Source organism: Dermacentor albipictus, chromosome 9, assembly GCF_038994185.2.
Source record: "Dermacentor albipictus isolate Rhodes 1998 colony chromosome 9, USDA_Dalb.pri_finalv2, whole genome shotgun sequence".
NCBI lineage: Eukaryota > Metazoa > Arthropoda > Arachnida > Ixodida > Ixodidae > Dermacentor > Dermacentor albipictus.
In genome coordinates this window covers 120,104,139-120,591,725 of record NC_091829.1, presented here as the reverse complement: position 1 = coordinate 120,591,725, position 487,587 = coordinate 120,104,139, and the positions used below count along the sequence as shown (strand labels likewise).

At 47.2% G+C, this 487,587-nt stretch overlaps 6 protein-coding genes and 3 long non-coding RNA genes across 11 annotated transcripts in view; 3 read left to right on the top strand and 6 right to left on the bottom strand.

The window, feature by feature from the left end:
- Positions 1-7,492: 7,492 nt before the first annotated feature.
- On the bottom strand, positions 7,493-123,282 carry LOC135911221 (receptor-type tyrosine-protein phosphatase mu-like). The gene is made up of 18 exons (XM_070526298.1): positions 123,154-123,282; positions 90,913-90,989; positions 87,760-87,956; positions 85,997-86,084; positions 78,443-78,510; positions 69,008-69,044; positions 68,832-68,923; positions 63,042-63,149; positions 55,612-55,760; positions 54,402-54,537; positions 48,571-48,720; positions 48,052-48,151; positions 39,141-39,217; positions 37,939-38,067; positions 33,952-34,095; positions 19,819-19,970; positions 18,666-18,801; positions 7,493-7,751 (listed from the first exon to the last, which is right to left on the bottom strand). The coding sequence occupies exons 3-18, from the start codon at positions 87,910-87,912 to the stop codon at positions 7,674-7,676; spliced, it is 1,797 nt and encodes a 598-aa protein (XP_070382399.1). The 5' UTR covers positions 87,913-87,956; positions 90,913-90,989; positions 123,154-123,282; the 3' UTR covers positions 7,493-7,673.
- Positions 123,283-125,146: 1,864 nt separating this feature from the next.
- Positions 125,147-185,037, bottom strand: LOC135911232 (cell adhesion molecule DSCAML1-like). The gene is made up of 11 exons (XM_065443424.2): positions 184,617-185,037; positions 178,846-179,145; positions 172,979-173,275; positions 167,339-167,589; positions 157,408-157,480; positions 152,322-152,422; positions 137,606-137,810; positions 131,681-131,777; positions 130,210-130,459; positions 126,964-127,076; positions 125,147-125,159 (listed from the first exon to the last, which is right to left on the bottom strand). The coding sequence occupies exons 1-11, from the start codon at positions 184,732-184,734 to the stop codon at positions 125,147-125,149; spliced, it is 1,818 nt and encodes a 605-aa protein (XP_065299496.1). The 5' UTR covers positions 184,735-185,037.
- Positions 185,038-199,176: 14,139 nt separating this feature from the next.
- Positions 199,177-299,727, top strand: LOC135911222 (uncharacterized). 2 transcript variants are annotated; one of them, XM_065443418.2, is made up of 4 exons: positions 209,815-209,903; positions 211,918-212,077; positions 258,572-258,683; positions 298,806-299,727. In XM_065443418.2, exons 1-4 carry the CDS (start codon positions 209,874-209,876, stop codon positions 299,347-299,349), a joined length of 846 nt encoding a protein of 281 aa, XP_065299490.2. In that variant the 5' UTR covers positions 209,815-209,873; the 3' UTR covers positions 299,350-299,727. The 2 variants fall into 2 exon arrangements, with proteins under 2 accessions (XP_070382398.1, XP_065299490.2); XM_070526297.1 differs by lacking the exons at positions 209,815-209,903; positions 211,918-212,077 and adding an exon at positions 199,177-199,269.
- Positions 299,728-344,991: 45,264 nt separating this feature from the next.
- On the bottom strand, positions 344,992-346,628 carry LOC135911223 (uncharacterized). The gene has a single exon (XM_065443419.2). It carries the CDS (start codon positions 346,617-346,619, stop codon positions 345,402-345,404), a length of 1,218 nt encoding a protein of 405 aa, XP_065299491.1. The 5' UTR covers positions 346,620-346,628; the 3' UTR covers positions 344,992-345,401.
- A 29,463-nt stretch (positions 346,629-376,091) lies between these two features.
- On the top strand, positions 376,092-376,506 carry LOC135911239 (uncharacterized). Its single transcript, XR_011508782.1, has 3 exons — positions 376,092-376,158; positions 376,257-376,337; positions 376,413-376,506. It is a non-coding gene; the product is annotated as an uncharacterized lncRNA (long non-coding RNA).
- A 4,626-nt stretch (positions 376,507-381,132) lies between these two features.
- On the bottom strand, positions 381,133-382,126 carry LOC135911224 (uncharacterized). Its single transcript, XR_010567255.2, has 4 exons — positions 382,004-382,126; positions 381,821-381,901; positions 381,686-381,745; positions 381,133-381,190 (listed from the first exon to the last, which is right to left on the bottom strand). It is a non-coding gene; the product is annotated as an uncharacterized lncRNA (long non-coding RNA).
- Positions 382,127-405,634: 23,508 nt separating this feature from the next.
- LOC139050090 (uncharacterized) lies at positions 405,635-412,327 on the bottom strand. Its single transcript, XR_011508781.1, has 3 exons — positions 412,243-412,327; positions 411,053-412,111; positions 405,635-405,876 (listed from the first exon to the last, which is right to left on the bottom strand). It is a non-coding gene; the product is annotated as an uncharacterized lncRNA (long non-coding RNA).
- A 2,308-nt stretch (positions 412,328-414,635) lies between these two features.
- On the top strand, positions 414,636-474,031 carry Crk (Crk proto-oncogene, adaptor protein). 2 transcript variants are annotated; one of them, XM_065443431.2, is made up of 8 exons: positions 414,636-415,296; positions 428,334-428,456; positions 436,144-436,297; positions 439,565-439,615; positions 439,759-439,890; positions 442,842-442,994; positions 454,609-454,686; positions 461,099-474,031. In XM_065443431.2, the coding sequence occupies exons 1-8, from the start codon at positions 415,262-415,264 to the stop codon at positions 461,234-461,236; spliced, it is 864 nt and encodes a 287-aa protein (XP_065299503.1). In that variant the 5' UTR covers positions 414,636-415,261; the 3' UTR covers positions 461,237-474,031. The 2 variants fall into 2 exon arrangements, with proteins under 2 accessions (XP_065299503.1, XP_065299502.1); XM_065443430.1 differs by lacking the exon at positions 414,636-415,296 and adding an exon at positions 415,329-415,393.
- A 4,343-nt stretch (positions 474,032-478,374) lies between these two features.
- LOC135911242 (arylsulfatase B-like) overlaps positions 478,375-487,587 on the bottom strand; it is a 205,069-nt gene continuing 195,856 nt past the window's right edge. The window contains exon 10 of the mRNA XM_065443432.2: positions 478,375-478,660. Within this exon, the coding sequence (XP_065299504.2) occupies positions 478,457-478,660 (204 nt within the window). The 3' untranslated portion in view covers positions 478,375-478,456. The remainder of the gene's footprint in view (positions 478,661-487,587) is intronic.

Here is a 487,587-nt window from a genome sequence, read left to right as displayed (position 1 = left end):
GTGCTTAACGTTCCAGGATGAGCATGTCTGTTGGCATTATTCGCCTAGGGCCAAGAAGCCACTGCTAGAATTTTCTTCTTGCCATTCTAAACTTGTTAAACAGGGGATAGCTTATTCAACTCTTAGGTCTGCCATTACTAAATCATGTCCGCACAATATGCAACAAAGTTTTTCACAACAGATAGAAAGGCTTGGAAAGGCTAGCTATCCCGTGCATCTATTATCACTAACCTGCGAAAAACTTGTAAAATGGGTTAAAAGCCTTGGTAAGAAACAAGAAAAACAGAAAAAAGATACAAAGTTTGCTGTAGTACCCTACGTACATAGATTATCCCATGGTTTAAGGAATGTGGCCAATAGGTATGATGTCAGTACCGTTTTCTCGGCCCCACGAAAGTTGGCTAACATGTGCCCTTTGATAAATAGCAGGCTTGAACAGGAAGGCAAAAAAAGAAAAGATGATTGCGGAGTTAAACATGTGTCCCCTTTAGTGCCTTGCAACACGGGCATAGTTTATCACATTCCACTCGAATGTGGGAAAGCTTACATTGGACAGAGTGGTAGATGCATTAACATTAGACTAAAAGAACACAAACATTCACTAAACAACCCTAACGCATCACATTTAGCCGCACATTGTTTCGATTGTGGATGCAAACCTTTCTTTAAAGACACAAAAATTCTTTCTAGACACAGATGCCAAACCACGAGGGAAATTATCGAGGCTTTCCACATAAAAAGATTAGGAGACACTTGCGTCAGTCATGCTTCGTTGTCTCTGTTAGATTGCGAATTCCAGTACCTTCGCAATACGTGTATTAATCTGAAATAATTTTTGTTCTTTGACTTCCATACCCACTGACATGTTTAACTGATGCTTTTACATTGTCATGTTCTGATGCTATGGTTTTTGCAATCACCTATATATATGTTCCTCGTTTCAATAAAAATTTAGTTGAGAGTTAGCGCTCGTCCTGTCTGCTCCTTTCTGTGTCCGTGTTTCACTTCGCGCTAGAAGCCAAAATCAGGCCCTATGGGTAGCGTGTCCTCTAGAGTTAATAATAATATTTGGGGTTTTACGTGCCAAAACCACTTTCTGATTATGAGGCACGCCGTAGTGGAGGACTCCGGAAATTTTGACCACCTGGGGTTCTTTAACGTGCACCTAAATCTAAGCACACGGGTGTTTTCGCATTTCGCCCCCATCGAAATGCGGCCGCCGTGGCCGGGATTCGATCCCGCGACCTCGCGCTCAGCAGCCCAACACCATAGCCACTGAGCAACCACGGCTTTTTTTTTTCTTTATTGCCGACTTCAACACGTCAGTTTACAAAATCAGTCCGCGCGAAGAACACAACACGTATGTTAAAAATACGTCACCCTCACTTGGGGTTACGTGATGAGATTAAAATTCACGCATGTGTAGCAAAGCTTCCATTCTTGGAAGCCACTCAGGCACTGGGTCTTGTATCTTGTATCCTTCAATAGCTCTGCTAACAGATTCACAAAAATACTGTCTTATGGGCCTGGCATCAATGTCTGCGTGGCTGACCGCCATCCTGGATCGCCAAATACTGTGCAGGCCCAATATCATAATCATGTCAAAAGGAATCCCGTCTTCACTCTCGACAGGCAGAAATCTAATTCCGAAAGCATCAACCGGTAAGTCTTTTTTAATCGTGCGTTGGAGAATGTCCCAAAAGAAAAAGGCTTCCCAACAATCTAAGAAGACATGTTCGATAGTTTCCGGCTTCCGGCATATGAAACAATGATTTCCCCAAGGCACAAAGAAACCCTTCGCTTCCAAATACGTCTTGACTTCAAGAGTGTTCGTATGGAGCTTAAAGAAGAAACTTTTAACTCCGCCTGGTACAGTCATTCTTTTCACACGTTTTAGAACTGACTGCCATGGGCCTGCACAGTACAACGACCTGTACAACGGTACCGGAAGAAAGACCTCACACAGGTCCTTATAAAGTTTCTTTCGCGACACCACTGACAAATATTCAAACGAAAATCGCACTTGCAAGACGCGACATGCCATGTACACCTCTTTAAGGAAGCCAAAAATGCTCCCTTGCATACTCTCCGAACTAACAACCAAATTTGGCAAAACCCTGCCCAACCTAACCTGACACACAGTTCGCAAAAAGGGGTCATTCGTGTCACGAAAAAACATAAATCGGTTAACCAACTGGCGCAGATATAGATGGGCCAAACCTAGTCCTCCAGAGCGGACGCGGTGAAACAGATTGGTGCGTCGAGTCCGCTCCCAAGTGCTTCCCCACACAAAAACCGCAAATACACGGTGCAGCTTCTGCACATTGACGCGAGAACAATGAATTGCTTGCAAGACATACCACAGCTTGGTTACAAAAAAAAGGTTACAAATTGTGGCACGCGCGAAAATAGACCAGCTGAAGCCTTTGAGCCTGTCGGCCTTCTCACGCATTTCAGCAACTTGGCATTTCCAATATGGCTCACTGTCGCGATAATTCTCCAGCGGCACTCCTAAATATTTTACTGGGGTTGCTGTCCAAGTCATGTTTGCGAAATTCGTTGGGGTTAAGGGCCAGTCGCCGTGCCAGAACCCCAAACACTTAGCCCAGTTCACAGCACTCCCGCTCACAGAACAAAAGTCTTTCACAATTTGAACCACAACACGAACGCTTTCGTAGTCAGCACAGAATACAGCAATGTCATCAGCATACGCGAGAATGCGGACCTCCGCCGCATGCAAACGAAACCCATGAACGCTGTTGCTTTCAATAACGCTCAAACAAAAAGGTTCAATATACAAACAAAAAAGCAATGGTGACAGGGGGCAACCCTGACGCACAGAGCGTTGCACTTGGATGCGCGCTCCCACCCCCTTATTTACTAACAACCGCGTCGTGCATCCTCTGTACGCCATGGCTACGCCTTGGCAGATGACTGATCCAACATTAACGTGCTCTAAAACAGAGAACAAGAGGTCATGCGGCACCCTGTCGAAGGCTTTCTCTAAATCGAGCTGGAGCATTGCGATGCTTTCATGCAAAGCATCGCAACACTCGAGCACGGACCGGGCTGTGTGTATGTTGGTATATATGGTGCGACCTTTGATACCACAGGTCTGATGTGGTCCCACTAATTCTTGCATCACGGCTTGGAGTCTTTTAGCCAGAATTTTCATGAAGATCTTGTAGTCTACATTAGTCAGGGATATGGGTCGGTAAGCGGTAACCTGTCGCAGTCTAGCTTCATCTTCGCTTTTTGGTATTAAAATTGTATGGGATGTTAAAAATGAAGGAGGAAGCATATCCTTGTCATAAGCCTCATTAAACAGTGTAGCCAAAACCGGTGCTAAATCATCTTTGAATGCCTTATAAAGCGGTGCTACTAGCCCGTCTGGTCCTGGGGACTTTCCCGGGTTGAGGTCTTCTATGGCTTTCCGCACTTCTTCTGTTGAAATGGGCAGTTCTAGCCGCTCTTTCGTATCATCACTAAGCCGCGGCATTAAAGAGAGGAAACGGGTCTTGAAGTCTTCGGTTCTTACTTTGGTGTAACCAAAGAGCCCGCTGTAGTATTCATAAAAGGCCCTTTCTATATTTCCTTTGTCTACGTAGATTACACCGTTCCACTCTATTTTTGGTATGTCATTCTTGCGGGCGTGCCTTTTTTCCAAGCCGAGAGCACGTTTTGTGGGCATTTCGCCCGCTATCAGCCGCTGTGCCCTCGCTCTCACGAACGCTCCTCGATATCGCTCCGTATCTATTGCCTCTAGTTTCTGCTTGACGGTGCGCATTTCTTCGGTGCAAGTGCCTGGCTGCTTTCCTTCTTGCATTATCAAAAACTTTAGGTCATCTCTCAGCGTGTTTTCCTGCAGCCTTTGCTTTTGCTTTATAGCGCACGATCGTTCAATTGCCATCATTTTCATTGCCTGCTTAAATCTTTCCCACTTCGCTCCCAGAAGTTCGTTGTCCGCCATTGGCAGTTCGTGTATCGCCGACGTAGCGCGATCCACGAAGATATCATCGTTTAGAAGCTTCTCATTAAGTTTCCAGTTTTCCCACACAAATTTGCTTCTCGTTCCTTTTCTTTTACCTACATGGAAGACAACAAGACAATGGTCACTGAACGGCACTGGTTGTACGCTGTATTCGCCGCAGTACGGTATCAGTTCAACTGATACGTACGCCCGATCCAGACGCGCGTGACTCGTTCCTTAGTAATGGGTTAACCGAACGCCAGAACCACATCCGAGACAATCACCAACATCCTCTAGATGGCAACGATCAATTATGTCACTTAAACAGGCTGTACTCGCATCTCGGTAGGGCGTCGCGCTGGTTTTGTCGCGTGCCATGCTTACGCAGTTGAAATCGCCAAGTAAGACAAGCAGACGGTCTGTGTCACAATGGTTGCCGACTGTCTCAAAAAGGTTTCGCCTCTCTTCCGTGTTAGTGTGTGCGTAAATACAGATAATACGCAATTCCACACCAGCAAGTGTGATGTCACAGACAATCCATCGACCGAAAGCGCAAGTCTCAACTCTTTCCACAATCGCTCCCAGAGACTGGCGAATCAACAGCATGCAACCTGCCGAGGTACCCACGGCATGAGACACGCAAACATCATACCGACTACTGAACGAGAGCACCATTCTGTCGGTCTGGTCTTGACTCTCGATTTTGGTCTCTTGTATCGCTACGATATCCAATTCCTGCTCAGTCACTAGTCTCAGCAGCTGATTTTGCCTCCTACTGAGCAACCACGGCGGGTTCCTCTAGAGTTAGTATAGTAACTCTATGCATAGAAGGATCTAGGGCGCGTGCGCGGCGCTTCGGCGAAAAAGTACCTAGAAATGTGGTATGTGCGGGTGGCGCATGGCGGCGCAGCGGTCGAGCACTGGGCTTGGGCGTAAATAGAAACACGCTCCCCGGGAAACGGAATGAGTGAACGTATGCTGGCGCCAACGCGCTTGTTTTCTACCTCGAGACAACATACGCGGCGTGCACCAGTGGTGATGAGCACACGTTCTAGGCCACGTTATCCGTGTCTCGCGAAAGGCAAGTGACTAAGCCCAAATCGGCTGGCTGAGAAACGGCCGCTGTCATAACTTGTGATTGTGCGAAAAGGCATTAATCTTGATTGCAATACAAACGCAGCAGCGAAAAGTGGACAACGTTGCAGAAAATTTGCTACGTTCAGCCAATGTTATTTAATATAATGGCGTTCTTTTAAAAAATGATGGCCCAAAACACAAATGCCAACACCCTCCGAGAGCGATGCAAATAGTATGAGCGCGCATTATGGACAAAAGATTTTCATGACGCCAAACCACAGAGAAAGTGTGGCGATACGCATTCCTCTCGGCCGCCATTGCATATACATGCTCATTAGCATAAGTCGCGCTGCTCGTTGCATCACAAATTATGGCGAAAGATCTCTAGAATGGCGGCCCAGCGCAACGTCACGCAATGTCAAATTGACGTTTACGAAGCGGCCCTTCAGGTGGCGCTCCCCACGCAATATTTGTTCGGCCAAACAGCAAGCTGGCATGGCGGCTATCACGGACCACCACCACATATCCGCGAAGTTGTAGATGCCTTGCACTGGCTTCTGTACGCCACCACTCGCTTTCTTTTTCAAGCGCTAACGACGCAACATAGCTGTCAAGAACCAATAAAATATAACAATGGATAAAATTTTCAGCCCCATGTCAGGTTTCATCATCTTGATGAAAACGAAAAATTGCATTACGCAAAATTCCCGTTTCCCGGCACAAATTTCAAGACACGCGAGCTCACGACAGCCAATCTGTGAGTCAACATGGCGGATAATGGCGGCCGTGCAGCCGCCATGCGCTTAGAGAATAGAACTTCTTCTGCGGTGGCTGTTGCATGATGGGTCGGGTGCATACCTCGCACCTCCACCAGATGTCACGTTGTGGAGGCGGTAGACTAGAAATCACAAAGGCAGAGAATGGCTCCTCAAAGAAACACTCTATTAGGCTGACTTGCGCCTACTAATGACGGCACAACTCGGCCGCGGCGATAGCAAAAAGTATGCTCAGCTGTCTTCGGTAAACAGAATGCCAGCCGCTCTCAATTATAAGCTGGCGAGGAATCTTCGAGATAAGCCGACAATGGCAACTACAACATCTATAACGAAGTGGGAACGCATGCGCCTGGCCACAATCATTGAAAATAAATCTAGGCGCACCTCGTATCACAAAAAATGATAAAGCGTGCCGGTGGCTTTTAGCACCATCAAAACAAACAGTACTAAGCTCCGCGGCAATACACATATTTGCCTAAACTTCGTTATTCTTGCTTGAAACGGCTTCGTGACTTTGTAAACTCGTAATTTTAAAGAAAGTGCTGTTTTATAAATAATTCAGTAACACCATTAAATTTGTCCGACGGTAGGATTAGAACACATGACGTATAGCACAGATGTCCGATATCGAAACCGTTAGGCCATGGATGCTTCATTTATATTTTTTTTCTATACCACGGATGTACGCATAGACAAGCTGCATAGGACACGTTTTGATTTCCTCGTGAGAAAGCGAGCACGTTGAGACGCTCGGCGCGTTTCGATTTGGCCTTGCCAAGGCGCAGTTAAAATGCAGGCGAGAGCTTGCGCTGACAAGGAGCGCGCGGATAACGCAAGCAACCAGATAATTGCGTCTGCAGCAACATGGAGAAGCTTTTTTTCAGCAACTAAAATTGCTTGTGGTGGAAGATCCATCTGTTGCAAGAAATTCGGATGACGTCACGCAGTTTTTACCAGGTTTTCATGAAGGTGGGTATGCGTTCTCGGCAGATGTAGGTAGATTTATTTTATTCGGTGCCGCATCTAGAATTACTTATGGCTGCGAAAACCTGTATTGAAGAGAACGATGTTCTTGCTTTGAAAGGGCTGGAGGGATTCCCGTTGATAATTTTATGGCTTTACTAGAACTTTTTCTGTGTTAGACATTTGTGACGTTCGAAGTGCAAGTTTACATTATACGGGAAAGGGATTTGTATTGGTTAGTGCATAGCCCCAGTGCTGTGAAACATGTTACTAGCTTCTTTTGACACACTGTTGGGAGGCAGCTGGGAGGCAGCTCTCAAAAGTTTAGAGTTGGCAGACCAGCTCTGGGCCGTCCGGCAAGCCAAAGATGCCGCCCGAGTCCAAAAACTTCGAGCCGCCATCTGAGGCCACCACAACCAAAACTACCGGACCATTCCTTTTAGTAAAGTGTATTTTTTTTACCTTTCGAAAACGTGTTGACTGTATCTCAGTAACAGAAACACATTTCGAGCTGCGTAATATTTCGATTTTCCTTTCGCAGTTACTTTGCGTTTGGACAACTGAAACTGAAGCAGTAGGTCTTCGTACAAGGATCACTGCGCACATTTTGCCGTAAAGCCAGAAAAAAAAAACGAATGCACAAGTCATGCGACAACACAACGTGTTTGCATCACTTATGCTTGTGTATATAATGAGACATAGAAGCACAGTGAAGAATCTTTATGCAAACAAAACCAACACCATTCTTGCGGTTTCTGCTGCGATGCACTTCTGTTACGAAAAAAAAATATTGCAGCAATCACGGTGTCTACTGAAGGGCTGAAGGTGTTTTCCTGCACACCGCACTCCAGCTTAACACGTCTGCAGGAACAACTTCAATAAAAATGTCAGCCGCTGAAGTTGGAGTAGGAGCCGAAGGAGTCAATAAATCGGTGTGCGACCTCATAGCAGAAGGCATACTGATCCTGAAAAGCACAAGAGGGAAGAATTCAGTCACACTATTGCAACTGTCAAATGGGCTCTATTTCACTGAATGGGCAGTATGCAAACTTATCTCAAGTCTCAGGTGGTGTAGCAAACATTGAACTGCTTTAATGGCTATTTGAGTGAAGCTTGATTTGATTGAGCTTGACTGATGTCACACTGAATTTCATTAATCATGGCTGAAGTTTTTAACAGACAGGTGGCAATAGTTATGCTTATTTATTTTATGCTGCTAGCCTGGATACAATGGTTTAAGCAGGAGTGGGCGTGCATAACTTTTCCGCTGGCAGAACTATTGAAACCATATAACCTCACAAAGACATACTGACATAATAAAAAACACCTGAACACAGGGAAAAACACTGCATTATCTACAATGAAATGCATCATCATACAATTAACAGAATCAGAAAAAATTATTAGCACCGGTTCCTCAGTGCATATATACCTCGAATTTTTCCCTCTCCATAACATCAGCTAACAGACAATTTCACTAACTCATTGTTTCCGCAAAAATTAATTTTTGGACGTATCAGTGCGATTTATAAAAGCTACAACCTTTATGTAAGTTATAGGGTTTTACGTGCCAAAACCACTTTCTGATTATGAGGTACGCCGTAGTGGGGTATTTCAAAAATTTGGACCGCCTGATCGAGGTTCTTTAACGTGGACCTAAATCTAAGTACACGGGTGCTTTCGTATCTCACCCCCATCAAAACGCGGCCGCCATGGCGCGATTCGATCCCGCGACCTCATGCTTAGCATTCCAACACTACAGCCACTAAGCAACCACGACAGGTATCTACAACTTTCTTAGGGCGTCAAAAGCGCACTGCACATTTCAATGCTAGCTTTATATACAATGTCTTATTAATTTCAATTTTATCATGAGAGACAAACTAAAAATTTCAGACTTTCCGTGTTTCTTCTTAGTAGACCTTCAAGTTCCGCTTTTTGAAAGAGGAGTGAGGGTGACATCTGCAAAGCCATAACAATTACATTCAAATCGGATAAATTTCCTGTGAACCCTGTGAACCCTGTGAACCTGTGTTAAAGGATCCCACACTGCAGCTGCGTATCCTAAGGACTGTCTAATAAATGTTTTGTATGCGAGAAGTTTAATGTCCGGTGTGGCATTTCCAAGCCGCTTTAGAAATCCGAGCTTTTTATGGCCATTTCTTCGATCTACTCGACATCATCATGTCATCTTGGGTCAGGTGTCAGTATTATTCATGTCCAGAGACCTTTGACCGTGCATCACCATTGATGCTGTAAATAAACAAAAATAATTGCTTTTCCGTGTCACTCACATTGCGACTGTTTTTTGTAATTGTCCTTTGCTAATTTGCACACAATGTGTGCAGTGTGGCTAACGCTGTGTTTAAAAATGCATGATCACTGGACTGCGAATTGCATGATAGCATATACAGTTTTCCACAAAAGACTTGTTTCTTTACAAATAAATGTTGCGCGATGTTATTGATAAATAACAGGAAAAAACAACGGTCCTTAAATAGAACCTTGTAGAACATCGGATGTCTCGGGGGAAGACTTTGAGCTTACACCATTGACTGTTACGCACTGGCTGCTCATAGAAAGATATGCTGCTATCCACGCAAGTCTTGAGTTGTTTTTCAGAATTGGTGTAAGTTTAGACAGTTATTTCTGGTTACTGCTACAATTCAAGGCTTTCTAGAAGTCTGATAATGTACTATATATCCGGCTGCTGAAATCAACCACTGCTGTAAGGTCGTGGATTGTCTAAATGAGCTGGTTTACCGTTGAGAATCCTTTGCGAAAGCCATGTTCATGGGGGGTAATAATGTTATTACTGTCAACAAAACGGTAAGACGGTTAAATATGATACGTTCAAGAGCTTTTGCACTAGAAAATAGCAGGGAAATAAGCCTGAAAGAGGACACAAGCGAGTGATCGGTTTTAGGTACTGGTGTAATCTTAGTATGCTTGCAGTCGTTGGAAGCTCAGCACGTGAGTGTTTAAAATTCAAGCACAGGTACTTGGCACTACATTCAACATACCTTATAAGGAACGCGTTCGGTATAGCATCAAACCCTGGCTATTTCTGGGAATCTAGGTTAAGAAGTGACAGTGCGCCTTCTTGGGAGAGAAACATCCTCGATAGCTATGATTTTGTCATAAAGGGCGAGATCAGTGGTAAGGTAATTATGACACGTTAAACTGAGCATAAGTAATCATTCAATGCTTCTGCTATTTGTCGCTTATCCGTTACAACTTCGGTGTTTACTGACATGCTGGCAACTGGACGTCTTTTGGGCGAAACGTGCTGTTAGAACTTATTCGGTGACATCAGAAGAGAATTCTTCAAAACATCGCTTTGATACTTTTCTTTCACTTACTTCGAAGAGTCTTTTAGCTTTATACGCTTCTCAGTTGTCTTGTCTATGCCAGATACTTACGGTGGAATTTTTGTTCGTTTTGTTGCCTTTTTCAGTTTACGTCCTAGGTGCACCACTTCTTCCGTCATTAGGGGTTCGATTGGTTTAGTACCTTGCGCATATGGGGGAACAAAACTATCAATACATTTAGTCACCAGGTCTTTGAAGAAGCACCACAATTCATCTGCGCAACACTCATATTGGTGAAGAAGCTTTGAGCAATAAGAAAAAATTGCCTGAAAGGTCTAGAATGTCCAGGTCAGTAGCACGCGAAAACACCGGTACAATGCTCGTCTTTTATCGGACTTCTTAACCCAGCGTGGCTGGATGGTTAGAGACACTATTTTGTGGCCTGAATTTTTTATTTATTATTTATTTGTAAAATACCTTACAAGGCCCCTACATGAGGATTGAGTAAGGGGGGCATACAAGTAACAACAATAAAAAAAAGAAAACAGCAGCCAAGTGCACAGCCTAAAAGTCAGAGGAACAAATTAGCTACATAAAGTTGCATATGATTACAATAAAAAGGAATACTATAAGTTTCTAACAAACGTATACCAGTGCAAGAAAAAGGTAGAAAAAATAACACAGAATAGTGAGTGTGATAACAATGGTTAACACGGGTTAAGTGAGTTCAGCGAGTGCTTGAATTTTTGATGGTCAGTTTCCGCAACTATGTTGTCGGGGAGGTTGTTCCAGAACCGAATGGCACGGGGGATTGCAGACGAGTTAAATGCTGCTGTTTTACCAAAGATGCGCGTGAAGCTATGATGAGTGTATAATCTGTGCGACGGGTGCGATGACGTTTCTAGGTGTAAGGAACGTTTGTTAGTGTGGTGGGCGTATTTATGAAATAATGACAAAATGGCTATGTCGCGATGATTACTTAGCAGCTGAAGTGAAAGGTGAATCTTTATTTGAGTTACGCTAGAACGGTAGCCATAATTTCGGGAAAGGAAACGTGCGGCTCTATTTTGGGTTGATTCCAGCATGGTAATTAAGCAATTTTGGTGGGGAGACCAGCCTGGAGCGGCGAACTCAAGTCGAGGGCGAACAAATGTTTGAAATACCAGTTTGCGGATAAGTGGAGGTGAGTTCCGAAGGTTACGTCGCAGGTAACCCAGTGATCGAGAAGCACTGGCACAGATGATGGTAACGTGAGAAGTCCAGGAGAGGTTGGTTGAAAGATTTACGCCTAGGTATTTAAATGATGAAGTCCGAGATAATGGGACATTTTTAATATAGTACGAATAGTCCAAGTTAGTGCGTTTGCGGGTGAGGGACATCACTTTACATTTTGATGAATTTAGAGCCATTAGCCAGGTGTCACACCTATTAATAATTTGGTTAAGCTCATTTTGGAGGATCAGGTGGTCATCGGAGGTGTTAATAGAACAATAGATAATGCAGTCGTCAGCGAAAATGCGCATGCATGATGATAATTAAGTTATTAGGTATGTCATTTATGCATATCAGAAAGAGTAAGGGACAAAGAACGCTTCCTTGTGGTACACCGGATGAAACATCTGAAAGAGGCGAGGAGAAGCTGTTCGCGGAAGTAAACTTCTGCCTGTTAGAAAGAAAATTTCGAAGCCAGGATAGAGTTAGTGAACCAAGTTTTAATGATGATAACTTCAAAAACAGGTGACAATGAGCTACGCGGTCAAAAGCTTTAGAAAAATCCAGAAAGATGCTGTCAGTTTGAAGGTTTGAGTCCATGTTAAAATGTAAATCTGTCGTAAATTCAAGCAGTTGCGTTTCGCACGACAAACCTCTCCTGCAACCATGTTCATTATGAAAAAAGAAGTTGTTCGATTGTAGATGTTGGTAAACATGAGATGCAATAATATGTTCCATCATTTTACAGCATATGCACGTTTGTGATATTGGTCGGTAGTTTTCAGCTAAGTTTTTGTCAGCGTCTTTGAAGGTGGGTATGACTTTGGCTGTTTTCCAATCTTGGGGTATCTGGCATATCATTAAAGATTGATGAAAAATGTGAAATAAAACTTGCTAGATACTGATACTGTCTTTTTTAGTAATTTAGAATTAATTTTCTCAATACCTGCTGAAGACGAAACTTTCCAGTTATTAATAAGCTGAAAAATACCATCAATAGTAATGTCAAAAGGTTCCATGTACCGGTTATCTAGGTCTGCAACAATGGACAAATTAGTAATACTTTCTTTCGTGAATACGGATGAGAAAACTTTATTAAAAACTTGAGCACACTCACTGTTAGGAATAGGAATGTTGTTTTTTTTATTGTGTAACGAGATGCCATTAGTATTGCGTTCAGGAGATAAAATTTGCCAGAACTTTCTGGGATTAGATTTGAGTAGTGAAGGAAGGTCTTGGGAAAAATATTTATTTTTGGCTACATTGAGAGCGGAGCAGTAAGAACTTAAACAGTTAAGATACCTTTCCCAAGCTGACGGGGTGCCGGTTCGTTTTGCAGTTCTGTATGAACGTTTCTTTTTGTTTTTGTAGATGAATGGACTTAGTGAACCACGGTTTGTTTTTGTCTTCAGTTATACTGATTAAAGGAATGTTCTGCTGAACCAATGCGCATAACTTATCTCTGAACATGACCCAGTTATTATGAACACACCTGGTGTGGAACATAGGTAGAAAATGATGTTCAAGAAATGATTCTAGCTCTATGATGATTACTTCATAATTTCTCTTGTTGTAGTTACGAATTGTCTTACTTAAGGCACCTGTAAATGCTAATGGAATACTGATAGATACATTCAGTAATCTGTGGTCACTGAAATCATCCGAGCATGTTACTTCTATAGTTTCTGGGGCGTTAGTTAGTATAACATCTAAGACGTTAGAGCCATGGATAGGTTCTTTAATGATATGGAATAGAACATAATTTAATGTTAGGCTAATGAATTCTGCCATGATAAATTTGCACATCTGGACTACGGCGGCATGTGCCTCTGCTAGCAAAAAAAATACGTAAAATTATGCTAGAGTCGCTTTGAATACGAGTGGGCACTTTACCAACTGCATCAGATCACGGAACAGTAAAACATCAATAACTTGAGAGCATCTAGAAACCCTTCTTCCCAGTTATCCACGTTGAAGTCAAAGTTACTACCTATTAATATGTTACAAGCATTAGTACACACACAAACATTTGTTGCGTTCAGTTGATCCACAAACTCGCCACAACCATTGGGCGGACGTTACATAACCCCGATGACAATATTGAGCTCCTCTAGGGAAGCTTTAGAAAGGATCACACATTCGGTTCCCTTGATGTCGGGCTATCGCATCACGCATGGTGATTCTTGGAACGATGGCGCCGCCGCCGCGGGAATCCCGTCGGTACGGCATATCGCGTAGCCCGGAGGTGTCATTTGATAATCATTGATATTGCAACCAAGTTTCTGTTATTGTGAGCACATGTGACCTGTGCGCCAATGCTACACTTCCTAGGTCGACAGCTTTGCATACAAAGCTTCAGGGGTTTATGCTCAGACACCGAAACTGTTTTGTTTCCTCGCTTTTACGTCACTGTTTATCACGAGGCCTGCTGCTGCGCCGATGGAGGGGAACCTTTGTCATATGAAGACTATCCCATCCATACATTCGAACATCAGTTCTAACCGTGTCATATGTTAGTATCCATTTGGCGCCTGCTTTTCTGTTATCGGACGCACTATCTCATAAGTTCTTACAGATTTGCCTAGTGACTGCCGAGAAGTTCTCTGACACTGAAAAATTGATCTCCTTGGTCGCTGTTGTTTTGGATTCAGTCTGCAAAGCTATATATTCTTGTCGCTCAAAGACGCCTGCGAACAGATAGCTCTTAACAGCATAGTATTGATACATGTATTTGTTTATCTTTCTCGGGTGACCGCTTTTCACCGGTTAACAAAGGTTAAACGTTATCGCTCAGCGCAGGACCCGTCTACATGTATTGGAAGTTTTTCGAATGTTATCGATAGTTCTATCCGTTGTCGTCGCTGAAACTTGTATAATCTGATGGTTTGCGCGACGCGAGTTGTGTAGTACCTCCTGGAAGACATGCGGGCACCAGCGATTATTCTGGAACCATAGATGACTAACGTATAAAAACCGACGCGCTTGCCCCGCAGATCAAATTTCGGCGATCCGACTGTATTCGCAGCTATCGTTGTGCTTTCAGTGTAACTTGCTTTTGTGGACACAGGTTTGCCTTATAAAAAGTTGTTGTTCACAGTTTCACTGCTGTGTTTTTCGCTTTCACTACTGCGTGACAATATCATAATTTCTTCCAGCGCTTTTCATGTGCTGTGAGTGTTGGAGCCGAGAAACCGTAACGGTCAGAACCACTTATTTTGACGATCAAAACACGGAGCAGTTCTTCTTCAGCTGTTCTCGGCGTTTTCTTCTTCTTCTGGCGCTACATCTCCAGAGAGCGCTAGTGCCGCTTAATATCATGTGGATAAACCAACTTTATGGGCCTCTCAAGAAACTTGTTGTCCGGTTTCTTTAGTATGCAGATGCTTAAGATTTGACCTTTACCTGGAGGAACTGCATTCACCACGCAGATTTTCTAAAAGGCTCTTGGATTTCGTGCTCAAAGTAAGATGTCAGCTTTCTTTCGTTCCTGCTGATATATCTTAGCGGGCTTCATTATTGCATCCCTCATTTCTTTTGTGTACTCGGAGTGTACGCTTTAGAAAATTCTTTACATAGCCTCCACATTTGTTGAATGTTATGATCCCATTCATCGCTAATGTCTCTTCCCAGTTTTCTCTTTCCACTAATAAGGTGCAAATCAGTTAAAGGAGTATGTTCTCCAGGTTTCGTCATAAATGTGGGTTAACGGTCGGTTATTGATGATGCATGATATTTGAGGTGGTGGCGTGGAGCAGAGGTAGAACATCGGGCTTCTAATCTGAAGGTCGTAAGGTCGAATCTTCCTCCAGTACGCTAGATCTCTAGGCTTGCAGTGGCGCCTGACACCGGCAAAAGATGCCGAGAGACAGCGGGGCTGTACTAGTCCTGGTGTAACCAAATTAGGAAGGCCCACTAAGCTTCAACAAAAGAGGTTCCCTCACCGGAAAATGAATTGGCCTTCCTGGTTCAGTATTCGGCCACTCCCCCCCTCATGATTCCTAAAATTAACCCATCGCCCTCAGTCCCCAGCAGCTGCGCAGCAGCTGACCAAGACGGTAGTCAGACCCGTAACGCAGCAGAGGGTGCTAAGAATCTCTGGACCCGGAGTGGCCGCCCCTGGAAACTGACCCTGGCAAGGCTTAACACCCGAACTCTCTCGAGTGAAGCTAGCCTAGCAGGACTCTTTGAGGAAATATCAGGCATTGTTTGGGACATCATTGGCTTTCGTGAGGTTAGAGGAACCGGTGAGGCCTATACAGTGCTTACTAGCGGTCACGTCCTCTGCTGTAGAGGACTCCGAGATAAGTAGCTATGCGCGGTAGGACTCCTCATTCATGAGGCCATAGCGGGCAACATTGACGAATTATTGTTAATGAGAGGATAGCAGTAGTCGCTATAAGACTTAATAAGAGGTATAGATTAAAGCTAGTACATGCCTACGCTCCAACCTCCAGTCATGATGACGATGTAATAGATCAGTTTTATGAAGATGTGGAATTAGTGATGAGAAAAGTGCGAACTCAGTATACTGTAGTAAGGGACGAATTCAATGCAAAAGTGGGAAAAAAGCAAGCTGGTGAACAAGCAATTGCAACTACGGCACCGATTCTAGAAACACTAGAAAAGAGATGCTGGTAGAATTCGCAGAAAGGAATGAGCTGCGAATAATGAACACCTTCAGAAGACGTAGCAACGAAAAGTGGACCTGGAAAAGCTCTAATAGTCAAGCAAGAAATGACATTGATTTAATACTTTCTGCCGATCCCAGCATAGTGCAGGATGTAGAAGCAATAGGTAGGATAATGTGCAGTGATCCAAGGTTAGTGAGGTTTTCGATTTACCTCAATATAAAGAGATAAATAGTAAAATTAGTCAAGAAGAAACAGGTCAACCAAGACGCAGTAAGGGCGAAGGCAGACTAATTCGGGCTGGTGGTTCCAAGCAAATATGCAGCTTTAGAACACAGTGATGAAGATGACACAGAGGTAATGAATGAAACCGTAACTAGGCTGGCTTTAGAAGCAGCAATTGAAGTGGGATGTAAGGCACCAAGACAACCAGTAGAAAAGCTCTCCCAAGTAACGAAGGACCTAATAAAGAAACGACAAAGAATGAAAGTGTGCAACTGAAAGATCAGATTGAATTCACCGAACTAACAAAACTGATGAACAAGAAGAAAGTAAGTGATATTGGAAATTATAACGTGAGAAAGACTGAGGAAGCAGTAAAAAATGGGTGCAGCCTGAGATCAATGAGAAGGAAACTTGGCATCGGACAAGCCAATATGTGTGCACTGAAAGATAAGCAGGGTAATATCATCAGCAATGTCGAAGATATAGTAAAAGCAGTGGGAGAATTCTATACTGATGTGCATATTACCCGAAACAGCCATGATATCTCCATTCGAAGTAGTAAAGAACAGGTTACAGAGGCGCCTTCTGTAACAAGCGATGAAGTTAGAAGGGCCTTGCAAGACATGAAATGGGGAAAAACAGCAGGAGAAGATGGAATAACAGTAGATTTAATCAAACATTTAGGAGGCCTAATGCTTGAGAAACTGGTGGCCCTCTATACGAACTGTCTATCAACTTTCAAGAGTCGAAGGGAACTGGAAGAAGGCCAGCATTATACTAATCCACAAAAAGGGAGACGTTAAAGAATTGAAAAATTATAGGCCTATTAACTTACTTGCAGTATTATACAAAATATTCGCCAAAATAATCTCCAATAAAATAAGGGCAAAAGTGGACTTCAGTCAACCAAGGGGACAGGCTGGCTTCAGAAAGGCATACTCTACAATGGATCACATCCAAGCTATCAATCAGGTAATCGAGAAATCCGCAGAGTTCAATCAGCCTCTTCATATGGCTTTCAAAGATTACGAAAAACCATTTGATTCAGTAGGGATACCAGCAGTCATAGAGGCATTACGTAATAAAGGAGTACAGGAGGCATACGTCAATATCTTGGAAAATATCTACAGAGATTCCACAGCTACCGTAATTCTCTGCAAGAAAAGTAGGAAGGTACCAATAGAGAAAGGGGTCAGATAAGGAAAGAAGACACAATCTCTCATATACTATTCACTGTGTGCTTGGAAAAAGTATTCAAGCTGTTGAAGTGCGAAGGCTTAAGAGTAAGGATTAACGGCGAATATGTCAGCAACTTTCGTTTTGCAGATGACATTGTCCTGCAACACTGGGGACTAGTTACAACTCATGATTGAGGACCTTAACACAGAGAGCGTAAGAGTAGGGTTGAAGATTAATATGCAGACGACAAAGATAATGTTCAATAGCCTGGGAAGGAAAGAGTTCAAAATGTCCAGTCTGCCTCTAAAGTCTCTGAAGGAGTTTACCCAAGTCAGTTACCCACAGGAGACCCTGATCATGAGAAAGAAACTTACAGAAAAATAAAAATGAATAGCAATGAATAGCGCGCAGAGGAAGGGACAGTAAAATTCAGACACATACGAACAGTACGAGTGCTAACTTCCAACAAATATTATTTTTCACGTACATCGCTTTTATACGCCCGAAGAAGGACACATCGCTTACACACCGGTAACAGCATCTTAGAAACGTTAGCTCTTTATCGTAGAGGAAAATAGAAGGTGTACTCACACATGTGTGTCGTGCTCCGTTTATCTTTTCAGCTTCAATGATTTCGCGAGTTACCCTGTCTTTGTTCCTTCCTACAACAACGCATTTATCAAGGAACGGCTTGCACGTTTTTGACTCACAGGAGGGGATGTGATCAGCAAGTGCACCTTCCTCTAAACTCCCGTGGCTTCCTCACCTCCCTGAAAAGGGGGCATCAGAGCCTCTCTGGACTATCACTGAAGTTCCTTGTCTGTCTGTCTGTTTTTGTACCCTTTCTAGTATGAACTTAACCACTCTGGCAAGACGCCGCCACAGTAAAATCATAAAATTCATGCACGCCTTAATTAACTCTTAGATAGACGAACTCTTACTTGACCCATTTGCTTTGCCCGGAAATGTTCGTTCTTTGCCCCTGACAAATTTTTTGTCTGCAATTGACAAACGATGTTACCACCACTCCTGCTGCAGCCCAAGATGGGCGGCAGTATATACGAATAAAACAAATGAATGAATGAATGAATAAATAAATAAATAAATAAATAAATAAATAAATAAATAAATAAATAAATAAATAAATAAATAAATAAATAAATTCGAGGATAAGTTCTGTTCTTATGTAGACTGAGCGCACTTTAGTGAGCCAAGGCCTGATTTTATTTTCTGGCTCTAAAGATCAGATAATTTCCCCCGACCGGGCACCAGATCGGAGTTTGCGTGGTTCTAGTTAAAAAAGCCATGCACAGAGCAGTCTCACCGCACTGACGATGAACTCCGGTCGGCTTGCCCGAACTCGCTGTACGCAGCGAAAGACGTCCACTTCGTGCTCAAGCATCAGCTGATCGCATACGCTGGACAAGACGCAGTACAAACCACACTCTTGACAGCCATCGCTGAAAAAATAAAATAAAAATAAATAAATAAATACATTGACTCGCCATCCCGACCCTGCGAAAGTAGATGGCCAGCGAAGCTCTTATAAAGCCACTAAAATGTCGACGATGGTGTATGAAACGTTTTATTGTTCTGCCTAGTTTTAGCAGGACACCGTTGTTGAGGATTACGATTTTGCACTCTTCGACGTTCATGGTATTCACGCTGCTCTTCGGGAGTCTTAGCATGGTCTACCCATAGCGGTCTTGCGATGAATTGAATGAGTTGCTGGGCAGGTCTCCCTTTTATATACCAAGTTCGGTGGCGCCACTCTCTGAATTGTACGCTGCTGTTGCCCCGTTGCCACCAGAGCAGCTCATGTCGCCGTAGCCGCTCACCGGGAAACAACGCGAGGAGAAGGAACGTGCCTCGCGTTGTTCACAGGCGCCTCACAATCCGCCATGCGGTTATGGCGCTTGTTTTTTGCTTTCCTTTATTGAAATGAACACGGAGCTGTGTGCTGAATGCCTGATTCTAAAGGAGATATGCACTTTTTTCGGTTCAATCTTATTTTGCTGATGGACACAAGAAATGCCGCCCAAATAGAGGCTAACAGCTTCGCTGTAATAAATAAATAAATTTCCTCAGAAACTCGGCAGAAGCTATCGAAGATGATCGTCAATGTCAGCGATGCTTTCTTGTGTTATCTGCTGCATATCTCCATGCCATACGCGAATCACTAAAACTGATGCGCACATAAACAGACGCAAGAAGTCTCACTACCAACCACAATGCCAGTTGATACCACGATATAATATGTCCTACAGTAATCACAGCACCCAAGCTTAAGCTCCCAAGCAAGCGCACGGTCGGCTATTAGCTAGCAGCAAGCACATAACCTAGTGGTCCAACTTCCGTGTTTGCTGCACGCGTTCCAGGCGATCAGCGTGATTTGTTTATTTTTCGAGCCGTAAAGAGAAACCGATCGGATCCCTCGCTCTAGCGTGAGCGTGCACTCGACTCGTCGCACCACTCACAGGCACTGAACGACGACCGGCGCCCCGTCGGCACGCATTTGCCACGTGTCCACGCGGCGAAGCATGTCCAGCACGATCTCATGCGAGCCAGGAACCTTTTCCAGACGCTTCCACGTGGGACAGTGGAACTGCTTCAACGTCCGCGACGAATTCTGCGCGAAACATATAGGATTACACGTAGAGCGTGAATAAGCACCACGTTCCAACCAATTTGAAGCGTTCTAACTTATCATTTTTTAACCAACAATACTCACTCGGCGAAAAAGCAGGAGAAAAACATTTATAGACAGACGAAAAAAAAAAGAGAAGAGCGAGAAAGAAAGCAGCAAAATTGAGATTGCTTGTACTCACAACCCCCTTGGCCTTCTAGCGCATGTTCTTGCAGATCGTGAGAAGAAAATAGGAATCGTTTGTTCCCATAACATATTCAGAATGAAGGACCTTCTCACCTCAATCGATACGATCAACGACATCAACGCTTCAAAGCCAGCCATTTGCTCAATAAAATTTGTAGCAGCACTGCAGTTAAACGTGTTTTCGTTTGTTTTTGTTTAGCGTAATATGCACATCGAATGTCCCATTATGACTGAAAGTTAACTGCCGGAATAGCAGTAGAACGGGGCAGTCTCAGCTGGACAGCGATCGAGCGCGTATTAGTAGTTCGTCGTCGTCTTCTTCTACACTTCGGCGTGCCGGCACCGAGAATGCCCAGTACAGTATATATATATATATATATATATATATATATATATATATATATATATATATATATATATATATATATATATATATATATATATATATATATATATATATATCAAATAATGAACGTCAATCTCTCTCTTTGTAGCTTCCATGATGCAGACAAGTCTGTGATACGTATAAAAATAATATTTATTCTTTAATAGGCCTCGCTGTAAGAAAAAGGTCACAGGCCTGCGCGGCACAACTAACACAGTCGAAGCGCAAGCTATAGAGGAGCGGCTCCATAGTAGCCCCATTTTCGGCAGCGCGCACTAGAGTGCCTCTGTGACGAAGTCTCTCTGCGTCGTTTTCACGAGAACGATCTGAACTGTCCGCCCGGCGTCGACGGCGAGCTACGGCTTGTGACGCTCTCTGCACTGCGGTTCACTAAGCCCGACGTTGCCTGGTTGTAGCCGCGCGCGTAGCTCTACTATTCGCTTCTTCAGCACTGGTTCGTAGCTCGCGAGGAGGCGCCATCAACTGTACCGAAGTGTAAACACGGGTGTAGAGGCAACGCGGCGCACATGTCACATCCCTTGACCCGTGGCACGATACGACAACGTTGATGATGATGGTTTATGGGCATGCCCTTTCACACGGGCGGTCATATACAGTCACCTAGCCTGCTTTAGTTAAGTTCAGCTACATGCGCCATGCAACTGCAACATGTCCGGAAACCTGATGCAATACAACGCAAGTGCAATGCGATAGGACACACTGGTGGGCTAGTTGGTATGACTTAATTTACACAGTAGTGCAGCAGCACATGAATCGCTCTGTCCCGTCTTTTTCCTTTCGTCCATGTGCTTCTGCGCTTCTGTGTAAATGATGCGATGCAAAGTTTGAGTGTATCGACGCTACGCCACGCGCATGCCACGTCGCGTGGCGAGTGGCACGTTTGGATGCTGATGATGATTTATTGGCATCCCCATCTAAACGGAGCGGTGACAGTCACCTAGCATGCTTGAGGTATCTGCACTTGTTTTTCAATCGTCTTCAAGGCAACCCATTCACTAAGGTGAGTGTTTCGGCATGTAGGTGGGACACGAGTGCAGTTTTTTCCGCACAAGACGAGGCCACACGAGCGCAGACACACAACAGCGTTTGATTTCGGAGAAAGTGACCGCCCCTATGGCAACTTCGGTTGCACATCACGTGTGCACCACCCGCAGACAATTCCTGTCGCTACGCAAGGAGGATAGCTCCTGGACGGAAAGGGCGACATGCAGTTTTGACACACAGGTGTCACCACACCTGTAAATCAATCCGCTTCGATGATCTTGCGGGTTAACTGATTGCGACTTTCGCTGACAATTGAGCAAGCACTATGTACTGGTTTACACGTGACCATTTATTTCTGGCGTTTACTTGATTACACATGCAATTTTTACAGCCGTGCATCCAACCCCCCCCCCCCCTCCCTCCAATTTCTGTCACATTGTAACGATGCAGCCGAAGCCTGTCATTAAGACATCATCCACTCTGACCAACATAGCTGGACCCACAGTTCAAAGGCAGGTTGTAAGCTCTTCCTTCCACACAGTCAACGAAGTTCGACCGATGTCTCTTTTTGGGACAAGCTTTTTGGAGGCAGACGCACTGGACAATTTGTACAAAGATTGCAGTTTTCGGGAGTGGAAAAAACTTTTACACTGGCCCGCTGGCCAATCCTTTTCGTTCGATGCGAAATACCGTGGATATGCAGGATAACCGCGACTGTTTTGTAAAGTGTGGAAGACTGCGTGGCATTAGTTACTTGTGGTGACATGCCCTTCAAGAGGCCTTCAACAACGCTAAAGACGATATGCGCGGGGTACTCCACGTTCCAGAGGCGAAGTGCCTGTTCAGAGAAGCTCTCGGGCATGAGTTCTGGGCAAGACCTGCATAAAGAATTGGACAGGTGTAGGTTCGCGATACCCCTTTTTTGGTAGCTGTGAGTGGGTTGACACATAGGGAGCACTGCCTTGTAGGTACCTGGCTCGTATTTCGAGTATTTACGTTTGTCTCGTAATAAAAACCTAATGTCGAGAAAGCGTAAGCTTCAGTCAGACGCCAACTCATGAGTTAAGATAAGTTGATAAGCCGTGACGTACGAAGGATAGCGCACTCGTAGCTAGCGTTTTGAAACGCGTGGACCTGCCGTTAAGAAAAAAAATCATCCGCTTATGTAAAGTTATTTGTGGCGCTGAATTCACGAAGGCTGCTGCTGAGCCCTTCATGTGCTTCTGTGCCCACGCTTCGCGGCTATGGCATTGATCGACGTCGCGGGTTCGATCCCGAGCTCGGCAGTTGCATTTCGACGGGAGCGAAATACAAAAACGGCCGTGCACTTAAATTTTGGTGCACGCTAATCCGATTTTGGTTTTGGCATGTGCAGCCCCACAATTTAGTTTATTACTTCTGCCACGATGCGATGTGCAATGGGAGGTAATGACAATGCTCAACTCTCTTAGAGGTTATGAACAATGTCGCACAATAACGTCTCAAGCAAACACATATCCCTGTGTGTTCTGTGTATTATGCAGACGAACAGCAGTGGTGTTTGCCAGGTAACGTCTAACGTCAGCTCACAACTCTCGTATTGGAACTGTAAAGAGGGTTTATTTGGGTCCTAGAGAAGCAGCGACCAACGCGCCAGCAGCAGCTAGGGCGCAGCCAGTGAACAAACTGGGTATGAGCCACGCGATGGCAACGGGGCTTTTTAGCCTGCCGACCTTCTTCGTCACAATCACCCCCGGAATTGAAGAGTAGCCATCCTGGCGATCCAGGAAGAGGTGAGAGGATCCTAATATCGCTTCAGCCGGTCACTGTGCACAGTCTCTCGTCCCCGACGACGCTGATCGGGAGATGGTGACAGGGGCTCGACCACGCAATTAACAGGTGATGGTTGAGCAACCACGCGGTAGGGCCCGTGGTACTTCGGGAGGAGCTTGGACGAAAGGCCAGGGGCAGCAACAGGCGGTACCCAAAGCCACACGAGTGTGTCTGTAGGGAAGGGGTGAGGGGGAGGATTGAGGTCATGGCGTTCTTTTTGGCGGCATTGTTGAGCAGACGTGAAAGAACGGGCCAGTTGTCGGCATTTCTCGGCGTACTGAGCGACCGTAGAAACAGGTGAGCAGGGACCGGCCGGTACGGGAGAACCGTATCAAAGGTGCTAGAGGGATGGCGGCCATAAAGCAGAAATAATGGTGAGAATCCGGTAGTGGCTTGAGAGGCAGTGTTATAGGCGTATGTGACGAATGGAAGTACAAGATCCCAGTTGTAGTGGTCAGACGCAACATACATTGATAGGATGTCCCCAAGAGTTATCTTGAATCGTTCTATTAAGCCATTGGTTTGTGGATGATCAGCAGTGGTAGTGCGGTGAATAATTTGGCATTCAGATAGGAGTGACTGCAGGACGTCCGAGAGGAATACGCGACCCCGATCGCTCAGCAGTTCCCGGGGTGCGCATGGCGGAGAACAAAGTTGTTCCGAATGAATGAGGCGATGTCTTTTGCTGATGCGGCAGGCAAGGCTGCGGTTTCGGCATATCGTGTCAAATGACCTACGGCGACAACAATCCATCGGTTGCCGGAGCCAGTAGATGGAAGAGGTCTGTATAAATCAATGCCGACACGGTCGAATGGCTGAGCTGGGCAGGGAAGCGGCTGGAGAGATGCGGTGGAGAAATGCGGGGCACATTTGCGGCGTTGGCAGGCGATGCAGGAGCGTACGTATTTGTGGACGAAGTTGTACATCCCTCGCCAATAATAACGCAGGCGAAGCCGTGTATAGGTTTTCGACACACCGCCGTGACCACACTGCGGATCAGAGTGAAAAGCGGAGCATAAATCTTGTCGAAGGTGGGGGGGGGGGGGCACTACTAAGAGCCATGTGCAGCCGTCATTGTGGTAGTTGCGGCGGTACAAAAGTCCGTCGCGGATTGTGAAATGCTGCGCCTGTCGGTGTAACGCTCGAGGTGCCAAAGCTGCCGGAAGACTTGACAAAAAGTCGAATATCATGACGATCCATGGGTCATTACGTTGCTCTGAGGCCATGTCCAGGATGTCAAGCGGTGAGATATCAGGTCTGTAGGTAGAAGTACTGCTGTCTGAAGTAACTGGGAAGCGCGAGAGGGCATCGGCGTCAGAGTGTCTGCGTCCAGAGCGATAGACGACGTGCATATCATAGTCCTGAATCCGGAGGGCCCACCGAGCGAGGCGGCCCGACGGGTCTTTGAGGTTAGACAACCAGCAAAGAGCGTGATGATCCGTCACCACGTCAAAGGGTCGACCATAGAGATATGGGCCATATTTTTGAAGAGCCCGTACAATAGCCAGGCACTCTTTTTCTGTTATTAGTAATTGGCCTCAGTTTTTGTGAGTGCACGACTGGCATAAGCGACCATGTATTTGGCATTAGGGTTCTGACGCTGTGCGAGCATGGCACCAAGGCCGACACCACTGGCGTCAGTGTGAAGTTCTGTAGATGCGCTTGGATCAAAATGGCGCAAGATCGGCGGAGACGTGAGTAGGCGACGAAGAGTCGTAAAGACATCATCGGAGGCTTCCGACCAAGCAGAAAGTTCATTGTCGCCTTGTAGGAGTTGGTTTAGTGGTGCGATCACAGTAGCGAAATTGCGAACGAAACGTCGAAAATAGGAGCATAGGCCAATGAAGCTGCGTAGTGCTTTTAAGTTAGTGGGCTTCGGGAATCCGGATTACGGCGCGAAGTTTAGCAGGATCAGGAAGGATACCTTCTTTGGAGACAACATGGCCTAATATAGTCAATTTTCGTGCTGCAAATAGGCACTTTTTTAATTTAAGCTGGAGCCCAGCATTCCGGAGACCGGTTAAAACTTGATGTAAACGGCGAAGATGGGTCGGAAAATCAAGGGAAAAGACTACAACGTCATCGAGGTAGCAGAGCCAAGTGTGCCACTTCAGGCCGCGCAGGATGCCGTCCTTCATGCGTTCAAAAGTGGCGGGCACGTTGCACAGACCGAACGGCATTGCAGTGAATTCATACAAGCCGTCTGGTGTTACAAACGCAGTTTTAGAACAGTCAGCGTCAGCCATGGGCACCTGCCAGTATTCAGAGCGAAGATCTAAGGAGGAAAAAAACTCCGCACCTTGCAAACTGTCAAGGGCGTCGTCGATACGTGGCAACGGGTATACATCCTTTCGGGTAATCTTGTTAAGCCTTCGATAATCCACGCAAAGTGGTATGGTGCCGTCTTTTTTTTAACTAGGACAACTGGTGATGCCCAGGGACTACTAGAAGGCTGGATGACACCGCGTTTCAGCATATCGTTCCCCTGGTCATTGATAACACGTCTTTCGGTCGCCGATACTCGGTAGGGACGCTGCCGAATGGGCGCATGGCTCCCAGTGTCGATGGTGTGCGAGACAGTCGTTGTGCGGCCGAGGGATGTTGCTTGGCAGTCAAATGAAGAAGAGAAGCCTTCGAGCAAGTGAAGAAGTTCATCGCGCTGCGTCGACGTGAGGACACTGGCAATAGCTGGCGTAAAAAAACGCGGCAGTGACTGAGGAGACGATGCCTCGAGAGCGGCAAGATAAGTGGAGTCGTCCGTCGTGTCAAGTATTGAAGATGAGGCCAGGGGTTCTGCTCTGCCAAAGCTTTCATGGCGGCGTAAAGTAATTGGTTCGGCCGATGGGTTTGACACGCACATCAGAGGGGCGCCAGTTTTGAACTCGAGGACGGCGAACGGCAGTGGTAGTGAACGGCGGCGAACTAAAAGTTCAGACGGAGCGAAGAGTGCTGTTCCGTCATCTACAGGGTCACAAGAGATACTCACAAGGGCGGAAGACCAGGCAGGTATAACGGTGTCTTTAGAAACGGTGATTTGGTGACAAGGGTCCCTCTGGTCAGTGATAATATCGCCCGAACACTGAAACAGCTCGATTTCGGCGCGGATGCAGTCAATGATCGCATGATGTGTGGATAGAAAGTCCCAACCTAATAGGACCTCGTGTGAACGAGATGGCAGCACGATGAATTCTATGATATAGAGGACCTATATTCTATGATATAGAGGACCAGATGGCTCGACATGCTGCGCGTTGGCAGTCCGAAGGCGTCGTCACTTTTCCTATCTTGCGGCAAATACGGGCATCTATCGCTGAAAGTGCAGCGCTGGTGTCGACAAGTGCTAGCGTCAATGTTCCTTCTACTGCGACTTCAATAACGTTTTTCGGGGAAGTGTGAGGACTTATACATTTCGCAGACACCGCAGTTCTCGCCTCCTGAGCTGCGATTTTTAGTTTTCCTGGCACAGAGGGCTCCGCCGATGGTGCACGGGGGAAAGGGAGCGGCGGCGAGGAGAAGGTGAACGGCGAGCGAAGAAAGCAGTTTCGACGGCAGGAAGAGATTCAAAGGTGTCCGAATAGTGACGGCGTTGTTGGAAACGTGGCGTATAATGACGCACATTGTTGGGGACGTTCGGTGTAAGCAGGCGACAGTGACGTGCTACGTGTCCAGCACGGCCACAATAAAAACAATTATGAGAACAAAGAAAAGCTGCGCAAAAAAAGGACAAGACAGAGAAAGAACCACACGACACAGGCGCAGACTAACAACTGGTTTAATGCTCCAACGCCTCTTTCCTACCAACAACAGAACGCATGCGCACCAACCACAAACTAGCCCCTCACCGTACGCTTCTAGAATAAAAACAAATTGGACGATTGTCTTCCGTGCGTCAATGATCTTGTGGTCGTACATACTGCACCCAGTGACCGGACTGGAGCGGATACGGGCGGGCGCAAAGGCGGGCGAAGGGGACCGTAGGTCTGTGGTGCAGGCCTTGAAGCGACTTCGGCGTACGTCAGGGGAGCGACAACCGGAGCCTGCTGGAGAGAAGGTGGATTGTGGTCGGCTACCTGCTCCTTGATGACAGATTGGAGAGCGGGCGCCAACAGAGAACTCGACTGGCCGTGTGTAAGGGGAATCAGCGAAAGCTGACGAGCCACCTCTTCACGGACGAACTCCTTGATCTACAGCAGCAGCGACGTGTTATCCGGGAAAACAGCCAAGCTCGACATTGAAGTCGCCTGAGGAGGAGATTGGCGGGTGGCTATGCGTTGTTTGCGGAGTTCGTCGAAGCTTTAGCAGAGACTGACGAGTTCAGAGACTGTCGCCGGATTTTTCACCAACAGCATCTGGAAGGCTGTTGCCTTTTAAGATATGGCGGATCTTCTCGGCATCAGCCATTGTGACGTCGACGCAGTTGCAGAGGTCGACAACACCTTCTATATAACTAGTAAATGTCTCCCCGCACTGTTGTGCACGACTGCGCAAACGGTGCTCGGCGCGAAGCTTGCGAACGACGGGGCGCCCGAATACCTCCTTCACATTAGTTTTGGAGGCCTTCCACGTCGTGAGATCACGTTCATGGTTGCGGTGCCACACGCTGGCGACACCGCTCAAATAAAACGATACGTAATTCAGTTTTTTGGTGTCGTCCCAGTGGTTGTGGATGCTCACTCGGTCGTAGTCAGCGAGCCAGTCTTTTACGTCATGGTCTTCAGTACCGCTGAAGATGGGTGGGTCGCGTTGACACAATGGGCCGGGGCAGACCACGGTAGTCACCGGGGCAGCGGGTTATGGTTGCGGTGGTCCTTTTTCCGGCATAATGAAGACAGGCTGCAGTGTCCGGTTGCGAAGTTCCAGAATTCCTGTTGTACCCGGCACCTCCACCAATTGTAAGGGGGGTTTATTCGGGTCCTAGAGAAGCAGCGACCAACGCGGCAGCAGCAGCTAGGGCGCAGCCAGTGAACGAACTGGGTATGAGCTACGCGATGGCAACGGGGCTTTTTAGCCTGCATGCCGATTTTCTTCTTCACAGAACAAACATTGAAAAAATTAAACAGCCACCGTCAACATCACCGCTAATGATTGCCAATAAAATCCAACAGTACAGAAAGCTTCGCTTACATCGATTCCCACAGTGCGTGGGATCCGCATAATTTTTACGTTGGTGATTAATCAGCTATGACACTTTCTAAGAGAAATTAAACTTACGCTAAGCATCGCCTCAGGCGGCGTCAGTTCCCCACTCTCGTTTTGCTTGCCTGATATAACAGTAGTTTTTAGTTAAGCGTTGTGTTGTATCTTCCTTAAAGAAAAGCACAAATGCGTCTGCTCAATAACCTAGCAGAAGTTACTTGACGCATCTGAACCTCTATGGTTTCTTGCAGGTTCCTACAGACGATATAAGTTCGTCGTCAGTTAAGTAAGCAGCACGAGTTATATTAACCTAGAATAAACTTGGAACAAAATGCCACGTGTTTGGTTCATGCGTGTCTACCATCTCACCGAAACTGACAGGTTCGCAGTCGACACCCAACACCAAGTTACGTGCTGCGTGTCTAAATCGACGATTACTTCATATACACTGCACTGTGAACAAGGAAACTGTATGGGTTACGAAACGTAAATTAACTTCCTTTTTTGGTTAGTGACCGAAAGTCTACTTTTCCCCAGATATGCTACATGGCCAGACGACTTTTCGCCGAACTGTTGACTATGTTACCGCTCCACTATGCTTCGTAGAGCGGGTGAATTTTTAAAACATGTGCTCAGTCTGCAAGCAATGAGTATGATAGGACTAATGACGTTGTTTCCAAAGTAGAGTGTACCACCTGACTAATAATTTGGATTGATGGTTCTCTTTGCGCATTTAGGCGTACAAGCTTCTCCCCGGCAAGCTATTGAGGTTTTCAGGCAACGGCCAAGAAACAAGTACAATAATAACAGTTAAGTTACAAATAGATATTTGTATATTTTAATACATTTTGACGGACTCTGACTTTTCGCTTTATTGGGCGCTGGCTGTTGTCATCGTATTGCACAACTCTAAATTGGAACATTGTTTATTTTACCTGAAAGGTGCAAGATAACACATAATCCTAAATGAAATTCTGATTCACATGTGCATTGCAACGACAAGTAGGCCTGGTGAAACGTATATATGATCACCTAAAGTTTCCATGCACGAAACAATAAAACCAGCGGAAAAATACCACAGCAACGCACAACCTAATAAGCAAGTAAGTTCCTCTATTGTTTTACTCTCTCTTTCTGTTCTTATTCGGTCATACATAAAGTGCACAGTAATGAACATGCAAAACGGGAGCGAGAAATTACAACGCACAACAGTTTTCTAATGGTATAACTCGAGAGCACGATCCCGTACCACTACATATCTTGTTGTCGAAGGTGGTGTAGCCCTCACTAAGCGCAGGAACTGAAGTCACGCTGGCAATGCCCGTATTGGTGAAAAGAGAAACGAATGGAGGCTTTCGAGATAGTCGCATTGCGTTCGTTCAAGATTTTGTGACTGCATGCGACCTGCATACGCTTTGTCCCTCAGGCTTTCCGTTGGGAGCGAAATACAGAACAGGAATTTAGGAGAGGCAGTATTACTTAGCTTTACATTTGAAATTCCCTATTCTGCAAGATTTCGAAATTGTAAATGGTCAACATGTAAGTTGTCTCGCGCAGGCACTTCCAGGTTAATATTTTTGATGTTTTCTTGGCCCACCTTTGTAATAAGATAAGCGACGATGTCGAAACTTCAACAAATCAGGTGAAAGCCGCAGTAATGCCATGCTCGGCTTCCTTACTCACTCAGTGTAAAACAGCGCAACGAGGATACAACTACAAGAAAAGGCGACACAAGCGCTCTCACAAGCGATGACACAAGCGAGGACACATGAAAAATATACACACAGCAACAGAAAATAAACCGCAACAGAAATCAAGTGTGATGCAGAAGCTTTCTTGACTAGTCAAAGGCTTTTCACCGCGTCCCACACCACCGGCTACTGCAGAATTGGAACAGTTTAACGTTCACGTAACGTTCTGTAGCAAGAACAAAATATTTCGTATCATCTAGCGTGAAATTACCCTATGTTAATGAGAGTACCTCATCGTTCGGAAACGTCACTTCTGGTGTGCCCTCGGGCAGTGTTAGTGGACAGTTACTATATTTAATCTATATGAACGATCTTGCATCTTCATTGTCATCCAGAATTACTGTTGGACGGCGATTGCGTCATATACCGGTTGTTTCAGCACAAACTTAAAAAAATATTTAAAACTCGCCTGTGGCAGACAGCACAATTCTAGTCCATGAGCTGGTGTACTCAAAGAAGCGGGCATTACTTGGACAAAAAGTTGAAATGCATAATCGAATAATTAACAAATGTTCACTAACTAGGTTTGTAACTAATTACGTTATGGCACATGTTGCAATTTACAAATTCTAGCGAGGGAGATTGCAAGGCATATCCACTTGAAAATAATTGTGTAGATTACACCATTTACGAGATATTGCAACGTAGGTTGAATACGGAGGCTGGAAAAATAGACGCTGTCTCTTTAATCGCCGGCCAGAAGAAGAATGTGCAGCCAACGCGCTTCATCATCGATCACGGCGTGCACCTTGGCGCGTGCCTTATTCCTCCGGTGCGGAAGCCCCACAATCATTGTTCAGTTGGCCCCCGTGCGAAAATTGACCATCTCGGTCGCGTCAGAAAGATCTTTCAGCGGAGTTGACGGCAAGAAATGGAGCTCCTGAGGTGCAACGTTCACGTACGCGCATAATGCGGCTTCATGCGCACTATACATGAACAACTTAAGTGCGAGGACGGCGACGGAGCGAACCGAGGTCAGAACTGCAGGGGACGACTTCGTAGGTCACGTCACTGAGGCGGCGTGTAACCTTGTAGGGACCAAAATACCGGCGGAGCAACTTTGCCGAGAGTCCACGGCGACGGATGGGCATCGAGACTCACACGAAGGCGCCGGTATTCTAACGGACGTCGCGTCGACCCTGATTGTACCGAAGGGTGTCGGCATGCTGTTGGATCCGGATACGATGCCGAGCAAGCTGGCGTGCCTGTTCGGCTCTTTGTACGACCTCTTCGACGTGTTCGTTGGTCGGGCTATTGTCAGCCACAGGTATCATGGCGTCAAGTGTTGACGTGACGTGGCGCCCGTATACGAGTTCGAATGACGTAAACTGTGTGGTGTCTCGTACAGCAGTGTTATCAGCACATGTCACGTATATGGCAAAATCTCGTCCCAAGTCTCATGCTTTACGTTGATATACTTGGAAAGCATATCAGTCAGCGTTCTGTTGAGACGCTCCGTTTGTTTGGGGATGATACGCCGTGCTCCTGTGGTGAGAGCTATGCGTCAGCTGAAGAACGCCCTGCTCAAATTCGGTTGCGAATGCTGCACCGCGATTGGTGATGAGAACAGAGGGTGCACCATGTCGTATATAGGACGATGTGGCCGACAGTATGCGGCGACAGACTTACGGTAAAAATGCACTGTCATTCCACTTTCTTAAAAAAAAAGACGTTGTTTCATGCACTGAAGCACAAAAGCAAGTGGAATGCCAATGGATTTCTCCGCAAGGTTCGGGAATTAATGCCTCGGAACTAATGTCACCCCGAGAATTCGTTCCAGCTGAATCGAACTCGTGAACTCCCCTGCTGGAATTGGTAAATTGCAATTTATGTCGTGAGGTAAATAGTTAAAAACTTACTTAGTAATTTCTGGTTGATTAGCCTAATATGCATTTCAATTGTTTGCCCATGTTCGTCTCTTCGAGCAGACCAGCTCATGAAGTAGAATTGTGCTATGTGCCACAGGGAATTTAAAAAAGCGTGTTTGAAAGTGTTCGCTGAAAAAACCGGTATAATAACGTACCCTGCATCACCGACCAGCTGAGCTAGCTTACAGTCCGATCTTAACACGATGCGTTCATGGCGCTCATCCTCGCTAATGTCACTTATCCACAGTAAAACAAAGGTTATGTCACTTACTAACCGACAAACACCGTGTACCATCGTCTTACAAATTAAACGATAGCTTTGTTGAACTGACATCAATGTACAAGTACCTTGACCAGCATTCACAATCTGACTTATCCTAGGATTACTATATTAACACAACCCTTGCTTCCGCGAATGGTTCTCTCGGCCGTCTTAAACGTAACATTAGACAAGCGCCTATTTACCTTCGTAAACCTGCTTACAACACGCTAATCCGACCTAAAATTGAATATGCACCTGCCATCTGGGATGCTTATAAACCGTGCATTATTAACGACATCCAAGCCCTTGATAACAGTGCCGTTCGCTTCGTCTACTCTGAATACTCACCGTTCGCTAGTGTCCCTGCTTTAAAAAAACCGCGCTGAAGTCCAAGGGCTTCCGCATCGCCGTAAACTTGCTCGCTTATCGCTTTTCCGTAAGGTTCATGGAAAATTGCATTTAAACTTTTATTCAACTTACTGTGCTTTATACTTCACACACATCCATCCATGGCGACTTTTCCCTGCAGCCAGCAGCTATCTTTCCTCGAAGGGACCATCCTAACAAAGTAACACAGATAACGTTCCGCTCAAAGCACTAAGCTGAATCTTTCATACCACACACATCGCTACAGAAACTGTCAGCAGATTTCAAGATCTCATTCAAGACAAAGCACAGGCAGCAACCGCCTGATTACTATTCTGCTGGTTTGTTCTTCGCATAGTGCGTTTATTAATTAACGAGATTTTCCTGTATGTTTAATTGTATTTTGCACTTTTATTCAACTTACGGCACTTTATACGTTTACGCTCTACTTTATTCGTTACCGAATTTTGTATCTTTGTTTCACTACGTTCTTTATTCGTTTTCATTTAACAACCAATAACCAAGAACTCGAGTTTCTACATTTGTGTGTTCATGTAACATGCACATATATGTGCGACAGTGACCTCAATTTTCGTGTACCTATTTTACTTTATTATTTTGTATTTTTTATACGCCTGCACAGTGAAGTTGTTGATTATCGTTTGCTGGGAATCGTATTCATACTGCTGCAACTTCATTCGTACCAGACCACCTCCCCCCCCCCCCCCCCCCCGCACCCATGTAAAACCCTCAAACAGAAGGCCTTTAGGGGTAACTTCAATAAGTAAGTAAATAAATAAATAAATAGACAAATAAACAAATAAATAAATAAATAGACAAATAAATAAATAAATAAATAAATAAATAAATAAATAAATAAATAAATAAATAAATAAATACGCGTATTACCAGCTATCAACATTATCACCATAGATGTTTCGTTGCATATTATTCCAGTGTGCACGTTCACCCTGCGTTAAAGGGATAGACTGCTGACTCACGCAAATACTTCCGCGTGCCTCTGGATACGATTAGCCCCAGCGACTCCTCGTGTCCGCCGGCCTTCTTTGTCTCCTAACGATGCCCGTATTTGCGAGATCCGGTGCTCAAACACTGCAACGACTACGGCTTCAAAGGTGCGAACTTTATATACCTTTTGAAGGGTTGCAGTGTTATTTCAGTGTCTACTCACCTGTTCAGTGTTACTGACCTCGTTTTGGCAGATGTTGAAACTTCGCACAACCAGGCTTGGGAAACCTGTGCTCTCTCTGTGCTCTACTGTAATTTTGCCATGCTTGGAAGAGCTGTTGAAGTCTGGCCAGAACATCAGTGTTGTCTGTAACATCGCGAGGAAAAGAACAGTTGTGACACAAATAAGACAAGGAACACAATCTCGACGCAATGTATATTGTGCGTGTACTGCATCACACAAGGCATTACCAAACCCTGATAAACCTCTCCGAATCACATAGAAACCGACGTGGTGGCTTTGACGCTACAGCGTTTCACTTCAAAGCGTGAAGTGGGGGTTCTATATTTCGGCCCGGTCAGCAACACTTTAAGGGGGGAGATGCAAAAACGCTCGTGTTCTTAGATTTAGGTGCGCTATTACAGAGTCTCAGGAGCTAAAAATTATTCCGGAGTTCTCCCCCTATGGCGTGCCTGATAATCGATCATATTGCAGTTTTCGCATGGAAGTGCCCAGAGTTTGATTCCTTGTTGTGTAAATTAGAGGAGCTAATTGTTTTAATATTTCAGTACGAAACACGTGATAATTTTTACAGCGAAGCTGCATATGACTAGGATCCGGGGATTTCTATGTCTCCGTCGCCAGACAATTTAACCAATCACAGCGGAAGGCGTGCGTCGCGTGCGCCGCTGGGTTCCTTGCAGAAACACCAGATGGCGCTCACTTCCGCGCATGCGGTTAATGGTTCCAGGACTTACTTTTGGAAATGCGGTTGTTTGCTTTAAATCAGGGGTACAATCAGGACTCGACGGGAACCAAAGGTCAGTGGGTCACCTCGCATTGGGCGCTCACGAGAAGACTACAAATGAAGCTGTGCAGGGGGATATACGCTGGACTAGTTTTGAAGTGAGGGAAGCTCGCAGTAAAATTGAGTATGAAGAACGGCTGAGGAATACATAAGAAATTAAATGGGCTGGGAGAGTGTTCAGGTATCTGTACAGGAAAAACATCGATTCACAGTGGAGGAAAAGAACTACGAAGCTTACCAGCAAGTATGCGGCCTGTGGGGGGGGGGGGGCGGGGAAGGGCAACACAGCAACAAAGAAGGTCAAGCAGAAAGTCAGAGAGGCTGAATTAATCTCATGCGTGGCGGCAATGGAAAGGAAACCTGTCATGAGTAACTACTTAAGAGGAAACAACGAAATCAGGAAAGAAACCATTTATGATAACTCAAAGGGAAGCTCATTACTTTTCGAAGCGAGATCGGGATGCCTTAGAACACGCACCTATAAAGCGAGATATAAGAAGGAAGAAGAAGCATGTGCTTGCTGCGGTAAATCTAGGGAAACGACGGAGCATGTGTTATTAGAATGTGAAGGCGTCTACCCAGTGGTTGATTTAGGCACCATTGGCCTCCTTGAAGCCCTTGGGTTCAGCGGGAGTAGTGGTAAAGCAAACACGTCCGCGATAGACATTAGTAAGAGGCGATTGCAGGATTGGTGGAAGAAAAGTAGGAAAACGACGAAAGACGTAGACGTACAAAAGCACAGTCCGCAATAGGGGATCAGAAAATGTGGACGTGGTAGTCCATAGTGTTTTTTTTTCTTTTTTCATTGTTTAACCTAGGTAGGATATTAGGCAGTATAGTAGCAAGAGCTTGGTGGCGCAACCCACCGCCCCATTCCAAAGGGGACGCTCATAACATCCATCCAGCCGGCGAGGAAGCGGCGGCACCTGCCTCGAGGGGAAAAAAAAGAAAAAGAAAGCTCGCCTTCGCACGTAGCGTTTGCCACAAGCGTTTTCCAGTGAAAATTATGGTTGCATAAGCCTCCTGGCAACTGTAGCATAAAGAAGCAGGGAGGGATGTAACCACACTTTCACATGTAAAGAAGAACTCGCCTAACTAATTTCATTCGTGTTGTGATAACGCTATGGAAAGGCCACGCATAGTTAGGGCTCGCCAAGAGTAGCGCGAATACGACGAGCAACGAAAGGCGCAGCGACGTCAGTGTGCACAACAGCGCCGTGCTCAGGCTGGGCAGAACGCAGTTCAAGGCAACATCACATTGGCAGACCGGATCAGGTGATACCACAGCTTGGCTGGCCAACAGCCTTCACAGCGTGGATTGGAGCGCCCTTTCTTTTTTTCTCTCCAAACATCTGATGCGAAGCAAGGTAACACATCTATCTCGCACCTATTGTTTTTACTACGACGTGATCCTGAAACCCGTTACGTGGCAGCAATTGGGCTACCACGTATGGTATTGCAGCCAATTGCAAACACCTTGAGCAGCTGTATTCTCCATGGTTCCTTCCCACGGGAACGTTGCACGAGAGTTTTCAGTGCATGACAAGGCGATTGCTGTGGTTCGGGATATTTCAGCTTATGAGTCAATAACGCAACCTGTTAAACTGTACTGTGCCAAGAAGGAAACGGAAAGACAGCAACGCTGACGGCAGTGTGCTACACTTGGACGCTCATAATACTTTCGATCACGAACTCCTAATGTTTGCTCTTATACAGTCGCCATGCATTGAACTCTTTCGTTCGACATCCACCAAATGTTCCACACATCCTTCTGTAAACAGCGAGGGATCGGCAGGCTACTCTGGTCACGAGGAGCCACAAAATCCTAAACCCCCAAAAGCTGGATAGGAAGCGGCATAATTTGAAACCATTTGTCAAACACACATTGATAAGTTTACAAGACTTCAATATAGATTTCTTAAAATTGTTGCTAAAAAAGCGTCTATTCATTCTGTTAATTACATACAAGAAAAATATAAATTAATATGTATGCAGAATCTTTGCAGTCCGACATTTGTAAAGTAATAAAGAACTAACTTAAATAAAGAACAATGATTTCTGAACTGGCCAACCTTAAGCCCACTGGAAATAAATATGATACACGCCAGTTAGTGCCCCGATCATGCACTAAAGTTATGGCGACCAGATTCTATACAATGTTATTCCAAACTTGTTCAATGATCTTATTGGCATTAATGTGAACATTGAAAATATGACTTCAACAGATGTTATAGCATTCGTTTTATAACCTTAGTGCTAATTTATAACAGCCTTTCATTATACGCGTGATATATCATATTGTATAACAGTAATCCAATTCTGTCTTTTCAACATGCGCGTATATTCGCACCCTTCTATTTTTTATGCTTGAGTAATAACTATTGTATTCTGCTAAACTTTCTTTTGAAATAATTCTGAATTATTGTTGCGATAATTATCCGATGTCATGTTTGATATCTTATGTTTGCAATTTCATGTCACTGCTTTGCGGCCCCTTTGTAAGTAGTGGGAGCTAGTCAAGCTGCTTGTGTGCAGTTTTTACTCCTGCCATCCTTCATGTACAACAGATGACAATAAAGGTTCAATTCAATTCAGTTCAATTCAGGTAACGCCGACTGGACAGCGGACAGCTCCTGGAAGCTCTAATGTGTCGAAGAGTGTTCAGCATTTCTCCGAAGCTCACCACAAATAGACTAAGGGTTGATTTTAAAACTGTCTTAAAAATTCGTTGGATGCCTTGACATTTTGACTTCCACATAGTATGACCAGACAGCAGACACTCGAAGTGGTCATAGCTTTGTAAGCGCTGAAAAGGCCGGAGTTGTTCCTGCTCTATAAAAAAAAAGAGAATTTACACTAAATGTTCTGGCCAGTTCTGTCTCTCTCTCTCTCCTCTCTCATGCACACAAAAGCTTATGTACAATAACTGTTCGTAAGAGCAAATCCAAGCCTGTCATGTTGTTGCACATATTAAATATTGAAGCCTGGCGGTCAATAGTAAAAAGCTTTACGAACGCCAAGTGTTGCGAATTCGACTCGTGACTATCACAAAGCAAACTGATTATGCTCCCGCCTTTGCTGAACGCAAAATTGCAGCCACAAGAAAAAAAAGAAAATAGTAGAACAACATTAAACTTCGAACGTTTTTTTTTCGCTTTCTGTAGAAAATCTGTCAAGGATACCTCGTCTGGCAGCGGTCCCAATGTAACCACAGTTACAGAGCCAGAGGAGGCGACCATTTCCCAGAAGTCGTCCAGCGTGCCGTTCAAAGGCATCTGTGTCACGAGAAAGGCGTTGGGTTTCCTAAACCCCTGTAGAAACAAAGAAAAATTAGTTTGTAGGGAACGGGGGAGCACTGAAGACTGAATTTAAGTATGTTGCTATCATGCGAAGTGCACAATATATGAGAAGTCCGATACTTTCCTGAAGCTAGTTTTCTGCTAATCGGTTTTCCTAGTTAAAGTATTAAGGATAACGGTGTGAATCAGTACCAGCTCGCCCAGCTTACTATTCTTTCCTAACGTTTTTTTTCCTTTGCAGAATGTTGCTTGAAATTTTCAAGTCACCAAGACAGAAGCCTCAACTGTAGTGAAGTTGCCGTGTCTAGATGCCTTCGGCTATGCACACATCATGGGGAACAATGGCAATTAGAAGCTTCGTCGTCCACATTAGAACTAATTAGAACTACAGAAAACGGCATAGGCACTGCTGCTGTTTTTGATATCTATGAGGAAAAGGAATCTATCTAACGCACTGCAGAACATTCCAACTTCTCTGCGTATCTTGCATGCGCAATCTCTGGTGTCCTACTTTATGCTTATCATTCTTGCATCACCTTTTCACTTCTTTAGACTGGTGCAGCCAACCACTTCTTGCGCTTATTAACCTCTCTGCTCTCCTTTAAGGTGCAAAAGGAAAAACAAGAACAAGCAAAAAAAGAAAGTTTGCCTTTCTGCTGTAGGAGGTTCTTTCTCATGGTCGAAATAGCAAGTGCCAATAAATGACATGCTTGCATCGAACGAGTACATCTACTTCAAAAGGCGTTAGGAGTGCGACATAACAGCGCTCCCGCCCTTCACACTGCTCAACAATCACTAGTCGAAGAATGCAGGACAAGTTGCGTGCCGAGTAAGAGGGAAGCGTTCACTACGGCCTACGCAGGTCACACAACATGACTGAACGTTGCTGCAGCTCGCCTCTTCTTTGTCGTCTCGTGCTGGTCTCGGTTGACATTTCGGCGTTTCTCCGTTTCGCGATTATTTCGTGGTGTTTCTCGCGATTATACCAAAGACAGCAGCACAAAACGACGAGACAGCAGGTGATTAGTAACAAATGCTTAGGCATCACTCGCACAGGAGATTCCACGTGCAATTTTGGTACTCACATCGACATACACGGCATTGATGTAATCCGTCTTGCCGTGGTCCGTTGTCACATTCAGTAGAGGCCTCTTGCTGTCGGCTAAGAACATAGACGTTTAAAGAGTTTGAGTTTAACTTAGTTCTACAAATTATAAATGATCAACTGGCTTAGAAAACGCGCTATAGGTGTGCTCACGCACCCGTTTTTCATTAAATAAAGCATGAAATCGCAATTACATGCCTTATATTATGATTAAAAATTTATTACATTGTCCAAAGTACAGGTTTTAAACTGTTGTGCGGCACACCATGATGCGAAACGACGACAAATTATTCACAAATACGACACTAACTTAAAGATCAATTTTGCAGCGAGAGATAGTGCTAAATGTAGCAATGTGCGAATATTCGGTAGTTTCGAATGCTCGATTGAAATTTAAGCTACTCGATATTCGCTACAGCTCTAATTTCAGCTGTTGATGTTTTGGAAGCATTCAAAACGAACGAATATACGCATCTTTCCGCGTATAAGCCGCATAACCAATTACAACACCTCAGAAAGACAGACAAAAAATATGCAGATCCAATCCATGAGAAACGAAACTTTCGTGAAGTGGTTGATAATGAAACACCATAAATCTTCCCATTTCATTCCTGCGTCTTTTGCATAAAACGCAACTGGCGCGCATGTGCTCTACCCTTATACGCAATGCGACAAATCTTACATAAGCTTGCGTTTATATAAAGGGGAAAGCCTTAGGTGGCTCGCTGCCCGATGGCCTTGAAAAGAAAACGACGAGTCTAGTGGAGTGATACAAAATAAACCACGTTACTTTCTCCGAGCTAGCGGCTGCTGGAGAGGAGAACGACCGGCGCGCGCAGATAGAAAAAACAGGTGTTGCGTCGCTGACGTCACGTGGTGGTGGCAGCGGTTGTGGTGACAGTCGACAGCGAAGCGAGTGAGACGGCGATGAAGGACGCTCACCAGGGGCCTAGCGGATTGCCTCCGAAGTAGGCCTACGGCGGAGGATGCTCGCCAAGCAAGGAACGAGGAGGGACGTGCGAAGCGGCGGGAGCAAGGCCATGAGTACAGCTTTCTCCTCTTGAGAGGATGCAATGTAATTGTGTTCGGATTGTGTTACATATTTTGACGCTTCCAATGAAACACGCAAGCAGTTTTTTTAATTTTTAATGTCTAAAAGACGTCTCGCATGGCTAATTCAAAAGTCTAGTAGCTGTCCTGAAACATATTGTAGCCGTGGATGTCCAGAAGTACTTCAGTAAGCCCGGCTAACGTTGCGCTATAAGTTGGCTAACGGACACCTTGAAGGTTTCCTTTATTTCTTGATTCACCATTCATCATAAAGTGTCGCGCCTGCAGTTTTTACTTTGGGACCTCTTGCTGTATACAACTGTTCATGTACTAATTTACTTATCACTAAAATTGAATTGATTGATTGAAAGGAAAGAAAGGTGGCGCTGGTGTGTCCCAAACCTATGACCCCACACTCAGAAGCCGAGAGTCTTACCTACTGGCGTAAACACCCGTTTCTTTCAATACGAAAGTATTTCATGCCGGAGTCCCCAATCAACTTCCTGTAATGGATGTGACGTCAGCGCCAATGACTAAAATATGCTTTCTGGATGGATGGACGCAGGCACGTACCCAGGGGGGGGGGGAAGTCCGCCCGAAATTAAGCGGCACACCCCCCCCCCTCCCCCCATCCGCTCAAGGCACCGCTCCTGACACACATTCCTAAAGCGTCCACAAACCAATCTACTCGGCGGTCAACATTTTGCTGCCTTTTACAGCGAAAGCAGTGTATGACTAACTTCGGCAGTTAACAACAGAAGGAAATCATGTGGGCCGATACTGGTGATAGTGCAAAAAGGGTCCAAGATCAATGGCACGTACCCCTGTGGACTCGGTAACCTATAACGCGCCCTTCGGAATCTTCGGGAAGGGTCTACGTATGGGGAGTGCGTAACGCCTGCTTCACCTCCACCGCGAGTCGGCCCGGTATTTCAATATGAAATCGAGGGTTCGATGGAATCCTGTCTGGTCGGGATGAAGCATGAAGTAATAAAATGAAGGACACCAACCAATAGGAGTGCTAAAAATGAATAAATCTAAAAGACGTTTCGGCTTCGCTACGGAAGCCTTGTTCACAATGGTGTGACGGAAGGCTCATGGGAGCTTATGTACACTTCAGAACGTGACGTAAGCAGCGCGTGTATGACGGAAGGAGGGTTCCCTCATTTCGATTGAGCGTGTGACGTTTTTTTTGTATCTTCAGCGATTCCAGATACAGCCGCGACTTCACGTTCTGAAGTGTACATAAGCCTGCCCATAAGCTCAACCCCCCCCCCCCCCCCCCCCTTCCTGAAAGGTTATCCTGCGTACGTGCCTGGATGGATGGATGGATGTTATGAGCGTCGCCTTTGTAACGGGGCGGTGGGTTGCGCCCCCAAGCACTTGCTATTATACTGCCTAATGTCCTACCTAGGTTAAGCAAGAACAAAAGAGCCAAAATGTTCTGACTCCCTATTGCGAACTTTGCTTTTGTACGTCTACGTTTTTGTCGTTTCCCTACTTTTCTTCCACCGATCTTCCAATCGCCTGTTACTAATCTCTTTTGCGGACATGTTTACTTTTCCCTGCTCCGGCTGAACCCAAGGGCTTCAAGGAGGCCAGTGGTGCCTAAACCGATCGCTGTGTAGTCGTCTTCACATTCTAATAAAACATGCTCCATCGTTTCCCTAACTTTACCGCAACAAGCACATGCTTCTTCTTTCTTCTTATATCTCGCTTTATAGGTTCGTGACAGGCATGGCGCCGCCATCTAGGAGCGTCGCCATAATGAAGCACAGAGCGCTATGGGGATACAATAGGCACGAGGCGGTCCGAGGTATGTGGAAAGGTGTAATGTTTCCAGGACTTACTTTTGGAAATGCGGTTGTTTGCTTTAAATCAGGGGTAAAATCAGCACTCGATGGGAACCAAAGGTCAGTGGGACGCCTCGCATTGGGCGCTCACGGGAAGACTACAAATGAAGCTGTGCAGGGTGATATGGGCTGGACTGGTTTTGAAGTGAGGGAAGCTCCCAGTAATATTGAGTGTGAAGAATGACTGAGGAATGTGGATGAAAGTAAATGGGCTGGGATAGTGTTGAGGTATCTGTTCAGGGAAAGCAATAATTCAGTGGAGGAAAAGAACTAGGAAGCTTACCAGCAAGTATGCGGCCTCTAGGGTGGGCAACACAGCAACAAAGAACGTCAAGCGGAAAGTCAGAGAGGCTGAAATTATCTCATGGGTGATGGCAATGGAAAAGAAACCTGCCATGAGTAACTACTTAAGAGGAAAAAACGAAATCACGATAGAAACGATTCATGATAACTCAAAGGGAAGCTTATTAAAGTAAAACACGTTCTGCAGCTAGTTGGTGCATAGCTTCCAAAAAAATGAAGCGCCAACGGTAACGGCACACAAAGGAACAAAAGACAGGACAAGGCGCTTCCTGTCTTTTGTTGCTTCTTTGTGTGCCGTTACCGTTGGCGCTTCATTTTTTTGGAAGCTTATTACTTTTCGAAGCGAGATCAGGATGCCTTACAACACGCACCTATAAAGCGAGATATAAGACGGAAGAAGAAGCATGTGCTTGCTGCCGTAAAGCTAGGGAAACTATGGAGTATGTTTTATTAGATTGTGAACACGTCTACCCAGCGGTCGATTTATGCACCACTGGCCTCCTTGAAGCCCTTGGGTTCATCGGGAGCAGTGGTAAAGCAAACATGTCCGCAATATGGATTAGTAAGAGGCGATTGGAGGACTGGTGGAAGAAAAGTAGGGAAACGACAAAAAAATACAGAGACGTACAAAAGCACAGTTCGCAATAGGGGATTAGAAAATTTGGTTGTAAAAGTTCATCGTGTTTTTTTTTAACGTAGGTAGGACATTAGGCAGTATAATAGCAAGGGCTTGATGGCGCAACCCGCCACCCCATTCCAAAGGGGACGCTCATGACATCCATCCATCCATCCACAATTAAAGAGGCGATTGAAGGATTGGTGGAACAAAAGTATATAGGGAAACGACAAAAAAACGGAGACGTACAAAATCAAAGTTCGCAATATGGGATCAGAAAATTTCCTTGTGGGAATTCATAGTTTTTTTTTTCAGATTTTCTTGTTTAACCTAGGTAGGACATTAGGCAGCACAATAGCAAGAGCTTGGTGGTGCAACCCACCGCCCTCCTCCAAAGGGAATGCTCATAACATCCATCCATCCATCCATCCATCCATCCATCCATCCATCCATCCATCCATCCATCCATCCATCCATCCATCCATCCATCCATCCATCCATCCATCCATCTGTCTGTCTGTCTGTCTGTCTGTCTGTCTGTCTGTCTGTCTGTCTGTCTGTCCGTCCGTCCGTCCGTCCGTCCGTCCGTCCGTCCGTCCGTCCGTCCGTCCGTCCGTCCGTCCGTCCGTCCGTCCGTCCGTCCGTCCGTCCGTCCGTCCGTCCGTCCATACATCCATCCATCCGTCCGTCCGTCCGTCCGTCCATCCATCCATCCATCCATCCATCCATCCATCCATCCATCCATCCATCCATCCATCCATCCATCCATCCATCCATCCATCCATCCATCCATCCATCCATCCATCCATCCGTCCGGCATCCATCCATCCATCCATCCATCCATCCATCCATCCATCCATCCATCCGTCCGTCCGTCCGTCCGTCCGTCCGTCCGTCCGTCCGTCCGTCCGTCCGTCCGTCCGTCCGTCCGTCCACCCGTCGCAGTACGTCGTAATGGAGGTAAACTGGGACGTGTAAGAGCCTTGCTCCCACCCTTTTGCACAGGATGACATTTACTACAGTGGTTGCACGGGCACGAGGGTATACGTCTCCTTTCCGTCGCTGTCGGTATGTGCCATAATAGAGAAATTATCATCATCCTCAATACGTGACGATCATCTCAAAGAGCTAGTTAGCAGGATATGTGCCTTCCGCTTCTGGGTCAATTCCTCCTTGTGGGTATGTATGTGCCTTAGTATGGAAATAACAATCATCCACAACACGCGGCGATCATCTACCATGCATACAATGCATGCAAGGGTTCGCATGTGGTTCAGCCACAGCTCGCTGTCGTCGTCTGAATCTTCGTTATGGCTTCTTGGAACTAAATAACTCGAATAAAACTCACTCAGGAGTCCTGGAGTGCTTACTCGACTACGGTCTCAGGCTAAACGCATCAAGGAATGCAAATTCAAACAAAAAGAGGTGACGTTCCTTGCAGATCGCGTTGATGCTAATGGACTTAAACCAAAGGATGACAACACTGAAGCAGTTCTCCAAGCATCGCCCCGAATTAGGTGTCTGAGCTGAAATCCTTCTTGTGTTTAATCAACTATTATGCCAAATTTTTACCGAACTTGTCCACTGTACCGGCTCCCCTGTAAAGTCTACTAACAAAGGGAGCTACGCGGAAATGGCAACAAAATCAGAAGGAAGCGCTCCAGGTTGTCAAAATTTCTGACACACTTTGACCCTACCAACCCTTTGAAGTTGGAATGTGATGCCTCACCTGTAGGAGTGGGAGCTGTACTTTCACGCCGCATCAATGGCACAGATTATTCTATTGGATTCCTCTTAAGGACGCTGTCCAAAGCAGAATGCAACTATTCTCAGCTAGAAAAGGAAGCGTTGGCGCATGTGTTTGGTGGGACACAATTAAAGGACTACTTATATGACAATCAGTATGTTTTGGTCATGGACCATAAACCCCTTATGGGTTTGTTCAACTCAGGAAAGGCTATTCCTCCCGAGGCAGCGACTAGGATTCGGAGGTGGGCGTTTCTCTAAGACAATTATCACTACACGTTGCAGTATCGCAGGGGTACGCAAAACTTGAATGCTGATACCTCAAGTCGCTTGCCGTTACGGAACAGGCTGCAAGATCCGGCAGAGTACGTTCTTTACTCTGAGTGTTTGAAAAGTAAGCCCGTTAGCAGACTTCACAGAAAGCAATCCAGCGCTGCAGCAAGTGAAATATTGGATTAAGAGAGGCTGGCCGAAAGCTTTGTCAGAAGAGCAAGTTCGGTTCCGGCCGTACTTCAGCAAGAAGGCTGAGCTCACTTACTACCAAGTTTTGGTATACTGGGGACCTCGCATCGTGCTTCTCGCAGCTCTAATCTGTCGCATCTTGGACTAGCTACACAAGACACACCCAGACATGACGACTATGAAGAACATAGCAAGGACCCTGTTCTGGTTTCCAGGTGTGGATGGTGAAATTGAGCGATTGGTGCGTGCATGTCCTGCTTGTGTACAAGCTGCGGCGATGCTTCCAGCGCAAACTACAGTTCCTTAGCCCACAACGGGAGAAAAAAAAAAGCCGTTTGCATGCTGATTATGCAGGTCTAATCGAAGGACACATAATATTGGTAGTTGTGGACTAAGAAACAAAGCGGGTAGAAGCGCTTCCCATTAAATTGGCGACAGCGGAAACGACAGTGGAGGCCCTTAGGGCTACGATTGCGAGGTTTGGCCTTACCCCACACACTCGCGACGGATAATGAACCTCAGTTCACAGGTTTCTACTTATGCAATTTCCCGATTTAGATCAAGTACTACACATGACTATCTGGCCTTAGCATCCGTAATCAAATGGTTTAGCGGAGAGGGCTGTAAGAACACTGAAATAAGCGTTGTAAAAACCCGAAGGAATCCAGCCACAAACATGGATTTCAAGATTTCTGTTCCGGTAGTTGTTCGTATGTTTGTTCGGTACTTTTGTTCGAATATCAAATACGGACAAAGCTCGACTGCATCACGCAGACCACCAAGGTAGCAAGCACAGAACCGTGTACGGAACGTCAGGAGCGATGCCAATTTGGACAGCGTGTGTGGATGCGAACGTTCCGGCCACGAAAAAAAGATGGATACCTGGTATCGTGCGTGATAAGCAAGGAAAGCGTATGGTCACAGTGGACACGGCTCAAGGAACGGAACGGTGGCATGTTGACCAAGTGCGACGTCGGGACGCTTCGGCCACGGAATAGTCTGATACCAACAGGGTAACGCCACGCCAAGGACTTTCGGACGGAAGTACAGTAGACTCTCCGACTCTGTCAACTGAACCTTTGCGTCACTCAACAAAACAGCACCGTCCTCCAGAGCGTTTGAGCTTATAGGGGGGAGAATCTGTGGTATCATCATCACCAGCAAGAAGCGGACTTCGCTCGGCTCGTGACGCTCGTGCTATGAGCGACCCTGGGTTTGAGCAGGTTCCCAGCTAACGTGGAATAAAGGAATGTTCCACAGGTGGTGGAACGTTCTGTTGTCATGCGTCGCAGCACACTCCTTCACAGCTGGCGCAGCGGGTTGCTGAAGTGCAGATGTCAGAAGCGTGTTCAATAGAAGTACACTTAGCACGACAAACACGCCCTCTGCAGCTTTGTGAGCCATGCCCAAAATGCTGACACTTGGCGCACGCGGATTTGGAATGTATGGTCTGACACGAAGCTTTCAGTAATCGCTTTCGATTGACCCAGGTCGGGTATTGGTTCCGAAAGTAATGAGTATGTGCTTGGCAGATAGTTCTTTGTCATCTCGCCTTATTGTTATCCTTTGCACCTTGGCTATGTTCTGGTCTGGTCATCCTTCAAGCAGTTTGCTTCCGCTGAGTTTGAGCAGCTCACCGTCCGAGATTATACCGCGCACTGTGTTCATCGACCTGTGGGGCCCACTTAAACGGGGATGTCCCCAATTGCTACACGTTTAGAGAGTTTGTCATACTGTGATTTGTCGTGAAATTCGAGAACATCGCCGCTTCCCATCTTCATTACTTTTTAACCTGAGCCGATTGTTTCCGTGAGACATTTGGCTACAAGAAATGCGTCTGTGAGACATTTGGTTGGAAATGATCATTCGGACTCTTTTTGTTTTATGGTAGCTGTGTACAACGTGGTATCTCAAAAGAGAATGTTTTGGTTGCACAAAAAACAATGTTTCATCGGTGTGGCCCCTCTTCAGGAAGCGATTAGGTAGTGGGAAAAAATTTTAATTATGGAGTTTTACGTACCAAAACCACGATTTGATTATGAGGCACGCCGTTGTGGGGGATTTCGGAATAATTTGGATCACCTGAAGTCCTTTAACGGAACCTAAATCTAAGTACACGGGTTTTCTCGCATTTCGGCCCCATCGAAATGTGGCCGCCGTAGCCTGGATTCAATCACGCGACCTCATGTTTAGCAGCCCAACACTATAGCCACTAAGCAACCCCGGCGGGTAGTAGGGGAAAAGCGTCTGCCATATAAAATTGCAAAATTGGGTGGTGATGGTAACCACACACCTCCGAGCCCAACAAAGGGACTCTACAAAGTCGTAGGAACACCTACAACGCCAGCCAGGCATCGCCGCCATAACCTAGTATGAAATACTCAAGGTTGGGTAACTACGCCAGCGAGGTTAACCCTTGCCGCCCAGAAATTCGTATGTGAGAAGTGAAGAGAAGACAGGCGAGATGAAAAGGCGAGAGAGAGAAAAAGGATTGCCAGGGAGGACAGGAGAAGGCACTGCCGATTTCCTCCAGGTGGGTCAGCCTGGAGGTCCTGTTTGTGTGAAGCAGATGCCAAAGAGCTGTGTCGCCTACACCGGGGTTTTTAAAGGTCCAAATACCCGGCATCGGCTATACTCCCAGGGTCCCCTTTTTCCAAGACACGGCTCAGCCGTGCAAGGCTAAACGCGAGAGGGTCCATCCCTCACATGCTCGAGCATGTCGTGTGGCAACACGCCAAACGCCTACTGACGCAGGCGCCCCTGCGGGGTTAATACCGTCGATTCTAATTAAACGATGTATTTCTGTCTAGCAGGGATGCGGGCTTCACATATTGGAGCAACTGATAAAGTCGTCGGCTTACCGGCCAAGATCTTCTGCGATCTGTTCTTGCCGGCATTGCACTCGTCTCTTGCGGCTTTGTATTCCGAGGCATCAGGGTGTGGGCGCATTCGGTTCAATTCCTTCAGATACGTGCGAAACATTCATCAACAAGTTGTATCACATATAACGACAAAGCTGCTGCACATTATTCCTCTTTATATTTAATACAGTCAATGGTAAAGTGAAAGTTAAACCTTACTGGCTTCTGGCAGAATTACAGTGCCTCAGAAAGTTCAGTTTCATCTCTTCGAGAAAACCATGCTTGTGAAACTTTTGGTCTACTACAGGTAAACATGTACGAAAAAGCATTTAGCTTGCTCTTTTTAGGCGACATAGTTTACAAGTAGTTCGACCTGAAATGTCTCATAATTTTATTGTTGGGTAATTGTGTCTTGCACAAAAATACCATATTATTTGATCTTACTAGGAGTTATGCGTTATAGCCTAAAAGAGAAGTCAAATGGCAAAGATTGCATTGTTAAAACAACTTCGAGCTCACCTCAAATTCCTTGTACATCAGAGATTTCCCAGTGGCTGGATGTGTCGCCTTCAAGTTTTGGTACAACTTCAAGAACTCTTCGATTGTCAACTTTCTGCTCTTTGTACAAGCCATGTTAACCAAAAGCTTGTGCGCGGCGATGTACTGCTCCTGGAAACATGAACAATAATGAACGTCCGCCATTTTGAGCTAACTCGACACTGAACGCAAAGCACCGCCGTACCAAAAACATTATTTTTAGCTGCGACTCTGCAAAAAAAAAAAAAAACTTTACCATTGCTTATTTCGTCTCAAGTAGAAAAAAAAAGCCACTGCCCCTTCCTTCGTTTTGAAAAACACACTTCAGTAAAAAAAAAAAAGAAATCAAGAGCCACTCTGTGAAGGTGGATGACCAGTGTAGCTGTACATAAGGTAATATATATGTTGATAATATGTGTGCTATTTGAAAATAAAAGACACTTACCACGATGGATTACGTTTTATCACGTTTTTTTCTTTTGTTAAATTGCATACTCAAGCTTCTTTATTTTTAACCTTCTTTCGTTTCCTTCTCTGGATTTGTTATTTGGTCACCAAGGTGTCTATCGCTTTATGAACGGCCAGGGGCTCTGTGGGGACACTGGAAAGGCACTTGGCCAATGTGAGGTCTGTACACAGCTGATGACACGTCGTGGGCACAGTGATGTGTGTGTAACATTGAATGCCGAACCTTTCGAGGAGAAATGCCACGGACCACTTTAGATCTGGCCGAGACACGTCCACGTGGAAATCACCCACATTTAGAATGGGAGTGGTGTCAGTAGGGGGATTCAATTAAAGATGCATACGCTTGGCATTTTCGGCACAATATTCGTCTGTATTACGTGCCGCCCGCAGTCGCCGCGCACATTCCCGCTCCTGTTCACGATGGTGTTTTTCGTAGGCGCGCTGTTCTTCTGCAGTCCTCACTGCACGTTGCCTACCCATTTCACGAGTGAAAGGGCACTGAGCTAAGGTTACGTGGTTTGCCTATAGAATCCGTGACGTCAGACCACAATCCATACTAAACAGTGTCCATTCCGCTTTGAGTTTATTTATTACGATATTTTCTTGTCGCAATACGTTTTGACACTTCTCGCGAATAAACGCGGCTGGGGCGTACCCAGCAATACGCTTTTGCTTTATGCTTTAGCTCTTATAGCTCTGGGGTGGCCGCCACCTTCTTTACCTATGCGCACAAACTGCCAGGACCTAGCGTATAACAACTCCGCTGTAACAATCACGCAGAAACTCGTCTGCGAGTTGTGCAAGTATGCGTAGGTGTTGTGCCCATTGGTCATCTTCACGCAGCCCGGTGTCATCATCAACGGTATGAAACTTGATCCGATCAGTACAAACGACAGCGACGACAGCGCTGCGGCGTCGCGAACTGTTGCCGATGGTGGTGCCAGGTGACGATGATGAAAGCGAACTACTGTAGCTGGCGACGCCAGGTGCCCTGATGACCTTCAGATCAATATAAGCTGTCATCGCTCTTTAGCGCCTTATCCATCGGCGTCGAACCATTATGAACCGTGATTAACCGCGCTCCGGCGGTGGCTGCGTTTGGCGCGGTGGCGAGGGCCGTATCTTGAAAACGGTCTTCGATGACGACAGCGAGCGCCGACTGCTGATAGCTTCGTGTGCTCCGTGTTCTCGCCACGTAGCTCGCGTTTACGTGGGAGCAGCACGAAGGTGAATTTGCTCACTGCTGCGGGCCCTATCTTGAAAGCGATCGTCTTACAGGACGAACGGATGGACGGACGGTTTTGCTCTTTGGATAAGTATAGAAATGCCTACGCATTTAAAAAGTCTGTTTCTCCCAAAAAGCAAAGCATTGACTGCTATAGCGAATTATTAATCTGCTGCAAACATTGGAGTAGTAACTACATTACCAAAAAGCACGTTGTTTCGCGCGCACAGGCAAACACGAACACATCTCACTCGATGACCGCATATCTTATTTTGTTATAGCGCAAGCTTCACATGACTTTTGACAGCTTTTGACCAATACATGAGGGCTAATGGAGAAAAGGCCTCGAATAAGAAATAACCATTTCTTTCTGTTCGGTCCAACCAAGCATAATCAGTGTGTATACGTCATATCAGGTGGAGAGCTGTCGCGGTTTTCGCGACGTCGCGTGACATACAGGCGAAGGGGGGGGGGGGTCAAATAAAGCTTTATTTTATCATTATTTATTTTTATTTAGTGATACAGCAATCCCAGGAAGGGATTGCAGTATCACTAAATGGTGCTTTCAACCAATCACGGAGGGCCGATTGCAGAATTGGAATAGAAAATTTTGGAATAGCCTTACGAGAATTGCCTCCATTGCCTAGGCATGCTTTTGAAAGATGGAATGATTTTTTTTTATGCAAAGCGCTTTTTATCACTGGATCTTGAGGGTTTTTTAGCCTCTGTCCTTATTATGAATATTGCTGCCACTGCAAAGCTACCTTTTGTGAGACCAATATTGTGACTTTGTAAAATAACTTGCGAGAGCTTTTTTAACTTTTATGTCATGGAAGATTCCTTTATGCTCTGCATCACATACGTTGCTGCTACTGGAAAGTCATACTTGTCAGACCATTATTGCGCATATGTGTAGAATTTTGTGCGAGACACTTTCCGCAAGTCTAAAATTTTTTGTTTGTGTTTTGGTGGTCTGTGTGCTGCACTATGACCATCCTGCTTATAAGCAAGGATGTGCTTTATTCATGTGCTATTAGTGTGTTTTAGGGGAGAACTTTTGTGCAAGGTACTTTTAAGATATATTTTATATTATGGGAGGAATCTAGTCATTTTCTTGCATCATATATGTTGCTCCCGGTGAAGTTGCATTGATGTTCTTTGTACAAAAGAACTTTTCTGTGAAGTCATTTTAATGGGTACACCTGCAGTTGTACAAAGTAGAAGTGCTACCACAGTCTATATGCAAGTTAACCGTCTAGTGATTTAATCAATGAGACAGCCCGTTTGTTTTTGCATAATGTGCATTGCTGTTCTTGAAAATATGACATTTTGTGCCTTTGGGGAAAAGTGTGCATAGTCATTGTTCCAGATATTTGTTGCTCTCTTGTACTGTTCGTTTAGGTTTATTTGTAATATTGCAGTTCAGATACCGATGCAGTCAGTTTAGTTTAGTAATGTTCCTTCATCGAACATGTTTGCATCACTGCGTTGACAATTAGAATTTTTCTTTGTGTTGAGGACCCTTCAAGACGCATTTATAGTTTCTCTTCTATGCCTCTGTATTGATCCTGTTAAAGTTAACATATACTCCTTCTGGAACGTTCTTATTTTCAATTTTTTTGTGGGTGCGTATGGGCTTTTCTTTAACGTGTTCAGGCACAGGTTATGTTTTGCTGTGCCAAACACTCAAGTGCGTTCGGGCAGTATGCTTTTTAAATAAAGATCCGATGTTTCTGCAGTTTATGTGCAAGTATATGCCTCAAAGCTGAGCAAGTATTATTAAAAGGCTCATATGCGTCATTTGATTTCACATTGATGCAGCTTAATATGTACAATAACTGGGTTGAATATTGGAGTTGATACACAATGCCTTGTGTTGTACACATTTCGGCTTATTCGGTGCATTCGGAACGGCACATATACATTTCTGATGCCTTTGTACCAATAGAACTTAAATTAATTATGTTGAATGTGCCAGTTTGCAACATATTCTTCTGCCGTGGATGTTGTGTCCATGTACGTTTTCACCTTTGCAACCTGCAAGAGTAAGATGGTCCCAGTTGCGTTGAGGGCACTTATTTATTTGTGGATGCATTGCACAGTAAAGCAAGTGCAGCATGGTGTGTATAACTGGTGCACTGGTTCTCGCGTAGAGTACAGCTTCTCAAGCATTGAAAAAGCCGCAGTATGAGCAAGGTGATGCACCAACAAAAGAGAACAAGGTGTAAATTCCGGATTTATCATGAATGTCCTCTGGTGATCCCATGAACGTTCCTGTAATCAATGTCCACATTGTCAACAAATGTCCCCGGGATGTCCATGTCCCGATTGTTTTATCCAGCGGACATTGTTCAGATATTTAGTAAAAAATAGTCTATTTTTAATGCCCGACAGACGTTCGAATGTCCGAGAGAGGCGCGCACAGGACGTCCGATTGAACGCCTCTTTTTTTTTGCAAGGGACGGTCCCTCAGATATCCACCGTATGTCATCTGGATTTGTGGGGATATCTGGTGGCTGTCCAAACGCCCGGCGTTAAACGTCCATCGGATGTACTGTGAATATTTGTGGTCTATTGGAATGATATCAATGAAGCAAGCTATCCAGGTGATGCTACAATTTTTGAACAAATGGGGCTTCGATTCACTGCTGTACGTGAGTGGTGAACTTTCGTGACCACGGCTACCGCCAGCGGATGTTGGTGCTGCTGCTCGTGCGTTATCGCCAAATAGCTCACACCCGGGTGGGTGGATGGATGCTATGAGCCTCACCTTTGAGACGGGGCAGTGGGTTGCGCCACCAAGCTCTTGTTCTTATTTTTCCTAAAGTCCTACCTGTCTTAAAAAAACACACACAAAGAATTCTCATCATAAAACATTCTGAACGATTATTGGAAACTTCTCTTGTACGTTGTTTGTGGTCTTCTTACTTTTCTGCCGCTAAACCCCCAATCGTCCCTTACTAATCTCTTTAGCGGGCATGTTTACTTACTTGCTGCTATTCCTGAACTCAAGCGCTTCAAGGAGTACAGGTGAGTCTAAACCGGCCGCTTGGTAGATATCTTCACATTCTTACAAAGCATGTTCCATCGTTTCGCTGCTTTGCCGCAGCCAGCACATGCTTACTCGTCCTTGGTGTACTTGTCTTTATGACTAGGCGTTCTGAAGCATCCTGATCTCTCTTCGAAAAGTATTTTCTCGTTGAGTTATCAGAAATTGTGTCTTCCCTAATTTCGTTTTCTTTGCTTTGAAGTATTTCCTCTTAGCTGGTTCCTTTTCCATTGACGCGAGCCATGAGATTGCCTCAGCTTCTCTTTGCGTTTGGCGGTGTTTGTTGCCACGTTGCTGACAATATCCCTCGCATCCTTGCTGCTAAACTTACTAGTTCTTTTCCTCCACTGTGAGTCAATGTTTTTCGTGCAGAAATACTTGAACTTGGCTGCGGAACGGCGACGCCATCTAGGAGCGATGTCTTACACTATTTCGAACGCAGCACTTAGAGGTGGAGGCGCGAAGAGATCCAGCGCAGGCGGGTCATTCGCTGCTGGTCGAGAATGCGAGGGGGACGCGACGCGGAAAGCCCCAATGAGACGGGATCAATGACACCGGAGGAGGTGGCCTCCCGTTGCACATGCATTTCGAAGCCTGGCAACCGCGAGGACGGTTGCATCTGCGCCTCCAAGGGTAGGTCGGGTACCCCAAACACAGGGCGCAGGGAGCCAGCTTGCCTCTTTCAACCCTCAAACGTGCACTACATTGCAGAGCTCCTTCTTCGGGGAATTTGGTGAACATGCGTTCCAACAGGGCACGCGTGGATCTGCTGATCTGCTGCCCGCACACCAGGCCACCTTTGCGTTTTATTATACAAAAATCCTTCTTTCTGTCTGCCTCGCAACCAATCTCAGCGCTGCATTAACTTCTATAGGAAACTTGCTATTTGCTTAATTGCTTACCTTAATTTTGGCAAAGAATGTCATGTAGAAGGAGGTTGCATAAAATGACTTCCAACGGTACGGCACTTACTTGTGGCAACAAAAAGAGTTCTTAAAGGAAATAATTACAGGAATGAAATGAGGAGTCCGTTATCTCGTTGTTCACAACACGAAGCATGCAGAACCTTACCTGAGTTTCCACCATGTTCATCCTGCTGTGCCGCATAGAATGAAGCTGTCTCAAACAATCCACTTCTCCTTCTGCCTCAGACTGAGAGATTGTGCTGTCTATGAGGATGAATGTTCCAGTTCTGCCAACACCGAACCTGAAATTGAAGCGTGTATTGCTCATTCAAAGAATGACGCTCTAAGCATATGGCGACAACAACAAGTTGTATGTAAAGTTTGTTTTAAAGAAGGGTTGACACTGACAATTATGACTACAATACTGTGCAAAACGGAGAAGGTTTTGAAATGCTGCTCCGAGTCCATTGATTGTTCGCGAGAGAAACATGCTGAAATGAAGGCCATTTGGGCTAGCACTAGCACTGATCACTAGCACTAGCACTGATCACAAGCACTAGCACTGATTGCGTACCCGGCGAACCTACTTTGTGCGTGAAGAGAATTTTTACTTTTATAGCCCTATAACTATTTCTTCCCGCATGAAATGAGACGCGGAAGTGTACAGTTCGCCTAAGCGAAAGCATCAATGAGGGTGTGCTTCATAAGGATTGCTAGTGCTTTATAATATTTTATGTATGAAGCCGCTACTTCCGCATAAATTCAATGATGTAAATAGTAAGCTTTTTCAGGGAGGAATTGTCACTCAGATTAAGCCATAATAATACCTCGTTAGAAAGCAATGGCGTATTCATACATTGACCCTTAGTACAAATTATATGCTTGCTTTTTTTGTCAGCCCTGAAGCAAAATCTCATGCTGCGAAGCAGTACTTCAATCTGAGACCTCTAGATACCTCAATGACCTAGAGGGGTATCGATGCGCACCTATGGCTGAAGCGGCACCCTCAGCGTTCTCTCAACTTCCTTTCCTAAGCTCTTATCCTCTTTTCACCTATATTCTAGGGTAGCAAACCCGACGAGTGCGTCGGGCAGAGAGGACAACCGACGAGTCTGGTTGTCCTCCCTGCCCCTCCTTTTTTTCTTCTCTCTCTGTTTCTCGGCAGTGTGCAAATGTAGCACCATTAATCACAGTTGCCTTTCACAAGGGCTATTGCACAGAAAGATTTTGTTCACATACCTTAATGCAACTTGAGTCAGATTTCGTGAATGTTATTTAAACTGTTGTGCAGAAACATCCACAAGGGCTAGAGGTTTCCACACTACTTGCGGCAAAAGACGATATTTGCCTTGAAAAACTTGGGAGCTCAGGGATACCTGCTGTGGACCATGATTGGATGAGTGTCGTCAGGGCTGTAGGCGCGGACCGCTGTGATGAACGACTCCAGCGAGTCAGTGCACGGTGGCATTTTGCCGTGCGGCCATGCCGTGTAGTGGAAGTGCGTCACGATACGGGTGTTTAAGTCCTGCGTAGAGTGCTTATAAGGCAAGAAGAATCCACCACTGTGAATGATTGAATTATCCGTAGAAGTTACGCTTAAACTCGAACCCATGCGTTAATACAAAGACGAGAAAGTCATCCGTTTAGAGAATGTTAGTATATGTTGAAATAAGCATTCAAATATTTATATACAGTAGAGTATAAATGCAACATCTGACATACCTTTCAAAAGAACACACGTCTTTGCGAACAGACAGAAAAACATTATTTCATATGCAGCGTGTTTGTGAACTGGGCTCCAGCCCCGGTGTCGGCCAGGAGGTCTTGCCTCCTAGCGGCTTCCTCGGCCCGCTGGATGGCCCAGAGTAGCTCCTCCAGGGCTGAGCTGAGCAGCGCGGACCACCAATGCGCGCAGAGGCTGATGTTTCATAGTATGTGCTCTAAAGTAGATCGTGCATCACAATTTTTGCATTTATCGATCGTTTATATTTCTGGGTATGCATTTGTAACATGTAGTGTCGGACTCTTATGTGACTCGGTTTCTAACTGTTGGCCTTGAACAGACTGCAAGCTATTGAGCTGTAGGTGAGGTGGTGGGTAAACGCACCTATGCAGCTTCCAATGTTTAGCAATATCACTGAATGAAGTCATTCTGTACTCCCACTCCCACACATCGGGGGACTCCGATGAGGGATCAACATCTGTCGTAGCTCAGAAAGTGAGCCCTCGAGCTACGTTGTGTGCGCCCTCGTTAGGGTTGTCCTCTCCCGGAGGGGGGGGGGGGGGGGGGGTAGGCGTGGGTTGGAATCCGTAGAATGTGGACGTATCTGTCGTCATGGGTTGTTTTGCTTGTTCTGAGGATAAGCAGTGCCTTCGGGGACATCCTGCCATTTGCAATGTTGCGTACTACCGTTTCTGAGTCTCTGAATTGGCGTGAGTTTGGGCTATGGCCAGAGCTGTAGATGTATTTTCTGCCGTTTCAATGTGTCTCTATTTATTGGAAGACTTGCACTGCATTGTTTATTGTGGCCAACTACTGCTGCAACGAAGCAGCCTTTGTGTTTGTAGCAAGCGGCGTCTACGAAGACCGCCTCTTTGTTTTTACCGAAGTTCCCCCTCTTTGTTTTTGCTCTGCTTGGCCTTCTTCCTTCGTGGTGTGCGGGGTGTATATTTTGTTTTTTGGTAATGGTGGGACTGTGAGCTTAGTCCGCATGTCTCGTGGAATATCGTATTGGTGCCATATTGTGCGTGATAAATGAGGCCTAGTTTCTCTAGGATGTAACTACCAGCCTTGATTTTAGAGAGGCGCTCGTATTGTGCAATACGTTGCGCCTCTATCAGTTCATCAAGTGTGTCGTGTAAACCTAGCTCTAGGAGCCTCTCTGTACATGTGCTTTGCATGAGCCCTAGCGCTTATCTGTATATTTTCCTGATCAGGCCGTTTAGTTCCATTGTTTTTCCGCTGCGAATCATCTATGGTATGCAGCCACATACGTAATTTGGCTAATAAATAACGCTTGAATGAGTCTTATGACGTTTGCTTCTTTCATGACACAATGCTTTTTAGTGATTCTTCTGATTAAGCGCATCGCATCAGAAACCTTCACTTCTATATTGCGAACCGTTTTCCTGTTGGTGCCTTTAGCCTTTATGATTAACCTCAGCACCCGTATGCGGTCAACAATTGGTACGGAGTGTCCATTTCGTGTTGTGAGTTTCGTGTCGCGTGTTTTGGTGCTTTGGAGGTCGGCCCTTTAATCTTGGTGTCAACAGTGCAAAACGTAGAAGGGACACGAAACGAGAAGACCACACCAGAAGCGCTGAAATTCAACAACGTTTTTCTGAAAGAAACACGGTTCCTTATACATTTGCCCACACGTGTCATATATACGTTATTGCGCATCATGTGAAACTCTCACTTTTTCGCACTCTAAAAAGTGCGTGTTTCATATGATGTGCAATGACGTACTTGTGACACGTGTGGGCAAATGTGTAAGGAGCCGTGTTTCTTTCAAATAAACGTTGTTGAAAGTCAGCGCTTGTGGTGTCGTCTTCTCTTCTCGTGTCCCTTCTACGTTTTGCGCTGTTAACATCAGAATGGAAAACCAACAACACGAAGCTGCTATTCTGGCCTTTTAATGTTTGTCTATATAGTAGGAGCTCAGGCTTTTCGGCTGAGCATGTAACACCAGTGCCTTATAAGTATTGCTCGACGGTGTCAATCACTTCTTGTAATCTTTCTTCAATTGAACCATCGCTGTCGTTGCTTATCCATATAGTAATATTATCTGCATAGATTGTGTGGTGTAAACCTTCGATCTTTTGTAATCTGCTAGGGAGGCCAATTAGGGCTAAGCTAAATAGCATAGGTGATATCATCGATCCTTGCGAAGTGCGGGCCTGCACTGCCTATGGACACTTCCTTGGATGTGACGTCTCCTACTGCGATTTTTTCTTTCGTATTCGTGAGGAAGTTCCGGATGTAATTGTATGTCCGCTGACCCAAGCCTAAGTTACTTATATGAGTCGGTATGGCTTGGTGGGTAACTTTATCACATGCTTTTTTGTGATCCAGCCCGAGTATGGTTCGAGTTGATCTCCCAGGGTCATCTATGATCTGGTGTTTTAATTGTAACATGAAGTCTTGTGTAGAGAGATTCCTCCGGAATCCTATCGTTGTACATGGGAGCTGGTCATTGTCTTCTTGGTAGTTAGTGAGTCGGGCAAGGAAGTCTTGTTCCATCAGCTTACCCACACAGGATGTTAGTGATATAGGCCTCAGGCTTTCAGCTACAACCGTTTACCGTTTGGAATTATGTCTGCTCCTGAACACTTCCAGGAACAGTTGCCATGCATTTTGCAAGGCATCAACAGAGTTGTCTCTCACATGGACGACATCCTGATCTGGACTGGGAACGAGCATGAGCACAATGAAACACTCAGAAATGTGCTTCAGCTACTCGTCAAGGCTGGACTGACATTGAACGAAAGCAAATGCTTGTTTGATGTCCAGCGCCTTATACTCTTTTGACATTGGTTAGACCAAGATGGAATACGACCTGACGTAATAAGAGTTGAAGCAATTTGGAAAATGGAGAACCCAAGAAACAGGACCCAGCTGCAGAGAACTCTCGGCATGGCAACACACCTCGCCAGATTCGTTCCCAATCACTCTGAAGTCTTACAACCACTTTCTCTCTTGCTGTCAAAGAAACAAGAGTTCGCTTGGGATGCTCCACAACAGCAGGCGTTTAACAGATGCAAGTCGGTGCTCTCGTCTCGCCTTGCCCTTGGAGTTTAGGATTCATAAAGAGAAACAATCGTCACTGCAGATGCATCGTCCTTCGGACTTGGTGCGTTAATCAGGGAGAAGCAAACGAATGGCAAGTTTTCTGTAATCGCGTATGCGCCAAGATTACTCTCAGAGACCGAGGAGCGTTACGCTCAAATCGAGAAACAGGCTCTTGCTTTAATCTGGGCATGTGAAAAGTTCAGCGATTACCTTGTCGGCAAGCTGTTCAAGCTGGAGACGGATCATAAGCCATTGGTTTCCATTTTCACTTCTAAAAGCCTTGACGACCTGACGCTGAGATTGCAGAGGCTGAAGATGTGAATAATGCGGTACTAGTGCAAGATTGCATGCGTTCATGCACCCTCTAGCGGCAGACACACTCTCCGGAGCGCCTCTGCGAAAAACAGAACGCACATAGCTCGAAGAAAACGTGGAAGCTTTTGTATGCTGTTTGAAAACCTCTATTCCCATAAAATAAATTTGCCTTTAGTGGTTAAAGGCATCTCTACAAGCAGACCGCGTTTGTGCAGAACTTCGCCATTTGAGCAAAAACGAATAGCCCTCCAGGGGAGATTTATCAGTGGGCCTAAAGCCCTTTAAACATACACACCAGCTCACTCTGGAGAACGAATTACTCTTCTATGCTGCTCGAGTTGTCCCTGCTTTTTGTGAAAGCGCAGTTCTGCGACTCGTACATGAAGGACACTTGCTCGAGCCAGACATTGTATCTGGTGGCCCACTATAGGAGCTGACGTCAGGTCCCTTGGGAAGTAATGTCAGCGATGCGTTGAAACAAGAGTTAACAGGAAAATGTCACTAATAGGCTCCGAATTTTCGGAAAGACCCTGGCGACGCATTGCAATGCACTTTAAGAGCCAGTGGTGGTTGATGGCTACAGATTATTATTCAAGGTACCCTGAACTGGTCCGGCTGGAGAAACTCAAGTCTGCAGCTGTAGTCAACCACTGCAAGTAATTTTTTGTGCGCCATTGAATTCCTGAGGAAGTGGTTACCGATAATGGCTCACAGTTTTTGTCGACCGAGCTTTCCCTCTTCGCTCAAGACTACGGTTTCAAGCACATTACATCTAGACCTCACTAACCTCAGGTTAATGGACTTGCTGAGGCTGCGGTAAAATCACCAAGGCTTCTATGACAAAGACGAAAGACCTTTACCTGACGCTTTCAGTTTACAGGTCGACTTCTTTGAATAATGGGTACAGCCCTAGCTGCGGAACTACTCAAGTGTCATCGGCTAAGAACCAAGCTTGGATCCTCTTAGTTCCACCAAGCTGACACCCCAACTGCCGGATCAAGAGAGCCTTCGGAACTTCGAAGAACAATACCGGAAACGTCAAAGGGAAGACTTCCACAGACGTCATGGAGTCCGTGACCTTCCGGAGTTTTTCTATGGAGTCGGCGTCTAGTTGACAGACCTCGAGCGTAAAGCGTCAGTACAAGCCCCAGCCGATGAGCCTCAGTCTTACTGGGTTAACAGCGACACTGGTTCTAAATGCAGGAACAGCTCCCAGCCAACTCAATATGTCCCTGCCTTCAATATGCCTTCACGGAGACCAACACAGAAAGTGCCGGTCTCCGTGAAGGTGCTATATACGTTCTTTCGTGCTGCCAGGACGCTTCCCACATGGATACCAGAAGTGGGAAGTGCGTAAAACCACCTGCAGCAGCGAACCTCTCTTGCTCTATTAGGGAGGCGTTGTAGGTGCTGCCATCTAGCGAAAGCGGGCGCGATAGTTCCCCGTAACGGGACGTGGACGGCGACCCGGCAGCGCGGGTTTCTTCTTCGTTAGAACGAACTCGTCTGAGAGGCTAATTAACGTGTGGTTATGTGACTCCTCATCTGGCCGTCGCGCTCTTCCCTCCTGGCTACAACAGTAGGTATAGCTATCTAGTTTCTGATGGTGAATTTGCTACCGTCGTATTAGTGTGTTAATTTTCTGCGTAAAAGCCGTTCCCCACTCTTTTATTTGTGCTCCCTGTTGTATTTAATTTCTTTCATCGCTTAAATTTGGGTTTTCATAGCTTCTCCAATTTTACTTATTTGTGAATCTACGCGTCGTTCAAATTCACACTGGCATTCATGCAGCATGTTCGCGGCCTTGGTTTTCTTCGGTTGGCTGATACCCTCGCCGTTGTCTTCTACAGCTTTACGTTTTGGTAGAGGGGTATCAGTGCCCTATTACATACTTATTACACTATACTTTAACTGCTGCGTCATCGCGTTGAACCTTGCTGTTTTTTTATTTGTGATTTTTTCCCTTCATTCACGATTATCCTCGCTCATTGAGAACATCTTCTGATTGTTTTGCAGAATTATTTCTTTACGTTGTGCTAGCACTTCCTCTAGTTTGTTGACTTTCTGTTTACAAGGAAGCCTTCACCTCCACTCGCGCCCCCTCGACCGCGTCTGCCCAATTCACATTTAATGGTGCTGAGGCATTGGGGGTTCGGGGTTCCCTGACTCTTAACTGGGAGCGTGACCTTGACCTGGATCTGCTCCTGGACCTCGAGCGACTTCTCTCGTACGGGGGCCTTGGGGAGCCCTCCGAGCGGTCCCTCGCGGAGTTGGCGTTAGATGGCCTGTCTTGTGCTGCGTAGTATCTGCCATCGCCTTCTTGCCTGGCTCTTTCCCAGCGACGTTTCGTCCCTAGGAATTGGATTTTGTATTTTGCCTTACAGGCATGATCTGCCGTGGGGCGGTCTTTGTCGCACAGCTGGCAACTCGCCCTGCTGTCGTGGTTTTCTGGAGGTTTTGCCATCCCGAATCCTCAGCAAATTTTGTGATTAGGCGTAGGGCAAACATGTGCCCTGTATCCTAAGCTCCCTCATTGGTAGCACACGCCCAGTTGTTTTAAACTGTATAAAGAGCAGCGTAGTAGAGTTCCTCCGTATTTCACGTAGTCTGGGACTCAGTAGCCGTCGAATAGCACAATCACATTGGTGGTGTTGCCCATTCGCTTGGGACACGCGCGCAGTTGTTTTTTAGGGATTATGACGTTTGCTGTAATATCTAAGGCGGTATAATCTGGCGGCATTCCCCGGATTACTCATTTGGAGGTGTTTTCTGTGGCTGCTTCGTAGGCGCAGGCTTTGAATTCTTTTGTGCCTTTTCTGATACAGCCAATTTGTTGGTATCTGTTGGCGTGTTCTTCGTTTGGAGTGCTGACCATAATGATGTTTTTGTTGGCAGTTGGGGCAGATTGTGTGTTGTTCTTGTGCTTATCTAGGTATATCGGCAGCGCGGTAGATGCTCTTGGCAATGCGGGGGACTCCGTAGTCGGTTACGCGAAGTCCCCTTCGTTGTCTAACAATTTTCTGGTAGTCTTCCCTTGGAAGTTGAGGCATTCTGAAAGCTCTGGTAATTTGGTGAATGCGCTGCTCTACCTGTTTCTTGCCTCCCCCTACTCCGTTGGAGGCTGCTGGCTTCGTTGCTCTGGCATTTGACGTAGGATTGCACTGTTCCCCCACCGGGCCCCACCATTTGATGTTATCCTCAACTTCTCTCGAAACGTTTTCTCCCTCCACAATCACTTCCATCTTGCAAAAAAAAAAAAACACGACCCACAAGGCGTTTAGGGTGTCATTTGATTCGTTCTCACTTGCCAGGCCTGAACGCATCGCCGCGGGTACGGAGGAGCAGACGGCGACTGCTAAGGAGGTGTTAGGCTTAGCTCGCCTGCCGGCGTGGCAAACTTGAATAGGGGTGTCAGATGGTCAAATATTGATGCTGCCACCTGATTTTGGTGTCGGGATGATCGTGTTGCCTTGTGGCGTCGAATCGTCACGAGAAATCTGGTGGACTCGTGATTTTTCCACCGAGAATCAGTCAGGAAACGCAGAGCCGACGCAATATGTGCGACTGCTCCTTTCGGACTTCCCTCACGTATGTGCAACTTTAGTACCTTTACGTCTTTGCAACTTTACTAACTTTACGATCTGTCTGTACAGGGCAACAAAGGTGCATGCGAAAGGAATACAGAAGAGAATGGCTCACCACTGACACTTCGAGTTCCCGCACTGCAAAGTCAGCCTTGAGCTCCGTCCTTTTCAGGGTCACTGTAATACTTCCGTATTTTGCCCGTGATTCTGGCCAGTACACCGCCTGCAACGGTCACCTCAGTATAGTCGGTGCAGTACTTATTTGCAACTTGGCGCCGTTCATGTGCTATACCTTTACAAGGCACGCTCACTGCTCTGTCATAGCGAAGTGTTTCGTAGCTCTGCGAGATGACGAAAGCTGCCGGGGCAACGGCAGCTTATTGCGACGTGGGGAGTGACGTCACTAGCCTTTCATAAGCAAAATAACCAGCCTGGCAACTGATTTATTTGCTGTTGCAGCACCGCTATGAGTAGGCAACACAAATTAAGACTACCGAGGAGCAGCGTCTATGCCGGAAGCGGCAAAGAGAAAAGAAACGGCAATACTACCACCGGCTGCATTGTGCAAAAATTACCATCATAAGTACCAAATTGCCATTTATTGCTCTAAAACCATAAAGCATTACGTACCCACCTCAGCAGTTGTAGTGGTGGTTTTCAACAGATTCGCTGGACATCTACTTTCGCAGGGTTGGGATGGCGAGTCAATTTTTTTAAATAATCGCACTTCGTGAATAAAATGCATTCTCTTTGTGGCGTGTTTGCTAGTTTATAATGCATATTTATTTCTGAGTGGTTCTATGTATTTATTTAGTCAATGTGACGTTTTCGTTGATGTTGGTACAATTTTTTCACATAAATCTCTACGTTGTTGGATCACAACATGCCATGAACGCGTGCGAATTGGGAAAGGATCAAAATACAGCATAAAGTGCTGTTCTGGAGTGCCCTTTGGCATCAAAGAACATTTGTATTTTCTGAGATATTTGTCGCCTTCTTTGGTAAGAAGAGGGTTAACACAGTAAAAATTGGCAGCGCTGCAAATAACGATGAATGAAGAAGAAAACGAAACCACAGGAAAGGCTTTAGGGACTGAGATAAGAGGGCAAATGCTTGTGCGCTTTTGGTAGACGCGGGAGCACAACGGTGCGCTTTTCTGCAAAATTTATTTCTGGCATTTTATGACATCTCCTTAAAGAACATTTCTAGGAAACTACTGGGCAGATCACAGTAATATTTTAACGTTCTATGGTACTCTGTACATCCTACAGTATGAGCCTTAAATAATAACAAACCTTTGGTGTATTATTCGCCAAAAAAAAAAGGAACTGAAAATTCTCCTTGTGAGGAAACAAGCGAGAAAACATTTTTTTGTCTTATGTGATTCCTGCACAAACGAAATTATCTTATACTCAACTTGAAGAAAAGAGTATGCAAAATATGTATTTTAATTTGTATGGTCATCCTACGAACACTTACCGAGAAAATTAAACTAAAATCTGAACCTTGTCTTCAAATTTGACACAAGCACAGAAAATATTACAGGTTCTCCGATCGCATCCTCATTCAGCCCGCAGAATCTGAGATTAACATATCTAGTAGTTTCTAACAATAGAACCTCAAAACCAGAGTGACCTGTTTTAACTGTCATACTGTTAAGTAATACGCCGTATATCGACATGGGGGTTCCTGCCGATGAGAGGAGCTTCGAGCTTGCAGCTCGGCTCGTTGTTTTTAGAATATTTAAAACTTCCAATGCCCGGAGATATGTTGATTACGTGGATGGGTCCTAGCGCTTTTCATTGTTACGTAATGTTCCGATATAACGGTCCACCATGTTACGTCTTCTTTAAAAACACATAAATGAAAAATAAGAAATACTAGCGAAAGATTTTTCAGAGACGCAGCATTCTAAAACTGCAAACCTGTGCAGTTACCGATGCAGTTCACTTATCTGAATGGTTCTGCGGCTATACAATTAAACGGGATGCAAGATTACAGCAATCGCAGTAAAAACGGCAAGATACAAATGAATATTGGGACATGAAAATTCTCGCCTCACGTTCTGGCAATGCAAGGTGCAAAATATTATCGCTATTGACGTAGTAGTTCTGCGGAAACCCGCAAGGTGGAGAGGAGTAATGAATAAAGAGAAAATAAGACATCCACCCGTTCGTAGCAATTGCTACAAAGGAAACCCATACGGGTTCGTCGAAAGGAAAGCCTCAATGTTGAAGAAAAATTCGTCCTGGTCCCGGACCAGGAAGAATTTTTCCGCGCACACGGACACCCTCGGCGCGCTCGGAGCGTCGCCATCGCCGTGCTGTTCAACGACGCGCTCGTGGCCGGCATGCCGAGTGTTTATGAGGCGACGCGATTTGCTGAGAGCACGGGCGGGTCAGGCGGGCATACTGGTTCGCGCTCACCTTTTGCGCGCACAGTGTTGGTGCGATCTCATTAGTCTCGAAGGCATGCCGGTCAGTGGAGCGTCAAGCTCCTCGCCGCCGCCCCTCATCACGCCTGCGTTGTGACCGCGACTGTCCACTGTTATTACTGAGGGGACTCTTTTCATGCGACTCTTTGGACGGTGGGTACCCGTGTTTAGTTGGTATAGACGAATGGGTAGTGCACCTTCTGTCACCGCACAAGTATGATGCTCTAATAAGGTTTTTGATTCTAGACCCAAGAATTTTCATAATATAGTTCACGAAACACACATTTATAAGGGAGCAATGTACTCCTGCCCATATTAGACGGTGGATGTTTACCACATATATGGGTTTCGGTAGAATTGAAAGACCACGGTAATTTGCTAGATAGCGTCCTTATATTTAATGATAAGCTATAGAGCAAGGGTATTCCAGTTTGGATGTGTAAATTATTTTATCTTGACTCTGCGCTCCTTGACCCAATATGTTCATAGTCTTCAGCACAGCCTTTTCTTATATCCAGCTACTCCTGCAGAGATTAATGATATTATACAAGGTTTCAAGAATAACTGTTCTTGCGGTTTTGATGGCATAAAGGTAGCACCAATTAAAGCAATTGCTGACCTAATAGTTAATCTATTTTGTCATATAACAAATCTAATCTTGACAACAGGTATTTTTCCCGAAAAAATGAAGATGGCAAGAGTTGCTATTTTGTTTAAAGGCGGTGCTGCCAATATAATTGGTAATTATAGACCTATATCAGTTCTACCGTTGTTTTCCAAAATAGTAGAAAAAGTGATTAATACACGGATTACTACCTATCTTAACAAACACAAGTTAATCTCTCCCAGCCAGTACGGATTTCAGAGGAAGAAATCAACTGAATCTGCATTGCTCAGTATTAAGGATAAACTTATTAACAACATAGAAAATCAATTGTACACATTAGGTGTTTTTCTAGATTTCAGCAAAGCGTTTGATTCTATTAAACATGATATACTTCTTAGCAAACTACCGTATTATGGAATACGAGGCACTTCACTTAAATTATTGCAAAACTACCTTTCCGGTCGTTCCCAGTATGTTGTTATTAATAATGCTACGTCTAATTCTGAGCTAATAAAATTTGGGGTTCCTCAGGGGTCAATCCTAGGACCTACTCTGTTTCTTTTATACATCAATGACATGGTATCTATCCCACAAACCCCTTCTATTATCCTTTACGCTGACGACACAAGTGTATTTTTTTCTGGTGAAAATCTAGGTTCCTTAATCCCGCGTGTAAACTTATGGCTTAAGAATCTATCTGACTGGCTTGTTACAAATGAACTCTCATTAAATGTTGAGAAAACTAAGTACATTGTTTTTACCCCTATTAACAGACCTGTTTATATTAATAATGATGTGGCATTCGAGTCGCGACCGCTAAAGAAGGTAGCACAAATTAAATTTTTAGGTGTTCAGTTTCATGAAAACCTTCGTTGGTCTTGCCATATTCACTACATTAAGCGTAATATTTCACACTGTATTGGTATGCTTAATAAGTTTCGCTTATTGTTGCCTCGTCATATTCGACGTCAACTGTATTTTAATACCGTTCATTCGCGACTGCATTACTGCCTGCTTGTCTGGGGCACCACCACTAGGTCTAACATGGAAAGCCTCCATAGATTACAGAAAAAAAGTGTGCGCTTTATTGAAAATCTACCACAACGTGAATCAACATCTGTATATTTTTCGCAAAATGGCATCCTGGACATTGAATCACTATACAAACTGCGACTATCAGAGCTTGCATATTCAGATTTCAAAATTGATCCACAACTTTTCTCTTTGAGGTATACCAAACATGAATCCCACTACGAGTTTAGGAGAACCAACTTCACCAAGTTTAAATGCAGGACGAATTACGGGACACAACTGTTAAATTGGCAAATTCCTAATGTGTTAAACCTTTATCCTGCTCTGATAGACTTTATGGAAAACTGTTCCTCTTTGCCTGCTTTCCGAAACCAGGCAAAGAAATTTTTCTTGAATCATGTATAAACCAGTTAGAAATTTGTTTCCTTTGTTCTTTTTTGTCAAGTGAATGCGTGTGAATGAGTGTCAAGTGAATGTCAATGTTCTTTGTTTTCTGCGGAAGCACTCGATTTAGAGCATCCTTTTTTGTCAAGTGAACATATTTGTCATGTTAAAAATTTTTTTTTGTCGTATGGGAGATGCAGTTAGGATTCCTTGCTTTGTTTTTTCTTTTCTTGGTCAAGTGAACATGTTTGTAGGTATTATACATAATTAATTAGATTGATTTGAATGTAGTGTATGTATATTGCTGTATGTCAATTGTTATAATCTTCCCGTAAAAAAAAAAAAAATGTACTTCGCAACTTACCATGTCGAAACTGTGCCTGCGTGAATTCAGGGTGTCTAGGGCCTAGTCAGGTGACCACATGTGTCACCTTTAGCCCTCTTCACCCGGACAACTGTATATTGTCTAAATTTCAATAAAGTCAAAGTCAACCGCCAAAAAAGAAAATGGCTGCTAAAGGTTCTCATCTTAAATTTCTCTCTCAGGTCTTAGAGTAGACGCGTCAGTTCGATAGGACTGACTTCAGGGTGGGTCATTTTTAGAAAGCATAGGGTGTCACAGCCTATTAGAATGAGAATTTGGGTTCTTTAGGATCAGCGTATTTTAGGACTTCTATATGGCCTTCGACTTACTTAATATTGAAGCAAAATTCAAGAATTTGAAGCATGACACAGGTCAGTACTCAATGAGGGAGAAACAAACCTTAGTCTTGCACACATACTGGAAAAAGTGAAATCTCGTTAATCTCAGCTTCACTGCCTTGAAGTTACGCAGCTGCTGAGTTGAACGCACACCTCAGGCTCTTGATGTGGCTTTTCGAAGCTGGATTTTCGATTGAAATGATGCGCCAGTCGTCTTCTAACATGACGGTTAGTAGTGTATGGCTTCAGCCAAAGTTACTCGTCACGTCAAAGCCAAATGGCTATAACTTGCTAGGTTTATAGAATTTAGGACTTGAAAATAGAGTCATCATGGCTGCGGTATGAAGAAACCACCAAAATAACAAAAACAATGGTCTGGCGAATTCGTCTAGCTCCACAATGAAAACATTAATTGAAATGAGTCTGCCGTCATTGGGTGCGGACAGCCCAGATTGCATCACTCAGTGGCACTCCCAAAAAGAAATATCCGCGATCCTTACTCGATAGAATGTGTCCATGAAATTACCCTATTGCGGAGTCTGTTAATTTTAATGTTTCAAAGTCACTCCCAACCTGAGTCCTCGAAGAATACGAAGAACACATTTGTTTTAAGGAGTTGTCTGTACCACTTAATTCCTTTTCCCGAATTCAAGAAAGGCACTGTATACGTGGCTTCTTTTCAAGTAATCAATTGCTTTCAGGCACTCTTAAAAATTGGCAACATCAACAAATGGAACTCAACGAACCTCCTCCTTCGGTCCAGACAGAGCGACCACCTTAACAATATTTTCCTGCCAAACCATTTGCCAGAAGTCGGAAGTGGTTGCGTGGGCAGGGCCTAGAACAAAACACTCCTTTTAATTCGTGCATAAGTACAAAGACTGGTTCTTCAACTTGCGAACTACAAGTGGGAATAACTCACTTTGTGCTGCGATGTATCTTCGCGGATTTCTGAAATCCTAGAACAAAAGTAAATGAGGGCATCAACACAACACACAACGAATTGATTACACAATTTACGTGAGGCCACACAGGCTGGTAAGAAAACAATATAGCCTACGGCACATTAACAGACACTGTGAACTTTCTTCTACGCGAAATTTATGTAGCAGAGAGGACATGCATGGTGCGGCTTAAGTGTTTTGTTTGTGATTGACGTGGTCACACGCAATGGGCAGCAATAAACAAGCATATCTCAGTAGAATACCGAATAAACCAGAAAACTAATCGCTTTTGTCTAACAATGCTGAGATATTCCTTCTGTTATCGTGCAAGCCGTAGAATATTCTTTACGCGAGAACAGTACTGAGAAAAGAAACACAAATACGTGCATCAAATATTCTACCTCAGTAATCTAAATACAATGTCTTTCGTATTAATTATTGTTGTCTTTACTACATATTGCCACGTGCTAGTAACGCTAGAAGCCGAGGGTGAAGAAGTGCGTGTAGTAGCTGCTGCAGAAACAAACAGTCAACCACCGTTCGCTTGGAGCTGACTGCTTGCCTTTCCCTCTCGCGACATACTGGTGAAATAGCTGAGCGCCCGTGGTGTCGTCGTCTTTCTTGTGTGTGTTGTTTTTTGGCACAACATTTTTTCAGTATGCTGGGTACGCATACGCCCTATGCCTATTGGTCCTGAGCCAGAGGCTACCGACGCCAATACCTCGGGGACGGCAGAAATTCATCGAATCCGCCGTCGCCTTCAATGTCTTCCGCTGCAATACAGTCCCCTGGAATGTTCTGCGAGGAAGATGTCACCAACAACAACCGCAAGTCAAACCGAGGGGATCCCAAATGCTGCTGCACCATGCATTGTCAATGCGCCTCGCACGCCTAACCCATTCCACGGCGAGGCCTTCGAGAACGTCGAAGACTGGGTAGACTATTTCAACCGGGTCGCCGCCTTTAATGACTGGAACGATTACCGTAAGTTGAAGGACGTTTACTTTTCCCTTTTAGACGCGGCCAGGGTGTGGTACGAGAACCACGAAGCTTCATTTACCAGCTGGCACTGGCAGGAGTTTTACCGACTGCTTCGTGACGCTTTCAGCACCCTCGAAAGGAAAGAAAGCCGAAGAGGCACCATCTTCGAGGTTCCAAATGCCGAACGAAACCATCGCCAAGTCCGTCGAAGACATGACACGATTGTTCCGTTGGGCCAGAAGACAAAAAGGTGCTTCTCTTAATGCGAGGCCTAAAAGAACAGCCTTTTGCGGGCCTCGTGCGCAATCCTCTTGCAACAGTGTCTCAGTTCGTCCGTGAGGCAACAGTTATGGAACGCACGCTTCGGCAGCTACTCTCGCAGTATGAACGCCAGATCTCCATGACTGCTGCAGGCTCGCTTGTACCTGCAAATAATGACAGGCAATCCCTTACCGAACAAACACGGCAGATTGTTCGAGAACTCCAGAAGCCTTATGCATCGGCTCCGGCACCTCCGAGTGCTGCGGCTCTTACGGACGTCATTCGGGAGGAAATCAGGCATGTGGTTCATCCCTTGCCACCTTCACGTACAGAACCCTTCACATTCTAGTACGCGGATGCTCTTCGGATTACTACGCCGTCGACGGCCCGTTTCTCGCTGCCACCTGCTGGGATTCCTCGATGCTTCCCAAGTCCTACCCACCACACGACTCTGCAAGCAGCCTTTCATCCTGGTCCGTGCTAGTCCACACATGCGGGCAGGCTGGTCACTTGTATTGCGACTGCCATCGACGTATTGGTCTGTGGGGATACCACATGGACGCCCATTGCCCGCGCTGTGGCGAACGCTCGCACGAAATCGAGGATTACTTGGAAAGCAACCGTCTTCCTCATGCCTCGCAGCGAATACAGTCATGGTCGCCATCACCTCGTCAGCACGCGTTAAAAAACCGCGCTCGACCCGCCTTTAATTCCACTGGAGTCAACGGCGGAAGGCTGCTGTTGTGGCTAAGGTGGCGTTCAGGGCATGGGATCCACCAAGCCCATCGACTACGACGACAAGTTGTAGAAAATGGAGGAAAAAGGGTGTATTTACATAGTTACACGGCACCAGTGTGGAAGGCTACTCGATGCAGGAACAAGTTAAACGTCTCAGTTCACATCATGACTCTCTGTCCACACTCTCCAAAATCTCCACTTTTAATCCCGTCGTCTCCCCTAGGCGAGTCGACTAGGGAATCTGAAGACTGTCCAGCAGCAAATCACTATCGCCGACTCCGTTGCGGACGGCCAGGTTATTCATAACCCGCCGTAACACCACCTCGAAGAAACAGGTTTGTAATTTGTGGAAAAAAGAAATCATCTGGGGAAACCTGGTACGTTCGTTGTTGCCCACCCCGTTCTTCGTTCAATCTGCAAGGTGAAGCGCGGGCTTAGGGCCTTTCGGGGAGTCCTGCAGCAGACGAAATACACGCTGTCTTTCTTCGCTCCACCTGCAAGGTGATTTGACTCGTATAATTAACTGCGCTTATCTATTCGTCGATGGGGTTCTCCATCATTTATTCTTTTATCCGGTTTCTAGATAACGGGGGGTGAGCGCTTTCAGTCGTTGTCCACCCCGGGCCGACGTCTGCTTAGGACGTGCGGTGGTTTGACACGAGGCAAACGTTTAAATAACGCCCTTGGTGGTGTTTGGAGGTAACACCGCACCGGGGAAACTGAAAACGGTGACCTCCGGGGCTGAAGTCGCTGTCATGGGAACCATCAAATATTGACACGCGTATTTGTTTGTGCTTATCGGGTGACACATTTCACCGCCTAACAAATGTTATTGCACAGCGCAGGACGCACCTGCATGTGTCGCAAGTTTCTGGAATGTTATCAATGCTTCCATCCGCTGCCTGTGGCCGAACCTTGCAAATTCATATCGCATGTGTGCGCGACGCGAATAATGTAGAACATTGTGGAAGGCACGCGGGTCCCAGCGATTACTCTGGAACATTCGACGACTGATGTATAAAAGCCGATGCACTTGACCCACTGATCAGATTTTCGACGATCGCCGACTGTTTTCGCTGCTGTCGCCGTTCTTAGAGTGCAGCCTGTTCTTGAGGGCACAAGTTCGCCCAATAAAACACAGTTTCGTATTTCTCAGTTTGGCTCCTTTCTTCACAGTCACTACCACGTGACATCTGGTAGAGGTGCTGGGTAATGCTGGGTATCATTGCTGAGCCGCTGACACATCTAACTAAATCTGATGTCGAGTTCAAGTGGGAGACGCCACAGGCCGATGCATTTGAAGAACTCAAACGACGCATACAGTCGCCTCCAGTACTTGCGCACTTCGACGAGAACGCCTATACCGAAATCCACACTGACGCCAGTAGCCTAGGCCTCGGTGCCGTCCTAGTCCAGGGAAAAGACAGACTTAAACGCGTGATAGCTAACGCTAGCCGATCATCGTCAAAAGCGGAAGGCAATTATTCTACAACCGAAAAGGAATGCCTCGCCATCGTTTGGGCTGCAGCAAAATTCCGCCTTTACCTATATGGCAGGCCATTCAAAGTCGTCAGCGACCATCACGCCTTGTGTTGGCTAGCGAATTTAAAGGACCCTTCAGGACGGCTGGCGCGGTGGAGCCTAAGGCTGCAAGAATGTGATATCACTGTAACCTATAAGTCCGGACGAAAACACTCTGACACCAACTGCCTATCACGTGCCCCCATTGATCCCCCGCCGCAAGACGACGAGGACGACGACGCCTTCCTTGGAAGAATAAGCGCGGAAAATTTTATTAAACAGCAACGAGTAGACCCGGAGCTAAAAGGCCTCGTCGAGTGTTTGGAAGGGAACACCGACGTTGTCCCTAGGGCATTTAAGCGTGCATTGTCTTCGTTCACACAACAAAACAACCTGCTCGTGAAAAACTTCTCACCAGTCCATGCCAACTACGTTCTTGTTGTTCCCTCAGGGCTGCGTCCAGAAGTATTGAACGCCCTACATGTCGACCTTACCACTGGACACCTCGGATTCTCCCGGACACTATCAAGGATGCAGGAAAGGTATTATTGGCCGCGCCTGACCGCCGACGTCGCCCGTTATGTACGAACGTGCCGAGACTGTCAGCGACACAAGACACCACCGACAACGCCAGCGGGATTACTACAGCCAATCAAGCCTTCTTGTCAACCGTTTCAGCAGATCGGGATGGACTTGTTGGGACCCTTTCCGACGTCAACAACCGGAAATGAGTGGATCGTCTGGCGACGGACTACCTCATCCACTTCGTTGACACGAAAGCACTGCCGAAAGGTAGTGCAGCCGAAGTGGCGAAATTTTTTGTCGAGAACATCCGGCTGTGACATGGCGCCCCAGAAGTCCTCATCACCGACAAAGGAACGGACTTTACAGCGGAGCTCACCCAAGCCATTCTGCAGTACAGTCAGACAAGGCACAGGAGGACAACTGCCTACCACGCACAGACGAATGGTCTTACGGAGCGCCTTAACAAAACCTTCGCCGGCATGCTAGCAATGCACGTCGACGTCGAACACAAGACCTGGGATGCTGTCCTGCCGTACGTAACATTCGCTTACAACATGGTGGTGCAAGAAACAACACAGATCACACCGTTTAAGCTGGTTTACGGCAGGAACCCGACGACGACGCTCGACGCCATGCTGCCGCACGTCACTGACGAGGAAAATCTCGAGGTCGCTACCTATCTCCAGCGCGCCGAAGAAGCCCAACAGCTCGTCCGCCTACGGATCAAGAAACAGCAGCGTGCCGACAGCCGACACAACCACCTCCGACGACGCTTCGTCGAATACCAGCCCGGCGACCGTGTTTGGGTTTAGACCCCGATACGCCGACGAGGACCGAGTGAGAAGCTATTGCGACGCTATTTCGGACCTTACAAGGTCATTCGGCGTATTGGCGCACTGGACTATGAGGTCGTGCCAGACAGCATTTCGCATTCACAGCGGCGCCGCGCACGATCTGAAGCGGTCCACGTGGTGCGTCTTATACCCGTGTCACACAGCCAACTCGGATATCCTTCAAACTTCCTTCCCTTAAAGGACCGGAAGGGAGTTTCACCTCGAAGGAGTTAGCTCCGTGTCACACGGCCTATAAGCGAGCTTTTGAAAGCTGCCGCTGGGGGCCCATAGGCGCTGCTCACCTCGTACGCAGTCATGAAACAAACACGTTATATATTGCTAAAAAGTTTTGGTTACTTGTCTTTTCTTACAAAATACAATTATCTATGCATTGCATTTTAAAAATGTCATCCATCTTAAAGAAAAAAATAATAAACGAGCACGGCGCAGGCAGGGCAAACGCAGCAGCCATTCCGAGAACGCCTAGTTCGAGAGTCGACTGCAGTTGCTCAACTCAAATATTTTTGTCAGTGCTCCAATACTATATTATATGCAATAAAAACAGTTATTATTGCTGGTAAAAGTGAAATTAATAAAAGTGAAGGTGATTTCATGACTCGAAATTCAAGCACGCTGGGAACAAGGACCCTTCAGCCCGCAAGGGAGATCTTCCATCTCCTTTCGCTAGGAACTTCCTTAAGCTTCCTTTGCTAAAGGACTGCCATGTGACACGGCGCGCACCTCCCTCGAGATAAAGACGTCCTTGATTGAAGGAAGTTAAAATGACTTTAGCCGCGGCCGTGGGACAGGGTATGGACGCTGACGAACTTCCTTATTTTGTTGTTTTCTTTGCTACGGGTGTTTTCATTTATTTCGGTTGCAGCATCGGGTCGATGTTCTTTAAGAGGGGGGTATTGACATGTATACTTGTTTGTCTTTATCGGGTGACACGTTTCACCGCCTAACAAATGTTATCGCACAGTGCAGGACGCGCCTGCATGTTTCGGAAGTTTCTGGAATGTTGTCGATGCTTCCATCCGCTGTCTGTGACGGAACCTTGTGTAATCTGATTGCATGTGTGTGCGACGCGAATAATGTAGAACTTTGTGGAAGGCACGCGGGTCCCAGCGATTACTCTGCAACATTCGACGACTGATGTGCAAAAGCCGACGCGTTTGATCCGCCGATCAAGTTTTTGACGATCGCCGACTGTGTTCGCCGCTGTCACCATTCTTTGCGTGTAGCCTGTTTTTGAGGGCACAAAATCGCCCAATAAAACGCCAGTTTCGTCTTCCTCAGTTTGGCTGCTTTCTTCACAGTCGCTACCACGTTACAATATCCTCCGCCGACGCCACCCCCTCGCGACGTACCCCTAAAGCTTTCATTCGAAACCGCTAAAAGAATTTCCGCTGCTATTGCTGCTTCTGTCGACTGTTATCCGGTAACTGCACCTGTCAAAACTGGAGCTGATTACTAGGTTATGAGTGCCTCCCTGGCCCCTCGGCTACGCAAGGTGCTGACAGCGTGGGACGGCCCACATCTGATCACGGCCGGAGGGCACCTCGTGTCCCCCATTGGACGATACACCGCCAGACTTGCGATTTGTGCTTCGACCTCCGTAGCGTTTCCTTGTGCTGCCCAGATGTTTCGGCTGGTTATATTGGACACGGATTTTCTTCAGGAATATGGGGCTATCATTAATCTGCGTGACTTGTTCGTGACTTTTTCGAACTATGTTTCTTCAGATTGGCCTGTGCAGGATGAGCATCCTCGCGCGGCTTTACACATGGTCGATTACTGTGCGACGTTACCACCTCGAACTAGCATCTTCGTCCTCGTTGAGTGCCCACAAGACTAACTAGGAATAGGCATCGCCCAAGGAAACCTCACCATTCTGCTGGATCGAGAAGTCGGCGTCGCACGAGGTCTCGTGGAGCTCGCAAATAGGCAAACTACGATCCCAGTTACTAACTTCAGTGGCGAACACAAGCATTTTGCGAAGCATACCACCATTGCGTACTTTGAAACAGTGGACGAGTCCAACGCATGTGCTTCGTTAACGACAATCTCGATTTAGGAACACAGCAATGTGGACTTTGCCATGCAGTCACATTGACGTCAATCCACAGCGGGAACAACCCGAAAAGTAGAGGCTCCTCAGTATAGTATCATCATTTAGTGACTGTTTTGCTACCACGTCGAAGGTCAAGCAGACGCCTTTAACCAAACACAGAATCATCACAGAACCGACCGTACAACCTGTTCGCCGACATGCTTACCGCGTGTCGCAGACAGAACAGGATGCTATTCGTCATCAAGTTAAACAAATGCTAGATGATGACGTCATTCAACTATCGACAAGTCCTTGCGAATCCCCTGTTGTACTAGTTAAGAAGATTGTTCACAACGATTCTGTGTCGGTTAATTATCACAAACTGAACACCATCACTAAAAAGGACGCTTATCCCCTTCCTCGTATTCACGAATATTTGGATCGCCTGCGACATGCCCGTTACTTCTCCTCAATGGATCTGCGTAGTGGGTGCCGGCAGATTGAATGGACGAACCGGACCGGAGAAAAAACGGCGTTTGTAACGCCCGACGGCCTCTAAATATATAAGGTCTTCCCTTTTGGATTGTGTTCCACTCCGGCCACATTTCAACCCATGATAGACAGTTTTATCTGACCTCAAATGGCACTCGTGTTTAGTCTACTTAGACGATGTAGTTTTTTCCACCACGTTTTAGCAACACATCGAGCATCTCGAGGCGGTTCTTCAGGCCATCCGCACCGCCGGCCTGTCTCTGAAGCCCAAAAAATGCCACTTTGGATACGAGGAGCTTAAATTTCTGGCTCCAATTTTCAGCAGCAATGGTGTTCGCCCTGACCCTGACAAAGCCAAGGCACCTGCTCTGTTCCCGATACCGAAGACAAAGCACAATGCCCGCCGATTTCAGGATTTTGTGCATATTATCGCTGTTTTGTGCCCAATTTTTTCAACATTGCCGAACCCTTGCAGCAAAATTATAGGGTTTTACGTGCCAAAACCACCTTCTGATTATGAGGCACGCCGTAGTGGAGGACTCCGGAAATTTCGACCAACTGGGTTCTTTAGCGTGCACCTAAACATAAGTTTCGATCCCGCGACCTCCTGCTCAGCAGCCTAATACCATAGCCACTGAGCAACCACGGCGGGTAAACCCTTGCCATGACTCATCAATAATGACGTCCCACTTGTGCGGGGCCCGGCACAATCTGACGCTTTCCACGACCTTCAGCGACATGTACACAGACACCACCCGTCTCATTGGTCACTTCGACATAGAGGCCGACACAGAGGTGCATACTGATGTGAGCTACGTTCGTCTCGGAGCGACACTCGTACAATTTCAAGCTGGTGTTGAACGCTTTATTGCGTATGCTAGCCAGACGTTGTCTTCTGCTGAAAAAAAAAAAACTACTCAGCAACTGAAGAACAATGCCTGGTGGTCATGTGGGCCACCAGAAGATCCGGCTATATTTGGACGGACGCCCTTTCCGTGTCGTCAGCGACCACCACTCTCTCTGTTGGCTGGTAAATCTCAAGGATCCTTCAGACCATCTCGCAAGATGGAGCCTTCATTTGCATCAATTTGACGTGACAGTCGTCTATAAGTCTGGTCAGAAACACCGACGCCAGCTGTCTGTCCCGCGCCCCCGACGAACCCACACCACAAGATATATGTGTCGAGGACTGTGGCTTTCTTTGTGCTCTTCCGTCTTTAAGCCTAGCTCAACAGCAAAGCCAAGATTCCGAGATGCAACCCTTGATGCCTTGAATGAAGCCGCCGACAACCCCCACACCAGTTAGCCGTCACTTGTCCTCTTTCTGCCTACGCCGTGACATCCTATACAAACGGAACTTTCACCCTGCGGAAACTGTTTTCCTGCTCGTTGTTCGCACTTCTCTGTGCGACGACATTTTACGTGCATGCCACGATGAACGAACGTTCGGGCACTTGGTTTCACGCGCAGTCTGGGAAGGATCACGCAGAAGTATTACTGGCGAAAACTCAGAAAAACCGTGAGGCAGTCCGTCAGAAGCTGTCGAGATTACCAACGTCGCAAAGTTACACCAATGGAACCAGCCGGTATGCTTCAGCCTATACGACATCCTTGCTGACCTTTTGAATAAGTCGGGATGTATTTACTTCGCCCGTTTTCCAAGTATTCGGCTGAGAACCGCTGAATCGTTGTCGCGACCGATTACCTCGCTCGATACTGCGAAACCCAAGCCGTTCAGCGAGCGACTGCTTCAGATGTTGCCACCTTCTTTGTCAAAAATATCGTCCTTCGACATGGTGCTCCCGCTATCGTCATCACAGACCGTGGTACGGCTTTCACCGCGCAGTTGATGCGAGATATTCTGCAGCTGAGTGCAGCTGAATTGTGTGAGTTAGCTGCTGCAGAAACAAACATTAAATGACCGTTCGCTTGGAACTGACTGCTTGCCTTTTCTTCTCGCGACAATATAAAAGAAGTAGGCAGAGTATACATGGAGAATTTTGCCTTACCGGTATGAAGCTTGCATTGATGTAGTCCACGATGCCTTCGCCCCTAAGCACAACTCTCGAGTGGTCGTCTGAAGGGACCAAAGAAAATTATGGAAATATTAACATTTGTTCGCTGAGCGGTACCATGAAAGCTCCAGATTTTCAAAGCTAACAACAATGGGTCTGTCCAAGAATGGTAGCATGTGGAACGCTTCTAGTTATTGAATTATACGCAGCCGAGGACAAATTTGCGGCACGACGGTCTTGTGAAAAGAAAAAAAAAGCGAAAAAAAAACGAATTACCGCAATACCTGGGCACACAGCCTGTAATTAAAAATTTCGATCTTTAATAGCTTCTGCCACATACATGGTCGTGCAATTAATTAGAAGCCGCACGCCTCAACAAAGCATAAATGCACGTTTGGCGTGGAAGTCGCCTTCCGCATATTTTTGTGGTCGGCTACGCTACGTTTGCAAAAGCAAATGCAGCGCAATACATTGTTGCTCTGAGTACACAGAGAAGTGTTACTTTTACCACAGTACTAAACTATGACAACTCCATTTAAGTACTCCGGAAAAAAAAAACTTTTCTTTGACGCATAGCACAGTTAGACAGAGGCATCGAAGAACACGCACTTCAGATATACAGGGCACAATGGGAAGACACGTGCAACGGCCTCGAGAGGCACATGACCGGGGCGAGTGTTTGGCGCCTTTTTAGACACCTATTAGATCCGGAGGAGACTCGGGCCGCTCAAGGCCACAAGACTCGTAGTCTAGTAAGAGATTATAAAGGCGATAACTTCCTCGACGCAATACGTGACCGTTTCTTTAAGAAGGCCCAAAGCATCCAGCACGCCGAGTACGACGGCGTCGCAAACGAGAAATTGGACGCGGAATTTCGCGAATCAGAAATTCGGATAGTCCTGTTCGAACTCAACACTCGATCAGCGCCCGGCCCGGACCGGGTTACCAACAAGACTATCCGCAACCTAGACGACGAGTCAATCTTCCGACTCGCGGTCTACGTCAGTGAGTGCTGGCGAGAGGGTTCCCTTCCCGAAGCGTGGAAACGGGCCCGCGTTATCATGATTCCTAAACCTGGCAAGCAAGTTACGCTTACCGATTTCGCTTACGTCTTGCGTCGGCAAAGTCATGGAACACGCAGTTCTCACCCACGTGACCGACTTTCTCGAAGATCATGACGCGTTCCCGCACACCATGCTAGGATTCCGCCGCAACCTCTCCGCACAGGACGTATTGCTTCAGCTTAAACACCAGATCGTAGACGACACTACCAGCTCCACTAAGGCAATTCTAGGCTTAGATATTAAAAAGGCCTTTGACAACGTTAAGCACGAAGCGATCTTAAAAACAATTAGAACATTAGGACTAGGCCAAAGAATGTATAATTACGTTAGAGATTTCCTCGCGGGCAGGCGCGCATGCGTCGTCGTCGGCGACGAGGAATCGCCGGAATTTGAGACGGGTCCATGTGGCACGCCGCAAGGATCCGTCATGTCACCATTACTCTTTAATTTAGTTCTACTTGGTCTACCCGAGAAATTAACAGAAACAGAAGGATTACATCACAGTCTCTAGGCGGATGACATCACCCTCTGGGTTCCCGGGGGAGGATGTGACGGTCACATCGAGCGAACGCTACAGGCAGGAGTAGATGCGGTTCAGAATTACTTGCGTGGAACGGGCCTCGAGTGCTCGGCTACCAAGTCCGAACTCTTACTCTACAAACCCACAAGGAGAGGTCGTAAAACCCTGCGCGAAGAGGAACGGGAATATTCCAAAATACGCATTACAACCTGATCATTAAGCTTGAAGTCGGCTCTTCAACCTCAACATCATCTCTTGAGTTCGTGGTCGGGTAATGAGCGTTGAATATGTTACAAGTAGATAAACACGTTCTAATGTCTCTTATATGTACAGGTTAGCCAAAGGGAATGATACAGCTAGAAAAAAAGAGTATATTTCGCGAAACGACTTGTTCAATAGGAATTTCGAGCTACGAAACATGAGATAAAGGGAGAAGGCTTTTTAATGAATTCCGAGGAAAATGCATTATATAGAGACCAGGATTCAATGCGTCCTAAAGAGAATGCTGCCAGCCATGCTAGACCTGCCCGCTGGTGCGTCCAGTTAGCGTGCCACTCCAGGTGGGTATGAAGAAAAATAAATATATATGTCAAAGTGCCACGTCACAGATGCACAACATGCACAGAGAGCCTCAAAACCCTCAGCAAACTAAACTATCTTATTGACGCCAGTGTCTCTGATGAAGGTGACGTGCTATGGTGTCGTATAGGGCTTTGGTAAACCACTATTCTCGTAGGCCTTGGCTATAGTATCACTGTGAACAACGTTTCGGTCAGGTTAGCTTGGGGAATTGCTTTTGTCGTCTGCGACACTCGTACTCTAAAAGTGGAATTTTCATTCACTTGCTTCCGCTCAAGAGAAAAAATAAAAAAGAGGAAAGGGAGGAAAGGTCTGCTGCCGCTCTAATTTTCGGAGGTCTAATTCACAAAGCTTTTCGTTCGTAAGTGCTGTTTTGTATTGGCTCATCGATTTTGCTAATAATATGTCTTACGTCACTGGCTGCCACGAATGCTTTTAGCTTAAAACGTTGTTGAATATGGGCCCTGTTGCGTAACATGGCGCTTTCCAACCGCCCTATGTATTCTTTTCTGGTGTTGGTAAATCCTAGTATTTCGATGGAAACAAAGGGTATATTACCGCGGTATATGGGTATATGGGGTATAAAGGTATATGAGTATATGGATATATGGGTACAAAGGGTATATGGGTAGCATAATCGTCCGTCCATCCGTCTGTCGCCTGGACGCCGAAAACTCCTCTGGCACAATCCCATGCGCGTGTGCGAAAAATTAAAAAAAAATAGAGAAAGAGAGGCGCGCGATTGGCCGCGCCAGTAGTGACGTGGTTGCTCTCCGTCGCAGCCGAACGCGCGCGCAGCAGTTTCTCTTCGGCTCCGAAATGGGTAGGCCGCGCTTCATACGTACTCCTGAGGAGCAGGCAGCTTTCGATCAGCAACGGCGCGAGCAGAACCGAGAACGAGCTCGTCTGCGCCGTGCCGATGCTGCAGCCCGGCCACAAGAACAGGCTCGTGCGGCCGCGCGCAAGCAGCAACTGCGTACCGAGGATCCGGCGGCCTACCAAGCCGTCGTTTAATGAATCGCCGGGATTAACGCAGTGATAAACACCGGTGCCGCACGTTTCAGCTTCGCTGGTTAACCCTCTGTACGGAGTGCTTGCGCTGATTTTTTATTGTATGCCTTCCATGAGTAGAGAGAGGGAGATTCGTAGACATATCAAATGAAAACTTGCCGTACCGTAACTGCCTAGCGCACGGCTGAAGCTGAAAATCGGTCGGCAGTGTGGAGTAGGAGGAGAAGGGACGGAAAGACCATAAAAGACATAGCCACCCTAGACAGGTGAATAGTCTCGTGCCGCCCTGGCATTGCATCACGGCAAGTGAGCCAGGATCATCTCAGCTGTAGAACCTGAACAAAATCTTAAGGCTCAGTAGCAAAGTGGCACTTCAACTAAACCCCAGTGAAATTGGCCACAACATTTACGTTTCACCGATAAGTCGGCGTTGTTCCACACAATTAAAGCTATTATTGACGAGAAAGATAACTGCCATTTTCAGTGATAAGCAATTACGCTCGAAAATTGGCTGCACCACGCTTAATCATTTTTCACAATCTTCAAAAAAGAGTTGAATTCTTTTTTCCTGCAATTATTTCATGATCATTTTTTCATGCGAGAAATCAATGTTACTTTTGGTTTTCACGATGGAACCCTTTCTGTTGACTGCAATCTTATAATACACGAAACAATCACAAAACTTCAATTTGTTACTGAAAGGTTAAAAACACTCTATTGGTCGAAAAAGATATGCAGGAGGGCATGTCGAGGAAACCGTGGTGCATGCAATACATTGGGATTGTGTGCGTCTCTTTCCTGTCTTGCGCTTATGTTATATATATTTATATTTATTTATATGCGAAGGTTGTGGGATTGTTCCCCACCTGCGGCAAGTTGCTTTTTCATTCACTTTCATTTCCATTAGTTTATCATTTCTTTATTTCCATTTGTTTAGCAAAAATAAATTCCCCTACGTTATCCTTGGTGTCGGTGTTTGTTGGCTTCATATGATATGACCAATAAAAATGGGGCCCCTCGGTAACCCCCTTTGTTCTCGCTTATGTTACTTAGTATTTCGCGAACAATTCCAAAATGATAATATTCCTTTCATTGCTGCACTTTCCCAAATAAATATAAGCAGCCTGTGGAAAATTACATTTAAGACAACGCATAAAGAACCTGATTAAGGTTTACCACCCGCTTTTCTACACGACAGCAACTATTTGCATCCCTGGACAAATGTTGCCCCGTGAGCTGCACACACCTACCCTAAAATATTTTCGTCAAATCTCGAGTCTTCGTTGTGTCACTTGTTTCTGACATGGACGCCGAACAGACTAACATGCAGGGGTAGGGCGGAGTCCACCGTGACGTGTCGTTCTGGTGTCTAGCGGCGTGGTTCAAATCATTGAAGTTCGATTTTCTGGGCATGTCAGCGTCGTGGCACATCACTACTCACATTTTCCTACGTTTTTTGTACCTTTGTAACGTAACTCGGTCACTATGCCAGCCTTTACTTCTAGTTGGAACTTCTTTAGGTCAGTGCTCCCAAAGAACATCCGCGCGGAAGGCCTTACTCGCGTTACTAAGGTTCCTGCGGTCTACGGGCCTTCACGATAGACTTTAAGCACGCCACTCCTTATCGCTCTGTATTGTACGTGGTTTGTTCGTGCTAGTCTATTTTTTTCTCCATCTTCCCCTCCCACTCCCTTTCTCTTTTTATCCCCGTTAACCCTTCCCACCAGGCATGTTAACCAACCGTAACTACCTCTGGTTAACCTCCCTGCCTTTCTCTGAATAATTCTCTCTTTCTCTCTGTACTTCTAGCTAGCTGCAAGAGGTTTCAGCGAGCCATTTTATGACCACCGAAAACCTGGGAACGAGCAGTTGTTGGTAAGCGCGTTTGACGGTTACGCGGTTGATGGATAGCACTTTGTCGCTGACTACGACGCTGAGACCAGGGAACTCCAGTGAAAGTGCGTCATACGCCGCCTCGTCATGGTCGCCACTGGGCCTTACCAAGAGCGAAGAAGTGCAAACGGAGTCAAGCGTGACACCCTTGTCTTCAAACATCCCCTTCTTTCTCTGGGACAGTGAGCAGTGTGCCGCCGAGGGTATTTCTTCGATGGCGCTCCGTGGACAAAGGTGCGGGAAGGATTGTGCACACTCTCGCCCTGAAGGCGACTACGAGCACTCCGATTGGAAGATGGTGTGACCGCGGGTTTCCCTGGTCTAGGAATCTAGGGGAGACTGGGGGAGGGGTAAAAAAGTTATGCAGATCCCGCGCACTGTGGGAATCGATGTAAGCAAAGCATTCTGTGCTGAATGCTTTGATTGACGATAATTAGTGCTGACGTTGATGGCTAAAGCTTAATTTCTTCAACGTTTAGCCTAACACAAGAGTGGTGACTTCATGTTAAACCTTACCTTGCGGGAACCTCTGCGGTTTGGCCGCGTAGTACACAGAACACACAGGGAGATGTGTTGTTTGAGGCGTTGTTGTGCACCATATTCCACAACCTCTGAGAACGGTTGAGCATAGTCATTGCCTCACATGGCACATCACATTGTGGCAGAAGTATTAAACTTGAATTTGATTACGGGACTCTACGTACCAAAACCCCAATCAGATTATGAGACACGCCGTATTTGCGGACTGCAGATTAATTTTGACACCGTGGTGTTCTTTAACGTGGCCCAAAATCTAAGTGCACGTGCGTTTTCTATTTTGCCCCCGTCGAGATGCCGCTGCCCGATCACATCCGCTATCTCTAAGAATGCCATAGCCGCAAAGCTAACGCGGCGGGTACAGAAGTGCGCATTTGATGGTCGACCGCTCCCGTAGTGTCACCTGGACCCTGCAGTGCGCTTTAATTAACGCGGCCCTGCTTCTGCATGCCCAGCGTAGTTTGTCCCCTTGACATATATTCATGGTGTTTATTTTTCAGAAATAGCAGCGACGTACTGTACCGTATCTTGAACTTCAGCTTATCCAGTCTCCCTGCAAACGCCGTCGCATAGTAGTAGGGCTAGCTTGCCTTCTCACGTCACCTCCCCCCTTTCTTGTATGGGAACTGCCTCTTCTCCTACCTCTTCCCTACAGTTATATCTACGTCCCCTCTGGTCTCTCCCCTTGGTAGAAAGGGAAGCGCTGCAGTTTCTGCAATGCTTCTGAGGGGAGCCGCGGGTAATAACAGCTGTCGAGATGCTAAGGTGGCAACGGCCAGGGAGCTCCCGGCGCATTATGCACATTCGACGCGGTGGGGTGAAAAGGAGTTTCTAGTGGCGCCTTTTTTCTCTGACTCGTTCCTGTCATGTATGCACACGCTGTGGCCTCCCCCTATCGCCCCCCCCCCCCCCCCCGACGCGGTGTACCTGACAGCAGTGCTCACAGCAGCCACAGCAGCCACAGCAGCAGCAGCAGCAGCAGCAGCACTGGGAGAGTCGAACGAAGAGGCAAAGAAAGAAAGCTTCGCTTTAAAAGCAGACACCTTTAGTGTGCTAGTGTGCTCTGGTGTGCGAGTGTGCTGTGATGTGCGCTCGCCGAAAAGATGTAGCCTTCTGACCGGTAGCGAAAGGAGCAACCCTCGTCAACAAATCTCCGACGACGGCGTGGGCCGCCTCCGTGTGACGCCCCGGTAGCCCGGGCCAGCTACCCGTTACGAGACGCACCTGCGGCGAAGGGCTAAAGAGCCACCGTCTTTGCGACGCCAGACTCCGATGCCACTTTCCCGGCTCCCACAACCTGAGGAGCTGCGCAAAATATTGGCAACACCAACCAACAACCGACCACATTCAACTTCACAGCTACGAAGGAGGTCAGCACCGCTGGCCTAGCTCGCTCACATAATCTATACCAGCCACCAACCTCACCTCATTCTGAGGTTGAGGTAAAATTGCGGTCGAGGTCGACCTCGTGGGTGAGAACCTCGTGAGGTTGGCCACCTAGCTGTGGTCCTCTATGCTCTATCGGAGGCCTGCCGAGACCTGCGGGCACGCACTGTTGCTCGTCGCCACGCCTTCGTTACCCGGACGTGGTCCCAGGTCATGAAGCCGTGGACCGAGCCATATCCGGGTCATGAAGCCGTGGACCGGACCAAGTCCGGATCCCCACAATTTTGGACGCCAGAACTTCGTGGAACGTGGAAGAACTGTGCGCTGCTGAATGAAATAGATTACGCACGTCATGCACATCACTTCAATATTTTGTGTTAATTCCAATTACCAGAAGCTTTGGTGAGGTAATCAGAGATGGGTCCGAGCAAAATGAGACTTTTAATTCCTGTTGTAATCGAAAGCAGCATAAAACAAGGTAGCTACAATGGTACGGTTCGTTATAGGTATACGACTTCAGATTATGACTTTCCACTCAATGGCGGTCAAAATTCTTACATGGCAGAACGTTTCCGTCGCGGTTCTTTGGCCTGTGGTCGGACTTTTCCGCGACGGTTGCCGGGTGCAGCTTCCCATTCCTCAGCGTCTGTAGGAAGCAAGACTGTTATGAAAAAAAAACCCAGCAAGAACAGTGCATAGAATCAAAACGCTTATTTATTCGCGGTCTAACTGAGCATTCACGATGAGTAACACGTGAGACTGATAATGAAATATGCTGGACATGAACCACCGGCTGTCCCCAGCTGTAACACACACACGCGCGCGCGATATATATTCTCACGACATATATATATATATATATATATATATATATATATATATATATATATATATATATATATATATATATGTATATATATATATACCAGAAAAAAAGCAGTTCTGGGTCCGGGTAAATATTCACAGTGAAGTAGACGCGCGTATGAAGCGGTTTATTGACGTTTCGGCCGGGGTCCGGCCTTCATCAGAACCTCTGATGATCTGATGAAGGCCGGACCCCGGCCGAAACGTCAATAAACCGCTTCATACGCGCGTCTACTTCACTGTATATATATATATATATATATATATATATATATATATATATATATATATATATATATATATATATATATATATATATCATGAGAATCCAACATAGACACCAAGGACAACACAGGAGAAATTACTTGTACATAAGAAGAGGAAGAAGTGATAAATTAGTGAAAGTGAATGAAACAACGTGCCGCAGAGGGGAAACGATCCCACGTCTTCGCATTACGCCTCATATATATATATATATATATATATATATATATATATATATGAGGACCTCTCAGGTAAAGGATAACCTAGGCGTTTTCCGGAGTCTAAGCTCCTGCATGATACGTACAATTCAATAATATGTTGCAATATTAACGTCTTATACTTGCATAGTCATTATAAATGCTAGTCGTCCAGTAGTCGTTGCTTGACTTTGTTTTGATGTTTTTTTAACATGTTATCACTGGCGCAACATTAAGAAACAAGAAGAGAGAGGTTTGGATTAGAGGGCAAACGGGTATAGCCGATATTCTAATTGACATCAAGATAAATAAATCGAGCTGGGGAGGTCATGTCGTAGTGAGGAAACTCGCGCGCGCTAGTTGCAATCTGTTGGCACAGGACAGGGGTAATAGGAGATCGCAGTGGATCGCAGTGACATAAAGTAGGCTGATGATGATTACTGTTAAGTTATTCTTTCGCGCAATATGTACCGACCATAAACAAAATTTCTCAAACGTTGCTGCTAATTCTGCAGCGATGGAAGCTGATCCGATCATATTGCACGCGAGTTGCGAATAGTTTGGTAGCGGGTAGAATGTACGCAGACATACGCGATTAATTTTGAATGCACGGGGAGACATGTGCAAATAGTGAAGAAGCCCGTTCTATTCGATTATATTCGACGAACGACGACCGTGATTGCGGCTGTCGTTGTGATTTGAGGGATTGCATATATATGTGGGCACAAGTTCGCCCAATAAAGAGTTAACTTAGTAGCCCAAATTCTGGGCTGTGGTTCTTCAGCGTTGCTGCAATGGGGCAGCATGATGCAAAGATATTCTTCAATGAGGGCCACTTGTTACAACGCATTGTGGAGTAATTACACCCATCAAGAAAAAGAGAGAGAGAGAAGTATAAATGCAAAGCAGGAAGGTTAACCAGGATTGAGCCCTTGCACTGGGGCAAGGGGAATGGGTAGAGGAAGGAACTACCAGGGGGAGAGATTTTCCACCTACCGTGTACTCAAGCGCCAGTGTGTCTTCAACAAGGGCTCGTGTCACGTACTCTTGGAAGCGCTTGATGGGTACGGGATTCGACGGACGACTAGGGGGTGAGCCTACGCTAGCTGGAGATGCTGATTTGGTGTCCGTGGAAATGTATTCGTTCATCTCTGCACGCTGCGTCTTACGATCCAGTGCTGACTTCTCTATGGCTGAAATGCAGAGACGCATGCAAGACTCATGGTTAGGTCGCCTCTGAGTTATGAAGTGGAGAGTACCGGGTTGTGCTGACTGTTCTAGTAGTTGATTAGGTACTGTAATTTGAGTTTGTTCATTATAAACTTGGAGGTATTACAGATTGAGCAGAATATACAGAAAGAGGTCTCATAGTGTGATCACTGTATAGGATATCCTGTTATAAAAAAACGTAACAAAAATTAAAGAAAATGATACAGAAGCAGCTGCGAAACCAAGTACATCTGTCAGTTTGTGGTGGTACTACAAAACATGGCAGGTTAAGAAAAAGGAAGGAATGAATGAGCAAGAAAGTATCTGTATTATTCGCGAAAATAGAAAAACCGGATCAGTCGAAATGTGACAACGCTAAAGTACGCAGAATGAAAGATAAACAGACAAGCCGACTGTGGGAGTGTTGTAGGTACTTATGTAAAATGTTTTCACGTTAAATTATTGTCGATATTATGACCTTTCAGAATGTTCGCATAAATGGTCATCAAGCCCGTGTTTTATTACATTCCATTTCATTTTCCTTTTATTGCGATAACAATTACATGGGCACTCCAGGCGCATTTCTGCCGTCGCCATCACCGCCACCGTCACCGCTTGTGTCGCCATCGACGTCACCCTCGATGCGTTGACGCCGGAGTCGAGGTGCGCCGGCGACTCGTATATTTGTGCGGGCTGTGTGTACTCGGCGCTCTTTTTGCGTTGAAATGATAGACAGCACGAAGGTCACTTCGCTCGCTGCTGCTGCCGTCTTTCTTCACGCCAGCTTTTTGACAGCGAGTGTCCGCGGTCATCCAGTGTGATGTGTTTATGTATGCTGTGCACGCTCACACCAAGCTTCTTAATTTAGTCAGCAAGCGAATGTTTGCAAGCTGATACGGCCGATAAAAGCCATGTCCTCACTTCGTTCGGCTGTCTGCTAATTTTCTAACGCAATAGATGCTTCTACTTTCGGGCGAAACTGCGACTTTCCTTTCCCTCTTTATAGCGTGGTGCGCCCCTCTGCCATTCCCAGCGAAAACGGCGCTGTGGTGGTGCAAGTGGCGTCAGAGTCAATGAAGGCGGGTGGAAAGGACGAAAAATGGAATAAAATATTGAAGAATACGGCCGGATGATGTTTACACTGTAAAATAATTTACGCCCTTAAAAGCGAATAAGGGTTTGACTCAATGTATAACTCACTCCCTGACGCCATTTTTGGTGTAATAGTTTGAGTGATATGCCAATTTACACCCTTATTCACTCGAAAGGGAGTAAACAATTTTGCAGTGTACTGCAGTGAGTCTTCATGAGCAGATACCAAATAACAACCACGGCCGGCATTAAAGAGATGTTTACAGATTTGAACAAAACTTCGCACGTTATCTTATTCTAGGATATATAATAAGGCTCTCACTTGCATTTGCACTCATTTGTAGTTAGCTACGCAGGACCAACAAAAAATGTATTTTCGAATGATGAAACCAAAAATATTTTACAGCGCGACCTGTTATCCTTCCCTATACAAGGGTTAAGAAGATAGCGTTACAGCGGAAATAAAGCGGCTGGTATTTAAGGCACTCAACAAATTCGCTTATTTAGGGTAAAAATGTCATGGTAAAACATGTGTATCTGCGAGCCGCTTCCTGTGAATGTTTCTACAGCAATGAAGGTGTCGCGAAATGACCCAACGCTGACACCATGGAGGAAGGAAAAAAAATGAAGCGAGGCGCATGACGTCGCTATTGTGAAGCGTCCGCAACGCTGGACGTCGGCCTTGCTGTGGCAGATTCTCCTCCCGTGTTTTACGTATTTCCCCTCCGGCGAACAACCCCGCCAGGGTGCGCGCACGCTGTAGCGATACCACCAACTGATCTAATCACGACGTAGCGTCACGATATCGTTGCTGCAGCCATGTTGTGCGAGTATTCTGCTCAACTCCACAAATTATAGACCGTGAGGGCAGTTCGTGGAATTCAGCGTTACATGCGCACTTGTTTCACGCTTTTCGTTAATCCAGTGCCACTGGGCCACAACAACAGCGGGGAGAGCGCGCTGTGTAGTTGCCTCAGCGCTACAAGGCGTAGCGACTATCGTAATATCTGCGCACACCACGCCTTTCCCGCGTACGAGACACACCAAAACAGCGCACACGCGGGCGCACATCACCATAACAAAACCTCCATTCTGCCGCGACAACATGGCCAGTAAAGCCAAACATATCACGTGACTTCCTCCACATTTTTTCTGATAGCGCGACGAGTCGGTCTCTTCAGTGTTTCTTTTCTTCCTCCGTGGCTGGCACCGTGCAGGCTCCCACAGAGAAGATACTGAAGAATAGCTTATATCGACGCGCATATAGATTGTTTGTTTTTCGACGATTTGTTTATCGCGGATCAATCGCTATTTCGATATTATCGGTCGATATTATCGGTTATGCATCAGAACTCTTTCGAATGCTGCCGCCGATTATCTAGCGAGGAAACCGTGCGTGATCAGCTTGCATGCTCGGCACGAATAGTGTTGTACGCTCTGAAACGCACGCGAGCTCCTGTGATTGCGTTGAAAGCTACGGCGGGCACTGTACAAATAGCCTGACGTGCTTGATCCCGTATAGATCACATTTCGACGACTGACTGCGCTCACCGCTATTGTTATGCTTTAAGTGGCACAAGTTCGTGACTCAAGGTTTGGCTACTGCTTTGTTTTCCACTGTTGCTACAACGTGACAATGTACTTTTCATCTTCAATATATAGAAGCTTGTTTTATTTCCGTTATTGTTGCAGTTTACCGGTTAACGTTGTACCGATAATAGCATTTCAATGCAAAACTCTGAGGCCGCAAAGACAGAGTAATTGATTCGTGATGTTGCATGACACAGAAGCTACAGTTGCATTCCCCGAAAAAACATACGTATCAACAATCTATTAAAGCAAACGCACGTTTCGGCTCTTCTGCGAAGCAGTCTTCTAGTACGACTGCAGCAGTGTCAGATCGCCAACGATGACCTGAGCGCCTCCTGAAAAACAGAAAAAGAACACAGAATATATATCAGACTCGGGCTCAGTAAAGATATTGAAATCGTAAGCAATACAGCAGAGCTGAAAAGGCGCAGTGAATTTTAATGACCATGCTTACATCAAGATACATAATTAAGATCGTTGATAAACTGTAAATTAGCACTCCATTAGCTGCATTTAGCGCTGCCTTTGTTCGAATAAAGCAAAATTATATCGTAGTTACATGTATTGCGTAGTTTCGACCCGCCGTGGTTGCTCAGTGGCTATGGTGTTGGGCTGCTGAGCACGAGGTCGCGGGATCGAATCCCGGCCACGGCGGCCGCATTTCGATGGGGGCGAAATGCGAAAACACCCGTGTGCTTAGATTTAGGTGCACGTTAAAGAACCCCAGGTGGTCAAAATTTCCGGAGTCCTCCACTACGGCGTGCCTCATAATCAGAAAGTGGTTTTGGCACGTAAAACCCCAAATATTATTATATTATTGCGTAGTTTCGTCGCTGACTACGTTGCACATAAATTCATTTTATTGACACGTGCACTTGTTTATTCTTCATTTTATTGACATGTGCACTTGTTTATCTTTCGCAGGTGACCGCTTTTCACCGGAAAATAAATGCACAGGATGCGCCCGCATGTATACCGGACGCTTCTCGAATGTTACCGATGGTTCTACCCTTTCTTCGATGTCACCGAAGCTTATGTAATCTGATTGTATGCACGACGCTAATTATGTAAAAATTTTTAAGACACGTAGGCTTTGTTTATATCTTTGTATGCGCTGCAAGTGATGTTTACAATAGTTTTGAGCCATTCTTCGACATAAATCCAAGCCTCCCCATGAGTCTGAAGCCTCCCCACGAGCTTGAAAGTCTTGTTCGACGACACAAAGACTGCTTTTCGACGTAATCGAAGATTCGACAAACACCACTCGGAAAGCATCGCATAGATAACCGAAGAATCCGCTCGACCACTCCGCCAGAGCCCTTATCGAGTGTGGACGCGAGGACGAGAAGCTATAAGGCAACAAGTCGACGAAATGCTGCGCGATATCATTCAGCCGTCCAAAAGCCCGTTGGCATCTCCTGTGGCCTTAGTGAAAAAGAAGGATGGAAGCCTGCGCTTCTGTGTCGATTATCGCCGCTTGAACAAAGTAACGCATATGCCCTTCCACGGATAGACGACGCATTAGACCGCCTATGCAACGAAAAGTACTTTTATGCGAAGCATATTACGAGAGCTCAACCCAGCTCCTCAGGCGCGGCGGTGTCGCCTTCAATACCACGTGACACCGTGACGTCACGACAGAGGAGAAACGGGGCTCCAACTCGCGCCGTCGCTCGCGGCGTCATATAAGCAGCTGCGCTTGCCTCTGCTAGACACTCACGAGGTGAGATGCCTCCTGGAGACAGAGCTGCTCATTGGAATGAGAAGCGAAGGTTGCGGCGTGCTACAGAGACTGATTTTCTAGGTGGCTTTGGCTCAACTCTTGCAAGATGGGCTGGGTGGGAATCGAACCAGGGTCTCCGGAGTGTGAGACGGAGACGCTACCACTGAGCCACGAGTACGATGCTTCAAAGCGGTACAAAAGCGCCTCTAGTGAATGCGGTGTTGCCTTAGAAACGAGCTGTTTCTCAGGCGTGCGTCTCTTGCTCAGGCGCACATTTCATTGCCGCGCCGAACGCTGCGTTGCTCGACGCTCACCGCGTCCAATGCGGGGCGCGTAGTCGCTGCGCCGTAGCCCATTGTCTTACACCCCTTGGCGGGTCGACGGGAACGCTGTCGCGTTCCACTCTTGAAGGCGAAGCAGAGTAACGCATGAGTTGTTTCTTCGTCTAGCCGAACCAAGTATAGCCAAGCAACAGCAGTTCACCAGGCTAAACAGTGGTTCAACAACTAAAATAAAGGCTAGTATGCTTCGCATCCTGGGCTTAACCTTAGCTAAGCCATAGCCATTTTTTGTCAATGGTTCTCAATACTGGTTATTGACAAATTGAAGTCGACGAAAGGGATTGAGAGAATTAAGACCGCGTTTATCACACCAGACGGCCTTTTCGAGTTCAAGGTGATGCCGTTCGCACGTTGTTATGCGCCTGCAGGGTTCGAGAGCATGATTGACATTGTCTTGGCAGGACTGAAGTGGCAGACTTTTCTCGTCTGTTTGGATGATGTTGCAGTCTTTGTCACGAATTTCGAAGATCACCTGAGGTGGCTTCAGAGAGTACAAGAGGCAATCAAGTCATCTGGACTCAGCCTGAAGCCGGAAAAGTACCGTTTCGCTTACGAAGAATCTTGTTGCGACTTTTACTTCCTCTAAATGATCAAGTTTGCTCATCTTTCCAACAGACCGGCGCAACCGAAAGGCCGCGGCGGACATCAGTCCGAAGACCTCACTAAATCATTCAATAGGTAGTAGCGACGGGCGGTGTGTACGAGGGGCAGGGACGTAATCAACGCGAGCTTATGACTCGCGCTTACTGGGAATTCCTCGTTCAAGGAGAACAATTGCAAGCCAGTATCCTAATCACGAAACAAGTTACGCGGGTTACTCAGTCTTTTCAGACAGGGATAAAGACTCGCTGCTTCCTTCAGTGTAGCGCGCGTGCGGCCCCGGACATCTAAGGGCATCACAGGCCTGTTATTGCTCTGTTTCGTGCGGCTAGGAGCCGCTTGTCCCTGTAGAAAGGTTGTAAGGTGCTGGGAACCCCGCAGCTATTTAATAGGCTAGAGTCTCGTTCGTTATCGGAATTAACCAGACCAATCGCTCCACCAGCTAAGAACGGCCAAGCACCACCATCCACCGTAGACTCTTAGGTTCGTAGGCCACGCCATCAGCAAGTCTGCAATCCGTCCCGCATCACAGGAGTCAGCTGCGATCGCCAAGTTCCCGCGGCCCGTTGACAAGAAGGTATTGCGCAGATTGCTTGGCCTGTGTGCCTATTACAGCGCGTTGTAAGAGACCTTTCAAGCTTTGCGGAACCATTAGCTCATCTCACGAACGCCGACTGCAAATGGGAAACACGGTAAGTTGACGCATTTGTGTAGCTGAAGCGACGGCTGCAGTTACCGCCGAGACGATGCTTTCACGCTTCGACGAAGACATCGAGACAGAAATCCACACCGACGCAAGTAGCGTAGGCATCGGTGACGTGCTATAGTGTGTGGGGATGCGCGACTCTCGCGCATTCCCTGATGTTTTTCCCGCATAGCGCGCCTCCTGTAGTGCGGCTTCGCCGCGTGATCTGCGTGATGCCCGCGGTGGTCGATGTGGTTAGGGCGCCGTGCGAGAGATGGCGCGAGTGTTGCGCTGCTAACGCCGCCGACAGGCGGGGCTACTTGGGCGCCTGAAGACAAGGCGCTCTCTCTTGGATTTGGGACAGCAAGCGGGACGGACGTGCCGTGCCGCGCGTGCGCCGACCCATGCTTCTGCGAGACCGTCTCGCGTGGCCGCCTTCGAACGCGCCACCTTTGGCGTGACCGAACACGCGAACGACCAGGCCTCGGTATCCAGCATGGGGCGAACTTATTCGCTCGTTTTCCGGTCGCGGTGAGCCGGACTTCTAGATTTGTCGCGCGTCCATCGGCATGTTTTGTGGATAGCGACTCGGCTAGCAAGCATTGATCTATGAAAGGTGCAATAAATGCCCTTGTGACTGTTTGCACTACTGTGTTGTCGTTCCTTTGTCCCAAGAGTACGGAGGAGAACCCCACAAGTGCAGAGCAAGGAAGGAGCTGAAAGCGTAGCATCCTGCTCTCGCCGGTCGCTGTCAAAAGCGACAGTGAATTATTCTACGACGGAAAAAGTGCCTTACGATCATACGGCCAAATTGCGGTATCACATATATGGCAGGTACTTCAAAGTGGTAGTGACCACCACACCTTGTGTTGGCTGGCAAACTTAACGGATCCTGCTGGTCGCTTAGGCCGATGGAGTATCAGACTGCAGGAATTCGACATCACCGTGGTGTATAAGCTCGGCAGGGAGCATTCACACAGTGACTGCCTGTCGAGCGCACCCGCCACCCTCAAGGATAAGTGGACGAGGACGCCTTCCCAGGAACAATAACTGCAGACTACTTTGCCGAACAGCAACGAGCAGACATGGAGTTACGAAGCATTGTGGAGTACTTAGAAGGCAAGACCGACGTTGTCTGTAGGGTATTTCAGCGTGGATTGTCTTCGTTTTGCTTGCGCAACAAGGTCTTCGTAAAGAAGCCAGTCCGCTCAAACTGCATTCTCGTTGTGCCAGCAGCACTCCAGCCAGACTACTTCGCCGAACACGTTGGTTGCTCGTTGCTGTTCGGCGAAGTAGTCTGCAGTTATGCACGCCCTGCATAACGATCTGACAGCCGGGGACCATGGGTTTTTCCGTACGCTCGCAAGAATACTGAAGAAGTACTATTGGCCACGCCTGACCGCCGACATCGCCCGTTACGTGAAGACATGCCGAGACTGTCTGCGACGCAAGACGCCACCGAAAAGGCCAACAGGATCACTACAGCCGATCGACCCACTTTGCCGACCGTTTCAGTAGATCAGGATGGATTTGTTGGGACCCTTTCCGATGTCAACATCTGGAAATAAGTGGATCATCGTGGCAACGGACTATCTCACCCACTTCGCTGAAACGAAAGCTCTGCCGAAAGGTAGCGGAGCCGCCGTCGAAAACATCTTGCTGCGCATTGGTGCCCTAGCAGTCCTCATCAACGACAGAGGAAAGGCCTTCACTGCAGAGCTCATCCAAACCAACTTGCAGTACAGTCAGACAAGGCACAGCAGGAGAACCCACAGACGAATGGTCTTACGGAATGCCTGAACAAGACGCTAGCTGATATGTTAATGATTTACAGTCGCAATCGAAAATACGCGGCGCACGGCACCGGGCGCAGGAGCGGCTGCGCGGCCACAACGCGGCGCAGCCATCTCCATCGGGCGCCTGCTTTGAGGGTACACCGAACGACGGCAATCTTCGCTCTTACTCTCGTGCGGCCAAGTCACGCGCTTCATAAATTTCAAGTGCGGCGTTCGGCTGTTTCGCAGCTGATGATCAGTGCACAGGAGGGCACCGTCTAACGCCATCACCGTCCAACGAATGTCATCGCTCAGCGCGGTACGTGCTTGAATGTATCGGAAGTTTCTGGAATGTTATCGATGGTTCTATCCGCTGTCTGTTGCCAGCGGACCTTGTGTAATTTGATTGCACGTATGCGCGACACGAATGGTGTAGAACTTTCTGGAAGAAACACAGGCTGTATCGATTACTCTGCGATTACGTTCCATGGCTCGCGTATAAACGCCGACGCACTGTACCGGCCGATCAGATTTTCGACGATCGCCGACTGTGTTCGCCGCTGTCGCCGTCCTTTTTTCTGCTTTCTTCACCGCCACTACTACGTGGTAATATTCTTGTGTATTATTTGCAAATTACACAAAATATATACGAGTTCCTCAGAAACTATATAGAAAAATATTAGATTTGAAATATTTTTTCCTACTCTGAGCAGTACTGTTACAGTGAGCCTCTGACAGAACATACAGGTAGGGTCTTCCTCGTCTGCAGTTATATTGCCTGTTGTGGCATTCAAGTGCGCGGACAGCACAATGCAAATACCTGCGTAGTAGGCAGCGGCGCAATGCCTCGCACTAACTTCAAGCTGCATGATGGCACAGGCTTAAGCGTGTCTGGCTGTATGCCATACATTATCTTAGTGCGGCGGTGTTGGCTGCAGCGTTGTTTTTCTTGGCATATGGCCAGGGCTGAAGGTCTGCTAGTGTGCTCAAGGCTAGACGATGATGACCACCAGCGTAACTCAAATGACTGACACGGCTCAACCTGTTGCGAGGTTTTAATTAATGTGAAATCGTTAAGTTTCGGACTGAATAGCGAATTGTTTCAGCGGGGGAGTCAAAACTCCTGGTCTGGCATGTAACTAAACTTCCTGTGTATTTAGAGGACAATGTAGTGCTCTGAAAAAACACTAGCTATTGTACACGGACAACCACTCATTGTATTTAAAAGATGAGCTAGATCTCTACTGAAACATCCCATACACGCTTCAGTAATTCCATATGTTTCCTTCCCAGCACAGGGTAGTCAGTCGGTCTGAGAAATGGCTAACCTCCCTGTGTTGCCGTGTATTCCTTCCATATATTTTCTATGCAATCCTTGTAAAAGCTATGAAATTTATGTCATTCATATTAATGCCAAAATAACCGAACAGAAACCATACGAAACCTATGTGTAGGTATTAGAACAACACATAACTTTTCAGTAGGATTAATGATAGCTGGAAAACCTTTGGTACCCACATCAATTAGACAAGTAAGCCGGCCGACATTGTGAACCGTTTGGAATATCAAAGAATCTCACAGTATTCAAATAAGCAGCGAAACGGGGTTTACATGATGTAGGGGAACCCACGTGACCATTGAAGCAGTACAAGATTGAAAATGCACCATATTTCGCTGCTCCCAAAGCGGCCAATGAATAGCTTGTCGCCCACATTGGCAGCGCTTCGTGACTTTCGAAGCGAACTCCGCATAAGCTTGCTCGTTATAGCACACTCGATAAGAAGGATTTTGTTGGTATTGATTGAATGGTATAAGTGGGCAGAGTTAGCTGCGGTTAGCACTAAAATTGAGGCGACGTTTCAAGTGCCTGCAATGTATGAAAAGCTTTTCAACATGCGGCGGGTAAGAGCAGTATTTGCGTTGACACAGTCTCGGTATTAGCTTTTTTGGGGTCACGCAGCAGTAGTACCAGTTATTCTTTCAGCTGCGATGGCTACCTGAACACACAAGGTGGTAAAATATGTACTGACAAACGGCTGGACCTAATGGTATGAAGTGGCATTTTCTTGGGAGGCTCGGAGTTCAGAACCAATACAAACAACTACGCGGTCGTGGTAGAAAGGTTGAACAAGTCAGTGCTACAATTCAGTGCTGACAAAAAACGAGAGCTATCGAGTCAATCTCGCAGTAAAGAGTCGATAACAGCATACAAAATTGATGGACATGAAAAAAAAAAAGACCCGCGAAGACGTTCCTACATCCTAAAGTGGGGATCCCGACACGCCCTGTAGCGGGTGCACTGTGGCGTAATTCCAAAACCCGTGATCAAGGTACTCACCGAAGGCAAACCTCTGCAAAACTTTTGCGGTTATCGACTGGTTCCCGTGCCAAAGGAATGAAGACCTAGTCCATTTCTCCTGATTGTCTTACAGCATCAATCAAAGAAATACTCTGTTTTGGAATAAGCTTTAAACAGAAACTGTGCGAAAACGTTTGCGTAGACGCCCTCACAACAGCTTGCTCTTCACATGAAGCGTTTGAAGCCTTTGAAGAATCCATCATGATCTAGAGGAGAGAGGAAATGAAACGTCTATAATACTCATGTAAGGACGATGAACTTCAGCGGCACGTCGAGTGCTTACAGTCGACTTTTGGAACAGCTCGAAAGACATTCCTTAGCCAGTCGTCGGAAGCTATACGGTTTGATTTTGTAACGGCGTCTGTGCTAGTTTTATTTTTCTATGTAAAGATCACACTGAGCGATTCATGACTTCCAACAGTGGCATGGTGTTATTACCGTTTCAAATGGCTGTCCTTGTTCTATGTCAGAGCAAGTGTCCTCTTTAAAAGTTTTTTTTTTGTCAACCAGAGATTTCTAGAAGATGCAGACATTCCTGGATCAGCAAAAGAAAATTGGAGCGTAGGTGCTAATAGCATAAATGATAGGTGTATCCAGATGTCCTCACTCCCTACACGTGAACAGAACGACGCTTTAAAGCCCAACAGCTACAAGCTTTACATTTTTATTGATGCCAGCGTAAATTGGTTTTGTGTATCTGCAAATCCCAGAGCACAAGAAAGCGGCAACGTTAGTTACACTAGTCCTAGACATCTCCATAAAGAATGACGTTCATTGAGCCGATCTCAAGCATGGTGAGAACTTTACGCGCCGATTGGGCTGCGCCTAAAACAGTGAAGAAGAAACTAGGAATAGGCAAGAATCAGATATATGTGTTAAGAGATAAAGCCGGCAATATCATTACTAATATGGATGAGATAGTTCAAGTAGCTGAGGAGTTCTATAGATATTTGTACAGTACCAGTGGCACCCACGACGATAATGGAAGAGAGAATAGTCTAGAGGAATTTGAAATCCCACAAGTAACGCCGGAAGAAGTAAAGAAAGCCTTAGGAGCTATGCAAAGGGGAAGGCAGCTGGGGAGGATCAGGTAACAGCAGACTTGTTGGAGAATGGTGGGCAGGTCGTTCAAGAAAAACTCGCCACCCTCTATATGTAATGCCGCATGACTGCGAGCGTACCAGAATCTTGGAAGAACGCTAACATAATCCGAATCCATAAGAAAGGGGATGCCAAAGACTTGAAAAATTATTGACCGATCAGCTTACTGTCCGTTGCCTACAAAGTATTTACTAAGTTAATGGCAAATAGAATCAGGAAAACCTTAGACTTCTGTCAACCAAAGGACCACGCTGGATTCCGTAAAGGTTACTCAAAAATAGATTATATTCACACTATCAATCAGGTGATAGAGAAATGTGCGGAATATAACCAACCCTTATATATAGCTTTCATTGAATACGAGAAAGCGTTGGATTCAGTCGAAACCTCAGCAGTCATGGAGGCGTTACGGAATCATGGTGTAGACGAGCCGTATGTAAAAATACTTAAATATATCTATAGCGGCTCCACAGCCACCGTAGTCCTCCATAAAGAACGCAACAAAATCCCAATAAAGAAAGGTGTCAGGCAGGGAAATACAATCTCTCCAATGCTATTCACAGCGTGTTTCCAGGAGGGATTCAGAGTCCTGGATTGGGAAGATTTGGCGATAAGAGTTAATGGAATAACTCGTAATTTAGTAATTTGCGATTCGCTGATCATATTGCCTTGCTTGGTAACTCAGGGGACCAACTGCAATGCATGCTCTCTGACCTGGAGAGGCAAAGCAGAAGGGTGGGCCTAAAAATTAATCTGCAGAAAACTAAAGTAATGTTTAACAGTCTCGGAAGAGAACAGCAGCTTACGATAGGTAGCGAGGCACTGGAAGTGGTAAAGGAGCACATCTACTTAGGACAGGTAGTGAGTGCGGATCCGGATCATGAGACTGAAATAATCAGAAGAATAAGAATGGGCTGGGGTGCGTTTGGCAGGCATTCTCAGATCATGAACAGCAGGTTGCCCTTATCCCTCAAGAGAAAAGTGTATAACAGCTGTGTTTTACCAGTACTCACGTACGGGGCAGAACCCTGGAGGCTTACTGAGAGGGTTTTACTTAAATCGAGGACGAGGCAATGAGCTATGGAAAGAAGAATGATAGGTGTAACGTTAAGGGATAAGAAAAGAGCAGATTGGGTGAGGGAAGAAACGCGGCTTAATGACATCCTAGTTGAAATCAAGAAAAAGAAATGGGCATGGGCAGGACGTGGAATGAGGAAGGAGGGAAGATAACCGATGGTCATTAAGGGTTACGGAATGGATTCCAAAGGAAGCGTAGCAGGGGATGGCAGAAAGTGAGGTGGGCGGATGAGATTAAGAAGTTTGCTGGGACAACATGGCCACAATTAGTACACGAGTGGGGTAGTTCGAGAAGTATGGGAGAGGCCTTTGCCCTGCAGTGGGCGTAACCAGGCTGCTGCTGATGATGATGATGATGATGGGCTGCGAGTCTACACAAGCTGTTGTGGCAGGCTTTAAGCTTGATGTTAGGGCCGAAGGGAGGACGTGTCGATAGACTCCACTTTAACTGTTTGTAAGGATTGAAATGTAGTTGCCAAGTAACACCAGCATCCTTCAACTTGCTGCTGCCAAAACTTGTGCGGCAAACGATACCTCCTATTTAGTGGCGTAAAATTTTGAAATATTTTGGAAATACCTAAAAAATATCTCAGCCTTTCCTAGTACACGGACGTAAAAACAACCGCAGACCCCAGTTTGCGGTTGCAACGGTATTTTTCCAAAACTTACGACAGGACGTTGTCATTCTGTACCAAATGACCTACTTCATTTGCCCGAGGTGCTTGGTAGCTATGTTCGCGTTATATCACACGTTATGCATTCGCCGCGGCAAACAGAAGGCCAAACATATGAGCGCCTTTAGATTTACAGAACGGCGTCAAATCAGTAGCCATAATTGAGTGGATTTTCTCATGCCAACAGCTTACAGATGTTGCAATGGTACTTTTTGTCATTTTTATTCAATCTGTGGTAACAGTACTTGTAAATAATTGAAAAAAAGAGAACAAAACCTTCTTTACTCAATTCCTTGTCGTAACCTCAGTGCCTGTGCTTATGACCTCACGAATTCAAAAGTTCTTTTCTCGTATTTGGGCCCTTTTGATTCACAAGTTCACAAGAGTTGCCTTTAGGTTGAGCCTTTGGTTCCTTCAAAAGGCATTTGTAGTCCTTCGTTAATAAAAAAAAACAGATAGCTACACATCCGCGCAAATGCTGTAGGAATCCATGACGTCTTTGACAAGCTAGAGTTGGTAAGGTCAGGGCAACATCACCAGCCCCATTTGGCTTGTGCATCGTTTCTGCCTTGCTAATTCTTCTTCTCACAATAAATGGGGACTTTTTATCACTCATGAAGCATAATGTGCTAACACTGCGCAATCTCTTTATTCTAACTGCATGAATAAAATTATCCGCTTAAAGGAAAATGTAGTCAATGAAGTTATTTGTCGCCACCTAATCTTCTGAATCTTGCTCTAGAAGTGCTTGAATTTTGAGCACGGCAGCCAGAAAGCCCGCTGTTGAAAGAAAGTCGCATAGAGGCTGGAACCAAAGTTGAAAGCTGAGGCAAAAAAGAATTTTTTGTCGAAGCTTTCTTTATCAGAGTAAGGATAAAACTAAGTCAAGAAGCTCCTTTGCAAAGAACACCCGTGGGCAGAATAATGTCAAAATTATAGTAAGTACGGGGTGTATGTAATATGTAATAAGGGGTGTACTTTTTGTGCCACCATACGTGAGATTCCGGAACTGCGAGGTCAGAACCATTTGGAAATCATTCTATATTGAGTTACCCAACGCGACCAGCAAAACACGTCTATCATGGATAAATCAAGAAAGCTTTTAGGTATGTAATATTTACGGAATGGGCTGCAGTAATTTCTGAAGTGCGCTGCCGAGACGTGCCTATTTTGATACCCCCCCCCCCCCCCGCTCCTCTTCTTTTTTGTGACCGAAGCACGTTATTATTGCTTTTAAACGCGAGTAGCTGTATGGGCTCTGTGACGCAGAGAATCCAGTGGCGGAGTGTTCCGATCCGTTCGTGGGTGAAAGTTTCCGCGTATATATACGTATGTGTATATGACAGCGCAGCTTATCCACTCTCGATAACTCAGCCTTTCGGCGCAGCCCAAGATGGAAGAACCCCATGTCTCGTCACCTTTCGGGTGAGAGAAGCGACTAGTTGCCCCATTATTTTGCCCCCTATTCATTTTATGTGTTCGAGGTCTATCGTCTATAACACGTCTATTGCGGATAAATCAAGGAAGTTTTTAGCCACGTAAGATCCTCTAGGCTGAAAGTCTCCGTCATAAGACAGCCCCACAGCATGCAGGGTTATCTGACTCAGCTAACTGGTATGCTCGGTTGTCGTAGTCAGAAGCTCGAGTCTTCGAGAATTTTTTTTAGAATTTAGATTCTGAATGTGCTAATCTGGAATTCACCATCTCGAGTACTCAAACATCTTTAGCCTTGGACTGACGCTGACATCGGCTAAAACACCGAGAGTCAGTGGGGCTATACGAATAGAATTAGGAATGGCCCCTAAGCTTCAACAAAATCACTCCTTCCCCAGAACAGGAAATGGCCTCCCGGGTGTAGTATTCGGCCACTACCTCCCTCATGACTCCTACAATTAAACCATGGCTCTCACTCCCCAGCAGATGCGGAGCACCTGACCAAGGCGGTGGTCAGACTTGTATAGCAGCAGAGGGTGCTAAGGATCTCTGGGTCCGGACAGGCCACCAATGGAAACTGGCCCTGTCAACTTTTAACAACCGAACTCTGTCGAGTGAGACTAGCTTAGCAGGACTCTTTGACGAACTATCGGCATTGTTTGGGATATCATTGGCCTTAGTGAGCTTAGAAGAACTGGTGAGGCTTATACAGTGCTGATTAACGGCAATGTCCTCTGCTGTAGAGGTCTCCCAGATAAGAAGCAATACGGGACAGAGCTCCTAATCCGTAAGGACATAGCTGGCAACATTGACGAATTCTACATCATTAATGAGATGGTAGCAGTAGTAATCAGACTGAATAAGAGGTATATATTAAAGCAATACAGGCCTACGATCCATCATCCAGTCACGATGATGATGAAATAGCTCAGTTTTATGAAGATGTTGAATTAGTGACGAGAAACTTGCCAACGCAGTATACTGTAGTTATGGGCGACTTCAATTCAAAAGTGACGAAAAGGCAGGCTGGTGAACAAAGATACGGCGTGGATTCTAGCAACACTCGAGGAGAGATGGAAGAATTCGCAAGAACGAATAAGCTGCGAATAGTGAACACCTTCTTCAGGGAGCGTTGGAACAAAAAGTGGACCTGGAAAAACCCTAATGGTGAAACAAGAAATGAAATTCATTTCATACTTTCTGCCGATCCTAGCATAGTGCAGCATGTAGAAGTGTTAGGTAGTGTAAAGTGCAGTGATCATAGGTTAGTGAGGTCTAGGATTCACATCAATTTTAAGAGAGGAAGGGTAAAATTGATCAAGAAGGAAGAGGCCAACCTAGATGCAGTAAGGGTAAAAGCAGTCCGATTCAGGTTGGCACTTGCAAACAAATTTGCAGCCTTAGAACAATAAGATGAAGATGACATAGAGGTAATGAATGACACAGTAACTGGTTACACAGTAACACAGTAACAGTAGCTGGCTTCAGAGGCAGTGGTTGAAGTGGAAGGTAAAGCCCCAAGGCAACCAGTAAGTAAGCTCTTCCATGTAACAAAGGACATAATAAAGAAACGACAAAGAATGAAACTGTCCAACTGAAAGGCTCAGATAGAATTCGTGGAACTGTCAAAACTAATCAACAACGAGAAAATAAGGGATATTCGAAATTATAACATGAGAAAGACTGAGGAAGCAGTAAAAAGTGGACGCAGCCTGAAAACAGTGAGAAGGAAACTAGGCATCGGAGAAACCAAGATGTATGCACTGAAAGATAGACAGGGTAATATCATCAGCAATCTTGAACATATAGTAAAAGCAGCGGACGAATTCTATACTGACCTGTACAATACCCACAGCAGCCAGACACCTCCTTTGAAAGTAGTAATGAACAGGTGACAGAGGCTTCTTCTATAACTTTCGATGAAGTTAGAAAGACCTTTGAAGACATGAAACGAGGAAAGGCGGCAGATGAAGATGGAATAACAGCCGCTTGAGTCAAGGATGGAGGAGACATCATGTTTGAAAAGCTTGCGGCCCTTTATACGAAATGTCTGACGACTTTAAGGGTCCCAGAGAACTGGAAGAATGCCGACATTTTACTTATCCACAAAATAGGAGACGTTAAAGAAGTGAAACAAAATTATACGCCCGTTAGATTACTTCCAATATTGTATAAAATATCCGTGAAGATAATTTCCGATAGCATGAGGGCAACACTTGACTTCAGTCAAGCAAGGGAACAGGCTGGCTTCAGGAAGGTATAGTGTACAATGGATCACATCCATGTAATCTATCAGGTAATCGAGAAATCTGCAAAGTACAGTCAACGTCTCTGCATGGCTTTCATAGATTACGGAAATGCATTTGATTCAGTAGACATATCAGCTGGCATAGAGACACTACGTAATTAAGAAGTAGAGGAGACTTACGTAACTATCTTGGGCAACATCTACAAAGATTCCACAGCTACCTTAATTCTCCATCAGAGAAGTAGGAAGATACCTATGAAGAAAGGCGTCAGACAATGATGCACAATTGCTCCAATGGTATTCACTGCATGCTTGCAAGAAGTATTCAAGCTAATAAATTGGGATGGCTTACGGGTAAGAATCACCGGTGAATATCTCAGCAGCCTCCGATTTTCAGATAACATTTTCCGATTCAGTAACACTGGGGACGAGCTACAACAAATGATTGAGGACCGTAAGGGAGAGAGTGTAGGAGTGGGGTTGAAGATTAATGTGCAGGAAATGAATATACTGATTAATAGCCTGGCAAGGGAACAAGTGTTCCGGATCGCCAGTCAGCTTCGAGTAGGCAAAGGAATACGCTTGCCTAGGACAGTTACTCACAGGGGATCCTAATCATGAGAAGTAAATTTACAGAAGAAAATTGGGTTGGAGCAGATAACGGCAGACATACCCAGATATTTACTGGAAGCTTACCATTATCACTAAAATGAAAGGTGTGCAATCAATGCACTCTACCGGTGCTAACATATGGGACAGAAACTTGTAGACTGACAAAGAAACTCAAAAATAGATTAAGGACCACCAAAAGAGCGATGGAACGAAGAATGACAGGCGGAACGTTAAGGAGACAGGAGAAAACGAGCATAGCAATTATTTTATTCAACATTGAGACAATGCAATGGAACTGGGCAGGTCGTGTAAAGCATAGGTTAAATAACCGTTGGGACATTAGGGTTACACAATGGGTTTCAAGAGAAGTGATGTGCAGTCAAGAACAGCGGAAGACTACGCAGGGCGATGAGGTTAGGGAATTCACGGGCGCTAGTTTGAATCCGTCGGCGCAGCACAGGAGTAATAGGGGAACGGAGGGAGAGCCCTTCGTCTTGCAGCGGACTTAAAATAGGTTGTTGTTGTTGATGATGATTATTATTAATAATATGGAATTACTGTAGTATCATGGTGTTCTTGCGCTTATCCGAAAAAGCACAAATGCAGCCTATCTACTCAAAACTTCTGCAGGGAATTGCCTATATTTTGGCTGACGTGCAGGTCAGGCCTAAGTTGACAGAATAGAAGATTACTCCGGCCTCAAAGAAGCCCGCGCCCTCCTCACTCTTTGGCCCGGTCCCGGCAGCGGCAGGCCATTCAACTGTAGTCACCCTCGAAATTATTCTACAATGCAGAAGATGCTTTGCGATATAGACCATTTAATCAATAAACTCAAGAACACGCTAAGCAGTGAAGACATTGAAAGAAGAATACGCAAGGTTGAGTTTGGCTCGCGCATGAGGGTCTACGACGAGAGCAGGATCCCACGCATCAAGGGGTACGGCCGCATAGACAACACGGGCGACACCAGCGGCGCAGACAACTACGGCGGCGGCAGCATGAACGTAAGCAGTGGCTAACACCACACAGAGTACGCACGAGCACCTGGACACCTCGCAGTGGAATTGCTGGTTCTTCAACAAGACGGCATGTTCGCTGCAGCTCTACATCTAAAATCACCGATAAACTCATCCCCCCCCCCCCTTCCCCATGACGAAATCTGCCTGCAAAAGGTCTGGAACCAGTCGATCAAGCTATGGGGTTACTACGTAATTAAACATGTGAGACCACTGACGGTGGCGGTTTTAGTTGACAAATCGGTGATGGCGGTGGGAAAACATGACTAACATCACGACATTAATCTCGTGCTAGTGGAAGTCCTCCAGCAGAAGATGGCTAGACGCAAGATGGCACTTTCATCCTGAATTTGTGCAGTCGGCTGAGGACTCGGAAGGACGACTTCCGCACCATCATTTACGGCAACACGAGAGCCGCTGGTAGCAACCAACTAATGGTGGTGGGAGACATAAACGCTCGACACACGGCTTCGGGCTACCAGCAAGACACGGAGAAGGGGAGGCCACTCCTCGATGGTAGACCGAAGGGGCCTCGAATTGATAACGAACCTCCTCCAACCAACCCGAGTAAGCAACACTGTTAGTCGAGACACATTTACGGACCTCTCTTTTGTGAAAAACATAAGGGAACACTCGGGGACGCAACTGGGCGAAACACTAGGCAGCACCCAGTACATCCTCAGCATCTCGTTATCCGTCCCGAAACTCAACGAGAACATGTAACGAGAAGGGCGCTAAGAACAACACAGAAGAAGAACACAAACGACAGGCCCGGCGTGCATTCTTCTTCTGTCCGGTTCTTAGAGCCCTTCTCGTTACACATTCAAGCATGAACCAAATAGCCCAAGCAAGAGTTTTACTTCAAGAGAACAATTGGCGAAGTTAGGCTCACGGACTTCAAGACGTATAGCCAGTATCCCCTGCCAGAGAACGGTATGATGGACAGCGGAATGGGTGCAGCGCCACTGGGACGCCTACATCCTAACCACCAAAAACAATCCAGTGCATGGTCGAGACGGCCGAAGTCGACGGCCAGCTCTTATACCTCTAGGAAGCCCGTGAGAGCTTCCTCAAATGGTAGAAGACATAGCGCTTAAACCAAAAACTCCGTCTCCGAATCAAGCAGATAACAGAAGCCAGAAATTGCGTGGCCGATCCACGCAACAAAATAGGGTACAGTTTTGCCCCTCGTTCAAGTGCAACCTGAGTACGGCGCAGACGTGGACCACCTTGCGTTGCTGCAGACCGAGCTCGACAAAGCCAAATCGCTTCAAGAAAGCGCTCACAAATTATCCGGTAACGACCAGGACTTGAATGATGCTCTGAAAAACATATACCTGGGCAGCGACCCCGTGCGTCCCTGCCTGCTAAGATACGAAGGGAAACCCAGACTAGAAGTGGACGCTCCGATCACGGAGGAAGAAGTGTGCGCCACGGCTCGAGCCTCCCAGCGCAACACCACTATCGGTGCCTGCAAAATTACCAACGTCATGATTCGAAACCTGAGCCCGGTGCACATCCTGGACTTTACCAAATACATAACAAAGAACTCTGGAGTAAGCGCCACTTACCGTACGAGCGGAAACACGCGGAAGTCGTCACCATTTCTAAGCCAGACAAGAAGGCCGCGATCGATGCCCTCCGTCCCATTTCGCTGACATCGTGCCTCGGCAAGCTTAAAAAAGGGGTCATCGAAGCCTGTCTACAACACTACATAGAGGACTGCGACTTCTTCCGACACACCATGCTCGGCTTCAGGTGGGGTTCTCTGCGCAAGATGCTTTAATAATCGTAAGGAAAGGAGTCCTCAAGGGCGTCCCGAAGGGAAGTGAACACCTCCTGCTGGCACTCGACCTGAAAGGGGCCTTCGATAACACCTCTCAGGAGGCCATCCTCAAATCACTGAGCGACGTCAGCTGCGGGGAGCCCATCTTTAATTATGTCAAACCATTCATGACGGGCCAAATGATGACCACCGAAATAGGCCAGACTCGATTGGAGGAGATTGATGCGCCGAACAAAGGAACGCCGCCCATCGAGGGGGTGATAGTTTCCCCACTTCTCTTGAACATCGGCATGCTAGCGCTGGCCAGAGAGCAGCGTAAGGTCCAGGACCTGGGTTACGTCTTGTACGCAGACGAGATCACGCTCTGGCCTATCAAGGGCTCTCTCGCGTAAAAAAAAGAAAGAAAAGGTCACCGCTAAGGAGGCCGTGACGGCTGCGGAGAGGTTTCCGGCAGCGAGCGAGATGGGTTGCGCGCTCGAGAAGTCCTAGGTGACCTGGGTGCATGGAGGAGGTATCCACAACCCCATTAGTCTTGATCTAGAGTGTAAGAAAATCACGGAGAGCAAGAAGACCGGGATTTTTGGTTCCGGGATACAGAACACCCTGAAAGCCTCCCACAGCATCCAAACCTTGAGGTGCGCCACGAACCAGATTTCGTGGATTATCAAAAAAATAACAGGAAGCCGCAAGGGCATGTGAGAATAGGACACGCTAAGCCTTGTCCAGGCCCTGGTGGTCATCAAAGTGACGTATAGCATGCCGTATCACGGCCACTCGCTAAACGAACGAGATGAAGAACAAGTCAATGCCATCATCAGAGGCGCGTACAAAACGGCCGTGGGTCTCCCTGTCACCACCTCAAACGAGAAGTTAGCGGCTCTTGGGATCCACTACACCTTCGCCGAGCTGTCAGACGTGGTTCTCACTTCGAAAAAAGCCAGACTACAGAACACGGCGGCAGGCAGAGCCTTCCTCCATCGGACCGGAACGTCAGCGGATCTCCGCGCGCTGGATGGGCGACCATCACTCCCACCCGATGTCAGAATCAGAATCAAGGCGAGCCCCATCCCGAAGAACATGAGTCTTGAAATGCCGACGCAAGCCTCGCGTCGACAGATAGCGCTGACAATTCAAGCGTGATCCATACGTAACGTACGCGGATGTGGCGGCGTACCCCGAAGGGAGCGTCTTCGCGGCAGCCGCCGTGAACGGGAGAGACAACTCTTTGACCGTGGCGGCCTCCGTCAAGGCAGTGACCCTGGCTGCGGCTGAGTGCATAGCGGCGTCGCTAGTAATAAGTCAACAAGACACGGTGGGCAGGGAAATTCACGTCGTTACCGACTCGCAACAGGCCTGCCTTAATATTACCAACGGACGAACACCACTGCTGGCGGCTGACATCCAATCCCATCGAATCACATGGACGCCGAGCGACGCGGAAGTGGAGGGGAACAAAAGGGCGAACGCCTTAGCTCTAGCGCTAACCAACCGAGCTGGACCGAAGCAATTGTGCCGTCAATCTCCATCCTTTACCTTCGTGCCCCTGTCATCCAATTACGGTGAGCGCCTCGGGATCCAGCGGCTCAACCGCATAATTTATTCTCTCCCTGACAAAATGCTCAGCACGGAAGAGGCAGTAGCTCTCAGGTTTATCGAAACATATTCCTGAACCTACACAGACACAGCAAAATGTGCCCACTAACAATAACGCCGCATCTGCCCTTGGTGTGGCGACACATGCCCTACACGCTTGCAGACCTCGTTGGGATGCGTGGACCCATCTCAACACTTAAAGAAGCCTAGCGCGTCATTTGAGCGGTGGGAAGTACAGGCGGGCCAAGAAGCACTCGTCCAGCAATCTCGTGGAGCAGCCATGGCCAGTGGGGTCCTGAAATGAGGACATCATCCACTCGACCTCAAGAGCAATGACCTCAATGGTTGAAATAAATGTTTTCTCTCTATCTCCTCTGCATTTCCACCAAAGTGTTCATCGGCAGGCTAAGACGTTTTTACAGAATTTTCCCAATGAAAAGACCCTCCTAATGCCTTGAGCATGTGCTGATGTTGAGCAAATACACTTAAAAACGATGTATTGTGGCTCATGCGAGGATATTCCGAAGACGTCCTAACGCACTGAAGTGTATGTCCTGATGACTTCGGAAGAATTTTATAGTACGTTTGAGACAGATCAATGCGAATGAGGGCGTTAGCAGGGCTGCCCTTGTCGCTGTTTAATCGTAAAAGGTCGGGTGGTGTGTGCCAAGCTAAATGACGTATGTTGTAACAAAATATGGAAATGCCGCGCACCACCATCGTCAAAAAATTTACACAAACTTGATGAAATAATATGCAACCTGAATTCTTGTACTCCAGAAAGTGACACCAACCAAAAGTTTGCATGAGTTACACAGAAGGACTACATTTTATTATGCAAATTTTGACCCTTTAGTTATTTCCCCATTAAGCGTTTTTCTTCAAAATTCTGTTTTTCACTGAGTCCTCATGTCTCTTTTACCCTTAGAACCACTTTTTTTGAAGACTAAAGGCGGCAAACTTGTTGTGTCGTAGCTTTGCATTGAAAGGTGTCTGAGGTAACATGATGACGTGACGAAGTTTTGAAAAACACATCAATGGCTGCCATGAACGTCGGGTTATCGTTCTTCAGCAGACAACGCTACAGGTTCCGCACCGGCATGCGGAGAACTAAGCGCTAAGCTGAAGACATGCTTTCTGATTTTTACAATATAAAGTTCGGCAGCATGTCACATTCCTGCAACACGTGAAGGTGAAAGCCTGCTGCACACTGCAGTGCATTATGTTATACGATCGGAGGGTTCAGACTTCTTGCCAGACATAACGAGCTGCAGTGTGAAATAAATGTGTGGCAAGCCGTGGAAGCGAGCTTCAGCCTCCTCTCTACGTTGCAGCTTCGCATCGTCGCGTTGCTGCTTTCGCAGTTCGGCATCCTCGGCTCGTTTTCGACGCTTAGCTGAGGCTTCGCGCGCTCGTATAGCGGGGCAGACTCGCGCAAAAGACGTTTCTCTTCGACTTGCATCCTCTCAGCAGCGGAAAGCAGCACTCGAGATGTAACGCCTTGCTCTGACCGTTTCGCACGTCCTACCTTGTTTCTCGACCGTAGCGTACTTCAGAGGTGGGTATGCAATACTTTATTCGTGGTTCCGATGCTTGTTTCGAGCTCCTTCTTTATAGAAACGTATGCTGGTCTATGAGTCGTATGGGGGAATATAATGAATGTATTCACCGTTCGTTTTACTTTGCTGAGAACTTGTAGCCTCTGCCTTTAGGGGTATGAGCCATTGCGTTTTACAGCGTAAGCTGTAATGGGCTCATTCCAAAAGCGGTTTCGGTTGGCGATGGTGCCCGTCGCAGCGTAATGTTGAATAGGAACGGGGACAAAATAGCTTCCTGTGGTGTTCCCCGGCTGCCCATGGTGACTTTGTCGCTGCAGAAGTCTCCAATGTGGAATTCCGCAGTGTGGTTGTGGAAAAAGTTGGCAATATAGTTGTAGGTGCGAGTGCCTGCATTCATCTGCGAGAGGTTGGTCAGTATAGGAGCGTGCGACACGTTGTCGAACGCTTTACTGTCATCGAGTCCGAGAATGGTGCGTGTCGTCTGCATGGGACCCGGGTCGAGTATGCCGTGTTGTATCTGCCACATGATGTCTCGGGTAGAGAGTCCAGCCCGGCACCCAAACATGGTAGGGGGGGGAGGGGAGGAAATCTTCCTTGTCTGCGTGAGTGTGGAGGCCCTCCTACACTTCTGCACACCATACCCCACATCAAGCTTATGCCGACGACATCACCCTCTGGATAAATTCTGGCTTGGACGGGGAGATACCAAGATTCACTTCAACAGGCAATCGACATCGTCCACACTTATGTTCAAGCAAGCGGTCTCGTTTGTTCGCCCATCAAATCTCAACTGTTAGTTATGCGAGACAGACGTGTTCGCCGACTCGTCACCGACCCTCAAGAGCCGATCGCGCTCCACATTGCCACCCACCCCTTAGCCCGCGTACAGACCATCCACGTGTTAGGAGTGCTGGTGCAGAGCAACACGCAGAACTCGGGAGCCATCCAACGCCTCCGAGCCACAGCCCACCAAATCAACGGCCTAATCCGCCGTATAGCCACTCGCCGCAGGGGAATACGGGAGACCGACCGCTGCCGCCTCACACAAGCCTGCCTCATTAGTAGGATTGTCTACACATACCCTTATTACCACCTCCTCCGCAAAGACGAAGAGGCAATAAATAACATCATTCGCTCGGCATACAAGGCAGCAATGGGACTGCCGCAGTCCGCCAGCACACAGCGTTTCCTCCAGCTTGGAGTATACAACACCCTCACAGAGCTGATAGAGGCACACAAGACTGCACGGATACACCGTCTTTCTCGCACCGAACATGGTCGCTACATTCTTAACCGTCTTAACATCAACCCCACAAGTTACATCCACCCCACTGCTCCCCTCCCGACTGGAGTCTTCAGTTGGCTGGTCATCAAAGCCATGGCCAAGAATATGCGACCCAGCCGCCGCGATAGGCACCGCCAACGGAAGGCACAAGCCTTAGACGTCACTTACTCCACCGACGAACACGCCATGTACGTGAACGCGGCGAAGTGCGACTCTAGCACATATGTGGCCTGGCGAAGTGCGACTCTAGCACATATGTGGCCTGCGTTGCCACGCTAACCACCACTCTCATCAACACCGCTACAGTGCGCACACAATCTTCCACCGCTGCCGAAGAGGTCGCAATCGCGCTAGCCATTGCGGATCCCGGCACACGCACGGTTCTCAGTGAATCTAAGCAAGCCATCCGAAATTTCTCGAAAAACTCACTTTGGCTCCCCGCCACACACATCCTCCGCGGTTGCGCTCTCGACAGAACTGTAAGCTTAGTGTGAGTACCTGCTCACGCGGGGAACTCTGGGAACGAAGGGGTGGACCACTTAGCCCGAGTCCTAACTAAACGGGCGGCCGGCCCCTCCAACCCAGATGCTCTAAAAGAGGCCCCCAAATCATATGCTGAAATTACTAACTTCTACAAGGAGACGAGACGCGTGTACCCGCCTCTGCACCCCGACCTCGACCGAGCGCAAGCCACCATGCTTCGCATGGCTGCAGACCGATTCCGTTCTCAGTAATTTTAAGCTTTAATTAATCATTGGTGGGGATTACAACCTTGTCTGTACTAAGGGCGACCACGGAGTGTTCGCCACTCGGGCACACATTCTCTGGGGATGCGAAGGTAACTCTCCCCCACTATCATTACTGCCAGCTCCCTCCTAGGAGACTTGGAACCAGTTGCTGACAAGAGCATACAAGAAAACAGAACTGGAACTCGTCTCGTGGGCCCGAGACGTCGCCCCCACCTGGGAGCCGCACTAGGCCTACGTGCCCTAACTTCCAACCCTGCAGTGGCAAATAAAGTTGTTTCTCTTTCTCTCTGTCTCCCTGCCGCAGCTATCGCCTAGCGCACGAGAAGTCAGGCGAAACCACAGGCACGCCGCTTCGCGTCGATACGTACTCACTTTGCATTGCAGTTACATATTGTGGTGTGCATAACAGCATACTTATCCAGATTCGCGTTTTAATATTTCGAGCAAGCACACGCTTAACTTTCACAATGAGATGACGTATGCTTTAAAAGGGCGTAAAGTGCCCCGTGTGTAGTGAAGCAATGGCAATGACGAAAAGAAGACACCACCAGGCGCGTACCCAAGATTTTTTTTTTCAGAAGGGGGCGAACCCAAGATAACTTTTCAAATAAGGTAGGGGGTAGCTTTATTAGTGTAAATGTGAATAATGCACGCTGTTTATCATAAAAACACGTAAACCCGCAAAAGAGAAATAATTAAGGTGTATCTCACAGGTATACGCCTGTGAGATAGACCTATCCTTCGTTTGAAAAACAAGGAACCACATCAAATGGACTCGCGCAGGAAAGAAGCGCAGGAAGAACACTGCTAAAAACAAGTAGACAAGTGAAAGTGTAAAATAAATATTTCTAGTAGCTTCTTTAAAATTAGCTCTGGAAGAAATGCAGAGAAATATATATTTGCGGTACAATAACAGTTCTTTAGGATCCCTCGTTAACTGCTCCACCAAGTTAAGCGGCAAAACTGACTCGTATTGAACTTATTTGGGAAGTTGCGTAGCGATGCGTGGCAGCCAGTCCCGTACAACCGCGTAGGGCGCAAGACGCTGCAGGTTTAGGCGTATTGCGCCCACCGCGGAAAGTTAGAAAAGCACCCATATAAGCATAGGAGAGAAGTGACTACGTCAGGTGGTTAGACTGATAGCGGTAGAAGCGTCATTCAAAACACACGAAATCATTCTCCACTTTTGGCGGCGTTTTCTCTACTTCCTTTGGAAATAAAAATTTGTTGATCTCTAAACAGTTGCACAAGCAACGGATAAATGTGTTAATTTTCGTTTTTCCTTCTTGTTTGGCTGTTGCCTTGGCTATCTCCCTTAGTAGATCGCATAGTTTCTCAACTCGTTGCGACTCTTGTTTCCAGTTGCCAACTTTACATGAATATTGCTGTACTATTAGGGAAAAAACCAGAAGAGGTAACGGGTCACATTCATATTCCTCATGGGTTTAATGATTATTGCCGGGTTTGATCATGGACACTGTTTCGCATGATCTTATTTTACACTTTGTCTATCCTACATCACGGGTGTATGGTTCCGAGGATATGCCAGCGTAGCGGCGAGCGGTCACTCGAGGGGATAATGAAGCAAAAAGAAAAATTAAGCGCAACAGGTGTTGTCTCCGGCCGCAACTCGTTCCGTGAGCATATACAGACCAGCCGACTACGAACTGAATCGTTTTCCTTGTCCCTGGATCTGTCTAAACAAAGAAGGTTGAGCTAACGAAGCAACAGCGATGCGCGTGACCGTTGCAATGGATAGTGACAACTTAACACATCTCGAGTTAATCGCGCGGGCACCGAATCGATGAGAAAACAGGCCTTCATACCCCAGGAGATGCCGATAACTACCGCCATCTAAAAGGAGTGAAAAAGGCAGCAAAATTTTTACCCCTCAGTAGAGGTCAAGTCTCAAGATCGATTTGGCGGCGCTTTAAGAATGTGTGTGAAGAGTGGGGGTGCGAGAAGGGGGGGGGGGGGTATGCCGCTTAGTTTCGGGGAGAGGGTGCGGGTCTCCCGAGGCACGTGCCTACACACCACCATATGCAAGAAACATAGCGAACAGGAAGAAGCGACTAGCACGCGCTATTAAACAGTATATTTAATTGGGCCTTCGCCACAAGAAAATCTGCGTGGCCATACGCAACTATCTCTGTGATACAAGAAGACGGCCATGCTAATTATTGAAATCAATAATTGGATAGCTCATCAAATCGTTGGTTGTGTGTTCAAAATTATTCTAATACCCCCAAAAGCATGTACTGTTGATGCATAATTAAAATTATTTTTATTTCTGTATCTGTCACGAAAATCATTACACCTCACCTTGATTAATTTTTTCTTAATCTTTTCTCTACCCGCCGTGGTTGCTTAGTGGCTATGGTGTTGGGCTCCAAAGCACGAGATCGCGGGATCGAGTCACGGCCGCCATGGCAGCCACATATCTATGGGCACGAAAAGCGAAAACACCCGTGTACTTAGGTTTACGTGCACGTTAAAGAACCTCAGGTGGTCCAAATCTCCGGAGTCCCCCACTTCGACGTGCCTCTTGATCAGATCGTGGCTTTGGCCCGTAAAGCACATGGTTTTTTTTTTTAGTCTTGCCTCTCTCCTCTTTTTCGTTAACCTTTAACCTTCGGCTTCTCGGCCAATCCCCCGTAGTGAGGAAGCACCACAAGTGAGGAACAGGCAAGCAAGCACAGTCCGTTCCCGTTACTGTTCCTGCGTACTAAGTGCTTTGGCATCTCCAGTTTTCACTTGCATCGTATCGTGACCGCTATCAAGGGATGTGACATGTGCGCCGCGTAGTCTCGCCGCCTGTGTTACCTCTTCGCAACGCGTTCGGCTCCTCGCAAAATACGAACCGCTGCTGAAGAAGCGACTCGCAGAGCTGAGCGTGCGGCCGCAACCAGGCAACGTTTGGCTCAGCAGACCATTATGTTGAGAGCAGTACAAGCCGCATGTCGCCGACGACAGCGGGCGGTCAATTTAGTTCGTTCTTAAGACCCATGTAGACCCATGTGCATGTAGCCGAAAATGTGGCTCGGCAGCTCCGCCGCCAAGACCCTCGATTGTGTGCTTCCAAAAGTCGGGCACTACAGCTTCTACGAGCGCAACCTTGCGTGCGCTCAGCCGAAAATACGGCCCGACAGCTTTGCCGCGAAAACCATCGTGTGCGTGCAGCAGAAAAGGAGGCCCGCGAGCTTCGCCGTATACAATAACCGTCGACATAGACGAGATGGACGGGCTGGTCAATGGCGCGGTTGGGTACCTTGCCCACGCTGAGGTGGACGATTCGTGAATCGTAAAAAGACTGCGGCTCAGGTTCGACTGTGGTGCCACGGAACGACTGGCACGGTCAAGGCTCGCATCGTTGCGCAATGCACTCGGTAGCGTGGTCCGCCCCGAGCGGGTGCCAACTGAACAACGCGCCATCACCACAACGTTGGACCGTAAGGTTGATATCACATGTCGCGGCACACGGTTTCCCGTCGTGCAGGCTATGGAAATAACGATTCATAAGTCTCAGGATGGCACGTATACTACCGTTGTTTATGAATGCAACAACCGTCGCCCCCAGAAACTTGTATCCGTGGCAGTAAGTTTTCATGCAAACAACAATGCCTTTACACAATCATGCAACGTTGCTTTGCACGGATCGAGCAGCTCCACCGATTTGCCATTTGCTCTATCAACGTACGTTCTCTGGCTGCCAACAGTCTTGACTACATGCACGATTGCATCGCAAAGCGAATGGTCCTGAGACCTGGGGTCGTCTACATGGCGTCACCGACTACAGGTGACTACAGCAAACACAACTGCTCACCGGGCCTGAGGCTTGGGGATATACGAACGAGGAAATTAGTGTGTACCATTCAAACTCGTAGGAGCACCGGATGTACACTTTTCCAACGTGTGCGCAGTGCGTGAATCCGAGGGCATAGTGGTTGCTTCAGTGCATGTGTCACCATGTGCTCGACGTGAGAAGATTGCGGACTTCCCGGCACACACCTTCCTTCCTCAGCAAGATGCGCCGCTAATTTTGACGGGTGATTTCAACGCAAACACGAAGGAACCACACAACGCCTGGTATGTACACTCTGAAAGAAGACCTCAGTGTGGACTTTGTGTCAAACGTACAATGCAACTTTTCGCGCAAGGCATATTGTTTGGACTTTGTATCCACAAACATGAATGTACCCTTATATGGCCCAGCTGCAAGGCCTTCTCGACCTGCTTTTCTGACCATAAAGCACACCTGAGCGAGTTTCAATAAATGTATGGAAATAAAAACACGACTTTCAATATACTTACAACTTGCAGTCACGCTGTGACTATGCCACGCAAGTCTGTGGCTTTTTTTGCTTGCTTGCAGGGGTTTGAGCCACTTGATCATGCTATTTTTTGTACAACTCGACTAGACGCCGCGTTGCCTCTTCCTTCCACTTCCCACTTATGCTGCTGCTTCTGCTGTCTGGCACACCACGTCGGGCGGTGGTTCAGAGCGTGTGTATACATGACGGGAGCGCGGCAGAGAGGAAAGACGACGCGAGAAACTAGTTTGGGCGTTTGCGCCGCTCGAACGGGCACAATACCATTTGGAGCTCCCTGCGCGTCGCCACATTAGCCTCTTGACAGCTGTAATTATCCGTGACTCCCCACAAAAGCATTGCAGAAATTGCAGCGCTTACCTTATAGTAACGTGCAAGTCCAGAGACACGCTAGATCGAAAGGTAGAGAGGAGGTGAGAGAGGAGGCATAGAATGGGTAGAACCGACGAAGTCGCTAAACGAGTGAATAACAGCCTTGCTACTCTTTGCTCGCATTTGGCATATAAGGGGGCGAGCGATAGAATACGGTGACGTGAGAAGGCAAGGAAACGCCACTGCTAATGGCCGTGCGGTCGAGCAGATTCGCCACCTGACGGACACTGGCTGAAGTCCGATAGTGTGGATGGCGCGTCGCATGGTCTGCTAGCTGCCACTTGTTTACATGTGCGCATGCGGAGCACATATCCTTTAAATTGGGTTTCTTCCGTGGTCGTATACTGCGGTCATAAATGACGTTATGCATTTTGTTTGACAATGTCGAGCTCATTTGGCTTTGCGCGGCATCCTGTCTTCGCGCTGCAATAAAATCGTGACGGCATGCGTCGAGCGTGAGATGCGTGATCGTTGCGCCGTCCGTTTGCCACAGTCGCTAAAATTCTATGCTTGCACCGTGATTCAAGCACTTCACAAAGAGCAGCTCGCGTCGCTTGAAACAAATGAAGTGGTCCCTGCGATACCTGAACGCAGCGTTTTAGGGATTCCATGTAGCGATGTGTAGCGATCATTCCGCAATGTTTGTGATGCCAAGAAATATCAACGCGGTTGCGTGCGATCACTCAGCAGTAGGAAAGCGGATCTCAAGAGCTCATATGATGTCTCAAGATACGATTGATCTTAGATGTATAATTGCATGGCTGTGATTGTGGTTGCGGTTAGCGGTTACGCAATCATTCTTAGTTGTTTCTGAGGTGTCCTTTTATTATGTGAATATGCCCCTACGCATGTCAATTTTCGCGCTTTGATATTTTTAGTATCTGCTTCAAAAGAGGAGCGGAAAGAAAGTATTGCAAGAGGATTGCGTGTAAGAGTGCAGTCGTTAGACACGTGACGTAGTAACGCTACGCTGCTGGCGGGCTAATATAATGCGCTCTTTAGTGTGGTGTTGTTTGCTTGACGGGAGTTAGCAGCCATTATGTTCGCAAAAAAGAAAACAAGACAACATGGTCGGCTCCTTAAATAATATGAAATTATTCGCACCATGCTCGTGAATGTGATGGCACATGAATGGTGCCCTCGCACGATTCTCATGCTTCGATGTAATCATTGAAGACACCCTCGTGATAAAATGTCATTGTTGCTGTTATTGCGAAGAAAAAAAAAACACGCGCGAAGCCACACGGTGATCCTGCCACTGCACTGTCACTCACAGCGCCGTACTTTGTTTTACTAAAATTAGTAACTATCTTGTATTTGACAGACAATCGAAAAAAGATGTAAAAGGCACTTATGTACGCGTTCAAGCGAGTAAGTAAAGTCGCAATAACTAGCTGCTTTCACTTCACTGTACGGGAACGCATGCATTTGTATAACCAGTGCAAGAATAGAAAGAAGTTGAAGACACCCTCGAAGACACCCGCTGCTGTTGCTTGAATTCTGCAACAGCAGCGGCAACAGAATGGGCTGAACGCAATCCGAACAACAAAAAAGAGCACCATGTATGTACAGGGAATAAAACTGCGTATTGCGTTCCCTGTGTGTATTGTAGGAAAGTTCCGTGCGTTTCGTGCAAAAATATGTACCATTGCAGGGCAACATATCATCAGTGCACAGCAGTAACGCATTTCATTGCTTAGAGCGAGCCCCCGCCATGTACTTCAATGCGCGCCGCCGACCACCCATCCACACTAGCGCGACGACGGTGCTGCCATCTATAGCCCGATCTTACGGCCTATGAGCCTATGACGGCGTTCCCCACTCAAGGCTTTGGCAAAAAGTACTGAGCATGGGACTAGATTGTAAAATCATAGACCTGCTCAAGAACCTATACACGGACTGCACAGCAGTGTACACACTACAAGAACTAAGGTCGAAGAAAGTCGAGCAAAAGATAGGACTAAAACAAGGATGCCCGTTGTCCCTAACATTATTGAACATATACATCACACAACTACTCCAAACATTAGACAATGAAGGACCAGGCCTCCGCCTGTCCATGATAACAACCAACAAACAAGAAGAATACACCAAAATTTCATGTCTGGCATTCGCGGACGATACTGTGCTGCTAGCAGAATCAGCAGCTGACCTCCAAAACCAGCTCGACATCTGCTCCCAAGTCACAAGAACCGACCAGCTAAGGTTTACCACGGAGAAAACACAGTGGATAGAGATAAATACAAGCAACACCAGCAACAAATTCACCCTCCAAGGGAACTTCGTCAAAAAACATCGGAATACAAATACCTCGGCATAACTCTCAGTGACCAACCAAACTTTCTGGATCCGCATCAAAATGCATTAGCAAAGAAATCTAATCGCCTCAAAGGCCGCATCTGGCACTAGGCCAGACATTCATACAACCCATACACTGTCGGACGCACACTGTGGAAGGGAGTAGCAGTACCAGCGACAACATACGCAGACGATGTGCTGGCCTACTCCAGTGAAACCATAAAATGCCTGGAGCGTCACCAAACAAAACTAGGCCGTTGGTTGCTAGGGGGCAGCATTGCCACTGCAAATGCAGCAGTAAGCGGGGAAATGAGCTGGTTCTCGTACGAGGAAAGGGAGGGGAGGTCCAAATTACAATATGCCGGCAGACTCAAATTCATGGCAAACACAAATTACAGTCGCAGAATGTGCCTACATCTAAGATACAAAAACATCAAAACGGCTTGGATTCGTAAATACACGTCCCTAGACACGAAATACAGCGAAAATTGAAAACACCACGACACTATGACAGAGGCAGATTGGCGCAAGGCAGTCATCAAGGAAATCAATGATGCTGAAAAAACGATGTGGCGCACGACAGTGGCAAAAAAGCAAAGCCTGGCACTATATTACCACCACAATCCGGAACCGGGCCCATCAACAGAATACCGAGGAGATAAAAAAATTAAATTATGGAGTTTTACGTGCCAAAACCACTTTCTGATTATGAGGCACGCCGTAGTGGAGGACTCGGGAAATTTCGACCACCTGGGGTTCTTTAACATGCACCTAAATTTAAGTACACGGGTGTTTTCGCATTTCGCCCCCATCGAAATGCGGCTGCCGTGGCCGGGATTCGATCCCGCGACCTCCGTGCTCAGCAGCCCAACACCATAGCCACTGAACACTGACCACTCGGTAGCCACTGACCACTCGGTAACCACTGCGGGTTACCGAGGAGATAGAGGCAGCGCCCTGCTGTTTCAAGCCCGCACTGGCGCTCTCCTCACAAACCAACGCCGCCACGAACTATTCGGCGTGGATCCGACGTGCCGCTTGTGCGGTGCACCAGAAGGAACCGTTCTCCACGTGCTACAACAATGTCCGTGACTTCCCGCAGATCCCCGGTCGTGCTTCCTGGCTGAGAGTCTGGCGCTGACTGGTCTCACCGAGGAGGACCGAACTGCACGCGCCGAGACTACGAAGGTCCGGCACAGTGGGAACGACTGGGCAGGCAAGCCGAATATGTGAAAGAAACCCCCAGAGAGACATCGCCCAGCTAGAGCCGCCCAATCACAGCGAGTGGCCGCTGATGCCGACCATCTCAGCTACACGAGCTCCTACGACAGAGATGGCCGACCAGGCTGCGACGCAGCTGGGACGCACTGACTTTAACCGACATGGCTGGCGGATTGGATTGTTGTGGATTTGGTGAAATCCGAGGTGACTGGAGCCTAGTATACAACAAACCGGACCAACCAGATGGACTCACAGACTGTGACTGTGACAAAACTGTGTTTTATGTTGTTTTTCTCCTTACTTTCTTTCCTTTTTGTACTTTCGACATCTTCTGTGGCATTGACAAACGCCTGCCCTGAGTCAAAAGGGATCAGGACCACATACATACTTACTTACTGCCAATAGACAGGACAGTGGTTGCGGACAAACGGGATAAACTTAAGTTAAAGGCACGGTATGGTACATCTCTGCTGTTTCTGAAAAAATAAACACCGTAAAAATTTATCAAGCGGATAACCTTCGCAGGGTAGGCAGAAGCAGAGCCGCACGCACTGTTGAGTACAGACGACACTACCGAAGCAGTCACATGTTAAATCAACATTTCTGTGCCCGCCGCGGGGTAGCTTTGTGTCTATGGCATTGCTCGAGGTCGTGAGTTTGATTTCGACCGCGGCAGCCGCCTTTCGACGGGGGCGAAATAAAAAACATTCGTGTACTGATATTTCGGGACACGTTAAAGAACACCATGGTGTCAAAACTAATCTGGAGTCCACCACTGGGGCGCGCCTCATAACACGACTGTGGTTTTGGCACGTACAGCCACAGAGTTCAGTTAAAGGTTAATACTTCTGCCACAATGCGATGTCTCATGTGAGGCTGTGAATATGCTCAACGCTCTCAGATGTTATGAAGTATGGCGCATAACACCGGTTCAAGCAAACACCTTTCCCTCTGTGTTCTGTGCACTTCGCGGACAAACAGCAGGGGTGGACGCAAGGCGAAACTTAACATCAACTCACCACTCTCGTGTTGTACTAAACGTGATGAAGAAATCAAACATTCGCCTTCAACATCAGCGCTAATATCGTCAGTCAAACAGCACAGAAACGTGCTGTTTACATTGATTCCCACAGTGTGTGGGATCCGCATAAATTTCAAAGGTATGCAGCCATTGCAACGAGCCACTTAAGACTTTAATTCGCCTTAATAACAAGTGATTCCATAGGCCAGGGAAAATAGACAAACTCACAAATCTTCAAGAAACGCTTCGCTGGCAACATTTCTTCAACAAACTCTCGCCAAAAATTATTACTTTCTGTGAACTTTAGGAGATCGTTCTGAAACCGTTCAAAAAGAACGTTGTAAGAGGTGAACAATTCTGGACCGCACTTTCTGCTATCGATATGCTTTTGTTGCATCTTCACGGGAACTTTATTATTTGTACACGTAGCTGAAATCTTAGAAGTGATCACCGGGCATTCAGCCACATACTGATGTATTACATCTTGCAGAGCCAGTGTAGAGCTGAAGTATTAACAAGACTGCTCGCCCGCAATAACATACTTTTCGTGGAGCCTAAAACCGCAAAGTTATAAAAAAAGCTGAATCGCTCCTTTATGAAGCCTTGTTATTAATCACAATGCTAAAAAAGTACAATGCTTACTTTCGACTGTAGCACAGGATTCCAGTGGCAGCCAGAGCGATAGCAGCGAGGCAGAGCAAACTCCCAGCGATGAAGGGCCAGTAAGTGTTGCCAAGTCCATTTATCGGCACCAAAACACGTGGTTCGCTAGTGAGGACCTTCCTTCCGACTGCAAAAAAAGTCGGGCGCACATTTCTTAGCGCAATTATCAACTCCTTACTGTCAGCTCATTTAAACCTGACGACTTCATTCAACACTGACGTGAATTACCGCACTGCACGTAAGCATTCAAATAAAAGGCTGGCAGTTAGTTGTGGTTTTAATGAACTATTAGGGAAAATTCCTACGCGAGTCTCACGCACGACCCACTGAAAGTTAAAAAAAGAACGCAACAGCAAACTTGTCAAAGCGTTTGCATGTCACACTCGAAAGTTGCATTATAGTGCTTGTTATGTCGTCTATCGTCGAGACAGAATGCATTCCGACACCAATTTGACATTGGTTACATGACGTTTGAACACTCTGGAAAGCATCCAACGTAACCGCAAAAAGTCCCAGTGTAACCACCATCTAATCAAGCATCTGCATCTATTATCATTTGGTCATGTTCTCGCGCTTGTTGTCTAGCATTTCTGCCTCGTGCATTGAGTCATGCGCAGTGTCGCCCGTATTTTTTTAGCAAGTAGCTAAAATTAGACAAAGAAGTCATTTCTTTTTTGGCACATTTTGCTGCAATGTAGCTAAAATGCTTTCTAGCTCTGTCGAGTGAATTCTGAAAAATTTAAGCGTTCTAAAACACTATATTATAGACTAACATAGCGCAACGTGCCCACCAAAACACTTCATCTGGTGTCCGCGTTTGTGAAGAATTATAAGCGAATGTTTCTTCCCATATCAACTTGCTTGCAGATGACTGTGTAAAATTTTGCGAAATAAGTAGTCTTGACGACCGTGCTATTGCACAGCCTGATCTTGGTACTATGTGCGCTTGGTGCAAGGCTTGGTGCAAGGCTTGGTGCATGGAAATAATTACTACAAATGCCAAGTTATGTGTGCAACTGGATCTACTAATACATCGGTTTCCTATCATCTTGATAACCTTCCTTTGGAAGTAGTGCCGTAATATAAATATCTTGGCGTCACTATATCTTTAAAAGTTACCTGGAATGATCACATTGAATTCATAATCGCCAGGGCCAGAAAAACACTTGCATATCTTCGCCGGGATTTCTCATGTGCTCCTCAGGCTCTTAAACGTTTACATTATAAGACACTTTTCGTTCGAAGGTGGAATACGCCAACTCTGTTTGACACCCTTTCCATGACAATCTAATCTACTAACTTGAAATGGTTCAAAATAACTCTGCACGTCTTATTATATTTAATTACGCTCGAACTGTAAGTGGGACTAATATGAAATCGGGCCTTGAACTGCCATCACTAACATCTTTTCACCGGATATTTCACCACCGATCACTACACGATGATTTCATCTTTTTCCCCATTATGTATCATCACGCATTGGTCACCGACATAAGGTTGCCGTTCAATTTTGTGGGACTTCTACTTTCCAGCATAAATTTTCCCCCAGGACTTGTGAGGAGTGGAACCATCTTCCTACCATCACGACATACATGAAAGATCATCAACGTTTCAAGAATGGTTTAACTAACTATAACTAAATACTTTTTAGCTCATTTTAGTTGTTCTTGTTTGCTTGTGCATCATCTTTTTGTGAGTGCACATTGTTATATAGCTTGACGATTTGTATTGATGATTTGATGAATAGAGTGTTGGATTTAAATTGTATCGGTGGATTATATAATTTCATGTATCGGTACAGAAATGTCCTTCTTTTGCCACTGCCCTCTGTAATGGTTCGGCGCTGAGGGTACAATAAACAAACAAAGAAAGAACCAAACAAACAAATGAATAAATAAGTAAAAAATAAATAAATATCCCAATACACTGCTTCATTACGTGCCCGACTATAATCATCCAGGTGGCCACATCACTAACGAATTCTCCTGCGACATGCACGTCACAATCAATAATAGGTCAATTAGTCTGGTCCTGAAGTAAAATAATATTAGGAGGAAGCTCTAGCTCGGGCCTAACTCCAATGCCGCCTATTGAAATACATGCAAAACGCGGAAAGACTTTTCGGACATAACCACCAGGCTGAATTTCATGAAATTTGTTGCATTTTTGAGAAAGTTAAATTCTAGTGACTTTTGGATGCGGAACATTGATTTATGCCCTGAATTCGTAACAGGAATGTTCAAAAATGAGTAGGCTTGAAAGAGTGTATAAGCGCAAAATTTGCAAATTTGTAGCTCTGTAAGAAAACAGATGTCGCAGTTCTGTGAACTGCATCTGTCAGAGCATTTAAAGCGGACAAATTTGATCTATCAAATTATATCTTCTGTGAATTTTCCCTATTGTTTAAATCGCTTCTGCTAAAGTCTTACATAATATTGGATAAAATTGGATGTGGAATTGGATGAGAATAGAACGGAGACGTTGACAACACAACAAAACGCACTGTGTTTTCAACGACTCCCTTCAGTCCTCGTCCGCTGGCGCAAAAGATGTTATCCAAGTTGGAATACTAACATGTCCAGCATAAAGCAGTGTCAGACAATAGTGGTCTATTCTGAGCCATACACAATACATAATTTCTGTCCACTTTAGATGTACTATTATATACAATTTACAGAACTGTGAGATCGTTTTTACCCATGTTGTACAATTTCTGCAGCGGGAAGCACTGAAGCGCGGAAAAAAGAACAAAAACCAAGAGAAATGTTTTACAACGGGCATCTAAAGCAACTCGCCCACATCGCTATTCTCATATTGTTTTTCATTGCAAAGTTAGAGTTACAGAGTTGTAAACTTCATAGTTTCGTTTTCTCAATATTTGGGATTTTTAGGAATCTTTATTTTTAAGTATGGACGGCCTAAATAAAAATTTTGGTACCAACATTCACTATATTTCAACTTCTCTTTTAAATGCAACAAACCTGACCGAATTCGGAGCTATCGTTGCCAGGAAAACGATTTCTGATTTCCCTTGTATTTATAAGGAGCCACCAAACTGAAGCTTCCTCTTAGGAAAAGAAAATACAGAATGTCTATGATGGTAGACATTCTGCGTCCTGAAAGCCAACACTGAATTGGGTAGGAGTGGCGGCTATCACAGTGAGAACTCGTTGAGTCAACAGTGAACAAGGCTTATCTGTAGAAGCCAGAACGTCCAACACGTTTGACCACACCACGTTGGTTGGCGTTTCCGTGAGGAAATGGAAACATCTGGAAACTATTATCAATTCTATGCCGCCATTTTGGTCCTGTCATTGTAACCCTGAAACTTCTATTTAGCGAAACCTTAGTGAGGCCCAGTTTTGAGTACACATGCACGATCTGAGACTCTAGTCGGCGAGTTTTTGCTGTGCTCCTCTATTCGAAAGCGCTATTGGGACCAGAGAGTGCGGAAATTTCGTGAAGCGTTCTGCATTAGTGAAAGTAAGGGCACCGTATCGGTGCACCACCGCTATCGGTTTACGGCAAGGAAATCGAGTCCATTTTATTGACTTGATCGCGCCCAAGTTCTGTCGTCATATTGCTTTAACGGTGACCCTTCATGGAGAAGAGGCAACTTAAGTCCGCTCGAAAAAACTAGAGAAAAGGAAAAGGGTCTGCTGAAAATAAAAATCCTGCAGCCTAGGTCAACATTGCCACTTTAGACAAATAAGAGCTGTGTAGCCGAAAGGTTGGCATTCGTTTAATACTTGCAGCTTCATTTTCGTATCATATTTTGTATACATTTGCCGTGAAACTTCATGGTACGCCTTCTGTTCGGTTGATTTTGCTCGAAAGAGAGAAGGCGGGAGAATATACTTGCCGATTATTGGCGCGGTGAGCCGGTAGCCGTACAGGGTTTCCTGAAAAAACAAATGTCATTCGTCACCACAGATACTTCAAAAAAGCAAATGCTGTGTGAACGCTTATACTATTTCCAAATGCCTTTTTGGAGGCTGTATACGAGCTACCACCATTCGTGGCCGCGGACATCATAATGAGTTGAGACTTTTCTGAACATAAGCTAGGTCGACTCTTTCATCATTGTCGGCTTTCGATTCTCAACAAAGTCTAAAAGCAGAAAGCTGTGGAAAAATGCAGTCTGCGCATTTAAACGTAGCAGACTTGTAAAACGGCTGCGATCCGGGCTGTTCGGAATGCTTTCACTTTCCAGGATGAGATTTATCTGCGTTAATGGCGAGTATAAGCAATATGCCACTGCAACTTAAGCGCCAAAGAGCTAGATTAGCCTTTCTACGCGCATTAATCCACGGAGTATCGGGATGTTCGTCCACAGAATTTCTCAGCCCTGGGCTAACAAGAAAATCCCGTCACCAATAAGGCTGTAAGCTTGCCTCACACGTCGCGAAAACTAATGTACATAGCTTTAGTTACTGTCCGCGAGCATCCCATGAGTTGAATTACTTGTCAAAAGCTATTGATATTAGCGAAAACTTTGATCATGCTCTAACCATCCTTTTCGGTGCTCCATCGTGATAGTTTAGCTAGTTGTATAAGTATGACTGACTGTAGCGCATGTTAGTAATCCATAGTTAAGGACGAATCACGACCATTTTTGTGGGCGCCATCCTTCCTTGAGTTGTACATTGTGAAAAATGGCGTACTTACTTTTGTGCGTGAATTAGTGATGTCGCCGTTCTTGCTTGCCGTTCATATTAAAACAGGAATAATGATTGCGAACGTTATGCTGGCTTAAATTATTCGTTGCTTGTACCATCTTGGAAGATTGTATAAATAATCACGTGTTTATTTCTTAAAATATTTATTTTCTGTTTCTACCCGAATATACCTTCCTGGGGCGCTATAACGTAAAACTATTCCAAACTTTTCTATTCCAATTCTGCAATCAGGCCTCCACGATTGGTGAAAAACTTTTTTCGACCACCCCCACTTCACTTGCTGTCACGCGACGTCACGAAAACCGCTATAGCTCCCCATCTGGTATGATGTGTACTCACTGATTATGCATGATTTGACAGAAAAAAGAAAAACAGTTATTTCTGATTCGACCACTTTTCGCCATTAGCCCTCGGCTATTGGTAAAAAGTTTTCGGGCTGCACCCACTTCACCTGCCTGTCACGCGACGTCACCAAACCGCACAAACTCACCACGTCAAAGTGACGTGTGCGCGATAAAAATGCATTAATATGCCGAACAAAACTGAATTTTCTTCGGAATAGCCGTAGGCTGCCCCGTTCCGAAAGGAATAAAAGATGGCTGCCGTCGATCGCCGAGATGCTGGCTACTCACATCTGCCGGAGAGCATGGGTGTATTTGCGTATAATAAACCTTCTTGCGTGGCCGTGTAACGTTTTCGAGCACTTTCGGCACGTTTACTACCCCATTCGGCCAATTCTTCTTTCCTGACGGTCAGCTTTAGCGTCATTCTTAAGCGTCTGTTGCATGCCGCCGTGATTTTCGACCAGCCACCACAAGCTAAGTAAGGGAAAGCCGACCAATCGCAGACGCCGGCACCACCCTCTTCATCCGGTTATCGATTTTCAGTGGACTGGCTCTGCCCCAGCGAATCGCTCTCCACTTGAGCGTTCTCCTCGCCTCTTGTCAGCCAATTAGATACGACAAGCCGCTCAGTGTAGGCAATGTTATTCGCTTTTCAAGCAAACAAAAGTGACCTCCTATGAACGAGGAGAGTGTTTGATTGGTCTGTTCAGACAACACTGCAGGTGACCGCCCGGTGCTTGCGTCGGTGGTTACGCAAATTTGACGTCAGGAGATTGGAATGGAAACATATTGGAATAGTTTTACGTTATAGGGCCCGTGATTGCACCTTAGTGCAACGTCCACACTATTTTGTAAACAAACAAACGCAGAAACAAAGAAAGAAGCTGTGGCTTCGTTTACGTCAACCCGACACGAGAAAGTCGAGTGAGAAGTCGCATTGATTACGCCCCCTACGATCGCGCTGACATGCGTCTTGCCAGCGCTCAGTGGTGTCGAGAAAAGCGCCGCCTACCATGTGGTCTGATTATCGCGTTTACATCACTCAGCGGTGCACCACAGGGAATGGTATAATCGGGGCTCTAGTAGCGCACTTCGCAATGCACGCCAGCTAACTATTTGCGTAGCGCAACGTTGCCAGCGCAATGCCTCACTCAGAAAGGGACATCCGGATTTAGTCTAGGATCCGCGTTGGCACTGCATCAAATAATAACAGATCGCAGCCCTAAAAATAAAAATAAAATAAAAGCCGCAGCCTCATGTGTTCCTTCTCTTGCATCATGCGCTTCTTTGCGCTCAAAAACAATTAACATAAATTAACAAGCACGGTGTCACGCGCGCACAATCAAGCACGAACACATCTCACTCGATGACAGCGGAAACTAGCCGTCAGAACGCTGCAATGAGGAAGTGCGGCAGCAGCAGCGAACTAAGCCGCGAAACGACACCGTGCGGCGGACTGCGTCTCCGTCGTAGATGGCGTTGAAGATACAACGGCGCGGAGGAGAAGGCACCCTCCCCCCTACCTACCCTCACCAGGGAGCCTTGCGCGCGACAGAAGACGGCGCGCTTCCTCCTCCTCCTCCTCCTCGTCGTCGTCATAATTTATTAAACGTTAAAGGCTTCCTTCGGGGCATTACATAAGGGGGGGGCGACATCGTTCTTCCCTTTCGTGCGCGAGATTGAGCCGCGATCGCCGACTCACTCTCGCGCACTTTCACATACACCATACGGCGTGCGGCTACGATTTTTATCGCCCTTGGGCTTTATGTGGGACCTCAAGGCTACACCGACGACGACGGCAGAAATGCGCTCGGGGTGTGCATGAACCGCTACCGCAATAAAAGGCGACACCGAGAACCTGCTTTGCGAAATTTCGCAGTACATGCCTGCTATGGTGAGCGGAAACGAATTAGTGCCCTGGTTTTACATATATATGAGCTTTGTGGACTCCGGAACAACCGAGCATTACCACTGAATCTACGACGTCTTACCTAGGAGTGCTTGTTACTTACACCCGAGAAATTTGTCTCGGCTGCCCACCCGAAGCTGTACGGAGCACCGGCTTCGAGTGGAGGATTTGCGAAGCCGCCGACGGTGTCTCCAGCACCTACGACGAACCGTATCCCGTCGCCGACTTCCTCCGGTGTGAAACTGGCTCCAACGTAGTAACCGAGGTGCAAGTCTTCCGCTGAACTGAAGTTGAGAAGCCTTATAGGTGCCACAACTTCGTGCACTTTCTTCACGACGAGCAAGTAGTAGGCACTGAAAGTACAATACAGTTACACAGTTTATTATGACTTTTTAAAACAACTACAGCCATGTTTGTACATGACAGGCGTGGTTATCTCGACGTAGATAAATTGTCAGAGCACTGCCGTGCGTACGGTAATAATTAGGTACACTTGAAATACGCACGTCGCTCGGCATTTTATACATTACGCTAAGTGACGACGGCGACTGTGTATGTGAATGCGTCATTCATTCATGCAAAGCATCAAAACTTAGATGCTGCAGCACATCGTTTAGCAAGGCAATGTTCTTAGTAACTGAGGAAAATAACGTACAATTTAAATCGAAATAATCTGTTTTTTTTGGAACAAAATGGTCCGATGTGCAGGACTGTTCGGCTTCCCTCTGCACTTTTCCTCGTAGTTATTACAGTTTCTTTTCCTTGCGTACTCATGTTTCTTTATTGTTGTAGGGGTGAGCAGCGCTAAATACATGGACACAGGTGAATTCACAAGAAAAACGGGACGTTTCACTGTCAAAGCAACGTGTTCTTTTACCTTGCGCCTTCACCTGTGTTGTGTTTAAAAACCACGGTTTCATTATAAGGCACGCTGTATTGTGAGCTACTCAGGGTTAATTCTGAATACTCGGTGATTTTCAGCGCGCACTATTGAAATCAGCGCAAGACCTTCGCCGGCCAACAACATCCATTCTTAGAAGTAAAACTGTACGATATCGCGTTAGAAAATCCACAGTTCATCTTCAAGGCATGCACCTCCCTTGCGTCCGACCTGACACCGGCGTGCTAGAACGTAAGAGCGCATGCGCTTTTTGGAACGCGCAATGCTATGGACAGAGCATTAGCTAGCCACGATACAGGCGTGCGTCAATCATCGTTCCAGATAGCGAGCTATTTTCATGGCACCATTATCGGGCCGGCGTCGGCGTATTTTAGCAGTACACTGAAACTGTCGCAGCAACTCCTGGCCAGCGCCGATTTGCCACGGCTGGTTCGCCTTTCGCGCGGCAGCAGAATCTGGAATTTCACAAAGTCAAGCCCAGTTGTCATCGAAAAGATTGTGATAACCGCGGCCTAGCACTGTAACGAAAATACGTGTTAAGGTCGACGAGCGTGAGTGGGTACGTCATCCCCCTGCCATTAATGGCGAGGCTTAAATAGCTGTGGCAGAGAAAATGGACGAGATAGGAGAGCGGAAGACCTTTTGGGAATGAGCTCAGCATGTGAAAACTTACGTCAATGGCCCTTTGCGGAAGTCGACAGGAGCCAAACTGAGGGTGACAGTGTTGCCGTCCACCGCGTCCACTCTTGGTGCTCGGTTTATCACAGGAACTGTGAGAAAGGGAGAATGCATGAGGCTGTGTTACTCGAGTTGCGCAAATGCTGCAGCGGCAATAAGTTATGTATTAGGGCATGCGCAGATATCTGGAGAAACTAGTGAATCATCGGGGCATTAGTGAGATTAGAAGAGGTGAGACTTATACATTACTAAATAACGGCCATGTCCTCTGCTATAGAGGTCTCCTAGATAAGAAGCAATACGGGGTAAGATTCCTAATCCATAAGGACACAACGGGCAACATTGACGATGATGAGGAAGTACATCAGTTTTATGAAGATGTTGAATGAGCGATGAGAAACGTGCAAACTCAGTGTACTGCATTAATGCGCGACTTCAATGCAAAAGTGGGGGAAAAGCAGGCTGGTGAAGAAGCAATTGGCCACTACGGCGTCGATTCTAGGAATGCTAGAGGAGAGATGCTGGTACAACTCGCAGAAAGGAATAACCTTCAAATAATGAACACCGTTTTCAGGAGGCGTAGCAACAGAAAGTGAACCTGGAAAAGCCCTAAGGGTGAAACAAGGAATGAAATTGATTTCATACTTTCTGCAGATCCCAGCATAGTGCAGGATGTAGAAGTGATAGGTAAGGTAAAGTGAAGTGATCATAGTTAGTGAGGTCTAGGATTCACCTCAATTTGAAGAGATAAATAGCAAAATTGGTCCAGAAGAAACAGCTCAACCTAGAGGCAGTAAGGGTAAAAGCAGACAAATTCAGGCTGGTACTTGCAAACAAATATGCAGCCTTAGAACAGAGAGATGATGATGGCATAGAGCTAATGAATAAAATCGTAACTAGGCTGGCTTCAGAGGCAGCAATTGAAGTAGGAGGCAAGGCACCAAGGCAACCAGTGGGCAAGCTCTCCCGAGTAACAAAGGACCTAATAAAGAAACTACCAAGAATAAAAGTGTCCACCTCAAGAGATAAGATAGAATTCGCGGAACTGTCAAAATTCATCAACAAGGCGAAAATAAGTGATATTCGAAACTATAATGCCAGAAAGACTGAAGAAGCCATAAAAAATGGACGCAGCCTGAAATCAGTGAGACAGAGACGTGACATAGGACCAACCAAGGTGTATGCACTGAAAAATAAGCAGGGTAATATCATCAACAATCTCGAACATATAGTAAATGAAGTGGGAGGATTCTATACTGACCTGTACAATACCCAGAGGAGTCAGGATACCTCCATTAGGAACAGTAATGAACAGGACACAGAAACAACTCCTATAATAACTAGCGATGAGGTCAGAAGGGCCTTGAGAGACATGAAACGAGGAAGAGCGGCAGGAGAAGATGGAATAATAGTCGATTTAATTAATGTTGGAGGAGACATAATGCGTGGAAAATTGGCGACTCTTTATGCGAAGTGTCATTCGATTACAAGGGCCCCAAAAAACTGGAAGAACTCAAACAATATACTAATCTACAAAAAGGGAGACGTTAAAGAACTGAAAAAATTATAGGCCCGTTAGCTTATTACCAGTAATATATAAAATATTTACCAAAATAATCTCCAATAGAATAAGGCCAACACTGAACTTTAGTGAACCAAGGGAACAGACTGGCTTCAGGAAGGGATACTCTACAATGAATCACATCACTGTGATTAATCAGGTTATCGAGAAATCCACAGAGTACAATTAGCCTCTCTATATGGCTTTCATAGATTACGAAAAGGAATTTGACCCAGTAGAGATATCAGCTGTCATAGAGGCATTACGTAATCAAGGAGTAAAGAACGCTTACATAAATACCTTGGAAAATGTCCTCATAGGTTCTACAGCTACCTTAATTCTACACAAAAAAAAAGATCAGCAAGATATCTATAAGGAAGGGGGTCAGACAGGGAGACACAATCTCTCCAATGCTATTCACTGCGTGCTTGGAAGAAGTATTCAAGCTATTAAACAGGGGGAAAGCTTAGGAGAAAGGATCGACGGCGTATATCTCAGCAACCTTGGGTTTGCCGACGATATTGCTCTAGTCAGTAACAATGCAGACGAAATACAACAACTAATTGAGGATCTTAACAGAGAGTGTAAAAGTGGATTTGAAGATTATTATGCAGAAGACAAAGATAATGATGAATAACCGGGCAAATGAACAAGAGTTCAGAATGGCCAGTCAGCCTCTAGAATCTGTGAAGGAATACGTTTAAGTAGGTTGATTAATCACAGGGAACCCTGATCACGGAAAGGAACTTCATAGAAGAATAAAAATGCGTTGACTGCTGTAGAATCAGTGCATTTTACCAGTGCTGACATATGGGGCAGAGACTCGGAGACTGACAAAGAAGCTTGGGAACAAGTTAAGGACCGCGCAAGGCGTAGATGGAACGAAGATTGCTAGGAATAACGTTAAGAGATAGAAAAAGAGAGGTTTGAATCAGAGAGCAAGGGGCTATTGACGATATTCTAATTGACATCAAGAGGAAAAAAATGGTGCTAGGCAGGTCATGTAAACGGCCGGTTAGACAACCGTTGGACCATTTTGGTTACACAATGGGTACCACGAGAAGGGAAACGCAGTCGAGGACGGCAGTAGACTAGGTGGTGCGACGAAATTAGGAAGTCTGGGGATGCTAGGGGGAATCGGTTGGCGCAAGATAGGGGTAACTGGAGATCGCAGGGAGAAGCCTTCGTCCTGCAGTGGACATAAAACAAGCTGATGATGGTGATGATGATGATCTATCTATCTATCTATCTATCTATCTATCTATCTATCTATCTATCTATCTATCTATCTATCTATCTATCTATCTATCTATCTATCTATCTATCTATCTATCTATCTATCTATCTATCTATCTATCTATCTATCTATCTATCTATCTATCTATCTATCTATCTATCTATCTATCTATCTATCTATCTATCTATCTATCTATCTATCTATCTATCTATCTATCTATCTATCTATCTATCTATCTATCTATCTATCTATCTATCTATCTATCTATCTATCTATCTATCTATCTATCTATCTATCTATCTATCTATCTATCTATCTATCTATCTATCTATAGTAAATTTAGATTTTAGTAAAGTTGATTCTTTACTAAAATCCATAATTCGGGCGGTGATGTATGGTGTGCACATTACTAACAATTCCAGTCTTTTTTCATGCTCGCACATGCCCTCGTTCAGGCTGTTATTCAAAGAAACGGTAATCCTTTTGTATATATGGAACAATGAGTTCTGCCTCCCGTATGTCCCCGCCAGAGCATTACGTACACGTGACCGCTTTACCTTACCAAGAGTAAGGACAAGATATGGCAAACGTGTCCGTGCCTTCTATGTACCTGATGTATTAAATGACCTGCCAGATAAAGTTTTATCTTCCAGCACACGGAAAGAAGTTAAATCTTATATTTTTGATTTGTATGTGTAATTTGGTTTCTTTTCTTCCTTTCTTTCTTTCTTTCTTTCTTTCTTTCTTTCTTTCTTTCTTTCTTTCTTTCTTTCTTTCTTTAGTTTTATTTTTGAGTTTTGTACATAACTGATTTACTGTGCCGCTCCCTGGCTTGCTCCATTCTGCCGAGCGCTGCCCCACAAGCCCATTGTTGGCTTGGGCAGGCTCGTATTTGTATGTAATTTTCGAAATAAATAAATCATCTATCTATCTATCTATCTATCTATCTATCTATCTATCTATCTATCTATCTATCTATCTATCTATCTATCTATCTATCTATCTATCTATCTATCTATCTATCTATCTATCTATCTATCTATCTATCTATCTATCTATCTATCTGTCTGTCTGTCTGTCTGTCTGTCTGTCTGTCTGTCTGCCTGTCTGTCTGTCTGTCTGTCTGTCTGTCTGTCTGTCTGTCTGTCTGTCTGTCTGTCTGTCTGTCTGTCTGTCTGTCTGTCTGTCTGTCTGTCTGTCTGTCTGTCTGTCTGTCTGTCTGTCTGTCTGTCTGTCTGTCTGTCTGTCTGTCTGTCTGTCTGTCTGTCTGTCTGTCTGTCTGTCTGTCTGTCTGTCTGTCTGTCTGTCTGTCTGTCTGTCTGTCTGTCTGTCTGTCTGTCTGTCTGTCTGTCTGTCTGTCTGTCTGTCTGTCTGTCTGTCTGTCTGTCTGTCTGTCTGTCTGTCTGTCTGTCTGTCTGTCTGTCTGTCTGTCTGTCTGTCTGTCTGTCTGTCTGTCTGTCTGTCTGTCTGTCTGTCTGTCTGTCTGTCTGTCTGTCTGTCTGTCTGTCTGTCTGTCTGTCTGTCTGTCTGTCTGTCTGTCTGTCTGTCTGTCTGTCTGTCTGTCTGTCTGTCTGTCTGTCTGTCTGTCTGTCTGTCTGTCTGTCTGTCTGTCTGTCTGTCTGTCTATCTATCTATGCATTAACATTCCGGCGCTTGACCTGTGATATGAAGCGTGCCATAGTGGTGACCGCCTGAATCTGATTAAGGCATCGCTGATTTAGGATTGCTATACGACCGTGACATCGTGTGTTGATCCAGGGAACACTTCGATAAGAGTCAAAAGAAGGCTTGGTGAAGTAGCCGTTCAACTGTGACGCCGAGGGTCAGCCATGGTATGCAGTAGTATAAACGCAAGAGAGAGTGCGAGGTAGCTACTGCATTCTAAACTTATAACAGCCAGATCTTAACAGCTGACTGGGTATTATTTATATGAAAAAGAAATGAAGTTCTTTTCATTACCTAACTGGATAATAAGCGAGACAGGTAGAAAAAAACTGAGCAACTGATTTTCTATTAGTCACAATTGTAAGAAAACCCGGCAATGACGCCAGCAAACTGAATTACTATGTTTATTGAAATGCAGAAATAATAAAGTAAGCGAAAATGAAAATGAACGAAAATATATCTTACCGTATTTCTCACGTATCGGGGTGCTGGCTATCCCGATGAAAGTCACCGCACGGTCAAAATTATTCTGGAGCCCTCCACTTCATTCCACACCCCGCACAGCGCGTTGTTTTAGGAATTGCGCCCACTCAGTATTTGTTCCACAAGATCCGAACTAGGTCGTTTTACTGCCTTTGTTTTGGACGAACACAAGAGCGAAGCACTGAATATATTTACACTGATAAAATACTCTTTCACAGGTATGGAGGCATGGTTTACTTAGCCGTGATAGGTTTATTATTAAAGAAAGTACAAATGTAGAGTTTTCATATTTTTTTTTTCAATTGAGCGCCTCATCACAGCGCTGGTACATCCGCATGACGTCACAAATTATATTTCGCATTCTATCCACCGTGGCCAAGTAAAATTCTTTTTTTCGTTTTAATTTCCTACCTTCGGTCTTCGGCTTCCTTCAAAAAAAAAATATGGGGTTTTACGTGCAACACCACGATCTCATTATGAGGCACGCCACAGTGTTCGGAAGAACTGGGACCCCCTGGCGTTCTCTGACGTGCGCCTAAATCGAAGTGCACGAGGCTTCTCGCACTTCGCTTCATCGAAATGCAGGGCTGCGCTTTAATCCTCTGAGCCCGTGCTTAGGAGCCCATTGTTCTTTAAGACACAGAGCAGTTGGGCCTTTACCGATAGCAAAGTTAACCAGACCTGAGAGAACGCCGTGAAAATTCCCGCCGTCAAGGCGAGCTAGTGCGGGGCTTTCCAGTCAGCATCTGCACCGTTCTTTGGTTTTAAAATATTCTTGGCTTTTTAAATCTCGCTCGCGTGGTATCGTGGAAGGGTCATTTAACAGTAAGGTTTACATTATATCTGTCTATGTTTTATTATAGCTATACCACTTTCATTAAACATTGGAAGTTATTTGTCGCTCTTGCAACCTTTACTGGGCACACCTTCATTGCGACCGACTTCAGATCGGTGCACTTGACTCGGGCACTTACTGGAAGGCCTAGTGGTGAAGTTCGCACAGGCCGCTTCACCGAAGCCGTCGGTTGTGTTTTCTTGAACGCAAACTAGATACGTCGATCCGGGGAGAAGCCCGGAAAGATGAAATTCTCTCTCTTTGGATCCGTTGAGCACAGACGACTGCGGTGGCGAGACTTGTTCCAAACCCTCGTCGAAGGTGTGAATTAACGAGGAATTGACCTGCGATGAATATCCGTGGGTCCACTCAGTTTCAAGCATCGTGCGTACATGGATAAACAGTAGGGGCGTGCGTGCAATATTGCCTTTCGTGTTGTCAAAGGCGACAGAAAGTGGCAACCTGCGCAAATGACGCACCATTGGAGAACGTCCTCGACCTGTGTTTTGAGGACGCAACGTAATGCACTTCCTTTTTTTTCTTTTTTTGTTGCTTCGTACGGCGTCAGGAGGCGAAGTGGGACACCCGCAAAGCTCGCAGATTTTGCCTGACAGGCAGCACGCTCCCACTGAGTGGCTGTGAATGTAACGGCGTTTATTGCGTGCGAAAGCACCGAATGGCCCACTGAGCGAAAAAGCCAGAGCCTGTAGCAGCGAAACGGAACCTACGTTCCAGTTGGCTGCGACGCCACGTCACGAGCGTGCCTCGATGGCGCAACGCTGTCGCGTGGGAGGAATTGTTCATTGATGAACAATTTTTTGCCTGGTATATAACAAGCGTTGCCCCACGAACGATCCTTTAAACGAAGCTGACGTGGTAAATTTTTAAAATCTAATATAGACGTTGAAGTAAGAACGCTTATGGCCTAAATAATTATACATAAATAATTGATGTACAGCTCATGTAAGCAGGTTTCCAGACGGCGCAGCAAACAAACAGTCACGAGACAATGACTGGGAAAACGTCGTTAGCGTCGGCCACTGTCTAGCAGACGTTACTTTTTAATGCAACTTTTCGGTAGTAATTTCTTTGCCCCTTTCGCCCGTTTTGGCGACTGGTCGATAGCCGGAGTCGGCATGCGTAAGTTCCTTCGTTTTACTCGCGCGCTCACTCGTTCGTTCGGAGCTGTTCGCTCGCGTTGATAACTACGGACATTGGTTCACACGCAAATATTTACTTTATTTGCTGGTGTTTATTTTTTTTATTATGGGGTTTTACGTGCCAAAACCACTTTCTGATTATGACGCACGCCGTAGTGGGGGACTCCGGAAATTTCGACCACCCGGGGTTCTTTAACGTGCACCTAAACTTAAGCACACGGGTGTTTTCGCATTTCGCCCCCATCGAAATGCGGCCGCCGTGGCCGGGATTCGATCCCGCGACCTCGTGCTCAGCAGCCTAACACCATAGCCACTGAGCAACCACGGCGGGTATTCGCTGACGTTGTTGTGCCTATTACACGAAAAAGCATTCCTAGCTTGTCGCTGATGTCCCCACGAGACCCCTGCCACGAACATAGCAGCGAGCAGCAGTAGGAGGGCACCACAGAACATGGGCGCAAGCAGCAGCTATGCACGTAGCTATGCTGTCGAGCGAGCAGTTTCGTTTCGCTGTGCCTTCGGCAAGACGGCGGATGGCTTTTGCTGCGATTTGATAATCATGCTTGATATTTTGAATCTCCGCTATTCTCTGCATCAAACCCTTAGTTACAATACCACGTATGACGGGCGCATTTGTTAATTTATCCTCAATTGCTTGGGCCTTTAACGTAAAACTATTCCAACGTGTTTTTATTGCAATCTCCTGACGTTAAATTTGCGTAACCGCCGACGCAAGCATCGGGCGGTCACCCGCAGGGATGTCTAAACAGACCAATCAAACGCTCTCCTCGTTCATAGGAGGGTACTTTTGTTTGCTTGAAAAACGAATAACATTACCTACATTGAGCGGCTTGTTTTATCTAAGTGGCTGACAAGAGGCGCGGAGCGCACTCAAGTGGCGAGGGATTCGATGGGGCCGAGCCACTGCACTGAAAATCGATAACCGGATGAAGAGGGTGGTGCCGGCGCCTGCGATTGGTCAGCTTTCCTTTATTTAGCTTGCGATGGCTGGTCGAAAATCGCGGCGGCATGCAACGGAAGCTTAAAATATACGCTAAAACAGATCCTCAGCAAAGAAGAGTTGGCAAAATGAAGTCGTAAACGTGCCGAAAGTGCTCGAAAACGTTGCACGGCCACGCAAAAAGTTTGATTATGCGCAGATAAACCCATGCTCTCAGGCAGGTGCGAGTAGCCAGTGCATGAGCGATCGGCGGCAGCCATCTTTTATTCCTTTCAGATCGGGGCAGCCTGCGGCTATTCAGAAGAAAATTCCGTTTTCTTTGACATATTAATGCATCTTTATCGCGTACACGTCACTTTGACGCGGTAAGTTCTCGCGGTTTTGTGACGTCGCGTGACAGGCAGGTGAAGTGGGTGCAGCCCGGAAACTTTTGACCAACAGCCGAGCGCGAATGGCGAAAAGGCGTCGAATAAAAAATAACTGTTTTTCTTTCGTTCGGTCAAGCCATGCATAATCAGTGTGTGTACGTCATATCAGATGGGGAGCTATCGCGGTTTTCGTGACGTCGCGTGACAGAGACGTGAAGGGGGGGGGTAAAAAAATGTTTGACCAATCGTGGAGGCCTGATTGCATATTTGGAATAGAAAAGTTTGGCATAGTTTTAGGTTATAACGCTCCTTTCTTTTCCAATAATGCATGGTATGTATGCTCGAAAAGTACTTACATTTCCCCTAAACAACGCCGTCATAAAAGGACGACGTCATTATAATTACGCATTCGCTCTTATTGAGTCATTCTTAAACTCAAAAGTGACCGACTGTTCGGATGATCAGTATGACATTAAACTTGGCCTTATGTTAGAGAAATATGCTGCGCAACAGACGCAAGAAACACTGCTTTCAATAACGCGCTGGTACGCAAAGAGATAAGTTTGGGTAGAAACACAAACCACACAGAGCGCTTTATGCAGTGTGTGTTTCCGTGCAATTTCAATTTGATGTGTGTGCATAATGAATGAATTAATGCGTGTTGCTTAGGGTTGCAAGGGCCAGGCATGGCCAACGAGCGCCATGCCAGATTTAGTGAGTTCGCGGTGGAGTATTGAAATCTGAGACGTAGCTGTAAATGGACCTAGAAATAGACGCTGTAACGTGCGTAAGTTCTACTTGCAGTAATATTATGGCAATGACTGGTGAGGTGTGCTATGAACATAAAAAATGCACTGCGAAAGAATGATACGATATACAAAATATGCGAGATGTAAGAATTCGCAAGAAGCACTATTGCCTAAACAGAGCCCTTGGAACACATGCGCCTGGAAGCATATGCTATACGAAACTACTATCGCAGCGGCATCCTACGGATTGTTGGGCTAGTAATATAGACCACATCGCTCAAGATACCTAGGACAGCTTGGCTGTTAAAAAGCGCTTCTTCACCAAGAAACATAGCGTGATGGAAAGGAGTACAGTGGCGGTATGCTGGAGTCAAACGTTTCTCTCTCTCTCAGCTTCTGCTTTCCGGCACTTCAGGAGGACGTGGAGGACGGTCAGCTACCCACCACATCTACCACAGGTTGGTGGTTCATCGCGGGCCAGCAAAAAACTGTGGGTGCCATATGTGTATTCTATTCTGAGACGACAGAATAGGACATCAGTTCATCGTGTTTTCGTAGCGGAGGGCCAGAAACCTAACTGCGGCTTGTTCAAGTGGAGCTTATTATTTATTTCGGAGTCGCACAAGAGTTGCCAGTGGCTTCGTAGTTTATTTAGCGAAAAAATAAAAGCTATAGATCTGTGGTAGGAATAGCAACGGTAGGATTAGTAGCTTACGATGTAATTGACCGTATCATTTCGCCTGCTAGCACATAACCGTCGATGCATCTATGGCCAGGAACCCAGCATATTGTCTGTCACCTGTCTACGAAATGAATAAATATTGCAGAAGTATCAGTCAAGCTTCGTAAAAACGAGATTTTTTCAGTTTTCTTACGAAAATCAGTGCTTTTACGACACCTAAGGAATCCGTAAATATTATTGTATTTTCTAGTTTTAATTACTTTATGTGTTTAACTTTAAACAGCGCTGCATAGGCATCTGCAGAAAATATACTCGTATGAGGGTTCAATATGTCTGATTTAGAGAAAGAGGGACCAACCGCAGCGTAAGATACGTCAGCATGCGAATTTGGTGCACTGGTGTACAATTCAGAGCAAGAGTACTTCGATTGGAGTTCATGTAATTATATTACAATTACGAGCCCTAGTGCGTACTCTGTAACTTTTACAAAATGTATGTCACATTCTGTCATCTGCCACTCCCAAAGTGGTAGCTGCTTAGCTGGAGGCATTAAGCGATGTTGGAGGAGTGGTACATCAATTTCAATGCTAAGCTCCCTCACACGCAGTGAAAAAGGCTGTCTCACAGTGGCTCGAATATGACAAACTGTAGTACACTTCAAATCGTTAATGGTTTGAGAACATGGATGTTCATGATTAGAGTGTGCTTTGAGGAAGCATTGGAAGCTGACTGTGCAGATGGAATGACCACTGATTCGATTCTACTTATGAGCTTTCAGTAGGCCTTGCTCTGAAAGCGCTGGTGGCCAGGCGGATACCTAGGTGGTGAACAGGATGGATGGATGGATGGATGGATGGATGGATGGATGGATGGATGGATGGATGGATGGATGGATGGACGGATGGATGGAAGGATGGATGGATGGATGGACGGATTGATGGATGGATGGATGGATGGATGGATGGATGGATGGATGGATGGATGGATGGATGGATGAATGGATGGATGGATGGATGGATGGATGGATGGATGGATGCACGGACGGACGGACGGACGGACGGACGTATGTATGTATGTATGTATGTATGTATGTATGTATGTATGTATGTATGTATGTATGTATGTATGTATGTATGTATGTATGTATGTATGTATGTGTGTGTATGTATGTATGTATGTATGTATGTATGTATGTATGTATGTATGTATGTATGTATGTATGTATGTATGTATGTATGTATGTATGTACGTATGTTATGAGCGTCCCCTTTGGAACGGGGTGGTGGGTTGCGCCACCAAGCTCTTGCTATTATACTGTGTAATGTCCTACCTAAGTAAAAAAAGAAAAAAAATTCCACGATGAATTCCCATAAACGAATTTTCTGACCCCCTATTGCGAACTTTGTTTTTATACGTCTCCGTTTTTTGTCGTTTCCCTACTTTTCTTCCACCAATCTTAATAATCTCTATTGCGGACATGTTTACTTTCCCCGTGCCCTCGCTGAAGCCAAGGGCTTCAAGGAGGCCAGTGGTGTCTAAATCGACCACTGGGCAGATATCTTCACATTCAAATAAAACCGGCTGCATTGTTTCCCTAGCTTTACCGCAGCAAGCACGTGCTCCTTCTTATTACATCCTGCTTTATAGGTGCGACTTCTAAGGCATCCTGACCTCGCTTCAAAAAGTAATTAACTTCCTTTTGAGTTATCATAAATTGTTTCTTTCTTGATTTCGCTTTTTCCTCTGAAGTAGTTACTCATGGCAGGCTTCTTTTTCATTGCCGCCACCCATGAGATTATTTCACTTCCCTGACTTTCTGCTTGACGTTATTTGTTGCTGTGTTGCTCACCCTACAGGCCGCATTCCTTCTGGTAAACTTCCTAGTTCTTTTCCTCCTCTGTGAATCAATGTTCTTGCTGTACAAATACCTCAACACTCGCCCAGCCCATTTACGTTCTTGCATATTGCTCAGCCGTTCTTCATAATCAATTTTACTGTGAGCTTCCCTCACTTCAAAACTTGTCCAGCCCATATTACCCTGCCCAGCTTACGCAATTAAAACAGACTTCATGGTAACCTGAGGTGATTTCAACTTGCCTAATATTGTAGGTTGGTTGGGCTAGTTGGTTGAAGTTCATACCGAGAAAGTTTGCGCGGAGACACGAGGACAATGCCGAGAAAAGACTGTCTTTTCTCGACATTGTCCTAGTGTCTCGGCGCAAACATTTTCAATCTGTCTAATACTGATTTGAGTCATCAACATCACTTCGACTCTTTCTCGGTTTGGTCGAGTCAAGAACTGATTAACTTGGGCGAATTTCTTGCTTTGCGTAGAAATGTTTTGGAGCCGACGCGTGGGCATCATAACTCAGGTTTGTTATTCGTAAATCAACCTGAATTCGCCCGCTCCACTCAAGTGCTACCTGCGATAAGCGATCATAATGCTGTGCTTTGTGAAATGAATGTTGAACATATAAGAAGCATTGGAACAGCTAACATACGAGTATATAATTACGAAAAAGCAAATGAAAGTGAGATAAAGCGTTGAATGAGTACCGGACGGTATTTGAAACGTATGCCGACAACACTGGAATAATAGAAATATGGTCTGTATTTAAGGAGAAGATGCTTGAACTGAGACAGCGCTTTGTTCCGGCATGGACATTAACGATAAGAAGTAAAAGTAAACCTTGGTTTACTCGGCAGTTACGCAGTCTTACCCACAAAAGGCAACTAGTTTACAGCAAATTTAAAGGAAAGCCGACACGTGATAATTGGTTGAAGCTACATGAAATTACTGAAAAAATGAAAGTCGCAGTAGCAGCTGCAAAGGATTAATTTGGTATTGCAATGGAGTCAAAATTAAAGGACAATCCAAAGGAATTCTGGAAGCGTGTAAAGAGAAATAGACAAGACACTGTAACTACACCACCTCTTGTGTATGGTAACAGCTTTGTTGATGATGACGTTAGAAAAGCTGACTTCTTTAATACGTATTTTAGTTGTTTTCAGCCGTGCAATTGGACATGATGATACGAATACCTTGAATTTCCAGCCAGTGATGAGTGCTATGTATGATGTTGTTATTAGCATCAATGGTATGGAGTCTCTGTTGCAGAATTTGAAGATTGTTAAGGCTGAGCGTCTTGATGACTTGCCAAACAAATTTTATAGACTTTGCGCTTAGTCGGTTGCACCGTGTTTGAAGATTATTTTTGAAAAATCGCTTGACGAATACTGCCTTCCAGATGACTGCGAAAGTGCAAGCATTGTGCCAATTGACATATCGTGTCCTCGTGGCACCGTGTCAAATTATAGCCCAGTATCACTAACTTCATTTGCGTGCAAGACACTTGAACATATTTTGTACACTAGTATCATAGTAGCACATATCGACGGACATTCATTGTTTAATCCTCGTCAGCGCGGTTTTCGACAGGGCCGATCTAGTACCACGCAGTTGGCTGGATTTGTGCATGACCTGGCAGGTGCACTGGACAGGCGTCTTAGCGTGGACTGTGTGTTTTTAGATTTCAAAAAGGCATTTGATACCGTGACGCATTGTTTACTAATTCAAAAATGGCATTGCACAATATTAGCCCTCAAGTGATACCATGGGTAAATGATTACCTATGTTTACGTAAGCAGTGTGTGGTTGCGAATGGCATTGAGTCTTTGAGTATCTGAGCGTGCAAGTTGTGTCCAGTGTTTCCCAAGGCTCCTTGTTGGTGCCGGTATTGTTCTTGCTGTACGTGAATGACATTAGCTACGGAATAGTGTCTCAAATGCGTTTATTTGCAGATGACTGTGTCCTCTATAGCGTAGTCACTTGTGACCGTGGTGCTGAGATGTTTCAGGAAGACTTGAACAGCATCTCAAAGTGGTGCTTCAAATGGAATATGAATTTGAATTTGTCTAAAACTGTTCATACAAAATTTACAAGGAAGAAAAACCCTGATATGCAACCATATGTTATTAGGAATGTAATGTTGGAACAGGTATTCGAATTTAAATATTAGGCATATGTTTTACTACTGAAATGAAATGGCACCGTCACCTCGATTATGTAGCTGCTAAAGTATGCAAAACCTCATGATTTCTTTGCCGAAATGCGAAATCTTTTCAACAGTCATGTCGCGACATTTTGTACAGGACTTATGTCAAGTCGATTCTGGAATACGCGTGTACGGATTGGGACCCGCTTACAGTATCTGGCACACGCTGTGCTCGGTGCAGTGCATCGCGTACGAAGCAAGCACTCAACTGGGAATTGCTCTATACGCGCCGAAAGGTGTTGCATCTGAAGATTTTTCATGCTATTTCTTATTCAGCTGTTCGCGTTGGTCGCGAAAAGCATGTGCAAGAGCCTTTTTATACATCCAGCCGCGTTCACAATGATTTTAAAGACTGAATTGTGTGGAATGTCTGCCTTTCCTAAAACCATTAGGGAATGGAATAGACTGCCAAGTGATGTTAGTGTTGTATCAAATAATGCTTTCTTTTTGATGTTGTAGATGTGCACTGCTAAGGGCATTACCTTTCATTGATTTTTGGGGGGTTTCGAACTTATAACTCTGCCTAGGAGCAGAAATGTCATATGTACTTGTTCTTGTACCCCTCCCCCCCACTCCTGTTGTGCCATCGCGCTGTGGGTCTCTTCATAAATAAGTAAATAAATAACAAAATAAATAAATAAATAAATAAATAAATAAATAAATAAATAAATAAATAAATAAATAAATAAATGCAACTTGTGAAAGCTATCGGGCAGGTAACTTGCCACCGAGGAAGGGTCTTTACCCTGCTTCAAAACAGGGACTACAATAGCTTCTTTCCGTGCGGATGGTAGGTATCCGGCAGACCAAATAGTGCAGAAAAGTGCGAGTAATGCCAGTTGTGTGTCAGTGTTTTAAGTTTTTAATCATGCCATACATCACTCTCTCAGGTCTCGGTGCAGAGCTTTCGTATGCAATCAAGGCATGCAGCCCTCAACTCGGTAATACCAAAATGACTGTTACATGGCTCGTTTTGTTGGAATTTATGAACAAATCCCTTAAATTGTTCTATTTGTTTGTGCTTCAGGAAAGCTTGTGAGTAGTAGATTGAGCTTGCCGCACGCTCAAAGTGCTCCCCAGGAGAGTCTGCCTGCTCTTCTAAGGTATTCCCTTCGTCGTTCACCAGACGCAACGGATGTGTGTCTTGCCCCTTTAGCTTCCTCACGCCATTCTACACTTTCGACTCCTGTGTGTATGAATTTATACCTGAGACGAACCTAACCCAGGTTTTTCTTTTTGTCTGACGCCACGTCCGCCTTCCCTGCGATTTAATGTTCTAAATTGAATGAGATTATCTGCATTCGAATATATGCGCAATATGTCCCATGCGTTATCCTGCTTCTTTCGCGCATTTGTGCAGTCTTCGTTCCACCAGGCAACACGTATTTTAAGGGGATCACCATTCATTTGTGGGAGGCACTTTTCTGCCGCATCAATAATGAAAGCGGTAAAATATGCGACAGCATCGTCTATACTAAAACTTCTTATAAAACCGCTTGTTAAATAAGTTGATTTTTTAATATGCTTCCACTCAGCTTCCATTGAGGAATATGGTGAGGGTTATTATGCTACGCTTTTAAATTTAAAATTACAGGGAAATGTTCATTTCCAAAAGTACTGTTGATAACACTCTATTTCAGGTCAGGCAGAAAAGGAGAGCGAATTGCTAAGTCTAGCGATGAATATGAATGGCACATTGTAATAGCTCGGCTCCTTCCTATGAAATATAGATGCACTATATGTCAGAAGGAAATGTTCTATCAGCCGACCTCTCGCGTCACAACGGGAATCTCACCACATGGTGTTGTGAGCGTTAAAAACACCCACGAGTATGTAAAGCCTCCTGCAAGCTGGTTTATGACATTATAGAAATCTAAGTTTAGGAGATGGTAGTTTGGGGGGTATACACTCTAAAAACTAAGAGAGTGCCGGGCACTCCCTTTGAGGGAGTAGCGGCTTGTCCCATATTTCACTCTCTTTTCGAGAGTAGATCGACCCTCTTTGAGAGAGAGTAGGTCAACTCCTGTTGACGGAGTTTTGTTACTCCGCCGCAAGGGATTGCTAGTACTCTTCTGCAGAGTGATAATACTCTTCCCACAGGGAGTGCTAGTACTCTTCCGCAGAGTGGTAATACTCTCACCGTAGGGGTAATGGCACTCCACCAGACCGAGTACTTCTACTCCCCCAAACAGAGTGCAACTACTCTTCCCAATACCCTCTTAGCGAAGTCCTGGCCACGCATGCAGGCAGGAAATCAGATAAAATTAGGGTCGCTGATACACCGTTCTCTAGGCGGCTCCTCAGACTCAGTGGCCCGATTCCAAGCGGCCTTCAGAATAGGCGTGAGCAATGTTATGCAGGATTTTAAAGTCATTTTTCCTGGCTATTTGCTGCCTACCATGTGTCGTGACGGCTCGTAATCGGCTTATGCGTATGTGTCCCGAACGCCACTGCGGAGAAAAAAAAGCTAATTCACATTTAATCCGCAAATATCTTCGCATATTTCACAATCGGGAGACACATAATCTAAATAGAACACAATAGTCGAGGGAATCACACACTTATGGAGAACCACATTGCTCTATACATCACGTGGATTCGAACCCGCGTACACTCGCATCTATACAATTCAAAGCACACATCCTAACCATTACACCACAAAGCCACCACGCTCAGTCGTGTTGTTTTAGAGCTTATATACATAACAAATGTATTTGAGGAATCGGCTGCGGTGGTTGGATTTTCTCTGCAGTGTGCTGTGCTGTTGTGTACTGGAATACGTTTGCGTTTGCATCATTTCCATTCCTTGCTACGACTAACGGAGGAATACAACGTAGACGACGACGTGAGAACTATTCACGGCTTGTCGTCACCCCAGGAAAATAACAAATGTGCCGTTCAGCTCACGATCGAGTGCTTTTCCAGTCCATGCATTATATGTTCTCCGAAAATACGCGGATACAAAGTATCGTGCCAACCATCCACGTATGTGAATTTAAGTCGCGCGTATACTGGTGAGCATTTCTGTTTATTTTTTCCGCCAGTTCCATTCGTATGTGGTCAACTGCGATGCCAGTACCAGGCATTTCGACGTGCCTCACGCTGCCGTGTAGGCGTTCTTTTCAAGTGCATTAGTTTAGAGTTTGGTTCAGTCCGCTGTGAGCTGTTGTTCTGCATTAGCAGCGGATCGTTAGCGTTTTGAAGAGCACGCATTCCAGCATTTGGAGACTGCTTATGCCGATAGCCGCGTCACATGCATTGGCACGCATGTTTAAATGAGTAATGTGTCCACTTGTTACGCGTGCACTGCTCGTATCCTGTGGCAGTGCTCGTTCTAAAAGCTTCGAAGACCATCTACATTCATACGTGTGTTCAATATATATGCACAGGATAGACTTGCGGGCTAGTTGGTTGAGCATTTTAGAAGAAACAGCGCAACACAAGGACGACGCAAAAACATGGACAACACCACGAAGCGCTGGTGTGGTCGATGCTTTTTTTCGTCCTGGTGTTAGCGCTGTTTCTTCTTCCACGATACACGCACACCACAGGTACGCGAAAGTTTAGGAGTATAGGGCGTTAACTTTGTTTTCCCTGTTTCCTCTCAGTGTCAATGGCACAATGCGTTGCCCGAAATAGAGCACGCTTACCCCCATATTCAGAAATGCATCATAACTTGAAGCCCATGCTTGACTTGATCTAAATGACGCAAGTCGTGAACGCACCAAAAGAAAGGCAGTGAGCGTCTGGGGGACGTTCGCACCAGGCGTCGTTTATATAAAGTCAAGCATGGGCTTTGTATTAATATACATTTCTGAATACGGGGGTTAGTCATCTACTTCTCACAGAAAATGTCGAAGAAACGCCCACCAAAACCAGGCACATTCGTAAACCTAACTAGGCAATACGAAGCTCCATAGAAAAAGAGTGGTATTAAAAGCTTTCAGTATTTTTCTTTACTCCAAAATGGTTGCGCTCTCGTGGTTTCAATGTACAGAGATGATGCAGCGTTAGCTAAAAAGCATGAATTTCCGAACTCCATGCCAAAATAAGCTTGTAAAATTATTTAGGTGCTAGAAACCAGGGTTTGTAGCGATCCTTGAAAACCCTTTATTTCTAAAATGCCATTTTCAAGGCATTGAAAAGCCTGGAATGTTTAGAAGTACTGGAAAGTCCTTAAATTTGTACACTTGGCTAGACATAGCAGACATTGCCAAGTGTTTTTTTTTCCCTTCTGTGACATTCTTCGCATGTCACAGAGAATTGTCTGTGGAGGTAATAGAAGGAAAGCGACATCCTTAAAGTTCAAATTACAAAGGAGCTGCAGATACCAGTTTTAGGCACATGGAACCGGCGACAAATGTACTTGGAGGAGCAGAAGCAGGAAGCTCAACGGTTGAGGCATTCAAAGAAAAGCCGTGATGAGTAAATTGAGAGCTACAGACACAATAAAAGATCACCTTTCTCCGGTGCTGTGTTGTTCCGCGATCTTGAGCGCGCGCGCGCGCGGTGGAGAACTCCGAGTGAAAAAGTAGAGCGCTCGCTACGCATTCCTTTGAACTGCGGCGGCCTGTTCTCTTAGAAGCAAAACGATGTGTTCTTTGCTCAGCGTGCATGAATGATACATTGCCATGTTCGAGGCCAGCCACCTACAGTTGAAGCAGAAGATCACGCTACGTTTTGTTCTCTATTGCCGCAAGAGTAGAACTACTCTCTCTCTCTGAAGGGGGAGAGTGAAAAGCACATTTCACTCTCTCCTTGGTGAGAGAGTGAACAATGCATTTCACTCTCCTCGACATTTTGCGAGAGTAAAACGACGCTTTGAAGAGTGAACCGGCCGCTTCACTCCTGCGATACCCTTCCTAGTTTTTAGAGTGTATATAGGGAACTAACAGTTACTATTTATTAAATAGAACTCCCGGAACTGACATTGTCCCCAGGAGTGTCTGTAATGCTACTTGACGACAACTACAGACTTCTCTGCAATGAGTGCTACACCGCCGCACGAGGAGTTAGCCTCGTCATGGTCTTTGCGGAAGTTGGCGTGCTTACGAAGAAAGTTTGTGTGTATTCCAGGTGTATCTATTGAACACAGGGCACCTTTGAATTATGTTTATGTAGGTGTTCTTTAACGTCGCCGAGATTGTGAAGTCTCCGTACATTCCAATATAATATTTGTTTATCCATAGTGAAATATTTTTTTTGTGCTGTGTGTTGAAGAAACGAAAACTGTGTTAGCTCACCGGGGCCTTTCCAGGCCCCGTGATGCGGAGTTCGTCTTTTTTGGTGCGCTCCTCAGAGATGCGCCAATTCCTCGGCGTTTGGGACGCCGCTGTCCGAATCACCCTAGGTGTGACTCGGACGGCCGCCGAAAAATGTGACGCTGCCCCCCGCTGCGTCACGTCAACGTAGGATGGGTTGGGTGAAGTCATGGAAAAACGTCTGCTTGCTCCTTGGAAAGAGATGTTCAATTTCATCCTGAGTTCTATTGCTTCATTCTATGTTTTCTATGAAAGACACAATGGCGAATAAGCGGATGATCTCCGCTACACTTGACACAATGGGCAGCAGAAGTGCAGATGTCAAAGGAGGGGTCATTTGAGGCACATTTCGCACAAGTAGGGCGCCCTCGGCAGCTTTAAGACACATGCCCAAACCACTGACACTTGATGCGTATGCGCGGATTTGGGATGTACGGTCGTACGTGTATGTTACACTATCCTGTTTCAATGTATTCGGGAAACTGATGGTTCCAAATGTGATAATCAAGTGCTTAGTTGGGATTTCCTTGTCTTCGCTCCTTAGTTTAATTTTTCGTACATTTACAATGTTCTGATATTTCCACACTTCAAGCAGTTCACTTTCAGTAAGTTCGAGCAGGCTGTTTTCCGAAATGACACGTACAGTATTCATGGACCTATGGGAATGGGAATGTCCCCGAATGCAGAGAGGTTTGTCAGTTTGGCGTGTTGCAGCGTTTCACGAACCTACAGCGAGGGGTCGCCGCTTACCATCTTCGTTACTTTATAGCCCGGGCCTATGGTGTCTGTCAAACATTTCAATACTAGAAAAGGGGCTATCATTCGGACAGTCTTTGTTCCGTGCTCAATGTGTACCTCGTGATACCCGAGAAGTGCTTTTTTCTGATGAATAAAGAACTTGAAAGTTGCATCGATGTGCACCCTTTTGAGGGAGCGATCAGGGAGTGCAGAAAAATCGCAACCCTAATGATGCCATAGTATGCGGCAGACATGCCAGCTGCCCACCACGGCGCCCAACTAGAGGACGCGATAAGACTTGAAATATTCAGTTATGATCACGCCAGCGGTACATGCCCACTATAACCCAGTATGAATAACCTAGGTTGGTTAGGTCACAAAAGGTGGAATATCGGGAGTAAAAAGAAGTGAAGAGAAGACATTAAAGAGTGAAAGCAGGAGAGAAAGGCAAGGATTGCAGAGGAGGACAGGAAAAGGCAAATACCAATTTCACCCAGGTGGGGCAGTCAGGGGGTGCCGCCTACGTGAAGCCGAGGCCGAAGTGGTGTGTTGCCTCCTCCGAGGGGCATTAAAGGTCCAAACATTCAGCATCAGCTCAACCCCCAGGATCCTCTTTTCCCTGGAGATGGCTGAGCCACGCATGGCTAAACGCGGCAGGGGCCAGCCCCCATGTGCTCAGGCCCATGGTGCCACAAGACACTAAACGATCCCCGTGCTTAGCAGCGCGTTGTCGAAAACAATGCGTCACCAACAGGCCCTAGTGGCAGCTCTAGAATCGCGTTACCCATTTTGTGCCGATGCCTCTTGCAGTATATTTACGCTAGTATACTCCTCGACAGCATGGTAAACGTAAGCGAGAGAGATTGAAAAGCACTGGCTACCATGTACGTCCTGTATTCTTCGTTCCTGCCATCGGCCGCATACCACAGGATCCTCAGGCTGTGTTCCGTGCGCTCTGAAACGTGAAGGTCCCGGGGAGGCCCTGTGCTCCGCAAACAAAGAAAGGAATGCAGCGTTATCCAAAGTACCCTCCGTTGCTTAGTCTCAAATTTCATAAAAAATTGTCATCCTTGAGGACGTGTTGCCACAGCTACTGATTTTTGAAGGCATCGTTTGCCTTCACGTTTTGCCGCCACATTTCTGTATCGGGTATTTCAGTTTCTAGCCTCTAACGTCTTTTGTGGGCCGATCCCGTACATAGCGCAGTTTTGAAAAATTCGGCGGAACCTATCTCACGATGACTGTCGGCAGTAATGCATTGCGCATTGAATGAATATAGCGACATAATATATTGTCACCGTCGAAACAAGCTATGTATAAGGCTTGCACTGCAGCAGGACTCCTCTTTCGCGCATTGACGATGATGATGATTTATTTGCATCCCCTTTGAAACGGGGCGCCGACAAACAGCGATCCAGACTGCTTGAGTCAATCAGGTATGCTCTACATCTTTGTCATTCGAGCATTTTTCTATAAATCTCTTCAATCTTATTTCACTTCCTCAAAACGTCTCTATCCATCTTGTACAGCTACTTATACCTGTAACGGATCCGGTCAAATCAATCTATTTCATGATTTTTTAAGCAATACCCTAAACGCCTCTTGCTCATCTCGACTGCTGACCGGTTGATGCACCTCTCCACTTTAAATCCAAGCGCTTCAGGAAGGTGTACGTTCCATACGGATCTCACTGGGTAAGTCCGTTCGCAACCAATTGGCATGTGCTGAGTGGTCTCCCAATTTGTTGCAGCATACACATCCCTCGTATATATAGTTGCGAACATGTGCTCCGATATGCTTTGGTACTTAAGCAACCAGCTCGATCTTCAGTAGCAAGGCACGTGCCTTCGTGTTATCATAGAGATTTTTCCTTACAAGTCACTGTCTCTGTTGAAAGGAAGGGCCCGATGTAGAAGAAATATGCTCAAGTAAAACTCTTGCTTGGGCTAGTTGGTTCATGCTTGAAGCAGCAAAGGCAAGGCGCAGAATATCAGGACTCAAGAAGGAGAACACAAACGAGTAATTTCTTTCGTTTGTAAGTAATTGTAAGAACACAAATGACAGTAATTCTGTCGTTTGTGTTGTTCTTCTTGAGTCCTGCTTTTCTGCGCTTTGCCTTTACTACTTCAAGCATGAACCAACTAGCCCAAGCAAGAGTTTTACTCAAGCATATCTCTCCTACATTGGGCCCTTTCTTTCAACAAAGCTTTCCCACCGATCCTGCCATTTTGTGCGTCAACCTGATCGCCATCTAAGCTTGCCAGTCTCAAGTGGCGCCGGTTCTGTCGTTTGTGCTCTTCTTCTTGAGTCCTGGTCTTCTGCGCCTTGAATTCACTGTCTCTGTTTCGCTCACTTTCTTTTTGATGACTCCTGGTTGTCTAATTACACTTTCAGTTACCCCGTAGTTCGCTGCCAACTGTCCTAACTTCTTCCTCCATCCTGTGTCCATACTTGTGCGCTTTAGCTGCCCGTTTATTTGGATCCGTGTTCCTTTCATTCTTCAAAACTAAATTACTCTGCGCTTCTCTGACTTCAAACGAGGCCCAACCCATGTCCCCCTGCACTGCCACATTTGTTTTTCCAAGGGCTCTCAGAGCCAATCGGCCTAGCGATCATTGTCTAACTTTACACCCCGACAAGATATGCGGTTTTAAGCACAGAATTGCATTTCCGAACATTAGCGCTGGTACTATTACTCCTTTTCAGATTGAACGCACCACCTCATATTTATTGCGGGCCCAAAACGTTCTACGTGTCGTTATTGCTGCATTCGGCTACCTCTTTCTGTCAGATTATCTTGATGGGTGCTTGAGTAAATCTTTCCTTTGCCGAGGTACTTATATTGCTTGACTATGGGTAAGACTTGCCGTTATATTGACACCACGTAATTATTCGTGTCTTCATTAAATATAATCATTCCTGATTTATGTGTGCTAAATTTAAGGCCTAGATAGGTCGCTGCGTTGCCACACACATTCGCAAGTGTATGTAAATTTCTTGAGTTGTCCGCTAGTAGCACTATGTCGTCCGCACACACCATTCCGGGAACTTTCTGATGCACCATTCGTACATTACGCATGCAGGATAAATCAAACCCTAATTCACTATTTTCCACCCGCTTTTTTATGCCCTTAACATACAGTGTGCAGAACAATGGAGGCAGCAGACATCCTTGCTTCCGTCCTTGGTGAATTTCCACCGCATCTTTACACTTTCGGCCTTCCTACACAATGCCTAAGAACTCTCGGTGCCATCTAGCGTAGCGGCCTCAGAAATTCATGGCATGCCGGTGCATGGGGGCACCGAGAAGCACTTCATGCGGCGACCAGGCTCCTCTCTCAGGCTTCTCTCTGGACACGCTGCTCCATCTGGTGGTGCACCGGAGAAGTCCGGGCCATGCCTCTGTAGACAAGAAGCGTGGCACGTGGGTGCTCGCGAACGCTGCCTCGCATGACGCACACCTAGTAATGGGGGTGCGAGCGTTCATCGGCGTTTAGTTCATTTTTCAGTGCTGTATTAACACGGGTGTTCTTAGAGAAGTGCGAAAGAGGAATCTTGCTGCAGTACACAACTCTTACATAACTCGCTTTCACGGTGGCAGACGTTGTGTCACTATACCGATTCAATGCCAAACGTGTTACTGGCGACAGCCATAGTGAAATGGGCTTCACCGAATTAAAAAAAAATTCCGCCATTCAGTGATAAAGCTTCGGGATCTTCTGAAATTTGGTGTCTTTCAGAAAATAAATCAGAAAATTTTTTACTCTTTCCGTTTTCCTTTTTTACTTTTTGTGCTAGGTCTGCCAAATCTGTTGCTTTGCGAATCAGAATCCGCCGACCAAGTTGTAGTGCAGACCAGTAACGAGTGATGAGCCATTTATCTTATTTTGAGGATTATGCTATGTTCACACTACGGTCGTAACGCGCATAACAGCTCTTTTGGCGTATCGAACGTAACGGCTGTAAAAAACGTTACGGCAGTTAAGCAGGTACCTTTGTTCACATTTACTGCTGCTTAAATTACGGCTTTTGCAAGAGGCCAATCAAATTTGGAGCTGCAGAATCGACGTCACCAGCGGTCCAATATTCCTCCTGCCAACATGCGAGCGCTGGCCGAGATCGAAGATATTCACGCTCAAAACAAACTTATAGTAATGTATTCAATCGCCCAAAGACGACGAAGGCGACGCAGAAGGGTTTGGGTGCGGCAAGTATTTCTCGACAGGGCCGTGGACGGCGATTTTCACAACCTTTTCGCCAAGCTCCGAGTTGGTGACGCTGCGATGTTTCGTAACATCATGCGCACGTCGCCACAGCAGTTCCGCTTCCTTGAAAACCTAATGAGACCACTAATCGAAGTTCGGAGCACGCATCTGCGGCCATCGATTTCCTCGGCGGATAAACCAGATGAACTGAAAACAGTCTCGCAAGGCGCACTGCAAAAATTTTCACGAACACAGCCAATCGTGCGGAATGGCACTTCCCGCGCCCGGAGCTGTCTGCAGACGGGAGGACGGAAGTGTCGTCACCGGTTGTTGAAAGCCGAAAGCTTATCGGTCATTGGCTGTGTCGCAACGGTCGTAACATAACAGTCGTAAATGTTGCCGACCCTTTAACACTCTCACCCACGATTTTTGCGAGAATTGCGCACGTTGGTACCTTTACGTTCGCAGTCTGAACTAGACGCATACGCTTGTTGCGCTTCCGCTTACGTATGTTACGAAAAATCGGCGCCTTACGAACGTAGTCTGAACATAGCATAAGACGTCGCCAAAAATACACTGAACCCTTCGGAACTCAGATAGCAGATGCCATATGAGGCTCTTTCAATACTTCTTTGAGGGTAGGAACAAGAAGTCCTTCTGCTAGATATGGTGTTCAAGATTTCCTGTGCGCTATGCTGCGTGTGGTGTTTCAAAACCGTCACGACGCCATGAATAATGAAGTTCATTCTTTTGTCTCTTTGCAAATAGTGCATTGTAGAATTAACACTCAGCGCTGGATTATAGCCAGCTAGAAGTGAACTGCTGAACTGATTTCTGCTGGTTTTTGTGACACAGGCTATGAAGTAGAGAAGAAAATAATAAAAATAGCTCGCAATAGTGCACAATCTTTCTTAAGCTAGGTGGACGTCGTAACAAGTGTTGAGTCATTTTGTTTTTGATCTGAGCAGTGCCTTTAAAAATGACTTTTCACAACTTCAGATAGATTATTCGAAGAGGTGAGCATTTCTTGCGAAATTTTACTAGGCAACAATTGTTAATTTACTTTCCTGTTAATTATTTTAGCGTACATATTGGTGTTTACTAATTTAATCTGATAAGTTTTTAAGTCCTCATGGAACGTACTTTTAAAGCTGTTTTGAGATAGGCGTTGCCAATGTTGTGGCAAACTGCAATACTAATGATTACAATTAGCTTTTTTAAGGAGTACAAGAGAAAGGTTACCGAAATGGCAGTGCATTTCGTTGCACATATGGAAAAATACTTAGTTAAGTACATTTCTGGAGATTTATTTGCCAGAACAAAGATCTGATTATGAGGGATGCCGTAGCGGGAAGCTCGGGATTAATTTTTACCAGCTTCGCTTCTTTCCTGTGAGCCTAAATGGAAGTACACTGGCGTTCTTGCCTTTCTAACGAATTGAAACGCGGCCGCCGTTGTTGGAATCGAACCCACGTCCCTAAACTCAGTAGCGCAAAGACTTGGCTAATAGAATACCAAGGCGGGTCGTTTTTCGTAGTGCTTATCTCAACCTTGCGCAACCCCGAAAATGCCTCTTGATTATAGATGCCTTGCGAGCTCACCAGTCCTAAATCGTAATTAGTGTAGTGATATATGGTTTCACAGGCACTTAAATATAAAAAGAAGTGCATCATTGCCTCAAGTTAACTTGGTCGGTGAATTTCCAAATGAACCTAAAAGAAACCAAGAAGTTTCTACACGTGATTTATGTTCTTTTAGTTACCTGAATCCTTAGTTTTTATCTGGAGCTCCACGGAGTAGGGCGAATAGGAGGTTCCCTTGTTGGTGGCCCTTACCTGAAATAAGGGATAGGTTGTTTTTTTCAAGGATAAGGGAGGCAAATAAGAATAAACAAACTTAACTTTGTCCGCACACTTGCAGCGCACTTGGTATTATATAGACAGGTGTACTTGTTTATCTTTTTGGGGTGACCGCTTTTCACCGTCTACCAGATGTTACCGCTCAGTGCAGCACGCACCCGCATGTATCGCAAGTTGCTCGAATGTTATCGGCGGTTGTATCTGCTGTCTGCTGTCACTGAAGCTTGTGATTGTGTGCGCGACGCGAATTGTGTAGTACCTTCTGGAAGGCACATGGGCACCAGCGATTACTATAGAACCTTCGAGGACTCATTAAAAAAATTATGGGGTTTTGAGTGCCAAAACCACTTTCTGATTATGAGGCACGCCGTAGTGGAGGACTCCGGAAATTTCCACCACCTGGGGTTCTTTAACGTGCACCTAAATCTAATCACACGGGTGTTTTCGCATTTCGCCCCCATCGAAATGCGGCCGCCGTGGCCGGGATTCGATCCCGCGACCTTGTGCTCAGCAGCCTAACACCATAGCCACTGAGAAACCATGGCGGGTCCGAGGACTCATGTATAAAGGTCGACGCACTTGACCGGCAGATCAGATTTTCGACGATCGCCGAGTGTGTTCAGCGCTATCGCTGTGCTTTGAGTATAACTTGCTTTTGTGCGCACAAGTTCGTCCAGTAAAAGTTAGTTTCGTCGTTTACAGATCTGCCGTTGCATTATTTACCGTCCCTACTACGTGACAATATGGCGTCGGAAGGTCTTTCTTTCTTTCTATCTTTCTTTCTTTCTTTCTTTCTTTCTTTCTTTCTTTCTTTCTTTCTTTCTTTCTTTGAATCAGTCAGTCGGTCGGTCAGTCGGTCAGTTTTATTTGCCAGTTTTATTTGTCAGTCGGTCGGTTGGTCGGTCGGTCAGTCAGTCAGTTTTTATTTGCCAGTTTTATTTGTAGGTCGGTCGGTTGGTTGGTCGGTCAGTCAGTCAGTCAGTTTTTATTTGCCAGCTTTATTTGTCGGTTGGTCGGTCGGTCGGTCGGTTTTTATTTGCAGGAAAATCACATCATCCTGTGGGTGGCAGAGACTAAAGGCATGATTGCCTGACGAGGTCACTGCCCTCTCAGTACTCAGTAAACAGTACTCAGTAATCAGTAACCAGTACTTTGAATCGGTGACTAAAGGACTCGGTGATGCTTCACCAAACAAATATATCGAGGCAAAGTATTGACTCCGTCAAGCTGAACATTACATCAGCCTAAAAAAATACGGGTATCTTGTGCATAACGTGGCGGTAACCATGAAAATAATGTTGGCGCAGCATTACGTTTCTTTTGCTATACTTCGCCAGGGCTACTCGCAAAGTGCATGTCAGCACTGCTGGAGCGCTACAGACATCGCAATGTTCATCTATTACTTCAATAATGCTTTGAAAGGCTCTCAGAGGCATTCGTGTTCCACTTTATGTGCTCAACCTCCGCTTCGTACCGGCTTTCACACATGTATGTCTAAGATGCAAGCACATACACGCCCAAACGCAAAAAAGGCTACAATCGACGCACGCCGGAATAGAGCAACCAAATTCAGGGTCACCTTTTTGTGATAGTTTCATCTCCGATCATTCAAATCATCTACACTAAGGATGCTCAAACCAGTACTGGGACGCATGAGGAGCTTTGTCTACTCGCATAATTCCGGCACTCTACTTAGTGACTGTTATGAAAACGGCAATTTTGTAATACCGAGTTAGCTACTTGAAGCTCACTGTTACGACCAGCTGAGAGCGTTGTAATTGAAGTTTGAAAAACGTCCCGAAAATTTTGTTCAACACTACTATTTTCTCAGCAATCAATTTTCGGCGCGCCACAAAAAAATAACTCGCCATATTTTCAGGATTCCGAAGTTCAAGCTGTGCGCGTAACTTCAGACATGTCGGGCACAATAAACAGTAACGCTCATCTGCAACGTGCCAGCAAGATAGCAGTGGTAAAAAAACGTCTTTACCGTGGGCATTGCCTCAATTCCTGCGAGAGGATGGAGTGAAAGTATCCGTGTACTCCTCATTTACAGCAGGCAGTGCAAAGCGGCCTCCGAGATGGATGGGAGGAGGCTGGCACATGAGGTGCCGTTGAGCTTCTCGTCAGAATCTGTTTCCTCGGTACATTAGGTGGGCATTGCCTCTGTGCTTATTTTTACTTCGCGAAGCCGATGTTCCTCTATAGATACCACACTACGTTCTAGCTCGCAGCCGCGAAGAGCGCAGGTGCTGAACATTCATGGAATTGAATGTTCAGCACACACATATTGTGATGCGTTCTTAGATGCTGCACTCGTAGTGCAACCTCCTCGCAAATCATGCACTTCGGGACGACGACGACGACGACGTAATAAAGGCAAAAATTTCTTTCATATCTAAGCATAACCGCACACGCACTGACTATGCATGTTAACACAGGTTATTTGACTTTTTTGCCAGTGTCCCTTTCGACCGGATTGTCAATGTTGCAAAGTTGTCGCTCAAAACAACGCGCTCCTATGCTGCATCCAAAATTTCACAACATTTGTCGCAAGTTCTGTAGTGAAAGAAACGCGTTGCATCCTAACCTGCCGAACGCATAGGTCTTTCACACACAGCTCTGATGACTTGGCGCTCCTTGAGAATTCCGCCTTAGGCAGGGCGTTCCACGTCCGTCTGTGGCCTTTCACACGGAGTTGATCAGCATTTGGTAAAGCGCAAATGGATGAGATGCTCAAGTGGAGCAATGTCTTGCCAAGGGTACCACGCTAACTCTGCCTCTTGCAAAACAGTGACACTACCGCTAATGGTGTCGTACATTCTTGAATGAACTATAAATACGAGGGATTACTCTAGCAAATCAGTTCTGCGGAAGCTCGCAAGACGGAAAGGGAAATGCTGTCATCCACGCGAACTGTAGCACGAAGCTATAAAGGCAACCCACATGGGTTTCCCAAAACGAAAGACTCACAGTTGAGCAAAAATTCCTCCTCCCGGACATCCCGTCAACTCAGATGAGGAAGAATTTTGCTTCAACTGCGAGGCTTTCTTTCTGAGAAACCCGTATGCGTTTTCTTTATAGCTTCGTGTTACGATTCGGGTGGATGTCAATATTTCCCTTTTAGCAATTACTCTGTATATTTCGTTGATGCATGCACATATAGCAGGCAGACCCATGAGCTGAAATTCAACAACTGAGGATGGTGCTTGTCGCCGTAGAGAATTGTGTTTCGAGATAAAGTTTAATGTGCTGTTAACTGTGTAAGAGTGCGAACACAGTATTGTTACGGGGAGGAAAAAGCACGAAATAAATTTACAGGATATTTACCATTTACAATTTACAAAAACTGTAGTGGCTTATAAGATGGTTGTTATCTCGTAAAGATTTAGAGTGTCGTTTCTTCGGGCTAATCGCTGACTCTGTCGTCGATTTAAAGGCACGGGTCCTAGTCATCATGAAACAGTATAGCTAGTTCGTAACGTTCCCTCTTCATCAGTGTCATTTGTTAACGCACCTAGCCTGATGTCGATGCGCGATCTCAATTCAAGTTATCTAGATGATGCTTACTCCTATGTTATCGCTTTCACCGAGACTTGGCTGTACCCCGCAATATCTGAAAATGAAATTGTTGCCTTAATAATTATCTAGAATACATATAGGTGTGCTCGCGCTTGGTAAAATAGGAGTCGCTGTCTTGTTAAGCACAAAAACATAAATATCCGACATTGAAGTTGTCTGGGTAGCCTGCACGGTATTTTCTATTAGAATACTGATGGATTGCCGTTACTTCCCGCCAGATTCAAGGAGCTATTTTAAAGATCAATTGAGCATTAGAATAGAAAAAGACGTCTGAGATCGTCAGCACTGACATTACCTATCTGTTTAGTGAATTCAACTTTCCTATAATTGACTGGTACAAACTTTCATGATCCTGCAACATGTCGACTGAATTTGTTAACTTGACCCGTGACTACAACCTCTACCAAACTGCATCGCAATTACAAACAGCTTACAAACAATCCTGAAACAGTAGTTCACACAAACGTTTATCCAGTTTTAGTAATCAACCGACGTGGTTGCTGAGTGGCTATGGTGTTGGGCTGCTGAGCACGAGGTCGCGGGAGTGAATCCCGGCCTTGGTGGCCGCATTTCGATGGGGGCAAAATGCGAAAACACCCGTGTACTTATATTTAGGTGCACGTTAAAGATCCCCAGGTGGCCGAAATTTCCGGAGTCCTCCACTACGGCGTGCCTCATAATCAGAAAGTGATTTTGGCACATAATAATTTGTTTTTTTTATTTTAGTAGTCACAATTTGCTTCAACTCACAATAAATATACCTTCTCCTGTTTCTAATTAATATGTCGCCGAAACTAATTCGCGATTACAATAAAGGTAATTACATTGTCATCAACACTGAAATAAAAACATTTTGGGAGTATGAGATGCCGTTATTTTAAGACCGATCAGTTGAAAAGAATTCGTTGATGTTTAAGGAAAGGATGTCCTCTTTAACTGACATATACATTGCTCACAATAAAATCAGTAATAATGTATCGAATCCTTGGTTCACAAAATTTTTAAGCACATGAAGCACAAAAAAAGCTTCTTTACAAGTGCGCCAGGTGCGGAAGAACGCCTTCGTCGTGGATTGAATATAAAGCCTGCCTTAAATCTTGTTGCATTGCCCTACGCACAGCAAAGGATAAGTACTTTTATAACAACCTTACACAATTACTCCTAAACAATGCAACATAACTTTTGAAAACAATAAGCCCTAGTCAAGAGAGTAACCGCATTCTGTTACACGATGATAACGCAATCGCTCTTTCTTAGAATGAGTGTTCAATGGTTTTCAAATCCTTTTCGCGTCCGTGTTTACAAGTGAGGATAGCTCAAATGCAGTTTTTGTACCTGATTTCGACTAGTATTACATGTTACCAATGAACATCACGGTCGAGGGCATTGCTTCGCTAATAAACAACATTAAAGTGCCGTCTTTTCATGGCATTGATGAAATAAGTTCTAAGATATTAAGAAATACCACCTCTGTTTCAAGCGTCATCCTGTTTCATATATTCAGGCAGTCCGTAATGTCTGGTATGCTTCCCTCCTACTGGAAGATACCAAAAGTTGTACCGATTTACAAAAATGGCAGAAAAAACTCGTGTGAAAACTACAGGCCCATTTCGCTTACCTGCATTTGTTGCAAGATGCTAGAACATGTCATTGCTTCGCATATTTATAATCATCTCTAATCTAACAGTTTCTTCTTCCGCAATACACATGTCTACAGAAAATGTTTTACGTGAGAGACACAGTTACTTGAATTTACCACAGATATCCACCTTAACATGAATCCGTGCTTACAGAGCGACTGCTTATTACTTGACTTTTACAAAGCGTTTGATCATGTTGCACATTGCCACCTCATGTCGAAACTTTCTGCTTTAAAATTAGACTCATGTACATTCTCATGGCTACGTAACCTTTTGTCTAATCGAGAGCAATTTACCTCTCTTAATGACTTCAATTCTCCCAAATCTAACGTAACTTTTGGCCACCACAAGTAAGCGTCCTTGGGCGTCTGTTGTTTCTGGCCTACATAAATTATCGGCCTAATAACATGTCATCTTGCATACGAATATTCGCCGATGAGTGCCTAATCTACCGTCCAATAACCAACAGTGATGATCGTATAGCCCTCCAACGAGACATGGAGATAGTGAACCAGTGCTGTACTACATGGCCTATGACATTAAGCGTGTCAAAGTATAAAACAATGTCTTTCGCCCTTAAATCTGATAATTCGAAGTTTATCTACCACATTACCAATAGTACTATATCGCTGACTGCAGAATATAAGTATCATGGCGTGCAAATGTCATCTCATCTGTCGTGGTCTGAGCAAATCACATGTGTCTCCGCCAATGCACCCAAATCGTTAGGGTTCTTGCGGCGGAACTTGCGCAGTGTTCTATCTTCCTTGCGTAAACTCGCTTACTTAACGTTCATGCGACTCCAGCTTGAGTACGCGTCTCCCATCTGGTTACCACATCAGAAATATCTAAGTGAGGCGTTGGAAATCCTTCAGAACAGGGCAAGTCATTGTATTACTCAAAGTTACAGTGCCCAGTCTATAGCATAACGCAGATCAAAGCCGAACTATCGTGGCAGCAGTTGAGTATCTGCCGTGTTGTTACATTGTCGTCATTATTCTATAAGTTCTTTCAACTCTGACGGATTATCCCTACCATGCTTGAAGCACCACGTCTTCCCATCGTGCAGGCTGCACAATGATTTCAGCTAAGCCTGCATGTATGGCGCGGCGCAAGCATATAACCTTTCACCACTGCCTCGCGCTATCCGTAACAGCCTTCTGGATGCCGCTGCTTCGCTCCGAAATCACGATTCCTATTGCTGTAACTTGGCCAAACATTTTTCTCCACACGGCGCGTAGGGTGGAGTTAGTACATGGGTACTTATTAATCCCATTACGTTTACGCTTCCAATGCATTGTCACGCGTTGTTCCATGTTCGTCTTAGCATTACGCGATGTATAACATCCCAACGTAAAGTAACTCGCTGCTTTTATGCAGTGCTTCTTGCTGTTCTTGCTGCTTTTGCAGTTTTTGGGCAATGCTTATCCATTCATTTCTTTTTTCTTTCTTTAGCATCTTTCTGGTTTCCGTAATACGCAAATTTCTTCGTTTTGAGTCAATATTTGAATCCTTGTATGTACTGATATCTTTTTACCGATTGTATTTTGTGATAAATTGTACCATATGCGCCCCTCGCCCTATGCCTCTTTGTATGCCTGTGAGTTCTTTCGAATAAAAAAAAAACCTTATCGTCTTCTTCATTAGCCTGTCACATGACTCCCGGTGGCTGAAGCGCTGACCCGGTGCTGGTTAGGAGGTGGTCGAATGATACGGCTTAAGACGCGCGACGTTGACTACGTCAGAGCGAGGCTGAGTCACGGTAGGTACAAGAGGGGCGATTTCATATATGCCGTCTGTTACTTGACGCAATTGAGACGCTGTAAGGGCCAGAGTAGCGCTAAAGAAACTGTCCGAGAGGCCAACGCGTCGCAACAGTGACCAACTGACAACCAGGAGGGCGCCTGGTGTGCAGTGGGCGTCACGATGGCGGGCATCATATAAGCGCCGTGAAATTTCCCGCAAGTCCACAAGTCGACGTCGGGCAATATGGCGCACCTTTCATGCCTTCAGTATGGCTTCAAGGGCGTAATCCGATGTGAAATTCAGACTGGCAGGCAGAGCGGTGTTGAAAGGTGGAGTAGGATCGCGGCCAAATAAGACGAAGAATGGAGAGAATCTGTAGTATCGTGGTGAGAAGAATTATAGGCAAAGGTAACAAACGGGAGTCCCAGTAGCGATGGTCAGTGGAGACAGACATTGAAAGCATATCACGAAGGATTAGGTTGAGGCGCTCGGTTACACCATTCGTTTGCGGATGGTAAGCAGTAGCAAGTTTGGGTATAGTCGCGCACGAGTGTAGAATGTCATTAACAGGTTGAGAAAGAAAGCGGCCTCGGTTGGTGAGGAGCTGTGGAGGGGCACCATGGTGAAGGATGACGTTCTCTAGAAGATGTCGGCAACATCGGTTGCACAGCTTGTCGCAAGAACTCGTGTGATTGGTGTGATTGCGCACCTCGTGTCGTAGACTCTTGATACAGCAATCCACTTATTTTCCGAAACAGGCGTAAGAAAATGGCTTAAAAGATGGACATCTACACGGAAGAATGGTTCTGATGGTGCGTCAAGTGGTTAAAGGTGGCGAGCAGGGAGTGTGCTCGGCTTTTTACGTCGTTGGCAAAGCTCACACGCAGCGATATAACGACAAACGTCAGGCTAAAGACCAGGCCAAAAGAAAACGCCGACAAAATCGGTCACAAGTCCGTGACAGGTCAAGATTACCGGCGTGTCATCATGACACATCATGAAGCTGGGCAAAAACGGTCTGACGCAGATGCGCAGGCACTCCGAAGAGTCACTCAGGCCGGTCATGGCGCATGTTGGAGTGGTGCGATATGGCATCTTGAAGTTCAAACATGCCAAGTGAAGGGTTGAATGAGGTTTTGTAAGGAGGCGTCCCGGCCTTGCTCCACTCAGATATCGGGAAAAGCAGTCAGTGTAGCCGGAGAAAAGCAGTCGGACAGGTATGCCGGCTGCAGAAACGGCAGGTGGGTCGACAGAACGGTGCAGCAAGCAGTCCGCATGTGTCAGGCTGTTCTTGTATTCAACTGAGTGGTCGTATTCTCGAAGGCGCAGAGCCCATCAGCCAAGGCGCCCAGAAGGATTTTTCAAGAACGAGAGCCAATACTGACAGAGCGTGAGGATCAGTGGTGACTGTGAAGTGCCAGCCGCACAAATAGGGGCGAAATTTACCCACTGCTCAAATGAGAGCCAAGCATACGCGATCAGTGATATAATACTTGCACTCAGGAGGGGAAAGAGGGCGGCTGGCGTAGGCAATAACACATTCTTGTCCTTGTATCTGGGTCAGGATAGCTCCAATACCGTGGCCACTGGCATCCATACGTATTTGCGTTAGCGCTTACACATCAAAGTGAGCGAGAATGGGAAGGGAGGTAAGTGCTCAGACTGATCCACGCGGTGGAAGCGGTCTGAAATTATTTGCCTCCGCATATCGCGAAATGAGAACACGCATTGCGCTGCGCTCAAATTTCGCATTAGAGAGTATCGGAATCAGCCGAGACATTTTTTGATCATATGCTAGTCCTATAAGACGCTTAACTCACAGTTTCGGAAGCATCTTCTCTCTTCGAAGTCCCTACAATGCGTCCCTATAAAGCACGTGTAAGGTGCTTCAGCACTTGGACTGTTCAGTTGGAATTATCAGCTCTGTTTCCAGTGCTTGCTCTAACTGACTTGTACGGAGCCATGTTTTCTTTGACAGTTCTTTCACGTTTGATGTCATCAACTCAATTCTTTACGTTCTCACAAAAGACAAATACCTTTATCATATCAATATGCTTTAGTTGGTTCACAGCATATTGGTATCATTGACGGTACGAAAACCTGCAAGTTCATCAAGCGCTTTATAGTCACACTTAAAGTGCCAAAGCGTAAAAAGCCTGTGTACAATATTTGTGCAAAGCAGATTTGTCCCAGTTGCATGCATTTAATGTGTGCATGCACAATTCAGTGATGTGAACGCAAAAACAGTTTGCATTTCTAATGGAAATTTTCAAGAACTATTACGAAGAGGTGAAATGCCGTAGATCAGGTATCAGGTTCTTATCAAAGTATGCGGTTCACAACGAAACAGCCTATTCGACAACTAAAACATACCACGCTGGCGGCTCACATTTAATCTGTTAGGGCTTGAAAGTAGAATTAGGTTCCTCATACGTCCATGCCAGAAGCCGTGGTCATATGTATATCATCACTTTTTCTTACCCCTGAAACCTGGAATAAATCCGTCATAATAACATACCAGAAGAAGTGGCGATAGCAGTTGTTTACTTAGTGTGTGTCTCGAAAGTAGACTTAAATCTATCGTCAGAATATGCTAGAAGCAATGAAGGTATGTGAAGACCATTATTTAGTTTTTGCCTTTAAATTAGACTTAAGTCCGTCATGAGAACATACCAGTTGCAGCCATGGTATGAGGCTCATCACTAAGTGTTTGTCTAGAAATTAGGCTTACATCAGTCAAGATAACATACCAGAAGCAATGTTGGTATGTGGATTATCACTTGTCTTATAGTTTGAAAGTACAGGCTAAAGTTAGTCGTGAGAAAATACTAGAAGCAGCGACGACACTTGGATCATCGGGCCTTACCGAGAATCGGTAGACGCGGCGGGGTTCCAGACCTTTGACAGTATAGCAGTGCCTCGCAACGAAAAGGCGCCTGCGGCGACATTCCTCGTGCACGATGGTTATTTCCGTCGCCTTGGACTTGTCGCTGCCGCGCCAGAACAGGAGCCGGTAGTGATCCAGTATGCCGTGCGGGGGGTACGGAGCGTTCCACGACACGCGGACGCTGTCCGGGGTCAGGTCCGACGCCAACAGGTCCGTCGGCTGAGGCGGAGCTGCGACACGGCCGTCGGCAGGTGAGCGCACGCGGTCAGCGCGCAATGGGGAAACTACATTGTACGAGCCACGCATTTATTATTTGTCGTTACTGTTGCGTTAATGAAATTTGAAGACATAGGCAGACGCGTCTTGTATTTCACAACTTGACACGCTATATTTCGCGTTATAATATCGAGGATTTCTAATCTTGCGGTTTTGGTATTTGCTTGTGTTAACATGTAAAAAGAATTGCAGAAATGAATTGTTCCATTACTGTTCACCTATATGCTTGTATAACTCATCGCTGCGTGGTCACGGAAATGGCCTGCAGTATTCGAAATTCAACACAACAAAAGCTATCTCTGACTAAGGTAATCTCAAATAAAGACGCCTTTGTGCTCTGCTCACAACATCTGTAGCAACTTATAACATTGTATTATAGGCGCTCAAGATATGGAGAAGTTCGGGCCATGAAAAATATATTCACACCTTTCACACAGAGTACAATCTGGTCCTATACTGATTGATGTCTATTATGACCTCGATCCTCCCTCTCTTTTCTTACCTTTTTCCTCGCCCTCATGAGGTTGGCAATGTAGCAAAAGTAATGTCAAATTACAATTTGTGTTGATATCTATGTTCCAAATGTATAGTTAAAATTGCATGCAACTTCTAACGCATGAATAACAATTTTTTATGTACACAGCTTTCGCCTAAATCATATACAATGTTACCAAGGCTGATGTGTCATCTTCAAAAAGCGCGGCATTTCCCGGTTTCTGCAATTGCTAGTGGTAGATTTGTGTCGTTTAACAAATTTGGAGGAACAAATGTTTAACTTCGTCCTCTGCATTTCCGTAGTTTCATAGCTGCATCAGCAGGATCAACACGGGGGGGGGGGGGGGGGGAGGAAGGGAGGATGCCGACAATACATGTAAAGTTCTATTAAGGCCAGCCGTTTAACTGCAAATACATTCGATCAAGCAGCAACATAGGTATAAAAATCGCATGGTAAAAAGAGGCATGCTAAGTTTATGCGGAGAAAAATCAGCTTGTTTTTTCGAGAGCGATACTGAGGTTGAGATGACGCATTAGTTTCCAGCGCATGCAATTTTAGTGGCTTCAGCAATTTCTCTAGTGAATTCAGAATACCGTGCAAACGACGACTCACAGCAACACCAAGATATGCACTAGCAATATTAGATTCATATTATAATGATGTTTCCCTAATAAGTCACTAAAACAGGATCCGTTTTCCCCACGTAAGCATTCCAGTATGAAAGAGCTAACGCTTTCTGCAAGTGAGACAAGCACTTTGTTATATTTGCCGCAAACTGCTTTATCTGCACCCGCTGGATTAACCTCCCAAGGGAGCGTAACAACTTTTGCGGAGCTCAAGAAAGATGTGGCAGTTTCTACGGGAGGCTATAAGCATTGACAACGACAGCAATTGAGGCATCACATTGACAGCCCTGCGCTTGAACTCCGCCGCAGCACGCGTGGTCAGTAACTCTTCAGCTAATACACCACAAGAAGCAATCACTCCCAATCAGGAAACGGCGCCACATCATTGCAAAGTGGGCGCTGCCGAACATACGCGTTCCGACGTTTTTAGGTACACTTCGCAATTCGCCGTGCTTCTTGGATCACTTTAGTGCTAAGATACACCGGAACAAGAAGCTCTGGCTCATATGGAAATAATATTATCTCTTATCTTATTTGACTGATGCAGCGAAAAGAGCAACGAAAGGCATTTGGCTCAATGAAACAAATTTGAAAGCGGCTATTCATAATCGCTAGTTGGGCAGAATCTGTTCGCGTATCCCAGAATTTACGCTACTGCGTGGGTCTGCACTTCTTCTGGCTTCTGGACAGACAATGAAATGTCCCGTTCAGAAGATCTACATTCTCGAGGCGAGCTACCGCGAACCAGCTACCGTGATGTGATCGCCCTGGCTCTTTGCAAAGATGTCGAAGATTTGATACAGGTGACAACCCAGCCGGCAGAGCATATAAGAAGTAAGAATGGCACAGTCTGTCAAAATAAAAGATGGAGTGCTTGGCTATAGGGCTCTTTTTCTACGACACGCTGTACGGAGAACATAACGCATTATCAAATCTAGCAAGCAACCGCTTTAAGAAATAGGAAAATCAAAATATTCGCAGCCTATGTAAATCATACTCCTATACGAGGCTTGTGCACCTGGGAGGGAGATATTTTATTTATTTCTAGGATAAACTGATTTATAGAATGCTCAAACAGAACTTTCCTTTATTGCGCGTTTCTTTCGTGAAACACGTAAAAAGATACGAAAAAATATATATAAAAAGAATCGTGGATTGCCGCAGCGATGTTGTGTAGAACGTCCCTTTGTCATGGGGTCTCTCGTATATCGGACAGTTGTGAATAAAGCGAAAATCAGACATCCACCTGTTCGTAGCAATTGCTACAAAAGAAACCTATACGGGTTCCTCAAAAGACAAGCCTCGAGGAACCCGTATGGGTTTCCTTCGTAGCAATTGCTACGAACGGGTGGATGTCTGATTTTCCCTTTATTCATTACTTCTCTCCACCTTGCGGGTTTCCGCAGAACTTCTACGTCAAATCGGACAGTTGTGTTAATGACCGCCTCAGAGAGCATTCATCCTAGCTCAGAATGGTCAAGGAAGCAATCTGGCTTTGCACGTGCCGACATGCAGCGGTTGCAAACCAGATTTTGCGCGTAGCACTATATTAAAGACGTGCCACAATCACCTCCCGCGCGAAATATTTGAGGGCCACGCAATCCACTGAAGGGACAATTACGTGAGCATTCAATCAACCGATATGGCAGGTAAGAAGCTTGTCTACCTTGGATGACAGATAAATACTCATTCCTCGACTAACCCCGTGTGCATTGGCGTCAGTGTACAGGATGTCCCAGCTAACATTAGCCAGAGTTTAAAAATATGCGAATGCCACGCAGCTGGACAGAACCAAGGTAATGTTGTTTACCGTTGCTTGGAGATACTTAAACTACTTCTTTATTGAGACTAATTAGATCATTAGTCTTGATTATTCATCTTCTCGAATATTACAATAAGATAAAAAGTGTCAATGAGGAAATTGTAGAGTGACATGAAAAACTCCCGATACAGCTTTCTGTTGCTCAATGGGTGCTACATGAAAGTGTTTTTCCGAGCGTTCAAGAAGCCCGCTAATACGGATTATGCACTGACGTCATCAAGATCGCCATACTGCAGTACAGCGAGCACGGTGAAAGCGTGCGTGTTATCTCAATCCGCTTATGTCCAGAAGCGCTGTGGAAGCTGTGAAAAGTACAACAAAATGGGTTGCGGTGACGTCACTTGTATACTCCCTATACACGCAAAGTGCCTCGAGCGACCAGTCGGGTGGCAATGCGCCAAATAGTTCCCGAATCTCCACGGGTGGTACGCAGACGCGCCACAACCCTTAGAGATGTTGCCACGTCCTCCAGAATTAACTCAGCTAACTTCGAAGGCTGCGCACCATGCGGAAAACTTCAATGCAAACTGTGCCCTACGACGACTACTACTCGTGTGGCCGAGTGCATGCACCGTGTCTTCATTTTCATTCAAAATCCAAGGGGTTTACAAGTTCGACACCTGCAACGTTGTACGTATCCTCGAATACGCCATTCTCCACGCACAATACTTCGGACTACCGGAAATCACTTTTCGGCTACGCTTTGGTAATCACAAATAACATGTACAATCTGTACCTCAGCTCTCCCTCTTCAAAAAATGTGAACACACCCGCCCACGCTTTCGGAAAATTTATGTCAAGTATTTTAAAATCAGGATTCTCCACTCGCTACGAGATAGAAGCTTGCGTTTCATGTCTAACACGCAAGTTGAGCATATTTTTAGGGGAAATAACGAAAGCATAGGTAGGCTGACGTGTGTGCCCAACTACACTCTAAGAACAGTTGCACACTTGGCGGTGTATATCTGCCACACAACGATAGTAGTCATCTGTCTTGCCCGCATTTCTTTTCTTTAACGCTGCGAGCCCGGTACTTCCAAGTCACGAACGGCTTGCGCGTTATCAGCACTTCAGAGCATTCTCGACAGAAAAGTGCCGAGCGCTACGCTTTTAAGAAAGCAGACGCAAGCAAGGCAGATCACGAGTATCATTGTGTGGCAGATATACACTCCAAAGGGGTCAACTGTTTTTAGAGCGTAGGAACAGACAAGTTTCCGAGATTGCCGATATGTTTGGGGCACCAATGAATATTTTTCATGTCTGTTTTACGAAATACCTAACGCTTATATGTTGTATATATCGCGTGTTTAGGAAGCTATATGTGGATTTCGGCATCATTTATTCGTGATTATTGTCGCTCGTCTGTTATGTTGATGTTTATTACTTCCCCTTTGTCATATAAATTTAAATAATTTAAGATTTTTTTTCATATGCGGGTAAATTTTGTAGAAAAACAGATTTGCCCGGAAACACAAATTATACAATCCGTGCAAAGAATGCAACGGAATACAGTTCCTGGAACTGTATCCCGTTGAAGCTCACAGTGAAGCTCACAGTATGGGGGCTATATAACGAAGAGGTGGTGTGTGACCGCCTTCGTGTACGGCCTCACAAAAGGTGCAGTCACTTCAAACAGCACAAAACACTTTTCTGGCAGCTGTGACCCCTCGCACGCACTGTTCATAGGCTACCTAAGCTTTCATTCCATCTTTATTATTTCTTGACCTGAGTGAATGTACGCGTGTTGGTATTCATGACGCCACTGAATATGCGCGTGCTTGTAGTCATAGGGTGCCTTCACTTTCTCCCTCTCTCTTTTGTTCCCGCTCTTACAGAGAACATGTATAAATTGAGGTCTCGGTGCTTGCAATAGCACTCTTGATGAAGGCCGGACCACGGCCTAAACGTCAGAATTAAATTTTTGTGCTGACTTTTTGTACGTGCGCCTTAAGTGTCATTATATACATATACATATATATATATATATATATATATATATATATATATATATATATATATATATATATATATATATATATATATATGTGTGTGTGTGTGTGTGTGTGTGTGTGTGTGTGTGTGTGTGTGTGCGCGCGCGTTTGTGTGTGTGTCACCTTAAACAAGACAAGAAAGAAAACAAGATCAGTTTTCGCTGTTTGACAACACAACGCGAACAACATGAGATATCATCAAACCAAATAGACACGCAAACTGCGCACCCGCTAATGACAAAATTAAATTATAACAACGTTACTTTTCTGAATTTAGTGTGACGTTGCCGGAATTTTTTTTAGCGTTGTCTTTGCGCTTCTTACCAGTAAGTAAAAAAAAAAAGATATTGTGCATCTCTTAGACAAACAGAAATCATGCCAAATAAGGCATTGCGAGAAGTCACTTACGGAATGGGGCGGTGGTGAAATTTACAGATGCGAAGTACGGCGAACGTCCGGCATCGTTTTGAGCGAAGACCTTGGCGGTGTACCTCGTGAAAGGAGCCAAGTGGGCGAAGGTGTGCGCGTTCGAGGTGGCGTTGTGCTCGTGCGTTGCCGTCTCCCAGGGGTCGGGGCTGCGCAAGTGCAAGTGGTAGCTGCGTATCTCGCCGTTGGCCAGGTCACACGCAACCTCTGACCAGGTGAGCAGTTCGAGCAATGCCGCTGACGTCGAGTGTCGCAGATCTCGGGGCGGGCCATCGGGAGCTGGACGCCGTTTGTCATGGAACAGAGACGTGGAATGAGGCAATGGCTACATTCCTAAAAAAAAAAGGCCACGACCTTGAGACATACGCACTAGGATATCATTTGGCTGCACGGGACAACCGTCCGGCTGGCAAGGAGCTATCCAAACTGTCGTGTCGGGTAAAACGTTCGATTTGAATGACTGGTTGAACCTGTACTTAGTGCCCAGGCGGATAAATTGGGATAACGCAAGAAAATTACGGGGGCATTTTCAGCAGTTGTTTAAGCTCCCTGCCTTTTTTTGGAGGTCTCGATAAGAGGACTGATGCAGGCTGTTAGGATGAGACAAATGACTGTAGGTCGCAAGTGCTAGTTTCAGAAGCCGTGTCATGGCAAAAATGTTTGCTCTTTTCTTGCAGGAAAAACTAAGAATTCTCAATATTTACACCCCATTTTCGATTAAAAGCTCTGAAGAAATCGTGGACTTCCTGAAAGAAAATTCTGACAAAAGCTTATCAGCTTGCTCCTTTGACACAAAGGACTTGTACTACTTTTTGCCTCAAACGAAACTAATAGCATGCGTAGAAGAGTGCATAGACGAGTATGGCGTAATTGCATTTTAAAATTTATCTGGTCTATCCGTTCACGGCTTTTTATAGATATGCTTAGTTGCTACCTTCGCTCGACGTATGCAGCATGGTATGGCGAACTATTCCCTCAAAAGCAGGGTGCCCGCATCGGTTCATGTTTGGCGCCTATAATAAGTTACAATTTTCCAGCCGACCATAACAAAAACCTGTCGCGTACCTTGTCGGAGCACAGGGTGGTTAAAGTTGTCAGGTAAGTTGATGGCTATGTAGTCCATTTCGAACCAGGCGCACGTTCTACAGTAGGCAAGCTTTACGAAGTTTTTTTCTGCAGGCCTTAGCCCACTTACTCTCACGCTTGAAGAGCGGACTGATAACGTGCTGCGTTTCATAGATATCCAGCTCGAGTTCATGGAGCGGCACACGTGTTGGTAGTGCAAACCTAGGGCTAATAAGCCTCTGTTGCCGTATCGGTTCGCCCACTCGAAGCTCGTCAAGAGGAGCATTGCCAACTTGTGCTTTGGAAATTCATTAAAGAAGTCTTGCCACCATGAGATCTATACGAATCTTATGGATCAGTCGGGAAGATTATCAGAAGCAAGGCGTCCGGACTCAGAGCAGGTTTCGGTCGTAGAGGGGCTGCTTCAAAGATGCGGGTCAGACCGCACAACTTGGGACGCGGCATATCAACGGGCGGAACACACATGGAAGGTAGCGGCAGCGCCCTATCTGCATAGAATGACGCATAGTCTTAAGAAAATGTCTAGCCGGGTGGACACAAAACTGGTCTTTTCAGCGCCAGAAAAACTCACTAAAATATCTCGGTCAACAGACTCGTACCGTAAGCCAGCTGTCGGATGCTCTGCGAATCATCGTAAAGCACCAGTGTGTTGCGTAGAAGTAATGTTTATGAGCTTGCGCTGTCCTGTGGGAAAAATACATCGGACAAACAGGAAGGTGTCTTATTGACCGGTTACGAGAACATAGTCGAAACGTGAGAATTAAGCAATACGGTCATGTGCCAGCTCACTGTGCGAAAAACCCGTATACTTAGATTGAGGTGCGCGTTAAGGGACCCCAGGTGGTCCAAGTGGTTCCGGAGTCGCCCGCTACGGCGTGCCTCATAATCAGATCATGGTTTTGGCACGTAAAACCCCATAATTTAATTTTAACTCGGAGCACCCCCAAGTGCAACGATGTACGTGGAAAAATCCGCAAAATACATAGAGTGATGAAACCTCGTAGGACACAATGCAGAGTGCTGCGCTCTTCCCCTCACAAGTACACACGCCCTGCTTTTACTATCGCTGGCAGCGCCTCGTACCAGACCATAAATACACATTTTAAACTCTCTTCGCCTACTTTTCCGTGTCTCTCGTGGTCACCTGGCTGTTTGGTCCGGTCACTATCCCGCATGACATATTTGTGGATATATATGCGAAGGTTGTGTGATAATATCCGCGCAGTGGTGTAGTGGCGTATCCGTGTAGTGTAGTGGCGTACTACCAATGACAATCCACAAAATACTAGTCCTTAAAAAGGGAGACGGTAAAGAAGTGAAGAATAATAGGCCCATTAGCTTACTTCCACTCTTATATAAGATATTCACCAAGATAATCTCCAATAGGATAAGGGCAACACTGGACTTGAATCAACCAAGGGAACATGCAGGTTTCAGGAAGGGATACTGTATAATGGCTCATATCGATGTCATCAATCGGGTAATCGAGAAATCCGCAGAATACAATTAGCCTCTTCATATGGCATTTATAGATTACAAAAAAAGGCATTTGATTCAGTAGAGATACCAGCAGTCATAGAGGCATTACGTAATCAAGGAGTACAGGCCGCTTATGTAAATATCTTGGAAAATATCTACAGAGATTTCACAGCTACCTTAATTTTACACAAGAAATGTAGGCAGATACCTATAAAGAATGGATGGATGGAAACAACTTTATTCTGAATCCGGCAAATTTGACGACCCGGGCTCAGGTCTCCCATGAGGGGACTTCGAGGCCTTGCGTCGTCGCCGCCTCTCGGGCTTGCTGGACAGCCCACTCTTGTGTCTTGAGGTTGGAGCTGCGCAGAGCGGCGGCCCACTTCGACGCAAGAGCCTCCGGAGCTACTGCCATTGTAGCTGATGTAACCCGACACTCCCACAACATGTGTGACAGCGTCGCTCTAGTTTCCTGACATAATTTGCAAAGAGCAGTGGGGTATTGCGCGGGGAAAATGTGCTGCAATCGCACCGGACTTAAGAAAGGGCTTAGACGGGGAGACACAATCTCTCCAATGCTATTCACTAAGTGGTTGGAAAACGTATTCAAGCTATTAAACTGGGAAGGCTTAGAGTAAGGATGCATGGCGAATATCTCAGTAACCTACGGCTTGCAGATGACATTGTTCTTTTCAGCAACACTGGAGACAAGACAACAAATGATTGAGGACCTTAACAGAGATAGTGTAAGAAGGGGGTTGAAAATTAATATGCAGAAGACAAAGATAAAGATAAATAGCCGGGCAAGGGAACAATAGTTTAGGATGGCCAGTCAGTCGCTAGACTCTTTGAGGAGTATGTTTACCAAATAATCACAGGGAACCTTGACCATGAGAAGGAAATTCGCAGAAGAATAAATAGAAAAGAAAAGATAAATAGCCGGGCAAGGGAACAATAGTTTAGGATGGCCAGTCAGTCGCTAGACTCTGTGAGGAGTATGTTTACCAAATAATCACAGGGAACCTTGACCATGAGAAGGAAATTCGCAGAAGAATAAAAATGAGTTGGAGAGCATACGGCAGGCGTTGTCGGCTCCTGACTGGAAGCTTACCATTATTATTGAAAAGGCAGGTGTACTATCAGTGCATTTTACCAGTGATGACATATGGGGCAGAAACTTCGAGTCTGACAATACACAGAAAGAGAGTGGTTTAGAGCAGAGAGCAAACAGGTATAGCCGATCTTCACATTGACATTAAGAGAAAAAAAATGAAGCTGGGCAGGTCATGTAATGCGCAGGTTATATAAGCGGTGGACGATTAGGGTTACAGAATGGGCGCCAAGGGAAGGGAAGCGCAGTCGAGGACGGTAGAAGACTAGACGGAGCGATGAAATTAGGAAATTCGCGGGTGCTAGTTGGAATCGGTTGGCGCAGGACAGGGGTAATTGGAGATCGCAGGGAGAGGCCTTCGTCCTGCAGTGGACATAAAATAGACTTGTGATGATGATGATTAGGATGATGATGATGGTTTCTATTAAGACAAAGTGCGCCCACCTCGGTTCTGCGCAACAAGAAACTTGTCCGCCCATAGGCGTCTGTAAAGCCCATCCATCTCTTGACGCAATGGTCAATAATAATTAACGCGCTCTCTCATTTTCCTATATTCTTTGATACAGCCGCTTAACATGTGCCAGTGGGTGTGTACCCGTCCTCGGCCAATAAACCCGCATCGGCATGACTCACTACGGCTCCGACATAAAGCTCATCAGACCAATCCGAACCGAACCAGCCTCTGTATAGCATGAAATAGATTAAATAGATTATGGGGTTTTACGTGCCAAAACCACTTTCTGATTATGAGGCACGCCGTAGTGGAGGAGTTCGGAAATTTCGACTACCTGGGGTTCTTTAACGTGCACCTAAATCTAAGTACACGGGTGTTTTCGCATTATAGGCATCACCAATATACAGAGCTTCATTTCACATAGGAGGAGCAGATTTTAATGAAGAGAAAGGAGGATAGTTCGGACTGGAGAGCGTGTCTCTAGCCTGCTACTCCTGACTGGGAAGAGGGGAAGTGGGAGATACAGGGAAAGGCAGGTGACAGGTGATTATGTTGTGGTGCAATGAGCTACTATTTACCCGTTGTCCAATACGCGGATGCGCTCTGTAGGCATAATACACGCAGGAATAATCTTGTCCACACAAGACGTTATTGCGCAAACACCATTCGCACTGTCTGCTCGTCTCACAGGTTCTGGAGGTGATCGTCTAAGCCAGTCTCACGTACAAAGTTCAAGAGTGACTTTATGGTGCGTTGCTACGCGCCTAAAATCTTCTCTACCGACCGAAAAGGGCCAGATGCCAAGTAGTCAACGCTAGACCTAAGTGTTCTTCGCTCTGCCGCATATTGAGGGCACACGCAAAGTACGTGAGCTATTGTCTCGGGAGTGTGACAGACGCTATAGCCAGGGTCGCGTTCTCGTCCAATATGGTGAAGGTATCGGTGAGTGTACGCCACACCGAGATGTAATCGATGGATGAGTGTTTCCTGCCCTGTCCGCAGTCGAAGTATAAGTGGGAATCACAAACCAGCGTCAAGTCTGTGGAGGCGCTCTTTCCGATGTTCGGGGTTGTCCCATTGTCACGTCATATAAGTTTTGATGAAGCTATGTAGCAAGGCCTTGATGTCCATACCGGGAAAAATTAAGTTTTATAATCTTCCCGTCAGTGCGAGGTTTTCTTGCCTCCGCGTCAGCCTGTTCATTTCCATCTATTCCACAATGGCTAGGATTGTCGGCTCATAGGCGTCTCTAAAGCACACCATGCAATATATTAATAAAATGATGAATAATATTTAACGCAATTTTTAGTTTTGCTGTATTTTCTTTGATACAGGCGCTTACATCGATCTGCACATTTTTTTTTCATCCTAAATCAAAGGTGCCCTCGCTGGTCCATTAACCGAAAAAGCGTATCGTGGATGGCACATCTTAGTAGTGCCCGTGTTCTGCTTGACACCAACCTTTTACAAACAGGACCACTCAGATAATTCTGTCTGGGCGGTTGCACCCTCGCGAAAAAAACAAGGAATGCAGCCGGCGACACTTGCCCAACAAAATGTGATGCGTGCTTTCACGCGTTCGGGCTACCTCACCAATTCTTGCCATTATAAGCAGCTGGCGGGTCATGCTGCCACCACCCTCGCAATATTTCGAGAGATTTTACGTATCTAGAGCCCACGTTACGTCCACGTTACGTTGCGCAATATTGCCCGTCTCACCTGCACCCTTAGTGTGAAAGGTGGTGTCCAGTAGTGGCACTGTTGTGGCGCCGATGGCGACCACAGTGACTCTGTACACAGTGTACGGGCGCAGTCTCCTCAGCGTCACGCTGCTCAGTCCGGGCCGAGTAGTCACCGCAATCTCTTCGGTTTCCTCGATCGCGCAGTTTTTCAGAAGGCTCCCCATGGGCTTGTAAAGGACCCGGTGCAGGATGGCGTCCCTGCTCGACGTTGTCGGTTGACTCCAGCTGACGACTGCTTCGCGGTCACCAGGCACAACACCGCATGCCATCGGCATCGCTGCGCCCCGTACGCCAAGGTTAAAAAAAAAAAACAAGTGTCGTCTCTTTACCATTCGATAGGTGGGTTACTTGTTCAAGGAAACACGGGAACTCAAAGCTCGGATGTCGTAGCCATGGTACGTGCATGCCTATTCGATATCACGCAATTTTTTTCTTTATGGCTCAATATTATATTATTTGTTTTTAGCGTCTTAATAATCCGTTGTGCACACACATTAGTACTACGTGCCGACTGCCCAGCCTCTCACACAAGCAATGTTGCTTATGCAGGCATGATATGTAACTGACTCAAATGGATGTAATGAAGATTATTATTATTATTATGCCAACTAGACGGATTTTTCCCAACTTAGCTTAACATGTCACAGAAGTGTTCACTACACAGTGCACCAATTGCAAAGATGTGCGCATGCGCGAGAGAGGTGTTCTCAGACCAATTGTGAATATCTGCACGTTACACCATATTTTAGGAAATGAACTGAGTAGTAATATATGGATGCTAACACGCTTAACTTTTTTTTTGCCTTGAGAAACATAAGGCGACTGACCAATGGCGAAGAGCGCGCATTCCAAGCGCAAGCGACTAAGCTCAGGTCAGCTGGCCGAGAGAGAAGCGGCCAAGTACTGCTGACAGCGATAGCCTTGCTTGCGAACCAGATTGTGTACTTCGACCACTGGGCGCAAGAGGGCCGTACTGTGTTTCAAGCAGCCTATTCTGAAATATCTTAGAGGCTAACCACAACGACATCACTAAATATTACTACCTTGGGCGTAGGCAATTCCCACTGCCACACGTAAGATTGAACAGGGCTCAGGCAGTCACGCTACGTTTACTGTCAAACAGGACGTACCCCACGCCGTATTTCATAAATAAAATTCACCCCGAAAGAGAAATTAGCAAAGATTGTAACGTGTGCGATGGCATCATTGACATCAGACACATGCTGGTGGGCTGTCCCGCGACTCTCGCCGACCCCGAAGAAAAATGGCTTCACTGGCACAAGATGATATCAAGCTCTTCTGATCAAGGTCAACTACGGGCTGTCCAGAGGGTCCACGATGACGCCATAAGGCTCGGCCTGGCGGTGCCAACGTGGACGCAGCCCGCCTCGGTCTGAAAAGACCGGGCTTCAGGACACTAACAAAGTTTTGTGAATGAATGAATGAACCACTTTGGTCGAGACACTATGATAAAGTCTTAGCCTTCGCTCGTCCTTCGCTCGAGGGTTAAAATAATGTTCCCTCACTGCCTCTGGTTTACTTCATGACCTAACTTTTTGTGACCGTAAGCGCAAAACTGCGTTTCGGAACGCCAAGCCCAGCACCAGTACACCTCTTACTACTTCGTAGTTCATATACTTTCGTAATGCTCTCTGCTTCGTTACAACTGCATTTGTCTTACGGATTGCTTTAGGTTCAATTCTGTGCGTTTTCACAAAGATTATTCGTTTATTTACTCACACTCTCAGATGTTTTATTCGCTTACAGTGGATAACTGGCATTCCTGTGACGAGACTAACTCATCTGTATTGATGTTAATAACCGTGACGTCTGATTTTTTAAGTGAAACGTTGTTTTGCAATTATTTGCGAAGAAAGTTACTGTAGCGTTCTATGTCGATGCTCACGCAACTAGAATGAACACAGATATGACAAGTCGCTTGTGCGTGTAGCCCCCTTTAGTACCGCTATAGGCGTGCTCGATAAGGGCTATGTTCTCTGAGGAATTGTGTAGTTAAACAGTAAACACTATCTAAATATTCTCATTGCATGAAATATACGCCTTAAATATAGCCTCTTTCCTTTCTTTAAGTGCAGAAGCGTTCGTCTATTGGCTCACATTGACAATCGTCCTTGCATGGTGGTTGCTGCGCGATTTGTATGCTTCTTCGCAAGGCTGTACCAGCACCTATGAATACTGACTCAGTTGTTCTATAGAAAGCGACTTCCTAGAATCAGTAGGTAATATGGCTTAAGTTTTTAAAAAATCGCTTCACAAGACAGAAGTAATTAAACTCCTTCTGGCCTCAAACTCTGGATAAGAGGTAATAATGGAAGAGTCGAGCACGTTGAGCAACCGCTAACCTTAAGGTTAAGGTTCAGGTTGCCCAACAAGGGTAATGTTAAAAATCTTTTTTAATCTCAACTCTGCAGAACCCTGTTTAATATCGTCAACCACTTCGGTATGTACGGTGCTGCTGCTACAGATTGGAGGCTTGCTAAAATTATATGCCTCGTTGAAAAAAGAAAATGCAAGCACAGGGACCGCACATGTATAACCTACTTCCCATTACTAACTTCTAACGCTAGGAAATAATAAAGAGCTGTTACTGAAATACAAACTTTTGATAACTTATAGTACATTGCTGTACGAATTTCAGATTGAGTTCTGACGCTGATACTCGGTATTCTGCGCGGGCATCGCTCTCGAAGGGTGCGTTAAGTTTGGTCGATAGCGGCGACAGTATGTGACTTAGGTGACCCTCGATTGGAGCTGAAATATACAACATTCTAGGGCACGTCCTTCTAAATACATCAACGTTCAAAAACTGTATTGCCTCCAACTTAGGTTTTTGACGTGAAAAATGATATTGACAGGAGTGCATTGTTTATCTTTTTCCGGTGACCATTTTCGCTCGGCGCAAGACGCAACTTCATGTAAGCGAACTCTCTCGAAAGTTGTCTCCGATTCTGCGGCGAAAGAATCTTGCCTACTCAGGTTTCGTGAGTGACGCAAATAGTAGTGTGCGCGTTGTGGAACGCACGCGTGCACCGGCGACAATTCTGGAATGTCGGTTGAGTCACGTGCAAACAGCCGACGCACTTGACCCGCTTATCAGTTCGGCCCAGTGGAAAGTAGCTGGCGTTGTCGGTAGGGGCGCGTTATTCATTATCTCGACAGCGCCGCACTATTATGAGCCAGAAATAGTTCTCCAGAGCACAGAGCCTTCTGCTCCTTTAAAGCGAATAACGTCCTCTGGCTCTCTGGCTCCAGTTTTCGGCGCGGGCTCTCTCGCGGCGACCGAGTCGAGGAGAGCGTTTGTGACCGAACGACGACAACCGGCTCGTCGAGGCGGACGTGCTGCCAGCGCGAGATGTTTGTAGCCTCCGAAGGTTTATAGACGCTGTGGCCGATCGTGGTGATGTGCCTGGCGTGGCGGTTGCGGGCCGCGTTAATCGCCGCGGCTTGCTGCACGTCTCTTGTCGAGATGCGCCCGGATGTACCTGAGGCGTCTTTCTTGCCAGTATTTCGTATTTCCGAAGACCTGGTAAATACAACTTATCATGGCGCTGCGCAATGCCTTATCTCTCACTTTGGCCATGGAGAACGTTTGCATTGATAAAAACAAAGTATTCGCAGTAGCTCGTTACGTTTTCTCGCAGTACACTGCACGCGGCCAAGACTGTAAAACCGCTTTCTTCGTGCGTAGCTATACTAAAGCAACTTCATTTTTTTTCTGAAGCCACGGGGGTTCTCTGGGAATTACCGTGCACAAAGAACCACATTCGAGCTTGGTTCTGAAGACCAGCAAACCAGCGTACTTCAATTTACATTCGCGCCAAGTTTCTTATTTTGAGTTCCAGCAATGTTTCTCTGAAATTCAGAAGGGAGACTGCATGGGTAACGCTGCATAAATATCATTTGTAAGTTATGCACTTATGTCTACGCTTTATGGCATACAACTTATGGTGGATGCTGTGAAAAGTGACCAGAATCGTGCCGCTCGTTTTGTTGTATCCAATTACTCACGTGAAGCCAGTGTAGTCTATAAACTCAGTGATTGCTCCTCGCGAATCGCGCCGCCTGTGCACTCGTTTGTGTTTTTGTTTCGGAATACTGATTTTCCTAACAACGCCGTCCTTGAAGATCAGCTTCTTCTGCCTCCCACCCACGTTTCTTCTCGCAGTGACCACAAATTCATGCCATACCGAGCTTCTTCCGGTTCACTTATGCCAGGCACGAGCAACGAATCGAATGCGTCTCCCTGCTTCTGTTGCTGCTATTAGAGATGCTACCGCCATAGAGAAAGCTATATTTGAGATTTTCGTGTACAAAAATATCCACTCCACTGTGTAAAGCCATTGGGCCTTGAGAATAATAAATTAAATAAATAAAATTATACAGTAAGCATGAGCGTGATCAACAGAGAATAAGTTTTTTTTTTCGCGAGATCATTGGTTAACATCAACTCCAGTGAAAAGAACAAAAAAACTTCAAGGTAAATTCCGTCTCCTGCAAATAATCTTTCTGCGTGAACCTTCAACAATTCCAGGGTATAAAAATTAAACTGGAGTCCCGCGCAATGGCCGGGCCTCATAACATTATCCGTGTTTTCGCACATAATCTCAGAGCTTTTTTGAAATAATTTGTGTACGGCTTATATCTTTACATGTAACCACAGATGAACCGTGCATGCTTTGTTTAGGCTCAAGTGCTAACTGGCTGAACCAAGCACAGCCGGCCGGGCACGGACCAGGTTTGAAACCACTTGGGACAGGATCGCACGGGCAGCATATGGCATTCTCAAGCTCTGGCCGGCTGTGGGGCAGAATAAGGGGCCTGTGTGGTGCTTTAGCTTAAAACACTGACAGCCACCTTTTATATAACACCGCCCGTGATAAAAATCTCCGGGCAGTGTGTTTGAACATTTGATAGTGAGATGTTTGGAGAACCAGCGCTTTGATTACCAGTAAAATCGCCGTGTATTTTCGAAATAATTGTGCGAGGCATGTCGTCGTAAGAAGAGGGTCACTCGCTTGAGTATGTTGCCTCACCACGTAAACCGTTATTAGGGCAGTACTCACCTAACACTTTGCATCGAAATTTCATTTCGCACATGTACGGCTCCTGTAGTGGTTAGATGCAGAAAAGCGCTGACTTAACCTCTTTGTTGCTGCGTCTCTTGCGGCAACATTGCGCTCCGCAAACCAGTTCTGCGCCAAATCGATACGCTTTTCCCTGCGCTCTCGCTGTGCACCTTTGAGCTCGTTTGGTGGTGATTACAACACGCAGTTGTCACTGTGTCGCCGTAGCGTCATACTGCTGAGCGAGAGGTCGCATGGTTAGATTCCCTAGGCGGTGGTTTCCATCTTTTTAGATTAGTTTAAAAAAAAAACGCGATGAAACCTTTTAACATGGCGTTAATGGTCAGCTTCGGCATGCTAAATCCCATAATTTATTTTTTTACTACAATATAAAAAACTTATGCGCCCATTGAGGGCTATCACATCGCCAAAAAATAATCTCCGTCTATATAGCCCGCAGTTTTCCTCATTTGCGCCGGGCGCCAGGTAGCTTCTCGTCAGGACTGACATGTCACAATCATACCACGTGCCGTTCGGGACATAAAAGTAATAAGAACGCAGCCTGAAAGAAATTGCAAGTAACGTAATAACGGTTATTGTGCGCGAACTGGTAGGCCTTAAAAAAACATGTGTACATTATTGATCGCGTGCATATGCAACTCACCTGTAATGCATGCGGTGAATGACAGAGCGACGATGCACTTGGTAATACCAAAACACATTGGAACCGGCTGTCCGCAGACCTGAGACCTGCGCGTGGTTAGAGCTCTCAGGGGACGCATCTGTGTCGATGGCTGCGTCTGCCGCGGCGCCTCCGTTGCGTGTGCCCTGTACACAGCCTTGACTTTAATGTCCAAGGCTTCGTGGAACACCAGCAGCCACGCTGATGAGCAATTACATCGGAGGTCTGTTTGAACGGAGCTGTTCGTTGAACTCTACAACGGCAGTTAAACGGATGGTCACAGTTTCGCCTGCAGGAGCGCCAAGTAGACGCTAGGAGAGTAACGCAACACTTGGTTCCTTCTGACTGCGCTCCCTGTACCGGATAAGTGTCGCGAACGAAGACCTCCTTCTCCGCGACCGGCATTTGAGGCGGCGGCGCCAACTGTACAGAATGACGTCATTTGCCAGCGAAGAAACGCCAGCAAAACTATGGCGTAGTCAGACAAACGATTCCCTTCGTCTTGCGCAGAAACTTCCTCGTTGGATGAACAACAGTTCCTTGGTGGATGCCAGCCACCCGAATGATTTCACAAGCTTTCAACGGAAGTTTCTCACTTCCGCTCCCATTATCAGCTCCGCCATTCTGGCTCCGATGATCGCCCCGCGGGCGCGTGATTGTGTATAGCAGTGAAGTATCTAACACTAGGAGAGTTGTTGACCGGGAGGGATGCACCGCAAGGAATTGATGAGAGATTGAATAATGTCACTTAGTATGGGTAAATGAAACTTCAACAAACTTCCATTCGAACTAGCCCATTTTTTGCTACTGATCAATTGAATAAGTGCCATATACTACCGAAATAAATACTCAGAATTGAGTGTCCTCTATGACTATCCGTCAGCTCAACTTTTTTATAATATAATGACAGTTCATCAAGTGTATTCATATTGTTTAGTTTCATCCTATGAGGACCGAATAAAATGAAACTGTCTTGGCTAACTTAGCTCAGATCAAGAGAGCAGCTACGACATGCAAAACTAGCAAAATTGATGCATGGCATATTCCATTATCGAACCAACGCTCCAGTAACAAATAATCTATTTGACAGCAAGTCAGATATGTCTACGAACCACTACCGAAAAAAAAATAATGCGTCCCTTTATTTTATACGCAATGTGAATATGTTAATTTGGCTGTTATCGCTCCTAATTGAGCTATCTGTGTATTTTTCATGCTTGTTTAATTTATATGACGCATGAGAAGTGTTGTGCTTTATGTCATTTATATGTTTCTAAGAAAAATGTATTTCCATTCGGGGAGGTGAGCTAGTCAAGCTTGTTCTATAGGGATTTTCTTCATCAATATTATGATGCAAGGAAGTTATTATTATTATTATTATTATTATTATTATTATTATTATTATTATTATTATTATTATTATTATTATTATTATTATTATTATTATTATTATTATTATTATTATTATTATTAATTATTATAGGCTTCATATGCTGCCTGCCTTGGAACTGGGAACAGTAAGGGAATTATGTCGAGGGTTAAGAGCGCCCCACGACCAAAAGCCATTTTTGTGTCTAGGCTGTCTCTCCTGAAACCTCGTCTGCTGGTCTGACTGCGCACCTCTGAAGCGTCGCAGCAGCGCCTGCAAATGGCTCTAGGCGTAAGCGTGACTCTTCTTTCGCCTCTTTCCACGTCCGCGCCGATGGAGGGACATCTCTGCGCCTGCAGGACCCCTCCATGTGGCCCAAAAAACGGCTTATTTAGGTCATCTGAAAGGCCCCTCCGCGACAGTCTTCTCCAGGCAAGCGAGTTATAAAGTCTTACCACTGATGATCACGTATAGAAACCTTGATGTTTACCATCGAAACGTTAGTGGTCCGAGGATGAAAGCTAATGATTTTCGTTGAAGTTTTTTTTTCAGCTGTCCCTTTATTTGTCTTGACAGAGACGTGGATTTCTCCCCGTATATCCTCATCAGATTATTTTCCACCTAACTATAACGTCTACTGCAGTGACCGTGACAGTTAGGGTGCTAAGAACACAGCAGGAGGAGTCGCTGTTCTTAGTACGCTTGCATGAATGGGGCGCGCAAACTTGGAAAATGAGCCCGAATCTGCATGGGTAAGTAGATCCTGCGGCGAGGGAAAGCACATATTATTCGGGGAATTTTTCATAACAGTCTCGGCGAGTCCATCTTTATTCAACGAGTGCCTACAACAATGAGTTGAGAATATCACCCCTTCCTACCCTAAGCATAACTTTATTGTACTTGGAGATATTAACGTACAGAAAATAGAATAGGACAACTTGTCGCTATCTCACCTAAACAACTAGATCACACATAAAGGATCCACGCTCCTCGAATTATTTCTTTATCTTTAACAACCTTGCACAGTTAAGCCGCGTGCCGAATCCGCATTGTAACATATTTGAGTTATATTTGTCGAAGACGGGAAGTGTCCGCGTCTCCCACGATGGCAGAAAACTGGTTAGAGCAGACAAGAACCACCCTTGTCGTTCACTTTTGACAGCAATCAAACGAGGCTTCGAAGAAAATGCACCACCTGAGTGGGACTTTCCGCAGTATAATTTCGACGCTGGCGATTACTTCAGTTATTATCACCGTCTTTCTAAGGCAGACTGGACCCCTATAATAAAGCCAGGTGATGCAAATTATCAAATTGAACAGTTAGCCGGCATTCTGCAGGAGGGAACGCGTACGTACGTTCCTCTAAAACGAAGTCACCCTTCGGGCTAGCGATTTTGGTTTTAGACTGAGCTTCGCAAATCTATGAAATGCAAAGAGCATTTGTGCATGGCAAAGAGCCGTGCACAAAAATAGCGACGAGCGGATCTGAAGATGGAAAGCTTAATTCAAGGCGTACCGGTGTCTCATTAAGAAATTGTACGAGCGTGAACACAATAACTACACTAACTCAGTCGAAAATGACCTTGATAAAAAACCTAGAGACCTAGAGATGTCCAGAAATATGTGCAACTAAAGTCAATACCAAGTAAAACAGGTGCTATCTCTCGGTTAAGCAATCAAGAAACTATCCAATGCACCTCAGGTGCATCTGCACACTTTCAGTCAGTTCTCACCAGGGGTGGTGGCTCCACTTGGTCCGACCTTCCACCGCGCTGTGGCGATGCGCCAAGCACTGCGTCTATTAGTGAAAAAACTATCGCCAAAAGCATTCGCACTGCAAGACCATAGCGGTCGCGTGGCCCTGAGGGTACGTCCGCACTAGCGACAAGAACGCGCGGGACGCACCGTGCGCGGTGGGCGACGCGGGCACAAACGACAAGATTCACGAAGAGGGCCAGCAACGCGCGCCAACTGCTCCATTGGGTGCGAGACTCATTTCTTGCGGCAGCCGCAAGACGAGCACCGCGCAGAAGCTATGGATGGATGGATGTTATGAGCGTCCCCTTTGGAACGGGGCGGTGGGTTGCGACACCAAGCTCTTGCTGGTATACTCACTAATGTCCTGCCTAGGTTAAATAGAAAAAAAAACACGATGAATTCCCAAACCCAAAATTTCTGACCCCCTATTGCGAACTTTGTTTTTGTTCGTCTCCGTTTTTTTTTGTCGTTTCCCTACTTTTCTTTCGCCAATCTTCCAATCGCCTCTTACTAATCTCTATTGCGGACATGTTTACTTTTTCGCTGCTCTCGCTGAACCCAAGGGCTTCAAAGAGGCTAGTGGTGCCTGAATCAACCACTGGGCAGATAACTTCACATCCATTGTTTCCCTAGCTTTACCGCAGCTCTAACAATATGCTTCTTCTTACTTCTTTTATCTCGCTTAATAGGTGCATGGTATAAGGTGTTATGTGTTATGAGGGGTGCAGCGGTGACGTAGAGATAGAGTATCCGCCTCGCGTGCAAGAAGACCATGGTTCAAATTCCGGTGCCGCGCAATTTTCCGCTGGATAAAAAAAAAAAACGCGTGTTGATAAAATTTCATAAACAGGCCTGTTCTGCGGCCTGACTCCGGTAACGCACTCCCTCACCAAAGCAGGATTGGCCACCCTGGTGCAGTACTTGGCCACAAACTCCTATATGAATACAACAATCAAACCCCGGCCCTCAGTCGCCATCAGTTGCGAAGCAACTGACCACGGCGGCGGTCAGGCTTGTGACGCAGAAGAGTGCCATACCTGGGTCCGAGCAGGCCGCCATTGAAATCTGAACCTGGCAACGTTTAACGCTAGAACGTTATCTAGTGAAGCGAATCTAGCAGTGCTATTGGAGGAATTAGAAAGCAGTAAATAGGATATATTAGGGCTCAGTTAAGTTAGGAGGACAAAAGGAGCATATACAGTGCTAAAAACCGGGAACGTCCTGTGCTACCGGGGCTTAGCGGAGAAACGAGAACTAGGAGTCAGATTCCTGATTAATAAGTATATAGCTGGTAACATACAAAAATTCTATAGCATTAACGAGAGGGTGGCAGGTCTTGTTGTGAAACTTAATCAGAGGTACAAATGGAAGGTCGTACAGGTCTGCGCCCCTACATCCAGTCATGATGACCAGGAAATCGAAAGCTTCTATGAAGACGTGGAGTCGGCGATGGGTAAAGTCAAAACAATATACACTACACTGATGGGCGACTTCAGTACTAGGGTGGGCAAGAAGCAGTCTGGATACAAGTCAGCGGGGGAATATGGCATAGGCTCTTGGAATAGCAGGGGAGAGTTATTAGTAGAGTTTGCACAACAGAATTATATGCGGATAATGAATACCTTCTTCCGCAAGCAGGATAGCCGAAAGTGGACGAGGAGGAGCCAGAATGGCGAGACTAGAAATGAAACAGACTTTATTCGCTGCGCATCGTACAATATGTGGACGTCCTCGGAAAGGCGCGCTGCAGTGACCATAGGATGGTAAGAGCTCGGATTAGCCTAGACTTGAGGAGGGTACGGCAGAAACTGGTACATAAGAAGCCGCTCAATGAGTTAGCGGTAAGAGGGAAAATAGAGGAATTCCAGATCAAACTACAGAAGAGGTATTCGGCTTTAACTCAGGAAGAGGTCCTTAGTCTTGAAGCAATGAACGACAATCTTGTGGGCATCATTAAGGAGTGTGCAATACAAGTCGGTGGTAACTCCATTAGACAGGATACCAGTAAGCTATCGCAGGAGACGAAAGATCTGATCAAGAAACGCCAATGTATGAAAGCCTCTAACCCTACAGCTAGAATAGAACTGGCAGAACTTTCGAAGTTAATCAACAAGCGTAAGACAGCTGACATAGGAAACTATAATACGGATAGAATGGAACATGCTCTCAGGAACGGAGGAAGCCTAAAAGCAGTGAAGAAGAAACTAGGAATTGGCAAAAATCAGATGTATGCTTAAGAGACAAAGCCGGCAACATAATTACTAATATGGATGAGTTAGTTCAAGCGGCTGAGGTGTTCTATAGAGATTTATACAGTAGCAGTGGCACCAACGACGATAATGGAAGAGAGAATAGTCTAGAGGAATTCAAAATCCCATAGGTAACGCCGGAAGAAGTAAAGAAAGCCTTGGGATCTATGCAAAGGGGGAACGCAGCTGGGGAGGATCAGGTAACAGCAGATTTCTTGAAGGATGGTGGGCAGATTGTTCTAGAGAAACTGGCCACCCTGTATACGCAATGCCTCATGGCCTCGAGAGTACCGGAATCTTGGAAGAACGCTAACATATTCCTAATCCATAGGAAAGGGGACGCCAAAGACTTGAAAAATTATAGACCGATCAGCTTACTGTCAGTTGCTACCAACTATTTACAAAAGCAATCGCAAATAGAATCAGGAACACTTTAGGCTTCTGTCAAGCAAAGGACCAGGAAGGATTCCGTAAAGGCTACTCAACAATAGACCATATTCACACTATCAATTAGGTGATAGAGAAATGTGCGTAATATAACCAACCCTTATATATAGCTTTCACTGATTGCGAGAAAGCGCTTGATTCTGTCGAAACCTCAGCAGTCATGGAGGCATTACGGAATCAGGGTGTAGACGAGCCGTATGTAAAAATAGTGAAATATATCTATAGCGGCTCCACACCCACCGTCGTCCTACGTAAAAAAGCAATAAAATCCCAATAAAGAAAGACGTCAAGCAGGGAGATACGATCTCTCCGATGCTGTTCACAGCGTCTTTACAGGAGGTATTCAGAGACCTGGATTGGGAAGAACTGGGGATAAAAGTTAATGGAGAATACCTTAGTAACTTACGATTCGCTGATGATATTGCCTTGCTTAGTAACTCAGGGGACCAATTGCAATCCATGCTCACTGACCTGGAGAGGCAAAGCAGAAGAGTGGGTCTAAAAATTAATCTGCAGAAAGCTAAAGTACTGTTTAACAGTCTCGGAAGAGAACAGCAATTTACAATAGGTAGCGAGGCACTGGAAGTCGTAAGGGAATACATCTACTTAGGGCAGGTAGTGACGGCGGATCCGGATCATAAGACGGAAATAAGAATGGGCTGGGGTGCGTTTGGCAGGCATTCTCAGATCATGAACAGCAGGTTGCCATTATCCCTCAAGAGAAAAGTGTATAACAGCTGTGTCTTACCAGTACTCACCTACGGGGCAGAAACCTGGAGGCTTACGAAAAGGATTCTACTTAAATTGAGGACGACGCAACGAGCTACGGGAAGAAGAATGATGGGTGTAACCTTAAGGGATAAGAAAAGAGCAGATTGGGTGAGGGAACAAATGCGAGATAATGACATCTTAGTTGAAATCAAGAAAAAGAAATGGGCACGGGCAGGAAATGTAACGTGGAGAGAAAACCGATGGTCATTAAGGGTTACGGACTGGATTCCCAGGGAAAGGAAGCGTAGCAGGGGGCGGCAGAAAGTTAGGTGGGTGGATGAGATTAAGAAGTTTGCAGGGATGACATGGCCATAATTAGTACATGTCCGGGGTTGTTGGAGAAGTATCGGAGAGGCCTTTGTTCTGCAGGCTGATGATATATATATATATATATATATATATATATATATATATATATATATATATATATATATATATATATATATATATATATATATATATATATATATAGTAAGCAAAGAGGAATTCTGCAGGCTACCTTTCAAACGTAAAGAACTTGAGTGGTGCTGCAAGGTAAACAGAACAAGTATTTAATTTCAACAGTTTCCAAGGGTGGACCGATCTTCATCAGGGTTTACAAAAAAATGGCAGTTCGGCCTTGGTAGTGAAGACACCAGACCGGGTGCCCGGTCGTTCTCAGATACAGCAAACCGAGAGGAACAGTTGTGACAGTGATTGATTTTCGGCGCTTTGGCAGATTTGAAGCTGCCTTTGGCAGCTATATATATATATATATATATATAGCGGCCAAAGGCAGCTTGAAATCTGCCAAATCAGCGCCCGTCGAGTGAGTTGGTGCCATTTCTACCGGCGCTAAGCCAAATGACAACGCGACCGCAAAGGGTCACCGAGACCGCAGCAGTGCTAAAGCCAAAATTATTCGGGGTGGAAGGATGCCTCCGTTGCCCAAAGAAGACGCGAAGATCATCGTCAGGCCGAAGGGAGGTCTGAACATCAGCAAGGTGGGGCCGACAGTTGTGGCCGAGGCCATATGGAACGCAGTCGGTTTCGACCAGGCGAAGTGGGACTCGGACACGATGTGCCCGAATTTCCAACAATATACCATGGTCATCAGCACCCCCAGCAGAGAAAATGCGACCCTCTACGTCAGGGTCGAGTGCATCGCTGTTGGCGGCCAGCAGCACGAGGTGAATGCGTACGAGGCAGCGCCCAACTCTACGTGCAAAGGCGTCATCCGCGGCATCGCACCGAGTGAAGGTCCGGAGGAGCTCGATCACAAGATTGTCAACTCGAAGAACCCGCTGGCCTTGGGAGCCAAACGAATCAAGAGCACGGGCACCATGGTTGTGGTCTTCGACGGCTACGCTCGAGGTGCCAAACTACGTGTCGTACGGTGGAACACTTGTCAGGTGTGCATTATATAGGAAGCAAGTGGAGGTGTGCTACGCCTGTGGGCGCCTCGGGCATCGAGCGGACGTCTGCCCCTCGCCGGACGAAACTATGTGCAGGGGATGCGGCATCGCCAACCCGGACGAACAACACAAGTGCGACCCCAAATGCAGGCTGTGCGGAGGCCGACACTTCACCGCTGCCAAGGAATGCAAGCAGAGGTACCAGACGCCGTACCTCGTCAGACGCAGGCGCGGGGACCGATCCCGAGCCAATAGAAGCAAGTCTCCGGCCCTCGCCATGGGCGAGCGACAACTCCCGGCCGCCGCCGGTCGCTCCGCGGCTCGCGGGAGCTCTAGATCCAGGAGCCCCTCTCCGCCTTCCGGACGCCGTTCCAGGTCCAGGGGAAGATCCCGGTCCAGGGGCAGATCTATGTCCAGGGGCAGATCCGGAAGCGGCTCCAGGAGCCGCTCTGTCTCGAGGGCCCGGTATGAGTCCAGTGCCGGCCAGCAGAGGAAGAGAAAGTCGACGCTATCGTGGGCAGATATGGTTGCTGGCGGCGCCTACGCGAGATCCTACCGGGGCCCACGCGACCCGCTTCCAGAGCAATCCAGGGACGCCGAGGTAGCGCGCCTTATGAAGGAAAACGCGGACTTAAAAGAAATTATCAGAAAGATGGCTAGTGAAATGATAGAGATAAAGAAATTGGTAATCAGTCAGAGTGGTACATCCAACGCGTCGGCGCCGACCGCCACAGAAGCACCAGTTCCGGCCTGCGACTCGGCCGGCGCCGCCAAGCGTAGGGCAGTTTCCAGTAAGGACGATTCAGACTCGCAAACTTATGAGATCAAAGGCATGCTGGCTACGCTCACTAAGAGTGTGCAGCAGTTACAACAAGGCTTAGCACAGGTGCAAGTCGCCCTTGGAGACCCGCGGAGAGGCCTAGGCGCGCTGGCCGATCGCATGGACGCCCTAGAGCGTCTGGTGATCCCGAATAATAATACGTCCGTAACGCCGATGCTGGTTGTTGTTCCGAACGCGTCGGGGACTCAGATCAGGGCTACGAGCACATCGGCACGTCAGAGTGGCGGGAACTTCTTGCGTGCACCTGTGCTTACGGCGTGTACCCCGGACACTTTATCTAATCATGGATAGTTCCAAAGAGGAGTTCAAAATTTGGCAGTGGAACTGCAGGGGGTACACCAATAAGAGGGCTCCTTTGCAGCAATATTTAAGATCGCTACCTAACCAACCGCAAGTAATGGCATTACAAGAAACCCTCGTCTCTGCCGCATCCCTCTCTGGTTGTCGTGCCGTCTCTGTGCAGGGTGAAGGTCGGGGAGTGTGCACGTTAATTGACAGGAGGCTTACACACTTGTCTCACGACCTGAAGCTGGCGAGTTGCAAGGTCGAATACGTCATGTCGGAGGTTCTGCTCAACACGAGACAACGCAACCAGCGAAGAAACAGCGTGTTTATTCTCAACATCTACAGCAATCGTAGGCACTCGCAACAGCAGTTCAAAACGATACTCAAGAAGTCCGTCGACCTGGCCGGCACCCATCCCTTGGTCGTCGTCGGAGATTTCAACGCACCGTACGGCGTGTTGGGGTACGTCTACGACACGAGCAAGGGCCGGGGTCTGGCAGAACGCCAACGAAATGGACCTCACGCTCATCACGGACAAGGCGTTCCCCACCCGAATCGGCAACTTGGTGAGCCGGGACACCACCCCCGATCTGGCGTTCGTGAAGAACGTCGAGGGAGCCGAGTGGAGCAACACCGCAATAAATTTTGGTAGCGACCATTACGTGCTCGAGACCCGCTTCGAAGTCACCCGAAGTAAATCCAGGGAATTCGCTGTCACGGACTGGGACCTTTTTCGCAAGCTCCGCGGCAACGACAGCGCACACGGGTGCGCTGTCGTTGCCCAAAAGACCTGGAAGATTGGTGCGAGCGAATCAAGAGTAACGCCGAGTCATCCACTAAGAAGATCGTCAGCGATCTGGAGGTAGAAAAGATGGACAGTAGGCTGGCCCATCTGATCGAGGCCAAGCAGGCGGTGCTTCTAAGATGGAAGGGACAAAGGTTTAACCGAAGATTGAGGAAAAAGATCTCCGAGCTTAACAAGGCCATCGAAGATCACTGTCTGACCCTCGGCAAGCAGCAATGGGACGAGGTCTGTGACTCGATAGACGGGCAGATGCGTAACGGCAAGTCCTGGGGCATGCTTAAACATCTCCTCGACGAGGGCAGCACCAGATCCAGTCAGAGACACACGCTCGCCAGAGCCTTGCTCGAAGCAACCACATCCTGTTCCGGGGACGAGCTGGTTGCCAAGCTCACGGAGAAATACCTTCCCATAAAGCGTGGAAACGAGGAAGACCGGTTTCCTGACTACCTCGGCCCAAGCCGCCCGGAATTGGACGAAGACTTTACCGTGGGGGAAATTAGGCAAGGCATTTTCGCGCTCAAGGGGAAGTGTGCGCCAGGTGCCGACAGAATCACCAACAAGATGCTGCGGAACCTTGACGACGGTTCGATCGCATACCTCACCGAGAAGATCAACGAGACCTGGAAATACGGCAGCGTGCCAGAGCAATGGAAGACCGCCAACGTCGTCCTGATCCCCAAACCCGGCAAGGCTCCGAACGTGGAGAACCTCCGACCGATCTCTCTCACCTCCTGCGTTGGGAAAGTGGCGGAGCATGTCGTCCTCAACACACTAAACAGATATCTCGAAGAGAACAACATCTATACTCACAACATGATTGGCTTTCGTGCCGGCCTCTCGTCGCAGGACGCCATGAAGATGATGAAACATCAAATCATCGACGGCAGTACCAGAGACACCAGGGCCCTGCTCGGACTCGACCTCGAGAAAGCCTTTGACAACGTTCTCCACGAATACATTCTGGCCTCCGTGGCAGACCTCGAGCTGGGCCCCAGACTATATAACTACGCCCGTTCGTTCCTGACGGGGAGGAAAGCGAAACTGCGGATCGGCGACTTTGTCTCCGACGAGTTGCTCCTGGGCCCACGGGGCACGCCGCAAGGCTCGGTCATTTCTCCTGCACTCTTCAACATCTGCATGATCGGGCTCTCGAGGAATCTGGCCCAAGTTGAAGTTATCAAACACACCATCTACGCAGACGACATCACCATCTGGTGCACTGGCGGTAGCGAAGAGCAAGTGGAAAGCGCCATGCAAGAGGCGGTAGACGTCACGGAGCAGTACCTGCTACCCACCGGACTCAGATGCTCCCCGACCAAATCTGAGCTTCTCCTTTATAGAAAAGAAAAAGGGCGCAGACCCAAGGGCTGGAAACCGGTCTCGGAATGTGGTATTCACCTGTTCATGCGGAGCGGTGACCCGATACCCCGGGTGGACACCATCAGAGTCCTGGGTATGTTTATAGAATCACGCGGCGGCAACGGCACTGCGTTACGCAAGATAATTGCGAAAACCGACAATGCTTTTCGCCTTGTCCGAAGGGTCACGAACAGACATCGTGGCCTCAAGGAGGACAACCTGCTTCGGCTCATCAACGCCTTTGTGCTGTGTCACTTCACCTACACGGTGGCCATGCACAACTGGCTCAGAGCCGAGCGGGAAAAGCTTAATGCCCTCATTAGAAAATTCTTCAAGAGAGCCCTCGGGCTGCCCGTCAGAACGCATACAGAGGACCTCCTTCGGCTCGGCATACACAACACCATGGAGGAGATAGCCGAGGCTCAGGAACGGGCCCAGCTAACTCGGCTGTCCACCACGCCGGCCGGCAGGCGTATCCTCGAGGAGATCGGACTCGCACCAACCAAGAACTTGGCTGAAGACACCCAAATCCCCAGAGAAATAGGGGAGAAGATCGTGGTCGCCCCTTTGCCCCGCAACGTTCATCCCGTTCACAACGCAGGTCGTCGCAAGGCAAGAGCATTGAATATGCTAAAGCAAGTAAACAGGGACAAGATCGCAGCAAGCTTCGTGGACGCAGCTGCATACCGAGACGGCAAGTCTTTTGCGGTTTCCGTCGTTGACACGCTGGGCAAAGTTATCAACTGTGCTTCCGTCCGGACGACGAACCCAGAGGTGGCCGAGCAAGTGGCCATTGCACTCGCCATGCAAGATGGTCGGAGAGACAGGGTGTATAGCGATTCGAAAGCCGCCATCAGGGCATTCCAGAAAGGCCGGGTAGCCCGGCAGGTAGTTCAAATTCTGAAAGGCGCCAAACACGGCAACACCTCCATGCACTCGATTTTTTGGTTCCCTGCACACGTCGGGGCGATTGAGGGGGTTCCTGTGAACCTCAACGAGTCTGCCCACGAGGCTGCGCGTGGCTTTACCGACCGCGCTGCCCTCGGGTCGGGCGACTCTCTCCCCGGACACCGAGACGCTCCTCTCACCCACAACGAAATAACTAAATTCTTCTACTTAGAGAGAAGGGTTTTCCCCCCACCTCACTCCAAGTTAAGCACGCCGCAGGCGGTCACACTAAGACTTCTGCAAACGAACTCGTACCCAAATCCGGCGTCCCTTAATAGCATATATCCAGAGATTTATACCAATTGTTCTTGCGTGGCCTGTGGTGAGGTAGCTACGTTGCCTCATATGTTCTGGGAGTGCGGGTCGCTGTGCCCGAAGTTCACCAAGGAAGAGTGGGACGCCCTCCTGCGAAGTCCCGTCTTTGAGGATCAAATCCTGGCCGTCCAGCCCGCCCGCGATCGGGCCGGCAGACTAGATCTGTCAGTCCCATCGTGGGATTAGCCAGGTGCGCGTTTTATCGCGCTTTGCTGGACCAAATAAAAGTTTATTCACTCACTCACTCACTCACTCACTCACTCACTCACTCACTCACTCACTCACTCACTCACTCACTCACTCACTCACTCACTCACTCACTCACTCACTCACTCACTCACTCACTCACTCACTCACTCACTCACTCACTCACTCACTCACTCACTCACTCACTCACTCACTCACTCACTCACTCACTCACTCACTCACTCACTCACTCACTCATCTGCGAAGAATCGGATATGCAAACAAATAATATAAGGCAGGTTTATAATGCATATCAAGAAAAGTATGGAGCCTAAAATACGGTACGTTGCAGTACGCCTGAACGTAGGGGTGTTAAGGATGAAAAGTTTGAGTTGGCATATGCCAACTGGCTGACGGTGAGTTCAAAACCCTCGAATCCAGCTTGGAACACAAGGCTGAATGCTCCGACAGGATACCTTTACTAAGAGGTGACCATAGGGAACCTTATCGAACACCTTTCTGAAATCAAAAAGTATTATGTTAGTGCGGAGGGAGCAATTTAGGTTTATATGTAACTTGTGCAGGAAAAGAGCAAGTACAAAAATATTTTTTTTTTGCGGAAACCATGTCAACTTGGGTAAAAAAATTAACAAATGTTTGGAAGATAGCAATCATCATTATCATCAGCAGCAGCAGCAGCCTGCTGGCAATATGTGAGTATAAAATGTGTTCCATTATTTCCCAAGAGACGCTTGTTATGCAAATGGGATGGCAGTTAGTCGGTGATGATCGACTTCTTTTCTTGAAGACTGGGATGACCTTGCCCACCTGCCAGTCATGTGGAATTGAACCTGTTAAGGGATTTCTGGAATATGAGTGACAAAAGTAGGCTACACACATGTTTAATATTTTTAGCACTTTAGCATCGACACCGTCTACTGCCGTGGATGACGAGTTCTTCAATGCTTCAATTACTTTGACAATGCCGATGTGATGAAGTGTGACATTTTGCATGAACGGACAGGCCAATTATGGTGGATCGGGCACGCTGTCAGGTGATTCATTAGTAAAAACCGAACTAAATGCTGTGTTAGGAAAATCTGCAACCTCAGTTTCAGGGATCGGGACCTCGGAGCTACAATAAGTGAAATCTCATTCTGTTGATTAGGATTATTGGTTTTTCCAATATCGCTTTGGGTTAGTTTGCCGCATAGCTGCTAAAGTGGTAGAAACTTGTGTTTAATCTGAGCGGCTAACTATCCATATTCTTTCTCGACTGCGTAATACTTGTGCTATATGTGGAAAAAGAGTTAGATTATTTGGTGGACTGAAACAGCCACTTTTTCTGGTTATTTAGTTGTTTGAAGGATATATTATACCATGGTGATGTAATTCTTTATGTTATTGTAATAGTGGGAATATAAAGATGTATGAGGCTATGCATCTCTGCTTTGAATAGCAAGCAGTTCAACTCGAGAGAAATTAATGGCAAGTTAGTGGCAAAGGTATAAAGTATTCAGATAATTCTCGGTTTATGCTGACACATCATAGAGCTTTACCACAGAGTGTAAGCATTTTGCGATTTTTTTCTTTAGTATGCTACAATAAAATGAAGTATGTACTGTAAGGTGGAAGGGAGGAAAGAGAGAAAAGCAGAAGGCTGGGAGGTTAACCAGAATAACATCCGAATGGCCATCCTACACCGGGGGAATGGGAAAGGGGAAAACAAAGATAACAGGATGAGAAGGAAATTAGCGGTGAGTTTGCTGACGCATGTGGTCTAATAGTTATTGCACTTATAACCACAGACGTTCACACAAGCCCGTCGTCCTCAAGAAGCACAAAAGTGCCTTCACCGCTTTATGGGCCGACGAGCGATGGAGGTGGTGTTCCAGCAGCACCTGCACGGTAAGCGGCCGATTTTCCAGTTTTTGTAGAGCGTTGGCAAGTTCTTGTCTTTCTGGGGCATAATCGTGGACAGTGGCACAGCAAGTCGTTCATATTTTCTACGGTGCCGGAGACCTCGCATGCTGCATTGTCGGTCACTCCAATTAATGTAGAGTATGCCTTTGTGAAGGCAACTCATAACCAAAGGCGAGAGAGAAGCGTAGCTTCACGTCGAGAAAGTCCGAATGGAGGTCGGAGTTGCAGCGAGGGGTTTAATCAATACGGTCCTGTGAGTCTTAAGTTTGGCGAGTTCCACGCGGTCAATGAGAGACTGCGTGCCAGGTGTCGAAGCTGCCTTGCGGCGTCTCTCCTGGAAAGCAGAATTGGAACGCTGTGCTCTTCTTGATGTGATGTGCAAGCAGCGCTATCGGCTGAATCATTGCCACTGATTCCACAATGGCCAAGTACCCATTGAAAGACAACCTCGTGACCTTTTTGTTGGACGTGATGGTGAAGTTTAACGATTTAGTATGTCAGCTGTTTACGACATCCACGTCGGAGAACTGACTGCATGCACTTTAATGCAGGTTTTGAGTCAGATAACAAAGCCCATTTTCTAGGTCTTTAAGAATCAATAAATTCTAGTGCACCACGCAGAGCCGTTAGTTCTGCCATTGAGGTCGTGACATGCGGTGTCTGGAACTGCAGTGTTATTCCTCGCGTTGGTTGTATACCAAGAATGTACACCAGTCGCGGTGCTTATACTATCTCGCGTTGGTTTAACCACCGCACCACCAGAACTGGACGACGTAGTCAATCCATCGGTATAGATGCGCACGTGGTTGCTGTACCTTTCATGCAGGAGGAGTAAGGTCAGTTGTTTTTGTGCAGAAGCCGGTACATCTGACTTCTTCTGTAGTCCTGGAATCATTATATGTACTTGTGGATGGCTCAAACACCACGGACGAAACACTGGCTTGGCCGCCGGTGCGTACGCTGAAGTAAACGACGCACGATGTGCACTGGCTGTCGCGCTAAATGCCGAGCAGGGCCTTTCAGCAGTGAGGTCCGCCAGTTGGTGGGAAGGGGTCCTAGCGTAATGTCGGAGGTGCATACGCATTGTTTCAACGGTAATGTGCGCCGTGATTGGGTAATCCTGCGCTATGGCAATGGTTTCAGCCATTGACGCATTGCGTGCTTAGCCAAGATATACCTTAAGGACTTGTGCTTGAATGCAATGTATCGTACGCAGGTTGGTCTTGCAGGTGTTGGATACTGCAGGCAGGCTGTACCACAGTAATCTAATTAACAACGCTATTTACAGCTGTAACATAGCCGTGCATAGATACTCCCCAATCTTTTCTTGCAAGGAACCTGAACAGGCGACAGATAGCAGTGTGCCGCTTTTTCACTTAATTCACGTGCGGAGTGCAAGATAGGTCTCTCAATTACGACTCCGAAGAACCTATGACTTCTGCTGTATGGTATAAGTTGTCCGTCAATTGATATGCTGCACGCAGACATTGGCTTCCTCGTGAATGCCACCATTGCGCACTTTCCGCGCGAAATTTCAAGACCTTGCTGACGAAGGTAGCACTATGTGATTGTCGCTGCTTTCTGTAGTCGAGCGCGAAGCTGAAGTCGTGTTGCACCTGATGCCCAAATACTGTAAGGTTACCTATCAAACCGCGCAATAGGGTGACGGGAGTAAACTTATCAGGATGAGTTGTTAACACAACATTTAAAAGAATATACGAGTGATCAGTAACGTGTGTGGGATCAATGAGGAGCTGCCTTAAGCCGAATGTTATACACCTGCTTAAGAAATCGCTAGCACGACTGCTTTGAGATAATGTAGAGGCAGGATCAGACCAATCTATAGTTGGAAAATTAAAACCACCGAACAGAAGGACATGACTGTTAGCATATGTTTTTGTTAACGTATTCAAGGCTCAGATGTAGAGGCGTGAAAAAACTGTCCACACTAGCAAACCGATAGCAAATACCAACGAGGATGTGTGGGCGTGTAGCAATCTATCGCAGCCAAATAATTTCCAGTTGTAAAGAGAAGTCTAAATTTACAAGTGAACAATGCAGATTACGGTTAGTGGCGATCACGTGATCAAGGCACGTGAATTGTTGGAGACGTTTCATATCAAAAAGCGAGGTTAATCTTGTCTTAGCGACACATCAGCTTCACTTTTGCATGCAGAAACAAGTTTTTTTGGTAGCCAGCTGTGATTGGCGTCTTGAGCGATTGAAGCTGTTTTGTATGTTGCGCGTTCGCTTGCGTGTATATATTGGATGGTATACAATATAAACAGTCGAAAGTTGTCGCTCCCCTTGTTCCCTCCACTCCTTCCTTGTTTGCGCCAAGCGATCATATTTATGGTCTGCTCAGCAGTATGAACTGACTAGCCCAGCAACATGTTGTTGTAGTACATCTACACCGTGCAAGTTATCGGGTATGTCTTTCAGGAATGTGTCAAAATGCGAGAGGAACGAGACAATGTCGGTATCATCGATTGCATGATGTGTTAAAAAATGTTTCTCGAGAGAACAGACAAAGACATGTTTCTCTTATTTGTAAGGCAGCGCACAAAGATGAGCCTATAGACTGCAGAGGGCATCACGCTTGGGAAAACACTTGGTATATTAGCGAGCAGAAATGATAAAGGCTGACAATTCCGTCGACACAGTGTACAATTTGGAATCAATGATGCCTCCTCAACAACCTGGTTAGAAGTGTGGTCGAAATAGTAGGTTTATTTCACCTGTGATAAGCTTTTCATGTCGCAAGTTGTACCACAGTTTTCGGGTCCATCCCGCTCTATGAGGTGTTTCTGGGCAAGGCGCGTGCTTGGAGTGGGATCACGTGCAACGGCATATCTTTGAATTTCCGAGCTCACGAGAGGACATGATGTTTGTCTTTATTGTGAGCAAACCTCACAATTACAGGGTTGCATTTTCGACTTTGGAAAGCATCGATGTGATGTGTACGCCCAATATCACGCAGATATATATCTGTAAATCTAAATACTGTTTACAATGTGCATGAGATGACAACAACTTTATTTGAGTCCTGAGGGACTGAGATCTTAGGGAGCTAAAACCGAAGGCTCCCGAAGATAAAGTCGGTGGCGCCACCCACGATGGGACCGGGAGATGAAGTTCCGCCGCAATGTCGTGGCCCTCTGGACAGCCTGGAGTTGCATGTGGAGATTGCTGCTCTTGAGCGATTCCTGCCATTGTTCTTTCGTGATGGGTGGAGAGGCGTTAAGGGCTGGGCACAGCTAGAGCATGTGTTCAAAAGAACATCAGTCATGACCACATTAGGGGCATGACTGTGAGTGGGCAGGATCTATCCTGTTAAGAGACCGAGGAATGGGATACGAACGGGTTTGCAGAAGTCTGAGTGTGCTAGCCTGAGGTTTGTTCAATTTAGGGTGAGGGGGTGGAAATGCCTTCCTGCCCAGTCGATAATGGGCAACGATTTCGTGGAAAGTACATAATGGATGTTTGTGGATGCTGACCTCGTTACGAGCCTGGCTACCCACGACAGCGCGGTACGTGAAATCACGTGCTCTCCGGTGGGCCTGCTCGTTAGGATTACATCCAAGCGGGTTAACTGAGCTATCTGGATGGGCTGGGAACCACGAGATGTAATATCCTTCACTGCTCGCCGTAGTCCTTTGGAGTGCTTTAAGCAAAATACTGTTCGCCTGTTCAGATACGAGAGCGGACGAGAAGGATCTAACCGCCGTGCGCGAGTCCGAGAAGATGATAGCAGGAACCTTTGAGCTGTGAAAAGCCAGAGCGATCGCCGCTTCCTCCGCCACATGGGCAAACTTCGCATAAACAGAGGCTGCATTGACCAGGTTGCCTGCCGCGTCTACCACCGAGACAGCGAACGTATCCCCACTGTCATATCTGGCAGCATCGACAAAGAGGGCATCTAGTTTCTGCTGATTTATCTTTTTAATGATGGACTTGGTTCTCGCTAATCTCCTACCCTCGTTATGCACTGGGTGGATGTTTCGCGGAACGGGCTCAACCATGATGTGAGTTCTGGTTTCCCGGATCAAGCTAACTTTGGTCGCCAGTTCATGTCTTGGTTGGATTCCCGCTTCTTCTAAAATCTTGATCCCTGGCTTAGTGGATGAAAGTCTCATTATTTGACCCGCTGTGTGAGCTTCTATTAGTTCATCGATGATGTTATGGAGTCCTAGCTCCAGCAGCTTCTCAGTGCTTGTGGACTGCGGAAGGCCGAGCACGCGCTTAAGGCCGGTTATGGTTAGGGAGTCGAGCTTGGCCTTTTCCGCTTTACCCCAATTAAGGTGCGGCGCGATGTAGATAACATGACACAGGAAGAATGCTTGATAGGCTCTGAGCAAATTCTCCTCTTTGAGACCGCCTCTTCAATTTGAGACGCGGGCTACAAGTCTTAGGACATTACTAACCTGTCCAGTGAGCCTGTTGAGGGCCGTCGAGTTACAGCCCTTGATATCAATGAGAAGACCTATAATTTTGACCGAGTCCGTCCTCGGTATAGGATGCCCATATTTAGCTCGAATTTCTATAGGCAGAGTTTCCAGAGGCGCCAGGTTTCTGACCCCCTGTCTGGACTGGCGGTATAACAATAGCCCTGATTTAGCGGGGTAGAGTTCAAGGCCTGTGTTTGAAAGAAAGTCTTCAGTAGCCTCCAACGCGCTCTGTAACGAGTGTTCAAGCATGGCTAGCGATCCGCCCGGTGCCCAGATCGTGATATCATCCGCATAAATGCCGTGACCAACGTTTGGGAATGCAGCGAGGCGAGTGGAGAGCTTGTGCATGGCTATATTAAATAAGAGTGGGGACAGGACCGAGCCCTGCGGGGTGCCGCAGGTGCCTAGTTCGTAGGGTCCTCCTGTGACCATGCCTAATCGGAGGTGTGCCTTGCGATCCGCGTGAGGAAAGATCTGGTGTAATCATGAAACTGCTGGCTCAGGTTGAGAGCCGAAATCTCCGTCAGTATGTGCTTATGCGTGACCCTGTCGAAGGCCTTGGAGAGGTCCAGTGCGAGGATCCCTCTCACGTTGCGAGTAGGGTTATCAAAGATTGCTTTCTTAAGCAAAAGCATAGCGTCCTGTGTGGACAACGCCTGTCTAAAGCCAATTAGGTTGTGTCTAAAGACCTCCTTGTTTTCAATATGTTCAGTTATCCGGTTATGTATCGCGTGCCTTGGTGATGCATGATGTAAGGGAAATAGGCCGCAGATTATTTATATGTGGGGGTTTTCCTGGTTTGGGTATGAGTACCACTTTGGCGGTACGCCATTTTATCGGGACCTGTCCACTTTTCCATACCTCATTTATTTTGGCCGTGACTATCTCGATTGCCCTATCATGTAGGTTCCTGAGGAGTTTGTTCGTGATTCCATTAAGTTCCGGGGCTGACCTGCCGTTTAGATCGAAGAGAACATGTCTGATCTCTGACACGGTGAAAGGTTCGTCTAGATCAGGTGCCGAGAATCCCATGTAGTTCACACGCTCTACCGGGCGATCCGCGTCTTTAGCGAGGGGGAGATAAGTATGAGCTAAGTTGTTGGCTAATTCGATGTCGGTGAGGCCAATTGCAATTTGTTTCTTAATGAGCCTATCCGTTGCAAGGTTAAGGGTGTCCTTAGACTGTTTATCGTTGAGGAGACTTTTCAATAAGCTCCATTTGCTACCTCTTCGCATACGCACGTCCGTTTCGGTACACGTCTCATCACATTGCTGCCGGGCGAGCTGGGCTGAATAGGTTTCAATCTCCTTGTTAAGAAGCGCGATTTTGGATCTTAGTCTACGATTAAGCTTTCGGGTCTTTCACCTGGCTGAGAGGGCGTGTTTGGCCTCCAGAAGGCGAGCGAGTCTCGAGTCCATTTTAGGAACTTCAAGATCCGTAATGATTTCTTTGGTTGCTCCTTTAACTGCCAAGTTCAGATTCTCTAGCAGATCTGCCTACGTCTCGTCTGGCGGGACTGTGTCATTTCTGATTTTTCGAAAGAGGTCCCAGTCCACATACTCATATCTCGCGGGTGGTCTGGGTTTGACACGCAACAGAATTTCAAGTATGTAATGGTCACTTCCTATAGCCCCTCCTGAAAGTTGTCCCACGTGCCTTCGATACCTCGGAGGAAGGTAAGATCGGGGGTCGTATCTCGACTGACCGAATTACCGGATCTGGTGGGGAGCCTTGGGTCTGTGACGAGTATTAAGCCGAGCTCTGCAGCGTTGAAGGCTAAGTTCGTTCCTTTTGCACTTTTGTAACCGTACCCCCATTCCGTATTGGGTGCGTTAAAGTCACCCGCGACAACGAGAGGCGCGCTTCTTGCCGCCCTAGAAATGGTGCCTAGTAATGTTTTGAAGTCTCTTTTCCTGTCCGATGGTGCGCTTTGCACGTTGAGAATGAAAATGTTAGAATTGATTGTTCTGTTGGGTACGATCTCTATTAACTGGGCCTCGAGGCCCGCTTTGTACGCGCGGACCTCGTGCTCAACGAACGAAATGTTCTTTCTGATTAGGGTAGCGATATCTCTGCCCTTTTCTCTCCTGTATGCTACGGTGCGGTACCCCGAGAGTGAAATTTCTGCTGTACATAGCGTTTTCTGTAACAATATAACTTGCGGCCTGTCCGCAATAGACCTGAAAAGCTGTCCCAATGGGGCCTTGCGCCTCTGGAAACTTGCGCAGTTCCACTGCCAGATTTTCAGATTGTTGCTATTTGTGTTCGCCATTTTGTCTACTGAGAATGATCAATTAGCGGGTTCGGGTTCGCCTCATTCTGCACTGTCGACACCGTAAGCCTGCCTTTGGCTTGGACATTGGGCCTCTCTAGTTGAGTTAATCTCGTCTCCATCCCGGAGAGCATTTCCATCATGCGTCCTAGGGTATTTTCTATGGCAGCTAGCTTGCCTCTGCTGTTTATTTTGGCCGGAGGACCGGCGGCGGTAGCTGTGGCTTCGCTCGGCTCGGCCATCTCATCCTCCTCTTCTGTGTCGCTCACCGGTTCTGGGTTGGGAGCTTTACGCTTGGATTTGCCAGCAAGCGGGCCTAGAGTTTTAATTTTATCCTCGTCGCAGTTCGAGATCTGCCTTCTAATGCTATTTTAGGCCTCCTTAAGTTCTGCAAGTTCGCGCCTGAGCTGTTGATTTTCCGCCTCAAGTGATTGGATTCGGGGATCATTCACTTGCTCTGACTGTGCCTCACCACTTGCTCCTTTGACCGTCGTAGTCTTCTTTCCCATCGACGGCGCTGTGCCGGAGCCCTTGACTTTGTCGGCCCACGTGGCCCGCTTCGCAGGCTGGGAGCGAGACCGGGACCGGGATCTCGATCTGGATGCGCTGGTTTACCCGCCTTTCCCTGAGCCGGTTCGCCTCCTGGAGCGAGAGCGCCCCTTCGACTGTGAGCGGGCTCTCAGGGTGGAGCCACCATGTGCTGCCGCACGTGTCGCCGAGCTCTGTGCGTAGGAGGTCATGATGTCTTCGCCGCTGTCCATCTGTATTCTTCGCTCCATTTGTCATCGCCTTCGACGCCGACACCTAACGATATATGGGATCTGGTAGCGTTGTTTGCATGTCCTATCCCCGGTGATACGGGGGCCGCCGCATGCTTCACATTTGGGTGTACATTGGTGTTCCTTCTCTTGCGACTCTGAAGACTTCATTTTCCCACAGCCACGGCACTTGTTCTTTTCCTCTTCGCTACTGGGGCACACGTCGGCTCTGTGACACACGTGACCCCACCCGTAGCATACATCCACCTGCCGTTTGTACAGAAAGCATGGAACGAGGGCGGCTCCACACACGACCGTGTTGGGCACTCGCATGCCGTCAAAGAGTGTAACAACTACTTGCGTGTTCTTAATTCTTCTGACTTCTAGTGTCGTAGGGTTTCTTGGGTTCAGAATCATCCTCCTAAGGGCTGCTTCGTCAAATGAAGGGTCGATGTTTCTTATTACACCTTTGCACGTGTCATCGGGCGCGGAAATGTAGGCTGACACCTCAAAGGCGCCGAGTTTAGTATGTATCTTGCTGATTTTTGCATATGCCCTTGCGTTTTGATCGTGAGGGGTAGAGATAGCCAAAATGTTCTGCATCTTGTTTAGGCACACGGTGTCCTCGGCAGTCTGCTGTTCCGTCAGGGCCGCCGCCATGGCCAGGGCTTGGGCGAGGAGTATGATATCCGTTTTGGAAACGTAGAGGCCTTCCTTGGGGCGCACGATGATCTTGATTTGGTCCTTTGGTAATTTAGGTAGCCTCGAGGCTGTCGTTATCTGCTTCATGAACCTTTTGGCCGGCGAGTTGGCCGTGCGGCTGCCAGCCGGCATATTCTTGGTGACACGTTGCCCGCTATATGACGGCGCACTCGTTGGTTGTTTTCGCTTGCTGCCGAGGGCGGTGGTCCATCCCGCTTCATCGAGCTCCACCGGGGCGATTTCCATCCCCTCGACAACTATGGTCCCGGGCATGGTTTCTGTTGCTCAGTAGTTCGCTTGGAACGCCGGTCGTCCGCGCTGGCAACCGGGTTAGGCCTACGCCTTCTCGCGTTGCCGCGCCGTAAGTAGGCGTAGCCCCTTGGGGTTGGCGCTCTCGCGCAATGCATTGTGCATTATTGCACAATGTGCAATAATGATTTTCTCGAATCACGCCATGATTCTTTCGGTTTATCTTTGATGCCGTAGAAAACGAGCAGATTTCTTCTGGATCTATTTTCAGCATCGTTTTCCAGGCATACAGTACACCTATCTTTGCGGTATTTTCGGTGCTTATCCTTTATGCAGTTTACCCAATTCAATCTGCATATCGTCGATACGAGCACAGGCTGTCTTAATTTTGTCATAGCCATGCCCTAATTTCGCTGAACATTTTATCATGATCAATCAGCTTTTCTTTTTCAATAGACTCTAGTTGCTCTAGCATTGCCCTCTGCCCAGATTGCAGTTCTTTCAAAACATTAAAAATCTCCTTGTCGGGGCCGGGGTTAGATTCGATATCACCAGCTAGCATCAGAAGCTTTAACAGCCAATGCGCACAGTCACACTAAATAAATGTGTGTTAATAAATTTGTTTAAGAGGAAGCTTTAGCTCGGGCGCTGCTATCTAAATACATGTAAAAGGAGAATTCGTTTTTCTCGGCAACCACTGCACCAAATTAGACGAGGTTTGTTGCATTTACAAGACAAACTTAAAATCTAGTGACTGTTGGTTTCGAATTTTCGAGTTAGGTCGTCAATTTTTTTATTAAAAATTGGCAAAAATCGAAAATTTTCAGAAAACGAAACTATCAAGTTTACAACTCTGTAACTCAACTACTAAAAATGATAATATAATTCTGTGAATGGCATCTAATAGTACATCTACAGCGGACAAAATTGATATGTTACACATGAATATAAAAAAAATTAATCATAAGGAAATACAACTTTTGCAAAACCGTTGTAACTAACGTAACAAATTCACGTAAGATGTAAAATGACATATTGAATTTGTCCGCTTTGAATGATCTAATGGATGCCGTTTACAGAACCGCGATATCTGTTCTTCATGCAGAACTATGAATTTGTAAACTTCGTGCTTCTATTTTTTTCAAACGGTCAAATATTTGAAAATCGTTTTAAGAAAATTCAAGCCCTAAATCGAAATTCCGTTTCCAACAGTCACTAGAATTTAAGTTTCTCTTTCCAATGCAACAAATTTCATCAAAATCGGTCCAGGGGTTATCTCATAAAAACGTTTTTGCGTTTTACATGTATTTGAATAGGCCGCGTCGGAGTTGGGCCCGAGCTAAAGCTTCCTCTTAAGGATATGTTGGCTCCTTTCGTGCCGCAGGCTACTGATCTACTCCGACGTGCAATAAATTGAGGAGCACCTTGAGAAGAACAAATCTTTAGCGCGCACCCAAGAACAACCCGCGAACTACTTGCAGCGTGTATTTCACAAGTCGCAGCACATAAGCCTCAAGTTCGCAATTCAAGTCAAGAAGCTAGAACACAAGCCCCGTGCAGTCCATGTAAAAAAAAGAAAAAGAAAAGAGAAAGAAAATGAAGATCGACATAAAGACCGCCACAATGTCTTGTATGTTTTCGCAATTTTTGTCTTGACTTTTCCCTCGCGCATCTGTGGCCTGGGACGGCCTTCTCTGCGACATCGCTGCCTTCACCCGTTCACTTGCACTTACAGACTAGTGCTCCTGTATATGCTCCCGCAGGGAGCAGAGTTGCGCATACCTTTTCTGGCGCCGCTCGCACCGCTATTCGCCGAACGCCATCCCGCAGTGCAAAATGACGTCAAATGACCAACTGAGCGCTCCGAAGCCAACTTTACGGAAACGGCGCCGACTCGTTTCTGTCAGTGCCACCGAAATTGCGATCTGCGGACCATCGAGCGTGCGTAGCAACGACAGGCTCCGGGTTGCAGGTACGGTATTCGAGGATATTAAGTTAATGACTTTGGTGAAGTGCTACGAAGATCATTTTGATACTTGTATTCTAGTATGACGGATTGCAGCGCACCAAACTGCGCAAATCGCACGGAAGATGGCAAAGCTTTTTACGCGGTGCCGTGCGGACGGACGAGACCGGCCGGCTCCGATAGGGACCGGGATATGCGAGGTCCGTTCGCCTTGTTTACAGAGGTGAGTTTGGCTTGTTTACACTAAAACGGCATTTACCTCGAGTAACACTCATGTACACGCTGAAATGCGTACGCCTGGCATGAGAGGTAGTTCACTTGTGCAATTTTTGGTGTATATGTGCAGCGCGACACAGACGCGGTACAAAGAGGACGACACGTCTGTGTCGCGCTGCACATATACGCCAAGAATGTTAACTTACCAACTCTCTCAATTCGCTTTGTTGCTTGTACGATTGTTCTGACTATGCGGCTCCAGAAAAGTGTGTTCAGAACAGAGTAACTGCCAGCAGGTACAATTTGCCTGCTGCACCCTGGCTTTTCTCTGCACCGTTCTTCTTTAATTTTTATTTCGGCGTTCTGATTTTTCATGTAAAGTCGATTGATGTGCTGGTGTTCATTGTTTTGTAGTAAGCGAAGACACCGTGCGCTCCTGCTTATGAGACAGCTGCGATAGCTTCAGCATTTACCGCCCGCAATATGTCGCTTGTTCGGTCAGCCTTAGTCGACGTGAGGAGTGTGAAATTATTTTTGTACGTTTAATAAGCACTGTGTTATAGTAAATTAACCTGAGTAGTAGGAAGAGATAAAGAACAATGTGCTGTCATATTACAGTCTACAATGTGTGAATAATTACTTTGCCAGTTTGTCATCTTATGTGATTAGACCAATAAAAATAACATGTTGTTACTCTTAATAACTTGCTGCCTTTCCAGTGGCTTTGAATTCTCCCCCCCCCCCCCAAGGCTCCAAGAAGCAGCACTCATCCCCTGCTACCACCAGCCATTGCTCATCCATTCCTTCAATCTTTTTCCATTTGCAGATTTGTTGCTACGAAACAGCTGTTATGTTTGCGGTATGAATCGTAAAAATAAGCTTTGCATAAGATGTGTGCATGTGAACATTTGAAATGTGTTTAAATTTACGCGCCTGCACCGCATATCTAGAAAACGTGCAGCTGCTGTCAACGACGTTTAGTGATGAATGACGGTCAACGGTCACTCACATAATTGCAGGCACGATAGTTCTGTTGGCGGCATTGATTATTCGTCTCGTTTCGGCAGTCCAAATGTGCTCACATAATTGTCTACCCCACGTGTGTGAAGTTTTCTTTAAACGCCCTCTAAAACTTTTCTTGTCTTCCGCCTCCACGAGAAAACTTCATATACGTGCTGAAAAACATTGCACCGCTTTTTATTATATGGTAATGCGCGTTAGCACGCGAATTTTTGAGCTGCTCGAGCCACGTGCGTAGTCAGGATTTTATTTCGAGGGATCGAGGGGGGTCCTATTGTTTATATGTACATTCGCGCGTGTGTTTGTATATGTGCGTGTATAGATGTGCACACAAATTAAAGATTTTGGGGGGTTGGCGCCTCCCCGTCTACGCCAATTGTTCGAGCTTTGCCTGCAACAAAAAGTGTCACCTTGCTCAGCGCTTGCGTACAGTTGCCGCGTGAAGCTCGCGACTAGCAGACAAAAAAGCAAATGGAACACCGCGCGGCCTTTGCCTCCTGCGCGCGCGAGGAGTGGCTTCACTGCAGAGCTGGATCATAAACCGGACCTATGCGCAACTCTGCTCCCTGCGGGAGCATATACAAGAACACTATTACAGACCTAGTATCAGCGCCTCTAGTGGTCGCTTTGAGTAATATTTATTTGTTTATTTTTGTGGTCCCACCTTTCACGCAATACCCCACAGTGGGGGCCATTAAAAAACTTAAATGAAACTCAAATATAAAGTTTGGATGGTTTCGAGCCCAGCCTATACCCTATATTTGTTTCTCCAAAGAGCCACTTTATGACTAGCGAAATGTGGAGGGTTATCACTGCTGAAGTTCGCAGCGTTTTAAGCAGGAAAACGAATGTTTTGATAATTCTCGCTCTTTTGTTCGTGCGCTCCCTGATGGAAGCACCTGTCGTTATGAATGAGACAGACAATTCCTGCCAGAAAGAGAAAGCCATTAATCGCCGCGAAAGAATACCGCAAGACAGTCCGCTCGTTTTATTACACACAGGTGCGGAGGAAGAACGAACTAATCAAACGCTTTTCACAAGATTCTCGTGGAGAGACGTGGAGAAGAGACATGACAGGGTCACACAAAGAACTCGCTGCGCACCTCACGGGAAAAACGCTCCGCGTCACACTTACGCGACTACAGCCTTCCCAATACAGGGGTGAGTAACACACTTTGTGTTTATTTTATGGATAAAAACTGGGTCCGTTAGCCTATGAATACATGCCGCGGTAGTGCAGCGGTTATGTTGCTGCGCTGCTCAACACCCAAGTCCTGGGTTCGATTCCCGCCCGAGACGGCCGCGCTTACGTTAAGGGCCGTTTATAGTCCGACGTAACGCAGGCGCGCGCGCGCGCGCGCGCACGCTACGTCACGTCGGCGAAAACGACACCTCTATAGACGAGCGCACGCCAAGTTTCGCCCGAGACGCCAGCGCCCGTTTCTCCCCTGGCGGCACGGTTTCCAATCCCCCGGGGGTTTGCTTCCGCCGGTTCCCTTCGCTCGCGCTGAGCCAGAGAAGGCCAGGCTGAGCGCGCGCTGCACGAGAGAAGGCTTTCTCGCGCGCGCTGCACGCGAGAAGGTGTAGGTTTCCGTCGCCGCTTCCCTTCGCGGTCGCGCCCGCGTTCAGTTCGCGCTGCGCGCGAAACGTCTCTTGTTTGCGACGGCGCCTCTTCGGATGACCGGAAATTATTATTGTGTTGTTAACTGTCACGACAGCAATGTAAACATGAAAAGGTTGATGCCACCAGTGAAATTATACCGATTCACAAGAAAATGGTACGAAAGAAGCAGACGACAGACATGGATTACTGCGGTGCGCCGAGCGAAGTAAACATCTGGCAAACGAAGCGAGATCGTTTATTGATCACTCCTGAGTGTATGACGGTTTCTATATCTAACCCACGTGAAATTAATAATTACTCGGTACATAATCCTTTTATTCATACAAAAACTTTAAGTTCAACGAGTGCTTGTCCTGTCTTCTTTCTCGTGTTTCGTTTGTGTGTGCGCTGTCTGAGAATGGAAACCACGTCTGTTGTATGCGCTAGCAGTAGCCGAAGTTCACGCGTGCCGAGAAATTGAATATGTGCATGATGCATTGAACATGACCGGAGTTCATTCCCGCTTCACCACTGCACCGATCGATCGGGTTACTGGACGATACACACCCGCGTCTTGGCCGCGCCGGCATTGCTCAAGCAGGAATGATTAATAATACTTTCAACTTCCGTCTCTTGAGTACTGTTAAAAAATGACCAAGCTGTCTACATTGCTGCCTCTATTCCATATTGTAGGGGACGTACTAGTTAAAGTTGTGTGCGCATGTCGTACTTGTGCTATGCAGCGATATATCTTGTTTATTTCCGCACAGTGTCGATAGAAGTCCGTTGTCGCCATCAGAGACAACACGGATTTGTAGCAAAAATAATGTGAGAAACTGCAAAAATGACTTTAGCTCGTAGGTGCGGTATGTATGTGCCGCATCGTATGTGCTGACGATTTTTCCGGCGGCATATACGATGTCGTTTCCACTTACCTGCTCAGCGTCCCTTACATGGTTAAGCAGACGCTGCCCTTTCGCCGCATTGCAGCCATAAAAATAATCGTCAAGCGTACCGATCTTCTTAAAGGCAAATATAGCGTGTGCAGTTTGTTTCACACTAAGGGGAAAACTCGGAACGTATTGCATCGCGATGCGGCAAGCAATGGAGTCGTGCGGCGGCAGCAGCTCGAGCAGGCGCACACGCTTGAGGGGCGGTGTCGTGATCTGCGTCGTCTGCTACGGCGGCGCGCGCTGGCCGCATTTTCGGGAAGCGTGGTACTGTCAGGGGCAGTGCACCGATTTCATCGGTACTGCGGGAACTGAGCTGATGTTCTTTACTAAACGTTGTGCGTCGCCACACTCTGATCCTTCATTGGCGCTAATGGAGTTCCACAAACGTCTTTTGACAACAAGGTTCATTTGTAATTTCGAAGGGCCGGAGTACTGAGCGTGTGCACGTATATTTCTTCACTGTGTGTGCTACCGTAATGAGCAGCGACAAAACGCACCAAGATGTGCGCGCAACGTGCTCAGTCTTTGTTTGACTCGAAAGGAAAACAAAGCACTCAACAATGGGAGTCGAACACGGTGAAACAAACGGACACGATTAAATGAACGTTTTAGGTTCAGACAATGAGCTGGAAGTGATTTTTCTCGATAATCATTCGCTACACCAGACAGACCCTGCCCGCCGGTGGGGAATTGGACACGTCACGCTCGGAACTTCAGTTAGTATCTCGTCATGTCCCCAGCGGCAGCGATGACAGCGCTCATCCTGGAAGGCAGTGAAGTGTAGAATGACTTGATCAGGGATGCGTTCATTCGCTGCACGTCTCAGTCACTGACGATGGTGGATCGAAGCCTATCCTCGGGCGACTGATAGAGGGGATGTTGCGCCAGCGATACTTTCAACGAGCCCCAGACATTTTAAATGATGTTGGCGCCCGGGGATTGAGGCGGCCGCTCCAAGAGAGTGACTGCGCGCTCTTCTAGCAGTTCTTGCACAGCACGAGCAGTGTGGATCGGCGTCCTATCGCGTTAGAATATATAGTCGCCTTACAGAAACGGGCCGTCAAGAATGTATGGAATCAGTACGTCGTCTATGACTGCCATGCAGCGATGAACTTACATTCGAGGCGTATCAGTGGGCGTCGCGCAACGCTTAGCAAAGAATACCGGCTCCTTTCACGCAGTAACGATGTGATCAGCGCCCTGCACCTGACAGTAGAACGTTTCTCGACAATGCGGCCAGCGTGCGCCGCCGTAGCAGACGACGCCGTTCAAGATCCCGCCCCTCGAGCATCTGCGCGAGCTGCTGCGCTTCGAGTTTTCCCCTAAATGTGAGAGAGACTGTACACCGCCCTCCGAAGGAAATGTCCACGCGCACACACCGCGCGCGGCGCGAAACGTGCCCAAACACGCGCAGTGTAGGAGGCAATCAAGGCGGCGCGAACGAGAGATGGGAGAGGGGTACCACCGCTAATAGAATTTTGCTCCGCATGCGGCGCTCTCAACGCCGGCGCAGCAGCGCCGCTCTCGGTGCCGTTTTTGTCTATAATCGGGCGCACCGGCGCAGCTAACGTAACCGGCGGCTTCCAACGCGCCCCGACGGGCCCGGCGCCGATTTGGCTCCGGAGCCATTCGCGCGTCGAAGTCGGCGGAACTCTCGCACCACAATGCATTGCGCGCGAAGAAAAAGGCGCCAACACAACTCCGCAGACGGCTTTTGCGGACGGCGCGCGACTTGGGGAACCTTCTGCGCATGCTCTGAAGATAGCAGCCTACGGCGCGCGCGTTGAAGTATAGAGGGGATGGCATCTCGGCTGGCGCAGCGCAACCGACGTAGCGTGACTGACCGCGAACGACGCTCGCCCGCGCGCCGATAACGTCGGACTATAAACGGGCCTTTACGAGGGCGAAGCGCAACGACGGTGGCGTGGCGTGCTTCAGGTATCACGACGCAAAGGAGCCGCAGGCGGCGCATATCATTGCAGGGCAGTCGAATGCTGGTCGCACTGCGGTTTGGGGGCGGTGAACCCCCCCCCCCCAAAAAAAAAACAAAAAAATTAGGTGATTAGTCATCGCTCTGTGCAGCTGCGTGATTTTGTTCCTTAATCGCCAATAACGCCACTCTCCGTGACGGTGCACTTAAAATAATGTCCTGCAAGGAAAAAAAGACGTAATAAATAGGGCGATTCGAATACCTTATCTTTTCTTGTTTCTCTTTTGGCTGTTGCTGTAATTGCAGAAAAAAAAATTTTTTTTGTTTAGAGTTCTTTCCGTCATTTTACAGAACGGAAAACGGAAAAACTGTTTGTTTAGAGTTCTTTCCGTCATTTTACAGAACGGAAAACGCGTTACAAAGTGTACGCATTTGCGGGAGTACCCCCATCGTGAATAAAACTTTCACGATGCACGAAACCGTCAAATGCTGGGATGCATGTGCAAAAGCTAAAAAATTCAACAGATATTGCACGTGTATGTAGGCACGCTACATGAAACGTAAGAGAAGACACCCGGCGACAATTCACCCTGCACTAAGCAAAACATGCGAGCATCCATTCGACGAGTCAGCGTGGCCAGGCTCCGAGTGTCGTTACGCGGCCGGAGAGCAGCTGACGCTTTTCAATTCATTAAGACGAATTGGCTCACGCGTTTTCCTCGTGCAATGATCCCTTGAGTGGCTGGTGAAGTTGCACACAAATGGTATTTGAGGATAACAAAGGGGTGAACAAATTTCGTTTCACTCTCAGTACGCCTATTGGTTAGAAAGCTTTTACTTTACCGTACAGGGAATATTTTTTGCCTAAATGAAAAGAAACTTTTTCGTTCAACTGAAACAGAACAATGTTTTTTCGTGTTAGTGAATATGTTTTCTTGCTGAAAGCACTTTTCAGTAAAAGAAAAGAAGACATTTTATGTCCTTTTGGTTTTTCGCATTGTTAGGGGCTTTTTTTTTTACTGAATTGATGTGGGCGTTCTGCAGGGTTTAAAGGAACCTCACCGCATGGTCTGTATTACGGCAGCCGCTTTTGAGAGAGGTCAGAAAGGTGAATTGTAGTGCAGATAGTAACACTGCCGAAAACAGCAGCAATCCAGCGTAAAAGCAACAGCACTTTTATGTGTTCTTGGTATATTACCGGCCATGATTGATTTGCCTGTGACCGACCTCTGATTTTCTTAATCGCCGCCTATCTAGAACTATGAGCTCTGAAAAAAAAAATAAGCTTGTAAGCATCCTCGTTAAAGTAATAAGCGCGGTGTCAGCTAGCGCGCACAGGAAAATCTCAACACATCGTACTCGGTGACCGCGGACACCCGCTATCAAAACACTGGCGTGAGGAATCGCGGCAGCAGCATCGAGCTAAGCGACCTTCGTGCTGTCTATCACTTCAACGGAAACTGAGCGGTGAGAACACAGCACGTGCAAAGGCACGAGCAGTTGGCGCACCTGCACTCTGCCCCCAACGCGGATCGCTTTCAATATACGGCCCGCGCGCGTGGCTGTGCAATACGCAGTTGCTGCCAGAATACAACGCCCCCCCCCCCCCCCCTCTTCACCTCCTTCCGGTGCCTCGCGCGCGATGGACCACGGCGCGCTTCCTCCCCGCGTTCCTTCTTTGCGCGCGCCACATTGAGCTGTGATCGTCGGCTTCCCTCGCACGCTTTCTTTCGCACATACGGCGTACAGCGCGCGGCTGCGGTGTTATCGCCTTCGTACCCTATACGAAACGTCGCGCCGGCGGCGACGCCGACGGCAACAATGCGCCTGGAGTGTTCATATAGTTGCTGTGTCAATAAAGGACGAGGATAGAGTAAAACTAGTATAAAATGTGGGAGGACACATCAATATTCAGTGCGGCCTAATGATCTTTCCTCGAAGAAGGTTTTTTTTTACGTCCAGGATATACATGCATTGTCTGCATCATCATCATCATAACACTATCACCATTCAACTTTTTTATGCCCGCTGCAGGACGAAGGCATCTCCCTGCTATCTACAATTACCGTTCTCTTACGCTACCTGATTCAAAGTCTACCTTGAAATTTCTTAACCGCTACACACCACCTAACCCTGTGCCGCCCTGTATTGCGCTTTCATTTCATTGGCACCCACTCTATAACTCTATTAAACAACAGTATAGTACGTATAACATGGCTTGCCCAACTCCATTCTTTCCTCTTAATGTCGACTAAGAGTATCGGCTATCCCCGGTTTCTCTCTTTAATATAGACTGCCGTTTTCTTGTCTCTTAACATTGCAACTAACATTTCTCGAGCTCAGCTCTTAGCCACTTGTTCTTGCGGCGAGTGTCGGCGGCGTCTGCGGCGTAGCCAAGTGAACAATCAAAGCAAAAGATGAAAGCGAACGCGGATCGTATTGGGGGATGAAACATGCGAGGAGGAAAGCAGAGAGGTGGGTGCGGCGACGATGGCTACGAGATGGCGCCAAAGTAGCGCGCATCGTCTGGTAGATATGTTGGCAGTGGCTGCTGTGAATCGCGCCCACGCGTCACGCACACGCTGGCTCTCGCCATCTCCAGATTAGCGAGGCAGTCACGCCACACTTCGCTCTGTTTGCAACGTGCCGCACGAGACAGGTTGTTCGGGCCAGCCATCGTCGGTGCATTTTTGTAATCGTCGGTAACTTTTTGGTTCTTCGCAAGTTGAGAGTAGTAAAACTCTCTCAGCGTCTTTGTTACCGTCTAAGTTACTGCCCCGTTACTTACTACCAATAGAACGATATGATCGCGCACTTTTTGTTTAAAGAGCCCTGAAATACTTTTCCAACATATTGGAAAAAAACGCTATCTGTTGAAGAGTCCCATATGAATATGTGAGCCAAATATTATTGCGCTGAATGCAGCCGCAAATTAGCTATCTGGAGTCCAAAACACTGATAAATCTCTTGTTCACGACTTCCAATGTCGTCATGCAGCTACATCACAAGCAGCGAAGCCTACCAACCGATATATTGGCTGATTTAGATGTCATGAGAAAAATCTCAGCATTATATTATTGCTTATATTTAGTTAGACCAATGAAACACATGCATGTCTGTGGTCTCAAAAAATATATGTGATCCCAATAGCATTGCGGCCGTTTCCAAACCTATTTAATAGCTGTGTGCTTCATTTTGTGGGCGTTTCAGGTGATCATGCATTTTTATTAGACGGTCTACCAGCGTCGTGGAAAAGGCAGTATATGCAAGCACATAGGGGCGATTTCTTTGCGGTGATGTTTCACACGCAGATGTCCAATGGCGCATTGTTTGTATTTGCGCGCGAACAAATGGTAATGAGAGAACATTATTTTTTGATGAAATTGGCCCTAGCTTGAATGCGAGAAGTTTGTCATCTTCCTTGATGATTTCAATTGTGTTTGCTTCGCAGAGGACAGTGTTAAACGACAACGTACACGTGAACATAGTGCAGAACGTCGAAGAGAAATGACTGAAGAAGACTTGGAAGACATGTAGCTGGACTTCTTTGCAGCAAAAAAAAAAAAAAGAAAAATGCACATTTTCAAAGCTAGAACCATACCGGGTTGTATTGAGCACATGTATCTCGAGAGACTGTAGGCAGGCGCAAAGATTGCCGAGTCACCCCAACTCCTTTAGTAATCTTGCAACAGGATACAGGTGTAGAAAAACAAAATTTAATAGGACTTAAGCAAGGATCTCCTGAAACACAATAGATTTGTGGAACAGGTACACAAAATGCATCAAATGTTGATGTTTGAAGAAAACCAAGAGAGCGAAGTTTAATGAAAAAAAAAAACCACTGAAGTCTGACTCAAGATAGCGGCTTTATCACGGAAGTTTTCCCACCGTTGTAAGCCATGTTCGGTTGCCCTTGGAACGCTTATATTCCCTGATCTCGGCTTGTTAGGATATTATTCCGGCACCATTCTAGACAAATCATACAAGAACCTTCGCTCTCTGACAACTGCGAAACCTGCAGTTGCCGCTAGAAGCGCCTTTCTGGGGGTGATCGTCTTTTGACAAAGGAGGTCGGTGTTTACATCGACATGTAGCGTTCCCATCTTCTACAGCTTGTAGTCGCTGCACTTCACTTCCTGCCCGCAGCTGCACTGCAACGCGAGCGCAGTATAGTACAGCCACCAAAGAAGACAGTCGCCGCTCCTATTTTCAATGAGAGCCACTCCGCGTCCATCGGCTGCGCCAATCTACTACTTTCTGTGGCAGTGCAGCGAAGGCTATGGCGGAGCCTATGCAAATGTATTGCTGCGCCAAGTGGTCCGAACCTTTCACTCTAGGTTTCGGTTTTAGGTTTCGTTTTAGGTTGCGCCAGCGCTTTCCGCAAATGGGCGTTTTCGACGACTGCTTTCGTGCATGCATGTGGCAGATATATTGTCACGTTGTAGTGACGGTGAATAACACAGTAGCAATACTGTGAACGACAAGACTAACTTTTATTGGGCGAACCTGTGCCCTCAAAACAGGCTACACTTATAGCACAACGATAGCGGCGAACACGCTCGGCGATCCTCAAAAATCTGATCAGCGGGTCAAGCGCGTCGGCTTTTATACAGCAATCATCGAACGTTCCAGATTAAACGTTGGGACCCGCATGCCTTCTAAAATGTTCTACACCATTCGTGTCAAGCGATGAAATCAGATAACACAACGTTCAGCGACAACAGACAGCGGATAGAAGCATCGATAACTTTCCAGAAACTTCGGATACATGCAGGCGCGTCCCGCGCTGTGCGATAACATTTGTTCGGCGGCAAAACTTGTCGCCCGATAAAGACAAGTACACGTGTCAATACCCCCCTCTTAAAAAGCATCGACCCGATGCTGCAAACAAACGAAAGTAATAAGTAAGCACTCATAGCAAAGAAAAAAGCAAAATAAGGAAAGTTCGTTAGCGTCCGTAAAATGGTTTAAGACGCACCACGTGGACCACTTCAGGTCGTGCGCGACGTCGCTGTGAATGCGAAATGCCGTCTGGCACGACCTCATAGTCCACTGCGCCAATAAGTCGGATGACCTTGTAGGGTCCGAAATAGCGTCGCAATAGTTTCTCACTCAGTCCTCGTCGGCGTATCGGGGTCCATACCCAAACACGGTCGCCGGGCTGGTACTCGACGAAGCGTCGTCGGAGGTTGTAGTGTCGGCTGTCGGTCCTCTGCTGGTTCTTGATTCGCAGGCGGGCGAGTTGTCGGGCTTCTTCGGCGCGCTGGAGATAGGTAGCGACGTCAAGATTCTTTTCGTCCGTTACGTGCGGCAGCATGGCGTCGAGCGTCGTCGTCGGGTTCCTGCCGTAAACCAACTTGAACGGCGTGATCTGTGTTGTTTCTTGCACCGCCGTGTTGTAAGCGAATGTTACGTACGGCAGGACGGCATCCCAGGTCTTGTGTTCGACGTCGACGTACATTGCCAGCATGTCGGCGAGGGTCTTATTCAGCCGCTCCGTAAGACCATACGTCTGTGGGTGGTAGGCAGTTGTCCTCCTGTGCCTTGTCTGACTGTATTGCAGAATGGTCTGGGTGAGCTCCGCTGTAAAGGCCGTTCCTCTGTCGGTGATGAGGACTTCTGGGGCGCCATGTCGCAGCAGGATGTTTTCGACAAAGAATTTCGCTACTTCGGCGGCGCTACCTTTCGGCAGTGCTTTAGTTTCAGCGAAGCGGGTGAGGTAGTCCGTCGCCACGACAATCCACTTATTTCCGGTTGTTGACGTCGGAAAGGGTCCCAACAAGTGCATCCCGATCTGTTGGAATGGTCGGCAAGGAGGCTCGATTGGCTGTAGTAATCCGGCTGGTCTTGTCGGTGGTGTCTTGCGTCGCTGACAGTCTCGGCATGTTCTGACATAACGGGCGACATCGGCGGTCAGGCGCGGCCAATAATACCTTTCCTGTATCCTCGACAGCGTCCGAGAGAATCCAAGGTGCCCAGCGGTTGGATCGTCGTGTAGGGCGTGCAATACTTCTGGACGCAGTCCTGACGGGACAACAAGAAGGTAGTTGGCGCGCACTGGTGAGAAGTTCTTCTTTACGAGTAGGTTGTTTTGAAGCGAGAACGAAGATAATCCTTGCTTAAATGCCCTAGGGACAACGTCGGTGTGCCCTTCCAAATACTCGATGAGGCTTTTCAACTCCGGGTCTGCTCGCTGCTCTTCAGCGAAGTCTTCTGCGCTTAAAATGCCGAGGAAGGCGTCGTCATCTTCGTCATCTTGCGGCGGCGAGTCAATGGGGGCGCGTGATAGGCAATCGGCATCAGAGTGTTTTCGTCCAGACTTATAGGTTACAGTGATATCATATTCTTGCAGTCTTAGGCTCCACCGCGCCAGCCGTCCTGAAGGATCCTTTAAATTCGCTAGCCAACACAAAGCGTGATGGTCGCTGACAACTTTGAATGGCCTGCCATATAGGTACGGGTGAAATTTCGCTGTAGCCCAAACGATGGCGAGGCATTCCTTTTCGGTTGTAGAATAATTGCCTTCCGCTTTTGACAATGACCGGCTAGCGTAAGCTATCACGTGTTCATGACCATCTTTTCTCTGGACTAGCACGGCACCGAGGCCTAGGCTACTGGCGTCAGTGTGGATTTCGGTATCGGCGTGCTCGTCGAAGTGCGCAAGTACGGGCGGCGACTGCATGCGTCGTTTGAGTTCTTGAAATGCGTCGGCCTGCGGCGTTTCCCACTTGAACTCGACGTCAGATTTAGTTAGCTGTGTCAGCGGCTCAGCGATACGTGAAAGGTCCTTGACAAATCGCCTGTAGTAGGCACACATGCCAAGAAATCTACGCACTGCCTTCTTGTCGATGGGCTGTGGGAACTTTGCAATGGCAGCTGTCTTCTGTGGGTCGGGGCGAACTCCAGACTTGCTGATGACGTGGCCTAGGAATAGAAGCTCATCGTAAGCGAAGCGGCACTTTTCTGGCTTCAGAGTGAGCCCTGATGACTTGATGGCCTCTAGTACGGTCGCAAGCCGCCTAAGGTGATCGTCGAAATTTTCGGCGAAGACGACGACGTCATCCAAGTAAACAAGGCAGGTCTGCCACTTCAATCCTCCTAACACCGTGTCCATGGCGCGCTGGAATGTTGCAGGCGCCGAGCAGAGTCCGAATGGCATGACCTTGAACTCGTAGACGCCGTCTGGCGTGATGAAGGCGGTTTTTTCGCGATCTCTCTCGTCGACTTCTATTTGCCAGTAGTCAGACTTGAGATCCACCGACGAGAAGTATTTAGCGTTGCAGAGCCGATCCAATGCGTCGTCTATCCGTGGGAGGGGGTATACGTCTTTCTTCGTGATTTTGTTCAGTCGACAATAATCGACGCAGAAACGTAGGGTTCCGTCCTTTTTCTTCACTAAAACAACTGGAGACGCCCACGGGCTTTTTGACGGCTGGATGATGTCGTCGCGCAGCATTTCGTCGACTTGGTGTCTTATAGCTTCGCGTTCTCGCGTCGAAACTCGGTAAGGGCTCTGGCGGAGTGGTCGAGCGCACTCTTCGGTTATTATGCGATGCTTTGCGACTGGGGTTTGTCGAATCCTCGATGACGTCGAAAAGCAGTCTTTGTATCGTCGAAGCAGACTTCTGAGCTGCTGTTGCTTGATCACTGGGAGATTTGGATTAATGTCGTAGTCTGGTTCGGGAACCATGGTCGTCGGGGTATATGCGGCGGAATCCGAGAGGACAAACGCATTACCGGTTTCCAGAATTTCCTCGATGTACGCGATCGTCGTGCCCTTGTTGATGTGCTTGAACTCCGGGCTGAAGTTTGTCAGCAACACTTCAGTTTTCCCTCCATGCAGTCGGGTGATCCCTCTTGCGATGCAAATTTCACGGTCTAGCAGGAGACGTTGGTCGCCTTCGATGACACCTTCTACGTCAGCGGGTATTTCGGTGCCGACCGAAATAACAATGCTGTAGCGGGGCGGGATGCTCACTTGGTCTTCGAGCACAGTCAAGGCGTGGTGACTACGAGGGCTCTCTGGCGGTATCGCTTTATCGTCCGACAGCGTTATTGACTTCGACTTCAGGTCGATGACTGCGCCGTGTTGGTTCAGGAAGTCCATACCGAGAATGACGTCTCGAGAACACTGTTGGAGGATAACGAAGGTGGCAGGGTAAGTCCGGTCATGAATGGTAATTCTTGCCGTGCAGACTCCAGACGGCGTGATGAGGTGTCCTCCAGCGGTTCGAATTTGAGGGCCTTCCCACGTAGTCTTAACTTTCTTCAACTGGGCGGCGATGTGTCCACTCATGACGGAGTAATCAGCCCCTGTGTCGACTAAGGCAGTGACTGCGTGGCCGTCGAGAAGCACGTCGAGGTCGGTGGTTCTTTGTCTGGCGTTGCAGTTAGGTCGTGGCGTCGGATCACGGCTGCGTCGTGTTGAACTGAAGTTGGAACGTCGCGTCGTCAAGTCGTCGTTCGTCGGTGTAGTCTTGCCTTCCTGACTTCGTCGGGACGGCGGCGTGTCGTCGTTATGTCGTCGAGATCGTTTCGTCGTCGTCTTCGTCGGCGGCGGAGGATCTTCGTCAGTTCGACGAACAGCAACCGCACCTCCATCGGTTGCTGCTTTTAGTTTTCCGGATATGGGCTCGCTGACCGGCCCCGGGCTGGGCCAGTGTATGGTCGGCGCTGCGGCGACAGGTAGCGGCCTGGTGATGGCGAACGGGACGGCCGTCGAGGGCTCCACTGAGTAGCGGCGAGGTAATCGGCGATGTCACGTGGGCGCTCGCCAAGCTGTGGACGCGGCGCGTTGACGGGGAAACCTCGCAGTCCCATCTCCCGGTATGGACATCGTCGGTAGACGTGACCCGCTTCTCCGCAGTGGTAGCAGAGCGGGCGGTGGTCAGGAGCACGCCAGATGTCCGTCTTCCTCGCGTAGGTGCGCTGGGCGACGGGTGGTCGTGCTGGCGGCGGCGGCGGCGGACGACGAAACTGTGGCGTGACAGGGCCCTGGCGCGGTCGCGGAGGGGGTCCTTGACGGCGTGCGACGGCGGCGTAGGTCATCGCTTGCGGCTCACGCTGCGGTGATTCAGGGGCTACTCCAAGTTGTTGTTGGAGTTCCTCACGCACAGCGTCGGCAATCGAAGCCACTTTAGGCTGTGATGATGGGAACAGCTTTTGTAGCTCCTCCCGCACGACAGCTCGGATAGTCTCGCGTAGGTCGTCGGCGGCCAGTGATTGAATTCCTCCGTAGTGGGTAGAGCTTGTACGGTGGTTGAATTGCCGGTTCCGCATTTCGAGTGTCTTCTCGATGCTGGCGGCCTCGCGAAGGAACTCTTCTACGGTCTTCGGTGGGCTTCGTATCATTGCGCCGAAAAGTTCTTCCTTCACACCACGTATGAGAAGGCGGACTTTCTTCTCCTCGGGCATATCCGGGTCGGCATGGCGGAACAGACGTTTCATTTCTTCCGTGAAGATGGCAACATTCTCGTTAGGTAGCTGCACTCGGGCGTCGAGCATGGCTTCGGCCCTTTCCTTGCGCACGACGCTTGTAAAGGTGCGCAGGAAGCCGGTACGGAAGAGGTCCCATGTCGTCAAGGTCGACTCCCGGTTCTCAAACCAGGTTCTGGCGGCATCTTCTAAGGCAAAGTACACATGCCGCAGCTTGTCGTCGGAGTCCCAGTTGTTAAAAGTAGCGATTCGTTCGTAGGTCTCCAGCCAGGATTCTGGGTCTTCAGTCGCTGCTCCATGGAAGGTCGGTGGGTCCCGAGGTTGTTGTAGGATAACGGGGGACGCTGGGGCAGCCATTGGAGTTGTTTTGACCACGATCTTCTTTGTCGACTCAGGTAGAAGTCCGTGCTCTGGGGGCAGTCCTTGCAGTCTGCGGCTGGCACGCTGGTCTTCGGCGATGTTAGTTTGGTCCTCAGGCTTCGGGCTTGGATCGCGGCTTTCCGGAGGCGTTCGGTACATGAGCGCACTAGCACCTCCACCAGAGGTCACGTGGTAGTGACGGCGAAGAGAGAACACAGTAGCAGTACTGTGAAAGACAAAACTAGCTTTTATTGGGCGAACCTGTGCCCGCAAAACAGGCTACACTTAAAGCACAACGATAGCGGCGAACACAGTCGGCGATCGTCGAAAATCTGATCAGCGGCTCAAGCGCGTCGCCTTTTATAGATCAGTCGTCGAATGTTCCAGATTAACTGATGGAACCCGCGTGTCTTCCACAAAGTTCTACACCATTCGTGTCACGCGATGAAATCTGATAACACAAGGTTCGGCGACAACAGACACGCGGATAGAAGCGTCGATAACTTTCCAGAAACGTCGGATACATGCAGGCGCTTCCCTCGCTGTGCGATTACAGTTGTTTAGCGGCGAAACCTGGTTGCCCGATAAAGATAAGTACACGTGTCAATATATCATCATCATCATCATCATCATCATCAGCCTGGTTACGCCCACTGCAGGGCAAAGGCCTCTTCCATATTTCTCCAACAACCCCGGTCATGTACTAATTGTGGCCACGCCGTCCCTGCAAACTTCTTAATCTCATCCGCCCACCTAACTTTCTGCCGCCCCTGCTACGCTTCCTTTCCCTTGGGGTCCAGTCCGTAACCCTTAATGACCATCGGTTAGCTTCCCTCCTCATTACATGCCCTGCCCATGCCCATTTCTTTTTCTTGATTTCAACTAAGATGTCATTAACTCGCGTTTGTTCTCTGACCCAATCTGCTCTTTTCTTATCCCTTAACGTTAGACCTATCATTCTTCTTTCCATAGCTTGTTGCGTCGTCCTCAATTTGAGTAGAACTCTTTTCGTAAGCCTCCAGGTTTCTGCCCCATAGGTGAGTACTGGTAAGACACAGCTATTATATACTTTTCTCTTGAGGGATAATGGCAACCTGCTGTTCATGAACTGAGAATGCCTTCCAAACGCACCCCAGCCCATTCTTATTCTCCTGATTATTTCCGTCTCATGATCCGGATCCGCCGTCACTACCTGCCCCAAGTAGGTGTATTGCCTTACGACTTCCAGTGCCTCGCTGCCTATTGTAAATTTCTGTTCTCTTCCGAGACTGTTAAACATTACTTTAGTTTTCTGCAGATTCATTTTTAGACCCACTCTTCTGCTTTGCCTCTCCAGGTCAGTGAGCATGCATTGCAATTGGTCCCCTGAGTTACTAAGCAAGGCAATATCATCAGCGAATCGCAAGTTACTGAGGTACTCTCCAATAAATTTTATCCCCAATTCTTCCCACTCCAGGCCTCTAAATACCTCCTGTAAACATGCTGTGAATAGCATTGGAGATATCGTATCTCCCTGCCTGACGCCTTTCTTTATAGGGATTTTGTTGCTTTCTTTGTGGAGGACTACAGTGGCTGTGGAGCCGCTATAGATATCTTCCAGTATTTTTACATATGGTTCATCTACACTCTGATTCCGTAATGCCTCCATGACTGCTGAGGTTTCGACAGAATCAAACGCTTTCTCGTAATCAATGAAAGCTATATATAAGGGTTGGTTATATTCCGCACATTTCTCTATCACCTGATTGATAGTGTGAATATGATCTATTGTTGAGTAGCCTTTACGGAATCCTGCCTGGTCCTTTGCTTGACAGAAGTCTAAGGTATTCCTGATTCTATTTGCGATTACCTTAGTAAATAGTTTGTAGGTAACGGACAGTAAGCTGATCGGTCTATAATTTTTCAAGTCTTTGGCATCTCCTTTCTTATGAATTAGGATTATGTTAGCGTTCTTCCAAGATTCCGGTACGCTCGAGGTCATGAGGCATTGCGTATACAGGGTGGCCAGTTTCTCTAGAACAATCTGTCCACCATCCTTCAACAAATCTGCTGTTACCTGATCCTCCCCAGCTGCCTTCCCCCTTTGCATATCTCCCAAGGCTTTCTTTACTTCTTCCGGCGTTACCTTTGGGATTTCGAATTCCTCTAGACTATTTTCCCTTCCATTATCGTCGTGGGTGCCACTGGTACTGTATAAATCTCTATAGAACTCCTCAGCCACTTGAACTATCTCATCCATATTGGTAATGATATTGCCGGCTTTGTCTCTTAACGCATACATCTGATTCTTGCCGATTCCTAGTTTCTTCTTCACTGTTTTTAGGCTTCCTCCGTTCCTGAGAGCATGTTCAATTCTATCCATATTATACTTCCTTATGTCAGCTGTCTTACGCTTGTTGATTAACTTCGAAAGTTCTGCCAGTTCTATTCTAGCTGTAGGGTTAGAGGCTTTCATACATTGGCGTTTCTTGATCAGATCTTTCGTCTCCTGCGATAGTTTGCTGGTATCCTGCCTAATGGAGTTACGACCGACTTCCATTGCACACTCCTTAATGATGCCCACAAGATTGTCGTTCATTGTTTCAACACTAAGGCCCTCTTCCTGAGTTAAAGCTGAATACCTGTTCTGTAGCTTGATCTGGAATTCTTCTATTTTCCCTCTTACCGCTAACTCATTAATTGGCTTCTTATGTACTAGTTTCTTCCGTTCCCTCCTCAGGTCTAGGCTAATTCGAGTTCTTACCATTCTGTGGTTACTGCAGCGGACTTTGCCGAGCACGTCCACATCTTGTATGATGCCAGGGTTAGCGCAGAGTATGAAGTCTATTTCATTTCTAGTCTCACCGTTCGGGCTCCTCCACGTCCACTTTCCCCTATCCCGCTTGCGGAAGAAGGTATTCATTATCCTCATATTATTCTGTTCCGCAAATTCTACTAATAACTTTCCCCTGCTATTCCTAGCGCCTATGCCATATTCCCCCACTGCCTTGTCTCCAGCCTGCTTCTTGCCTACCTTGGCATTAAAGTCGCCCATTAGTATAGTGTATGTAGTTTTCACTCTACCCATAGCCGATTCCACGTCTTCATAGAAGCTTTCGACTTCCTGGTCATCATGACTGGATGTAGGGGCGTAGACTTGCACAATCTTCATTTTGTACCTCTTATTAAGTTTCACAACAAGACCTGCCTCCCTCTCGTTAATGCTATAGAATTCCTGTATGTTACCAGCTATATTCTTATTAATCAGGAATCCGACTCCTAGTTCTCTTCTCTCCGCTAAGCCCCTGTAGCACAGGACGTGCCCGCTTTTTAGCACTGTATATGCTTCTTTTGGCCTCCTAACTTCACTGAGCCCTATTATATCCCATTTAGTGCCCTCTAATTCCTCCAATAGCACTGCTAGACTCGCCTCACTAGATAACGTTTTAGCGTTAAGCGTTGCCAGGTTCATATTCCATTGGCGGCCTGTCCGGAGCCAGTGATTCTTAGCACCCTCTGCTGCGTTGCAGGTCTGACCGCCGCCGTGGTCAGTTGCTTCGCGGCTGCTGGGGACTGAGGGCCGGGGTTTGATTGTTGTGTTCATATAGGAGGTTGTGGCCAAGTACTGCACCAGGGTGGCCAATCCTGCTCTGGTGAGGGAGTGCGTTACCGGTTCTGGTCACCGGGATCAGGCCACACTCCAGGCCTGTTTGTGCAATTTTATCAACACGCGGATTTTTTTTTTAATCCGGTGGAAAATTGCCGGCACCGGGATTCGAACCACGGACCTCTTGCACGCGAGGCGGGTGTTCTACCTCTACGCCACGTGTCAATATATATGAATACTTAAAAATTGGTTGTTTCGCTAGCAACCATAACCTTTAAGAATTCACTGTTATAGCTACGTACGAACTCAATTTCAGTTGAACTGTTAGCCAAAATATACTATTTCTGTAACTTTTGGAAAATGCCTGCGACTATGCGGTTTTCGCGCATACTTACATACAAAGCGCGGCATGCCGCGCTGCGACATGCCATGCGATGTGTTTCATTGCAAGGAGCGAAGTTAACGTCTTTATTTATACACACTTTCTTTCCAGATCATTGCAGCATTCCAGAACTATTAATTACTATTTCCACAACTGTCATGTCCGCCGTCGAAATGCGCATGTCCTGCACCCACCACGACTCCTATAAGCAACGATGTGCTGCTAAACGCAAGCTTGCGGGTTCGATCACTGGGGCCAAATTTCCATGTGAGCAAAATGTAAAAGCGGCCATGCATTAAATTTTGAAGCCCGTCAAAGAATGCATTTGTTCACGTATTTTTCACTTTCACTCCGCTAAGCCTAAGAGGAAGCTTTCAAGATTAAAAGGAAAAACATAAAGTGGCACACATTGTTCCACGGTTGAGCTATATGCTGTTCCTTGGGATCATACTGTGGTTTTGGCACGAAAAACTTCACAGTCAATTTTTACACATGCCGCGTGGTTAGTAAAAGCTTGAGGCAGAATCCCAAGCACAAAACGCAATGTTGCGGAGGCTTCTGCCACCGTGCCCGCATTCACAGCGGCTCTTCCACTCCGCTCATCTCACTGTCAGTCGCGTCACTCTTGCTGCTCGTATCTGATACGAGTGAAATTTCAAGCCTGTCGAGGCTTGCGTCAATGATGCCGTCACGCTGCTAGAATTCCTCTTCAATCCTCTGAATATGAGAACACACCCTAAGCCACTCGTATGCCCCTACAAAATTGGTGCTCTCCTGCAGCAACTTTGCGACAGCTACAAGGGTGAATGCGGTATTGTTAGCCGCTACATAACCTTTCACCTGGCTCCAAATCACTTCGATCGGATTCAGCTCGCAGTCGTATAGAGGAAGCCTCACGACGTCGTGACTGGCAGCCTTAGCAACGACGTCCATGCGATAGACCAGAAACAACTTCTTGTGTTGGTTGACGACCACCAGCAACTCTGGCTTTAATTGAGCCTCAGAAAACGCGATGCCTTTATCGGTTAGCCAAGACAGAATGTCAACCTGTCGTGTTTATGCTGTCGATACTTCCTCAAGGTGAGCACTGTGGTAGAGTGCATTGTCCATTACTATAACGACCCGCCGTGGTTGCTCAGTGGCTATGATATGTTCGGCTGCTGAGCACGAGGTCGCGGGATTGAATCCCGGCCGCGGCGGCCGCATTTCGATGGGGACGAAATGCGAGAACACCCATGTACTTAGATTTAGGTGCACGGTAAAGAACCCCAGGAGGTCTAAATTTGCGGAGTCCTTCACTATGGCGTGCCTCATAATCAGAAAGTGGTTTTGGCAGGTAAAATCCCATAATTATTTTTTATTACTATAACGCTGCGTGGTTTGATGTTTGATAGAAGCGGCTCACAGAACTACTTCTCGAACCGCGGCCCACCCATTTCGTTGTGGTAGTCACCAGCTCATTTTGCTGCTTGGGAAACGAGGCAAGCACCATTTACGAAGCCATCTTCGCTACCGGCGTGGAGTAGGATCAGCCACCCACCTTCCCCTTTGGGTGCTCGAAGGCCTGTTGTCAGACCTTCCCGAAAAGCATCCTCGCGTGTAACGACGTTCACGTGCTCCCAGACCTTTTCTTTGGTTTGTCCAGCGTTAACCCAAGTTTAGTCAAGGTAGTAAATGCGCCTGCAAAAAAGAAACGAATAATGAAAAGAATTGAAGCATGTCGCCAGGCATACGCAGCTCGCAATTTCTCAAGTCCGGCGAAGGACTGAGTGAATTTGCACTGCTCAGCCATTATGATTAAGCAGTGTCCAGGCACCTCATGTTCGTGAGAGGCAATAAGCGAAGCCTATTATTCTGCGCAGCGTACAAACGATGGCCAGGTGATGTGGGGTTGCACGACATGCGGCCGCAAAAAACGCCGCCACTTGCAACGCTAGCCTTAATGTGTGTTCCGCGAGGATAAATTCCGCACCGAAATATCAAGCAACAACGCTTGCGTTTGTGCACACAGCGCTTTTGTGAGCAGCGAAAGCTTGGGCACTACCACTTTTATGCGTTGCATATTGCAATCACTCAGTTCAGACCTTGGGCGCGGCCGGGCAGCCACCATTGACCTTGAGTGCAACCACGTGACGTGGCGTCACGACAGCCGGAGGAAAAGCTGAGCCCCAACTCGCGCGGTCGCGCGCGGCCGCAGCCACCACCTGACTCCCGCTCCTCCCGCTAGGGGCGCTGCGCCGGCGCGTGACGTCACGGAGGAAAAGCTGGGCCCCAACTGGCGCGGTCGCGCGCGGCCGCATATGCGCGGCCGCGCAATATGCAACGCATTCTTGGCTTAACCAAGCTAAGCCTGGCCATTTTTTTATGCTAGCAATTACAGCCAGACGCTGTTCGCGTCTTTTGCATCTCGGGGAAAAAATCTTTTTGCGGAACAATGAAAGGTTCAGGTTTACGGGGTGATAAGCAATCACCCATTCCTCCGTACACTATAAAAATTGCAAAAAGGGTCGACTATCGTACATACCGCTTTTCGCCGCGAAGTTCCCGAATGGTGCGCAGGTATACTACCGCCACCACAAAATAATTTTTCTCTTCCGTTTGCGAAAAGAAAACCCAATGTCGTTGAGCAGCCTCTGCATTGTGCGTACACACGTTTTAAGCATATCCATGTCACTATCACTGGGCACATCTCGAGCACGTACGAAGGCGCAATAAAATGTTCACATGACTTCCTGCATTCTTTCTTTATAAAAATATTGTGGCGGTACACGACACAGCCGAAGAAAGAGAAAGTCGAGTGTGCGCGAGGAGCTGGCGGCTGCCTGTTGGCCTTGCATGAGTGTCATGTCCTTTGCTCTACGCTAACCATCTGTGGTCTTCTAAATAAGCCATTTTTATTCTTACGCTGATAAAGTGATGTCTTCCGAGTGGTCTCCGGTAATCTGAATGTGCGTTGAACAGAATAGTCTTATAGTAATAGTATTTTTGCATTAGAAAATTTACTTGCAAGAAAATAGTGTAGAGCGTGCTTGAGAATTACGAAACATAATAGCAATTGAGGACTTTGCGCGCCTAGTTCATCCACTCACGACAATCCTTCGCAAGGACACACCGTTTACATTGCTATTGTTGTTTGCGCCGCTATTGAGTGTGAGTCTGCATTCTGTGAACTAAAATTTTTCCTCACCTCAGCTTCAATGTATTGCCACTTTAATCCTGAGGCCCCAACTGAGCTTCACACCGATGCTAGTGGTCTGGGCGTCGGATATTCGTACAGATACACGGGGGACGTCCAACAAGTCATTACCTACGCAAGCCGTACTCATACCAAGGCTGAGCGGAACTATACCATAATTGGAATGCCTCGCGGTAGTCTTCGCCACCCACAAACTTCAACCATACTTCTAGGGCCGCCACTTCACGATAGTGACAGACCACCATTCCCTTTGCTGATTGGTTGGACTGCGCGATTGTCGTGAAGGGTCTCCAATAGCTGGGCCCGAAGTGATCGGGTAACGACAGGAACCCAACGGTGTCCTTCGGGATGAAGAACGTACCGGTATAACATCGAATTTTCGATCTTGAAATTCTTCAACTGCCGACGGAGCCATGCGTAAGGTGTGTGAGATGATCCGCGAATACGTTTCATAACGGAGTGGCAGTAGGAGTCATTACGTTGGCTAGAGCCAAAGGTATGAGAATGGCTGGATGGGAACTGGTCGTGAGCTGCGAGCGAAGGGAATGCAGGCGACGGGCCCTGCGGTTTCCTCGCGGAAGGTGGTAAGCAAGCAGCGTTTGAAGACGTTGGTAGGGGACAACGAGAGAGAGCATCGGCATCCTGGTGTTTCTTTCGAGACTTGTAGGTGACGTCGAAGTCGTATTCTTGTAAACGGAGTATCCAACGGTCGAGACGTCCTGTTAAATTCTTTAGCGTCGCCAACCAGCACAAGGCGTGGTGATCAGTAACGACCGTAAAGTGGAGGCCGTGCAGATAAGGCCGAAATTTTTGGACGGACCAAACAACGGCGACACACTCTTGCTCGGTAATCGTATAATTTTTCCCTGCAGCTGTTAGCGTGCGACTTGCGTATGCAACCACACGTTCTTCAGAATTTTGCTGACGTTGCAGAAGAACAGCGCCGATACCGTGTCCGCTGGCGTCAGTATATAGAAGAGTGGGTGCGGTGTTGTCGAAATGAAAAAGCACAGGTTCGGACGTGAGGGCACGCTTGAGGGCGTCAAAAGCAGTTTGGCATTCGCCCGACCATACGTGAAGAGCTCGAGAAGGAAGGAGTTGATGGAGCGGTGCCGTAATGGTGGCAAATTTACGCATGAAGCGCCGAAAATACGAAGCTAGGTCAAGGAAGCTACGCAAGTCTTTGGCGTGTTGAGGCCAGGGGAAGCAGAGGACAGCGGTAATCTTGTCGGGGTCCGGTCGAAGGCCTTCCTTGCTGACAAGGTGTCCGAGCACTTTAATGGTTTTGCTGGCGAAGTGGCACTTTTTTGTATTCAGCTGAAGGCCAGCAGCTGAGAGGCATGTCAGGACTTCGTCGAGGCACTGCAAGTGCTGATGGAAGGTCGACGAAAATATGATGATGTCGTCAAGGTAGCATAAGCAAGTCTTCCACTTTAGGCCCCGTAGTACGGTGTCAATCATCCGCTCAAATGTGGCGGGAGCATTACACAGGCCGCAACGCATTACGTTAAATTCGTAAAGTCCATCGGATGTGGCAAAGGCAGTTTTCTCCTTCTCTGCTTCGTGCATGGGTATCTGCCCGTATCCTGAGCGTAGATCAAGACTGTAGGAATACTCCGCGCCTTGTAATGAATCTAACGCATCATCGATTCGGGGCAGTGGATATACATCTTTGCGAGTTATTTTGTTCAAGGCACGGTAGTCTACGCAAAATCGCACTGCGCCGTCTTTCTTACGCACCAAAACGACAGTTGACGGCCAAGGACTTGAAGATGGGCGTATTATGCTACGTTTCAGCATGTCGGCAACGTGCGTATTAATGATCTGTCGTTCATCGGAAGAAACGCGATATGGCCGCCGGCGCACCACGGTAGTTCCATCTGTTTGTATGCGATGAGCCATCGCAGAAGTATGTCCCAGACGTGGAGAGTGGACGTCGAAGCAGTGTTTATGCTTGGATAACAACGCCAGTAACTCCCCCATCTGCTGTGGTGTTAGATCGGAGCTGATGGTACTAGCGAGATCAGATGCAGGGACCGGATCCATAGCTGTGGATGGTTGTGAAACAGCAGTAGTCGAGATAAGCGCAGACAACAGGCTGAGTGTCCAAGACGCACATGAGAACGGCGCCTTTAGAGAGAAGGACTGGCTCATTGCTTGTGTTGAGTACAGCCAAAGGGGCCATGCCGTTGGTGAAGCGAACAAGGCTCGGTGCCAGAGCGATCCCTTTGGACAAGCAACGGGCTGACGGTACAACTAAAACGTCACCATCAGTGATGTCAGAGTTAACTGCAAGGATTTGTTCGCAACCAGAGGGCACCATACAATCGTCAGCAGTGCACATCGTCGGAATTGTCGGTCTCTGTCAAGTTAACGAGGCGTTCACGGCACGAGATGAAAGCCGATGCCGAAAAGAGAAAGTCCCACCTTAGTGTAAGCATGTGAGCACAGGAAGTCAACACTGCGAACTGGATATGGTGGCGTATCCCGTCGATCGAAACCCTAACGGTGCATTGCGCCGATGGTCGAATCACAACATTATTTGCAGAACGAAGAAGAGCTACACTGTAAGGTGTAGTAAATTTTCGTAGACGAGCGCACAAGCCAGCGTGAATAATAGAAATAGCTACTCCCGTATCAAGAAATGCTGACTGGTACACTTTCTACGCACACGAATAAAGTATTGGCCGGGCATGCTGGAGGAATTGTAGTCTGTGCGAACCATGCAGCTTTCCCTCCAAAAACTGCACCATCTAGTTTTCCGATCGGTAGCAAGGAGTGCGGGTGGTCGGTTGCAGGGGTGACGTCGAGCGTCGGAGAGGGGAGGGCGAGCGGCGGCGCCCTGGACGGTAGTTGCGAGGCGCTTCGGGAGGTGGAAAAAGTGATCGTGGGGAGAGCCGGCGCTGGTAGGGACTCGGAGGAAGCAACAGGTCTCTCTCATAAATATTGACACGTGTATTTATATTTATCGGGCGACCAGGTTTCACCGCCTAACTAATCTTATCGCACAGCGCGGGACGCGCTTGCATGTATCCGAAGTTTCTGGAAGGTTATCGATGCTTCTATCCGCAGTCCGTTGTTGCCGAACCTTGTGTTAACTGATTTATTCGCCTGACGCGAATGATGTAGAACTTTATGGAAGGCACGCGGGTCCCAACGATTAGTCTGGAACATTCGACGATTGTGTATAAAAGCCGACGCGCTTGACCGCTGATCAGATTTTCGACGATCGCCGACTGTGTTCGCCGCTTTCGTTGTGCTATAAGTGTAGCCTGTTTTGTGGGCACAGGTTCGCCCAATAAAAGCTAGTTTTGTATTCCACCGTACTGCTTCTTTCTTCGCCGTCACTACCACGTGACAATATCGTAGCCACGATGTTCGTCCTGTTGTCTTCGGCAAAAACGCGATATGTGACCGCGAATACCACAATAATAACAAATGGGGTGGGGCGTAGGCCGTGTCGTGTAAAATCCTGTGGCAGGCGGACGGGGTGGTAGAGTCGCCAGATGGTTGGGGGCAGGAGCAGGATGCACTGTCCGAACGAACGCTGGTTGTATAGCCACAACCTGAGCATACGAGGTGGATGGCGAAGGAGGACCACAGCTCGCAGCGCAGGTCATGGAGGATAGCTCCTCTTTGATGATGTCGCGCAGGCCAGGAACCGAAGGCTGAGGTTGGAGAACGGGAGGACTGAACAGCCCACACGCTTGGTGCTCTTCGCGTATGAGAGTCCGAATCAGCAGACGCAGGTCGGTATCCGACGGAGGAGGCGCGTCACCGGCGACAGGTTGTAAACGGATGGCCTGCAGTTCGTCCAGGTGTTGGCAAGTCGCGATCACATCGTTAATGGTATTGGGATTCTTGATCGCCGGTGCGTTCAACGTGACGTGAGCAATGCCCTTTAGGATGTGACGAACACGATCAGATTCCGTCATGGTTACGTCAACACGGCTACAAAGGGCGAGGACGTCCTCGATATGAGATGTGTATGTTTCCCCGGGCCGCTGCGTGCGTCCATCAAGCTTTTCCTTGGTGACCTCTGAGTGGACGTTGGGAGCGCCAAAAATCTGCCGAAGCTGGCGTGTGAAGGCCGCCCAGTCAGGCACGGTGCTCTCGTGGTTGAGAAACCAAGTCCTGGAAACGTCAGTGAAGTAGAATGCGACGTTGCGAAGCTTGTGCATGTCAACCCACCGGTTAGACTCACTCACGCGGTCATAACTGTCCAGCCAGTCATCAACGTCGTCACTACGAAGGCCAGCGAACATGGTGGGATCGCGCTGTCGCGTGCTGACGGCCCATGAAGGAACGGCCGGTGCGTCAAAGACGGTGACGCCGGAGGCTCCTGGAGGATCTTCTTGGGGCACCCTGGCGGAAAGGAGTAGCAAGCGGCGGCCTGAACGAAGCTCCAGAGAAACTCGAAGGCGTAGAGGACCAAGCGATCGAAGGCAGCCTCCACCACTTGCGCGACAGCTGCTAAGCCTCAACGGTTTACTGCGCAGGTTGCTCGCGGAAGACGATGACGCTGGCCATGCTGATGAATATATACAGATGAAGAAGATATATAATATATTAATAACACTATAATATATAATATATATATAGTATATGTTGTTATATATTATATTATATCGGCTATTTAATATTATATTATAATATATATATATATATATATATATATATATATATATATATATATATATATATATATATATATATATATATAACAATGTACAATATATGTTTTTCACGAGAACCAGTTTCTGCCGCTGTTTCTATTATCTCTTTCACAGACCGTATAGCCCATGAATAATAGCAAAACAGGTAACAGAGGGGTGCTGTGCACGCCGTTGGCGCGCCGACTGACACACCGCTGTTGACGTGTTGAAGTTGAAGCTGAAGTTGAAGTTGAAGTTTATTCAAAATAGGAAAGTACACAGGAAATGTTGAACAGGACATCTGAATCCCTAGCTCAAGGCTAGTTGGGATCCATGCTAGTTATAACTCACAATCTTAACAGCAATACGAAAAAGTATCAATAAATCATACATACATAAACATTCATTCATAAACACAAGGCAGGGTGCATCTAATAGCTACGAGAAACCCACAGAAAGAAATTTGTATTCAGTAAATTAAACACTGAAAGTGATAAAGGTAACCATATGTACACCATCGAGATGAAAACTCTATGCAGATAATAGTAGTGAATGATAATGGGTTTTCACTGACATTGAAAAACATTTTGCTTGTTTTACTTCTGATGGCAAGCTGTTCCATAGGAGTGCTCCAGTGTTATTTAACCTTCGCCTTCCATATACATTACGCATTTTGGCAAGAGAAAATTTCCCTTAAGTGGGCTGCGTGTATTGATTCAGGAATGTAAAAAAAGGTTACACTCAAACGACAGTTAGTGGTTATGCTATTATGAGTATGCAATATAAAGTTAAGATTCAGTAATAAATTAAAAGGCAGTATATTTAAACTTTGAAACAACGGCATTGATTTAGCATAGTAATCCGAAAAAGTAATGAATCGCAAGGCCCTTTTCTGACGAAGTACAATAGGTTCTACATAAGAAACGTGCGTGTTGCCCCAAGATGCAATACAGTAGGATAGATGGCTATGGAATATTCTAAAGTAAATTGTTCTCAGAGTGGTAGTGTCGAATTAATAACGGCATTTGTACAGCATAAAACAAGCCTTGCTCAACTTTTTACACATCAATGCAATGTAAGGCTTCCAATGAAGATGCTCGTCTAGTGTGACACCCAATTATAGAATTGAACTCACCCGCTCAAGTATATGATGGTTTAGAGAAAGTGAATGACAACCTCTTAGTGGTGCTTTCCACGAAGGAGTAAAGAGAATATATTTAGTTTTCTTGATATTCAGAGTTAGCTTATTTGACGCGAACCACTGGTTAACACTTCGAAGTTCATTATTAGCCACTTGAAATGTTTTGTCCAAGAAGTCTAGCACACAAAGTAGAACAGTGTCGTCTGCATACATCACAGCAGAGAAGTTTTCTAAGGCATCAGAAAGATCATTTACAAATAAAGAAAAAAATATTGGCCCCAGTACTGAGCCTTGTGGGACCCCTGTAACAATGTGAGAAACGTCGGATTCGGTATCTGCAATGGAAAGTAGTTGTTTTCTGTTATTGAGATAGCTGCGGAAAAATTGTAGAGTTATACCTCAAAAACCATAGCATTCTAACTTATTTAGCAATATGTTATGATCCAATAATAATAATAATAATATTTGGGGTTTTACGTGCCAAAACCACTTTCTGATTATGAGGCACGCCGTAGTGGAGGACTCCGGAAATTTTGACCACCTGGGGTTCTTTATCGTGCACCTAAATCTAAGCACGCGGGTGTTTTCGCATTTCGCCCCTATCGAAATGCGGCCGCCGTGGCCGGGATTCGATCCCGCCACCTCGTGCTCAGCAGCCCAACACCATAGCCACTGAGCAACCACGGCGGGTGTTATGATCCACAGCAGCTAGAAATATCCCTAGGACACTGTTGTTGTTGTTCAAGTTAGAATTAACGTAGTCAGACAAAGCTAATACTGCTGTGCTTGTCTATCTTTTAGCTCGAAAACCATGCTGGCAGTAAGACAAAATGGATTCATGTTCAAGAAATGAAGTGATTTGTTGGGCGATAAGTTTTTCAAAGACGGTGTTTAAGCAACTTAAGACTTATATAGGACGGTAGTTTTCTAATGAGTTATGGTCCCCATTTTTGTAAATTGGAATAACCTTAGCTATCTTTAGTATGTCTGGATAGGTAGCAGTATAGAAAGATTGAATATTTTTTCTAATGGCACGCACAGTATATCAATACAATACTTTAAGGCCATTGTGGATATTCCATCGTGACCAGTAGAATGTTTGAATGGCATGCCGTTAACTACGGACACTATCTCCTCCGCTGTTATGTCCACAAAACCAAATGAGTTTGTCGTCCTTTCTGGGTAAGTAATGGACGAAAGAAGCGGTACATTATTAGATATTGCGTGACCAATCATACAGAAGTACGAGTTGAAAGACGAGACTAAGGATTCCGTAGATATTCCTAAGGTTTTCATATTCTCTAACCGATGGCTTAATTACCGATTTGATAATGCGCCATGTAGCCTTTGAATTACCTGAATAACGGACTACTTAATTTGTGTAATACTCTTTTTTACGAATACGTATAGCGCCAGTTACTATATTTCAAGCCATACGAAATTTTTGTTCATAATATTTGTTACTCCTATGTGACTTTACTTTAGTGTGCCAAAAGCCTTTATGTTTAATTAATTGTAGCAGTCCTTTCGTCATCCAGGGACAGATAGGAGTGCTATAATATCGTTTTTCTAAGATGCTTGACGACTCCACTAATGCCTCACACAACGCTTTTCTGAAACTGTCAAATTGCTGATTTGCATTTTTCTGCGCATGCATAGTTAAAGAGCAAAGGCATTCACATAATACTGGATTGTTAACTCGATTAGAAATATGAGAATGGCCCTGAGAATTAGTGGATCGATGAAAAAAGACGGCAGCAGCAGAGTGATCTGTTACAGCCGAATCATAAACATTACACCAGCTTGAGTTGGTGTTAAAGTTGCACAATATATGATCGATTAGTGTGGATGTAAATGAAGTTATACGTGTTGGGGTTTTAATTGCGTTATGGAATCCATATGATCGAACAAGATTAAAATAATCACTGTCATGTTCCTTTATAGCATCAATATTAATGTCTTCACATATTATTATTCGTTTACCTAAATTGGCTAAATAAACTAATAAATGTTCAAAATGTTGCATAAGAGCTGATTTGTTCTTGTTAGGAGCACGATAAATTACCGCTGCAACGAAGCAATGAGTATTCACAACAAGCATATCAAATTCATTCGCGTATGAGTAAGAGTACTCCTTAATGACAGAGCACATGTGCCTGACAGGCGGCCGTGTCACCGGCCTTGTGCGCAGCACTCCTTTATTCTCGATTCCACACCCTTGCCGCTAACACACCTTCGCTCGTGGCCGCACCCACCTGCCTTACCCCCTCTCCCTTTAGAAGAGCCCTACATACTGTGCCAACGAAAGCATATGTCGCCTTGAAAAAGACAAGTCAACTTGTCGAAACGTTGGCTCCAGCTTTCACCTCGTTCTCGTTTTGCTCAATGCTTCATTAAAGTATTTGTCCTCAACTTGTTCATTTCATGGCCTTTAGATATCAACGGCATGCGCTGCTTTGCTGGTTTCGAACCTAGTTCTAAAGTTCGAGTGATATTTTGTTCAATTATTAAATATACAAAAAAACATGGCAGCATTGATATCAGCTATTTCGGGTAGAATTTTTGGGACATACGAGTATTTTCTTTCACGAAAAAATGCATATTTTACTTGTGTACACAGTGCGTAGCGTTCAAATTCGGTTGCAGCATATTTGACACCTTCCCTCTAATCTTCCCTCCCTCCCTCCCTTTGAACCTTCCCTCTAATATCTTTAAATGGATAGAAGAATTCTTGACTAACCGCTCACAGTACGTTACCGTTAACAATCACAACTCCAGTCCTATCCCAGTAACGTCAGGTGTCCCGCAAGGGTCTGTCCTCGGTCCGCTTCTGTTTCTAATTTATATTAACGATTTACCAACGCATGTCTCTAGTAATATTCGCATGTTCGCCGATGATTGTGTAATCTATCGCAAGGTTAATAACGCTTCTGACCAAACATCTCTTCAAGACGACCTTAACCGCATTCAGGAATGGTGTGCCAATTGGTTAATGGAACTTAACCCTCAAAAATGCAATATCTTGTCCTTCACGCGTCGCCGTAACCCACTTCATTTCCCATACGTCATAGCTAACGTCCCTGTACAACCGGTTATATCCTACAAGTACTTAGGCATTACCTTGTGTGGCGACTTGTCCTGGAGTACACACGTTACGAACATCATTTCATCCGCTAATAAAACACTTGGATTTTTCAGACGTCATCTCCGCCAAGCCCCTAAACATGTGAAGTTATTAGCGTACAAATTCCTTGTCAGACCAAAATTAGAATATGCCTCACCCATTTGGAACCCGCACCAAGCTTACCTTATAAATGCACTCGAATCAGTCCAAAACAGAGCAGCCAGATTCATTCATTCATCATATTCTTACGACATCAGTGTGTCAGCTTTGAAAGCTGAATCCGACTTATTGCCCTTATCACTTCGTCGCCGCATTGCCAGCCTTTGCTTGTTTCATAAATTTTTTCATAGTTCACTAGGTCGCGCACCCTACATCGTCCCTCCAGCCCGCATATCTCATCGCACTCGTCATCCGCTTCAAGTTTCCCGACCTCGTGCCCGAACTACCACTTTTGCCGCATCATTTTTCTCCCGTACTGCAGCAGACTGGAACGACCTACCCAACGACATCGCAGCCATCACGTGCTCATCCAACTTTGCCAATAATGTTACCAGTCATGTTTCGTTCTGTTAACACTCGCTCACCAAAATATATGTACCACCCCTTATGTAATACCCCTCGTGGGTCTTTAAGGTAATAAAATGAAATGAAATGAAATGGCAATGCAGTTCTTATTCATGTATGGGATCCCTCGACAAATTACATAACGAGGAAGCCAAGCATCGACGTGAGCCCCCCCCCCCCGCACGAAATTCCTGGCTACGCCAGTGGTGCCAATCTATGCTCGTGCCACTGAATAATTGACGGTAATGGTGAGTAGGCTTTCAAAATTCCACTGGGACGAATTGTCCCATATTTAGACACTTCTAGTATTTTATCTTCAGACAACTGCTATCAGTTTCAATGGTGATTCTTATACTAAGAAATCTGAAATTTGTATTGGTTGCTGTGTGGCGCCCATTTTATGCGATCTTTTAGAGCCTCTGCAAGTGTTTAAAACAAGAAACAAAAGAAAAGCCGGTCAGGAATATTGAGAGAAAACGTGCAGGCAATAACTCATATGCATCAAGTTTTTCACAATGTAAACAAGATAGGGAGAAGATGCGGAGTAAGCGTAGTTCTTGCTGCACCGTGCAAGTTATCACGCCTTTGTTCCACAATTGAAAAAATTGTGAATAAAGTATGTGAGCAAAAGCATGTTTCACAGTAGATCAAGTGCGCTAGCGAAGTTCGGTACAGGATTCCGTTATGTAGCGGTTAGAACTATACAGGCTAAACGGGAATGTGTTGATGAGCGTGCGCGAGAGCACAAGCTTGCTGTTAAGAACCGATCTGGTGGGCACCTTGGCTTTCACTAAATACAGGTTAAAATGGACTCCACTTTTCCAAAACACCACATTTTGGACGCGAGGTAAGCCTGAACGGGAAATCATAGATACGTATTTTATCAATTTGGAAGGCTATAGAAGAAAAATGAAGTTAAATATAGAAGAAAAATGAAGTTAAAGTTTTGTAAGGAAATTGGAATGAGACGGTCTGTTTAGTCCGCCATTTTAATGAATTTCCTCCTCTTCTGTTCGCGCACCCGCAGTCTCGGTCGTTTTCTTCCTTATCTTCAGTGAGGTTACGCTCCGGAACTTCACACCCTCCGCGGCTTTGAGTGCCTCTCCTCCTGGGGCAATAAGGAATCACGTTGCCAATGGCGCTAGATTCAATCTTCTGCACTGGCTTCGTAATAAATTGCCTTCAGAACGCCTAGTTGCTTCACTGTTTTGATCACCATGTACGGACCGACGAATGGAGACTTCGAGGCGTCCAATCCTTTGCGTACAAGGACTAAGTGCCTTGGTTCGATGTCTGGAATTTTCAATGATAATGGTAAGCTACCAGTCAGGAGCTTAGAATGTCTCCCATATGCGATCCAACCCATTTTAGAGCGCAGCTCTTTGCCGTCCGTTCCTGGGTTTCGCGTCGTCGTCGGCGTTGTCGTCGGCCTCGTAACCAGCTCCGCTCCCCTTTCATCCCCCCAGCGCTAGCAGCGACCGACTGATACCGCTGGATGCCGCTGACGCCGCTAGAGAGTCAAGATAACGTGACTGCATAGAACACCGTCGCCGCCATGCAGAAAGAGGAGGAAAGGGTCCCCCCCCCCCCCCCTGTTCTTGTGTGGCGGATAGGGTGCTCTTCAGTTGCCGACGCGCCGGTTATTTCACGTAGGCCCCGGCACGTCGACGAATACGTGACCACCTTCCCACGGCTAGACCTGGTTCTTAGCGCTGCGGAAGCGAGGGTATCATATTGTTTGTGTCGGCATCGGCGGCGTTGTCCCTGAAACCAACTCCACAGCTGGGGTTGACTCACTATCGGCGTTAGCGGCATCAGTCAGTCGCTGCTATCTCTTCCCTCCTCCCTTTATCGTGTTGTCCGCTTGCTGCGCGCGCTTCTGCCCCCATCGTTTGCCGCTGGGTGTACACGCCGCCCCCCTCCCCCCTCTTCCTGCGAGTCTCCGGTTGTCAAAGCGCCGGCTCGAACTTAATTCCTTTCTTCGCTCCTCCTCCAATGCAACCCCTGTGCGGTGGCAATCAGAGAGCCAGATCGGTGGCGGCGGATCTGTATATGTGCACCGCCCGAGCCGAAATTGCCGCTGCCGTTCGCCCTGTGCGGTGGCATCAGAGAGCCAGATCGGTGGCGGTGGATCTGTATATGTGCACCGCCCGAGCCGAAATTGCCGCTGCCGTTCGCCACTGCGAAATTATCTGCCAGTTCTTTCTGAGCCATGAGCGAGACGACCGATGGAAGTCCTCCGTCTGCTGCTGCTGCTGCTGCTGCTGCTGCTGCTGCTGCTGCTGCTGCTGCTGCTGCTGCTGCTGCTGCTGCTGCTGCTGCTGCTGCTGCTGCTGCTGCTGCTGCTGCTGCTGCTGCTGTTGCTAAACGAGCTGCCAGAGCAGAGGCCCAGCGGCGTCGCCGTCAGAATCCAGAGGTGCGTGCCGCCGAAGCAGAAGCTTACCGTCGCCGCCGTCGAGATGATCCAGGAGTACGCGTCGCCGAAGCAGAGGCTAAGCGCCGCCGCCGAGAAGACCCTGCCGTTCGCGCCGCCGAAGCGGAGGCTCATCGCCGCCGTCGAGAGCAACCAGCAGTAAGCGAGGCTGAAGCAGAAGCTCATCGCCGCCGCCGAGAAGACCCTGCCGTTCGCGCCGCCGAAGCGGAGGCTCATCGCCGCCGTCGAGAGCAACCAGCAGTAAGCGAGGCTGAAGCAGAAGCTCATCGCCGCCGCCGAGAAGACCCTGCCGTTCGCACCGCCGAAGCGGAGGCTCATCGCCGCCGTCGAGAGCAACCAGCAGTAAGCGAGGCTGAAGCAGAAGCTCATCGCCGCCGCCGAGAAGACCCTGCAGTTCGCGCCGCCGAAGCGGAGGCTCATCGCCGCCGTCGAGAGCAACCAGCAGTAAGCGAGGCTGAAGCAGAAGCTCATCGCCGCCGCCGAGAAGACCCTGCCGTTCGCGCCGCCGAAGCGGAGGCTCATCGCCGCCGTCGAGAGCAACCAGCAGTAAGCGAGGCTGAAGCAGAAGCTCATCGCCGCCGCCGAGAAGACCCTGCAGTTCGCGCCGCCGAAGCGGAGGCTCATCGCCGCCGTCGAGAGCAACCAGCAGTAAGCGAGGCTGAAGCAGAAGCTCATCGCCGCCGCCGAGAAGACCCTGCCGTTCGCACCGCCGAAGCGGAGGCTCATCGCCGCCGTCGAGAGCAACCAGCAGTAGGCGAGGCTCAAGCAGAATCTCATCGCCGTCGCAGAGAAGACTCTACCGTTCGCGCGGCCGAGGCCGAGGCCAAACGCAAACAAAGGCTCGCAAACAGTCAGGGTGCAACAAATGCTTTCCGGCGACAGTTTACAGACAATCCGTTTGGAAGTTTGTGTTCAGTGTGTGATCGGCTCTGGTTCCAAAATGACGTGAAACCACTTCCGGATACGTGCCGTGAGAATCTCCGGTGTGCGTTTCCCAACTCGGACTTGTGTCAATTCAGACTGTGTTCTTCATGCATGCAATCTGTGCGGAAAGGTGACATTCCTCATTTTTCGACAACAAACGGTTAAAAATATCCCTCGAGGCCAGCGCACCTTCCACAACTTAATGCGGTGAGTGTGAGACTCGTATCTCCGCGAATCCCATTCAAGAACTGTTAGTGGAGTCTTTGTTAAAGGAATACGTGTGAAAAATAAAAAAAAAATCTGTGATAGCGCATACATGTGTTGCTCGATTTCTTTGCCTCAATCTATCGAAAAGGTGAAACAGCTTATTTGCTGCGCTCAAATTTCGCATTAGGAAGTAACGTAATCGTCGGTAAATTTTTTATTCTTCTATGAACTTCATTCTCATGATCAGGGTTCCCCGTGATTAATTGACCTAGGTAAACGTACTCCTTCAGAGACTCTAGAGCCTGACTTCCGATCTTGAGCTCTTGTTCCCTTGCCCGGTTATTGATCTTTGTCATTATCTTCTGCATATTAATCTTGAAGCTTTATCACGACAGCAAGATTAATATGCTGTCGTAATAAAGCTTCAAAATCTTCTGCCGACTTGCGTCTGGTACCTCGAACTTTCCGTCCTTCAACACAATCTCTTCTGTGTCTTCCGAAATACTTGCCGACATGCTGATTTTTAGTTATTTCAGTCTCACGAATATGCAATCTTGATAAAGCGTCCGCGTCGGGGAGCTTCTTTCCAAAAGGGGGACAACGTGAAAGGCGAACTGCTGGATTTCGGTGACCCAATGAGAAATCCTTCTCCTCGGTTGAGTAATGTTCAGCGAGTAAGTTCAAGCTTGGCTGTCTATAAAGAAGTTAAAGTGATGACCTTCGAGTTAAGGGCGAAAGTACCACAATGCTACAATGAGCGCCAATGCATCTTTTTCCGCGGTATTGTAGCTTCTTTCCGATTTGCTGAAGGTCTGTGAGTAATATCCGAGTCTTTGCATCTAGGTGTGGTGCCTGGCGCTTGGAAAGAGGTGAAGGTGATTCCACTACATAAATCAGGAAGCAAACAATCCGTCAATAATTATTGACCCATTTCTCTCATTTGTATACCATGCAAGATTTTGGAGCATATAATTTTCTCTAACCTGGTCACCTTCTTATAACCTAACTCGTTTTTTAGCAAGTCACAGCATGGAGTTAGGAAATCGCTCTCATGCAAAACACAGTTGCTGTTCCACTCCTTACACGCCATTCTAGATCGTGGTTCCTGGGTCGATTGTAAGTTTTTGAAATTTCCAAGGCTTTTTACATTATTAACCACCGCCTATTACTCTACAAGCCTAGGAGCTTAAACATCGACAGTATAATTCTAACTGGGATTGAGTTCTTTTTAACTAATCGCTTACAGTACGTTCTTCCCAATAATTCTACTTGACCGTCGTCTCATGTTACATCTCACCATTCAGTCCGCTTAGATCATCATCACGAGGTACACGTTACTACTTGCCGCACTAACACTTTTTTTTATTAGCGCAAGCTCTTGGGCCAGTCGGTGCATTATGGACTTGAAAAAGGGGGTACCAGCGAAACACAAGGGGGACGCACAAACAAGGAAAAGGCGTTAGACACGGGAGGACGCTGGGGTTTCAACTGCACTTTATTGGAATTCACGTTGTCGTACATAACCTCCGACGCACGCACATCTTCAACTCCTCCCGAGGCATGTGCATTGATAACACCTCGAATAGTACATTGCCGCACGAAAACAGCCGACGCATGCGCAACTTGTACTCCTCCCAAGAACCGTGCATCAATGTCAGTTTTTGAATCACCTTTTACCTACCCGATAGGTAAGCACGTTTCTTGTTGGTTATTCTTTCGTCCCACGGATGTCCAATCACTGGAGCCACCTTCCCTCCAATATCGTTTCCATTTTTGTCCATGACTTATTTTGTGCAACCATACACAATTACTTATTTGATGACGCGTGAAGTGTGTGTGCTTGTGTGTTATATTTTTATATACATTCTGTTTATCGCGTTGTGCCTTTACTTGAACTTTCTGTTGTGTTAGCCTAACATTGCTGTATTGTAGATGTTATTGAACTGGATATTTTGTATTATTATTTGATGTACCCCACTCCCCTCTGTGAAGCTCTGTTCTATTAAGGGTAAAATAAATAAATAAATACGCCTCAGTGTGGCTAGTGCTAGACGAAGACCCGAGTGGACCGCTGTCGCGGCTTGGTTGCGGCTTGATCTTAATTCACAGACGCTGTTTTGGTCCGCGAAGTCAACATAACACCTATTGCCAATATGAAGCTTCTCATACCGTACTGAAAACTTTTTTAACGCTTTGCGTACCAAACTTACGTAACTTTTTCCTCACATTTCTTGTCGCTTTGGAAAAATATTCACTAACAGTTATTTTGGAAGATTTTAGGTTGTTTTTTGAGGAAATAGTGGCTTCCCTGAGTTTAAAAGACACAAATTTAACAATAACAGGTCGACATTTGTCGTGCACAAATGACCTAGTTTGTGGGCGCGAGATATACATTCGTCGTTCCCGTCCCAACCAAAGTTATACGCGTTATTCAGAACGGAGCGGATAGTTTTGTTAGTATTCGGTCCACGTCTTTTTTATTAGGTTCTCTCGGCGTGAACGATCTTCGAATTTGTTCAGTTTCTGACCAAGTGTCCCAATCTGCGGAGCAACACTTTGAAACTGCAGTGCCTCAGATGTGTGAATGCGTTTTCCAAGTACCTTAACACGACCTTCCATATCTATAATCTGGGGCCCTATAACGTAAAACTATTCCAATATGTTTTTATTCCAATCTCCTGACGTCAAATTTGCGTAACCGCCGACGCAAGCATCGGGCGGTCATCCGCAGGGTTGTCTGAACCGATCAATCAAACGCTTTCCTCGTTCATAGGAGGTCACTTTTGTTTGCTTGAAAAATGAATAACGTTGCCTACACTGAGCTGCTTGTCTTACCTAATTGGCTGACAAGAGCCGAGCAGCACGCTCAAGTGGAGGGGATACGACGGGGCCTGGCCAGTGCACTGAAAGCCGATAACCGGATGAAGAGGGGGGTGCCGGCGTCTGTGATTGGTCCGCTTTCCCTTACTTATCTTGTGGTGGCTGGTCGAAAATCACGATGGTATGCAGCGGAAGCTTAAGAGTGCCGCTAAAACGGATCTTCAGCAAATAAAAGTTTGCTGAGCGAGGTCGTAAACACACCAAAAGCGCTTGAAAACGTTACACAGCCAAGCAAAAAGCTTTATTATACGGAAATAAACCCATGCAATCGGCGGCAGCCATCTTTTATTCCTTTCGGAACGGGGCAGCCTGCGGCTATTCAGGGGAAAACTCAGTTTTGTTCGGCATACTAATGCATCTTTAACGCGTGCACGTCACTTTGACGCCGTGAGGTTTTGCGGTTTGGTGACGTCGTGTGACAGGTACACTCTAAAAATTTTTACACCTTTATGAGTGTATAAAGGGTGTTCGGTTGTCCCATGGCAAACACCCTCACGTTTAAGGGTTAAGATCAAATTGTTGGTGGGAACCAATGATGGTATCTTGTTTGCCGACTTTTCCTTGGAAGTAAAATGGATGACAGCTGTGACAGGCGACATAAAAGTGCATTAAACTAAGTTTCAAATATGCCGCTATCAAATTCTCCTGTCGCGTTTCTCGGTGCGCCCAAGGCTGTAAGAATGCTTACATAGTTTTCAATTGCGTCTTTTCTCGTCGCACGTCTAGCTAGAGTTTATTTGACGTCTTCTATAAATTTTAAACGCCATAGTGGTAGGGGTGTTACTCATGGGACAAGCAAACACCCTTAAGGGTGTAAAACCTTTTACTGTGTAGGTGAAGTGGGTGCAGCCCGAAAACATTTTACCAATAGCCGAAGGCCAATAGCGAAAAGGCGTCGAATCATAAGTAGCTATTTTTCTTTTGTTTGGTCAAATCCTGCATAATCAGCGTGTGCATTTCATATCAGATGGGGAGCTATCGCGGTTTTCATGACGTCGCGTGAAAGACAGGTTAAGTAGGGGTGGTCCGAAAAACTGTTTGACCAATCGCGGAGGGCTGATTGCACAAATGGAATAGAAAAGTTTGGAATAGGTTTACTTTATAGCGCCCCTGCTGTTCCATTGAATTTTGGGTCACCTTAACATCATTGAGCGCAGTCCTAACTTGATAACATTCAAGGGGGCGTCTAAAAATGTCGTTGCGCTTGGGTGGCTTTACTACTGGCGGTGGGACATTGAGGCACGCCGCGCGCGACCTCTGCGTTGGTTGATTTACCGCCGTCGCCTCCGCGCTTCAGCAGCTCCATTCCCTCGTCGGCCAGCGGCCAACGTGCACAGCGGGCCTTTAACATTACGACTTGGCTGTGAGAGTGATGAACGGCCCGCAATATATGTGCAGTTGGTTTACAGTTTTCAGTGAATAGTGAGCTACCTATCAATCGGCGAAAGCGGTCTGGCAATAAAGAGGCACAAGCGTATATATATTTTTTCCCTTTTTGTAGACTCGAGAAGCGTGGTAGGAGTCATGTCATAGGTGTGTGCAAGGCTGCTGCTGCGGGTCTTAGCGCCGCTTGCATGTGTTGCGCGCGAGTGCGAGAAATTCTGCGCTGAGTATTTTATTCTCTATCTTATCAAAATGAATTCAAAGTAAAAACAATGAGTTGACCTCCACCTTTGTCCTGGCCACCGAAAAAGCCACAAAGCAATCAGTTTAGTCTAGAATCGAGGGCCTTGCAATGGGAACAGCGTTATCAGCCGTTTTTCCGAGAGATTGTTCGTTTTCGAATATTGGATAACTGAATGCACCCGCAACACACGCGATCCGTCATTTGTATAAAGTGAAAGAGTAAGCTGTCACTAATGACCCCGTTATATCAAATGTGGAGGCAATATTGATTTATTCATCCATGCTTATGAGCGTTTGGTGGAAGACGTGACATCACTCAGATCTCGTTACATCATGCGCAACACTTCTACCCTGTTTGTACATTTACAGTCACATACAAGTAAAAAAACGCAGCAACAAATGCCCATCATAAGAGGCCAATGGCTTCCTTTGTCGGCATTTCATGATGTCGCGGTTAATCCCCTTGCGCCTGCTAGAGTGACAGCGCAGGCAGATGATTGCGGCAAAGGGAATTAACCGGATGACCCTAGACTTCATAATAATTCGTCGACATCGCTGGTCGAAGAGCTTACTCCGAGGGACATTTGGCACTGCACTCTTCACTTGTGCCTGACTGCAAGTGCATGAGTTAAAAAAGCTTCCATATGTAATAGGCAGTGTTGTACGTTTTCGCCAGTTTTGTTCAAACAGCCCTTTACTAGGGTTCTCATACCATGAACTGTGTTTAAGAAAAAATTTTCGAATAGAGCTATTACGGAAGATAATATATTAGTAATTAACGAAGGAACAACAGGCAATACCTGCTAATATGGCATCTTCCACAATGTTTTGCGAGAAGCGCATACCCTGTGCATCTAAACTGTGTGAAGTGTGGAAACGTGCTAGGCGCTAACATGCAAATTTTATGAGGCCCAGTGCACCTCTCCTCCTCCTTCCCAAACATTTTTCAAAGGTTTTAAGTAATGGTTAGCTTTGTCTTTTCCCCTTGGAGAGGGGACAGAGAACGTCAAGTCAAGTACAAGCCGTTTCAAATATCTTTTTATTCTACATAGGCTACAACAAAAATGTCACAGACGAATAAAACATAGCTAGTGAGCTTACATACGCATTATCTATGCAGACTAGTCAACAAAGCCGCAAAGATGCCAGGAACTTCCGGTAACAGCCAGAATATCACAGTTCACTGGTTGTTATGTCAGTCTACATTGATAGCATATGGAACGTGCGCTACATTGCACATGGTCTCATGTTTTCAAGCTGTACTTACTTTGCAACTGTTATTTACATCACAGGAAATGCAAGCAGGAGCTCAAGGCCACTCGGTGCCAAAGAATCATGTGTGCCTGTGCATAGCACAACTGTTATGCACGTAAACTCAAGAAAAAAGGACAGTGAACAAAACCCCTGATTTGTGTGATTTGTGGGCGAAAAAATGAAAATTACCTTTTCCTGTGCCCAGTGGCAAGCTGTCAGCATGGCCAGCTTCCAAAGAGCCTACAAAACAAAAAAATATCATGAATATCATACACCATCAATGGGTTTTACACCCTACCAAGTGCAGCATGGTGACCGGCATCACACAGTAAATACCGACTCGCGGCGATAAGAAATGTGTGCGTGAGATGGCACACGAGATCCTGCATGATGACGGAGATGAAAGCTATATTTAGTTTCATTCATACATAACATGTGATACGTTGTAAGAACTTCATGCTGTATTTAAAATTGCGTAAAATTTAGCTAGCGGACGTGCTGTTGCTTACTCGACATTAATTTACTCCGCCCCAAATAATATGACTTCAGCAAACTTCGTTTCTGAAGAAGTCGACATTCCGGCACGCTAGCGTCCTTAAAGTGCTAAGTGTAATCTTACGCTTGGCAGATCGCTTCCTCCGCTTCAGCTGCTTCCGATGAACGAAGAACGATGGAATGGATTGCGCCTTCAATTTTCTCTTCTTTTTCGTGCCGCAGCTTTAAAGATTCAGCGGTTCAAATTGATCATCCTTGAAGTGATCTTGCTCAAACTGGAAATCAGAAAACAAGATCTCACTATAGAACCTCGCTGTTTCATGTATAAGGCGTAATTGCAGCTTCAAGGCACTGGTTGTGGACTTCAGTAGGTGTTTCAACTTCCTGTCGCTGCGTTGAGCCGTCGTTAGTGCGGTGGAGTCGATGCCGCTTGGTAGGCTGATGGCGTTCACTGGGCTGCGCGAAAGAGCATCTGCCACTGAATTGTCCTTCCCACTGACATGGCGTGTCCCCGTCGGGAATTCTGCGATGTACGACATTTGGCGGAGCTCTCCTGCAACGTGTCCACCAGTATATAAGTTGATCGTGCGCAATGCGTACGTCAGCGGCTTGTGATCCGTGAGTAGAAAGAATTCTCGCCCTTCTACATGGCGGCAGAAATGTCGTATAGCAGCGTATATGGCCAGGAGCTCCCTAACAAAGGTGCTGTACCGTCGTTCGGATGGATTCCCTTTTCTGGAGATGAAGGAAGTCGGTCGCCACCTTCCGCTCGACTTCTGCTGCAATACGGCTCCAATAGCTGCGTCAAAGGCGTCTACCATTATGCATTGCGGAGCACCGGGCTGCGGGTATGCGAGCAGAGCAGCATTTGCGAGAGCTCGCATTTTTTAGAAGATGTTAGTGCCATGCAGGCCAGAGACGAGGTCGTGTACGTGCGGGACTGGGTAACAGTCCGGTACAGTCACACAGTTTAGTGCCTTATAATCCCCACAAGGACGCCAATCGCTGCCTGTTGATTTGGGGACAATGTGCAGAGGCGACGCATATGGGCTGAGCGAAGGGCGTACTATGCTGAGTTCCATCACATGCGAAAACACCTGTCGGGCTAGCCGTAGATTTTCGCGTGAAAGACGCCGTGGCCGCGCGTAGACGGGTGGTCCTGTGGTTTTTGTGTGATGCTGAACATCGTGTTTCGGCGAATGCCTGTTGCTGCCGCGTCAGCTCTGGGAACTCTTGTACTATGGTGGTGACGCGCGATTCTCAGGATGCACGGAGTAATGTCGGGCTGAAAGGAGGACGCAAACACGGCTTGCCTTGTACCACTGCACGACATACAGGATACTGAAGCCAATTGTTCCGAACATCAACCAACAGACCGAAGTATTGCAGAAAGTCAGCGCCCAATATGGCGAACTTGCCATCAGCGGCTATGAACACCCATTTGAACGTTCTGTTGAAACCGAAGTTCAGCGTAGGCGAACATGTCCATATGTCCGTATCACCGTGTTATTGACGGCTTGGAGTGGCGATGTACTAGGGTTCTTCCTTTAGGTTTGTGACGTGGGTATCACGCTCATCTCGGCGCCTGTGTCGACTAAGAAACAAGCCCCGTTGATGCGGTCGGTAACAAAAAAATTACCGACGATTACGTTACTTCCTAATTCGAAATTTGAGTGCAGCAAATAAGCTGTTTCACCTTTTCGATAGATTGAGGCAAAGAAATCGAGCAACACATGTATGCGCTATCACAGAATTTTTTTTATTTTTCACACGTATTCCTTTAACAAAGACTCCACTAACAGTTCTTGACAGTCATGAAGGAAGCTTTGTGGTCGGAGAAATAGACTGATATATGTTCGACTTGGTACACCAATGCTTGATTGTCAAAGACGAGATCTATACAAGTGCCGTAGGCTTACCCAGTTGGCGGATCATGGCAAAGAGGTCTTTCTTGCGCCTGGCCCAGTACTGCACGGTATTGGGTATGCCATGCATAAAAGCCATGTCATGTTCTACCGCTTCCTGAACGAAGTCCTTGTCGAATAGCTGTTGTTTCGTTAGGGTTTCCACCGCTCTGACGTTGCGGAAGGCCACAGACATGTCGCTGGCTACTCGGTGCCTAAACACTTTCATGGCCATGTACAGTACGTGTTGTGGGGTGGCACCTCGACGATCAGACCTGCGGATCTCGCTCACGGCGTGCGTGAAGACGGTTGGTTTGGCACTGGCGTCCACTCGGCGTGGTTCACCGAAGTAAATCTGTGGGAATGAGAGCTCCTCCGCATGTTCGTCGTAAAGAATGCTCAGGGGCTTCTTTCCCTCACCGGGAGCAATGACAAGAAACTTGTCTTCATCCCATATGAAGGTGTGCTGAGCCAACGTCATGGCTGTGGCCGCCTGGATGGGATCGTTGAGGTCCACGCATTCCGGGAGCGACTCAATTTCGTCCTGCTTGTCCACTTCAGTGATATCACCCAAACGGCCAATTCGCACTTGATGTTGTAGTGCTTGTATAGTGTGCTATCGCAAAGCACCTTGAGCCACGGCAGCAAATCACATTTTCTCACTGCCCCCGCCAAGTGGGTCGTCTTCGCGAGAATACGCCGCTTCAGATGCACATTGAGAGCGCGGTCTTGTTCGATGGCACGGGGCAACGATGTAACCATCTCGTCCACGTCAACGCAAACGTTCACAACTGGACCCTTAATGCCATATTGGCCTCCGCCGTGCATCAGTCGTCGCACTTGCATGAATGGGATTCGCGGAGATACGAGTCTTACACTCACCGCATTAAGTTGTGGAAGGTGCGCTGGCCTCGAGGGATATTTGTAACCGTTTGTTGTCGAAAAATGAGGAATGTCACCTTTCCGCACAGATTGCATGCATGAAGAACACAGTCTGAATTGACACAAGTCCGAGTTGTGAAACGCACACCGGAGATTCTCACGGCACGTATCCGGAAGCGGTTTCACGTCATTTTGGAACCAGAGCCGATCACACACTGAACACAAACTTCCAAACGGATTGTCTGTAAACTGTCGCCGGAAAGCATTTGTTGCACCCTGACTGTTTGCGAGCCTTTGTTTGCGTTTGGCCTCGGCCCCGGCCGCGCGAACGGTAGAGTCTTCTCTGCGACGGCGATGAGCTTCTGCTTGAGCCTCGCTTACTGCTGGTTGCTCTCGACGGCGGCGATGAGCCTCCGCTTCGGCGGTGCGAACGGCAGGGTCTTCTCGGCGGCGGCGATGAGCTTCTGCTTCAGCCTCGCTTACTGCTGGTTGCTCTCGACGGCGGCGATGAGCCTCCGCTTCGGCGGCGCGAACTGCAGGGTCTTCTCGGCGGCGGCGATGAGCTTCTGCTTCAGCCTCGCTTACTGCTGGTTGCTCTCAACGGCGGCGATAAGCCTCCGCTTCGGCGGCGCGAACGGCAGGGTCTTCTCGGCGGCGGCGCTTAGCCTCTGCTTCGGCGACGCGTACTCCTGGATCATCTCGACGGCGGCGACGGTAAGCTTCTGCTTCGGCGGCACGCACCTCTGGATTCTGACGGCGACGGCGCTGGGCCTCTGCTCTGGCAGCTCGTTTAGCAGCAGCAGCAGCAGCAGCAGCAGCAGACGGAGGACTTCCATCGGTCGTCTCGCTCATGGCTCAGAAAGAACTGGCAGATAATTTCGCAGTGGCGAACGGCAGCGGCAATTTCGGCTCGGGCGGTGCACATTTACAGATCTGCCGCCACCGATCTGGCTCTCTGATTGCCACCGCACAGGGGTTGCATTGGAGGAGGAGCGAAGAAAGGAATTAAGTTCGAGCCGGCGCTTTGACAACCGGAGACTCGCAGGAAGAGGGGTGAGGGGGGCGGCGTGTAAACCCAGCGGCAAACGATGGGGGCAGAAGCGCGCGCAGCAAGCGGACAACACGATAAAGGGAGGAGGGAAGAGATAGCAGCGATTGACTGATGCCGCTGACGCCGATAGTGAGTCAACCCCAGCTGCGGAGTTGGTTTCAGGGACAACGCCGCCGATGCCGACACAAACAATATGATACCCTCGCTTCCGCAGCGCTAAGAACCAGGTCTAGCCGTGGGAAGGTGGTCACGTATTCGTCGACATGCCGGGGCGTACGTGAAATAACCGGCGCGTCGGCAACTGAAGAGCACCCTATCCGCCACACAAGAACAGGGGGGGGGGGGGGGACCCTTTCCTCCTCTTTCTGCATGGCTGCGACGGTGTTCTATGCAGTCACGTTATCTTGACTCCCTAGCGGCGTCAGCGGCATCCAGCGGTATCAGTCGGTCGCTGCTAGCGCTGGGGGGATGAAAGGGGGGCGGAGCTGGTTACGAGGCTGACGACAACGCCGACGACGACGCGAAACCCAGGAACGGACGCCAAAGAGCTGCGCTCTAAAAATACAAAGGGACGACTTGTAGGCAACGTAGAAGCACTGGTCGCCCTCAGTGCTTGCAGCGGTCGTTTCCCGAGCGCGCGCAGGGTGGAACACAGTTACGCGCAGCATTTCCGAACCGCCGATGATACCAGCATGTCTTCTCCCGCTGAGTTTGTGATGGCGAGTACGTTTTTGGCTCGCTTGAATTTTGTGCTTTCCTGCTTGTGCACAAAGCTGATAACGTCTCGGTAAGTCGAGAAATATCTTCATGCATTTGCTGAAGTTCGTCCTGGGCCTGTGGTGCTGGCACGGCAGCCATTGATGTGGGCGTGGTGATCGCCATGAGCCGATCGGCAAGCTCGGCGACCACAGGTAGGTCTTTCTGCTCTGACGCAGCGACAACCGAGCGGACACTTGACGGCAGCTTTTGCAAAAAGAGTTCTCCGAATAATGCTCAGTCTTCAGTGTTTTTCGTTTCACCGCACAATAGTTGCATGTGCGCAACAGCTGACTGGGGAGTACGGTGGCCGAGGTCCGTGTCGCGAAACAATTGCTATAGTCGCTGCGACTCGGGGGGCGTGACACGGTACATGAGGGTTTCTTTTAGCGTTGCATATGCTTTTTCAGCAGGCGGGTCGAGTAAAAGATCCCGTATTTCACGGGCCATGGGCGGCGAGAGACTGCTTACGACGTAGTGGTATTTGGTAAGATCCGCTGTGATGCGTCGTGCTGCGAACGGCGCTTCTACTTGAATAGACTATATATGAGTGCAGGGTCCGCGGTCCAAAATGGGGGCAGCTTAACGTCGACTGAAGAGACTGTCGGCGTAGCGTCCGTCGTGGATGTCGAAGTCATAGTCGTGGAGTCCGTCGTCGACGTCGAAGTCATAGCGACATTGATGCTCAACCCAGGTGGCTGCTGATCACGTCCGGGTCACCAATGTTGGAACGCGATGCTAGGCTGAGCTAAGCGAGTATAAGCAACCACACGTACCAAACAAAAACTGAACGTTTATTCACTCCGAAGCACGCGAAGAAAAGTCACGTGGTTCCTTGCGCATGTGCTTTTGGAATTGCGCACGGAAGCGCCGTTTCACGGCGCTACAAACACAACACTGCCGGCACAAACTATATCATCACCGGGAAAACTCGTATGGCTCTTTTCCGCTCGCCACCAGCACAGGGTAGTCTCTGTCTATCCCGACTAGAGTGCTCTGCACAATTATCACGAGCAGCACTTTCTCCCATTTTCGAGATAGTTATCGGTCCTCCAGACGTCTTTCAGCGCGGACGATAGCGACAGGTACTTTGATCTTCGCCGACCAGTGAGTTGCGTTTCTTTAAAGGAGAAAATTCACCCGAATAAGCTCGTCTTTCCGCAGAGAAGCGCCCTTTCTTACAGGGCAGCGTTACGGTGTGAGTGCGTGAGCGTGGAAAATAAAAAGTGGTTAGTTCCTGTCTCTCCGACGTGGCAACGTCTCGGCTCCTAAGCGCATTCGAGTCTCGCCAGTGCTGACCCCACCGTGCAGTCTAACAATTCGCAAGAATGCTATTCGTAAGCGAGACACATGCTTCTTAATCATCTCCGCGAAATATGCAAAACTGGTATCTCTCGCTATTGCAATCTCTGCACCATGCAGTGACCACAAACGTAGAACTAAGGTAAACAAGGGGATTTTACTTCGAGAGGACAGAAAGAAGCGACGTTTAGCGACGTCGTTTAAGCGACGAAGCACTCGGGTGCAAACATAGAGTGTCGTACACCGCAGGCCAAGGAAATCATAATCCCTCACTAGAGACATGCGCTGCGCACTGAAAGCGGGACACTTCAATATCAGGTGCTGAAGTACCTGGCAGCAACTACAAGACGTACACGCTGGACTGGCCACACGTTCTTGTCTGTATAAAGGTGCGCACACGCTCACAGAGCCAACGCTTAGCTTGAGTAGTTGCGCTCTAGCGGGACGAGGCAAGCCTCGACCGCGCACACGGAGCGGCAACGTTCCATTTGCGATGCGCTGGGCTGGATATTGCTTGAGTAGGTGGCGACGAATCAGCAGTCGAGCGTCATCAAGCTTCCACAAAATTTCAGGGCAGGCACAGTTGGTATAAGCCAAAGAAAGCAAATATCATTTTAGAAAACAGGGCTTGCGTACAAACAAAGGTTTGGACCATTACATTGAGCACGGCCCTTGTGCCTACTTTTATTGGAGTCTTCTGGCTACAATATGGTCCATAAAATGATTTCAATGATACATTGAAAGTAAAAAAAAAAATTTGAAAGGGAATCACTCTTTGTTTGTTCTGTTCTAAAGGAAATGTTCTAAAGTAACGAATGCGATCCAAGTAATACGTAAATATCAATCTGCGCCGTACTCACAATCTCTTGTCAGGAAAAAAAATAGATGAATGCTATAAGTAAATTTCGATGTATCTAGTGCTGCATTTATTGCACTTGCTCAGGAAAGAAGCAAGCGTTGGAGGACTTAGTTAGATTTATTTGAGTAATCAAAACGCTGTCCAATACGCAGAGTCTCTGAAAAGCGACATGGCGCTTTCACCGCCAGCCGCATCTCTTCTGCATCGCATGGAAACGGAATCGCCGCAAGCAAATGGACCATGTGCTGATGTTTCAAAGGACAGGTATGTCAATCGTTTGTCAATAATGTGTTTACGCTAGACAATGCATCGAATCAAAATGCAGAACATCAGTACAAGCTGAAGACAGTGTGGGTTCTTAAAACAAAGCCTTAGCTTGGCGCCTACTCCAATGCACCGGCTGCAGGCCATAACGTCATATAGATAGCTACCTGCCACTGCTTACCTGGAATCTGCTTGTTATAGCAGGGATAGGTAAGTATATTCGTTTTGTTCCGTTTATTGCAGTGCAGAAAAAGAAAGCAAGCCACAGATTATTGCTGCAACAAATTAAAGTAGCTCAAGGAGAAATCGCAAGCAGTCTCTCTTTACTCTGCCGGTGTGCTTGGTTGCGTACTTCAGGGTAGCGTATCGTGCTGCTGCCGAGTTGTAGCGGCACCTGCCTATCCAAGCTCGAGCGACGTTACTTATTGGGTAGCGTGGTGTTGTCGGCGGGCTGCAGGCATTTGGTAGACCATGGCGACCAAGCAAGGGCGAGACGAGTTCTAGTGCGAAACTTGCACGGTTTATTCAAAGGTAGATGAAAGAAAATGAGAAGAGCATGAACTGTTTAAAAGTACATTTCGGAGCCCCTTAAATAGGCTCTCTACAATTGTGGGTGAAATCTTGCTTCCATCGAGGTCACGTGACCGGCACAGAAAGAGCTGCTGCAGAGAGGAGCTATACCGTGCTTGCTGCAGAGAGGAGGTCGTCCCGCCTCCTGGAATTGCAGACACCTGTCCGTCTCTTCTGCGCGTTGCGGCTTCGTGGAAGTTCTCCTCTAGGTCCAATTCGAGGAAAGGGCCTCTCTAAACTCGCACACCCACTCACACATACACACACAAAAGAGGCCTGTACGCTACGGGGCTTCCGGCAGACAGGCAGACACTCGAAACGGTCATGGGGAATTAGGAAGTCACGCTTCATTTCGATGAGGCCTGGTGGAAGAAGGTCGGGTGAGAGAAAGTTCTTTGTGCACGAGGTGCGGGACGCCAACCCTAACAGCATCTCCGGCGGGGGAGGAAGATCCCGACGTGTAGGGGCCAGCAGCCGCTGTACGAGGGATCGGCGTTTCGGTCGCAGAATTCCCCTTAGAGGTGACGAACCTTTATTTCGTAGCAGGTAGATTCCTGGGAGTGGTCATCAGTCCTCGTGGTGCTCTTGTGACATTTCTCCCTGGTCCGGTCCGGTGAAATTGGTCTTGCAAGCAGGTCTCGCAACTTTTCGTCTCCTGCGTGGGTAAGCAATCACCCCAGAACAGTGCCGGACCCACAACCACAAAGCAGCGAGCACAAGGCCGCCCTGCCCCAAGACACGCCCGGCTTTTTAAAAAAGAGAAAACCCGCTACACCATTCCCATTCCCTACGCGCGTCCTCTCTCCCTGAACACTAAAAACAGCCATTTGTTGAAAGCATTATGACGCTGTTATTCAAATCATCTAACAATCGACTACACTTCGGAAAAAGGTATGAATTCGGAGAAACATATGAACGAACGTAACAATGCCACGGAAACCCGGATGAGCATGAGGCTTTCGTTACTCTAGAGGCAACGACTCAAACCATCGGCATTGCCGTTAAGCTTACCCTTCTTGTAACGAATATTGGAGCTGTACTGTTGAAGAGCCAAGCTCCAGCGCAAAAGACGACCACTTTTCGTAGACATGGACTGCAGCCATGTGAGGGGACAGTGGTCAGTCTCTATGGTGAACCTTGAACCAGCGATATAGCAAGCTAGCTTCTGTACCGCCCATATTACGCAGGCGCATTCTTTTTCTGATGCACTGTATGCTTCCTCACGAACTGAAAGTTTTCTACTGGCGTACAGTACAGGGTGTTCGTTCTCGTCATCTCTCTTTTGACAGAGCCCCACCCCCATACCCCTGTGACTGGCATCACACTGAATAATGAATGGCTTAGAGTAGTCGGGCGCGTTCAACACTGGCTGACTCGTTCGTGCTTTCTTCAGCATACTAAAAGCCTTTTCTTTTGCGTCATATCACTTTACCGTTTGTGGTTCTGTTTTTCTGAGAGCATCCGTCAAAGAACTCGCAATCTCGGAATACCACGGGATATATATTTGGGTATAACCCGCCAAGCCAAGGAATGATCTGATGTCTCGCTTGGTGTGGGGTTGCGGGAGGTTGTCTATTGCGGTCAGTTTAACTTCGGAAAGCCGACGATAGCCTTGCGCTATTACATGACCTAGATAAGCTACCTCGACGCGCCCTAATTGGCATTTGGGAGCCTTAACAGTAAGTTGGCCTCTCGTAGACGACACAGCACGGTTTACAGGTGTTGCATATGGTCCGCCTATGATGAAGAAAAGATTGCTATGTCATCGAGATACGTAAGGGCAAAGTCCTCCATTCCTCGTAGCACCTGGTCCATAAGGCTAGAGAAGCAATACGGTGCATTCTTCAATCAAAAGCTCAGGACTTTCGGACGAAAGGTTCCCATCAGGGAAATAAACGCTGCAAGCCTGCTTGCCCTCTCGGTCAACGGAACCTGCCAATACCCTCTGACTAAATCGAGCGTAGAGATGAAATTAGCACAGCTCCCTTTCTCAAGTCTTTCCTCGATATGCGGTATTGGGTAAGTCTGGTCCTTCGTGATTAAATTGAGCCTGCGGTAGTCGATACACGGTCGCGGCTCCTTTCCTGGGACCTCAACTAAGATAAGAGGCGAAGTATTAATCACTCTCTCCGGGCTCGATTACACCAAGCTCTTACATCGTGTTTATTTCAGCGGTCATGACTTCACGTTGACGAGGTGAAACGCGATAAGCTTTCGAACGAACTGGGTCTGACGAGGTTAATTCGATATCGTAAACGATCGCAGTGGTCCTGCCCGGTGTGTCTGAAAATACGTCTGTCGTTAAATTCAAACACGAGTTCCCTCAGTTCGGCCCTTTGATTGGCATTAAACTCCGCCTGTTCTACTAACTTGTCAATGGTCTCGTGAATGTCTTTTGCCTCCGTCACTGCTGTTGACTCTGGAAAGTCGACAGGCATTTCCTCAGGTTGATTAAGAGACATGTTCACAATAGCTTCCCTCTGCCGGTAGGGTTTAAGTAGATTTCTATGGTGCACTTGGGTGGTGTCCTTCGTTTTACCGGTACCGTGATTACGTAATTTGTTTCAGATAGTTTCTGAATTATGTCAAATGGTCCTTCCCATTGAACCTATAGTTTGTTTTTCGACGAGGGTTTCAGGATCATTACCTTTTCCCCCACTTCAAAGCGTTGCGTGCGAGCCGTCCGGTCATAGTAGTGCTTAGCATTGCTTTGTGCCTTACGCATTTCCTGCTCAGTAATCATTGTGGCAGGGCTTACGTTGAACAACTTTCTGCATTCTGCCTTGCGAGACATTTCAGGTTCCGGAGCTTGCCTGACTTCTTCCTTAGCTGGTGCACTTTCCGCATTATTTCCTATAGGGCTGTCCTGTTTTGTGCTGGTTGACGAATCCTCCGTCACTGTTTCCTTCACCACTAGACATTCGTACACTGCCTTGGCCGCGGGCTCCCTTGCCTTGGAACGAGTTAGGGCTTGCACTGTTCTCTCACTAAACCCGATTCCCTTGCGTCATGGCAAATCCTCTGATTTGTTAGAAAACAAATACGAATACTGCGGTGGCAGATGTGCCGAGACGGCAGCTTCAGTGTCTAGTGCTCCAAAAGGTCCTGCGATACGAATCTTGGCCACAGGGAGACAAGCACTGGAGGTTTCTACGGCTTGCCTTATCCAAGCACATTCTCCCGTGAACTGGCCTTCCTCAACGTACGACGGGTGCACTACGTCCATTGTGGCTGCCAAGTCGCGAAGCACTCTACACGGCTTGCCGTTTACCACGAGGTCTCGAATGTATGGCTCTAGCAAGTTCAGAATTTCTACGTTACTACTTAGTGACATCTATACTAGTTTGGGATTTTTGCACCCCACGGAGATATGCCCCGTTTGCTGGCAGTTGTAGCAAATTACTGGTTTCTTAGCTTCGAAAGTTTTTTCCTTCTGCCTTTCTGCACTCCGTCCGGGTGTCTCCTCCCTTCCCTTGCTGTTCTCGTCACTACTTTTCACTGAATCTGACCTTTCCATTGCTTTATACCAACTCAACTTTGACCATCGCTTTGGCTTGTCGGGTCTGTATTTACTCATCTCCTTCTTAGGAGCTTCGTTGCCTTCGTCCGCACGGCGGGTTACGTACTCCTCAGCGAGATTGGCCGCTCTCATGATAGTGTCTACGCCTGGTCTATCCTGAACCCAATACATGATGTTTATTGGCAGCCGGCGGTAGAACTGTCCTAAAGCAACGCACTGCATTGTCTTTTCGGCGTCGGCGACTGCACCCTCTTCTCTGAGCCATTCCTTCAGGTTTACCTCCAAGGTGTATGCAAAATCTGAGTATGACTCGCTTTTGGTCTTCTCGACTTCCCCGAATTTTCGCCTAAATGCTTCCGCTGACAATCTATACTTTTTAAGCAGGTTCGCTTTGACTTCATCGAAGTCCTCTGCTTCTTCTTTCCCCATGAGGGCGACGATATCAGCTACCTCACGTGGCAGAAGTGTGAGCAAGCGTTGCGGTCCATGTTTCTCGCGAATTTCGCCTTCTCACACGTGCGTTCAAACTGTACCAGAAAAGGACCTATGTCCCTACCTACTGCGTAGGGTGCCATGAAATCTGTCATTCTGCCAGTGGCGTAGCTAGGTCGTCTGGCACCCGGAGCCCATAGGTCTTCTGTCATACCCCTCCCCCCCCCCCGGGTGTAGCCGGAGGAAAGAGGGGTGTCTTCAGACGTATATGACACCCCCCCCCCCCCCCGCGTCCACAGGCCCCTTGCACCCGGGGCCCACGGCCCCCCGGCCCCCCCTATTGCTACGCCACTGCATTCTGCGCTCGCTTTCGCGTGCCTCTGTGCTAGGTCTTTCAGAATTTTGAGCTTTCAAGAGCTCAATCTCTTGGCGCTTCATTTCGAGGTTCGGTTTGGTTTGGTGCCTATTATTATAGCACAACCCACAACGGGGGATTGGCCATGAATCGGGCGGCAGTGGGTCGAAATAGAGTAAATACCTAAATAGAATTTTTTTACTGAAAATGAGATAATGAATGAATTCTAATCGTTAATAATAATTTTCATAGTTTCTTAAAATTAGAAGTTCATTATTTTGGTTCCTTGTTGTGGAAAATAAAACAGTAAAATTAGCATGAAAGTCTCCTTGTTTCCATTATAAAATTATATATGGCATCACATACGTTCCTGAGGTCGCGCTCTTCTTTGGCCTCACGTGCTGCCCGCTCGCTCTCTTCTTTTTCTTCTAAGCGCTTCCGTTCTTCTTCTTTCTCTGTAATACTCTCTAGGCATTCCGTCAGTTTATTTATTTATTTATTTATTTATTTATTTATTTATTTATTTATTTATTTTAAATACTAGCAAGGCCCGTAGGCGCTACAGAAAGGAGTGGTACATATACACAGAAAAAGAATGCAGATCAATGAAAAAAATATTTGTTATATGGCATGTAAAACAGCAGTCTTGAACCTCGATGAGTCTATAATAGTAGCGACCGATGCGGGGAGGTGGTTCCAGTCATTGCAGGTGCGAGGTAAAAAAAAGTAATAGTACGCGTCTGTGCGACAAGATGGCACGAAAACTTTATGAAGGTGATCGCTGCGGGATGAAAAGTAGGAAGGAGGAGTAAGAAGTTTTTCTTTTAATACCGGGTTGTGGTAAATGTTGTGGAAAAGGCAGAGGCGACTGTATGCACGATGTACTGAAAGTTCCGGTATGTTAAGGGTTTGCTTCATGAGTGTTACGCTAGCATGACGAGAGTAATTAGATAGAATAAAGCGGGACGCGCGGTTCTGAATGGCTTCGAGGGAGAGGTTTAGTGATACTTGAGGGGGATCCCAGATGGCCGAGGCATATTCTAATTTCGATCCAACAAGTGTTTTGTAGAGCGTCAGTTTTAAAGATGCAGGAACGGCGTGAAAGTTTCTGCGCAGATAGCCTAGCGTGCGATTAGCGTTAGAAGTTATAAATTCAACATGCTTGTGCCATGATAGATCGTGAGCGATGTAAAGGCCGAGATAATTGTAAACATTAACTTGACAGAGAGGAGCGCTATTCAGAAAATACATGCGCCTGTCAGTATTGTTAGAGCGGCGGGATATGCGCATATATTTAGATTTATTTACGTTTAGTTTCATGTTCCACGCATTGTACCATATAGATAAATTGTTAAGGTCTTCTTGTAGTTCAGTGGAATCGGCGGGGTCACTAATCCTATATTAGGCAGTCATCAGCAAATAGGTTAATTGAAGACGATTTCACGCAGTCAGGGAGATTGTTAATATATATTAGAAAGAGCAGAGGCCCGAGGACGGATCCCTGCGGGACCCCTGATGTAACCGTTGAAAAAGCAGAGGAAGTGTTATTGGCAGTTACGTACTGAGTTCGATTGGAAAGGAAGTTCTTAATCCAGGCTAATACTAAAGGATCAGTGTTAAGCTGATCGAGTTTAAGGTTTAGTAGATCGTGCGTTGCGGTATCAAAGGCCTTAGCATAGTCCAAGAAAATACAGTCAACGTCAAAGTTATTGTCAGATGCAGCAAAAAGATCATTAGTAAAGCAAGCTAGTTGGGTGTTTCGCACGAGTACATTTTTCTGAAGCCATGTTGACAGGAATGAAACAATGAATTGGTTTCCAAAAATTCAACAAGGTTCGAGTAAATGATGTGTTCCAAAAGTTTGGATGGGATGCTTGTCAATGAAATGGGACGGTAGTTCTCAGAAGCATGCGCATTGCCTTACTTTGGGACTGGAACCACCTTTCCTTTCTTCCAGTCACGCGGGAGCGAAGAAGGCTGCAACGACTGAGCAAAAATTTTATAATGAATAACAGATGAAAACACCTCAGTGCATTTCAATATTTTTTAATTAATACTATCAGGCGCACTGGCAAAAGAAATTTGCAGATTATTGATTAGCCGGCTAATACCAACCCAGTAAATTATTATGGGATCCATCGCAGGGAAGCTTGAACTTGGTGCACTCGGTAAATAGACGGTGATATTGGCATTGAGGAAAGAGACAAACGCCTCATTCAAAACGCTGCAACATTGATTAGGTGGAACACTGGTGCCATCAGGGTAAATTAAATGTATAATGTTTGCTTTAGTGCCATTCAAAACACTCCAAAACTTGCGCGGACTCGTTTGAAGAAACGAAGGCAGTGTAATACTCAAGAAGGTAGTTTTAGCATTACTAGTCGTTCGGATATACTCAGTTTCCACTTGACGGCACGTTGACCGATGAGCGGGGAGATTCGATTGCTTGACCCGGTGACATAACCGTTTCTTTTTGTTGCGCAGTCGTTTAAGAGAGTTGTTGAACCATGGTGATCTAGTGTTTGAGGGTATATTTTGTTGAGGTATATAACTGTTAATTAAAGATAGTAGTTTATTTTTGAAAAGTTGCCAGTCATCCTCAACTGAGCGTTCGCCAAAACCGTGGATGTAAGCAGCTGTGAATAATTCCATTTCTGCCGTGATAGAAGCCGTATCGGCGTGCTTGTAATCGCGAACAACCTTAAAGCTCTTTTTAGTAGAAACATGGGCACGCAAAGTGAAATGAATAATCAAGTGGTCACTTAAACCAGGGATATAAGTAAGTTTAGAAACAAGATCAGGTGTTGTAGTAAAAATGAGATCAAGGATATTAGCGGAAACTGCAGTAGTACGAGTAGGTTTATCAACAAGTTGTGCGAGGTTGAAATCCATGAATCGTCGTCTTCGTTCATCGTTCAAGTTAATCGTCGTCTGTCTCGGTCGCTTCGACCACCTCAATGGTCTCCGGCTTTCTCTTTGATTCAGAAATTTGGAGGCCCAATTCTTTGGACAAGCTCAACAATTCCGGCTTCTTTAGTGCCTTCAAGTTCATGGCTGTCCTTAGTGCTGCTAACTCTTCACTCTATAACAACCTTGACGCACTCAAACTTCTGTCAATGGTTCAAGAAAAATCACTGCACTTTACTTTCCAAAAAATACATAAAAGCCAAGTGATATCTCAGTGAAGAAAAGCCGTGCACTCACCATATGCAGTCACGAATCCAGACACCTTCCTTCCGAACGTTGTCACCAGGATGAAGAGGCTACGATCTCGTAGTTGTCGTCTAAGTTGGGGTCTCCAGGGTTCCGTATCCCAATCGCTGCCAGCCAGTTTGTTGCGTACTCCAGGGTAGCGTATCGTACTGCTGCCGAGTTGTAGCGGCGCCTGCCTATCGAAGCTCGACCGACGTTACTTATTGGGTAGCGTGGCGTTGTCGGCGGGCTGCAGGCATCCGGCAGACCATGGCGACCAAGCAAGGGCGAGACGATTTCTAGTGCGAAACTTGCATGGTTTATTCAAAGGTAGATGAAAGAAAATGAGAAGAGCGTGAAGTGTTTAAAAGTACATTTCGGAGCCCCTTAAATAGGCTCTCTACAATCGTGGGCTGGATCTTGCTTCCATCGACGTCACTGACCGGCACAGAAAGAGCTGCTGCAGAGAGGAGCGATACCAAGCTTGCTGCAGAGAGGAGGTCGTCACGCCTCCAGGAATTGTAGACTCCTGTCCGCCTCTTCTGCGCGTTGCGAGTTCTTGGAAGTTCTCCTCTAGGTCCAATTCGAGAAAAGGGCCTCTCTGAACTCGCACACCCACACACACATACACACACAAAAGAGGCCTGTACGCTGCGGTGCTTTCGGCAGACAGGCAAACACTCGAAACGGTCATGGCGAATTAGGAAGTCACGCTTCATTTCGACGAGGCCTGGCGGAAGAAGGTCGGGTGAGAGAAAGTTCTTTGTGCACGAGGTGCGGGACGTCAACCATAACTGCTTGCACGCTTGTGAGGCTTGCAAGTCGAAGCTTGTCTATTCAAGTGCATGTAAACGCAGAAATATGTTGACGAACCGACCGTTTAAACGATTGAATTCACACTTGTGCCATTTCAGAGGGAAAAGTAGATTCTGGTGACTGTCAACTTTCATTTCGTGGCCTGGATGTTTTTACGGAAGTTACCAAAAATTCATAGGATCAAATAAATAAAAGCACGAAGTTTAAATATCTGGAACACTTACACCAATACAAGACACATTGCAGTTCAGTAAACTGCTTCGGTTGGAGCATGTAAAGCGGACAAAATCCGTCCATAAATTTACAGTCCATGTCAATTTGTTGCACTGTTTAAAAGGATTTAGCAAAGGCCCCGCTAGCAAAGCCGCGTTATATTTTGGGGGGTAGTGTAAGGTCCAACAACTTTCTCCTCTTTAACTATATTATTACGTGCAATTTAAAACTGCGATATCGTTTTTTATTGAAGAGCCAAGTCATACAAATAAAAGTAATAAAAAGCTAACAAAAGCACATATACACACTTCGAAATAAAACCGATGGAAACAAAGTAGAAACAGCACCAGGAAAAATTACAATGTAAAAACTATATACACCTGTCAGTGCCAGGCAACCAAAGAAAAGAACATAAAAAGCATAATTTGATAAGCACATGAGAATCTGGAAAAGAACGACAAAAGCTGAATGCTGTAACACGCAGGTCATTCCAATAAAGAAGAAGGATAAAAAAGGAATAGCATGAGTTAGCTGGCTGTATGCTTATTAAGCGACTGCCAGAATTTGTCGGGGTTGCTTTTTACAAGTATGCCTTTGTAAAGGTATTCCGCGAGTGAATGGCACGTGGAAGCATTGATGAGTCAAATACGTCTATATCACCTTAGGTGTACGTTGTAACCTAAGTTACAACTCTCATTCCACCCATACACCTCCTGTAAGCCATAACATGATACAGACATCTGCATACCGCCTCCTATCGCGAGCCAGGTGGTTATGGAAGACACATTTAATTATGTTTGTTCTGAGTCTTTTCTTATGGTACAGAAAGCGAAGGCCCAGCCGTAAAATACTGCTTCCACTAATTGAAATTTCTCTATGATAAATCGCAAGAAGTGTCTTTACTGCACAACGTGTGCAATATTCCTAAACGTAAAGTGTGGTGGTTAAGGAGCGATTTATGAAGCAACTGCTAAAGGATTAGGTGAAAGGAAATAGAAAGTATTTTCGTATCGCCCTTGAGCGGTATTCACTATTAATATAATTGAAACGAGTGGCCCTATTTTGAATTGCTTCTTACGTGGCAGGTAAGTGTTGGGACAAGGGCACGATATCAGAGACAAATTCAGGTTGCGTGCGGAAGGATATATGCTTTCCAGCGAAGCTGTTTACCTGATGGACCTGAATGAATGAGCACGTATGCGTGGTCTCGTACGGTGGTATCTAGCTGGCTTGGCTAACGTCCGAAAAGGGACCAAAAAAGATAACAAACGATAGTACGGCGCAGAAGAAAGAAACGACAGTCGATTTCGCCGCACATGCGCAGTAGGGGAGTGCACCTGCGGTGGCCGCCGTTGCTGCTGGCTGCGCCTGCTGTCGTCTACTCTCAATACAACCACGCGGCAGTTGTGGCGGGAAAACACGGAGATGTACGCCGTGGTAGCCGCCGTGGTGTGTAAGAACAAAATTGCGCATTGCAGATGTAGACAGCTGAAGAAGTTTTCAGGGACAACATGGCCACAATTAGTATGTGACCGGGGTAGTTGGAGAAGTATGGAAGAGGCCTTTGCCCTGCAGTGGGCGTAACCAGGCTGACGATGATGATGACAATATCAGCTATACCCGTTTTCTCTCTGATCCAAAGCGCTTTCTTTCTGTCTCTTAAAGTTATGCCTAGCATTCTTGGTTCCATCGTTCTTTGCGCGGTCCTTAACTTGTTCTCAAGGTTCTTTGTCAGTCTCCAAGTCTCTGCCCCATATGCCAACACCGGTAAAATGCACTGATCGTACACCTTCCTTTTAAATGATAATGGTAAGCTTCCAGTCAAAAGCTGACAATGTTTGCCGTATGCGATCGAACCAATTTTTATTCTTCTATGAACTTCCTTCTCATGACCAGGGTTCCCTGTGATTAATTGACCTAGGTAAACGTGCTCTTTCACAGACTCTGGAGGCTGACTGGCGATCCTGAACTCTTGTTCCCTTGCTCGGCTATTAATTAATTACTTCATTCATTCATTCATTCATTCATTCATTCATTCATTCATTCATTCATTCATTCATTCATTCATTCATACTATCAGCCCTCTTAGGACTATAACAGCAGTGGAGAATAGAAACAACAAAAAGAAACATAGAAACATTCAGCATAAACTTTGTCTGCTGCATATTAATATTCAACCCACTCTTACACTCTCTCTGTTAAGGTCCTCAATCATTTGTTGTAACTCGTCTGCAGTATTGCTGAATAGAACAATGTCATCAGCAAATCGAAAGTATCTGAGATATTCGCCGTCGATCCTTACTCCTATGCCTTTCCAATTTAGTAGCTTGAATACTTCTTCCAAGCACGCAGTGAATAGCATTGGAGATTATGGCCAAGGGAAGGCGCGATTTGAATGCGTCAACGCAAATGTTCAAATAATAAGGCTGCATTGGGGCACACGGTGGCAGTGTAGGGAATCCAGTGGATATTTAAAACCATGTTGCCGACTACATATTGACACAGGTTACTCTTTATTGGGTGACCGCGTTTCACCGTCTAATAAATGTTATCGCTCAGCGCAAGACGCGTCTGCATGTATCAGAAGTCTCTCGAATGTTATCGATGGTTCTATTCGTTGTGTGCTGTCATCGAACCTTGTGTGAACTGACTGGATACGCCACGTGAATCGTGTAGTACTTGCTTGGAGATACGCATGCAGCAGCGATTATTCTGGAACCTTCGATGACTCATGTATAAAAGCCGAAGGGCTCGGCTCGCATCTAAAATGTTCGACGATCGCCGACTGTGTTCGTCGCTGCGGTTGTTCTTTTAGTGCAGCCTGTTTTGGAGAGCCCAAGTTCCCCAAATAAAACGCTAGTTTCGTCATTCACAGTTGTGCTGCTATCTTGACCGTCACTACCATGTGACAATATTTAGGTGATGAAGCCTAGCATAATTTCTTGTTTATATATTATAAGAAAAACTAGGATTAGACCACTTTTGGCTAAGTGATAGTAATTTGCGCTAATTCTAGCTCAATATCTTTAGCCACGTGTCACACCAATTGGGAATTAGGTTGTGACCTTTCTTAATAAGTCGTGATCTTCAGTACATTTAATACGACAATATATGTATAATACAGTCATAAAAGAACATAAAAGCCGACGTGTTTGACAGCCGCTGATCAGATTTTCCACAATCGCCGACTCTGTTCGCCGCTATCGTTGTCCTTTGAGTGTAACTCACTTTTGAGTGCACAGGTTCACCCCGAAAATGCTAGTTTCGTCATTCACAGATTCGCTGCCTTCTTCACCGTCACTACCACGTGACATCTGCTGGAGGTGCTAGTGCGTTCATGTACCGAACGCCCCCGCAAAGCCGTAATCCAAGCCCAAACCCGGAAAACAACACCAGCGTCGCCCCGGACCATTGAGCAAGCCGCAGACTACAAAACTTGCCCCCGGAGCATGGTCTTCTACCCGAGTCGACTAGAAAGAACGTCGCGAAGTCGGCAAGAATGGCAGCATGAGCCTCCCCCCTCGTGCTTCAGCAACCCAGAGAGCCTACTACATCTCGTGAAGCTTCGGCAGACGATCCCGAAGTCTGGGACGAGGCTTTCGAAAGGATTTCAGCCTTCAACAACTGGACCCCTTACGGTAAGCTGCGCCATGTATACTTCTTTCTCCTTGGAAGACGCCATGAGGAAATAGTTCGAGAATCCCGAGTCGACACTCACAACGTGGGCTTTGTTCTGCTGTAACTTCCTAAGTACCTTCACAAGTGTTGTCCGGAAAGAAAGGGCCGAAATTCTATTGGAAGCCCGAATGCAGCTACTAAACGAGAACGTTGCCATCTTTACAGAAGAAATGAGCCCTCTATTCCACCACGCGGACCCGGAAATGTCCGAGGAGAAGAAAATTCTCCTCGCATGCGTGGTGTGAAGGAGGAACCAAACCTGAATGAATGCCTGAATGATACCTGAATGATACCAAACCTACCGAAGACCTTCGAAGAGTATCTTCGCGAATCCACCAGCATCGAGAAAACTCTGGAAATGCGGAGTCGTCAATTCAACCGCCGCACAATCCCAGCAAACTACCCTGAAGTTCAATCCTTGGGCACCGATGGTATACGCGAGATTATCAGAGCGGTCGTGTGAGAGGAACTTCATAGGATATTCCCAAGATCCCAGCATAAGGTTGCCTCAATCGCTGACATCGTGACAGAAGAAATCGAGTGGTCGCTGGAACTTCCCGAACGGCAGCCGGAATCACCAGAGGCCGAACCTGAAGCGATGACCTGCGCCGCCATCAACCGCCATCAAATTAACCCTCCGCGCCCGCTCCGGGGCGCTGTAACGACGCAGTTCCGCCGTCCGCCATCGCCAACCCGCTCACCCGTCGTCCAGCAAAACCACCCAAGGAAGGCAAACGTCTGGCGCACTCCTGACCACCGCCCGCTCTGCTAGCACAGCGGAGAAGGGGGTCACGTCTTCCGCAATGTCCATACCGGGAGATGGTACTGCGAGGGTTCGCCATCAACGTGCTGCCACCACAGCTTGGCGAACGACCTCGCGATATCACCGACTACCTCGCCGTCGCTCAGTGGAGTCCTCGACGATTCTCACATTCACTGTCACCAGGCCGCTATCTGTGACCGCAGCGCCGGCCATACACTGGCCCAGCTCTTCAGTCAGGCCATATCCGGAAAACTAAAAGCAGCAATCGATGGAGGTCCAGTTGCTGTTCGTCGAACTGACGAAGCTCCTCCGCCGTCGACGAAGACGCCGAAAAGCCTATCTAGACGATATCTCTACGAGACGCCGCCATCCCGACGAAGCCTCGAAGCAAAGAATACGCCGACAAAAGAAGGCCTCACGACGCGATGTTCCAGCCACGCGTAAACACGACGCAACCGTGATCCGACGCCAAGACCTAACTGTAACGCATGACAAAGAACCACCCACCTCTACGTGCTTCTCCGTGGCCACGCAGTCACCGCCTCAGTGGGTACAGGAGCCGACTACTACGTGATGAGTGGGCCCTTTGCCGCCCAGTTAAACACAGTTAAGATTGCATAAGAATGCCTTCAAATCCGGACAGCAGGACACCTGATAACACCGACTAGAATCTGCACGGCCAGAATTACCGCTAAGTACCGCGCCTACCCTGCCACTTTCGCCATCTTCCAGCAGTGTTAACGAGGCGTAATTCTCGGCATGGACTTCTTGAACCAACACAGCAGAGGCATCAACCTGAAATCGAAGTCTATAACGCTATCCGAAGATCAAGCGATACCACCGAAGAGCTCTCGTAGTCACCATGCCTTGAGTGTGCTCGAAAATCAAGTCAATATTCCACCTTGCTCAAGCATTGCCAGTTCCATCGGCACTTACATACATGCTGATGTAAAAGGCGTCATAGAGGGTGACCAACGCCTACAGTTCGAATGCGAAATCTGCGTTGCATGAGGGATCGCTCTACTGCGCGGAGGAAAAACGAGTGTTGCTGACCAACTTCAGCCAGTAGTTCACGCACATCAACAACGGCGCGACGATCGCGTACATCGAGAAATTTATGCACACTAGCAATGTGTTTGTCCTCTAGGATTCTGCGGCATCTGCCTCGACGACCACAGTTCCAGAATCAGACTTCGACATAAATCCAAGTCTCCCTATCAGTAAGCAGGAACAGCTCAAAGGTTTTCTCCGATGGCAGAAAGACTGGTTTTCGACGTCACCGAGGATTCCATAAAGACCAGTTACAAAGCATCGCATAATAACCGAAGAGTATGCTCGACCACCCCGCCAAAGCGAACACCGAGTTTCAACGCGAGAACGGGAAGCGATAAGACAACAAGTCGACGACGTCATCCAGCCATCGAAAAGTCGGTAAAGAAAAGGGTCGGAAGCCTACGTTTCTGCGCCGATTACTGTCGACTGAACAAGATTCCGAAGAAAGACGTATACCTCCTTGCACGATCCAGAGACGATGCTATGGATCGGCTCTGCAACGCTAAATACTTCTCGTAGATGGATCTCAAGACTGGCTACTGGCAAATAGAAGCTGACGAGAGGGATCGTGAAAAGATTGCTTTCATCACGCCAGACGGCCCCTATGAGTTCAATGTCATGCCATTCGGACTGTGCTCCGCGCTTGCAACGTTCCTGCGCGTAATGAACACGGTGTTAGTGGCAGAGCTGTCTTGTCTACTTGGATGACGTCGTCGTTCTTTCTGCAAGTTTCGACGAGTACTTGAGACGCCTTGCAATAGTAATCATGACAATCAAGTCTTCCAGACTCCGTTTGAAACCGCAAAAGTGTCACTTTGCGCACGAAGAGTTGCTGTTCCTGGGACACGTCATCAGCAAGCTTGGAGTACAGCCCGACCCTCAGAAGGCAGCTGCGATCGCAAAGTTCCAGCAGCCCGCCGACAAGAAAGCATTGCGTAGATTCCTTAGCACGTGCACATACTGCATGCGCTTTGTCAAAGACGTTTCGCTCATCGCTGCGCCACTGACGCTTCTAAATAAATGTGATATCGAGTTCCAGTCGAAAATTCCGCAGGCCGACGCATTTCAAGAAGAAGTCGCAGAGTAGTGCGGACGTGCCCACATCGGCTCCCTTTTTCCAAGGTTTTCGGCTGTTTTGCGAAGCCGACCCACGGAAACTATACCTTTTATGAAGCGGCAAGATCCGAGGATTCCGCAGACAGTGGACTCTTATCGGTGGGTGGACTTTTCACCATTTTGTGACTCCTCGAATCTCCGACCGCGCCGCGAGAGCGCCAAGCCTAACGGGCTACGCCTACTTAGGCGCGGCAGCGCGAGAAGGCGTAGGCCTAACCCCCCGCCAATGAGGGCGACCGGCGTTCCAAGCGAACTACTGACCAACAGAAACCATGCCCGGGGCCATACTCGTCGAGGGGATGGAAATCGCCCCGGAGGAGCTCGATGAAGCGGGATGGACGACCGCCCTCGGCAGCAAACGAAAACAACCAACGAGTACGCCGTCATATGGCGGGCAACGTGTCACCAAGAATATGCCGGCTGGCAGCCGCACGGCCAGCTCGCCGGCCAAAAGGTTCATGAAGCAGGTGACGGCAGCCTCGAGGCTACCGAAATTACCCAAGGACCAAATCAAGATCATCGTGCGGCCCAAAGGAGGCCTTGACGTTTCCAAAGCGGACATCATACTCCTCGCCCAAGCCCTGGCCATGGCAGCGGCCTTGACGGAACAGCAGACTGCCGAGGACACCGTGTGCCCAAACAAGATGCAGAACATTTTGGTTATCTCTACCCCTCACGGTCAAAACGCGAGGGCGTATGCTAAAATCAGCAAGATACATACTAAGCTCGGCGCCTTTGAGGTGTCAGCCTACATTTCTGCCCTGATGACACGTGCAAAGGTGTAATAAGAAACATCGACCCTTCATTTGACGAAGGAGCCCTTAGGAGGATGATTCTGAACCCAAGAAACCCTACGGCATTGGAAGTCAGAAGAATTAAGAACACACAAGTAGTTATACTGTTCGACGGCATGCGAGTGCCCAACACGGTCATGTGTGGAGCCGCCCTCGTTCCATGCTTTCTGTACAAACGGCAGATGGATGTATGCTACGCGTGTGGCCACGTGGGTCACCGAGCCGACGTGTGCCCCAGTAGCGAAGAGGAAAAGAAGAAGTGCCACGGCTGTGGGAAAATGAAGTCAGAGTCACAAGAGGAGGAACACCAATGCACGCCCAAATGCGAAGCATGCGGCGGCCCCCATATCACCGGGGATAGGACATGCAAACAACGCTACCAGATCCCATACATCGTTAGGCGTCGGCGTCGAAGGCGACGACAAATGTTGCGAAAAGCACGGATGGCCAGCGGCGATGACATCAGCATCTCCTACGCACAGAGCTCGGCGACACCTGCGGCAGCATATGGTGGCCCCAACCTGCAATCCCGCTCACAATCGAGGGGGCGCTCTCGCTCCAGGAGGCGAACCGGCTCAGGGAAAGGTGGGAATTCCAGCGCATCCAGGTCGAGATCCCGGTCCCGGTCTCGCTCCCAGCCCGCGAAACGGGCCACGTGGGCCGACAAAGTCAAGGGCTCCGGCACAGCACCGTCGATGGGAAAGAAGACTACGACGGCCAAAAGAGCAAGCGGTGAGGCACAGTCAGAGCAAGTGAATGATCCCCGAATCCAATCACTTGAGGCGGAAAATCAACAGCTCAGGCGCGAACTTGCAGAGCTTAAAGAAGCCTTAAATAGCATTAGAGGGCAAATCTCGAGCCACCATGAGGATAAAATTAAAGATCTAGGCCCACTTGCTGGTAAATCCAAGCGTAAAGCTCGCAACCCAGAACCGGTGAGCGAGACTGAAGAGGAGGATGAGATGGCTGAGCCGAGCGAAGCCATAGCTACCGCCGCCGATCCTCCTGCCAAAATAAACAGCAGAGGCAAGCTAGCTGCCATAGAAAAGACCCTAGGACGCATGATGGAAATTCTCTCCGGGATGGAGACGAGATTAACTCAACTAGAGAGACCCAAGGTCCAAGCCAAAGGCAGGCTTACGGTGTCGACAGTGCAGAATCCCGCAAACACGAATCCCGAAAGTGGGGCTAAAGGGCTAATTCATCATACTCAGTAGGCAAAATGGCGAACGAAAATAGCATGAATCTGAAAATCTGGCAGTGGAACTGCGCAAGTTTCCAGAGGCGCAAGGCCCCACTCGGACAGTTTATCAGGTCTATTGCGGACAAGCCGCAAGTTATATTGTTACAGGAAACGCTATGTACAGCTGAAATTTCCCTCTCGGGGTACCGCACGGTAGCATACAGGAGAGAAAAGGGCAGAGGTATCGCTACCCTAATCAGAAAAAACATCTCGTTCGTTGAGCACGAGGTCCGCGCGTACAAAGCGGGCCTCGAGGCCCAGTTAATAGAGATCGTACCCAACAGAACAATCAATTCTAAAATTTTCATTCTCAACGTGTACAGCGCACCATCGGACAGGAAAAGAGATTTCAAAACATTACTAGGCACCACGTCTAGGGTGGCGAGAAGCGCGCCTCTCGTTGTTGCGGGTGACTTTAATGCACCCAATACGGAATGGGGGTACGGTTACAAAAGTGCAAAAGGGACGAACTTGGCCTTCAACGCTGCAGAGCTCGGCTTAATACTCGTCACAGACCCAAGGCTCCCCACCAGATCCGGTAACTCGGTCAGTCGAGATACGACTCCCGATCTCACCTTCCTCCGAGGTATCGAGGGCACGTGGGACAACCTCCAGGAGGGGCTAGGCAGTGACCATTACATACTTGAAATTATGTTGCGTGTCAAACCCAGACCACCCGCGAGATATGAGTATGTGGACTGGGACCTGTTTCGAAAAATCAGAAATGAAACAGTCCCGCCAGACGAAACGTATGCAGATCTGCTAGATAATCTGAACAAGGCGGTTAAAGGAGCAACCAAAGAAATCATTACAGATGTTGAAGTTCCCAAAATGGACTCGAGACTTGCTCACCTTCTGGAGGCTAAACAGGCCCTCTCAGCCAGGTGGAAGACCCAAAAGCTTAATCGTAGACTCAGATCGAAAATCGCGCTTCTTAACAAGGAGATTGAAACCTATTCGGCCCAGCTCGCCCGGCAGCAATGGGATGAGACGTGTACCGAAACGGACGGGCGTATGCGAAGAGGTAGCAAATGGAGCTTACTTAAAAGTCTCCTCAACGATAAACAGTCTAAGGACACCCTTAGCCTTGCAACAGATAGGCTCATTAAAAAGCAAACCGCAATCGGTCTCACCGACAGGGAATTAGCCAACAATTTAGCACGTACTTATCTCCCCCTCGCCGAAGACGCGGATAGCCCGGTAGAGCGTGTGAACTACATGGGATTCTCGGCACCTGATCTAGACGAACCTTTCACCGTGTCAGAGATCAGACACGTTCTCTTCAATCTGAATGGCAGATCAGCCCCGGGACCTGATGGAATCACGAACAAACTCCTCAGGAACCTAGACGATAGGGCAATCGAGATAGTCACGGCCAAAATAAATGAGGTATGGAAAAGTGGACAGGTCCCGATAGACTGGCGTACCGCAAAAGTGGTACTCATACCCAAACCAGGAAAACCTCCACATATAAATAATCTGCGGCCTATTTCCCTTACATCATGTATCGCCAAGGTTGCGGAGCACGCGATACATGACAGGATCACTGAACATATTGAAAACAAGGAGCTATTTAGACACAACCTAATCGGCTTTAGACAGGCGTTGTCCACGCAGGACGCTATGCTTTTGCTTAAGAAAGCAATCTTTAATAACCCTACTCGCGACGTGAGAGGGATCCTCGCACTGGACCTCTCCAAGGCATTCGACAGGGTCGAGCATAAACACATCCTGACAGAGATTTCGTCTCTCAACCTGGGCCAGCGGTTTCATGATTACACCAGATCCTTCCTCGCTGATCGCAAGGCACACCTTCGACTAGGCATGGTCACGGGAGGACCCTACGAACTAGGCACCTGCGGCACCCCGCAGGGCTCACTCCTCTCCCCACTCTTATTTATTATAGCCATGCACAAACTCTCCACTCGCCTCGCTGCAATTCCGAACGTGGGTCACGCCATTTATGCGGACGATATTACGATCTGGGCGCCGGGCGGATCGCTAGCCATGCTCGAACACTCGTTGCAAAGCACGTTGGAGGCTACCGAAGATTTTCTTTCAAACACGGGCCTTGAACTTTCCCCCGCTAAATCAGAGCTACTGTTATACCGCCAGTCCAGACAGGGAGTCAGAAATCTTGCGCCTCTGGAAACTCTGCCGGTAGAAATTCGAGCTAAAAATGGGCATCCCATACCAAGGAAGGACTCGGTCAAGATACTAGGTCTCCTCATTGATGCCAAGGGCTGTAACTCGACGGCCCTCAACAGGCTCACTGGACAGGCTAGTAATGTCCTAAGACTTGTAGCCCGCGTCTCCAATCGAAGAGGCGGTCTTAAAGAGGATAATTTGCTCAGAGCTTATCAGGCATTCTTCCTGAGTCATGTCACCTACATCGCGCCGTACCTTAAGTGGGGTAAAGCGGAAAAGGCCAAGCTCGACTCCCTAATCAGAACCGGCCTCAAGCGCGTGCTCGGCCTTCCGCAGTCCACAAGCACTGAGAAGCTGCTGGAGTTAGGACTGCATAACACCATCGATGAGCTAATAGAAGCTCACACAGCGGCTCAGATTATGAGACTTTCATCCACTAAGCCAGGGATTAAGATTTTAGAAGAAGCAGGAATCCAACCCAGGCATGAACCGGCGACCAAAGTTAGCTTGACCCGGGAAACCAGAGCTCACATCATGGTTGACCCCGTCCCGCGAAACATCCACCCAGTGCATAACCAAGGAAGAAGATTCGCGAGAGCCAAGTCCATCCTTAAAAAGATCAATCAGCAGAAGCTAGATGCCCTCTTTGTCGATGCTGCCAGATATGACAGTGGGGATAAGTTCGCTGTCTCGGTGGTAGACGCGGGGGGCAACCTGGTCAATGCAGCCTCTGTTTATACTAAGTTTGCCCATGTGGCGGAGGAAGCGGCGATCGCTCTGGCTTTTCACAGCTCAAAAGTTCCCTCTATCATCTTCTCGGACTCGCGCACCGCGGTTAGATCCTTCTCGTCCGCCCTCATATCTGAACAGGCGTACAGTATTGTCATCAAAGCACTACAAAGGACTAGGGAGAGTACCGAAGGAGGATACCAAATCTCGTGGTTCCCAGCCCATCTAGATAGCTCAATTAACCCGCTTGGATGTAATCCTAACGAGCAGGCCCACCGGAGAGCGCGCGATTTCACGCACCGCGCTGTCGCGGGTAGCCAGGCTTGGAACGAGGTCAACATCCACAAAGACCCATTAAGTACATTCCACGAAATTGTTTCTCATTATCAACTAGGCAGGAGGACATTTCCACCCCCTCACCCCAAATTGAACAAACCCCAGGCTACCACACTAAGACTCCTGCAAACCCGTACATATCCCACTCCTCGGTCTCTTCACAGGATAGATCCTGAACACTCACAGTCGTGTCCCAAATGTGGTCATGACTCATGCTCCTTTGACCACATGCTCTGGCTGTGCCCAGCCCTTAACGCCTCTCCACCCATCACGAAAGAACAATGGCAGGACTCTCTCAAGAGCAGCAATCTCAACATCCAACTCCAGGCTGTCCAGAGGGCCCACGACATTGCCGCGGGACTTGGATCTCCCGGTTCCATCGTGGGCGGAGCCACCGACTTGATCTTCGGGAGCCTTCGGTTTGGCTCCCCGATGTCTCAGTCCCTCAGGACTCAAATAAAGTTCTTGTCATGTCATGTCATGTCGACGCATTTAAAGAACTCGAAAGACGAGTGCAGTCACCACCGGTACTTGCGCACTTCGACGAAGACGCCGATACTGAAATCCACACTGACGCCAGTAGCCTAGGCCTAGCGCCGTCCTAGTCCAGAGGAAAGATGGAGTTGAACGGGTGATAGCTAACGCTTGCCGGTCGCTGTCAAGATCGGAAGGCAATTATACTACAGCCGAAAAGGAATGTCTTGCCATGATATGGGCTACACCAATATTTAGCCCTTACCTATGTGGTAGACTGTTTAAAGTCGTAAACGACCGTCACGCTTGGCGTTGGCTAACGAGCTTAAAGGACCCTTCAAGACGTCTCGAACGGTAGAACCTGAGACTGCAAGAATATGACATCGCCGTAATTTACAAGTTCGGACGAAAACACACTGATGCCGACTGCCTGTCTTGCACTCCCGTGGACCCACCGCCCAAAGATGACCCAAACGACGATGCCTTTATAGCAATGATGACATACGAATTTGCCGAGCAGCAGCGAGCGGACTCCGAGCTAAGAAGCCTTGCGGAGTACTTGGAAGGTAAAACCGACTTTGTCCCGCTGAAATGTAGGCGTGGATTGTCTTCGTTCTTCTTGTGAAATCACATCCTGATGAAGAAGAACTTTTCCCCAGCCCGTGCAAACTTTCGCCTAGTTGTGTCTGCAGCACTCAGGTCACAAGTCCTGCACGCCCTGCAGGTCGATCAGACAGCCGGGCGCCTCAGGTATTCCCGTACAATTGCGAGAATATAAGAGAAGTATTACTGGCCGCGCTTGACTGCCGACGTCGCCCGTTAGGTCAAGACTTGCCGTGACTACCAATGACGCAAGACACCGCCAACGAGGCCAGCGGGATTACTACAGCCGATCGACCAACCTTGCCGATCGTTTCAGCAGATTAGGATGGATTGGTTGGGACCCTTTCCGATGTCAACATCTGGAAACTACTGGATCGTCGTGATGATGGACTACCTCACCCGCATTGCTGAAACGAAAGCTATGCCTTAAGATAGTGCAGCAGAAGTTGCGAAATTCTTCGTCGAGAACATCCTGCTGTGACATGGTGCCGCAGAAGTCCTCATCACAGACAGAGGAACGGCCTTTACAGCAGAGCTCATTTAAACCATTCTGCAATTAGCCCCGAGAATTAGGAGTGGCGCCCTCTCGCGAGTGACGTCACGGCCAGGACGCCGCTCGCTCCGGCTCGCTCGGCTGCCGCGCGCCCTCGTCCCCTTCGTGTATGCTCGGGGCATGGGTGGCTCGAGCCGTACGTATTGAAGAATACGTCGGCTTCTTTCAGCTGCCATACCTTAACCACAGTTTCTTCTTCAAAAGCGTGTGAGTCGAGAAACTTTGCGGCTTGGATATCGCAAGCTAAGTAGCGTTAAAGGGGTCTACTAGGTTTTGCAATGCATATATGCGCCGTGTCTATCGGTAAATTTTGACTAAAAAAAGAATATCTGCAAATTCAACGCGCGAAGTTGTGTATGATGTTTCGCTAAACATTTAACATTCCTTTAGTATTTAGCTATGAGAGGCATTGCATTTTACGTGGAAGAAAATTTGGTAATTGGCGTCAACATGTTATCTGATTTTAGAAAGACACTGCCCAGCGAAGCTCTCATCATGATTCCTATTACTCTGGTGTGTTGTTCTATTCAAATATGGCCATTCATTAATGCGTAAAAAAATAGTTAGGCGCGCATTTCTTATGAAAAAGTTTGCTGCTACTTTCATCCCCCTCTGAAACAGGCCTCCAAAAAACGAATTGCTCATGGCTGCTAACACGACGGCACTTCATGTAGAGTATTTACATAGTTAATTCACAAACACCATAGTAGCAATCACCTGAGAGAAAAGTTTCGTTGTTAAGATCGAGAGCCACTCAATTGAAAGTGATGAAATGTTTCATAGTGGCCCTCAGTAGCCTTTATCGACAATATGGCACACCCCTGATCACGTAACGATAGCAATCGACTGTCCGTATGGCGAGGCACGCTATGTTCGCGAAACCCATCAGTTCACTACAACTTCGAATTAAAACCATAAAGCATGTTTTTTACAGCGCCAACTGGAATGGCTAAAGTATTCTCGAGCTACTACACCGCAGCTTAGATTTCCTGTATACAAAAGGAAAATTCAAGCACCTTCTGTCTCACCATGTCTCGATCCAGTGTTATTCAATTATACAAACGGATAACTATTCGCTTCGTCGGTACAGAAAAGAGAACCTTGCAGGCAAATTAAGTTTGCTCCAATCCAATCGCAAACATTCATAAAGAAAGCAGCACAAGCCTTGCATATACTTTCACTTGATTTCTGACCCTCCACCGGGGGAATTTCGATATCTTCAATATGTCCCATACTACTAATCATTGACGCTTCGACTTCTTTCTGGCTGCAGCTATGCCGTCCAGCAGGCATACTTCACTAAAAAAATTGGGCCGAGCAGCCTGAGTCAGTTCGCCAAACAGATTCGTCATGTATATTCCTCAAGCAGCAAGCACCAGTAAATTTCTCAAGTGAGTTTGATTTGATTTATTAATTTCCATTTACACACACACATGTACAGAGGAGTGGTAAGTGGAGGTGGATGAGGGGAAAAAGTCGCACAGACGCGGCTTGAGGTAACCTCACCCCCTTAGGTACAATATGGCTGCATGGGGTAACACATCAAGCGCCATATAAATTACATTTATATAGTGGCCATAAAACATTGCAGTGAAATATTTCCACAATAACAATGCAAAACACACTGCGGCATTGAAATAAATAAATGATATACACTTGGTAATATAGACAAAAAAAGAGGAACATAACTTACATTATTAATCATTAACAAACGCGCCCTAAAGAGGTGAGTTGAACGTGTAACACGGGAAAGGAAATATATATTGGTACATTCCTATTTGTACTCTGTATATAGCTGTAAGCCTTCATTAACTTTACTTCAAATTTTGCGCCGCTTAAAAAAAATAAACACGTGAAGAACCACCTAATGTTGACAGGCAGTTAAAGAAGCAAGTGAGGCGTGTAGAATCTAAGCTCCAGTATTAGTTAAGTGCCCGTGCTACTGCCGAGCGTTTCTGTGAGGAAATGCAAAAATTCGATATTATACCATGAACTACTCGTCGTGAGCAAACCTATTTTAGCGGAATAAAATCAACGTAACTGCTGTAGAAGTCATATATAGCCAGCTTTGTGACATACTTGTTGCACCGCGGCAGGTATGGTATCATAACTGGATTCCTATAGGCTATGCTTTTGCGATTGTCTATCCGCGCATGAAAAACCCGCAATGGGCTGGTCAGCATCGCTTCGGCTGGCACTGTAGCGTTGCCTTCGAGAGCTGCATTGTTGTATAAGAAATTAGCTCTTTGAATAAATGTTCGCAAAGGAAGACGTCGTAAAAATATATTTGAGACGACCACCATAAGTATACAAGCAGAGAGAACGAGGGCGAACAAACGAAAACACCGCAGAAAGCGCCCGGACAACGCCCGAACTGTAGCAGACGACAGGAGCGAGTCCGTGCCCTGACGTCACGCGAGCGGCGGTCGCAGCGCCGCTCGCGTTCGTTCTCGGGGCTAATAGAGCGAGACAAGCCACAGGAGGACAACTGCCTACCACCCGCAGACGAATGGTGTTACGGAGCAGCTCAACAAGACTCTCGCCGACATGCTAGCAATGTACCTGAACGTCGAACACAAGTCGTGGGATGCCGTCCTGCCGTACGCAACCTTCGCTTACAACGCGGCAGTGCAAGAAACAACACAGATAGCGCCATTCAAGCTGGCTTACAGAAGGAACTCGATGACGACTCTCAATGCCATGCTGCCGCACGTCATCGGCGAAAAAGCGTCGACGTCGCCACCTATCTCCAGTGCACGGAAGAAGCTCAACAGCTCGCCCGCCTTGGCATCAAGAACCAGCAGAGGACCGACAGCCAACACTACAGTCTTCGACGACGCTAAGTGGAATAGCAGCCCGGCGACCATGTTTGGGTTTGGACCCCGATACGCTGACGAGGACTCAGTGAGAAACTGTTACACCGCTATTTCGGGACCTATAAGATCATCTAGCGCCTTGGTGCACTCGACTATGAGGTCGTGCCAGACGGCAATTCGCTAACACAGCGGCGCCGCTCACGACCTGAAATATTCCATGTTGCGCGGCTTGAGCCGTTCTACCAGCGCTAACTAACTTCGGGACTTTGCATAGCTGAACTTTGGACTTTCCTTTTTTGGAATGTGCTACTTTGCACTTTGCTTCTGTGTTGTTTTGTTACTTTTGTACAATAAGTGTCCTTTTTTTTTTCGTTTTCCAGTTATGTTTGTAGCATCGTACGGTGCTCTTGAGAGGGGACCATTCACACATGTACTTCGTCTTTTCCAGGGGACCCAGGTTGTCTACCAACCGGTAAAACCGGGAATTCTCAGAGATTTTGAATAGGCTGGAAATACTCAGGGCAAACTCAGGGAACTTGTGCTTCTATCAGGGAAAATTAGCTGTCGTTTTATTGAAAGCGGACGAAAGTCGTCCTAATGCTGGCTCGAGTAACAGAGAGGAACCGTAACGAGTTGCCTTTGACACCCTGTCCTCGGTTGGAGGAGTTTCCAGTGTACAGCCGACGACCGATTTTCCGGACGCCCGATTTTTGGGACATGCCCTATAATGCGGATGGCTTCGCGGCACCACCACGTACCCCATACAGTCAATGTATAAGAGCGTCTGAAATTACGGACGCAAGCACCTTTCGCCTTCCGATTTTGCGGACTTTTTGTCGTGACCGCAGCTCCTAAACGGCATTAATCAAAGCCAACACCGCCGTTTTGATTACCTCGCCTCCTCGATCCAGCGCTCTCGTCGCAGATCCGCTGGCAGCCGAAGCCACCACCGCGGCAACGCGAGGCCTACCTTCCACGTTCGCTGTTAAGGTTCTTGCCATTCAGTGCCGTGTTTGTCATTGAAAGAATTCGCCGCTGTCAGCAATGGCACCGACTACGCCTCTGCAATACTCGCGACTGGCTTCGAAGCTTAGAAAGCACGGCGTGTTGCATAATACAGGCTCCCAAAAGGCATCTTTGCCTCAGCACAGCAATGTTACACGCTGAAGCTTACGTGAAATATTGCTGTGAAGCTTAACAAGCGTGGGAAGGGGCAATTGTCAAGGGAAATAATACAGTTTCCATAATTATACACGCGTGCACCCGCCATCTCCTGTCACTGTACAAGCACCGATATGCCTAATAACTGCACTGACAGGCCTTCAGAGCTTTTTCGGACGTGTCTGTGGTGACTTGAGTCCTTCATGGCTTTTTAAAAGAATATGCAGTCATTTTTTCGGACTGCCTGATTTCTCGGATGTTTAGCGGCCCCTAGGCAGTCCGAAAAATCGGACGTTATTGTACAACTGATCAAGAAGATGATTCAAATAGTCGGTGGGGCAAACGTGTGGCAGAAAGAGGACGAGAACAGAAAGGACCGTCGCGTTGAGGTATGATCGGCAAATGAACTGTGCCGCCTCTTCTTTGAAGGAGCTTCAACTTAAAAAGAGACAAGGAAAGTGTTGGGTGACGTCGAAGTGCAGGTGACCCTCATCCAAACCAAAATATACTATTTAAAGTAGTGAAACGCAACACTGAGGCATTGTACATGGGCTGAGAGCAGGTCAGCACAGCTGAGGTTGACTTTCCAGCTGCTGAGAGAATCTCACTTGTGGCAAAGTTCGGGCCTTATACCAATGAGCTTGCTATCAGTTGATAGAAATAGAGCATTTTAGAAAATATTTGCTTCTGTGTGCATCTCTTTTCATTCTTATTTGAAAATGTTCAACTCAATTTGCGATAGGCTTTACCATTACTTTAATATCTAATTCGCTGTACATTTTACTACCCTTCATTTTTCTATTTTGAATAAGATAAACGTTGCTCTTTACTATTCAAACTGCATTAAGCCCTTTTTTATTTATTACTATGCTTACTTAGATAGTGACAGCATCGGGCGATATGGTGTCAGCCCGTCTTGACATAAACTAAGCTCTGTGTCACTCAGAATTTTCAAAGGCACTCAGGGAAAACCTTGAATTTGAAAATGTCAACTTGGTATACACCCAGGCCGGACCCCTTTTCACCGTCTAATAAATGTTATCGCTCAGCGCAGGATGCACCTGCATGTCTCGAAAGTTTCTCGAATGTTATCGATGTTTCTACCCGCTGTCTGTTGTCACCCAAGCTTGTATAATCTGATTACATGTGCGACGAGAATTGTGTAGCACTTTCAGGAAGACACGCGAATACCAGCGATTACTCTGGAACCTTCGATGGCTGATGTATAAAAGCCGACGCGCTTGACGGCCGCTCATCAAATTTTCGACAATCGCCGACTGTGTTTGCCGTTATTGTTTTCCTTTGAGTGTAGCTTGCTCTTGAGGGCCTAAGTCCGCCCAATAAACCGCTAGTTTCGTCATTCACAGTTTTGCCATAGAGAAATTCAGCAAGAGCGGAACCTCCCATACAGCACAGCGGCCGAATTGACTGTAGCGCACCAAGCGGATGGGATTAACACCTTCCGGTTTGGGTTTTGGGCACGCGCGTATTGCAGGTACACGCCACGCCGGCTCCGCTGATCAGCGCGTAAATTTATTTTTCGCTTCTACTGCTGAACCACGCGCGGCCTTGGCGCGGAATCGTTTTATTGTTTAGTAAAAATGATTGCGAATGATCTTTACCAACCTCCACCGAATTTGTGCCACATGCAATTTCGTAAGGAAACGCAAGACGTCTTCGGAAACGCTGAAATGTTTATTTGGTTCTGTATAAACTGTTCGGAATTTATAGCCCGGAACAATATATATATATATATATATATATATATATATATATATATATATATAAACGAGAAGAAAGGGGGTTAACCGAGGGACCCGATAATTATTAGTCATATAATGAGAAGCCAACAAGCACTGACACCAGGTACAACATAGGGGAAATTGCATGTGCTTAATAAATGAAATAAAGTAATGATAAATTAATGGAAATTAAAGTGGATGAAAATATATATATATATATATATATATATATATATATATATATATATATATATATATAACGAGACGGCTGTTAAGCCCCAACGGTTTATTGCGCAGGTCGCGCGGAAGACGATGACACTGGCCATGATGCTGAATAAATACAGATGAAGAAGATGAAGGGGTAATATAATGCTCACACAATTTCCCCCGCGCGTGGAAGCGGCCAACCTGGCCGCTGGTTATGGCGGGAAACGCCGTATGAAAGGTTTTAAGCTCGAAACATACACATTCTCTGTGGAACAGCAGCGGCCGTCCAAAGGCGGAAGAACTGGAGTGACACGATAGTAAACTGGCGAAGTGTGTTCCCGAACAATGTAGGGCCCGATAAAACGGGACTGAAATTTCTCGCACAATCCAGGAGCGCGAACTGGGGTCCACAGTAACAATTAGTCTCCAGGGTGGAAGGAAACGACACTGTGAGATGCAGCATAGCTAATTTTGCGGTCTTGTTGACTGGCGTCGGTGTTGAGGCGGGCACGTTGGCGGCACCGGGCAATACACGACACGAACTGCTCACACACTCATGTGGACGAAGGCACGGGGACACCGAAGAAAGAAGCGTCGAGGATAGTGAGTGGTTGGCGACCATACACGAGGAAAAAGGGCGAGTATCCCATAGTGCGTTGGACGGCCGTGTTGTATGCGAAAGTGACGAATGGTAGAATGACATCCCAATTGGTGTGGTCAGGGTTGATGTGCATAGATATCATGTCGGACAGCGTGCGATTAAAGCAATCTGTGAGACCATTAGTTCGAGGGTGGTAGCTGGAAGTCGTTTTATGGATGGTATTGCATGCACGGAGAACATCGTCGAGAAGTTTGGAGCGAAAGGTCCTGCAGCGGTCACTCAAAAGGGCACGTGGGGCTCCGTGCCGTAAAAAGATGACTTCCAAGAAAAAGGCTGCAACCTCCTCTGCGGATCCCGAAGATAGTGCGGCTGTTTCAGCGTACCGTGTCAAGTGGTCTACAGCTGTGACGACCCATCGTTTACCGCCAGTGGATAAGGGTAGCGGTTCATAGAGGTCGATACCAACGACTGCAAAAGGAGCTTCAGGACACGGCACAGGTTAAAAAAATTAAATTATGGGGTTTTACGTGCCAAAACCACTTTCTGTTTATGAGGCACGCCGTAGTGGAGGACTCCGAAAATTTCGACCAACTGGCGTTCTTTAACGTGAACCTAAAGCTAAGTACACGGACGTTTTCGCATTTCACCCCCATCGAAATGCGGCCGCCGTGGCCGGGATTCGATCCCGCGACCTCGTGCTCAGCAGTTCAGCACCATAGCCACTGAGCAACCACGGCGGGTACGGGACAGGTTGGAGCAGTCCAGCCGGAGGTGAGGTCAGTCGTTTGCGGTGTTGGCAGAGCGAACAGGAAGCCACGAATTTCGCTACGCTGGTTGCAAGTCCAGGCCAAGAGAAGCGGCTGCGAATTCGCTTGTAGGTTTTATGGAAACCAGAGTGACCGGCAGTGGGATCGTCGTGAAAGGTCTCCAATATCTTAGCCCGAAGTGTTCGGGTAACGGCAGGAACCCAGCGGTGTCCTTCGGGATGAAACACCTACCGGTATAACATCGACTTTTCTATCTTGAAGTTCTTCAACTGCCGACGGAGCCGAGCTTTAGGTATGCGAGATGATCCGCGAATACGTTCCATAACGGAATGGCAGATGGAGTCATTACGTTGGCTAGAGGCAAACGTATGAGAATGGCTGGATGGGAGCTGGTGGAGAGCTGCGAGCCAAGGGAATGCAGGCGACGCGCCCTGCGGTTTCCTCACGGAAGGTGGTAAGCAAGCCACGTTTGAAGACGGTGGTAGGGGACAACGAGAGAGAGCATCGGCATCCTGGTGTTTCTTTCCAGACTTGTAGGCGACGTCGAAGTCGTATTCTTGTAAACGGAGTATCCAACGGCCGAGACGTCCCATTAAATTCTTTAGCGTCGCCAACCAGCACAAGGCGTGGTGATCAGTAACGACCGTAAAGTGGCGGCCATGCAGATAAGGCCGAAATTTTTGGACGGACCAAACAACGGCGAGACACTCTTGCTCGGTAATAGTATAATTTTTCTCTGCAGCTGTTAGCGTGCGACTTGCGTATGCAACCACACATTCTACAGACTTTTGCTGACGTTGCAGAAGAACAGCGCGGATACCGTGTCCGCTGGCGTCAGTATGTAGAAGAGTGGGTGCGGTGTTGTCGTAATGACAAAGCACGGGTTCGGACGTGAGGGCACGCTTGAGGGCGTCAAAAGCAGTTTGGCATTCGTCCGACCACACGTGAAGAGCTCCAGAAAAGTAAGAAGTTGATGGAGCGGTGCCGCAATGGCGGCAAAGTTACGTATAAAGCACCGAAAATACGAAGCTAGGCCAAGGAAGCTACGCAAGTATTTGGTGCGTTGAGGCCTGGGGAAGCAGAGGACAGCGGTAATCTTGTCGGAGTCGGGTCGAAGGCCCCCTTTGCTGACATGGTGCCCGAGCACTTTAATGGTTTTGCTGGCGAAGGGGCACTTTTTGTATTCAGCTGAAGGCCAGCAGCTGAGAGGCATGTCAGGACTTCGTCGAGGCACTGCAAGTGCTGATGGAAGGTCGACGAAAATATGATGATGTCGTCAAGGTAGCATAAGCAAGTCTTCCACTTTAGGCCCCGTAGTACGGTGTCAATCATCCGCTCAAATGTGGCGGGAGCATTACACAGGCCGCAACGCATTACGTTAAATTCGTAAAGTCCATCGGATGTGGCAAAGGCAGTTTTCTCCTTCTCTGCTTCGTGCATGGGTATCTGCCCGTATCCGGAGCGTAGATCAAGACTGTAGGAATACTCCGCGCCTTGTAATGAATCTAACGCATCATCGATTCGGGGCAGTGGATATACATCTTTGCGAGTTATTTTGTTCAAGGCACGGTAGTCTACGCAAAATCGCACTGCGCCGTCTTTCTTACGCACCAAAACGACAGTTGACGGCCAAGGACTTGAAGATGGGCGTATTATGCTACGTTTCAGCATGTCGGCAACGTGCGTATCAATGATCTGTCGTTCAGCGGAAGAAACGCGATATGGCCGCCGGCGCACCACGGTAGTTCCATCTGTTTGTATGCGATGAGCCATCGCAGAAGTATGTCCCAGACGTGGAGAGTGGACGTCGAAGCAGTGTTTATGCTTGGATAACAACGCCAGTAACTCCCCCGTCTGTTGTGGCGTTAGATCGGAGCTGATGGTACTAGCGAGATCAGAAGCAGGAACCGGATCCATAGCTGTGGGTGGTTGTGGAACAACAGTAGTCTAGGTAAGCACAGAGACAGGCTGAGCGTCCAAGACGCACATGAGAACGGCGCCTTTAGAGAGCAGGACTGGCTCATTGGTTGTGTTGAGTACAGCCAAAGTGGCTATGCCGTTGGTGAAACAAACAAGGCTCGGTGCTAGAGCGATCCCTTTGGACAAGCAACGGGCTGACGGTACAACTAAAACGTCACCATCAGTGATGTCAGAGTTAACTGCAAGGAGTTGTTCGCAACCAGATGGCACCATACAATCGCCAGCAGTTCGTAAGCGAAGGCGCGGTTCGTGCACGTCGTCGGAATTGTAGGTCTCTGTCAAGTTAACGAGGTGTTCACGGCAAGAGATGAAAGCTGACGCTGAAGAGAGAAAGTCCCACCCTACTATAAGCGTGTGAACACAGGAAGTCAACACTGCGAACTGGAGATGGTGGCGTATCCAGTCGATCGAAACCCAAACGGTGCATTACGCCGATGGTCGAATCACAACATTATTTGCACCACGAAGAAGAGCTCCACTGTAAGGTGTAGTAACTTTGCGTAGACGAGCGGACAAGCCAGCGTGAATAATAGAAATAGCTGCCTCCGTATCAAGCAATGCTATGAGTGGTACACTTTTTACGCACACGAAAAAAGTATTGGCCGGGCACGCTGGAGGAATTGTAGTCTGTGCGAGCCATGCAGCATTCCCTCCAAAAACTGCACCATTTAATTTTCCGATCGGTAGTCAGGAGTGCGGGTGGTCGGTTGCAGGGGTGACGTCGAGCGTCGGAGAGGGGAGGGCGAGCGGTGGTGCCCTGGACGGTAGTTGCGAGGCGCTTCGGGAGGTGGAAATAGTGAGCGTGGGGAGAGCCGGCGCTGGTAGGGACTCGGAGGAAGCAACGGGTCTCTCTCATAAATATCGTAGCCACGGCGTTCGTCCTGTTGTCGTCTTCGGCAAAAACGCGATATATGACCGCGAATACCACAATAATAACAAACGGGCCGGGGCGTAGGCCGTGTCGTGTAAAATCCTGTGGCAGGCGGACGGGGTGGTAGAGTCGCCAGATGGTTGGGGGCAGTAGCAGGATGCACTGTCCGAACGAACGCTGGTTGTATAGCCACAACCTGAGCATACGAGGTGGATGGCGAAGGAGGACCACAGCTCGCAGCGCAGGTCATGGAGGATAGCTCCTCTTTGATGATGTCGCGCAGGCCAGGAACCGAAGGCTGAGGCTGGAGAACGGGAGGACTGAACAGCCCACACGGTTGGTGCTCTTCGCGTATGAGAGTCCGAATCAGCAGACGCAGGTCGGTATCCGACGGAGGAGGCGCGTCACCGGCGACAGGTTGTAAACGAATGGCCTGCAGTGCGTCCAGGTGTTGGCAAGTCGCGATCACATCGTTAATGGTATTAGGATTCTTGATCGCCGGTGCGTTCAACGTGACGTGAGCAATGCCCTTTAGGATGTGACGAACACGATCAGATTCCGTCATGGTGGCGTCAACACGGCGACAAAGGGAGAGGACGTCCTCGATATAAGATGTGTATGTTTCCCCGGGAAGTTGCGTGCGTTCATCAAGCTTTTTCTTGGCGACCTCATAGCCCACGTTTGGAGCGCCAAAAAATCTTCCGGAGCTGGTGTTTGAAGTCCACCCAGTCAGGCAAGGTGCTCTCGTGGTTGAGAAACCATGTCCTGGCAACGTCAGTGAGGTAGAATGGGACATTGCGAAGCTTGTGCATGTCATCCCACCGGTTAGACTTAATCACGCGGTCATAATTGTCCAGCCAGTCACCACCGTCGTCACTACGAAGGCCACCGAACATGGTGGGATCGTGCTGACGGCCCATGAAGGAACGGCCGGTGCGTCAAAGACGGTGACGCCGGAGGCTCCTGGAGGATCTTCTTGGGGCATCCTGGCAAAAAGGAGGAGCAAGCGGCGGCCTGAACGAAGCTCCAGAGAAACTCGAAGGCGTAGAGGACCAAGGGATCGAAAGCAGCCTCCACCCTTGCGAGACAGCTGTTAAGCCCCAACGGTTTATTGCGCAGGTCGCGCGCGGAAGACGATGACGCCGGCCATGATGATGAATATAGACAGATGAAGAAGATGAAGGGGTAATATAATGCTCACAATATATAGATATTGTTCCGGGTTTTTTGTGCATTCATCCAAAGTTGTGGCACCAGGTAAGCAGCAGTTGCCGTACGAAGGTCCACCGGACGCCATCAGCTGAAAAAAAAGCAAATTACTAGCATGTATCATTTTGGCATATATACCTAACAGGAATAATGCGTGTAGAGGCGAAACGTGCATATGTGGCGAATGGGCGGAATTACAAATAAATTCACTTTTGCACACATCTTGCAGCATATAGACTCCTCCCAAACAATGTCAAAATGTGAAGAAAACATCAAATTTTTGAAGCATTGCTTCCTGCCTGGGCATTATTTCCTGCACTATAAAAGCACAAATACACGGGTGACTGCACCTTTCCAAAACAACTTGGCCTAAGTCGACGCGATGGTACCAAGTACACAGAGGTGGCCACAACACAGGCGCTCAGCCAGATCATGTTACACACTCGCAGAATGCCTTCTACTCGCACTCAAGACAAATCCGTGGGTGCAAAACCTCTTTTCATTCGCTCAGTAGACAGAATTTTCAAGTTATTGGTTTTCGAGCTCCTAGGCGTTATCGTTTGCGCGTCCTGCCGACGAAAGCAACACACTCCCGTGTTATCCCTATTGGCAATCGCTCGTCGCGTTTTCGACAAGCGTCTGTACCGAAAGAAGGTAGATGTTGTTGCAAGGCCATAAAATGAGTCGCAAACTTGCTCCACTAAAATTCAGTACACGCCAAACTAACTGTCACCACGGCCGGCTTGCCTTTTTCTAACTTCTTGACAGCCCCAGGCGCGGCGAGCATGCCTCAAAAGTATCCCGAAAATTACGAATTACAATAATTTTGGGAGTCAAAGAATGCGTCACGAACTTGTCCCAGTAAAATTCAGTAAACGCAAAACTGCGACACACAGCCGAGCTGCTTTTCGCTGACTGCGGCACAACGCCAGGCGCGGCTCGACATACAATAAGTAGCGAAATACAATCAAGCAGCGAAATACAATAATGCTGGGAGGGAAAGCGTCAAAAACCGCCACCATGGTCGGGCTGCTTTTAGCTAACTGCGTCACCAAGGCGGGTGCGGAAAGCGTGCCCAAAAATACCGAAATAAGTTACAATAATGCTTGGGCGCTCATAGAAGTCGTCGCAAACATTTCCCAGTACAAGTCATTAACTCAAATTAGCTGCGCCAGAACGGCCGAGCTGTTTTTCGCTGACTGCGTCACTAGTGTCGGTTTTCTGCCGTAAGCCTAAATTTGCTTGATATGCGTCGCTGATTGTCAAACAAAATTTCTCACCTTGCCGTAGTCCAATAGTGCAGTGGTGCCGTGTGGAAATGCAGAAAGAACGCAAGAAAACGCCGGGAGCCCAACAAGCAGGCTACATCCAAAAGAGACGGGTCGCCGAGCAGGCGAACTTCGCATGCGCAGACGGCCTCGCTCGCCTCGGTGGCACGTCTGGCGCAGGACGCATCATATGACGTGTCTGGCGTGCCGCTAGCTTGTTGCTAAGTGGCGCAAGAAAAATTGGTCGCGTAGTACAAGCGCATTCTCGCAAAATGTTTTTTAGTTTTAGCGGGAAAGAATAGAAAATAAAACGTTGTCTGTAAGTTCATTTCACATTCTTTCTTTTTCCGATTCTCGTGTCAACTAACGGATGGGATAAACATTAGGCGTGACGTGTTTCCTGTTGCCAGTTTTCGCCGAGTGTCCCCTCTTGTTGAATTTCTTTCTCTGTGGTTTTGCTGCCTTCCTCACCGTCACTACCACTTGTAAATATTTCGTCGATGTATCGTAAATGTGTTCGAGGCTTGTCTGTGCAGCGCGATATGGAATCTGTTTCTAGATTCTCATAAGTATGTTCGCGTACTATAGGTTGGTGTAAAAGGCGTACCCACACTTGTCGCATATATTTTAGGTGGTAATTCCCAAATTTGAAGTCGTTGTGTGTTAGAAATAATCCAAGAAAAGTAGACTTCAATAGAGTGTTGTGTTTTGTGATTAGATAGCGTTGCTTTTATCGAAGATGAACCATCGGGGATCGGAATATTGGTGTACAGGGCCGTCACGTCTAGTGTTGCGAGAATTATGTTTTTGGGCAGTGTGCACTTGCTATTAATGTCCTCAATAATTCTCAATAGGTGGGGCGTATCTTGTACAAATGACGGAAGTGTTATGGAGAGTCGCCAAGGAAGAGGTTAAGGAATGTGGAGATGCTCTATGTTGGGCTGTTGTTTCATACTATCGGGCACCTTGGAATATTAGCGGTGTACAGTGGATGGAATGTTATGAATTTTTCGAAGAGGTAGAAGCGCCCGGCAGTTTTGTTGCTTGGTTTAAGAAATTCGTATTCCTGACGGTGTTATCAGTTCATCAACCAAAAGTGATTGAGCCTGTTGGTAATTGTCAGTGTTTAGGATAATGTTAGATCGTTATCTGGCTTACGGTAAAGTTCTGGGTTGTTTAGCTGTCTGTAAGCGTCGTGCTTGTACTTTCCTAGTGGTCAAATGGCTATACTTCCACCCTCATCTTCTTCCTTAATAACGATTTATTCCAGTAACTAAGATTTTAAATGACACGACTCTCTGAGGCGGTTATGTTTATAGGTCGCCTAGATGTCTTGGATTGGCTTAAAATCACCTTGCTGGCAGTTTCAAGATATCAATCAAGTTCGATGGTTTGTTCTGGTTCGGCAGTATATTGGGAAGTGTATTGGGCTCTAAGTGGTGTCGTCCTGGTGTCTGCTGTGTTGTCGCGGCAGACATCAGCAGACCTGGCGTCTGCTGCGTTGTTGTTGTCTGCTGCAATGTCTGATATGCATTCACTGGAAAAATTCTGAAAGGTCCTTGTTAAGCTCGACTTTATTATTTCACAAGAAATTAATAAGTAATTATTAAAAAGTAATAAGGAACACTTGCAGAGGGAAGTGAACTGTCTAATGGGTAATAAATAGGTTCGCCTAATTGTGTGAGATAGTCAGGCAGGTATTCCCATCCGGCAGGTTCGAGGTCGGGAGCCAGAGAGGGTCTCCCTCGGTGGCGCTATTTATAGCTTTTTACCTTTGTAAGAGGAATTTTCTCCTCGCCCATCGGATACCTTCCAGCGAGTCAGGAAAAGGGTGCGCGCGCCGCGAGAGCGAGGGAGAACCGGGTGTGGGCGTAGTGCGCTTCGCCCTCATCTACGCCGGCTCTCGACCCAACCGCAACGTGCGACGGCGACGAATTGAGTACGCGGGGGAGCATGGGTGCGTGTGTTCCTGTGACTGGCGTCCATGACGGTGCCAGATCCCGAAGGGGCTTGCCGTGGCAGCAGCTTAAGTAGTTTTCTGTCTTCCGGTGGCCCCCCGCAGGTGCGTCAGCAGGCGTTTGGTGCGTCGCGACACCACGTACCCGAGCACATCAGGGTCGGACCCTCCCCCGTGTAACCGTGCGCAGCTTAACCGTGCCAGGAGAAAGGAGAACCCTGGTGGTTGAGCCGATGCCAAGTGCGCGGACATTTAAGGCTCTCTGACGGTGGCAACACACCTCTCTGGCCTCTGCTTCACATAGAAAGAGCCTCCGGACTTACTCACCTGGAGGAAATCGGCAGTCGTCTTTTCCTGTCCTCCTCTTCAATCTTCGTCTTTCCCCCTCACTTCAATTCTTTTTACTTCCGATCTTTCTGGCAGTAAGGGGCAACCTTCTGTGGAACAAGTAATCGTGGCAACACAAATTAGGTTATATTGGAAACGTACAGTTCGCGTCTGCAAGACTTGTCTATTTTTAGAACTCCTGTGGGGTCCCCTTGTTGGGTGCCATGGTGGGCGGCTGGCGTTTGTGCCGAAATCTAGATACACGGATGTTTCTTTCCCCAAACTTTCAGATCGCCCTCAGAAGCGAGGTTGCACCGAAGATGTTTTTCAATTTTTTCCCGGCAACAGACTGCAAATCTTCTCCCGATTCCATGTCATCTATTCTGATAAACCTGAAAAGACAATAAGAATTTCATCTTTGCTCGTGTGAAAATCTCTCACCGAAGCTCATAGAGCAGGCTACAGGGAACCTAAGATGGCTGGTGGCAATCTCCTTTTAAAACCCCGCAATGCGAAACGCGAAAACCTACCTAACCTAATGTCATTCGGGAAAATCCCAGTGACAACAACCCCGCACCGGACTGCGAACACCAGCCGTGGTGTTGTCTCCGATGATGACCTGATGGAGCTGACAGAAGCTGAATTATTGGAAGGCTGGAGCGAGCGAAATGTCGTGATTAATGTTGAACGAGTTATCATAAGGTGCGACGGCAAGGAGATCAAAACTGGGCATCTAATACTCTCGCTTTGGCAAATCGATTACTCATTCTGCCCCGGACAATCGAGGCAAGCTATGTAAAAATCTGGGTCAGGCCATATGTTCCAAATTCTCTTCGATGCTCTAAGTACCACCGTTTCGGTCACAGTTCCCAGAATGGCCGGTGCCGACAGAAACGTGCTAAATATACTGCCCGCGAGCGTACCCTTGAAACATGCGAAAACGCTTCAGAATGCGTGAACTGTGATGGCGAGCTATGCCGCATACTTGCGGTCATGCCTGCCCTGGAAGGAAGAAATATGGATGTACATAAGAAAGAGACAGTTACAATCAAAATCAAAGAAAATACATCAGTCAAGGAGGCTCGCAGGCGAGTATCACAACTGCCAAAGAACAGCTTTGCCGAAGTCAGGGGGCAGCGCCACAGGGGCCCGCTCCGGCGACGCCACCTGCCTTATTTGCGGCTGCAGCATGCGCTGCTCTGCCGTCACAGAAGGGGCCATCGACCTCCGGGCTGGTGGCGTCAACGGTCTAGTCACTCGCGACGAGGCGTTCACATTAAACCAACAGCTCGCAAAAGCGCGTGTCCAGCGCCTCACAAGAGGCAATGGACATAGCCAACTAGACGGCACCGCCAGCGCCTGAGGATCGGCGAGATTCTCGCTGTCGTGCCAACAAAGAAAAGCCCCACATCACAGGGCCCACAAGGAGCTCTGTAAGTTATATTAGTCTTCTTACACGAGACACACAGCAGAAATATCGTCTGCCGCATGGATACGCAGGGATGTCAAAGGACTTCATAATCTCGACGACATCACAGAATTCAGAACAATTTCGCGCGTTGTAGGCAAACGCCGTAAACAGCAGAGAAAGAAAGCGGAGAAGGATAGCAAGGCATCTGAATGGTAGTTGACTCTCGGATGACGTTACGCACAAGGAGAGTAGGTCAGGAGGTGGTGCTCCAACTGAGGCAGCCCCATCCGCAACCACTGAGCCGTGCTCGCAGGGAGGTAGCGAAAAAAACGGCGTCTGTGTCCTTTACTCTGAATTGCTGTACATCTGCACCCGCAACAACCTTCGGGTCGAGCGCAGACTCTTAATGGATAGACATTGCAACACAGTTGCAGCCAAAATACGAGGGGTAGTGCAGGCTACGGCCAAGTGTCAACTGGGCTGCTGTGGCTATAACAAGATATACTGTGTCCTTGTAACACCTAGAATTGTGGTTGGCAGCGAGATTGCGACTTCACGTCTCTGCTGATGCGCCCATAAGATTTTGTGAGTCGTGGATGACATGGCAATATGTGGCACGTTACGCAGGAAGGTATCACTGACATTTACAATTACCTACGATGACTTCTGCCCGAATCATTTTTTTTCATTTTTATGTTATGCTCCCGCACAATTTCCTTCGTTTTGGCGCAGTTCTCCCCACCAGCAATTTTAATGTCAGTCCGCTGTTTAGCCTCTGAATCATGCAATATGGGCTGAAGTGCCCAAGGACAATTTCGGCGACAGCTAGGACTCGTTTATGTGCCATGATATGTTTTAATTAGCGTCAATATTTTAAAGCCTTTACCTTAGTGCTCTGCTTGATGTGCCTTTGTCTCCATTTGAAGAACTGTAACATAAACCTAGACAACTGGTATTAAAGTTTTCCTCATCATTGTATCATTTGTGTGAATGAACTCAAACCAAAGAATGCTTGTCCTAATCCTCACAATATGTTGCAGGTGTACAGATAGTTATCTATTGCAGGCATTGGTGGTGTGCGGAACAAAGAAACTACACTGGTGCTGCCACAATAAGACGCTTAAAAATATGTATATCTAAGTTGTAAACATTGTCGAAGAACGTGTGCTGAGTTGCGCAGTTACAATAACCCTGTCCATATTTTTTCATTGCCGCAGCCCCAGCCACGAGGAGGCGGTGGCCCGTCTGGAGGAGAGCTCAGAGGCCACGGAGGTGTACGACACCGAGTGGTGGCAGGCAGATGGCCTCGAAGACGACGAGTCCCCCGTGCACATAACCGCCGAGTACAGCGGCTGGAGGACGGCACCGTACCAGCGCACCCCAAGTTTCATGACGCCCTCGGCTGTACGCCACATGGATACCTCTAAACTCACACCGTCTGCATGCGGGGAACCAGGCACTTTCTTCTCTCCCTCTCGTCTCCTTGAAGACAGAAGCGTTCACAGCCTGCCCTGCCTTTACGACGTGGAGCAAACCTTCCTCGAGAAATTTCCCGAGTTGAAGTGTGTGGGCCAGGATGCATCAAACGATGTCGCCGATGCGGCCGATGCTGTGAAGGTCGCTGCCATCATTTTGCAAAAGGCCATAAAACGGGACTCAATAATGAGACGAGAAAGACACAAGCTCCAGGTAGACGTATTGCTCCTGAAGAAGGCTAAACTTAAGTTAGCTTTAGAGAGAAGAAGCAGAATGGTCATTTAGGGAAGTGTCATGAGAACTCTGGAACTCTTTCTAGTTCAGCAGGTTTATGAGGCCGTCCAACACAATGACAAAAAACAAATGCAAGTTTATTCTACGTTATGCTAAGAATGTTTTACTACTTTCTGTCGAAAACGTTGTCTAAAATATTTACTCTCAACTACTGCGATATATAGAATATTGTCATACATTTAACTTTATATTTCGCATCACCCTAATATGTTAAAATCGATATTAGGTGGACTTAGCTGAAAGCACATGAATGACTGGAAAAAGAACCGCGTGCAATTTCAAACAATCAGATGGTGCCCGTAAATGGAGCTGAACCATGTATCGTCGGTGTATTCAAAAAACCTCGAAGACTTCAGGAGAAATGCAGCATTACCGACGTAAAATTCTGCAAGAGTTTGACTCCATGAATAAAGACTGCGTTGTAGATATTATTTGGTTCATTGTTTTCACGAATATATGGAATGTTATGCGATATTTTTATTACAGTATGAATCCACTTGTAATTGGGGGTCATGCGACGTGCCGCATCATGACATAGAAGATGAAATTTTAGGTATAAAGAAAACGTCGTCTCAAAGCGTTTTCTGACAGCTCGGTAACGCGTTAAGTCAACCTTTTGCAAGGCCTAAAACCGTGTTCAAATGTTAACACAAAATTGTAGGCTTTTTTCACAGTTTTCTTCGTTTTTCTTGCACGACTAGCTGATGGTTTGTAGATGACTATGACATGCCTCATAGCTAGAAGCGTTGTATCTATCTCCAGATTCCGTGCTTTTTTATGCCTGAAATATTTGTCCGAACATACTTGGGAGTGTAATAACATTTGCTCTCTGACACGCTCGACTAAGTACAGTGACTGAGTGATTGGGCCGTCTGCTGTTTTGAATAAGCGCACATTTTGTGAAGAGGCAAATTCAAAGAGTAAATATTACGTGATCAAGCACAGCATCAGCTCACGCTCGCAAGACTAATGAATCAGCACCGAAACATAACCTATCAAGACCTGCCTTTAAATAAGGTATGAAAGAACTCGAAACCTTGTGTGAGGAACAAGGTTTAATAAATCAAAAACCATTTCCTTCTGTGAATGTGGATGACCAGCGAAGCTGTTTAGCATATGACACGGAGGTGACATAGAATATTGAACAAAGCTACGAACATATTTATTGTCCTGATCGGTGGTCATCGTGACGATAGGTATGCCCACACATTCTCATATCACCTCCGTTATTAAATGCGTCCGTCACGTAAGACAATGAGCGCCTCATACCGCCTTGAGCATTGGTTCATACGACCATAAATTTTAAAAAAATTAACGCGGCCTCCCCATTCCAATGACAAAAAAGAACTGAAATTCTACGCTGAAATTAGCCTGCTGAAACTAGTCAGCTGTCGAAGAAGATGACGAGGAACGGGCGAGCATAGGCACGCGCGTGTTCAAGCGGTTGCGCCAAGGGGTGCCAATGAGCTAGTTCGCGGGTTGTTGGCGGACGACGGAAATACCTTAGCCATATACAGCTTTGATATAATAAAAAAAATGGAGGACGCTTAAGCTTCGCCTTTAATAGTGGAATGCGATAGCATTCAAAGATCCCTTAGTGCTTCTCACGCTTCCCGGCAACTGCAGCTTACGTGACCGTAATGTTCACCTGGAAACGCTGGCGGCGAACGTTATGCACTAAGGCGAGCTTTGTGGTTCTATTGAAGCGAAAAGCGTCACTATGCTAGTCAACACCGCGCTTCGCGCAAACCGGCGTATGTCGGAATTGGCTCCGTAAGCGTGTTCTGAGTCGGAATTGGCTCCGTAAGCGTGCTCGGAGTCGGAATTGGCGTGTTCGGAGTTGGCGCAGGTGGCCACTGCCTTGCGCTATGCGTCATCGTTTGACGTTCTCCGCAAACGCGTGTTTATCGCGGAGGCCGACCGCTTGCCAGAGAATAGGCGCGCGCATTCAACATGGAAGAAGAAGAGAGTGATATTACCGATACAGAGAGCTGTGTTTATGGCTGTACAGAAATCGCAAGACAATGTGCCTAACATTGATGAATAATGAAGTTTAATAATACTGCATAACCTATGGTATATATCATTGATAAGCAATTTGCATAACTACACAAGGCACACGTATAGCATAACCATAGGCTAACCGAAGCATATCCATAAGTGAAACCGTAAGGGTAACCATAGGCTAAATCATAAAGCATAACCATAAGCTAAACCATAAGCATCACCGAACCTTTTCGCTTCGAGATATCCAGGCTTAACCTTAGCTAAGCCCCAGCCATTTTTCTTTTTTATTTTATTATGTGCTGCAAGGAACTGAGGAGGCCGCGCCGCTTCTACTAAGACAGACCTAAAATTGCAGATGGAAAACGCTGTCGCGTTAAAAGGGGTTTTTGTTTGAGTTTCAGCGTAGAATTATGTTTTTCAAATTACAGTCCGATGCAATCATGCCTGGAGGTTGTGTGTAAGGAGTACCTTACGATTTTTCTGCGTATTTTACTTTGATAAATTCAATTAATTCAGTAATTTCCTTGCGCCACAAGGAGGGTCTGCGTGGTTCGACATTCTTTTTGCCCAAGTGACGCCGGACGCGGGGCGCCAACGCCGAATTTGCCGCGACACGGGGTCCTTAATGCTATCGCGTTAAAACCGAAAAGCGGCCCAGTCGGTCGATGGCTGACTTGCTCCAAGATTGGGTAGCGCGTGCCTCGTGTCCTCAGTCGTCCTCTTCATCTTTCATAAGCGTTAACCTGTCCCGCGCGTGATGTTAGCCGAGTGCATACTCTAGCGGACACAAGTGTTGCAGCCCTCTCTTGATATTGGCCCGCACGCTTTTTTTTCCCTAGGCCGTGACGTTCTTCCGTCTCGTGCTACATGCAACCCTTGGACAAGGCCCATCTTACAGGCTTCTCGAAACATGCAAATATCGTGTAGGAGAACACATATTTGATATTGAGACTTTGAGACTTTGATCCTATGTGAAGCAGCGTGTTTGCAGTTGCAGAAGGCTCTTATTTCAGACAAGTACTCTTTGGACCAACGTTCCCGAAACCTAAGTCATACCACTGCTTGTTGTGCCCATAATGGAAGCCGATGTAATGCCTTGGTCTCTAAGTTTTCAATGATCTGCATTCGGCAGAGATGTAGGGCATTTCCCTACAAGAAAGGTGCCGGTATGATGATTTCCGGATCCTTCCAGTCGTAGGGAAGAAGAAGAAGACCGCATGTGAAGGACGAACTCCGAATGAGCTCCGGCTCTTGGAACACCTCACAGCTGATCTTTTGTTTCTACAACGTGCTTACTACCACCAGTCGACGGCTCTTAACGGGTGAAATCTTTTGAGACCAAGATCTGCCAGATCCGGTGAGACCTCGGCCCTTGGACATTTCGAGGCGAGCAGGCCGCAGCGCTAAGCCTAACGTAGGCGCCGCGATTACGGCGCGACAGCATCGCGTGCCGCACATGCCCACTGCACTGCTACCGTGACGATGGCTGCCCGAGACCCCCTGCCTGCTGCAGCATTGGATGAAACCACACCAGCCACCGCTATGGATCAAGAACCGACTCAAGACAACGAAGACGGGACTTGGTTTCTCGTGGCCCGAAAGCGCAAGAAACAGGTCCAAGCTACGTCGAGCTTCACGTTCTCTGGCATCACGATCATCACGTTCTCTGGCATTCGGGTTCCCCGGTACATCTACTATTACGGAGCAGAATACCGGTGCTACATTCATAAACCCCGACAGCAGCTGTGCACCGTGTGCCTCTCCACGGGTCATCGAGCAGATGTTTGCCCAACCCCGGATAAACCCCGGTGTGCTGCGTGCGGAACTTCCAACCCTTCCGAAGGACATGATTGCACGCTGAAATGTTTTCATTGTGGTGGTGAACACCCCGCCACTGACTCTCGATGTCCTGTAAGGCAACGCAAACCCTTTAACAAAAGCCACGTGTTCCGAGAGCAGCAGAAAATGGCGGAGCAACAACTCCAGCAAGACAAGAAGTCTAGCAAGGTAACGACATTCAACGGTGCGGCACCTGCGACTACTGATGCAACACGTGGTCGTCCTCGCTACCAATCCCGGGGACACAGCCAGTCCCAAAGTCGCAGTAGGTCCAGGGTCCGCATGCCGTCCAAGGACCAGAAACAACCACGTGGTCGAAGCCGATCTGGGAGCCGCAGCCTGACGCAGCAGAAACAGCCACCGAAGGAACCTCAGGCCGCGTGGACGAAAACGCCCGACCATCTCACCAGGAAGGCGACAGCGGTGAGTTGGTCAGCGCAGTTTCCCCCTCTTTTCTCCTCCCTTCCTTCACCTCCGTCCGCACAGCAAACAAACAAACAAAACAAACTGTCTCCCACAGCGACGCTTTCACTCACCCAGACACACACACTCGCACCTGAGAAACTTCCTCACAATTCCTGCACCAAACAAGAAGTGTGCGAAATGATAGAGGAAATGGCGACTGTTTTAAGAGCGGAGATGCAAAAAATGAAGGAAGAGATCATGGCTGATGTCAAGCACATGCTACAACAGGTCATACAACAAGCCATGACTGACATGAAACAATTCATCAGTGCAACTTTTAGCTCAACTTTCAACCAGCAAAACGACTCACTTCCACATGACAGTAACGCCACTAGAGAACCAAGAAGGTCGCACCCTTATACCCGTCCGGCTCGTACATCAACACCTGCCCTCACCAGCGAGGCGGTATCAACCAATCATGGCCAGCAAACGTAAGAGGCGCACTACCACCACCATCCGGGTGTGGCAATGGAATTGCAGAGGGTACCGAAGGAAGAAGGGTTCCCTCACACAGTTCTTAGCCGCACGTCCTCACCCACCAGACGTTATAGCACTTCAAGAAGTACATTGCACTCCCACACTCACTGGATACAATACATACACCGACAAGCATGACACCACCAAACAACCACTAGCTGCCACCCTTGTGTCCAAACAAATCACAGTGATCGAGCACACGCTCGACAGCTCCCACATCCCGCATGTGCTCTTAGAAATTGTACCTAGGAATCGATATGAAACCAGCTTGTTTTTGCTTAATATCTACAGTGCACCCAAATCGCGACGAGACGACTTCGGACGGCTTTTTCCGGCCGCCAGTAAACAAGCGAAAAAATTGATTATTTTGGGAGATTTCAATGCGTCCCACCCAGCCTGGGGGTACCAAACAGAAACTCCAAAAGGCCGCCGTCTAGCACACGCCATGAACCTTCATCAATTCACTCTGCTGACAGAACCTGACAAACCAACCAGAATGGGTAACAGTGTAAGCAGGGATACCTGCCCTGATCTAACTATGGTCAAGGGGTTGACTAAATGCTCCTGGAACAACCTAATGGAGAATCTGGGCAGTGACCACAGCATTCTAGCCACAGACGTCCAACTGGCGGCCACACGCACCCCAGAACGTTCAATTAAAATAACGAACTGGGACACTTTCCGGCGCAACAGAACCAAATCTGAACAACACGACCCGCCATCTCTACGCGAGTGGACACAACAGGTACAAGCAGATTTTAAAGCCGCCACTAAGCAAATTACTGCAACAACGGAGACACCGGATGTGGACAGACATCTGCTCCATCTCTGGGATGCTCGAAGAGGCCTGACGAAACGATGGAAGAGGCAGAGGCACAACCGTAGGCTGAAACAAAGAATCGCCCGGATCACAGCAGAAGCTGAAGAATACGCCACCAGCCTCACTAATAGCAATTGGCACAACCTCTGCGACCGCCTTAATGGCACACTAAGTAGTTCAAAAACCTGGTCTCTCCTCAGAGCACTACTCGACCCAACGCACACAAAAACGCACACAACGAACACAGTCCGCACTATCATCCACAAAGAACAAATGAATGATGACGCGCTCCTCCAAACACTGCAACAAAGATACATTGCTACAGGCCACCGACCGGAGTACAAAGAGTATCCACACGAGGAAGAAACACAATTGGACGGCAACATTACAGAGACAGAAGTGAGGGCAGCCCTACATGGCATAAGACGAAACACGGCGCCCGGAGCAGACGGCATTCACTATGCACTGCTACGCAACCTCGACGACCAGTCCATACGGCAACTCACTGCATACTACAACGACAATTGGCAAAACGGAACGCTTCCACAGGAATGGCGACACGCCGATATCACCTTAATTCCGAAACCCGGGAAACCACTGTCCCTCCAAAATCTCAGACCCATTTCCTTGACTTCGTGTATTGGCAAACTCTTCGAGCACGTAGTGCTAAATCGCCTCCAGCCTCACCTCGAAGCGAACCAATTCTTTCCCAATACCTTATTCAGCTATCGACCAGGTCTGTCTGCGCAGGACATACTCCTACAACTTAAGGAGGATGTTGTGGATGGTCCAAGTAAAGCTCAAACAAGAGCCATTCTGGCGTTGGACCTCAAAGGAGCCTTCGATAACGTCGCACATGACCTCATTCTAAACAACCTTGCATTCTCCCGATGCGGAAAGCGCATCTATGATTATGTCCGAGCCTTTTTATCTGACCGAACAGCCACCATCGGCCTAGGTGATATTCGGTCGGATATCATAAAACTTTCCGGCAGAGGGACTCCCCAGGGTTCGGTTCTCTCACCCACCCTGTTCAACGTGGCGATGGCAAAGCTACCACCGCTCCTTGACAAACTTCCGAACGTGCAGCACGCCCTGTACGCCGATGATATTACAATCTGGGTGACCACAGGGTCAGACGGCGCCATTCAAGATGCACTACAGGAAGCCGTAAATATAGTTCAGGATTATGCAACAGCCGGAGGACTCACATGCGCAGCTGAGAAGTCGGAGCTCCTGCTTGTACTAAAAAAACGGAACAAGGCCGATATTCCACCAGCCATCACATTGCATCTCAATGGCAACGTTATTCCAAGGGTAGACAGACTACGTGTGCTAGGACTTCACATACAACACAACGTGAAGGCCACACATACCCTACACGTGCTCCGCCAACAAGTTACCCAAATAACGCACATGATAAAACGCATTACAAACCGCCAACAAGGACTGAAAGAAAAAGACATACTCCGAATCATGCAAGCCCTCATAATTAGCCGATTAACCTACCACCTCCCCTATCATAATCTGACTCAGACTGAGATGCACCAGATGGACACCCTCCTCCGTACGGCACTAAAGGCAGCGCTGGGACTACCCCAACATGCGTCTACGCAGCTCCTACTACGGCTGGGGGTGCACAACACCATCCGCGAACTAGTTGAAGGTCATCTTAACAGCCAATTGCAACGTCTGCAACGAACAATGCAAGGTTGCCACATTCTATCCCGGCTAGGATACCAAATACCAAGAACACCACAACAGGAAAACCGCACACTTCTTCCGCTTAGCATTCGCAACAAAATTCACGTGGCCTCAATTCCCCGGAATATGCACCCTGACCGTCATAAAGGTCGACGAAAGGCAAGAGCACAAGCCCTGGCTCGCCTATTTGGCGATGACAAATCAAACACTCCAGTCCTGTACACCGACGTGGCCCGCTACCCACAGAAACGCGCCCTATGTCTGGTCGTACTAGATAGTGCAGACATTCTGAGAGCTTCGGCCACGCTCAACACTGTGTACAGTGGCACGGCGGAAGAGGCTGCTATTGCCCTAGCCATCGTACACGCTTCAACCATGCCGGCGCCGGATGGACCTATCACAGTGGTCACAGATTCTCAGACCGCCTGCAGGACTTTGGCACAAGGGAAGGTGACACCCTACACACACCGCATCCTTACATCATTACACCCCACAGCGTTACACAGGGTGCGTATCGTCTGGACACCTGGACACGCCTCTCTCCCTGGTAATGAACGCGCTAATGCGGTAGCCCGAGAGCTCGCTAACCGGGCGCCATCGGAAGAGCTGTCCAACCCAGACGACGCACCGACAGAACCAATGAACTACACTGAAACTCTACAATATTACAGAGACACCAGGAGACACTTCCCTCCACCACATAATTCCCTTAATCGAGAAGATGCCGTCGCGTGGCGACAACTTCAAACTAATTCATTTCCCTGCCTCTTTTATCTTCACCTCTTCCACCCCACACACTATCCCTCATACTGTCCCTATTGTGGAGCAAAACCAACAGTATATCATTGCACCTGGGAATGCCCACGCCCTCCGGGCTACTCCCCTATTCCTTCACCTTCCCCTTCCTCCTGGGAGACTGCGCTGACCAGCTCAGACCCGCAAGAGCAGCGACGGCTGATCCGGCGGGCACGCGGAGTGGCGCGAGCCAATGGGGCCCTGAACTAAGGGCTCCACCCTGCGAGGAAGTCGCCCAGACTGATGATAAATAAATGTTTTCTCTCTCTCTCTCTCTCTCTCCAGTCGTAGACCCAGGTTATCGACCCTAGAGTTCACAACAACCTCTACTTCTGTTAGTATTGTTTAATGTTTATCTTCAGTGCAAGCTTCATGCATCTGATAAGCCACTCATAAAATCCACTCCATCATTAAGCACAGTCTACGTTGCACTTCCAGTTGATTTCGAAAAGTAATCAAGGATTTCGTCGTTTCAGATTGCTTTCCACAGCTGGCCGAGTTTTTTTCTTGCTCCTCTTGAAGGCCAACGGATTGTCCGAATACACTGTGCTTGGTAGGCCTCATCGGGACACAAAGCGCGGAAATAAATTCAAGAAGAAAGTTTTTGTCATCTCCCCTACCAGCTCAAGGTGTACTATACTTGTTGCGCTGCATGTGAACAAATGCACGTAGAGCTTTTCGAGGCGGTCTCGTTGCTTCACGTACAGTGGTCTGTTGAAGTTCAGTCGCTGGAAATGGTTTTGATGTGGTAATTCTCTCCACTTGTAAAGGTGCTCCCACTTCATTCGCATATATTGAGCTGTAGCGCTTGCAAATATACCCATTCTTTGATCACTTTTTTCAGCAATTGTAGACCTTGTAAAATCAAACTTTTTCCCCCTAAGTTGTACGAGCGTATCCCAAAATCCAGCATGAAGTGGTTGACGATGACTGTAGAACAAGCAGCTTGCAGTGCAAATTCTCCTTTAAAAGCACAATGCGATGCTTTGCCTCATAGAAATTCTCGCTAAATGGCAGAAGACCCCTGACACTAACACCATCGCCATTAATAAATGGCGTGACATCTCGCAGGGACAAATTTTTCGAGTTGAGTACTCCTTTGCTGACATGTTCGATTTCCCTGAACAAAGGTGGTCTCTGTACGCTATTTATCTAGTAAAGCTAACTTGTTAGCACCTGATCCCCTGTGAGAGCTCCAGAAGTGTTAGTTTTACGCTTTATCTTGCTGGTATATTGCACAATCTATGCTGTCACAGGGTGTAGACGTGTTATAAGCTGCACTTTTGTATGTCCGAAATAGGTGGCGAGGGCGCAGCGCAAACTAGAAATATTTGAAGTAAGCGTTCTTCGGCGTCTGTTGTGAAAACGTCTGCTGTACGAGCTGTTTGTCGTGGCGATGACTCTTCATTCTGTTGTATCCACAGGGGTTTTGACCATGAAAGTTCGATGTTATTCAATTGTCTAGCAGAAATTTCTCGTGTAAGCAGATCGGCAAGGTTTTCCTTTGCGGGACAATACATTCTCAAAAGGACGTCAGTTGTGCTTCCAATATCTGTAAAGTAAATATGGTAGCATTTGCGAACAAAGAATATAAATACATTATATAATCACGAGTGTGTTAATTATTGCAAAGGTTCTTGCTTCGCTAAACAAAAGAATTTAGTACTCCATCATAAAAGTGATATAGTGCTGTTCAGTACAATATACTATAACCAAGAAGAATCTGAAAAATGAAGGAACCAAATAACAAAAATATATATATACCTGTATCCGTGTCTCTCCGTTCTCCATGAGGCTTACCCGGACGTGTGTCGCGACGACGCCTGCCCCTCCTGCGGGCAGACCTCTACTCTAGCGCACAGGCTGTGGGAATGCGGGTCGACATACCCCAAGTTCATCAAGGAGGAGTGGGACTCGCTTCTGCGTAGCCCCGCTCTGGAAAAGCAAATCCTGGCGGTCCGGCGTGCCCGCGACCGGGCCGGTGGGCTAGACCTGCCGGTCCCGACGTGGGACTAGCCGGGTGCGCGACGAGTTCGCGTCCTCGCCGGACCTACAATAAATGTTTCTTCACTCACATGTGACATAAAACACCTAATGAACATGATAAACAGGATACAGTTATGCATATAGGAGAACACCAGGGGGCGCCGAGTAGCGCGGACGCGCAAACATCGGCTCATGCTTCTTCAAATGGTGTTGGTGAATTTTTTTGACAAATCCTGGAAAGCCGTGCATCATTCGACGCAGTATGTAGCAAGGAACGAGCTCATACCAGACTCTTGCCGATAACTGAGCTTTTCGACAATTTGAGAGACTTTGATCTACCGGCCACGGTGTTCGTCGGCTCACCCTACCGGACGCAGCCTATAGTGTCCGCGCGGCGTCCGTGGTAAGCCACGGCCTACTCGGAGTTCTCGGGCGAGATGCCTGAAGTTGAGATGGTGGAAGGGGTCGAGATCGACCCCGACGAAGCAAATTGCCCGGGCTGGACCACGGCAGTGGGCAGAAACAAGAAGGCTCGACCGGAGACTCCGAAGTCGACGGCCAGCACGGAAACGCACAGTGACGGGAAAGGTGGCCGCCGCACGTATACCCGACAGAGCACGATGAGGCAGCTCGTGAATGCCTCAAGACTCCCGAAAATGCCTCGTGACCATATACGTATCATCGTCAGACCAAGAGGAGGCCTCAACGTTAAGAAAGTCACAATGATTCCACTAGCCCAAGCTTTGGCCATGGCAGCGGCCTTGGCTCCGGGCGAAGTGGGTGAAGACATCATCTGCCCCAACGCTGCTCAGAACACTCGTCGTTTCAACGCCGGCGAGGAAGAACGTGTGTGCCTACACGTCCGTTCAGCAGATACACCTCAGGGAAGGCAAGTACGACGTGGCAGCTTATTTAGCTGCCTCGGACAACACATGCAAGGGAGTCGTTCGCGGGGTCGCCGCCGACTTCAGCGATGCTCAGCTGCGGACAATGATTGTCAACCAACGGAACCCGAAAGCGCTCGAGGTGAGACGCATCAAGACTACTACGACGGTGGTGGCGCTCTTCAAAGGTATGCGAGTGCCGAACTACATCATGTGTGGCGTGGGCATTCTGCCCTGCACGCTATACAGAAGACAAGTGGAAGTGTGCTACAACTGTGGCGATTTGGGACATCAAACTGATGTGTGCCCGAACCAAAGCAGGAAGAAATGCAGGGAATGCGGTGTAGCCTCCCCTGTCGAAGATCATCATCAGTGCATGCCAAAGTGTTCCATCTGCGGGGGTCCTCACCTCAATGCGGACCGCAAGTGCAAGCAGCGATTCCAGCTGCCTTACATAGTACGACAAAGACGAAGGCGGCGCAGGCGCGCCAAGAAGTCACAGGCGACTTAGGAAGTTTGTTCACGTGACTCCAGCCTGACAAGCGCACCTAGACGTGCGCGTTCGCTGAAGCCAGCGGCTCGTCAACGCAGCCTTTCCAGAGGGCGCCCCGGTCTCGCTTCAGGGGCTGCTTCCCACTCCAGAGGAACTTCCCGCTCCAAGGGGCGTTCCCAATCCCGGGCGCGCATCCAGGAAGGACCCTGGTGGTCGGACCGAGTCAAGCCCAAGACGGACAAGGCGCCAAAAAGGTACTGCAGGTGATATTGCCAGAGCATAGGGAAGATCCGCGATTAACACAGCTTTTGTAAGAAAACGCTAGACTCAAGGCAGAAATCCAAAAAATGAAGGCCGATTTTGAGGCCTTTCGGAAAGCAAAGTCCTTTTCGGCAAATGGAGAAACGCCGGCGCTTACTGCTAAGCGTGGGGCCACGTCCTTGCAGGAGGCAACCGAAGAAACTGCCACGAGGGAGGCAGCGATGCAACGCTCGCTGGACCGTTTACAAAAATCCGTGAATGAATCGATCAAGGGCAATCAAATGCTGCTCTTTAGAGACCGAGTTCTAGAAAACGTGCGAACTAAGCGCGTTGGACCAGTGAGCATGGAAGTCGCTCCTGCGGCAGACAGAGGAGCTATAACTAGTGTCCTAGAGGCCCTCTCAAGCCTTAACAATGGCGAACCACACTAAAGAATTTATCATATGGCAGAGGAAATGCGCCAGTTTTCAGAGGCGTAAGGCCCCACTGCAGCAATTTAGTGCAACACAGTCGAACATACCACATGTTATCTTACTGCAGGAAACTAGAACTGAAATTTGGGCATTTCCAGGTTACCGAGGTATCTCGGCAACCGGAGAGGGCAGTCGCGGCCTGGCGGTCCTAGTTGCGAAGAAGTGCTCCTTTCAAGAGCACAAATTGAAGTTGGGCAACACGAGGGCGGAGGTAATGCTTATCAAAGTCATCCCCAGCAGCTGGCTTAAAAACTGTGTTTTCATTTTAAACACTTACAGTTCCCCGAGAGACCGTAACCAGGCATTCTTGTCGATTATTGCCAAGTCGGCGGCAAAAGCAAGGAATGCTCCACTTGTGGTAGCTGGAGACTTTAACGCGGCGCATCAGGTGTGAGGTTATGTGAGACACTCCCCTAAAGGAATAAATCTACTTCAAGCGGTTACAAACTGCTCATTAGAGCTAGTTACGGACCCACAGTTTCCCACACGCATCGGTAATTCAGTCTCGTGGGACATCACGCCGGATGCGGCCTTCGTTAAGGATGCCACCTCTATTAGTTGGCACAATAAGCAAAAAAACCTGGGAAGTGAAAATTTTATTGTGGAAATTTCTTTGGAAGTTGCCGCAGCCCCCCTTAGGGCGTTCAGCATAGTAGACTGGGACGCCTTCCGGAAACGCCGGGAGAGGACTTGGAGGAGTACGAGTCCTTCGAAGCCCTCTTAAAGAGGCTCAAAGAGGACGTCAAGGCTGTTACTAAAGGAGTCGAAACTGGCCTAAAAGTCAACAGGATGGATGCGCACTTGGCACACCTGGTAGAGGCCAAAAACCCCCTACTCGCCAGATGGCAAACGCAGAGGCTCAATCGGAGGCCGCGTAAGAAAGCAGCGATGTTAAATCGTGCAATCGAAGCGTATTGCCAACAGTTGAGCAAGCAGCAATGGAACGAGGTTTGCTCGGCAGTTGACGGACAGATGCGTACGGGAGGCAAATGGAATATCCTGAAGCAACTCTTAGATGACTCACAATCCAAAAGCAATCAGTGCATAGCTATTGATAGAATAAATTACGATCCTAAAGAAAAGGGGCAAACAGATGTAGACATACTTCAGAGCCTAGCAGAGAGGTATCTCCCCGTAGGCCCCACGGGGCACGAGGGCTACCCAGAATATACAGGTGAACCCATACAGGAGCACGATGCCCTGGTGACTAAAGCGGAAGTCATAAAGGTGCTACACGAGCTAAACGGCCGCTCGACGCCGGGGCCGGATGGCATCTCCAACAAAGTCCTGCGTCACCTCGATGAGAAATCAATTTAAAAGCTTACGGAGCAGATCAACTGCACGTGGGAAACTGGCTGGGTCCCAGAGGACTGGAAAACGGCCTCTGTGGTCCTTATCCCGAAATCAGGTAAAACACTCACACCCGAGAACCTTAGACCAATCTCGCTCACGTCCTGCGTGGGCAAGGTGGCTGAGCACGTCTTCTATGACAGAGTAACGAGATACATCGAGGAACGGTAACTGTTCTCTTGTAACATGGTAGGCTTCATGCCCTCTCTATCCGCGCAAGATTTCATGCTTCTCATCAAAAGGCAGATAATCGACGTGAACACCAGTGATGTCAGAGGTATTTTAGCGTTAGATCTCGCCAAAGCTATTGACACCATCACACACAGATTCATTCTGGAATCCATCTCGCACCTAAACTTAGGGAAACGATTTCACGCTTACGTCAGCTCTTCCTTAAGGGGCCGTAAAGCCACTATTAAAATCAGACAACTAAGATCCGACGAGTTCAAGTTAGGGGCTAAGGGCACTCTGCAGGGTGCAGTAATCTCACCCCTCCTTTTTAATATAGCGATGAAAGGCCTCTCGGAAAGGCTGCCTAGGGTCGAGGGCGCGAATCATGCACTCTATGCGGACGACATGACCGTGTAGAGCGGTGGGGGATCTGAGGGGGCCGTGGAGCGTGCCCTTCAGGAGGCCTTGGATATTACGGAAGAGTACTTAAAAGGAACGGGACTCTTTCTATCACCATCAAAGTCAGAACGACTGCTTTATAGACCGGATCGCAGGGGCAAGAGACGCTCTACCCCTCTCGACCAGATTTCTATTAAAGGGACCCTGAAACAATTTCGACGTTTTTCTACAAACGTACTGAGTCGTTACAGTAGGTCCTTCTGATCATTAATTGACACATCTAAGTGCTCCGCGTAAAGCGTGTAATTTACTATAAGGTTTTAAAGAATTCACATCGCTGCCGATCGCAGCACACTGCTCGGCGGAATTTTAGGCCGCCCCTACCCATATGACGGAAACCGCCCATATGACTTCAGTGGGGCGAGCTATCCGATTGGCTGACCAGGGTGCATGATCGATAATTTTTCCAACTGTATAGTAAACAAATGATGTTTATAATAGTTGGAATGTTAGTTAATTTGTTTTTATAAAAAGAAAGTAACATAAAGAGAATGCAGAAGAAAAATTTTTCAGTACAGTTAAGCACTTCCGGCACACAGCAAGTGTCGTCTGCTTGTGTTACAACGTGCTCTGTCTTTGACGAGAGCTCCGCAGTCAGTGTCGGTCTGTCTTTTCGCGAGCGCTATGATTCGACTTTGTTGCGTTGTGGACTCCAAACGTAGCGACTGGCAATATGTCAAGCTGCAACATCGTGTCCTTCTGCAAGCCAGTAGACGAGCGGAGTGGCTGCAGCACATTGAACAGCCGCTATTCGATGGGTGCCAGGATTAGCGCGACTGCGGCCGTCACTTTACACCAGAAGATTACTAACGCAATAGCGTTTCGCGAGTCCGGTATTAGGGTAAATGCAAGTGCAAGGGGACAGGGCCTGGCCATGTCCCCTTGCTTGTCGTTTCAGGGGATGAACCGAAGCGCAAATGTGAATGGGCTGCACGGTGCAGCCACCTGGTGGCATAGACCTCAACCACACATAGTAGCAGTAACAAAATGTATTCTCCTTTGCTGCTGGTGTAAATTTTTCGAAAAAGTCTTTAACACGTTTTTTTTTTGTAAATGTTTAAAATCGTTTACACTTGGTTAGAGCAATATTAGCTCTTTCTTTCGCAGGTTAAGCTCTGCGCCAACGGGTGGCTGGATCGTGGAGACCGATCAGGCAGCTCACGTACGTCTACGCTAAAGTTCCTTCATCAGCTTGAGTTTATGCCTTCACCGTTCCATCGAAACGTTCTGCTAGTGTGTGATTACCGGAATACCAGACACGTTCGGCGCTACGACAGAATGCTTGCAACGCACGCTGCTTCGATAGCTCTCGCTGGGGGTTGATGGCCAAGCCACTAGCGGAGACGTTTCGCGCGGGCGGGGGCGGGCTCCAAAACAACCGGAAGTGGACGATGTGACGTCGCATCGTGATGCAGAACCAGTGAAGGCAGAGCTTAGCCCCGTCCGCTCGGCGAACGAGTTGAGGAGGAAAAGCATGGCTAGGGAGGAGGGTAACTTGTAATCGCTTGTAGCTCCATTAATACCTAACGCTTCACTTAAATTATGGTGCGAATGTTCTACTTAAGCTGTACTCTACGCATCTACAAAATTTGTCCGAACTGTTTCAGGGGCCCTTTAACCTATACGCAGAATCTGGTCAGATGATCCCTAGAGTCGAATCGGTCAGGATTCTAGGTCTGATACTAAATGCAAAGGGAAGCAACAATCAAACTGTTGTCCACGTCGAGGCGAAAACGGAAAACATGCTCCGATTAATCACAAGAGTCTAGAACCGCAGAGGCGGCTTCAGTGAGAGCAATCTCCTTAGGCTGTATCACGCGTTCCTCATGAGTCACATAAACTACGTAGCATCGGCGCTCAACTCGTCCCGCTCGGAGGAGGCTAAAATTGATGTGCTGATAAGAAAAAGCATCAGACGCATACTGGGAATTCCCACTAGCACCAGCACGGAGAACCTCCTACAGTTAGGGGTTCAATACCCTGACGGACGTAATCGAAGTACAAAGAACGGCAGAAACCGTCCGCCTCTCGTCTTCGAAGGCAGGCAGAAGCATATTAAGGTCGGCAGGTCTGGCCCCCTTTGCCGTCGACGCGAATGCCATCATGCTCTCTCACACCGTTCGGGCAACCTTTCAAGTTAGCCCTTTCCCTTGGAATGTACACCTCCAATATAATGCAGCTAGACGCAAGGCGCGAGCCCACTCTCTCATTGACTTTACGTACAAAAGACTGCAATTAAGTACCTATGGAGATGCTTGCCAGTATGGGCTGTTATGTTTCGCCTACGACGCGCGGTAAAGCCAGCGCGGATGCAACGTACGCCGGAGCTTCATTCAAAGCGGCGGACATTTTGGCCCGTTCGGAGCGGCCGCGACGCATCCCCGCCGAGCGCGTCCCGGCATGTTCAGTGCCACGTGTCTTTGTGTGTGCGTGTGTGTGTGTGCACCCACGCTTGTCAAAGCGCGGCAGCCGGGGAGAGGAGCTCCCCAAGTGTGAAGCGAGGAGGACTGACCGGCGCCGGCCCGGCTGATGCGTCACTACACTCGTCTCTACATGTCTCAGTCCGTCCGTGCCTCGCTGTCACGTGGTGTCGTCCCGTGACCTTCCTTCTTGCCCGCGACGCCAAGAGTATAAGAGCAGCTGCCCCCGGACGCCAGGAGAGAGGCTCCGATTTCTTCTGTTGAATAACGTGCTCTCCCGTCTCTCTACTTCGGTCGACCTGACTTCGGTCGTCTTTCTACTTCGGTCGGTCGGTCGCTCGAAGTCGGTCGACCTGACTTCGGACTTCGGTCGTCTCTCTACTTCGGTCGCCCGCTCTTTGCGATGCTAGAATAAACAAGTTGTTCTGTTAGCAGTCGACTCATGCTTTGCTGGGACCTTCGGATGCTTCCAGTGTGCCCCAGGCCGCCAGGCCAACGCTACCCTTGGGGCTTGCGACCCATTTGCAACAACGGGCGCCAACGGTCCGGTTGCAACAACGGGTGTCAGCACTGAGATTCCAACGACCGGTGCCATCGGTGGGATTCCAACAGCCGGTGCCATCGGTGGGGTGCAAATAGCTGGTTGCCAGCGGTGAGATCGGGACAACGGAGGCCAGCAGCGAAGATATGCGGTTGACTGTATGCTGAGCAGCACAACGACCATCCGGGAGCAGTGCAACGAGCCCTGTGTGATGACTGGTTGCCTGCAGCGGAACGACTGCGCTGAATTCTTGGCTGCGAGGTTTGGTGAGTGCGGGACTTTCTTCTTCTGAGTTTTGCCAGGCTTTTGTTAGTGTCAGAAACAGAGCTGGTAATTGTGGTTGTCGTTGCTGCCGGGTTAGTTTGCGGCAAGACGATAATAGGCAGTAGAGAAAGCAGCATTCAGAGCAGCCATGGATTTGAAGTCGTTGCGCAAACCGAAATTGCTGGAGCTTGCAAGAGAGTTGGGTTTGGATGTCTCAGACAAACTCAGAAAACCAGAACTGCTAAGGGCTATTCTTGAGTTAGGAGCTGAGGATGACGAGCTGTCGGAATGCCTTGAGACCATTGAGGAGAGGGAGACGACAAAAAGACGGGAGCGCGAACTTAAGGACCAAAGCGAGAAAGATGAGCGTGAACGTAAAGAACAGATAGAACGAGAGCAACGAGAGAAAGAAAGAGAGCGCGACCGTCAACACGCTTTGGAAATGAAACGTCTCGAGTTAGAGATGGAACGCGCTCGTAATGGAAGTCAGGCACACGGTGCAGGAGAACGAGTATTGTTTAAAATGACTGACCTGATGCGGCCGTTTAAGCTTGGAGAGGACATTGGTTTGTTCCTGGTTAACTTTGAGCGAACGTGCGAGAAGCAGGGGTTCTCTCGGGAAACGTGGCCACAGCGCTTGCTCACTTTGTTACCCGGCGAGGCGGCCGACGTAGTCGCTCGCTTGGAGAGAGAGGAGGCAGAGGATTTCGACAAAGTGAAATCGAGTCTGCTAAAAAAGTACAGGCTGTCAGTGGAGGCGTTCCGTCGGAAGTTTCGGGAAAATGAGAAAGGTAAAAGTGAGTCATATACAGAGTTTGCCTACAGGCTTATGTCAAACATGCAGGAGTGGCTCAAAGAAGAGAAAGCGTTTGGTGACCACGAGAAAGTTCTGCAGTGTTTCGGGCTAGAACAGTTTTATAGTCGGTTACCTGAGAACGTGCGGTACTGGGTCTTGGATAGGCCAGACGTTAGTACGGTGGCTAGAGCCGCCGAGCTAGCCGAAGAGTTTGTGACGCGTCGGGCTCGCGGAGCTAAGGACGGTCAAAAGGGTGAATTTGGCTCCAAGTTTGAGAGGCCGAAGTTCACGCCCATGAGAGCAAAGGGGGACACACGTAGTGCGGATGCGAGTGAAAGCAGTCCGACCGAACGTAAGGAGACGGCGGCAGCCGAAGCCGAACACAGAAAGCGGTTCGAGACGAGGCAAGTGCGCGTGTGTTATACGTGCCAAAAGCCGGGTCACTTTTCGGCGCAGTGTCCGGAAACAAAAACAAAAGTCGTGTTTTTGTCATTATGCAGCACTGACGAGAACATGAAGCTTCTCGAGCCTTACATGCGAGACCTCCTCGTGAACGGGAAAGAGTGCCGAGTGCTTCGCGATTCCGCAGCTACGATGGATGTAGTTCACCCCTCTTACGTAGAACCCGATATGTTCACGGGCGAGTGCGCATGGATCAAGCAAGCCGTGGAAGCTCATAGCGTGTGTCTGCCCGTAGCAAAAGTGCTTATTGAAGGACCTTTCGGAGCACTTGAGACGGAGGCGGCGGTGTCATGTATGCTGCCCCCCCCCCCCCCCCCAGTACCCGTACCTATTTTCGAACAGGTCCGATCTCCTCCTGCGCGAGAAGGGGCTTTTGTTTGGTGAGGCTAGCGTTCAGGCCTTAACCAGATCGAAGGTTCGGGAGCTCGCTGCAAAGGCGGTAGTTGCGGGGCCGACGTTGTCGAACAATGAGAAAGGGTCAGAGGCGCAGCAAGCTGATATTCAGAGCACGTCCGAACTGAATAAAATTGTGCCTGTAGCGTTGAAGGCACCAGATACTGGAGAGGAAATGCCCGATGCGGGAAAGCTAGAAGAGCTATCTGCAGATTTGCTCATAGCGCCTACGTCAGACGGACTTAATAGGTTGCTAAAAGTCAGCCGGGCGGCTTTGGTAGCCGAGCAAAAGAAGGATGGCAGCCTAGAAAACATACGCTGCATTGTCAAAGAAGGTATCGCCAAGAAAAATGCTCGCTTTGTGGAAAGAGGTGGGGTCCTGTACCGGAAGTATATAGACCGCAGGGGAGTGGAGTTCGATCAGCTGATCGTGACCGTCAGGATCTGTTGCGCTTTTCGCATGGGGGTTCGTGGTCCGGACACCTAGGAATTAAGAAAACTAAGGACCGTCTCTTGCAAGAGTACTATTGGCCAGGGTGTTTTCAAGACGCAGACCACTTTGTGATGACATGTGACACCTGTCAGCGGGTGGGCAAACCAGGGGACAAATCGAGGGCGCCGTTGAAGTTGGTACCTATCATTACGGAGCCTTTTAGACGGCTCGTTATTGATACAGTGGGACCTCTGCCGGTAACAGCCAAGGGGTACAGACACATTTTGACTGTGATCTGCCCAGCGACAAAGTTCCCTGAAGCAGTGCCGCTTAAAGAACTCAGCTCAGTTGAGATAGTCAGTGCACTACTGTCCATATTTGCGCGAGTTGGTTTTCCTGCGGAAATACAATCAGATCAGGGCACAGTGTTTACTAGCGCTTTGACGACAGCCTTTCTCAAAAAGTGCGGGGTAAAGCTGTTACACAGCTCAGTGCACCACCCCCAGTCGAATTCCGTTGAGAAGCTCCACTCCGTCATGAAGCGCGTGTTGAGAGCATTGTGTTTCGAACATCAAACTGACTGGGAGCTGTGTCTGCCTGGGGTGATGTTTGCATTACGGACCGCGCCGCATGCGTCTACAGGGTTTTCGCCAGCTGAGCTAGTGTACGGTCGCTCGCTGCGATCTCCGCTTCGCATGCTTCGAGACGGATCACTGCCCTCTCCAATGGCTGCAGACTATCTCTTTAACAAATGGCCGCCTCCTGCGCTGGAGCCTCGCTTTGCAATAATATTCCTTTGAGGTGCGTTACAGAAAGGGGAGTCTCAACGGTAACGCCGATGGCTTAAGTCGAAGCCCCTAACGTGGGAATCAGCCTCAAAATTGTTTGTTATTGATGTTTTTCTTCCTGAGGCAGGATTTTTAACATATTGCTTTTGTGTAGTGTTTCAAAGTGATGATGTGCTTTCTAGTGCAATTTTCCGATTTGTGGACGCGTTCTGAGTGCTGCTATAGACTACTGTCAGGAAATAGGCAGTAGTATAAAAGGGGAAAGAGCCTGGCATGGCTTAGTGAGGGTTGTGCCGTGCTTGCTGACTGAGCGGCTGAGTTTCGGCGCAGTTCTAACACTTGCTGGGAAAGAGAACAAAAATGGCAACTCTCCTGAAGTCACTTTGCAGTGTCCTGTGTGAACCTGAACGTGAGAGCGAGGCCTTCTCGGTGCGCTGCGCTCAAGAAACGCCGAGGGACGACCGACTTCGGTTATGAGCATCATCGAGCGACATCCGTCCGGACAGCGGATGCAGTCCCCTGACCATCGGGATCTCCCTCCCCCGGCGGGGCGGTCTGTTACGTTTCGCCTACGACGCGCGGTAAAGCCAGCGCGGATGCAACGTACGCCGGAGCTTCATTCAAAGCGGCGGACATTTTGGCCCGTTCGGAGCGGCCGCGACGCATCCCCGCCGAGCGCGTCCCGGCATGTTCAGTGCCACGTGTCTTTGTGCGTGCGTGTGTGTGTGTGTGCACCCACGCTTGTCAAAGCGCGGCAGCCGGGGAGAGGAGCTCCCCAAGTGTGAAGCGAGGAGGACTGACCGGCGCCGGCCCGGCTGATGCGTCACTACACTCGTCCCTACATGTCTCAGTCCGTCCGTACCTCGCTGTCACGTGGTGTCGTCCCGTGACCTTCCTTCTTGCCCGCGACGCCAAGAGTATAAGAGCAGCTGCCCCCGGACGCCAGGAGAGAGGCTCCGATTTCTTCTGTTGAATAACGTGCTCTCCCGTCTCTCTACTTCGGTCGACCTGACCGCCCACTCTTTGCGATGCTAGAATAAGCAAGTTGTTCTGTTAGCAGTCGACTCATGCTTTGCTGGGACCTTCGGATGCTTCCAGTGTGCCCCAGGCCGCCAGGCCAACGCTACCCTTGGGGCTTGCGACCCATTTGCAACAACGGGCGCCAACACTCTAAGACGAAATCGGGGAAAAGGGGTCTAACGGCAGCCGTTGGACCTTTGGATCAACGGTTAGTCCACCGTGCGTGCCGTGTGCAGAGGCGAAATGTCGTACGCAAATTTGTGGGACTAAATGTTCGTCCTTGCAAGGTAACGGTCGACGGTGGGGATCAACGGCACAATTTAGTCCTCTGACTTTAGTCACTTCAGAGAGGGGGGCTCCGTGTCCCTCTCCTCCCTGCCTGGACGGGGTGGCAGCGGGTCATAAAACACTGTCGCTCGGCTGTCATCCCGCCCACACGAAGGTCAACAGGCTTTCGCCATTGGCTAACATTTTGGCGGGATTCGGGCCCTGCTTGCGTGCACTCCGGGTAAGCGCGCGCAAGTCGGGTGCCGGGGAGACCACATCGGGGCGTCTGAAGGTGCGTACGTGTTCCTCTCTGCCGGCGGCGGCCCCCTTTGTCCGCCGCCGGCCGATGGTTACTTCGGCTCGTCGGGGTCCCGGCCTCGGCGGGCGTGCGCGCACTCTTCCGTCGTCTCGATGTCCTGAGGCAGCGTCTGCCGATCGTGCCCCCGTCTGTTCGTCTGTCGTTTCTTTCTATTTCCCTTTTCTCTGCTGTGGGGCGCGCGATGGCAGGCGCTTACCGAAGGATAGGCAACTTCTTACTGCTGGGGTTCTTTTTTCTTTGTTCCTCATTTCTTTGTTCTCTCTCTGTCGCGGTGCGCCGTTAGTGGCCACCGGCGACCATTCGGCCATGTTTTGTGTAACTAGCTTCAGAATCGGACGGGACGTTAAAATTGATGTTTGTATTGACTCCCAGTTTAATAAATGTACTTTCTGGCTTCTCGAGAGCTTTGCCTCGGGTCTCCCTTGCTGCGCGCGCGGTCTCGCCTTCCCCCTAAGCTGGGGCCCGCGGGGTGCGTACGCGCGCAGCTGCGCGTCGGCACACGGAGCGGGCCGGAGCAGGCGCGGACGCGGTGCCCTGCACGCATGGTGCCTCGGAGTGCTCGAACCCGCGGTGGTCGTCCGGCGCGCGCGGAATCGGAGCGTGCGCGCCGTGAGCGTAGCGAGGAGACCACAAATTTTTCTTTTGTTCTTTCTGGAGGTGACGACATAATAGGTTTTGTGACCGCATGCGGCAATGAAAGTGACAAAAAAGAAAAGAAGAAAAAAGAACATTGTGCTCTGAAGGCGTCTGGGAGCTTGTCTGTGGTTTTTTCGACAGCGTCTCTTTCATGTGCGCCGCGGTGCTTTGGTGGTATATGGTGGCCGAGTCAATGGAAAATAGCAACAGAATAGTTTTTGTGGATGGCCCACACAGTTAAAACTTACACACTTATGGCTTGATGCACGGATTTGTTAATTCTGGGGCTTTTGCTATAATGACCTTTCATATTAACGAAAAATTTATTGTAGTCCCCTGAAGTTTATTATATTAAGATTTCACTGTAGCATCATTTTCAGTATTCCTGAATGGCACTTTGGTTTGCCACCTAGCACCCTGCTGCTGAAGTGACACTCAACGAAGTAAATTAAATTCACTTAAGGTGCCCTAAGTTTGCCCATCTGACCAGGATATTAAAGAGACACTAATCCCCGAATGCAGAGATCTAACTTGGATCGTGCTTGGACTTGACTTGACGAAGTCGGCCCGAAGCAAGAGGCGGACTTCAAAACGCCCAAGTCGGCTTTCGCGTTTCACAGACGCTCAAGCTGACTTGCTTCGTCAAGTCAAGACTGTGCTTCAATACAAAAGCAGGTTGCTCGTCTGTGTTCGAGGTAAACAATAAATTTATTAGCGTAAGGCACGTTGTACAGCAAAAAAGTGTGTATCTTTCCAAATTTCCACCAGGGCATAAGTGCTGAAGTATAGTTTGCGTAAACTTATTCTATCTGGCTACGTCCGCCGCTGCGATGGGCAGTGTTGCTTGCGGAAAGCGCGCGTTCCCGGCGAATCTAAGTGGTCTTCAAGTTCCGGTGTTTTGGCACGCTTTTTGAGTTGCAGGTTTCACCATCTTTTCAAGTCGCCGCTACACTTTTAGGCGACAGCGTATTTGATCACATTTATTTTGGTTTTAGTTTATCTTTAACTCAGAGGTCTTGTTGCATGTTTGTTGCCGTAGAGAAGCGAACGAAATGGTTGGTTCGTATGGTGGTCTTTAAACGGCTTTTGTTCTCGATTGCCGCAAGGCGTTCATGCGCCGTCTGGGCCGGCAACCGGATACAAAAGGCCGAGACGAGGCATACGGTCGGTTTCTGAGGGAGCTCGCACGTCCCTTTTCGCCTATAGGCATTCGAGGAGGAAGGCGACGGCCCGTTTTCTGCTCGGGCTACGTGACCCTTTGAAGAAAAAGCCAACCTATTCGAGCGCACTAGGCCGGAGTCACAAACAAGAAAAAAAACTGCAACATGGGCTGCGAACGAAGAGTACCGAGCGCCGTTGAGTCCCCTGCCCGGACCCATATGGGTGACAACACCCGATAAAAAACAAAATAAATAAATAAAATGACACGTGCAAACGATTTGTTTGCTTCGCATGGAGGGTTTGTCGAGAACAACGAGAGGGAGAGTGCGGCACCGTCGTAGACATCGCAAATTGGCAGTGCGTGTCGTCTGCTAGGAAAGTGTCGTCTGTTAGGAAAACAAGTTGTGGGGCTCGCGCGACGGCCGCGCGCCGCATTTGGTACGAAATTGCTGTTCTGTCAACAGGCTTTGACGCTGAAATGTCGCACTCACGTACGGTCTCCTCCCAAGAGAATGCACCACAACGCAAGACGGCAGCCCGTTTTAAAGAAGACGAAAGGAGCCTGCCGACGACACTCCTGAACGGCTACAAGCATATTGTGGAATGCAAGAAAACTTACGTCGCGTCGTTGACCAAGAAGAATCAGACATGGAAAGAAATAGCAAAACATTTGAATGCCAACCACGGGATTACGCGGCGCGATCACCTGCAACTGAAAAAATGCTGGACCAACCTGAAGCAAAAGCGGAAAGAGGAAGCTGCAGAAGAAAAGGGAAAGCGCCACAAAACTGGTAAGCGCACATGTTCTGCATGACTGACTTATTTGGGCTACTTTTTATTATGTGTAGTCACAGGAGATAAGAAAATACGCTCGCAATCAATCTTTCCGCGACTGCGGGATGCGCACCAGCATGGGGCGCGGGTGCTTCGCGATGAGCAGAGTCACCTTTCCTACTGCGCGGCACACTGTTAACTGAGGAATGCGGACCGGACCTCCGGTGACTGTTTGAAACGTGCCAGTGCCGTAAAACATCACAGCCATCAGCAACTGCAGCATAGGAGGCACACAGTCGGTCCTCTATTGTCCCCGCTTACCCGGATAGGCAACGTAGCGAGAAGTCGCACGGCGTTCTTCGTGAATCTGTAGCGACCGAGGAATTGTTCGTCGTCGTACAGCTCCATCGAATTCCCTCGGTCACGTAGGGTGGGTCGCGGAATTTTCGGCAAGGGCTGCGCCTCTGAAAATGCTGTATCCATGGTGTAGCAAGCAAACTCGAAAGCAGCTAACCTCCGCGCGACGTCCGTTCGGGAGGCTGTCATGTTGGAATAACACACGAAGTCAGTTTCAAGCTAGCCCGGGAGCAGACTTCAAACTTGAGCGGACTTCGACGCAGCCAAGTCGTTCCCAAGTCGTCCGCAAGATCAAGTACGATTTACGACGCGCGGCGAAGCTGTCTTGAGACTGCCAGAAGTCAAGTTCGAGCCAAGTTAGATCTCTGCATTCGGGGGTTGTAGAGTGCTTCTAACTTATATTTGACTGTGACTGCTCCTGACTTAATTTCATTTTCATGATTTTACTCTGGCTATGACACGTTTCATCTGCTATATACTTTGGAGTTGTTTTATTTTGTTTAAACTGCTGCATATTTTCAGTCAATTTTTTTTATCTTCTGTATCTATATGTCATTACTGTATACCAAGGACTTGGCATTTGTGTGCTAGTATTCCTTTTTTTGTTTTGTTAATTGTGGCTCAAGATGGTGGTGGCAATATGTAATCAAAAATAAACATGGGTTACTTGAGTTCGATCATTGTTTTTGCTTGAAAAGCTATGGCAACCTGGAATCATTGGAAAAGTGATTTCGGACTAACTGGGAAGGACTAAAAGTTGCTCCTGCAGTTACTCCCTGTGGACTAACCTTAACAGACTAACTGTTGGTCCTCTAGGGACTAACTGGGAAGGACTAAAAGTTGCTCCTGCAGTTACTCCCTGTGGACTAACCTTAACAGACTAACTGTTGGTCCTCTAGGGACTAACTGGGAGGGACTAAAAGTTGCTCCTGCAGTTACTCCCTGTGGACTAACCTTAACAGACTAACTGTTGGTCCTCTAGGGACTAACTGGGAGGGACTAAACGTTGCTCCTGCAGTTACTCCTGTAGACTAACTTTAACAGACTAACCGTTGATCCTCTATTGACTAACTGGGAGGGTCTAAAAGTTGCCCTCACTTTTAGTCTGCAGTAGTTGCTCCCCCAGTTAGGCCGCTGCATTTGCTCTCGCAGTTAGTCCAAAATTGGTTCAAAATCTGTGGCAGGTCATTTAGTCCCCCAAGAGACTAACAGCAATACCCGTTTTAGTCCTTTTTGGCTTAGAGTGAACGGTACGGTTGCAACAACGGGTGTCAGCACTGAGATTCCAACGACCGGTGCCATCGGTGGGATTCCAACAGCCGGTGCCATCGGTGGGTGCAAACAGGGCGCACAGATTTATTTGTAGCTGTCGTAGGTGATCTTCACGGGAAAACCCCTAATGCAGCTTCGGTAAAACATACCACGGTAGCGGCGGCTGAACAGACTGCCATCGCGCTAGCTATGAATGACCCCTCGCGGCCTTACATCTACACTGACTCGAGATCAGCCATACGAGCCTTTCTACCTGGCCTAATCTCGAAAGACGCGGGGCTATAATCAAGCAAAGACCGCCTGATGCTGTTCACACTATCGCATGGTTCCCGGCGCACATGGGAACCAACGTACATCTCAGCAAACCCAACCCGAATGAGATATATAGTTCATGACCAGGCGCGAGGTCTAACATCCCGCAATGGTCCTGATACGCTAAGCAGTGGGGATTGTGAGCATAACTCTGACCCTTTACTCGCTTTTCATGAAATAGTTAAACACCATTAGCTTGGCCGCAAGCAATTCCCGCTCCCACACCCACAGCTAACTAGACCTCAATCTTCCACATTGAGAATGTTACAAACGGGATCTTTCCCTTCGAGAGGAAAGTTTAGCCGCTTTGCTCCGGACATCGACCCACACTGCCCCGAGTGCAATTAAGAGAGAGAGAGAGAGAGAGAAGAATACAGGAAGGCAGGGATGTTAACCAGTCAATAGTCTGGTTGGCTACCCTACACTGGGGGAAGGGAGAAGGGGAACAGAAAGAAGGGAGAGAGAAGGTGTAGGTACGCGTACGGACAGCACTTCAGTTAAAGTCGCTCGAGCAAACCAGAAGTTCTGAGAAAACACAAAAGTGCCTTCACTGCCTTCTGAGCCGATGATCGGTCGGGACGGTGCTCTAATATTGTCTGTTCACTTAGAGGACGATCGTCTAGTTTACTCAATGTGTCGGACAAATACTGTCTTTGGGCTTGAAATTGAGGACAATGGCACAATATGTGGTCAATGTTCTCCTCGCATGCGCAAACATCACATGCAGGACTATCAGCCATTCCAATTAGTGCTGAGTAGGCATTCGTGAAGGCCACTCCAAGCCATAACCGACACAGAAGAGACGCTTCACGCCGGTGCACACCGGCTGGAGGTCTGAGTTGAAGTGATGGGTTTAGTCGGTGCAGTCTTGTGCGTCTTGTATGTACATTATTCCACTCTGCTAAGGAGATCGTGCGTGCCAGAATGCCAAGTTGTCTCGCGGCGTCGGTCCTTGAGAGCGGAATGGGGACGCAGCGGTCTTCTTGGTTTGATGTCCGAGCTGCTTTATCGGCGTCTTCATTACCAATGATAGCGCAATGACCTGGTATCCACTGAAAAGAGATATCATGGCCTTTTTCTCCTAAGTGATAAACAAGTTCCGCGATTTCGCACGTGAGCTGATCGTGAGTTCCATGTCGGAGAAATGAATGCACACATTGCAAGGCCGGCCTGGAATCGCAGAAGACTGCCCATTTTCTAGGACTTTCAGTATTTATCACTTGAAGCGCGTCGCGGAGAGCCGCGAGCTCTGCAGCTGTAGACGTAGTGACATGGGAAGTCTTGAACCGCTTGGTTATTCTCATTGCTGGTATAACTACAGCGTACAGAGTATTGCTCATTAGCACACATGCTCTGGCAATGCTCTGCGTTACAAAACGCATTTTTTTAATAAACAAGAGAACTGGGAAGAAGCCCTTAAGATCGGCGATCCCCAGGACCAACTAAGGGCTGCCCAAAGGGCCCGCGAACGGGCGGAGGACCATGGTCTTCCGGACCCAACGTGGGAGCGGCCCGCAAGTACGACTTAGTTAATTCCTTAGGACCTTAATAAAGTTTGTTGACTGACTGAGTGAGGCATGCACATAATGCATCATACAAAAAGAACACTTATAGATTAGAGCATTAAGTTATATATCATTGTATGGTTATATATATATATATATATATATATATATATATATATGTATAAACGAGAAGAAAGGGGGTTAACCGAGGGGCCCGATTTTTATTAGTCATATCATAAGAAGCCAACAAACACTGACACCAAGGACAACATATGGGACATTACTTGTGCTTAATAAATGAAATTAAGAAATGCAAACACACTGGAAATTAACGTGGATGAAAAAACAACTTGCCGCAGGTGGGAACCGAACCCACAGCCTTCGCATTTCGCGTGCGATGCTCTACCAATTGAGCTACCGCGGCGCGGTTTCCCCATTCACTTTCTTGGGTATTTATGTGTCCTAGTAGAACCTTGGGTGTGTTAGCCAGCGCCACCACTCACAGACCTTGGCGGCGGACGTGAAACGTCCTTCTTGCCGCAGGCGTCACGAGAACGTGATCTTTTCGGGTGAAGGGAACTGGTCAATAAACCCACATATGCTACCTGAAGGCATCAATGTTGCCGGATTCGAGACCCTCGTTATGTAATAAACGAGAAGAAAGGGGGTTAACCGAGGGGCCCGATTTTTATTAGTCATATCATAAGAAGCCAACAAACACTGACACCAAGGACAACGTAAGGGAAATTACTTTTGCTTAATAGATGAAATTAAGAAACGCAAACTTAATGGAAATTAAAGTGGATGAAAAAACAACTTGCCGCAGGTGGGAACCGAACCCACAGCCTTCGCATTTCGCGTTCGATGCTCTACCAATTGAGCTACCGCAGCGCGGTTTCCCTATCCACTTTCTTGGGTATTTATGTGTCCTAGTAGAACCCTGGGTGTGTTAGCCTGCGCCACCACTCACAGACCTTGGCGGCGGACGTGGAACGTCCTTCTTGCCGCAGGCGTCACGAGAACGTGATCTTTTCGGGTGAAGGCAACTGGTCAATTAACGCACATATGCTACCTGAAGGCATCAATGTTGCCGGATTCGAGACCCTCGTTATGTAATAAACGAGAAGGTCTATGAGTGGTGGCGCTGGCTAACACACCCAGGGTTCTACTAGGACACATAAATACCCAAGAAAGTGGATGGGGAAACCGCGCCGCGGTAGCTCAATTGGTAGAGCATCGCATGCGAAATGCGAAGGCTGTGGGTTCGGTTCCCACCTGCGGCAAGATGTTTTTTCATCCACTTTAATTTCCATTAAGTTTGCGTTTCTTAATTTCATTTATTAAGCACAAGTAATTTCCCCTATGTTGTCCTTGGTGTCAGTGTTTGTTGGCTTCTTATGATATGACTATATATATATATATATATATATATATATATATATATATATATATATATATATATATATATATATATATATATATATATAACCTGAGTGGTGCTGCAAGGTAAACAGAACAAGTTGAGAAAAGGTTTACTGGCGGCTCCTAATGTAAAGGCACAGCAACCGGGAACGGCGAAGCAGCCCGAAGCACTGTCCAAACGGACGCCAGCAATCAACAGCGCGAGCCGAGACGAGCCGCGCGTTGGCGATGCGGCTGTGCCGTGAGGCGCGTCTTCTTCTTCACAATCTCCACCCGGACAAAAAGAGCCATCCTGGCGCCTTAAGAATCGGGAGCCAGAGGGCCGTGGTAGGGCTTGAGACGCGAGACGTGGACAATGTCACGTCCACGCCGGCGCAAGTCTTCAGGTGGTGACAGGGGCTCAATGAGAAAATTCACCGGGGATGTTTGCTCCAGTTTGGCGGCCACAAGAGCGAATGCAGGAACACCTTCTACACAAATTTCGACCACGTTAGCAGGAGAGGCGCGAGGACTTTTACAGTTCGAATGGGGCGCATTTCTTGCCTCTTGAACTGCGACGTTCCGTTTTCCTGGTCAGGTGGTGCGGGTCACCGACGCATTGGGGAGAGCGAGCGTCGGCGAGGGAATGGCGAGCGACGCGAAGGAAATTCTGGGATGTCAGCACGAGCATACGGCTGGGGGGAAGGAGCGGCGTATTGGCGAAATGGCTGGCTGCCGTAGTGGAAGGGCCGCGAGGTGTCGCCGAACGATTGAGGGCGATGACGGCAATATCGGGCGACGTGTCCGGGAGTGCAGCAAGAATAACAGATGGGTCGATTGTCAGGTGTCGTCCAAGGATTAGCTCGCGGTGCTGTCCAAGATGTAGCATGGGCTTCCGGTGGCAGCGGTTGGGACTGGGTCGTTAAAGATGCCTGTGGAGGCCTGCGTACTGCCTGCGCGTACGTAAGAGGCGCGGCCAGAGGCAGGACTGGCGGCGCATAGGTGAGAGGCGTGGCGACAGGCTGCACTGCCCGCGTAGAGTTGAGATTCGCGGCTGCAGGCGGCTGATGCTGTGCGGAAGGGACGACTTGGGCGACCTCTTCGGAAATGAGGGTGCGGAGCTTGTTTGGAAGACGGGAGGTGGGCTCCTGAGTGATGAGGACTAAAGAAAGTTGGTGGGCAACTTCCTCACGCGCAAAGTCCTTGACCCGCTGAAAGAGTGAGGATGGGTCGTACATGTTGTCAAGGCTCGCCAACAAGTCGTCGCTTCCCAAAGGACGCCGAGTCGAAGAGCGTTGCTTCCTTAACTCGTCGTAACTTTGGCATATATAGGCTGACAACTTCAGACACAGTGCGCGGATTCCTGGCTAGGAGCATCTGGAATGCGCCGTCATCGATGCCTTTCAGTATATGGCGAATTCGCTCAGCTTCGGGCATTGCGGCGTTGACTCGTTTACAAAGGTCCACGACGTCTTCTATGTAGCTTGTGAACGTTTCTGCCGTCTGCTGTGCTCGGGCGCGCAAGCGCTGTTCGGCACGCAGCTTGCGAACAGCGGGTCGGCCGAACACTTCCATAAAGGTTGTCTTGAAGACTGACCATGTGGGCACATCACTTTCGTGGTTGTGAAACCACAGTTGGGCAACACCAGCCAGATAAAAGATGACGTGAGTTAACTTTGCTGGATCATCCCACTTGTTGTGTGCGCTCACCCGTTCATATGACGCAAACCAGTCTTCTACGTCTTCGTCGTCTGCAGCGCTGAAGACCTTGGGGTCCCGTTGTCGTGGAACGCCGGTGCAGGTGACGGACTGTGGCGTCGGTGCCGTTTGGGAGGAGCTGTCGGTCATGGCGGGTGGTAGCGTTCTTGATCTCAGCTCCAGGGTTTCAAGCGACGGGGTTTGAGTACCCCGCACCTCCACCAATTGAGAAAAGGTTTACTGGCGGCTCCTAATGTAAAGGCACAACAACCGGGAACGGCGAAGCAGCCCAAAGCACTGTCCAAACGGACGCCAGCAATCAACAGCGCGAGCCGAGACGAGCCGCGCGTTGGCGATGCGGCTGTCCCGCGAGGCGCGTCTTCTTCTTCACAAAGTATTTAATTTTAACAGTTTCGATCGGTGGACCGATCTTCATCAGGGTTTACAAAAAAAAATGGCAGTCTGCCCTGGTAGTGAAGACACCACAGCGGGTGCCTGGCCATTCTCAGATACATCAACCCGAGAGGGACAGTTATGACAGTGATTGATTTTCGGCGCTTTGGCAGATTTACAGCTGCCTTTGGCAGCTATGCAGGGCAAGAGGAAGGCGGAGTCTCATGTATGTAGAGCAAGGACGTCAGTGAGAAAAAAAAGAAAAAAAGAAAAAAAAGGAAAGAAAAAGAAAAGAGCCCACAGGAGGAGGGAGATATAAGTCGGAGAGTGAGGGGGGCGGGAAGTAGCGGCAGCTAGGTTCCCGTTCACCCGAGGCAAGGAGGGAGAAAACGGTCGCTCCGCAGCACCAGTGCGCGTGCTGCCGTTGTAGCTGGAGAGAGGGCAAGTTGAATCGGGCGGCGGGGGGCACAATAGAGAAGGGGCCCAGAAGGAAGACAGAAGAGCGGCAACTTGCGGAAAGAAACAGTGTCACAGTACACAAGGCACGGCCCGTTCCGGCAACTCTGTGGTGCAGCTACGGTGCGAAAATAATATATAGTTCCAAAAATAATGTATGCGTGGGATTCGCAAAGCAAGTGCGCCCCTGGGCTTAGATTTAGGGAGCCGAGTTAAATAGCCCCTTTGTAGTCCAGTTTTCGAACGTTTAATCGACAACTGACATCAAGTCAGCTCGTGCGTATTCCAAGAAGGGCAATAGGTCACTCAGTATGACCACTTCAGTGACAGGGTGCAGGAAACTGAATTTATTGGTTTTCTGCTCACCCCCTTGAGGCGCATGTGGAGGGTTGAACAAGCAGTGAATAGCCAGCGTCTCAATTTTAGAGTACAGAACATGTATTCGCGTTTCCCATGCACTCTCACGGCATATCCCGGAGGCACGACAGCCGCCCCGGACTCTCATTAATTCCTTTAGTGTACGTTCCAAATTTATGGATAAAAAAAGATTCCCTCTGCTCGCGTGCACGGGTGTGTTGGAAACCAGATTGCAAGAGCACAAGGCTCACGCGTTCAAAGGAGTGATCCGGCAGCCGAACGTGCCTGGAGAAGAGTAAATACGGGATACTTTTCACATGCGCGCGGTGATTGTTGAACCGCAAGCGGAAAGGGGTCTCTGTTTGTCCCATATATTCCTGCTTACACATTTCGCATTGAATTTTGTACACGACGTTACTGGCATCACAGTCAAGATTTTCGTTAATTTTATATACGAAGGACGAGTTCGATGCCTCAGCCGTGTCGGCTGTTGTCATGTGACGGCATACTTTGCAACGAGGTTTCCCACACGGTCGACAGCCCTTGGGCGTGTTTGACTTCTGTGTCCTCGCCCTGACTAACAAATCCTTTAAATTTTCGTTTCTTCTATACACAACCCGAGGCGGGTGCTTGAATATAGTAGCGAGTCGGTTGCTCTGTTTCATGATATTGAAATGGCGGTTGGCGATATATATATATATATATATATATATATATATATATATATATATATATATATATATATATATATATATATATTATCATATATCATTATAGGTTATATCATTGTATAGGTTTACACACTAATATATGTGATCACAAACTTACTAGAAACATAAACAAGAAAGGGGCTGGCAGATGGAATGGCACACTGTGGTATAAAGTTTTTTAAACAGGGTTGAAGTACCTCAGACAGGCTGTCCAACGTTTCCATAGGTGGACCTATCTTCGTCAAAGGCGGCCTCGTCATCCTCGGCGTGTTAGTTTTAAAGAGTTAGTGCAGTGACGTCACGTGCGGGTGTTGTCGCTGGCGGCTGGTTTTAAAGAGAGAGATTACAAGAGGGAACAGGCGCTGTCGTCCGACGTCTGTGAGCCTCATTCTCAAGACGAAGGGACAAGAGCGTGAGAGTGGGCACGCGGGGAGGAAAGAAAAGAAATAGAAGCAGAAAAAAGGGAAAAAAAGGAGGGGGGAGCCAGGGCCGTACCAAGACACAACAAAGGAGGGGGGGTGAAATAAAAAGAAAGAGAAAAATGAAATCTTTAAGAAATACGGGGGCTTGGGAGCGTGTTGGGGATGCGAAAGGTTAGGAGGTATTCAGGGGGAGTCGTTGGCGGCATGTTTTTGAGGCATTAGAACGGCCGGTCAAGCAATAGGTCGAGTAATTTTGAAATAGTTACGGTGGCGACGAGGAGTCTGCGGTGCAATGTGTGGGGTGACTGAAAGGCAGCGGCATGGTCTTTCAAGGGGCACTGCCCCACGCGCTTAACGTAGGTGTCGTTACGGCGGCATCCAGAAAGCGATACTCTGGGTTGAGGCGCCGAAAAAGGCATATTGACTTCGGAATGTGTTGTCGAGGGGGTTTCAAAAAAAAAAGACTAAAAAAGGGGGGCAGGGGGAAGGGGGGGGGGGCGAAATCGGTATAGCAAACAGGAGGGTGACGCGTGCAGAAGCGGGCGCGGGCAAGTGTACATGGAAGAAGGGGATCGTACAGTTGGTATAGACGTAAAAGCCTGAAAGAGTACATTAAATTGAGTAGTAGGCAGGAAATTTTTTTTTCTCTTTTTTCCCTTCCCTTTTTTCTCCTCTTTTTCCTCCGAAATGAAAGAGTAGGTGAGGTTAAGAATTAAAGTTGGCGGGTGGCCTAATGTGTTTTGTGTATTGGTTGATGATATGAGAGTTTCAGATTTAAGTTACAGCTTTTAAAGATTCTAAGTTGCCGCGTGCCAAATTAATTCCTGTCGGGTGTAGGCAATTAAACTTGTGTATGAGGTATGATTCCGTGTACTTCCTTTCGCGAGGGGAACGGAAATTTGTTTGTAGTATATAGAGCCTTGCTTTGTCAAACATATGTCCATGTTCATTAAAGTGGCTGGCTACTGCTTTGGGTAAATTGTGTTTTGTGTCCGCGCGGTGACCATTGAGTCTTGTATTGATTTGTTGTCCGGTCTCACCTATGTATTGTTTGCTACAAGCGGCGCATTCTAGACAGTAGACTACATTGCTTGATGTGCAGGTGAAAGCCGAAGTTACCTTGTGTGTGTAATTCGACGCTGTACTTTTTACTGTAGTAGTGGATTGAATGCGTTTGCATGTAGAGCACCTGGGGCGACCACAGGGATTGGTTCCCAACTTCTTCTTTTTCTGTAGTTTGGCGTGCACAAGAACATCTTTAAAATTAGTGTTGCGTCTGTAGGCCACTCTGGGAGGGTCGGGAAAAATCTTCTTAAGTTTCTGGTTGCTGGTGAGAATCGGGTAGTATTTACTTAGGATGTTATTCACGTTTGGGAGTGCGTTTGAGAATTTAGTAGTAAGAAGAGGCGTTGTTGTTCTTGTGATCTTCGGGCGGGGCTTGAGGACCTCGGCTCGATCAAGTTTGGTTGCAGCGATGTAAGCTGTTTGAAGGTCACTGTTTGGGTGGTTCCTGTTTGATAGCGTTTCTTTAAGGTGATCGAGTCTATCTATGTAGTCTTGGTTTTCAACGCAAATGCGACGTAGTCGTGTGGCTTGGCCTTTAAAGATGCCTTCTTTGCAATGTCTGGGATGGTGGCTGGTATATTCTAGGTACTGTTGTTTGTCGAAAGGTTTCCTATACAGCGTTGTCTTTAGTTCACCATTGTCAATGTATATTGTTGTGTCCAGAAAGTTTATGCGCTCAGTTGAGGATTCTGATGTGAATTTTATTGTTGGGTGAACAGAATTTAGAAAGGATACATATTTATCTAGACTGTCTTGGCCATGTCCCCAGATTATGAGTATGTCGTCTATGTATCGTAGGTATGTGTGGGGCTTGGTAGTGCAGCGCGATAGGAAATCTGTTTCTAGAATCCCCATAAATATGTTCGCGTAGGTTGGTGCAAAAGGCGTACCCATGCTTGTACCATGTATCTGTAGGTAGAAACTCTCTTCAAATTCGAAGTAGTTATGTGTGAGAACTAATTCAAGGAGAGACAGGTAAACTTCAGTAGAGTGTTGTGCACTGTGTTTAGACAGCGTTTGTTTTATCGAAGATAAACCATCAGGGATTGGAATGTTGGTGTACAGCGCCGTGACTTCTAGTGTTGCGAGAATTGTGTTGTGGGGTAGTGTGCCTTTAGTATTAATGTCTTCTATAATTCTCAGCAGGTGGGGCGTATCTTGTACAAATGACGGAAGTGTTTTCGGCAAGTTACCAAGGTAGTGGTTAAGGAATGTGGAGATGCTCACTGTCGGGGTGTTGTTGTTTGATACTATCGGACGGCCTGGGATAATAGCAGTGTATAGTTCAGCGGATGGAATTTTATGAATTTTTGGAAGGAGGTAAAAACGTCCGGCAGTTTTGTTGCTTGGTTTAAGAAATTTGTATTCTGATGGTGTTATCAATTCATCAGCCAAAAGTGATTTCAGCCTGTTGGTAATTGTCACTGTATAGGACAATGTCGGATCGTTATCTAGTTTGCGGTAATGTTCTGGGTTGCTTAGTTGTCTGTAAGCCTCGTGCTTGTATTTTTCTATTGGCCAAATAACTATACTTCCACCCTTATCTGCTTCCTTAATAACAATGTCATTCCGGCAGCTCAGATTTGAAATGATATGACTCTCCGACGCAGTTATGTTTTTAGGTCGCTTAGATGTCTTGGATTGGCTTATAATTTCTTTAGTGATAGTTTTAAGGATTCCAATCCCTGATGGTTTATCTTCGATAAAACAAACGCTGTCTAAACACAGTGCACAACACTCTACTGAAGTTTACCTGTCTCTCCTTGAATTAGTTCTCACACATAACTACTTCGAATTTGAAGAGAGTTACTACCTACAGATACATGGTACAAGCATGGGTACGCCTTTTGCACCAACCTACGCGAACATATTTATGGGGATTCTAGAAACAGATTTCCTATCGCGCTGCACTACCAAGCCCCACACATACCTACGATACATAGACGACATACTCATAATCTGGGGACATGGCCAAGACAGTCTAGATAAATATGTATCCTTTCTAAATTCTGTTCACCCAACAATAAAATTCACATCAGAATCCTCAACTGAGCGCATAAACTTTCTGGACACAACAATATACATTGACAATGGTGAACTAAAGACAACGCTGTATAGGAAACCTTTCGACAAACAACAGTACCTAGAATATACCAGCCACCATCCCAGACATTGCAAAGAAGGCATCTTTAAAGGCCAAGCCACACGACTACGTCGCATTTGCGTTGAAAACCAAGACTACATAGATAGACTCGATCACCTTAAAGAAACGCTATCAAACAGGAACCACCCAAACAGTGACCTTCAAACAGCTTACATCGCTGCAACCAAACTTGATCGAGCCGAGGTCCTCAAGCCCCGCCCGAAGATCACAAGAACAACAACGCCTCTTCTTACTACTAAATTCTCAAACGCACTCCCAAACGTGAATAACATCCTAAGTAAATACTACCCGATTCTCACCAGCAACCAGAAACTTAAGAAGATTTTTCCCGACCCTCCCAGAGTGGCCTACAGACGCAACACTAATTTTAAAGATGTTCTTGTGCACGCCAAACTACAGAAAAAGAAGAAGTTGGGAACCAATCCCTGTGGTCGCCCCAGGTGCTCTACATGCAAACACATTCAATCCACTACTACAGTAAAAAGTACAGCGTCGAATTACACACACAAGGTAACTTCGGCTTTCACCTGCACATCAAGCAATGTAGTCTACTGTCTAGAATGCGCCGCTTGTAGCAAACAATACATAGGTGAGACCGCACAACAAATCAATACAAGACTCAATGGTCACCGCGCGGACACAAAACACAATTTACCCAAAGCAGTAGCCAGCCACTTTAATGAACATGGACATATGTTTGACAAAGCAAGGCTCTATATACTACAAACAAATTTCCGTTCCCCTCGCGAAAGGAAGTACACGGAATCATACCTCATACACAAGTTTAATTGCCTACACCCGACAGGAATTAATTTGGCACGCGGCAACTTAGAATCTTTAAAAGCTGTAACTTAAATCTGAAACTCTCATATCATCAACCAATACACAAAACACATTAGGCCACCAGCCAACTTTAATTCTTAACCTCACCTACTCTTTCATTTCGGAGGAAAAAGAGGAGGAAAAAGGGAAGGGAAAAAAGAGAAAAAAAAATTTCCTGCCTACTACTCAATTTAATGTACTCTTTCAGGCTTTTACGTCTATACCAACTGTACGATCCCCTTCTTCCATGTACACTTGCCCGCGCCCGCTTCTGCACGTGTCACCCTCCTGTTTGCTATACCGATTTCGCCCCCCCCCCTTCCCCCTGCCCCCCTTTTTTAGTCTTTTTTTTTTGAAACCCCCTCGACAACACATTCCGAAGTCAATATGCCTTTTTCGGCGCCTCAACCCAGAGTATCGCTTTCTGGATGCCGCCGTAACGACACCTACGTTAAGCGCGTGGGGCAGTGCCCCTTGAAAGACCATGCCGCTGCCTTTCAGTCACCCCACACATTGCACCGCAGACTCCTCGTCGCCACCGTAACTATTTCAAAATTACTCGACCTATTGCTTGACCGGCCGTTCTAATGCCTCAAAAACATGCCGCCAACGACTCCCCCTGAATACCTCCTAACCTTTCGCATCCCCAACACGCTCCCAAGCCCCCGTATTTATTAAAGATTTCATTTTTCTCTTTCTTTTTCTTTCACCCCCCCCCCCTTTGTTGTGTCTTGGTACGGCCCTGGCTCCCCCCTCCTTTTTTTCCTTTTTTTCCCTTTTTTCTGCTTCTATTTCTTTTCTTTCCTCCCCGCGTGCCCACTCTCACGCTCTTGTCCCTTCGTCTTGAGAATGAGGCTCACAGACGTCGGACGACAGCGCCTGTTCCCTCTTGTAATCTCTCTCTTTAAAACCAGCCGCCAGCGACAACACCCGCACGTGACGTCACTGCACTAACCCTTTAAAACTAACACGCCGAGGATGACGAGGCCGCCTTTGACGAAGATAGGTCCACCTATCGAAACGTTGGCCAGCCTGTCTGAGGTACTTCAACCCTGTTTAAAAAACTTTATACCACAGTTTACTAGAAACATGTAAGGCATGAATGTTTCTGCACACTTGATGAGCTGTGAACGTGCAAGAACTGCTTGTACTTAAAAGATTCAAAGTTTCACAGGAAGGGATGCTACTAGCTGACTTCACTGCATAGTTCTGATTTACTTTTCTTTAACGTGTCGTTTCCTACTGTTTTATCCCAACAAGAACAGGTTGTCTGCCTGCTTTTCACATTGCTGCACGAGTTTTACATGACGGTGTAGGAGGGCACGTTGTCATTGTGTCACTAAAGCAAGCGAATAATTTACTTCATTTACTAGCTATAGAGTTAATTACCTTTCAAAACAGATGTTAATACAGGTGCAGTAAGGTTACGAAGTCCGCAACATATTCTATGTTTATTGGTTTCTGCGCAAGAACAAAAATTCTCCAGAGAAGAAGTGCAACTTAAGGTGCATGTAATATTCGAAAACAGATTAACGACACTGTTTATTCAAGCCACGGATTTATTGCTGTCGTAGAAAATTCATTACGATAGCCTACACTTTTGCTATGTCAAATTTAATAAGAGGTAGGATAAGCTTTCAAGATGCATCGGGAAATTCACGCTTGAAAACCGACAAGAAAATGCAACCGAACGGTACCACGTTCAGCACAAGGTTGAAACTTCGGGTACTTTGCTGTCTTGTCGTTTGCCCTTGCCGAGGTTGGAATATTTCAAGCTGCTCCGTAAGCGCGACTTTTGCATGCTACTGAACAAAAGAAAATTGCGGCGACCTCGTCGTCTGGTGGGGATCGAACACTTCCAAGTACTGACAACTTGCAAAGGCGTACGAAGCAAAAGTTAAAATGCACTTCATTTGCTGCGTAGCGTGTCAACAAACCCATAGAAATGGGAGTATGAAACCTGCGGTACAAGCATTTTATTCTCGCTTCGCGTACTATTAGAGTTGTCGGACGATCCCACCGCTGTCAACCAGATGTAGGAGTCGTCGGACAATCTCGCCGCTGCCACCATTTGAAGGAGTTGATGGTCGTAGAGAGGAACTCGGTGAACAGGATTTATTTACATTATTTACATCTTCGACAAGACATACATCGACAGTCTAGCGTGACTCCCATATGGAGTCCGCAAGACTACCATACAGCAAACAGCATACGAGCACACAGCTCACGAGTACATTTCAAGCACGACAACGAGCACCCCCTAGCAGCCGACAATCGCTCCTTATAAGCACTTGGTACCCCTTGATTCCAAGCGGACGGAAACGTTCGTCCAGTCACCGTTCGACGTCACCGGAGATTACCCGCCCTTTGGGAAGTGGAGGAGGGCTCATATACACGTGCCGCACACACACTGGTGTAAAGGTCCGGAGCCGACGTCAGAGGGGCTTCGTAGAACTCTGCTCCGTCCGGGGTGGCGCGGCCCGGTAACACATTGTCTGGTGTCTCGAAAAGCTCATGGGGAAGTTCCGCCAATTACCTCCCCTCGAGAACTGACCCCGCGCCACGTGGTAGCCGGTTATCCGCAGTTCTCTGAAGTGCGCCCCGTCCTGTTGGATTGGAACGCGTGCAGCGGGCTGAAATAGCTGGCACGTTGTCACCCCGTACCGCCATTCCTAACACTACGTCCCGAATTCGGCAGTCCACGTCTCCGCGCATTGCACTTGTTGTGCGAGACACCATTTTTCCAAAACAAACCGGCGAAATAGCTCCATGATAGCTCCCCGCGCAATTTCGACGGAAAATCGCAGCGATCACTGCGACTGTGTGACCGACCGTTTGGTCGCAGCCGAAAATCGGCGGGTCGGTACTGCGACTGCGATTTTCGTCACAAACGACGGAAATCGCATCATGCGAAACAGGATTTAAGCGGCACCACCGGTCGGCGATCGGCTCCGCGACAGCCACAAGAGTCATACGGCCTCCACTTAGCTGCCTCCAGGATTTTCGTTAATAAAATGGAGGCAGCCTCACCTTTCTATTTTCGTAATAATACCCCCTCCCTTTCCACCGCAGTACCCTCGCCGCATTTTAATGTGGAATAAACGTGATTTCATTCATTCAGCTGTTCCGGCACTCCACCTACCGCTTTGTGACTTTTCCTCCCGAAATGCTTGTGCGGTTTTGGTCGTTCATTGCAACTTCTCCATTTATTGTCTGCATTGGAAGTTTGATCCTGAGGGCAGAAGCTTCATGTTGCTGTCTGACATGTCTTTTCGGAAGAGCGTGCGCTGACGGCAGCCGTGGAAGAGGCTTACCATTCCGCGATATGATCACGTACTACGTGTTGGATTGTGTGCGTTGGTCCCACATGAGGCCGGTATGGGACATCCCGTTGAAAACATCCTTCGTACATCCATAGGATTAATGTTTTGGGATTTTTTAGATCCCATAAGTTCAATCGTGTGGATGTCCGAAGGATCTCCTAAAAAAGACATCCAGACGTTAATGTCCGCATGTTACCCGCTGGACGTTGTGGGGTCTGATATGTGGGACTCTCACACCGTACTCTTGCGACAAAGGAACGACAACACAGTAGTGCAAACAATCACAAGGGCATTTATTGCACCTTTCATACATCAATGCCTTCTAGCCGAGTTGCTATCCACAAAACATGCCGATGGGCGCGCGACAAATCTAGAAGTCCGACTCACCGCGACCGGAAGCGAGCGAATATGTTCGCCCCATGCTGGATCCCAACGCCTGGTCGTTCGCGTGTATAGTCACGCGAATCGTGGCGTGTTCGAAGGCGGCCACGTGAGACGGTCTCACCGAAGCATCGGTCGGCGCGCGGCACGGCACGTCCGTCCCGCTCGCTTCCCGAACCCCAAGTAACCGCGCAGCGGCGCGACGCTCGCGCCATCTCTCGCACCACGCTTCTACCACTCCGACGCCACGTGCGCGGCGAAGCCGCACTACAGGAGACGCGCTATGCGGGAAAAACATCAGGAGAGGCGCGAGGGTCGCGCATCCCCACAACGTCCTAACCGGGACTTGTACGTTCGGATCTTATCGGGATGCCCAGAGGATATTCGTGGTCCAATGGTTGCTTTACAGGTGAATATAGAATTATTCCGCTGCTTTTACTATACCTTCGAAGTGGCTGATGATACTTCCCTGCTTATGTTTCAGTGCATACATCTTGGTTTGACCTATGCCAAGTTTCCATCACATTGATTTCATGCTACACGTGGTTACAACCCCTAAATAAAAACTATTAAAGATATATAATCAAGCCCAGGCACCAACTTATGACGCAGAGCTTCCGCGCCTGTTCAAGAATTACGCAACGCCAACGAGGAAGTTACCCGACAGTCCTGAGCACACGACGCGAGCTTACGTTACAAATGAAGCGTAGCACCCGGGGTCATCTTCAGGCGACTGGTGCAGCCATGACTTATCGAGGTGTTGGGATGCCCTCGTAAAGTATGCCACAATCAGTTGAACACTCCTGCAACAGCGCACAACCAATGAGCACGACGAACATACTCTGTGTTCTGCGTGTGCTCTGCAACGGCCGCTACGGTGGTTCGGTCTTCTTGTCTCTAACAAGATGGCGGCGACCGGCTTCACTTTTGGGGAGCCACATTCATAGGCGTATCTACCGGGGGGCACTTCCACCCCCACCCCCCTTTTGAAAGCGGCCACTTTCGGCTGTGACAAGGCAGCAAAGGACCAGGCAGGATTCCGTAAAGGCTACCCAGTTGAAAAACACAACAGGAAATTTTACCAGTCTGTTGTATTTTGGGACGTTGTTTCTGTAGTTCTGTTGTCTGTAGTTCTGTTGTCTGTAGTTTTGTTGTCTGTAGTTCTGTTGCCTGTAGTTCTGTTGCCTGTAGTTCTGTTGTCTGTAGTGTGACGTCCTGTAGTAGAAAGTTCTGTAGTTCTTGATCAATATTTAATTAAAAATTGACAGAGACGTCCATAAGATTATGTAAATTTGTTAGCACAAAAAAGAAAAACATAAAAGTAAAAAAATTTTAAAAAAAAACGTCTTTGCCTAGGATTCGAACATGCGACCTCTCGATTCCTAGCCCGGCATCTTACCACTGCACCACCCCTGACATTTTTTTTTTTCTTTATTGCATGGAATTATCGTTACTGTCAAACCGCTACAGTTACATCACATATGATCATACAAGAGAAACAAATTCACAGAAAGTATACAGTCCAATGACAGTTCAAAATTCTGGTAAACAAACACAAGCGTCCAGACGCGAAATCCATTCAGGGACGGGATCATATGTAGCCACCACACTCCGGACTTGAGCAGTCTCTTCTCGGAAGATAGACCTTGTCGAGCGAGGTGGCTCGGCATGTCTGTCGATCATTCGACTTCTCCATAATGAATAAAGTCCTAATAACATAAACAAATCATATGGTGTATTACTGGCTGTCTTTTTGAAAGGAAGGAACCGGATACCATAACATGTGAGAGGAAAGTCTTTTTTGATAGTTCTTTGTAAAATGTCCCAAAAAAGAAATGCGTCACGACAAAGTATAAAGCAATGTTCTATTGTCTCGGGTTGATTGCAAAGCCTACAATTTGTATTCCAGGGTACATAGAGTCCTTTTTCCTGAAGCCACGTTTTAACTGGCAGTGTGGAGGTGTGCAGCTTAAAGAAAAACGTTTTTGCTGCTGGCGCAATGCACATTCTACTGACACGGCAAAGAACATCTTGACCAAATAGAGACAGATACGGCTTTCGGTACAGCGGTTCAGGGAAAAGGTTATCTATAAGTGCTGCATTTAGCGACGTGCGATTAACGGTAAACAAATATTCAAGGTTGAATCTGGCTTTTAAGAATGAAATAGTGTCGACAAGTTCCTTTAAGAAGCCCCATAACGGTAGTTCTTGAGCAACGTTTGTCGTGACAAAAAGAAAAGGGAGGTGTGACGCAAGACGTGCTCGATTAACTGCGAGAAGGAATGGATGACGGACAATTTTAAGGTAAAATAAGCGCATGACCAATTGTCGCACAAACAAATGCACAAGACCCAGCCCTCCCTTTTCAAGCGGGAGAAAAAGGTTGTCCCTTCTCATGGCTTCCCATGATGAATGCCAAATAAAACATGCAAATATTCTATGAAATGCCTGGACATGGACACGTGAGCAGTGCAAGACCTGTAGAACGTAAAGAAGCTTAGAAGCGAGAAATGTATTGCATGCCTTAGCTCTCGCAAAAATGGAGAGATCACGTCCTTGCCAGGTTGTCACCTTTCTACGGATAGTGGTTATCGTGGACGCCCAATGAGGTCCACTATTACGGAAGTTATCGAGAGGTACTCCAAGATATCGCAACGGAGCCTGATTCCAATGAATATTCGCGAATACAGAGGGAGTGAGCGCCCACATGCCTAGCCAAAAGCCTCTACTTTTGTCAAAATTTACAGTAGCTCCTGCAGTCTCACAGAAACGCAGGGTAGCGTTTATTGCCTTGGTAATGCTTGGCTTATCGACGCAAAAGAAGGCAATGTCATCTGCATAAGCTAGCACTTTAATTTCCTCATCGGCATACATATATCCTTTAATGCTCGAGTCACAAAGCACGCTTAAGCAAAGCGGTTCTAAGTATATGGCGAAGAGTAAAGGCGAGAGCGGACAACCTTGACGAACGGATGACTGTAGTTGTATTATATCTGAGAGGGTACGGTTCACAATTAACTTTGTAGTGCAGTGTTTATAACAAAGTGTTATACCATTGTATAATACATCCCCTAACTGAAGATGTCGCAGTAGTTGGAATAAAAATTCGTGTTGAACCTTATCAAAGGCTTTGGCGAGGTCAATCTGGAGAAGAGCTACTTGATCCGTACTACCCTCAATGCACTCAAGGACTGAACGTGCGATATGAACATTTGTCTGTATAGAGCGGCCTCGAATTCCGCATGTTTGATGATCACCTACTAATTTAGTAATCACTGTCTGCAATCTATTTGTCAGTATTTTTGCAAATATCTTGTAATCCACGTTACATAATGATATCGGCCTATAACCGTTTACTCTCTTTATTGTTTCATCATCAGTGCTTTTTGGTATTAAGGTTGTGTGGCCCTGATAGAAAGATGGAGGAAGCTCACCATATTGATAGGCTTCCTCGAAAAGTTGCTGCAGAAAAGGACACAGGAATTCCTGAAATTTTATATAAAATTCAGCACTAAGGCCATCAGGACCAGGCGTCTTGTTCCTCTGCAGCGTTTCAACGGCAAAATTAATTTCTTCTAGAGTTATTGGCCCATCAACGCTGAGTCGATCATCTTCTTCTAAGTGTGGCATAAGCGAAATAAACTAATCAGCGTTTTCTTCGTATCCATTCTGAGGCTTAACTGCAGCGAAAAGATCTTTATAGTGAGCTTCAAATAGGCTTATTATTTGGGGCGTGTCTGTGTATATAGACCCACCAGACTCAATTTCTAATATTTGCTTAGAAAGCGCGTATCGCTTCTCATCACCGAGAGCCCTTTTTGTGGGCTGTTCCTCTGTGAAGCGAGTTGTGCGTGAACGAACCATTGCTCCTTTGTACACTTCCGTCTCATATTTCTGTACTTGTGCGCGAACTATGTTTATTTCATCGCTATACAACCCTGGTTCCTGGCTTTCGAAAGCGTGCAGCTTGTGAAGTAGATCATGAAGGTAATGCTTTTCAGCTTTTTTTCTTTGAGACAGCTCACATGAAATGGCAATCGCCTCATTTTTTACTCTATTTTTGAACATTTCCCATCGAGCAAAGAAAGGAAGCTGTTGACATTGTGTTATTTCTAGCCATAATTCTTTCACTTTGTTTACAAAACTTTCCTCTCGCAAAAGTTGTGTATTAAGTTTCCACAGTTCCCAGTTTGGAGCAAACCTGCGGAATTTTCGGGGACCCCATGAAACAGCTACTAAACAGTGGTCTGTGAAAAATACAGGCTTCACGGCGTAGTTGTGAATGTTAGACCAGAGACTCGTCGAAACATACACACGATCAAGTCGAGCATGGGAGACGCCTTGAAAGTGCGTGAACCGCACCCAAGATGGGGTGTAGGCGCCCACGTCTATTAGATTGTGATCTTCCGTTAACTGATGCAGGGAAGCATCACTTGCATCATAACGATTAGTTAGGTATGAGTGGTCTCTGGAATGACAAACACAGTTGAAGTCTCCCAACAGTACCAAATCTCTGTCAGTATCTAGGAGCGGAGCAAGTGAGAGGAAGAAAGCCTTCCTGTCACTCACTTTTGAGGGAGCATAAACGCAAATGAATCGCCAATTACGGGAATGAAAAGAGAGGTCACAGCATATAAGGCGGCCTTCCCCATCAACACGCAGCGACAATGAAGAATGATTTAACTGCTTTCTGACTAACAAAAAGCATCCAGCGGAAGCACCACATGCTTGGCTAATACACACCTCGTAATCAGGTTGAAAAGTTTGCAGCGCAAGGTTGACATCACCAGCAGACGATATCTTTGTCTCTTGCACTGCACCAACATCAACTTCATGCTGCCTAAGCACGTGTAGTAACTGCCGCTGACGCCTTATATTCCTCAGCCCACGTACGTTGAGTGTCGCTACACATAAAGGGAGGGTGAAGGCGGTAGCCATTTTGCTCACCTAAAGCTTTTGTATTTCATTGCCCTTGGCCACAGGTAAATCTGTGGTCTTGCTCCCTTTGGGCTTCTTTGTGCCACTCTCCTGACTACGCTGATATAACCGGCGGGGCACATTATCACCAGGAGAGGGAGTTTGCTGAGCACTAGGAGACACTTTCTCGGGCGCCGGTAGTGCACATTCTGTTGCTTCGTCATTGCATGGTGCCGGACGTTTCCTGGCCTTGCTGATGTCCATCGCCTCTTCCTCTTCTTCCTTGTCATCAGGGGGCTTTTCTTTAAGGCTTGCTAGGCCAGGTGGGCAAACTGAGTCATCCTCGCCGGAAGCTTCGCTAGTCTTACTTGAGCTGTTATGACTGGTTGGCATTGGTTTCAAGGTCTCCTGGTCCTCGTCCCTAATGCCACCTGTAGTCTCTCCGGTGGCATCTACTACCTCTGTAGAATCCATGAGGTGGTCCAGTTGTGGCTCGTCTGCGCTATATTGCCCAGAACGAAGCTTATTGGCGTAGGTGGACACGCAGGCGTCCGCTGAGTGACCAAATCGATGGCACTGTAAGCATCTCGGTGTTCTGCATTGTCGTCGAACGTGTCCCACGCGCTTGCAACGAAGGCACAGAGGAGGCCTACCGGGGATAAGTACGAGGCACTGGTGTCCATAAATGGACATAATGTGCGGTATTGAGGTTACGGTGATAGTGTCCTTGAGCACCAAGGAAACCTCCCGGTTTGTTGTCACCCACTGTTCCATGCCAGTGCATCTCCATGCTTCTCTCTCCACCGACTTCACCTGACCATAGGCCTGGAACGCTTCCTCAACGCGTCGTGGTTCAAGGTGAGGTGGAAGCCATAGTAATTTAAGCTTGATGTTTTTAGTCTCCGGATCTATCACCATGCACTTCAGCCCTTTGACACGGAGCTCACCACAGGCGACGAGAGTCTGTTTTGCCGCACTACTAGCGCAAGTAACCATCCATACATGGCTCATTTGATACTGTCCGACACCTACAATATCTGAAGTATTCACTACCTCAAGCAGAGCGTCTCGGAAGTCGGGAGCACGGTATGGTCTGCCACTCAAGTCCGCATGAAGGAAAACAGAATTCAAAACATCGTTACCGGTTGGTAGACGCGGGAGGACAACTTTGTAGCTTGCATCTTCATTCAAAAACGGGGTCGACGATCCTCGGCCTGGGGCCGATACGCTGTTTCCAGCAGAGAGCATTTTAGAGCACAGCCGTTCCACACCCTGACATGCTCTTCGAGTGTACGTTTTGGCCATGTGAATAGTACGACGTGCTGATGCGCTGATGTTTACATTTGCATTTTGAGAGCCAAGATCCGCTATCACTCCACCGCGTCAAGTGCCGCATCTCTAGAAGAGCAAGAGTGTTCGTACCATCGACAAGTACATCGTGCAGTGCTAGAACATCGATTTTGATGTACGATATCCATATTAAATAAGAAATTCAGAAATAGACAACGTTGACTTTTAGGGTTATTACTGCTAGTTTCGACAGTTGTCTCTCGTTCTTTACACTTTTGAGCGCGCATATAATTCGTGTGTTCAATGCAAAATAGCTACATAAACATTCGTGGATGAGAGTTCTTTCTGACAGCATACTGGCTTCTCACGGCAGCACTGTATCAGATTAATGAGACCCGAGCGAGACAGCTTTTCACGCAACTTTGTGGAACAACCGAAATCTTCTTTTCCGCTTCGCATAAGCTTGTGAAATATTCCTGGGAAATTAACTAATGTGTCACTGTAACAGCACATGTAAGTCCACAGGCCTGTGTGCCACATCTTACCAAAAAAAAAACGGATACGCAGCCATTCCCGCAGATGGTATGATTTTGATCAGCGGCCGATTTTGAGGAGGCCGGTAGGGCGTTGCTGGTGCCGCGTCGTCACGGCACAATTATAACTATTCGCCACGTCGACTTTAATACCGGTGTCGGTGCCATCGGTGTCAGCATTGCCGGCTTCAGAGAAGCGCGATTGAATACCGCGCAGGAGAAAAGTACAGTGTACACTACCGATGCAAAAACATACAATTTTAAAGGACCGCGACGGGAAGCGCTTCTGTTGTGACTTCGGAACTCTTGGCCGTCGCGACCGAATGTTTCTGCTGCGACGTCAGAATTGGTGTCGTAACGTCGGAGTCGCTGTCAGGATATAAAGCTGTTGTTCCGACTTCAGAACTCTTGTTGTCGCGACAGAATGCTTCTGTTGCGAAATCAGAATTTCTGTCGTAACGTCAGAAATGTCTCCCAATTAAGAAATGTCAACAACTTCTGTCGTACAACAGAATTTCTGTAGTTGCGACAGGAATTCCTTTTGTCTTTTTCAACCGGGCACTACAGAAGCTTGTCGCATCACACAATTTCAGTGCACTTCTGTTGTCATCATTGGGTATATGTTGCGGCGATAGGTTTCCGTTGTGGAACAGTTCTCCGTAGTACAACAGAAGTTTGTCCATTACTTCAGGAACACTTCTGTTATGACAACTGGGGGCCTGTTGCAATGATAGGTTTCTGTCGTACAACAACATTTTTTTGTAGTACAACAGAAGTTGGTCGCATTACATCAGGAACACTTCTGTTGTGACAATTGGGGGCCTGTTGCCACAATAGGTTTCTGTAGTATTTCAACAGCTCTGTGTAGCACTACAGAAGTTTTTCGGGTTACTTCAGGAGTATTTCTGTTGGGACAACAGGGTGCCTGTAGTGATGACAAATTTTTCTGTAGTACTACAAAAATCTGTTGTAGAGCTTCAGCTTTCTGTTGTAACAACAGACATACGACAGACTGTACTTCTGTAGTAGCAACAACAAATGTCTGTTGTACATCAGAAAAGTCTGTCGCTCCATCAGGAATCTGTAGTTACTACAGAAAAATCCTGTTGTACAACAGAAATTTCTGTAGTTGCGACAGGAATTTCTGTTGTCTTTTTCAACTGGGTACTCAACAATAGATCACATTCACACAAGGGGATGTCAAAGACTTGCAAAATTATACACCGATCGGCTTACGGTCAGTTGCCTACAAACTATTTACTAATGTAATCGCAAATAGAATCAGGAACACCTTAGACTTCTGTCAAGCAAAGGACCAAGCAGGATTTCGTAAAGGCTACTCAACAATAGACCATATTCACACTATCAATCAGGTGATAGCGATATGTGCGGAATATTAACAACCCTTATATATAGCTTTCATTGATTACGAGAGAGCGTTTGATTCTGTCGAAACCTCAGCAGTCATGGAGGCACTACGGAATCAGGGTGTAGACAAGCCGTATGTAAAAATACTGACAGATATCTATAGCGGCTCCACAGCCACCATAGTCCTCCATAAAGAAAGCAACAAAATCCCAATAAAGAAAGGCGTCAGGAAGGGAGATATGATCTCTCCAATGCTACTCACAGCGTGTTTACAGGAGGTATTCAGAGACCTGGATTGGGAAGAATTGGGGGTAAAAGTTAATGGAAAACACCTTAGTAACTTGCGATTCGCTGATGATATTGCCTTGCTCAGTAACTCAGGGGACCAATTGCAATGCATGTTAAATGACCTGGAGAGGCAAAGCAGAAGAGTGGGTCTAAAAATTAATCTGCAGAAAACTAAAGTAATGTTTAACAGTCTCGGCAAAGAACAGCAATTTACAATAGGTAGCGAGGCACTGGAAGTGGTAAGGGAATACATCTACTTAGGGCAGGTAATGACGGCGGATCCGGATCATGAGGGAAATAATCAGAAGAATAAGAATGGGCTGGGGTGCGTTGGCCATTATCCCTCAAGAGAAAAGTGTATAATAGCTGTGTCTTACCAGTACTCACCTACTGGGCAGAAACCTGGAGGCTTACGAAAAGGGTTCTACTCAAATTAAGGACGACGCAACGAGCTATGGAAAGAAGAATGATGGGTGTAACGTTAAGGGATAAGAAAAGAGCAGATTGGGTGAGGGAACAAACGCGAGTTAATGACACCTTAGTTGAAATCAAGAAAAAGAAGTGGGCATGGGCAGGACATGTAATGAGGAGGGAAGATAAGCGATGGTCATTAAGGGTTACGGACTGGATTCCAAGGGAAGGGAAGTGTAGCAGGGGGCGGCAGAAAGTTAGGTGGGCGGAAGAGATTAAGAAGTTTGCAGGGACGACATGGCCACAATTAGTACATGACCGGGGTTGTTGGAGAACTATGGGAGAGGCCTTTGCCCTGCAGTGGGCGTAACCAGGCTGATGATGATGATGATGATGTTTGAAAAAAGGTTAATATTTATGTCACCAGTAACTATAATTTCTTTTGCAAAAGTTGACGGATATGCAAGAACATGATCAAGATATTCAAAGAAGCGCGTGGCATTTCCCGATGGAGGCCTGTATATAGCAATTAGGTAAGTGTTGCCAAAGACATTCTTCTGTTTGTAGTGTTGCCAAAAATCACTATTTTTTTCCATAGTGCAATGAACGTCGTCCCTTGTGTAAACAGTGACACCACCAGTCTTTTTCGATCTACGAAATACACTAAATTCCCTGTAGCCATTGGAGAAATGGACATCCTTATCACTCGCAAACCCTGTTTAAGTGACGCATAGTATATCAAACTATGAAGTCTTTTGCAATTGGCACTCAGTTTGTTCCGCCTTGTTTTTCAAACTACGTGCATTGAAACGCAGCATAGAAAACGCGTTGTATGTCCACGCATTCTGTTTTACGTACTGGCTAAACTAATCTGGATTAGACATTGAACCCTCCATGGTATTTACGATTTTATCAAAGAATTCAACAGGTTATGTAGGCCAGAACACTTATACCAGCTTCTCGAGATTGCTCCCAATAGAAATTTTAATTGCAGAGTTGCCTGGTTTCTTGCGTGCGAGCGCTGTTTCGCGATGTTCCCAAACGAACTGGTAGCCTCTTTCCATTGCTTTTGAACGTGCAAGATAAATAAGCTTCTTATTTAGTGGTGTCAAGTTTTCAAAAAAATTGACATCCGACTATCTTTCTCTCAGTATCTTAGCCTTTGCTTTCCATTGCTTTTTCATCTTACGTGTGGCAAAACGAATGATGATGGGTGGCACACGAGTGGGGCGGGAGGGCATCTGCGTCTGCGTCAGCAGGCGCTTGGTGTGTTGCGACACCACGTACCCAAGCACACGAGAGTTGGACCCTCCTGCGTGTAGCCGTGCGCGGCTTAGCCGTGTCCGGGGAAAGGGGGATCCTGGGGGTTGAGCCGATGCTGGGTGTTCGGACCTTTAAGGCCCTCCGGCGGAGGCAACACACCTCTTTGGCCTCTGCTTCACGTAGACGGCACCCCCGGATTGACCCACCCGGGGGAAATCGGTAGTCGCCTCTTCCTATCTCTCTCTCCTCAAACTTTCGTCTTTATCTCTCACTTTTTTACCTTTCCTGTCTTCTTCTCTCTTCCATTTACTTCCTTTCTCCACGGCGGCAAGGGTTAACCTTGTGTGGATATCCTACCTTGGGTACACCATATTTGGTTATAGCGACGGCGTACGCTGGCGTCGTGCAGGCTTGGATACAACCCCTGCCGCGTCCCCTCGTTGGGCTCCGTTGTGGGCGGTCGGCGCTGCTGCCGAACACACACACTTTCCTATGGCAGCTCAAATCTCTGTTGTCCATGATAGGCGTCTCAAAAGATGCCGCACCAAAGTACCATTTCAATTCTCATTTCGAAGCAACGCTCCATCTTTCCCCAAATACTATGTAGTCCACAGTGAAAGTAACATGCCTATTAGAAAGCTTTCTCCATTCTTGGTCGCCAAATGCCTGAAATATAAAATCGGACAGACATATAAAGCCTCCAAAATGTCTAGCGGGGACCTCCTCCTAGAATTGAATAGTAAAGATCAAGCAGATAAGCTGTCTGAACTTACCAGTATTGGCGAGGCGACAGTGACTGTTTCAGCCCACAGAACACTCAATACAAGTAGGGGAGTAATATCTGAAGAAGATTTTATTGGATTAAGTGACGAGGAACTGCTGGAAGGTTTCCAGGAACAAAATGTTACCAAAGTACAGAGAATAGTAATCCGCAGAAATGATCAATAAATCCCCACCAAACACGTTATACTCACCTTCGGAACAAGCGTAATGCCTACCTCGCTCGATGCAGGTTATGTTAAAGTCAATGTAAGACCGTATATTCCAAACCCCAGAAGATGTTTCAAGTGCCAAAGGTTTGGACACGCTTCACATGCATGCCGAGGACAAACAACTTGTGCTAAATGCAGCTCTAACGAACACCAATCTGAGAATTGCACCTCTTCCCCACATTGTGTTAACTGCAAGGGAGATCACCCAGCTTATTCGCGGTCCTGCCCTTGCTGGAAAAAAGAAAAAGAAGTCATTGCTCTAACTGTAAAAGAAAAAATTTCGTTCTTTGAAGCCCGAAAGCGGCTATCGTATCTTCCGCGAAGAAGTTATGCCGAAGTGACGCAGGCGGGGGCAGCGTCACAGAGGCCTCCGGAGTCCTCCGAGCCCACGAGCAGTGGTGCCGCAGTGACTCCTCCCGCCCCCGTGGTGGAAGTAGTCAGTACTGCTCCACCCTCTTCGACGGCCCTGCAGACACCAGCCCCGCAGGGCCCTAAGATCAAGCGAACCCCAAGGCCCGAGACACGTGTCTCGGCGCCTAACTCTCGATCATCCAGCGCCTCAGAGAGAGCGATGGAGGTCGACGCAAAAACCCCGGTGTCATTGACACCGAAGGACAAGCGCGCCCTTGAGCGCGGTAAGAGGGACAAAATCCCAATAACCACCCAGAATAAGAAAGCGATAACCTAAAGGTTATCGCTCATTTGTATAAGCCGTTTAAAATCTATGTCACCTAACATCTCACCTCTTATTCTTTCCGTAGTGCCATTTCTTACCTTTCAATTTCAAAATGGCTTTTATTATCCATTGGAATTGTAGAGGTCTCATACACAATCTAGGTGACATTAAAGACATCATCAACAGCTTTTCACCGGTTGCAGTATGTCTCCAGGAAACAAACCTCGGTCCAAAAAATAATCAAATTCTCAAAGGTTTCACCTTTGTCCGAAGGGACCGCGAATGTTCCAGCCGATTGTCAGGTGGAGTGGCTATAGTCGTGCAGGGCGGCACTCCTACCCAAAATGTTCAATTGAAAACATCTTTAGAGGCCGTAGCTGTTACCATTCTATCTTTCAATACCATCACCATTTGTTCACTGTATATTCCACCTCACACACATTTTACTACTAAAGACTTAGAAAATCTAAAAGATCAGTTACCGGAGCCATTTGTCTTAGTAGGTGATTATAATGCTCATTGTACTCTTTGGGGCAGTGTCAAAACTGACCAAAGGGGGCAACTCGTTGACGATTTTATCTTATCAAATAATATCTGTCTTTTAAACTCAGGTGCGCCAACTTACTTTTCACCAACTTCCCGCACTTTTAGTTGTTTAGACTTAGCTTTTTGCTCGCCTTCACTTTTTACTGATTTTAAATGGGTAGCTCTCGACACCTCATATGGTAGCGATCACTTACCCGCACTCATCAAACTCCTATCACCACCAAAAACACTAGTAACTAGACCACGTCGATGGAAATTACAGCTCGCGGACTGGCCGGTCTTTATGGAGAACGCGATACTAGAAGATGTCTTTTCGCCAGAGCTAAGTATTGACAAACTTAATAAAAAAATCACTGAGGTTATAATCTGTGCGGCAGAAAAGGCCATACCCCAGTCATCGGGTATTGTGCACAAAAAGCTAAACCCCTGGTGGACGAAAAAGTGCACCGACGCTAAAAAAGCACAAAATAAGGCCTGGGGAGTCCTACGAAAGTACCCCACCTATAGCAACCTGTTAACCTTCAAACAAGCGAAAGTCAAAGCATGGTTCATTCGTAGACATGCTGAAAAATCATCATGGCAAAAATACATCTCTTCAATTAATAGTACGGTAACATCAAAACGAATGTGGGACCATGTGAGGAAATTTAGAGGAGAGTACTCATCTTACACAATACCACTACTTACATGCCCAGGCACACATACAACACTACAGGACCAGGCCAACTCATTAGGTGAACACTTTTACAACATCTCCAGCTCGGCAAACTATTCAGGTTCATTCTTAAAATATAAAGAGTCGGCGGAGAAACAGAGACTGCCCACCACTGGGGCTTCAGCTGAAATGCATAATAACCCCCTGACAATACATGAATTGAACAGAGTTCTCTCTGCCGGTAAAAAAACGGCAACAGGTCTCGACCGTGTGCACTACACAATGCTGGCACACTTATCTCAAGCATCGGTAGGGACACTTCTTAAATTTTTCAATATGATATGGGAGTCTGGGGTGATGCCCACAGACTGGAAAAATGCGATAGTAGTGCCCTTTCTAAAATCTGGTAAACCCGCAACATCCCCTAGTAGCTATAGACCAATTGCATTAACAAGCTGTCTAGCTAAATCCTATGAGAGCATCATAAACACAAGACTCACATTTATCCTTGAAACAAGACACCTAATAGATATGCACCAGTGTGGATACAAAAAGGGTTGCTTCACCATTGACCATCTCGTACGACTAGAACAGGAAATACGTGACACCATCCTGCACAAGCAATATTGTCTGACGGTTTTCTTCGATTTAGAAAAGGCCTCTGATACGACGTGGCGATATGGAATCCTAAGAGACCTGGCTGATCTGGGGATTCGCGGCAGAATGCTAAATTGTCTATGTGATTTCATGTCAAATAGAACATTTCAAGTACGTCTCGGCACAACACTTTCACGCACATTTACACAAGAAAATGGCGTTCCACAAGGTTGCATTCTGAGCACGACACTTTTCATAGTCAAAATGACCTCTGTTAATAAAATTATCCCATCATCTATTATGCACTCATTATATGTCGACGATTTGCAATTGGCTTGCCGCGCTTCAAATCTACCCGCCTGCGAAAGACAACTACAAATAACGATAAATAATCTGACACAATGGGCCGACAAAAATGGTTTCCGTTATTCAACACACAGAACTGTTACAGTTCTCTTTTCCCAGAAGCGAGGTTTACACTGCACTCCAGTTCTCACAATGTATGGTACAACGCTGCCGGTCAAAGAAGACTACAAATTTTTAGGTGTAACTATTGACACAAAACTGAATTTCCTTGCCCACATTAACTCAACTAAGATAAAAGCAAATAAAGCACTAAATATCATTAAGGTTTTATCGCACAAGCACTGGGGATCTGACCGAACATGTCTATTACGTATATACCGGTCTCTTGTACGTAGCATTCTCGACTACGGTAGTGTAGTTTATGGTGCAGCAAGGCAGTCCTACATTAAGCGACTTGATCCAGTTCACAATCTTGGCCTACGACTGGCGAGCGGTGCCTACAGAACATCGCCTGTCCAAAGTTTATATGTTGACTGCAATGAGCCGCCCTTACAGCAACGCAGAGCACTACTTACACTTTCTTATGTACTACGAATTCGGTCATCACTACAACATATATGCCACAGCATCGTAACACAGTGCAAATCACGGATACACTACACAAACAAACCAAACATGATTCGGCCACTAATCTTACGACACGAAGAATACTGTCAGAATTACGATGTTCCTCATGAGGCCCTGCAGGTTGCTGAAAGGCCACCAAGGTTGCCACCATGGCACAACTTTTCACAGCTATGTGACTGGACACTAACACATCTAAAGAAAAAAGACATTCCACAAGAACACATAATACAAGAGTTCCGAGCCATTCAAGAAAAATATAAAAATTACACGGAGTTTTACACTGACGGCTCCAAAACACAAGAATACGTAGGTGTCGGGATCGTAACAAAAAATTGGCAAAATAGCATTCGGATAAATAATTTTTCTTCAGTGTTTACCGCCGAAGTTTTTGCAATATGGACGGCAGTAAAAAAATTACCAGTGACAAGCAGATGAATGCTATCATATATACCGATTCGTTAAGCGCACTCAGATATCTAAACCTTAACTCCGCGTCTGAACCCGTAATTGGTGATATCCTAAACATATTGGCCTATAATGAATACGGAAGAACCCTACGATTCTGCTGGGTCCCAAGCCATGTCGGGATACCAGGGAATGAAGCAGCAGATAGATGCGCGTTCATGGCAGCACACAAAGGTATAACGCAAACAACACTTCCATACAAAGACAGTATCCGAGCGATTCATAAGGCCCTGACATCAAAGTGGCAACTAGAATGGGACTCATGCACAAATAACAAGTTACACAAAATAAAACCCCTGCTTAGAGAATGGAAGTCGTGCAGTCGCCAGCAACGCGTCTATGAGGTGATCCTATGTAGACTTCGAATCGGGCATACACACCTGACACACAATTTTCTACTTCAAAACGAAAACCCGCCAACTTGCGAGAAGTGCCATGAACCACTCACCATAATGCACATTATTATGACTTGTCGAAACATGGAAACAGGGAGACAAAGGCTTTTACAGAATCTCTACAACTTATACATACCTTTACACCCCGCATCAATACTCGGAGATGAAGCGTTAGTGCCCTTCACTGACTTGTTCAGCTTTTTAGAAGAAACTGGTTTTTTATACAAACTCTAACGTATCGCAGCTTGCGCTGCTTTAATATTTGAATTCTTAATATCTTGTGGCTGGTGCAGCATGGCCTTAGTCGTTTTTGCGCCATTAAACCCGAATTAACTAACTATGAATGCTATTAATGTCAGAGTCAGTCAATTCTTGTAGCACCAGTAGCTCACCCACAGAGTTTACTACAGCCAACAAATTTTCATTTGTTGTTACTTGAATGCCGTGAACCTCTAGGTTCAGTCGCCTACTATATTGATGAAGTTCATTTAGCTCTTTCTTCAACCGAGGTATTTCCTCCCTTGGATTTCCCGCTTCTATTTCAATCACCCTTTTCTGAAGATTACTTATCGCCTGATCTTGCTTGCTCAACCGCGTTGCAAACTCATCATATTTATTAGAGAGTATTTGCACATATCTCTCAATGCTATCAATGGTTTGTTTCATTCCCAGCACTAATTCCATTTTCTCGGAGAGGGGCAGCAAAGTGGTTAGCATTTTCTGAATGTTGCTCAGTTTATCCATACTGCTTGGCTCTTCCCTTGTCTTATAATCATCATTTGATGACCTGCCATGGTCAGGATTTGCACAGAAACTGCATTGCCAGTCATTTTGCAACTGCGCATTCATCTGCTTCAACGCCTTTGCTGTTACTCCCGAACACTTTCCTATATGGAAACATGCTTCACATTCGGTGCATGTCAATGACTGCTCATTGTATAAAAACGTTTTGACACAAGTGCTACAAACATCATTTCGCATCACCGAACCTTGTGATCAGCCCGCCATTTGAAAATGTATACAAACGTCACTCCTACGATGGCAGAGGCAGCAGCAATGCTATCTGAATAGTGTTTTACGCAATAGTAAAGAAGTATAGTCTACCAACCTATGAATACGGAAGGTAACATTTTCGGCCGGGTGAAGCGTTCGAACTGCCTTCTGCTGCCGTCGCCGAGCTTAGAATGAGGGAGGCGGACACGACCGGATCGTTGAGCGGTAGTGACGTATTCCCTCGGCTCTTTTCTTCGGTGTATGGCTCTTGGCGAAACTGTTCAGCAGCCAAGGTGTAATTTCCTGATGTCAAAAAACAGCATCCACAGTCGCCAAGTCTGCTTATGTAACCTTCGGACCTTATATAACCTTCTAGCTTACTGTGCACGGCGGTTGATTCCTTGCTGAACCCGGCAGGCTTGAGTCTTGCCATGGCAGACACAGATGTGTGCACGTGTAGCTCCTCGGAATGATGGCAGTGCAAAAAATTGTAGATACGGTTAGGGCTTGCTTCGAAGCGCTTTCATCAGAATCGCTCGCTGTAATATATTGTTGCGGGGAGACAAGACACTTGACAACATATACAAGATAGATACAATGGGCAGAAGACAGACATACAAAATCGAGCCCGTGCACGCGAATATATAGGCGATCGTCTCTTTCGTCAGTCCTCTCATCATCGTTCACTCCTGCTGCACCTCGTAGCATGACCACCGGAGGCGAATGCGCTGTCCCGGCGCTTGGCAGGTTTTAATGATATCGCTTCGGTCGAGGGACGTGAACGATATCAGTGAGGAGGATCACTGTGTGGTGGTATCGGGAGGTTGTAACTCGTAGGGTCACGTCTCTCACTTGACTCAAGGCACGGTATGGGCCCAAGTAGGGTGAAATCAGCTCACAAAGGCCAACTTGCCAAGCGCGATGTCACCGGGGTTAAAGGGGGCATCGCGGTGACGAGCGCCATATGTGCGTCGTTGCTTTCCTTGGGAAGTGGTCAGACGCAGGCGTGCAATGTCATGTGCCTCGGTCGCTCTCGCTATGGCATCACGGGCATATTCTAACGTTCTGTCTAGAACGGCTGAGATGATCGTGTGAAACGATAGTATAGGGTCCCGTCCATACAAGAGAAAAAATGGAGAGAAACTAGCAGAATCATGGCGAGACGTATTGTAGGCGAATGTGACGAACGGCAGAGTGACACCCCAGTCACGGCGGTCGGTGGAGACGTACATAGTTAGCATTTATGTGATACTTCTATTGAGCCGCTCTGTGAGACCATTTGTCTGAGGGTTATACGCCGTTGTAAATTTGTGCTTTATAGCACTGGTGTACAAGATGTGCTGGACAACGTGTGAAAGAAAGTAATGGCCCCAGTCGGTAAAGAGTTGTCGGGGAGCGCCGTGGGCTAGTATCACTACGTCGAGAAAGAAGTCAGAGACGTCGGTTGCACAACTGGTAGGGAGAGCCCGCGTGATCGCGTACCGGGTGATGTAGTCCGTAGCAACTGCTATCCACTTGTTCCCACTAAGCAATACAGGAAAAGGGCCAAGGAGATCAAGACCTACTGACGTGGTATTCCAATGGGCTGAAGACGGCCAGCTGGTAGGGCTGCTGGCTTTTGCGGTGCTGACAAGATTTACAGGAGGCGACTTAAAGGCAAGTGCAACGGTAACTACCGGGCCAGAAGAAACGACCCCCAACACTGTCATATGTCTTTGAGACTCGCAGATGACCAGCAGTTAGGACATCATGCAGCTGTGCGAGCACAGTCTCAAGCATATGCTTGGGAACGACCAGTGGCAGTTCAGGACCATCAGGGTGCATGTTGTAACGGTGCAATATGTCATCTTGCAGCACAAACATGCGCGAAGAGGGTGAAGTTGGTAGGTCCGTCAGGCTGAGAATGATGTCTCTCAGGTAAGAGTCGCGTCGTTGCCCATCGGCGATGTCACCAAATGCGGTAAGCGCCAGGACGCTAGTTGACTCGCCGGTCTCGGGCTGGTCTGGTGTGTCTATTGGATGACGTGACAAGCAGTTAGCGTCCTCATGGAGCCGGCCTGTCTCATACACCACTGTGTAAAGTACTCTTGGAGCCGTAAAGCCCACTGACCGATACGTCCAGCTGGATCTTTTACAGGCCAAAGCCACCATAAGGCATGGTGATCGGTGATAACCGTGAAAGGCCATCCATAGCGGTAGGGGCGAAATTTGCCGATTACTCAAACGATGGTGACGCATTCACGTTCGGTGATCGAGTAATTGCGTTCGGCTGGTGACAGAAGACGTAACCGTGCTTTCGTAACCGTGATGTCGTTGTGTCAAAACAGCGCCGATACCGTGGACGCTCGATGGCGTCGATGCGAGCCTCTGTTGGGGCGGACACGTCAAAGTCCATGGCCGAGAATTGGTGATGACGTGAGTCGCGCCTTCAGCTCAGCGAGTGTACTAGCTTTGTCGGGACCCCAGACAATAGTCGCGTCTTTCCTAAGAAGTTCCGTTAGAGGGCGATGTCAGCAAAATTTCACACGAACCTGCGGAAGTAGCAAATGCCTACAAATCTTCGAACGCCGGATGCTCATGTGGGCACAGGGAAATCGTTGACCGCGCGAACTTTCTCCGGATCGGGATGAACACCGGCAGAGTCGACGAGGTGTCCGAGCACAGTAAGTTGCCGGCAGCCGAAGTGACACTTCATCGAATTGAGCTGAAGTCTCGCCTTGTGGAACACTGAAAGAACTGTAGAGAAACGCTCGAGGTGTGTGTCAAAAGTCGGCGAAACGACAATGACATCATCGAGGTAGCACAAGCAGATTGACCACTTTAAGCCATGAAGCAGGGCGTCCATCATTCGTTCGAATGTGGCGGGAGCATTGCATAGCCCGAATGGCAGCACCTTAAAATGATAGAGCCCATCAGGTGTAATAAACGCACGTCTGTTCACGATCCATGTCATCAATTGTAATCAGCCAGTACTCGGAACGAAGGTCTATCGTTGAAAAATACTTCGAACCACTGAGACAGTCAAGGGTGTCATTTATTCGAGGTAAGGGGTACACGTCTTTTTTTCTTACTTGGTTGAGATTCCGGCAGTCGAAACAGAAGCGCCAGCTGTTGTGTTTCTTTCTAACGACCACGACAGGAGATGCCCATGGGCTTGAAGATGGTTCGATCATATCGCGGGCAAGCATCTTGTCAACTTCCTTTTGTATAGCTAGGCGCTCAGCGGAGGAGACACGATAGGGATGTCGGTGTGTGGGTTTGGCATCGACGGTGTAAATCCGATGCTTAACAATTGTTGTTTGGCCTAGTGGTTGGTCACTGAGATCAAAAATGCCCTGGTACGGCATGAACAGGCCCCGAAGCGCGTGTACGTGTTCGGCCGGAAGATCAGTGGCGATCATCTTCCTTATGTTACCTAACATCGTGGCGTTCCAATAAATAGCAGCAGGAGGTGGTGTATGAGACAGTTAAGATAGTCTTGCGTGGAGCTAAGGCTGCAAGAGGGTATCACTTGAAGGCATAATCCAAAATTCACAATAGGGAGACATGAGGCATTGCCCTTTATAGAGATGACCGAGTGGGGGGACATGACATTCTGCGAAATGAGGATGGTAGCGTTGGGCGGCACAATGTAATCGCCGTCATCCACAGGGGGATCAGGAGAGACGTCGATGTACATCACGGTTAGATGTGGTAGATGAATGTAATCGGCGTAACACAGCCGACTCGGCGCAGGATCAGACGGCGCAACGGTATGAGGTAAGGCAAGCGGGATAACCCCTGCAGAGCAGTCAATAAGAGCCAAATGTGCAGAAAGAAAGTCAAATCCTAATATGATTGCATGTGGAGACAGATCCAAGAGGTAAAACAAAACTGAAATGTCGTGTCCGGCAACAGTGACACGGATGGTGCACAAACCAGCAACAGCCTGAGCCGCACCATCGGCTACGCGGACTACAGCGATCGGAGCAGGGGTAAGAACTTTCTTCAGACGCAAGGGGCATGAGCCATTGCATTGCTGAATGAATGTGTTCCACGTTAACTCTTTGAATTTTCACTAATTGCGCCGAGTATTAACTCGGATCTTCATGAAAGTGCATCGATCAGATGTATGAACCTACGTGGACCACCGGGATACCCAATTCCGAGGTAGAGGTCCATTTCTTCGGTAATGAGAGTCGATTTTGTGACCCACGAGGAGCACTCACCGGCCTCGACTTCGGCCGAGGGAAGCGGTAGGCCTACCCTCAGGCCGCATCAAGCCGCCGCCAATTACCGACCAATCGCTAATTTCGCAAGCGGACACTGACCCAATATGTCGACCACTATGAGAATTGAGGTCGATGGCGAAGAAATTTCGCCGGATCAGCTCACGACAGCCGAGGGGTGGAAAACCGCCGGCGAGAAGTTGAAGCAAAGGAGCAACGCAAGCCAAGATGGCGCCGAAGCCGCAGTTGACGTCAGCAATAGACGTAGCGATGACCTCGATGGCACCACCGACGAGAGCCTTCGTCACTGGATGAAGCGAGTAAACAAGGGCAAGCTGCTCAAGGGCGCGAGAATTCCAGACCTCCCGCGCGAAGACGTGAAGGTTGTAATGCGGCCACGCGGCGGGCTTCAAGTCAGCGATGTGGCCCGGGTCGAAATCAGCCGAGCTATTACTGGGACGGCCGAAGTCCATGCAATTGCAGCAAGAGAAGATATTATTTGTCCAAACCATCAACAGAACATAATCGTCGTGAGTACATCGAAGAGGGAGCACGCCGACATGTACGCCATGGTGAAACGTATAGACATTCGAGGAGCGTCCCACGGGGAGAGCGCTTACGAATCGGTGTCTCAGGGAACAGTTAAGGGAGTGATACGGGGCATGCCGCTAGAGGACACCGCCCAAGAAATTCAAGACTTAGTGGTGCACAAGTACAACCCGATGGCGTTGCAGGCGAAATGGATTGGCAAGACCAGGTCCGTGGTGATCGCCTTCGAGGGACCCAATGTTCCCAATTACGTGCGTTACGGGAACCTGCTCGTTGAATGTTCACTGCACCGCAAGCAGATCGACGTCTGCTACCAGTGCGGCCGCGTGGGACACCGAATGGACGTGTGCCCCAGTCCCCAAAATCGCATCTGCCGGGGGTGCGGCATCGCCAACCCGGACAAAGAGCATGCGTGCGTGCCCAAGTGCGGCCTGTGCGGTGGCAAGCATCTCACCGCCGCAAAATTTAAGACGCCGTACGTGGTGCGGCGCCGGCGCTGGGAGTGGCGCCGGGCCAATGGCGACAGCAGCCAAGAGAAAAGAGGTCCTGCAGGGCGACCCCAACGCAGCACCTCTTCGCGGAGCCGTTTGAGAACGCCTGCCCGCAAGGGCAGCCACCAAAGCCGCCGACGATCGAGATACCGTTCCCGGGGCGGCCCGAACGGTGCCGACCAGGCGCCATCGGCTGGCTCCAAGGACGGCCGCCGCTGGGCTACTGTTGATTATATATTTTTCAGTGACATACTATAACAGAGCAGTCGCTACAGATTTTTGAGTATTTTATACGATGTGATTTGTGTCTTTCTTCACATACTTTTACGTGACCATTTGAAATCTGTAAATATTTTTTCCCTCAAATATATTTTTTCTTGTTTCTGCCAAGTAATGGGGCAAGCACCCAGTCAAGCTGCAGCTTAGCAGCTTTTTGTGCTTGTCCTAGCATTCTTCTGTTTGTACAAAAGAAATGCTGAAATAAATTTGGCTAGCATTCTTCTGTTTGTACAAAAGAAATGCTGAAATAAATTGACTTGACTTGAGACGATGGGGAAAGGAGGCAGTCGTAGCTCGAGCGGAAGACGCCGGGGTTCCCGTTCGAGGTCCCGGACCACATCGAGAACCCGGGTCAAGTCCAACCAACGAGAGATACTCGCCGAGAAAAAGATGGGCTGGGCCGACAGGTCTTCCGTCGCTCTAGGGAACGACAGAGAGTTCCCACCCCTCAACCCTACCCAACCTCCCCCTTCAACCAAAACGCCGCAACACGCCAAGAGTGCGGCGAATGTACAGAACTTAAAAGACTAATCGAAAAGCAAAACGCCCAGATTCAGGAACAGAATGTGCAGATCAGAGCACTCATGAGTAAAATAGATGCGCTAGCTAGTGGCAGCTCAGCGACTAAAATAACCAAAACGAGCACGGCGCTCGAGGATGCCAACGAGAAACGCAAGGTGCCGCGGCGGGACCCCCTCCCCCCCCCCCCCTCGCCCCGCCAAGAGCGGAGAGGAGAGGCGCAGCCCATGCAAAAAGCATTGAATGTTCAAGAAGCGATGGATGCTGAAACCACCGTTGACAGCGAGACGGCAGCAGCGGCACCGCAGACGTCACATCAACAACTGCAACCGCCGCAAGAGGGCAAACTGGCAGCGATACTCGCAGCCATCAATCAAATCAACGAGAATATCGGCAATATTAATGCCAGGCTAGGGGTCTTCGAGGGTCAAATAAAGATCCTGTCAGTCAAGCACGAACGACTGGCCGTGAAGACAGCGACGATATGCGATAACCGTGAAGAACAAGTTCGCAGCGCTAAGGAAAGAACGCGCCAACAAAGTCAAGGAATCGATCAAGCACAGGCACGGTCGCATCAGAACCTCAAAGATGCCGCAGACGCCGAACAGTAAAAACCAAATGTGCGGGGGGAGGTGGGGAACAACGATCATTTACCACTGGAATTGCAGGGGGCATCCGCACCAAGGAAGCCGAGTTACAACTTCACATAGACGGGCACGACAAGAAACCGGATATTATCACGTTGCAAGAGACACACGGCAGACCCAGACTCCCGGGATACGTGACCTACACGGATCCGACTGAAGGCGGGACGGCGTTACTGGTGCGCACCAACATAGCAGCCACCCAGCACCTCACGGCGCTAAAGGGCTGCGAACACACGCTGGTCGAGGTTCCCACAAGGACGATTTGCAGTGCCGGAAACCTGTTTGTGATGAGCGCATACTGCAGGCCGTCACAAAGGCAGTACGACTTTGAAACAACAGTGAGCCAGGCGAAGCGGTTGGCGGGGAACAGGCCGCTCCTGGTCCTATAAGCGACTTCAACGCCCCTCACCCTACATGGGGTTACAAACACCAATCTAAACGAGGCAAGGCTCGAGCAAAGGCACTGAAGGACCAAGGAATGGCGCTCCTTAATGAATCAGGCGTCGTCACCCGAAAGGAAAACAGCGTCAACAGGGACACCGCACCGGACCTGTCGTGGATGGTGGGCTCCGTAGAAGTGGCCTGGCGGAACGAAGACGTATACCTGGGCTCCGACCACAGCATCATAAGTATAACGATCAAGGGACCAAGGTTTCGGGTGGCCCTCGGCAAAGCCCGGATCACCGACTGGGACCGAATGCGAAAGCACAAGAACGAAGAAAACGAGACCTCCGCAGAAAACGCGGAGGAGGGCAGACATCAAACGTACGCAGAATGGGCACGAGAACAAAAGGTCGCACTACAGATTTACTCAAGAAGTAGTGACAACGATGCAGACGCCCTTCGTCGACGCCAAGCTAGCACACATGTGGGCGGCGCGGCACTCGCTCACGCGAAGATGGAAGTGTCAACGTCGAAACAAGATGCTCGTCAAATGCATCGCGCTACTCAACAAACAGATCGCTGAATACGCAACCGAGCTGTGCCGAGAGAACTGGATGAGTACGGGCGACGGGCTGCACGGAAAGCTGTCGTCGCACAAGACCTGGTGCCTGCTCAGACACCTGATCGACCCGTTGAGCAGCAAGACCGCAACCAACCGCAACCTCACCAAAGTTCTGAACGCTTACGATGGCAACGGCCAAAGGCTCATTGAAGACTTCAAGGCGATCTACCTCAAGACGGAGAGAGGGCGATTTCCGATACTGGAGGAGTACGGGGGACCAGAAAATCCGGCATTGGATGAACCGTTCACCATCACGGAGTTATTAACAGCCATAGACGAAAGTAATAAGACGAGCGCATCCGGAACGGATTCCATTACATACAAGCTACTCAACAACATGAGTGATGCGGCGGCACGCGGGCTCCTGGGTCCCATCAAAAGAACCTGGAAAAGCTTGACGTTGCCCGCAGAATGGAAAGAGGCCAAGGTATGGTTCATACCGAAACCCGGAAAACCTCTGACGATCGAGAACATGCGCCCCATCTCGCTCACTTCCTGTGTGGGCAAGGTCATGGAACGCATGGTTCTCAGAAGACTTCAAGCACACCTAGACGAGACGAGTCAGATGCCGGCGACCATGTATGGATTCCGCCAGCACCTGAGCACCCAAGACGTCCTGATCCAATTACACAAACTAGTGATTAAAAGAGCAACGAGGCACGCGCCCAGGGGTATACTAACTTTGGACCTCAAAGGGGCCTTCGACAATGTGTCCCACGCCAGTGTGCTCGAGAACCTGCGTGAGACGGGGTGTGGCCGCAAGACCTACGGCTGTATTAAAGATTTCCTAACCAATAGAACGGCAACTATCAAAGGAACGGCCAGAGCCTGTGGAGCTCGGAGACAGGAGTACCCAACAGGGGTCGGTCCTGTCACCTCTGCTTTTCAACCTAGCCCTCCTGCCCCTGCCCGAACTGCTCAATCAGATCGAAGGCGTGGACCACGCGTTCTATGCTGACGATATAACGGTGTGGACGAACCACGCAGGGTCCGATGCCTGGGCGGAGGAAGCCCTGCAGAGAGCGGCAACGACCGTCCACGAGTATGCCACGACCTGCTGCCTGAGCTGCGCTCCACAGAAATCGGAGCTGCTCATGGTACAGCCCGGAAGACCAAAGAAAGATACGCCGCCGAACACAATTATCACCATCGACTGCACAGAGATCAAGCCAACGCAGCAGATCCGGATACCGGGCCTGCTGTTGCGCAGCGACGGCAAGGCGCACGCAGCCGTCAACAAAATCAAGACCACATCAGAGCAGGTCCTGAGCATGATCCGGAGAGTCACCAACTGGAACAGAGGAATCAAAGAAGAAGACGCACTGCATCTGGTGCAGGCATTCGTCGTGTCACGCGTAACGTACTCCGCCCCGTACCTCCAGCTTGCGGAGGTGAACCTCGAGACGCTGAACACGACGATAAGGAAAGCAGTCAAACTCGCCATGGGCATCTATGTCTACTCGTCAACGCAGAAGCTGCAGGAAATGAACATGGTGGAAAGCTGGTAAAAGCACACCTATCCCACCAGAGAGTAAGGCTGAGCCGGACTGAGCACGGTCGGGCCGTCCTACGCAATATAGGATGGCAAATTGAACAGCAACCGGCAACGGAGCCGCTCCCCACAACGTGGAGAGACGTTATTAAGACCAAGCCCCTCCCCTGGAACATGCAGCCGGGGAGGAACGACGAGAGACGCTCTGCGCGGGCCAGTGCACTGGCTCGACAGCTGGAAGAGGACCCACTACGCGGACACCTCGCTTCCCAAACACGGAACCAGAGCAACGTGTTCACAGGCGCGTCGATACGGACGACGAATACAGCCGAAGCAGAAGTGGCCGTGGCCCTCGCACTCACACAACCGGGAGTGAGGACCGTGGTCACAGACTCCCAGACCGCCTACGCAAGCTACCGCAAGGGGAACATCCCTCCCGCGGCACTAGCGATCCTCACCAAATGCAAATCACCGGGACGGGCCATTGAGCTCGTGTGGGTCCCGGCTCACTTGCAAGTGGAAGGCAACGCACTCACCGACCGCTATGCCTGAGAACTGTCAATCCGGGCCGAGGACGAGCAAGAGCTACCGCACCCAGAGACAAGTTACAAAGAAATCACCCAAATGTACAGAAGCGGCAGATGTAGGCTTCCCCGTCCGCATCCGCAACTCAGCCGTATGCAGCAAACGATCGTGCGACGCACGCAAGCGGGGTCGCTAGAGCATCCCCTGTTCTTGCACATGATCTTCCCAAAAGAGCACGACACTTCATGCCCGTTTTGCAGACGATCAAAAGGCACTCTAGCACACATCCTTGCAGAGTGCACTAAGCTCAAGAACCCCTCCACCATCCCCAGCCCCAACCCCCCTCCGAGATATGGGAGACCTTGTTGTCCAGCCGAGACCTACCGACCCAGCTTGCGCTGGCGGCTAGGGGCCAGGAACTGCTGGACGCATATGGGACCTGAGAAGAAGGTTCCATCCCATCTGGTGCCAGCGCGCACCAACCTTTACTAAGGGCTCAGTATAAAAGTTGATTCTCTGTATCTATCTCTCTCTTTATTCAGACGAATACGAAGGTTTCAGTTCATGACAGATATGTGGGCGTCGTTGTCAATGAGTGCGATGACAGGTATACCGTCCATTTCTACGTTGATGAGGTTGTGATTGCCAGGTAGTGTGAGCAGAAGGATTTCGGGTCGGGTCGTCGTGGTAGGCTCACCCCTCGGAGGCGCCCGTCAGTTTTCCGATGAGCGGCGTGGGTATGAGGGAGAAGGATAGCGACGACGCAGGGGTGAGCGGAGCAGGTGTCGGGATGACGAAGATGAGCGGTTCGATAGTACTGGCGATGATGGCGGAGCGTTGTCATTGTCATTGCGTACCGGCACTCGGGAATTACCACGTGGTCGTCGGATGTTTCGATAGCTCGGCCAATGCTGCGAGTTCCGAGCACTGCGACAACGGCGGGAAATGTGTCCAACGCGTCCACAACAGAAGCAGATGAACCTGTCATCGGAAGTGCACCATTCTGCAGAATTCTGATAACGAAGACGATCGGTTGGACGTCTGTGTAACTCAAGCGCGGCGGGCGGGTGGTAGTCAGGTCCGTTGACTGGGCAAAGCGTCTGTAATCCGGCGCTTGCTAGTTATTGGCGCACAGGAGTTTGAATAAGGTTGCGTGGACTCGTCTGTGTTACGCACCTGAAGGGGAACTGGGAAGGAAGCTTTAATCTTGCGGCGCATGATGGGCACAATATTGTGGGATGCAGCAGGAACGGGTGGAACGGGTGGGAGACGGAGGTCCTCGCAGGTAGACGCCGCAGCCGTTTTCGGAAGACGTGTGAAGTTCGGAGTAACCCGGTGACTTTTTGCGTCTTCATAGCGTTGGCATTCATTGATGACGTCTTTCGCAGTGGATGAGTTCTTAAAAAACCAGAAGTGTGAATGCGTTATCCGCGATACCTTTGAGGATATGCACAACTTTTCCGTTTCCGGCATCGTGTCATCGACTTTGCGGCAAAGCGCGAGCACGTCCTGGATGTACGCCAAATAGGACTCGGTGCAAGTCTGAGCTCGGCATGCGTACCATGGGCTTGCCGAACAGATCGATGAGCTTTTGCTTACGTACCTCCCAGCTCGTAAGTTCCTGTTCGTGATTGAGAAACCACACTTGTGCCGTGCCCGCCACGTAAAATATGATGTTCGCTAGCATCAGAGCCGGGTCCCAGTTGTTGCTAGTGCTCGATCGTTCGTAAGCCAATCTTCGAGGTCGGTGTTGTCAGAGCCGAAAAAGATACCTAGGTCACGCGGTTGTGTGGTGACGACGCGGCAGGTGGTGGCGGATAGTTGAGGCACGGTTGATGACCTGCTTGAAGCACTCTCGTCCCCGGCGTGCGCTGGCATTGTACATGTTGCTAAGGAGCGTCCGCTGCGTAGACCCGCCTTAAAACTTAAAAAACCCGCACTCTCCACCAAAATTTTACGGGGAGAAAAGACACTTGACAATATAGCTACAAGATATATATAACGAGCAGAAGGCAGGCATACAGGATGGAGCCCGTGCGCACGACTATCGGTGATCGTCGTCTTTGTCAGACCTCTGATCATCGTTCGCTTCTGCAGCGCCTCGTAGCACACACACACACACACACACACACACACACACACACACACACACACACACACACACACACACACACACACACACATATATATATATATATATATATATATATATATATATATATACATAGAGAGAGAGAGAGAGAGAGAGAGAGAGAGGCAGATGGTTTGCGGTTGGTTTGCTCCTTTTTTTGTAATCCAGTGCATTAATTCATAACACAAACATGACCATATGTCATGCTTTTTTCAATGTGCTTCTTACCGTTGCCTTTCCACTCCATTCAACTTGCCAGTATCTATAGCATCGACAAGTTCGTAAACCAAACCATCATGACATTAGTCGGGTAGCGGACTCGGGCGAGCGTCTCAGTGCGCGTTTTCAGAACATCGCAGACCGGGCGCCGTAGCAGAAATCTTCCTCGCGTCTGTGCTTACTGCATACCCGAGTTGTAGCCGATGACTGTTTGCCGGTTTTATGTTTCGCGAGTCAAGCTTCACGCAGCTTCTTGTCCTGCGGCTACGTGTGAATAAGGCTGACACTGGCCTCCGTTACGTGCGTTTGGCCCTGCGGCACCGAGCAGTAGCCTACCATGTTCCGCGCCTTCAAAGGCAGCCACTACCTATTGTAGTGCTTTCAAGCGTTGTAAAGGAGACACTGGGAGCGGGAAAATATCGCCATTAAATGAGGACGGCAGCGTACGAGGGAATTTAAACTCTCGTTTTCAGCTCGCTTCGGCGCTCCCGAAGCAGCCGACGCGGCCGCTGTGTCCACGTGATCCCTCCTAGCACGTCACGCCGACGGTGGCGCCAGCCTTTCCAGTGGTGGAGCTCGAGGCCAATAGTGAACTTGAAGGCTTCCTAGTGGTACCATACTAGTGGCGCGACCGAAGCGCGCCCCATTTGGTGGTTGCCCCTGTCCCCCCGCTTGTGGGGAAAGTAGCGGTAGCGCTGTCATCGCCCACTCTTCCCACTTAGTTTACTCTGCCAAAGTTGGTTCTTTATTCTATGACTCTGCGGCAAGGCCGGTGTGTCTGTTTCTGTGTCGTGTGCTTGTTTATCCTCGTGAAACGGCTAAAAAGGCAGCGTCTAAACCATTTTTACGCACCACGGTTCACAACTTGATATGCGCATGTGTAACAAAGTTGTACGTTATCTCTATTTCAAACCCGGAAAGACGAAGAACGACGACTTCTTTGGGAACGTAACTTCCACCGGCTTTACAAGCTGCTTGACGCCAATTGCGCTGTGCGTGAGTTACACCTTGAACCGCATTTTATTGCGGGAGACTACGTGCATACCGTTAATGGTGTTGAACTTCGAATGCCAATGGAAACGCTACGCTTTCCCCTAATGCAGTTCCGACGATATTGTTCAACCTGCATGCATATTTGACACGAAAAACTCCGGCTCCGCAAAGCGGCGTTAATTGCCATTAATTGTCTTAGCTGTTGCAAGCTTGGCAAGAGCGTCATTGGATCAAACGTTCAAGAATAATTTGTTTGCTCACTTTTGACAGTTGAAGACCAGACTGCTAGTTCGTACAAGCAGCAACAGTTGACTTGTTGCTTGCTGAGGGAGATCTTGAAGGAGCCGAAGGTTCGCTTGATAGCAGCTCTCTGACTGTACTGGACCAGCCATGCGTTATTCGCTGTAGTGACTCAAGACTTATTTATTATGTGGCAGGCTTCGTCGCAAGGAAGTGTGTACTGAAAACAAGGTGTAGTGCATGCATAAACCAGCTTCTGTTGCCTGCTTCAGATGGAAAGTGTTTAAATGCTGCCGTTTTCACGAAATCTTGCAACGTCGCTGGTCTTCTCTACCCATCACTGAAGCTTTCCGTGTTTATCCGAGAACTTGAAGACATTTTCACTGGCTACTTTAGCAAATCGAGACAGCATTGGGGATCTATCGGCAGTCATCAACAGGAGCAGCATTAGTGGTATTGGTTGTGTTGAATATTGCAAGGTATTACCCGCGAAGTTGATCGGTTTCTTACGTCGTCACACGAATGCATTTCTACATCAAAGGTCTCAATAAGTCTCATGATGAGAAACGAAGTGCACGGCAGCAAAGGAAGTTAGGTCGATTATAAATGGCTGCAGTGCCATAAATGTATGCTGCCATTCTTGCACCTATTATAACGCACTGTGTTAATCTTTGAATTAATGTGCAAATAAGAAACTGTCTTTGAACAATGTGAATAAATAACATGTGCTTTTGTTCCCATGTCTGATGACCGCAAGCTTGGAGAAATGGTAAACAAGATGTGTACAATAAAGTGTTGCATTTCTTCAATGCCAGCCGTAAACCGAACGTACAGTGAGCTCCCGAAACATTCGCCTAGTGCATTGGCATTATGTATTCAAAGCTATCTTGTCGCGTCTGCGACAAGTTGTCATATCTGGGCAGCGGTGACAGCAACGTAGCAGCGGCTAAAAACTGGCAGAGAAAGAGTCATCATGTAATTACTGCCTACTCAATGCATGCGCGTACCTAGGATATTTTTTTTTTTGGGGGGGGGGGAGGGGGAGGGCAACCCAAGGTAACCTTTTTATGCCAATGAAGGGGGGAGGTACCTTTACTAGTACAAATGTGAATAATGTCCACCATTCTTCATAAAGGCGCGTAAACCGACAAAAGACAATTTAAATAAGGTGTACCTCACAGGTACGCCTATGAGATACACCTCTCCTTTACTTGGCAAACAAGAAACCACATCAAATGCACTCGAGCAGGAAAGAAGCAACGGAACAACACTGAGAACAACAAGTAAACAAGCGAAAGTGTAAAATAAAGATTTCTAGTAGCGTTTTTTGAATTAGCTCTGGAAGAATTGTAGAGAAATATATATATTTGCAGAACAATCACAGTTCCTTTGGATCCCTAATTTACTGCTCTACCAATTTAAGTGCCAAAACCGACTCGTGTTGTTATCTGGGAGCGGTAACGATGCGCGGTCACCATTCCCGTAAAAAAGCGTAGAGCGCAGGACGCTGTGGTTCTAGACGTACAGTCGAGCGCGATTTGAAGGTTACCGCGCGAGCGTCGACCGGGAACGCGAACAGCGCCATGGCCCAGAATTCTCTGCCGAGGCGAGGGAGGTATCAGGCTTGCTTCCCTCACTCTTTTCGCTGTTCCTTCAGCAGCCGTCACTCCCTGCTGGGCTATCAGTTTCTTTCTCTTTTTATTTTGGTTCTGCGAACAGGCAGTGATCGTAGTGCGCACGACGTATTCTTCGGCATTATCTGAACTTGGACGTTACGAAGCTGTATCTAGCTTATGTGACGTCATTGCTGCTGAGCCAGGAAGAATGGGTGACCAAGAACATTAACTTAAGCCCGCGAGGATACGAGGTAACCAAGTCCACACTTTATCGCAACAAATGGAAAGCTTAGAATAGAGAGAAAGGGCGGTGAGTTTGTCGCGGGTTGATGGTTGTTATATGTAACAGCGAACGAGGGAGAGAAGAGTACCAAATCATGATTTTTTCCTGTCCCGAAACCGGCCGCCAGGTGCCTGGAGTGCTGGGTGGGTTGACGCTCGCGCGTTAACCTTCAAATCGCGCTCGACTGTACTGCGCCCGCCGCGGAAGGTTAGAGAAACACCCAGTTTAGCAAAGCAGAGAAGTGGCTGCATGAGATGCCTCGACTGATAACTGCAGAAGCGTCATTTAAAACACACGGAGTTATTCTCCACTTTCGGCGACGTTTTCTCTTCTTCGTTTTTAAATAAAAAGATGTTGATCCATAAATATTTTCACACACAGCAGTTAAATTTGTTAATTTCCGCTTTTCCTTCCTGTTTGCCTGTTTCCTTGGCTCTCTCTCCCTTGGTAGATCGCTTAGTTTCTCAACTCCTTGCGGCTCTTGTTTCCAGTTGCCAATTTTGCAGGAAAAGCGCTGTACAATTAGGGAAACGCCAGACGAGGTAGCGGGTGACAGTTATATTGCTTATCGGTTTAACAGTTATTGCAAACTCTGATTGACGCTGTACCGCGTTTTGTTATTCTCCACCGTATCTAACCCATATCGTGGGTATGTGGTTCTGAGGATCTGCCAGCGTCGCGGCGAGCAGTCACTCGAGGAAATAATGTAGCAAAAGGAAAAGTTAAACGCAAATAGCGTTTTCTCTGGCCGTAACTCGTTGCACGAGCATACAGACCGGCTGACAACGAACCGAATCGCTTTCCTGGTCCCTGGATCAATCTAATAAACAAAGGATGGTGAACAAACGAAGCAACAGCGATGCGCGTGATCGTTGAATAGGTGGTAACAACTGAACTCATCTCGACTTAATCGCGCGGGCACCGAATTGAGGAGAAAACTGGCCTTCACACCCCTGGAGATGCCGATAATATACCGTCGTCCAAAAGAAGTGAAAAAATTGACCACCATGGAATGGCAGCGGAAGCTGACGACAGTCAAAGCTCTCAAACGAAAAGCAAAGTGCTTCACCTCCACCGCGGGTCGGCCCCAAGGTAGCTAGTGCAATGCCGGGCCGACCTTCGGCGGAGGTGACGCAAGCGTTAGGCACTCCCCATACGTGGGGAGGGAGGAAGGAAAAACTTTATTGCTCTATTTACAGCTTCCAGCGGCTAGCAGAGGTCTTCATGTTTTACTGAAGTCTCCGTCGTCTTGAGTGGTCGGCACCGCTGAGCCTGGCCACTTTGAGAGCGTGATGCACCAATCCTTTTTGGACTGTGAGCACGCCGCTGGTGAGCAGGCTCTCCTACTGTTCCGCACGGGCTTCTCTGGGTAGGTGCCTGCTACTCAGTACAAATGGACTCAGTACAAATGGAAGAGTGCTGCAGCTTTTAACATGTGGACATTTAAATTTAAAGCGATGCTAAGATATATATTTTGATCGAATAGTGTTTTACACGCCAGCCCTGCCAGTTCCGTGCACGGAATCGCTGAAATAAGGGGATGGTACAGTGTGCACGTATTCGGTCATTTTGCACAGAGAACAGAAAAATTTGGGATGAGTCGGGTATTTTCTACGCCATGTATGTAAAAGCGAACTGCTTTTGTTCGTAATGCCGCCAAATCACCACTTTCCCATATTTCGCCTCTACACGCATTATTCGTATGTGTTAATACCAAAATGACACATGCTTGTATTTTTTTTTTTCAGCTGACCACGTCGAGTGGAGCTTCGTACGGGAACTACTGCTGCTTACCTGGTGCCATAACGTTGGATGAATGCCCAAAAAGCCCGCAACCAGCATTTTTATAGAATAAAATAAACATGTAATTCCTCATTTCACAAGGTGTCTTTATGAAATTGCACACGGCACACACGGCACATATTCAATGGAGGCTTGCAAAGATCGTTCGCAATCATTTTTACATAATAAAACGATTTTGCAGGAAAATCGCGCTCTGTTAAGCTGTAGAAGCAAAAAGAAAGAAAAAAAAACGCGTCGTTATCATCCTTATCAGCGCAGCCGGCGTAATGCCTACCAGATAGCGTTTAAAACGCCCGCGCCCAAAACCGAAACCGGAACGTGGGCGGCTTGGTGCACTGCCGTCAATTCGGCCGCTGCGCTAAATGGTAGTGTCCGTTCTTGTTAAATCCTTTCTCTATGCTGAGAGGCCCACTCCCAGGAAGCCGCTCGCGCCACTAGAAAGCCTTCTAGTTCACTGTACCGATGAGCTATTTGATTCTAGCAGCAAAAGTAGTTTAATGCGGGATACGCAGTGACACGGCTTCCATCGCCACAAGCCTGCTACAAAATTACGCCTGAGCCGAAGGGCCCCGAACCATATCCGAACGGCCCGCTCTTCGTCGTCTGCTGGCGTGCGCTGCTCGACGGGATCGAACCGCGCTCCACCGTCGTTCTCCGCGGTGGTACAGTGTTATAGAAGTTCTAAACCTCCTTCTAGAACACTGTAGCGGTGGCACGGTTGCGATTGACGCGCACGTGTTGTGTTCGGTCGTGTGTTCTTTATTCTATGGTCGTGTTCGCCCCAGCTAGCCCCGGCCACACATGCGTCACCATTCGCAACTCCAGCAATTCATGCGACACCTAGCGGCAGTAGGGAGAAACGAAATACGGAGGTCCAGTCGCCGTGTGTGCCGTAGAGGCTGCTGTCGCGGACGGAAGAATGAAGCTGCTAGCAAAGAAAAAGCGAACGGCCAAGCAGTTCTGCTGTGTTCCTCGGTGCGTGCCAGCGACATGGAAGGACAGCGATATTTCCGTTCACGCACTTCCCTCCGAGTGGAAAGGCTGAAGCCGCAGAACCAGGTGGATCGCAAACCTCCGCATCGGCAAGGCTGTGACGCAGTTTGCCGATGCGGAGTTTGCCGATGCAAAATGCCGTTTGCTCACGGCATTTTGCACGGGATAATTTCTCCTTACCAGGTGAGACACTATTGTGAACTTGTGAACTCGACCCTAATGCATGACCATTGTGCGTGGCCATTATACATGTCGCTGTGTCACCTTATGTAAACACGTTTCGCATTGCGGGCACTGGCGATTGGGCTATGCATTATTTGCTGCATATGTTAGCCGCAACGCGAAATTCGAGCACAGGTCCGAGACCTGTCACAGCGGTTTCTCCGAGGAACGTCTCTTCTGCACTCGTTAACCACATTGGCTGTAATTAGAGCTCATGTTCGACGCTTCACAGCGGTTTCTGCGAGCAACGTCACCTCTGCGCTCGTTGGCTACACCCGGCTGTAACTCGGGAGGCTTTTGATGCCCAGCACGTCTCCCGCAACTTATACGGGCGTCGGAGATTCAAATGTTTACGAATGATGTACTAGCAAGTTCGGGAAGTGTTGAGTGTAAACGTGCCACGTATGTGGCATGCTAAAGCGGAATAAATATGCGTGGTGCGGATGAACTTGCAGCACAGGCGCACTGCACGCGGGCACTTCCCAGGGCGACTGATTACGAATTTGCCACTTGCACTTGAGAATCTCCGACGTGCTCAAGAGTGGCCATATGACACTGGTATTTCGCACCGACGGCGAGCCTATCACGTTCATTGCAGAAGTTTGCCACTTACGCGACAGCCACATGTCAATTTTACACGCGTTTGCTAGTTTCGAGGAAAACTTACGGCGTCCGCCGTCTACTGACGTGTCGCATATGTATGTGCAGTATTAGTACCTAAGCTAGCTTTATCTGTGTTATTAAATCATCCCCAAGTCAGTGGCAAAACTACTCCGGTCATGTGGTGGTGTTTGCACCTGTGTACTTTGCGTTATGAGCAGCTTTCAACTACGTTTTGCAGATGCTACATTCGGTGTACAACGTTGCATAGCCTTGCACACTCAAACCGTGCTTCATTTCCTTGCAAATGTTTTTTATAAATATTGTGGCCTTCTTTCTGAGGCAAAAAGAAAAAAAATTCTGGGTGCAGCCCATATTGAGGCACAATAAAGCATAAACAATTCATTTATTTTTTCAGATGTAGCATGTCAAAGACAGCGGCTCAAAAAAATGCAGTACCAACTGAAAACCTGCCAAGGACGTCATGTTATGATGAGAACAAGGATGCTCATATGAAAGAGCTTTCACTGGCAAGACTTCGCCGGCTTGTGTATCGGTCAGCCAGAGTAAGTTAATTTGACTACATGGTGAAGCACTTATATGCTTATGGTACATACACCATGTCTACAAGCATGCAATAGATGCACCTTTTAATGCATTACAGAATGAATCAAGCAAAGAAACTGTTGCCTCCCCATTAGAAGCAAAGGTGTTGCCCCATGCACCTGTCAGCACGACCACCATGGTAAATTGGCTGCCTGCAACTTGTGCACACATTGCTTCACCACTAATTCCTTGGGATTAAACTCCGACATTGCAGGACGATCTCCCATCCCCTGACCGCAACAGCATGGACCAAATAAGTGACAAAGGAAATATGGTAATTTCTTTTTGTATATGTATGTGTTGTGGTAGCTGCCTTTACCTAGACGGTGGCATGCTTTCTGGATTTACATCGTAAAAGCATTGTAGCACGTGGTGTGTGATGGGTGCACATTAATTGCAACTTGTGCACACATTGCTTAACCACTGGTTTCTTGAACTGAACTCTGTCTGACATTGCAGGGCGATTTCCCATCCCCCAACAGCATGGACCAAAGCCTTGCAAACACCATAAGGGACAAGGACATAGCAAATATGGCAATTTATTTTTTCTATATATTTGTGATGTGGTAGCTGTCTTTGCGTAGCCGGCAGCATGTTTTCTGGATTAACTTCGTGAAAGGATTGTGGTGTGTGATGGGTGCAAATTAACTGATGCAAAAAGCCTGGCTTTCCTACTTCCAACATTGAATTTAATACATTGACGTGCTTTATTGGAATGACAAAAAGAAGCTGCATTTCGCGTCAGATATGTCAGACATTACAACTCTTGCTTTTGTTTTGCGACAGGAATGTGCTTGCCATCCTGGCCTCCAGACATTAATGGCAGAGTACTCAAGAGAAGAAAAAGACGTGGCAAATTTCCTACTAGAAATGGCTTCACGGACAAGGCTTACAGAAAGCAAGGCTGCCCAAGTGACATCGGGTACTTTTCCACAGAAGTTTGTGAACACGATAAATAGTAGCAACGTAAATACATTCACAGGCCTGCCATCATTCGATGTTCTGAATGCTCGTGTGACGTGCTACACAAAAATTCATCCACTTTCAGGACGGCACCAGTTATGTGTAAAAACAATTGCATTGACATTGGTGAAATTGAAGCATATTTCCACTGCATTCTTGAGTCACATTTCTAACTGTTCTCTAACTACATGTAGCAACATAATTGCAGAGACTGCTCAGTTGATGTGTGAAATTTTAAAAGTAACTGCGGCTGTGCCACCAAAAGATGAATTCCAGTGGCACGTTTGCATATTCGGCATTAGGTGATTCATCTGAAGTCGTGCCATGGCTGGCGATATTGCAAGTAGCCTGTATTGCATAGAGGCATTTGTGCGTGTGACCTTGGCTCCATCAAAGCGTGGCGGCCTTGAGAGTAAGTGCGGTCTTCTGTTTGGAAATCCAGCATTTTTTATGCCACTCAGCCACTTCATACTTTTCAGACATGGTCGTTGCCATGTGATCTACATGCTGCACTTGTTTGCATTGGCCAAACCTGCAGACTTCAACTTCAACACACTTTTTGTAAATTAGCAATGCACATTCTTTTGCAACTTGTATTCATCATTGAAGTGCTGATTTACACTACGCATTCTGATGCAAGTTTTCATCTTATGGTATTCCGAGATATTTGCAGTTCACTTATGACCTGTGTGCATAGAGTTGTGGTTATTCTTCAATGGCTGTTTGTTGTCCCTTTCCTTACTTGTATTTTTTCACAAAATAAACCACATGCACTCAATATTTTGTTCACTGTACTTGCCTCATACGTTTTACTCAAGCCCATTTTGGTTGCACTTTTTAGCATATGAGGGTATATCTGGCCAAACAGAACATGAGAAGTAACATGGAACAGTGTCAAACCTGCATACGATGAGTATTTAAAAAGTTTGGCCACCAGAGTTGAGTACTCTGAAAGAATGGTTTGATTCAAATGACCCCAGCTGGTATATGTACCATAATTTATGCTTCTTCCCAGTTTGTTGAATACAGTGCAAATGGCTGTCCTGGGAAGCATAACTAAACCACTGGTAATACAACATGGGAAGACACTTGTGCAGACTTAACATCAGTGAATGATAATTATTGACCTCCAGAGAGCATATTCGCAACTCAAATCAACATTAGGGGGCGCTGCGAAGCCTGACCCGGTCTGGCTACACTGTGCAGTATGGCGGCTTTACGGAGGTCCCCGCGTACGCTTTCCTTGGTGAAAACTTTAAGTTTGTTGCACTGCGATCTTAATTCGCGCTGTTTTGTGGGGGGAGAACGGATAGTGGACGCCGAGCACCTCATTTTAGTCGGTACCAGTGGTACAAAGAGTAATTAAGTAGAAGTGGTCGCGCGTGTGTGCAAACCTCCGGCGTGACAGCGGACCCGCACGAGATGGTGGTGAGAATCGCCGACGCATTCCGGGACCCATCGATCGTGGAGGCAAAGTGTTCGTGCACTGCTGGATTGTCGCAAAAGTGCAAGCACATCTCGGCTGTTTCTCCTGGCACCTTATCCTGGAACATTTGGTGTAGTTGTCAGTCCCTTTAATGTTTCATCTCTACATTGCGTTTCAATGCTGTTCATAATGCAAAGATCGTAGTAAAGTGAAATGTTCATGTGCGTGCACCGTTGTAAGCAGAAGAGATCCTATTATGTGCCGAACTGCAACTTAGCTTCACCTTGTGCTGTGGCGCTTGGGGTTACCTATCACAATACATATCCTGCTTTTTTTTTTCTTTTTTGCCGACATGACTGTTCGTTTCCTATGGCTCATACGTTATGGTTTCACAATTTGTGCTCGAGCAACTGCGTGATATCAGTGGCGACTCAGGCAGAACTCATGAAACCAACTTTTGTTGTCTTTGTTAGTGCCCTTCTTAAAGGGGCCCTGAAACTGGCATGCCGCATAATATAGATACCACGACCACCACAAGCTCTGTTCGCAGGACGGACAGACAGCCGTGTGTATTTATTGGTCTCTGTAAGTGATGTAGCTCCAGGCGTCCATCTCGCGTTTAGAGAGTGCCACACATGCCTGAACCACAAGTAGCAATGTGTAAAAAAAAAAAAACTTGACCAGGACCTTGCCATGCACCGTGTAGCTTCCAGCACACTAGCTGAGGCGAAAGGAGAAAGCAATGCATCAGTGCAATGACTACTAATTCCGCTTACAGTTCAATGATTCGAAAAATTTTTGCAGCAGGCGGTGTCCTTTTGTAGTGAGGTAACTATGATCAGTCGGAAGTGTTTCAGTGCCCCTTTAAGTGTTTGTTAAATGCTTTAAGTGCATGTTAAACTTTTATGTCACTTACTTTCCATTTATTGATATGTTGATAGTAAGGACAGCTCTATATGCTCTCTGGAGGTCAATAATTATCATTCACTGATGTTAAGTCTGCACAAGTGTCTCCCCATGTTGTATTACCAGTGGTTTAGTTATGCTTCCCAGGACAGCCATTTGCACTGTATTCAACAAACTGGGAAGAAGCATAAATTATGGTACATATACCAGCTGGGGTCATTTGAATCAAACCATTCTTTCAGAGTACTCAACTCTGGTGGCCAAACTTTTTAAATGCTCATCGTATGCAGGTTTGACACTGTTCCATGTTACTTCTCATGTTCTGTTTGGCCAGATATACCCTCATATGCTAAAAAGTGCAACAAAAATGGGATTGAGTAAAACGTATGAGGCAAGTACAGTGAACAAAATATTGAGTGCATGTGGTTTATTTTGTGAAAAAATACAAGTAAGGAAAGGGACAACAAACAGCCATTGAAGAATAACCACAACTCTATGCACACAGATCATAAGTGAACTGCAAATATCTCGGAACACCATAAGATGAAAACTTGCATCAGAATGCCTAGTGTAAATCAGCACTTCAATGAAGAGTACAAGTTGCAAAAGAATGTGCATTGCTAATTTACAAAAAGTGTGTTGAAGTTGAAGTCTGCAGATTTGGCCAATGCAAACAAGTGCAGCATGTAGATCACATGGCAACGACCGTGTCTGAAAAGTATGAAGTGGCTGAGTGGCATAAAAAATGCTGGATTTCCAAACAGAAGACCGCACTTACTCTCAAGGCCGCCACGCTTTGATGGAGCCAAGGTCACACGCACAAATGCCTCTATGCAGTACAGGCTACTTGCAATATCGCCAGCCATGGCACGACTTCAGGTGAATCACCTAATGCCGAATATGCAAACGTGCCACTGGAATTCATCTTTTGGTGGCACAGCCACAGTTAGTTTTAAAATTTCACACACCAACTGAGCAGTCTCTGCAATTATGTTGCTACATGTAGTTAGAGAACAGTTGAAAAGGTGACTCAAGAATGCAGTGGAAATATGCTTCAATTTCACCAATGTCAATGCAATTGTTTTTACACATATCTGGTGCCGTCCTGAAAGTGGATGAATTTTTGTGTAGCACGTCACACGAGCATTCAGAACATCGAATGATGGCAGGCCTGTGAATGTATTTACGTTGCTACTATTTATCATGTTCACAAACTTCTGTGGAAAAGTACCCGATGTCACTTGGGCAGCCTTGCTTTCTGTAAGCCTTGTCTGTGAAGCCATTTCTAGTAGGAAATTTGCCACGTCTTTTTCTTCTCTTGAGTACTCTGCCATTAATGTCCGGAGGCAAGGTTGGCAAGCACATTCCTGTCACAAAACAAAAGCAAGAGTTGTAATGTCTGACATATCTGACGCGAAATGCAGCTTCTTTTTGTCATTCCAATAATGCACGTCAATGTATTAAATTCAATGTTGGAAGTAGGAAAGCCAGGCTTTTTTGCATCAGTTAATTTGCACCCATCACACACCACAATCCTTTCACGAAGTTAATCCAGGAAACATGCTGCCGGCTAGGTAAAGACAGCTACCACATCACAAATATATAGAAAAACAATAAATTGCCATATTTGCTATGTCCTCGTCCCTTATGGTGTTTGCAAGGCTTTGGTCCATGCTGTTAGGGGATGGGAAATCGTCCTGCAATGTCAGATAGAGTTCAGTTCAAGAAACCAGTGGTTAAGCAATGTGTGCACAAGTTGCAATTAATGTGCACCTGTGGGGATGTCGCGGCTAGCAAAGGACGAATCCCAACATAAAAACGTAACGCTTCTTTATTCGGCGAACGATGTCAGCGGACGGGCGTACCAACGCTACGTTCGTCGCAGTAGCGGATGGTACAAGGCGGCTTTTCTCAGCCAGGCAGCCTGTTTTTATAGCCACCGTCGGTGACGCATACCTCGGGTGACATTGCGGTGGCGCTATACTTTATCGACCATGCAATCCAGCGTGCAGCTGTGGTATGCTTGGCCAGAAGATAAGATGGAAGGTGCACAGAAATATGCGCAGAGTGTGTCGCCACACACCCATCACACACCACGTGCTACAATGCTTTTACGATGTAAATCCAGAAAGCATGCCACCGTCTAGGTAAAGACAGCTATCACAACACATACATATACAAAAAGAAATTACCATATTTCCTTTGTCACTTATTTGGTCCATGCTGTTGCGGTCAGGGGATGGGAGATCGTCCTGCAATGTCAGAGTTTATTCCCAAGGAATTAGTGGTGAAGCAATGTGTGCACAAGTTGCAGGCAGCCAATTTACCATGGTGGTCGTGCTGACAGGTGCATGGGGCAACACCTTTGCTTCTAATGGGGAGGCAACAGTTTCTTTGCTTGATTCATTCTGTAATGCTTTAAAAGGTGTTGACATCTATTGCATGCTTGTAGACATGGTGTATGTACCATAAGCATATAAGTGCTGCACCAATTAGTCAAATTAACTTACTCTGGCTGACCGATACACACGTCGGCGAAGTCTTGCCAGTGAAAGCTCTTTCATATGAGCATCCTTGTTCTCATCATAACATGACGTCCTTGGCAGGTTTTCAGTTGGTACTGCATTTTTTTCAGTCGCTGTCTTTGACATGCTACATCTGAAAAAATAAATGAATTGTTTATGCTTTATTGTGCCTCAATATGGGCTGCACCCAGAATTTTTTTCTTTTTACCTCAGAAACAAGGCCACAATATTTATAAAAAAACATTTGCAAGGAAATGAAGCACGGTTTGAGTGTGCAAGGCTATGCAACGTTGTACACCGAATGTAGCATCTGCAAAACGTAGTTCAAAGCTTCTCATAACGCAAAGTACACAGGTGCAAACACCACCACATGACCGGAGTAGTTTTGCCACTGACTTGGGGATGATTTAATAACACAGATAAAGCTAGCTTAGGTACTAATACTGCACATACATATGCGACACGTCAGGAGGTGGCGGACGCCGTAAATTTTCCTCGAAACTAGCAAACGCGTGTAAAATTGACATGTGGCTGTCGCGTAAGTGGCAAACTTCTGCAATGAACGTGATAGGCTCGCCGTCGGTGCGAAATACCAGTGTCATATGGCCACTCTTGAGCACGTCGGAGATTCTCAAGTGCAAGTGGCAAATTCGTAATCAGTCGCGCTGGGAAGTGCCCGCGTGCAGTGCGCCTGTGCTGCAAGTTCATCCGCACCACGCATATTTATTCCGCTTTAGCATGCCACATACGTGGCACGTTTACACTCAACACTTCCCGAACTTGCTAGTACATCATTCGTAAACATTTGAATCTCCGACGCCCGTATAAGTTGCGCGAGACGTGCTGGGCATCAAAAGCCTCCCGAGTTACAGCCGGGTGTAGCCAACGAGCGCAGAGGTGACGTTGCTCGCAGAAACCGCTGTGAAGCGTCGAACATGAGCTCTAATTACAGCCAATGTGGTTAACGAGTGCAGAAGAGACGTTCCTCGGAGAAACCGCTGTGACAGGTCTCGAACCTGTGCTCGAATTTCGCGTTGCGGCTAACATATGCAGCAAATAATGCATAGCCCAATCGCCAGTGCCCGCAATGCGAAACGTGTTTACATAAGGTGACACAGCGACATGTATAATGGCCACGCACAATGGTCATGCATTAGGGTCGAGTTCACAAGTTCACAATAGTGTCCCACCTGGTAAGGAGAAATTATCCCGTGCAAAATGCCGTGAGCAAACAGTCACTGTAAGCGTCACAGCCTTGCCGATGCGGAGGTTAGCGATCCACCTGGTTCTGCGGCTTCAGCCTTTCCACTCGGAGGGAAGTGCGTGAACGGAAATATCGCTGTCCTTCCATCTCGCTGGCACGCACCGAGGAACACAGCAGAACTGCTTGGCCGTTCGCTTTTTCTTTGTTAGCAGCTTCATTCTTCCGTCCGCGACAGCAGCCTCTACGGCACACACGGCGACTGGACCTCCGTATTTCGTTTCTCCCTACTGCCGCTAGGTGTCGCATGAATTCCTGGAGTTGCGAATAGAGCTGTCCTTACTATCAACATATCAATAAATGGAAAGTAAGTGACAAAAGTTTAACATGCACTTAAAGCACTTAACAAACACTTAAAGGGGCACTGAAACACTTCCGACTGATCATAGTTACCTCACTACAAAAGGACACCGCCTGCTGCAAACATTTTTCGAATCACTGAACTGTAAGCGGAATTAGTAGTTATTGCACTGAGGCATTGCTTTCTGCTTTCGCCTCAGCTAGTGTGCTGGAAGCTACACGGTGCATGGCAAGGTCCTGGTCAAGTTTTTTTTTTTTACACATTGCTACTTGTGGTCTTGGCATGTGTGGCACTCTCTAAACGCGAGATGGACGCCTGGAGCTACATCACTTACAGAGACCAATAAATACACACGGCTGTCTGATCGTCCTGCGAACAGAGCTTGTGGTGGTCGTGGTATCTATATTATGCGGCATGCCAGTTTCAGGGCCCCTTTAAGAAGGGCACTAACAAAGACAACAAAAGTTGGTTTCATGAGTTCTGCCTGAGTCGCCACTGATATCACGCAGTTGCTCGAGCACAAATTGTGAAACAATAACGTATGAGCCATAGGAAACGAACAGTAATGTCGGCAAAAAAAAGAAAAAAAGCAGGATATGTATTGTGATAGGTAACCCCAAGCGTCACAGCACAAGGTGAAGCTAAGTTGCAGTTCGGCACATAATAGGATCTCTTCTGCTTACAACGGTGCACGCACATGAACATTTCACTTTACTACGATCTTTGCAGAATGAACAGCATTGAAACGCAATGTAGAGATGAAACAAATGTTCCAGGATAAGGTGCCAGGAGAAACAGCCGAGATGTGCTTGCACTTTTGCGACAATCCAGCAGTGCACGAACACTTTGCCTCCACGATCGATGGATCCCGGAATGCGTCGGCGATTCTCACCACAATCTCGTGCGGGTCCGCTGTCACGCCGGAGGTTTGCACACACGCGCGACCACTTCTACTTAATTACTCTTTGTTCCACTGGTACCGACTAAAATTCGGTGCTCGGCGTCCACTACCCGTTCTCCCCCCACAAAACAGCGCGAATTAACATCGCAGTGCAACAAACTTAAAGTTTTCACCAAGGAAAGCGTACGCGGGGACCTCCGTAAAGCCGCCATACTGCACAGTGTAGCCAGACCGGATGGATGGATGGATGTTATGAGCGTCCCCTTTGGAACGGGGCGGTGGCTTGCGCCACCAAGCTCTTGCTACTATGCTGCCTAATATCCTACCTAGGTTAACCCATGAGAAAAAAAAACACACTATGAACTACCACGTCCAAATTTTCTGATACCCTATTGCGAACTGTGCTTTTGTACGTCTCCGTCCTTTGTCGTTTCCCTACTTTTCTTCCACCAATCCTCCAATCGCCTCTTACTGATGTCTATTGCGGACCTGTTTGCTTTACCACTGCTCCCGCTGAACCCAAGGGCTTCAAGGAGGCCAGTGGTGCCTAAATCGACCGCTGGATAGATGTCTTCACATTCTAATAAAATATGCTCCGTCGTTTCCCTAGCTTTACCGCAGCAAGCACATGCTTCTTCTTCCTTCTTATATCTCGCTTTATACGTGCGTGTTCTAAGGCATCCCGATCTCGCTTCGAAAAGTAATGAGCTTCCCTTTGAGTTATCATAAATGGTTTCTTTCCTAATTTCGTTTTTTCCACTTAAGTAGTTACTCATGGCAGGTTTCTTTTCCATTGCCGCCACCCATGAGATTAATTCAGCCTCTCTGACTTTCCGCTTGACCTTCTTTGTTGCTGTGTTGCCCACCCCACAGGCCGCATACTTGCTGGTAAGCTTCCTAGTTCTTTTCCTCCACTGTGAATCAATGTTTTGCCTGTACAGATACCTGAACACTCTCCCAGCCCATTTACTTTCCTCCATATTCCTCAGCCGTTCTTCATACTCAATTTTACTGCGAGCTTCCCTCACTTCAAAACTAGTCCAGCCCATATCCCCTTGCACAGCTTCATTTGTCGTCTTCCCGTGAGCGCCCAATGCGAGGTGACCCACTGACCTTTGGTTCCCGTCGAGTCCTGATTGTACCCCTGATTTAAAGCAAACAACCGCATTTGCAAAAGTAAGTCCTGGAACCATTACCCCTTTCCACATACCTCGGAGGACCTCGTACCTATTGTATCCCCATAGCGCTCTGTGCTTCATTATGGCTGCATTTCTCTTCCCCTTGACTGTTATGGTTTTTTCCTGTGTTTCCATATATCCGTTGCCTTCGTTTATCCATATACCAAGGTATTTATATTCTGTTACCCGAGGTATTTCTTGGCCCTGTATCTCCACTCTCTGTTCACTGTTTTCATTGAATACAATAACACCTGATTTTCTAACACTAAATTTCAAACCTAAATTGTTGCCTTCCTGTCCACAGATATTAGCCAGACGTTGCAAATCACTTTGCTTGTTTGCGAGCAACACAATGTCGTCCGCATAAAATAAACCTGGGAGTTGCTGCTCTATTACTGTACCTGCCTGTTTATATGAGAGATTAAACCCGATATTACTTCCTTCTAGCGCCCTCTCCATTCTCACCATGTACATCATAAACAGCAGCGGGGATAATGGGCACCCCTGCCTCAGTCCCTTGTTGATATGAACTTTCTCCGCGCTCCTCATCCCTTCCCATTCAACGCAAACAGTATTTTCTAGGTAAATCTCTCTCAAAAGCTGTATACAATCGTTACCTATCCAGATGAAAATGTTTTTACTTCCAGCTGGATTATGGAACTGGAAATTTCACCCAGCTGGATACTTTTCTAGCTGGGAAGGCAGCTGGAAAAAATCCAGCTGGGTGAAATTTCTGGTTCCATAATCCAGCTGGAATATGTCCCAACTGGAAGGTCTTCCAGCTGGATCCAGCTGCAAGAAATGCCAGCTGTAATTCAGCTGGGAGAGGTTCCAGCTAGAATCTCCAGACCGGGCTGGCACACAGCACCGGTCGCCATGGTGTTGAGCCTTGGCGACAACACCATGGTGTTGAGCCATGCTTAGGTGAAATCCCAGTGTGTAAGCTCGCATCAAGCAGGATACAAACTGGCCAGAACTCGCATGGATCTTAGCTTGCTGTCGCAAGTCACAGTTAGTTCCTAATGTGACTGGCCGCAAGACCAACTGGTCCGGTGAAAATACATGCAGCCGAAACAGCACGGTGCTGAAACTTGCAACCATTTATTTGAACACTTGCAGCAAGGATTACGGAAGCATATCTTGCATCTCCCTCAAGATGTGGAATACACTTGCACTTCTCCTTGTACCCCATCTGAAAAAAATATTTAGACATAGTGAGTGAACTTTAAAACAATCATCACTTTAATCCACTCAGTTCTAGTAAACAGTGACCTTTACCAAAATCACGTGGATTGTATCAACAGCCTTTGGACAGTACCACAGTTTACCTTCATCACAGACCCTTCTACAGTTTATGTGGCGCAAGGCCTCAACCTGAGCTCTCAAGAGGCTCTCAACTTGAGCTGCAAACGCTATGCAATGATTGTTAAATTGTTTAGCGCCATTGACTGTGGCTATAGTGCAAATAGAATTCAAATGAGCTCATTTGTATTTTGAACTAGGCGTGTGATGTAACTCAACAGCCTCCCAAGAAGCATTTCTCTGCTGAATAACACAGGAGCTTGAGGGCCAATCTTTTTATGTTATTGTTGTTTTGCACCAATTCAAATGCCTGCCATTCGACGCAACGTGTTTGCAAGCACGCACTTGCAGTGTAAGCACGCCATAAATGTTCTTCTACTGCGTTGGGCAGATTGACATATACCCACTGGTATTTAATAGACGTACGTATGTGCAACATTGGGCACAAACACGGCACAGCAATATATTCAAGTGGGCTATTGGAGACAAAAGGGGCTTACTCAAACTGGCAAGCACTTCACATATGCTGCGTGATAATTTTAAGTTTTATGCAATTTTTAACAAATCGCCTGTTGAAGATACCGTAATTCTAGTCCTTGAGCTGGATCCTTCAGAGGAGGAGATTATTGCACGAAAAATCGGAACACATATTGAACTAATTTTAAAAAATTCAATAATGAACTTCCTAATTTATTACATTACGGCACATATCGCAATCTACGAATTGTAGCGATTGAGATTGCCAGGCGTATCCACTTGGACTTACTTTCCAGAATGACACCAGTTAGAAATATGTCATCAAACTCGTCGTAAAAGTGCACTGTTGGTCTACTTACTTTTTTAACAAAACGCTCTTTTATGTATTGGAGCACAAAAGTAACTGGAACGCCCACTTATTCGTCTCACACTTTAGAATATAATATATCGAAACTGATGTAATTCTGGAAATTCATTTAAGGTGGATCCATCTTGCAAACTCACAGGCTACAATTCGTACATTGCAATATGTGCAGCAAGGTAACAAGTTAATTTGTCAATTTTTGCTAATTACTTGAAGATGTCTTTCGATTTCGCCTGCTAATAATGTCCACCTTTTCGAATTATTCCGCTCAGCGACAAGAATTATATCTGCCACAGGCCATTTCTACCAAATTCGATTAATCCGCAAAACATAAAAATGATCAACCTGTATACGAACATCACGTACAGCAGGGACCTATGATATCATGCTCAAGCGTGCCAACATACCGGATAAAAATAAACATTAACTTACGCTCAAAACATAAGCAAGTGAAATAATTATCTCCAAATTGTAGAATCAGGGCTGGAGAAAACGGTGCTCTTCGATCCGCACTGGTGAATCACAACACCACAAAGTACAGCAATAACAACCGTTGATAGCCGCTTGCCTGTACTTGTAACACCGTCCAGAGAAGGAACTGTCCAAAAATAATTACTTCATGCGCAAAATCATGCAGGTTCCTCACAAAAACTTGATCACACGCACACCCGAGAGAGACTCGTTGTCTCGCAAAATTGCCTCGCCGTGACAGTTTCCGCCATGTGCTGTACGAAACTAGGGCCCCGTGGCGTCGTGACATTTTTTATATTTGGCCTGCCTTTGTAATGCTGCTGTTTGCTGTGAATAAAAACCCAAGCTTTTCTGAGAAATACTGATATTGCAATAACACGCTATTATATTATTATTAGTGTCAAAAAAGCAGATCAAGACAAGATACGAGACTAAAGCTCCCAAGTATTCAACAAATATGGCGGCGATTGTAGCGGCGTCGTGCAGACAGGAAAAAATAGGAGCAGCGGTCATTGCAGCCTGAACTGCTGAAGGTGCCACGTGTTAAGGCTCTTTTTTGTTAGAGAAGGAATTGCTATGCTGTAAACACTAGCCGTTTGCGCAACGGCTCATCATGGCCAATCGGGCAAGCTCCTCGCTAGACGACGTCGACAATGTAGTAAGATAACACAGTGTCGACCAAGAGCGCGTCGCTTTTGTTTACTACAAGCAAGGTTCAATAAAAGTGGCAGTTTTTCCTGGAGATATATTTTTTTTTGGCAACTCGATCACACGGGACACTTTAGATTGCTATCGATCCCGATCGCGATCAAAGGTACCCGGAGTGACGAGCATTTCCATGCAGTTCATGCAATTACGATTGTTGTCACAACACAAACGAAAAAAAATATTTTTTTTTGCTGCTGCAAGAGTAAAAGCTCTTCGTTCTTATACAAACACCACCTTGGGCTAAATATGGGCATGTTGCAGATACAAAAAATGTCTTAATGCAAGTGGGAAGCTCCACTTTCCCTGGAAAATGCTCCATCCAGTTGTTTCCAGTTGGAAGCGCTGTTTCCAGCTAAAAAATGCTGTATCCAGTTGTTTCCAGCTGAAGCTGGAAAACTTCCAGCTGGCAGTGCTGCTTCCAGCTGAAAAACCAGCTGAGGTGGATCCCACTTCAAGCTGGAAAGTGCCATTTCCAGCTGGCTCTGGAAAATTTCTAGCTGGAAGGGCTGATTCCAGTTGGAAACCTGGCTGGAAAGACCATTTCCAGCTAGAAATTCAGAGCCCATTTTCATGTGGGTAAGCCTTCCCCTTCCAGAATATCCCACAAAATGCTGCGGTCTACGTTGTCGTATGCTCCTGTAATGTCCAAAAAGGCCACATACAACGGTCTGCTTTCTGCTTTTGATATTTCAATACACTGAGTAAGAACAAACAAGTTATCATCCAAACGCCTACCTATTCTAAAGCCATTCTGAAGCTCTCCCAAAATGTCATTATTTTCTGCCCATGCTTGAAGCTTTAATTTGATTGCCTGCATTGCTAGCCTGTATATTACCGATGTAATGGTCAACGGTCTATACGAGTGAATTCTGTCTTTCTCCCCCTTACCTTTATAAATTAAATTCATTCTACTTTGTCGCCAACTGTCTGGTATTCGTCTATCTTTTAAAGTTTTTTCAACTGCTTTCACGAGAGCTTGCTTACTTTTTGGTCCCAGTTCATTTATCAGCCTAACGGGAACCTCGTCTAGCCCTGTGGCTGTGCGCTTAGGAATTTTCTCTTCCGCTTTCTTCCAGTTTAAATTTGTAAGCACTAGCTCCTTTCCCCCTTGGGTCTCTTTCATGCTCTTTTTTTCTTCAAATACAACCTCGTCCTTGCCTTGGAAAGATTCGGCTGTTACTTTTTGGATGTAATTTATTGCTGCTTCTCCTTCCAGTCTGTTTTCATCTTCGTCTAGGATATGTTGTTGTATTGTTGTTGATTTCCTGCCTAATAGTTTTATGTGATTCCAAAATATTCTAGGTGCGGCCTTCTTTTTCTCACGTATTTCTGACAACCAACTTTCACTTTCACCTTTTAATTTTGCTTGCACCAGTATTTGAACCATAGACTTTTTCTCCCGGTATATTTCCCATTTACCGGTTACTTCATCCTGTGGCAACTGCGCCTTCTTTGCCTGCCTGTGCTCTCGAGATGCTTTCTGTCTTTCGGCGATCGCTTCTCGTATCTCCTTGTTCCACCAGCTTTTCGGTTTCTTTTTTCCTTTCCATTGAACGTGTTGTTTCTCTTTCCGTATTTCTGTCGTTACTACACTTAGAAGCTCACCATATTCCCACCCCTTACTTGGCGACTTGCCAATTTCTTCCTCCACTCTAGTGACTATATTTGCTATTTGTTCAGCGTTCAAATTTGGGCTGGCCATTTTGCTTTCGTTGCTCTCTTTCCCAACTACATATCCCATTTTCAAAATGATGCGTTTATGGTCACTGCCTATGCTGCTAAACCCTTCCTCATCGATGACCATTTCTCTCAACTTATCATGAATTCCTTCTGTCATCAGACAGTAATCAATGGTCGATTGCCGGTTTCCCACTTCCCACGTGATCTGTCCTTCACACTTAGGCCCTGTATTCACGATCACGAGGTTATGTTGCTCGCAAAGGTCTAGCATTGACTTCCCGTTATTGTCGGTATAGCCATCTAAATCCTGTATGTGGGCATTCATGTCACCTAATAGGACTATCTCAGCACCATTCCCGAAACCCCTAATATCAGCGCTTATGCATTCCACTAACTCTTTATTCTTCTCTGTGCAATTTATTCCGGTCCACAAATACGTAACTCCAAGCCAAGTTTCTTTCCCACTCATTGTACCTGATAACCAAAGATGCTCTTGACATTGTGAATTTACTCTTTTCCATTTGGCTCCCTGATGGATGAGCATTCCGACTCCCCCTCCCTTTCTTTCCGACTTAGTTCTGTTGCACCCTTCCCATACATAATTCTCAATAACTGGCGGCTCTTCTGAGTCTCTAAGGTGCGTTTCTGTAACCGCATACACCCCTATTTGTTCTCTATGTAACTGCTCCTCAATCTCTGCCCACTTTTCCTTTCTTCTGCCGCCCTGCATGTTTATGTAGCCTATTGCATGGCGAGCTCTTGTTCTTGCTTTCCTCCTTTTTCTCTTATCGACGGCGATGCTCTTCTGCTGTTCCCCTAGGGGACCTTCTTTATTACTACCTACTCTGACCTCCCGAGCGCCCGCGGGCCCCCTAAAAAAGCAACAGCGCGACCCCCAAGTCGCCAGCCCACTTCTCGTGCTAGCCTGTAATTGAAGTGGATCCCATCTCGTTTAAAACCACCACAACTTCTCACTTCCCTGTTTACTTCGACAACCTCGAAGCCTTTCTCTCGGCTCATTTTCCATATTGCCTCATTGGCAGCCATTACGGCTCTTTGTACGTGACTGTCACGCACAGGCACCTCCGGCACCGTGCACACCACGATCTGCACCTGAGGGGATAGCTCGCGCAAGTCGTCCACCCCCTTCGCCAAGCGCTGGGCTAGTCCTGGCCCTTTCCTGTTCAGGACGTCATTTAGCCCACCTGCTACTACGACAAGGTTGCGCACGTGGGCCTTTTCCGTGAGCTTTTCTTTTGCTCGCTCCATGACAGAACCCAGTGTCTGCCCTGGAAATGTCCCTACCGCCACTCTTTTGTCGCCTTTCACCCTCTCCACAGTTGCTTTTGAGCACCCAGCCATGTTTGAGTCGCCAGCGATAATCACCCTTTCACTCTCTCCTACCTCTCCCTGCTTCCCGGCTTCCTGTGGCTGCAGCGTCGCCTCCCGCGGGGCGTGTTGCGCTGCTTCGCTATAACTACGCTATAACTTCGCTATAACTATAGTTAGTTATAACTATAACTTCGCTATAACTATAGGGTGGCGGCGAGCTGACTACCGCTTGCCCTGCCACCCTGCCCCCGACTTCGCATGTAGGGTCTACCTTACTTTCTGTGCTTTTGCCACCGGCTTGGTGTCCCGACCCATCATTCTCCGCTGCGCGCGTCTCAAGCGCATCGAGACGCCTATGCAGTTCTGCTCTCCTTTCCTTCTCTTCTCCAAGCTCGGCCACGGTTCTTACTAATTGCGCGGCCTGCACCGCTTCCACCTTGACCAACTCGGCGACTTTCGCCTGCAAAGCTAACCGCCTCTCCCGCTCCTCCTTCAGGTCTGCTTTCAGCTCCTCGAACTTGGCTGTCCAATTTCCTTCCAGTTTTTGGACTGCTTCCCTGACCTTTTCGCACAGCCTGCACGTAAAGCTAGACTCTTCCGCGTCTGCTAAGCTCTGGAAACTGGTTTCGTCGAGGGAGCACCAGCGCAGGCACTCGTCGCACTGCACTTGCTCCGCATCCCCCGCGGCCTTCCCTTTGTTTGGTTTCATCGCTAGGCCTACTTCCTCAGGCTCAACGAGCACGTCCGCCAAATCACTTCGAAGAGCTAGCTGAGATAGTTACATAGGCCTATCAAACAGGTCCCGCCTAGCACCCAGGCCCAACGAGGGAAACCGCCAGACCCAGACAAAGCCGGCACGTTTACCACGCTTACCACGAATTCAAAATTTGCGCCCCCGCTCCATGCAAAACAAAACTCTTCAAAAACATCAGCCAACAAGAAGAAAAAAAGACCACCTAGCCACGAACGAAGTCGCTGAAGCCTCGACACAGGAGCGTCCGCACGCCCAATTACTATTTAATTACAAAAAAACAGCTAATAAAAACAGAAGCAAGCTCAAAGCATGCACAAAAACTTATGATTTCGTCGTCGCCACGGAGCCCCGAAAAGCACGTCCATCCGCCACAAAATCCAAGCTCGACTTGGAACAAAACTTGAACACACATGCACTCCTATATAGTAGTCAGAATTCTTTGTGCAAGCATGCTTTAAAGGAAGGCTTTTGATCCATTCTAATTGAAGCTCTTCATTAGCTACTAACATCCAAATTGACACTTGTGATACAACACTAATAAATAAGTACCGAATCTTAACTGAGCAACTAAATGGTTCATCAGGATATTTTCTTCTGCCCGGCCCTGCTGCGAATCGTGGCCAGCAAAAAGCATTAGTGTGTCATGAATGCCATATATTTAATAATTAGTTAATGATAGCTAAAACACTCTATAATGAAAGCAAAATTTGGGTCATCATGTAGTGCCAGCGGTTCAATAAATATAGATGATGTATTATGGCATATCAAAAGCTAATTTCTGCTCTCTATTAATCATACCAATATCTTTTATTTGAGGGTTATTATGCAATTATTATTCACAATTTTGTCGTTTCACAGCATCCATTCCCTTCCAACTGAAACTGACTGGCCCATCAAGCCCCATCAAAACTTATTGCATTCATAGATCCTATTATGAGCAATTGATATACATAGACTCCAACCTCGGGGAAAGCCTGAAAAGCATATTCGGCCATATTGCTCATAATGCAATAACACCCATGTTACGGCACTGTAGGTATCTGAATAAATAAAATACATTGAAATAGTGACTCTTTGGCTCCAACTACGCACAAATAAAACACAATGAGACCAGATCAGAACAGCATTGATACCAACTGAACGTAATGATGTTAAATTGGAAGTGCCTTAATACAAATTACACATTTGCAGTTGGAACTGTGGTAAGACTAACTTAAACCTCATCGATCCATAATGGAATTAATTGGACAACTAGGTTTTCTATAAACATAATACGGTCCAATTGCATTTTATTGAGAAACAATTTTTTTATATTACTTTGTGCACTCTTTTGTAGCTTCCCCGTGCACTAGCTTAAAGGCTATTGGATCAGGTGGAAAATGTGGCGCACCAAATGTAACACAAGATGAACGACAAGGTTAAGGTGATGCGAACATGATCACATGGTAGCTATGAAGAGTTACAACAGCACTTCCTCTGTCACTTTAATGTTCAACATATTTGTATGGTCAAACTGCAAGTGTTGCAGCTGCCAGCATGGCCACATATTGTGTGCAAAGAACATGATGGGTCAGGCTTCGCAGCGCCCCCTAATGTTGATTTGAGTTGCGAATACGCGTGGCGCCCAGTGGAACATGCGGCATTGCGCGAGTGCAGTCAATACGGCACGACACAGACAGACAGAAAAACTTTATTCATAGCATGTGAGTTTGGACTCTTCTGGGTCCCTGGACCACCGCACGGTCCCGCACTACGTCGAAACGTTCATGCTCCTTTTGCTCATGACGTCGGCAGCCCGAGCCACCGCAGTAACCTGCGATGTCGGGTCCGTAGACGAGAGCAGGACCTCCCAGTCCTCCCAGCTTGAGATGGCGGGCTGTCCCTGCGGGGGAGGATCGGCAGGGCAGCCAAAAAGGATGTGGGAGAGTGTGGCGTGAGGGTCTCCGCATAGGGAGCATGTAGGGGAGGTGCCACAGTAGTGGGATAGCAGCTGAGGGGATGGGAGAGAGCGGGTCTGGAGGCGTCTCCAGAGGATCTGTTGGGAGTGCGTCAGGGAGGAGTGGGGAGGAGGGTAAGACCGACGGTCCAAACGGGGTATTTGCGTGAGCTCCGCAAAGCTGTGTACCCGCTCCCTCGAGAAACCCGGATCGAGGCTGTCCTGAGCCCGGCAAATTAAACCTCGGGCCAATTTATCGGCAGCCTCGTTTCCGGGGTTCCCAGAGTGAGCCGGCACCCACCGGAGCTCAACCCTACGTGGTAAATTCTGGGTGGGGATGTTCAACAAGTTCCAGGCAGGGTTGCGAATTCTGCCTCTGGCAAAGTTGGACAAAGCAGTCTTTGAATCGCTAAAGATGTATTCAGCATCCGAAAGGGCAAGGGCTAAGGCGATGGCGATCTCCTCTGCTTCCTCAGGTGTAGAGCCCGAGGGAAGATGGTGAGTTAGGGGTCGGGGTAAGGTTGGGTTGTAAGCAACTGCTACAGCTTCATGCGTTGTACATGCGGCGTCCACCCAGATGGCTTTCTCGACCTGTCCGTAATACTTGTGGAGGGCATTTGCGCGAGCTACGCGGCGAGAGATGTGATATTGGGGATGGACGTTTCGAGGAAGGGGTTTCACTACAAGGGGTGTATGAATGTGTCGAGGAATGGCCATAATGGTTGACTGATTAGCGGGTATGTTGATGCGAAGGGAGGCGAGGATATTGACACGTGTACTTGTCTTTATCGGGCGACAAGTTTTGTCGCCTAACAAATGTTATCGCACAGCGCGGGACGCGCCTGCATGTATCCGAAGTTTCTGGAAAGTTATCGATGCTTCTATCCGCTGTCTGTTGTCGCCGAACATTGTGTTATCTGATTTCATCGCTTGACACGAATGGTGTAGAACATTTTAGAAGGCATGCGGGTCCCAACGTTTAATGTGGAACATTCGATGATTACTGTATAAAAGCCGACGCGCTTGACCCGCTGATCAGATTTTCGACGATCGCCGACTGTGTTCGCCGCTTTCGTTGTGCTATAAGTGTAGCCTGTTTTGTGGGCACAGGTTCGCCCAATAAAAGCTAGTTTTGTATTCCACCGTACTGCTTCTTTCTTCGCCGTCACTACCACGTGACATCTGGTGGAGGTGCTGACATCTGGTGGACGTCCTGGTCCAGAGAAAAGATGGACATGAACACGTGATAGCTTACGCTAGCCGGTCGTTGTCAAAAGCGGAAGGCAATTATTCTACAACCGAAAAGGAATGCCTCGCCATCGTTTGGGCTACAGCGAAATTTCGCCCTTACCTATATGGCAGGCCATTCAAAGTCGTCAGCGACCATCACGCCTTGTGTTGGCTAGCGAATTTAAAGGATCCCTCAGGACGGCTGGCACGGTGGAGCCTCAGACTACAAGAATACGACATCACCGTAACATACAAGTCCGGACGAAAACACTCAGACGCCGATTGCCTATCCCGCGCCCCCATTGACCCGCCGCCGCAAGAGGACGAGGATGACGACGCCTTCCTTGGAATAATAAGCGCGGAAGACTTCGCCGAACAACAACGAGCGGACCCGGAACTTAAAGGCCTCGTCGATTATTTGGAGGGGCACACCGACGTTGTCCCCAGGGCATTTAAGCGCGGATTATCTTCCTTCACGCTTCAAGATAGTCTACTCGTGAAGAAGAACTTCTCGCCAGTCCGCGCAAATTACCTTCTTGTTGTCCCGTCAGGACTTAGTCCAGAAGTATTGCATGCCCTACATGACGATCCGACCGCTGGACACCTCGGATTTTCCCGGACACTATCGAGGATACAAGAAAAGTATTATTGGCCGCGCCTGACCGCCGACGTCGCCCGTTATGTCAGAACATGCCGAGACTGTCAGCGACGCAAGACACCGCCGACAAGGCCAGCCGGATTACTACAGCCAATCGAGCCTCCTTGCCGACCATTCCAGCAGATCGGGATGGACTTGCTGGGACCCTTTCCGACGTCAATAACCGGAAATAAGTGGATCGTCGTGGCGACGGACTACCTCACCCGCTTCGCTGAAACAAAAGCACTGCCGAAAGGTAGCGCAGCCGAAGTGGCGAAATTCTTTGTCGAAAACATCCTGCTGCGACATGGCGCCCCAGAAGTCCTCATCACCGACCGAGGAACGGCCTTTACAGCGGAGCTCACCCAAGCCATTCTGAAATACAGTCAGACAAGGCACAGGAGGACAACGGCTTACCACCCGCAGACGAATGGTCTTACGGAGCGGCTGAATAAGACCCTCGCCGACATGCTAGCGATGTACGTCGACGTCGAACACAAGACCTGGGATGCCGTCCTGCCGTACGTAACATTCGCTTATAACACGGCGGTGCAAGAAACAACACAGATCACGCCGTTTAAGCTGGTTTACGGCAGGAACCCGACGACGACGCTCGACGCCATGCTGCCCCACGTCACTGACGAAGAGAATGTTGACGTCGCTAGCTATCTCCAGCGCGCCGAAGAAGCCCGACAGCTCGCCCGCCTACGGATCAAGAACCAACAGAGGACCGACAGCCGACACTACAACCTCCGACGACGCTTTGTTGAGTACCAGCCCGGCGACCGTGTTTGGGTTTGGACACCGATACGCCGACGAGGACTCAGTGAGAAACTACTCCGACGCTATTTCGGACCCTACAAGGTCATCCGACGTATTGGCGCTCTGGACTATGAGGTCGTGCCAGACGGCATATCGCATTCACAGCGACGTCGCGCACGACCTGAAGTGGTCCACGTGGTGCGTCTTAAACCATTTTACGGACGCTAACGAACTTTCCTTATTTTGTTTTTTCTTTGCTTTGAGTGCTTACTTATTATTTTCGCTTGTTTGCAGCATCGGGTCGATGCTTTTTAAGAGGGGGGTATTGACACGTGTACTTGTCTTTATCGGGCGACAAGTTTTGTCGCCTAACAAATGTTATCGCACAGCGCGGGACGCGCCTGCATGTATCCGAAGTTTCTGGAAAGTTATCGATGCTTCTATCCGCTGTCTGTTGTCGCCGAACATTGTGTTATCTGATTTCATCGCTTGACACGAATGGTGTAGAACATTTTAGAAGGCATGCGGGTCCCAACGTTTAATGTGGAACATTCGATGATTACTGTATAAAAGCCGACGCGCTTGACCCGCTGATCAGATTTTCGACGATCGCCGACTGTGTTCGCCGCTTTCGTTGTGCTATAAGTGTAGCCTGTTTTGTGGGCACAGGTTCGCCCAATAAAAGCTAGTTTTGTATTCCACCGTACTGCTTCTTTCTTCGCCGTCACTACCACGTGACAATATGGCGGCCAGTGGCGCTCGAGGCAAGTCTTAAATACTGCGTCTGAAGGTGTGCCTCAACTAGTTCAGGAAGTGTGTTATGCATGCCTAGTGCAAGGAGTTTGGCTGTGCTAGTACTGCGAGGCAGGTTGAGGGCTGCCTTAGTTGCAAGGCGGATCATGGCGTTCACGCGCTCGGTTTCCGTGCAGTTCAGCTTGAGATATGGAGTGGCGTACAGAATGCGGCTAAGCGTAAAAGCATGTACAACTTTCATGTTGTCTGCTTCGTCTAAACCCTTGTGCAGGGAAGATACGCGGCGTAGAAGCTGCAACACTGATTGCGTGGAGGCCTTGAGTGTTTTAAGGGTATGGTCATTGCGTCCGGAATCCTGCAGGTAGAGATCAAGGATGCGCAGGGTGGGAGTGATGGGGATAGGGGATCCTTGTAAAGTGATTTGGATGGGTGAGTTGGCGGCAGATTTTGGTCTAATTAGGAGGAGCGCGGACTTAGAGGGGGAACATTCGAGTCCGATAGATGATACGTGAGCGGAGATCGTGTCGACTGCTAATTGTAGAGTTTCCTCAATTTGCCCGTCTGAGCCATGAGTGGTCCATGCGGTAATATCATCAGCGTACAGAGTATGTTTTAGGTGTGGGATGAGATTGAGCTTCTGGGCTAAGGGGATGAGAGCAATGTTAAATAAAAGGGGGGAGAGGACCGCGCCTTGCGGGGTTCCAAATTCACCGAGCGTATAAGAGGGTGTGCTGAGCTGATCAATGTGCAAGGAGGCAGTGCGGCCAGAGAGGAAGGCGCGAACGTAGTTGTAGGTCTTAGGGCCTACCTGTAGTTCCTGCAGTTCCCGTAAGATGGCAGCGTGTCGAATTCTGTCAAATGCCTTAATGAGGTCAACCGCCAGGATGGCTTTAGTAAGATGGGGGATGGTATCATCAAGCACATCGTGCGTAATTTGAAGTAGGGCATCCTGCGCAGATAGATGCGCACGAAAGCCTACCATACTGTGGGGGAAAAGGTGATTTTCTTCCATGTACGTTGTCAGTCGGGCGAGGATTATGTGCTCAAAGGTCTTGCCGAGACAAGATGTAAGAGAAATGGGGCGGATGTTCTCAAGGGTGATGGGCTTGTGGGGTTTTGGGATAAATATAATTTTTCCATGCTTCCAGGAGGCAGGGAGGGTACCTGCCTCCCAGCACTCGTTAAAGTAGGTAACGAGGTGAGATATGGAGGCATCATCAAGATTTCGGATGGCAGCATTCGTAATTTGATCTTCCCCGGGTGTGGTATTGCGCAATTTCAATAGGGCTGCACGAAATTCAGATTCTGTAATAGGAGCGTCAAGCTGTGGTTGGGGTGAGCCCGTGTACTCGGGATGTTTGCAAGGAGGACCTGGGGTGGTATAGGTGCGTTTCACCTGCGCGAGGAAGGCGTCGGTGTCCTGCCGATGATTATGGGTGAGGCGGCGAATGCTAAGACGCGTCTGAGTTTTAGATTGCGTGGGATCGAGCATATGGCGTAACAGGTGCCAAGCGCGGGTTGTGGAGAGATTGCCTCGGAGGCCGTCACAAACCTGAGCCCAGTTAGCTTTGCAAAGAGTGGCACTATGGTGTTCTATTTGGGATTGAAGCTGGGTGAGTTTGAGTTTTAGTTTCCTGTTGTGCTTTTGAGTTCTCCACCTTCGCGTTATGTTCTCTTGAGCTTCAAGAAGGTGGGCGAGCTTACTGTCGATAACGGGGGTGTCTGGGGTAGTATCGAGCGTTTGGGTATGTTGGCGAATGTCTTTCTGTAACTGAGTAGTCCAGGTGTCTAGGTCGAAGGGGCCCTGTGCTGGCTGCGCTTGCCTAAATTTACGGAGCTGATCCCAATTAGTGTGCCTAGCGGTAAATTTGCGCTGAGGTCGGCGATAGTTCACCGCTATGCGAATCAGGTGGTGGTCGCTGCCTAGTGTGGCTTGCGTTCTTTCCCATTGTAGGTGAGCCAAGTTTCTACCAAGCGTGAGGTCTCGGCTAGTATCGGCAGTAACACTGTTACCAATCCGCGTAGGTAGGCTAAAATCATTAAAGATGGTCAGGTGAAGTAATAGCGTATTATTGTATAAAACTGTGCCTCTGTGGTTGGTGCGTCGATAGCCCCAGTCCACGTGAGCGCAGTTAAAGTCACCGGCAATCAGTAGGGGGTTTGATCCGGCCATTTGGGTTACGGATTTGAGGAGTGGAACAAGTAGGTGAATCGGCTGTCGTGGGAGAAGATAGCAGTTAAGCATGAACAGGGGAGATTGTGCAGGGGTGGGGGGTAAAATTTCGATGAAGGTGTGAGCAATAGGGGAGGTAACGTCGTGCTCCGCGTAATGCAAGGTGTTACAGACGTATGTAACCACCCGAGGAAGATCAGTGGAGTCAGAGGGGATAACAGCGTATCCTGGCAGTTGCCTGCAAACATTGGCATCCTGGATAGCGATAATGTCTGGTGGGGACAAAGAGTTGGCGATAATCTGCTGCAAAGGGTCGCGCTTTCGCCGAAAGCCCCTGCGATTCCATTGAATAATTTGTAAGGAATTATGGTGCCTCGGAGGAGCCATGTTGAAGGGTGGCGGGGCGAAGGAGGAGTGCAGAAGGTGGGACTGCGGGAGGAGAGGCCGCTGAGAGTCCAGATATAAGGTTAGCTAAACGCTCCTCAACCTTGGCCATGATGCTAGATATGACCCTATCTATTATACCGGTAATGGTAGCTTCAATCATAGTCTGGCACTGTGCAGTGACCTGCGCAGTAATGCGCTCTGTGAACTTGGATTCTAGGTTTTGGGCGAGGTCCTGAAATTTGGCTTCCAGGTCTATAGGTTGGACTGGGCTCTCATCAGGCCTCCTCTTTTTCTGAGGAGGTTGGTCGGACGGGTTGGATGAGGAAGACGGGGATGGTGGAGTGGGGGGTAGAGCAGGGGTGGAGGTAGAGAGGGCTGCCTTGAGCTGCCTTACCTCATCCCGCAGAGCCTTCACGTCCGAGTCCTGGGAGGTCATGGTGTTCGTCTTGGCAACCTTGGAAGCCCATGTAGAGGTAGACGGGAGGGTCGTGTTAAGCGGGGGAAAGTCCTTCTTGGTAGGGAACTTTGACTTCTGGGCCGATGGGCTAAGTCGTTTGGTGGCGGCATTTCTTGCCTTGCACGAGCCGGTGCCCGTGAGGTGCTGCCCCCCACAGAGAATGCAGATCGGGATGCAGGAGGGAACATCTTGCGGCTCATGCTTGTCCCCGCACCGCGGGCAGAGACCACTCTTGGGGTGGGGGCACACGTCGTGTCTGTGGCCCGGTCGACGACAGTTTGTGCACGCGTCTGGACTTCCCTTGTACGTCGTGCATCTATGCACTACACTCATGTAGCGTATGGTGTGAGGGACTGGGCCATGCGCAAATGTGATCAATATGGAGAGGGTCCTACCCATTCTGCGGGCTGCGATGATATCAGCTTCCGGGTTGCGAGTCTGGAGGTCTTGTAGCATCTCTTCGGGTGTTTCCGCCCAGTAGGCTTGCGAGATGACTCCGCGCGCAGCAGCGGGCGGCGGTGCGATGTAGGCGGCGACGGGGTAACTGGTTTCTTGAAGGACCACTTCCTTGAGTTGGACGAGGTGAAGGGCCGTTGACTCGTGAGGTGTAGCGACCGTGAAGGTGTTATTCGTCGGGTGAATCCGGAGGTGAAACTCTCCTAGGTCCCGGTCAGCGGCGGTGACTCGCAGAGCTTTCATGAGTGGCTGCGCCACGGCTCCGTTCAAAGCGAGGCCTCCTCTTGGTCGGAAGCGAGGCCTCCTCTTGGTATAGTGCCGGGAGGGAGTGAAGCAAGTTGCTTACTTCGCAATGCGATTGCGTGCGTCACGCGCAGCTGTTGTTGTTGAGCACGGTATGTCGGCTTGAAGGTCGCAGGGGCAGTGTCGGCCGGAGCACCGACGGCGGGCGCGGCAGGCTTATCTCGAACAGGGGCTGCATGAGGAGGCACAACCAGCGTTTCCGGGCTTGGTTTGCCTCCCTTGTACGCGCGGAGTATCGTGGTCCACTCGCTGGGTCTGAACGTTGTCGGGTCGAGGTCTTCGCCCTGCACCTCCATGGCTGTTGGGGGTGGGTGCGCTACCAGTGATTAGCGAGGCAAGACCAAGTGCCGCGGCTGGCCAGGAGCAGACTTTCCGACATCGATGTGGTCCAAAAAAGTTCGGATGTAGGTTTAGCGGTCGGCAGCGGCGCAAACGGAGGGGATTCGTGCGTATTCCGTGGTGACTGGCACACACAGCGCAGGGCACCTCGGGAGGCCCGGGCGGGGGGCGACGGGCAAAGCTCGCGCCTCGGGAGGCCCGGGCAGGGGGCGACGGGCAAAGCTCACGTCGGATCGGTTCGGAGTGCGCGCCGACGGCACGTACGCTCTCTTCGGGCAGATTTCGGGGTCCGGAGAGCGCCGACGGCACGTCCGCTCACTTCGGGTGGCTGTGGTCGACTCTACGGCACGAGTGCCGTCAGCAGAAGATCCCATTAGTATGTAATCTCCTTGCCTTCAACCAGCAAAAGCATAGCCTTTATGACTCGTATTTTAAAACCAGAGGACGTTACCCTAGAAGAAAAAAAAGCGAAGACGCAAAATTCGCTATAGGGGATCATAACATTTGGTTGTGAAAGTTCTTAGGTTTTTTTAATTTTTTCAAACCTTGATAGAACAATAAACAATATAATAACAAGGGCTTGATGGCGCAGCCCACCGCCCTGTTTCAAAGAAGACGCTCATAACATTCATCCACTTGTTCATAAAATTGAACATTATCTACTGGATCTTGTACTTACAATTGCCAATCTCAAAGGCCATGTAAGCCATAGGTTTTCCAATGCTTCCTGTCATACTTCCTGTAGACGCAGAAAGCGATTGCAGGAACCGGAAACACATCATGGCCGCCATGGACCAACGCTTTTGCTGGCTGGCTGTTGGGCTGCTGATAGAAGATAGATGTTTAGCCAACGTTTAGCCTGTCTCCGTATGTCTGATTGTGCGTCGTTGTCGCAGTTCGTGCGCTCGTGGGCCCGTATAATGCTACGCTTTCCGTGGTGATGGTGCCCAGCGATGGCCCTGTCTGTGTGGTGATACTTAGCGAACGCGTTCCAGTCATCTCTGCGGCTCCGGCAAGGCTTACTTTGCCCCGTGCGCTCGCATAGCCTTTATGACTCGTATTTTAAAGGCCGGCGCTGGGTGCACGCGCGTGGCAGCAGACATAGAGTTACTATACTGACTCTAGAGGACAAGCTACCCATAGGGCCCATGCATTAAAATCGGGAACCTCAAGAGCGCCGCCATGTTGCTACGCGCCGAGGTTGCCAGCTCCTGAGACGCTTGCTAGACTTGGTGACAGTAGTCAGTTTTAATCCGGCAACAGTAGCAGCATGTAGCAGCGTAGCAGCATGGCGTCTCGCTTGAAGTGTTGTGATGTGTGCGTGCAGCCGTGTGTTTGGGCTTCATAAGTCGGTTCTTTATTCTATGTTGCGGGATGGTGTGGGTGTGGTCCATGTTGGCCGTAGAGCTGGCAGTTATGCAACCGAGGGATGATCCTGTTCAAGCTTCTGGTGGTATGCGGTTTTCAGCGGTCACGCCTGTTGCAGGAGTGTCACTCGACGACGTTACGAGCTCGAAACTGTGGTCAGATTCCTCGTTGGTGTTCCGTAATTATCTTCGCACGGGCGCGGTATGTTGCAAAAGCCGCTTTAGCGATCTATCGTCGTGACGATACATCGGGTTTTTTATTATTATAAGTAATGATCCAGCTGTAGGGCACATGTAACCGACAAACGGAAGTCTCAGGAGAGCACCTGAGATGGTAGTAGAGCAGGCGGCGCAGGAACTCCAGGGCACCCGAGGGACAGTGGGGGGATCAAAGCTCGAAGCAGAACGGTACGTAGGTTGGGGCCGCCGAGGCAGGTGTGTGCCAGGGAGTGTTCGCACGGACAGCTCCCCTGGCACGCGCAGCCGTGCCTCGCAAGGTCGAGATACTTTAAAGGCACCTGCGCCCATGGTCTTCCTTTTGCCTCGGCGCAGTGAGCACGATTAACGAGAATAATGTGGAGGGCATCCGGTGCAGTCGCGAATGCATCATGACAAATGTAGCTCGCGTCGCCTGGCGTCTGTAGTAATATCAGAGTTGGTTGTATGAACTTTATGCATAATACGTTTTGTTACGGTACCTCAACGGAATGGGTCTAGGGGACGGTGTTGGTACATTTTTTCGTACCGCCCTAGTCCTATAGTACCCCCACTACAAACACACACATACCCCCTTTTTTTTATGTATACATACAATTCCTTGCCATGACGGATCATAGCCTCCTTTATTTTTGAAAAATAGAGGAGGCTATGGACCGATTGACCAGTTCAAGTTGTCAACTTGTCAGTAACTGTCGTAGGAATCACTGTAATAAACATAATTCCACGATCGGATTGTTTACTTTCATTTTTTGTTGTAACACTGAGGACTACATAGAACTTTATTTTGTATATGTGAGAGAAGTATGTGGATATCACGAGCTTAAGCCAATGTGCGATACACAGACAAAGCAGCTGCTACAACATGAACTGCATTGAGGGCCACACAACACATACGTAATTAAAGGTGCAAAATATAGGGGGAAGCTTCAAAATACGCTCTGTAGCACTGCAAAGTATAACATATATTGTATGTGTACAATAAATGTTCAAAAATACAATGCATCAATGTACCATTTGCCTTCAAGTTTATTATGAAGTTCAAGTTTACTGAAGTTTATTATGAGCATATGTACAACAGGGATCAACTAACACACCCGCAGTCGAGGTGGCTGTTCGAGGTGTGCTGGCTGCCTCAGTGTAAGAAAAAAATGGCTGTGGCTTAGGTAAGGTTAAGCCCAGGATGCGAAGCATACTAGCCTTTATTTTAGTTGTTGAACCACTGTTTAGCCTGGTGAACTGCTGTTGCTTGGCTATATTTGGTTCGGCTAGACGAAGAAACAACTCATGCATTACTTCTTCGCCTTCAAGAGTGGAACGCGACAGCGTTCCCGTCGACCCGCCAAGGGGTGTAAGACAATGGGCTACAGGGCAGCGACTACGCGCCCCGCATTGGACGCGGTGAGCGTCGAGCAAAGCAGCGTTCGGCGCGGCAACGAAATGTGCGCCTGAGCAAGAGACGCACGCCTTAGAAACAGCGCGTTTCTAAGGCAACACCGCATTCACTAGAGGCGCTTTTGTACCGCTTTGAAGCGTTGTACTCGTGGCTCAGTGGTAGCGTCTCCGTCCCACACTCCGGAGACCCTGGTTCGATTCCCACCCAGCCCGTCTTGCAAGAGTTGAGCCAAAGCCACTTCTCCTCTGTCGTGACGTCACGGTGTCACGTGATTTCATGGTCACCGCCGCGCCTGAGGAGCTGGGTTGAGCCCTCGTAATATGCTTCGCATAAAAGAAATTGGGTAAATGTCAACACCAGTGCCACTGCTTCTTGCCTCTGACCTGCACGTGCCTCTGCGGCATCTTTGTGCACAAGTGTGCTGGCGTGGTGAGGCGTAGGAGTCATCCGAGAGAAAGTGTATTGTATACATGGAGGAGTGGCTGTTCACATTGCCTGTCACTTTCCCTCAAATGTTTCCTTGGCGACTAGGGTGACACACCCGCAGTCAAGGTGGCTGTTCGAGGTGTGCTGGCTGCCTAAACGAAATAAAAAGAAATTAGATGAATGTCGATACCAGTGCTATTGCTTATTGCCTCTTACCTGCATTTGCCTCCACGGCCTCTTGGTTTGCGGAGTCTGTATGAGGGAGCTGCTGTGGCTAGGCGTAGGCATTGTCTAAGCAAAAAGAAAAGGCCATTTAAATGGGGAATTATGGAAATAAATGCAGTTATGTCTGCTTCTTGCACTCTTCTTGCCTAAAAGTTTTCAAACATAGTGTCCAGAACACACCAGCACTTTGACTGCTTCTGCTTTTTACCTGCAGGTGTTGTTGCGAGATCCTTAGTATTGTTACGAACTTCAACCGGTGCCACCAGTGTTACGACATCCAACCGGTGCCACCAGTGATACGAACTTGTACCGCTGCACCACGAATACGGCTTTGTGGTCCCGTAGCGCTCGTCACCCGTTTCGTGACTGAGCGTTGGTAGCGAAGACTCCGAGCCTGGCGTCGATGAGAATAACAAAAGGGACTTTATACATTATATACAGGTTATCATACAGGACATGAGCGGATCGGCACTGGGGCCGAGAGCTCACACAAACGCGACTGTTCTCGCACGACGGCGTCCGGCGAAAACGCGTGACACATCTCACCCCAGTCGGGAGCGACCCTCTCTCCAGGTGGGGTCAGCGGATCCTGTTTTCGAGCGGCGTGTTGCTGCTTTTATAATCCCCGAGGCCCATTGTCACTCAAACGGCCCAATACAAAGTCAGCACACGACGGTCGTCCGAGGGGTCCAACCAGCGACCGCGCTGGCCACTCGGTTCAAAGTTCGCGCGCGCGGTGACCTCCAGGCAAGGGAGGTGCGGCGCCGGGCCGTCGGGCACACGCGGGCACGTCAAAACACGCTGCTCCGCCGAGGCTTCTCCCGCACGAAGGCGCAGCATCTTGACTTGTGAAGGGAGAATTATGGCGCTCGCAGGATAGATTCTGCATCTTGCAGATTCGGGATCCGGGCTTGTGGTAATGGCACAACAGCATCCCCGCCCTCAGATAAGGCGCCGGGAAGACGAGCTGCCTCCACGTGGCTCGGATGCCAGGCGCGCACGTTCGTCAGGCTCGTCCAAGTTCACATCCAGTGTCGGGACGCCAGGTAACCTCACGTGCCCAGGTCCGACTCGCCAGGACAGGAGCTCTGCTCACCACGTCGTCGCCAAGGCACCTTGACCAGCTCCGCTCGGGTCGTTCCTAAGACCTTGCTTCTCGCCACTGGTCCCGCTTGGTCGTTCTGCAGCTTGCAAAACCGACCGGCAAAAGGCAACACCCAACACGAACAAGTGCCCTCTGTCTCCCGTCAAACACCAGACAAGGCCATAATTCAAATCAACCTAACTAAATTGTTTTCCCCTTTTTTTTCTCCCGCTGCAACAGGAGGCAGGTGTACGATCCAGTACACAAGGCTCAAACAACCAGTTTTCAAATTATCAACGCAACAAAATAGAAACAATTATTAATCATCAATAATAATGACAAATAGAATGGTCCCCTTGAAATCGCTTGGACCGAAAACATACTTCTGAGGAAGCAAATGAGGTCATTCATTTTTCCCGGCGATATTTCCGAGGAATCAGAAGCTGTTCATATTTGCGACCCTGCTTATCTGTGTAGCGGCGGTACAATAAGCCAGATTCCTCGTAAAATGAAACCCTCTTTTTTTTCACTCCCAGTTTGACGCTCTTCATCAGATCGGCTATTGAACAATCTTCCTTTTGCTCGCGAATCAGAGTTTCTCTTTCAACTGCAGCCAGCTCCTGCCAGCTGGCGGAAACCGGAGCGAGTAGGAAGCCTGCGTCGCCTAACTGCGGCGTCGTGTCCTTATCGCGGCTAGCACGGTACGCGTCACTCCCAGTCACTTCCAGGACACGCTCGACCAGGCCAGCCTCCGAGCTCTGCCTCTCCGGTGCCTGCTCGCCACTCAAGTTACCCTGATCAGTCCGTGTGCCGCACCGCTGTTCGCTCACCGACTCAAAGTCAAGTTCCCTCGACAGCTGGCGCGCTTTGGATCGCGTGAGGGCCATGTACGCCACGTCGGCAAAGAATGATTTGCCCTGATCCTTCAGCAGCTGCTCCGAGCTATTTGAGAAGAGGTAGGGAAAATGCTCCGGGAGGGCGGCAGACACAGCGGCTTCTGTGTTAAGTTTCCCAAACTCTCCTTCAATGGTAACCGTTGCGATCGGTAAACAGACACTCTCCTCCTCGGCCACTTGCCGTATCCAAGCGCACTCTCCCGTAAAATCACTCGAGGAGACGAAAGACGGGTGAACAACGTCCATAGTTGCTGCCGAGTCTCGAAGTGCTCGGCACTTCTTGCCGTTTACCTTAATTTCCCGCATATATGGCTCCAATAGTCGTATGTTTTTGTTAGTTTCCCGTATTGTCGCAAAAGCAATTTTCTCCGGGCAGCTCACTGCGATGTGCCCTTGCTTTTTGCAATTGTAGCAAGTTAACGGCTTCCGTTTTTCAAAAGAACGCGTCGTATCGTTTCGCTGCTTGGGACCATCGTTAGCATTCTGAGATGCATTCTGTCCTTCCCTTACAGTTTCTTTGGTAAGAGACTCATCTTTCCGAAACTCGCGACGCGTGATTTGCTTCCGTTCGTCGGACTTCCCGGAAAACACATCTCTTCTATCAGCTTTTTCTACGCGCACCGCCTTGCTGTGCAAGCTGCGGCGGGTGTAATACTCTTCCGCTAACTCTGCTGCCTTGTTTAGCTTAACCTCCTTTAGCCTATCTTGCAGCCAGAGCCGGACATCCTCATCAATGCAACGGTAGAACTGCTCCAACGCGATGCATTCGACGATTTTGTCGCGGTCGTCGTAAACCTCTTCGCCCTTCAGCCATTCCACCAAGTCGGCTTTTAGACGAAACGCGAAGTCAACATTCGACTCCTTACCCTTTTTTGCGTACCGGAACCTCTGCCGGAAAGCTTCGGGCGACAATTTGTACTTCCGCAGTAGCGCTTCCTTCACATCACTGTAGCTCTCAAACGCCTCTTTCGATAAGCAAGTTATTACGTCTGATGCCTCCCCAGGAAGCAACGCTAACAGATTCTGTGCCCAGAGGGATCGCTCAATGCTATTCCGTTCGCACACGTGCTCAAATTTCACGAGGTATTTGGCCATATCCTCTCCGACGACAAAGGGTGGAAGTTGATCGCGTATTCTTGGAACGTTAGAAGTGAGACTAGGCGCTGGCGAGCTATTTCGAGTCTCCAACTCTTTCATTTTAAGCTCGTGCTCACGAATCTCTCTCCTTTCCTCCATGCAACGTTCCTTCTCCCTCTTTTCCTCCTGTTGCTGTTCTCTCCTTTCCTCCTCTTCGCGACGTTCCTGTTCTCTCCTTTCCTCCCTTTCCCGTCGTTCATTGATATCCGCCCAGGCCTCAGCGGCCTCCTCAGCCGTTACGTCCCCAGTCCTCATGACCTCAAGGATCGCATTCTTTCTTTTGGTTGAGCCCAACTCAATGCCCAACTCCTCACAAATTTCGAGAAGTTCCTTCACCTTGTACTTCTCCATCGTTCACACTGTCCTCCTGCTGTTTACCCTTTTTGAATATACCTGCCGTACGCTACTATAACACTACTAGTAAGACATATGCAAGTATATCACACACTGCCCTGTTTACCCCCTCAGCATCCCCTGGTTTTCAAAACACTCTTACTAGGCTTGAAACACACAAGGTTATCACAATGCAACACCAAATCCTTCCCTAAGCTACTATAACCTGTGTCAGAGAAAGTCTGGTGTTTGAGGTAAACTTCAGGCACTCACCGCGCCGAGGTAGCTGATGCCGGTCAATCCCGTAGCTGCCATCCAGTGTTACGAACTTCAACCGGTGCCACCAGTGTTACGACATCCAACCGGTGCCACCAGTGATACGAACTTGTACCGCTGCACCACGAATACGGCTTTGTGGTCCCGTAGCGCTCGTCACCCGTTTCGTGACTGAGCGTTGGTAGCGAAGACTCCGAGCCTGGCGTCGATGAGAATAACAAAAGGGACTTTATACATTATATACAGGTTATCATACAGGACATGAGCGGATCGGCACTGGGGCCGAGAGCTCACACAAACGCGACTGTTCTCGCACGACGGCGTCCGGCGAAAACGCGTGACACATCTCACCCCAGTCGGGAGCGACCCTCTCTCCAGGTGGGGTCAGCGGATCCTGTTTTCGAGCGGCGTGTTGCTGCTTTTATAATCCCCGAGGCCCATTGTCACTCAAACGGCCCAATACAAAGTCAGCACACGACGGTCGTCCGAGGGGTCCAACCAGCGACCGCGCTGGCCACTCGGTTCAAAGTTCGCGCGCGCGGTGACCTCCAGGCAAGGGAGGTGCGGCGCCGGGCCGTCGGGCACACGCGGGCACGTCAAAACACGCTGCTCCGCCGAGGCTTCTCCCGCACGAAGGCGCAGCATCTTGACTTGTGAAGGGAGAATTATGGCGCTCGCAGGATAGATTCTGCATCTTGCAGATTCGGGATCCGGGCTTGTGGTAATGGCACAACAGTATGGCTGCGTGCAACATTGTAACACTTGGTGGAGGCATTTGAAGTGGTAGCCAAAAATATAAAGAATCATCCTTGTCTGCACGAATGCTTTCAATTTCTAAATGCAGTGGTAACTATCACTATTGGTGCAAGGCCCCCCCACATCTATGCGGCAAGTGCCATAGCTCGAAACTGAATTGTTCCTTTATGTTTCACAAGGCATCTGATATGTCCACATTAGATGTGATGTGTTTTTATTTATCCCAGTGTGGAGAGAGCATCATTAAATGGCTGAAGTACTATAGCGCCAAACAGACGACACAAGAAGAGACACGGACGAGCGCTTATGTCCGTGTCTCTTCTTCTTGTGTCGTCTGTTTGGCGCTATAGTACTTCAGTAATATGCACCAACTAGCCCAACAAAAAGTTCTGCTGAAATATCATTAAATGTTTTGTTTATTTTTGCGTGTCTTGTTTTTTGGTTTATTTCTGAATTTATCATGATGCTAAAGTGACTTATGTAATGGCAATCAGCTTTTGTTTTGCAGAAAAACAATGCATTTCCTGACCCATTGTTTGACATCCCCTCACTCGCATAATTTTGCAGAGTATTCTACCTATATTGACTTGCTTGACCTCCACTAAAGGGTCTTGCATTTTTAAATACGACTCTTTCCTTAAAATCATTCGACACTTCTCATAATTTCTGTACCTTAATTGGGCTTCTGATACTCTGCATTCACTATTTTTGCTTGTTTCTGACTAGAAATGTCTTCTTTAATTTAGAGCTTAAATTTTACCTTTGGAACACACGGAAGGGCTTGCCATTGCATATCTGCATAAAAGGGAAACATGTTTCATTAAACATTTGCAAAATCCCATTGAAGATTGATGAATGCAGCTTGCAGTGTGATATGACTGAATGAGCCATAAAAGTAACTCATCTCACTTGGTAAATGAAAGCACATATTAGTGTGATGCACAAGATACGTTACACTAACGTGGTGGGTTCTCTTGCTTATAAAGCAAAATAATCGGTGCGCGAGAAAAAAATTATTTTTGCATAACCCTTGTACACACTGACTTAAGGAAAATGAGCTGGAGCTGTCCACATGATGTACTTATTTTACCTGCGAGTATGGTCAACAAAAATGTGTCCCAGCTGCTTAGTGGTATTCCGGATTATGTCAGTATTGCATATGTGCCTGTTGTCGAAAATAATTGAATTTTGAAAGTGCTCGCAGGGATCTGATGTGCATATCTGCAGTTTATGGGTACATGTAAAAGACTCAGCATCAAGTGCAAGTGAACGGTCCCACAGGCCCGGAGTCGATCATGCAAATAGATTCGCTGCACAAATTTGTGACCAGAAAAGATATGCCACATGAAATGGCATGCAAGGAAGTGTTGAAAATATTGCACAGTTAATAAAACGCCTAAGCTATTAATATGTGGCTTGATGCACTCGTTATGCAAAACGGAGGTGAGGCGTGCAGACAGGAAACAAGAGTAGAGTATTTACAAGCAAACAACACGCGCGCCGCCCACTTCTCTACTCTTGTGTCCTGTCTGCACGCCTCACCTCTGTTTTGCATAATGAATCCTTACGAACTAGCTCAGCTTTCTGTCGTTCTAAGTCTCGATGCACTCTATTTCGTCCGCATTAGGCACTCGCCTCTTGATTACTTCGTGGCACAGAAATACTCGGTCATCAGGCTGTTTTTCTGCTGTGGCCTTTGTAGAAGCATGATTGTTCAAAGTGCAACAATTAAACAGATTCTTTGAGTTGCTTGTGGCTTCGCCAGTACAATTCCGGTGCGCTGGTCCGCCTGTCCAGCAATTTCCTACTGAAGGGAAACCTGCAAATAAAAACACCGCTCCGCATGCAGAAAAATGCGCTACTGTGACACTTCTCGAACGATTGTGATGTACCACAAGAGCTGCCTACTCGCGTGATATTCTCAACAAGGAGATAAATTCGTTTACTTACATGTGAAGGTATATGCCAGAGCACTTCGGGGCTTCGGTGGCACATAAGGCACGAGTGTGTCATAGCGTCCGATGTCGACGCGCGATCGCATGTCAAACGAAACTACTACGCATCCAAAAAACAGATTCGAAACCGAAATTCGCGTCATCCTTTATTGCATGAATGCGTACATCGTGATTTACATAAGTCACGGACTTAGCGATCGCTTTCTGTAAACTTAATATTAACGTACCACCTTCATAAAGCCATCAGGTATGCGTTTTTAGGTGACAAAGCATAAGGTGACCTGTACTTGTTCTCAGCTCTTTCAATAGTAATTGCGCTGGCCACATTGACCAGTAGCAACAGGGCGGCGCCCTAGAGGTTCCCACTTTTCCGGCCCAGCTTTTCCTCTAGAGTTGTTCTACTAACTCTATGGCAGCAGACGACCCCAAGTGGAGTCCGCTGCTGCCACGCATGATGACGTCACAAAAAGAAAACTTAGTAAAAAATACATGAAATGCTAACGTTATCGTTTTGTTTTAAATACACTACGCCTAAATAAATAAAGCATTTATTTTGTGCTGCGTTTCAAAATCGAAAATGACTGTCGGCGCTTACACACGCGTGCACGCAATGGGAGGACCGTTGCGATTCCTTGTGGCTGTGTGGTGTGTACTGTAGTATTGAATCACTGTGTAATATCGGCGAGCACGAATAACATTGCCGTTACGAAGCTACAGAAGCTTCGAACGAACTGTGCTGCATCCACGAGACAGCACGACATGTCGCATCATTTGGACTGTCGGTTTCGAAGAGTCGTGGTAGCACAGCGCCGACTGCATATTGGGTCACTGTGTAATATCGGCGAGTACGAATAATGTTGCCGTTACGAAGCTACAGAAGCTTCGAACGCACTGTGCTGCATCCACGAAACAGCACGACATGACGCTTCATTTGGACTGTCGGTTTCGAAGAGTCGTGGTAGCACGTACAGCGCCGACTGCATATGGTGTCGACACGGATCATGCATATTGCAGGGTGTGTCGTATGTAGCGATTCTTTAAGTTGTGTGTACGCCTTCTGGCAAAGTCGGATGTCTGTTTGGCCTTGGACACCACGTCGACACACTGCTCTCGAGCTCGAAAACGCAGAAGTGGTGCGCGTCGGCATTGACGTCGATGTATTGAGCCACAGTAGAACTATGAGCGGCTGGGCCACGTTCTGCAATATTTGTCTTCATAGTTAACATTGAAGTTGCTCAACATGTTCCTTTAGAACTGCGGCGAGCAGGTGCTCAAGCAAGTCGCGATTCGCTAGCCGCCAAAATCCGATAAACAAGGGAACAGTATGAACATGCAAGACAATTAAGAAACAGTACAGGTAAATGCGACATCGAGTGCCATATAAAAATTGCAACAGCTCACTTACTTAGGCAATATCTGCAACAGCAATCCTACGAAGGATGAAACATTTGTTTTTTTTTTCCGCGATCGATGCACAACACTTAAGCGGCAACTGCAGCAACAAGCATTTGGAACGAGTTTAAACGTTTTTACCATAACAGAAAAAAGTTCTGCCAAACTGAGAGCCCACATATGCTCCATTCACATCAGTAAATTCAACAAACAAGAGCAACAGCACTGAAAAACGTAACAGGGGCTGCACAAGACTACACTACCAACCATAAACGCGCTCCAAGGCATAAAGAAACGAGCTGCTCCAGCGTTGCGCCCAAGTGTGGCTCGAGATCACAAGCTCGAACACCATCCGGTTCTTCCAGCGCAACTAACTAGAACAACATTCTATCACACAACACAGTAAGAAACCGTAAAAGCTGAAACGCTGAAGCAGCTCCAGCAGCGCGCGCAAAACTATAAACCGGAACACGCCATACTTGTTTAAACAACGTCATCATAACTGTGACGTCACTTCCGTGCGTGGCAGCAGCGTTTTGGTATGGCATTTCGCTTCTACCACGCGCGTGTCACCAGTCACCGCCTATTTTAAAACCAGAGGACGTTACCCTAGAAGAAAAAAAGCGAAGACGCAAAATTCGCTATAGGGGATCATAACATTTGGTTGTGAAAGTTCTTAGGTTTTTTTAATTTTTTCAAACCTTGATAGAACAATAAACAATATAATAACAAGGGCTTGATGGCGCAGCCCACCGCCCTGTTTCAAAGAAGACGCTCATAACATTCATCCACTTGTTCATAAAATTGAACATTATCTATTGGATCTTGTACTTACAATTGCCAATCTCAAAGGCCATGTAAGCCATAGGTTCTCCAATGCTTCCTGTCATACTTCCTGTAGACGCAGAAAGCGATTGCAGGAACCGGAAACACATCATGGCCGCCATGGACCAACGCTTTTGCTGGCTGGCTGTTAGGCTGCTGATAGAAGATAGATGTTTAGCCAACGTTTAGCCTGTCTCCGTATGTCTGATTGTGCGTCGTTGTCGTAGTTCGTGCGCTCGTGGACCCGTATAATGCTACGCTTTCCGTGGTGATGGTGCCCAGCGATGGCCCTGTCTGTGTGGTGATACTTAGCGAACGCGTTCCAGTCATCTCTGCGGCTCCGGCAAGGCTTACTTTGCCCCGTGCGCTCTCGTCCTACTGCGACGGCGGTGGTGGCGGCTCGCCGATGCTCGCTAAGCCTAACTGTGGCCTGCAGTGGTGCTCCTGATCGACCCCGGCTCACCAGACTGCCCGTTCAATGATACAGCTTATCTGAAGACTCATCCTCACGACTCGCGCGCGATCACTGTGCCGCAACGCTAAGAACCACGTTTGATGCTGGTGCCATAGCGCAAGTTTCAGAGCGCCTGTGTGACACTCCCAGCAGCTGTGTTGTGGTGACTAGGACGTGATCGATTTCGTCTGCCCAAACGCTGTCTAGCGGAAACGCCGGCGCATCGACGAGCGCGCGTGCGTGTCGTGTGTTGGCTGAAGTTTCCTCGCAGTGATTTTTTTTTTTCTCGGTCGCCTATCTGCCTTGACTGCGCCCCCGTGGCGTGACGTACACGACAGGAGACATGGCCGGGAGCTTTGATCCGTACGATAAGAACAGGTCAGTATCCGAACGTGTGTTGTGTGTATAGCGAAGTTGTGCGTGACATGTTTCGGCCCAAGCGCTGGCCTCCGGAGATAAAAGCGACCGACCGCACGTATGTACAACCGGACGCACGGCTGCAACGTTCGCGGCTAAACCGTTTCCTTCGAGCAACCGAACCTCCTTACTTGTTATTTGTTTTAGCTCTATGCCCCGAAACAGCGCATTCCTCCCGCCGTTGCTCGCGAGCCACTTCTGCTAGCGTCTTTCCACGCCGCGGCGGGGAGCGCCCGTTTATTTTGGGGTGCGTTCCCCCCACCCGAAGATCGTGTTTCACGGACCACCACTCGCTTAGGCCTACACGCTTCCAAAAACAATCATTTTGCAGGGTCTGAAGGCGTCCTGGGATAGCTTTCGCAACGTTTAATGCCGAACACAACAAAAATAAAAAAAATTCGTTTAGCGCTAGCTTTGAGTAGCGCCAGTTAGCCTGTCGCAGCCTTCCTGCAAAGGCCAATCCGAACGTGTTTCTGCACGTTGTTTTCATCCAATTACGGGAAAATTAGGGGTTGCAAAGACAGCACACATAAGAGCGACTTCTGCGTGCGAGAATCCTTGGGTGGCTCGCCCCCTTTCTTGCATTCACCTTGTAGGAAAGAGCCTTCTTTCTCTGGGATGACATCTGCGCGAGCCTCCTAAAAGCATCGTACCCGCCGAATGTTCTCGGCCTCCAATTGGGGACATGGTAAAGCGTACGGGCAAATTTATGAGTTTTGCTCATGTGACTGTTTTAAAGACAAATCTCCTCAGATGTCAATTGCAGTGATAACATTACACAATGCGGCCATCAGCATTCGTAGAGGGACTTTAGTTTTCATTTCATCTCTTCTTTGTTAAGCCCAAATTCCCAGGAGAGTGCAAATGGATCACTCATTCTTGTCGCTCGATTGCACAGCTCTGTAAATATAGAATTCGTCGCTCGTCACCCAAAAGTGTTATGGGTGACTAGACAATAACACGAAGTCGGAACTTTATGTACATCAGTCAAATACTACCAATTGTTGCACGGAACGAGCTAACGACTTAATTTTGATATAGGCAAGGATAAAAACCTCTTGTGAGTCCTTTAGAAATATTTTCTCCTGATTAAAAAAAGCACTTGTCATGCCAGTTTTGCCGTGTATTTGCAGTCCTCATACCAGCAAAGTCGGGGAGACACCACTCAAATTCATCGCTCGCGTTGCATACGACTTGTAGATGACGAGCGAACGCAACAGCCATCGTGCACATGATTGCTTGCATCGGGTTTATGCTTGACTTTTTTGTTGTTCATCACGTTTGTCTGAGGCTTGTCAAAAAGGCAGCAGCAGTGACATCTTATTCATCTTAATTGTAATGTTTTCTTAGCAGTGATCATGTGGTATTGCGCAAGTTATGACCTCATCATCAGCTTAGGTTGGCGAGTTTTTCTTTTAATTAGGGGATCTCCTCGCTTGGCGTGCATGAGTCCTGCGTGGTTTGGTTGACATCTTGTCGACCCGCCAAGGGCGCTATTATAATTGTTTGCTTATCAGTCATGTCCCCCGATGCTATCCAAGCTTTGCAGTTTCCGAGGACTACAATGTGACACTGTTGACATGGCGACAAAAATCGGTGCTGCACAATAAGATGAGGCTTCCATTTTGCTAATTCCATGCAGATTAGTGAAAGCTGTTGCTCCTGTCAACCAGCTGAGAAGATAACTTGAAGAAAAGCTTGTTCGGTGACCACTGCTAATTCTCTTGTGGACAGCACTAGATGAATGGAAAGTGACATGTATTAGTGGTGCACATTAGGTGAGCTATGTCCTTTCCCAGACATGCACAGCATAGTCTCGTTCCACTTTGGCTGACAGGACTGGCAGTTTCTTTCATGTTGTATGCAATGGGCAGGACAGAGCATAGAGTGATGCTCCTCTGTGTAACCTTCACTGAATTAAAGGTGCCATGACGTGGTGGTCTGACTTTTCTCAGTTTATCATTTTAACTGATAGTAGAAGGCCCAGTATAGTTATTGAATCGCAATAACTAAGCTTATGGTGCACAGCTTAACTAGAAAGTTCTATTTGACATTGCTGCCTCTAAGCCCCTCCCACTGACGATCGCCATTTTGGCATTAACTGTGTGACATCAGAAATTGTGGGGGCACCGCTTTCTTGTCTGCTATGAAACATTTCGAGAACACACTGGTAATTTTGCTGTTCAAGCTCTGGCACCCAACAGCAAAGCAAGGGTGTTGCCATTGAATTGTGCCAGCAATTTCTTTACTTGTGCTATAAAAAGTTGCAGCAGATTGCCTACACTCTTAAGCAAAATTGCACCCTTTTGCACACAACAATAATTGTCATCTGTCTTGTCCGCATTTCCTTAATTTAACGCCGCGAGCCCCGTGCTTCGAAGTCACGAACGCCATGCCCATTATCAGCATGACAGAGCGTTCTCGACAGGAAAGTAGCAAGCACAGCGTTTTCAAGGTAGGAAATGCAATCAAGACAGATGACGATCATCGTTGTGTGGCAATTATACACCCCAAAGTGTACATTTGCTTAAGAGTATAGATGCACAATGCAAAGAACAAATTGACATGGCAGTGATTGCATAATTCCAGCACCTACAATCACTTCCAGTGCTTACAGCATGGAAATGCGTGGCCTTTGACATTGGATTCAGTTATTCTGAGCGAACTGTTTGTGGGTTTGGGTTTCATTTTGTCGCCACTCAATGTTGCTAGACTGCCGTACGGTGTCTTATTTCTTTCATGTCCCTTGTTTGTCATTACAGTTCAACTGCACCGAATGCGTTAAAATTTTGCCAGCTTGCTGTGGGACACGTATGGTTTATCATGCAATGCAGGATTGAAGCTAGCAAGTTTGGTGTCATTGTCTCTTTAAAATTAATTGAGTGCTTGATTTGTGGGATTTAGCGGCCCATAGCAACATTCCAGCTATAGGAGACCACCAGTGGCGTAGCCAGAAATTTTGTTCGGGGGGGGGGGGGTGGCGGGGCGATGTTGCAGCTCGGCCTCCTCCTTATAGAATTTGTCGAGGGATCAAATACATGCATAATAACTGCATTACCATTGCCAAAGATGCTGCAAATGAATTCTTGAATGCTGCACACTGTAAAGACAAGTACATATTTTTTCATAAAAGAATATAATTGTGTGCCCCAAAAAATTGTGCCCGAAATAGCCGGTGTCAATGCTTCGATGTTTTTTGTCTATTTAATAAGTCAAGAAAATATCACACCAACTTTAGAACTATGTCAGTTTGAAACCAGCAAAGCAGTGCATGTCGCTGATATAAAAAAATGGAAAGGCCATGAAATGAACAAGTTGAGGTCAAATATGTTAATGAAACTTTGTTAGTCAAGAGCCTTGTTTACATTTTTATACATATGCAAAGGCCAGGGAAAAATCTCAATGACGCTGTCATTTCTTCTAATGTATTGCGCAGGAGCAGCAGGTCGTGCATTGTAATTGCACCGAAATTATAGTCGCAACAAAGAGCACATATAAAAAGCAGGAGTTCTGCAAAATATACGAGGGCGAGTCAAGTGAAAGTGAGCCAATGCGAATATATGACAAGTGGAGTACTTTATTTAAATGTAGCCTCCATGAGCACTTACAGATTTGTCCCACTGACTATTGAGCCGCGTGATTCTCGCCTCATAAAACTCTCTGGGTTGCTGCTTGGAAAAGTCCGCAACCGACTCTTTCACGTCATCGTCAGACATGAATTTGGTGCCCTTTAGCTGTTTTTTTCAATTGCTCCAAAATGAGAAAGTCACAAGGCGACAGGTCTGGGCTTTGTGACGGATGTTGCAGCGTTTCCCGCTCTAACTTTGCCAGTTTTGTATTAACCACATCAGCGACATGGGGATGGGTATTGTCGTGGAGAAAGACGACTCCATTCGTCATTTTTTCACGTCATTTGTTCTTGATTGTGACATGCAGCCGATCCACCGTTTCATAATATCGGAAATGATTGATAATCTCTCCAGGTTTAGCAAATTCGGTCAGTAATGGCCCCCCGACAATAAAAAAAAAAAAGAAGTCAACCACACCTTTCTGACTGAAATGACGGCTTTTGCTTTCCTTGGGGGGTGGTGAATTCGAATGTTTCCACTGTAAGCTTTGCTGTCATGTTGCAGGCTCGTTGTAGTGGCACCATGATTTATACCCGGTCGTAATTGCAGCCAAGAAGTTGTCACCCTCATTGTGTTACCGGATCCAATGAGTCAAGGCAGCGCCGAACTTCTCCATCTTCTGGTGGGGATTAAAATTCTTGGGCATCCATTGCGCATACATTAGCCAATAACTGAGATGTTCATGAATTATGATGTGAACCAAACCGTGACTGCCATTCACACGGTCTGCCTGTTCATCGATGCTTATCCTCTGTTCTTGTTTAATCAGCTCATCAACCTTTGCAGTTATGTTGGGGGTGATTGTACAGTGGCTTTGGCTGGGTCTTTGACTATCCTTGCAACTATCACTTCCTTCTTTGAACCGTTCCCTCCAATGCTTGACTGTGGCCAATAGAATGCAATGTTCAACGTACACAGCAGCCATACAGCGACTAATTTCTTTTTTGGAAACACCTTCAGCTGTCAAATCGTCACGACACCACGCTGTTCTACTTTTGGTGCGTCCATTATGACATGTAACCATATTCAACCCAGTGTATGAGACTATTAAAGAACATTTATTCTCACACCTACATGTCACTTTTGTAAATGATCGATGCCTGTGTGCTACATGCATGCCTCGCAAATAATGGACAGAACCATTGTTGAGCAGGGTTGGTTGGCTCACTTTCACTTGACTCGCCCTCGTACATTAGAAATGCGAAGATACAATGTAATACACAAATGTGAGGATACAGCTTGACAAAGGGCAAAAAAGTGCCACTGGAAACAGTTTGCTGCATGTGTACACAAAACCTCGCAATAAGATATTTAAATACAAGTATAAGTCTCCAATAAATTTACGTATCTAAGAAAAAGTCACCGCATATAATGCATGAAACAAGGCAAATAAACACGTTGTGCAATCACAGAATCCTAAGGCCCGCCACCACTCCCCCTGATGTATCGCGCGCTTTGGAAGGTGGTGCGCTTCTTCCCCGCTTTTCACCCTTGTACGCACAAGACTGAACCACCATCTTTGGCTCACCCATGCCTCCCCTCCCCCCCCCCCCCACACCCCCTTTCATTCGCACATACAGCTTGCAGTGCGCAGTCACAAGGTTATAGCACTTCCACTCTATACAAAACATGACGGCGATGGCAGGAATGCGCCTGCAGTGTCCATGTAATTGCTGTCGCAATAATATAATACGAGTATCCAGCAAATGAAGCGTCCCGGGGCCCATTACCTTCCGCAAAAGAAGAAGCAACAAACTCCAACTTTCACCATGCAACAATGCGCTGCTCTGCAACGTCTTTTTTGTTTTCTATTGTGGGGTGGGGGCACTGGAATGAAGAAACACAAAGGAAAGCATGTTGGCCACAATAGAATGCCTACTTTGGACACCTATAATGTGGCTGCCGAAGGAATATAGAAGAAAGCATGAGATGCTTGGTCCACAGAGAACCATACGCATGCTGCTTGGTATCCTACACTGGCAAGACAAGACTTTCCGGAGAGGTTACGCTCAAGCGAACGCATTTCAATCCGTCGAGTCCCCACAATGATTGCAGCGAGCGAGTATTGTTTCATTTTCTCGTCTGCTAGCCAGAAAGCATCCAAAACTGCCAGGCGAAAATCCACTGGGCCAGGGAAAAACGAATGCTCATTGAATGTGTCGCGCTGTGGTCGGGGTAACACAAGAAAAACGCATGCACTTTGGCTGGCTCCTGCTGCCCACGGGTAGCGAGAACACAAAAATTTAAGCTCAATGTGTTCTCACGAATAAAAGTCAAAGTAGAAAAAATAAGTATGTAGTTACCTTGGCTGGCTTTAGTGTCTTGACATGGATGCTTTGGTGTAGGTGAAAAAATAATGTTGATATTTTTTGTGACATGACGGCACAAATGAACCACCACAACGCTTTGTCTGATCAAACCTCACTGCTTGGCTTGTCAACTTGTTTGATAGTGTGTTGATTTGGCTTGTCTCGTGTGTTCCAATCTAAGCCTAGAAGTCAATGCACCTTTGGCGTCGAATGTTTATAACAGCATCAAATGCACAAAGTTCCGGAATTGAAAATCTAAAGCACAACTTTGGAAATGTCAATGCACCTTTCACATCAAAAGTTTACGAGATTTATAGCCATAAAGTTTAGGAATTGACATCCATGCACTCTGTAGATTCCGCGGCGAGCCCATTACCATCAAAGCGCCGTTGAAACTTTGTGCTCGGATTATGCGTTATGTGACTCCCGGTACATGGGCGTTGCCGCGAAATCCAGCCCTAGTTTGCAATGTTCGCCGTGAAATGCCTTTTCGAGCGTGAAAAAGACATTCTAGACAAAATCCAGAATGATTTCCGGCGCTGGGAGTTGCTTTGGTCGGTGATGCATGGACAGCATGAAACAATTTCAGGGGAGGGGGGGGGGCGGCTGAAGCTCCATAAGACCCCCCCCCCCACTCCCCCTGGCTACGCCCCTGGGACATGCCCCGCCTTTTCAGGTGTGCTGAGCCCAACATGAGTGATGACAAGAAGGTGCGCCATCTCGTGCATGTAGTAAAGCAAGAGCTTTTCGCGGGTCTCGTTTGCAATCCACTATGCAGGATCGCTGAGTTTCGATCAGAAGCAACAACGATTGAAATGATGCTTCAGCAACGAGCTTGGCAATACAACCGCGGTCTAAGCTGTGCATCCTCAGATATCTTTTCTGTGTGCACTGAGAATAACCTGCACACACTGTGGGTACTCGTCAGGTCTCTAGCCAGGGAAGAGCTATGCAAGATGCAGCCTCACGAGACTCCTCCAGAGCCATCTATTGTCGATATTGTAAGAAGCAAATGAGGCAAGTCATATGGGAACCACGGTGTGAGCTGCTACCGGCACGACCAGCACCAGTGTACTCCGACATGCTTAGGCGACCCGCCATTCACAGTGTGCTTATCGTTCACAGTGCGCCCATCGCGAGGCCAAATAGCTTCGCAACAATAGCAAGCGATGCGTTCCGTATGGCTGAGACGGCCCAGGAAAAGTGACATGTGGTGTGACGCCGACCATAGGCCTCTGTGTTTTTACTGCATCTGTACCGATATTGCTGGTACCGTCAAGCTGGTCTTAGAAGACTTTCAATGAATGCGCCATGCCCCTGGAATGGTGAGAGACAATCCGACATCGAAGAATACTTACGTACGCATCAGATTTTCAGCACACCTGAAACTGATGTTAGGTCTGCTAACATCAGCACACCTTGCTATCATCAACCGCGATCGTTATACCCTATGCGTTATTGATCGCCCAGCCATTGTGACTGTTCAAGCACGGCTAAGCATCGTTCACCTAGCCCAAAGTCGGAGAACTTAATGGAGCCACTAACAGTCATACATGCGAACACCCTCCGCCGCACTACCATGATGACATCGACGATTGGTTCCAGGTAAAGAAGTGCAGTAATGAGAAAATAGCTTCAAACTTGCCTTTGCTTTTTACGGGTACGAGCTGAGTACATTAATTAATTCATTCATTCATTTATTTATTTATTTATTTATTTATTTATTATACCTCAAAGGCCCCAGAGATGGGGTATTACATGAGGGATGGGCTTTAACAAAACAGTGATTCTAGAGCAGCCTTGAAGTGATGAGTGTCGGAGTGGTGCGTGATGTCGGCAGGCAGACCGTTGATTGATACCAATTGATACCAGGGCGGATTATTCGGTGATAAGCTATGAACTGGCAAAGAAGTTCTCTTCTGCTGTACTCTTCTGAAGTTAGAAAAAGCTTTGACTTAGTGGAATGGACCTCAGATGTGCACAGCAGGTCGCCACCTTATTATGCCTTTCGGCAGATGCACTGCAAGTGTTCGAATACGAAGATCTACGTACGTTGGTGACTTGGTAGTAGTTTCGAAATGCTCGAGGGATGTCATACTTACAATAGATTTCTGAAGGCTAACGGCACCATTATCAGCTTACAGAAGTTGTGTATCATTCTCGACTGAACAAGCTATAAGCTTGGAAGAATCAGGAGAGCCGTATATTGCTCCACTGTGAGTCGATGACGATGTAGCTGTACTGCCACGTAGCAGTGTAATAGTTCTCATCAAAAATGGCACATTCAATGACTACCAAGGTATAGCAGATAGCAACACAAAACTATTCTTGAACAGTAGCGTGTGTTGCACAAGAGCTCCTACCTCCGTAAAGGGTGCGCAGATATCCTTTCACGAATTTTGGAAATGAATTTCAGCGCATTGCGGAGAAAACAACTATCACCTTCTTCAATGAGTTTGCTGAAACAACAGAATTGGGCAGCTTAGAGCTAGCATCAGCGACCGTGCCAATGACCCGCGATGTCCGTGAGGTAATTGCAATCAATCTGAACCTTTCGGTGCTTCAAAAGCAGCAGTTACACAGCCTGATGCAGGATTTTGCTGAGTGTTCCTCTACTTCTTCAAAATGCTTTGCATGACCATTGTAAAGCACAGAGTTATAACAGAGGAGATGACTAGGCTGGCATGGCAACATCGGTATCGAGTCTCACCGAAGGAAAGAGAGATTATCAAGAATCAAGTACGTGCAGTGCCTAAAGATGACGTCATTCAGCCTTCCAATAGTCCGTGGGCATCTCATTTAGACAACACACTGTGGTTCTTTTTAGACTGCTGTAAATTGAACAGCGTGACTCAGCGGGATGTATACCCCCTCCCACGCATCGATGGCATGTTAGATTGGCTACAGTCTGCAAAATTTTTCTCCTCCCTCAATCCGAAAAGGGGATATTGGCAAATTGAAGTGGATGAGCAAGACCTCGAGAATACAGCGGTTGTCACGCCTGATGGACTGAATGAATTTGAAGCTCTCCCATTTAGTCTCTGTACTGCCCTGGCATTGTTTCAGTGCATGGTGGATGCTGTATGTTTCGGCTTAAAATGGCAGTCTTGCGGTTAGTGTTAGAGGCACTTCGTTCGGCAAACTTACCAATTAAACCGGAGAAGTGTCAGGCTGTATTTGACGAACTTTGATTCCTTGGACATATCATCAGCGCTAAGGTGTTTGACCAGATCCCGAAAAGACAGCAGTTGTCGCAAAGTTCTCGACGCCCATTATCAAAAAGTCAGTACAACGCTTTTGGGGTCTATGTGCTTGCTGTAGACTATTTGTCAAAAAATGTTAAAAAATAGCAGAGCCTCAAACAAAGCTTCTAAGAGAAGATGTACCCTTCATGTGGCAAAGCAAGCAACACAGCACGTTTAATGAGTTAAGAAAACACCTGCTGAGTTGGCACCAGCTCATTCTCCACTTTTAATGAGTGCTCAGGCAAAGGCTAAGCTTCTTGCAGACGAGAGGCTGGCAAGTGAAAAGCTGTTGTGTTGCCGTATTCAGGGTAAACCTGAAAATGCAGCCGAGTGTCCCTACAGCAAGGTTTCGTTGCTGTGCCAAAAAACATGATTTGCTTTGTGCACTGTTGTGGAGATAGCCACTTCTATAGCTCAAGGGTGGAAGTGCCATCCTGTCCTGCCATCCTGTGGCAAACCTTCAACTCTGCCAGCCTGCTCTAAAACAAATTTTGAATAAAGTCTCTAAATTTAGTAAGTTGTGCAGGTTCACTGGCAACCACACAGCCATAGTCGTGCCTTAGTCTAGCCTAGATAATTAGTTTAGCAGTTGCGTTTAGAGTGTGGTTATTAGGTGGCACATTGTAACCTGGCTGTGGGGAAATTAAAATTGTATTTTGTATCTTTCTATGCATGCACACACTCTGTGGACCAGCTAAAGATGATTGGAACTGGCGCTCTTTTTACGGGGCAGTCGTGAAGGAACTCTGAACTGTCAACTCAGTGGATTAGTTGTATACGGTCTGTTCAGTGCACAGCTCTTCAGTTTGGCTATAATAATACATATTGTTGTGGACTTGAGTGCCTTCTGTGTTGATAAATGGCAAACATTGTGTGTGCAACACCCGAGAACTGTTTCACCCGCCTGTCGCATGTGTTCACTGATCTGATAGTGCAGCATGGCGACGAACCACGGAAGCAACTCCGTGAAACATCTCGACCAATCTCCTTTGGCGACAGTGATGATGATGATGATGATGATGATGCCCCAGTTAATGGCGCAAAGTTGTCACTCAAATTTAGATTCTGTCTATGCCATTTTCTGCATGACTGCACCTAAAGCCCCTGCATCCACGTGCCACCGCCGCTTTCTTAAGTAGCGACAACCTTTGTATTGCGCCGCCTTTTCTCCTCACACCAAATCCGGTTCCGGTATTTTCAGTTGCGGCATTTCCGGTTTAAAAATTTCCGGTTCCGGCGTTTCCGCTTCCTGAAGTTGCGCTGCGGGTATTTCCGCGTTGACTGCTGTTGGACGATGGTGAGACGCCCGCGCATGCTTAGCAGAGCTGTGGCAGTCACCATAAGAAGAATGCAAAGGGGACAAGCTGTGTATTCCGCTGAAGTAGTAGTTCGCGGTCGCTGTTTTCCAAATGCACGAAAAACGGCAGTGGTCTCCAAGTGCCTAGGCACTACATTCCACTGTACGTTGTCGCTCGTGCCACAACCCGTCACAGGTTGACGTGAAGCAGCGAACACGAGCAGATCGCTGGTTACAGTAGGTGGTGGTTCTTGGATGGAATCGCATTCACAGTTTCAACTGCAGCTCATGCAATTAAAGCATTTCCAGCGACACGAAAGTAAACAATGCTAAAAAACAAAGCGTCACTTCCACTCGGAACAGGAAGCTGCAGCTACGGAAGTTCCGCTTGCCGCCGGAAACTAAGGGGGTGAGTGGGAGAGGAGCGTGGAGGAGGAGGGCAGGTTGGCGGTACTTAACCTGGTCGGTGGAAACGTGTATGGAGGGGCTTTAACTACACCATGCCGAATCGCCTTTTCTACTGCAGAATGCAATCGAGAGATCTAAAGTTTCTGTTTTAATCAACCTCAGCAGCCAGAATGGCAGTCATAAAATGGCAGAGAAAATGCAGACTGCAGAAACTGTGTTCATGGCAACAGTGCTCACAACATGACGTCCAGAAAATTTAAGCTATTGTTAGGTGTCTAAAATATTTGTTGCCATTGAACATTGGGTCTATGGGGCCCATGATGGGGCCCCAAATAAATCAGTTTGTCTGAAAAAGTTGACTCTATAGCTCATGATATTAGGTGTGTATGCAGAGAGGAAAGCCAGTGAACTTCTTTTCCCTGCAAGGAATGTGGGAGACTTGATAAACACGCAATTTCCAAATAACTTCACATATATATTGCATGTTAATACCGGCTGTCAAAATAAAATGTCGCCAAGAATAAAAATAACAGATGGCTTTATGCGAACAGCAATTACTTTGTATTGATGGGCATGCTTCATGATAGTTGTGAGTGTTTTTTTTTTAAATTGTGCGCAGATAATAACTTAGGTGGAAATACCTCACCCTTATAACCTACTTTGTCTATATGGTGTCAATGCAGTAGTTGTGAAAAATGTAGTGAAATGAGAGGTAACGGTGCTTAAAGCAGCCTATAGGTCTGAGCACTGCTTTTTCTTGGTGACAAAGAACTTTTGCAATCTTAAAAAAAAAAGAGAAAGTAAATATGTCTTCACAACGTCATGTGCCCAGGATTGCAGCGGTGTCAAACATAAACCTCGTCACCTGCATGCCTAGTTCATCGCATTAGAAATGAGCGGCCATGCTCTTTTCCCAACGTGTCAGTTATTTTTGGCGTTTATCTGGTCTTCATCGAATGCGAAGCCACATGCTTCTGTTACATTATTGCTGAATCTTTCTTTATTTTATTTATTTATTTACTTATTTTTGGTCGGAAAGAGCCCACTCATAGCCTAGGTTGCTTTTAACATTGTTAACGGTCATTTCTTGACAGCCATGACAACCTTTGCATTGTTTGTTTGTTTGTTTGTTTATTTATTTATACTGTCAGTCCGAGGATGGACCATTACAGGAGTGGATAGAAATACAAAAAAAATATACAAAATATCGGTACATGTAGAACAAAGAACAATACAATAGCATTGTCTGTAAAAAGTGACATGCAGTGATCAAAGACAAAACACTCGCAATATGCGCATCAGAAACAAATGCTATGATGCAGTCGTATCTGGAAAAATGAGATTCTCCAAACCAGCAGTAAAAGCACTGACAGAGGAACATGTGACAAGTCGATTGGGTAATTCATTCCATTCTTTGATCGCCCTAGGAAAGAAACTATGCTTGAATATATCATTCCGTGTAACTGGCGGGTGTATGTATAAACTGTGCTTGTGTCTGGAGCGTTGATCTGGTGAAATTATACAGAAATCAGTAAAATTAAGTTTAACCTGGTTATGAACAATTAGGTATAAAAATTTCAGTCGGTCAAACTTAGTCCTTAGTTCTAAAGCGGAGAGGTTTGCACATCTGCATAGTTCAGTAGAAGAGTGCACACGCTGATACTTATTAAAATTAAATTGACACATTAAATTGACACATTAACAATTAAGCTAGATTATAAAACTTGGCTAACTAAAGCTGAATATTATTTACTTCATTGACCACAAAAAAATACTTACGACTAGCATTAACAATACCCACCAACGTAAGATCGAGCACAGTTCATCATCATTTTCCTCAGCCATATTTACTTGCCACAGCCAGCATGGAAATTATTCTGTTCTGCAAAGTCAAATAAAGAACAGCTTTACTTACTATGCTTGTATTTCACTCATGTTGAGCTTTATCAAGCTACACCAAAATGCATATCTTATGCTCCAAAATGTCAAAATTACTGCTCCCAGAGCTGCTACGAAACAGCCTAGGTTGTGCCACCTTTGTATATGCGATTGCATCCTTTGTGTGTATCTACTCGCCTTGTAACGCACTCTTATTCACCATATTTTGCAGCTGGTTCTTTGGGCCCATGTCCCGGCAAGAAGCGTCAGACCTCCTGATGGCCGAGAATGAAGTGGGTGTCTTCTTGGTCCGCAATAGTACAACCATAGCGGGTGACCTGGTGCTGTGTGTCCGGTGAGTGCTTAGTCCTTCACAACTTCAGGGGCAGGTGAACTATCGTGGTGGTTATGGATGCCAGTTCTGATTGAGATATTGACTGGAATATTCCTTTGAGTGCTCTGCACTCCAAGTGGACAAGTAGTAAATGTTATTGACCAACTGCTGCAAAACTTCAGTTTGGCTAAATTGATCGTAAATGTTGCACTACGTTCCATCAAAGCAGTTTTGGTGAAGCTGCAGGGCTCAAAATTCTCAGATTTTAACGATATAGCGTTAAGGAGCCTGTGTCGCAGAAAATCCGGTGTTGGCGTCCCACGTAGGCGTGCAGCGTCAGACGTTATTTTGGCAAAAATATTTCGGAACCACCCGTACCCAGGTCATCCATGTGGCACAAGGAGTTTACTGAACTAATTGAATTTCTCAAGCTAAAATATGTGGAAAAATCGTAAACTACGACATACAGACAGCCTTCAGACATGATAGCTCTCAGATTGTAATTCGACTATATGAGAAAGCAATTCTGTTACGCAAAACCTCAAAGGAACCCCTCTTCCAGCGTTTTCCACAATTCACCGACCGACCGTGGCACACGTGTGTCTTGGGGGGCCACAGAGCAGCGCACCTGGTTCCTTGCAATAGCTCCAGCTGGCGCTCGCCTCCGTCACATCGCGGCCCACGCAAGAGGCCGTGTTTTTACCGCAAAGCCCGCCTTCGTGCATATAGCATTCGCAGCCAGCGTTTCCCGGTAAACATTACGGTTACATATGCTCCATTTGCCAGGAAGCGTGAGAAGCAATCGTTACAGAATTTTTGACTGCTATCACGTTCCACTCTTAATGGCTAAGCTTAAGCGTCCTCCAAGTTTTCTTTTTTTTTTTCTGCAGCCTTGAAATAGCACATTGGCAACTGAAGCAGGGCACCTGGTAGTTAGCAGATGCGACACATATCCTGTACCGCGACCAAGATTTTCCATGTGCTGTGAGGGCTGCACAGTCTCAGAGATCATGCACAGTCAGCATTCACATGTGGGAGGAGTAGGGGGCTGAACTTTTGACTTTCATATGGTATTCAAGAGGCTGTAACGAAGGTTTTATGTATGCTCAAGCCGAAACAACAACCTTTTGATAGGAGGGGGAGCTGTTTCGGTTCTCTTATGAGGGGGGGTTACCACCTCAAAAGCTTTCTATTTTGGGGGGATCTCTACCACTCAGTGCGCTGGTTCTCAGTGTGCTGGGTTTTGCATAATTTCCAGTGAGTGATAACCTTGGCATCTTTTTTCTTTTTCTCATCTTAAGTTTCACTGACAAGGCAGTCTGTTTTTGCAAGTTTTTTGGGGTACACACACTTGCATTTCAAGCATAAAATCTTGCGCGGCGGCTGCTCTATCTACATGAAGTCTGAAACTACGATTTTTACGTGGTAGACAATTTCGTTGCATTTGGCCTTTGACACTTGCTACATCACTCAAAATCGCAAAAAGTGTACCAAATATCCCTGAGATTTCCAGTAATGCAGTTTCTTGATGACTGTACTCACCATAAGGCACACATTCTAGCTTGGACTGTAGAGAAAGGATAAGCACACCTACCACGACAGTGCTCATTCAATGGCCATTGCACTCTGCTACCAAGCATAACTCGAATTCAACATCAACCTGCTGCAGCAAGTGAGCACAAGTCTGCAATGCAAAAAGGCTCGAATTAGAGGCGTCAGGGTGTGCATCACAGGGGTAGGGAAAATTAATGCAGTCTATGACCTCTCTTTTATGAAGGCATTGAATTAGCAATGATAAAAGTGCAAACTTAGTGTACTGTAGTTATGGGCTACTTCAGTGCAAAAATGGGGAAAAGCAGGCTGGTGAATAAGCAATTGGCAAGTATGGCGTCGATTCTAGGAACGCTAGAGGAGAGATGCTGGTAGAATTCACAGAAAGTAATAAGCTACAAATAATGAACGGCTTCCTCAGGAAGCATAGCAACAGAAAGTGGACCTGCAAAAGCCCTAATGGTGAAACAAGGAATAAAATTGATTTCACACTTTCTGCTGATCCCAGCATAGTGCTGGATGTGGAAGTGTTCGGTAGGGTGTGTGTCATCAGTCAGATATTCAAGAAATCCACAGTGTACAATCAGCCTCTCTATATGGCTTTCATAGATTTCGTAGATTTCTTTCGCAGTCGAGATGCCAGCAGTTATAGAGGCATTATGCAATCAAGGAGTACAGACCGCTTACATATCTTGAAAAATATCTACAGAGGTTCTACGGCTACCTTAATTACACACAAGAAAAGCAGGAAGATACCTATATAGAAAGGGGTCAGACAGGGAGACAATCTCTCCAATGCTATTCACTGCGTGCCTGGAAGAAGTATTCAAGCTATTAAACTGGGAAAGCTTAGGAGTAAGGATCGACGGCGAATATCTTGGCAACCTTTGGTTTGCCGATGACAGTGTTCTATTCAGCAACAATGCAGAGGAGTTGATTCCCTCAACAAATGATTGAGGGCTTTAACAGAGAGTGCAAGAGTTGAGTTGAAGACTAATATTCACGAAAACAAAGATAATGATCAATAGCCAGGCAAGGGAACAAGAGTTCAGGACCACCAGTCAGCCTATAGAGTCTGTGAAGGAGTACATTTACCTAGGTCAATTAATCACAGGGAACCCTGACCATGAGAAGGAAATTCACAGAAGAATAAAAATGGTTTGGAGCGCATATGGCAGACATTGTCAGCTCCTGACTGGAAGCTTACCATTATCGTTGAAGAGGAAGGTGTACAATCAGTGCATTTTACCAGTGCTGACATATGGGGCAGAGACTTGGAGATTGATAAAGAAGCTGCAGAATAACTTAAGGCCTTAACGCGCAAAGAGCGATGGAATGAAGAATGCTAGGCGTAACGTTAAGAGACAAAAAGAGAGCGGCTTGGATCAGAGAACAAATGTATGTAGCCGATTTTCTAATTGACATTAAGAGAAAAAAATTGAAGCTGGGCAGGTCATGTAATGTGCAGGTTAGATAACCGGTGGATGATTAGGGTCATAGAATGGGTACCAAGAGAAGGGAAACGCAGTTGAGGATGGCAGAAGACTAGGTGGGCGATGAAATTAGGAAATTATTCTCTGAGCTTCCTAATTTGGAATTGGTTGGCGCAGGACAGGGGTAATTGGTGATTGCCTTTGTCCTGCAGTGGACATAAAACAGGCTGATGATGATGATGATGATCTCTCTCTAGCTGGTCTGTTGCTTGACAGCTCAAAGTTCCGTCAACCATTTTGTTAACCAAAGATGGTCAGCCACATCAGCTTTATCCACTTTTTGCCTACTGTACAAAGATAACCATAGCATTCAGATACAACCATCAAATACAGTTTTCTTAGCCAACCTGATTTCTGGTAAAACGGATGCAAAGTAATATATCAAGTGCTTTTTGTTTTAGACTGCATAGAGCTTTTTAATATCGCCAGTGGGAGGCTGTGCAGTTAAAAACCTTGAGCTAAATTTTTTGAAGAGGCAGTTGTTACTGGCACAAGAAATAAGATCTTAAGTGACTAATTAACATAATTTCACTGATTAAGTTTTTAAATGTTTTAATGCACCTATTGCAATTTTGGTCCTTTGTGGTGGCTTAGCAGCTATGGTGTTGTGCTGCTAAGCACGAGGTTGTGGGATCAAATCCTGGCCATGGCAGCTGCATTTCAATAGAGACAAAATGCAATAATGCTTGTCTATCATGCATTGGGTGTGCACTAAGGATTCCCAGGTGGCCAAAATTAATCTCGGTCCTATCACTACGGCATGCCCCATAATCAGATCGTGGTTTTGGCACAGAAGAAACTGCAGAATTTAATGTTTTCTTTTTAATTTAGCAGTTGTGCTCTTGGAGATGCAAGGCATGTCGCATGGAATGAACCCTCAGGATGGCATAGTTTTAAGGTATTAATTCCCAAAGTGCGAAACAAAATGCAGTCTGTCTGTCCGGCCGTCTGCCAGTGTGTGTATCTTGTCTGCCTGTCTATCTATCTATCTGTCTGTCTGTCTGTCTGTCTGTCTGTCTGTCTGTCTGTCTGTCTGTCTGTCTGTCCGTCTGTCCATCTGTCTGTCCGTCCGTCCGTCCGTCCGTCCGTCCGTCTATCTATCTATCGATGCATGCATGCATGCATGCTTACACCGATCCAGCGACTGAAGCCCAAATTGCCTACCAGCTTGGGCACCTAGGTGTGTGCTCGTGGTCATGATGCCATCGTGGTCATTCTGTTGTCATTCTATCTTCACCATCAGACTTTTGTCTTGACGTCTTTAAAGAACCATGTGTCACTTTTCAACAAACCTTTTTCACGCCGGTACGGGTCTCTGTAGTTCGTTGAAGCTCTTTCGTGCCGACTTGGAGCACTGGGTAAATGCCACTCGGGCTGTGCTGGTCTTCAGTGAACCTCTATGATGGCAGTTTGGTTCACTGGGTATGTGCCAGTAGATGTGTGCTCCTCTTCAGTGAGCATCTTTAATACTAACTTGGGCAGCTGGGTATGTGCCTCTGGTGTATGTGCACACCCAGTGCCACATACCCAGGGACCCAAGTTGCTCAATGAAGAGTGGCATTCACAAAAACGATCCCTTAAATGTCTAGTGCTGAGCGGAATCGAACTCACGTCGCAACGGTTCCTCAATGACAGCAACCCGACGCTTTAGCAGGCTGTGCCACGAATGCATTGGGTATGTGCCGCTCTTCAACGAACATCTCGCCAACTTAGGTCACTGGGTATGTGGCACTAGGTGTGCGGTAAGCGAGGGAGCGATTCGCGGTGTTCATAGGCACTGGCGTGCATTCTTGTCTTGGCAGCCGCTGACAAACTTTAGGCAGCACCATCAGATGGTGCAGTATGTCCAGAAACGAGCCCGAGAGAGGTGCTTAGTTGCCACATTATTTTGCATCGTTTGGATGCACCGCCACTGCATGGATTTCCGAGGCTTCACGCAGGCTTCGTGGCAGTGGCACTAGATGGTGCCGAGCGTTCTTGGCGAAGTGTGAAAGAAGAGTCTCGCCCCAGCACACGCCCCTTGCATAACTCGTTTCAGCAGTGGCAATACATTGCATCGCTGTATTGATTAGATGCTAGATGCATTGCCTCCAAGAGTCATCATGAGGTGGGTTCTGCAGATTTTTTTGTCTTTGACTGCTTTCCTGCCAACTTGGGTGACTTGGTAGGCCATGGTCTAACGGGTAGCGCACCGGGCTGCTGTGCTGAGGGAATGTGCTCCTAAACCAACTGTTGGACCAGCTTGGGTTACTGAGTATGTAACACTGGTTACGTGCCACTTCTTAGCGAACCCCTTTGATGCCAACTTGGGTCACTGGGTATGTGCCATCCTTAGTCACAATAAGACCCTTTAATATTTATCTGGTGCTGGATGTAATCAAACACGCATTATGTATATTTCAAGTTCCAGGATATTTAATCAGGTTGTCAGAGCAAAAAGAGTGCCAGAGCACTCTGGAGACCTGATTAGGTTGATAACGTACCATGGATGGTCATTTTTGCTGTGGTTGGTAGCCCATGCAATGGCAATGCCGATAAGTTGATTCACTGCAGCGGCAAGCGTGCTCAGTATTTCACTGTGGGAATGATGAAGTGCTTCGTGTTAACCGTGTCCACAGGGGAATAGCACACCTGCGAATTCGCAAGAATTATTACTAATGGGCGAAAACGCATTGGTTTGCAAATTATTGTGGGGGTGTGTGCAGCATCTGAAGTAACCGTCTAGTCAAATGCGAATGCAGTTGCATGTTTGCTGTCCTGCTGGCGTCGCTGGCGCCGCTTGGTCCCTGCGTGAGATGGTTATTTCAGTGTAGGCACTGAATGGATGCAGCCTCACAAGTTTCTTGGAAGTGTTCACCCTCGATAAAAGCACCATGTACAAAGCCTTGTTTTCCTGAGTCAGAGAGGGAAACGTGCAAAATCGTTTTTGCATGATGGCAACCACACATGATGTCAAAATAGGGGTTTCTCTTACTTTTAAGCTGCCTGTTTGCTTTATGAGCACAGGTTTAGTATGTTGCCATATCGCGACAACAGGCTAGAAGATAAGCAGCCAGGAACTTGGAGTTGCAAGGTCTTCAGTGGCAGAGCACAAGGCACACTTATCACAGTGTCATGGCAACCAGCATAAGCCTGCACTACTTACGTTGGTGTTTTCACATGCTCAATCTGGTTTGGTGGCGGCACGGTCACTGTGGGCTTCTAGAGTATTTATTTGATGCTCTCCCAAAATTTATACGCTATACCTTGTTGCTCATTACATTAGATTCAAAAGCAGCTGCCCAGCCACTTGCAAATTACGCCCTATGCAACACGTTGTGAAAAGCAATGAAACTGGTGAACCCACTACATATGACAACATAATCATACAGAGCAAAAATACCCAACCGTATGCTTTCGCACTAGATTTACTAAAACATTTTAGCACAGTTACGATCGGAAGTGTTTGAAGATGTATGTGATACATTTCAAATATTGTTACTTTCATCAGTGCTTTTGCTGTTGAGGGGAAGAAACACTGAGGTAAATTTGTCTAATCCACACTATTGGAGAGACTCCAATCTACACTGGGTAAAGTGCAATCGGCACCAGTACCAGTGGTCGCTCAATGTGTGGTTCGGAATTTGCACCGGTGCTATAATCGGTCCCATTTTATTTGATCACATACTGACTGGACAGCGCTACATGAACGAAATCTTTGAAGGAGTGGTGAACGAGTTTCTCAGTGAAGTCCCACTGCCTTGTCTTCCAGTTCTGTGGTATCAGCAAGATGGGGCACCCGCGCACAGCAGCAGCCGAGCACGAAACTGGCTGGATGCGACTTTTCATGCGCAAGAGATTGGAAGGCACGGTCCTGTAAATTGGCCGGCTTGGTCACCTTATCTCTCTCCACTCGATTTCTTTCTCTGGGGTTATCGTGCCTACATGACTGAGATGGATGAACATTAGTTCAAAGCAACGGTAACGGATGTTTGCCATAGAATTCCACCTTTGGTCATGAAGAAAGCCTGAATATGTGATAAAATGGACACAGTACTGCGTAGCTGCAATAAAGGAGACCTATCCGAACATGTCCTCTAGGCTGGTGTTCAACGGAGCTTACGAATTCATAGATAATAAGGGCACACTGAAATCTCATGTTTTTTTTTTTGTTGGTTTTTCTTTTTCTTTTTTTTTTTATTCAGACATCACGATTGCCTGTTCGCCCCAATTAAAAGTGGTGTATTTACTTTCTTGAACGCATCAGTTTGGCTTTTTCTCGACACATTCGTCACTTTCCGGTCTGTTTATTTCGCTCATTTTTTGTTTTTGACATGAACCTGTTTTTGCAGCATGTATACACTTTCATGAAAAATAAAATGGTCACTCTAATTTGGTCTTAAGCTTTGTCGATATGCCCAGTTGGTAGAGCAGTTGACTGTAGAAGTGCTGCGGGAGAGAATTTGGCTTTGGTCCGGAACAAGTTTCTGGTGCGAAATATAGTTTAGCACGCACTCTTTTGATGCGGTGTGAACAAATTTCAGCCAGGATTTTGAAGCATTCTATGCCTATTGCATTGCTTTTCACATTTTGTGTATGGTCAGGGCGGCGCTTCGGCCCCGTTATCAAGGGGCTTTTGTTGTCAATGTGATTGATTTGTTGTCAATTTGTATTCCACCTTGCAGGGAAGAGAACAAGGTGAGCCACTACATAGTGAACCGGGTGACACAGTTGGAGCAGACACGGTTCCGCATTGGTGACCAGATGTTCCCCGACATACCGTCGCTGCTCAATTTTTACAAGCTGCACTACCTGGACACGACACCACTCGTAAGGCCGGTGAGTACACAACCGTGTTAAAGGATGACATTCGAGCAAGGGTGATAGGTTTGTTGATAGGCTCAGGTGACGTCCTACGTCAGACGGTGGTAGTTGGCAATTAAGTTAACCATAATGACACGACACGTGCTCTTTGCGGCTCAGTTAGGTGACCGCAACATGTGCCTTGACATTTTTGAATAGATGGTGGGATATGTCATGTCCATCATAATTTCATTGAACAGTGCATCGGTTCCTGCAGCTAGTATTGTAAGTAAACTGCTAATTTGTGCAGGCCTGCTGTTTTGTTTGCTGTTCAAGTGATCAACAAATGTTCTAAAAAAAAAAGAACACTTTTCAGAAAAACGGGAAGACCTTGTGGCTGGGGGAGGTTAGAGCACAGCCATAGTTGTGAGAACACATGGTTTAGGAGCGGCATGTTCTAGCCACAGTGCCGCAGCAGTTCCGTTTGAGCCATGGAATAGTGGAAGCATGTTATGCAGTTCAATGCACATGCAACTAGATAATGACACTCGCCACTTTGTTTACACAGGTGGCTTTGCAGAATATTTCGGTCTGGCATTGCAGGTACTGAAACTGCACAGCCGTGAAGAGGCATAATTTCTTTGGGTACGCAGCCAGATTTCCTGTGTGATAAACAGTAAGCGTGGAACACTTGTTAGAGTTAATAATCCACACTTTATGTAAGAACGAGAAGAAAAGGGGTTAACCGTGGGGCTAGATTTTTATTATATCGTGAGAAGCCAACAAACAAAGACACCAAGGAAAACATAGGGGAAATTACTTGATTGAATTTAAGAAATGATAAATTAATGGCGATGAAAGTGGATGAAAAAACAACTTGCCACAGGTGGGGAACAATCCCACGTCTTCGCATTAAGGTACTTCCACATTAGCGATAAAAACGTGACAACGCGCCCACGTGGCAGACGCCTGCGGGCAAGTCCACAGTCACGTGTTGTGGCATGCGGCAACGGCACGTGAGGACCCGCGTTGTCTCGTTCCATTCGATACTTCTCGTGACAGCACGCTCTCCGTTCTGCCGATTTCGTGTTCCATCCAGGGCTATTTTGAGCCAGCGGTTGGGGAAGTTCTTAAATTTGCTCGCTGCCTGCTCGCCTGCATGGTATGTACAAACACAATGACATGCTCACACATGTTCCCACAACATTAAGAAAATTTCACCAATTACTCACCTGTCATGCCAAACTGCTGTCCAATAATGTGCCAGCGGTTGGCACGTAGCTCCTTGTCCTTAAAATCGATGTTCGATTTGTCATATAGGCAGCATATCCGCAAACGGTTTCCAAACACGCCTCCATCGCGAGGCGACTTCTTTGTCGATGTCTCGGTGGCGGTGTGAGATCCCGCAACATTCAGAAAATTTCACCAATTACTCGCCTGTCGTGCCAAACAGCTGTCCAATAATGTGCCAGCAGTTGGCGCAGCTCCTTGTCCTTAAAATCGACGTTCGATTTGTCATAGAGGCACGCACATCCGCGAACGGTTTCCAAACACGCCTCCATCGCGAGGCGACTTCTTTGTCGATGTCTTGGTGGCGGTGTCGGAAGGCTTAACACCGTTCACCACGCGCAGCGTGTCGCGCTCGTTTTTGTCGATGTACCCTTATACATTGCACGCGTAATGCGAAGGTGTGGCATCGTTGCCCACCTGCGGCAAGTTGTTTTTTCATCCACTTTCATTGCCATTAATTTATCATTTCTTTATTTCAATCAAGTAATTTCCCCTATGTTTTCCTTGGTGTCTTTACTTGTTGGCTTCTCATGATATGATCTGCACTTTGACATTTAGCCATGTAAACTTGATTCTCTTTCTCTATGCAGCTTTGTGGTTAAGTGCTTGCTTTCTGGAAAAAAGAAAAAGTGCTCGCAGTGTCAGATAAGTCATAATTCTTGAACTCCATAGTACATTCCAGCAAGATGGGCTTGACATGTATTAGTTTGTAGACAGCGCTAACATATCACCATGGCATGTTCTAGAATTTACCTCATCATCGCCACAAGCACGTCAGAAGATTCAGCAACACATTTATAAAAGTGGTCAGATGCAAGTGATTTGGCAACTGCCATTCGCACTTGTTGACATCACCAAGCTGTATCCTAGTTTAGAGGGCGCAAGTTCGTCCAGTGTGCTCTTTACAGTATGCTACGTCTCTGTCTGCTTGCGCGTCGGAGCACTGTGACACCTCTGTGGAAACGTGATGTGATTAGCATGTTATGAATTGACTGTGTATAAGAGAATGTGGCTGCCCGTCATCGTCTATTAGGTGAGTAATAAGGAGCGTTATAATCTTTTTTCTGAAATGTGTATATTTATCAGCCAGGCTGAAGAGGGAAGGGACGCTTTAGCTCGGGGCCAACTCCAATTTCTTTATTCAAATCCTTGTAAAAGGCAGAAATGCTTTTATGAGACAGCCACTGTACCCATTTGAATGAAATTTGTTGCATTCGACAGAGAAAGTAAAATTCAAGAGACTTGCTGAGCAGAATTTTGATTTAGTGCCTGTAAATATTAACAAATGCCATATGTGAGTAAAGCTCATCAAGTTTGAAGCACAATGTTTACAAATCTGCAACTCTGCACTAAAAATGGATGTCACAGTTTTGTAAGCATCAATTGTTAGAGAATCTCAAGTGGACCAATTGGATGTATAAATTTACTGTTTATGTGAGCTTGTTACAATGTTTTCAAGGCTCTTGCAAAAGTTTCACTCACAAATAAGCAGTATGTTTTAGATCACTGTATAATACATCAATTTTGTTTACTTGAGATGTATTGTTAGGGGCAGTTTACGGAATGCTAGTTTGAGTTGTAAACTTCATACACAAGTTTTCTTCAATTTTCAATAATTTTTGTTGAGAAATTGACGGCCTGTATTAAAACCGTGCATACCACAATCATTAGAATATAAATTTATCACTTCAGTGCAACAGTCCTCATCAAAACTGGTTTAGTGGTCACCGAGAAAAACAGTTTCCCCATTTCCATGCATTAAGATAGAAGCTCCTAAGCTAAAGCTTCCTCCTAAGCTGTGGGTGGATTGCGGAGTGTTGCGAGTTGCATGACTGAATTGTTTGAGGAGGTTGCGTGCTCTTGAGCAGGATTCTGGGGATGCACTGTGTGCTATTGATGACAGAAATGTGCCATTGTGAATTTGGCAAGCTCATTGATTCTGTACCATCTTTTTACTTGGCACAAAATATCTGTCTGGAGAACTAATAATTATCATTTTTCTTTTTTTTCCAGGCTGCAAAAAAGGTTGAAAGAGTGAAAGCCAAATACGACTTTGAAGGGAGTGTGAGTTCCATTTTAACATCTGCTGTCTGCTTTGAATCTGCCAATCATGCCACTAAATTTGACACAACATTCTGATGTTGAAACAATCGCTGCCATTAAAGCTGACCTGTGGAGACTCATCCTCGAAGCCTGGATGTTTGCAGGGGGACGCCGATGACCTGCCCTTCAGAAAGGGTGAGGTGTTGACTGTTATCTCGAAGGACGAAGACCAATGGTGGACTGCAAGAAACAGTCTCGGCCACACGGGGTCCATTCCTGTGCCATATGTCGAAAAGGTGAGAAAAAGTGCCAACTGGGGCAATGAAATCTTGGACCATGTGTAAGGAGCCTAGTTTTATGAGGGTAGCACAGGTATATAGCAGCCTCTGAGCAAATTTTTATGATTTGTGTGCATTTGGATTTGTGTTTACTCCTGAAAAGTCTGCATGCATAGACAGTTATGATAATCGAATCGAAAAAAAAAAAAAAAGGTTTCGTGGCAATGATGCAGGACCCAGAGTGTTGCGAGAATGAGCACTGCTCCTCGGAATAGCCTCAAAGATTAAGCAGTGCCTGCGACGTGCCGAGAATCGCAGAGGCAATGTATGGGATTTTTTTCGTGTCTGCTAACCGCTTGGGACATGTGTCATCTCCTGCAATTGCTATTTAAGGGCTGTTGTAGAGAATATTACAGTCGCTGACCGTTTATTCGGACCTCACGGGGACTGCGGGAATGTCCGAATAAACAGGTATCTGAAAAAGCAGATTAAGAAAAAACAAAAAGATCCTTTATTTCCACGCGCTTCTTTGGGCTCAGCAGTAGGCTTGAAGAAATCGTGAATGCACCATTGCATGCTGTTCCGTTTATGCGCAATCAGATAAGCCTGAATCTCGGAGAGGGTCGTAAGGTCACTATAGGCGGCAGAGAGCACGGTCACTGCTTGTACACGCTCCGCATGCGACAGCAGTGTAGCACATGGCGCGTCATCTTCCGACTCAGAGTCATCGTCCGGCGGCGCAGCAGAAATCTGACGAATGATGTCGCCGTCGTCGAGTTCTGCGCATGTCAGTACAGCAGTACAGTGAAACCTCGTTAAACCGTAGTCGGCCGGAGCTCGGAAAAAGTACGTACTAAACGGTAGTACTGTTTAAGCGAAATAGCATGAGATCGCCCACTTATCTGTCGAAAACGGAACTCAGAGAGAGTGCGATGAAAGGGGAAAAACATGCAGTATTTATTCACTTCGCGGGACGTAAATGTTATTTTCGTTTGATATCGCGGCGGCCTAGCACGACAACAGCGGCCTCAAACTTACTGAAGCTGCGTGCCAGCTTCTCAGCCAGCCCCCCTCCTCTCGGCAAACACTCGCACGGCAGATTCCTCGTTGGCGTTACATATTCTCCGTGCACGCGCGCAGTAGTTCTGCATAGGTCCCGGGGCGCCTTTTTCATTGCCGGGTGCCGGAGTTCGGAAAACTTTTTGTTTGGAATAGTTACGTTATCGCGCCCCTTTTCTCCTTGCGACGATCGCATTCATGAGGCTGACGTAACGCGCAGCTTCTGCCACTGTCGGTCCTGAATAGCCCGTGCTGTAGCTTTCCGTGTCGTCCTCATCACTGTCGCTAGTTGACACTTCGGCTACAACAGCGGCAACGATGGTGAAAAGTCGAACCTCGTAGCCGACATCTCTTCGCGGTCGCAGCAGCGCTGCCGAGCAACTTCGCATTCCAAATGCCACACACTGTAGTCAACAGCAGATCCATATCGCGGGCCAGCGCCGACTTCTTCGTGTCACGTTCGGTAGCACGGACGATGTCTAATTTTTCTTCTATGCTGAGCACCCGGCGTCTTTTTTATCCTAGCTTCGGCATGACGCGAGTCCTCGCTTGCACGACGCCACAATGCTCTCCGACACGGCGTCCATGCGGTGTCGAAATGATGTTGATGTTGATGCGGCTTCACGTGCAAACGCACAGGGCGCTTGGAGGCTGTTGTACCGATCTCTGAGGCTTGTTGTTCTGCCGGGCTGCCCGATGGAGACGACGCACCGCCGTGTTTGCGCGGCGAAAAGTGCAAACGCTACGTTTTAACCGATGCGTACGCAATAAGCTGGTACGGTTTATGCGGATACAAAATACATTATGTTCAATGGCCGCCGAGTCGGGGAATTGACTTTACTACTTTTAAACCGAAACTACTGTTTAAGCGGGTACGGTTTAACGAGGTTTTACTGTATCAGCACCTGTGAAACTGTCGAATGAGACAGTGTCCGGAATCGCAATGCAACCACTGCGCAGGTCTCGGCAGAACATTTTCGGCGTCAGTAGGGAGCACATCGGAAGGCGACAAATCCTAGGCCTCCCAGCACCCGTTTGCCGGCATTCCCCAGCGCAGTCTGTGCAGGCACTGTCAGTGCCATTAGACACTCAACGTGATGTTTCCATATGCCGCGTTGCATCACCGCTAGCTCGACACAGCACACAAAGCAAACATCACCACGCCGTCATGCCGACACCAGTCGCACAAACGAAAAATGTGGCCTACTCGCAGCATCGTGCACGAAGACAGAAACAAATAAGCTGCTAGATTGTCTTGACATGGCTTACTAAGCTGAGACTGGAACTGCTGTAGCTACGAACCAGGCAGAAACGATGATAATGAGTGGGGATTTGCAGTAGCGCCACTTCGTGGGGCAGCAAGGAGGCTCCGTTCAAAACAAAAATGGCGTTCAGCAAGTTGAACCATGCACCAGTCAGAGTAGGTGCATGGTGCTCTCGATCGAGTTGGCTCAAGGGGTGTCCGAAAAATCAGACGAGAGGTTGCAAGATGTCCGAAGTTTCAGCAGTTGTTATACGTTATGGTCTATGGGGAGAATGGCGGTACCGCGAAGCAGACCGAATTATCGAGCATGTCCGAATTTTTTGAGTCCGAAAAATCAGTCGGTGACTGTAATCGTAATAGGAATTAACAGCCATGCTGGTTTGCCACGATCACTCCTTTTGTAAAACAGTCGAGGTGCATTACGGTGGACCACAATGATCAAGGGATGAAGATCCTTTATTACCACTGTCCATTCTTTCCAAAATTAGGTCCGCATGCATGTTGGGAAAAGCCATAAGTTTGCACATAGTTCCGCCTAGTGTATGATTATTTTAACCTGGAGGCAATGAATGTCGTCCAGCATTGTAATACAACGAGCATCACCCACTTTGGCTGACTCGCCAACTTGTTGCAATATGTTCCACAGGTTGACGACTGCCAGCTGCCCAATGACGGGCACGGGTGGAACGGACCTGCGTCACCCCCGCAATTGGGATCACCACCCGTGGCACCACCTGCTGCCCGGACCACGCCTGGCACTGGCGACCCCATCAAGTACAACACCCCATCTAATGTGCAGGCATGTCAGCATGTCTCACTGCTGTTAGCTTGGCTGTAGTTTGTGTGGAGCACTTGAAAGTGCCTAGGCAATTATAAATATCTGTGATTGCAATATGTTGTTGTGGGGCTAGGAAAGGTCCTTTTCTCTCAAAAATGTTTCAAAGGGCCCCTGCAACATGTTTGCTTAAAAATGGAGAGCATACTGTAATGAGTGTGATGCCTTTCATTGAATATATTTCCTGCATAAATTTTTGAGAAACGTACCTAGTAATAATGGACATAAAATCAACACAATGTTTACTTCATAATTGTGGCTGTTTGGGCGTGTCGGTTCAACATCATGACGAATTGCAGTGCAGAGACAAGGATGAACAGAAGAAAGAGACGCTAGAAGCCGAGTGCCAACTAACAACAAAAGTTTCTTTTCAGCGACCTGTCTTTATACTGTAAACTCATGACCATTACACAAGCACAGACCACTTCTTAGGTCAGGTTAACTCCTTATCTGACAGGCGAACAGATGGGGTACTGACACACCCAGAACCAACTTGTGAAATCTTTTCTTGCTCAGTGATTTCACACATAAGATTATCACTAAGTTTGTGAGCAGATGTTGTGGGAAGTTGCAGAGTGAGCTGATTGATTTGGGACAAGCATGTGCACTTGCTGATCTCATTGCCTTTCATCATGCCACCAGCGTTAGTGGCTGTAGGTTCTCCTCTGTCAGGGTGCAGGACACCATGCTTGTTTAGTTAGCAAGCCTGTCTAACTTATACTGCCCCTAAAGCTGCAAGCCTTGCTTCACATAATGGTCTAATACCTGTGTCATGCGTACACTTCTGATCATGATTGAGGCAGATCTATGTTGGATTTCTTGATCGCAACGAACAATGGTCACTGCTATCGTCCGCTGAAGGTCTGCAACTCTCAGAATTCGAGAATGTCTTCACTACAAATGGTGATTTGCAAAATATGGTTAAATTTGGACAATATGTCTGTTTTACAGCATACTACAGTCACCAACCGATAAATGGACGCCAATAATCCGGACATGCTCGGTAATTCGGACAGCTTCGTGGCACTGCGACAGGCCCCATAGACTTAATGTCTAAAGACAACCGATATTTCGGACAGCCGCCAGCTCTACACTCGATTATCCAGACTCCGTCCGTGGCTGAAAAGCTTACGCCGACTCTGCCTCGATTATCTCTTCTGGCAACTTTGAAGAGACATCAAGTATGGCCTCAGAGATACGAGCCATAAAGTGGGGCCTTAGGGATTACACACTAAGTGGTAATCCCTGAGGCCTTGCCTCAGGGATTACCACTTATAAATATGTAATTAGACTCTTTCTTAGGTCAATAAAAGAAAGGTACCGTATTTATTCGAATCTAGGCCAACCTCGATTCTAAGCCAACTCCTGAATCCCCAAAACCAGAAAAAATAAAAAAACTTACCTTGAATGTAGGCCGAACAGAAAAGTGAAGACAGTGTTCACAAAATGAACACAGCATTTATTTAATATGAACATGCTGAGCTCACTCTATGTTATCGCCACTAGCCAGACCACACACACACGCTTGCGTTGGCGTCCCCATGCATGCGCAGGCAGTGCAGTACGGCTCACACGCATCGAAATGCGGTGCGTTCTCGATGAACAGCTCCTCCCCGTTATTTCGCGCTATCTTTCTTATCCCTGTCATCTCCTCGTTGCGGCACATGTAAAAGGTGTCTCCCGTTGCCCCCTCCAACAACGGACATTTTTCTCATCGATGCCGAAGTCTCGCCCGGCTTGAACGTTTGACGATGCCTCTGTGGCTAGCCCAATTTTTCGTTTGAAAGCGGCACTATAGTAGCATCGCCTGTTTGGTGCCATTACGGTAACGTCAGGCTATTGGCCAAGCCGCACACCAATAGGTCAAAATAGCGACGTCGCTCGCTTGCTTCAGTTGGCTACAATGAAACCTCGTTAAATCGTAGTTGACCAGAGCTCGGAAAAAGTATGTACTAAAGGGTAGTACTGCTTAACCGAAATGAGATCGCCCACTTACCTGTCAAAAATGAAACTCAGAGAGAGTGCGATGAAAGAGGAAAAAAATGCAGTATTTATTCACTTTGCGTGACAAAAGCGTTACAGTGAACTCTCACTAGAGTGAACTTCAAGGGAATGAAGGAAATAGTTCCTTTAACTGAAAGTTCACTAAACTCAATATTAACTAGACCAACATATGACATGGCATACAGAGTCAAAAGTTTGAAGTGCAATTCATGGAGCAAAAGACATGACATCCATAGCGTTAGAAATATGTGAAATGGAATTTGTACTTATCAGCAAGTACAAGGTTCATAACAGTTATAATGCTGCCTTTCTCACTTAGAAAAAAAATCTATAACCTTCTTCTGCACTTGCATTTTTAAAGCACAAGAAGTAACAAAACTGTCCAAAGAGTCAGTGTGTTTGTTCACTTTTTCTGGCACAGCTTCGTGTTGAGACAAAAAGTCTCAACTTTCCAATGTACCCTACAACCTCAGCTAGAGTCATAGACCTTGAAACTGGCTCGGCAGTTGTCTCCTCTTCGTCTCTTCTTCGTCTTCTTCGCCTCTTCTTCGAAAGAAAGAGACGACGACCATGCCACGACTAGCCTGTCGGAAAAAAAAACACACACCACGTGGTTTGTGGTGTGACACATCGACGCTTTGCTCTGGCGGTGTTGTAAGCCAGCGATGTTACTTTGTTCATGGCCTCCGAGATTACATGCTTGCTTGCTTTGTGCGGGCGATCTCGGAGGCCATGCCTCGTTGCTGTTCGTTTTCCGCGCTGCCACTTTGCCCCAGGGGCGCTGTAGCGCCAGCGACGTTACAATGCCGCTGGAGCGGCGGTTTGGTGAGGGCGCGAACGGTTCTGATCGTAAAAATAAGCCTTGGTCCTCTGAGTGAGTTCGTTAAACTGAAATATTGACTGTTCCAAAATTCGTTTAAGTGAAACGTTTTTGCATAGGGAACTGCCGGGGATTTTTGAAAAGTTCGTTATTCTGAAATATTCGATAAACCGATGCTTGTACAACTGAGAGTTTACTGTATTTTCATTTGATGCCGCGGTGGCCTAGCAGCGATGACAGCGGCCTCAAACTTACTGAAGCTATGAGCCAACTTTTCAGCCAGCCCCTCTCCTCGGCAAACACTCGCATGGCAGATTCCTCATTGGCGTTACGTATTCTCCATGCACGCGCGCGGTAGCACTGCAGAAGTTGCGGGGAGCCGTTTTCATTGCGGGGTGCTGTTCTCGTCATGACGATTACATTCGTGAGGCTGATGTAATGCGTAGCTTCTGCCACTGTCGGGCCTGAATCGCCTGTGCTGTCGCTTTCTGTGTTGTCCTCATCACTGTCGCTAGTCGGCACTTTCGCAACGATAGCGGAAAGTCAAACTTCATAGCTGACATCTCTTCGTGGTCGCAGCAGTGCTGCCGAGCAACTTCGCATTCCAATTGCCGCACAACGTAGTCAACAGCAGATCCCTATCACGTGCTAGCGCCAACTTCTTAGTGTCGCTTTCGATAGCACGAACATGGCACGAACAATGTCTAATTTTTCTTCTATGCTGAGCACCTGGCGTCTATTTTTATCCGAGCTTCGGCATGACGCGAGTCTGTGGTTGCACGACGCCACAATGCTCTCTGGCACAGCGCCGAAATGATGTTGATGTTGATGTGGCTTCATGCGCAAACGCACAGGGCGCTTGGAGGCCGTTGTTCCGATCTCTGAGGCTTGCTGTTCTGCTGGGCCGCCCGATGTAGACGACGCATCGCCGTGTTTGCTCGACAAAAAGTGGAAACACTATGTGTTAACCTATACATACGCAATAAGCTAGTACCGTTGATGCGGATACAAAACACATTAGCTTAAATAGCTACTGAGTCGGGGATTTGACTTTGCTACAGTTAACCCTCGTTAACACGAACTCGCTTATCTCGAAATATCGGTTAAGTCGAAAGTTTTCCACGCCGCGCCTTCCCCACCCATAGGTGTTATGTATTCGCACCCGTTTATCTCGAAGCATTTTTCGGGCGTAATACGGATATCTCGAAATTTTGACCGGGACGGCTGAAGGCAAAGGCCGTTACCTAAAGGTGATACAGGGTCCGAGCGAGCTCTTGGTTCCTACTAAAGTGCCGAACGCGGTCACGATCTAAGGGCGAATAGAAAATTCCAGCGGATGCAGCTGTTTTCGGTCAACCACGTCAAGTAACCTTGGAAGCAGTCACGTGGTGTGCGCCGCTTGCGCGCGGGGGCTCATGGGTTTTATCGGGTAGTCGTGCCACCGCATTTCGCACGTGCGAACGTTGCGTGTGCGATTCTGCTGTTCTTTTGTTTCGTCGCGCTGTGCGCACGACGCGTTGACTGCGATTTTTTTTTGTTGTGTGCGTGGTGTGTGGTCAACGGACGACGACGATGTCCCGTCCCAAGCAGTGCAAGTCTCTGACGCTGGAGAAAAAAGTCGCGTTGATCAAGGAAGTGGAGAAAGGGGGAAGATCCAAAACAAGCATCGCCAAAGAATTCGGCATCCCCTTGTCGACGCTTTCGACAGTTGTAAAAAATCGACAGAAGGTCTTCGATGGCTTCGAGCAAAGTTTTTCCAGTGAGCGGAAGCGGATTCGGGCCTCGAAATTCCCGGACGTCGAAGCAGCGCTCATGCTGTGGCTCCGGAATGTCAGGGCAGCCAACCTTCCGTGACAACCCAAATGATGATGGAGAAGGCAGACGCGCTGGCGTTGCAGATGGGCCACACAGACTTCAGTTGCAGCAATGGCTGGTTTGAACGATTTAAAAAAAGAAATAACGTGGCCTCGAAGCCTATCCACGGCGAAAGCGGCACTGTTGATGAAGGGGCTGCAGACACCTGGCGCAACCACCGCCTCGCTGAGCTGCAAAAGGCTTACGCGGACAAGGACATTTTCAACCTCGACGAAGCAGCACTGTTCTATAAGATGCTGCCTAGCCGCACATACACGCCGAAGGGAGAAGCGTGCTCAGGCGCTAAGCAGCGCAAAGACCGAGTGACGATACTTTTCGGAGCCAACTCCACCGGCGATGAAAAACTGCCGCTGCTTGTTATCGGTAAGTCGCTCAATCCAAGGTGCTTCCGAAATGCACGGCTCCCGAGAGATGCGACTTACCGCGCCAATAAAACGGCCTGGATGACTGCAGCGCTCTTTGAAGAGTACGTACGTGCTCTTGACCGCAAAATGGCAAGGGACGGCTGGAAAGTGTTGTTCGTCGTGGACAACTGCCCCGGCCACGGAAAAATCAACAACTTGGAGGCTGTCACGCTGGAGTTCCTGCCTGCTAATATGACGTCCGTGCTCCAGCCGATGGACCAAGGAGTCATTGAGGTTGCTCGCAAGTACTACAGGAAGAGTCTGCTGCGCCGCATTTTGTGTTCTTACGACAGTGGTAAGAAGTACGAAATAGATTTGCTGGGTGCAGTCCACCTGATCGCCGAAGCCTGGCGACAAGTGCATCCATTGACGATTGCCAATTGTTTCGCGCACGCAGGATTTTCGCGCGGCGAGAAATCGCTCGAGCCAGACACTGACGAGTTTAGTGATTGCGATGAACTTTGCGACGAAGTCCGCAAAGCTGCCGGCTGCGCCAGCGATGCCGAAGACGGCGAACTCACTTTTGAAGAATACGCGCTCTACGAGTCGGACGTGCCCGTTACCGGAATGTTGTCTGACGCCGACATTGTTGAAATGGCAGTGAACGACGACGGTGATCACGCTGACCAAGAACCACCTCGAGAAGTGCCGACAACTGCAGAAACGAGAAACCTGCTACGTTTGCTCCGCAACAAAGTTGAATGCAGCGGCGGCGAACAACGGCTCATGCGGTGCGTTCAGCAGCTCGAGGACGCTTTTCTCGCGCCGAATGCCAACGCCAAGCAGGCAAGCATCACCCAGTTCTTTTCAAAACAATAAAATTCAGTTTTTTCCTGGGAATTCTGCGTTTTTTGCAAAAGCTCCCCTCGTGCTGTGGGGCGTTTGTTAGCAGTGCTGGTTGTTACTGGCTGTTTCAGTAACCCGGTCACTGAAATTTTCGGCACTTTGCTTAACTCGAAACTCTGCTTATCTCGAAATTTTTCCCGGATTTTACAACTTCGAGTTAACGAGGGTTTACTGTACTTTTAAAACGAAACTAGGTTTAAGTGGGTACGATTTAACAAGGTTTTACTGTACTAGCGCGGCTAATAGTAGCTGCTATACTACCTTTTTAGATGGTGCTAGCCGTGCACCATATTTATCATTTTTAATTACAAATTGGCCCGTTTTTTAATATCCTCAAATCTAAGCCGACCCTGGAGTTTGGAATATGATTATTTGAAAAGAACTATCAGCCTAGATGTGTATAAATATGGTAGTTACAATCCTTCATGTGTTAAAGATTTGGGAGGTGATTTGCAAAAAAAATGTACTGCGACAGCATACCTAAAATTAAGCAGGTATATTCCTAGGTGTTCAAATACTGCAAGTTAGCACTTGGATGTTTGTATCTGTATTGTAGCCAAAGTTATGAAATTTTAAAGTTGCAGCTTTACAAATGTGTATTCTTGTTGGTGATTTCTACAGGATTTCAAAGTATTTCAGTGTCCTAAGACAATATACAGTGAAAGCTCATTAATTCGAACTTCAATAATTCAAATTTATGGATAATTCGAACTGTACGATTTGGTCCGGCCAAGCTCCACAGAAGTCTATGTATAAAAAAGTCCGTTAATTCGAACGCGAGAAGGTTCCCTCACGGATAATTCGAACTACGCTCACCTGGCACACGGCCAGGGAAAAGCGCCTACTGCCTACACACAAGGCTGTATTGCCTCCGAAACGGAGAGAACGGCGAGAGAAGGCAAAATCGGAAAAAAATCCAAACGACGTGGGGTCAGCCAGAAGGCAGTGGCGGCTGCCGCCTCTCCGTTCTACGTAACCTCCAAGACTTCTTGCCCGTTGCGAATCTCGGAGGCTTTGCAAATCTTGTACAGCTGCTAATGTTGTGCGGAGATGGCACGGCAAGCGCCAAAACACAGCGAATCGAGTACGTCGCAGCTGCGCTTGCAATCAAGAACCAACGAATCAGGGCCTTCGCCACCTTCACATGTTCAGCGTCTTTGTCTCGGCAGTCTTCATCGGTTGTGCACCTCTGTTTTCAGCTTAGGAGGTATCGGCCGTCGCGAATCATTGCGATAGTGTTAAGCCTCGGCTAACGTTCGTTTCGGTGGAGATCGGTGGTGTGGCACAGTCGGACCCAGAGCTTCGACTTGAAGATGGCGTGTGCCCGCAGCACACGCCATCACTTTCTGACACGCCAAATTTCTGACATGCCCTACTGCTTCCAGATCGCAGTGCACTGTTGCTCTCCTTCACTTTCGTTAGTTCGAACTTTCGTTAATTCGAACTGAAGCGGCTTCCCCTTGCGGTTCGAATTAACGAGCTTTTACTGTATCATAGCTTTTGTGCACTCCTTGACTCACCTGCATTCAGGGAAAAAAAGAGTGACGAGAATTGAATGAGTAGGATAGAAGGGACGCAGTGCTGATCCCAAAATTTGAGACTTAGAAAAGCTGTTCTCGAGAAAATAAATCTTAAGAAAATCTGGGAAAATATAAATTTCAAGCTTCAAAACTGGGAATTAATAATTGCAATATATTTAAATCCGCAAAATTATCCTGCAGATGTAGACATTAGGCGCACGTATAGGCTCGTAACAAAATCTGGAATGCACCTACACGAACCTGTGTAGGTACGTGCAGGGGGCAGGAACATCGGCACGTTGCCTGCTGTCTCCAAAGTAAACCTACACGCGAGGACAAAGGGCAATGGCTAGTTCCGCTGCTGCGCTATTGCCGATGTGGTATGAGATTGGGCGATGCAGTGGCTTATCTCCAGCGCGATCTTGTCGGCTTCTCTGCACGTCAGAGTATTTGGCCAACCGCCTTCGCTTTTCTTTGACGCATATGTGGTTTCAAACTTTTTGTTTTCATTTTTGTTTTAGAGAGGGTCGATTTGCTGCTTACGTTTGCAATACGATGAACAAAGAAACGGCATATCAGCAGTTTTTGAAGCGACCCACTGCCAGGCCTAGCAGAGGAGCTCGTTTGCTAGGCCTACTTGCCATAGCAACAGCCAATCAGAAGGTGCCTTTCAGCGCACTGGCACACTGAGCCAATAGGAACGGTGCGTGCAGCGTGAGCTTCGTCAGACCAGCCGCAGATTGTTTCCCATTTGCGCTTTTTCTATGCAGCCATCATCGGCAAGGATGCGGTGATCTGAAAGGTGGAACTTTGAACTTTCGAACTATACCAAGATGGCGGCGCTCAGCAGCAGGGAAGATGAGCAATAGCTCCGTGACCACCGGTGTTTCTGCGAAATTTGGGGTCGTTTCTCGCCGTGCACGCTGACAAAGTAATCTTTTTCAGACACTTAGGGCGGGTTTTTGGGCAAATTGTTTTGATACGGTGTAGATTAGGCATTACAGGTGCTGAAACAAGTAGCTCCTAAAAATGTATTTTTTTCATGATTTTCGGTTTTGAGGCCCGTGTCACCCGGCATCTGCAAATGCCTATCTTGGAGGTTTTGCCTGAATTGTGTGGTTGCACCAAAATTGTGATCATCACATTACGCATTCCGGCACTACGGCACATGGCCTGCTCTTGTTTGCTGAATTTGCCTTCCGGACAGCATTCTGCCATTCTGTGCTTGTTTGCTTAGTATTTTTCTTTTATTTTTTTTATTTAGAAATACCGTCAACCCTCAGTTGGGTGTCATAACAGGGAGGGATGTTACATATACGTTCATACAAGACAGCCAGATACAAAAGAAATATGCATATGCACTACGGTGTCCTACGGATACAATACAAGATATGATATACAGACTGTAAGACATGTATTCAAATGTTCAACCAGCTGCCGCATGCAAACAAACAGAAAAAAAGGAAAAAAGAGCAAAACAAGAAAAGAAAAACACTAAAATATCCACATGGTACAGTTTTAGTAAGGAACCTTCATTGCATTTGTAAACAATGCAGTATCAGAACTGCGAGCAATTTCTGCAGGTAGCTTGTTCCACAGCTCTATTGACTCTGGGAAGAACGAACAACGAAAGGCATTGGTTCGGGACAAGTACGGTTGAATAGCTTCACTATGATTTAAGCGGGAGCTCAGTCTGCCTGGAGGTTTCAGATACAAATCTTTAATAATTTTTAGTTCGTCGTGAATTATTTGAAATAACGTTTTTACTCTCTGCTTCTTGCACCTATCTTCCAATAATTCAAGACCGCAAGACTTTAACATCACCGAAACTGAGTCTGTCCTTCTATATGTCGAACAAATAAAGTATATGTGTTCGACAGCGCTCTGCTGGCTCCAAGAAATCTGTCTCGTGAAGTTCTCGTCTGTCTGCGTCAAATGGCACCAACGGTACCCTCGCAGTCCGAATGAGCCCTGCTCCACAACTGAAAAGCCTGAACTGCCGCCTACCACAACGAGCCCAAAGGCAGACATCATTAATGACCTGCTAGGCTGCGGTGTGCCGATTCCTGCAGCCGTTACATTTGAAGACTTTGCAGACAACGACAGTGCGGTGTCGTCGTGTGCTGAATTGAACGACGAGGAAACAATTGAGCAAGTTCTCCCGCAGTCAAACTGCAACTTTTAATGCAGACGATAATGATGTACCATGTGCTCCGGAGCCTTCACATGCGGATCTGACTGGAGCCCTTGCAGTCCTTGCATCAGCGTACAGAGATAACACAAAACTGGCAGAAATATATGTGGACTTGGTTGCACATAAGCAGAAGTGCATGCTGCAATGAATCGACCACTTATTCCTTACAACGTAATTAAAATCATCTTTTTTAAATGCATTTGTTTTTTGGACATTCAATAGTTCGGACTTATTAATGTTTCTCGTGGAGTTTAAATTATCGGTCGTCAACTATATTGCTGACAAAAATGTCCTTAAGCGTTCTTTTTTTTTTTTTAGCTGCATGCACTTTTTGTTTTTAGCGTTTTCAGAATACTGTGCTAGAGAGCGCAGACGTCAGTCAGCCTGCGATCGCAATCAAGAAACATGATTGTGAATCATGGATAGCGATAGTCGGATCGCAATCATGATCCAATAGTGTCCGTCTAGCAGCCAACACATCCAGATCGAGCTTAATCTAGGTCAGCCCAGATTGCAGAAGTGCATGTGTGGCATTGGTATAATACATTGCTGTCACATAGCAACTTGGCGTTGGGCTAGTTGCTGATCTTCAGAAGCAAACATTTGCATGGAAGAGATGCCGAAGAGGATGGACAACAATGCAGTGCTTCGTATTTGTCCATGTTCTTCTTTCTGGACTCATTTTTCCACACAAGGTGTTTACTGCTTTGCTATTTCTTTCAGCTAGGCATGTGCAAATATCCAATTTTCAATTTCGAAGCGAATTCGAACAGCGATAAAGAAGTCCGAATTGAATATTTTTCAATTGCGAATGCTATTGGTTTTGCGAGAATGAAATATTTTTCACCCACCAGAGGTAAAGAAAAAAAGGTCACCACAGCAAATAGCACACAGGAAAATTACACTTTGTGTGAAACAAAATTTTCTAGTGCAGTGCTTTTGCTTGACAGTATCGTAACTGCAGTTATTTAATGTTGTCATGAAGGAAGGATAGCTGCTCAACATTTTGGAGAGTAGTGATATCCTCCTGCATATCACAATTACTTCAGACACCGAAAAGGGCTGCTCCCTGGACACGCTAGTGGCTGGTACTGGCAAATTTCTCTTTGCAAGCCAAGCCAACAGTGGGCATCATGTCACTCACGTGCATCACCATTTTGGCTCGAAATTTCATTGTTCACATATCTTCCAACCTGTGCTTGTGGCATTCGTTGTTAGGGACATATCTGGGTTCCTTGGTGTTGAAGTTTTCTTTGCTTCTTTTAAAGCCATGCTTTTAATCCACTTTGCCATCGAAGCATCCTGGTGGTACTGAACTAGTTTAGAACGAATGTTTGAAAACATTGCCAGGCTAGCTACTTGGTCAGATTTGTAGTTTAGAAACCACATTTTTTAAGCACTAGCGAGAATAGTAGCAGACACAGAGGTTTCCACCTTGTGGCTGGTGTTGTCCAGATGCATGAAAAGGCAGGGAAGTGGGTATTTGAGCTATAGTTCTTTGGTAACCATAAGCACCAGCAGGAAGGTGCCCCATAACAGTGCCCCCTTCTTACTTTTGATATGCTTCACTGCACTGCAAGAACGCTTCCCCTTAGTACACTCTGTATTCTCCTCCCCTTAACACGGCCGTAATGGGGCAAAACTGACTAAAAAAACTTACAATAGCAATTTTCGGGGGTTTGAATATTTAGAATAATGAAAGTGCCTTTTGAATCGAATACTAAACAATTCAAATTTAATATTCAAATATTTGCACTCCACTGCTTTCAACACCTTGCCTTTCTGGCAATTTTCTTTTTTATAACAACACCTCAGCCATTCAGCTTTCCATAATTCGAGTTGGCATGGTGCCACAGTGTGGTTCCGAGCTCAGTCCAGCCTGACGACTGTCTCATTTTCCGGTATCCACTTGCAGAGGAAGCTGCCTGCCAGGGCCAGGGTGAAACAAGCTCGGGTCCCTAACGCCTACGACAAGACAGCCCTGAAGTTGGAGGCAAGTGTTCCACAATTGTCTTTTTCAGTTTCAAAAAAAGGAAGTGGCACTGTCCTGCTGCCAAGCAGGCAAACTGAAGGGGTTGCTGAAACCACCCACTACTGGGTGCCCCAGAAGTAACTGTGCAGTGAAAATGGTGATCTTAAAATTTGAAGTTTTTTGTTTGACAGTGCAGTGATTATACAGGAGATGCTGGGAATGTCCACCGCCACTGGTTTATTGAATACATGTCTGCATGTGATGCTGCATATTGTTAAAACACTCAGGGAAAAGTTGCTGGAGATCTTCTGGTGGCACAGCACTCAACCAGACAAACACAGAGCAAGTATAGCAGTAACCCAGTGTATTCTACTTTGCTGATGGTGTAAATTTTCCATGGGAGAATAGTCGTCAACATGCTATTTCAATTTTTAAAATGTTTTGCACTTGGTTACAGCAATACAGTAAGGGCTCATTAATTCCCGACTCATTAATGCGAAATTTTAGATAATTCGAAGAAGGCACCGCGGTCCATCCAACAATGTATTGAAAGCAACATGTAGCACATCCCGCTAATTCACATTAATATCTGCACCGCCACCGATAATTTGAACTCGGCCCCATAGTGGATGAGGAGAGTGGCAGTGCCCGGAAGCATGTTGGCAATGCTGGCATCGCCGCGCGGGCCGCGCCACTCTGCTTTTACCGTCTGCGGCCCTTTGTTGGGGCCCGACTGGAGCAATATACATTTGTGCCAGGCCAGGCATGGCCAACTCCTCTGTTGCAGGTCGGTTCTCTCTCACTCTCAAGACCATCAAGACAGAAACGTGGATACACGCTCTTTTCTTTTTCTTTCTTTTGTCATGTTTGGTGTTCTGCCGAGAAGCGGCACCAGGTAATGTTTAAAACATGGTGGCCGTGACGTTTATAGGCGCTGGCGGTACCAAAATGCATAGCATTTGAGATTCGTGGCTGTTACTAAAAGGAAAGCATCGCTCGGATGTGTTTGGACGCCACCTATACGTATAGTGTGTGGGGTTCTCTCACTCGCTCTTGGGACAAAGGAACGAAGCAACACAGTAGTGCAAACAATCACAAGGGTATTTATTGCACCTTTCATAGATCAATGCCTGCTAGCCGAGTTGCTATCCCCAACCCAAAACATGCCGATGAGCACGCAACAAATCTAGAAGTCCGACTCAACGCGACCGGATAGCGAGCGAATATGTTCGCCCCATGCTGGATCCCAACGCCTGGTCGTCCGCGTGTACGGTCACGCGAACGGTGGCGCGTTTGAAGGCGGCCACTCGAGACGGTCTCGCAGAAGCGTGGATCGGCGCACGTGCGGCACGGCACGTCCGCACTGCTCGCTGTCCCAACCCAAAAGAGAGCGCCTTGTCTTGCGGCGCCCAAGTAACCACGCCTGTCGGCGGCGTCAGCAGCGCAACACTTGCGCCATCTCTCGCGCTGCACTTCAACCACATCGACCGCCACAGGCGTCACGCAGGCCACGCGGCAAAGCGGGATTGCAGGAGATGGGGGAAAACAAGATATCTGGGGACGCGCGAGAGTCGCGCATCCCCACAATTGGGGCTCAGCAGCGTGCAGCCGGTGCAGCTGTGCGAGTACAGTGGAGACCAACGTCACAGTAGGTTGTGGTGCGTTTTGCGAGTGCCTTTTAAAGCGCAGCTCTTGTTCCTGCAGCCCTCTTGTTCCTGGCGGTGCTTAGGCATGTTTATTGACCCTTTTCGCCCAGCAGTTTGCTCTAGGAAAATGAGATGGCACTTTCGGTGGGGCACCGCACGTTGCCTCAGTGAGAGCGCACGGAAGTGAAACCTTTGCCTCTTCTGCTCTACTTTTGTGTGATCAGCTGTTGGAAATGCAACTAGGTTTTCGCTAACACAGTGGGCTCCGTTCATGCTGCAAAATATGGAGCGGTCGAGTGAAGTGTGCAGTTGTTGGCTGCGAAAACTGGCATATTAACGAATGGAATGAATCTGTGTGTCTAAGTTCATGCACTACTGCTACATAAGGACTGCCTGTGTTACTGGCTCTTCGCGATGCCTGGCTTCCCTTGAGGATAAAAAAGAATCGCTCATCCGCCAGCGTTGTAGAGCTAACCTCCAAAGAAAAGACTTCAACCGTGGAACATCTGCACGAGTAAGTACCGCTTGTTATAGGGTGACAAAGGGAATAGCGCCACTTCTTGGCATATAGTCAGTTTCTTGCACATAATCTATGCACATCCACCCCAACTAGCGCCCAAAGTTGCGCCCCATCTATTGCCAATGTATCAAGAATAAGTGAACGGCCGCAATGCGCCGAAGCACGGGTGATGGCGGCTACACCAACAGCACATTAATGTTCGAAGCTGAACGTTTCGTAATGGTTCACACAGTAAGCGAGCGACTATCGCAATAATACGTGTGTGCTACAAGCTATTACAACGTACAGAACATCTACGTTACAAGCCTTGTGCCCAGCAAGAGCAAATCTATCTCGACTGAGCACACTCACGAGTGATCTGGCAGAAATAAACCATCAGATAGTGACCGCACGGGGAACATTTGAGTCAGAAACATGAAAAAATTGCTGCTTAAAATTAAATGAAGAGTTAAACACACAGATACCGATTCAATTCGTAAGTGGAAGGTTGGGGTAGCTTGGAATACATCTTTAGCGCCGTTTTTATTACAAGCACCGTATTGCCAGAATACCCGTTTCGAGAAAGCTTAACGAGCTTATAAAGCACTTACAAGTTGTTTGAAGCTGTAGCCTCCACCCAGTCACCGTCTACAATATCCGCTGAAACAGAGGTTTGCAGAGCCCCACCAGCGTCGTGCACATCCATTGTAAACACAGAGGGGAAGCTGAGGCAAGCAGTGGACGCCTTGCCACGTGATCAAACTTGGCAGCACCCACAAGGCCGCCACGAAAAATGTCAATACTCTGATGTTTCTTGCGCACATCGCCTGCGGCCAGTCACTCTATGCCGCTTGCGCAGTGCCCAGAGCATGTGCAGAACAATCCCCAAACCGCGCGCTGCTTTGAACGGCTGTCTGTGACCGTCTGTGAAGCAGCGTGGGCACCTTTTTTTCTGCGCGCCATGCACTGTGGGTCGGCATGACGAATGTGTGGATCTCGATGTCGGATACATCGGCCGTGTCCAGTTATGTTGGCTGCACCAGTGCGTCGAACTATAGACATTCTTCTTGGAAACGTGACGTAGCGTGTGTGCGCGTGCGCTCACTCTACGTCGGACTAATATATACGTGCCTCAAACGAGCAATTTTTTTCTCACTTTCCTTACTTCAAATTTTGTACAAATTGAATTTTTATAAGATACCTGAGGAATTTGAATTAACGAGGTTTTACTATACTGTTTAACGGCTCGGGTTTAACGAGGTTTTACTGTATCTCTAAAAGTGGTCTCTTGAGAATAAAGTCCTTGTATGCTTGGTATTTGTGGCCAATGAAGTGCAAATGGAGACGATGACGTGGCACTTTCATTATATAAGCTAATTTTAAAATGTTTCTATTCATTGAAGCTAAATTCAATGTTTTGTGTTTTCTGATTACGAACATGGGGACGTGCTATATAGTTAAATCTCGATACAATAAAGTTGGTAAAATCGGCAATTTGCTTGATTACAGTCGCCGACCGTTTATTCGGACCTCACGGGGGCTGTGGAAATGTCCGAATAAACAGGTGTCCGAAAAAGCAGATTAAGAAAAAAAATATGAAATCCTTTATTTCCACGCACTTATTCGGGCTCGGCAGTAGGCTTAAAGAAATCGTGAATGTCCAACGACCAGTTCCACAATCGGGCGCCGCACAAATCTGTTCTTAAATCCCACGAGATATGGTGAGAATTGAAATCACCTGTGATTACAATGTCACGTCCACAAGAGTTAACACTATCCAGTGTGCTAGTGTCCTGTGCGCCAGATCGAAAATATGCATTAACTACGGTAAAGGGACAACATCCCGGGAGAACCAGCTCCATCCCTAAGATTTCACACTCTGGAGTAGAAAGTTGAAATTAAATTTTAGCCTTATGGCAAATTTTAGATGAGATAAATGTAATTAATCCGCCACCTCTTGTAGGACGGTCTAATCGAAATGATCTGTAGAATTTCATTTGAAAAGATTTCTCAGGATTTAGCCACGTTTCTTGTTAAATCTACTGAAGCAGAATGTAAAGAGTGGCAGTTCCACTGAAGCAATTTTAGTGATCCTATTTTTTGGATAGTGCCGCAGTCGAAACTGCCTTCTGTAGAATGTTTTCCTTTAGCACAACACTGGACCGACTTTTCTTAGCTTTTGAGTGAGGACCAGGGGAGTAGTCTTCATTAATAGAAGACATGGTTCTTTTATATGCTCGAGCATTTTGTTCCACCTCTGTCATCTCCAAATCTGTATTAATCATATTACAAGTTGTAGGGCCCGTGGAAGAGGGAGTTGAAAGGTCAATATCATTATTGCAAGGATTGGCATCTGATCTTTTATGGTTAGTTTGGTGCTCAGGATCAACTGTTTGCGTTGGTACAGGAGCTGGGCAGGTAGTTGGCATCAAATGAGATAAATGACTAGAAACGGCTTGTGAGATACATTCCCCAAGGCTCATTGCCAACGTTTTCATAGCTTTTGTAACTGCCTTTTCCACAGCGGCCTCTATAGTTGCAGCAAGTGATCGGTCCGTGGTAAGATTTTGTCTGCCTATTATCCCCGCATAGCCAGATGCCCTTTCTTTCACAATGTTTATGGCTTCCATCCTAGAGCAGGGTCGTCGATCAATTATTTCAATCACCTGTAATTCTTGAGCCCTAACAGAACAGTTTAAATAATTGGCTGGATGATTTCCATCACAGATACAGCATCACTCTTCTTGGGCACTACAATCACTTTGAGCATGTTCTTCCCCACATGCACAACAACGTTGTCTTGATTTACACCCTACCATACTATGGCTGTATCGCCAGCAATTACGGCATTGAATTGGACGCAACGCCAGGGGTTCAACTCTGAACACAAGGGATGACACCTTTATAGTTCTGATGGGCAGGAAGTTCCAGCAAAAGTTGCAATCGCCGATTTTTTTGGGACCCGCTTATTGTCTGCCACTCAATTGCATCGGTAAACAGCAATTACTCCCGTCCCAGGCAATCTCTAGTGTTTCAGCGGGAGAAAGATCGGCATCGACACCTCTGACTATTCTCTTAGTGCAGGCGAGGTGAGCAGGGATGTAGGCACTCACTGGTAATAACACGAATGATGAGCACTTAAGCAAAAACGCGACACAGGACTGGTCTGGTGATCGACACATGATACCTCCGCAGCCAACTGCCTCACTTCCATGATGGTCTGGTATGAAGAGGTAGCAGCATACAGAGATTTGTGGATCGCCTGGGGGTTGGTCAGACATATAAAGCCTCCATTTGAAGGAACCAGAGCCACCGGGATGCTGCTCACACTACTGCGGATGAACAAATCTAGAGTTAATTCATCCGTTGGAATAGAGGCCGCCCATGGGGAAAAACCCCTGCTGGGGGAGTTTATGGACATCAGCCTAGGATGAAGCTGGCGTCAGAATCAGTGAGAGCTCAACAAATAAGATTAGTAAAGCCTAATATCACCCAAAACCTGGTCAAGTGACAGAAGCGGCAGTGAACGCTGTCGCTCGGCGCCGAGCAGCCTTCTTATGTACGGACATAATTTTTTTTCTTTGCGCCACGGGTTGCCATGTCTTCGTGATTTTTTTTTTTTTTTTCAGTGATGACAAATCATGATGATGGCACTGATGGCCACATCTAGTGGCAGCTATGAGCACTAGGCGCGGCGCTTGCTGCAGGCCTGCTCTTCACCGTACGTGTAATGGAGAAAAATGCGTTCGTACCCGCTGGCTATCGGGCATCACGCTCTTGGTTGTGTTATTAGTTCCGGGGTTTATTGGTTATCTTTGTAATTTTGCTATCTACAAGGTGCCATACGCCAGGAGTGTTCCAAGAACCTGCATCTTTATTTGTACTGCTGAAACATACGAACCTCGACTTGCCGAAACTCGTGATTTAACGAAATATTCGGCTGCAACTTGGACTTCGTTATAGCGAGGTTCGACTGTACCTGTGTCGTTAGACCTTCAAAGTACAGTGAATAAGGACTACTCATACTTGCCGTGATGGCGTAGTATCTTTGTCCTTGCGGTGCTAAGCCTGAGGTTGCGGGATCAAACCCCCATCCACAGCTCCCACATTTTCATGGGAGTGAAATGCAAGTACGCCTGGTTCCATGCATTGGCTACATGTTAAAGAACCCCAGGTGGTCAAAATTAATCTGGAGTCCCCCATTTCGGTTTGCCTCATAATGATATCATGGTCTTGGCACAAACTAATTTAATTTTGAAGTCTATAATCAAGTTTTCTTTCCTCGCAGGTTGGCGACATCATCACCGTGACCAAGACCAACATCAATGGCCAGTGGGAAGGAGAGCTCAAAGGTCGTGTAGGACACTTTCCGTTCACGCACGTCGAGTTCATCGACTCTGAGAACCCGGACGATGATGAATCATAGGCACAGTCTTGCTGGTGGCGCCCCGGGGAAGAGAGCTTTTTTTTCCTCGCCGCAACCCTTGCCCCCTTGCCAACCTTCCTCTGCACGCCCGCTGCACCACTTTCTCCGCGTCGCTGCACCATCATTGACAACGGCAGTTTTTTGCTTTGGAGTGCAGCGCGACCCTGCGTGGCACCACCTGCCGTGGATCCGAGAATTGTGGTGCGTGCCAGCCGTGCTCCGGCTGTCGGGAGGCTGCTGAGTACTGTGTCAATGAGCTGCCTCAGGAGCCTGGCCTTGTTGATGAGTTCTTTGTCGCCATGTAAAGAAGGAAAGAGAGCCATGACTGTGTATGCAGTGTGTGCCTAGGGCATGTGTGGATTGAATTGCTTTTTTTTACTTCTGTGTGATGTGTTGAATAGAGCAGGTCAGAACGTTGTCTGGGAGCCCAAAGTACGTATGAAATGGTTGTGTCGAAACCTCAATCTGGCAGGGACGTTGGCGAAATGTGGTGAGTTTGTTTCCGCCCTGACTGGTGGTAAGGAAATTAACTGCGAGTTGTGGAAAACTGCAAGGACTTATGGGAAGTTCTCACTGAGAACAGGCATTTTCTTTGCCTGCGTGTCGGCGTGCTACTTGGTGACATTTGCTTTTCTCACAACACTGGAAGCGCCAAGAGCATCGGCTCATTCACATTGCGTGCAGGAAAGCTTTTCATCGCGACTGCAGCTGCTCCTCTGTGATATAGACTGAAGGTGAGAGAGCTGTAGTTAAGATGTAGCACGGCTTTACAAGCTGTAACGCTGATGGAAAATTGTAGCTTATATGGACAGGGTTCATTAGTGCTCCTATAAAGTTTTTTTTTCAACCTTCTCGAATATCAGTGGATCATTTTTGAGGGCTTGGAAATCCCTTGAACTTAGTGAAGTTCTTCAACAGAAATCCATGAATTTCACACTTAAGTTGAGCAGATATTGTTTGTACATCTTTGCTTTCATGCCATTCAAAGGTCAAGCCAGTACAGTCTTGTTATCAGCTTTGTGATGGTTGGCAGTGGTTTACTTCTGAACTATTTTTAATTTCTTAAATGTAAGAGCTTTATTCTCGTTGCTACCCTAAAACTTGTGCTCTCCTAAAGATGCAAATGCACAGTCCACGCTGTTTATTGACCACAGCCCACACTTGTTTTTATGCTAGCCTCAAATCATGATGCCCAATGCCTCTCTAGGAACTGAGGCATACTGTCAGCAGCCATTCTTGGTCAGTAGCTGTCGTGATTTGCTGCCCAATGCCAGGATGTGGGTTCAGCCTTTACCTCGACGGCCATGCATTGTAAGTCAGCCATTGCCGGTCAGTAAGTTGCAGCTCACATCAACGACTCCGCCGCGCACAAACAAACGAGGAGATGTGCTGCCTCAGGTTTTTCTGTGAAGCCATGGCTTTTCTAGACAAGTGTCACTTGAATGGGTAGGGCGAGAAATTGCAGTAAAAAGGACTCCTGTGTCTGTTGCCACATCGTGAATAGTGATGTGTGAAACTTTTTGGCATTGAAAATTGCCCCCATCACATTTTCCCTACAGTTAGGCGCGCCAATTTCTCAGCAACTCGTCTCCCAGGTCATTCTTCGCAATTTGTATCGTGCTGTCAAGGACGCCACCACCCTGATAATTAAATGCAAATTAGCTGTAGTGTTAGTAAAAGTTTACTTGGCAAAAGTTCATAATACAAGTACAGCTGTTAGGAGCACGGACCAAAGGCACAGAATAGACTAGATGGTGTTTATGTCTCCTAAACATTGGCAACATGGTGATAGCACCATTTATATAATCACTACATTACACAAAGTACATCATGCAAGAAAAGGGAACATGGCAAACAATTTAAGATATGTATTTAGAAAGAAATAGCAACCTGTAGTGCATACCTGGCCACTTTAACAATTCTCTTAAAATGCCTGATTTTTAGGATTTGTTTGATTTTCGTGTTCACATAAATAGTTCACGATTTTTCATTTGTGCTTTAGTGCAAAATCAGTTTCAAAAAAGACAAAAACAGCCGCTGAATTAATTTGTATGGCCCATTTTTACGGCCTGTCAATTATACGGACAAACTTGCACGACAGCAAAATTAACTGAACCAATGTATAACGACAATTGAATCGTCGACAGCCGTTACCTGAATTTTATTAATAAACATCATGATAACCAATTCTGCTTGACTGCGGCGCATACCGTTGTTGATGCATATATATAACCCAGTCCCTGTTCACAGCACCCCTACAGAACCAAATCAGCAAACCTTTCATAAGCAGTCAGCATATTGAATATCCAAAGAATATTTTGTATCTTTCACCATATTTTAGTATTGGCTTCCATGTTTTCAAATTCTCAGGTTGCCAGGTCAGATAATGCGTTTGTGAGTCAGAAATGTGCAATGTTTCTTGGTGATGTGTTGTATCTCTTTTCCGTGTTTAGTGAGTCAAGCCACTGTCTCAAGAAACGTAGATTTTTACTGTGCTAGCAATTATGTGGACACTTGTGCCACCGTTGTGCTGTCATAGTATTCACGGCATACGTGTTGCCCCATGTGTCAGAAAGCTTTCAGAGATGCGTGCTTCGTTTGATCACAAAAATGACAAGGCAATCTCCCCTCCATGCATGCTCCCCTCCATTGTATTGGTAGTAGCGGGAACAGGACCGCATTGTGGGTCGTGATAACGTGAAACTGTTCAGCTCTGAATTTCTTACAAATCCACCATTAGCCCTCCATGATTGGTTGAAATTTTTCCAGTTATGCCCATTTTGCCTGTCTTTCAAGCAACAGCAGGCAAAATGGGCATGGTTCGAGAAAGTTTAACCAGTCACAAATAAACGCGGAGTGGAATAGTTTTACGCTATCGCGACATTGGCTTCTGCTGGCTTCATACCATACCATAATGCGTGCACTGGTCTCAGTTGAAAGGACAGTGAATGCCAAGGTCAATTTGCCTAATCATTTTACTGAGCACTGACAAACGCAGATGGTTTTACATTGGCCTCATCTCGTACGCCGTTGAGTTGCGGCGTCTCTAACATGGCTGCCGGCATTCCTCATCGCATTAGTGTGGCGAGACGCTTGGTATTTGCCAGACTGCTATTTCTGCTGCGAAGTAGCAGTTGCCTCATACATTCTGCCAACAGGTTGCCTCCGTGTATCGCTAGGACAGCATTTGAGTGACAGACCTTGTTGTCGCTGTCAATGTGTTGCACTTTTATCCTTTTTTTTACCTTCTTTGGCAATACTATTAAATTCGAAACATCATGCACCTAATGGTCATCATCAGATGCTGTGGTAGAAATTGTAAACCGACTAGCCCAGCATTGCAAAATCCCAGGTCATTCCTGTCAATGGCCTTCTACCTTTCCACAGGTTGTTTTCCTTGTGGAATATTCGCACTGCAGTGGCGCTGTTTAACGTCACTAGTAAACCCTTGCATACACTTAGCTGCTTCCTTGCAAAATAAAGAGTCACTGTGCTCATTGCTGTCCCCCCTCTTGTCGCCCACAATCTTATTTTCAACTCTATAGCCACCTGTGACAAAGTAATCCTTGTGCTTTTGTTTTTCCATCTGTAATGGAGTCACCAGCCATAGGCATTGCCAGAACCTTTGTGCATTTTGTGCACATTTAGGTGTCTGTTATTTCCGAACTATCTGATCACATTTCTTGCTTCCACATGGTTACGAAACGTTACCACAACATCTGCTCTGAATAAAAGAAAGTTGTCAAATATGGCCAGAGCTGCAGATTATATACCTGCGCAGTTGCTCACCTGTTTTGGCTCGTCGGTCTTTCAAATTTGATGAGTCACTTTGGAGGTCGGACGTTGTTTCTGTGCTGACTGGGCGTTTGTGTGTGAGAAGATGCTGGCAGTGAATTGCACTTGTGTTCTCATCTCAGTTAGTTTTCAGCTTTCGAGGTAATAAGAACAGTTGCAACTAGGTGCAGCTGCCTAATTTTTTGACCTGGTTATCTCTTGCTTTTAGTCGAATGAAGGTTCCTATTATTAGCCTGTCTTGCTGTTATGGGGTCAACATTGGTGACAAGGTCGACACTTTCGAGCGGCAGTATTTAGGAAACACCCTTCTAGTGGTTCAGGCTTGCTTGTTCTTATTAACAGGTTCTCTGACCACTTGCTGCAGTGGCTATGACGCTCTGCTACGATACTGTGGGTTTGATTCTCCGCACAGTAGCCGCACTGTACTGGGGGTGGCATGCCAAAAATTAGCAGTTCCACCCGAAGGGTGAAGCACTGATTGCAATAGGAAATTAGTAGATGGCTGTACGAAGTAAGGATGGTAGTTTCATCGGCCATACAAACTTGTTAACATTCGCTTACTAACTAAATTAACAATGATAGAGTGTGTAACCGTGACTCAACAAGGACGTAGATAGAAACAGGCACACAGAGACAGCACTGTCTTTGTGTCTCCTTCTTCCTCCATCCTTGTTCAGTTGCACTTACGCATTCTATCATGGATTCAAACCAACTAGCCCGCCAACGTGTTTTAACTAAGTTAACCAGCATGGTGTCACATGCGCACAGGTAAACACGAGCACATCTCGCTGTCAAAATTCTGGAGTGAGGAATCGTGGCAGCAGCAAATGAATTGACCTTCATGCATCTCTCACTTCAACGTGAACAAAATGACGAAAGCACAGTGCATACAAAGCTATCAGCACTACTCACACTCTGCAAACATCGCAGATCGCTTTGAAGATGAAGCTTGCGCAAGCGCACACTTTGGTCAGTTCGCAGATCGCTTTCAAGACACACGAATATCGGCAACGCATGCCTATGGCATCCATCAAAGGCGTCTATTATGGCATCCGCGATTCACATGGCCACTGCTGTAGTAGATGCCACGGTTGTCTCCACTCTGTACGGTGGGGCAGGAGGACATTGAGGCACCCTAGCAGCCGCCGGAGAAGAATGCCCCTCCTATCTTGCCTGACCTCCCTTCCTCGCGCACCACAGGAGAAGGCACGCATCCGGGCCGCATTCCTCGCTTGTGCATGCTTGTATTGCTCACGATAGTACTACTACTCAGTTTCATACAATGCAGTCACTGCTACAATGCTTCTCCAACTGCTCGCACGTACGACCAAAAAAAGTTTGCACATTTAATCAAGATATAAGTATGCATCATGTAATTAGCTTAAACACTGTCTCATACATTTATGTTGCAAAATATGATATTATTATGTGGAAGCCGTCGCACACCTGAACCACCAAATGTTTACCACCAAATGACGGAGCGACCTGTTTCTGCAACAAATGGTCGCACTAGTGCCTGCTAACGAAACATAGTTTCCATAATCTGTAAGCACAAATGAGTGCAAATACCACGTGATTTTATGTAACGTTATGTCTGCAGTTGTAGTTGTATATGAAGTAATTCCATAGAAAGCATCTATGAAATGAAGCATAAACATAAGTGTGTATGAAAGAACACTAGACAGTCGAAATTAATTTGGAGTCTCCCCCACCACTGTGCCTCTAAAAGCCCATGTGTTGATTTGAAATGTTCAACATAATAATTTTAGTTTTTAAATTGTTTTCTCTGACCATGATGTCTGTGTCAAAATATATCTTGTTCAAGTGAGTCAAGTGAGTTCAAGTGAATGAAGCATTAATAAGTCAACCTGAATGTTGGAATTGATCACCCAGCCCAAGTTATAAGGACTTGTAGACGGCACCTTCTGCTTTCTTGTTTGCCTTTCTGATAGTTTTAGCTCTTTTCATTGCTGAAAGTGGCATAGCGGGGCCTCTGTGATGTCTGCGAGGTCCTGTTTTGTTAAAGAGACAGTGTGAAGTTTTTGCACCCACAAGAGCCAATTCCTGTTCTGCAACAGTTCTATCAATAGACAGTTTAGAAGTGAAAGTCATGCAGTTGCACTGTACATGCTGCATAAACTGACCGTGCTCTGCAAGACAAAAAAGTGAATTTTTTTAGTTGGATTTTAGAAAAGGGCAAGAACATTACTTCCGTCTTTCACAATTTTTGGTACTATAGTTTTCTTATCTTCACTTGCATCCCATTAAAAATTCCTAGATGTTTGTAGACACAAATGGCTATGGAAGGTGTTGCAAACCTTTTGTTGCATCGCAGGAATAGCCTTCCATCTTTTTTTTTTTTGCATGTGTGGTGGTGGTGTTGCTTATTTTGCAATGCCTACACTGGTTCATTCAATAGCATGTTGCATGGCTACCTTTTAATAACAACTTTTGATAGCTACAAGAATCACATGTGTGATTGCAGCTTGTGCAATTTCCCTTTTGGACATACATGACAGCAAAACACCTTTGCTTCGCTCATTTGACAACACTATTTGTTAGAGCTTGTGAATTTTTGAATATTCCTTGGTGGCATTTTTCTTTGTTTCTTTTTTATTAATTTTTGTTTTTCCTAATGCCTGGATTAATGTCATTTGTCGTGAGCTACATGTTCTCTTCGGGCATCTAGCTGGGGTTGCATTTTAAAACCCGTGGACTGTCACTTCTGTAGTGTAGTGTAACATCTCTAGAAAATATTAGGGAGGTTGACTGGAATCTGATGGAAAAACAAGTAAACTTTTTTCTAAAATGGTGGCCAACGTCATAGTTTAGGAGAACAACTTGTAATTTTGTGCTTTTTATCAGTGATTCTTGTTTTTTTTAAGCGTGAGAAAAAGGTGGACAAATGTACAGGCGTGATGTGCAGCCAAGATTTACAGGTTTGAGTTTACTATGCAGACTAACATGGATGCACCTACTGTACTTGTAGTTAAGTGAGGCAGTAGATAAGTTGCACGCTGGGCCTGTTCATTCCTTCATCAAGCCTTCTAGTATTGTGCTGATTGCTGTGAGGGAGCCAAGTGATGTAAATATTTGTAACTTAACAGCATGTGCTGTCTAGAAAAGGGCCAAAATAGCGTAACATGCTAGCACATCAAGATCTGGGCTCTGCTCATGGGGCACATGATTAGGATGTAGGTCATGCCATTGTTTTGAGTGTAGGCACTTGTCCATATAAAAAAAGAAAAAAATTGGTCTGCAACGATTCACTGTATCTGAGGCTGATGATTTTATTTTCGTTTTTGTTTTCTGTTGCTTCAATTCACCAAATTTGAATTACTGAGGCATTGATTCTGTAAATGTGCTTTTGTGTACAGCCTTTGTCGGAAGTTCTGAGGCCGATTTGTGAGTGCCAGGAAACGTCACCAGTTGACCTGATGCTAGGACCCTGTAGCATTTGTGGCAGTTTGAAGCCTGAGAAATTGAAGAGCATTTTTTTCTTAGTCTCTAGCTTTAGAGCCACAAAAGTTATTCCACGGCCCTAACGCATCCCTCGAACAGGTCAGGTCCCACATGTGTAACTTTTAAACTTTTGATAGAGACAGCACACTGCTTTGCACATGTTCGAGCAGCATGTTTTGCAGGTCTTGTAAACAACACATATTCTTTGCAAGGGATGTCGTGCTTTGTCTGCCTGCTGTGTTTTTTGCTTTCGAGCTAGATAGCATGTTGTGCAAATTGGTTAGGATTCATCATACTGGTAACACAGCGCAAAAGCAAACAAGGACAAAAGAAAGAAAACACAGCATGGCGCTTTCTTCTCTGTGTGCATGTTTTCCTCATTTCTGTAACGTATATTCCAAGTAATTGACATGTGGTTTCACATTTTACACATCTGTGTGCTCTATCATTATATCTAAATACTTTTTCTTGAACATGTTACGATATCATTTTCTCCAATGAGTTATTGTTGATCTCCTCACGCTCTGCTTTAGCTGCTCTAGTGAATTCTCCAATAGTACTGCTTGCGTTAAGCACAGGCTATGCGAAGTCCAATATTGGTTGATTGAGCACTTTATTTTCTTGAAATTGCAAAAGGGAGCACTGCTCAGCCTCGGTGCTTCTGCCACAAAAAGCACTTTTCCATCATCTCTCTTGGTTTATTCTCAAGTTATCAGCACCGCACGCTTGGCACTTCATTATCAAATGCAGCCAGTCCTGAAGGCCTGCCTAGCTGTTGCCCCACGTCTGGTGATGCGAATCGGCCAGGTTTTCTTCACCTCTCTTACACCGTGAAACGGTCAACCACAAGCCCCGTGGGAGGTGCCAGTGCATATCAAAGTCTTGGGAGTAGGTTGTCGCACATAGTGGGTTTGTGAAGTCGCATCATTATTTTAATGTGCGTCCGTCATCGTGGAGTAAGTTTCAGCCTGTTCTCGGTGCTTACATTGTGGGTTGCAAAGATGGTTGTGAAGTGGTGTGCTTGTGTAAATTTACACTTGACTCGTACTTGTTCAGAAGCATTGATGACTTGTCTTCTATGGCCATGAAAGTCTGGTATGTCGAAAGGTTTAGTAAACAATAGCAAATTTCAGGCTGTCTGATTGCTAGTTTGGTGCAGTTGTATAGGCACTCACTTGGTGCAGGAACACATGCACTGGGTGTTCGTTGTGTTCAGATTTGTGCAAAATGTCATGGAATGACTCTGTAATGGAACATTTGATATTTTCTTATCATGCCTGCCTGCCATCCTCTTGGTCTGTGGATGTGTTAAATGCACAATGTACTTTGCAGTGTGTCCTGTCAACAGTTGTGCTGATTGCTGCTTTAGGTTTCATTGATGAGGATTCATTCTGCTTGGTATATAGACATTACTTGTTAATAATTACAACAGAACGAAGCTTTCCTGGGAACCCTGATTTGAGACAGAAATGGTGAAAGACCTTGGAGACGTTATCAAAAGTTTGTATATATATTGGAAAAGACAAGTCGCAATTGTCTGAAAGTGATCTGCTGAACCGAGATGAAATAATAGCATCTCAAGACCAATATCAAAGCCACCTGCGTCCCTTTTTTTTTTTTTTGCTTGGGCATGTTTTGAAATTTTTACATTCTTCTGCTCCTGCCACTATTTGAGAAGTTTGAGGGCTATTTTGCAAGCAGCTGTTCAGCCCATGGCTGTGCATGGCTTCAGGGAACGATCCATCAGTTGTTACACACAATGTGATTGTATGGACGTTTTCGTATTTGCGTTTGGGGACGTTTGTCTCGTTGGACCTATCTGTCCGCAATGCTGCTTGCACTTTGTAATGTTACAGGGCTGTTGGGTATCATTTCGCAGTGCCATTTGGCTGATATTCTCCACTTTTCAAAGAGTGTGTGTCAGACCATGCATGCATCTATAGTCTTGTGGGACAGTGCCATGACCTGCAATTTCTGCTGGGTGCTACAGTGATTTTTTTTTCTCTCGCCAGTGTTAGGTCATGGTAGGTCCTAAAAACACTGTGCCCAGTTCTGTGTGATTGCAACTCTGCTCCCATGCAGAAAACGCGCCTGGCTAGTGCATTTTTCCCGCTGTCAGCAGTCTGTGCTTGAACAAGGGTGTGCTCATGCAAGTCCATTGTTAATTGACCCTGTCTTAGTATGGTGCTGCGCTGCCACCAAACCGCATTCTCTGTTGTGCGTGTCGTGGACGTGTGTGTTTTGTCACCAGGGCTTGCAAAGAAAAAGGCCACCCATAGTAAATTCTGTGTATGATAGATGCTGCGACGTGGGTTGTGGTCAGTGGGAAATGGTGCCTGGTATCGTATTGTGCTGATGTATGTGTGATCTTAATATCCCGAACTCTACATGGTAGCCTTTGTCTGCAAAAAAAGAAAAAAAAAAGAATGGTTTCCTTGTATCAGTGATGGCTCTTGGAATGGTCACACAGGCAACGTGCAAAAAAAAAAGACAAAAATGTCACAGCGCCATTTTCTAGTCGCTACTCTCGCATAATCGCAGTTGTGACTTAACCTATCGTAGTCTGCAGCAGCGAGTACTTCATGCCACAGGTCAATACAGTAGTATTCACTTGCTTACTTGCATTCGGATGGTGGGGCAAGCAATACTTTGACGTGCTGGAAAGAAAGCAGATCAGGATGTGACTGCTAATACTGCTTGTTCTTTATCTGACTCATTCCTTGCATGTCTTGCATGTCTAACCCACTAGCTGCCCTCTTGTTGGTGCAGCGTACTTGTGCCAGAAACATTTTCAGCAGCTGTGTTGGTCATCACGAGTCATAGTTTCAGCGCACAGCCGTAGATGATCAGTGGTGCTAGTGTTCTCGGGCGGTTTCAGAGTGCTTGAGTCGCCATTAAGTAGTGTTCCCATGGCGACAGATTTGCAGGACTCCTTGGTCCTTGTAGTTTATAGCGGCGTTTTGGTACATTAACCTATGACTTGAGGCTCTCAAGATTTTCTGCAGGCTGCTCCTACTGTGGTGGCCCTAGTGCTCAGCATTGCTAAGGGACATCGTCTGAGAGCGAAAAAGAGGGGTGAAAAAATGTGCAGACTTCACAACTTCAAACTCAATTTTTTTTTCTCACTAATTTCCTAGCAGCTTGGGAGGCAATGTACTTCACAGTTGCCGCAGTAAGGCTAAATTTGGCCGCCCATTTTGATTGCCCAAGCTTTGCTTGTCATGCAGCACAGTCTGCACGCAGAGCCTGTATGGGAGCAGCATGTATTGACGCACCAAAAAATCCATGTGATGTGGGCCTCAGCACCTGCAAGTTGCCGCTTGCATGTGCATACTCTGTGCTGGTGCTTGTGGAGCATTAGTGCCAGCATTAGTGCTGCATTCCGGATTAGTACTGCCCTGTAATATTGCCGCAATGTTGGGCACTGGAAGGGGCACACAATAGCCAAGCACTAAATGAGGCAAGGCATTGCACATCATCCTGTAGTGTCCCTTTAATGCACACGCTCCTCCTTGCATCAGCTGTCATGGAAAATGTAAGCAGCACTGGCACATTTCCCACTTGAGAAGCATGCCAACTTAGCACTGTGGCGTATAGCAACTGCAGAATCTTTTCATAGAACAATGGTTCCAAAGCAGCAGTACCCATTGTCTAATACCTGTGTTACACAGTCACTTTAGATCAAGATCACGCCCGATCCAGATTGAGTGCTGCTGCATGGTCACTTTCAATATCAATCCAGCTTCTTAATCGCATCGTCGGCTGACATCTGCTCTTTTAGCTTGGGGTTCTAGAAAATGCGAAGAACAAAGTAAGGATAGTATATACTTCTTTTCAGAAAAAGATCTATCTTATAATACAAATTTTACAGCACAGACAAATTTCACAGGTGCTTTGGACTGCATTATCAACACCTGGTGCTCTTTAACTCTCCCAAATTCGATCTGTATTGTTGAACCACGCAATGGCAGTCATTGTCAATTTTGATCGAGAAATTTGATCCGGGTCGGGCCAAATCACAATCAAGTTTGTGTGACACCGGTAAAGGCCAGGAACGTATATACAAAAAGTCTAAAAGAAGACTCAAGGCATATTGCTTGTGTTTCTGCATCCTCTAGTGGAACCGCATATTGCCCTCGCTCTCCACTGTATGCTGCCTCTTACTGAGCACACTTTTTTTTATATGGCTGTGATGAAAAGCTTCTGGGCACAACATTGACTTGTGGTGTGTTCCAATTAGTTACAGCAAACACAGCTGTCTGTTGTGATGTTGAGAAGCAGCTGCGTATCTGAGTGCAAACACAGCTTGACATTGAAGCCAAAAGTTGGACGAAATGTCGTCTGATCAGGAAGGGTCATGACAAAAAAAAAAAAAACGACGTCATCCAAGGCGAAAAAATATTTAATGCACAGATTGTGAACAAGGTCCCTGTGTGGGGGCCGAAATGCTGTTTAAAATATTTTTTCACTTTGTTTGGCATCTGTTGTTTTTCACCAGATCTTGACTTTACATGTACACTAGTGTAACATTTTTGTTGCAGTTACTAGAAGTAAGCGTACTTCTAGTAACTCTTGACCAAGAACCCACAGAAATAAACAGTACTGATGTCTCGCCTGTTCCACTCTCAGCAGTTGCTGCTTAAGCTATGTTGCAGCAGATGGAAGGTCACAGACTACTTGATTACTCACCCATGCCATCCTGATACCTGCATTTTCCCAAAACTGCATGGTGGCTTTAGCCTAAACAGCACCTGTCCATTGAATCGCTCATCTGTGTCTGCTTGTTGGACAGCTAAGTAGCCTGCATTGCTGCAGACTTTTATACCGTTTTCGTTGTCTATGGCAACTGTCTGGCATAGACGACAAAGTAGCTGCATTGTTGCAGGGTTTTCTACTGTCTACATTTAGGTTGGTACAGCACACAATATATGCTAGCTGTCTCCCAGATGTGACAAAGTGGCTGCCTATGTCAAGTATTGGAACACACCCATGGTCGTAATCCTTTTCTCATCTTCGGTGTATGGAAGCAGTCTCTAGGCATATGTGCATGTGTGTGTGTGTTTTCGGCACCATCTCGAGCGTTCTGACCCCACACCATCCGACTTTAAAAATGACAAGAGCTTTTCCTGCACGAATAACAGATATACAGTAAGCGTTTCCCTAATTACTTTTTACAAGTGGCACCCCTCCCGCTCTCCCAGGAAGTGTGGAGTGCCCTGGGCGCTGTGTTAACGAGGAAGCAGTGTTTGCGTGTGTGTTGTCTTCGTTGAGATGAATTTCATATGGACTTGCTCTGTCAAGCCTTCTGCATGAGCGTTCCTTTTTTTCTTCCAGATTTAACTTTTTTTTTTGTCTTTCTTGGAAGATGACGGGTGTGAAATGTTTTGTACAAGTGTTTATTGCGCACGGCTGTATGTTCCTGCTTTGCACAGATGAAAGTGACATTTGCTTTTTTTCTTTGTTGTTGTTTTTAGTGTTTGTTCTTGTGCATAGAATTTGCTTTGTATTCACTTACTTGAACAAAGTGCTCCAGTCTTATGCACTGTGGTCGATCTCCTGTCTTTACCATCAGTCAGCTCTGTGTGATCGCAGTGAAGCTGCGTTGGTAGAGTGGTCCTCTAGAGCGGGACTGCACAACATAAGGCTCTCTAACAGGTTGCTAGCGGGTTGTGGCCGAGATGCTTGGCACTTTGGGTGGTGGAGCAAAGTGCATCGTTGTATGTTAAGAGAAACAAGGCTTTGGCCGCCATAGTGCTACATGACCTCAACCATCAGCACTGCTAAGTACATTAAAATAATAAAATTGTAGCAGCGCTAGTGATCTTTGCTTGGAAACAGATGAAAAAGGTGAAGCAAGCAAAATTGAATCGAACACACGCATTCCCAGTTTGATTCGACTATAATCGCGGGTAACGGTGCCTGCCAATGGATGCTTTAACTGTAAATGGTTTGTTGACCTGACTTTCCACTGTTCACAAATATTTGCTCACGTGGCTATATATCTTGACTAAGCATCAGTAACAGTTATTTGAACCGACTAACATTGGGACACACGTCATCATTTTAGGTGTTGTATACTATACTCCAGACGAAGATGCAGAAGCTAAGGAAGTAGTGCGGACAGAGGTTACATTCTGGGCCTTTCACAAGGCAGTTTTAGATCCGCTGACTTTTTCTGTTGAAGATCTGCTTCATGCGTTACAACTTGTGGGCGTAATTTTATGTCAAATCAGATATTGTGCACATTTGTGCTTCCACTATAGGCAAATTTACTATATCTTGGTCTCGAGCTCAGGAGATGTGCTGCACCCTTAGGTCGCAAAAGCATGTCGCTGGTATTATTTTTATGATCATGAAATTCAGATATCCAATGCCTTTCTTTAATGTAGTAAGTACATTATTTTGCAATGTAAAATTATGCAACTTAATTTTACATAAAATTACATGGTGCATATTGACATAACTCTTTGATATGTGGTGCACTATTTTTTTGGTCACGAATGTGAGCAGGGAGAGAAATCCCTCTAGCCTTCGTAGCATTGCCTGCTACATAAGAACACATTTACATGAATTCGGTTCTGACAAGTCTGGACAACAGTGGAATGCAGTGTCAAGCCAAGACACCGATGCATTCGCACAGGGCCCACAGCCATCTGCTACGGATTTCATGGATGTTGTCGTTACAGTGAGGTTGAACAGCATAGCATTCGTCTTTGCCATGTCTTGATACTAGTGTCACTGCCAGTGCATAAAATGCTGACCTCCCAGTTATACAGCGCAAATCTTGACGCTGGCTGGCCCAACCCAACCGAATTTACATGCTCGCTGCAAACAGATTGGGCTGGCTCAACCCGACAATTGTTTAGCCTGACTGGCAAGCATTTACATGAACTCGACAGGACAATTCCAGCCTGACAAGTAAAGTCGACCGGCTTCTGTCAGGTTCATGTAAACGCTCTGTAGGAAACAGTATCCAGGCATTTTTGCTTGTGTTACTAGGCGTTTCTGCCTTTGCTCAAGGCGATACTTGGAGAAAACGTACTGGTTTAAAATATCAGTAGAATTCAATAATCCTAGTTCATTGCATGGCTTGATGTATTATGAAACAACTTGTAAAGTATCAAGAAGAAATATTCACTGAGTAAAAGTTATAAATTATGGTATGAGAAGCCAACAAGCAAAGACGGCAAGTACAACATAGGGGAAAGAACTCGTACCTAATAATTGAATTAAAGAAATTATAAATGAATGGCAAGAAAAGTGGATGAAAGGACAACTTGCTGCAGGTGGGGAACGATCCTGTCTTCGCATTACGCGAGCAATGCTATACCAGTTGAGCTATTGCGGCACACGTAATGCGAAGACGTGGGATTGTTCCCCACCTGCTGCAAGTTGTTTCATAAATTTTATTGCCATTATAATTTCTTTAATTTACTTAGTACAAGTAATTTCCCCTATGTTGTCCTTGGTGTCTTTGCTTGTTGGCTTCTCATGATATGATTATTAAAAATCATGCCCCTCGGTTAACCTCCTTTCTTCTCGTTCATTACATAATGAGGGTCTTGAATTGGCAAAATGATGCCTGCAGGTAGCATGTGTGGGTTTATTGACCAGTTGCCTTCACCTGAAAAGATCACGTACTCGTGACGCCTGCGGCAGAGAGTATGTTCCACATCAGCTGCCAAGGTTTGCGAGTGGTGGCACTGGCTAACACTCCCAAAGTTAGTTCTAATAGTAAAACATAAATACCCATGAAAGTGGATGGGAAAACGGCACCGCGGTAGTTCAAATGGTTAGAGCATCGCATGCGTAATGCAGCAGGCGCAATGACCCGATTTGAAAAATTTTTGTGCCAGAACGCTTCCTAGAGGACTTGTAACAACTTCCAGTGTATAACCGAAGCTTGTTGTGTGGCCTCGCGAGGGGCCCTTTAAAGGGCCCCTCACCAGGCCTCATAGCAAATTCCTAGAGCTCCTCATCTTGTCAATAACCTCTAGCACTTGCGTCTCTTGCACACGAACGGGACAGTTTGCGTAGTCCGCTGCGTGTACACCTTCACAGAGGCAACACTTCTCAGCTTGGGCATTGTACTTGGTATCGGAATGGCCCTTTCCACATGTGCAACAGCGCAACCCAGATTTGCACTCACCTGCACTATGACCAAATCTCTGGCAATTGCAGCATTGTGGGGGACGTGGAGAGCAAGAGGTTCATCCTTGAAGACTACAGGTCATGCATTGATTTCTGATTGGCACAATGTACCAGCAGATGTTGCACTAACTGACTCAGTGGTGACCCTAATATTTTCGACTATGCGATTACAAAGGTTAACTGCTATAGCTGCGGCCATGATGAGCTTCTTCAGAGTTTCAGATAAGGTTAGTTGAGTCAACTCCGTGCATGAGTCCCTCGGTGCATTCAAGATGATGTATAAACGAACTCACCGAAATATAGGCAAATGATGAGCACTACAGTAGATTTGCTGTGCAAGCATGGCCTGGCGACCTGCAAACTATGCCACCGCGACCGAACTGCCGGACATCAGTGATACTCCCGTAGTGAAGAGTCGCAGCTTGAAACTGCTCTTGAATTGCTTTAGGGCTATCCGAGTCTGATAGCACCATTACAGAGGGCACCAGCATGACGGGAATGCTGCTCACGACGCTGGGGAGAAAGGTTTCCAAAGGTAATTCATCAAGTTTGAGAGAGGCCGTCCAGGTGAACGCTGCCCAGGAGTGTTCCAGGACATCAACGTGGCCTCAGATGTATCGCTGCAAATAAAACTGATTCAAGCCTAAATGGGAAAGAAAGAAAAGCAGGAACCAAAATTATCGAGAAACTACACGATGCTTGACTAATCTCGCACAAAGTAAAGCCAAACGAAACGAGCAGCCACGAGCTGATCGTACGTCCCGATCAACGCGATTGATAGTGATCTTGTTCTGCACCAGCTGGCCACATGGTGGATAGCTGGCTTGTAGAATGACACCGCCGTCTTCATTGTCTTTTCCCTGCGAAAGCTCTTTCGCCTTCAGCGGACGCATGGCAAGAGATGGCAAGCCCTCTGAAAGTGCGTGAAGTATCCTGTGTACGACAACTCGTCAATACGTCGATAAATGGGTAGCCCGCATAAAGTGCTTGAAGCATCCTAAGAATGCTAATCACATTAATACCACTTTAGAAGACCGTTTGCTCACCAAATATCCAGTGACTTAGCTGCGTCTACAGTTACCTGCGTCAATTAACCGGGGAGCAGTTACCCAGGAGTGTGAATTTAGAATGGTTCAGACACCATTTTGCTGACAAAAGCGCAATTCTGACCAATCACTCGAGGTTAAACAAAGAATTTGCTCTCTGAACAATGTTCGTTCCCTATAGGACAATGCTTGAAATGCTATATGGCAAAGGAAACGTCTCAGAATATGGTCTTGAAGATTCAAAACGGCAAAGTTGCCATCAAAGCAGTACAGATGCAGATTCTTTAAATTGTAGTGACTCTACTAGATGCGTTTTGTGCATAAAAGAATCATGCTTCTTTAGGAAGTATGGATACTGAAAAGCACATATTAATTAGATAGAATAGCATTGGTCTTAGGGTGTAAGATCTGGCGCCATTGGCATTTCATGACGTCATGAAACGGAGCAAAACTTGTTGACGTGTGGCTATCGTAGGGTTACATCGTGTTGCTGATGTATAAAATAAATAAATCAAGAATGCTGCACCTGTTTCTTCTGACTCCACTAGAGTCAAAATTGGTTCATAAGTGTCGTGGTAAATCGCTTCTGGCGTACTGACGCTTGCCACTATTTTCTGTACGGTTGAGTGGGTTTTAACTCTCATTCAACTAAAAAGAAAGTTGTAAATGTCATTTCAGCGTTCCTTTAACATAAATGAAAACTCACTTTATTTAGAAAGTTTGTTGCTAAGTTTACAAGACGTTACTTCACGTCACTTGGAGCAACTTAGGGCCGCTCTGACATCGCCCTGGCGAGTGAGGCGATGGACTCGTGACTGCACCGGGTTAGCGGGCTGCTCCTCTTGCCGACCCAGGGAGACCAGGTGCAGTTGTTGCGTTCCGGAAAGCCTCTGTAATCGAACAGGTCATCCTTGGGCGGCACAGAAATCGACTCGTAGTGGCGTAACCTCTCCATCATGTGCTGCAGAATCTGTAAGAACCACTTCATTTCAATAAGACTCTCAATCCTGCTAGAGTCGAAACAGAGGATTTAAAACATAAGGCTCTCCCACAGCACGAACAGCAAAGGATGAACAAAACTAACACTAGAAAAAAATAATCACAGAAGCAACTCCCTGTACACGCACTCAGACACACAGACAAAGTGGCAAACATATTAAAGAATATCACAGGCGACGCCTTCAGCTTGGCGGTTTTCGGCACCGTCTCTGCTACTGAAGCGATCGTCAAGGAATGCCAGCGCTTCGAACAAGGCAAGAGCACACTGATCAGGCTGCATGTTTAGCGCCTGCCCAATACTGCTGCTATGTAGACTTGTGAGGACCATCCCCGTCAACGAACCACATGTAACATCGTAACTTGCGTCATTCGCCGCGAGCTCGTGGCGGGCAATCCTTCTCCGCGACGCATGCCGATCTATCACGAGCCACGATTGCGATGATCCAGGCGATTTCCTGAGAAGAATTTGAAAACGCTAGTCTCAACTCCGTGTCCCCGTCCACCCCCCGGAGCCATGCTGCAGCGTCCTCGCGGCCTTCTCAGACAATCCTTTCTCGCCACAACCCGGCTAAATGGCTCACCTATGAGTATAAGCCCGTCTGCTTCCACTGCTGCATCACTGACCACATCACTCATCACTGCCCGAACAGGGGTCCCATCTGCGGCATACACTTGTGCGTATTCTCGTATCCCTACTGCTACTCGCCAGGATCGTACGGCCGCTGATGCCCCTGCACCGAACTTTTCGTATACAGCTAATCACCGTCGCCCCAACGTCTTCTGTCTCCTGTTCCAGTGCGCATTGCTGTTTCGGACCAGACGGCAAGACATTCAGCTGAATGTCTGCAGCGATATTTTGAACACGAGAACTGCGCAGAATTATTGGGCATCCTTTCGTGCATGAGTACCGCCTTGCATAAAAGAAGCTACAATATAAGCGCTGTAATGTCTCAGTGGTTACAACAGAATTAAATATCAATACACTCTGTTGAATTCTAGCACTCTGTCCTGTCCCAACTTTTGTTCCGTTAGTCTTGTTAGCACTAGTAACTATGTCACAGCAAATGCATCAACACCAACTAGCCCAACTTTATGCATTAAACACTGAAAAGATTTTCGAATAAAATGTCTGTTGGTGATCTTGTACCCTTCGCCTATGTAAGAAACTTTGGATAAAGGGAGCGCATTTTTCGGTCCCCTCGAGTTCTGCTTAAGCGCAGTACACTGTATTAGGCTTCAGCTGAAAACGAAGCACCCTAAATACAAATCCTGTGGAGTAAGAGAAAAACCTTTGTTTAGGCAACATGACGAAGCTCTCAGCTATCTTATCTTAAACAGGCATCAACATTATTTGGTAAAAGACCTATAAAACAATACATCACTTGGCAAATAACCTACAGTTTATTTATTTATTTATTTATTCATTTATTTATACAATACTGCGGACTCGTGGTCCAAGCAGGGTGGTCGATACAAATACAAGAAATACAAAAGAAACAGCAACAAAAAAAGCAACAATAACACAGGCTCACAAAGGTTATCTGACAACTCCCATAGTAGAATCTGCAAGGTATAATTGCACAGAAATGGGCACTCGCGACATCAGTACAGTTTCCAGAAATGCAAATCAACGGAAAATATGTTACCTTATATTAAGGAAAAACTTCTATCTAGTATGGAAAACCATTTATATACCTTAGGCATTTTTTAGACTTCAAGAAGGCATTTGATTCTGCTAAACACAACATTCTCGTTGCTAAGCTTCCACGGTATGGAATACGTGGTACACCTTTCAGTTTGGTTTGCAGCTGCCTGTCAAACCGAGCGCAATCTGTTAAATACAAGGATCAATTCTAGGTCCTACACTGTTCCTTCTCTACATTGATGAAACTGTTTCTTTTCCTCACGCTGCCAAAATAGTTCTTTATACAAGCATTTTCTTTTCTTCTGCTAGGTTGGCTACTCTCGTACCTTTGGCAAATACCTGGCTAATGCATTTATCAGAATGGTTATATGTCGATCAACTACAACTAGATGTAAGCAAGATGACGTTTATAATATTCTACGCCATTAATAAACCGGTTATATCCAACAACTTAATTACGTTCCGATCTGAGGTGCTAGAGCGCGTAACAATAAAAAATGTTAAGAGTTCATTTTCACGAAAACCTGCGATGGACGCGGCATGTATTCGAAAACGATAGGTATGTTAAACATACACCGTACCTTATTACTCAGGCACCTCAAACGTCAGCTATATTGTTTATTTAATTCCCTTCAGTTTTCATTACTGTATCCTCATTTGGGGAGTTACGTCTCAAAACAATTTAATATTGTCACTGCGTGTGACCTTTGTGAACGACGCAAAAAGCCGACCACACTCCCTGCTCGTCGCCTTCAACCACTTGATGTACCATCAGAACCATTCTTCCGTGTAGGTGTTGATCTTTTAGGCCCTTTTTCTACGTCTGCTTTGGGAAACAAGCGGATTGCTGTAGCAACAGACTACGCCACCCGATATGCAATCACACGGGCTCTTCCGACAAGCTGTGCAACCGATGTCGCCGACTTCCTCCTAGAGAACGTCATCCTTCAGCACAGCGCCCCTTGACAGCTCCTCACCTACCGAGGCCGTTACTTTCTTTCTAAAAATGTCAATGACATACTACACTCGTGCGCGACTAAACACAAACTTGCTACTGCTTACCATCCACAAACTAACGGTCTAACCGAGCGCCTTAACCGCACCCTTAGTGACATGCTGTCGATGTATGTCTCCGCTGACCATCGCGACTGGGACGTTGCACTGCCGTTCGTTACTTTCGCCTATAATTCGTCTCGTCATGATACCGCAGGCTTCTCTACATTCTTCATCTCGTTTGGCCGCAACTCTACGCTATCTTTCGACACCGTTCTGCCTGCTAGTCTGAATTCCACATCCGAGTACGCCCGTGAATCCATCCTCAAAGCACAAGAAGCACGCCATATTGCTCGACGTCGATTGTGGAGTCGCAGGACAATCACCGGCGCTTATATGATGCCCGTCATCGTGACGGCCGTTACACACAGGGCGCCCTGGTTCTCTATATATGGTCGCCGTCGCAACGCGTTGGCCTCTCGGAAAAGTTACTTTCACGCTACTCTGGCCCTTACCGTGTCTTACGTCAAGTAACTGACGTCACGTACGAAATCGCCCCTCTTGAGCTAACCGTGGCTCAGCTACGCTCCGATGTGGTCCACGTCGCGCGTCTTAAGTTGTATCATTCGCCTGCCTCCTAACCAGCAGCGAGCCGGTGCTTCATCCGCCTGCGGTCATGTGACACGCTGACGAAGTAGATATTTTAATCCTGGTCGGAAGAAGATGACGCTCTGAACTTCGTACGCTGTCTACCATGTTGTCAGCTGCTACAATTATTGTAAATATCTTGTAAATATACGTCTGACTGTTTTAACCCGGTAACAATATCTACCTCATGCAAGAGAGCTGTCCGTTTTATTCACAACTTGCCCTATCACGAACATGTTTCCTATTTCATCGTGGACCGTATTCTTAGTATTCCTACTATGTACAGTCATAGTCTTTCTGAACTTATTTTTACTCAATACTGACACGTGTACTTTATCGGGCGACACGCTTTACCACCTAACAGATGTTATCGCACAGCGCAGGACGCGCCTGCATGTATCGGAAGTTTCTGGAATGTTATCGATGCTTCCAACCGCTGTCTGTGACCGAACCTTGTGTAATCTGATCGCGTGTGTGTGCGACCCAAATGATGTAGAATTTGTAGAAATGATGTAGAAATGATGTAGAACTGATGTAGAATGATGTAGCATGATGTGGGAGGCATGCGGCTCCCAACGATTAGTCTGAAACATTCGACGACTGATCTATAAAAGCCGACGCGCTTGACCCGCTGATCAGATTTTCGACGATCGCCGACCGTGTTTGCCGCTATCGTTGAGCTATAAGTGTTGCCTGTTTATGTGGGCACAGGTTCGCCCACTAATGTTAGTTTTGTCTTTCACAGTATTCCTACTGTGTTCTTCAACGTCACCATCACGTGATATCTGGTGGAGGTGCTTTTCGTCCATGTACTGAACGCCCCCGACAAGCCGTGATCCAAGCCCGGACCGTAAAAAGAGCACCAACGTAGTCACGGACCATCGAGCAAGCCGTCGTCTACAACAACTGCGCCCGGAGCACGGACTTCTACCTGAGAAGACCAAGAAGACTGTGGCCAAGACAACCACAATGGCTGCCCCAGTGTCACCCATCGTACTTCAACAACCCAGACAGCCCCCTACCTTCCGTGGAGCCACGTCGGAGGATCCTGAAACCTGGCTAGAAACCTTCGAAAGGATCTCGACCTTCAATAACTGGACCTCTGAGGATAAGCTACGACACGTGTACTTCTCCTTGGAAGATGCCGCGAGGACTTGGTTCGAGAACCGGGAGTGCACCCTAGCAACTTGGGACCTGTTCCGCAGTAACTTGCTGAGGACGTTCACGAGCAAAGAAAGGGCCGAAGTTCTGCTGGAAATCCGAGGCCAACTACCCAATGAGACCATCGCCATATTCACAGAAGAGATGACCCGTATTTTCCGGCACGCCGACTCGGAAATGTCCGAAGAGAAAAAAGTGCGTTTCTTGATGCGAGGCGTAAAGCAAGAACTTTTCGCCGGACTAATCCGAAACCCACCGAAGACCGTAGCTGAGTTCCTGACAGAGGCTACAACGATTGAGAAAGCGTTAGAAATGTGCACTAGGCAATATAACCGCCTACGCTAACCGCTCACGCCTCAGTGCGCCATCCAAGCGCTGGGGTCCGTTGATCTCCAAGAGACCATAAGGGCCATTGTGCGCGAAGAACTGCGCAAGGTCTTGTCTTCGTCGCAGCCTCAAGTAGCCTCGATCGCTGATATCGTGAAAGATGAGGTTCAGCGATCGCTGGGAGCTGCTGAGGTGCAACCTCAGTTACCGCAGCCCCAGCGAGAAGCGATGACCTACACCGCCGTCGCACGCCGTCAAGGTCCCCCTCCGCGACCGCGTCAGGGCCCTGTCACGCCGCAGTTCCGTTGTCCGCCGCCGCCAGCACGACCACCCGTCGCCCAGCGAACCTACGCGAGGAAGACGGACATTTGGCGCGCCCCCGACCACCGCCCGCTCTGCTACCACTGCGGCGAAGCCGGCCATGTGTACCGCCGGTGCCCATACCGCGACCTGGGATTGCGAGGATTCGCCGTCAACGCACAGCGCCCGAGGGAAGGTCAACGCCCTCGTGACATCGCCGACTACCTTGCCGCTACACAGTGGAGCCCTCGACGACCGTCCTGTTCGCCGTCACCAGGCCGCTACCTGTCGCCTTAGCACCGTCCATACACTGGGCCAGCCCGGGGCCGATCCGTGAGTCCATATCCGGAAAACTAAAAGCAGCAACCGATGGGGGTGCGGTTGCTGTTCGTCGAACTTACGAAGATCCTCCGCCGCCTACGAAGGCTATGAAGAGACTGCCTCGATCATCGCTACTAGATAGCTAGTAACGTTGGCCTCGATGACATAACAACGACACGCCGCCTTCCCGACGAAGATTGGAAGCAAAGAATACGCCGATGAAAGACCACCTGACGACGCCACGTATCAGCCACAGGCCAACGCGACGCAGCCGTGATCTGACGCCAAGGCCTAACTGTAACGCAAGACAAAAAACCACTGACCTATAATGCTTCTCGACGGCCACGCAGTCACCGCCTTAGTAGACTTAGGAGCCGATTACTCCCTCATGAGTGTACCCATCGCAGCCCAGTTGAAGAAAGTTAAGACTGCATGGGAAGGCCCGTTAATTAGGACCGCTGGAGGACACCTCATCACACAGACTGGAATCTGCACGGCAAGAATTACCATTCATGACCGGACTTACCCTGCCACCTTCGTTATCCTGCAACAGTGTTCACGAGACGTCATTCTAGGCATGGACTTCCTGAACCAACACGGCGCAGTCGTCAACCTGAAGTCGAAGTCAATAACGCTGTCGGAAGATCAAGCGATACCGCCGGAGAGCCTTCGTAGTCACCACGCCTTGAGTGTGCTCGAAGATCAAGTGAGCATCCCGCCTCGCTCCAGCATTGTGATCTCGGTCGGCACTGAAACGCCCGCTGACCTGGAAGGCGTCATCGAAGGCGACCAATGTCTGCTGCTCGACCGAGAAATTTGCTTCGCAAGAGGGATCGCTAGACCGCACGGAGGAAACACAAAAGTGTTACTGACAAACTTCAGCCAGCAGTTCAAGCACATCAACAAGGGCACGACGATCGCATACATCGAGGAAATTTTGGAAACCAGCAATGCGTTTGTCCTCTCGCATTCTGTCGCATCTACCCCGACGACCGTAGTTCGAGCCAGACTTCAACATAAATCCAAGTATCCCCGTGATTAAGCGGCAACAGCTCAGAAGTCTGCTTCGACGATCCAAAGACTGCTTTTCGACGTCATCGAGGATTCGACAAACACTAGTCGCAAAGCATTGCAGAATAATCGGAGAGTGCGTTCGACCACTCCGCCAGAGCGCTTACCGAGTTTCGACGCGAGAACGTGAAGCTATTAGGCAACAATTCGACGAAATGCTGCGCGACGACATTATCCAGCTGTCGAAAAACCCTTGGGCATCTCCAGTTGGTTTAGTGAAGAAAAATGACGGAACCCTACGTTTCTGTGTCCGTTATCTGAACAAAATCACGAAGAAAGACGTATACCCCCTCCCACGGATAGACGACGCATCGGATCGGCTCTGCAACGCTAAATACTTTTCATCGATGGACCTCAAGTCTGGCTACTGGCAAATAGAAGTCGGTGAAAGGGATCGCGAAAGGACCGCCTTCATCACCCCAGACGGCCTCTACGAGTTCAAAGTTATGCTATTTGGACTGTGCTCGGCGCCTGAAACGTTCCAGCGCGTGATGGACACGGTTTTAGCAGGATTGAAATGACACATCTGCCTTGTTTACTTGGATGACGTCGTCGTCTTCGCCAGAAAATTCGACGATCATCTTAAGCGGCTTGCGACAGTATTAGAGGCCATCAAGTCATCAGGGCTCACTCTGCAGCCGGAAAAGTGTCGCTTCGCTTACGATGAGCTTCTATTCCTAGGCCACGTCATCAGCAAATCTCGGTTACGCCCCGAGCCGCAGAAGACAGCTGCCATCGCAAAGTTCCCGCAGCCAATCGACAAGAAGGCAGTGCGCAGGTTCCTTGGCATGTGTGCCTACTATAGGCGCTTTGTCAAGGACTTTTCACGCATCGCGGAGCCGCTAACACATTTAACGAAATGTGATGTCGAGTTAAAGTGAGAAACGCCACAGGCCTACGCATTTCAAGAACTCAAACGACAAATGCAATCGCCGCTAGTACTTGCACACTTCGACGAAGACGCCGATACTGAAATTCACACTGACGCCAGTAGCCTAGGCCTCGGTGCCGTCCTAGTCCAGAGGAAAGACGGACATGAACGGGTTATATCTTATGCTAGCCGGTCGCTGTCAAAAGCGGAAGGCAATTACTCTACGACTGAAAAGGAATGCCTCGCCATCATTTGGGCTACAGCAAAATTCCGCCCTTACCTCTATGGCAGGCCATTCAAAGTCGTCAGCGACCATCACGCGTTGTGTTGGCTAGCGAACTTAAAGGACCCTTCAGTACGGCTGGCGCGGTGGAGCCTCAGACTGCAAGAGAATGACGTCATCGTAATATACAAGTCCGGAAGAAAACACTCTGATGCCGACTGCTCATCACGCGCCCCCATCGATCCCCCGTCGCAAGATGACGACGACGACGACGCCTTCCTTGGAATAATAAGCGCGGAAGACTTTACTAAACAGCAACGAGCAGACCCGGAGCTAAAAGGTCTCGTCGAGTATTTGGAAGGGAACACTGACGTTGTCCCTAGGGCATTTAAGCGCGGGCTGTCTTCGTTCACGCTGCAAAACAACCTGCTTGTGAAGAAGAACTTCTCACCAGTCCGCGCCAGCTACCTTCTTGTTGTACCGTCAGCTCTGCGTCCAGAAGTACTGCACGCCTTACACGACAAACCAACCGCTGGGCACCTCGGATTCTCCTGGACGCTGCCGAGGATACAGGAAAGGTATTACTGGCCGCGTCTGACCGCCGACGTCGCCCGTTACGTCAAGACATGCCGAGACTGTCAACGACGCAAGACACCACCGACAAGGCCAGCAGGATTACTGCAGCCGATCGAACCTCCTCGCCGACCATTCCAGCAGATTGGGATGGATTTGTTGGGGCGGTTTCCGACGTCATCATCCGGGAATAAGTGGATCGTCGTGGCGACGGATGATCTCACACGCTTCGCTGAAACTAAAGCTCTACCAAAAGGCTGTGCAGCCAAAGTGGCGAAATTTTTCGTCGAGTACATCCTGCTGCGACATGGTGCCCAAGAAGTCCTCATCACCGACAGAGGAACGGCTTCTATAGCAGAGCTCACCCAAGCCATTCTGCAATATAGCCAGACAAGCCACAGGAGGACAACTGCCTACCATCCGCAAACGAATGGTCTCACGGAGCGCCTGAACAAGTCCCTCGCCGACATGCTAGCAATGTACGTTGACGTTGAGCACAAGACGTGGTACGCGGTCCTGCCGTATGTAACCTTCGCTTACAACACGGCGGTGCAAGAAACAACACAGATCACGCTGTTCAAGTTGGTTTACGGCTGGAACCCGACGACGACGCTCGACGCCATGCTGCCGCACGTCACTGACGAGGAGAATCTTGACGTCGCTACCTATCTCCAGCGCGTCGAAGAAGCCCGACAGCTCGCCCGCCTGCGGATCAAGAACCAGCAGCGTACCGACAGCCGAAACTACAACCTCCAACGGCGCTTC

Bases quoted from the DNA above. Each gene is read 5' to 3' on its own strand.
- LOC135911221 (XM_070526298.1), bottom strand. From the start codon at position 87,912: ATGAACGAATACATTTCCACGGACACCAAATCAGCATCTCCAGCTAGC. The intron at 63,150-68,831 runs GTTCGTTGAGTT...TGACCGTTGCAG, and splicing joins TGTCTGGACCGAAGGAGGAG to GCGGTGTACTGGCCAGAATC. The intron at 19,971-33,951 runs GTGAGTAGACAC...TGTTTCGCGCAG, and splicing joins AGGTCAGTAACACTGAACAG to AATTCGTCGCGGACGTTGAA.
- LOC135911232 (XM_065443424.2), bottom strand. From the start codon at position 184,734: ATGCGTCCCCTGAGAGCTCTAACCACGCGCAGGTCTCAGGTCTGCGGA. The intron at 167,590-172,978 runs GTAAGTGACTTC...GCCGTGTCGCAG, and splicing joins TTTCACCACCGCCCCATTCC to CTCCGCCTCAGCCGACGGAC. The intron at 157,481-167,338 runs GTAAGGCCCGAT...CCCTTATTTCAG, and splicing joins GCCGCGTCTACCGATTCTCG to GTAAGGGCCACCAACAAGGG.
- LOC135911222 (XM_065443418.2), top strand. From the start codon at position 209,874: ATGCGAGGTCCGTTCGCCTTGTTTACAGAG. The intron at 212,078-258,571 runs GTGAGTAACACA...TCCAATACGCAG, and splicing joins ACAGCCTTCCCAATACAGGG to AGTCTCTGAAAAGCGACATG. The intron at 258,684-298,805 runs GTATGTCAATCG...TCATTGCCGCAG, and splicing joins GCTGATGTTTCAAAGGACAG to CCCCAGCCACGAGGAGGCGG.
- LOC135911223 (XM_065443419.2), bottom strand. From the start codon at position 346,619: ATGCTCTCTGCTGGAAACAGCGTATCGGCCCCAGGCCGAGGATCGTCG.
- Crk (XM_065443430.1), top strand. From the start codon at position 415,344: ATGTTTCGGCCCAAGCGCTGGCCTCCGGAGATAAAAGCGACCGACCGC. The intron at 439,616-439,758 runs GTGAGTTCCATT...GGATGTTTGCAG, and splicing joins AATACGACTTTGAAGGGAGT to GGGGACGCCGATGACCTGCC. The intron at 442,995-454,608 runs GCATGTCAGCAT...ATCCACTTGCAG, and splicing joins ACACCCCATCTAATGTGCAG to AGGAAGCTGCCTGCCAGGGC.